Source organism: Scomber scombrus, chromosome 12 (assembly GCF_963691925.1).
Source record: "Scomber scombrus chromosome 12, fScoSco1.1, whole genome shotgun sequence".
In the NCBI taxonomy this organism is placed as follows: Eukaryota; Metazoa; Chordata; class Actinopteri; order Scombriformes; family Scombridae; genus Scomber; species Scomber scombrus.
This window is the reverse complement of record NC_084981.1, coordinates 19,948,782-20,453,589: the sequence shown is the minus strand read 5'-3', so window position 1 is coordinate 20,453,589 and position 504,808 is coordinate 19,948,782. Positions and strand designations below refer to the sequence as shown.

The 504,808-nt window shown below is 39.0% G+C and overlaps 18 protein-coding genes and 1 long non-coding RNA gene across 26 annotated transcripts in view; 11 read left to right on the top strand and 8 right to left on the bottom strand.

The window, feature by feature from the left end:
• Positions 1-1,693, top strand: part of zbtb18 (zinc finger and BTB domain containing 18) — an 8,305-nt gene extending 6,612 nt beyond the window's left edge. Inside the window, exon 2 of the mRNA XM_062430049.1 lies at positions 1-1,693. This exon is cut by the window's left edge and continues 1,096 nt beyond it. Coding sequence (XP_062286033.1) covers positions 1-619 — 619 coding nt within the window. The 3' untranslated portion in view covers positions 620-1,693.
• Positions 1,694-24,994: 23,301 nt separating this feature from the next.
• Positions 24,995-49,008, bottom strand: adss2 (adenylosuccinate synthase 2). 2 transcript variants are annotated; one of them, XR_009927009.1, is made up of 13 exons: positions 48,807-49,008; positions 39,365-39,467; positions 36,415-36,483; positions 36,283-36,333; positions 36,056-36,122; positions 33,025-33,132; positions 31,710-31,791; positions 31,498-31,624; positions 29,678-29,832; positions 28,940-29,064; positions 28,606-28,703; positions 28,093-28,234; positions 24,995-27,434 (listed from the first exon to the last, which is right to left on the bottom strand). XR_009927009.1 is itself a non-coding variant. In XM_062430051.1 (13 exons), the coding sequence occupies exons 1-13, from the start codon at positions 48,996-48,998 to the stop codon at positions 27,382-27,384; spliced, it is 1,380 nt and encodes a 459-aa protein (XP_062286035.1). In that variant the 5' UTR covers positions 48,999-49,008; the 3' UTR covers positions 24,995-27,381. The 2 variants fall into 2 exon arrangements, 1 of the variants encoding a protein (XP_062286035.1); XM_062430051.1 differs by having other exon boundaries at positions 28,093-28,242.
• Positions 49,009-52,419: 3,411 nt separating this feature from the next.
• Positions 52,420-54,946, top strand: LOC133991595 (zinc finger protein 12-like). Its single transcript, XM_062430055.1, has 2 exons — positions 52,420-52,666; positions 53,561-54,946. The coding sequence occupies exons 1-2, from the start codon at positions 52,486-52,488 to the stop codon at positions 54,511-54,513; spliced, it is 1,134 nt and encodes a 377-aa protein (XP_062286039.1). The 5' UTR covers positions 52,420-52,485; the 3' UTR covers positions 54,514-54,946.
• A 3,962-nt stretch (positions 54,947-58,908) lies between these two features.
• Positions 58,909-96,747, top strand: LOC133991594 (equilibrative nucleoside transporter 1-like). Of its 2 annotated transcripts, none has more exons than XM_062430053.1 (13): positions 58,909-58,998; positions 83,392-83,483; positions 83,621-83,702; positions 85,510-85,673; positions 86,470-86,609; positions 88,009-88,143; positions 89,366-89,463; positions 89,765-89,846; positions 90,457-90,542; positions 90,976-91,084; positions 91,980-92,065; positions 93,602-93,801; positions 94,518-96,747. In XM_062430053.1, exons 2-13 carry the CDS (start codon positions 83,455-83,457, stop codon positions 94,627-94,629), a joined length of 1,323 nt encoding a protein of 440 aa, XP_062286037.1. In that variant the 5' UTR covers positions 58,909-58,998; positions 83,392-83,454; the 3' UTR covers positions 94,630-96,747. The 2 variants fall into 2 exon arrangements, with proteins under 2 accessions (XP_062286037.1, XP_062286036.1); XM_062430052.1 differs by lacking the exon at positions 58,909-58,998 and adding an exon at positions 82,853-82,901.
• A 293-nt stretch (positions 96,748-97,040) lies between these two features.
• LOC133991590 (atlastin-2-like) lies at positions 97,041-118,016 on the bottom strand. Of its 2 annotated transcripts, XM_062430048.1 has the most exons (15): positions 117,939-118,016; positions 109,287-109,456; positions 108,087-108,299; positions 105,367-105,501; positions 105,177-105,281; positions 105,027-105,077; positions 104,886-104,942; positions 104,486-104,578; positions 104,148-104,286; positions 103,896-104,023; positions 103,494-103,550; positions 103,296-103,367; positions 102,086-102,517; positions 100,716-100,730; positions 100,304-100,441 (listed from the first exon to the last, which is right to left on the bottom strand). In XM_062430048.1, exons 1-15 carry the CDS (start codon positions 118,009-118,011, stop codon positions 100,304-100,306), a joined length of 1,878 nt encoding a protein of 625 aa, XP_062286032.1. In that variant the 5' UTR covers positions 118,012-118,016. The 2 variants fall into 2 exon arrangements, with proteins under 2 accessions (XP_062286031.1, XP_062286032.1); XM_062430047.1 differs by lacking the exons at positions 100,304-100,441; positions 100,716-100,730 and adding an exon at positions 97,041-99,807.
• LOC133991596 (uncharacterized) lies at positions 97,041-324,151 on the bottom strand. The gene is made up of 2 exons (XR_009927010.1): positions 324,055-324,151; positions 97,041-99,259 (listed from the first exon to the last, which is right to left on the bottom strand). It is a non-coding gene; the product is annotated as an uncharacterized LOC133991596 (long non-coding RNA).
• olig3 (oligodendrocyte transcription factor 3) lies at positions 166,559-167,431 on the bottom strand. Of its 2 annotated transcripts, XM_062430781.1 has the most exons (2): positions 166,885-167,431; positions 166,559-166,851 (listed from the first exon to the last, which is right to left on the bottom strand). In XM_062430781.1, exons 1-2 carry the CDS (start codon positions 167,429-167,431, stop codon positions 166,559-166,561), a joined length of 840 nt encoding a protein of 279 aa, XP_062286765.1. The 2 variants fall into 2 exon arrangements, with proteins under 2 accessions (XP_062286765.1, XP_062286764.1); XM_062430780.1 differs by having other exon boundaries at positions 166,559-167,431.
• Positions 186,608-193,524, bottom strand: si:ch73-52p7.1 (uncharacterized protein LOC100321084 homolog). Its single transcript, XM_062430757.1, has 2 exons — positions 193,514-193,524; positions 186,608-188,186 (listed from the first exon to the last, which is right to left on the bottom strand). The coding sequence occupies exon 2, from the start codon at positions 188,131-188,133 to the stop codon at positions 187,306-187,308; it is 828 nt and encodes a 275-aa protein (XP_062286741.1). The 5' UTR covers positions 188,134-188,186; positions 193,514-193,524; the 3' UTR covers positions 186,608-187,305.
• Positions 198,123-210,373, top strand: ifngr1l (interferon gamma receptor 1-like). Its single transcript, XM_062430836.1, has 7 exons — positions 198,123-198,276; positions 205,052-205,175; positions 205,974-206,140; positions 206,236-206,438; positions 206,581-206,761; positions 207,482-207,603; positions 207,758-210,373. Exons 1-7 carry the CDS (start codon positions 198,219-198,221, stop codon positions 208,118-208,120), a joined length of 1,218 nt encoding a protein of 405 aa, XP_062286820.1. The 5' UTR covers positions 198,123-198,218; the 3' UTR covers positions 208,121-210,373.
• On the top strand, positions 213,216-218,426 carry il22ra2 (interleukin 22 receptor, alpha 2). Its single transcript, XM_062430881.1, has 5 exons — positions 213,216-213,279; positions 215,507-215,627; positions 216,130-216,311; positions 216,663-216,802; positions 218,277-218,426. The coding sequence occupies exons 1-5, from the start codon at positions 213,216-213,218 to the stop codon at positions 218,424-218,426; spliced, it is 657 nt and encodes a 218-aa protein (XP_062286865.1).
• Positions 220,898-248,959, bottom strand: map3k21 (mitogen-activated protein kinase kinase kinase 21). Its single transcript, XM_062430044.1, has 10 exons — positions 247,264-248,959; positions 232,666-232,846; positions 232,385-232,533; positions 230,133-230,308; positions 228,383-228,623; positions 227,434-227,556; positions 225,702-225,852; positions 225,130-225,224; positions 223,948-224,778; positions 220,898-223,851 (listed from the first exon to the last, which is right to left on the bottom strand). The coding sequence occupies exons 1-10, from the start codon at positions 248,060-248,062 to the stop codon at positions 223,481-223,483; spliced, it is 3,117 nt and encodes a 1,038-aa protein (XP_062286028.1). The 5' UTR covers positions 248,063-248,959; the 3' UTR covers positions 220,898-223,480.
• On the top strand, positions 251,525-281,404 carry pcnx2 (pecanex 2). The gene is made up of 40 exons (XM_062430964.1): positions 251,525-251,677; positions 253,469-253,671; positions 254,534-254,651; positions 254,752-254,788; positions 256,531-257,057; positions 257,204-257,398; positions 258,132-258,614; positions 258,716-258,893; positions 259,586-259,736; positions 259,887-260,029; positions 260,492-260,570; positions 260,815-260,950; positions 261,785-261,927; positions 262,188-262,341; positions 262,760-262,792; positions 263,332-263,503; positions 263,673-263,783; positions 264,122-264,213; positions 264,610-264,719; positions 265,678-265,786; positions 266,404-266,496; positions 266,644-266,794; positions 267,742-267,883; positions 267,965-268,142; positions 268,857-268,965; positions 269,060-269,189; positions 270,717-270,775; positions 271,250-271,465; positions 271,549-271,802; positions 272,783-273,016; positions 273,643-273,746; positions 274,331-274,475; positions 274,566-274,796; positions 275,808-275,965; positions 276,111-276,227; positions 278,304-278,482; positions 279,753-279,919; positions 280,027-280,101; positions 280,750-280,926; positions 281,231-281,404. The coding sequence occupies exons 1-40, from the start codon at positions 251,525-251,527 to the stop codon at positions 281,402-281,404; spliced, it is 6,420 nt and encodes a 2,139-aa protein (XP_062286948.1).
• rgs17 (regulator of G protein signaling 17) lies at positions 290,049-303,715 on the bottom strand. Its single transcript, XM_062430383.1, has 6 exons — positions 303,662-303,715; positions 299,370-299,778; positions 295,512-295,642; positions 291,284-291,358; positions 290,935-291,166; positions 290,049-290,582 (listed from the first exon to the last, which is right to left on the bottom strand). Exons 2-6 carry the CDS (start codon positions 299,370-299,372, stop codon positions 290,394-290,396), a joined length of 630 nt encoding a protein of 209 aa, XP_062286367.1. The 5' UTR covers positions 299,373-299,778; positions 303,662-303,715; the 3' UTR covers positions 290,049-290,393.
• Positions 324,152-354,821: 30,670 nt separating the features above from the next.
• oprm1 (opioid receptor, mu 1) lies at positions 354,822-378,685 on the top strand. The gene is made up of 6 exons (XM_062431052.1): positions 354,822-355,099; positions 373,336-373,724; positions 375,872-376,047; positions 376,795-376,973; positions 377,194-377,380; positions 378,653-378,685. Exons 1-6 carry the CDS (start codon positions 354,822-354,824, stop codon positions 378,683-378,685), a joined length of 1,242 nt encoding a protein of 413 aa, XP_062287036.1.
• A 10,596-nt stretch (positions 378,686-389,281) lies between these two features.
• Positions 389,282-390,980, top strand: sf3b5 (splicing factor 3b, subunit 5). The gene is made up of 2 exons (XM_062430613.1): positions 389,282-389,353; positions 390,269-390,980. Exon 2 carries the CDS (start codon positions 390,270-390,272, stop codon positions 390,528-390,530), a length of 261 nt encoding a protein of 86 aa, XP_062286597.1. The 5' UTR covers positions 389,282-389,353; position 390,269; the 3' UTR covers positions 390,531-390,980.
• An 8,089-nt stretch (positions 390,981-399,069) lies between these two features.
• On the bottom strand, positions 399,070-446,179 carry phactr2 (phosphatase and actin regulator 2). Of its 2 annotated transcripts, none has more exons than XM_062430182.1 (12): positions 445,967-446,179; positions 417,507-417,692; positions 415,600-415,674; positions 415,214-415,354; positions 411,293-411,809; positions 410,915-411,093; positions 409,605-409,761; positions 409,164-409,219; positions 406,971-407,032; positions 406,499-406,636; positions 404,632-404,708; positions 399,070-403,496 (listed from the first exon to the last, which is right to left on the bottom strand). In XM_062430182.1, the coding sequence occupies exons 1-12, from the start codon at positions 446,100-446,102 to the stop codon at positions 403,481-403,483; spliced, it is 1,740 nt and encodes a 579-aa protein (XP_062286166.1). In that variant the 5' UTR covers positions 446,103-446,179; the 3' UTR covers positions 399,070-403,480. The 2 variants fall into 2 exon arrangements, with proteins under 2 accessions (XP_062286166.1, XP_062286167.1); XM_062430183.1 differs by lacking the exon at positions 445,967-446,179 and adding an exon at positions 427,088-427,267.
• A 3,331-nt stretch (positions 446,180-449,510) lies between these two features.
• On the top strand, positions 449,511-467,632 carry LOC133991721 (pleckstrin homology domain-containing family A member 1-like). 3 transcript variants are annotated; one of them, XM_062430242.1, is made up of 13 exons: positions 449,511-449,592; positions 454,229-454,470; positions 455,367-455,423; positions 455,552-455,597; positions 458,540-458,637; positions 459,159-459,290; positions 460,093-460,233; positions 460,764-460,832; positions 461,461-461,525; positions 461,666-461,729; positions 461,838-461,927; positions 463,608-463,681; positions 465,538-465,913. In XM_062430242.1, the coding sequence occupies exons 2-13, from the start codon at positions 454,330-454,332 to the stop codon at positions 465,767-465,769; spliced, it is 1,209 nt and encodes a 402-aa protein (XP_062286226.1). In that variant the 5' UTR covers positions 449,511-449,592; positions 454,229-454,329; the 3' UTR covers positions 465,770-465,913. The 3 variants fall into 3 exon arrangements, with proteins under 3 accessions (XP_062286226.1, XP_062286225.1, XP_062286227.1); XM_062430243.1 differs by lacking the exon at positions 449,511-449,592 and adding an exon at positions 464,465-464,539 and having other exon boundaries at positions 454,231-454,470; XM_062430241.1 differs by lacking the exon at positions 463,608-463,681 and having other exon boundaries at positions 465,538-467,632.
• A 4,650-nt stretch (positions 467,633-472,282) lies between these two features.
• LOC133991786 (serine protease HTRA1A-like) lies at positions 472,283-497,546 on the top strand. The gene is made up of 9 exons (XM_062430336.1): positions 472,283-472,745; positions 480,632-480,731; positions 480,967-481,171; positions 493,400-493,594; positions 493,693-493,725; positions 493,849-493,963; positions 494,641-494,698; positions 494,796-494,891; positions 497,342-497,546. The coding sequence occupies exons 1-9, from the start codon at positions 472,283-472,285 to the stop codon at positions 497,508-497,510; spliced, it is 1,434 nt and encodes a 477-aa protein (XP_062286320.1). The 3' UTR covers positions 497,511-497,546.
• Positions 497,547-501,726: 4,180 nt separating this feature from the next.
• Positions 501,727-504,808, top strand: part of wapla (WAPL cohesin release factor a) — a 19,075-nt gene continuing 15,993 nt past the window's right edge. The window contains exons 1-3 of the mRNA XM_062430586.1: positions 501,727-501,945; positions 502,612-503,025; positions 503,151-503,865. Of these exons, the coding sequence (XP_062286570.1) occupies positions 502,638-503,025; positions 503,151-503,865 (1,103 nt within the window). The 5' untranslated portion in view covers positions 501,727-501,945; positions 502,612-502,637. The remainder of the gene's footprint in view (positions 501,946-502,611; positions 503,026-503,150; positions 503,866-504,808) is intronic.

Here is a 504,808-nt window from a genome sequence, read left to right as displayed (position 1 = left end):
CTCAGAGCTGGAGCGAGAGGAGAAGCCCTCGGCCACAGCGGACGATGAGGACATATTGGGGGGTGAAAATGAGCGCGCCCAGGCCGAGGCGGCCAGCATGGATAGCTCCCTGCTGCCTTACGTCTCCAATATGCTGTCAGCTCAACACACCCAGATATTCATGTGCCCGCTGTGTAACAAGGTTTTCCCCTCCCCGCATATCCTCCAGCTTCACCTCAGCTCCCACTTCAGGGAGCAGGAGGGCATCCGCTCTAAGCCCGCCGGAGACGTCAATGTGCCCACCTGCACCATCTGCAGCAAGACCTTCTCCTGCATGTACACGCTGAAGCGCCACGAGCGGACACACTCCGGTGAGAAACCCTACACCTGCACCACCTGCGGCAAGAGCTTCCAGTACTCGCACAACCTCAGCCGCCACGCAGTGGTGCACACGCGTGAGAAGCCTCATGCTTGTAAGTGGTGCGAACGGCGCTTCACGCAGTCTGGGGACCTCTACCGACACATCCGCAAGTTCCATTGCGAACTAGTCAACTCGCTGTCAGTGAAGAGTGAACCGCTGGCACTGCCCAATGTCAGGGATTGGGCGATTGAGGACAGCTCCCAGGAACTGTGGAAGTAGATACAGACTGCTGGGTGGATAAAGGGAAAGATAGCGGAGAGTGAAAGATAGGCAGAGAGGCATGGGGAGGTGATAGGCAGGTGGCAAAGTTTGTTATTTGGGGGTTTAAGTGAGTCATGTTCTTGTATGTCGCAAAATCTCATTCAATTGCACTTTAATAGCACATGAAAATGTTACTACTGAGTTTTTTTTTGTTGTTGTTTGGGGAATTTTGTTTTTATTCTATTTTATTCTGAATACTTATTTTTATTTGGCACAAGTTCTGTTTGGTGGCTTTCATTGCGTCTAAGGACATGTGTCCCAGTGAGAAGGTCTCGCCTTTTTTGTTATTCACTTTGTGTTTCATCTCAGACACATCACTCCAACGCTGGCCAGCCTATTGGTCCCAGTTTCACAGACAGCAAACACCACGGCAGGAGTTCAGGTCGAACACACTGAAGTGAAAAAGCATTACAATACACTAAACGGGTACTGTGATCACCACGAGTCGATACCGCCACACACAGATTGAAGAAATGTGTGTGCGTGCGATACTGCACTACTCTGGCAAAAAGTTCACCTGACGTGCGTGAGTGTGTATGAGTGTGGTTTGTGTGTATTAATTTTATTTTCTACTGGCATGGAGGAGTTGTTGGCAAAGCGCTCCCCGCTTCTCTTGTTTAGCTCTTTGGTGTTGTGTGTTCAGGGGAAAGCTGACTGACTGACAGACGAACTGATGGCACTCATGCAATGCACAGTCTCCTTTTTTCACTTCCAATCAATTTGAAGTATTTTCTAAAAATGAAAAGACCTTTACAAATTATTATGATAATTACTATTATTGTTATTAATAGAATTTTTTTCTTAAATCTAGCTGGCAGTCTTTAAAACATCTCTTGTTGAAAAAGGTATTTAATTTAAGGTTGTTGTATATTGTTCTGCTATAGTTTTAAATCTTAATTTTTTCTTTTTTAAATTAATGATTATTATTATTATTATTATTATTATTTTGTTACTTTTTTTGTAATGGGACCTGCTGTTGTTGCATGACGTCCAAACTTGTATATTTTAAAATAAAAATGTGAATTTGCTGTATTACTGTACACATTGTAATTGATCAAATATTTGAGAACGGGCTTTCCTTTTTCTTTTCTTTGTGAATACTCCAGGGTGCGTTCTGTTGAAAAACTGAATATATTTCTCACGACTATGGAAAAAAAAATGCATGAAATTTTGATTTTGTCTTAAACATTTTAAGTTGTGGTTTTTGCATCGGGGGAGGGAAAAGGGGTCAGAGGAGAAATGTTTGAACATAATAACACTTTTTGACAGTGAAAAGGTTAAGTTGGGATTTTTATACTCATCATAGGTCTGTCGCTGGGCTCCGAGAAGAATGTTACCGAATGTGTTTCCGTTGGATGTTGAAGCGATATGATGAAGCATTTTAAGCCTGTGTCTATATGCACTGATCTCTCTGCTGTATGTGTGTGTGTGTGTGTGCGTGTGTGTGCGTGTGTGTGTGTGTGTGTGTGTGCGTGTGTGTGCGTGTGTGTGTGTGTGTGTGTGTTTATGAGTGTGTGACTTGGCTATTACCAGTCAATTTAACCTACTGAAGATCTACTGTATGTCCACCCAGCACTTCCTCCTCCTGCTCCTCCTCAGGCGTTAAATTTCTCCACTGCTGTATGCTTGTTTTCCATCTCTTGTCTCCGTCCTCTCCAGCTCTAGGCGTGGTCAAGCCATTTCTTAATTATTTCTGCTCATTGGGCACATATTTCAGTTCTGTTGAGTGCAGTTTTGTGGCTCTGACTTGGCTAAAGTGCGAAGGACATACAGGAAGAGAGAGAGAGAAAGAAGGAAGGAAGGAAGGAAGGAAGGAAGGAGAGAGGCTGAAACTGAGCTGTCCTGCTGAAAGTTGAAGGGTCAGATATCTTTGTCACACTGTTGTGTCGCGTTGAGCCGAGATGTGCTGAGCTGAGCTGAGCGGGGCCGTGCTGATTCAGTGCAAATATCCATCCAACTCAGTGCAGTGCATTTCACATTGGATGCAGCGGTGTGAATATGTTTGTGTGTTTATGTGTGTGCGTATGTGTGTTTCCACTTAAAACATAATCCTTACTTTGAGATGGGAGAGAATTGGCATGCCTGAATGCACCTTTTTAAGCTAAAAGACATGAAATCAGATTTTTGCTGAAAAGATGCCTTTATTAAAAAGAAAAAAAACATTTCTGACGCTATGGAAGTATTTGATACTGTAGAGCATTGAAAAAAAAGCTGTTTAAAATCATGTATAAATTCATGGAATTTATTGAATTTATCAGAAAATTATGTCTTATTATATTTTGATCATGTGATTGGAAAAGTCTTTTTTTTGTATGTGAATGTTGTATTTGGGTTGGGGCTACATCAGTTTAATTTTTCAGTTTTTGTAACCCTTTTTTTTTTGGTGACAATTTTTTGAAATACTGGTCAAGCGTTTATACAATCCAAAAACATTTGAAGTAGAGATATTGACACTCCACCCCCCCAAATGGCACTCCTTCAGTATCAAGCCCTCAGATATATGTGAGTATATGCGTGTGGTCATGGCCCCCGTTGATGTGCATGTGGTGGGTGGGGTGGTTGTACGTGTGGGGTTCTGTGTGCCGCCCTGTCATCTGGTGGCACCTACAGGCTCTGCCAATGCAACAGTGTGGGTGACATTGCGGCAGTTTCTGCACCGCGTCGTCTCAATTTTTTTGTTTTTCTCCTCAAAATGTTCTTTCCTCACTGGCAGCATCTCTGCATATGGGCTCTCTCCATCCTGCTGTTGTTTTCATCATCACTGCTGTTTTGTTTTTTTTTGTTCTGTTACTCTGGTTGTACTTGACCGCCTTAAACTGCTGTAGTCCGGGCTGTTTTATTATTTTTTAAATTTTTGTGTGAGTGTGGGGTGGAGTTGTGGGAGTGAAGTCAACATGCTCAAAGACGCTGTGAACTAACCACCCTGACGAAACATCTCCATCTTTTGCTGTGCTTACTTGAAAACAAGGGGGGGAGATTTTTTTTAAATTTTTTTTTTAAAACAAGGTATAAAAATAAATGTCAAGACAGACGGGCGGGAGGGGGGGGGGGACTAGGAGGGTGGGTGGGGTGTGAAATGACTGAGTCTGTTTTGGAAAAGGACAATCACTGTCTGGGAAAAAACAAGCAGATTTTGATTCAGATATATTTGCTCCTCCTCGAGATTAAAAAAAAAAATTCTTTCCTTTATGTTATTTTTTTCAGATTTAGTCATTTTTAGCTTTGACAATCATAGTTGGGTTGATTTATTTTTTTTTGTTTTTGTTTTTCTCAAGGGGAGTAAATTCTAATTGTGTTTAGTTTTGTAATTTTTGGTGTGCTGTTGTTGACATTTTTAAATTGTGTGCAAACTGCAATAAATTATAAGAATCTTGAAATTCAACCTATGTGTGAAGCTTTGTTTGTTTTTTTCTTCATGGATGAAATTGAAGCAATCGCAGCTATTTTTAAAAATGTTTTTAATACTTACACCTAAATCTGTGAACAATTCCTTAACTGCCTTTGAAATTAACTAAATATTGGATTTCTTTACTGTAAAATGAATCTACACATTGTTCCACAGGGACACGGTTTTTATAGCACAAACACTTACAGAGTTACAGATTGGCCAGTGCGGGAGGTTTTGGCGCCTGGTTACTTACTGGCTTGCAGTGTGGGTGGAAGTTGCGTATGTGCATGTGTGAGTACATGTTTGGACACAGCATGAAGGACTGCACACTCGCTGTGTGTTTTCTGTGTGTACTTTCGCAACTCCTGATATATCTATGGCACTGCTGCACTGTGGTGAAGGTGTAGGTTGCATTTGCGTAAAAGATAAATGTGTAGCAGCTTGATCTGAAAACACACACACAGTCGTTTTTCCATCACTTCAGAGGACATTACATTGAAGTACATTCATTTCCTGGAAACCAATCCTAATCCTAATCCTAACCATAACCACCACATGCCTAACCAACCCCAACCTAACGCTACACCAAACATACCTTAACTTTAAACCAAGTCTTCACCCTAAAGTTAATTATTTATGTAAAGGGGACTTGCTTTTTGTCTCCTCATAAGGGAGATGAGTCCCCACAACATAACTGTCAACAGATTTACGTCTCCACAACGAGAGGAATACCTGGACTGCGCACACACACACACACACACACACATACACACACACATATCCTGCTTCCAAAGCTCCTCAAGTACAGTTTTCCAGTAAAGAAATCAGCTTTAGCTAATGTCTTGCTGCTCAGTAAACCTGCTCTTACAGATGCATTAAAAGCCCCTGCACTCAGAGGCCAAGGAGCAGCATTCATTAGGCCACAGATGGTCTCTTCAATAAGCCCCCAACGAAAACTCACGCCATAAGCTCACTCCTAATCTTTATGACATTGTTCTCTGTCTGATGAGTGCCTAATATTAGTTTAAGAAACTAACAAGTGTCAAAATGATTTGTGTTTCTGTCCATTTTAAACAAAGTTTGAAAAAAAAAAAAAAGTTCATGTTCAATCTAATAACCATTAAAGTACATAAACAATGAACAACTGTTTGAAAAATGCTTATTCTATTAAATATATATTACAGTTTTGGGATATATCTCACACAAAAAAAAAAAACTCTATTTCCCTGCTATTTAAAAGTCTTTTTGATGTACCTGCTCTCAGCAGTGCTTTCAATCATGATTTCAGCCAGACAGCAGACATTATGATAACTGCTGCAGAAAATACAGCAACCCTATCCTTTGGTTATGTGCTGCTTGGTGATCATTAATTGCAATCTGCAGTGTTGTAAGTGAACATCTGCTTGTAGACAACTGCTCTCTCTCTCTCTCTCTCTCTCTCTCTCTCTCTCTCTCTCTCTCTCTCTCTTCTCTCTCTCTCTCTCTCTCTCTCTGTCTCTCTGTCTCTCTGTCTCTCTGTCTCTCTGTCTCTCTGCGAGGAGGCCGTGCGAGGTTTGCTGTGAATGTAGGTCATTAATTTGTTTCTGTCCTTTGTTTACTTAAGGAAGGGGGACAAAGGGGCAGCTGCAGAACCATTTGGCTGTGCCCAAGGCGGGCCAGCTCAACATGTTGGGAGGCTGAGACCAGCTTGGGCTCCTGTCTGGGGCCCAGGCCCCTGCGTTCTGCTGCTTCGCGTGAGGGAGCGGCCTCTGCCAAGCTGCCAGGGAGGACTCCAGTGAGGGAGGGTGGAGGAGGCGATAAAGAGGAGAGTGTCATGTGGACTGAAGCGTCCTGATGTTTGACTGTTGTGTCACATTTTCAAACCAGCTTTCAGCTCATCTCTCTAAACTGACATCTGCAGGTTTGGCAGAGAAAAAAACTTGCAACTTCTAAAAACAGTTAAAAGACAGCTGTTTCCACATAAAATACAAGAACTGCTTGATATATTGAGCATATTATTACATGTGTTTCAACTTAGTCCACCACTGACTAAGCCTGTACCTGCTATGCTCAGATCTGAGTGAAGATCTTACAGTTAACTTGATTTTTATTCCATATTGTTGCATATGTATACTGCTGGTTTACCCCTGTTCTTATCCTTTTCCCATTGTATCCCTACCTCTTACTTGCATTTCATAATTTTTAAAGTTAGTCTAAATGTTCATTTTTACTTGCTATTGTCCTATGAAAACAGGGTGGCCATGAAAAGAGAGTAATAAACTATTTTGTATTTAAAAAATGTTATCTAGCTACTTGTTAAATTGCGTGAAAAAATAGTCAGGGATTGCTGTTTTTATGTTGCACCCAGGAATGCATGCAATGAAATGAAATAAACCTGTGCATGTAAAATTAGGCAGGCTTAATGTACAGTAGAAAGCTCTGTAACAAAGGCCATAACAAACAGGATTCTGGCATTTAGCCTTGACAAGCCACCACTCCTTTAAACAACACTTACACGATTCACTCAAAGCTTATGCTGCACTCTCACAGGGAAAATAGGCCTTGAGTATCCTTTTCGTGTCAGAGACTTGTTGATTCTCCGTGAAAAAGGACACACTCCCAGGCCAGGTCTAGTCATGGAAGAATTGACGGCGAGAGGAAAGAGAGGAAAGCAAGGACAAATGTGTGTGTGTTTGTGCGTGCGTGCGTGTGTGTGTATGTGTGCGTGCAAGTGATCGAGGATTGTCTGCATATTTAAAAGAGCCCCTTTGTCAGGCACTCAGCACAGCAGGACAGAAGGCAAGCAACAAGCAGCCCGCCTGCAAGCAGACAATACAGTGGCACTACACTGGCTGGGGAGGGAGGGATGTGAAGGAGGGGTTAAAGGGGGGATTTTTTTTTGGGGAAAACGGGAGGCACAGTGTCCCAGCAAGCCATCCATCCAGCGAGCCAGCCATCCAGCCACCCACTGCACCCTCCTCCCCTTCCCGAAAACAAAAGGCGACGCAACTCGAACTTGAATATCTGTGTGTCTCTCTGTGAGAGAGGGGGCCCCCACATACTACTTGCCCATAACCCGTCCTCTGCAACCCCCTCTGCACACACACACACACACACACACACACACACACACACACACACACACACACACACACACACACACACACACACACACACACACACACACACACACACACACACACACACACACACATATATATCTACTTATGCTCATAAAAAAAACAGATTCAGTCATTCACACACTTGCACAAGCACACACTGTAGTTGCGCACACAAATGAAGATCACAGGTTTATATAACCTGTCATCTAGCACACACACACACACACACACACACACACACACACACACACACACACACACATGCACACACACACACTCATACACAAACACAAAGGCCTCCAGCTGGTCTGTCTTTAGGGCTGGGCTACGATGGGATTAAACAGTACTTGTCCTTTGTGTGATTCTTGTATGGAAGGAGAACAGCCATGAACTCTCATCATATGAGAGAGAAAGCAAAAGAAAAAAGGGAAAGAGAGAGACAGGGATGGAGAGACATACATCTTTCAATCAAAGGGATTCATTTGAAGGGGATGCTTCTGGGATAAACAGCCCAATTAAATGAATTTATACTAAGTTTAAAGCAACAATGCAGCCCTGCAGAAAGAAATCGTTTGTGCCCTCTTTTCAATCTCCCTCCATACTTCTGCCATCCTCTCCCAGCTGTGTGTGTGTCTGCCAGATAAGGGGCATTACCAGGGCGTGTTCGGGGTGTTGTTGGAAACTGCTGGCACTGGGACACATGTGCACGACTCAGCACTTTATCATCGCCATGGTGACCTGACGGGGTCACGCAGGGAGGGGTCCTTTAGTGTCACCAACACGACCTGCTGGGCTGCTGCTGTCTGCTGTGTAGATGTTAACGGTGTTACTCTACTGTACGTGTATGTGTGTGTACAGTATGTGTGTGTGTGTGTACTGTGTAGGCCGGACATCTGCTGCACCTGCCTGCTGAGTTGTACACATGTACAAGCACAAACATGTACACACAACCAAAAACACACACACATGACAAGCGAGCAGCAGTCAGCCAGCTGTGGTGTTGTGGAAGAGTCAAGTTCATGTCTTTCCTCCCGCTGAAACACAGTGGAGAAATCATGAAAGGGTCACACACACACACACACACACACACACACACACACACACACACACACACACACACACACACACACACACACACACACACACACACACACACACACACACACAGAGTATTGTGGGTAATGGCTTTCATCCCATAAGCTGTGTGCTGTATCTTACCATTTGAAGTGTAACAAATCACAAAATTCACGGATGAATTTAACGTGTCACAGTAGTGTCGAGATTCAATACATTTTCAAATCAGCAGAAATAAGGAGCAGTATGTGTCTTACATTCCATCTTCAGTTTATAATATCCTTAAACTTTGTTAAAGTGCAATGTTTAAAACTTTTGAATAAGAAAGTGGAGTTTTTCCTGACCTTTTCGGAGTTTTTCAGCAGTATACATACATGAATAACAAAACCTTTACCTTAAAACATAAAATAACCAGAGGTAGAGACTAAAACAACAGATACAAGATCAGCTCAGCAGCCACAGAGTTTCATTACACATCATTTTTATATACTGTATAACAAATTTTGAAGATAATATATTTCAAACAAAATGCCGGTTGAGTAAACTACATACAGTCGACCAAATATGAACAAATCAAGACATTGAAGAGAAGAGAAAATAAGAAAAGCAAACATACAATATACGTGATTAGCTCATAACACAAACAAAATAACATTGCATCGTAGCATGACACAGGATAAAAACAAAAATGAACTCAACAGTATAACATGTTTTGTTGCAATGATAGTGAGAAACAGTACAGCAATGCAATAAGGTGCAAAATATGATAATACCATATAATATGATATAGTATGACAAGGTACAATATGGCAATGAAAGACAGATAATATAGTGCAATTATATAAAGTATGATACATTATGATATATAAGACATGATACGTTATTATGAAACAATACAAAATTAAGACATGATATAATATGAATATGACTGTAATATATAATAAGGTAATAAGGTACTGTATGGTTGCCAACAACAGATGTGATATGCTATATAATATGATGATGTGATATAATATTTGGTACAATATATTGTGTCATATGGTACTCTATGATACAATATTGTACAATACAATACACCATAACAATACAATACAATATATAATGCACAGCAGGATTGTCGAATACAAAATGAAACATTACAGTACAGTACAAAAACATATGCAATACATTTTTGGCACAATATATAGAATAACAATTCTATTGTACAGTACAATATGATATGATACACTAACAATTTCATATGGTGATATGAAACAGTATAGGTTATGATATAGTGTGCAAATACAGTAAATAGTTAGATATTTTACCCTGTGATATGATACACTACAAAATAATATGACACAATACAGTATGGTATTTGTTGTGGTGTAGTATGTACGCAGTATGATATATAAGTATATGATATAATACAAAGCCATACAATACATGATATGGTTCTAAATGTTGACTTATAACAAAGGAGAGTTAAAAAGACAATTTGACTAATTTGACCTAAACATTTTGCAAACTTCAAATTTAGAAAACAGCAATGCAGTGCTGTATTTGTACTTTCATAACTTCAACAGTATGAAGTCCCTGACACTTAAGGTCATGTTGATCCCACTGACTTGCAATTTTGTAAAGATTTTAAATTTCATTTCCAGGACAACTCTGCAAACTTCTTCCCAAAAATTCAGCTCATCATGAGGCGATGTGCTGATGTGAAAGCAAAAATTAAACTCAGCATATTGAACTATTATCTTAGCCTGCCAACACAGAAATTGATTGCAGGAGCAGGAAGGGAATTTATGCAAACAGTATGTCGAAACATGTCCGCCGCGCCATCTATTTGTCTATTTATCATATGGTCGACGTTTTCTTGACACGAGGAAAGACGTTGAAAACACTCCTGACAGCAGCGAATGTGCACGAGTGGAGTTAACTGGCACACATGCATGTATTTGTGTGGTTATTGTGTGTGTGTGTGTGTGTGTGTGTGTGTGTGTGTGTGTGTGTGTGTGTGTGTGTGTGTGTGTGTGTGTGCGTGTGTGCATGTTTGTGTGTGTTCTCTCACCCTGTGATGCCAACCTCTCCGTTCCCTCCCAGCTCTGGCCAGGCACGACCCATCTGTCACATTCCTCCTTCCATCCCTTCTTCCATCCCTCCCCCATCCGCGGCACTCTGTCCATCCCTCCCTCTGCGTACCCATCCTTCTTTTCCATCCCTCCTGTTTCTCTATCTGCCTCCATCCCTCCCTTCCTCCGTCACCCTCCATCCGCCCTCTCCCTCGCTCTGTTCCTCCGTCTTTTTTCCATTTCTCCCTGTAAACGCCAAACTCTGCCCTCTCGGTTCTCTCTTTTCCTCTCCAGAAGTTCCTTTTCAGTGTGTGCTCATCTTCCTTTCGCTGCTTTTCTTTCACTTCTCTCTTGCAGCTCTTCTGTGTCTTGACAAAACCGCATTTAAATTCTTCAAGGACAGCTGATAAAAACGAAACATGTGGCCACTCCAGCTTGTGTAATAATAATAATAGTCACCATCAAAAGATAAAACAATCAAGACTCAGAGCTTTTTCCATTGCAGTCCAAGCTTCTTCAGGCCAATGTGGGACCCTGCAGGCCCATGTAGAGCCCTAAGGCCCAGTGTTACTGCTCCATGCGGAACCAAACTGATCCAATCTGGGCTAGAGAGACAGGGGTCCTGCCTAGGGAACTGGCACTGTCTCTGTGTATGTATGTGTGTGTGAATAGTGTAGCATCAGGGGTGTAGCCTGGGGTGTACTGGCATGGCTGTGCATTGGATTATTGAAGGCAGCTTGGGACCATCTGTATGGTGGTGGGGAAGAAGTAGACAAGAAGGAGAGGAGAGGAGATAAAAAACAGTTGAAGAGAGCAAGTGAGATGTCAAACAAGACTCTTTCTTTCAAAGTTCAGTGCATTCTTTCTTTCTTCATTTGCATCTGTGCAAAAAAACTGAGGTAATCTACTTCTGTTTCATCACCATAAATATTTTGCCAGTCCTGTTCGCTTTCTGCAAAACAGTGCTATCAAAAAACTTTTTTGGATCACAAGATAGATTTGAGGGGTTGTGTGAGGATTAACATTTGGATAGAAAAGAAGAAAAGCATTTAAATTGCTGGATAAATACTGGATAGTTCGACCTCTTGTGGCTTCTGAAAACTCTAAGAGGGAAAATCCCTCTTTAGTGGATCTGCTCAGAACTCATGAACATATGCATCATATTACAAAGGGTTACAAGTTGGTATTGGTTAATTTAAGGTACCATTACCATAGACTGTATATAAAGATGGACATAGTAAAGTGTGACGTCACCTATCAGTCCGCAGTGGAGCTGGTTTTAAGCCTAGAGTTGCAGTTTATGGTTGGCGTCATCTTTTGTGAGGGGTGTTGCCTTTCACGCTCTAGAAACATGCAACGCGTCCATACTCTCACACAGTGAAAAACAAATTCATTCCTGATAATGTTGCGGTGTGAAAAGAGGACACTGACAGCGCACAAACACACGAGACAGAGCAGCAGAGTGCAACAGCAGCGGGGGGAAAGCGAGAAATATACACAAATGTATTATATTGTAATTTATTCCCATGCATGCTGCTCAGAGTAATCTCAGTCAGCACAGCGTCTCCACACCCAGACAGAGGTTATAATGAAAAAAGTAAAACTTCCACATTGAGTTAAACCCACTCTTTTCATCAATGATTTCCAATAGTTTTGTACCTACATCTGATATATGGATAACTAAGCATCTTCTATAAATGGTTGGGAACCACAGCAGGAACGATTTCAAATGTTGGAGTGGAAATATCTCAGCTTCAGCAGTTCATTCATTTACACTAAAGGGGTCACACGCTCAACTGTGTCACACACAACAATGGGCTAAAGCACACAGCAGCACAATCAGTGATGATTAAATGTGATACACGAGAGTCTGTGGGGAAATTCTCACACAGGGAGGTCAGAGGTCAGGGTCAGCAGCAAAACAATTAGTGAGACTGCAGTGTTTTTCAGTGGCTCGAGGGATGCACTGGTTTGTGTTTTTCTCTCCTTTTAACACTTCTGATTCCTGAACTGAAGTGATACTGTGTATAAATCAGTATTTAGGGGCATAGATATTAACCAATTATGTTGAATCATTGCATCACTGATTGTCAAATGAGGTTATCCATCATATTGGTGACTGCAATACTTCGTTCTCCATACAATCAAGCAATTATACTGAGTCAGAACATGGGCTGGTGAAAGAAACCTGCCATATAAATAAGTGGAAAGCTTGAAATCAATTCACTGATTCAGTGCTGGGTTGTTTGGAGTTGGAGCCATTCCCAGAACACACCAAGTGAGAGGTGGGTACAGCAGGTCGCCTGGTTATCACAGGGCAGACACACAGAAAAACTCATGCCTACAGTTTCTAATTCACCTAACCTGCATGTTTGTTTGATTGTGGGGGGAAATCGGAGCCGAACCTGGAGGCAGACACAGGGGAAGACATGCAAACCCAACAAAGAAAGGTTCAAGTCAACTAGTGGATCTGAATCCAGTTGGAACTTGTTCTCTTCAGATACCGATACCTCAAGTACAAGTAATGATCTGATAGAAGCGCTATCATTTTCTCACGTTTAAAAACTATACCCAACAATATCTAACAAGTTTAAAAAAGTACTCCATCGGTTTAGCATTATCCTACTCACAAGGGACAGTTAAAAATGGGATAAAAATTGTTACAGCAGATTCAAGAGACTTTTATTCCATGCATTGTTTTTACTTTTCAAAACCTGGTGCCTACATTTACCAAAGTGCAACTCAATCACCCACAGTCATGTTTAGAGATTTGGGTGAGTTCTTGTAGTGGTGGCAGCCTGGAGTCACTTACCTCAAGCAAATATGAAAAGCAGGATGCAGAGGTCTGGTATGCTCACTTCTTTGCAACTCTACCCCTCCAGATTTTCTCCATTTTCAAACTTGTAGTCTTCAGCACCAACCGTCACTGCCTCAAGTGACATCACACGTTACATTTGATCAAATTTTGCGCATTTTTGTCTGGAGCCACAAAACACTTTGTAAAACTTTTTCACATATGCTGAAGTACTCCTCAAGACCTGTAAACAGACCTTGATGTGTAAAATTGCTGAAGTTCCCCTTTAGAAAGGTCGGAGCAAGAGCTTTTACTGTACGTCAAAAAATGCAGGCACTATGTCTGTTCCACCACTTCAGAAAGTTTTTATTCATATAAAACTGAGAACTATCCCAAAGCTTCTGTACGTCACGAACAGGAAGTACTTTAGATGAATAGTAGTGTGTGTGTTCGTGCATGTGACATGTATGGTAGTGTGTGTGTGTGTGTGTGTGTGTGTGTGTGTGTGTGTGTGTGTGTGTTTTCCAGAAGGTCTTCTCAAGAAGGTAGACAGGCTGGCAAGCAGCTGTGGTTGTAACTCTCTTTCTCGCACACACACACACATACACAGAGACACACAGAGACACACAAAACACAAGCTGTTGTTGCTTAACGACTGGGCTGCTCCGGAGCACATCTGCACTCTGCATTATCATTAGCTCTCTCCCGCATCCCCAGGATCGCTGACAAAGTGAACAATACTGACAATCACCTCCATCAGCTGCGGCCATATGGGCGCCATCCATAGCTGTAGCCCCCACTGGCTGGCTGGCTGGGTGGGTGGAGGGATAAAGGGGTGAGGGGTAGAATCAGTGGTGGTTGTGGTGGTGAGTTGGGGGGCACAGCAGCAATTGTACCAGCATCTGTTTGGCACTCAGTTGCGCACTCGGCCATTTTTGAAGATGAGTCGGCCGAGCTGGCGACCTAGAAAGTTTCTTTTTGCTGTTATTACAACAATCTGAGTGCGTGTGTGTGTTATTTTTTTTTCTAATTATCTCCCTTTTCCAACCATCTCATTTGTTACTCCTCCTCTGCTGCCTCAGCCCTGATCTACCTCTCTATCTCCTCATTTCCTCCTTCCCTCTGCTCTACACTCACCCTCCCGTTTCCCTCCCCTGGACAGTTAAATGTATTGCCAGGTACGCTCCTGTCGGCTGCGTCTTGTAATTGCCACCACCTTAATCCTCGGTCCTAATGGGCTGGGAGGAGGAGGGGAGAAGGATAAGGGGAAGGAGAGATGTGTGTGTGTGTGTGTGTGTGTGTGGTGTGTGTGTGTGTGTGTGTGTGTGTGTGTGTGTGTGTGTGTGTGTGTGTGTGTGTGTGTGTGTGTATGTGTTTGTGGTGGGGGAGTAGGCCCAGATGGCACAACAAGGTGCGCTCCACCACTCTTCTGCTAGATCCCCAAATCTCTCCTTTCCTGTGGCCCTCTCTCTCTCTGTATCTCTCTCTCTCTCTCTCTCTCCTCTCTCTCTCTCTCTCTCTCTCTCTCTCTCTCTCTCTCTCTCTCTCTCTCTCTCTCTCCTCTCTCTCTCTCTCTCTCTCTCTCTCTCTGTCTTTTCTCTTCCTTGTCTTTTCTCCCTCCTGGACTTTGAACCCAGCTGGCGGAGGTGTTTTTTCTGGGATCAGAAGCAGAATCCTTCACTGCTGTTCTAATTATCTTTCAACTCCAAACCCCAACTGTATATCATTCTTTTATATCCACATTCCTCTCTAACTTCTTTCCCTCTCTTTGCATTTCTCTCTCCCTCTCTCTCTCTCTGATGGATCACAGGCAGAAGCTTTAGTCGCTCCTCAGAGATTTTTGGAAAAACACCACACTTTAGTGTGCATGTGTCACCTTGAGATTAGCGTGTTGATGCAGAGTTTTTGCCTATTGGTGCTTCTGTATAAAACATGAAAATGTTGACTACAGGTGTAGCTATTAATTGAGTCGTCTGTTCTTTAGCCATCAGCTTCACCTCTGCTGTGCAGTTGCTTCAAACCCAGGAGGAATTATTTGGAAGTACTTACGGCAAACTGTGCAGAATGCAGAAAGGGTGAAAATGTGCACATAAGCTGATATATTGTTGCACTCTCTGTACAATATGGTGTGATAGAGACTAAGGAAGATCCACTACATGATGGCAAATAAGCCATTTGCTGATGAAGAGATACAGATGAGAGCTCCTGTAAAAAACTAGCAAATGGACTTTCAGTTAAGATTAATTTAGTCAAATCAGAAGGTATATTTATACTTTTATTTGATTGCTCTGAGAAGTAGTCTGAAATAAATGTAGTTTTTATTACCAGAACTGTTGTGTGAAATATTCTTTAAAGCAGCATTAATTTTTTTTTTTTTTGTCACTTCCTGGGAGAACAACAAGCTGTTAACACCAAATTGACATAATTTCACCTTATACATCTGATATGGTGAACATGTTACTGTCGTTAACATTTGCCTGTTTTTTCATCCAGCAGATTCGGAGCAACAGGAGCTGTCATGTTTATGTCCAATACTAACATTTGTTTTAGCTTTGTTTTGGTTTCTACTAACTTCTCAGTGAAATATCAGGCTCTTCTGCAGCTAAATGTTCACCAGCTAGTCCCTAACATTGTCTGTTTGTCATTCGGTGCTGGGTATGGTTTATATTTATCAGAGAGCTTTGTAACTCAAAGCAGCTGCTCAGTTAACCCAAATTATAAAGTTTCAGGCCATTAAAAAAAAAAATGAGCTGAAAGATGATAAAACAATGAGGATAAATGTGTGTGGTGATAGGGTAATTCTCAACAGCTTTCACATGATACTCTTATTTGACCTATTGATCATATTTAGAAACTGATAAGTGCAGCCTTAACTTTCCATCTATTACTTTACTCTCATTTCTTGAAAAAGCACACTTACTGTACCAACATCTAAAGTGATCAGTGACCTCTGAAACACTATCTACAGCATTTGTATCACCTCTTAATGTCTCATTACTGTTTGGAAACGTGATCAACACACTGTTTAACTGGAGAATTGTTATGAACTTCACTACAAGGGGATACTTTGACAAGTTGTTCACTTTTTTGGTGTCTCTGTAGTGATCTTTCTTTGAGGTGTCATAAAATCCCAATTCTCTGAAGATCCATTTGCTATCAGCTGTTAACTGCTGGTGTTTTTCCCAGTTGCCAGCTGATCTTCATCATTGGGGCCACAGATCAATGCATAAACTGTTTTCTTTTTCCCTGTTTTCTGTTTGTCTGCTGCTTCTATTCTGGCAATGCAAGAAAAAGTTAACCCTCAACCTCTGCCCATACAGTTGTGTGTACACATGACTAGAAGTGGACTTTTACATATTGATACACAGGGAAAATGTTTGTGTGTGTGTGTTTATGTGTCAGGTTGCAAGCCCACCCCGCTCTTCCTCAAAACCCCCCTCCACACCCTACACCTCATCTAAACAGAGCAAGCGCCTCCTGGGCAAATATTTAAAGTCAAAACAGGCAGGGCCCATAAAAAGCTGAGAGGTGGCGGTGGTGTGGCTACATCTGTCGGGAGGGGGAGGGAGGGAGAGATGAGAGGAGAGAAGTGGGGGAGAAGAGGGGTGGCAGCAGCTGCCGAAACGAGTCTGGACACTGCTGACGCCAACACCTGTCCATACTGGAGACACGCGGCTAGCAAATGTCCAGCCACAGCCCCTCAAACACACACACACACACACACACACACACACACACACACACACACACACACACACACACACACACACACACACATACAAGATTACACACATACAAAAAGCAGTGTGAGTCTATCGATCTAATTGTGGAATAAGCTATTTGGCAAACAGACACATAAAGACACTCAGATACAGACCCGGACGCACACAAAAACACTCACCTAACCCAGCCCTTTGTAGCCCACCACACCCCTTTCCTCTGGCTGACCCCCATCTGTTGCCTCCCTGGGGAGTGTGTGCGTGCATCTGTGTGCGTGTATGTGTGTGTGTATGTGTAAGGGTAGGAGGTCAGGGGAGGGGACAGGCAGGCGTTGGCCCCGGCTGCCCATTGATCAACAGCTGCTAGGCTTCTCATGCTGAGCTGGACGGCTGGGAAGGCGACAGCAGCTGGGTCGGGGAGAAGGTAAAAGCTGAGGGCCAGAGGCTGGGACCCGGGGTTGGAGTCGAGGTCGGGGCTGAGAGTCAGAGCGTACAGGCTGGAACTGGGAGCATGGTTGAAGATGGGGCCGCAGTGAAGGCCAGACATGAGTGAGTGTTCAGCTGAGGGAAGGGAAGCGGTAGGGGCAACAGGTGAGGGATGGAGCTGCCAGAGATGGGCAGTAAGGACTTGGACTGCAGCCAGATGCTGAGGAGGGATCGATGCCAGAAAGCAATAGATGAAGTTTAGGCCAGGTTATACTTGAAATGAACCGGTTCATGGAAGTATAATCTGGACAAGTCTAAAGCAAACCAAAAGTGCTCCCGATGGTCACACTGGAAGGTGGAGTGAAAAGCCTGCTGTCATCGAGTAGAGTGAGACGCTATGAGTTGTACAAAATGAGTATATCAGCATGGACAGCCTCTCCTCAAATACATTCATGATGTTGCATTCGAAGCACACATACACATTAAAAGTGATGGAAGTAGTTGTGTAAATAATAATAAACAAAGAGCTTGGGACAGAAGTTTAAATCCTTTCTACTCACTCAAACAGCTTCTCAAACTTTGAAGGTGTGTACTGACGCCTTCAAAGATAAGGAAAGTAGAGAATAATCTGCACTTTTTTTCCTTTGTGATGCAGCAAATTAGTTCCCCTGATAACCTGATAAAAATAAGATAACAATGTATGTTTTTTGAGCACATTTGAAGGTAAGTAATTGAAACTTAATTTATGTAGATTTAGATGAAAAAAAGACCAATGAGCGTATGATGCCATGCTGTAGTGCAGGAAAGTAAACAAAATAAGGAGGATGATACATATCACAAAAGCAGAGTATAATCCAATAGGATCAACTATGAAACTGTTGTATGTATATAGTAAAGCAAGAGTACACAGTTATGCTTTTATGGGACTATTATGAGATTAAATTACATATACATACATAATATGGTCAGACTGAAACTTTAGGCTTTTTAACAGTGACCACATGTAACAAATTATTGCTCACAGCAGTGTTTGAATAAGCTCTTATTTGAGCTTATGACGTTTTAAAACAAGCAATCTTACTTTTACTTGAATGATATTTAAGTCAAATGACAGCTGATTGGATAGTTGTATACCTTGTCTCCACTTTAAGCTTAAATGATTAACTAAACTTTAGGTGATCCTGTGTTTACTTGATCATTTGGTTAATAAAGAGAAGGGAAGGACTATCGAGAGGCCTGAATATATGCATAGCTGCAAATGTAAGGAATATTGATTGTTTAATTATTTATTGCTTTTAATCAAATGGAAATCAGTGAATTTGTTACTTAGAAATCGATTCTCTTAAGCAGGCAGGAGGGAATTCACCCTTGAAGTTTGTGCTGCAACTGTTGGTGATCGTTGTACAGAGGATATATAGGTTGGTGTGTGGGGTTAGAAACCCAACAGGAGCTGATATAAGAGCTGACAGCTGTTAACAGTGTCGGCCGTCATACATCTGCTGCGTTGGGTCTCTTTTACAGAGTGGCACAGTTCAGGGGCTGAGGAGGAGAGGGGGAGGGGAGGAGGGGAGAGGAGAGGAGAGGAGGGGAGGAGCTGGAAAGTGGAGGAGAGAAGAATTGAGGCAGGTGAAGGGGGGGGGGGGGGGGGGGGGGGGGGGGGGGGGGGGGGGGTGGGGGGGGGGGGGGGGGGGGGGTCAAGAGAGATAGTGAGTAAAAACAACTTTATAGGCTTTTACAGCCGCGCATTCCACAGAGAGGTTAGAGTCACGGGTCAGTGCAGCGCTACTGGATCAGGTAGAGGCTCACTGGGCTGATCAGGAGCACTGTAGATGTGGTGCAGACGCCCTTCAATTGCTCTCACGGATAGGAAAATTTGAACAAGCCTAAATCTAAAATACTGGTAGAACTCAGGAAGATATGGCAGATAAAGAACAGCAAATCAGAATTTCGCTATGGGAAATTAAAATGTGCAAGTTTCAGAGTGAAAAAGGGTTGACATTGACCTGACCTTTACCCTTCTTTTCTCTTCACATTGGAGTTTTTGTGGTTTAGTTGCACGAGTCAAGACCTTCAGCAAGGGAGCAAAATGTTCCACACTCCAGTAAAAAGATAATATTCCAGATGCCAAACTTTTATTTTCAAGTTGCTTTAGGGTGGAATGCCTCTTTAAAATATGAGAAGGTAGGAAAATGTGGCCAATGCTCTGCCTGAACAAAAACACACTGTGACCTTAATGCTACTAGCTGTCGACCTTTGCACACAGGTCAGACCACCTTAACAGAGAGACAGAGAGAGGGTGACATGAGCAGGAGGTAAACTACATTTCAACTCAATACTTTATTGTTTGATTGTTGTTTAAGTTTAAAATGTGTCTTTTTTTAAATGTCTTTATAGTTTTAGACAACTCTAAGGTTGTCTTTAAGATGTCACTTTATATGATTTTTGATATATATGATCTTTGTTTTTGGTTTTAATTGTGTAACATTTTGTGTTGTTTTTTTCTTCTTTTCTTTAAATCTTAATTTTATTGCTTTTGCTTCTTTTTGTGCTATCTTGAGAAAAAAGAAATTGTAAACGGGGCGTTCCTGAAAGGTTAAAGTGCCATTAAACAATATTTTATATTTATATCAAATTACTTTAGGTCTGTGAAAAGTGTTGCACGTATTCACGAACCTGCAAAGAATTATCACCCAACTTTGCAGTTCCTGTCAGCACTGTGGAACATTTGACATATTTCAGCTCATTGTTTTGGTGCTAGAGCCCGCACGTTTACTGTTTTGGTTCACTTTCACCTCCCTTATCATGTTTCCAGCTGCAGCAGGCAGCTGTTTCCAGTGAAAAAGTTCACATAAACTGCTAGTACCTGCCCACCTGCCTATCTGCCCAGCACCAAACAGCATCTGAAGTTAGCGACTTACAGATGAAGATAGTGACGTAAAAGCCAGATATTTCCTTCAGGAGTTGGTGGAAACCAGACCAGAGCTGTGGCCCTAAACACATACCTGAATGTGCAGTAAATGTGAAAGTAAACAATGAAAACAATTATTAGCAGCATTTTCCTGCAGCATAGCTCAGAGATTGTGTGAGGATGGCTTTAGAAGCCTTTGTGTCCAGGTCAAAGGTCACGGACATACAAAACAAAAGACATTCAGTTCAAGAAAATGTTTAAAGAAACAGAGTGCTTCCTAAATGGGTGCATGTATCTTCGCGTGTATGTTTGTGTGTGCATGTAGGTGAGTGCATCAGTGTGTGTGTCTGTGTGTGTGTGTGTGTGTGTGTGTGTGTGTGTGTGAGTGTGAGTGTCCTAACACCACAGTTGGCTGAAGGAGAAAACTCATTTGCTTGTCCATTTACTCTGCTTCCCTCTGCAGCACAATACAGCGGCAGCCACTGGACAAAGAGGCCTCACTGTGGGATTCAAATGAAGGAGGGAAAGGGAGGGGGGTCGAGCAGCACATAGAAAGGATGAAGGGGTTGGTGGTGGGATACAGAGGTTGAGTTCGGAGGGTAGCGAGGATTGAATGAGTTGTACAAGAAGGGGGGAGGAGGTGATGGATGATGAGGGGTAAAGAGGAAGGAGGGGCAGCTGGTCACAAAATTAGCGCAGCTCCGACCCACATCGTGAATCGTGGGGCAGTGATGCCCACCGGCCTGCTGTGATGCCGTCCAGCCTCTCGTCAACATAGTCACACAGTACTGAGGAAGACTAGGCCCTGTGCCAAATGCCACTGTGTGTGTGTTTGTGTTTGTGTGTGTGTGTGTGTGTGTGTGTGTGTGTTTGTTCTTCAAGGTGACACAGTTTATTCAACAGGATGACCTCACCCTGGACAGCTGTGGAGTTTCCAGCCGCTGAATGTCCAGTTTATGGAAAATCAGGCAACATGTTTTTGCACTTTTTCTGCTTTAATTGCATCTGGATGAATTCTTAGTGTGTGAGTGTTTGTGGGTGTTTAGAGGTTGTTGGTGCATTCAGATGTAGTCAAATAAGCAGAGGAAGCTTGGTGGAAGCAGGGAAATGAGCTGCAGGTGAGGCTGGTGGTCAAAGCCAACCTGTGGTTACAGAGTATTAATAGCACACACTTACAGAGAGGGGAGAGACTGATGTTGGCACTCTCTCTGCCTAATTTGAGCTGTGTAGAATTAGTTTGATTTTCAGTAAAATAACATATAAAACCATTTTTGCCCTCTCTGTGTCTATGTGACTTCATGATACCTTCCATGAAACAATTCTAAGGCAAGAAAAATCTTCACTCAGGCTGGCAGTTCACTGACAAGTGTTGAGCGTTCAGTTATTTACAGTCTGATGTCTCCCTCTAGTGCTCAAGAAGAAAACTATTCTCTGCATTCATATTTGAGATTATTGCAAAATCCCTCAAAACTATTCAAAAGTGACCCCAAATCATTTAGAAAGATATATAACAGATGAATAAAAACCTCAGAGTGTTCATCCATCTATTTAATCCACCTGTCTTACTGTATACAATACAATATAATTAAAATAATTATATTAATTTTAGTATAAACAATTACAAAAGCACAGATGTTGCCATACATAAACACGGGATAAACAATTAAATACAGTTTAATTTAATTGGTTTCCACTTGTTAGAGGTATGCATACTGTTCATTTGATTTATATTAATATAACAAGTGAAACCAGTTCTTTAAAGCCAGCTGTGTTTTATTGCACACCCCATATTTGTGCTCTCTTACAGTACATACATTTATGTCAAAGCTCATTTTCTATAAAAGTATAATAACTGTAACTAAGGCTACAATTAAAGAAAAATGGGATATTTAATTTATTTAAACACACATATCCAGAACGCAGCAGTTCCACTTTATAATAAAACACTGTTGTCATGGAAATTCCCTTTTGGCTGTTGTTTATTTGCTTTGCCTTTTTAACTCTTTAATGTGTATATACTGTACATATTGAGCGGTCACAGTATCACCTCATAATTAATCTCTATACCAAATTTGTGAAACACAAAAATATATTTTCATTCATAATTACCTTATCATAATTAATAAAAGGGTGATATCATTTGTAATCACACTATATTGTTGTCTTATGCTAAAACCCAAGATCATAACAAAAATTTATTACAACGTATTAACATTTATAACTGCAGACTTGATGGCTTATTAGACAATGAGTATGCCATAGTCATTGATTAAGTCAACATTTCTAATTGCACACTAGCTATTGTTTAGTGTTTCTATTTGCTAGAGGGAATTATCATAATCTGGCAACCCAAAACTTGTACTTACTAATGGCTTCTAATTGATTTATAAACCATAAGTAAACTATTTATTAACCATTAATAAAGCTATTAGTCACTGCATTACTCATGAACCTCTTACAGTATAAGGGTTGCCTGTATTTATAATGCCTGTTATTTGTTATTATGTTATTGGTTATAAGTAGATCATATATTTCTTTTGGGAAGTTATTTTGATCTGTATCTCTTATGGTAAACACAAGCTGAATGTTTGAGTGTATAAAACTTTGAATAGAAAGTAATGCTGTTCAGCATAAAGTTTTGGGTGTTTCATTCCAAACTGTGATCTTTGATGGGACCTTTATGAAGTTTATCTCAGTAGTGTTAAACATGGTAACTGCAGGTTTATTAAAAACTATATGAAAGTAATAGTAATAGTAGTAGTAATTGATTATATATATAGTAATTGATTGTATATGCCTGTCTATCTTCGAGACAGTAGCCTACAACAGTTCAGCCAGTTTCAACAGTGTATGTACGTATAACAAATCAATTAAAACAACAACATAAGCCTCATTTATTTGAGGCCAGATATGAATTCTGTAGCTTCAAACATAACAGTGACCACAGATTTTGGTGTTGGCCCAGATGGAAATAATCTGCCCCCATATTTGACAAACAAAAGAGGCCCTTTCATTAACATGGTCTCATCTTAGTTGTTATTTCTTTCAGTTCTGTCTAAACCTAAATGCTATATACATACATATATATTCCAACGAGGCTGTTTTCAATCTGTTTGTTTGAAGACTGCAGTCAAACTTGTTCCAATGTAAAACTACATGTAAAAAATAAACACTTCACTCATTAGTTATTATATTGAATGAGTTTATCATTTGACTTTTGTGGTGTGAATGCTTGTATCTCTACACAAAACAATAACCTCCTGGTTTAAATAAACATTTGGACATTTCACAGTAGGAAAAGCACAGGTGCATGTAATGAAATGAATGAATAAAATGAAGCTGCCTCTGTATCAAGGTCCTTGTTGTGCATGCTGGTTCATACCGTCATGGCTACTAAGACACTAATAGAATGACATGTAACAACTAATCATGTTATTAGTCACATTTGTTTTTTTCAAAATGTCTTGTCCATGACAATAAAGGATAATGTCAAAAGCACACATTATTTGAAGGTGCTGCATCAGGACCAACTATAACAATATTACTGAGAAACAAATACATTCATAAACTAAGAAAAAATGTTGCCAAATTAAACTTTTCTTTAAAGCATTCATGAATATTTCTTGAAAGTGCATAAACTAACACATATTATATATTTATCTCTTTTCCTGGAATTATGCAAATATCTTTTTTTGGTAATAAGAATCAAAATTTCCAACTTGATTTTGATGGACTTAATTATTGAAATATTCTTTTACCAGATGGGACCTAGGTAACGTGATGTAAAATGAGCAGTGCATTAATCCACCTACAAGTAATGAAACAAATCTTGTTCAGAAAAGTATCTGGAACAAATTTGACAACTGTGGTGTTTGACAGAATAACAAACATTCACCAGAAACAATATTTAAAAGACTGATTTAAACTTTAATAATGCAAAGTAACACGATACTGCACATTGTGTGATTAACCCCTTAAAGGACAGGTTCATTGTCTTTCAAATCGTCATTAGGTTTTTCTTGCCATAATCATTCCTCCTGTTCATATCAATCATGAGAGATCTCTTAAACATTGGTTGATTTTCTGCTAAAGTCCCTCTTTTTGTTACTATACTTCCACCACAGCTCAATGGGGAAACACAAAGAGGGAATGTGAAGCTAAAAAGACTGTAAATGTGGCAGATATCCACTTGATATGACTAATTCAGACCGTTTGTAGCCTCATATAAACTTCAGATAAACTTTTAAAATGCACAAAATATTGTGTGGACAGTGGACACACTGGATTTTGGCCTCCATCACTTACATTAAAAGCACATCTTAATAGCCAGTATGAACAGGAGGAATGATTGCAGTGAAGAAAATATCTTTCAGTGTCCATGTGGACACCTAACTGTTGTTTTAAGACTTGAACATTTGTGAACCTGTCCTTTAAAACCTCACAGACATGACAAATTCAGACTTTGCAGCTGAACATTGTTGAAATCCACAGAACCTTATTTTAAATTCTTGTGGAAATACCAAAGTTTCCAAAGACATCAAATATGTCAGGATTAATATTGGGGAAATGTGAGGATGTGATGATTTATAACCTGAAGGATACATCACTGAAAACAAAAGGAGTAAGAGTTTAGACAAAACCTAAAACATGAATAGGATCTGCTGGCTGTGTTGGGAGGGTTTTTGTGTATATTTGTGCGTTTATAGCCTAAAAACACATTCATTAGTCTTAACCAGACGTAAAAGTAGAGTCTGTCCTGAAGGTTTGGTGGATGTCACAATATTAAAGTATCTAGTTTCATGTCTCTTAACCTCCACTAGAGGACAGACAGGAGCAACATGTTAGTGAGACTTCAACCGTGACAACAGCTTCACTTCTAACAAAGTTTATTTTAAAGGAGTTGTTGAAACTATACATGAGGCTTTGTTGAGTTTGTAGAGTCCCATCTGTTTTACATGACAGCAGTTACTGTACATACAATCCAAAGACAAAACTAACATGAAGATTTTATACATTTCTATCTTTTAGTTGATGTTCAGTATGTCCTGAGATTAGTGGTACAGACTGTACGGCTCATGGTTAGGTCATCAGACATGATTTGATACCATTTTGTAGAACTGACTTTGTTACAAAGTTACACACTGATCATTTGATTCAATGTTTCCCGGAAAAATGTACTTCAGCTTTGAGACACATCTTATTTTAAAATACTGAATGCAACATTTCAGGTAATAAAACCATTCATGCCATCATGTATATAATTAACTGTACTTTGGAATAAAACCCTCCCAAAACTTTTCCTCATGTTCATGGACAACATGTTTTGCTGCTACTGCAAAACAGGTCAAGACTTTCAAACATTTGACACAAATGCAAAATAAGTGAGTCTGGCTGCAAATTATGCCTCTAGTAATGTGAAAATGATATATTTTAAGAATCTGTTGGTGCATTTGAACTACTACTGTATGCTTTTGAATTGGGAATATTAAATTCGTGACAACAATATGTCTTTAAAATACTTCATCCACCAAAAATTATAAGGCTTCACCAAGAGTTGTTTGGTTTTCCAGTTCTTCTGTCTAGTTACACCGTTAACGTCATCATCCACGTCTCAATTACAATAAAAACTGGGACTTTTCAGCTTTATAATAATTATAATAAAACCAAAGGTGAACAACTCTGCCAAAATGTGTCATTAAATGTAACTAAACTCATATGTAATGGATGTAGATAGTGTTTTATTGTTTATGTACAATATTTTTAACTGACAAATTCTGTGATGATAAAAACATCTAGATTAGTAATGACACTTGCAAGCTGTCAAAACGGAAATCTCTCCCGTTTCTACCAATACTCCCATTTGTTGCGGCATTGAGTTTTTTTATGGAAACCATCAGGTCCAGTGTTTGAGGAGACTTATATTAGTGACTAAAAGTCAGGATATGTCATCCTCTGCTGCTTACATTTTTGACAATGTGTCAATATGACTAACCCTAACCCTTAGTCATCCTACTTCACAAAGGAACTGGAGGAATATTACTCATCACATTATAATTTTCCATTTGTGACACCATATCACCAGGTAGCTGATTGTCTTGTTTGAATGACACCATTTTACTTAAATATTTGACAGAAAGTCCACTCCAAGACAAGACAAATCTTATTTGTCTTGTATGTCAGAAGGCTGGAGGAACTATTATATATTTATCGATCCATATTTATAGTTTTCTTTGTTGAGTAATCATCATGACCCAATTTTTTTCCCCATTCTCCTACTCAAACTCAAAAACCAGTATTAATAATGTGAAACAATCACAATGATCTAATTTCCATTTGAAAGAAAAGGGATAGTTACACTGGCTAAAGGAAAACTCACCTGTCAAAATAACCTGAAACGTGTATTATCACAGTGCAGCAAGATGAGCATCAATCTTTCCTCAACAGCACTCAGTGGAAGCGATCCCTTGCTGCAAGTTTTTTTTTTTTTGGTTGAACAAGGCAATATAAGAAGACGTGTCTAATGATCGGAAAACAAAACATAAAAAGACAAACTTTAAAATATTAAAGGATCCCTTTATGGTGTCAGGATGTGCTGTACATCTGGCAGAATAAAACATAAAGCAGATAAAGTCCAAAGCATCTAAAGTGCAGAGGTTAAAACTTTTTAAACTGATTTACAACAGACAGCGCATTTAAAACACAGCATAGATTAACAAAAACACACAAAGTTTGACCAACTAAACATCCATGAACAGTTCCTCTGGGGGTTAACCTGTGGCTGTATCTGTGTGTGTGTGTGTGTGTGTGTGTGTGTGTGTGTGTGTGTGTGTGTGTGTGTGTGTGTGTGTGTGTCCCTTATGTCTTTTATCAGACCTGACGGCAGCTGGTGTTGCTGACTGTAGCATGTGTCCAAAATAAACTGCTATGATATAAACAGGGACAAATAAAAGAGGGACTTGAGTGTGAAATTGTTATCCTAGAGTTTAAAACGGTTTAAAATCCAGATGCAGACGCTGGGAACCATTCATAAAGGGGAGTTCAGTCTGATGGGAGTCTGATCCAGAGAGGTTTGACCTGTACCATGGGACAGTCTGATGGGACAGTGGTGAAGCATTAAAAACAGACATAATGCTCATGTCTCTGTCGGAGAGTTGAGACAGGTAGGTGGGCTGTGTGTGAGAGGGGGGGTTGGGGATGATGGGTCGAGTGGATTCGCTGCTGTGCGTCCTCTTTGCTTGTGTTTTTCCTCCCACCGTCTAGAATAGCTGGATCATGGACTCCCGGGACTTGCCCACTCCGATCCACTTGACTGAGGAAACACAGAAGCAGAGGTAGGTATTAGTTTACCTTCAAGTAGAAGCTGGAGTTAAATCAGACCAAATTACATTTAGTCTAATCTAATTTTGTAATGCAGCAGGTCCCATGTCTGTCTGTCAATCAGCACCTTTACATGCACTCAAGAAACCAGCTGACTCAGGTAATCAGACAACATGTCACTATAGTAACCAGTTAAAAGATTGGTTTATGGTCGATTATAGTTGTTACGAATGGCGACAGTTTAAAGCGGAGTGAAATTCCAGCATCATTTATTTTGGACACTGAGCTCACTTTGTTTAATTATTTTATGTGTCGGTTCAGCGAGATGACAGACAGACAGACAGAGAGGAAGTGAAGCTTCTCCTGACAGCATGAATGTGTATGACGAGAGCTCATCACTGCATGTAATTATCCTTCCTTTCATCGCATCACTTTGCTGTCACTGCGGTGCATTTGCTTGTCTGAAGTCTTTGTCATGCACAACTTAAAAAGTTTAGATTAGATTAGAAACTTGAACAATCAGCGTCAAGAAATCGTGATTCTCCAGGAGAATTTATCTATTGAGAGAGCCAACTAACTCACTGATGTATTCTGGATTTCATGATTGTGTGTGTGTGTGTGTGTGTGTGTGTGTGTGTGTGCAGTCGTACTAGGCACTCCCACATGCTCCTCAATGAAGTGAACATATTTCTGGGCGTTCTCCGGCAGCTCCTCAAAGCTTCTAGCGGCCGAAGTGTCGCTCTTCCAGCCAGGCAGCGTCTCATACTCGACCTCCACACACTGTAACACCTCCTGATTGGCTGGCACAGAGTCGGTGGAAAGAAGGGACAGGAGGGGAGAGTGGAAGGAGGGTTTAAAGCACATGATTAACTTTACAAGAGACACCATTTAAACTGCTATGACAGTAGATCAATAAGTTTCAGCCTAGAAATGGAGCGCTCTATAAATGAGAAAATGCTGACAAAAGGTCAGACGATATCCAATTGAATCATTAAACCCACGTTTTTTACTGCCAACATCATTAAAGAGAAATAAGACAGAGAGAACACTTTTCTACAATATTGTTCTTAGCCATTTCATTATTATTTTAACAGATGCTAGAATAAAATGACATTTATTCTATTCAAACATTTTGACAAACAAGCGCTCAATCACCAGCTCACCTGGAAAGTGAGGTATAGATTGGTTGCCGACTTTGTATGCTACGCCCACTTTGATCTCTGAGAGCACGTCAAGTATGTCGAGTTTGGTAAGAGCTAACCTGGTGGGGAAGAGAGGGGACAGGCAGGTTTTATTAGTGTGCACCAACTGAGCAGATGGGTTACTCTATAGTGACACTAAAACAGCCAAAAACAAGAATTTTTGAGGGGTTTTAAGAAGAAACGGGGCAACCAAGGATTTCTTTCTTCCTTGTCTCCCTTTTGTTCAAATTAGGCCAGAAATTGATAAACAACTGCACTGTATAGACAACAAACAAAAAAACCCTGTTACACTCACGCGGTAAAGCCATTAATCATGTGTGCATATTTGATGAGCACCAGATCCAGCCAACCACATCGCCTCTTCCTGCCTGTGGTCACTCCCACCTCCTTCCCCCGTGTCTGCAGCAGCTCTCCAATCTCCTAAAAAAGACAAGATGAGTTAAGAAAGACTTGTATATATATATATATATATATATATATATATATATATATATATATATATATATATATATATATATATACACACACACATATACACACATACATGTATATATATGTATTTATTTATTTAATTATTATTATTATTTTATTTTATTTTTTTCTTTTCTTTTCCCATCGTTCAACATGACTTATGTGACGGTGAAATCAAGCAGTCACAGAAACTAAAAATGTCCCAACAATAAATGCTGGCGTCTGCATTCAAGCTACAGTTTTAGTCATGAACAGGTGTCACAGACAGATTTATTGACCCAACAAATGAAGGTTACAACAGCTAGTTATTGGTGGCAGTGTAATGAGACTTCCTCTGAAGGGTGCTGTTTCACAACAGAACTACTCATAGTCACATATATCACATTATGTTTTGCCCAGGTAGACAAGGTGAATATTGCATAAAAACAATTTAACCAATGTTCTTGACCACTGTGCAGGCTTAAGCCATCTTTGTAAGCTAAAGTAATTATCCTCATCTTTAAACATGATTTTATGTCATGTCTGCACACTGATGGGTGTTATGCAGGGTGTGTCTTCTTACGTCGCTCTGCTCTGATGGGAAAGCTCCGATGCCCACTCTGGTGGTGTAGGCCTTCACGACCCCGTAAACCTCGCCGACGTTCTGAGGCGGCATGCCGAGACCCGTACACACCCCGCCCACCGTGCAGTTGGATGATGTCACGAACGGGTACGTCCCTGAAATGACACAGTGAGCGAAAAAACTGATTGTATCTTTTCCTTTAATTCATTGAGGCAGGTTGACCAAACATGCAATTAAAAGACACAAAACAAAAAGTGGGCACATTTTGTCAAGAGGGATACATTTGTGAGGGATCTCTACATTAAAGCATATATTTCAGTCTTGCAGCACCCAGAGCAGTGTGGATTTGTAGTGAGAGCTATGAGCCGTTACCGGATAAGGCACCACGTTGACATAGCGAATACGTTTGTTTTAGCACCTGTCCTCATATAGCTGGCTGACTAGTCCAGGCTGGACTTGTCCTCAGGGCTGTGACCTTCTTGCCCCAATCACAGGACACCACTGAAACTACAGCTCATTAGATGTTCTAATAGTTTTGGACGAGTTCACTGCGTGATGGCAAAACCTGCGAGGTCTCTTGATTGCATAAGATGTTCTCAAATATTTTGCCATGAATTTGGCTTGAGGCTAACCATGTTGTGGATAGTTGGAATGTCTGAAAAGAAAGAACCTCGCCCGTCTAATATTTGAAATTCTGAGTGAAGCAGAATGCAACTGGTCTTTTTTCTTTCCTGAGGATGTGCCTGAGGTAATAACAACTCACAGATTGACACGAACAATAAGTATTTTTATTTTAAATGATGTGCTTCAGAATTTGTCCACTTGACTTTTGTGCCAGATCAGATTTTCAGCTGCCGGAAGCTGCCCACATGCAGAGCGTCTCAGTGTTCAAATAGATAGTTGACACAAGTTTGGTCCCTGCAACAGCCAGTGCGTCCATCAGCAGTCGGTTGTTCTCTCAAAGCTAAACACTGATGGCCTACATGCTCCTGAACTCCAATCAGCCTTGACAACAGTTTAACAAACACATGATGTTAATGTTAAATAATGGTGATAAGGTTATAGTTAGCTGCTAATGTGACATTTGCCACCATTTCTTAAACTGCAGCCACCTATCAGAGAGAGACTTTAAAATCAGTCCGCAGGACACTGTATCCTCATGCCAACAGAGTTATTACAAACATTATTGTTTTGATTATCAGTGTTGGACCTCGACTGTAATTTAATCTTCTCAGTGCCGTCACTGCTTTCAATAATGACAGCTCTGCTCTGTTACATTGACATACTAGGACATTTAGAGGATTAGTGTGTTTAGTCTGGGGTGTCATTATCTGAGAGGACAAATAAAACTAAAACAAATATAATGCTTTTAATATTTGAATATTTCTGAATTTAATAATTACTCTGTAATTCTGGTCGACTCACTGACAGACTGCTGATACAGGGTCTCTTTCGTGCTCATGCACAGTCAGGTGTGGCTTTATCTTGTGAGCGTGCACATCAAGCCTGGATGCCAGAGCACGTCAGCAGTAGTAAGTAAACTTACCATCATCCCTAGTTTGAGCTCCAAGCAGGCTTTTGTAAAGAGCATGACAAAGCTTAAGTGTTTCAGGGCAACATCACTGGGTCACTGTAGAAGCACTGATCAGCGATTTACAATTAGAAATGATATTTATACCGAGAGTACAGGTTAGCAGAGAGAAGTTGGATTGTTATCAGACGGATCAGATGGAAAATATGCAAACAAACAAGTTAAGTAAAGCGTGCGTCACTGTGGTGCACATGCATACTTGTATATACACACACAGTGAAGTACTGACCGAAGTCTATGTCCAGCAGTGCTGCGTTGGCTCCTTCTACCAAAATCTTCTTTGGAGGACCATGAAGAGCTTCGTACATGTAGTGCACCCCGTCTCTCACCATGGGCTTGATCTGCTCCACATAATCCTACGAAACGAGAACATACAAAATTATTATGAAGACGAAAATGTATTAAATACCTTGAGAAATAATATTTGTTTAATTGCATTACCTTTAATTTGACCAGCTCTCCTTCTATGTCAATCTCAAGAGTGGGGTACATGGCCTTGTACTGCTGGGCCAGTACTTTATATCTGTAACAAGCAAGGGAACCAAGAACGTTTCAAAGAACTCAAAGTATAGATTCACCTGAGCACGAGTTTTGACTCAAACATCAGCTTCACATGCCAGTAAATGGAAAGAAACAAAACCACAATGACTTGACAGTTCCTCTAATGTGAAAATTATCATTTTTATATTCTATTCTGATGTTATAAAAATGCGCAGAAGAAATCACAAACGTGACTTTCAGTTTCTAGTAGGGGTGTGTCTCGATATTTCGTCGAAGTGAATTTTGTCTCGAGAAGCTATAATTAAGGGCTGCACCAAAAAAAAAAAAAAAGACGATCGGTTTTCTATCGCTCATTCGCACGTCATGTCTTCTTTTTATAATGTCACATGTGGATCATTAACCTTGTTACAGCTTCTACCTGCTGAGAAGATCTCAGTCAGCAGTAGGAGATGAGGAGAGGAACAGTGGTAAGTTGACCTCAGGTCTCTACACTGAAAGCCTGAGGTAGGAGGAGCGGAGGAATCTATGGAAACTATGGAAGCCTAATGATGCAAGAAGTAAAATGAGTCAGAATTTTTTTCTACTCTTTATAATTTACTTTTTGGTATTTGTGATTGTATCTAACTTTTGTATTCACGGTTGTTATTTCCATAAATACCACAATTATCCATCTATAAAATATCTATATGGGGAAACCTTTTACAGTGCTGCATACTGCATATGATAATTATATATTTAGAAAGTAGAAAAAAGTGATTCATTACAAGATGATTAGTTCATTTCAATTCAATTTCCATTTTGTGAATTTCAAATAAAAGAACAGTCATGTATTTATTTTCTTCAAAATATAGTTAAAATCTCGCCTCGTCTCAATCTTGTGAACCCAATATAGTGTCTCGTCTCGTGAGCTGAGTGTATCGTCACAGCCCTAGTTTCTAGTTTAGTTCACGTGGTTCCATTGTACCTAGTTCCTTAAAAACAGTTCCTGCATTCATGGTGAAGTTCCCTGTGTTTAAAACAGGCGATAAAACTGGAGATAAGTTTCTGACGTAAAATTCTATCAAGTTTCTGAGAAAATCCCTGGTTTTCTTTGAAGCTTCAATGAGGGAAAATGACTGTATGGCATGAAACAGATAATGCCATTATACTAGCACAGATTTATGATTAATCTTAAATCTTTATAGGGCTTTATTCATATAAAATATAAACCCAATCAAAACTCTTAGAGAGCTTATCTTGAAAAGGTGGGGCAAACCTTTCAGAGAACTGGGTGAAGTCAGCCAACAGGTCACATATCCTGAGGCCGCTACGTGCTGCTTTAGCTGAGTACACTGGACCAATCCCCTTCTTTGTTGTCCCGAGGCTGAGCAGGCCGAGAAAGGAGAAAAGAGAGAGTAAAAAAAAGAAAAGAAAAGGCATTAGCATGTGATCTCAATCCTGAAAATAACTTTTTACAGTTACAAAAGAGTCTCATATCATCCACTCGATTACCCTGAAACTCCCGTCACATGTCCGACTGAAGTTACTTTCATACCGTCACCAAAATGCATACATGGGTGGATTACAGTAAAGTGATACAGATGTTGATTGAGCCATAAGCAGCAGGTGAGGTTGTATCTGAATAGTCCAATGTTGATACAGACTTGTGAGAAAAAGCAGATGCTGAACAGCGTCATTGGACTATTTTCTGCCTCTCTACAAGCTCAAGCAACCCCAATTTTAACCCTCCAATCAACAAAAGCCATGACACTACATTTCTTTCCACATTAATATATATTTTGAGACTCTGTAGACTTGTTACTGACAGTGTTGTGCCCTTGTTAAACTACCTAAACATTTAGATACAACACTCAACTTATTCCATTTGGCAATTCGGCTTATTAAAAGGAATGACTAACACCAGACAGTTTGCCTACTCAGCATGCAATATACAGAATGGAAATAGCCAAAGATCTCTTGGTTATTGAGTTTCATCATGAGCACCAGTGTGTGTATCACATGCAGTGTGCATTCCCCATGTGTGTAGAGTGCATGACTCAAAAGAATTTGATACTTTATATGGCTATTTGTATTTTAAAATGTGGCATAAAAATCCTCAATAAAGTGTTGAATGATACCTTTTAAATCTTAAATATGGCAATAAACATCACATCACAATTCACAACAAAATTCTGTTATTTCAACAACTTTGATAACAGAGTTCAAATATGTGTTAAGAGCACATCATTTTTCCCAGCAGATGTGACACTGATCCTCTTGAATCAATAAATCTCATCTTTTGGGATAAAAATGAGCGTGGTGTACATTAGGTTCAGACTGTGGCTCACACAGGGCAGCTGTGGTCTGTCGTTAATGCCTTAACCAGAGGAAATTCTACACCTTTCTTGTGTTTGTGTGGATGTTTCAGCAGCTATAATAAGAATGATTGCTGTAAACAATCTGAGTGATGCATCAACTTACAAGAACTGGTTTCAACTGTGTCCGAATGTGACCAAAAATGTTCTTATTTTAAGCTTGTTGCATGTTCTTGCACCTTTGTGGAATTACTTTCATAAGCCAGACCTTTGGTATATCTAGTTTAAGGAACTTGAGTCAGTTATCTGACTCTGCGAGTGCAACCTGCCCTGACTTCCAGCAGCGGAGCTCGTAGGATTCCTGGAGAAGCTGAAAATCCACCGGTCTGTACGAGCAATCTGCTCAAAGCTTACAATGACTGTGCAACACACACACACACACACACACACACACACACACACACACACACACACACACACACACACACACACACACACACACACACACACACACACACACACACACACACACACACACACACACACACACACACACACACACACACACACACACACACAGTATCTGACTGGGTGTTTGAGGCTTTGGTTCTGAGCTGGTAAAGATGACCCAGCTTTCAACAGGAATACACACGGTCTCTCTTGAGGTTAATACACATAACGCTTCACAGGGTCAGCTTAACATTCCTCACATAGATCTGTACGGTTCACTGCCCAGGCTAAAGATGTATTAGAACAAAATTGTTTTAACAAAAGGTGTGTAGTAAAACAGACTTATACAGCCAGAGTATCTTGACTGATTACATGAAAGACTTCTCTATTTGCACAATCTAAAAGTCTGTTTGCTGATTCATTAAGTCTCTTAGTGCTGAAGCACTGACTCTCCATCTCTGTGTCCCTGGTCCACAGCGGCTGCAACGCCTGTCTGCCCTCTGAACTCTCTGAGGATGCCTCCAGGCAGACCAGTGATGAAATTATATGCATGTGTGTCACTGGGGAAAGACATCTCTGGACATATGTTGAAATATAAAGTGTAGATAAATGTAAGTGCACATTTATAAAAGAAATGTAGATATCTGTCCAATTTTAATTAAAGGTTATCTTTAAAAAAAATCTGTATATATTATGAATATGTCAATGTTTATCTACAGGGAGTAGTTTCCTTGGGATTCTGTTGACTTTTTTGTTGGATATGGGGACATATTATTAAAATAAATGTAACTAGGGCGGAAACTAATATTCTTATTATGATTAATCTGCAGGTTATGTTTTTTTGTTAGGTCTTAAAAACATCTGAAAACATTTTCATCAAAGTTTCCTAGAGCACAACATCTTGCTTTGCTCGACTTACTGCAAAATATCCAATATACTGAAGTTACTAAAATGTAAGACAAGTAAAAGCAGCACGTTTTCACATGTGAGAAGCGGAACCGTCACATGTTCATGCTGTTATTTCTGTCTGAAAGATGAATCAATTAGTTTTATTCATGGTGCTGAATTCAGAAAAAAACAGAGGCTCTAGACTAAACCAGCCACCAGAGGGATTTTTGTTGGTTTAAAAAAAAACACCAACAAATTGGGACATAAAGTTCACTGCAAGAGGTGACAAAAGTCAGATAGAACCATCCAGACAGCAAATCACAAGCGTTACTGAACTTCATGTGACTTCTTATGAAGAAATACTGAGACAAGAATGCTGAAAATATGCAAACAATCAAAGTAGAGGAAAGCGAGGAGTTCTGCAGTTTCTTAACCACGGTCTGCTTTAGTCTGTCATGTTTTGTTTCCAAACACACTCTGAATACTTGATCATGAGGCAAAAGGTGAAAACATGTCCCTGAGTATTAAACCAGATTTCTCATAACAAATGACTCACAAGATTCCTCAGATTGATGACTGATCTGTTTAATCCCTCGTTCCTAAATGTGTGTATGTGTGTGTGCTGCAGCCATTGGTAAGTAACTGGTTTCTTACTTCTTGCCTGCTTGTTCTTGTCTCTGCTGTTCCTGAACGCCATCGACCGCTTGGTGGAAGTCAAACACTGCGGAGGAGGGAGAGAGGGGACACACACTCTCACACACCTAAAAGAAAGCAGGGCGTCCACACATTCACACTCACGCTTTTGTTTTTGCATGCGTGCACTCAAACATTCACACATAGGTTTTTTGGGTTTTTTTTAAAGAGAGACTGGCAGGACTTACCGATGTGTGCTCTGTCTGAGATGATCAACCTCTTCTCCCAGTCTTTTAGACCTGAACATACAAATACAAATTGAGTCTCTACACAGACTTGTTCTGTTTCTGCTCGTTATGTAAAGTATGTGTTTAAATCACTTTTTCCTTTGCGTTCGTTCTTTTCTGCCTCTTCGAACAGGCCTGGAAGGTGGATCACCACACCATTACCTGAGGCACAAAAAAACAAAGTTTAGAATATAGAACAACCCTGAATAAAGATTGTAAAGATGCAGTTGTTTCATATGATTTCATGATATTAATGTTCTTAGATTTGGAGGATCTATCAGCTTCACATTATTTACACAAGTGGTTCCCAATATGACCCCTTAAAAGAAATCTACTTGCGACTTCTCCTCATGGTATAAACAATCTCCATAATCCATCAATTGAGAAACAATTCCACCAAAAGTGAAGCTAATTAAATCTGATAATCATTTTCTCGATTAATCATTATGCCTATAAAATGTCAGAAAATTATGAACAAATGTCTTTGTTGTGTTTGTTTGGTTGGATCAACAGCTCAAAATGCAAATATATTGAGTTTACTTTCATGTTTGACACATAAAAGTTTCAAATCTTCTCATTTGAGACGCTTCTACAATCAAATAGTTTGACGTTGTTCCTTAAATTACTAAAACATCTATTTGATTATCTAAACAGCTGTTGATTTGATGATCTCTTGATCATGAACTGCGACTAATCGTAACAGCTTTACTTAAAATCTTGTTATATTGTTTCATTTTAATCATTTTTGCAAGGTGAAACTCTCCAGATAGATTGATAGTATGATTGATTGATTCTGTGTGAGAGTGGGTTCTTTAAAAATGTACAATCATTGTGCTGTTTGGGTACTTTGTGTAAAAGCTTTCACCAAATTGGACATATTGTTAATAAAATGCTGTACGTAGTGTCTGGGATTAAGAAGTGCCTTGAAATCAGCACAGCTCATACAAAGCTTCTAGTAATAAAAAGTGAAATAGAAATAAGCCAAAGATTGATAAATGGCTGCAATTTAATACAATTTTTTCTCAAATCGTATAGTTCGTAAAATATGCAAAAGAAAAAGAGGAAATCCCAGAATGAACGAATGAATGAATGAAAACTTAATAATTTCTTTTTGAATCACCCTTCTTCCTCCCATAAGTTACATCTATGCCTGCTCAATGAAAAATTCTGAATCAATGAAAAGTTTAACTACTGGACTCAATAAACGTATCTCTATTGTTAAATCTACTGCAAAAATATTACTTGTTAAAGTGCAAACAAATGAAGTAAATTAAAATAAACTAAACCCGAGTCAACATCTATCATTGTAACAGCAGCCACAGGTGAGCACTGGCAGCCTAACTGTGATGTAACAGGATGTATTTATCAGACAGAGCTGGCCCAAAATTTGCCTGCTCACAAGAGTATTCAAACATCTGTCCCTAATTATCTTTTTAATTGGGTTGCATTAACTGGCGTGGGTGAGGTAATTACTTTGACCAAATTTCATGTAAAAAATGTAAGGAATGAACAGTGACAGTGTGGAGATAAATGTGAGAGATGTAACATTTGCTGCTCAAAAACAGGAAAGACCTGAACTTTCAGCGCTGGGGGGCATGAATGTACTCACATGGTCTGAGAATAAAAATAAACAGAAATGCCTCTCCACTCTCTTTGCACAATGAAGATATAATGATACCACTGTGAATACAATCACAAGCATTTTTAGTTGTCTGTCTCACAGTTTTATGAGCACACTGTGTACAGTTGAAGTTGCTTCATGTATCGATGCAAATTGTCACTACCAAGTAACACTGAACATTTAGACCTGATGCTACAAGAGTAACCTAGATTTGCTTTTCAAAATGACACACAGATGTTGAAATTGCTGACTAAAGTTCAGTTATGATAGCAGTAAAAGATAATTAAACTTTCCGTTGAATCATAGTCTTGAATTTAAAAGACATATTAAATGAGGGAAAGTTACTGTGAGGCATGACGAACTACAGCTTTGGCTCATTTTCTGTTTAACAATTAATCACATATACGAAATACAGCCTCATCATAGAAAAAGACACTACAGCTCTACATTTATAGTTCGATCTCCATTCACTGTGAATGATAGAAATGAGAAAGACAGAAAGTGGCAGACATGAATGACAAACTAGTTCTTTTAAAAATAATCTTAACACAACGCAGCTCAGTCGCTGTGTTTTACAGTTTTTTGTCTGGTGGAAGGCTCGATGTGCAGAGCATAAATAATCTCTGTCAGAGAGTAGGCACCCTCAAGGAACTCTCAGCTTTCAAAAACAGTGGTGGTACTGTTGGGCACTTGGGGTAAAAGCTTCCACCAAATTGGACGTATTGTTAAGGAAATGCTGTGCATAGTGTTTGGATTAATGGTGGCATTTTGACGAGAGCAGCACACAAAAAGCTTCTGGTGAGAGGAAATGGGGTGAAAAATGGTGAGAATACAAAGTTTGGCTGCAATAGCTTTTGTTTGTCCAATTTCACTTTTCAATCAAAATGAACAAATACACTTCCTGGTTATTTATATAAAAACTTACAATAATGAAGCTAAAATGACATTTAACAACAAATGGTGTAACAAGTGCACCATGTGCTGAAGTGCAGGTCACACTTGACAAGCTGCGCTGCAAACCTCTCAGAGTGCTTGTCGTATATATCAAAGAGAAAAAAGGAGAAACTTAATTAAGTATCGACAGATCTTGCAGCTGTGTGTGTGTAAGCGCAGATGTGCAGAGCCAGAAAGAAGAAGTAATACACCATTAGCTAATGAAGTTACTGCAGATGAGTGGATATGATGTAGCCTGCAGTCTGGCTCTGAGTCAAGCCGATCGCACTCACTGTGGCGGTCTTTAAAATGGAGGCTGTTCTGCTGGCGACGACGAGTGCCAGACTAAAAGGAGGCTCAATCAATTCATCAAGTAAATAGCGAGCTAAGACGACCTTGGAACGAGAGCGTTTGCATAAATGCGTGTGAGCGAATGGTGTGTGTGTGTATGTGTGTGTAGATCGCACAACTGCTCGCGTCTGTACGCACCAATGAAAGCGGTGACCTTGGGGTTGATGATGCCGCTGGGGAGGAGGTGAAAGTCGTACTCCACTGAGTCAACCACCACCGTGTGTCCCGCGTTGTTGCCGCCCTGCAGATAAGAGACAGAGACCAATGAGGGGATGAGCAGACACACAGAAACACAAGCTGAATGGAAACTCAGAAAGTTTGTTTGTCTGAAACTGGCAGGCAGGCTGAATAGTTTGGCAAGTAGCAACAAGCATCATACATAAACCTCTGGCCACTGTCTGTTAGTATGTTTGCTGCTCTGTGCTGTTGCTTAGAGACGTCTGCTCACTATGAACTCAAACTTCAGTTAAGGTTTCTCTCCTGTGTAAACTTACTGACAAAAGGTGTCGGCGACAGATATGTCAAGTGGATTGTTAGTCATCTACCTTCTACAACATAACTGCAAGTTACATGTCCCAGCAAGACCTGCTGCTCCCAACACCAACATAAAAACAAATCTGCAGCCTAAGCCAACGTCATACTGCAACAGAGGACAGTTGCGCGATCGATGATGTGTTGTTTTACAAGCTGCTAACAAGTTTACCTGCTTTTTCTGTTTGGCAGTCATTGTCACTTAGCTCAGAAAACAAGAAGCTAAAAGTGGGAGACAAATAATGTTTTTATTCTACTCTTCAATACAAACAGTTAGGGCTGCAACTATTGATTATTTTCTAGTTCAATCAATTATTCTGATGATAATTTTCTTGATTAATTGCTTAATCATTTTGTCTGTACATAAACTGCCAGTAAATAGTGAAAAATGGCAGTTTTAATTTCCCACAGTCCAAGTTGACGTCTCCAGATGAGATTTTTTCCCCCAACCAAAAGTCAAAATCCAGATTTTCAGTTTACTATATTGTATAACAAACAAAAGCATTACATGATGACGTTTGAGAGGCTGGATCCAGCAAATATTTTTTATTTCTGTTTAAAAAAAAAAAAAAAAAAGTCTGAAAAGATGATTCAATTATCAAGATAGTTGCTAATAAACTAATCTATTAATAAACTCATAGTTGCAGCTCTACAAGCAGTCACTGACATTACCTTTCTGGCTCACCTACTAATACCTACAGTAGTGATGCCTCAAATAATAACCCGACACGAGTACCTTATATTTAGGCTAAAAACAATTATGAAACATTAAATTGACATGTACTGAAATAAAAATGTTTTTCTCAGAAACAATATTTTAATGATTAAACCTCATCCAGACAGCAGGAAAACACACTTTCAACCCCCTTAAACGTAAACCACTCTGATTGGATCATCAATAGGATCAAATCATTCAAACATCTTTCGACTAATTATTTAAAGCCAGACCGTATGTGCTCACTTGATGTTGATCTGGACGCTGCATGCAGGCCTGCACATGATTTACAACAGCTGAGAATGAAGATAAAAAAAAGCAACAGTGGAGCCCGGAAAGGGAACAGTGAGTCCTCTGGTGTCACAACCTGACCTGTTTTGCTCCTCTCTGCTTTACACTTCACAGACCGAAAAGAGCTGCAAAGCTCTGCAGCTCATGAAATTAGAAACTTCTGGAGAAAGATTAAATGATGAGATACAGATGGGAAAACGTAGAGAATGATAATAGGAGTGAACAGAATGAGTACGTCCAGCAGTCGGATCATCTTCCAGCTTGGTTTATATTTACCATGTGCTTCAGTGATGCTGCGATTTAAACACATGATCAGACAGATCTGTGCATGACACGCGGAAGAGGCAGAAACAACCAAAAACACACTTTGGCACCCGCTTGTAATGCATGAAAATGGCTGTTGTGTTCACCGCTGCTGGCTGACATGAACACAATTTCATGTACAAGAGGAAACAAGAGGAGTTCAGCCATGATACACGTTGTTTAACGCTGAATACTGAGGGGAACAGTTTTCATTCAGCTTTTGGATTCAAATCAAATGACATGTCTGGTCCATTACAAATATTAAGGGGGGTTGGAGGGATTGAATAATGAAGCAGCTGTGGATTCGTTCATGCCTGTGCAGCTTGCGTCACTGTTCAGTACCTGAGGTGCCAACTGAACTTACACCGTCCTGTGACCGGGACGTTTTTACCACTGCTGTAGCCTGTGGATATAAATCATGACCAACATGTGCTTCGACCACATAGGGTTATTCATGGTCACAGCAGTGCCCTGAAGGTGGAGTGGAGGAACAGGTGGGAGGGGGAGTAAATGCCTCTCCTTTTTAGATACTTTTACAATCCATGCCACCCCCAGGCAGAAGGTAACTCCGGGCCTCATAGAGTCCCGTGATCGGCCTCTCATTCATACCACAAGAAAATTCAGATACTCGGTCACCTGCTGCTGTTCTGTGGTTTGTGAAGTGCTGCACAGATTATCCAACTGTGTATTAAGGTTATAATAAAAAGGGATTTGGCTTAACACAGGGGTGTCAGGAAAGATGAGCTGCTCAAAATGAAGGGCTGTTGTGATAAAAACAATTTCACCCGACACTACTGGAGGTCAGTGATTTTCCAGATACGACAGTTGGAGGCATTCACAGACACAAAGTGAGAGAAAATAAATAAAACTAAAAAGTTTAGTATGAAATTAGACTTAACGTTTCTCTTATTTTTCTGTACTGTTTTATTTTTATAATTGGGTTTTCTTTTCTTTCTTTTTTTTTTTATTGTATGTTTTAATGTTTCCAACTTTTACTGTTCAATTGTACTTTTTTCCCCTTTTAATTACAAAAAAAGAGATTTTAATCTCAATGTGACTTCCTGGTTAAATAAAGGTTAAATAAATAAAAATTATAATGATAATTGGGTGTTATTTTTTTATTTGTATGTTTTTATGCTTCAAATTCTTACTGTTAAATCCCCTGATATTTGTTGCCCCTGTGTATGAAATGTGCTATATAAATAAAGCTGCCTTGCCTTGCCTTATATCCCTTTCAGTACAAAGACAGGACCTGAGTAAAGCCTGAGTTTACAGTTGTTGTCGTTGATGGATCAAGATGTGTTACCTGATCTGGAGCTGCGATGCTGCTCCTGACCGGAGATCGACATGGATCTGACACTGCTCAGACTTTACTACTATGGCTGAAATTAGAACTGTTTGATCTGCACATAAATGCTCGTAGTAACAGACTTTTGCTTATTAGGGGGAAGTATTATGCACATTTCCAGGTCTATATTTATATTCTGGGGCTTTAAAGGAATATATTTGCATGATTTACAGTTCAATAAAAAAAAACCTCACTATTTGTTGTATACTGGCTCTTTATGCAGATCCTCAGTTTGGCCTCTGACTGAGTCCGTTTTAGCTTGTCTCTTTAAACTTGCAGTGCAGTGCATATAAATGAACGTCTGTTACATTCAAGCCCATGCCAAATGAGTTTACACAATGCTGATTAAGCCTACCACTGCTAGATAAATGTATTTCACAGAATATAAATCTCATGTCAGGCGCGACATTCCTGCACTGGCCGTTAATCATGTGGCTCTTCAAGGCTTTCCATATGTTATCGGACTGAATGGATTAAATTCTGATAGTGAAACTAATCATTTCACAGAGGTGGCGTGACACTGAAAACAACGTGTCCATCGTTTTACAGCCGCAACAAGTCCCACACTCCAGCTTTAAGGCTCTGATGAGGCCACTGTGAACTGATTGGTTTGCTTATGGAAGATGCCTCTTGGCCAATTTCTGGTGGCTCCAGAGGCTACGTAAACAAACAGCAGTAGTACGATTTCACTTTTCATTTTCATTTTTCTTGGTCTTTATTCAAAATAATCACAATCATTTGGAAACTTGGAAACTTCTCAAATACATGGTTGACCCTGAATCAGATACAGATGGTCATCACAAGGAGGAAGTAGATGTAACATAACAAGCGAAGGATTCATTGAAGGCTGAAGCCCTGGTTTTTGACTTGCAGGGAGCATTTTTTTAACGTTCACCTCCAGTTTTTATACTTTGCCGACATTTAATATAGACACCCAACAAAAAAAATGACCCAAACAATCGATTGACAAAATAGTTCCTTGACTAAATTCATCAACTTGTCATTGCAGCTTTAAGTGTAGTAATGTGTTAAAGACATACAAGTCATTACTCTATCAAAACAACTCTGCCAAACATGGTGACCAGATGTAGGTTTAGTATCTTGTATCAAACACACAGGTTGTGTATCAGACTGTCTCTGAGCAGCATGGTGCCATGGTGAGTACAGAAACCACCTCCTGAATAGATTAATTGTTTAAGCCCCGATGTTGGCAACCACCTACCTTTTTCAAGTATTGTTTAACAGGAAACTGAAAGCACTTGGACATTAATCTGCAATGGATGACGCATTGAGATGTTTAGGTATGTGTGTTGGGCAGGGTTAGTTTTTATACATGACAAATTAGGTGTGACCTTTCAATTCGTTCTTATGTATCTTGAGGAATGTTTTGCACACAAGACGCCACGAGATGACAATAGACTCCGTTAGCCAACCAAGCCCTGGATTCAGCAAATATCTCCTTAGCAACCACGTTGAGTGCATTGAATGTGCGTGTGGTACATGTCCTCCAGCTTAAATTACATATTATTATGACACAGCTAACAGCGAATTATTGTAACCTGTATCTAAGAAACAAAAATGCAACACACCAACTGAACCCACAGTGTAGTCTTGACTGGATTTTTCAGACATTTGCTCCAACAGGCAGGAAATCAGTTTTCAGAGCGTTACGGTCGGTTTCAGCTTTGATTCATATTGTGTCTCCGAGCAGAGAAAGGGAATATTTAACCATACGGTCAGTTACATTCATCTGTAACTGTACTTGACCTTTTAGTGCATTTCATTTAAATTTTAACTAAAGTCATAAAACATAATACCTTTACAGACTATAGAGCTGTGGGATAAAGTTCATTCACCTGGCTTCAGTCTTCAGCTGATTTTTTGATTTCTCATGCTGATTTTAAAAAACAAACAAACTCAGGATTAATTCAGGATAATATTGCGCTACAACTAACAATAATTTTCATTATCAAATAATTTACCTGTTGTTTTCTCAATTAATCAACTGGTTTGTCTCTTAAATAGTAAAAAAAAAAAAAGCTAATTTACATTATCTTGCTCGACTTATTGACTAATCATTTCAGCTCTAAAACATCTTGATTGATGCACCTTACCATTATTTCCTATATTTGTTAATCTACCAATTATTTTATCGATTAACGGATTATTCATGTCAGAAGATTGTGAATAATGTATGAATGTGTTAAAATTTCTTACAACCAAGGTGGCATCTTCAAAAACTTTGAAGGCAAAAACAGTCCAAAATCCAACGATATTCACTTTACTATCATGTACTACTCGATTAATTAACTAATCATTACAGCTCTAAAAATAAATTACTTCTTTAATGCAAAATGATAAATGTATGGGAGATACGGCTGCAGCAACTCTGAATGGGAGTACACTGGAGCAGTAGTCTAATGAGTAAATTTACGTCGCATTTCCTTGGTGAAGCATGATATGGATATACTTTACGATTATGACTGCTGACTACCCTCCTGTTGGTCTCCTGATTCGTGTTTTGGGTAAGACGCCCTCTCGACTACACACCCATCTTTCCCCAACTGTGACTTCCATAATCTTCAAGGTCTGAACTGTAAGCAACACCGTGCAGAAGTGCTGTCAAAGCCCATTTTATAAAAAGATCAACACTATCTGCTCCAACACTTCCCTGCTGACCCACACACAAGCCCCCCACCACCTCACCCCTAAAAACACATGCCTGCCATAATGTATGGGTGGACGCTGTGCAGTAACACAGCCGGAGAGAGGAGTTTATTTTTACATATCTGTCGCCTTGGAAGGAGTGCAGGAAGGAATATCTGAGACGCAGGAGAATCCTTGTTATGTCAACTTATCAACAGAGACCACAAATAGTCCTCTGAACGCCACAGTTAGTATGCACACTCAAAAGATTAGCAACTCTGGCTGTGTTATTTAATGAAGAAGAATAATATGGTATAAAATGTACTTTTGTGGTACTGGCCAAATCAATAATTGGTTTGAGGTTGGGGGCAGATGGCAGACGTGGGGTTTATATGAAGTTTGTATTCGTTATTAACAGTTGATAGATGACAAGTAACAAGGTGATAGAGATAGTGGGGGGAATGAAAAGCATCAAAGAACCAATGTGGGAACTGAACTGCAGACTTTGTGGTTATGGGGCATGCATCTTAACCAGTAGGGTGCCGGGACATGCCAACAAAAAAAAAGAAAAGAAAAAGTGCAAAAAAGCACAAAAAAGTGTAGTCAGTTAAAACTGTGGGCGGTGTTATAGTTGGTTTTAATGCAACTATAACATAATGCTGAAAAAGAATAAAACCCTATAATGTAAGATAATGGATTACTTATTTCATCCTAGTCTCAAACCAAAATGAAATAAATGGAAACCAGTAGTTGCCAAATGAGAGGAAAACAAATGTATTGCGAGTGCAGAACTATTTAGTATGAAATGAATGTCCTTATTTGTATTAAAAGGGTTAAAGCATCCAAAAACACTGCAGTAATCTTATCATTCTGACCTCATATCCTGCTTTAGTCGCTCACTGCTATATATGCACAGACTGTGTTGCAGGCAAAGTATCAACAAACACACAGAGCCAGAAGCTGCAACTGACTGAAGTCTATTCAAAAGAAACAGGAAGTGCTTAAACTAAACTGAACTTAAAATGTCTTGATGCCTGAACATAATGTTTTTGGGTCTAGAGAGGTGAACTGAATACACTTGTTTTCTTCATGCTAATAGCTACACACCGTACATCAGAGACCAGAAGACCAAGTCTGACCTGTCTTTCACAAGCTGGCCGGACATCAGCGTGTTGGGAACAAATGTAATTTAAGTATGTGGCTCTGGCCCATCAAAGTAGGACCTTTCTTTTTTAACATTTTAGGTATGAGTTCAGTCCTCCTTCTTGTTCTCACTCGCTGCCCTACCTACTTAATGTTCGAGGAGATCAGGGACTGGCATCTCCCGAGTACACTCCAGAGAAAGCCACAGCCACATCTCAAGCCCAAAACAAAATTTCACACACACACACCCACTGGCATTACATTCTTATTTCAAAAGCCAACTGCTTTGCATTAGGAAACCAGGCCGCATGCAAATTCAACACAGAAGCGACAGGAGTTGAGCCAGTGAGTCCCTCCCCTGCAACGATGTGCACTGCTGCAAAGTGACAGAGTCCAGATAAAGAAGAAGTGGAGGCGCTAAAATTACAGTTTGATAAGATAAAAAGAATCACAACCATTTGATGTGCTGAAACTTTGATAGGGAACAACAGCATGACATTAGCTGTACAGTCAAATTAACATATGTTTATACACACTGCATGGGCCCTGAATCTGAAGTGACTGTTGCTAACTGTAGAGCTGCAACGAATAATCGATTAGTTGCCAAATATGAATTTTAATCGACAACTATTTTGAGTCATTTTTTTAAAGAAAAAAAGTCTTAATTCTTTGGTTCCAGTTTCTCAAATGTGAATATTTCCTGGTTTCTTTAGTCTTCTATGAGAGTAAATGTTGACACACCCTTAAATTCCTGATGTTAGGTAAGAAAGCAACAGCTGTCTGAACATTCAGACATGCTGAGCTGTACGTTGTCAACATGTGATCAGTGTTGTCTTGTTTTGTAGCACGACCCTCCCAGTCTGTGTGAAATGATAAGGAAATTTAAGTAAGTATGTGCCTCCCAAAACAGAATAATGTATGTACCTCGTGTGTAAATACAATGTGGGTACGTCTAAGTGCAACATACAGCATCTGAACAATATTTTTAAAATGTGCATCTGAACGGTCAATAATTGGTTGACTGAAGAAAGCAAGACATTCCTGTTAGACTGTAAACTTTGACGTAGTCCATTGTTAGTCCTTCTCCCATGTTATAGGTAAAGAGTTACCATACTGTATTTATGTACTTTGAATCATGTTATTTGTTGATGCTGTGTCCCTTACGCTTATCCTCATCATTGTCCTATACTGTCAATTATCCTGCTTTATAGAGCTGCAACGATTAGTTCATTCATCAATTAGCTGTCAGACAGAAAACTAAGACGCAACGATTTTTGAGCACAAAATTCACTGGTTCCAGCATTTTGAAGAGTAGCCAGGGGCTGTGGGAACTCTGAACGAACCTTCTTCACAATTTGCTGACATTGTTCAGATGACACAAATAATCGATTACTAGAAAAATAATCACTATATTAATCACTCATGAAAACAATTATTAGTTGCAACCATGCTGTGTTGAATTGTTTTCCTCAGTATTGACAATTACGTTTGTAACTAACGAACTAACAAACTGGGCAAAGCAAACGAATTCAACTATGACAATATTTTCCACATGATGTTGCATCATTTTTGGGTCTGACTCCTGCCAAAAATCATCTAGTCAAGCTTCTGAAATGTGAAGGTTTGTTGCTTTTCTTTGTCGTACGTGACAGTAAACTGAATATATTCGGGTTTTAGACTGCAGGTCAGACAAAAGAAGACATCTGAATACATCTTCTTGAGCTGCATGTGGAAATAATAACAGCATTCTTCACTATTTACTGACAAGTCACGGACAAAACGATTCATCAAGAGAAGAATCATTATTTGCAGCCTAATCACAATTAGTACTGTGGGTATAATGGTCATTTCACCCCGATACAATAGTCCAGTTATTTAACAAAATAGTACAACTATAACGTAACTACTGCAGCCTTCAAGACGAGGACATGACTGCTGCAGCAAGTCTCATATCCAACTATGTATGTATGTATGTATGTATGTATGTATGTATGAAAGGTTAGATGTTAGTTCGAAGACTTAAGGTCAAAGTTCACTTAAATCACCTTTCCCAAAGCTTAAACTACAATGAAATATATCTACTTTGCAAAAACCAACACAAGTCAACAGACTGAAGCATGAGTCCAACAGAGGTGATGGATAACATCCACATAATGCCATCTCTCTGCTCTATAATTAAACTCATGTAAAGAACTGATGTGACAGTGAATCATAAAGCAAACCTGCAGCCCAACATCAGTGCAGCTCTTTAGCTTTAACGCACTGACGGTGCCATTTATAAAAGCCCCGGTGAAGCGGATCATGCACCAGGGGGGGCTTCAGCCGGACAGGGGTACCTTCAGCCGCCTTGTCATGTGCACACGACAGGAGACAGATCATCAGAGTAGTATGCAGGTGTCTGTGCAGCTAAACAGCTAGCAGGAATTCAAGGTGACATTAGCAAAAAATAGTGACTGAAGATGTTGGTTAGCTAGCCGGCTGGAGGTGAGCTTGAAGCCCGACTTATAGCGGCGGGGAGCCGGTGTGCTCAGCCGGGGCTATCTGCTCGGTTTCCGGGGACGCACGCATAACAAATGACGGCAACACGGAGGAGGCTAACCAACCTGACATCTGCACACCATGTCCGCGTCTTGTGCCAGCAGGTCCACAACTTTTCCTTTCCCTTCGTCGCCCCACTGAGCCCCGAGCACCACCGTCACTTTGTTGCCGACCGGCGGTCTTGGGGCTCCTGTCGTCGGGCTGCTGCCGCCGTTCAGGGGCCCCACCGCGGGCTCCTGACTCCCACTTTCCGACATTTCTGCTGGATCCCTGGCTGGACTACACGCTGCGCTGCACCAAAGATAGCCAAGAGATGTCACGCAAAGAAGAAATTGCCTCGCACATGCGCACAAGTGGCTAAAAAAATACAATTAAAGGATGGGTTCACCATTTTTCATGTCTGTCAGGTGCTCATATTTCCTCTCTGTAATCATTCCTCCTGTTCACACTGGCTGTTAAAAGATCCCTTTAAATGTGTTTTCATTGTACAGTAAGTGACAGGGGCCAAAATCATTTTTCATTCTTTTTCTGCAAAAATGCATTAAAAATGTATCTGAAGCTTATATGAGGCTTCAGCAATCTGAGTTAGTCATACCAAGTGGATATCTGACACATTTACAGTATTTTTAGCATCAAATTCACTCTTTGTGTTTCCCTAAAGTATGAGATATTTACATGAATTGACACATTTTGATAGCTGAAGCTTCATATCAGCTTCAGATGGACTTTTAAATGCATTTTTTGTACAGAATATGCAAGTTTGTGTATCATCATACATACACTGTAAATACATTATGAAAGGATCTTGTATTGGTCAGTATGAACCAGTGGAATGATTACTGCAAGAAAAACATTTCAGTGTTTATTTTGGCTCCTGATTATTGTGTTAAATCAATATTTAATATTCCTTTAGTCCTCCATTAAAGTAAATAAATGTAGTGGAATAGAAAGTTTTTAAAAAAAAGAAAAACAGTGTGGTCTAGACCTGCCCTATGTGAAAATTGCCTTGAGATGACTTTTGCTGTGATTTGGCGCTATAGAAACAAAGACTGACTGATTGATTGATTGATTAATTTATTGATTGATTGATTGATTAAAAGTACAATATTTCCCTCTGAAATGACGTGCACTGTAAACATAAAGCAGGAGAATATGGATATACTCAAGTAAAGTATAAGTGCCCCAACATTAAGAACAGTAGACTACTTGAGTAAATGGTAATTTCCGCCACTGATTTAGAATGATTTCATCTTGATTAATAGTTCAAAAAGGATGTAAAACCTCTCTTAGTTTATTGTGGCAGGTATTACATATTCCAAAAAGAATGAACAGTATCTTACATTTAAAACTGAATTATATTACTGTTCTTACAGGGTTCTGAGTGATGTCAGACAAATTATATTTATATCAATTTAATAATAATAATAATAATATATTTTAGATACAGAAACATAGAAAATACATTTATACAGTGCTTTCCAAGCTACTCAAAGATGTTCCCTACAGAGGAAGAAAGAAAAGAGACTAAAAGCAAGAGAACACAGTAAAACTACATTAAGTAGCAGAGGACATTAAATCAAATGTTAAAAGCAGACCAAAAATGGAGAGTTTTGAATAGTTTTTTGAATGTGGTTGTTTTGTCAAACAATAACATCAAGCACCCACCTGTCCCACAAACTATGTATGAATGAAACATTCATGAGTTGTAACCTAACAACACTGCTGCAAAAGACAGCAGACATTTAATCTAAATAGTCATACTGCAGCTCTAAATCGAGCTCTATCGGCACTGTTGTATCCTAAAGTATTTGCTTCCCTCTGGTGGTGAGAGTAAAGTCATGCACTGGCCCTTATTGTTTCACATTATGGATCATTATGACCATGAAGAGGTGTATCAAACCAGTTTAACATGTTTACAGTCCTTCCTTAAATAGGGCTCCATGTTCAGAGGTTACAAATATAAAACAAAAAGCAACATAAAACAATCATTAATACTTCAGTACATTCTTGTTTGTGTCTGTGTACCAGCTGCAGATGGAGATGCACAGTGATCTCACATCACGACTGTCCTTTCATCCCCTCTGAGCTCAGCGTGGGACAGATGGTCAACAGGGTGGATGAGGACGAGAACTGGGAGCGGCGGGCACAGGTCACGACTCAGGCTACTCTCGACATAAGGGCCCCCTTAAAAAATATTGATAGTTTTACACACTGATCTTGTTTCATGAAAATGTCCAGTTCACACTCACTTTACGTGTGTCTTAAACAAAAGTCAAGGTCCCAAAATTTCAGAGCAGATACATCACATTACATCACACAGCATTTGATTTCATGCGAGTGTTTTCACCTTGGTATCAACCCGTGTACTTGATAACATGTGTACCCAAGTATGGCCAGTCAAACAGCCGTATAGATCATGCATACGTATATATATGTATATATGCACTAATATTTGCTCAATGCACCATTAATATATAATATATAGATTTCATTAGTTTATTCTCTGGTGTTATTTCATTACAGTCAGTTTAAACAATTTTCTATTAAAAATATATTTTATATTTTTACCTTAATTGTTATCATGCATCTGAAATGTAAAATCTAACATCTTATTTAAAAATAAAAAGGAAAAGGAAAAGGGAGGGAAAATATTTCAGTCAATACAAAATGATTATGTAGACTTGGGAATGAAGTGGGGCCAGTCCAAATGAGATTAATAAAGTTTAATTAATTATGACAAAATGTAACTTATTTCTTCACTTGAAGCATAACTCTGCCTCAGACTGACAAAATGCTGCAAAGTAAAACAGCTAAAAACTATTTCAATACCAGAGTCCAAGCTGCTCCAATATGTAAATATAAACTGCTTTTATTAGCAGTAGTGGATGAAATACTTAGATCATTTACTTAAGTAAAAATATACAGTATAGTTTAAAAATGCTCTATTACCAATTAAAGTTGTCTCTTCAAAATTCTTCATGAGAAAAGTGTTATTACGAGCAGACAGAAAAAAAGGTTATAATGCCAAATATATCATACAGTGTTGGGAAGGTTACTTTGGAAATGTAATAGGTTACATATTACTAGTTACTCTATTTAAGATGTAATCAGTAATGCAACTTATTACATTTGATTCCTTTTTGATTACCTTTTTAATTTTCTAATGGATGTTTTCAACTGTTAGGGCAAGTGTACCCATTAAACCCACGAAAACCTAGTTCATAAGTTCAGATGTTTTTCACGGATGCGGACATGATCTGATGATGATGATGATGATGAAGGAAGATCATTTCTTATAAAGCAAGATTTATCTCTCATTTTAAAATATATTCATTAGTTCATGTAGATTTTGGAATATAAAATAGATATTTCATGAAAAAAGTCAAAAATCTGGCATTGGCTTAATTGGTGTTGTGACATCATTTAAGCCCACGTCATGATTTATTTACAAACTATAAAAATGTATTGATTTCATAGAATTAAAAACAGCAAAATATGTGCTCAATAACATGTTGAATATTAAAAATATATGTCTATGGGTAATAATGACACTTTTCATCCTCTGCATTCATCTGTTCATACCTGCTGATGTCCACTGGAGGGCAGCACATCTCTGACATGCGCAGACCGCTCTTCGTTTTGTTTGTTCCGTAGCATCTGTCTGGTAGCTAAGCTAACACCACAGGACATAGAAAATCATCAAACCTTCCCTGTCACACTTCATTAAACAACATTTATCTGAAGATGTCCACTCCGCTGCTTCTCAGGGCTTTCGTTAACGAGCGGCTGACAGCTGCTGCCGAGGAGATATTTGATGTTTTTGAGCGGACCATCGCAAAATATGAAGAGGAAGCTTGCAGTTCTCAGCAGGAGATTGAGCGTCTCAGAGGGATGCTGCTGGATTTAGTTTCCAACCAGAAAACAGGTATGTTTAGTTTGTCTTTAAACACATCTGTCTGTGTCAGTAAGAATAATCATCTCACCGTTAACTATGTTCATGTTTGTTTATTTGTTTAAACTTATTTATTTGTATTGCGTTTGAATTTTAATTATATCCTACTATATTTATTTGTGATCCCTTACAATAGTTACATCTCTAAAAAAAAAAAAAAAAGGAAAAGAGGAAGGATCAAACATCTTTACAATAACTATTGTAACGACAATCCCAAAATCCCTAAGTAAGAAAGAGTAAAGAGAAAAAAGAAAAAAACAGGGAATAAACAAGTAGTGCTAATACATTTGATGAAGAAAATTAAGTGAAATAATAAATGTATGTATCTTATTCTGTTTATTTATGCTGCTATTATTGAACTGAACAGGCTGTAGCGACACGTTGTACATAAAAAGACACATATTGCACAGCAACTTTATAAAATTATTGATCTATTTATTTGGTTTTAAACTTGCTTTACCGGGGTTTTAGTAAGAGAGCTCTTAATTGGTTGTTATTTACTTTATTGAGACAGTTTCTCGGCATTGATGCTTTTTCTCTTTTCTGTGTCCTTTTTTATGTCTCTTAGGTCTAATTTGTTGTCTCTACTGTACATTTGTTTTGTTTATTGTATAAATGGAGGACATCATCTCACTGCAAAACAAATTTACCTACGGGTATCAATAAAGTAACCTGAACCTGAAAGGCCTAGGATTTTGCTCTAGTAAAACAGTGTCTTAAAAGTGAATAACTTTTTATTACTTTTAAGTTGGTTGAATTTTGCAGCATGTCTATATAATAGATAAATATGTTCTTCCAGCACATATTTGTGTTTTGGGGATAAAACTAAAGCAGAATAAAAAATAAAATCTTTTCTCTTTTCTGCAGACATCTCTCAGTCGTCGGTTTGTAAAGAGGAAACTCACCCTGAGCAGCAGCACTATCAGCAGGAGTCGAGTCTCAGCGTCGCTCAGAGGGAACCAGAACCCCAACACGTTAAAGAGGAAGATGAGGAACTCTGGGCCAATCAGCAACAAGAAGAGCAGGTTCAGGAGTTTAAAGATGCAGATGTCCTATACCTACCTCATCCCTCTTCATCATGGAGACAAAATGAGCAAAAAGACACGAAACCTCAGACTCAGATCAGTGAAAGTGGGGAGCAGTTTGAGGAGTTGCAGGAAACAGAAGATGCACATTTAATGCTACCTCTGCCCTCGCTGCTTCCCATCCAAAATGAAAGTGTCCAGGATGGAAGAGAAAGGCTAAACCAAACACAGACAGAACAAAGTCAGAGTTGTGTTATCTCTGATTTATCTCATTTAAACTCCGCTGCACCCAGCTATCACTGTTATTTATGTGACAAATCTTTCTCCTCCAATCCTCACTTGATAAATCACGCTTTCCGCATGCATTCAAAGGACGCAGGTGTCCTCTGCGCTGTGTGTGGAAAGACCTTCGGGTCCACCGAAAGTCTTAGCGAGCACCTTAAATCGCACAAGGGCTCAAAATGTTGTCACGTGTGCGGTAAACAGTGCAACAGTACGACCGTTCTGACTGAGCACATGGCCAGCCACGCAGGGGTGAAACTGCACCGCTGCCACGTTTGCGGGAAAGAGTGCAGCCGGAAAGGGGATCTTAAGATACACATGAGGATCCACACGGGTGAGAAACCTTTCCGCTGCTCTCACTGCCTTAAAAGTTTCACCCACAGCGGACATCTGAAGAAGCATATGCGGAGCCACACAGGAGAGAGACCGCACCAGTGTGAAGTCTGCGGCAGAGGGTTTCTACAGAAGGAACACCTGAAATACCACTTACGGACTCACGCTCGCAAATTTTGACTGTTTTTTGAAATACACATATATTAAATTTACACATTTTTTTAAGCCTTTGTTATAGCAACCGTGGAGAGAGTAGACAGGAAATGAAGGGGAGAGAGAGAGATGGGGTGGTGACATACAACAAAGATCTACTGTTATTATCAAACTGCGGAGTGCCATAGACATACTGACTGTTTTATCCACCTGATGTACTGCACCTGTTCATCCTCACTGTTAACATAACCTGTGTTGTGGTTGAAACTCAGCAGCAACTAACAGGAATGTGCTTTTTTCCCCCAGTGGAGTCACAATTCTGAGTAGTAACACTCACTACATAAAGAGTTTCACATAACACAATTTAAATGATGTTAAATCTGTGTGTTTTGTTTAATGGTTTAGCTCCACCTATGATTTAATCACACGCTCATAACTGATCATTAAAACACTTTACGGAGGGTCGCAGTGGTTTATGGGTTTAAGATGCCGACCATTTAATTGCAGCATTCTGATGCATGCATGCAAACATCACTGACTTTAAGCAGGTTGACTATGATGCAGGATTTTGTATAAATATATATATTTTTTTTTTAACTTAAGGATACACAAATTGTGCAAACCTCTAGGTTACCAGAACACCCACTAGAGAAGATTTCTTGTCTTGACATCCCATTATGCTGGACTGAGTCACATCCTCCTCAACGAGCTCAAGAGAGAAACACAGCAGCACCAAGAACGCCTCCAAGTCAGTTAGTGTGGTTTGATTAGGAAGGATTGGTCGCACCCCAAGGAGAAGAGAAGGAAAACACCTTTTTTAATCAAGATGCCCACACAAAAATGTGTTAAGTTGAGCAACATTTTTAAAAATTGTCATGGGCCTTAGAAGATATAGAAGATATTTTGACAGATTACAGTAGTGAAGTACAGGCGTAAATAATGAAAACAACGACAGCTGCTTCAGTCTTAATATTATCTAGTGCCAAATTGAGTTACTGCAGCTGTAAACACCTCATCTTTCCAGGATGTTTTTCAGCTTCAGTATCTCTGAGTCATGCTTAACAACCTGTCATCTGTACATGAATAAATGTTAGTCAGTTGATGGCTTCTTTGCTATCACGAATAAAACAATTTTCCCATTAAAGTAATAGTTAAAAGGTTCATTCAGTGATATCAAAGCAGGTGTTTTGTCATCAAATGCGGATGCAGTTCATCAAACTCTTTATAGTCTGTAAACTGTTGCACTGTGTTACAGACGGGAACAACCCCTAATATGTAATAGCACTAAAACAATATAAGAAATGTTTCCTGACATTTTATGCTTCTCACAGGGACTTTGATTTTACATTAACTGGTTAATTTTAAGAGAAGTCAGAAACTATCAATCGGAAAAAAGCGTGCTAATAGATTTTTAAAGTGTCAAACAAAACAGGAGGGTTCATAACCAGATATGTGATTCTTCTTCTGAAAGTATCACTGAAAAACTCTTTATTTAGTTTAGACACAGAGATAAAAAAAAACATTTATGTTAGACTGACAGATGTGATATCTTCCCTCACACACGTACAAGAGACTGTATCTGACCTGAAATGAACCTTTAAAACAAAGAGAGGACACATCTGCAGCTACATCTGGCAGTAGTAACGGGTTTAAATGGGAGCAAATACTAGTGTTAATGTCCTTTTTTCTAGCCAAGATTGGCTTAATGTGCTCAAATGTTAAATGGTCCTGAGACGTGTGAGATTAGCCAAAAGTCCATTATTGCATTACTCAATAAAATATAAACATATTAGACCATTTGGTGATACAATTTTACCAGTAGGTGGCACTGCAGGAGCTTTTAATTTATCATCTACCCTGCAACACAGCCAAGTCAGAAATTGTTTAAAATGAGATGGCTGAGGTTAAATTATTAAAAAGAAAATTAGATTCTTTTGTCCTTTGATTGCATTTCTTGCATGTAATTCATGGGCAACCAAGTATAGATTGTTGCAAGTCAAATATTTAATTTCATTTTTTCATTAACTTTGCCTTTTACCACAGACTCTGTATTTATGTATTTATTTAACGTCCAAAGCAGCAGGTTCAGATTATAAAGCAGCTGCAAAATCACATTTATGCATTCTACAAGGATTGAGCCATTAATCCATGATTTTTTGGTATGATCAAAGAACTATAAAGACCTGAAAAAGAGAAAAACCCCGACTTGGATCACTGCCAGGTGGCCTCAAAATCTAAGAAATCACAGAACAGGAGCTCATTCAGCAATCTTTGTGTTTGGGAAGCCGCTTCAGGCGATTCAGATTGTAGATTGTAAAGATAAAGAGCTAATCAGGCCTCAGTGACCCTCAACCCTTAAACCAACTACCCTAATCTGGTTATGCAACCACCCTTGAAGACCCCTGGGTCCTTGGGAATAGTTTCTCAAATGTTGGCTCATGTCTAATGGGGATTCAATGACCGGTTGATGACTCAAATCTGATCATTAGTTTACAGGATCCTCAGCTGGCCAGGTCTGTCCAAATCCCTGCTAAATTATTGTGGGCCAAATCACTATGGAGCTACAGTACATGATATTAAAGTATTGTTCTGGATTTTCACCCAGACTGTGCCTATTTGAGCAACTTGCCCCATACTTTTCTGAAAAAAGAGGGCAAGAGGTTAATCTTCTGTGAAGTTAAATTATGTGAAACTTACTCAAGGGAACTGGGGGGGATTTTCTTTATGTGGGTCAGACTGTGTCTCAGATTAACACAGGAAAAGACAGGGTTACGTAGGCAGTTTTTCTGTGTGTGCAGTGTTTATGAAATGTGACATTTTGCACCCACTAACTGCTATAAAGAATTTCGCTGGCACTCAGTAACCATCAGGAATTCCACTAGCTCTCAGTTGCATAACTGGGTCATTGAGTTACTCACCCATGAAGTCTTCGCGCTGGATCCAAAGTATTTGAAGGGATTCTAAATCTACAGTACATGCAGGTGTGGGTGAGAGGAGTTTTGGGCAAAGGGGGAGATCTGACAGTATCATCCTCATGGGTTCAATTCAGTGTGGAGGAGGAAACAAACATCTGGTGAACATCCTCAGGAAACTAAAACATGCACACAAAGACATTTCAGGGTCTTGGGCAATTGAAATAAGTTGATGAAGTTAGGCGTTGGTGTTGTTTTATATTTTTTAAATTACTTTTTCATTAGTTAATGCGGGGGATTTCACAATGAGACAAAGTGTAGGCACGTGAACACTGATTTTTTTGTTTTTGTTTATTGGACAGATTCTCAAAGACTGATGTAGTGTTCTGTTTTTAGTTTGCAGTCCATTACATCACCTTCCAGAAAAACAAGTTTTTGATCCACCTGTAAACTCAGGGACAATTTGTTTGTAGGAAATCTTGAGGAAGGCCAGATGATACATTACCTGATTGTTTACTTTCTGTTGCTAATCCCAGTATACATAAATCACATGCTGGACCTTTCACGCTGTGAGGAGCAAAGCTATTAAAAGCAGTGAGACTGAATGACACTGCCGCTGCAGTTGCTCCTTTGGGAAGATTTCCAGCACAGTTGTTTCCTCATATACACCCACACACCCATCCTTTTACATATCTGATGACTGTATCGAGTGAAAGCTCAGTTAACATTTCACAAAATGATTTTAGCTATAACATGTGGTGTAAGCCTGTAACATATTACATTTCTGTCAGACAGGTCACCCTCAGAAGGCCTCTCTTACAGTCAATCCCCCCAAAATCAAATGTTTAACTTCACATCTCCTTCTTATTCATCTGTCAGTGAGTTGTCACCAGTCACCAGTCCTGAAAAATGAACTTTCCTCTTGCATTCTGCAAAACAAACAACTGGTTAATGCTGCTCTTTAAATGTTGTCTGACAAAACCGAAAGTATTCTTCTTTCATTGTGTACTTTGATGTAGATCCAAATAATAACTTCTAATGTAATATATAATATTAAATCTAATTCTGTTGGTATTATGGATTTATATGATGGCCAGTTCAGTGCCCCCTTTGCTGCACAGAGACCCATAACTCTTTAGGCCACTGCTTATGTTACATCTCATGTACTTAACTGAAATACTAGTAGTTGTATTGTAGGGGTACAGAACTAGAAAGCAGTTGATTTTAAGAATAAATACCTTTTTATTTGGTCATATGTCCCCTCTCGCTCTCTTTCTCTCTCTCTGTGACCCAATATCTGGCCATGGACTCTGACGCACGTTTTTAAAGGGATTACAATCTGGTGGTTTATTTGCAGAAATCCAAAGTAACCAGCTGGCCCGTTATGTGTCGGAATCTGGACCAGTCAGATACCCCCCCTCCCCTGCCTGCCCCTGCAGCCCGTCTCTCTCTCTGCCAACTGCATGAATGCGCAGCGTTGAGTTGAGTTTTGCTGCTGAGTGGGACGAGAGAAAAACAGACCAATGCATACATGAACGCTGTTGTCTGCGCACCGACGCGCTGCTCAAATGTGAGGGCATCGTCGGCCGGTTGTATGAAGGTAAGTGTGTTTCTCATACGTCTGCGGGAGAGAGTAAAGGACGGTGGAGAGACTGCTGACATGGCCTGCCAAAAATACTGAGCTCGGGGTGGAAGGAGGGGGGGAGTGAGGGATGCCCATGTTGTTATTCTCTGCTATGTGCAACTCCAGATGTTTGGTTTGTGGCACCAGCCGATTCTGTTTGCGTGTGAAGGCTTCAGTAGAAACGGTGACAGGGTCAAATGGCCACATAGTCGCTGTGGTTGCGTTGCTTTGACGTGACAGGTGCATCACGTCTCCAACAGCGCATAGTGCTGAAAGTGCGCCAGGTGATGTACGACTATGGCTATTTGCTGATAGCTATACTTGATATGTGATATCAGACCGTCTGATGCGTGCATGCTGACTTGCAGTATATCTCTCTCTGTCCAGCACTCATGTTGTGATAGCTGCAAAGGAAGTTGAAAGCTGACCTCGCTTTGGACTCAAAGTTTCTGGGCAAGAGGTTGAGACTTGTGCACAGTCTGAGTTGAGGATTCTCAGCAGGTGATAGTGTGAGACTGTAGATCATCCACACACACACACACACACACACACACACACACACACACACACACACACACACACACACACACACACACACACACACACACACACACACACATACTACCACAGCAGGGGGCAGCATGAAAGAGCTCTGAGAATAGACCCCACTGAGCTAAAAAACACTACTGTATCATGTAAGCATTTGGTACTATGTTATCATCATGCACGCGCACACACACACACACAACACACCATCTTTCTCCTCAGTGTGCTTGATACAATGTTGGTCGAGTGTGTGATAACCTTTGCAGCTGCTTGCTTATCAGCTGAGAAAGCTGCTATTCTCACAGTGATGAGCTGCTCTGTTCTGCCAGATTTCACTGTAATAGTTTTTGGACAATAATGGAGCTCTAAACATATATCAGGCTTTGGATAAACATACCATATTTGTAAATAGGAAGAGTTCATTGTTGGTTTGGCTCTGCACATGAGAATTGTAGACAATATGAAAAATATAGCCTAGATATATCCCAAACTGTGCTTTTCTGCATCTCTCTTGAACACCTTACCCCCTGCCAGGACCTTGTGCCGTGACACAACTAGACGACTATAATTAGAAAGCTCTATATGAAAACCAGACCGCAGCAATAGACACCACATAAGAATTTAGCAGGGTAATATGAGGCAGTAGAGTGCAACCAGGTGACCGAGACAGGCTGATCTAAAGCATCATTGTGTTTAAACCCCCCCCCCCCTAAGACGCAGCCTGAATACTGATGAATCAGTGAGATTTGCTGAAAGACAAAGCAGGAGCAAGAAGGTCGAAAGGGAGCTGAATGTATTTTGTGGGGCTGCACCAATCTGTCAATTATCTTTCAGTTATCAGATGAATCATTTAGTTGTTTCCAGTTTTCTTGTTTTGATCAGCCGAAACTCTAAAACCCAAAGATGTTCAATTTACAACGGTAGGATATAAGACAGAGAAAAGCTATCAATACTCTTTAAAACCTGGAACAAGCAAATGTTTGGCTTCTTTAGTGAGTTAAATGTCATTGCTTAGGGGATTGTAGTGTTGGTCCAGACTCAAATATCTCAATCCACACTGGATAAAATAGGGCAGAAGAGCAGGTAGGCCAGCTGTCAATCACAGCTGTCAATCAATGCCCACACAACAGACATCAAAGCTACTATAAGTCTACAAATCTTATTAACGGAGAAGAAATTTCTCAAATTTCAATTGAGACCCTAATGACTTGTCGGGAAAAATGACTGATTTAGTATTTAAAGACAGAATATGAGTGGAAGTCAGTGTTAATTGTATGATAGTTATTGTATATACAGTCATTCTGCTTGCTCTCTGACGCACTATCACTTAGCTGTTGTAATCAGTCTAGACTTTATCATTTTAATTAATTTCCCGACATGATCAGGAGAGTAAAATATGAATCATCTGTCTGTGTTTACGCATCTCTTCACATGTGATGTCTTTTCCAGCCAATCACGCTAGTTGTGATGATGAACTCAAGAGCATGGCTGTCATTCTCCCGCGGGAGTCCATGTGGGAAAAAATAAAGGAAGTGAAATATTTATTTACTTATTCAACCCCTTCTTTAGTGATTCCCTGAATTAATATAGTCAGATCAAATGTTTTTGTATTTGATTATTTCTAACTAATAACAATACTTAAAATAAACTAATGACATTATCTTCAGCCGGCAATTAGCATGCTGACACCCTAAACTAAACATTTGGCATAGCATGTTATCAAAACTGATTAAAATTGAATCTGTCAATTAACTAATTATTTCATTGATTTATGTTTCAGCACTATGTGTGTATTTGCGTGTGGTCTGTGCAGGTGTTTTTCAGTATCAGGTTCTTACACATATAGCAAGGAGAGAGCTCCTACAGTAATACTAACTTAAAAATTCCCTGAGGTGAAATACTTGAAGCATATTTGTTCAGAAAATAAGTCTAGCTTCAGATCAGTTTAGATTAAATACAATGGAATGCGGTCTCATTAACTTTCCATAAGTAAATAAGCTTAGTTTTGTTTTTACATCTTGAATAAAGCATCACATACACACATGCACGCACACACACTTCACACAGGTTTGTATTAAACACATAATCAACACTTTATATTTCACAATGAAAGAATGTGGTACTGTTATTTTCTGTACGAAGAATCAGAGGGTAAGACAACCGTTTTTCCATCAGGGTCTGAAATTACATAACTTCCCCATGTTGGTTGAGGGAAACTCCTAGAAATAATCGGAAACATATGCTTGCCATTTTGATCTTTAGAATAACACTTGGAACTTGATCTCATTTCTGCCAGCTGCTTTCTGTTGCACTGCCCACAAACTGGGTCATATACAGTATCTGACTGACAGGGGAACTCCTGATTCAGGTAGAACAACTTGAAACAACTTGACACAGATAACGAACAGGTCTCTGCATGCTTTTTTTTGAAGGTTTAGAACCATGTTAATGTGTATGTGTTTAGTTTCTGTGGGAATATAATGGTTTTGGGTCGCTGCCATCTGGGCTTTGTGCACTCATCATTACATGCAATGAAAGCTGCTGTCACATTCGGCCTAAATAAAAGAATAATTTGACAATTTTAAAGCTCTTCTTCATGTTTTTGCCAGGAGTTACAGTATACAGTATATGAAAAGATTGTTACCACACATAGCTCACTAACTTAAACGTTATATCCTATTTGTTTAACTGCACAAAAGCTTAAAAACAACATATTATGTTTTTTTACAATGAATTATGTTCCTAGAGTCTCTGTTTCTGTTGCCTTGCAACATTGTGGTGATGACAACACACCCAAGTGACTGCTCCTGGCCAAGAAATATACCGGCTCATATATCAACTTTTACAGATTAAACAAAGAAGATAAAACTTGTTAACTATGAGCTTTAGGCTGAACTGACACTGAAATCAGCCCTGTGTTAAAACAATTCAAGGGATGAAAATGAATATAAATCAATGAAATATAATCCAGGAAGTCCAGTTGGAGCTACAGATTAATGCATTTAAAGGCCTATACGAAACCAAAACACCACAGAGCTGTTTGTGTAATACTCACAAACAGGATTTTGCAACAACTGAAAGTCATCACGTCAGCAACTGTTTTTATCTTTCAAATATATACACTGTTCATGCTACAAAGTAATCCACCAAGGATGTGCGCTTGCATGTAGGACTGTATGTGACTGACCATAATCGTTCCTCCTGTTCCTTCATAATGCACTTACAGTGCAAGTGGGGGACAAAGCCTCTTTCTGTGCAAAAATGTATTTAAAATATTATCTGAAGCTGATATGAAGCTTCATATAAACTCAAATCAAGTAGATATCTTTCAACGTTACCATTATTTTAGTGCCAAAGTCCCTCTTTTTGTTACTAAACTTCCACCACAGCTCAACAGGGAAACACTAAGAGGGACTCTGATGCTAAAAAGACTGTAAATGTGGCAGATATCCACTTGATATGACTAATTCTGCCCACTGAAGCCTCATATAAGCTTCAGATCAACTCAGTGTTATATTTTTACACAAAATGACTGTGTGGACACGATGTGCATTTTGTACCCATCACTTACATTGAAAGTGTTTTTAAAGTGGATCTTTTATAGCCAGCATGAACAGGAGAAATGATTACAGTGAGGAAAACCTCTTTCAGTGTTCATATGGAGAGCTGATTGTTTTAATACAGACTTGAAAAGCATGAACCCATCCTTTAAGGTGAACACTGCATGTCTCCTTCCTTGTGTTTGGTTTGCTGATGCTGTTGTCTATTAGTGCTGACTGATCTGCACTTTGGTATAACAGAATCATGATCAGATATAAGAGATTTGGGGAATTGTCATTGTGATTTTTCTGAACTATAATGCACCTATTGACAAAAGTTTATGCTGTTGCCTTGAAATGTTTACAACTTAGAATAACTTCAGCTATTTTTGCCAGCTCCTACAGACTATGTCTTTTTTTTTAAATTTTCCAAAAAAGAAATCAGCAGTCAGGGATGAATTTGATACTGAGATGTATTAAGTAAATGTGTGTTGTGTGATAAGAAACCAAGACCACACACAGAGCCTGAGTTGGGGGCTAATATTTAAATGATTATGGGCACTAGTCTTTCAGGGTGATTTGGATGTCATGGCTTTATTTTCTGTACTTACTGGCACTGAAGTTAAATACATTTTCTGTGATCTAGGCTATCTGCAGATTAATGAAATGAAAAAAGTAAAAAAGTCAGTATGAGTCATAAGATGAAAGAGTAAAAATGCTCAGACATTTGAACAATTTTTTTAAAATCAAACTTTAGAGTCTTGGTTAGAGGTTCATTGTATGTAGACTCATATGGACTTCTCACAGTATGTGTTGTTCAAGTCTGCACAGCCACAATATGGAAGCTGGAGGAGTAATATTGCTGCACTACCGGTCAAATTTGAGCCTGCTGGCTAAGCCGTTTTTAGGAAATTGCCTTTGTGTCTTTAGATCAAATTTTAGATGTTGTTGCATTTTTGAGTAACACACACACACACACACACACACACACACACACACACACACACACACACACACACACACACACACACACACTTTTGGTGTATGGTTTTGTTGATTCTGAAGATACATGTTTAGCGCTTTTTGGGAGAAGTGAGCACATTACAAATCAACCACAAACATTATCCCTGCATGATCTAATCTATAGCGTTTCATTAATTCGCTGCCATTAAGTGTTTGTAGCATATTTCTCCTACGTCTTTGTATTTCCGTGATTTTCTTCTCTGCTTAAGACATTCTTAAGCCTCTTAAAAGTCCTCCTCCCTACTCGTTCTCTTAAGGGCTAAGGTGCCTTGTGAATAACTTTTATGTTTTCCAGGATCTATTCTTACATTCTTAGAAAATGTCACATTTCTAAGAATTTTCTCAGAGTTTCATTACTAGGAGCAAGTAAAAATCATGTAAACTAAACCTCATTTAAACTCAAGAGAATTTGTCTAGCTTATTGTTGTGCTGCTTTGCTCTTCTGTTTATTGTACGCTATAAATACCAGCCACTGTCAGGTTTCTATCTGTAAACTGAGGTTTCACCTTTCATTGTGTCATGCTCTGACCCCCGAGTCATGCAGGGACAGGGAGCACAACTAAAAACAGCACTGAAGAAAATAAACTGTGTCTGAAATGGAGTAATTTGACCTTAAACCATCCTTTGAATCTTTTTTGTATAGAAATTAAAGGGCTTATTAGTAAAATGTCTTATAGTAATAGAAATAGTAATATTATAGCATATTAGCAGCACAGTGTAAGTGAAGTTAGTTAGTTGACCCATTAGTTGGATTTTGTGGAATGGTGAGGCTTGCTGTTGTTTTATGGCTGTGACTTGTCTCATATGCAGTCGGGACATGCATGTGGCAGATTCATCTTACTCAATCATATGGACGTCACATTGCCATGTGGTGAGATATCTGCTGACAGACCCTGAATTTACTTTAGCTTAACCTGGAAAAAACAAGGTGCTTAACAAACTGAATAGGGTTTGATAAAAATACATGAATAATGAATGAGTTTTTGTTGCTCTGAGCTGTTTTCCACTGACTGTATAGAAGACAAAGAGTTTGGTGTCAGGACTGTGTTCAGACTGGGCTTCATTGAGCTCCAAATCTTCTGATTTTTTTGCAACTGTTAGGGTGGGAAAACCTCCACCTTTACTATTTTTTAGTGACCTCATGGAAGTCCTGGCAGAGCTCCATCCACCTTCAAGCACAGCTCTAATCAGCCAAAATAAATGAAAACACCTGCGTTGGTGTGCAGGGCCTTTAATTTTATGATAAGACTCTTAGCATTGGTGGAAACAACACCACACAGTCCTATTCAAATAAAAATACTGCTGTTTTACTTAAGTGAATCAAGTCTCCTGCTGCTACTACTACTATGCCTACTAAAAACTGATTTTATAAAAGTACACTTTTGAAAACTACTCTGAATAATTGTTTTTTTATTCATGTTCATGTTACTACATGAAAGGACCAAAGTGTCATTATATCATGACAGAACCATTTACCTAATTATATTGTAAACCATTCAATCGTTAAGCTTTTTCAATCATAACCACAGAACTTCGTGGTGGCACTATAGAGGAAAAGTCAGGAGATCGCCAAAGCATTGGTGTAGTGGGGATTTTTTGAGTGGGGGGGGCACTGTTTTTATTTCATCAAAAAAAATACTGCACGCACACACACACACACACACACACACACACACACACACACACACACACACACACACACACACACAAGGTTTAAAGTTTGCCAGATACGGAAACTATAGCTAATCAGTTACACAAATTAACATCACCAACAACAGTTATAATGTGTGCTGTATTGCTTCTTTCTCATAACCTCACACACACAAATCATACCAGTTTACATTAATACAGGCCTAGACTCATGCAAGTCACACCAAACGCATTGTCTACAAATACAGAAGTTAATTGAACGTCATATATTGTTTAGTCAAAATCACTTACAACATATTAGTTTATTTCGATTACAAAAGTCTTAATCTTTTGTACTCATGAGTTTGCTTTCATAACAACCTTGCGTTTGTCTTAATGGATGATGGCTTCAACAGATGGCCTATAGTCTCCAGACAGTCAAGCAAACAATTAGAGACAGTCAAAGCGTAAAGGGCTGGTATCAGTAAGACCGGAAAATAGAGCTGGTGCCGTTGCACGCAGTAGCACACAGAGAACAATTGAGTAATGGGTTTCAACTGGGCAAACAGGATGTTTAATGGACATAACCATACCATAGAAAACATGGTAAATGGCAGCACTCCAAATATTCAGAGGAAAAAAAGAAGACCTTGCCCTCAGTTACCTTGCTTTAATCATTTTCCAGATGAGGACAGGCAAACAGGATTGCTGACAGCCTCTGATAAGATAGAAGGATGGGCCGGGATGAGGACTGATAAGGATGATTTTTTTTTTTTTATAAAAAAAAGAGGGGTGACAAAGATGCTAAAAACACTGAAGATAAAAGTGGATGTGTTGATGGTTATGAGCTGACAGTAAAATTTACGCAGCACCAAAAGTATCTTAACAGCTGAGACTGTCAGCAGGGAATTCAGATTTCCTGAATCGATTTAACAGGTGATGTTTTGATATTTTGGAATGTACAGCACACATAAAAAACGTATCTGATTGCATCCAAACACATATTTTTGGTATACATATAACACACATGGACACACTATAGCTGCATGGTAGATATGTTGTGCAGGAATGAGCTGACACACAGGAAAGCGGTGAACGCCTCACATGCGTACATGCTGGTACAGACTGTACCATGATAAACAACAGCATCACAACCAAATATGCTATTAAACTATATCAACTTGTATATATTAGGAATAAATAAAACAGAATTCCTCTACAAAAATCATATATCATAAAGCCAGGACAAAATACTTAAAGTGCACTTAAAGGTACTTTAAAAACACTGACACACTCAGCGAAATTAAATTGAACAATAAGCTTTCCAAAGTGAAAGTTTGTCCAGGATTTAGAGTGTATTGCAATAATTTTGGATACAATTGCAAGGCCACAGGAATGTCAGGAACATGTCATTGCTTAAAGAACAAGCCAACAACTAAATAACCTTCAAAACTGTTTATGCAGCTGGTTTTCCTCAGTTAAAAATATGCAACAAAATCTCAGTAAAAAAGTATACTCAACACAAAATTAAACACATATTTGCTGTTTATATTGCATCTAATTTACTTCTATGTATAATTAAAGTATATCAAACGGCTTGCAACATAATCAGCTTGCAACTTGCAGAGGTGTTGAACTCACAGTAAACACATGAAGCACAATATCACAGTAGGTCACCATCCATCAATATTGCTGTCTAAGCTTTGAGTTAATGTAGCTTCCTTAAGAGTTAGCTGCCAGTTGTCTTTGCAGATGATCTGAAAGCAGAACGTTATTGAGGAATATAAGACTCTCTATGAAGTCTGTTTGTTCTTACAATTCTTAAAGCAAGCTCCGTAATTCAGTTTTAGGTACTACAGGCAAATTATCTATTGTGTTTCTAAAAAAGGTAAAGAGCTTTGCCAGAGTAACAAAATAGTTGAATTTCATTACATTGTGAAGGTATTGATGTTACTGTGTCTACCACCTTTACCTTTGTTTCTTTATGGCACAAATAAACGCAATCATCCAATATCATTCAGCAGATATTGAGACTGTGACCATCATTAGAAGGTGTGACTGTAATTGTGGATAGCCAGACATGCATCTTACAAGCTCATGAAAGTGTGGAGATTATTGTTGAAATGACTGAGATGAAGAAACCATTAGAAACTGTGAGTCAGTTATTTGATTGGCTTTGAGTTGGAAAATGCCAGCCTGTGGAAAGAGCCAGTGTAGGTAACATGATAAGTGCGTCCTCTAGCCTCTCTAAGAAATAACTCAATAATAAGTCATTTATAAACACTGATATATATATATATATATATATATATATATATGTATCAGTGTAAATCAGTGACAACCAGAGCTTAACCTGTCATAGCCGTCTCATATGAATGGGTCCAATGCAGACTGAACATGCACACCCACTTCTGCTGGGTATAAAAGATGTTTCATTAAACCTTCTAAATGTTTCAAAGTAGCCACCAAGGAATTAAATAAAATAACTTAAATCATGTATCTTAGATGGTAACCATTTAACTATTTATGAAGAACATTACAAAACATCAATAATTAGGTTGACGTCGCATACTCATACATTCAATCCCTAGAAAGCAGCAGTGTTCCGTGTGGATTTAACCTTTAACACCAACCCTCTCTGGAGCAGTGACTTCAACCCTGTCATCAGGACAATGCTGTTACGACACATGTTAAATTCAAGCACAACAGTACATGGATGTCAAAATGAAAGGAATGCACACACTCACACAATCCTCCTTCTTACATGCAGAACAGAATCTGACCTGTTATATAATTTTATGAGCTTTCATTGGATGAACATTGAGAACTTACTGTTTGCAGAAAATGATTGATGTGAACTCTCACTTTGCTTCAAGGTCTTTTTCATTTTCCCCCTCCCAGTATGACATATGACTGATAACACTTGCTGAAATAAAACATGAAGTTACTGATAAACGGAAAATGCAAAGGGGGTCATTGAGTTTTATCCACTATTGGTAATCCTTCAAAATAGTGAGAGCAGCATCTGCAATTTATGGAGCGATAAACTTTTCACTCACAAATCATAGGCTGCTAAATCTGAAGAACATTTGGCAAGGATGCTTCATTTTTTTGGATACGTTTATGCCAAAAATCGACACCTTCGCTGTGAGGAATGTAACAATTGAAGGGTTGAACAAGGCAAAATACAGAAAATAAACGCCAGATGTTTTTTTAAAGAGATTTTTTTGAAGGTGAACAAAAAGAAAAAGAAAGCATATACACGCAAGTGAGAATCACAAATATGTTGTTTATCTTATTTTCACAACAGTCAGTAGTTTGTGTAACAGCTCTCATCTGGGATTCATCCAGACATCGTCCTGAAAGCAATCAGCCTTCCAAGAATCCGAAATCCCAAGGTTTCTTGAGGATTCTGGAAGATTTCCAGATTACAAGAAGAATTTGAGCAATAACCCACCACAAGTGCAGAATTTTGGTACTAATCCCAATTCTGAAGTTGCTGGTCTCCTCCCAGAAGAGGAGACTCCCATAATGGACTGCCTCAAACTGAGCTATTGGCCTTAAATGCACAACTGGATTGAGAGGAATTCATTGTCTGTGGCAGATCATCCAACGTGATAGGGATTTCATACCAGTACGTGACCTTTGCAGACCACTCACTATGTTGCACTCTGTTGGGAATTTGAAGGGGCTACTAAGGTAAAGATAAGGAGGAATTTTGCTTTCACAGGCCTCCCCGAGGAGTTTTTTCTTTGTTTGCCTGTCTTCACTGCTTCAGTCCAAAACTTAATCCTTGAAAACATAGCCTTGCCTCAAAATTCTTAATCCCAAATGGGATTTACTTCACCCTCTGTGTGTCTCCTGAGCCATTTAGAGGTTGAAGAGGCCATCCATTGGAATTCCTTTCTCTACCGCTGTCCTCTTAAATCTCAGTATGTGGTCAGAAAGCCACTTCCAGCTCATTCATGTCATGCCCTCCGCCTCTCCCAGAGGCCGCCTCTTATGCCACAGAATTCACAGGATATTCTTGAATTAGTATGGTGTTTGTTTGCTCATAAACTTTGCGTTCTAAAAATGGCACTTGAGGGAAATGTATGGGGTCGGCAGGAAGTTGAAGGAGTTTGTGACATAAGATGGTCCTCTGACAATAGAAACTCCTTCAACTATACATCAAAGGCCAGTGATTCTTCTCTACAGAAGGTAACAAGGAAAAATATGGGTTTATTAATAGGTTGATTTGGCTACTTGTTCAGTGTTTACAGGCTGCAAATGACTCCGCTGGATATAGGATGATATATTATTACACAGGTGCCTCACAGAAATCCGTTGCTGGCAGAGACCTGAACCACACATGCACCTGTTGGCAGTTTACTTTTTGCTTTGCTCTTTATCATCTGCAGCCATCTTTCTGTGTTACATTTCCTTTTCTGCATGGATGTTCAGTGTTTGTCTGATCTTTTCTCTGTCTCACTCCTTCCCTCTTTTTTTTCCCTATTTGCTTTCGCGCTCTCCTTTCTCCTCATTGTGGAAAAACCCAGCTGTGCCCCACTGACTAAGAAGCTGCTGCCCGACTTTCCCCCATGGCTACATAAGTCAGTAAAAAGCCATAGGCTCAGAGGAGCGTAGAGAGTAGAGAGAGGGTAGGGGACATTGTCAGCCAATTGTGTGGAAAATAAAGAAGTTTGAATGTGAGTTATGGAAATGAAGTGCAGCTTTGTGTTTTTTTTATACAAGCAGAGAGAGAGACAGTGGTCCCTCAGTCTTTTTTGAGCCAGCTCCTCCTGGTTTGGGTTCAGGTTAGTGAGGAAGCAGTCAGACTAGTGCTCCTTCACAGATGGTGTCTGTGCAAAACCACAGCAAGCTTTTTTTAGACAGGGGGGAGAGAGACAGGGTGTGGAGGACTGTTTACCTACCACGACTATATGAGCAAACAGCAGAGACCAATGCTTAGTGTGTCCAGACTCACATGAAGCACAAAACCAGCCATAAACATTGCCTCAGTGCGGCGGTTCAGACAGGCTAATGTGTTATGATGGAATTATACATGGGTGTTATTTCTCACAGACACTTAAGAAAAAAGGCTGTACTCCGAAAGAAATGGGAGAGAAACTTGTAGCATGTTTATTTCACATGCTGTTCTTTTTTGGGCAGATTTACAACAGGACATTGTGTTGCATAATAGCATCAATTGATTGCACAGTCTCTTTTTCCATCTCATTTAAATTGCAAGAATTCAAAATTTATCACCACTCTTTGTGTGGGAAAAACTTGCTCTCACGTTTTATGCTGTCTTTGTTATCCTCTACTTATGTTGTTTTGTCTTTGACTAAATGCCATGGACTATTAGACACAGTCAGCATTGACTGCTCAAATTCATGTTGTGTCTTTGTATTTAGAAAAAAAACACTACAGTTAAGGGCGGCTGTGGCTCAGGAGGCAGAGTGGTTGTACACCAGTTTGATTTCCGACTCTTCTAGTCAGCATGTCGATGTGCGGGCAAGACAATTAACCACAAATTGCTCCTGATGGCTGCGCCAACAGTGTATGAATGTATGCGTGAGTATTAGTTTCTTCCTGATGAGCAGATTGGCAGATAGGCACCCTGCCATCAGTGTGTGAATGTGACTTGTAGTGTAAAAGCGCTTTGAGTGGTCAAAAGACTAGAAAAAACACTATATAAGTACAGTCCATTTACCATTAAATTACACTCTAGTTACTCCCATGCATTCACACAAACAACAGTGTTCAACTGAATAACTTGTCATACAACTTTAAAGGACCAGTGTGTAAGATTTAGTGGCATCTAGTAGTGGAATTGCAGATCTCATGACTATTTTATTCCATTTCTGCCAAATATGTTCCACTAGATGCCACTAAATTCTACACACTGCACCTTTAAAGCATACTTCCAGGATTGCAATGAGCTTTTTCGGACCAAAAACATACAGCCCACCACTATTGAAAGACTGTGCAATTTAACACAGAGGGGCATTAAATTCCAGCAGCCTTCATTTACACACACAAAGCAAACAGAAGAGCCAGCAAATGTTTCTTAGACAAGAGACTGCTTGAGTATATAATTTTTAGTGGCTGTTGCATTGTGCTTACTTAATACTTAAGGTCAGAGTGGTGTTAAATATCCATAATTAGCCATGATAGACTTTCACTATTAGATATAACTATTTATCATCACTCTATTACTCTGCTTTTGCCAGTTGGTGATCATTGAAAGGGGAAGTTTTCGTCTCTGATATATAGAAGATCTATAGATCATACACATCATCAAGCTATATGAAAACATCCACCTTTGACAGCAGGTGAAGATGTTTGGTGAGTGGCAGCAGATGAGCAGGTGGATGTGGGAACTATAGGCATGACCCTAACCCTAACCCAAGAGCAATATATACCAAAGACCAAGAACAATAACATAAAGCAAAAAAAAAAGAAAAAAGTAAATGGCACAGTTTAAAAATATAATCATACTTTATATTATAAAATCAAAACAGAAAAGAAAGAACCAGCCTATGACTTCTGCCACTGCTTCTGTGCCTTTTTTGAAGGGCCCGACCGATAGTGGATTTTATGAGCCTATGTTGATAGCCTACTGATACTAGGGAGTAAAACAATCCTGATATCAATACAATGGCCGATAATCTTATATGTTAGATGTACCATTTTTTGTAACGGTCCCCCAAATGTGGTTATCAAACACTTAAAACAGTAAACTTGTTGGAAATTTAATAATTATAAATAACTATAAATAGAAAACGACCAAAACAAACAAACAAACAAACAAACAAACAAACAAACAAACAAACAAACAAACAAACAAACATCTATATGTATATATTAACTTATGTAAATATATAAAGTATATAACTTGAGTTAAGAAAAAGGATCAAATATACAGAAAATGCTGCTTACATAAAGTTAAAAAACTAAAATGTATATATGTACAGTAGCTAAATATATGTAGCTCTACTTTTTTTGTACCACATTATGGGCATTTCTTTTAATGTGTCAGTGAAGAAATGAATCATCACAAATACAAAATGGTGAAGAAACAACCAACCAAAGAACTGGCAGACTGCTAATAACATAACCAGAAAGCCATGGGGAGCAGATGACATTTTTTTAATACTATCCCACATCAAAAAATACTATATCCTCCGCCTCTCTCCAGTGACTGCTTCAGGTACAGTCGGAAATTCTTAATTTAGTGTGTTTGCATTGAAATTGTGACATGACTGGTATATTTTGTTGAACATTGTGTCACTGCAGATTGCGGAATACATAAAGTTATACAAACTCACAAAAAGAAAATGTGTTGAAATGAATGCACGGTGAGCTGAGTATTACTTTGTACAAGGAGCACATGAAGGCAACACACACAGTGTTTGAGGGGATCGCTGGAGCTGTGAGCACACAGACTGGATCAGACACAACACGCCTGCACAGACTCTGATGATAAAGGTAGGATATCTCAGTGTGGTGAACTGAAGCCAGACTTAAGAGACTAAATGTCTCTGTCAGCCTGCTGCAACTAAAAGTGCAAATTTTTATTCGTAATACACCGCAAAACTCACGCCTAAAGGCGAATTTGTCTGTTAAAACAACCTCTATGGTGACTCGTTTATATAGAAGGGATTGTCTCTGCTTTTTTGGGGAGGGGATTTTGGTCATTTTTTACGCTTCTGTGACTCAATTTGATGTATTTAACTCTTCATGAGAGACAAAAATGGAGAAGAGCACCAGTGTTGTTGATCCTGGAGGTCCAGCACGCCTCTTTTGTTTGCATGTAGTTGAATTTTAGCGCCAACTTCCAGTGTGGTCAACACAGCGTGGTCTGTCCGGTGATGGTGATAACTAGCGGGGTAGTAAAGCTTGCACTGCGGGGGGCTGCAGCTACAGTGATGTGGGTCAAATAGGTAGCCACGTGCTTCACAGGTAATATGATGATGACATTGCTGCAGGAGAACCTCAACATGTTTCTTATCCATAGAAAGCATTGAACACTATTGTCTGCTCATTTAAACTAACAGGATTGTGATAAAGAAAGATATTAATTTGCATAATTTGAGTCCTAAATGCTGCAGGTTATTACCTAATTTTTGGGGGATGTGCATCAGCCATTCACATTAAGACTCTTCCATTACAGTAAACGTGGTGATTTTATTTTACTATTTTGTATATTTTAGATATTTTAGACCAAGATCTTCACTGTGAATTGCAGGCCCCCTGTTTTAAAAAGACCATGTGGAGCGCATGACTATAGCTGTCTGCAGGGAAACGCGCGCGTGTGTGTGAGTCTCTTTAAGCTTTAATGAAGTTTTCAGTCAGGCTATCACATGGAGAGATAGTGTATCACAGGATCTGACAGTAGGAAAACATAAAGAAAAGAGTCCTTGAATCCTTCATCAGCATGTCAGGGATGACTCATTTAAACAGCAAGCAGTAATATAACCGGGTGAATCTGTGTCAAATCGGTGTTATATAGGTCACTAATACAAGTCACTGTAATATTATTTTATTGTAACTACTTTTAAATGCTCATGGTACCTAATGGTGAGCCTAGTCACGTAATAATGTGTTGTTTTGTTTGCACAATATGTAAATGTTTATAGGGGATATATGTGTTTTGTTTTTTAAAATGTATTACAGTATTTCTCTGTAACGCTCCCAAATGACGAGGGATGCATCTGACTCTGAGGGAGAAGCATGTTTCCTGGCTCGGCTTCATGTCACACGTGTCTGTGCTATTTGTGACTCTGCTGACCCTGAAGCAAGGAGAGGAGCACACCAGAATGGTGGCTTTGTTTTCCAATGAACAGCTGATGGGACAGCAGCAGCATCGACCCATCCCTGGGTGCACATGAGTGGGAGTTTAGTTTTTCCCTCACCTGTTGCCAGAGTTGACCAGTGCGTTGCTATTGTCTACGCTTGCAGAAGAAAGCGTTAATCATCTGGCTGGTGGCGGGAACTTGTGCGATGATTAGATTAGTTTAAACTGACTCATCAAAGGAAATATGGAAACCATGGTCTCTCTAGTGTTAGTCATTTAAACCCATTAGTGCTGACTGTAGTGAAGTGGTGTGAAGTACAGGTCCTAGTTCATGTGTCAGCCATTTATATGGACAGCTTGAACAAACTAAAAAGACAGGCAGCTGGAGATGGGCTTTGTTCCTCCTCTCTCTGTCTCTCCCTTTCTCTGTCTCTCTCGCTCTCTCCCTCTCTCTCTCTCTGTCTCAGTGGCGGGAAATGATTTAGGGCGTAAAGGGGTGGGTCATGGATTTTGAGACCTTTCATGCTCTATAATCTCCAGAATTTTTCCCCAAGGATTATTTACCTTCATGCTGCTCTCATTAGTGTCTCATTTCCTGCTGTTATATATATTATTATATATTATTATTATTATTATTATCCTCTAGAAGGACCTGTGTCTGAACGTAAGCTGTTTTGTTACAAAACAGAGTTTAATCACATGAATACATGTGAACCTGTCCGAGCCGAATAATGGAGCGGAAAGATCATTGGGTTCAGATTTCATTACATGTGCTGAGTTTAGTAGTAAGTCATTTATGAAAAGAAATATAAGGAGTGGCGAATGGTGTTTGGAATGAAGCTGCACCTCGTTTCCATTCAGTGTTTCCTCAAGAGGATGTTTGAAGTAAAAAAAAAAGTCATTTTTAGTTTATTGTAGAGCCTGACCGATATGTTGGTCTATCACAGATATATCAATCAATCTAACTTTATTTATATAGCACCTTTCATACAGGTTAACGTAGTTCAAAGTGCTTCTGAGTTGATTGGCAAGCGCATAATAAGACAGAATAAATGTAAATAAAGAAAAGGAATGAAAACGATGAAGGAACAAAAACAAATACATTTTTAATTTTCTTAAGTTATATATGTGGCATTTTATGTATATTTGAGCCTTTATTTTTAGGTTCAACTTTAATATAAAGTACATGTTTTTATGTTTTTTCATTTATAGTTATTGATAATGATAAATTCTCAATTTTTATACAATAAAGTTTATTGTTAAACTGTGAAATATCATGTCTCTGTTACATAACTTTGTCACCTGTGATTGATAATCATGTAATATATAATATTATCGGCCGATATATCGATAATATAATTCAGCATTGGCATTGGTCCCAAAATATCCAGTATTGGTCCTTGGGTCAGTTTTGACTGGGAAGAACAACAGGCGTTAAAAAATGAGGTATAGTTTCATTTAAATGAGGCCTAATAATAAGTTGGAATGAAGTTGGCTAAAAAGGTCTAGTTTATCTTAATAGAATTGAATTCCACTTTTCTTCCACTATGAGCCGTAAAGTTTACATTAACATCATCTTCTCTACCTGATGAATGATCCTGCAGAGACAACCAACATGTGCCAAGCAAAGATGAGCACAGCCAGTTTTGTCAGAGGCTTGTTTGGTATTTAATTATTTTATCGGTCTCCATCAGTTTCTTTGTCTATCGGGGCCCGGTGTTACCTTGGCCTGCTGTGCCCTCCTGGTGTGCCTCTGAAATTCCAAATGCCTCTCTGCCCATGTGGAAGTGATGAGTTGACTATGTATTTGGCCACCTGTCAGGGTCATAATATGTATTCCCTGAAATGAGCTCAGGTTATTGAATCTGTTGAGTTTTATTTATTTATTTATTTAGTATCTATTTTCTATCAAAAGGATTGAATTTTGCCTGCAGGTGACCTGAAAAGGCTTGGAGTTGTTTGAAGGGATGGCTGCTCGCTGTGAGAGCGGCTCCTGACCAAAACCAAAGTGTGTGCGTGTGCATGTTTTGGAAAGCAGAGAAATATTTTTTTAGGCCGTGTTTTATTTGCTGCCATGGTGACAGGCTGCAAATACTATTGAAAGTCAGATTGACAATAACAGCCTGCTGGTGTTCAAAAGACGACTGGAGTCACCACCGTACGTGATTATTAGTGATCAGAGGTTGCCAACTTTTTCTTCTTGCAGACTTGTTTTCTCTTTTTTTTAGAAAACAAACTAAGGAGACTTTACTTGCAGGTTTAGATGCATGTTTGCTGCTTTTAATTTAAAATACATATTGGGTTATAATGCAGACTACAGTATGGACTTTGTGTTGAGCTAATTTGGTCATTTTTCAGCACAAGCAGTTCATAATGTGCGTTCAAGGCCATCTGATAATCTGTGAATTCTGCACATTTATCTCATCACTGCAACACTGCTGATGAACACTTTCAGGAAGCTGATAAGTGTGATTAAGAGGTTTTGTTTCCATCAGATAATCCAGCAGAGCGTAAAGTGTGCTCTTTTTCTGTTATCTTGGTACTCTGACAGCTGCATTTAAATTTTTTAACGATTATTAGTAGTTAATGAGCACATTTCTGGACTGATAACCGGTCAGTGTGTCTTTACCAAGAAGTGTGATGAGCTGATTGAAGCTAACATGGAGCAATTTCCTCTCACTTTATAGACATTTGAATGTTGTGATTTATCTGAGTAATTTTCCTTCTCTTATTACGGATGTTTATCTCTAAAGTTAAAGAACAGTTACTTCCAGTACATACTGTAATAATTACACTTCCCAATAATTGTCTCCTTTTCAGAAGCTGGTTCTTCCTATCGTTGTATCACAAAGTGAATGAAATAGAGCGAACATGATTAGTTTGAACATGTAATAAATGCATAATGTTGAGTATTGTGATGTTGTTGCTTGTTGCTATGACAGCAATGGCTTAAATCCTGTGCTGAACTTACAGGTGTCTGCACTGGAGGTGAAGCATAAATTACTCATTATTCTCTCTTTATTATTCAAAAACAGACAAGCCATATTGTAAAATGGTAGTTTTTGACTGCTGTCACCCTCATGTTCCTCCTCCCCCCCCCCCCCCCCCCCCCCCCAGTTTGTCTGATCGTGTACTGAACTGTTTGATCTTTCTTCTTCTGGCAGAACAGAATCGATAATAACGTCCTTGAAAGAAGAGCAGGAAGAAACACGGCGTGAAATTGGAATCGAGATAGTAAAAGTCAATGTGCTGCAACGTAACTGTAAAGTATTCTTGGATGCTGTCGGGCGAGGCTGTTGAGCAAGCTGCGTTTTATGTGTGCGTGTGTGTGTGTGTGTCAGAGTGAAACTGGAAACTTCATGCACGGATGTGAAGAGCACATGAATCATCACTGATGGTTTTGAGTATTGTACAGAAAGCCTTTTTTAAAATAATTGTTTCGACAGTCATTTTTCTGATCATCTGATAGTATTTAGAGGAAAAAGTCAGTTTGATGACTGTCTGACCATCAAAAGTTTAGCAAATTCTCACATTTGACCACCTGGCAGTATGAAATGTTGCATCTTTTGCTTGGACAAATTACTAATTAAATAAATTGGTTAATTACTTATTATTTATTGTTTTTTAGTCTTTTTTGTTGATGCTTCTTCTATTTTCCCTGTAACACTGTACATTTCACCATCATGGGACTAATAAAGAATCTTATCTAATCTGATCCAGGCCACTGACAGCTTGTTCCTACTCCAGCCCTCTAACTGGCAGCAAGGCTGGATGAGATCGATGCAGCAGTACAGCTGGTTGGTTGGAGTGTGACTTAAAGAAATACCTCTTTCTACAATTTAAATAACAAGCATTAAGTTTAACCTCACTGATGATTTATGCACTTTATATGTTGTGTTGGATTATTGTGACAGTATTTAAGTACATCTGGGGTTTGGCTGTGTTTTCTCCGTGCGAATAAATAATCTTAGTGTACTGTGCTGTGTACCGCCTCGGTCAATTTTAGGACTGCAGATTTTGAGAAAACATGTTTTTGTGGCGTTTAAACACTGAAGGGGGGGCACACACACACAGTTCATAAGAGTGCTGCAATAGTACATTATTATCCTGTTTGTACTGCAAAAGGGGCACATAGCAGGAAACTGCAGGATAATTTATAAACAATGTACACTGGATTTAAGTTCAGTATTTACTCATAGAAGTACATTTTATACTGTTTTGCTTACAAAGGACAAACAATACTTTCCATCGACTGATTGTCAGCACTTTAATTTAATATCCCTTGTCCCCAGTTTACTGTTGTTATCCCATTTGTGAAATAACCTCTTATTAGATTGCTTGAATGGGAAGCTGTTGTGTAGTTCTTAAGATCCTGAGCATCAGGGTTGAGAAATTAAATCTGTGATAGCTGAAGTTGTACTGCACATTTTTGAGGTTTTTTGGACATTTTTGTAGATTTGTAGTGTTGACAAATGACATCACGTATATTTGATTCACTGATACCGAGCTCTACGACTCAAGCCTGGCACTGTTGTTGCTATTATTCAGATACATTTTGAATATGTCACCTGATTGTGGGAAAAAAAGGAATAAATCTCTCCTGTTATCCATTTACTCTGGTTAATTGCAAGAATGCCATTTCAGTCTGGGCAAAGCAAATGTCACCACTTTGATAAGTGTGCTCACTTTTTTTTCTATATGCTGTGGGAAATGACCTCGAGGAAGTAGGTTATTCTTCCTCCTGCTTCATCATATGACCAGCATCAAACTGCTCTGTGTGTCCGCCTGGGAATAAAGGCGACCCTGTTAGGGAGGTATGCTGGTGAGACAAGAAAAATCAACTCCTGCCCTTTTCCGTTAAGATTTAGTCTCGTGCTTGAGATATTAAGTCACACTTAAAAAAACATAGGCTTTTTTTTTTTTACCCCTATTTTCTCTCATTTAGTCATTTCAGCTGGACTCAGTGTGTCACTGCTGGGCACTGCTGGTCTGAAGGGAGCAGCAGCACCAGATAGACAAACATGTGCTACCTCTATTACACATGGGGTGTTCTCCATTCTGCTAATTAAGCTTCCTCCAGTCCTCGCTCCGTCTTCCTTGAGCTTTCAACCTGGAAACTCATTAAGGCCCGCCACCATTGAGGAAGTTTGAATCCCTTTATGTCGTTTCCAAATCTATGGGAACCACAGGTGTATCCTATGTTGTTGTTTTTTACCAGATTACAATGCCCCTTTGATCATAATCTGGTTATTGATTGGTCTGCTGACCTGATGGGACAGCAAATGGAGCAACTTTATTATTTATAACACAGTATGATCTAAGTTCTGAATATTCATATTTCTTCGTAAAAGACCATTTCAACATTTTCCATTCCACAAAAAGTGCACTTTCTGTTCTTGTTTTGTTTCACAAAATAACTATGCTATATTCTATTTTAAAGCATTTATAGCTCTTTTAATTCCTCCTCCACGTCATTTCTGTGCTGTCAGGGATTAACAGATTTTTGTGGTCTATTTGTGTTATTTCCGTCAGTCATGTTCTGGCCAGCAGACGCTTGATGAATACAGTTTCTTGTGAGAAGAAACCTCAGGCATGAAATTTAAATTTTGCAAGCTGTTAAAGAGAGAGAGAGAGAGAGAGAGAAAAGGGTGGTGTGACCAGGCCAGGTTTTCAAGTTGCATACTTAAAATTTTAGGCACAATTGTGACCGGCCCCTGTTTGGCAAGATTTGAACTATATTTTTTACCTTGACATCAGAGGAGGAAACAATAAATTACCATCACTCCCGTTAAAATCCCCTTTCATTGGAGTGCTTATTGTTGGAGTTGGATGTCGCTGAGAGGCCAACTAGTTAAAGTGTCAGACTGATGCCAAACTGGAGTTTTGTACCACTCTACAGACTGCAAAGTGTCCGTGCTAGTGTGTGTGTGTGTGTGGTGGGCAGCGTTTCAAAACCGGGTGACTCGTGCCAGCTGGCTCGTTTTGATGATGCGTTGGGTTGAGAGAGGCAAACTTCACAGGAATCTGGGACATGGCTGAGCCAGTGTGTTTTAAATAATAACTGTATATGCTACTGTATATCAATCTTTACAGCACGGTTCCCAATTAACTTTTTAGTGAAATCTCAAATTTTACCAGCTACTCAATAGATTACTGTTGTGTTTTTTTTTTGGCTGGTTAGTAAAGCAAATATTGCAGCCACTTGCATATTTTACCAGCAGGTGGCTGATGCTAATTTTGAGCCCTGCTTTATAGTTAGTATACAAGAAGTCGACATCCTTTTACCACTTTATCCCAACAGGAAATGATACAATACGTGTGGTGTCAAATGTTAATGAAACTGCAGCTTATGTCACTGCCAATTAAACATTCGCAAAGGGACGACAACATGTTTTATTGTCCCAAAAACCACATATATTTTCAGTTTTTCCAGCTGTGAGTTGCTCCTTTTTATTTCCATTGTGGAAATAGAGTGTACAAAAATCAAGGATTTTTAAGTATGCATTGTGACTTTTTGAGTGTACTTAATTCAATCTTCTCATTTCCAAATGTGAATACACTACATACTCAAAGCCTGCTTAGACTCAGTATGCAATTTACGACACAGCTACAGTTCTATATTATCTCAAATATATCTCATCTGCTTTTCTGTTGGAAATTCTTGTTCTGTATCAGCTGACATATGCACCATTATGTATGAGTGATTTGTTAATATTATTATGTTGGCCGAGCTCTCTAGTTTTTTATCCTAGCTTGCTCCCATGGTGGATGTCTGCAAGCAAACATATTAAGACTTAATGTTTTTTGACACATACAGTCTCATGCCTGTTGGGCTTTTGTCCCATCTCACATGCCACTCAGACTCTTCTCAATCAGTTCACTATAGTTAAGATGTGTGTCACACAGCGAGCTATATAGTGTGTGTGTGTGTGTGTGTGTGTAGTTTCCTTCATATAGAGTATATAGAGCAGTCTCTGTCCTTCACTGAGAGCATACTCATGACCAAGCAGATTAACCGTGGGATTCACCATGTCTGTCAGCAACAAGTAAAATAGATGGAAGAGCTTAAACAAAAATGTATTTAACTGTGAATAAATCAAGTCATAGACGTTGGTTTTATGTTTACTGAGCGTAATTAATGAATGGGTTGTGTTTTAACAGTGTCACCACTTAAAAAGGCTGCGTTGTAATCTGTTGCTGGTCGATGCATGGTGTGCATTCTTGAGGTCTAACAGTGTTGTGTTAAATGCATTTCAATATGAATAGCAGACCGTTTAAAACCTCCATGTGTATAACATTAAATGAAGATGAAATGGGAGCAAACAAAACAGGAACGCTCACAAAGCCATTGATCAATAGCACTGGAAGTAGCTGTTAATCAGCAGCTGGTCGATCAGCACATTGAATTCAGAGCTGCTGCATTTAAGTGCTCATGATCCATTTACTTACTGAGACAACCTAAACTTTGCCCTGTGCTGTTTAGTTTGATTTGATGCCAAATTGCCCTGTTGGTTTTTTTTTGCAGCTAGACTTCTCAGAGAAAAGTAGTTGTGTTTGGAGAAGGTGTCACACAGCTATCTGAGCACATCTTCCATTACATCCGGTCAAAAAGATGCAAGGAAACAAGGGAGAGAGAGCATTAAGCATAAAGATGAAATGAAGGGCATAGAAGAAAAAGAAAGCCCAACAGACATGAAAAAAAGATAGTAATGACAGAAGTGCTGAAGAGGAACAGTGAATGAAATGAGGTGAGAAATTGGTAGAAAGTGGGGAACATGGAGGGGAAACAGAGGGCGAAATAAGGGGTACCGTGTAGATAAATTTAAAAATAGGACAGCACTTAAAGTCAGAACACATGGGGGTTTTAAAACTTGTGAAATATTGATAAGGGAAAGGTGTGGTGGAGAAATGACAAAAAAAGCAAGCCCTCAAATTCTCCTTATAGCTGTTTTTCTTTTGTGTTGTGCTTCTTGTTTCATTTTCATAGGAGTCTCGTCAAGGAAAGATCTGACCTTTCACTGTTTACAGTTTGCCTGGAATGATGGACATGTAGGAGTTGATGTCTATATGCTAAAGAGCGTCACATATGCTTGGAATGTAAAATGTAAAAATGTGTAATAAGGGTTGGGTCGTGTGGAGAAAAAGGGAGTTTGAGGCAGAGGGAAGAAGGAAGGAAGGCGGGAGGGTAGAGGTTGTACGCTGAGATGCAAAGACGAGGGGCAGGTCCAATAGGCAGCAAGACAGTTGGGTGTCCACCTACAAACCACCTTCTGTATGGTATAAAATGAAGCATGCACAGCTCCTTTGCTTCTAACCAGAGGAAAGAGGAGTCTGTTGTACCTGCTTGAATTCTGCTCTCAGTAAGTTTCATGAAAGTGTTTTTCTTTAAAGGTTAAAGGGGACAAAGATGGTTATTTTCAGTTTTTTGTGTGTATTTAAAAGAAAATGCTCTATACATATTGTAAGCTTTTTGAAGGATGTCTTGACTTGTCTGAAACTTGACCAACAAAAGGTGCAAAGTTTCCTTGAATTCCATGTTTAACGATTATTCTTGTAATGTCACTCTGTAACCTTCACAGCATCAACATCAAGAAGCAGAGGTGTTTTTTGCATGCAGTCTTTTGAATTTGGTTAGCTGACTTTAAACTTGACACGCTTGTTTAAGCTGATTTACGTTAGTTGTCTTATTTCTGTAAAGATACCATTCTGCAGCCCATTATTAGATTGCAGTGTTGGCTCATACATTCATTGGCTTATTAAAATATCTAAATAAAGAAGTGCAGATGACTGCTGATGATGTGCTAGTAAGCTCTAAGTTTTGGAAATGTGTTTGTTATCTTTGTGTTTCAGACCTGGTGCCACCCTGATTAGACCCTGACTGAACTCTTGGCTTCCACTTCCTAAAAAACAACCATGACAGCCATCAATGCGCCTCAGGACAAGTAAGAAAAACTCTGAATATTTAGTTTCCAGTGTCTGTTTTAGTTTCCGTTGTGTGATTTAGTTGTTTATTGATAGTAAGTTGAATGACTTCATTGATGTGTACTTTCATGTGAACTTTCTTTTGTCTCTTTCCCAGATACAATGCAGTGTGGATCATTTTTTTCATCTTGGGCTTGGGAACCCTCTTACCGTGGAATTTCTTTATGACGGCAACAATGGTGAGTGAAGTGTATTTTTAGGACAGTTGTAAGCTCCTCGATGGGAGAACATTTTCAGGCAAATGCGGTTAATCTCAGAAAAAAGGAAAAAAAAAGGACAGATGGAAGTGATAAGAAGAGCCCTGTTGGTGGCCTGGTGGTTAGTGATTAGCTAATTAAAAGGTTGGCCCCTACTTAGAGGAAGGTCATCTAAGTTAGAGAAAAGAAATACTGTTTGTTTGCATTTCCTCCTAAAAACCACCTGGTTTCACTCAGAATGGCTGACTTGCCTCCAGTCAGATGGATTTCCATGGCAGTGGTATATCCTCTTTAATCCCCTGCCATTATTTTTGAGGTTTAAGGAGTTAACTTCTTAAAATGTGGAATTTTAGTTTCATTATCCTGAGGGAGTTCATTTGGACACAGCCTCAGGGGGGAAGAGCTAATAACTTTCTTCCTTAAGTGGGTTATTTTTTCCCTTTGACAAAGAAAAGCTTGCCAGCCAACTTTAAAGGTTTTGTATGTAAGAATTATGAAGTCATTTACATTTATTAATCATTTTTATAACCAATGAGTGAAGAGGTTGTAACGGAAATTCAAAAATGAAACCTTCCCCAACTTTGTCAGTTATATCATCCCGTGGACTGATTCCTATGTGAAGTACTCGGGTCAGATTTTCCGCAAAAATCCAATGGATGTGACGTTTTTGCGTGCTCCTGAGTGCTTTGGCTCTCTCCTGCTAACATTAACAAACGACCAACAACAAAAACAGTGCTTTCTGAGTAGAAACACCCTGAAGATATCAGCTAGCTGCCTCTGTCGACCACAACACATTTTGCAACAAAACACTACCGCAATGATAAACCGCCCACTCCCAAAGACAAGAGATAGGGAGAGGTACATAAAACATTATTTCATCAATAGCAGAAAAAAACTCCTTAGTGATAGCAGAACATAACTTTCCCCTTTTGTTTTTTTCTGTTGGCAGTCCAAGGGTAGTAATAAGTACATATTTCACAACAAAACCGTAGTGCGTTATTTCCATAATATGATGTTTATTTGTTGAAACTGTTTTAGAGAAATGTTTGGGGGGGGTTTTCTAATATTTATTGTAACTCACTGATAGAAAACAGACAATTAGAAACGCCTCTCAGAATCAGCCTTTTGGCACAGCTCCTTTTGAGCTGTTAATTGGCTGACAGTATATTCAGTTGCAATAATATATACGATGGGGGCCAAAATCCACATTCCCCCTTCTGTGCAAAAATGTTTTCAAGATTTATCTAAAGACAATCTGACACTTGAGTCAAATCAAGTAGGTATCTTTCAACCTTACAGTCTTTTTAGTGCCAAAGTCCCATTTGTTATAACTAGACATCCACCGCAGCTCAGCAGGGAAACACAAAGAGAGAATTTGATGCTAAACAGACTGCAGAGGTGACTGATATCCACTTAATATGGCTAAACCTCATATCAGCTTCAGATAAACCTTTAAACAATTGTGTGGACACACTGTGGATTTTGGCCTCCATCACTTACATTGAAAGACCATTTGAAGGGAATTTTTTAACAGGAGGTATAATTACAGTGAAGTGATGTTCAAATGGACACCTGACTGTTGTTTTAAGACAGACGAAAAACTGTGACTAAAAAAAAACTAACTAGTGTTAACTGTCGTTATAATGTTAGAGTGACTTTGGTCGTGTTTCAAACTGTGTGCCTCTTACAGCTATTAACTTGTGGTGTTACTGTGAAAGACTGATGTGAAAAAAAACAAACCCATATAAGCATCGTGTTAAATGAACATTCCTCCATCCTCCCTCCTTAGTACTTCACCAGTAGGCTGAAGGACCTGCCCACCTCCAATCAGACGGGTAACGGGACCGCGGAGGATCGTAATGTCCTGGAGTCCAAGTTCAACAACGTGATGACACTCTGCGCCATGGTGCCTCTGCTCATTTTCACGTGCCTCAACTCTTTCATACACCAGAGGTATATAGCAAGTAAAAAAGAACCTAAAGAAACCTCATTCTTCACCTAAAGAAAGAGATAACTTGTATGTTTAAGTATGACTTAAACATACTTACTCTATGATTGCAAAATATCACCTTTTTTGAGGCAAATACTGCACCTGTGCCCTCCACTTCTTCTCTTGCTTATTGGTACCTCTTGGTCACCACATGCCACTAAGGGTAACATGATCCTGTTATACCTCCAGTATGTTTGCTTTAATCACAGCCGGATTGAAAGATCTGGGGTGGACCCAGACCAAGGCGAACTCTTTCCCTGCAACAACACACAGAGGAATGCTATTTATGTTTTCTGCCCCCCCCTTCAATCTTCTTCTTTACTTCTGTTTATCTTCTCTTCTGTTCCTTTTTTCTCGCTGTCCCTATTTTCTTTACTTGCTTTACTTTTGCTGAATTTTGTCTATTTTCCTACACCGTTTTCTCTCCAACATGTTTACATATTTTGATGAACAAATTGTGAATTGACCTTTAGTACATACTACTGGGAGGATATCTGCTACCTAAGAATAGCAATGACCCTTACTCTGTTGTAATTGGACAATTATTAGTTCACTTCTCTTCAACAATGACTGAACAGTATTTACTCTTCCATATTCCCTCTCTCTCACATCTCTCATATTTGATTTAATAAACATCACCAAATATTTCGTTACTCTTTCCTTATTTACTTTTTAAAATGGGTATGGTTTATTATCTTGACTAGTGGCTTGTGTTGGTTCTTAGTTTACTCTTTACGTCTTCACTTTGTGTCTCTTCAGGATTTCTCAGAAGCTGCGGATCACCGGCAGCCTGGCGGTCATCCTGGTGGTTTTCTTGTTGACTGCCGTGCTCGTCAAGGTGGACATCGCCCCGCTACCCTTCTTCACCCTCACCATGTTCAAAATTATCTGCATCAATTGTGAGTTTACAATACTTAACTATGAATAGATTAGAGATGAAATTTGAAATCGATTAATCAATTAGTTGATCGACAAAAATGATTTATCGATGATCAAAGCAGTTGTCAATTATTTGCGCAGCATTTTTCAAGCAAAAATGGTTAAAAAATGCTGACATGATCAGATTTCAGCATCTAAAATGAGAGTATTTGCTGCTTCGCTTTGAGTTTTCTACTTTTGATTGTACATAGACATTTGAAGATGTTCTTCTGGTAGCGAAGAAGTTGTGATAGGCATTTTTTCACTTTCATGACATTTCATACACAAAACAATTAACCGATTAATTGAAAAAATAATCACCTGATTAATTGGTTAGTTGCAGTCCTTATTCTTCAGTTGTGACTGCAGGGAAAGTCTCCCTGCCCTCTGATTGGTTGGAAAAAGCTTCAACCCGGATCAAACCAATGAAAGTCACATAGCAAAATGATATTAAAACCATTCTTAAAGCAGACTGCATGATGCCTCAAGTATTAAACTTTTTAGTTGACACAGAAGCTGCAGAAGCAATGCACAGGATAGGTTCAGCCCCCCCCCCCCCCCTCCCCCGCGTTTTTTTTTTTTGCAGCACTTTTTATCAATTTAGCTAAATAGCTTTGAAGGAAGATGACTTCTCTGTTCTCGTTTCCACACCGAACTCATGCAAATGATTATTTCCACATGTCTTCTCCCTCTTTGACCCAAAATCATCTGAATCCGGCGTGTTGTGGAAAAATCCTTGTTCATAGAGACACACACACACACACACACACACACACACACACACACACACACACACACACACACACACACACACACACACACACACACACACATTCCCTCATACCATACTGAGCTTTTGAACACATACTATAATCTCACTGCGTTTGTTTATTTACTATAACTCACTGAGCAGCAGGGATAAGCTCACCCCCTTACTTACCCCTGTTGGGCCAGTCCTGACCCCCAGGTCCTCATGAGGAACAGCCCATCATGTTTGATTTAGAGTGGAGGACATCGTGACCTCGAAGCTTTGATATCGACGTCTGCACATTCCTCATAGTGGTCACGCATTGCGCAATTTCTACAGCTAATTTAATTCCAAAGTTGCTGCATAAACTGCTATAATCCACTTGTGTGGGTGCAGTTTGTATTGACAAGCTAAAGTAATGAAAATAATAGTTGTGTAATGGTTATGTAAAGCACTTTGTTTGTCCATGTTGTTTTCGCAAAGGGTGTCATGTTGCCCTGTTTGAGGCCTGTTTGACCAGGCTGCAGTTTTCCTGCTGCTGTGGGACAACGTTTTTCTGGGTCACGGTGACACTGGTTTAAAAAATCTGATCCCTAAATATCCTCATATTGTTTTTCTCTCTTTCTCCTCAGCATTCGGGGCGATTCTTCAGGGAAGTCTGTTCGGGTTGGCGGGGATCCTGCCTGCCTCCTACACCACTCCAATCATGAGCGGACAGGGACTCGCCGGCACCTTCGCTGCTTTCTCCATGATCTGCGCTCTGGCCAGTACGTCTCACACACAAACCACAAGTACACTCTTCCATTATAACAATGCTGCATGTGCAGGCAGCGGACAAAATAACCAACCAGTGCTGTGGAAAGTTAAACTTTGTAGTGTATTTTTTCAGTAGATTCGCTGTTTGTTGAAAGATTACGACAGGCATTCTCACACAAATATGGTTCAGTTTCAGTGGTAAATTATGTTTTGATTGAGGCCGGCCAAATGAATGAAATTAAGCAAGATGTTTTTTGACTTTGGTTTCCTCGACAGAGTTGTTACGAATACAAAATTAGTTGCCTGGAAGTCGTTTTGGCACACAGGACTGTTTCCTGCCAGAGTTTTGTGCGTAACACAGTTTGTTTGCTTAGTTCTTCCAACTATGGCTGGCTGCACCAACTTTGTCAAACTGATTCTCAGTCCAAGTGAGTCAGCTACATTAATTGATTAGGCTGCGAGGGTGAATTACTGGACGTGTTTGATTTCCTAAACTCAACATTGACTTCAGTTTACAGTGCCACAGTCAAACGTTTGGTCAAACATTCCCATTCACTTAAATGAGAAAGGGTGTCCAAACCTTTGACTGGTATTATATATGTTGCCATGGGAACTGACAACATATTCAGAGATGTTCTTCTTCAGGGTTAGTGTTACTGTGATCATTTTTTTATGCAGACAGGATCTTTTCACAGGAGATGTTGCAGCATGTATTCAAAATGTTTGCTTATTTTTAAGACTTTTATACAGAGATCCTGCATTATTAAAGAAGATCTGTCACTAAACTGCCTTTGTTTGTTTTTTTACACTGAACTGTACAATGTAGACATGAAGCCGTGCTTAACATGGCGTGCCGGCGTCATGTTTAACACAACAACATCAGTTCACTGTCCCGCCATGTCGGCTGTCCCTTTTGCACAGATGTCGCTCTGACTCTGTGACTACCTCTGTAGTCGGATTATTGGCAGAGCAGCTCTGCCCCTCCGCTCTCTGTCTGCACTTTTTATACAGAGCAGCGAGGCGGAATAAAGGCACAGCATTCTCGCCTTGAACATGCTGTGTAAAAGGGGCCTAGTTTTGAGACTGTGGATTAGACTGTTGAAAAGAACAATACTGACTGAAGGACACACAAGCTGATTTTTGCTTGCAAGAATGACTGTAGAGTTTAATTAATGCCTGCAGTAGTAAAACATGATGATATATATTCTCATTCTTTCTTGTCTCTGTGTGTAGGCGGGTCGGCCCTGCAGGACAGTGCTTTTGGTTACTTCATCACAGCCTGTGTTGTTGTTCTCGTGGCCATAATGTCCTACCTCGCTCTGCCTAGGATGGTAAGGCCACCTATTCTCTAAATTAAACACAACAATATGTATTACAGACTTTGCTTTATTCTGGTCTTTTTGTCATTGTTATTTGTTTTACCATTTTCAGAAGTGCTCCACTTTTATTTGTATATACTTTTTGGAGAGCATGTTTTAGACTTGAGGTCATAGATAAGTGATTTTAGTTAGGAAATGAAATTCAATGTTTTTATTTTGTCTTCCAGTGAGATTTCACAGCAACTCCTTCATGTATTTATCTTTTCTCTCCTGGCTCAGCTCAGTGTCTCATTATGGTTATTGTCATCAACAGGAGTTTTTCCAGTACTATATAGACAGTAATGGGTCCAGACCCTCCGCTGATGAGGAGAACAAAATGGACTTGCTCAAAAAAGGTAAAAAAGCAAACAGACCTGCACAGATATTCAGTTTCAGTTTACAAAAAAATAGTACTGAAGTTGGAGCTGTGGACACATGACCATTTTTGGAAAATATTTTGGTCAAGCAAACAAGCACATTTGTTCCTAAAATCATCATCATTTGTAACTTTGATTTAATGAGAGATGCATGAGAGATGTTATGTCATGTTAGCGCTGGTGCTGCTGATCTGATTTCAGAAGCACTGAACTAAAACTTTGCAACAGTAAGAGGATCAGGATCATTTATTCTTTCACGAAAACAAATATCGTGCCCGCTGGAATGTTTTGGGTCACTGTAAAGTCTTGTCTCCTGGACGCCCAAAGGATTTTTGTCTTTACTACACATTGACCACAGAAACCAAACCCACTAAGAGGGATTGTTTCAGTTTAAGTTGCGGTGACGACTTCACTGTGACCGCAGCGAGTCCGTGGTGTTAATTACTAGTGTGTGAGAGCGTAATGGGAACCTTGGGTTACCTAACAATAGAGATCTTGTGTTTACACCCTCGCAGATATGGGATAGATTGTCTTTACTCCACGCGTCACTTGACCGACATAATGATAGAGGTGCTTGCTTGTTTCTCAGAAAGTCCAGCAGAGAAGCGGCCGGTGATGAATCTGATGGAGGAAGAACCCAAACCCAGCGTGTCTGTGGTGAACATCTTCAAACAGGTGAAATGTAACATATAAAAACATATGAATAAATGTTGAGATTATTCATTTTCTAACAAATTTTGTTTGTTTGTCGTAAATTGTGACATAACAGAAGCTGTACGTCCCCAAAAATTCCCAAATCCTAAACCATAAAGCATCACGTGTTTTTTAAGCAACCCAACAACCCTCTCAGTCTCAGATTCAGTGTAAAAATATGGAAACAAGACACCTTTGACCCTAAACTAAACTTACAATATGACACTTAATGTCAAGAGTTTTAACTCTAGATGTGTGCATCCTGTCATCCAATCACGTCAAACTTACCACCTGTAGTCCGAGATAACCTTTTTTCCATTCAAGTGACCTTTTCTTGTGCGTTTTCCACCTTCCTCCTGACAGATTAAACTGGTTACATAATATTGATTATGTTTGTCTGGTGCTCTCTAATCAGATCTGGGTGATGGCTCTGTCAGTGTGCTTCATCTTCACCGTCACCATTGGAACATTCCCGGCCGTGACTGTTGAAGTCAAGTCGACAGTAGCAAATGAAGGCGCCTGGGGTGAGTCACCATCTCCAACATCTCCAAACAAGTAACATTAGTAATCTCTGTTGGCAGGATTACTGATGTTTTACTGAACATCTGCTGTGTTTCTAAAAAAGTCTATTTAAACATTAATTCTAATATTAAAACTTCTTTTTTTTCTTGATGAGAGGATAGTGGCCTGGAAGGAAATGCTTAGCTCCCAACATCAGACAATTGGGAGCTTTGTTGTTATAATTATTTATGATTCATCACAAAAAAATGAAAATCACTGTCTCCAACTGTCTCGCTGTGTGGTAAAACAGTTTGATGATTAACCAATATACTGTTTAAAGTAGGCTTTTAATTCATATTAGTAAAAGTTAAATAAAAGTATTTTGCACTACCAGTATCACCACTTATTTTACCTTCTCATCACATACATTTACTTGGATTTAATTGTTGCTTTCAAAGTAGATCTGTGTAGTTAAAAATGAGCATGAAAGAAACCCGTAAAAATCCTGAAAGGAGTGTTTGTCTTTTAAGCAAATACAATATCTGTAACAATACTAACTAAAGTTTGCAGCTTTCTCTTTCATAGAGGAGTGAAGCTGTTGTCAGTTTGGATTCCCACGACCCAGAATCACAGCAAACAAAGTATAAAAATGTATAAAAAGTTTTCTATGTTGCTCAGTATGGTTTTATACTTTGTATCCTGTGACAGCAGCCATGATACACTGCTGTGAATCTAAGCTGCCAACTAACAGCTGCCGTCCTCCACCAAACAGAAAGCCACAAACATGGTCGGCTCCACCTTTTAAGCCCTCAGAGGGGGGAATCCTAAATACTCGAGTGTAGCTTTTTTTGTTAGGAGAACCCATCTGGAGTCCTGTCGTTGTTAACAACAGCTCTGTTTGTTTTGATCTTGTTTCAGATACTTACTTCATCCCTGTGTCATGTTTCCTCCTCTTCAACGTGATGGACTGGGCTGGCAGGAGTCTAACAGCCGTCTGCATGTGGGTCAGTAACAAGACGCTGGAGCTGAAACATAAATGACACGTCTTAATAACAGGACTGAACATCGTGAGACTAAAAAGCCTGGTCGAGCCTCAGATTTGAGCTGTTCAGTAGTTGATCAGACCCCATGAAACACGCTCCAGGTGTGCAGAGATCTGGATGAGGCTCTGAAGACCAGACTGAAGCTTTTGACAATTCTTGTAAAAGACTTTTAGAGCTTATTATAAATTTAAACTCTGATGGAACTATTGGTTTGATCAGTAATGACAGTGACCTGCGCTTCAACTGTGATCTTCACCCAGCCGTATTAACATCCAGAGCAGCTGTTTATAAACACTTTTTGCCTTTATAGAGTCTATTTTAAATGACCACGTCCAAATATTTATTGTCATCTGCTGTTTTCTGGCTCTGTGAACAACAGACACACTTTGGCTATTATGGTTACATGAAATGTTTACACGTGAATAAATCACTGAGTCATGAGGGGGAATGGTGGAAAAACATGGAGCAGTTGAGTCGCGTTTTGTTGCTAAGAACAGAGGTTTGTTTTGGACGGAGACGTGTGGGGGAGAGAGTGCCGTGTGGAGGAAGTGGTTTCGGGGGCGTTGAGAGTCAGAGGAGTGACAGATGTTTTTTTAGGGCTTGCTCCCTCATCTCTTAAAGTATTTTTACATCTAGATGAATGAGGGGAGCTGACTGAACACTGACAAGCTCTACCGCACATCTGAGCTTCATGTCCTACTGTCGGATTCAATTCAATTTCTGGCCAATTTCCACTCTGCTACAAGCTTCAATGGATTATTTTAGGTTCATTTTTTCCCCAGACGTCTGGGTAACTCATGAGGTTGACTTAAGTGCGTTTTCGGTCAGACTCTTGCGTTCAAGGATCAGATGAGTAACGTCGTCTCCTTCAGATTTTGCATTTTAAATGTCAGGTTCTTTCCTCGCAGAGCATAAATTCACTTTGTCCACAAACAACTAGTTAACAAATGAGTCTAATTTTCTCCGATCCAGAGGAAATAATCAAATTGAATCATTTCATTCTGTACAAACACAGTAAAGTTAAGAGACCCAGTCTGACCTGCGCTGGAATGTCAGAGTCTCAGCATAATTAAGTTTGAAAACCTTCTTCAGCAGAGCGTCCTGGTATTAATGCTGATAACAACAGTCAGGTGCTGCGGGACCATGTGAGTTCATTTATCATCATTAGATAAAACTGATCAGGATGCTGACAGTTTCAACTCAGGTGCTTCATGAACTTGAGTTCAGGTTTGATGGTCTTCTGTGTCTTTAAGCAACTTCTCGTTTGTCCTGATGTCTCCTGCGCTGGATCGCTTTAAGATTTTGTCACTGAACTCATTGAATTTGAAATCAAGTATACAGTTTATAGCTCATAAATCTCAAACATTGTAAAAAAGAAAAAAGGAAATCCAGATGTTTGAGTGTTACTGCTGATTGACGTGCGTGTGGTTGATGTCATCTTGTCTCTCTCTCTCTCTCTCTCTCTCTCTCTCTCTCTCTCTCTCTCTCTCTCTTCAGCCCAATAAGGACAGTATGTGGCTTCCTGTCCTGGTGCTCCTGCGTGTCATCTTCATCCCTCTGTTCATGCTGTGTAACGTGCAGCCTCGTCACTACCTCCCTGTGCTGTTCCACCACGACGCGTGGTACATCATCTTCATGATCTTCTTCTCCTTCACCAACGGATACCTGGCCAGCCTCTGCATGTGTTTTGGACCCAAGTAAGGAATTCATACATACACACTGTGCTCTCATAGAAAAGACATGTAGGACTGACACCTGTTAGTTTTGACGGATAACAATGTGAATCTCTCGGGATTTAAGTTTTTTAAAGGTGTATTTCAGCATTTCAGGTAATATAATTCATTTGTTTTCATTCCAAGAACTGTCATATCTGCACATAAAGTATAACACTGGAGTCAAGTTGGGAATTAGTTTAGCTTAGCAGGGAATCGGCTAGCCTGTCTCTGTTCAAAGGTTAAACCAAAATCTGTCGACCAACACCTCTAATTCTCAAACGACAATTCTCAGACTATGTGCAGAACAATTTCTTGGCTAGGAGCAACATTTCTAACATCCCTGCTGGTTTATGGCAACCTCGTGGTGATGACATGAAGTCTTTACTGCTGGCCAAGAAATCGTTCCATCCATAAAATCAAAAGTTCATGTTTTTACAAATTAGATACATGTCAGTAAGCTGTAGATGTGCAGGCAGATGCAGATTTTATTAGCTTTAAACGGAGCCAGGCTAATGGTTTTGCCATTTCTAGTCTTTATGTGAAACTACACTAAAACACGAGACTGAGGTCCGTCGTCTCCCCTAACTCGCATCAAGAAAGCCTCACGTTGAACTATTCCTTTATTTGAACATAAACATCATATTAAAGGTGAAGTACTCATTCCTAATGAATTTTGTCCCTCTGTTGTCTCCGTACAGGAAGGTGCCGCCGCATGAGGCCGAGACGGCGGGGGCCATCATGGCGTTCTTCCTGTCCCTCGGCTTGGCTCTGGGCGCTGCAGTCTCATTTGCTTTCCGGGCCATGATCTAAAATCTCCAGCGGATCCTCCAGTAGACGTAGATTAGACCACCACGCCCTCCATCTCTCCCAGTCACCACCTTCATGGGAGGACCTCTGAAAAACTGGACTAGCCACCGACTGAAAGTACGAGACGGCACAGCCGATTAGAGATCTCAACCTCGGTCTGTCAGAAGTAGCGATTCCTCATTCGTCACCATGGCAACAATATAAGCTGAAAACATTTTAATGAAAACTTTTCCCTCCAAACTCGGCAGCACAAACGTGTGTGCCTCTTCTGTTTCGGGGGTGGTCATTACACTCTACGTCATCGGTCAAACCGGTTATTTCTCTGAGATAAATATAAGAGCAGAGCTGCTCATCAAGTGAATCAAAACCAAAAGTTGTTAAAAAGAAAATCAGTGGTGGGCTCCTCACTTGTCATGTAGAAAATGGCAGAAAACCTTTGTGGTTCTGTGTACTTTGAAATTTTCCCAGATATCACAAAACCGGCAAATCTAGTCCAGGCAGCGTTAAAGAAGCCTCCCAGAGCCTCATTCATAAAACATTTTTTTACACTTCTAAAAAAACAATCAAAAAATGTTAGATTGTGTAATTTCTTTAGTCTTATAGAGTTCTTTCACTTTCTGTTAGTCACATTCATAGAAATCACAAGAAATTGGTTTGTATATAAAGTCTTGACATTGTTTTTATAAATGAGGCTCTCAGATGCTGTGTTTGACTCGTCCACATTCACTGTTACATTTAAATCATCAACTTATAAACTGTCAACTTTTTTTTTTTTAAGATGAATGAAAAATCCTCGACTTGGATTCACGAGCGTTATGTCACCGTGAACTGTTGCAGCTTTTTTTTTTAAAACTCCGATCAAGCCAAATACACAAAGACATGGGAAACTGATGAACTTTGAAGGGAGGTCATGACTCAGCAAACAGCTACTGTGTAAAAAAAAAAAAAAAAAATCTGCTTTGTTCCTTCACTCTGCTTCCAGCGTTGACTCGGGCCACTTCTGTGGCTTCCTCACAACAAATCTGTGATATCTCGAAGAATGTAAGAAAGGCCGGATTGGGCCTAAAATCCTGAAACCAGGGGTTTAATCTATAAATGTAGGCTTGGAAACCTTCCTGCTCAATACTAACTGTCTTAGAGAGTGATGTTTGTCCGTCTGGTAGTTTTAGATAAAGTTGTACACGCTTGGGTCTACATCCTCAGCCCACATTTGGGGGCTTTTATGTTACTGTGTCGTCCTGATAACAAAAAAAAAGCAGCTGTCAGTAGTGAGATTTTTTTTCTTTTTAAAAAATCTCACTCTCCAGCTGTCTTTGAGCTGGTGCCATTTCTCATCAGACGTATTCTCATGGAAGCTCAGTTTTATATCAGAAGTAGTTTATGGTAGTAGTAGTTTTTCCAAACTTAAATCAGTTTGTTTTTATGAATGAGGGTTTTAAAAGGCCACCTGCCTATCAGTGTTATATTTTTGTTTAGTTGCATATTTGTGGCCTATTGGTTTTTTGTTTTTAAGTCTGCTTTAGTTCACGATATTATTCATGTTACCTGTATACATCCTAACCGCCTGTTTAAAAGCACAACGTTGGTCTGTTCTTCCATACTGTGTGTTGTGGTTGGCATGGACGACTGAAATGTTACTTAACCGTATTGCAGCTTGAAACATTTGTGGTAAAAAAGTGTATTTTTAAGAATCTGGCTCCCCCTGTTGGTCATTTGTTGTAACACACCACTCAACATTTCAGCACCTGATGAGGTCGGGCGTGATCTGGCACTGAAGAAATATTTGATATGAAACATCTGGACACAGAAGCTTCATCAGGTGATACAAAGAGCTGCTGGCTTAATTCTCTGAAAGGTTTATTACAAACTGTCAGCTGATCTTTGTGCTGCTGCATGTGACTGAATAATGAAGGGACGCATGACACCATCTCAGTGTTGGTCACAAGAAAAATGCAGCAATTATATCAAACAGAGAAGCAGCAAATCCTCATTTAGGACCATGAAATGTTTGACATTTTTGTTTGAAAAATGACTCAAAAGATCAACTGCTTATTAAAACACTTGCTTCATTTCCTGTCAACTAAATACCAGACTGACTCAACATTTCAGCTTGGTAATATTACTGTACTGTTGTACTAAACAAAAAGTTAGACCTTATTTGAGACATGAAACAGAAACATTAGTACACAGATAAAAAGCTGAGGACAGACTGTCGCCTGTCGACATTTATTTTCTTTTTAATCTTAAATTTGCCAGATTAGCCTCGACAGAAATTTTACAACAAATCTCACTGGGTCTGTTTGGTTAAAACACATTTAATTGCAGACGTTGCTTTAACCGCATTGTCACATGTGGATGTAATAAATGTAGTAGTTTGACTTTCAAACCAAAAAAAAGACAAAAGGGAGCAAAAGAATTGTACGGATGATTTATTCTTAAGGTAAACATTTTATTCAAAAATAAATTACCAGAGATATCTTTAAAAGGCAGACAAGACATTTGTCTCCGACCCACTCGACACAAAGATTTTCCTATCAGAATCCGAGTATTCACACCGTGTTTCTATGAACATTCTCACAAACAGGAGAAAACTAATGTAAACCTACAGCAGCAACTTATCTTTCTTTAACAAACCACAGACTGTTAAGTTGATCAAAAGAAGAAAAGAAAAAAAAACAGCCATTGTCATCTGATTCACTATAAAATGTATACAAAGTTTATTTAAATATTTAATTCAACATACATGCCCGATTTGTAATGTGAACACAGAAGAAGAAGAGAAACTGTACAGTATGAGACTGGCGCTTGAGGTGAGAAATAATGTGGATGGAATTGATGCAGAAGAGCTCAGACAGAAGTGATGCAGCTGTTAGACTGAACTAAAACGTTAAATCTGCTTCTTACTGCGGAGAAATCATTTCAACAACCTGACAGATAAATGCCAACCCGTCACTTGAATTGACTGACATCTCTTTTGCTGAAAAGATGATCAGCAGTCCAGTGACACTGATTTATCCAACTCAGGAGAAGAAGAAAAAAAGAGGGTTAATAAAGACTGAATCATTTGTCAGTTCAATAAATAGTTTGATATTTAGGAAAATTAAAACTTTCTTGCTCGGAATTAGATGGAAAAATGCCAACTCATCTCAACTAGTAGCCGCTTAGCTTAGTATAAAGACTGGAAACGAGGGGAAACAGCTAGCCTGCCTCTGTCCAAAGTTTCAAAAATCTGCCTAAGCAGCACCTCTAAATCTCAATGATTAATTATATTTAATTTAAGTGTGAAAACAACAATTTGTGGAAGGAAAAGTTACAACACAAAACCCCCATAACAACACAAACTGACGGTTTAACACACAAGATAAAACCTGTTAAAGAGTGAGCTTTAGAGGTGCCGATGAACAGAGCAAGGTTAGCTGTTTCCATGTGCTTCCAGTTTTTTTACTAAGCTAAACAAAGAGTGGTATCTTTTTATTTCATTCTTCACAAGAAAGCAAATAAGTGCATTTTCCCAAAACGTCAAACAATTCCTTTGAATGGAAATTAGAAATTTGAGTTAAAAAAAAAAATCAATATCTCTAAGTTGAAGCAAAAATGTGTTTGTTTACAGTCAGGTCAGAAAACTGTGAATGAGTCTGAGAGCTCCTAGAAGCGAGAATCAAACTTACAGCCTGTAGGTCCTAAAGATGCCTGGAAAAACGCAGGACTAGTGCAGCTTTAATGAAAAAGGCAGTGAAAGAGAGAAAAAATGGTTCAAGATGATGATCCTCTCTGGTTACCTGACTACAGCTGGCATCTACAAGCTCTTAGCTAGCTTAATGCTACAACGCAGTAGCTATTAACACCATGCAGAGGGCCAAACACTGGCATGTCCGCTATGAGACGCTGAAGGCCAGATAAAAACATGTCAGTTCTAAAATAAAAACAGACCCCCAAAAAAAGAAAGAAAGAAAGAATAAAAAATCAACTGAGAGGCTCGAGGCTCCTTGCAGTTCTCTTCAGAATCACAAAATATTAAAGGGAGACAAGACGGACAGACAGACGTACCAGGGTCTCGTCTAGAAGCAACCTGAGCCCAGAGTTTGAGTATACAGATGTTACCTGGTTAACACCTCTTCCAAATTTAGTGTAAAAGACTGAATGAGTGAATAAATGGAGGCAGACAGGTGAACTACTATATATATATATATGTCAGAAGAGAAAAACTGCACTCGTCAGTTCAGATTTTGAAGATGGAGATCGATCAGCCCACTGGGACACAAGTGTGCAGTTTAGGTAGTTTTTAAAAAAATTGCCTTTCCAGCTGGTCCGTGACAGCAGCAATCAATTTACTTTCACTTCAAGTTTCATCAATAAAATCTGTTTCCTGATTTTACTGAAAAAAAAAAAAAAAAAAACTCAGAACATAATCACCTCATTATTAGTTTTCTGAGTCAATTAGTTGCTTGTGCTTAAAGGAAACGATAATAAAGTGAAGAGAAAGTAAACCAAGCGCTCGTTGATGGGATGATTAAATGCACACAAAGTGTTTCAGTTTGAAAAACAGCTGCCCTCGGCGGTGTCAGTTTTCCCTGAATTACAGCTCAAGTCTGAAGCGAGTGCAGTCAGCTGGATGTCAGATATCACAAGTACTCTTGTTGGGGTGTGTGTGTGTGTGTGTGTGTCAGTCTACAGTATGCATTACAACACACGATGCATCTATGGCAGCATGGCACACTGGAGAAGATAACAGTCCTTCAAAGATGCTGTTTTGGCAAGAGGCGACGCCGGCTTCTCTGCTCGGTCCTCTTATGAAGAACGTGCAGTTTCTGCTCTGAGGCACTGGGGGGCGATGAAGAGCAGGGCAGACAGCGAGCCAACAGGTCCACTACAGATCACAGAGGAGGAGGAGGAGGTGGGCAGCATGTGATGTGATGATGAGGGGCGTTCAGGGTGGAAGTAAAAGAAGGTCAGCTTTGGTGTTGAACTAGTTCCACAGTTCTAGGATTGAACACATTGAGCGAGTGGGCAGGAGCGTGATGAACATGACGGGGAGATGAAGGAAGAGGAGGAGGAAGAGCATCAGTGAGTCTTTAACTTGGTGTGATGCGAGCCCTGTTCTGTCAAGCTGGCTTTGAGCGAGTTAACCACCGTCTGTCTGACGTTGTCTTCCATATATTGTTCAGTTAGTGGCTTCAAAACCTGCAGCAGAGGAGAGGAAGAGATTCTGTGTGAGAGCAAATCAACTTAAATCGTCTACAAAGAGTCAAGAAAAAAGGTGACAAAGAAACTGAAAGAAAGACAGTTAGGGGAAGAAACATGTTCGCGGTAAAATAAAAGGAACCAAAACAGGATGTATTCTCAACATGCTAACAAAAGAAACATCCAAATCCTCTCGAACTTACAACTTAACAAAACCTCTTCAACTTAAAACAGAAAACAGCCACACTTCCACATCCAGAGTAAGATGATTAAAAACCGTTTGGGCAGGCTTCATGTCCGTGAGATCCTGAGTTGGGCCCGGCCTGCCGATGTTCAGATACATTCAGTGAAAGTCTGAGTCCACACTGAGAGACTCGGGGCTTAAAATATAAAGACTCCAGCACCATAGGACTGAAAATAAACAATATAAAAGCCAGCAAACTACAGAAGTTTCAATATGAGAAGTAAATTTAACAGTCAGCCGGTGAACCAGCAGCTAGTTATTCTTCTTGTAGTTGTTGTTGAGAGGAGTCAAAGCTCTGAGTCCCAGAGTCGCTCCTGATGGGAGTGAAGGGAGGAGAGAGGCGGGCCACGCCAGGCGGCTCCTGACGGGCTCCAAAAGTTTGGAAAACACCTGAGAGGAGAGCAGGGAGGAACGGGAGAGTTAGACAAGGAAACACGACAGACAGACAGAGAGAGAGAGACACTGGTGCAGAGGAGGAAACACAGATCCAGAAGTTTGAGGAGAGAGATAGAAAAAAAAGGATAAATTGAGAAAGAAAGGAGGAAAGACAACAGAAACACAAGGCAGCAGGGGGCTCAGGTGGAGGAGAAAGTAAAAAAAAAGAGATTTTGCAGGATGTTGAGAGCAGAAGGAAGAAAAGACAAAGAGAACTGACACCTCTCACCTTTCTGACCGTCCTCTGTAAAGCAGGGGAAGAAAGGAGGGGAGGAGGACAAAAGCAGGGAGGAGGAGGAGACACGAGGAATGAATTTACAGTGAATCCCAAACACTCAAACTCCAAATCAGACTAACTTTCTTGTCTGCCAAACTGGTAAATAACCAACTGCTTCCTGCCTTCATGTTTAACACAGTTTGACTTTATAAAACAGCTGATGGAGGAATGAGATGCTGGCTGGGCTGCAGTGTGGAGGAAGAATGCTCGAATGGTGAAAAGATGATGATATAAACTGAAACAAACAACGCTTTTGTCTTCTGAAGAAATGACAGCACAAAACCAGAACAGCAATGAACAGTGATTGAAATTAACCAAAAAGGGGAAAAAAGAGGAAGAATCTCAGCGTTTTTAAAATCTAAGCAGGATATGAGGAGGAATGAAGTTGAATTCTGGTGAAATTTGCAGGGAAGTGGAATAGAAACCAGATGAACAGATGAAATAGATAAAACACACACACTCAAACACATTTGTAGACCCTTTGAGGAAAAACTGCAATTTCAAAGCTTAACTGTCTTAACTTATTAAACATTACTTATTAAACTAATATTCATAACCTTAACTCTACATTAACACACCTTCATCACTAAAACATTTCTTATAGCTGCAACATAAATGTTAGAAAAACAAAGCATTTTAACACATTTTTGCTCAAATCAAAGCAGTATACTCTATAATTATACTTTAAAATTGGCATGTGTAAGAAATGCATGCCTGTATAAATTGAATTGCATCATCTAAATCTAATTAATTTCCAATCTATTTTTTTATTCTTAAGAATGACCATGAGTGTAACAGGCCAACATAACCCATTGGATCCACCCTAAAAACACTGTCAGTAACTATTTAAACACCTATGTGTTATAAATAATAAACCATTTAACCTTACTGGCTCAAAAAGTAAGAACTGTTAACCCAAAATTACTCCAATCCTTAAAAATAACCAATTCACAGTCACATAATCTCAGTTCTCACCTTTTACATTCATTTAAAGGAATAGTTTGACATTTTGGGAAATATTTATTTGCTATTTTTGTCAAGAGTTGAATAAGAAGATTGATATCACTCTCATGTCTGTACATTAAACAAGTAGGAGTGGTTTAGCTTTGCACAAAAACTGGAAACTGGGCAGCTAGTTTGGCTCAGTCAAAATCAACCTCCCAGCACCTCTAAATGTCATTAACATGTTTTATATCTTGTTTCTTGAATTTATACTAAAACCAAAATGTAAAAAGACAAGTTTTATAAAAGTATTTCCCAAACGTTCAAACTATTCCTGTAATAAACACAAACACACTCCTCCTCTCATCGTGACAACCCACCTGTTCCCAGAGAGTCTCGGCCACCAGATCTATCAACGCTCCCACCTCTCGAAATTCTCCAGAATACTTCACATACGCCCAGGCGCAAAGTGACAGCAGCGCCACACCCATGACCATGTTAGCCAGCACCGCTAAGGTGCTCAGGCCGATGAATCCTGTCACCCCAGACACCACGTAGGTCACAAACATGACCGCAAAGAGTGTGGCAGGCGTGCGAGCTGCGTAGAAGATGTTCTTCCCGTCGTTGTGCTTTGAGAAGTTGGTGTAGGTCTCATCCAGCTCGGACTCCAGCTGGGTCTGGTAGCGCTGGCAGAACTCGTCGCCGCCCATTTTCTTCACAGAGCGGAAATAACGCACTGAGTGCTCACGAAACTCATCGTGGCAGCGCTCAAGGTCGGCTGGAGCGATGTATGGCTTGTCCCCTCCACACATCTGAGAAAGAAAGAAAGAAGAAAGAGTGTGTGTGTGTCTTTCTGCTGTTGAAAGAGATCAACAAACAACAGGGAAAGCTAAAAATGGAAATTTTTACACTTTCCAATAGTGATTAACTTCAGTTAGACATTCACTACGCCCTAATTTTCTGTGATCTGTGAGCCTTACCAAGCACAGAATTGTCCTCAAAAAAGACCTTAATAGGTATTAAAAATGTCTTAAATTTAATTGACAAAGGTTTTGAATAGTATGAATAGTAAAAATGACAAGTGAGGCTGGTGTGACAGTGGATTGTGCTGCAGGAAACTCAGTCAGCACCATCAGACCTGTAGCAAACACCGTCACTACTGCTAGATACAGCAGTTGACTAATTTGAGCAAAAACATATTTTTGTAATTGGCTAATCCATCCATACATCCACTTTACAATGAATTACTGTTATATACAGTCTGGAAGCACTGACATAAATGTGATTTTAAATGTAAATAAATTCATGTTATTAATACATAATTTGAAGCCTTCTTGTTTTCCATCATTCATTTACTGCTATGATTGTGAAAGAGGTATCTTAAAAAGTTTTACTTTTGGAGAAAACTACAGAAAGCCTGTTTCAGGATGTTTTGTTAGCTGGAACTATTCTGTGATGTTACCGTCTAGTAACACATAAATGAATCCATTACTGCCCCCTGCTGGCCATTCAGGACACATACTGTTCTGCGGAGTTTGGTATTTTCCCTTCTTAATTGTGAGTGAAAGGTGAGTAAAAACACATCCTTACTGTCTCCATGTTCTTGCTGTACAAATCTTTGGCTCCTGCCACAGCTGTCAGGTTGTTCGCTTCTGCCGTCGCCTGAGAAACAGGAAAAAAATAATGAGATTCAAGACAGCTGCTGATCTTCATAACCAGTACAGTACGAGAGAGGAGAATTGCATCCAAAACTTGCTATGATCCCCAAGTTTCAAGACAGTAACTAACCTGCAGCATGGACTTTGGGTGCGGCAGTTCCTCGCCTTGGTAGATCTTTATGTAAGCCTGTAGAAAAGGAGAATAATATATAATCACACCAGTGTTTCCTGTACAATATTCTAATATAACACAACAAATTAACAAGTGGACAAGACACATTTTTAATGCCATTATGTTTATGAAAACAACAGTACAGTACAACAGGTTTAAAAAGAAGTTCATTGGTTGTCCATTCAATCTTTACTTCAGTGTTTTATGACTTTCATTTTCCTCCTATCTGACAATTTTTGTTAAGTGTATTATCAACTTTTACTCTAAATACTTCCTGTTTACACCAGTTGCTCCAGTATAATTTGAGGCTTTATGCTAACCAACGTGTTACATACCACTGTGAAAGCCACTGGACCGTACCTTGAAGTACTCCAGGAGATCTCTGCAGGTGACTTTGTTGCCTCCGATCTCCTTCTCCACCAGTCGCTCTGGGGCAAGCAGGAGAGGCACCAGACTGGCTAACTCCTTTTTAAAATCTCCATCGATGTCTGAAACAAAAACACACACACACACACACACTGATTATCCTCTGGAGCATGACATTTCTGTCCAACATACTTTAGTGACCACTCTTCATTCTTACAGCACATGTGCATGTTTCTGTTTTTTCACCTTTAAGCCTGCCGTCAAAGTGGGGGTTAGTTGCCACCTTGAGCCCAGGATGTGGCAGCAGAAAGCAGCCGATGTTGGAGAAGCAGGAGTGGATGTGCTTCCTAACGTTCTGCAACTCTTCATGTTGGTTCTGTTTCACCTGTTTAAGAGGAAGGAAACCACATGTTGACATAATAAAAGCGTGCGCCCGTCGTTGTCACTGACTAATGTGTGAATCGTGTACACACACGTCCTGCTAAGCAAACTGGACACACCTGAATGCTTTTGCTTTTCTACACATGAGGTGAGAAGGGGACGAGAACTGTTTTTCATTTAGCGGGCACCAACATGCTTCTCACCTGTAGTCTTTTGTCAAGGAAGGAGTTTCCCCCTTCAAGGCCGTAATTGTGTTCATAAGGATAACTCCAGTCCCGAATCAGGAACATCAGGGACTGAAACACACAACCAGCAGCACAGAGACAACAGCTCAGTCAATCATGATTTAAGGGAACACAAATTAAGGCACTTATCTGAATACGTTCTGTTTTCAGTCTCAAGATACATTCTAGATAAAATCACATTTCTCAACAAGATATTTTTAATATTCCCCTAATAGTATTCAATAAAAAATACATGACTTGCTGTGCAGCCACACATTTAATTGAACAGGTAGCTTTAATGGACACAGTGTGTGTTCAATGGTATTAATTAAGACTTTTATATCCTATAATGGGATATGTCAACAGAAGCAGTGATCACCTGGAAAGGTTTCAGGTAGATTTCTTCCATTGCGAGTCGGCCATACTCTGTGAAAAGCTGCACACAAGAAAAAATGAATTATAATCAGAAAACACAGACAGAGATACTGTTACAAAACATTGGTGCATCTTTTTTAAACACCTGTAGATGCTGCAGATCATCCTCCTGGATGTTCTGGGAGAGATTGTACACCTGAAAACAAAGGAGACAGTAATGTTGACATAATGTTTAAGAGAAAAAGGCAGCAGTGTATATATTTGACCATGACAGTCTGTATGTTTTAAGTCTCACCTGCACAGAGCTGGTCATTGTGCTCAGAGCAAATACAGTAGCACAGTCCTTGATGGTGGACTGGCTGTCAAACGCTCCCTGTGTGTCAACAAGGAGAACAGCAACCTGTCGGGATGAGACGCTGTGAGTGTGTATCAACTTTTTTACATTTTCTTTTCTCATGAAGCTCCTGACGTTACTAACAGTCTACCTTGCTGCCGTCGGGCTTGTTGACCACAAAGATATCACTCCAGACCTGGATTCCTGTGGTCTCCCTCTCGCAGCCTCCTCTCCAGGTGAACCCTGTCAGGGGCTCATCATCACCTCCTATCCACGTGTCAGTCCGCTGCAGAGGGGAGGAAGAGGGGACATGGTAAGAAACGCATTTGGAGAACAATGTTGATTTGGATTAAACAAAGTCAGCGGTGTTAAAGGCACAGGAGGAGGAAATAACACAGTCATCCTGTTCTTTACTGCTGTGTGAGAAAGATGTAATGAATGACTGAAAAGAAGAAACAGTGACTATGTTTCCATGCGCAAAATATTCCAGTTTTTGCCCTTATTCCAAAAACAACTATATTCATATTAAGCTGTGATAAAAATGAATATTCAACTAATATTCACATTTACATGCAGAGACTTTTCAGGGTTTCCCTCTGCTCCAGTGGGGAACAGGAATCACAAGATCTCTATGCTACATTTGGAATAAGGCCTGATTCAGAATATCCAAACAGAATATACTGTTAATGTGACCTGTGTCAAATTGTCATAGTTGGAATAATAGTGAGATATTAGTGTGCATGTAAATGTAGCATTTTGATCTGATAGGCACTTGAACATCAACTGTTTTTATCAGGTAATTGTGGTGAAAATCACCATCAGAGAAAATACTTTTTTGTCTGTGACCAAAATATTTATACAACTACAATATACAACTGTCCAGATTTCACCCTTTTATCAGGGATAGAAGTGTCATTTGTTTGATCCCTTAAAATTTAGTCCAACAGCATCATTAGGTCAAACTTTTGCGGGCCTTATATAACCAACCATCATCTGCTCAGTAGAATGTTGACTGAGAGCAGCCAGATGATTATAATGTCTCGACAGAGGAGAGTGAGTTCTTGTTTACCAGTCTTATCTACAACAGGGCACAAAAACACCACACACAGCACCACTTACACCATCGTCATCATGATTTTACATCATATTAACACTGAATGAAACATGACCCCCACAATAACAACACTGAACGGTGCCCACTGCAGCTTCAACACAAAAATACCACTACACAGCAAAGGATTTAATGATGGTTTACTGATCATTAAAGCCAAGTCACAAAAAGTGTGTAAAGTTTGTATTTTAAAACACAAAAAGGTCAAAGTAAAAGCAACACATCATGACTTTTTATCTGTAATTCCGAATGACAAATGATAAGATTCACAGACCACAAAGGAAATGTAAAAACAAGCCTTGAAAGCAAATAACTGATTTGCAAGTCAAAGCATGCAGGAACACTGATTCCTCGTGACAACATGACGATGTGTCTCTGCAGCATGCCTAATCACGAACCTGTGACACACAATGATGATAATCTGCGATTTGATAACAACAAATACCAACAGTCCCCCCCCTCCAGAAATAAACATGTAACTGAGAAAGCTGCGCAACATGTTAATACTATCTGTAACATTAACTGTTGTGTGTAATTCAATAAAGAACGACAACATAAACAAATACCATTGGTGTTTGAAAAAAAACAGGCATGTGTGTGGATCCAGACAGACTTGCATTGTATGAATACCCATTTTCAAGCTGCCCAACAGCTGTGAGACACGATCATAAAATTCCTCCATCCTTCCTGCTGTGTGTGTGTGTGTGTAAGGTGATCCTGGATGCGTCCAGCTGCTGCTACAAGGACTCAAGGACTAGTTGTGGAAGGAAACTTGTGTCGCAGCAAGTCACGCAGTTGTTGGATAGAAGAAGTAATCATGCAGGTGTATCAGGCTGAAACCCCCTGATAAACCTCCTTAATTATAATTATAATATAACATAAATCCAATTAATTGTTTACAAGTTTAGAACTTTTGTTATGAAACTTTATTATAGTAAAATTCAGCTCCCTAAAATACTGATGACAGCCGATAACAGTAAAACCACCCCATCTTATTTATGCACCTCACTTGTCTTACTTACCTGGTTGGGTAAGTTTCTCAGTAAGAGACCCAACAGGAAACACTTGTCCTTGCTTTTCACATAATGGTATACATGTCAGTACTGGCTATGATCTCATCTGCACTACTTATCTTTGAGCCTACTTGTTTTCACAATCTCTACTGTCTGAACAATATAGTATTACACATCATTAGGCTCCAGAGGAGGGATGTGCTGTTGTATGTTTACTTACTGTAACACATGGGTAAACACACCTTCAGCAGGGGTGCATTAGTGTTTTAAAGTAAGTACAAATACAAGCAACTGAAATGGGATGAAATGAACTGGGACTGATCTGTACTTTTTAAGATGTCTGGATCTGCAATGATCGTCACAGTTACAGTATAAAAGGCAGATTACTATACACATCAAAAAATATCTGTTATATATCTGCGAAAATGATATCAATATTGCTGTATTAGCAGTCATCAGATATTTGTAAATTTTAAATATTGTGAGATGTATAAACACTTGAATCTCAGACAAAACAACCACGAACACGTCACTGTACGAGAAAAAAGAAACATTGCAGAGTGTGAAAACGTAGGAACAAACTCCTCCACTTCCAGTCTGTGCATGTATAAAATCAGAAGAATATATTTTGGTTTTAGTGCTCCCACATTCAGCTCTGACAGGATATTTTGTACTATTTATAATTCACTCAAATCTTTTAAATGAATTCTTAGAAACAGCGTGATAGCAGCATATGCTTCATCTCACCTGATTGTGCATGTAGCGCAACATGAAGTCCAGCAGGAAGGATTTGCCTTTGCGGAAGGCCCCTGCCACAGACACCACCACCACATTCAGGTCCTTCACGTGATCCTGCAGCAGGATCTTCTCCAGCGCTGCGGCGTCCAGCTCAAAGCTGTGCTCATCCTCGTTGGCCAGGACGATCTGGATAGGCTTGGCCTTTTCTTCCTCTACTGTTGGCTGAGGACATGAGTTTGCAATCAGTCAGGTCTTTCCGTGGCACAGAGAGAGAGGCTTGACACTGCTGATGAGGCAGGTCTCATGGAGCACAAAGAGTACTGAATTATAAGGCTGAGATCACCCGAACGAACATCAGGAGGAAAATTAAGCACCTGGAACATATTCAGGACCCTGACGTAATGCAACAACACCATTAGCTTTTACCACCATGAAGAAGCACAGTGTTTTCTACCCGGTTTGGTAAACTCACCACATACATTTGATATTTATCTTAGCAGTGATATTTAAAAAGTAAGCAGCACTTTGGGGTTAAAAGACAACCTACAAGAACACTGTTGTGTGACATAATTAAGTAAAATACAGTTCATAAGTCTTCTTTTTCTATTCTGTCTTCATGATTTATGTTTTCAATCATTACTGTCATCAGAGGTGAAACAATTAGTTGAAGAAATAGATTACACAAAAATAGCGAAGATTTGATGGTTTCAGCGCCTATGATGTGAAGATTGTGGCTTTTTCCTGCCGTACTTCACAGTAATTTGAATATCTTTGAGGTTTAGACTGTTTTTTGTAGACAAAAAGATATTTGAGGGCATCAAACAACTAATCAATTAATCAATAAAGTAAGTGAAAGATTTAGAACTACAATGATTAGTCGATTAATCAAAATAAATCACCAACTATTTTGATACTGGAGTCATAACTTTTGTCACTTTTCCAGCAAACAAAACAAACATTTCTTTAGTTTTAATCAACTTGGATTGATACATTATGAAGGCAATGTTTTTATATGTTCTGTGTTTTTACAGACTAAAGAATAAATAAGTTATCAGGAAAATTATTGGCAGATTGAACAATGATGAAAATTAGCAAAAACTGATGGTAAACAGAGAATATTTAATTGGACTACCTCCATTCTTGCCTATTCCCTTCTATAAAAAGTAAAGCATGAACTAAAAAAAAAAACAAAAAAAAAAAACACTTTACCTCTTCATCTTGAATCATTTCATTTTGTGAGGGGTTGAGCCTGGCACCTGTACCCGAGTTTGAGGCCATGGTCCTGGGAAACAATTCATCATCCAGGTCTTCAGCACTGGCTAATGGAGGCCTCTGGTTACGACTACGAACAATAGGGACTTCCTGTACTCCCCTCAAGCCTTCAGATAAAAGAACAAAGAAAGTTAAGAGAGAGAAAGAGAAACAAAGAGAAAATGACACTGGTTAGATAACATCATATTGAATGTTAGTGTGTAGATAAAGGGAGTGTAAAGTGAGGAGGAGAAGAATGTTGACACAGAGTTTTGTGGTTCAACCTAAAACTACTTTTCTTAGTAAAAAGGTTTCTTTATAATAAGTGGTGTTCACGTGAGAGTCTGACTATCGCTCTGAGAAGTTAAAGAGAAAGTTAAATGCCCCTATATGGGTCAAATCATAGATGGGAATCTTTCCAGCATTCTCTGCTGGGCTAAATACTGCTATCCACTCTGGTCTACCCATCTAGGTCAAGCTCGAAAATAGCCTTGCGCTGAAAATCACAAAGGGCCAGCAAAAAAAAAAAAAAAAAAAAAAAGGACGCGAGAAACAGACGTTACAAGGACAGCACTGTCACATGTTTCTTTGCGAGTCTTTCCCTCAAATCTAAAGCACATGTTCCCCTTTAAAAACAAGACTCTTTCCTTCCGGTCATGCTACCACAGCTGCTGTATAAGCAGTGTGTGCAGAAAGTTTACAAAGTGTAATCCACATAAATGAGTCGCATTTTTAAACACTGAAATATTTAAAGAAGGGTAAAAGTAATCCTCTTATATTTTCAAGTATTGGTAAACTTTTATTTCTTAACATGTTTAGATCTCTGAGGTGTTACTCAAATACTAAGCTGCTTGATAAAAAGCCGCTTTGCCTCTTACATATCAGTTAACTCTCGTTCCAACATTTCCAGCCTTGTTTTCACCTTATTTTCACAGAGATAAAACACCGCCAGTGCAAGATAAAGACGACACTCCCTGACGTTAACAACTACCACGCCAACACTTACAATCCCTTGTCCGGACACGCGAGTCCATTCAAGGTAGAGCAACAATTATTAAGCGTTGCTCATTCAAAATGTTACAAGTGATAATTAGACATTAGACTGTGCTACGTTGGAGCACCTGGAGTGACACATTCAAATCAGGTTTCGGTGAACCAGCAGGAACCAAACCATCAGATTTGGCTGCCAGGTTCATGATAAGCAAATGACCTTAAAGTAATTAAAGCAACATTGAAAGTGTTTCCCTTTTTAATGCATGAACAATATCCTCATTGTTACCTAAAATAAAAACACTGGACTCTCCCAGGAAATCTAACAATCCCTTTTGTTTTTAAGAACTGTTTTGGCTGGTCTAAATACTACAGTAACTATAAGCCTCTGCTGCTGTTGCTATGGAAACGCAGCCTGTCAGAGGTGCGAAACAACAACAGAAATGAATTCAGGCCAGTTTTTTTAATGTTGATAATGTTGAATTCACTGTATCAACGTCATTTGTTGTATTTAATGCAGCTTTGTGAATCTGCTAGTTTACTCTTTAATAGCAAACGCCTGTTTAACTGTGCAAGAGGAACGACAGCAATGACAACGCCTCTCAAACAGGATGCCGATACACCAACCTATAGTTCGTCTGACACAGAAAGAAGATGCCGGTTAATGCTACACAAACAAGTTTAATACTATCTTACCCTCCACGCGTGGCACAGGCACCAAATTTCCAGTGTGTGTTACTGCTGAAAAACTGGTTTTCTACAGGCCAAATCTGTCCATCTGCTGGTTAAGTCAACATAAGGGGCATGAGGGTGAAAAAAACAAAGCGCAAAAAAACAAAACAAATTGGATGATTAACAAGTTATCCCTCTTTCTCTCTCAACCCCAACCGGTCAAGACAGATGGCTGCTCACCTAGAGCCCGGTTCTGCTTGAGGTTTCTTCCCGTTAACCCTTACATACTGTTCATAATCTGACACATGATTAGTCTCTACACCAATTCACATTCATAAATTCCCCATCAGTTATTATTAATTATTTGATTCATCATTTACAATCACTATTTTATGGTCCAGGACAACATCTTATAGAATATGATGAATACAGCAACATGTTTTAATGCTGAATTTTGAATTTGTTTAATAGACACAGGTCAAATTTGTACATTTGCATATATAAAACTGTGTACCAGTGGCACATTTTACATTTTTTTAAAAAAGGATGCATTTTATTTACATTTTTTTAATACTGTGGGTCACATTAGGAAAAGTCCGGCTAATATAAATGTGTATAGGGTGTTTTTACAGCTGTCAAATGAAAAAAAATGGGTAAAATTTACCCCGGAACAGTACATCACGCTTAAAAGGGGGGTAAATAAAATTACAGACTACAGTCTCGACCTGCTCTTTGTGAAAAGAGCTGTGAGATAACTTTAGTGGTGATTTGTCACTATATAAATTTATCAGCAGCAGCAATGTTCAAGATACAAGTATGATGTTTTGTTTCCGTGCAACACATGGTTAAAATCTCACATTAAGTTATGCACCTCGTTAAAAAAGATATGTGGGTTAACTTAAAGAAAGTCTGAGGCCATTTTACTGTGTAGGAGGGCAGTGTTAAAGATATAGGTAATATTCTTGCTTTAAAAAAAAGGAGGACAACTATAAAATGGGACATCCAAAGATCAAACTGGAGGTGCTGCAAATTCCCAAAGTGCAGCAGTGTTGGAGGAGCTGCTGCTGCTGCAAAGTGCACGGGGGGCAGTTACAGTAATCTGCTCAGCACACAAATTAGCTCGCCACAGTCTGTCTGTGGCAGCGCGGAGGCTCCCATCAAGTCCAGAGCAGCACTCAGGACGATGAAGTGGCACAAACTACAGCCACAGAGAGAGAGGGGGGAAAATCCACACAAAGACACTATTCTGCTGGGACTGCAGGAGTCTGTATCACTGCAGAATGTGTGCGAGAGAGAGAGAAAAACACAAAAACCCAAATAAGCATGCAAGGACGCCAACTGCAAAAACAGCCAGTGGAGAGAGAGAGAGAGAGAGAGAAAAAAAAAACGTTAGCTTTGCATTCTCAATTTGCACATGTGCATTCATACTTGATGATAAAGTGGCTAATGCCCTGTCCTCCTCCTCTTTCTCCTCCTCAGTTCGCGGGAAAACGAGGGCACAACTAAAATTAGCAACCTTCCTTCTTATCTTATGGAGGCGCTGAGCAGATGTTAGCTGGCCTACATGTTTTCCTGCCAAAATACACACACATACAAACTTTTAACAAGGTCAACAAAGGTTCAAGTTTGTACAGTACATCATACACAGCACGTAGATTATAAATGCAAATTAAACACTAACACAAGTATATTCAGTGTCACATCCCTTAAAGGCTGACTTTAGTCTATCTTTAACTACGCCTGGCAAGAATTCGCTTCTACACAAGTTAGCCTACATCTAAACACGGCCTCCAAAATCAGCTCTGCCTTCCCTGGACTCCTGCACTACATCCAAGGCAAACTTTGATAAGGTCTCGATCCGCTTAATATAACCAGCTGTCTAAATATTGGAGGTTTCATACCTAAAAAAAAAAAAAAAGACTGAAGCAACTGGAAAATCTTTGGGAGTAAGGTAAAAAAAGAAAAGGGAAAAAAAGTGTTTCGCAAGCATAAATACAGCGCAAAGATTATGTGAAATGGTGTCTGACGCCATGTTGATTATGACACTTAACATTTTAATTGCCAAGGGGGGAAAATATTGCTGGCTAAAACATTTAGTAAGTAGGGTAAGTTCATGCCAAAATCTCCTCTCTTTTTATTGTTGCAACACTTGTGGATCAAAGCCAACGTTTCTCCAGCAGGGTTTCAACACCCTCCTCTAGCAATGTGACGCCCCCCCAAGCCCAATGCATTTTTAAAAAAGGCACAGGAAACTTTGTGTGAATATGTAGCTTAGTTAAATAAATTAATGAATATGTAGGTAAGCCTTGTCATCAGCTCTTTAGAGATAACGTAATTTATACAGCACTTTTCAAAACAACGCTATAAAGTGCTTTCCTTAAAATTATGCTAAATATTATCAGAGAAATCAAGATTATAAAATATTAATAGACAAAACAATGAAATAGTAGATAAAATATAGAATTAATTAATTGCTCCTTTTTTTTAATTTTTACCTTAATTGTACTATCTTTACTTCCTTGTTCGGATGCTGCAGTTGAAGTTCGTTCTGTCACATGAGATTAAAATAAAAAAACGGTCCAAATAGGGATCACGCTTTTACCTGGTTATCTTCTTCTTATTTGACGTGAGATCAACAGTCATTAGTCTAATTAGTGTTGACAGAAAGTGTCCTCCCGACCTCTAAAGTGTTGACTGAAGGGTACAGGATTATTATAGCTAAACATCTACTTGTGGCAGATTTTTCACAATAAAACTTCCAAAAAGTGTATCTGAAGTTAAAGGGGAAAAAAAATGTGTTCAGTGTGAAGTTAATACAATATAAAGTGTTTTTTACTGGACTAAATAACTAATAAATGGCAGCGATAGTCTATGTTTTAAGGTTGTTGCTTGTGGCATCACAAGCAACAACTTGTTGTAACTCCTCTCTCAGTCTCCGCCACAACAGTACTCATGTGGATTTTGTTTGTCTTTGAGGTTGTTGTGTTGATTTGTGGACTGATTATTCAGGTCATCAATACTCTGTCAGTGTCTAGGGCAAATTCCAACTTCTAATTTAGTATCTTGTTGGGTTGAATTGTTGGTGTAGCTTCTCTACTTTCAGTTTTGGTCTCAAACATTTGGAGTTAAATAAAAATTAAGACTTTGTTCTGACAGAGTGGTTAAAAGCAAAATTGTACAAATATCAAAGAGGCTTTGTGTGTTTATTCTATTTCACACCAGTCTGTGCAGAGTCTGTGTTAGCCCTTACATACTGCTTGGGTCAAATTTGACCCATTTTAACATTTAACAGCTGTAAAAACACCCCAAATGTCTTTTACCCTGAAATTTGATGACTTTTCCTAAAGAGGCCCAAAATGCACAAAAATGAAAATATTTTAAAATGTTAGGTTCTACAAATGTTTGTCCATTGAGGCTGTTCCAGGTCAAATTTGACCCGTAATCTATTGACATGGCTTTTTGTTAAATGAATAGTTAATAGTTTTAATAAGATGGTAGATAAGAGATAATATTTCTTTTTATGATGTAGCAATGAAGACTGATGGCTCTAATGGTTATACAATAAACCCCTCAGCTCTGTTATACTTTCATGTCTTAGGTAAATAGAACATGATATTAAAAATACACTCTCTCTGCTCTCTGAAACATTAATCAAGGTTTATCCACCCATTTATTGATCAGTCAGATCGGCTATTGATGTTTTCTAAACAGATCTGTGATTCAAAATTTGGTATAGACACTTTTTATGAGGGGAACATACTGTGAGGGTGTAGAATATAAACAGTGTGTAAAGGTTAATCAAAAGAGAGCGAGGGATCCACTGTAGCCTATTAAGATGCAGCTACACTGACTTCCCCCGCAACACCAGCGCCAGAGGACAACCTGACTTGGCCCCTCTGGACACAAACGAGGGCAAATGTTCAACTTAAGTCTGCGCTCCGAGGACAAAGTGCAGAATAAGAGCGGCTCCGGCTTGTGAAAGTCGTTGCCACAGAGTCAGCTGGTCTGTATGCAAGTAGACATAAAGGTTATCATGATAAGAGGATCCTGACCATATCGCTTTCTTTGTGTGATAAAGCTTTGAGACTATTTACTGTTTGCTTACCAGTCTGGACGGCTTGGAAAAGTTTTACAGTAACAAACTAAGCCATGTGTGTGTATAGTATACCAATTATATTGAGTTTGTTTAGATAAAGAGGGCCACTTCTCTTATCAGTGGTATAAAATGGTATTCAAATGACAATAAATATTGTTTATCGCGATTATTTCTGAGACTATCGTCCAACAAAAGTAGTTATCGTGACAGGTCTAAAAGAGATAAAAGACGACATTTTAGGTTGCCTCTTGAGCTTTGGGAGATTATGATTTAGATTTTTCACCATTTTCTGACATATTGTAGACCAAATAACTAACTGATTAATCAAGAAAATACCCGACAGATTAATCAATAATGAAAATAATAGCAGCAGCCCCATATATCACTTTTACACTGAGGAGCCTGGGAACAGAAATTTGTCTACATTAATAACTCGGGGTGTTAACCTATTGATTTGATTCTGATTTATGGCTGTCTGCTTCTTGATTGAATTAAAGGATAAAGGGGAAGAGGGGGCACTATTTTCATGGCTCCAGTGTACTATGTGCCAAGCTACTGAACGGTGTCCACTAAAGTACAATATGAAACAATCAAGATAAATGGTCTGAACTTAACTGCATTACTTAATGAATTAATTTAATCTGAAAGCATCTTACAGTCTCCTGCCTGTGTGAGAATAACGAAAAGAGAGGGAGGCAGAGTGCTGCGTCGTTATTAACGTCATGTCTCCAGCAGTGGAGAGCAGCCTCTCTGCTGCGCCGTTCGCTCCGGGGAAAGACATCTCAGTCCAAAGACGCTGAGCTGGCGCAGGAGGGTTTCTGAGGTGAAACAGTATTTATCAGTACCGATATTATAGTGTCTAGCTTTTCCATATAGCTAGTGTAATATGGTAGGCAGACTGTTTTGGGAGACCTACATTTAACCATCCTTGAAGACACCACTACCGATATAGCCTGTAGTTCTTCATTAGCCCCCAACTATGCCACACTGTGCCTCTCCCACCCTTATTTGTAACTTATTTGAGATATCCAATATTAAAAGGAAGGGTTCTGAATTTTTAAAGCCGTCTTAAAACAAGTCAGGCGCCCAGATGAACACTGAAATAGGTTTTTCTTGACATAATCACTCCTCTTGTTTATACTGACCAATAGAAGATCCCTTCATAATGCACTTACAATGTATTCAAAAGATTATCTGATGCTAATATGACGCTTCAGTCACCCAAATAAGTCAAATCAAGTAGATATCTTTCAATATTACAGTCTTTTTTAGTGTCAAAGTCCCTCTTTTTGTTACTATCACAACTCAACAGGGAAACACAAAAGGGGAATACTGATGCTACTAAGAATGTAAATGTGGCTGATATCTACTTGACAAGACTAACGTAGACAGCTGAAGCCTCAAATAAGCGTCAGATAAACTCTTCAACACATTTTTGAACTTGGTGTAGCTACTCTACTTTCAGTTTTGGTCTCAATCAAACATTTGGAGTTAAAAAAAGACAGTAAATAAACGCTACTTGTACAAATATCCACAACTTTTAAAACACTGTGGATTTTGTCCTCCACCACTTAACCTTAAAAGCTCATTTGAATAGTATCTTTAAACAAGAGGAATGATTATACAGCCAGGAAAAACCCTCTTTCAGTGTTCATAGTGGTACCTCACAGACTTGACAAATTGTGAACCTTTCCTTTGAAGTTTAGACATCACACTGAGACTACAAAGCTAGGAAAACTGGGACCCCAAACTGGGTTTAAGGAGGTCAAGTCTTGTTGCGATATTGTTGTAGTAGTAGTGTTTATTAAGTCATCAAAACACAACAAACAGAAAAGTACTTACAGTATACAATAAGTATATAGATTCTAAATAACAGCATCAAGTAATTAATGTATGATGTTAATGACTGAAAAGGCAGAAGCATAATGCTTATATATGCCTCTCCTACATAAAACCCCACATTAAATTAAGCTGCCCACCAAAAATTAAAATGAAAATGAGAGAAAAAAAGGAGAAAAATATAAAATATACAAAGGAGAGAAGATATTTCTGACTAATGCATACACCCCTCCTGTATCTATCTAGAGGACATTACATTAGCCTCGCAATTACGTGGATAAGTCTGCTGGGCAAAGTGAACGGACTAATAATAGGACATTTAAAAATATCCCCAGTCATTAGTGGGATGACTGGATTAGCGTTAAGTGTTGTTTGTAAGTGAAAACCTAGTTACAGGAAGCTGCCGTTATTTAAAAAAAAAAAAAAGTTGACACAGAAAGAGAAAAAGGAAAGCGATGAAGCCCCGTGCAGACACACAAGGATGTTATATTATTAGTAGTAGTAGTAGTAGTAAATGCAATGCAGTATTTGGGGCATGTTTACGGGGGGCCAGGTGAAAGTGGCGACCCCCCGGGGTAATAAAGTCGACAGGTGCCGGAGAAATGTGTATCCGGTCGGACTCAGTTTCACATTATTTCGCAGGCAAAGTTACACCGAGAGAAATATATTATACACACACTAATAAAATATAACATGCACCACCAGCCTGTATAAGCTCATTTCCATACGGTTTAGACAGTGTTGGCAGTATTCTGTTTAAAAAAAAGAGGAAACAGACTCTGGCAGCAGCAGCAGGACCACATTTGGCAGGATATCTAACTAAAAAACACTGACTGGTCTGGCTAAAAGAGAGAGAGAGAGAGAGACAGTTTCCCCCTGCTGACAAAAGACGACCGAAACAAAACACCACCACTTCTCTCTCTCTTTTTAAAAATATAACTCACTCTCCATAGCTTTTCCTACACCGTACCTGCACCGTCCTACACGACAGACGATTCAACAATTAGTTTTACCTTCGTCGGGGACTCGGTTTTCGCATTTTGGCTCGAAGTGATTTCTGCTCCTCACCCCGCTCACCTCCGCCATCTTGGACTGCTGAACAAACTAACGTGGCTGACGTCAAAGGAGCTGCTGAAGTTCATGCTGCCCCCAGGCTGCTGCTGCCGCTGCTGCTGCAGGAGGCTGTTTTCATTTTTCAGATAGCTGAAACACATGGACACACAAAAACAACAAAAAGAAACGGAATTTAGTATATTGTTCTTGAAGACAAAAAAAAAAAAAGCTTAAACTACTACTACTTTATTTAATTTTCTTTAATCCAATCCAACCCAGTGGCGGTCAAAATTTTGATTTCTTTCTGATAATGTCAATACAAACTGAAAATGTAATAGCTTCATAAATGTATTTACTCTGCATTTATGGCAGAGTTGTTGCCTTAGATTGCACAGGTGTAACTAATAAAGAGGCCAGTGGTTGTATATTCCAGTGTGAAACAGCCTTATAACCATCTGAGGGCAGCACAGACCCCAGACTCTTTTTTTTTAAAGGCCTTAAAACCTTTATATTCAGGAGGGCTTCTCACCTTCACTCATTATTTTCTTTAAGTTGTGTATTTTTAATGCTGTAGCACTTTTAAAACATGTTTTGCTTTAGATACATACAAGCAAACCACACTAAAAACAACAACAATACAACACACAGACCCACAAAAACAACAACTTGTGGTTACCTTCCCACCCCTCCTATACCAATGGATCTCCATATAATATTTGCACGACACAAGGATCCAAAATTTAGCAATAGCCCATATAGAAATGGTGATTAAAGCAATTTCTTGTTTTTTTTATGGAGGTTTAAAATATGTTAATTTTAATAAGGAGGTATCCTTTAATACTAAAGTTGGAGAGCATGACACAGCTACATCTAGTACATCAGTAAATGCACCATCAATTTTCAAATTGCTAGTTTATTTGACCAACAGTCAAAAACACAAATATATTGAAGGAAAGGATAAATACTTTATATAGTGGATGTTTGGCTTTTTTGATATAAGAATGACTGACAGAGTTAGTCATCTAATTACTTTATCTCTAAGTTTGATACACAAGATATTTAAATATGTTTATTTATTTGTAATGTTGCAGCCATATAAAAACATGGCATGAGTTCAAAGACTCAGCTAACCTCTGTCCTCATCAGGACAGGGTGTGGTCTGATCTGATTGGATTGACATCTGAGTGACATCTCCCTGGCAACATGAGCAAACAATGTGTCTGTCTTAACACTTTGATTATGTTTATTATATCATTTATTTCATACTTTTATGACTAAAGTATTAAGATATTTCCCTGTTGCTACAAGGGCTTACACAATCACATTACATGTCTTCAGATTACTCCGTCCACTAATAACGTCATCATCATCTACAACATCATCGTCCATCTGAAGTATGTGTGATAGGAATCTTGGAGGAAATTGGATCCATTTCCTCAACATGTCTCCAGACAGTCTACAGTTTCTTCTCCTCTCTTGTCTTCTGTTCTTGTGTGTGTGTGTTTTTTTTCTTGTCAGTTGATCATGAGAATAAGGTCTTCCAGCACATAAATCAGTAGCTAGCTTGATAAAACAATGAAAATCATTTTGTTATCCTGTTTGTCCATGCTGTATTCCAATAATTTGTGTTCTCATCTGTACACCCCCCCCCCTTTTTTTTAATTTATTTATTAGTGAGTTTAGGAATATGAGCAGATATTCACATTTGAGAAGCAGATTTTTTTGACATTTAATGTAAAAATGACTTCAGTTATCAAAATTGTTGACAATTCATTTCCTGTCATCATCATCTATTCATTTCAGCTCTATAGTGCTGCCATGTATAGTGGGGATCAAAAGGGGCCCACCGCTGTGCCTCGCCTCACAGCATGCCTCTAGACTCAACTATTGTTTAAACATGCACACATATAATATTTTTTCTCTCGCTCCGTCTTTGTTAGCTTAACCTTTGCAGCGTGGTACAAAACATACACACTGAACCATGCTATGTCTCACTGTGTACTTATTACCTTGATGAAGGTTAATTCTGCTTTTATAGTCAGATTGCCCACAGTAAAGATACGACCTATCTGCTGTGTTAAGGCATATATCTGTGATGCAGTACAGATATGTTGTTCTTCACCTAATAACTTTATGGTGTTTTATCTGCTGTCAGTGATGATGGCTGTTAAACAAAAAGTCATAAAAGCTCTTCACCTCAATGGATAAACTCGCTCCACGTGTTTACCCAGCTGTTCATGTCTATGTACTGACATTGTGGAAAGACTATCTGCTGACAGAGAAGCATAAATAGGAGGGCAGCTTTCCTTCAAGCCTTCTAATCCTTTGACAAATTCCACTTGACTTGAGAGGCCTTTTCAGTTTACTGGTTTGGAGGATGTGCATCTAAAATCAATACTTATACTTGTGACAATTAATTATTTGGTGATTTGGATTTGAAAAGGCAATCGGTTCTTCATGTGTGTTTTTTCTAATCATAAAGGAACAAGCAGAAACAATTAGTATCTCTGAAATTTGAGAAGGGTTTATAATTCATTATCTGCAAATGGAAACCATAAACTTTTGAGTTGTAATCCTATGGCATAGTGTATGGAGTTGCTACTTCGGTGTGACTTTAGTGACCCAATACATGGCTTAAAAGAGCAGTTACTTAAAGAACAGGTTCACATAACAATAGTCTAGTGTCCAAATTGAATATTGACACACACTTGTTCTTGCTGTTAAGAGATCTCTTCATGATGCTACCTCAGGGTAAGTTAAGGTGTTAGAATACACAGCTCTCTTTCTGTGCAAACATGTATTTAAAAGTTTGTTTTCCCAGCTAATATGAGGCTTCAACCATCCAAATTAGTCTAATAAATTCAATATTAACTAGTAACTGTCTTTTTTGGGACAAATTCCCTCTTTTTGTAACAATTATTCCATTGCAGCTCAGAGACACAAAGAGGGACTTTAACTGTGGAACATATCCACTTTGACTAACTCAGATGGCTGATGTCTGATGTCAGATCAACTTTTAAAACATTTTTGTCTAAAACGAGGTGTGTCAATTTAGTCCCTGACACTTAGGCTGTAAGAACATTTGGAGGAGATCTTTTTTATGGTAAGTATGAACAGGAGGAATGATTACAGTGAGCAAAACCTATTTCATGTTCATATGGGCATCTGACTGTTGTTTCAAAACAGGCTTTCAAAAGTGTGAATCCATCTATTATCTACTCACATGCCACTGCAATTGTTCCTCCTGTACATACTGGCTGTATGTGCCAGTGTAAGAGATGGAGGTCAAATCAGCACTCCGTTTAGCCAAACCTAATATAAGGCTTTAGCAGCATAAGTTAGCTTGAATCAGTTAAAGTCAATTTAGCACAAATTGCCCTTTTCGTGCAGATCTGCATTGGAGGGAAACAAGCAGGGAATTGGGCACTAAAAATACTGTAACTGTGGAAGACACAAGCTTGATTTGTCTGCTACAGCCTCATATTAGTTGTGACTAAATTTAATGGACTTTTGCACAGAAAGACGGTTGTGGATTCAATTCTCAATGTCTTACATTAGATTGTGTCAGCCAAGGATTTCCTGATGGTCAGTATGTACAGGGAGAAAAATTATAGTGACCAGTAATCCTTTGAATATACATAATGTACATAATGTGAATATTGTTTATATACTTAAACATCTGAGCTTGAAGTTGTGTGTTTAAGTCAGTAGCCTTGGTTTGGTGTGTTTGCATTAGCTGCAGCAGCGAGGTGTGTTTATCTAATCTACATGTTCATTCAAGTTGCATCGTCTTACAAAAAGCTGTAGTTTGGAGAAACTTATCGAAGGAATTGTTGTAACTTTCCAACTCTGAATTTGACTTAGACACACACACATCAACATGACCTATACACAGTACATATACACAGCTAAGGAGAAGGTGACTGAGGAAGAGACTAGGCAAATAGAAGATGAATTCAAAGCTGGCCCTAAATAACCCTGCCCATGAGCCAATCAGGTTCAGTTTGTTAGCTGTGACTCGCTCTGCCAAATGTTGGATCAACACTCTCTCTCTGTGGGACAACCCCACATGTCCAGGAGATCCTGCTCCATCCATGGATTAGATATGACATTTAGGAGTCACTCTCTTATCTTTTCTGTGCAAGTAACATTCAGATTTCTTGCTTGTAAACTTTGGACAGTAAGCAGAAACATACCAGAGGTTATCATTTGTCTTTCACTTTTTAGTGCAGTGTTTTTAAAGCCTTTTCAAAGTTTTTCTGGAACATGCAGGAAAGCTAAGGATTGGTTTCCAGCAGCAAAAGAGAGCAAAGTATTTATATTCACTCTGTCCTACTAGGATTGATTATTTGCAAGTATCCTTCTCCTTCCTCCCCTTCCTTATACACTATAATAGACAAGGTCAGTAGTTAAACATAGGAATAGGTCAAGCCATACACAGAGAAGGAAGAGGTTCACGTTGTAAAAGTGACAGATGGAAAAAAATTGGTTTTCAGAAAGAGAGAGGGAAAGAGACCATGCAGACGTGTTAATCTGTGTCAGTGCTCATCTATTCTTAGCCGCCGGTCCCATCGGCCTGCAGAAATATGAGAGACACAAACGTCATGACAAGCCCTGATAAATTTAGAAAGAGGGTCAGAGAACAGTGACAGAACCCCCAGACCAGGAACTATTCTTTTTTTTAATTGCTTCTGTTTCATGCCTTACATTTTTCTTTCTCGTCACAACATTTGTCTTGTTTGAACACCTTTGACCTCATGCTGCAGTCAGTTTAGACGAGCCTTACATCTATGTTCACTTTTGTTTGAGCTCAGAAAGAGGATGGAGGCTGAGGAGAAGGCTCCCTCTAGTGCATGTAAAGTGAAAACACAATTTCGGAAAAACAAGACAATAAACAAACAAAAACAGAAGGAAAAAAAGTTGCAATAAGATAAGATAAGATAAGATGAGATCAGAGGTACTTTATTAATCCCCTAGAGGGGAAACTGAATACCACCCTTATACAAAGACAGACAACATACAGAAAGGAAACATACAAGATAAGTGCAAGGCACCATGACAGTATCAATCAGTCAACAACATTCAACATTCAACAATCAACAACAATGTCTTTTTTAATGACCTCACTGCACCAGGTCCACTGACTTCAACCCCCAACACACAACAGCATAAAAATAATAAATAAAGGCTTTGTTCTGCACACCTTTCATTGTATCACTTTTTTTGTACACTTTGCTGTGAAAGTAGTAGATAGGCTAACATAATAAAACTTAACATAACAGAACATAATATAATGTCTGAGTTCCAGAACTGCTGATCATGACATCATAGAACTGGATGACCATACTTACAGAACATTCCACTTTTCACTTCACTCTTGTTCATTTACTACTGAGTACGCAGCAACTGCAGTCCTGTTGAGATATTAACTGAAACTGAGCCCACAATTCAAAAGCGAACTATGGAGAAAGATTACCCACCAAGTAAGTCATTTTAGACATCAGGGAAACTAATTGTTTTTTTGATTGTCATTGTATAGTAGCTGGTGAGAGGTAATTAAGAACATTAACTCAAGTACTGTATGCCATGTAATGTACAATTCCGAGGTACTTGTACTTTAATGCCAGTTTAAATGGGAGAATTTTTTACTCCACTATATTTATTTAACATGATAACTATCAATTATTCTGCTGCAGAATGAGTGTTTTTACTTTTGATATTGTAACTTCTTTTGTTGAAATACTTGAACTAAAGTATATTTTTATATTCAGGACTTTTACTTTTAATATTCTAATGAAACTAGTACTAGGCGATCTGAATACTTCTGCTACCACTGCTCAGCTGCAAACTGTGTTGAACTGGGAACTTATGGGGAAACGGGGTTACTACTAAGCACCGTACAGTAGCAAAATGAAGGAACATTTGTCACATTTCAACTGTTAATTGCTGTTTTGTTGACACATAATTTCTCCTGTCTTTCAGTGTGGATGCAAACAGTCACTTGCCTTAATGCATTAAAAAGTGACCATGACAAATATTCTGCATGCAATCTTACAAAAGTCCTTGGGGAAAGGCAGTACTTTTACTCTCCAGCCTCTAGCATCTCAGAGCTGGACTGCATCTCCTTCTCACCATCTCAACCTGCTTTTTCTGAATCTGGATCCTCCAATGCTACACCAGGACCTGGAAGTCTACATAAGTGGGAGTCAGTCAGCAGGAGTGCCGACTTTCTGCCCACAGAAGTAGACTCTTCTCTACTGGTGAAGGCTCTATGCCGACTGAGGAGTGATATTGATGCTCAGAATGGCATTAGCCAAAGCACTGAGGTCTCAAAAAACAGCTGCATTCTAAAGACTCTGCACCAACTAACTTTTATCTCCTGCTACCTTGATCCATACACATATCAAGGCTATGAAACGGTTGGTTGCAGGTACCTCTATGCTCCCCCATCTAAAATATCAGGATTTGTGGATGAGGGTTTCCCGCCTTACACCCACGTTCATCCTGATGGATGGCAGGCAGAGGCCAGTACTCTGGAAAGTGAAGAACTGGTTGAGATATCCAGCTGTACTGCAGTTGCAGCCGATTCATTGCTTACAGAAGCAGATGAGCTTCCAGTTTTTAACTGGAGCATCATTGAAGAAGAAAATTTCACTGCATCCACCTTATTTACTGAAGAAATACATTGTTTTGAATAAAATCATCAGCATACCATTGATCGTTTACCTGATCTATTTTCTAACAAATCAACTGTCTATGTATCTGCTGATATGGGTGGCGAGCTGCTGCATACACAGATAAATAAAGCTGTATAGAATTGTAACTGAATTGAATTTACACTGTACAGTTCACAACCTTTCTGACTAATGAAACTACATAAAATTAACCTATATACCAATGCCTATATCAAAAGCCAACAAAGAATCACAGTTGAGTTTTGTTTCACAGGGTTCTTCTTTAATGCTTAGGCAAGGCAAGGCAAGGCAGTTTTATTTATATAGCGCATTTCATACACAGTGGCAACTCAATGTGCTTTACATAAAAGATCATTTAACAGAAAAAATTGAAAAAAACATGGAATTTGAGAAATAAAAATACAACCCAATCATAGAAAACACATACATACCCCCCCCCCCCCCCACACACACACACACACACTAATAATAAAAACAAAGTACAGAAACATAGAAAGAGAGAGAAATAAAATACTATAATAGAGCATTAAAAATAAGATTGCAGCATAAAATAATGATTAGCTTTAAAATCATTAAAAGGACATAGAGTGCAAATGAAAGATTCAAATTTATAGTGCTTTGAAAGAGCTCAATCATAAGCACAGGAGAAAAGAAGTGTTTTTAACCTGGATTTAAAAATATTCACAGTTGGGGCTGATTTCAGTGCTGCTGGTAGTTTGTTCAACTTAAAGTTGGACTACTGCACTATTTTTTGCACATATTTGCATCAGTTCAACATATATGCATATTTTGCTCAATTCCTGGATGGGATCAATATTATCTTATTCTATCCCATATCACTCAACTTTGTATCCAAGACATCCTAATATTGTGTTTTACATAACATAATACTACGCCGAATACATAGAAAAATCTGTACTAAGACAATTTTCAGTTTCTGACTCTGGGACAGTGGTGTTCCCCAAACTACTAAATGGATTGGAGGCCCGCTGGGGAAGCCTGCCTCACACATTAAAAACTTCTGGTATAAAATATTGTGGCATTGTGGTGCACCTTTTATACATAAATTCAGAATTCAGAAGTTCAGAGGTGATTTTTATTTTATTTTATTTTATACACATAGTTTTCATGTGTGTTTCATGTGTGTTTCATCTTAAGCCTGTTTCTTGCCTGCTGCTTTAACATGTAGGGTACTTTATTCTATCTTATCTTGTCTTGGGGCTGAAAAAGCACCAAAACTGATTCATACAACTGTATTTTACCATGACCTTAAAATATGCAATATATATTTTTTGGTTTTTTTTTTTTTTTTTTGCATTTTCTGCTGCTAACACATGGTGGCAGTAGAAGCTTTGAGTTTTTGTCAATCAGTTTTAATTGAGAGGCAAAACAGAAATACTAAGAGCAACGGGAGGGTAAAGATAATTATTATTTTTCACTATCTGACCATTTGGCAAATGCTACTTTTTCCTGTTGTGCTTTCAGTTAATCAATCTAATTAATCTTGAGAAAAAGGATTTTTGTGTGTTTTCTTTTGAGTTAAGGAGTTTGACCAGACATTTATACTCATATTTGAGCCTCTCCAGCCACATAAAGCCAATCACTAAATTATCCTCTTATAATCTCAAACAAATAATAAGAATGAGAAGTCTCATGCAGACAACAATTTGAGGAACTCATTCACGCATTCATCTGCAGCAGGGCGGACTTTTGTATCAGTTTCTTTTCTGGTCTCCTGAAAAAGACCATTTGAACATATACTCCTCTTGTTGAATTTTTACACTGGCTGCTATTTAGTAATAGTTACAGATTTCGATGTGCTGATACTAGCTTTTACATTACTTACCATCCCCACGCCAAAATACATTTCTGATCTGCTTAAAGAATATAAACCCAACAGGTCTCTTAAATCTTTACTGGCATATCTCATGTTCTTGTACTTCTTCTTGTACTTTTTATTTACTTTTTGAATTTGGGGCAAATCATAACTTATTATTTAAATGTAAGTGCTCTATAACTGCATGTCTGGTCTGTTATCATAATTAGTTTTTTCATTTTATTGTGTGGATTTTCATTTTTTTTTAGTAACATTTTGTTTAGTTGTAGCTGAGCAAAGCTGTATGCAAAATGGATGGATGGATGTAACTCCAGCCGTAACGTGTGCTCAGATGTTGTTCTAATGCATTTCTAAACCGTATTGTATGTGAAGCATTTTGAATTGCCTCTGGGTTTAAAAGGTGTTATTGTAGTTGAATTATTTAATGGTATGTCTATACAATGTCGTGTCCATGCCAAAAGATGACAAATAGTGTTCATGCCTCAAAAAATACCAGAAATCAATTGCAACGAGTAATATGTTGCACATGTCAGATCATTTTGATAAATTAAATGAAAATATTTATATTTTGTTACATTGGATCCTGTTAAGATATTTTATACATTAAAATAAATGACTAATTCTAACTCACTTTCTAAATCAAAAAATCTGAACTGTTTAATGCTTGTGCATGAGAGAGAGAGAGAGAGAGAGAGAGAGAGAGAGAGAGAGAGAGAGAGAGAGAGAGAGAGAGAGAGAGAGAGAGATACAGAGAGAAGGCGAACCACATAAATAGAGAAAAACAGATAACAATTCAGAAAGAACAGGAATATTTTGGGATCATATTTTCACATGTTAAGCTCTGGTTATTCTTTTGCAGGTATTAAAATTCAGACTCAATCCTTTGATGTGAACACCTCGCTGTGTTTCCTCCACTCAGCAACAGGTTTATTGTCCCCTCTCTCCAACTCCCCATACAGTTTGGTCGGGTTGCTGAATCAACAGCATTGCTGCCAGGTTGTCATGGTGTCTGATTGTTGAGTATCATGTCACGCGCCCCATCACAGCCGGACGTCCCTCCGAGCCTGTGACCGATCCCATGGTCGCCATGACGTCCACCTTGACAACCACAAGAGGCTGGCAAAGACGTTGCTGGTGTTGTGTCACCTCATGTTCGAGGCATATGTGTTTAAGGTTGAAGGCCGGTGTGAAGCCTGCAAACCCTTGAAGCCTTTTAGCAACATTTTAATTGAGGTTCTTTATTTGGAGGATGAATATTTCTTAGTGTACTTATGAATTAAAAACATGCTTCATGTTATTTTAAGTTAAGTCAACTCTATACAGGGCAAATTTTTGTTGTAGTCTAGTACTCAGTGGTAGGGCATCAAAATTAAATAAAAACTGCTTGCATTGTTTGTTTTGACAGTTCAGTCCTTTCAAACTTCCATTGATAGAAGAGTCTGGGAACACCAAACAGATTTTTAAGATACTTGCAATGAATATGTAGCACTTTACACATTTTTTTCAGGCCATGCCACACTAAAAAGACTATTTTTAAGTAAAGACCTCCTAAAAATTGTCTCCAATATATGGACCTTATATTGTGTCACCTTTTCTATTATTGTCCAATTTGGGAATATGATTGGCCTTAAAGTACATATCCACATAGGATGCCTCTGCAGCAGCTCAAAATTCTTACAGTGCCTTAATTTTAAAAATAATTTGCAATAAAATGGAATAATGAATATAATGCCAACATCTTTACTTTAATGATACGTAAATCCTTACGTTCACTTAATTTATAAAACTAATAAAAAATATTAGTTTGTAAACCTATACACAATCTATAAAGGTTGGCTACAATATTAGTATGAGAGATAACTATTTCTAAACCGAGACCTGGGCCTCTCCAGGATCCTGGTGTCTCCAGGGCTCCGGGCCCTCAGGGGCAGGAGTCTGAAAGGGAAAGCCAGAAAGGAGACTCCGAGGCCAGGCTAGCTAGCACGCCAGCAGGGGGTCTCATCACTCTCTCCACACTTCTGCTGTCAGGGCTTTTGTTTCAGCAACATTACTCACTCACACGGCCCTGCCTCCCAGGTAACTATACTGCTGAGCTGTTGCTGCTGGAGGGAGAGAAAGTCCACGGCCTCGACACAGCCATTATAAAATGTGAACTAACCAAATGATACCCAAAGAAAAAGAAAATAAACCAATGGACATCTGCAACAGAAAGACAAAATAAACTTCAGGATCCAGCACTGAACAGATGTCACTGAGTGGAAACAGAAATTGAGACAGACAGACCAAAGACAAAATTCTGTGAATTTCTATTGAGAAACAAGTCTGATCTTGGACTAAACTTAATCCCTGTCCGGGAAATCTCCCCTGCATTTCAGAGTGAAAACCCTTCCCTTTGCTACAAACTAGGCCTGCAAACATGATGTGGGTGAAAAAATACTGTGATGACCTTTGAGCACTGTTATTAAACCAAATAAGGAAGCATGTTTTACTTGTAACATTGGATATGTATTAATATGTTTTCATTTGTTTGCCAAAAAGTAATTCAAGAGTAAGTCTGTGATCAAACACAGTATGCTATCTACGTATACAGCCGGGAGGAATATTTCACATAAAGATGACATAATTGAATTGCACTTATGTGTATGGTGCAATGTTTGATGAAGGTGAGCAGTGTAAACATGTAGTAACTTACCTTCTTTCTGATCAATGTGCCTGCATGTATGAACTGCTTCACCTCTTTGGAGCTTTTTTACTGAAGGTGTCTCATTTTGGTCTGATATATTAACATATTGTTTTACAGACCTTTTTCCCCTGTAGACAAATGTTGCTGACTGACAATAAGATTCATATGATCCATCGAGACAATGTTTGTAACTGTGCATAAGTTACTTATGTGTTTAAGTTATTTATAAACCGTGATTACACTTTCAATTTTCTATTGCTGTCTATCAATCGAGGTTCATTTAAGAGCCACAACAAGGAATATTTATTTAATGACACAGAAAATACAGTCTAGCCATAAAATATCAAAGTAGTCGTAGGCAGCAACAGAATAGATAACAGGTGCTACATTTGGAGAAATATCATTTTGTCTTGCATGATTTTGTGGTTCTTTGAGTAGAAAAGTTTGTGTTCACGTCTCCTCAGATCCATTTCTGGTGAAAAGATGCAGTATAATAACAGGGTGCAGATTTGATTTCAGTTGTCTGACATAACGGCAGAGCTACTCTCGTCTATTTGAATCCTTCACAGACCAAAGAGGGATTTTAATGACGTTGTGTCTTCTGCTTTCCTTCACACCTTTCCATTTACTTCCACTGACAATTCAAATTTACAGCTTACCCCCTGGTGTCACGGCATATAGCAAAAACAACTCAATAAACAAAGAGGTAACATGTTGAACATTCTTGCAGGAATCACGCTGTGTTTTTTAAATGTTTTCTTTTTTTGCGCTGAATGTTTTAGCTTTTACTCAGTAATTATCTATGCTTTAATTCTCATCAACCAAATTTGCAATACCCCAAGTAAATATGATTGTTTACCACATTTTGCTGTTACGAGACTCTTATCAGTCATTTGCAAACCATTTTCTCTTTTCAACAAAAACAGAAACTTTAGTTCTCCTCTCCAAAGAGACCGTAAGCTTCACTATTTTTCACTTTTGGTATTTCATGGACTAAGCGATTAAGCAGGAACATAATTGGCATATGAATCGATACTGTCAATAATCATTAGTTGCAGCCAAAATACCACACAACACAAAATGATTGAAGCTTGGCAGAAATGTAGATCCACACAGTCCAGTCAGTTATAAATCTGTGTCCCCAAAAGCTCATATCCTACAAAGCAGCCAGCAAAAATATGTTTCCAGTACAGGATACTCAGATCATGTGTTTAGTCTGGGCCTTTAACTTTATCTGGAAGGTAACTTTAAATGACCCTAACTGCATATTTGGAAAGTGTGTTAAAACCAGTTATTGCCTCACACAAGATGAGCATGAAAAAGAGGCCTGCTGCACCACAATCTTGTCTTTTATGACTTAAGCGCCTTCCAGTATCACACCTGTCTCTCCTTCCTACTGACCAACCTCACCTCATGCAGCCAGTTGCCACAGATATGTTTGTGAATCCATCACTTGGTTTGTGCATTAAGTCCTTCCTATGTAAATAGGGAAATTATAATGTACAATCAACACTTAAATAAGACATTTTCTGCACATGTCCAGGTCTACATTCATATTCTGGGGCTTTACTGGAATATCTTTGCATGATAACAGTTCAGTTATGTTCTGATGGCTCTTTATGCATCAGAACATAATGAGTAGCCCACTCTGTTCTGATTGGCCAGCTCTTGGAAGCTGCACCTCAGCAGACATCCACCAGTGTGCATTGCTGAAGTGTTACGGCTCACCTGTGCTTTCCAGGTTTATACAACTGATTATTCTGGCAGTTAAACCCCCACAGTCACTACTCCAAATGAAGAAAATCCCTACATGACGGCACCAAATTCCCCAAACGAGCCAAACAGGAGGGAAACTGACAACAAATAAGGAAAATAGCAACACCTAATCTCCATTTGGAAGCAGGAAAGACAACATGTCCTGGTTTGAACTTATATCACAGAAGGTAAACAGAAGTCAAGAAAAGATGCTTCGTATGTCACCGACTCTATGTGCTGGAGTTTCCTGCTGCACAGGCTGAACCTCAGTGGTGACAATATTTTTTCATATCTGTGATTTTCTACAGATATAGACATTGAAACTGTAGTGAAAGGTGTAATGTTGCTGGAATGATGCTGTTATGGGCCTTGAAATAAAAAGCAAGAGCTTCTGTGATGCACACACTTGGCAGAGGTTGGCAGTGTGATCCGGGCATGAGCTGGAATCTGATCCACAATGTGATACCTGAATCAATATCTGCATACCTGGAGAAATATGAATGTCTTAGAATTGATAGTATCCATGCAGCTTACAGTTAGAGAGATATCCAATGTTGCTAATGTAACTTACATTATGTGGTCATGTGTGTTATTGGATTTTTTTAATAGGATGTACATTGTTTTTTTGTGAAATGTAATGGTAAGTATCAGATCAGACATAATATGTTGATCCATATTCCTTATCACCGCTATTACTCTTCAGTCTAGTGTGGATCAGATATTAACAACATTAGCTTTGTCAGTTGGTTGATTTAGCGGTGTTGCAACCGGTTTTAATTTAGTGATGCGTAAATCTAAATCTAGAGAACTCTTATGTTCACCAAACTTATGTTATAACACTTGTAGGCAGTGAATCACATCAGGAGCAGAGGGAGGAGGACAGAGGACAAGATGAAAGACTTGACAGTGACTGATGTCTGTGTTAATCATTCTTTCTAAACTTCGCTCAGTATTTTGATGTCATGAATATGATTTAGTTTATAGACATTTTAGATTTAACTCACAAAGACTGTAACAACACACTACATATATTCCATTAAGAAACTGAAGCACGTGTATGTATCTGCTCATCCTCGTATTAAGGTAAGCCTGTTTCCAATTCTGATTGTATTAGCTGCATTACACGTTGTATGTTGTGGCATGGCCAAGAAGTAGGTGGATTTACTTAATGGTTAGTGTGGCTCACCAATAGACTGTGTCCTGCCAGTGTGGCACACATGAAAAAATACTGAAGACCACTTATGAATGTGTTTGGCTGAGTGAGTAAGTGTTACATACGGGTCCTTTAAGAAAAAAATGTTAAAATTCTCGGTCTCCAGCTTCTCAAATATTTTCAGGTTTCTTTGGTTCTCGGACAGTAAACTGAACATCTTTGGGTTGTGGACTGCTGTGGACAAAAGAAGACATTTGTGGATGTCACTATAGTCTCTGTAAACCAATGTTTGACATCTAATCAGCAAGAACTAATCAGTTAATCTAGAAAATAATCTATTGATTGTTTTATAATGACAATAATTGCAGCTGCAAACATTTCCATCAGTGATTTGCAACGTTTTTGGAAAGCAGGTTGTCCTGGAGATACTGTAGGGGCTTCAGGTCAGAAAACAGTTACAAATGTCATATGCTGTTTAATTTGGAAAACTTTTTTTTCAATCCACAAAATGCTACATTTTTGTACGGATGCAGGTAGGTACCAGTCAGGCTCTCATGATTGTTTCTGTGTGATTTTTAGGTTGCTTTTATGTTCTATGTGTTGGCGCAAATGCATTTGTGTGCACAGATTTCTCTGCGTACATGTGTTCATACCTGCATTAGTGTGAACTGAATAGAAAGAAAGACAGAGAGAAAGAGAGAGAGAGAGAAAACAAGCTGAGTGTAGCTCCACCACCTCTCCCTCTTTCTGGGTGCAGCTTTGTGAGCCATCAAAGGCACTGAGCAAAGAGACATGAGCCTTAATTGTTGTGCTTTATCAGGGGGATAAAGGCGGGATGGGCATCAATTTAGGACGCCTTTATTGTACTACAAAGTGTGACAGACTGACGGAGAGATAATTGGCAGAGAGGGGAAAGGAGGACGGGATGAAAGAGGAAAAGGATGGAGAGACGAGGAGGAGAGGGGACGTGGATGGAAGCGTATTTGATCAGGCAGTTATGGAGCAGAGAGGAGCAGAAGACTCAGAGGACGGCGAAATGAGACCGAACCAGATGAACTCGCTCCTCTGGATGAAGCTACCCAGCTTGTTTTGCAGGAAGAAAATTAGTCCCCCATCCATAACTTCACACTGAGCATGTGCTTTTTAAAAAAACAAACAAAATATGATTAATTTTGTGAAAAAATGATCATAAGTTTAATGCTCAGCTTTCAACACTTTTACTGTGAATTTTACTTTAATGCCTCCCATCATTTAAAACATATCACATATTTCTACTGTAGTCCCAATTAGTCTCATTACCACATTGATTTATTAAGTGGGTGACTTTTTCTTTGCAAGAATAAGTTTAAATATTTAATTTGTTAAATGGTTCATTAACAAGTACAACGGTTGCTATGAATCTCAAATGTTTGCTAAAGACGTATCGCAATTAAATGTCTCTCTTTGACATTTTGAAGGATTTTTTAAATTTGAATGTTTGCAGAGATAAGAGTCAGATATTTGTTGGGGTGTTATATCGTATTTAAGGCTTCGTATAGTGTAAGGATGCGCTAGCAGCTCAGCTCCACAGCTTGATAATGTGACGGGATAATGTTGGCCTCCTTCTATTACGTCTGAACTAATGTGTTTTTGTGATTATACTGTGGCGATATGAGGACTGTAAAACAAAAGCTTAGCACAATTTTCAATCTGTCCTTTACACAAAACACTAATTACATCATTTGGGTTTGATGCATATTAAGAAGTGAGTCAGAACTGCTGAACAAAAAATGGTAAAACATACCTAAAGAAAACGATCTTATTCTTTTCTATACTTAATAGGCATTAGATAAGTTGTTGTGTTCACACTCTCTGTTACACTGTCGTTCCCACAAATCACACACACTCTCGTCATTCCTGAGTTCACACACTGACTGCGCCCCTGTCCCTTTCCTCTCCTCTCCATCCCTGACATGAATATATGAGTGTTTTTATGTGCGCAGTGAAAAGGCATTGCTGAGTTAAGTGGCCTTGTTGTATTCTGCTTGGGCCCTAACGGCTTCCAGTAGGGGGGCTGGGGGTGGTAGTGGTGGTGGTGGGGGTGGATGAAGGAGAGGCCTGCAGCACCATGCCTAATCAGCCTTTCTCGCCAGGGTCAAGACTTTCTGTCTGGGTCCGTGGTGCTCCCTGCCACCGAGGACTCGCCCATTCAAGCGCACAATGTCCCTGTCAGTCCCGACAACACTTCCTGCCTCTGCTGGCTCCAGCCCTCGCAGGGATACACAATATTTCACAGCTCCCAACAATGGCCTGTCTGCCTGCACCCACCATATGGTTACTATGGGCCACAATATTGACACACATCACTAATTATTCAAAGAGCTGAGAGAGCTGAGAGAGTGAGCGAGGGAGCAGAAGAGAAGGGAACTGAGGAAGGCGTCTGTCGCTCGGTTTTCTTTTTCTGCAGCCGAGATGAAGAAAATGTTAATGTCAAGAAATGTGAGCTGTGAAATATTGCAACAAAGTGAAAAGCTACATACAAATATAATGTTAGTGAGAAGATTTATCATTTCAAAACAGTGTTTATTTGATGGCTTTTGAGTAACACTGAGTAACATGAAAAAGTCGTTGCACTTTGAGAAGTTTTGGTTTGAAGCGAGAAAGGATGCGATCCATATTGACTGCACTTTGTGCGAACAGAAGGACATCTGGGCTACAGACTATAGGCATCCAGCATACCTCTGTCCAACATATGCCTGTTCTTATTCCCCCCGGAGCTTCCTTATGGCATGGTAAATACTATAACACCACTAAATGATTTGATCTCTGACCACTGCCAAGTTGCAGATGAAAAGAAAAGCAGGACAGTCTGCAATCTGTGGTTGTTTACAGAATTGTTTATTGTTTCTACATACATTTATATGCAAAACAATACTGTAAATCCCATGAAAGTAGGAAAACACTGCACATTAAGACTCCCAAAACAGCTTAATGTGATATGTTACAGATTAGTGATGTTAACTTGCATTAGCAGCATTATATGGACACGTCAACATCAACTGTTACTTATTTTATTCTGTATGTTTTCTTATTTTGTACACATCAATATATTCTAATTTAACTGATATCTAACTAAAAAATAATTTATTTTGATTCATCTTGTACAAATTAAGTAAAGAGTAAAGATGTCATTAATAGCTACCTGGATTAAGAAAAAGACGTAGGACTTGGAAAGCTAGTTAAAATCTCAGTACGTTTCATTTAACAACAGTTTTTCAAAGATTGTTATGTATTCCTCAGAAGACGCTAAGCTCTGTGACTTGAATGTAATGGCAATACGACAGGTAATGTAAGCAAACAGCCTATAATGCAACTCTCTCATAATGCAATGAAACATACTACAACTCATCAAATAAACTACACATCAAACATCCAGATAAATAACATAGGCTTATTTTCAGAGAAATACAGCATACAAAGAGAAGACTTTGCTTGTATCCTACAGAGGAAGAGGCACACATAATAAATCAATTAATTATGCAAGATCACATGAAAACTCAGGCCTCTGATATGCAAATTCACTGCTGTCCCGTCTCTGTGTCCTGTATGTTACAGCATGCAGTAAAACAAAATACAATCATTTGCTTCATCCTTACTGTGGAAAGTCAGCTAATTACCTGTTGTCTGCTCTACTGTGAAATTGTTCTTTGATTGTTTAATTGGGCTTCAGTTCCCGCGTGTTATTATGGTTTACCTAATGTTGAATACTATCTGTGAAATACACTGCAGTGAAATACTTTTTTTTTTTTCCATCGCCGCCTTGGCAGGAGGGAAACTTGTTTTCAAAATGACTTAACCACATATTTTTGTATTCAAATCTTAGAATTAGTTTCAGATCCAGTGGATTTAGTAGAAACTTTTGTATTGCTACATTTTCGGGGTCATTAAACTACAGTTTCAGACATGCTATAGCCCATTATCAGAAATTTTCACCTAAAAAAAAGGGTTAGGGTTAGGGTTAGGTGGCATTGTACTTAAAGTATAAAAGTAAAAGTAGTGTTTCATTCCTCTGACTGATATATTATTATATATGACATAATTAAATTATTAATACTGAAGCATCAATGTTAGAGCAGCATGTTACTGCTGTAGCTGCTGGAGGTGGAGCTAGTTTACATTACTTTATATACAGTTAGATAGTTTAGTCCAGTGGTTCCCAACCAAGGGGTTGGGCCCCTCCAAACGGTCAGCAGATAGATCTTGGGGGAGAAGATTAATGGGAGGGTTAGAGTTAGTTAAAACCATGTGAGAAGTTTAGAGGGCAAAATCACTATTTGGTGGAGCTGTTAACAACTCATAGACATCTGAAATGTGACAAAGACTACATACTGCTTTTTGTAAGACGTCAAAAGCCAAAAAGGTTGGAGACCACTGGTTTCATCTTTAACAATGTGTAGTATTTTAAAAGCTTGTTATATTATCCATTTCGTAAAATCTTAATCTTAAAGTAACTAAAGTTGTAAAATAAATGTAGTTGAGTAGAAGTATAAAGCAATATAAGACTGAAATACTCAAGTACAAGTACCTCAAAATTGTACTTAAGTACAGTACTTGAGTGAGTTTACTTAGTTACTTTCCACCACTGATTTTGTGTCTTCTTAGCTAGCTTGCTAACGTTAGCCACTGTTAAAGATACATTCAGGAATCACCTGGTTTAGGTTGAATAAGGGGGGGGAATAGTGCAGCGTCAATATGCGGACAGTCATGTAGTCACCAAAGCTAACGCTAACCAAGCAGCTGCTGATCAGTAAATACCTTCAGGGCTGCTTGTTAAAACAGGTTTCGTTTTCAGCAATTGTTAAACACAGACGATATAACGTAGAGGCCCCTTTGACAGAGCTGGGCTGAGTAACAAAAGAAAAGTAACGAGTAAAATAATTACATTTCAGTTAAGTTCAGTCACTCACTCAACTTGATTTGCAGTGAGGGGCACAAGTACAAAAAACAAAACACACAGACACAAACACGCCTACTGCATTTTGCTACAACAGCAACACCCACATAAATTGTAAATGTAATTACATTCTGTAATTTGTGGGTGATTACGTTTTTTTTAATAACCTGCCCAACACTGAACATAATGTTCTCTATATCACAGCACAGTTTAAGTCCCTTTTATTCCGGCCTCTTGCCTCTCTCCTGTCCTCGTCCCTCTGTCTCCTGGCTGGCCCTTCCTGCGTTTCCCTCTACCCTTAGAAGCCCCAGTCTGTCCCGGCTCGGCTGCCCCCTGAGTGGTGGGAATGTTCTCCTGTGCAGCAGGCCATGACAGGCCCATGTTGGGACAGGCCTCAGCGCTCCACTCCACAAAGCAAATGATTGACAGCTCTCACTGAGGGAGGTGGGAATCCTCATCTGTCAGTCAAAATGCTGCTGGAGATGAAGATGTGATGTAAGGGATCGTATGGACATGTGATAGGTTATGAGCCAGTGTTTCACCCTCTCCTCTCCTCTCAGGTCCTCAGCAGCTAGGTAAAGTTAGCTTGTTGGCTGAGGGTGAAGGTTGCCACTGGTCCAGATGTTCCTGAGCTTTCCGATCCCTCTCCCGGCTTGGTGTGATGTGCTTTGCCACATCTGTCTGGGCAGAGGTGTGCCATATTGCTTCCCATCTGCCACATGGCACACCGACACTCACACTCGCACACACAGAAACAGAGGCGCACACATGCAGCGTGCCCAGAAACTGCCCATTTTAACCAGGGCCATAAATAGTGTAATTCATGGGTGTGAAACAGCGTGTTTTTAAGAGCGCTCAGAGGAACAGAGCAGAGCTGGAACCTTTGGCAGCTGATGGACAGATTTTCTGTTCCTGGTAGCCACATGAAACTCTGTGAACTGCACACTGAACACACGGAGACAGAGAGGCGACGAAGACCTGCTGGAGCAAGAAAATAAGAGTGAAACCATCTTTGTCTTTCTCTTTCTTTCTGTCCTTGTGTCCTGCAATCTGCCTCCTCTTGCTCTGTATCTTTGTCTCAGTCTCTTCCGCTGTCCTTTTTTTGAGCCAGGGGGGCAGTATTGAAGTGAATGTCACCCCTGTCCCAATGTTACTTAAGGGAAAATGACTCCTTAGCCTCAGTGCTGTCGGCAGCCATATGCTGATATTTTCATATTCCAGAGAAATGAGGAGAGGGAGTCGTAAAGACTGCTAAAGTCAGAATTACAACCCTGGCTTCCACTGGTGAGGAGAGGGAGAGGCCCCGTCTGTCACACCACGAGCGCTGTTAAAACCCTAATCCCTCAATCCTAGAAAGTGCCATGGGCTTGCGAAGCACTACATTAATGCCGGCTTTTCATCGAAAGTTGTTTTTTTTTCTTTTTTTCACATTGCTCCATTGGCAGTCGATTCTGTCTTATTCATGGCTTGTGTGGCAGCATGTTTAGCTTCACTTTCTTATTAAACATTCACAGCCAGTTGGGAGGAAGAGGCTCGGCTTAGTTGCTCTGCTGTGTGCGTGTGGCTTTAGGAGACAACACTGTCTTCCTCTGCATGGCACAGTATTTCCAGCTTATCTATATTTCATGCTTTTATCTGCTCTCAGCGTTTAATTAGGCAGTTAGCAGCTCGTTAAATTCTATTGAGAGCCAACTTTTACCTCGTTGCAAAGTTGTGCTGATGTTGAGCTTTTCCAAGCGATGGAGGATTTTGATTACCTTGCATCCACAGTGTCATAAGTTATAGTTGAGTTATGTTGTCTGCGTGGTTTAGTGCCTCTTTTTTTTCAGGGAGAATATTCTCTTCTGACATTTTTTTCTTCTTATTGAGACAGATGGAGGAATAAATAGTTGTAGAAGACACTGGAGTCTCCAGTATGACACTAGTTTGAAGGAATTCTAATTTTTGAACCTCCTTGCTGCGGGAATATGGTAACGTTTGGGCAATACTCATAGTATCTGTGGTCGCAACAATTATTAAACATATTGGTGCATCTCACAAATACATTTTTAACCGACAAAAACAATTCTAAAACTATTCACACCCACACAAAGGAAAGATATAGGCGCGGCAGTCGGTGTACTCGTAACTCTCAGATGTATGTGCCATAAGTTTGTAGATAACATTACCTGGATTTCAACTCTTGCCCTTGGAGCAGTTTGTTATTCTGGGTATGGTGTCCTTTCTTTTCTTTGGTGTTATGGGCCACTGTTAGCAGACGGCCTTCCAAACCAAACTGCCAACCTGCTGCTCATAACAAAATGACATGTGTTGACCTCTCATATAGCAGAGAGAGAGCTATAGTACTTGCATTGCCTCCCTCCACGGCTTGGCCTGCAAAAACTTTCCAACGTTAAGCCTGTCAGTAGACCTGCGGGTCCCATGTGAGCCAATCAGGGCTGTTATGTAAGTGTAAGGTGTTTGAAAATGGCGGTGGCCGGCCACTCAGATATGGCTTGTTGCTGATAATCGGTGGCATGGCGTGGTGCGGCGTGCGGCTGACAGATGCCTGCTCCAGCTGGTACAGGGGGGGTTTATCGCCCGGTTGGAACGCGGGTCCTCACACCCCTCCACTGTGCTGGCCACCGTCGCCGTGTTTAATGAGTCACGAATTGCCTGTTTGTCTTCTGCTCCCTGCTGTTTCTGCACTCCCCCTTCCAGAACAATCCCTGAAACACATGCTGCTGCGCTCCGCAGAGCAGCCAGACAGGCAGGCTCAGCCAAACTGTTATAAAGAACAAAGTTGTCATTTTTTATTTCTTCCTTTTTTTGTCTTTTTTTCTTCTTGGGTGTTCATCTAAGAGAGGGATGGGTTGTTCTGTAATAAAGCTGCCTTTTCAGATGCTGTGCCTGACCTCGCCAATATGGCTACACCGAGAAACCAGTGCCCATTTGAAGCCCCTGACAAACACATAAATGGCTCTATAATTGGGCTGCTTTGTTGTGTGAGGCGCTGGCTCGTCTGAAAGTGCCGTTCAACACTTTGTGGTAAATGGAGTTACATTATGACAACACATGGCAGTTGCTAAAGGAGCAGAAACTGGCACGCTGATAAGACAAAAGCAGGTGGTGTTGACACAGAAATGGTTTGTTTTAAGTCACTAGAAAACCGCAATTTGAAAAAAGAAAGTTTTCTGCGACAACTAAGTAGATCACAAATTCATCTTCAGGCCAGCGACAGAGCTGTGCATCTCTAAGGATCTGCCTCGCCACCGAACACACTGTCCAAGTAAACACACAGAGACGCTTGGATGACCATCAAATGGACCAGAGCGTGCACAAACAAGCACGCACGCACACACACACAAACACACTCACTTAAACATTCACAGAAGGAGTTTTTGTAGCCTGTGTTAGGGGATGTTCTGCAAACTGCCCAGGGCTTTGCCTTAATCTCACCTGTTTAATCTGCAAGGTTGGGCGACAACTTCTGTAACAGGAACAGGTGGCTCAAACAACTGCTGCTGGACAAACTTAGAGAAGCCTTTCTGGAGAAGTTGATTAAAGCCAAAATTTTACTTTTTGTGAATATTAATGGGAAATTCATGTTTTTATAATCTTGAGGAGAAATACTTTGTCAGAAAAGAAAGTTTTCACACTTAGTAATTCATCATGAATGTTTATTTTATATAAGAAATATCTTCAGTTTCATTATTGTGGAATGCATTTACCAGCCATACATTATCCAATTGTTTTGTTCAAACTTACCTGTGTCAGTCAATATGTGCAAAACATCTGTATCCAATATATTTCTCCACCAAACACACACACAATGGTTCAGAGTGTCTGATGACCAGAAAAGGCGAGGAATCTTGGCAGTGTCCGGATTCGGCCCAGTGCCGTGAAATCCTCATTCTGCAGGGCTGCTCTTTGTGGCCGGCTCTGGGTTCTCGGAGTGGCATTCTTCTCATTGTACAGGTCACCGAGACAGAGGCGGCCGGCCTGAAAAGATCCTCGGTGGGGGGAAACAATGGCTTAAGGCAGCCCATAAATGTCTCCTGTTCAGCTTCGGCCCATTGACTCTTCGCCTCCCCGCCAAGCAGGGCCCTGTCAGACCAGCCCCTCTCTCTAACAGCTTAATTAGCAGAAAGAACAACAATGTCTGAGCCTGTTTCAACTGAAATAAAAACAAGAAAAGACCCAAAAGCTGCTCTCTCCGCCTCTCATTGTCCCCATTCGGACCATGATAACAGAGCTCTGACTTTTCTGTTGAACTTAGTACAAATAAAACAACATTCCTACACTGTTCCATTAGGAGCATGACGACCGGCCAACACGTCCTCCAAATTAAATGACCAAGTAGGTCGATTGAGCATGCACTCCTGAACGACCCATGGGAGCGTTTTCAGGAAAAACCCATGAGAGCGTTTTTAGAAAGACCCAAAGGAGCGTTTTCTAATCAGGTGTCTCTATCAGCAGCCATCGGCAGGACAACATCATCTGTCTATGCTTTCCAAAACCGTTGCACATCACCGTTGTAATAAGAACATTCCATGGTGTGACAACTCTGTGATTAAGCTCTGGTTTGGTTTAGGCACAACAAACGCTTGGTTAGGATTAGGGAAAGATCATAGTTTGAGTTAAAGGATAATTTGAAATGTGGTGTGGGTTAAAGTTGCTACTTCCTTGGACAGCTTTCGTTCTCATGGTAACAGTAAACACTACAACAATCATAGTTAAGGTTTTTAAAACACTGTCCTGAATCACGGTTGGAAACGTGATACTCGTCATTGGAAACAGGAAAGTCTACAAAGCCCACAAAGACAAAAATGTCTTCTGAACTGCGCCACTTCTCCAGGTCATGATTGCTACAACGGCTAGATGGTGTCTGTCACTCAAACGTAACTGTAGGTTGTTTTTGGCAACTCACATTATGATTTATTGTGTACGTGTAGGCCCCTTGTTTAAGAAAGGGTGTTTCTGATTCATTTCTGCTCTTATTCTAATTTTACAAGAGAGAGAAATACCTTTGACACAGTTTTTTAGCACTGGAGTGTTTTTATGAAGATACATTTTTTAGTCATATCAGGAAATAATGAGAGGGATGTCACCTTCCATATTCCTGGTCTTTATCAAAAGCTGCCTGCAGGTTTTGCTCCAATATGATTTTCATTTTTCAATGGTGATGGCGATGATGATAATGCAGTTTGCATTGTGATGTTAATGTGAGTTCCTGGCGTCATGGAGAGACAATGTGTGGAGACACTGCACTGGTGTCCACCATGGTGGCTTTGAACCTTCTTTTGCCCCTCAATGTCTGACTGACTGATGGATTGTGTCTGTCTGACTGAAAGACTGTGCCTGTCTTTCAGTTTGTCCTCCTACTAACATGTTTCTGTCAATCACGTGTTTTGATCTTTTACAAAATCTGTGCACCTTCTTGTCCCATCTTTTTCAGATAACGTACCCCTTTCCATTGGTAAATGTGACTTTGGCAACTCTTCATACCTCCACATTTTTATCTGCCTGTTTCATTAATCTCCCTGTCTGTTTGTGCCCCATCTTTCCATATCTCCCCGCTGTCATTCTTTGTTTTGTTTCTTTTATCTGCGGTTCACATCAAACACTGGCACCAGATTGATTCTCATGTGAACAAGGCTGCAGTGGGGGGCCAGGGACCTCTTCCCTGGCCTTTGAAGCTCCTTCCCATCCTGTTCTCGGCAACCCCCCCTCCCAACATACACACACACACACACACACACACTCTTCCCACTTCCCACTCCCACCGCTGTCCCTGGTTGGACTGTATACATTTCAAAACACACCAAAGTTTGCCATGTCAGAGGTAAAGTAACCCACTTCCACACATTAATGAGACACACTGTTGCACTCGATGACATGTTCCTTCACCACAATTATGGTTTGTTTAGAAATGGCTTCAAAGATTAATAACAGCAGTTGCATTTTCAGTCTCCGGAGGGTAGTTCTGTGTGGATGCCACTGCACATGTGCAGCAACGTGGTTCCGTTTACAATGCTTCGCTAGCTTGTTGTGCTACATATCACCAACTCTTGACTTTGTACTGAAGTTCTTTAACAAATGCACAATGTAGAACAAATTACCAATTATAATCACAGAAAGTGCAGGGATCAAACACTGTATCTGTGTGGTGAAAGTGAAAGTGCAGTGATTGACTTGATGGACAGCGATTGGCTTCCAATCTAGGTGTGAAGTCATAAATCATGTTTGTATAGGTACAAGCTGTCATGTCATCCTACCAAGTCATAGTAGCCTGTTGCATTCAAATACATCCCGTGCCTACCACTACACAAGTCTTAAACTCAGGTGTAAGGTGAGCACAGAGAAAATGGTTGACAAGGGTCTAACTCCGCACATACAGTACATCATCCTACACAATGAAGCTTAAACATCCAGCAGAAAGAACAGGAAGAAAAACTAATTTTTGAGTGGAGGGGGAACAGTTTGACTGTAATTTGGAGTATCAGATACTATGTTCAGATACTTCTAATGAGCCATGATTCATGATTCACTTATATTCTGTTCTACTCTGATTGTAGGCACAGCAGATACTGATCCAGATCATGGATGCTGCACACCATGACTGGACAGAGGACACCACCAACAGAGTCTGAGTTCCTTGGCACACATCTCCCCCTGGGCATATTGTCCCTTGGAGTGAAGGCCAAGAGAATCAAGGTAGTTTACAATTTACAAACAAAGAAAGGTTAGGTTTAAGGTTAGGGTTACAAATTAATTTGCTTGATTTTCATTCTAGAGAGAAAATAACAGAGACCAGAATAGTGACTAATTTTAGGTCTCATATTAGACCTCATAATCTGTCATACCTGCTCTTCATTCCTGGCTGTAGCTGAACATATCTAACTGTGGTGCGGTGATGACAATATATTTTCTTATGATTAAAAATAATAATAAACTCACCATTACATGTCAAAATATTGAACCTTTTTGTCAAATGAAGTAAAAATGTCCATAAATGTCCAATTTTCTTGTTTTCCCATGACTCGCATGACACTCCCATGCCATAAACAATGGTGGCCAATTGTCTTATGTTCTTTGTATTAGATGTTTATGGTTGGCTATCCTCCTATTTATATTATAGCAGTTAAGGGCTTGCACATATACTGTCCTGCTGCATAAATACTCAAATGTGCATCAATCCGGCGGTGAAAACAGTCCCCAACAAATGTTGTTGGAGAAACATTTGCCAAAAATGTTCGTGAGCCTTTTTTTGAAAACCAATTATGTCTTTGTGACCCGTTTTTAAGACAGAAAATGTTGAGAGACGGACTAACACACTGTTGGTTTTAGTATTTCCATTGGATTTATTGTCACCAATAAACCCTCATTTTCTGAAGAAAACAGAGGCAAGAAGTACAAATTTACTGATGCACAAAAGTTTAATTACTACAAATCTGATTTTACTGTGTGTTGTGCAGCAGGCTGTCATGTGTGTAATGTTTAACCAAGCTTTAAATCAGTGGATTTCAAATACGTGAATGATTCCCACAGAGTTTTGTACAGTTTTTTACACAATGTTCAAAATGCAGCAAAAACTCCATAGTGAAATATTCATCAACATCTGTCATTGACAGGACCTCAGGGGGGAAGTTGTGAAGTTTGTGCTTTCCTGGGGAAAGATTTAACAGATGAAGCTTATTAAACACATGTTCAACAATATATTCACAGGGAAAAATAGTAAAGATGTCTCAAAGTGGCCCAGAAATGGAGAAACAAATATTACCTTTAAAATAATTGGTGTTTTGTATTTAATCAGAGAAAAGGAAACAACTGTGATAAATCATAAATATATCTGTTTTCTGATGAGGGGGTGGAGGAAGGAAAAAACTGTTCACACCACCAATTTGGGCGAACTGACCCTTTGATACTAAGCAGAAATAAATTATTAATTAACTACACAAGTACTACTATAGATCATAATAACAGTGTGTGTGCAGTGCCTTACATCAGGGTGTCTCTTAGGAACTTAATGCGTGTACTATTTCAACCATTTACTTTCTGCTTTATTTTTGTTTACTTACATTTTTGCTGTCACTGAAGAGTTCAAGTTTATCTCCATAGCTGGCAGTACAAAGAAGTACAAAGGATGAATATAACCATTATATACGCATGGTCATTGTGTTGATTTTACACCTCTTGTCTAGCCGGGGCTTTGATCAGCCGTCAATAAATCCACCGGAAACAAGTGATGTTGTGACTCTGTTTTTCATTTGGACGGTCAACCATGAAGTTCAGTCCTGGGACAGCCTTGTGCCTCACTGCGCCAGTATTGTCAATTTCCTGACTGCGTGAAGACATACAGCCCACATAACTTATTTTTTTAACAGCGAGGCCCTTTGAGAGTGTCCGTGGCTGAACCATATTTAACCTTTCTGTGTCAGACCACCCGCTAGTGGCTGGGCCTCTGGCGGCCCATTCACCACCTCAGTGGCACCGACAAGCCAGCCGAATATGATATAGAGCCGGACAGCAGACCAAACGCACAATTTATTCCCCACAAAACCCAAACATCTTTAGAAGATGTGTTGTGCCCTGCCTCACAAAGGCTCTGTAGGCTACAATGCCACAGCAGTGGTATAAATTACCTTCAGTTTGAGGTGGTGGGTTTTATGTAGAGAATGTCTGCACCCTGCTCTTCCCATGATTGAACAAGCAGTTTTTCCCAGGTTACATCACACACAGGGGGTCTAGCTGAGTGACTGGGGGGAAGAAAGAGCTGTATCATTGATTAGCAAAGATCTTTAGATAGTTTTTAGTTTGGGTGAGAAGAACTCAAGGATGACAAAAACCTAAAAGTGATTATGTTGAAATCTTTTGGTGAAGCAAACCTGAATATATGTAATGTTAATTTATTACATTAGGAACAAAAATATATATATGTTTTTTAGTGCTGTGTTTATTAGGTTGGCATTATTGAGATTATTTTCATTGTCAAATAATCTGCATATTGTTGATCAATTAGTTAATTAACTGTTTGGTCATTAAAATGTGAAAAAAATCCTAATTTTGATGTTGCCTTTAAAATTATGTTTTTTCCTAAGATATTCACAGAACATTGTTTGAAAAATGAGTTTGGATTATGCTTATCTATACTAGTACATTACACATTGAATTCACTTGTTATTAAAAAAAAGCTATGTAGCTAAAGGATAGTTTATATTTTTGTTACTTTCAACAAATTTAAACCATTAATGCATTATTCTATCTTTGATTGCTTTCCTGATCCTGTCAAGCCCACATTTTTCTACTGAAGAAGTGAGTCTAAAAAGAGGTCAAAAACATATACAGTATTTTCAGACTTGATAATTTCCAGCTGGCTACTACTATTGTTTAGCAAAAATAAATGATTTGTGTGTTTTTAAGAGTTTTATGAAACAATGGCGCTTTGGGTAAATAGACTACACATGTTCGTACGATCTATCCACTGATGGTTTTGCTTTTTTCATAGTTTTGTTGATAATAAGAAAAGGGTAGGAACAAGACAGGACATACAGTATGTATTAAATGCTTCAACCAATTAAAGAGGCTTAAGAGCTTCCATGATCCAAAGCTCTGGATATAAAATTCATGTAATTTGCCATAATGACGTTAATTAATTTGTGAGTCTCTCTTTATGTATTTTCATTCTGTCGCTCCTAGAGAGTGATTAGGGAGAAGTTCCTTCATGTGTTGCCTTGTCATGACCTTTGCAGATTGACGCTCTGCGGTCCCAGATGACCAGAGGACTGCTGGACAATCCCAGTAGGTTAATAATTACTCTGAGTCCACTGTGAAGGAAGCCTGACCCCAAGCACAGCACAGCAAGGCATGAGCAACCAACAGTACCTCTGATAAATGAACGACAGACACTGGGGCTTCGTTTGTGTGTTTTGAAAGGAGAGTGGGCACCACACCTTCAAAGTGTTTGAAGGAGTACAAAGACCTTGGGAGTGAGTGGGAATGTAGGTTTGAAGCAAATGCATGTTCAGGAATGTGTCTGAGAACAGCCAGATAAAGAAATTCTCAGATACTATTACTGGACTGAAAAATATTGGATCTAGCAGTTGCCCAAAGTACAAATCTGAGTCTGTGGAGATTTGCAAGCAGTTATTATTTTTAACTGGTGAATGTGGCTTGAAAAAAGGGACTTTTTTTAAATCCAGAAAGCTGACCATGATAATGAATCTGGGACAATGGATTAAAGTTTTCTGTGTGTGCATGTGTGTCAGACAGAGGGGATACAGCAAGGAGATGTGTGGAGCTGCGTGGAGATAAAGTACAACAGAGAAAAAAGAGAAAATCCAGCAGAGAGAAAATGACAGAGCGATGCAGAAGCAGAGAGGCAGAGGCCATGGCTTTTCTCAGAGATGAACATTAATAATACGACGAGCCACAATAGAACCACTGAGATCAGAGAGATCACCTCCATTGTCCCGCCATCTCCTACTGACACCGACCGCTCTGGTGAGGGAAGAATAAGAAGAATAGAGGATCTTAACCTGGCTGCTCACCATGCCCCTTTTTAAAAAATATATAATGGCCTATGGTCTTCTGCTATGCCTTTTAAGTGTGAGTTGTGTTAAGATTTGAAGTGCAGAGATGTGGAGGTAAAGGCCATGTTTTAGCTCAAAGTAAGCGCTGAGTTATGGTGGGATTTTAGCGTGAGAGTTTTAAACATATTGTCAAGCCATCCCAGCGATTGCAGGGGTTAGTGAATTCATTAAGGTTCATTCATTTTTAGCTGTGCATTAATTTTTGTTTCTCCACAATGCCATTTGTACTGTATGTTAAAAAAAACCTATTAACTGATAAAAATAAATATGTTTATGAAAGTATCCCACATCAAAATGAGAGAAAATACAACAAAAAATTGAAATCTACTTAAATACAGTATATATAGAGAGTTTAAATTCTGAGTTTGGTTGATTTAAAATCACAAAATATTGGCAAAAGGGTTTTATTTTTTGTGATTGTTTCCCAATCAAATAAAAAATGACCATCAATATGAATATCTTTCTCACAGCAGCAATATTTTTTCTAAATACACATTTTCATCAGAAACCCAAAATATCAGTAGTATTCAGTCTATTTTGTTGTTTTCAATTAAACTGGTAATGGTACTCTGGTAAATATGGTGTGCCTGGTAACAAACAGATGTTTTAACCAGAAACATTTAATTTAATCATATAACTATATGTTGAACTTCATGACAACATAGTTCTGACATTCAAAACAGCTCTCCTGTCTAACCAGAAAATCATCTAAATGTTGCCAGACAAAGACAGTCATACTTCTGTGTTTGAGACATCTGACTGTTTGGCATAACGTCTTCCCCTGTGTAGGCGGATATTGTATTACTGTGGAATTTACTACTCTGGTACTATTAAACTATAATGTGTCTGTAAAATAAACAAAGAATATAACTTTGAGACTACAATGGCTCTGTGAGTTTTGAGAGCAATGCCACTGGTCCGACGGCCATTATTCTGAAACCCCTGAAACTTCCCATTGGACTGAAAGCCCATTACTCCAACAGCCTGTTATCTAAAAAACAACAGTTTACTGCTCCAAAAGAGTTTTTTGCCAATAATATCTTCAATTTGACGTGGAAAATGTGAGACATTTCAGAGCAATGGGCCTTCAGAACAGTGGGCGTTTGTTTTCTGGATAACGGGCCATGGGACTGATGGTCCTTCAGTCCAGTTGCACATTTTTCAAACTATTAGGGTTTTGGAATAATATACCTTCTGCCCTTCGGACCACTAGTCAGTCACCCAGCTTTTTAAGAAAGCAGCACTTTGAGCTAAATGTTAGTGATGCCAACATGCTAATGTTTGTTTAGCAGTTATCATATTCACCATCTTAGTTCATTTTGCATGCTAATAATTACTAATTAGTGTTAAACACAAATGACATTACTTTTGCAGTTATTTTGCAGTTATATGTATTTTTGTAAAATAAACCAAAATATAAGACAATGGGAGCAGAGAGATATCATTTCAATAAGAAGAAAGTAGAATTAGCAGTTTTAACTTGTCATCACAACAAAGACATCCAGTACTATCAGTTGATGTGGACATAAGTCAAAGGAAACAGTTTAGTGCAATCACATATTTATTTTTTGGGATGTCTGAGGAGATCTGTACAGGGCAGCTAACAACTGATGGCTGAGTGAGGCCCCGAGGTGCTGCAGGATATCACCAGTGAAAGGTGGACCATGGAGTGTCAATAGAGCAGAGGTTCAGTGGCTGACCAGGGGAATCCCACTGGTCATTAATCATAGGACTGGACAGCCACAGACAAGCTGCTCTGAGGTGGACAGGTCTGGGCTACTCAACTACAACACGTCCTTGACCTTATCTATACTTTTATCCACTTTATTTCTGTGATTTTTATCATATCACTGTTTTTTTATATTCTTGATTTTAACGTTTCTTTGCACATTGTATTGTATCTTAATAGATGAAACATGTTGTATGGACATATTTTGATTGATTGATTAACTGCTGTAAGAAGACAGGTCTTTCTTCTGTTGATGGGACCCCATAAAACAGAGGGCAGTGTCCCAATTTAGCTTTTGAGTTGTTATTGGCCCCTAAATCAGTGTGAGCCCTAAAGCAATGTTGTTCCAAGATTGGCTCATGACCTCAAAGTGGGTCACCGGAAGATTAAAATGGATTATTTTGGGGGAATTGTAGGCATCTGAAGCTACAATATAATAGAGTCGTCATGTTGTCAAAAGATGCACATGTCACAAAAATTAAGAAAGTTGAATAAGCAAAGACTTTTTATTCAAAGCCTGATGGACCTGAAGGCCTCCTCTAGAAATGTTAAATCTCAGCCTTGCGTCTAAGCACAGCTACTATGGCAAATAAAGAAGATGAATGTGTACAAATCTGAAAGCAAACAGCCGAGATTGTCAGCACTGCGGGAACACGATAGGGGCCGAGTGAATGATGATGTCGCTTAGTGAGCTGACAGATCACTTGGTGAACTGGGGGAAATCTCCTCTCCTCTCCTCTCCTCTCTCTTCCTCTTCCCCTGTTCTCTTCCTCCTCCTCTCCAGGGACGGAGCTTTCGTCCAGAGCCATTTTTCAGCCAATTTATTTCTTGATGCGGTCTAACCTGGGGCATCTCCCGCTGGGGAGGCTTTATGTGGTGATTAATGACGGGTATTTAGCCCAGATACCTGAGGGAGCTGGAGCCCATCTGCACAACACTGACAGGTACAACACTGCACTCCAGGACCAGACAGGACAGGACAGGCCTGCAGCAGACTGGAGAATGGCAGACAGGTGTGATGAGTGTCACTGTGCCACCACCAGCAGCAGAGTCGCAGATACATGTAGTTTATTTCTGTTGCAGAGTGATGCTTTAACCAGACAGAATTAAAACTTTGCAGAATTGCATAAATGCCAAGTATCTGTTTTCACGTCTTGTATGTGTTTCAGATATTTCACAGTCTGCATACTTCCAGAGCATCAAACGAAAGAGCAAGAGGACCCGCCGGCTGAGGCCAGATGATTTAGACATCTATTATACGCTTGAACGCCTTGTCTTCTTCACTCCATCATAGACCATCTCTCAGCAGAACAGGCCCAGATGCCAGAAGGACCCTAATGAGATTAGGCTGCGGACAGGTTGGTGGCCAGTAGCTGTCACAACTACTCTATCTGTGTGTGGAGAGATTTATATATGTGTGTGCGCGCGTTTGTGTGAGCTTGCATCAGTGCGTGTTTGTGATACACAAGTCTAATGTGAGCGAGTGAGCGCAAGCTGCCACATTGATGGTGATTAATGAGCGAGGTAATCCATAGTCTCGTTCTGTCAATGATAGACACATCAGCGGACCCCCGAGCCTGATGAGCAGACTGTGCACCTCCATCAGTCACAGCACACAAATGTAAACACACACACACAAACACACAAATAAGAAGTGCTCACTCCTCGTCAGTGTTGTTTACTTTGCAACAGACTCCTGGTTGTATTCCAGTTTATTATTAAGTCTGAACAATCTAATCAGCCTCAGATAATTGAGGATTCATCTTAAACAGATAGCCAGTTCTACTTTTCTTCCGAATCTTCCCGAGTCTTTTATCCTTTCACACAGCTTTGTAGACTCACACCTAAACACTATAAGGGTTATGATAATACAATGCTAACGATAGGCTGTCCATAAAGCCAGCAGTCTGCATGCACAATGCTTGAAACCCTGTGGCCCCAGACTCCTTTGAAGCCCACTGAGATCAAAAAGCAATGCTCCATGGAGCACAGACTAGGTGAGGAGTATGGGCAGAACAAGAGACGAATAGTTGGAAGCAAGGAGGGAGGGATGGAGGACAATGCCTGCAGGACAGGGCTGCTGACTTCCGAAGATAAAATCATATTTCGAGGGCAGGCGTCCAAAACTCCCCGTCTGCCTCCGTCTCCCCTCCTGCCTTCCCTCCTTTCTTCTCTGAATATGGACAATGACTGTTTGCGTTTACAGGACCATAAATCAGAGGTGCCCATTGCCACAGAGCAGCTGGCACGTTTGCCAATAATTATAATTATTAATCATGCTGATTTCACGGTCTTCAGCGGGACGGCAGGAGACTGCACGGGACAGGGTGCGGCTGGCGCCTCTGGGACCGCAAAGCAGGCTGGGAAAGGTGGCTTGCAGGAGAATGGGGGAGGAGGAGAGAGGGATGAAAGAGTAGCAGAGATGGACAATCAACAGAGAGCAGGAACAAAAAGTAAAGTTCATAACCTCAAAATTAATTTCTTATAAACCATTTACCTTATTTCCTCAGTATTACACAAACAATTTAAGAACATATTTTGTGCCGTCTTTTACTCCATGACTCTCATTTTCATCTTATTTTCCTTATTGTGTAGATAAAGCTTCAGGTGATCATTCCAAACATCACACCTCTGGAGGACTCATGTTTAACTACTCGTTCCAACAGCTGTTGCCAGTTCCCTCCTCCTACTCAGGCCCTCTGCTAACCAGCTGCCTTTCAGAGCCCGGTAAAGCATTGTGAGGAACCGCCAGCTTGTGTCATCTGCATTTCACTTCTACAGTACTGTAAATATGAGGACGACTGTATAATTAGAGAAGTGGAATATGATGTTTTCCTTGTTAAAATGTGTGCGCCTTGGGAAGCTGGCTGTGTGTGTTCCTAAACATGTGCAAGAACATGTTTGTGAGTATGTGTGTGAGCATATGTGCTCTTGTGTGCTTTTGTCGCCTGTATATATTCATCCTTGTCCTTACATGTGTGATACATATCGCACGCTGGACAGATGGGGGTTGCATCGGTGTGAGCAATAGTGATCGCCAGTACAAACTCAACAAATACCATGAGACCTGTGGGGTCCAGCTCCAGTCTGCGGTTAACACATGTCTGTGTTGGCACAAACACACAATGAACAGATGTGTTATTCAAATCTGGGGAGAAATAGCAGCTCGAAGAAGTGCTTCATTTTCTCTTAAATGTCACCTCTAATGGGCATGAGGGAAAAAACGACAGGAGAACTTCTCCAAAATCCTTAAACTGACTAGGTGTTGGTTCAATCATTCTCTCTTTCCCTCTCTATGTGTCTCCCCGGGAGGTGGGAAAATTGACAGCAGGTTTGATGGATGACTGCCAGTCAAGTCTCCCTCTTCATCTCCTCCTCTCTCCACCCTTCCTTCTCCTCCTCTCTCCATCCCTCTCCTCTGGCTCTCCTTATCCTCTCCATGCATAACACAGTGTCCCCTGGGCAGGCCCGGACAGGGGGCTGGTCAGGGAGGCCAGACCCAGAGACAAAGCACTCTCAGCCATTCGAATGCCCTCCCTCTGGGCCCCTGTCCTCTAGGGAGAGTGCTCTCTGCTGGGCTGGGGCTGTTAATACGCTGCTAATGAGGAAACAGACCTCTATTCTCTGCTAACATCAAGACAGATGGATGCACACGACATGTTTGTTTTAAACTTCCTACTGATATGACGGATTAGAAGGAAGAAGGACTCCGATTGGTCCAGGTGGCTATAAGTTTGGAGACCTATAATTAGATGCATATGTATGTCGTCTTCATTTTTTCATTGGAAATCTTTTGAATTGCACACAAACTAGAAAAGCTCAAATTATTTTTAAGTAATTTTCGTCAGTCAAGAAATAAGCACTCAGATGGTTTGAAGTATAAACAATATTATATTTAATATTACACAAACAATGAAGATTTAAATAAGGCTCTAAAACAATCTCACCTCAATTTAGTAGCTGCCTGGGGCTTTTGATCATTTCACATGATTGTAGATATTGAAATTGTTTCAAACTTTGAAACTCATGGATAAAAGAAGTCCTCAAAGGTTTGCTGTTGTCAACAAATCCCTTGAAAATAGCAAAACCAACATTTTATCACTTTGTCTCTGTCAGACACAGTGAAGCCCATTTATTACTAGTGAATAAAGTTAAAGGGATCATTAAAGTATATTTTATCTTTAAAAAAAGCTGAATTTCCCCGAAGAGCTGGGTGCTGCAGTTTATAGCAAACATTACTAAAACATAAGTAAACAGTGTGTTTATTGGGGACTGTTCTGAGCCACAGATTTGGTATGCTAGTGAATATTTACAAAATAAACTACAGTGGCCATGAGGAATAAACTTGGCTACAAATTTAGTTAGTTCATCGAATTTGTTGACAGTAATAAACTTAGAGTACCCCCGTAATCATCCTTTAAAATGCTTGTAAAATTGTTCTGATATTGGTGCCTACAACCCATCATACAACCACTGTATGCATCAACAAAGTTAAAATTTTAATGTCAGCAGTTGTCTGAATCTGAAAAATATTCCATGTCATCAAAAGAAAAGTTAAATAAAAGAGAGGGTAAATACACATAGAGTGATTGTGAATCATTACATATTTTACAAACTCTTCGAAATCACCACATACAGCATGTTTTTGCCACTTTCTCCTCATCTCTGCAGTCTCCTTTCTCTCAGCTTGTTGGAGGAAGCGGCATGCTGTAAACTCTGCAGGCCAGATGTGATCCAAAAAGACAACTGATGGTATTAAAGGCACCAACAGGACTAGGAAGTGTGCCTTTTCAAACTCTGCTTTGTCTACTTCGGTCCATCAGTGCAACAGGAGGACTGACAGGAGGTCCGCACTCAAGTGCCACACTCGCATTGAAACCCCATCCTCTCTCTGTCTCGACAGGAGGCCCATGCAGTGCTGTCTGTGCCAGGCAGGCAGCCTGGCTGTGTCTAGCTGTGGGAGGCATAACAGACAGGTATTGATATGGATTTCTCTCCAGTAGGCCCCAGCAGAGAGCCCGGGGACTGTTAATAGGCCTCTAACGGGATGACCAGCCTGTGGACGGCCCCCGCCGACCCCCCAGCACTCATGGAGAAGGGGAGATGATAACAGATGGAGGGGGGAAAAGGCGCTCTTCCTGTTTGATGGACAGACGGGGAAAGGTGGGGATGAGCAGGGGGGTGGGGCGCGGGTAAGTGACAGCTCTTGGTGGGTAATCAGAAAGCAACAGTGCTCAAGTTTTTCTGAGGGTAACTTTTCCTCTCTGTGGCCCTCCAGCCTTTCCTTTGTGCATTAAATGGTCTGAAGTAGTGTTATGGAAATACTTGAAAAAAACTGCTGCTTCTGGTGCAAACTAGGTAGAAAATAAACAGCTGACAATTGTAGCAGTCACCAGTTTGTTTGTGTTTTCATTTTCTCTCTTTGGCTCCTGTTTACACCTTTGAAATTTACATTTTTATATCTAGATTCTGAGATATACCCACTCCAAATCTGACTATGAACACTTGTTTTCACCCCAAAAACGAACTTTCTCTTTGTCCCTGCTAAAAACAACAACAATGAGCTATTCTGCTCAGCAAGTAAACTGTGTCTTATGTATTTCATTGCCCTGAAAACCTGTGATGAAGTGTTGTGTGCTGCTGCTCGACTGCAACAGGGTTGTGGATAGCTTGGCGTTTCTCCCTGGTGGTAGTTAGTGTCATGGTTAGCAGCTGCTAGATTCCAGTGCAGCATCCAGTGGCTATTAGCACAGCATCTGCTGCTGCTGACATTATCAATATAGCTAATCAGAGCACTGCTGCTTTCATGACATTGTGTACCAGAGAGAAAGACTGCTGAACAAAGCTACTTTCACGTCTTTTTACAGAGCAGGACTGCATGTGTTTACTGATGTTTGATCATAGCTTTAAATTAATGTTTACAGTCTTCAAAACTTAAATACATATGTACAAATTTGGCTTTAAAAACAATATACCTTGCCTACAAGACCAGATATGACAGATTATTAATTTTAATATTCACTGATACTGATTTTTATTTATTTCTACTAAAGCAATTGATGGCTTAGCTCTGTTAACATTATGGAGCTTATACATTTATATGTACTGAAGCAAATAAATATAATTTTATTCTTTGTTTCCAAAAAAACATAAAAAAGCAAGTCAATAAATGACACGAGAAAATAAAGAAATAAATTACTTTCAGGAGTTGCCAGATACAGTTGACCTTAAAACATGTAATAATATATGAATATAAGAACAACAACTATTATTATTGTCATTATTTTCCTCATTATCATATAAAATAAAAAAAACCCTCCTCCATAACATAAAAGGAGAAAAGATCAAAAGTCTCTTTACATGAATCATCTGCATCGTCCAAAAATAAAGCAACTAAAATCAAACCAAAAAAAACAACAAATGAATAACGATAAAACTGCAGACTGGTTTGAGGAGATGTAAACATCCAACGCAAAAATGATCTCAGAAGAAACAACAGAAAACTTTTTTTTCATAAGATGGCATTTAACCAAACTTGTCATTGCTCTCATCATCATATAGTAGATTTGTAAATGTGTTTGTGTCCTGCCTTGTTTGTTTTGATCGTTTTATTTTACAGAACTCTGCTGCGATGTGCAATAAAAATCTAGTTATTCTTTGAAATATGCAGTAGTCAAGCATGAAATTACTCTCTGGTAGCAGAAGGGTTCCTCTCTCTCTCTCTCTCTCTCTCTCGCTCGCTGACACACACACACACACACACACACACACACGCACACACACACACACACACACATGCAGACATTTTAAATGGAAAATCTGAAACCATCGATTAAACTGAGACACATAAGATTCAAATATTACAGATGTTCAACAAGGTTTAGTGACATGTATGAATTTGAAGATCATCGTTTTAACCAACCACACCACAACCTACTGCACTCACACACACACACACACGCACACACACGCACACACACACACACACACACACACACACACACACACACGCACACGCGTGCATTGACACACACATCCCCCGGCATATCACTGTGTCCTGTCTGATTGGGTGAGGTCTCGAGGGAGTCATTAACTACAAAGCGTTAACATCTGCCAGACATTACTGAGCCAGAGCAGTTGTGATTTGTCCATATGATGACTCTGGCCCATACAAACGTGTGTGTGTGTGTGTGTGTGTGTGTATGGCTGCCCACTGCTGCTGTCACTTCTGGTTTCACACCCACGATAATGCCTGTTTATAATTAGAGCTGTGCTTTCCCTGTGTGTTTCCCTGTCCTCGTCGGTGCTGCGTTCACACCACTGAGCCTCGCCAAAGCAGAGCTGGTGCGGACAGGCTGGCCAGGGTGCTGGCTTGCTGTCTTAACAGCAACACGCTAAAGTCATTTTCGCTTAGTGATGTCTGTGCCGAGACGCTCTGGTAAACCTAAATCTGGGCTTTTGCCTTGCTTTGAGTAGCACTGATGCCTTTCCAACTCCACAGTTGCTGTTCTGTGGTTGACCTTGCTGACTGACTGTCCTGCAGCAGGCAAACTTATGCAGATTAACAAAATGTTCAAATATTGTAATTCATTATTAGATACAAAGCAGCAGAGAGAAATAATCATATCTAAACCCAACAATAGGTTTCTAAGTTCACTGTAGGAAACCAGAATTGTGTTTCATAACGGCTCAGAAAAGCAGGATGTGGTTGTTTATTTTTCTTATTGTCAGCAAATCTCACAAGCAGTATTACAAGTATTGTGTGTTTATCCAAAGTCTGATATACCTTATTCCTCTGTGATGTAGACCTCAAACACAAATCACAACGATTCACAATGAAGAACATTAAAGGTATACAATACAAAGGTATCCTTATTAAGGCACAACAATGAGAACCTGTGTCAAACTAGTCCTTTAAGTGAGCTTGTCTTAACTGGTAACACTGAGGACACCAACCTTTTTGGTGTCAAGGACCCCACGTGATACACACAGGGCATGGACCTGTATTTGGTAAGATGTAGTCTCAGTCTATACTGTTGACTGGCAGATTAACAGTGAAGAGTTAGAAACCTACGAACAGATTAGTCACTCCGATACATTCTCTCATTGAAATAACAGTCAAATTAAAATATTCCCCATTATTCTGGGGACCCCCTGGAAGCCCCTCAAAGACCCCTGGGTGTCCCCCAGACCCCAGGTTGAGAACCGCTGCATAAGGAAAAGAAATTCAACCAAGATTTGAGGAGTTATCACTTACTAAATATTTTGGTTATATCTTTTATGAGCATATTTATATTACACAGCATGTCAGACAATTAAAACTATGACACCCTGGACTTTGGTTAATTTTTGTCCCTGGTGGTTTCACAGTCAATAGACCCTCATCAAGATGGAGAGATGCTTTCCATGTCTGACATAAAAAATACTGGATAAATAATTATTTGATATCATTATTAATGTCCTCTGATTTTGTGCCTCCAGCTTGACTTGTTTGTTTTTGGTGGTCTTCATGTTTATTTGCATATATTTTATATATTTATGTTCATATTCAGCACTGCATTTCTCTTGGTGTGTTTTTGATGGCTATCTCCATTGATGAAACAATAGGGAAGTAGAGCGAAGATAAGTTAAGTGACACTTTTTTTAGCTAAACATTAATACTCTACATGTTACACACACACACACACACACACACACACACACACACACATACACACACACTAGCTACACACATGCTGATCTCTGAGGTCGAATTAATGTGTGACTCTCTTTGCCCTCTTCAACAATAACCACCTCATCCAAACGTCAGAACGTGTTGATGCATTATTTACATGTTTGTTTGTTCTCCAACAAGCTGTCTGGGTGTTGTTAACGTTGATATTGATCAAAATCACCAACTGTGACGGAGTCCGCCTGGCAGCACCATCAATGAGGTCCGAACGTGCCAGCTGAATTCAGGCCAGAGGGATGAGGCTAATGTCTGCCTTAACATCACTGCCAGCTCACAGAGTGGGTTAGGTAGCAGGCTAACGCCTGGGTTAACAGCACTGCCAGAGCACACATATAGACCTAAGGAAACGTAATGAAAAGGTCTAAAGTCCTCGGAGAAACCTGGGACATGATTGAGTTTCTTTGTTGAAGAGCTTTTTAGATATAGTTGTATCAGCTCAGCTGGCAGTTGGAAGTGGATTAACATCTGGGCAGAGAGAATGAGGGTGGAGAGGTGTGATGTGCGTTACTTCTGCTGCCAACTGATCCATGACAGAGAAGAAGGTTAGACTGGCTTTTGTAAATGTGGGCTGATGCCAAGCCACGTATCTCGAGTTGGAGGGGTGTAATGTCTGTTTTTACTCTGCTGCCAACAGAGGAGTTGGTGCATTTCCCAAAAGCCTGTTTTAATCTCACTTTTTGACTTCACTAACAGATAAACTAAAAACTAAAAAGAGTGGGACTGGATAACTTCAGTTCAACCATGATCACATACAGCTTGTGATTTACTTAAAATACAATGTTCCTCTGAAATGGGCGCAAGACCATTTAAAAGTCAAAGAAATCAACATTTGTTTCAGTTATATTTCAGTTTGACTGTAATAACAAATATTTTATATCCTTGAATTTAAGTTGTATTTATAGCATGGCTACAGAAAATTTCTGATTGGCTGGCAGATGTCAGATTGGTATAGCCTATTATAAACTCAAGGTAACCATAGCAACAGTACTGTTTCCTCTGTGTTAAAGGTCAACACACTTTGACTTAAACACAGCTTAGTTTAGCATAAATACTACAAACAGGGGGAAACTGGTAGCTTAGCTCTTTCCAAAGGTAAGTCAAGTTTCATATTACACACATGCCGGCGCTGGACAGAGAAAAGTACGCCCATCTGCACACAGACACAGACACAGACAAAGATTGTCAGCAGCTTTTTCTATAATTATAATATATAATTATGTATTGTTCAGAGTAACTACTGATATTTATTCACTTATTGGACCATACAACCCTGTAGTGAAGTGCACGCAGTCAAATGATGTGTTTGGTCGTTTAATTTGGAGTACTTTAACGAGGGATTATTAACATCATTACAGGTGCATCCAGTTTTAGTTTTACTTGTAAATGAAGCAATTTGCATAATGTGGTTAAACATGTTGGCTTGTTTGTGACTTGTTTGCTCATACTTTGCTGTAGCGATGTTTCTGCATTGCCAGATCACAACAATCAACTTGACGACTACAATATTATCATAACAAAAAGACCAAAGGCCAAAACTACAAAAATAAGACCCTAGTTATAATAACCTGGATTTTGGTATAAATTAATGACTTCAAACACACTTTTGAACACAGCTTGCCTTATTGCCTTACCATGATAATACACTCTGTGACGTCCAGATACAGCAAATAATGTCCTCTTCTCCAATGTATCTATTGTTTTGATTATACAGTAAGGACACTTTGTCAGGTGCAATCACTCTCCTGTAAAGTCTCAGGCTGGTTAAAGGTGTTTATTAGGAGAGTAATTTCACAGCAGGCGAAGGCGAAGTCCATTTTAATGACCATCAACCACTAAATACTGTGTCAAACACAGATGGACATCATGTTGCCTCCAAAGCCAACAACAAAAAATTGGTCCACATTCAAAACCCTTTATTTTAAAACTTTTTTGTCCCTTGTTTTCACATAATTTCCACTGAAGGAACGTTATCAAACACGTTTATTTCTTTCTTTCTTTCTTTTTTTTTAACAAAGAGGTGGTCTGATCTCTCTATTTGTGTTGTCTGTTCTTGGCTTCAGTCATGGCTCGCTCTCCTCACGACCATGTTTCACTTTGTCGCCCAACTCTCCCTGCTGAGAGGGGACTGTCACCCAGCACTCTGCCAGGCCCAGAGCTGGCACACATATACACACATGCACACACAAAATCTTCTCCTTGTTTCCTATATTATATATATTTTTAAAAGGTTCTCCTGCCCTGTTTTCCCCGTGTCATCTTCCTGAGAGACTCGTTCCTCCAGGCAGATTTAAAGCATGTGGTGGCCAGAGATTTAGATAGATAGATTTCACCCATTAACATCTGCGCCCCTGGCCTGTTCCACTCTTTCCAGAAGGCCACTGCATACATACCCACTCACACATACAGTATACTGACACACACATACACACACACACACATACGCTGCAGTTCATCCATGGTTGACAATCAAGGACAGTTGGTTTTGAGCAGTGTCAGGACAGTTAGACTCTCACGGGGAGTCTCCAAACTACAGGCGACTGGCACACAGACAAACACTCAGAGAGCACATTTACGGCCAAACACTGAACGCCATCTGTCAGTCACTGTAGGAGGATATTACTGCAGACACACACACACACACACACACACACACACACACACACACACACACACACACACACACACACACACACACACACACACACTTTCTGTGTGGTTGAATCTGTATTTATCACACAAAACTCACACCAAAACTGGTTTGTGCGTGGACAAATCAAAGTGTGTGTTTGTGTGTGTCTTGTGCATATTTTAAGATGTGCGTAACACAGCGTGTCGCGTTTTGTCACCGAGGTTGTCTGTGTGTTGTGTTTTCTTCATTTTATAGGCCCATAATTAAAAATGTTGACAATGAGGACATCATGTTCACATGATCCTTATTTAAATGAGAAAGTATTTACATCTTTTACTTAAAGGTGCAGTGTGTACAATTTTGCAGAACGGACTTGGCAGAAATTAAATATAATATTCATAAGTATGTTTTCATTTGTGTTTAATCACCTGAAAATGTGAATCGTTGTGTTTTCATTACCGTAGAATGGTCCTTTATACCAACATAGGGGGCAGGTCCTCTACCACTGAGGCTGCCATGTTGCACTGCCATGTCTCTACAGTAGCCCAGAATGGACAAACCAAACACTGGCTCCAGAGAGGCACCCTTTGAATTTGAAGTTTCGTGGCCACCATAGATTCTCCTACACGCTACATGAAAGGTGGCGGGGCTATTCAGTTAGTTGCAATCTACAACTTCACTGCTACTACTAAAACACACACACAAGTCTTTCAAGTGACGCATTACCACAATGTAAAAATACTCTGTTGCGAGTAAAAGTTTTCGTACTCAGCGTATCAAAAGAAAAAGTCATGCACCTTTCAGAGTGTTTCACCTGGTTTATTATTTAATTTATAAAATGTCAAAAAAATGTGAAAAATGTCCACAAAATGCAGAGTTTCCCAGAGCCCAAGATGATGTCTTCAACCAACAGTCCAAAACAAATATATTCAATTTACAATTACATACAACTAATTTTTTGAAAAGCACTAAATATTCACATTTGAGAAGCAACATTTTAATGAAAATGTTTAAACCAAGATATTTTTTACTAATGGTTTCAGCCCTAATTATATTACTTTGTAACTGTTATTAAAGCATTAACATGTAAACAGTTTTTTAATGTTGCAGATGGTCAGGAGTGGAGTCCTGAATTTTAACAATTTTATATAAGAATAAATCATGTATTATTAATTTATTACATGTTTTGTGTGTACAATCTTAATCTGTAAAATAACTTCAGGTGTCAGATAGATGTTACAAAGCAAAATGTCTAATTAAATCTGAAATATAGTGCAGTAACATAGTTAGTAGTTACACCTTTATGTCTGAGAGATTTTTTAAGTTTGTAACATTTTTACAGATAATTAAATTTACTTTATATTTATTTCCCATTGTGTTTGAATGTTTCATATTAGCAGATGATCCAATCCAACTGTAGCCTGAAACAATAACCCACATGCATGTCATCCTGCTGCCCCATCCTCTCACTTCCCGCGACCCTGCATGGACAAAAGGGAAGTGTCAACACCACCTCTCTAACTGCACAATTAACATGCAAATGAGCTCTGTCGCTAATGGCGATGGCAAAGCGCTCTTATGATGGAAATATGCTTTCTGTTTTGGCAGTATGTGTTAAACATTAGTCTGTGGAATCAGCTGAGGACAGGAGGGCAGAGGGCCTCAAGGCTTCCCTGAGGGCAAAGAGAGATAGACACAGAGAGGGAATGGCCTCTGCACCTGCTTCACTGACTATGACACACACACAGAGGACGACCAGGCGGTTATAATCAGCCTCGTTCAGGCTGTCAGCCTGGTCAATAAGTTATCCCCTCAACTGCTTTTGTTCTAGAGAAGCTAGACTGATGCGGCCACTGCCCGTTATTCATCTGAAATTCATTTTCAATTGCTGCCCTCCGGCACCAACCCCACAGCAGCAGCTCACTGACCGAGCAAGTAAACAAACCAGCAGACCACTTCACACACATGTACTTCCATACAAAGATGATTAGAGGCAGAACTCTTCAGACCGAGTGAATGCAGTGACCGCCTGCGATTGCCAAATGAGATGTTTGCACAAACTCTGGTGTTTTATAAGCTTTAAATGCCCCTACTGTTTGTACATATCAGACAAAAAAGGCCTTATATCGGCAGCTTTTGTGAAGTTCATATCTATGATGCAGCTGGTAAGCATCTGTCAGTGTATTTTTAATTAAAACAACTTTACAGATTTCAGATTATGTTTTGGAAAAGGCAGATGGGTCACAGGGCCACCGGGTGGAGGGCTGACAGCATTGTTGCCTTGTTAGTATCCGTGTCCAAGAGTGGGAAAAAGAGGCTTGTTTATATGTGTTGGTGTGTGTGTGTGTGTGTGTGTGTGTGTGTGTGTGTGTGTGTGTGTGTGTGTGTGTGTGTGTGTGTGTGTGTGTGTGTGTGTGTTTGTGTGAGAGAGAGAGAGAGAGAGAGGGAGAAAGAGAGGGTGAACAAAGCTCTAAGTGATAAACCTCGAGTGGCTCTCAGTAACAGGTGTGTGCTCTCTAAAGGACCAATCGTTTGTCAAGCCTTGTGAAAAGAGAATTTGATGACCAGTCCATTCAGTCATCACTGACCGGTCTGCAAACTAAACCACACAGGATTTATGGAGACATTTGATCTCTTATCTCTCTGTCAGCCTTATTTATTTTGACTCCATTATTCATTCATTTACACATGTTATCTCCTAATCTATCTCCCATTTATGCTTTGAAGTTTTGACTTTTAAAAAGCAGAGTAAACTGGATTTGCTTTAGATTTCTTGAAGACATTTCGTATCTCATTCAGAAAGCTTCTTCTGTTTGGTTCCCATTGGTAGAATAAAAAGTTGCTCAAATACTGATGAAAAAATAAAAATATTTCTGCATTTTATTGCTGCTGTTTTCCCACCTCTCTGTCTTTCTTTTTTTCATCTTTCTGTTCTCTAATTTAATCTGTTTTTGTATTTGTTATGCTGCATCATTATCATTCTTCTGTCTCCAACTTTCTTTCTTCTGTCTTTGCCGGGCCTCGCTTCATGAAAAAGAGAATTTGAATCTCAGTGGGATTTACATGATTAGGTAAAACTATAAATAAAACTCTGAGAGTCTAATGAGGATAATTAAGCCCCTCCATTATAATAAACACAGTGACAGACAACACATCATTCAATCATTGTTTGGGAGTGTATATTGCTTTTTATTCTAGATGATTACACTGAGAGCAACAGCAGAAAGAAAAAAACTTGTAAATCACCAAGTAGTGCAGGCCGTGAGACACCCCTGTTATCATATGATCACTATATGAGATACATTCTCCTTGAACCCCCCCCCCCCCCCCAAAAAAAAAAAAAGCTGAAAAAACGCCACTGATTTACATTCATCCCTTAAACATGCAACTACCATCATTTGCATTTGTCTTGTGTATGTTATTTGCATGTGCATGATTGCTTTTGTGCATTATTTTGTGGCTCACTTACAAATGAAATTAACAGTGCTTGATGGCAGCAGCAGCCGCGGCAGCAGTTGTCTCTGCTTTGCTCAGCTCCTAATTAGCCAGAATTAAGAAGTATTTCTCGGCCCATTGAAGGGTCCATTTCCTTTGAAACCAGAGCATAATAAACCTTAAGTAATTACCCCAACTCATGACTATTAACTCGCAAACCGCCAGCTTCCCTTGACAACATCCTCCTCAGTGTTGTGTGGTTAAAAGGCCATTGCTGCAACCCAACTATTTACATCCCATCTGGCAGGCTGCGAGGGACAGACAGGCTATACTCATTCCTAAAGACAAAAACAAGAAGTGTAAAATGAACTCTTTCACTCGTTCTCAACTTAACCACAAACTTGTGTTTTCTTCCCTCCAAATAAGTTACAAAAGGGCTTCTTCTCCTTTTCTTTTTCTGTCTTTCTCTCTGTATTTTTTTTTTAATCCACGCACTCATTTGCATGTAGTGAAGCTGAGGAGGGGCTCTGAATGTATAATCTTCTGCATTTAGTAGCCTGTAATCCCGACGCCTTTCTGTGATGTGATTTTCTCCTCTTGGTCCCCCATGAACAATTAACTTGTAATCTGCACAAACATACATTCTGTCGCTGCAGAGATGAGACGGAGGAACACCCATGGGACCCGGCGGACAAACTGCTCCGCGCTCCCCAAGGCGGATCACTTTCTGCAACAACTGGGCTCCATTAGTCCGCAGCCCAGTCCCTCGTTTCATCCTCATTTTCCCTTTTCTTAACATTTATGTTATAGTTTTTGTGAATGTAAAATAAATCCAGTCTCACCGTGTCTGTGCTCATTACAAACTGATGCTACTGTGCAGTCTGTGGCCTGCAGGTGCAAACATACGACAAGAGAAAAATAAAAATGATCAGATTATATCATTTAGATTTATTTGAAAGTGGTAAAAGCGGCTTATAGTTGCTGAAAAATCACTCTTCAGCTTTTGGGTATTAATTTCTTCATTTTAGAGCTTCATCCTAAATATTGTAGTGAACTGATAAAGAAAGAAAAAAAGTGCATCATCCATATGAGATGTTCTTTGAAAATTCATTATTTATAAGAAAAACACAGCCTGTGTTATTTTCATCATCACACTTGTAGTTTTCCACTTCAGATATTTAGCCTGTGATTACAACATTTGACCCAATTACTTATTTGAATCTACTCTCTTCTGTTAAATTGCATTATATTCATTTATTTCCATTTTCTTCCGTTTTTGTTAGACTAAATGACCAATTGCAATGCTGTAAAAGTATTGCGATTGTAATTGCAATATTGTAAAAGTAATGCAGATTTAAAGGTGTACCACACCGTGGTAGTTTTTTAAGCCAAGGCCTCGCTTCAGTTTGGAGAATTACCCACAACAATGTTTTCAAATAATAATTAAATACTGAAAGAATATGCTAGAATTAAATATGTTTTATAAAATGAGAGATTAGATTTAATGAGATGAATCCTGCCTTTATGTGGAAATAAACCAGGTTTGTAGGCCTGTATTTCATTCAGGCTGTGGGTGAAAATGTGCAACCATAAAAAAAAAAGAAATTGAACCTAAACTAAACATCAGTAAGTGTAACAGAGAGTGTACGTGATAAATATGGTTTGTACTTTTTTAGGTTCAAAGTCAGTATTTAAAAAAAGAGAGAACAACAGTAGATATGATCCATAATTCCAGTTTTATTGAAATTTCATCCAGGGACTCTGGGCGATAATAAATATTTCATCAATCATCAACAATGTACAAAAATAAAGACACGGGGTCTCTGGGCATAACAAATTCAGTTCAGCAAAAACAATCATGCTGTGATGTCACCAATAGCCTATACCTTCATGCAAAAACATAAACATAAAGTAAACATCGAAATCAGAGCACAAATGAACATACAATGGGCCACAAAATAAGAATAAATCTAAAACCTTAGATTTGAAAACAAATTAGTGGCAGAATCATTTTAGCCAAATGTCATTATTTTCATACAGAACTCGAGTTTAAAATCCTTGGTACAAGGCACAAAGAGCATTCTTCGTTTTCACAAAATGACGCCTGATACAAAAAAATATGTAAAATTAAACAAAATGTTCATGCAGCCTCCTCCATCTTTCACATTGTGGTGTGACACTTAATCTCCACATCGTGTTGCATGACACAGAACGTTTTAGTTTTACCTTCAACTGGCAAATCATCGTCTTTTTAAGTCCTTGTTACAAGGAGGAAAATAACATTATTTTTTTCTCATACGCCAAACAAGAAAACAGACAAAACAACAGCATGCATCAGTGAGGCCAAATCCACCCTCATGCCATGAATTCTCTATTTACAAGCATCGATACATATATCTGTCTCTGCGTGTCTGTCAGACACACGGGCATCATTTCATCACGTCCTTTCCCTCCCCTGTGAGTCTCGTGAGGCCGGTGGAGGTGATGGGAATCTGTGGAGGAGGAGGCACCTGGCAGATGGTGCAGGGGCACGGCAGTCCGGCCCAGTGCTGGAAGCCAGAGCCCAGCTGCAGGGCCGGGGGCGCAGCCGGAGAGCCCTTCATCAAGGAGTGGGGGGCCCGGATAGACGGGAGTCCCGGCAGCGCGCTGGTCAGGGTGGAGGATGTGGAAGAAGACAGCACGCTCCCGAGGAGAGGGTGCATCTGGTGGGCAGCGGCTGCGGCTGCGGCGGCGGCGGCTGCAGCTGCTGGGCCACCGTGACCGGAGTGTGGTCCGGTACCGGCGGGGTGAGCCACAGTGCCACAGTGGAAAGCGGAGTGCTGCCCTCCGTAAATCTCCCCCACCAGCCGCTTCATCTCATCCACGGAGCTGGTGAGCATCAGGATGTAGTTCCTGGCGAGAAGCAGCGTGGCGATCTTGGACAACTTCCTAACCGAGGGCCCGTGCGCATATGGCATCACCTCGCGCAGGCCGTCCATGGCCAGGTTGAGGTCGTGCATGCGTTTCCTCTCCCGGCCGTTAATCTTGAGGCGGAGCTGGAACATGTCTTCCTCGCTGACCTGCTTCTTCAGTTTATACTTGTTGCTGCTGCTGCTGCTGCTGCTGCTGCTTCCTACAGACTTGCTGTCTCCGGACCGCAGGTGCTCGGGTATCTTCTGGCGCTCACCGCTCTGCGTGGAGGAGGACACTGAGGAGCCTGGGTGGTGGTGGTGATGATGTAGATGAGGGAGGTGTTCTCGGAGAAACAAGCTGTCCATGTCCGGAGAGGAGGCTCTGCTGCTCGGGCTGGAGTCTGAATTCATTTTATGAGATCGCTTCCGAGGTTGTTGGGTAGGAGGTCGCTGCTGGCTTCCTCCCTCTCTCTCTCTCTCTCGTCTCGTCTCTCTCTCTCTCTCTCTCTCTCTCTCTCTCTCTCTTTAACCTCTCTCTCTCTTTAACCTCTCTCTCTCTTTAACCTCTCTCTCTCTCTCTCTCTCTCTCTCTCTCTCTCTCTCTCTCTCTCTCTCTCTCTCTCTCTCTCTTTAACCTCTCTCTCTCTTTAACCTCTCTCTCTCTTTAACCTCTCTCTCTCTCTCTCTCTCTCATCTCTCTCTCTCTCTCTCTCTCTCCCTCCCTCTCTCTCTCTTTCCTCCTGAAGCCTTTAGTCACTCTGGTCACCTGATGTTGTCTGTATCCCTTCTGCTCCACGTTTCTGTCCTTCTTATCACATCAGTGACCACTTTGCCTGTGTCTGCCGGCTTTCTTTGTCTGTCTCTCTCCGTGTGTGTCTCTGTATCTCTGCGGTGAGGAGGACACTGATAGTGGGTATTTATACGTGCGGGCAGACAAAAGCGGCTTTCCTATTCATAACGCCTAGTTAGGAAGATGACGTGCCCGTTTGAAAGGGGGCGGTGTGCTTTGACTGTCCCAGTGACCGCGGTGCGCAACCATTCACTGCCATTGTCAGGACACTGTTGGGGGGCACAGCGCGCCTCTTCTCTCCTCTCCTCTCCTCTTCTCTCCTCTCCTCTTCTTTTCTCTTATCTTCTTTTTTCTTCGTGGATCAGAAAGTTGCTCTTCCTGGGACAAACTGGTCAGTTTAAAAATTGTTTCATTTTTGTAAAAGTTATACATGTATTAGAGGTTGTTTTGAGCGCGTTTCCTACATTTTATTTTTCAACAGACATTTTATATGATCTGTCATGTCTGTTGATCATTTCTTGTGGACTGCGCAATGCACATTTTACGCACGAAACCAAATCGCAAAAATGTTCTTTTTTTCACATGTTTTGATCTCACAGGTAAAGAAATAACCAATTAAACGCACCAAAAAGGGGAGACCATGCTGTTCCTTTAAAAAAAGAAAAAAAAGAAAAAAAAGAAGATTAGCCACATAAACAGTGTGTCCACCTTTGAGAGACAGTGTTGGTTCTTCATAGTAAAATGTAAACCCGAGTCTCTGCTGTTTGGCTGATGGTTTCCTTAGGGAATGAGGAGGAATGGGAAGGGAAATTACTTTCCCACTGAGCGGCTCCTGCAGCCGCAGGGTGCGGGGCCTCCGCTGGGACAGAGGTAACATGCCCGCTCAGACACTCGGCACTCTGCTGGCCATATGGCAGCATGTGGGCGTCAGTGTTCACCAGTGTGCACCTCATGTCTGGACCTTCATAAAACTTGTCATTTGTTCCATGTGTTACTAAATGACAGTTTATTTTATGTCTTTGTATAATAACATGGTGAGTTTATAACTGATGTGTTTTATTTATTTTTTTAAATCCCTGAAACAGAATTAAACACAAAAACGAAATAGAAACAAACTCTATTTCTCTGTTTTGATTAATAATAATCTGAACATTTTTAGAAAGAATACAAAAAAAGAAAATGTTGATATTATATTTTAATGATTTACTTCAATTTTGTTTTTAAAGCAAACTCAGTGTTTATACTTATCTGTTTAAACAACAGAAACAAGTCAAGAACAATTAAAATCAGCCACATAATATAAAATTATGAAAATTAACACATGCACAAAAACATGCACATCTATCACACATCCAAATTTACTGATGAATCAAGCAACCCACCACTAAATTTAAGCACCCATTAAACCTCAAAAGGTGTTGCCGTATTAAAAATAAAGGACAATACATTAAATTGAGTCAGTATTGGCTATATTGAGCTGCTGAGAGCTCTTTCTCCACTCTGAAGAGTCTACTCCAGATCTGTTTTGTGGAGGTGGAGTGGAGGAACCAACAATAACATGTGGAAGTAACTGAAGCACTCTTCTCTCTGACCACCACCTCTACATCCCTCCATCCATCCATCTGTCTGTCTCTCCATCCCAGCCATCCGCCCGTCTGTCTGCTCGCCCTGCCACCCAGCACTTCAAACCCCGATAATAAAGTCCGTCAGATTCAGATTCTACTCAGTGCTCTAGCCTTTCGCCCGAAGAGATCCCCCTCGTAGAACAGTAAAAATGTGTATTCACGGCCTCATTGTTGGCCCAGCAAAAGAGCCCTTCTCATAAAGGTGCTGCCAATGCAAAGAAAAGCGCTGGTCGGCTTTGCTCTCTCTTGGTGGCATTTGAAAGTGTAAAGCTTTGAATACCAATTGCTTGAACTGGACATATGTGAATCCGCTGTAAGCCTACTAATCCTGTCCCCAAGTGTTTCTTTGTGTGTGGGGAGCCTCACACACCCAAGAGAAAGTGTTCCTAATCCGGCCAATGTGGAAAAATGTGTGAATGAGAGGGACAGAGGAGAGCTGAGAGAGGGCTGGATGAGGTGTGCGTGTGTTTGTGTGTGTGTGCGTGTGTGTATGTGTGTGTGTGTGTGTGTGTGTGTGTGTGTGTGTGTGTGTCACGTGTCAATTTGTGCAGAAACACATGCTTATGATGCTTTTTTTTAATGCTTTATTTATGTATTTTGGTGTTTTTGTTTTTTGGTGTGTCCATTTTAAGGCCTATAGCTGCACACCACCAGGACATTGGTCTAAATGGAGGCAGTTATTCAAAGTTCCTCACACTACGTCGCAGCAGGTCGCCCTTAATGTGCTCTTTTCACTGCGTAAGCTCCTCACTTTCCTTTTATTCCTATCTTTTAATGTCTTCCCCTCTCTCCTCCTCTCACAATCTCTCCTTCTTCTCTCCAGCTCTATCTCTGCTTCTTCTCTCACACGCCTTTCTGTTTTTTGTTCTTTCTTTTAGTCTTTCTCTCATACATAAGTGGCTCTCTGCTCTCTCACATCAGTTTTTCTGGGCAGCAAAAGGACAGTTGGTTAGCTGTATGTGTGTAGAGCGTCTATCTTCCTGTGCTGACACTGAGGAGCGTTTATTGGGTGATGTGCTCCTTCTGAGATCTAACAGATAATTATAGATAGAGAAAAGTGAACTTATGCTCTTATGAAACGACTAACATCCTCTGTCTTTCTCTTCTGGGTGGGCCAGAGGCCCCCTCTAATAAGCTCAGGGCAGTAAACAGTGAATGGAGGCGTCCCTGCAGCAGTATGAGAGACAGTAGTCGGCACTCTCACTATCACTGCGGCACAGACTGTCTCAGTTGAACATCTCTGTGCTGAAAGGAGCAGAGTGCTTAATGGGAGACAATACACACTTGGAGGGAGACATGAGGTCAAGGTCACAGCCAAAGGGTCAAGGTTCCTCTCAAAGTGTAATCTGTGCTAGAAAACTGTGATATGTGTTGCTCTCATTTATGTTTTGGCTTGTAAAATCCGTTGAAAATGAGGTTAGGTTCAGTTACTGTTGATGTGTGATTATCTGCAACCATTAACTATTGAAAATGATTTCATGTAATCACAACTTGATTTAGTTTTCCCATAAATGGAATTTGATTATATGAGGAATTTTGGTTAATCTCACTTTTTACAAAACACCTCCACATCTATCTGAAACATAGTGGAAACAGTTAAATAAAAACATTTAAAAAAGCTTCTGTTCAATATTTAAAATGCTTATTTGTCTTTTTTTCATTTAAAGTGTGTGCTGACTAGGGCATCATAGGGCATTATGGCATCATACAATCCAAATGTCCAATCTTGTAAAAAGGCTGTTTGTGCAGTTAGAAGTTAGCATGTTCGCTATGAGACAAAGATATTATAGTACATATCAAATCTGACCAACAAAGTTCCCCTTGAACCAAAACAACGTCCACATGACCCATCACAGTTTTACTGTCTTATTAGTGTTTGTTTTATTTGAATCATTTTTAGATGCCTGAAGTCATAAAACCGATCATTCACGTGAGAAAAAGCAATGATTAAAGGAATATTGACTGAAAAAATAAATATAAGTTGGTGTGGCATTAATCTTTTCTTTGCTGTCCAGTCCTGTTAATCTTCTTCTGATCTTTTTCTTTCAGCATCAGTGGAGCAAAATCATCTTGAAAATGAGTGAAAGTCGGATTGGAAAATGTGCTCTTCATTAAGAGAAATATTAACACTAACAGTACTTTTAGTGTTTTTGCGTGCTGTCATTAGATCAAGGTATCAAACTGCAACCCAGGCTTGTTATTCTGCCTGTGGGAATGTGTCATATATGTAAAACATGTTAAGAATTAATACACAGTAGAAGCATGGTCACCTGATGAAATCATGGTCCTTTACAGTAACAAGTCACACACATTTGTTTCCTTCATGCAGGAGAATAATTAGACATCTGCTGTTGAAAAGATTCACCTGAATCAAACATGTGTCAAGTTGTCTCACCCTGCCGGAAGAATTTAATTCAACTTTAAACAACTCTCAAGTCTTAGAGAGTTGTCTGTTTATAATTCAAACAGCATGCTAATAATGTCACCAGTTTGAAAGACTACGAGACATGTTTCTATTTGTTGTGCAATGAAACAAATGAGTGTTTTAGTGACATTTCAGGGTTAAATCATTACTGAGATACTATAATCATCTCAGTAATGATTTAACTTTTTATAATTTTAATTTATAACTGTTTATTATCAATATAGATATATTTATATAGATGTCAATTCAGTGTCATAGTTTAGCCACAGTCTTTACAGTGAATGAGAGGTGGGGGATCATGACTTTATCAGACATGACAAGTGTTGATAAGCACAATTAAATGTTACAAAAAAATCAGTGACTTTGAATAATGAACTGAGACTATCTGTTGTGTCTTTGCAAGTTTGCAACATTGGACTAATCTCTTAAAACTGAGACATGATGGTCATTATCTGCCAATTTAAAAGAAGTGATATTTGTACCATATACTTTAGGTTTGACAGGAGGTGACATTGTTATTTCATTATCATTATCATTATATATTAGTTTGTTAGCTTTGATGAATAAATGTGTATAATATATGAGATAATATATGAAAGGGTAAACCAATCTTGCTAAGTTAATCCATTTACTCAATTTTCACTTTTAAGAATATTTACCAGTGTGTTTGTTTGTTCATTAACTTACTATTTTGTACTTTGTTGTATTTGCCCATTATTGACCGACAAGAATGGCTGTTTACTTATTTTATTTGTTTTTATCCATAAACTTCTTCCAAGGGTCATTTTGGAAAAAGGAAAGTGTAAAAACTTCCAGCTGAAAAATGTTTAACTCTGATAAAGCATTGATTTTGTATTGCTGCAAATATAAGTTTGTATATTATGGGAGAAATTCAAAGTATCTGGTTTAAAAAAAATCTGCTTATTCAATTCATCAGCTCTATGGGTAAAAACAATGACATTGCTGATACAGCTCTAAAAATAATATTGGAGCTGTTCATTTGTACTTCATGCAGTTAACATTTAAAAAACTTATTTTCATAACTTGACCAACACGTAATCCTGAAAATAAGATGCATGGAAAATAGACATGAAGCAGTCTGTTATGAGGCTCAGATAACATAAAGAAAGTTTTTACAATGGTTCATGGGAACTTATTTCAGTCAGAGTAAGTGGACAATAATGTACTTAATAATTACTCAAAAATGAATACTACTCAATACTGAAGTGTTCTCTCATTTTCCAGATATTTGTGTGAAATAAATGGAGGACCAAAAAAAAAAGCATCAATACATTCATAATGATGTTAAAGGCTGCAGAGCTTCTTTGGGAGAACAGAAGTGTCTAACTTGTTCAATATGTTAAAATGTAAATACAAATAAAATTCAAGGTTCTGTTGTCCTTTTTGGACTATTAAAAATTGCAAATTTTACTTTTTCACTTTTGTTGTTATTACAATAAAATACGGACCATTCTACTAAATACTGAGGCCTGCAGTATAGTAGATCAAATCCATGTGTAACTGCTGGTTTAAAACCCTTTCATTTTACCCGCCAAAGGCGCCATCAAACCTCAGTTTGAAGTTTCACTGAAAGAGATTTCACAGAGGTTGAAGCTTCGATGCGGCAGATGGAAGACAGCAACGAGAGTGTTGAGTCTCAGTTAGTCTAAGAGTGATGCCAAGCAAAACCCTCCAGCCTCCGTCAAAAGTAGCTCTGATTTCTTTTCTAAATGAAAGCTCAACATTTGAAAAATAAAATAAAAAAATGTTCTGCATCTCTCAGAAAACTTTTAAAAGCCTTATTTTCCTCCTTAGTTTTCTTTGGGTAAATTCTGTGTAAAAGAGAATATCAATAAGATTTTTGTCTTTCTCATTCCTGCTTTATGAAAAGTAAACAAACCTTCAAATTATAGCAAGCCTTTAATTAAGGAGGCGATCAAACGATTAAAAGCTCGTTAATTACAGACCTCACAACCATCTCCGCCAACATGAATATTGAGGTCCTAATTAATATTTGTGGAGCTGTTTTGTTCTTGGAAGACATTGGCGTTAATTAGGCAAAAACAAGTAAAATTAACATTTTACTAATGAAAAAAACACACCTTCATGTTCTTATTTCTTTCTGTCTGAACGCACTCTGATACAAATTTGGCATCTCAAAGCTTTCTGAAGCATGTTGATAATGAGTTTTATCAGACAGAAGCAATAAAGTTTTTCTGTCACAGTGCACAACTGCTCAAGGTATTTCTTGATTGTCTTTTTTGAACAGAGAAATGTTTACTGAGGTGTGAAAAGTCACAATTTACTTTTGAGTCTTTCCTTTGCCACCTGTCGACTTGGGAGAACTTAAACCCTGATTCAACTTCAGATTTTACACACGAGTCAACGAAAAATGTCTATTCTTTCCTCTTAAAACACACTTAACTCATGAAGTGGATCTTTGAAGCATAACCTTCATAATCATCATCATCATCTCCAGTATCATCATCACCTCGGTCATCAGTCATCCCCCTCCTCCTCCTCATTAGTCTCATACACACACACACACACACACACACACACACACACACACACACACACACACACACACACACACACACACACACACACACACACACACACACACACCACTTAACTAGCCTCCAGCCCGGCCCACCAGCTTTTGCAACAAGGTTCTCCTTTTAACTGTCCCTTTCAGTGTGGGACAATCGGACACCTCCCATCGCCTCCTTTCAGGCTGCAGCCCCAGCCTCGCCTCCTCTCCTCCCCATTCTGCTCCCTGTGTCACTTTGTGTCCGCTTCGCCCCCTCGCAATGGGTGCACATGACCAGAAAATGAAGCAGGGGTCTCTGCAAGCACAGAATGAAAGCGAGTAGGTTTGTGTATTTGAGAGAAGGGGAGAGACAGGAGCGGAGGGAAGGAGAGAGATTAACATGTAAGGTTTACGCTGGTGTGAGGGGGTGAGGTCTGGTGTGTGTGTGTGTGTGTGTTTGTGTCCATCTCAATCTTACTTACACATGATCATTTGATTCATTACCAATTAGTCATGACATCAAAAACTTGCCATCACACACCCTTTTTTTCATGCCCACACATAAAACACACACACACACACACACACACACACACACACACACACACACACACACACACACACACACACACACACACACACACACACACACAGGGCTGTGAGCCTGCATATCCACTCAAACACATGTATGTGCGACTGAAGCACGAGCACACATGAAAATGCACACACTCATCTCCATTTAGAGGAGTACTTCGGGCTGCAGGGTGTAATGCCTGGTTAGTGTTAGAGAGATTATCACATCATTAACTGCTAATGAAAAACCAATTCAGACAGCACTCCTCCTGTGCTCTGCGCTCGCTCTGTCTCGCTCAGTTGGAGAGTTTCTGGGTAACAAGGGCAATAAAACATAAGCCTTCCATGTTTCTTGGTTGTTTTAGTTTTTGCTCTGGAGAAGAGAAGAGAAGAGAAGAGAAGAGAAGAGAAGAGAAGAGAAGAGAAGAGAAGAGAAGAGAAGAGAAGAGAAGAGAAGAGAAGAGAAGAGAAGAGAAGAGAAGAGAAGAGAAGAGAAGAGAAGAGAAAAGAAAAGAAAAGAAAAGAAAAGAAAAGAAAAGAAGAGAGAAGAGAAGAGAAGAGAAGAGAAGAGAAGAGAAGAGAAGAGAAGAGAAGAGAAGAAAAGAGAAGAGAAGTCCCAAAAATAAAAAAAAATAGAATAAAAAACTGTGGGTGCTCTGTTGAGGGAAAAGCTTGAATCTGCTGTGAGATGATTTTCCTCATCTTAATATTCATATACTGTAAATTGCATGTTGCAATCTTGATCTTTGCACAAAATATCTATTGCATGTCTCCGTTGCTCCTCCTTATTTGAACATCATAAACCTGTAACAGTTGAATAAAAAACTACTTTGTGAAAATTGTCACGCTCATTTTTTGTTGGGACTGTGTCAATGATTCAGCTTTTGGGAGGTTGTAGTTTGTGATTGTGTTAACCATGATGCATAAGTGGGGATGACATTATATGATTTGTATTTGGTATATCTGTGTAATAAAAGCTTATGTCTATTAAACAAATAATTATTTTTAATGTTTTTTTCTTGCAAACAACTAGAATCAGTATTAGAGTAGTTGACCTGGTGTTTGAGCAGTTTCAAAGGTCAACATTCAATTACCAGCAGACCCTGAGGAGCAGAAACAGCAGCAATGACACATGAACTCAAATTATTCATCGTCATCGTTTGACAAAGCCGAAACCAGACCTTCTTTTCTGGGCTTGAAAGGACGGATCGTTGATTTAATGAATTGTCTGCATATTTTAATTCTTCGAGAGAAAGTTTATGGCATGAGAGTGAAAGAGACAGAGAGAGTGAGGAAACAACTTCATCAAAAACATCATCCGTCCTGTGACTCTTTGCCTTGTGACATCGGTTTGCTCCTGTGTACAGCAGCTTTATATTTATGTGTCTGCTCTGCGCACTTTTTTGTACGTGTTTGAAGGCACATGTGGCATGTGTATGTGTGTTTTGACTGCATGCAGAAATAATAAAAACCACACCAGCACAGGCCACATTTTTCAAGTTTGTTTGACGCATTTAAAATGCTAATAACCAGTTTATTATGTGCTACATCAAATGCAAATGCTCTGTTTTACTGCCCTGAAGTTGGGCCGACGTTAGCATTTGCATATCTTATGTCTGTCTCCTTTGCATGCATGGAGGAATGGGATAACGGGCAGACTCCCAATAAATAACATTAACAGGCGCATTAGATAAACAAGCTCCAATAATGCTGCTATTAGGGAATGCAGAGCCATAGCCCGTAGGTGTTTGACACAGCAGCATATGGTGCGCAAATTCCCCCAAATCAACCTAACGCCAGCGTTATCTGGAAATGTCAGGGAGAGCAGACGGATTGAAAAAACATTGCTTTAACAGCAGACGCTTTACGAGGTTGAGAAAATGCTGCAGAGGAATTTGCCTCTTTAAGACCAACTGGCGGCTGGTGCTTCGTGTGTATTTGTGTAAATGTAAGTGTGAGTGTGAGTGTGTGTGTCTGTGTGTGTGTGTGTGTGTGCGTGTGTGTGTGCGTGTGTGTGTGTGTGTGTGTGTGTGTGTGATTGAGAGAGACAGCAGTTAAGACCATAGTTCATACTTTAATTGTAAATGTGCAAGTTTGTCTGGTTTAATGTTTGGTTCTCTTTAAAGTCTTAATCACCCTCAGACTCCATTCAGAAACCCACTAAGATGTGAAGTAAACATTTAATAAAGAAAGACATATATTCCCGTTAAGGCATCTCTGACTGTCATGGCAGCAATATATTATGAATATAAGATGGGACATGCTGACACTTTAAGGTGTTCAGTTTTGTCACTTATTTGTTTTACTGCAACTGTAAGATGTGACATGCTGACAGGTGTTTTCTCATGTGACTTACACACTCATGGAGACCTTGGCTTTATATCACTATTATAACATGCTCAGGTATTAGAAACATTATACTACACTAGACACTTGAGCATTCAATTTAAAGATCCCCTTCAGACATGTTTTAAAACTGATAAAAATACTCTTCTTTGAATAATCATATGTCTCTGATGTGTTTTTTCCACAGAAAACTTTGACACAAGATGTTTCTTCCTTCATTGTAAAGTCCATTCTCAGTGTTTGTGCACTGGAGACTTCAAGTTTCCAAATCACACTCATGTCATTTGCATCGTGGACCATAACTGGCTTCCAAATTAGTTGTGATGTCACAAATCCTGCCCCTTTAAACCTTAGTGCCCATTCAAGCCCTTGCCAAACGAGTTCACACAATACTGATTAAGCCTATCCCCGCCAGATAAATCCCTCTGTATTTAACAGTATACAAAGTTTTTAAATCTCATGTCGGGTTCAACATTCCCACATAAGCCATTTGGCCTTTAATCGCACAGTTCTTCTAGACTTTCCAGATGTTACTGTACTGAATGGATCCAATACTGATAATGAAACAAAACCTTTTGCAAAGGGTGTGTGATGTTTGAAACAATTTATCCACCGTTTTACAGCCACAACAGTAGGTTATGGCCATAGGTGTATTGGTCATCGGGCATACACGGGCAAATTCTAGTGGACAATCAGAAAATACCTGTCATTCAGGGTGTGCAAGAGAGTGTGTTGCATGCTTGTGTCAGGTGATCACAGCCGAGTACCTTCCTTTACTCTCAAAAGTCCACGCTGTAACGAGTTCAGTGAATCACCTGAGTATTGAAATAGAAGAAAATACAGAAAATAGTAATTAATAAATAATAATAATAAATACTAGAATTAGCTTAGCATGAGGTGATGAGTTTTAATTAACAGTAAAAGCATTTTTTCACTCTGTCCACATCAACCTCCATAAATGTCACATTGGTTTAGTGTCTGACCATTAAGGTTTTTCTTTGGCCTTCCACCTTGAATAAAAGCATACAATTGGATCAATCTGCCATATAAGAGTAACATTCCAAATCCATGACCAAGCTTTTGCACACACACACACACACACTGTTTTAAACCATTTCGAAAGTTTGCAACAGCTTGACTGACACATCAGGCTTATTTCCTGTCTTCTAAAGCACTGTCTAATTGCATGAATATGTAATTATAAATGTGTTCAGATAGTCTCTCTTTAACCCAACATTCTCCCTTCAGACTACCTCTTCTCTCCTCTTTGTCAAAAGGCCACTTGTGATGATGCTGACATGCCAGCGTTCACTTGTTCTTTCATTTGTACTCACTGTAAAATCGGTCACTCCAGATGAGTGTCACCTACATACCACAAACAAATGCTGAAGTGTAGATGCTAATGCTCTCTTTTTGTGATTCTCTTCTTCGTCCTTCCAGCCTGCCCATAATCTCTCCTCCCTCTCTCCTCCTCTCGCTCTGCTTCTCTCCCTGCTCCTAATCCGCTCCACAGCCGTGAAAACTCTCCATGAGAGAGAGATGACCCGTTCTAATGGGTCTAGGCCACCACCCACACACACAGCCCCGGAGGGTCCAGCCAAAGACACAGATGCACACACACACGCACACACACACACACACACACACACACACACACACACACACACACACACACACACACACACACACAAATGCACGCACACACACACACACACACACATGCACACAGAGTTGTGTTTCCATCACTTCAGAGGACATTACATTGACTTACATTCATTTCCTAGAGACTCACCCTAACCTTCATATAACTACTACTCGCCTAACTCTGACCCTAACCTTATCCTAACCCTAAACTAACCTCAACAAAACTCTAAATGTATCTTAATTTTAAACCAAGTCCCTAACATGTATAATTTACATTAAGGGGACTTTTTTGTCCCCTTAATGTAGGGGACTCCTCTAAATGGAGATGAGTGTGTGCATTTTCATGTGTGCTCGTGCTTCAGTCGCACATACATGTGTTTGAGTGGATATGCAGGCTCACAGCCCTGTGTGTGTGTGTGTGTGTGTGTGTGTGTGTGTAAGTCCATGTAAGGGAGGCGAGTCCCTGCAACATAACTGTTTAAACAGGTTTATGTCCCCACAACATGAGGAATACCTGGACCACACACACACACACACACACACACACACACACACACACACACACACACACACACACACACACACACACACACACACACACACACACACACACACACACACACAGACCTCGCTAAGCTTGCTTAGTCTAGATCACCCGAATAAGACGTGCCAAGCTGTGAAGACACTACACGATTTAAACCCCCATTATAACTCTTAACAACTGATTTTCAAGATTATCGGGAATCTGCTGGTCTGTGATGAATTAGGTGGGTCACCACAGTCAGTCAAAACACTTCTGATAATTAATTCATGTTAAAAAAAAACTCTGGTTGCAGTTTCAAAATGTGAGAATATGCTGCTTTTCTGTTATATTTTGTTCTAAATGCACAATTTTTGGGGTTTAGGAGAGTTCAAGAGAGCAAGCAATCTGAAGAATACAGCCGGGGCTTTGGGAGCATGTGATGGACATTTTTTTAAATTATTTTTTGACATTTTACAAATGGAAAATTATGGGCAGGCTCAGGGAAATAGCATATTTAAGTCAAAGTTATGAAGAGTGAGGCACACCACATTATACATATATCTGCTATGTAAAGACAAAATAAAAAAACAGTGATTTAATACCTTTTGTGTTTTAGACAAAAAAGGTACAGCCCTTGTATAATCTTGTGCATTTTGTCTGAGACTATAAGGAACAGTTATGATTACATTATTTGAAACATTTGTGTATAAAAACAACTCACCCAAATTTCTGGAAATGAATACAGTTAACTGTCCCACATGTATGAGTCACACTGAGCAAACAAGGTCGAGCCAGGTCCACTGAGCAAATGTACTTGTTATTTCCAAAAGGAGAGGAAGACGACTCAGCAGCTGTTTTTTTGAGCTGAGTGTCTGCAGGTGTTCAGCTCTCAGTGGGACCATACAGTCATTTCATTTTCCTGCTGACTCTTGGACTCTTGACTGTTTAAAGGACCATACGGCTGGTTTTATTGAATTTAGATTGCATGTTTTACATCCCTGCTGACCATTTACCTCTAAACTATGAAAGTCTTGACTTGAAATTTACTAGAGGAGCATGATCCATCATAGTTACCTTTATTTTTTGGTCATGGGGTAATGCATCTACAAAACGTTTTTCAGATCTCACTGTTGGTGTGGACAGGACCTTCAACATATGACATTCGAGAGTCAGCTGCTGAACAAAAAGCTTTTTGACTCATTAAATACAAAGTCTCTTTTTCACAATGCTGGTATTTGTCTTGCAGGTTTCATTTATGAGCTTGTGATTATGCATTTTCCAAAAAACTTTGAAGTCAGTTGCTTTAATGTTATCATTCAGCAATCTAATTAAGAATGAGTGTAACAGGACCAAAATAAGCCAGAAGTAGCATAGTGTAGTGGGCACAACGTCCAAATTGCAGGTCACATGATACACCTGTGCCCAGAAACTCTTTTTCACATACACATACACAAAATACAAAACCCAAAAAAGACTAAACAAAATTGAAACACTTTCTGAGGATCTACTGAATACCAAAAGTGGGAAATAAACAAAAAAGAAAGTCATCAAGTGAGGTAGACTGTGTTTTCCTGATTTATTAAAATATTTTAAATGTTTATCTGTGACATAAAAAGTAGCATAATGGAGTAAACTGACTCAGTAATATCAATATCTAGCTGAGGTTAACTAAATATCATATATTGGTTAATATCAGTTGTACCCAACCAAACAGGACTGCACAACATAACCACTGTGTTTATTAAATTGAAGTTAGTGTGTTTAAAATGTTATAATCTTAACTTTAAATGTGCTGTTTGTCTAATTAAAGATTTATATGGGCAACGTGGACCAAACATGGATGATAAAAGTCCTCCAAAAACACACAATTTTTATTTGTTGGACAAATATGCTGGGGACCATCTACCTTGAGATTCCCCTCACACACATCCTGCAACCAACGAATGCTCCATCTCCACCAAGGCTCTTACACACACACACACACACAAACACACACACACACACTTACACACATGCATATATAATACCCCTGCTAGTGAGCGACAGCCCGGCTAACCACATAACCGTGCTGCAGTAGCAGTTCTTCTAGACCAGCTCCTCTGGTTCTGCTTCGACAGATGGCCTGACAGGTCCCTGGACAGGCCTGCAAGGTGGAGGGAGGAGGGGGAGTGTGGGGGAGTTGAAGGGAGACGGGGGAGGTTGTGGGGGGTTGGCACCCTCTTAGGAGGACTGAGGGGGTTGTGGGGTGAGGGAGGGATGGAGGGATGGAGGGAGGAGACATATGTCCACAGCCCTGGCCCCTGCCGACGAACTGTCTCTACTGGCTGCCTGATGGTTGGCTCACTGTCACACACACACACACACACACACACACACACACACACACACACACACACACACACACACACACACACACACACACACACACACACACACACACACACACACACACACACACACACATTAAAACTTGTTTCTGTCACTTAGGAGGACATTACATTGACATTCATTTATTCCCCATTGACTTCATTCCTAACCCCATACCTAATCGCAACGAAAGCCAAAACTTAACCCTAACATTTAATGGTTCACCATGTCAGGACCTGCATTTGTCCCTTAATGTAAGGTGAGTCCTCATTAAGTGATTTATTTGATATTGGACCCCACATTGTGAGTAAAACACACACACACACACAGATACACAAACTTACTCCAGTAAAGCCTGGCAGATCGCTGTTGCACACTCCTCTCCCTCTCCATCTGCACCTAAAAGACCCACGCGCCCCGACAATGAGGTGACCATGTCACTGCCTGAGCCGAAGCAGAAGGATGGAGTGAGCGAGAGAAGCGAGAAGGGGGAGAGGGGTAGGGGGGTGGGGGGAGGATTAGGGAGGGACACATTAACAAGCTATAATCTCAACTGCCTTATCCATAATGCATTGTGTGGGCCAATTTACATGGTGCTGGTCCCTCTGGGAGAAAGGAGATCATCCATCACATTACTTTATTAGCTCCCTCGCACTCTCTCACAGATGCACACATTCACGCACACATTCACGTGCACACACACACAAACGTACACACACACACACACACACACACACACACACACACACACACACACACACACACACACACACACACACACACACACACACACACACACACAGAGTCATTATTTGTCTCTCCCTCTCCCTCTGTTTTGTGGGCCTGTTTTGTCATGGTTGTTGTTTCAAACTGCTGCTGCATCTATAAAACAACTCCAAGCCGAGTTGTGCTGTGCAGACTGTGGCGGGCATTTTTTTAAAAAATTTAAATACAGCAGTAGTTTATTTTAAAAAATGTGACAGCCTCTGGGTTTAGTATGAGTCATGGAACAGTTTGGTGTCCGTGGATTTAGTTAAATGTCATACATCTGAAGCCGAGATTTATTTTCTGAAGCTAAAGTTTCTTTTTTGTTTAAATAACGAAATGCCTCCCACAACTGTATCATTTATCTCCGGCTCTTTTCTTAAATTACTGTTGCATGAAATTAATACTTTTTAAAGGTATAATTGAATAGATTTGTATCAATGTTTTTCTTTAGTAGGCTAGTCTGACTGACTTAAATCAGGACTACTACTGTGATGTATGTATTTAAATATGAGACTTTGATATCAAGACCAAACACTGTTTGCAAAATAAATGCATTTAAAATTTTGTTTACTGTTTTTGATTTAATTTATACCCTTAAATACACCCTAAAACATAATTAAAAATGGAGACAGTATACCGGCAACAAATTTGATATCATACTATCACATGATAATCTGTGATCAAATTCTTATTTAATTTCTTTGAAACTAATTTTATTCAGAAGGATTTTTAATGCCGAGAGCCCAGTTAAATTGAACTGCACTTTAAAAGGACTTCAGTTAACACACATAACACCAGTCAGCTGTATTTTAAATAATTGTTCAAAATCTGTCATTTCGTTTATTGATCCTATTGAAAGAAAAACTGATTGTCTTTCTTTATACATATATCCCATCTTTCAAATCTTTAGCTTATTTATTTTTTAACCATAATTACTTCATCACAGTCAACATTATGGTTTGTGTTGTGGCTTAATGCATTTCTATTATAAAGGAAATTATTTTGGAGTTGTTCAATTGTTTTTTAAATTTGTTTTATTCAACCACTTAAAAGAAACTAAATGCTAGAATAAAGTTTGAGGGAAAATGATTATTTCCCTTTTATTTTAAGTCAGTCTAGATGATAGGCCTCTATAACCTACTACACTTTAAGTTTCCCTATAAAACCAGTTTGCCCAGTTTGTGCGTGTGATGTGCTGTGTGTCAGTGTTTCATGTGCCAGTGAAATTAATTGTTGGCACACACACACACACACACACACACACACACACACACACACACACACACACACACACACACACACACACACATACTGACTGCAGATCCATCAGATTCCGCCGTCATCCCGTGAATAAAAAGAGCTGTAATTGCAATCATATATGGGGCTTCAGCACTGCGCGCCATACCGTACCATTAGTATCACAAATAAGTAATAATTTGCTAATGACAACATTATGTTGAGTCAGTTTAGGGGCAATTAAAGTGAGTGATATTTACATATGCCTAATGAATCACCGAGCATGGCAGTTCGGGCGGCTCTAATGAATATTCATCCAGGCATTTCTCCCCTGCGCGCTGCAGTTTATAAACTGAATTATGGCTGATTTGCCCTTTTAAAAAATGAACATGGGCGCATCTCCCACAAGGAGGCAGCGAACAATAACGTCTGATTATAAAAATGTTTTACTGCTAAACTGCCGGTGAGGAGACGGCGGCAGCGTGGTTACAGACTCACTTGGAGGGGTGCAGAGGAGGGAGAGCCCACCTAAAATCAATCCAATTTTAGTCTCGGCCTGTCCACCTTTTTTAGGCTGACATTAATATTTACAGTGCGCATTCAGAGTGGCCTATACATCATGAGTATCAAACTCAACATGTAATTGATTTGTTTTTTACTTTGTCTTCAGATTATCCCGAGTAGAGGTTATAGTTCAACCTTTACACACATCATGGTTGATTTCCATAAAGAGTGCGAACGACCCGCCGGTTGTCTGACAGCAGCAACAGCTTCCTCACCACCACCACCACCACCGGCGATTCCTCCAGTAATTGCCCCCGGTGTGTGCAGTGTGTGCCGGGTGGGTGCTGACCTCTCAGGTGCGGGATCAACAGGCGGCATCAGTTTGCATTCACGGGGCGGTTAACAAGATGGGCTGCAAGTTTATCATGCAAATAAGCAGCTTTCTAGCAGGTGTCAGCACACACACGCGCGCACGCGCACTCATGCACACGTCTTTAAACAGGACTGCAGTCTTTATCAAATTGACAAATGCAGCCATAGACACACGAGGTTTTAGTACAAATGCAGCTGTAGCTCATAGCCTAATGACCAATAATGTCAAACAAATATCAATTTAACAACCAAAAAGCAATTCAATAAAATTAACCCTTCCTGACTCTTTCAGACTGAACTTTTAAAATCGGACTTAGGTATGTTTCCCCCACCACAGACTATTGCAAAGCCTTTATACCTCATATTGTACATATTATATATATAAGCGATGGTTGGGCTACAGTATAAAACATACTGTATTTTACTGTATCATCATGCACACTGATACCTATATATATATATATATATATATATATATATATATATATATATATATTTATACATGCCACAATCCTTTTAAATTCTGATTTCATGTGTCTGACTCTGACTGTTGGTTATTTATTTTGGACAAATAAAGTACAGAAACAATATATTTAAAAAATGATCACAATCTTAAATTCACAAGCCATGAGTGATATATTTGATTCATTAGATATAGATCTATTTCTATCAAATAGCCTACAAGCAATAACACTGCTAGTTAAAAAAATCAACAAATAAATATTAAGTAATAGGCTTACTTTATTATTTTTATAGCCTATCTGTCCCAAAAAAAACCTCCAGAAACATTCCTCACACGTTTTTAAAGTGCTGAAATGTATCATGACATATGTGTTAAATTTAAGGTTTACTGGATTCTTGAAGAGTTGTAGCTAACTTAAAAACAACTGACCAAACAAACAAACAAACAAACACACACACACACACACACACACACACACACACACACACACACACACACACACACACACACACACACACACACACACACACACACACACAGAGTGTGTTTTCTCCTCATGTTGTTAGTCCTCTCAGTTACTCAGTGCTTCAATTCACTTCCCCCTTCTTTGACTCACACGTATCTGCTGCCATCTTGTGGTTAAATTTTGGAGGCAAACATACATTTCACATTTACTTGGAATACCACTTGTTCTATTAACTTCGCCAACACCAATAACTGTATCACTTATTGATCCCAGAATAGAGAGTTTGTACTTGCCTTCACACAGAGGTCAGAAACCCCTTTTCTTCAGAGGCAGAAATGTGAGAGAGTCAAAGTTAAAACTGAACAACCCTCAAACTTCTGTTATGTGAAAATAATTCCCAAAATGTTTTGCGACAAAATTTAACTCTAATGTTTGAACTTAAACATGACTGATATTTAATTCATTTAAGGAATGTTGGAGGGTTTCTGGTGTCTGATGGGATATTGCATCTTCAAGTGTTTCATTATGAAAAGCTGAAAATCATTTAAAAAAACTAGAATTTCTGGAAGTGATCAATCCTAAATCCAGTGTGGATTCAGTAACTGGACCAGAGCTTTTGTTGGAAACATTTCCCGGAGGTAGCTCAATTTCTTTTATCCTTGTGGGGAAACAGGAGAATAGGAATAAAAGCTCATCTGGTTTACAGAGGATTGAAGTAATTTCCATTTTTTAAACACAATTTGCCATTTCATTTTGAGGGTTACAAGCTTGATTCAGAGCAAAGAACATCCTGAAAGAAAAAACACTTCAGCTCGGGACTAGTGGGCAGTGAACAGAGAGTCTCTCTCTAGTTCAGCAAACTATCTTTAAAATGACACGCAGGTTTGCATTTGAAATAAGCTAGATACAATACTATGTATATATATTTATATAATAGAAATTGTTTTTGTTTGGTTTTATAGTTATAGTATAGTTATAGTTAATCCTCATATAGGATTTATTTGTAAGAAGATACAGCAGCTCATTGACTTTCTTCATAGCCTTTGATCTTTTGGAGCCGGTAGCCAGATTATTTTTCTCTTTTTCAAATGAGTTATTCAGAGTGTCATGCTGTATAGTAGTGCAGCCTTGTTCAGCAGCCTATCTGTGAAACACAAAACTAAAATGTATAATCAAATCAGAATTTGACTATTTCCCAACCCGAGGCACACTCCTTTCAGTAGTTCACAACAAGATCATACTCAGACTTGTTACCAAGCCATATTGTACCGTGTCGTATCGTATCGTATCGCATCGTATCGTATCGTATCGTATCGTATCGTATCGTATCTTATCGTATCGTCTCGTGTCGTGTCGTATCGTACTGTACCTTTCCAATAGTGAACTTAAGACTTTAATTCCAAATTCTCAAAAGGTCCTCAAACTTTTGCTTTGTACTGTATTAAAAAGATTTGTTTTTCCTCCCAAATGTGAGCTCGTAGAAATACACACAGGAATGTAACTTCACTGGTAACATAATCTAAAAACTAATGACTGTTTTACATAACATATTAAAAGGATGAAAGGATTATTCTTTAACCAAAAGTTAGGTATCTTGGAGCATCTTTCTCCTTCTGGTCCCTTCTGTACAGCACAAAAAGTCACTTTGTGTCAATACACAAAGCTGACATATATGACGGATGTCTCTGGTAACTTGGGCAGGTGGAGGTCAGGAAAGGGCAGGACTCCGTCGCTGTCTATATGTGTTTGGACTGTGTAGACTTTGAGAGATGCTTCCCACTCCAGTACAGAGTTGTGGATTATTCCTAGTCTTGCCTGTTCGTGATACGCTGCTCCGAGCTCCCTGCCCAGGAAGATGTCTTGGATCTGGGGTGAGGACCAATCTAAGGATGGGGCTTCTGAATTTCTGTATGTGTCTTCAATCAGGTCCAGGTTTGTTTCTCTGTCTCTGTTGTATCTATTTGTGTCTAAGTGAGGACCATAATCTCTCTGTGGGTCAGTATTTGAGTCTGTGTTTTTGGCCCAATTTGCATCTGGAGCCAGCCTCTGTGGCAGGTTCACCACTGTCAGCCTCTCCAGGTGTTGCACAGCAAAATGTCCTTCCTGGGGAACTGATCCGTGCGATGTTGTCTCTCTGGACCCCCCAGGACCACAGTGGACCAGGGTGAGATGCCTCACCTCAGAGTTGTTGAGCAGACGTGCAGTGTTTGAAGGCGATGTGTACCAAACTGTTAAACGCCTCATCCGGAAAACAGGAGACGAGTGTGACTGGGGGCGGTGCAACATGGCAAGCTGGATGTCTTTGCATCTGCAGTCTGTTAGTGATGCAATGCTGCAGGGTTGTGGATTCTGGCTGCAGGAGTAGTAGAAAAAGCTGTTGTGGGTCACGTAGGCCAGGCGGAGGTCAGAACGCTGCAGAGCCACTGACACACACAGCAGGACACACAGCAGAGGTGCAGGGGGGCTGAAGGCAGGCATCACTGCTAGAGGAGAGACTCGGGTCACATGTTGTGTGTGGGTGGGAGCTGAGTCTAAAAAAAAAGACAACAGAGACACATTAGACGTCAGGATAGATAAGTAAGTACGTACGTAAACCCCAAAAAAAGATTTCACCACACTGCATTCATAGTATATTGATTTTGTCGTGTGTGCAAAAGCAAGTAATGGAGGAAGAATTTTGATTCTTTACCCCAGTAAACAATACCAAATGTAAAACATACTTTTCTTTTGAGTAAAACTACAGAGGTTTTAGCTGCAAAATATGCCTAAAGTATGCAGAATAGCCCCTCTCAGAGTGTTATCATACTTTATTATGAAATAATATAATATTGATGCATTCATGTTTAAGTAGAATTTAAATGTTGGAGCTGATGAACTATAAGTACAAAAGATAGAGAACAAAATAGATAGAGAAATCTGGAAGTTTACTGGACACACACACACACACACACACACAAACACACACACACACACACACACACACACACACACACACACACACACACACACACACACACACACACACACACACACACACACACACACACATTAATCATATTATTGTTTTTGTCATGTGAGCCAAAAATACAAATGCAGAAGTCCACCCCATGTGTGGCTGGGCTGAAATGCGGAAATGGTCATGAAGTTCTCTAAATTACTTTTGCTGATATTTGCAGCCCTGCTTCAATCCACTTTGAGAGCCCAGAGAACTGAGACTGCTGATTGCTGTTTTTATTGGCAGTTTCTTAGATATGTGTCATTTGTCCATGGCAACACCATAAAAGGCCGTTTTTCATATCTGACCAAACTTCCAGCTCTATGAGGAACACTGCGGTACACACAGTCAGAATTTGGCATCATTAGTTCAGGCTGCCTGTTGTGATGTGAAGCTCTCTGATGCCTGGCTGAATTTTAACAATCGTCAGGCTCTCTGTGTACATTTTTATTTTTTTTTCCAGGGATGGTAATGTCCACCACTTTGGTCAAGACATATATCTCAACAACTACTGAATGGATTAAAATGAATTTCTGTACATGCATTCAAGTTTTTAAAATACATCACAGTGGTTTCCAACCTTTTTGGCTTTTGACATCTTTCAAAAAGCAGTGTGTAGTCTCATTTCAGATGTCCATGAGTTGTTAACAGCTCCACCAAACAGTAATTTTCCCCTCTTAACTACTCACAAAGTTTCAATAAATGTTCAAATGATCCAATATTTCACCAGAATCAAAGATTTGAGAAAAAGTCCAATACTGAGAACAGAATTGTGTATTAGAACTTTGTTTTTCCTTCTTTTCAAACCCATTAATGATCTCACAACTCATTTATCTGGTGGCCCTTTGGATGGGCCCTGTAATGAAGTATTTTTACATTGCTGGTAAAGGATCTGAATGCTTCTTCCACCTCTGGTTATGGAGCAAAATCATCATTCATTTGGAGTCGTGTTTCTGGCTGCCTGTTGAAGTTAAGTCCAATATTCATTCTCATTTTAGTTCTGTTTTGGATCCCTTGAAGGAAATATCTGGCTCATAAGCTACTGAATGTTCCACTATGTTCACCAGCTATGTCGCTGAGTTTGTTTGCTGTTTGGTGCTGAGCAGGTAGTATACAGTACAGTGTACAGCAGGGTTTCTAGAGCTTCTTCTTTGAAAACACCTGCCTGCTGCAGCTGAAAATCACACTATGAGAGCATTTCAAGTGAACCAAAACTGTAAAGCTGCTGAGTTAATGAGCTGAAGCCAGGCGATAACTACGGTAACTTGGGGCCAAAGTAGAAGTACCTTAAAGTGCAATGCCACCAACAGCTGCTAGGAGGAGCAACAGAGTCAGATGATAATTGTCAGTAGGTTCATCTCTACAAGTGACAACTCTTAAATTACGCAATATCATTATTATAATGAACAATACTGATTATTTTAATAATGTGACTTTAAACTCGTCTTTCCTCCTGTCAGTGAAATGTGGGGTCTTGTGTTAATGTTTGGCCTTTCATCACTCTTGCTTACAATTAGCTATTACGCATATATATAGAGGATCACATTCAGTACATTCCTCTACTGATTTTATGTAGTAATTTACCATCCCTCATCATTCCTTGTCTATTGCAACTTTAGTTAATGAAGTTACAACAATTTATAATAAACCCCGGACATAAACTCCAGGGAGAGGGTGTGAACAAGTTCCATTTTGCTGTGGGGGCTGATGTTGTTCACCAGCACATAATTAGCTTGACAATGGAAAATGACGTTTCATTGACGCCAGTTCTTCTGCACATTTCTTTGGCAAATTTTCAACTACATGGTAAACTTAACATGACTCAATGATAGTTCAGTGCAACTTACTTGCAGGACATTCTTCATTTGAGTAAAATGCTGTGAGGTTATTCCCTGGTGAATTTCTCTTCCATTAAGTATGTTATTACCAAAACACTGTGGACATAGTTACAGCTGGTTTGGATCACTACTCTGTCTCACAAACACGCACGTTAGTTTCTCAGTCTGAGATGGGTGTGTTCCTCCTGCACTACAGTTAGGGATACATTGTTTGGCAACAGGAACCCTCATTGAATTTCACATAAAAACACACACACTTACTTAGAAAATTATGACTGTGGAGGTCATCATGATTCCAGGGAAAACATTGTTTTGAAATTTTGGCTCTTTTTCAAAGGTCTGGGTAGATTTCCTGGTTTGGCAATAATACCAGGCCAGGCCCTTGACTTTTTGCCTCAGGAAAGCTGGGCTGAAGTGACCACTACATTCTTTGTCTGGCCTTGAGTGAAATTAACGGAATCAAGTTCGTGATTAGGATTACTCCTTTGGGAATGATCATCTTCAGTACATCTACCATCTTGTTTTACACTTTTTATTTTTCCCTTAAAGATGAAAAAACATATTCCACATTGTCTGGCACTATTGTTATATTCTGTATCGGCACGTTCCAGCTCTTCGAGGACATTTAATGACGTTTAAACTGAGTGAAATATTCAAACCTCGATGTTTTTTATGGCTGAACCAATCCATCATTTTCAATCATCTTGTTATACAAATTACGATCCGGCATATGTGGTATCTTTGGAAACTTTAGGGGCCCAACTAGAACTTAAAATACAGTTTTGTGGGTTTGGCTGCACTGTATGAGTCTGTTCTCGTTGACCCACTAGCGGGTCAGTGAGAGGCCTTTTAGGGTTGTGTACTTTTCTGTGTTTTGCTTGCTTGCTAAAAGTACCTCAAAGAATGAAAAAAGTACTTTAAAAAGAAATGATTAACTTATGGGATGGTAAATTGCTGCATTTATATACAATATTTATATACAATTTGCCTGTCACCCACCCATTTGTATTGCCATAGCTATGGCAGCAAACTACCATGGAGGGTGCCAGTCTGCCCATACAGGGTTCAGTGTTTTTCCCAAGGATACTTACATGCGGACAAGAACCAGCAACCATGTGACCTATGATACCTCCAGAGCCGCAACAGCACCCCTGTTAACTATTTTTAGTCATTAAAATAAGTTGTGTTGTATGGGGATGGTCAGCTATGCTTAAAGGACAGGTTGACAATTTTTAAAGTCTGTCTTAAAACAATGGTCAGGTGTCCATATAAACACTGAAAGAAGTTTTCCCCGCTGTAATCATTCCTCCTGTTCATATTGGCTGTTAAAAGATCCCCTTCAAATTATTGTGATTGGGGCCAAGATCCACACTATGACATTTTATGTAAAAAATACATTTAAAAGTTTATCTGAAGCTCATATGAGGCTAACAGCAGAGTTAGTCATATCTGCCACATTTACAGTCTTTTTAGCATCAAAATCCCTCTTTGTGTTTCTCTGCTGAGCTGTGGTTGAAGTATAGTAACAAAAGGAGGGACTGTGGCACTAAAATGACTGTAACTTTGAAAGATATCTGCTTGATTTGATTCATTACTAAAATAGATTTTGCCCCCCATCACTTACATTGTGAAGGCATCCTCTAATGGTCAGTATGAACAGGAGGAATAAGTATAGCAAGAAAAACACATTTTAATGTTCATTTGGGCACTTGACTGTTGTTTTAAGATAAAATTGAAAAAGTGTGAACCCATCCTTTATAGTATAGGTATAGGTAGTTTATTTCCCTTGATAATACTAAAACTAACAACTACCTGAACATACTAACAGGTTTAGTCTGTTTAGCTGAAGCCTGATATAACTTATATGATTTACCTTTGAGTTAATCCTGGTGCCTGCAGTTGAAAATAGTCCCCTACAAATACATTATAAACTCCTGTTTGAGTAACATTTGATAAAAACCACACCCAGTTATATCCCCTTAACTATTAATTCAAAAACATCTCTGTTTTTGCTAAAGATGTCTCCCGGGACACTTAATAACTCCCAACCTTATAGAATATGTTTTTCTTGACACTGCAGAAGATGTTATAAGGCGTCAGAAATGAAACAAATGAAGCCAAGAAAAACTGAAAGGAATCCAAGATGGTTTTACAAGGTGTTTATAATAACAGGTTTGTTGACTCTTGTCCTAACTGCTTCTTATCTTTGCAGGTGGTTTCTGTTGAGATAAACTGTATAGCTTCACCACCAGCTGTGAAAATGATGGTGTGCGCAGTTATACCAACAGATGGAGAAAGCAAAAGAGGACGTCAACCACCATTTAAACACACGCGCAAAATGACAGCATACAAGTATCATTCTTTCTCCAGATCAATCCCAGCTACACAGAGAAGATGACGGACAAAAGAGCCGAGTTTTAGGATTCAGAGTGCCAGAGTTTGCTTTTTCCACAAGCCCCAAAATTGTTCACTCCACCCCTGCTTGTGTCAAAAGCAGCAATATGAGTCTGTGGGATCTTCAAGACAGGAAAATTATTTATGTGTACTTGGCTCACCTTCAGACTGTCCAGTCACTGAGATAAATGTGAATGAGTCTCTGACCAAATCTGGCTTATCTATGACTCACTGTCCCGAAAGTGAAGTGACTCACACCTTAAATATTATTCTAAAGAATCAGTTATTCTGGGTCAGAGTTGACAGAAGCCCTTGGGGTTTACAGTCAGATGACAAATGACATCAACATTAAACTAAAAGGGCTGAATGCTGCATTTCAGCATTTACACGTTAAAGTTTTCTGTCTTAGCAAGATTGCGAGAATGTTTCTATTACATAACACAGACATAGGAATGTACAAGCTATATGCAATTTGAGATTGTACACCAGGGTCGGTTCTCCATTCCTTTTACAGATGACAGACGTTAACTGTAGGACACAAGCATACACTTATAGCTGTTAAAAGTACACAAGTAGTTATCAGTGCTAATTACATGCAGGGAGTTTTCCCATACGCTGGTGTGTAACTCACCTCAGGTCGCTGTTGAAGAACGGACATGTGAGTGTGTCCGTTTGAGGCTGGGATGGGGAGGAAAAATCCCACATCCAGCTGACGTCAGGATGGGGGAAGTATTATTCAGAGGAAGCTATAATTCATATCAAGAGCAGACTGAGTTCAACCTTAAATACTGTAAACTGTAAACATAAAAACATATACTTACCAAGCACTTTTTTAGGAAACATTTTCAGTTTTTGTTGACTTTTTCAGAAAGGTGAGAATTCTACTTTATGTTTATAACTGAGGTCGTAGTGGGCGGCGGGAGGTGTATCGGATTGCATTAGATTGCACAGGAGTTCACAGGAGTTCACTGGTGACTCATTTGGTGCTCTTGAGGACAAAAAGAAAAAAGTGTCCTCTGGGTGTCCCAACAGAGAAGAAATCTGCATTTGCTGTCTTAGTTATGGGTGAATCCGGATAGCCCTTCCAGTGAAAGAAAAGTTGGGAAAGTGCCATTTAGGCACTCCTCCAGCAAAGAACACAAGATACTTTTCCCTATAAGATGCCCTTAAAATGGAGTAAACTGGCCATTATGGTAGACTTGAATGTTATTCTTTCTGTAGGTTGACAATTAGATAAATCACCCTTAAAAGTATTTGTAGCTGTTGTAGCTGACATTATTCCATTCAGTTGACTTTGATACAGTCATACTCACTAATTTGCTCAGTCACAACCTTTCAGACTGCTCGAGACAGTACAGTCAAAGCTGTAACCTTGATACTAATACTATGAGTGTATGGATTAAATATTACTATGGACGCATCAATAATGTATGTAGACTGTATTTTCTAGATGGATAGTAGCTAGCTAGATGCATTCTTCATTTCAAATGTGTTCACAACCATTTATCTTGGATTAATATGCACTTGTAAAGAGAAGATTAGCATTACTGGTATGAGGAAGGAGGGCAGTGGTTAGCACTGTTTTAAATATGACCACAATATGTATTCATTGTTCTTTTAGAGGACTCTATTCTGGTTAAGGTGGAAAATCCTCTTAAAAAGCATTTTACATGATGTAGGCTACTCACAGTTTAACTTGCTACTGAAACCTGGTACCTCTACACCTTTCAGGAGCACATCAATATGAGGTGTCAAATCCTGAGCAGCTGTCACTTTCAAACTGTGTTCAAACTGTCATTCAAGTGCTTGTGTGTGAGCCTGAAGTGCAGTTTTGTTTTTACTGATGCTCATCACAGAAAAAAAGCTTCCTCACAAAGACAAGTAGTACCAAACATGCACAAAAGCTTTGCAGCCCAGACTGTCAATTTCAGATACCCTGGTAAGAGATACTGATAAAAATGTGTCCAATATCTCAAGTTGGATGTCCACAGGCGGATAAGAAGCCTTGACTGTAGCTTATTTTATTGAAAAAATGAGATTACTTTGTTGCAAAGTTATCAAGTAGGCCCCCTTGGTGAGCCATATGTTAGACAACCCCCTGTACTAGAGGATAAGTAGTAAAAGAAAATGATAAATACATTGTTATTCTCTGCTGAAAGGGGGCCCACTGAATGTATCGGGTGTCCTTTATATTATGTCACCCCTTCAGCTCAGACAGCCTAAGTCCGCCACTAGGGGTTCCTAATGAAGTGCTCAGTTAGATGAACAGACAGACTCTCTCTTAATAGGACATCATTTGTCTAGCTGTAGCCTGCACTTATTGTTCTATTATTTATCCTATTATTTTCTGGGGAGAGGGTTTCTGACATAAATCACATACAAGTAGAGGAGAACAGGGTTGGTTATCATACTCATTAGATCCTGGTCCCTAGAGGGTGCTGTTAAAAACGTGTTGGTACTGAAAGTTTCAAAATTTGGGTGAGATGTTATTTCCAAGGTCATTTCAGGAGTAAACCACTTGACATTGAGATGAGAGGATGTTTAGTTTTTTTTCATGTGGAAATGTAAATACCCAGCTCTTCAGTGTTTCTCTTCTAGGCTTTTACACATAATTAGATTATAATAAAACAATCATTACCATTAAAAAGTATGAAGAGAGAGCGATAGTTAGGTAGGTTTTTTTCTTACACTACAACATGTGGTTGTTAGCTTTGCTGGTAGCAAAAAATCCCAGTTGGTGATGCTTGTTACATTTTCAACCTGGACAATTGGACACAGTGCACTTTTAATGTCCAATCCTCTGCAATATTAGTATTTCATGTATACAGACAACACTAATACTTTCAATTGTGTGCAATATTCATAGAATATACATATATATTTATTTCACTTTAATCTGTGCAATAAGATTATCTGGTATATTACAACTCAATACCAATATTACTCTTGTAAATGATGTAAATAATGTAAATAATGTCACAACTATTTTACTACACATTTCTTACTATTATTGTTCTTATAGTTTTTTTTGTACTGTAGTATTTATTGTTCTCTATTCTTTTTCTTATTGTTGCTCTTATATTCTATTACTGTCCACTTGCTGCTGTGACAATGCAAATTTCCCCAATGTGGGACTAATAAAGGAATATCTTATCGTATTGTCTTCAGGGTTGGTTGTCACATGTTGGTACTGTATATACATACAGTTGCAAGAAAAAGTATGTGAACCCTTTGGGTTACTTACATAAATTGGGCATAAAATGTGTTCTGATGTTCATCTAAGTCTCAACAATAGACAAACACATTCTGCTTAAACTAATACTGCACACAAAATTATATGTTTTCATTTTTTTATTGAACACAACATGTAAACATTCACAGTGCAGGGTGGAAAAAGAATGTGAACCCCTAGGCAATTCCACAGCACTACTGGCAAAATATTCTGTGGACAGATGAAGCCAGAATTGAGTTGTTTGGAAGGAACACACAACGCTACGTGTGGAGAAAAAAAGGCACAGCACACCAACATCAAAACCTCATCCCAACTGTGAAATATGGTGGAGGGGGCATCATGGTTTGGGGCTGCTTTGCTGCCTCAGGGCCTGGACGGATTGCTGTCATCGACGGAAAAATACATCCCAAGAATATTGCTGAACTGAAACAGTTTTGTAAAGACGAATGGTCCAAAATTCCTCCTGACCGTTGTGCAGGTCTTATCTGCAACTACAGGAAACGTTTGGTTGAGGTTATTGCTGCCAAAGGAGGGTCAACCAGTTATTAAATCCAAAGGTTCACATACTTTGTCCACCCTGCACTATGAATGTTAACATGTTGTGTTCAATAAAAAAATGAACATATCATTTTTTGTGCAGTATTAGTTTAAGCAGACTGTGTTTTTCTATTGTTGTGACTTAGATGAAGATCAGAACACATTTTATGCCCAATTTATGGAGAAATCCAAGTAATCCCAAAGGGTTCACATACTTTTTCTTGCAACTATATATGGTGTGATATATCTAGTCCTTTCTTTCTTTTTAGAGAGCAAAATTAGCAGGAATTTTGTCAGGAAGACAAAAAAAGGCCAGACTCCATCAGATGTTAAGCTCAGAGCAATCAGAGGTTAAATTGCACAATATTGTTATACACAGATACACAGAAAAATGCAGTTACCGGAATAATTTTTCCTGTTTATGTTCTCTTGGCGCAAGAGATGTGTAAGGTTGGATTTCTGTGAAACTAAACATTTTGAATTTATTTCTAAGATTGCCTACATTTTTTATTTTTCCCCATTAAAATAACACAGGGACAACCATCCTCACGATGGGGCTGTACAAGACATATTTGACGGTCCATATCTTCTGAACAGAATCAGCTTAAGGAGAGTAAGACCACTTTATTCCTACCTGACACTTTAGTCTCCCATTACAAATAAAACGGGAATCTATTTAGTATACGATTTATGAGGAATTCAAAGGAAAGTAAAGAGTGTGACTATCAACCCTGTTCTCCCCTACACACATAACACAGTATATTGTAGTGTATTGTATCTTTAATCATATTCTGAGGTGTATGTGAAAGTGTTATTTAGTAACCTGTGTGCATTCTTCCTATGATTCAATATTCACGTCACGTTATTGTGTTCATTATTAACTATCACAAAGAGTTGGTCACAGCCCTGCCAGGAAAAGGAAGTTTGGGAAAGACGGGTAGTTTCCCCTCCGGCATGACTGAAACGTGCTGCCTTCAAGTGCTGTCGGACATATGAGTATTAGGGGGAAAATGGCTTTAAAATGTATAGACGCTTGACTTGTTTTTTGTCAAAGCACCTGTCATCATGTATGTATGTAACATGACACTTATATTTAGCACCTGTGTAAAAATAATAGTTAGGCTAATAATCGATAATGTTTTTATTCTTTCACGCTAAAAATTCATATATATATTCATACATATATGAGTAACTTCTTCATTTTAAGTATGAACTCATTTAAGAGTACAAATTGACCAAATAATGTCATTTTAGGGCCTTTCTTGTCATGTAAAATTGGTAGTTGCTAGGTAAATTACAAATCTAACACGTCTTATGTGCATTTGTCTCTTTGAATATGTGGCGCACATTTACAGCTTTATGTATCTCAAATGAAAAGTACAACTGCGAGTATTAAGAAGTGTGAATTTCCGATGGGAATACATTTGCGGAAGTGTTTATCGGCATTGGACGTGCGGCTCCAGCGACTTCCCAGTCAGGCAAAAAAAAAAAAAAAAAAGCCAAAGAAACACAGTGTGTTCCTTCGCCACGCAGTCTGCGACACCGAGGGCTTACCGAGAGAGGAGATATGGGTTTTGTTTCTAGCATTTGTGTCTTGGTTTGGATACGGCTCATAGCGGCGCAGGGTAAGTAATATTAGTCATAATTAAAAGGGCTATTTTCAATCAATCTGCGCTACAAATCGTTACAGTAGCCCGTCTCCACGCCCATTTAAGTCGCCGTGTGAATAATAATAAAAAAAAGGTAATACAATATACGAAACGCCAGTTCAGCGTGAATGTCAGGTGTCTGGTTGTTATTATATATTTGTTTGTTTTGTACGAAGCAGTGAAGTGAGGAGGGGGGTCTGCTTGGCCTGCTGGAAAACAAGTCCAATGCTATCGGCTAGTTACACTAGCTCTGGTGTCTGTTATGGAGTAGGTTTTTAATGTTTTTCCTCCGGTCATTTATCAAGTTGTCAGAGAAGTATTAGTAGGCCTACGGATTTTTCTGTGAACATATTCCCGTGTTTAAATACCGTTTTGTGTGTTTGCGAGATAATAATACAAAGCAGCACTAGCACAGCGCATACTGGGGGTTCGTTTTCTGCCATAACAAAGTTTAACAATACAACAGAGTCTGATCTACTGACTGTATATGATATTCACTATTATAGGAAAGGAGATGTTTGGAGGCTATTAATCATATCTTAAATGCTTCAGACCCCTCTTCATACATCTGCTTCAGGTGAAATATCTCTTCATTACTTTGTAAATAAATGACCCCAGAGTAAAACACGCCACGTAATCATAAATTAGTTGCCAATCGTCGTGTGATTGTGTTTATAAATCAGTTTTGCACATTTAAAAACAAGTGAGATAGACACGTAAACCGAACCACTGGTGAAGGTCTCAAGATGAGAACATAATCTGCCTGTTCCTTATTTGTTTTCTGTATTTCCTCTTTGTAGTTTTCATTATTACCCAAGGTCCCTTAAGTGTTGTAATCTTTCTTCTTTAGAAAATGCGCAAGCTGACCCGTTATGCATTTACATTGGTAAGCATTAATCTCTGCATAATGAAGAAGTACCTACAGTGTAAGTAAGAAAGAAACCATGTTCTCTGATCTGATTAGGCCTGTAATCATAGCCATAACTCTAATGCATGGATGGAAAGAGGGGATACACATTTGTGGTCATTTCAGCATCCTGCCGAAAAGGTTTGAGTCAATCCTCTGCAGGCTGCAGTTATTACAACACACTTTGTCCAACTACCACAAGTCATGTTTCTATTGTTTTTATCATTATTGTCTGCTTGAGGTTTCTTTCCTTGCAGCTGTCCCAAAGTGCTTGCTTGTGGGGAATTGCTGGTTTTCTGTAAATTAAAGAATAAGTTTAGACCTGCTCTGTCTGAAAGTGATTTTCATTATTCATACACGCAGCCTCATGCAGGAACATGTCCACCTTACGCCCCCTTGCACATGCCAATGCAACACTGGAGTAGATGGGACAGTGCAACAATTATGGTGTTAACTACCATAAAAATCAAAACAGGAAGAAGATGGGGCACAGCCAGAAGAACTTATTTCTGAATATGTCAAGTTTCCAGCTGGTCTTGAGAAAAGGAGCTTTATTGCAAACTCAGTAATATATGAACTGCATACTGCCTTTCTAGTCTTCCAACCAATCAAAGCGCTTTACACTGCACATCAACATTCACACATGTATCCATACACTGGCTGCCATGCAAGGACCTGCTTATCAGGACATCTAATCTAATACTCATTTACACACACTAACATGTGGCACAGCCTTTGATAGCAACATGCAGACTAGAGGAGCCGGGGTTTGAATTACTGATCTTCTGATTAGTGGATGAACCGCTCTAGCTCCTGAGCCACATACACCCAGAATCAAAGCAAAATAACCTTGCAACACTTGTTAGTTATCAAATCACCTGTGAAAGCATTTGCAAGGCAAGTCGCAGATTCAAATACATCTTGTGAAAGGTTCGCTCTCTTTACTTCAAACTGTCTTTTTGTCAGACAGATGTGACCTTTTACCTGTTTGCGCCCGCAGCCTTACCACTTACATTCACAACAAAGCAATACCAGCATTTTCTCTGAAATGTTACTCAAACATGTTAATACAGATCTCCCAGACTATTGATCCCTGCTCCCATTCACATGAACATGGAAATGTTACTGAACATTTCAGAGATAGACTGCCTGTGTGAAAGGGCTGTCATCATTACACAGTACAGGTTATCTTACAAAGACGTTACAGCTGGATGACGGGAATTCAGTTTTATAATCAACTTCAGAGCAGTCAGAGCTGAAATTCCTGCTTAGGACTCAGTACTCTTCAAGTGACACTGATACCAACAGAGTACGTCATTTCATGCCTTTTTTTTCCTACTTCATTCGATACACATCATGTGAATGGAAGCAAACCGCACATCACATTAAACCAAAGAATATTTGTGGAGGTTAGCTGCAAACTAGTTAGCATTAGCCACCTAAAATTGGAAGATAGAGACAGACTGAACTGAGTCTGAAGTAGATTCTAGAAATTGGTCAGTCGACTCCCAGCGCTTCAACTCTCTTCACTATCTCATCAACGTATGCAAACCGAGAGCACAGATATGTTTTCATTTTCAGTGTGTCTTTCTGTTAAATTCCCTATGAGATAGAAAGAGACAGAGAGCCAACTGGAGTGACGACAGCACCTTAACCTGCAGCAGGTGCACAAGCAGATTAACTAATAATGGAGCAGCTATGATCTAAGTTAATTTTAACTAATATTGAAGTTTTTGTGCATATTAGGACATTTCACAAATTGTGCAAAAACAAAAAAATGTAATGAATTGTATCATTTCAATAAATCTCCCAGAACCAGTTCAGTAAAATTTAAAAAAAAAAAGGGATGTGAAAATTGATTTATTCAAATGTAGATCTGTTGACACATGCAGTTTTAAATTCAACAACAAACAGCTAATGAACTGCCTCTATAAAGAGTTCTCTAAATGTCTTACTGCATGTAGTATGACAAACCTCCTAAAATATGTTTGATTTGACATTAACGAACAAGCCAGACAAGGATTTAATGAGCCACAACTGGGCTAAAGTAGACCAGTAAAGGCATGTTACCAGTTTAGTGTATAATTTGGATCTTTATATATCTGGGCACAAGATGTCTCAGTTAGATTTGATTCTAAGTAGTGTGACTACACGGCGAGGGACTGGAAGCTGCACGCAGTCGGCTGTCCTGTAATATATACAGTCCTGTATATATTACAGATTACAGAGGGGTCTTCCGGGCAAATCTGAGGCACTCTGGTAAAAGATAACATGCTGTATGGGTTTGAACTTGCCACTGTGGCTTTCACACAATCTGAATGTGTCAACACAGAACGCAGTGACATGTATTGACAATAAGCTGTAAAAAAAAAAAAAGAAGATGAAGTGACACGTTGTTTATATTATTTAGGATTCCCCAGATCATCTGTACACAGCCGCAGTGAGTCACCATAAACAATACACAGCTTGTGTTAGTCAAACTGGGACTTTCCGAGCGTGTTAACACAGCTCGTCTTTGAGTTGACCTCTTTTAAAAGCCTGTGAAGTGTCTTGTGTCACACACCTGTAGTCCTCCGCTGTACAAATATCAAACTAAGCAGTTATCAGTTTACCAGCAGCTTTTTTTTGGCTCATTCACATCACATCAACCCGCCTCCAGTCAGCAAGCTTTCTGTTCCTCAGAACTTTTGATAAACACGGGCCGTGACAGGATACTCATGTAGGCTTTGTAGCTTTCTGTGTGGTGAACAATTTGATAAATGTTTGTTTTGACTTTGACTTTTCTGATGTCATTAGCTTGCCAACAATAAGTATTTAGACAGCTGTTTGAAATAAAATACTACATTAAAATGCCAAGGATCAGCTTTTAATTTGAGTAGGTTTACTTCAATATAGAAGGAACTGTCTGTAGGCTTCAGACCATGGACATCCCTATACATATGTTTTCGTCTGTGGTGATGCTTTCCCAGGCAACAAAAAAGAAAATACTGAAGTATGGACTTTATATTTTGTGCTTTGTGCCACTTTCGTCTTGTGTTCACTCAGTGAATGTGGTTAACGTGAATTCTCATCTTACATGGAAGCATCTGATCACTCCCAAATGTAATCAGCAGCATTACATCATCTTCAAACATACAACCAAGCACTATGTCCTGCGATAGATGGCTTGGCTGCCCCAGGGAGCTCTAATCTCAACATTATCTATTCAGAAGACAGAAGCAGCTGAAATGCACTGAACAAGAAGAACTGTGGGAACTTCTTCGAGGTGCAGGAACAACCAATCTGCTGAGTACATTAGATAAAACGCTGTGTGCAGAAGTATCGAGGAGAACTGCTGCTGTTTTTAAAGCTGCCAAGCTACCAAATATTGATTTAAGCTTTTCAATTTCTATTACGATAATTGATAAAGGAAAACGATTAATAGTATTATTTTTGAAAGCACTTTCAAGTGCAAAACCTTTGCACCGCACTGTAAGTTCCTCTGGTCTTGTACTGCACGTTTCTGTTTCATCTAATCTTGTAAATGTTCTGCACATTACCAGCAACCTCCTTTTAAGTCTGATTACATCTGCTTTCTCTTCCTGTTTTTTAAAGACGACTTTGCTTCGTAGGCACAAATCTTTCTGCTTTTTCTGCTGCTGTAGCTTTTAGTTCCCTGCCTACATAAAGTGACACTTAAAATCTGCTTCACTCACATATAAACTGATAAACACACTGAGTGTTTAGTTAGTAAACAATACCCTCTTGACCTCAGCTGCAGGCATGACCTTTTTCCCAGAGGTGACAAATTTAAGATAAAGCTAGAAAAGGAGATTTGAAACACTCGCTGTGAAAAACTGTCAACTTAGATATCTAGTCAGGAATGTAACGAATAATGCTTGAATGCCCACTTCTTAAAATCAGATTCACAGTGAGCTTAAAACTCAAAACTTCCACTTTCAGCAGAGGCACGTGAAAACAGACTGTGCATGTACATCGTTTCAGACAGTGAGGCTCAAACATCCAACTGAAGAAAAAAAGAGAAAATAAATATTTATTGAGTGGAAGGAGACTTTAACATAATGTTAAACACTTTACTCTGATTTTACAGTAGTGCAAACATCTGTGCTGTAAAACAATTAGTCAAGTTTTTCCCCCATTATTTTAAAATTGTTTCAAGAAAGGGATTTAATAGGTAACATCTGTTAAAATAAATGAATCATTTCTTTGATAGAGATTGTTTTGTACTTTTAGCTTTTGTGGAAAGTGTAAAGTTTTGAAATGAAATGTGTGGTAAAGCGTGGGTGTGACTGGTGCTGCTTGTGGTGAGAGCCCTCAGCAACCAACTTCAACTGTTGCGGTTATCACCTCTCTTACAGTCTATATGCTGCTGTTTGTGATTTTGCTTTCACTTTTTCACACCTACATTTGTTTTTTTTTATCTTCGCTGCATGTGTGGGTGCTCGTTTGTTCACAGAGGAAATGAAACTGAATTGTACTTTTTTTTTCTCTATCTGCTGTACGATAACAGAGGTGACTCACAAATTACTGTAAAGGTGTGTTCAGTAGGGCAGCAACTAACTGTTACTTTCATTATTGATTAATCTGTTGATTATTTTATTGATAATTTGATAGGTGGGTGGGTCCATTAAATGTCAGAAAATGGCAAAAATGTGTGTTTTCAAATGTCTTGCTTCATTCCAACAAACAGTCCTTAACCCAGAGATATTCATTTTTACTCTCATATAGGACTAAAGGAACCAGAAAATATTTCATCTGAATTTAATCAATTAATCGACTAATCTTTGTAGCTCTTGTGTTCAGTGACTCATCCAAACAGCTTCATCCAAACTTTTATCACCTGCTGTATTACTAAGTGCCACGCCTGACAAAAGTCCCTCGCCACACCCAAAAATCAAAAATCAAAACACTACTTAAGTTTTTGTGTCTGCCTTTCTTTTCCTAAAACTTAAAGATCAACTGTCATCACAGATAAAAAGCACATCCAATCTGAACTGAAGCAGCCTTTTAAACTTTCTACTTGGGCTCCAAATATGAACAGATGCATCTGTCTACAGGCTTTTATTCCAGCCTAATGAAAAGCCCTACATTTTTATCATACCAAATAATCTTTGGTTTAATGAGTGTGGACATAATTTGATATTTGTTGTATTAAAACACAAAAACAAAACTCAAAGTAAGCACAGGAATATCTCATTTGTCGGTGTGTGTTTACAGTGTGAACACAATTACTGTATATTGCTGTGGGTGGCTGCTTCCTGTAACAGACGTATAATATCAGGCTTGTGCAGATACTCACCGATAAAGAACTAGTGTCCTAAGGTGCTGATCAAATGTGGCATTAAAATGATTTAGTTTACTTTATTAAACTGTGAGCTCTGAAGTGAGGATCAATTGCAGTGTGTCCACAAGAGGCCGTTAGGAGAAAAAAAAGTTGTTCTCTTTAAGTCAATGTCAGAAAAGATCAAATAAAGTAGATCACATCATTACAAAGGAGTGCATCTACCTGCACTTTGGAGCCAAAACATTTCCTGGCATTATGCTCTTGAACTGTATGTGACTTTTTTTGCATGAGAGAAAACATGTAGACCTTCTTTCGTTCTGTACCGGTTTTCATGCAGTGCCCTCTAGTGGGAAGTTTATGCCACTGAAAAAATAGTCAAAACTCTGCTTCTTCCCCGACTGGCAGTCAGACTGTGGCTTTAACATCTTTGATTTGAGTGAAGTATTAACGACACAAAGATTTTATCATTTTTCACAGTTTTTTCTCTGCTGGTTGAAGACTTTCACTTGCAAAATTATAATGCTTTAAAATATCTGATATCTGTGTCTCTGGCTCCACAGTGCCGCCGCCAACCAACGTGACCCTCCACTGCCGGAATCTGTCGAACATCCTGGAGTGGACTTACGAGAAACCTCCTCCGGGACTGAAATTCAGTGTGAACTACAGCTCATTAGATGATCCCCCGTGAGTGTTTTTCTTTTCATTCATTACCAGCCAGTCATTACCAGTTTGCCTGCTTTAAATTGTTTGAACTGTATAAACCAACATTAACAACACATAACTAATACATTTGCTTCTTGGAACAGGTCTTGGTTCTGAATATACAATACACAGTTATCGCCCTCAGAAAATACACACTGACCTTTTTTATTGATAATTAATGGCCAACATCACACTCTTAAGAAAGTATGTCAGTTTCAGAAGGTGGACAAATCAGTGAAGCAATTTGTTTCTAAAAAAAACAGAATGATAAACAGACACACATAATTGATGAGGGTTTAAATTTTTCATAAATATGGACACTTAAATTTAAGATGTCCTTATAAGAGCTTACTTGAATTTTGCAGTGTCTAATTAACACGTTTTTAATTGATTAAGCTCAAGTACAACCTTTTTGTTTAGTTTTTAAATTGTTAGTAATGAGACATTTAACAATGTATTTATTATTGTCTTATAACAGTTTTATTTAAAGAGTGTTCAGTAAGCAGACTTAAAACTTTGTAAATCTCTTTAAAGCTACTGAAGACATGGTTACTGTATATTAAATATGCTGTACTATCAAAGCTCATCCTCACATACATTTCTCTTCATTTTTCTTAAACTTCATGAGCCCCAATTTGTAACGCAGACATTCTCATATGATTTGAGAAAGAAATTTGTAAATGTTTGTCTCCCAAGCTGAGTGAAGTTCTAACATGAACAGGATTATTTGCCCATTATCTTCTCTTGACAAAGAATCTCTTTTATTATCTGTTTCTCCAGTTCTGTGCTGTGGGTTGAACCGCCGACTCTGCAAGCCGATGTGTCATTTCTGTCCAATCCAAACACCGACTACTATCTTGTTGTAACTGCTGTGCTTGGGCAGAATGAAACCAGTAGCGACGGTATTGATTTTAGCTATTTCAAGGACTCTCAAGCAACACAGAAATGTGAGTAATAATGATGTCAGTTGTATTTGGAGTCAATTATAAGGAAATGTACTGTGCCGTCCAAACAATAAATCCACATTCATATTGGTTTCCAGGTTCTTTGGACTTCCCACCAGTTAATGTCACCACTGCATCAGAAGATGTAATCCTGATCAGCTTCGATCATCCCTGGCTGCTTTACCACAAAAACGTGGCTGAGTGGTCGAGTCCAACGTCTAAGAAGGTGAAAAGGCATGAAGCAGGAGTCCCTAATAAAAAGTTGCCCAAATTTGAATGCAAGGTGGTCATCATCAACCAGGTCAGACAGTTTCACATCTACACATTGTAAGGTTTTTTTGTGACATTGATAAACCAGTGAATGCAGTCAAAATGAGCTGTAGACTTGTGTCAGTTTCCTTATTTATTTATTTATTTATTTATTACATTATAACCCCTGACAGTCACATGACACAACCCATGACTGCAGCTGTAAGGAGAGTGTGTGTGAGACGAAGTTTCGAGTGGAGGCTAAGCAGGAGACGTACTGTGTAAAGATGACAGGAGAGCTGAAGAAGATGCAGGTTGTAGCCATGGAAGAGTACTGCACCTTGCCAAATACAACACCTATCCATCTCCCATCGGGTAAAATTTGACGTTGTTTTTTTCGTTTTTCCAGTCAAGATTGTCATTAAATAGTTAACAGTGATGCTGCTCACTCAATGGCGGCATGTTATCAGTCAGAAAAGTCACGCTCTTTGAATCTAAAGAACTGATTCCAAAACATGATTATATAACCTGAGAGATTTTTATTTAAGGTGAACTCAGATATGAAGTACTGCTACTTATAGGGGCTGAGTATGTTTTAAAAAATGATTACACTAGTGCTCATACCAGATACTGATACCAATAGAGTACTTCATTCGATGCCCATCATGTGAATGGATGCATTCAGTTGTGTAAAATGCCACTCCGCCTAATCCAAATGATCTTTACACGTTTACATTTTTAAGGGTTCAAATGATTTATGTTTTTTCTGTCGTATAATTTTTTTAAACTTAAAACTTAAGTTTAAGTTTCAGGAAAAGAACAGATGGGCTTTATCATACAGACCACATATGGTAAATAATGAGCTAATTGTTAAAAAACATCATATCATAATTAAATCGTTCAGGATTTCAGATTCAGCTCAGTATGTTGCAAAAAATGTTGGTGAAAAAAAAAACCTAAAAAGCTTCTGCAGTTTTAAGTCAGAAAAGTTGAGACAAATGGATCAATTGGTCACACTTGTGGATGTGTGACGGAGAACTGTGTGTTTGTATGGCTCTGTAAATGCATTTACTTTTACATTTTTATATCCCTTAGTTCCAGATAACACCCTCATGTATGTCGGGATAGGCCTGGCATCTTTCGTTGCATTTGCTTTCATCCTCTACATGGTGTACATACAGAAGACCAAATCCTCAACTTCTCTTCCATCTTCTATGGTTTGTTAACTCTACAACAAGTTTGCTGATGAGCCTAATTTGAATAGCGAGTATTTCATTTGAATGTTAGAAGAGTTTATATCCACTCAAAGAACAGTTTCCTCAATTTCGGCACTAACCTACAACTAACAGTTTCTCTCTTTGTGTCTTAAAGTCTGAATTTAGGCAGGCGAGCCCATGGACTATGGGAGTAAACAAAGACCCAATCCTTGTGCCACAAGTGGAGCCTTCCTCACCCACACCTCTACTGCCAGAAAAAGAAGTGGATGAATTAACGCCTGTTGACATTCCCAAGAACGAATACGATGTCCGAATGCGCATCGGTGTGTCGACCGAGACAGATGAAGGAGTGGGTGATGAGGTAGGGCAGCAGAAGGATGACTATATGCAAGGGACCAACTTGGATGAAGATGGCTCAGAGACTGAAACCTACTTTGAAGACCGTTCAAGTTATGAGAGGCGTCAAATTGTTGTTGAGTTGGCACCAGGTGAACAGGCAGAGGGCTACCGTGGCTAAAAAAAAAAGGCAGGCTGCTTTTGAGTGCTATAGCACATTGATTATTTGCACACCGGCCCATGGCAGGGGATACAATGAGGCTCCCACAGTCTCTGCCATCATCAACTACTAACTAGTCCTGGTTACATGTTTCAACTAGTTTAGTTTCACTTGATGTTACCTTTCATTGTATTCAGGTGGCAGATGATTTTACTTCAGCGTTATTGCCAAGTTGATTTCCCCCATAGGGTAATTGTTGTCTAGAAAATGAACAAATCATTGCATGAATGCCAGACATGTTGTTTTGACTGTTGCACTTCTCTTACTTCTTCAAAGTATAGGCCAAGGTTGTTTACATTTCAGTTTATTATTTTGGATAAATTGACATTGAAAAAAAAAAAAGGTAATAGTTGCCCTTACTTTTTTTTTGTAACATTTTTAAAATACAAAGACTAGACTGTCCCCACCTCTACATGGCAAAATAAACACAACAGCTAGAAGAAGAAAGAAAATATTGCACTTAGAAAATGCCCCTTTCTTTATAAGTACTCAACGGTCGTAACGACTAGAAAAGTCCTACAGTCCATTTATCATTTACTTTTTTATTGTGCCTTCATGAAGAGAAAATGCTTTACTGTATACTAACCTTGTATTTACAAGATCTTTGCCATTAACCCAATCAATTAAATGCATTAATGGTGATTAAAATATGCAAATTGCTGCCTCTCCAGAAGGAGAGTTGTAGACAAGACATTAACAATGGAGTGATAGAGGAGTAAAAGGGAGGTTAGTTAAAATACCCAGCGAATTCACTGGATAATACCTGAGTGGTGGAGAATAGATGAGGCTCTTGAAAAGCAAGTGAATCCTTCAAAAGGACTCAAAGACAAGGCAGTTTCATTTATGAAGCAAGTTTTATACAGAGGTTGAGTCAAGATGCTGCACAGAGAGGTTAAAGCAACATAACTCAGTTTATTCAGGCCGTTCTTTTGGTTTTGGTCAAAACTTGCAGCTGAATTTTGAATAAGTTGCAGGTGTCTGATCAATTTTGCTTTTATATGGCTACAAAAACTTAAAAAGAGGGACTGACATGTCCTTCATCTCTTGTAATGCATTGTATAAATAATAACCAGTTGTAATATTTACACAGTTTATCTTTAATATTCATCTACCATCGTATCTGTTAGCATCTGCATATGCACACAAGCATAACAATACAGTTACAGAGTGTAGAGGTCAATATATAGTTCACTGCTTTATACTATTTCATGAATATTGCATTCGTCCTCTTGCTTATTTTACACGACTGTGTAATTCAGACCCTTGAATTTCTGATTGGGGTTGTCGCACCTTAAAGTACAAGTGTGTAAGATTTTAGTGGTATATAGTGGTGAGGTTGCAGATTGCAACAAACTGATTGAACCCCCACCCCCCAATCTCCAAGTTTGTATAAGTATTTATCTTGGCTGTATAACTCAGGGAAAGGGCTTTTATAGAGCCAATGTTTGGTTTGTCCGTTCTGGCAGTGCAACATGGTGGGCTCCATGGAAGAAGACCCGCCCCCTATGTAGATATATAAAGGGCTCATTCTAAGCCGATTATGCATTAATCAGTTAACTAATTAATTTATGCCAAGTCTGTTCTGCTAGATACCACAACATTCTTCACACTGCACCTTTAAAGTTTCAGTAAAACTTGTATCCTGCGATGTACTGTTCTAGAGAGCTGCTTCCCTCCACCCACACTTCCCTGATCTGCATTGTTACATAAGTGGTCGGAGGATGGAGACGAAATGATAAAACTAGACTTCGAGCACGTTCTCTGGAAATGTGAAAAAAGTTTTGGTTTACAAGCCACGAGCGAGTAGTCCAAGAGTTGCTGTATACAACAATGTTTATACAGGTATCATTGATGTAGATATTTGTTTGTGTTATTAAACTCATAAATACACTTGACGCTGATTTAAAATGCTTAAAAAACAGGCAAATGTTGCTTTTACTTGAGTTATTTCAAAGAAAATTTCAAATACCCAATTACCAGTTGATTGTTCCTGTGCTCAGATTTCAATGTGTGAAAATTTTACTTAATGTTAGTTACTGTTTGTAAAAGCAGGTAATCACTTTTTTTTGGTATAGTTTTGTTACTGCTAAAGCTGTTCATTGTCCTGTGTCAACATCTATCTGTGCATCTGTCCCTTATTACTGTTTTGATTTTTGTTTATGTAACAGTTTCAATAAAATTCAGTTCATATCCTGTTTCAATCAATGATGTGAAAACAAGAAGGGATGTCATGGGATTGAAGGTAAACTGAACACCCTATGATGATGTTATGTTGTTGTTTACCACATTACTGGATGTGAAATGAAACCAATTAAGGAAGGGAAGTTGGTATTTCAGTGTAGTTAAGGTAGTAAATTATGGAGGATTTATTGCCGTTGGGACTGTATACAATTTAAATGAGAATCAGATTGTGGCACGTAGTGTTACTGTGTAAAGGAAGAAGCATACATGTCATGATGTTTCATGACATTTGAGCAATCACTGTTGTTCCTTCCTCTGAAACTAGTCATTTAAGTAACAACGGGGACCTCCTTTGTGTGTCCATGTGTGTGTTTGCATTATGTCTGTTATTTATGTTTCCTTCCTCTTTGAGGTGTGTGTGGGCGAGTGCGGAGACCTTTTCTGTTTCCAGGAACCGTTGATAACAGACTTCACTATTGGGTGTGTGGTGTGTCCTCGCATGTTCTTGCTACCTGGTTTGCAGGTAGTTGAGTTCTGGTAATCTGAAGCTGCTGTAATGTATCCTCTCAAAATTATCAACATCCACTCTCATGTTCAAAATGTATTGACCTGATTATAAGCTGATTGAACTGTTAAAATTTAGGTCAGTTTCTCCAAATTTGCATTCACACCACCATCATTAACCATTAATTCATTCATTTTATCTAGTGATTTCAAAAACTTCCAACTACTTTTAGCTTATCATTTACCTGCTTCATTTATCTAACACTTTCAACTGTCCACCACTGTTTATCACTATTTCTATCTTATCATTTATTTGCTACTTCTTTGCTGTTTATTTTAACAGTTTGACATGTTTCAACTGTTGTTCTTCTCAACATTTACCCATTACTATCAGCTAATCATTGAATTAATGTTAGCGACTAGCCACTTTTCCATCACTAGCTTTTTCCCCATTTATCTATTGCTTTAAGTCAACCAATCAAACCATTTTTTAAAGGTTCTAAACGCTTTAATGTCATTTTCAAGACAATGAAATTACAACTTTTATTGTGCAGCACATGTAACAAATGGCAATAAACATTTATTTTAGACATGGTCTCGTGTATAAAGTCCTGAGCCTGTGCTCCAGTTATTGATCTACTTTCTGCCGTTTTGACCATTTATGCAGTTTAAGCTAGCTAGCTATTTCAACTATTTATTCATTACTTTTGGCTCTACTCTGCACTCTTCTCTGCTTGTGGGATATTTCTTTTACACACTACCCTCAGGTGTTCACTCAACATGTGCATAAAGTTATTTTTATTTTATTTGTTGAGCTTGTTCTTCAGTAAGTATAAATAGCCCTGGTTGGGAATCAATAAGTATGTTTACATGCACACCAGTTTTTGGTTATAATCGTGTTTTTGGAGTACCCTGGTTATGTTTTTCACATGTAAACACTTTATCCTGGTTTCAGAAACCTGGACGAGGCCTTATCCCAGTTTTGAGGAACATGGATACCTGGAGTACTTCAATAAAAACCAGCAGACTGTTGCATGCAAACACCTGATCCAGTTTTCTGAACATTCCTGGTACGGAACATTTTGGCTTAGATGGTGAGAAATCAAGATAACACTGCAAACAGATGATAAGACTTAAAAACTGGGATACTAGTGTGTATGGAAACGCACACTGACAGCAGAGTGTGGTACAGTTCTTTGGGAGGCCATTAAGTCACTCAGGTCTGTAGGACAAGGATGCAAACGTTTGCTAATGCATACTGAGTTAATGTGATGGACAAGAGTAGAAACAAATGTATAAAGAGGACATAACATTGACAATGTAATCTCAGTACTGTAAACATGAATAAACCCATTAAATTGTAACAACATGATTAATTACACACGATGGAAACATGAAGTGTGAGAAAAGAAGCCGATAAGATATCACTCCTCCTCTCTCTTTCTCTTCCACCCACACACAGTAACAAACCTATGCGCTGCTGAGAAGGACCTTTCATTATGTAACACAGTTATGTTTCCAGTAAAATGTTTTCTCAGCAGATATTTATCACTGGTTCCAGTCAGAAACACCTGTAACAGCGTAGGAATCTGAAGCAGCACACTGCTAGGGAAAAAAAGGTGCAATACATTATTCAAACTATCAAAACTAGGTCTGTTTACTCAAAATGAATCTTCACAGAACACACACATAAACTGATTTTTATCACTGAGGAAATTTTCTTTGACGCAACACAGAAACTTGAAAAGCATGCGTGACAAGTGAAAATAGAGATTGTGTTCTAGATAATGTTATTTTAAAATAATTGAACGTGGTTTATTTTGTTGAAAACTAAGTTGGTTTATAAGAGATTAGGTTTAATAACCCTGTGTTGAACAATGAATCCCATTACTTGTCTCTCAATTTGTGTTATTTGTGTCATGCCTGCAGTGTGAAGATTCAAGCACAAGTTGAGCAGAAACAAACACTTATTTAGCTCTGAGACTTTTTATCCCTCCCCACCAGATAAAACAGAGATTTACTGTCCAGTCAGTGAATTATCAGGTTTACATAGAGTGCATACATGTGTTATCACTATTACATGATAGCGATGATTTTACATGTCGTATACAGAAGGTAGAAACATTGGTAAAAGTATCTGTCAGTGTTCAGAAACATGACGTGTGAATTGCACAAAAATGTAAAGGAAAAAATCTAACATGTTAAGTAACGTAAGACTGCCGTGTCATCATGTGTCAGACATACCGTAAAAGAGGAAGTTATCTATGTTAAAGGTGGCGTTGCTGCTGCCAGCATCATTCCAGTGTGGCTTGTTTTGTGTGTGTGTGTGTGTGTGTTGGCCTTTCTGTCGTCTACCAACAGCATCATCACAATGACCCGTCTGCTGCTCGGAGCTGTGCTGCTGGGGAACCTGCGTGCCTGTGTCACATCTCAAGGTAATCTCTGATCTGTTTCTGTAGATGTCTTATCACCTGTGGATTAGTGTTGTTATTGATTGACTCATTTGATTTGAAAGTTAGGCTTATTTTGTTGTGCCTAGTGTCTCCCTTAATCCCCAAACTCCCTCTCAGTCCACTGTTTATGTTTGGAAAAAGACTGTATTGAGTTTTTTGACATCAAATCTGAACTGAGAGGAAATTCTGATATTTATAGATACTGTAAGAAAAGCAACAAGTGTAACTTTCAATTTATTGGCCCTTATAAATACGTGCCTTAATTAAACACCTTGTTATTTACTGAGACATTATGTCATGATGTGTTACAACGAGGATAAACTATAACAGAAAGCAATGGGACAACATGAAAAGCAACAGAATAAGACTAGTAAGCAGTAAATTCAGTTATTTATCCATCTGTAAATCACAGATGGTGTTAGATATTGTAAGAGGTTTTGCAATAAACAGTAACTTCTTTGTTTCTAATTGATTCAGTAACACTAAGACCCACGATTTAGCATTTAATAAATGGTTTATACCACACTATAATGTATTTATAAGTTTAGAAGGACACGTAGAAGTGTTTATAAGTATACAGTATTTGCCAGCAATCATAACTTCACAGATGAAGTCATTTTATACTATTACAACTGTGTGTTTGTGTTTTATTATCCTCATTATCTGTTCTTACACCAGCCCCACTGCGTTATAGTGTGTTATAAACTATAAACTCTTCTGCTTCCTGGTTGTAAATTATAAATAGGGTGATTTAAAGTAAAATGTTACCAATTATTCTAAGGCATAATTAAATTTGTGCCAAAAATCAATAATTATAATTCTCCAGTAAAACATTAAAAAAAAGGACAACTTGTACTCAGGGACATACATGAAGTGATGACTGTGTTTAGGAAACAAGATTAGAGTAAAGTGAGTGAGTAACATCTGTTTCAGGAATAATGACACACTGATGCAACTTAAGTCTTTTTAAGAAATGTCTGATTCTAACTGCACCGGTTATTGAGAAAAAACCTTTGTGAGGAAAAGGCTATTTATTCTTTCCATATCATCATTCACTGGCAACATCTGCTGAAATCTCAGAGGTAAAATAAAACACACCCAAACAAACTGAAACTGTCACTCTAGTTTAAATGTTTTAACTTAGCTTTAAAGACAAGTTCATGCATTACAATATAATAATTTAATAAGAATTAATATCATTTCAACAGATTCTTCCAGAGTCACTCATAGACTGAGGAAATGTTTTCTTTCTAAATTAACCCTGAATTTGTAAATATGGATACAGAGGCCTGCATCATCACTGTACATAGACCAGTGCAATAAAATCCATATTCATAATTTTTATTACATGTAGATGGTGCTGTTGTGTTGTGATGATGCTGTTGATTGGGTGGCATGTACACTTATGTAAGACTACTTACTGTTAAAGGACGGGTTCACAATTTTTCAAGTTTTAAAACATCAGTCAGGTGTCCATTCCTCCTGTTACTGTGTATTAAAAGATCCCCTTCAAATGTGCTTTCAATGTAAGTGATGGAGGGATACATTTGCACATTTTTTTGTGCTAGAATGCATTTAAAAGTGTATCTGAAGCTTATATGAGGCTTCAGCAGTCTGAGTTAGTCAAATAAAGTAGATATTTGCCACATTTACAGTCTTTTTAGTATCAAAATCCTTCTTTGTGTTTCCCTGCTGAGCTGTGGTGGAAGTATAGTAACAAAAAGAGGGACTTTGACACTAAAAACACTGTAACTATAAAAGATAACTACTTAATTTGACTCATTTGGATAATTGAAGCTTCATATTAGCCTCCGATAAACTTTTAAACACATTTTTGCACAGAATAAGGAGGATGGTGGATTTTTACATTGTAAGTACATTATAGAAGGATCTGCTAATGGTCAATATGAACAGGAAGAAGAAAAACATGTTTCAGTGTTCATTGGGCTCCTGACTGTTGTTTTAAGACAGACTTGAAAAATGATAAACCTGTCTTTTAAGCAGGCTTAAAATTATTCTTAAATGGTTAAATGTGTTTTAGATGTCATTTTGCTGTTTATTTGTACTGTCTCATTTGTAAAAAAAAACAAAAAAATTTTTTTGGCCGAGATATAAACAAGATTACAGTGCTACAAATCAACTAATGGGACATATTTTATACATCAAAGGTTATGGTCACAAATCAACAAGTAATCAATTACCTCTTCAGTTCCAGCGATGCTTGCTCCTCCCACCCAGGTGAGGTTTGACTCTGTGGACTATAAAAACACTCTGCGCTGGACTCCGCCCACCAACACCACCTCACTGCAGTACTATGTCCAGTGGAAGATGTGAGACATAAACACACACACACACACACACTCTCTCACACTTACACACATGAAGATCTGCATTCAACAAGCATTTAGAGACACTTTTTCTCACCAAAACAACGACAATGAAACAAAAGAAGAACGCTTTTGATTATTAAAAGTTTATCTTGTTACTGCTGAAAAAAAAAAGTCTTAATCAGTTATTAAAGGTATTATTGAGTCCTTAAATCTTTTTGAGTAACAAATGAAGCAAATCAGCCAGTCAAGTGATATTTTCTTTTACTTTTGGCAATTATTTCTTCAAAGGAATAATCTCTCCTGTGTTAAAACATGTCTTATTCAAAGAGACGGTTGAACTTCTCCTTTCAGAGGGATCTCTCTTTGCTTCCTGCCGGGTCTTCCTTTGTCCCTGTTAAACATAGAGGATGTTACATTGCTGTACAGACTGTAGATCCCCTCGAAGCACATTTGTGATTTGTGACTTGATTTAAGACTAAACTATGCTGTGACTCCTCCTCAGTTACGGCGAGCCTCAGTGGCTGGACGTAGACGGCTGCCAGGGGATCCACAAGCACCAGTGTGATCTCAGCAGGGTGACCTCTGACCTCAGAGAGTGGTACTACGCCAGAGTGCACGCCTCCTCCCTGCCCTCCAGCAAATCAGCCTGGGCCCTCTCGCCCAGATTCAGCCCCCGCTGGGAGAGTTAGTATTTCCACACTTCCTCCTTGTCTGCATCCTCTTCCGCACAACCTGAACACACACTATTAAAACTATTTCTTTATTTAGAAGAAAAACACTCAAATATTTGACTCAAGGAGACGTAACAGTAAAAACAAAAGACTAGATTTCTGGTTTAAAGATCGACTTAAAAAGGTTGTGATTATATTCTTACAGAATACAACACTGTTTGTCTAACTCTCTGCTGTACACACCATAAAGTTCAACTTCCTTAACAACAAGAAAAAAACTGTATCTGAACTTTGATTCCTCTGTCACATCATTTTGTGCTCCACTATTGTGCAAATATACTAAACTCATCGATCATCTCTGCAGCCAAAATCAGCCCGCCCATGCTGAAGCTGAACGTCACACAGCAAGGCATTGTGGTCCGTGTGAAGCCCCGGCCGCTCATCCGGAAAATGCACAGCAATCTGCACTACAAGATCTACCTCAAGCACACCGGTGGAGAGGAGGTACAAGAATCACTCTGCATCTATCACATTATTATTTTGTTTGGTTAACGACCTAATAATAATTCCCAAGAGGCTTCCTGGAAAGATCCACAGTATGTAAAACTGTGTGGTAATGTAATTTACACTTTATTGTAAAGTGTGCAATTTTAATTCTAACATATGTACATTTTACATTGTTATGTACTGAAAATGTACACACAGCAGGCTGGTTAACACTTTTTACATACTTTGATATTACATGTTTCATATTTCCATCTTTGAATTTTAATCATTCCCATTATCAGATTTTTATTATTTTTACTGTAACTCTAATCATCATTCTTTATTACACCAGAGCCTCAACATTGTGCCCTCTGCACATGTTTGTGCACATATCTTATGAGCATGTAACAGATAAAAGCGCCGAAAATCTTTGAATCTATGAATCTAATAGAGACGAGCTTCAATTTGTGCACTTACAAATAATTCATTCCAAATAATTGCTGTTGCAACCTGGAGAGTGTTTTATTCAGCACACAGCAGGTGAGCTGAACATGCAAAAATGTAACATTTGTCAAAATTAAATTCAACATGTGTAAAGAATTGCATTTCTGATTATAAATGAATAATGAGTTCATATTTATTCGGGTTTCAACTGAGCTGCTTTTTCAACAACATCCCAATTTTCCCTGCAGTTAGTGCCAAATTACATAGTTATCTCCAGAAATACTGTAAAAAATGTTTAAGGGATGCCACCAATGATTAGTTTGATCATTAATTTATCGGTCAATAGTTTTTTTTTCTTAAATCATTAATCGATAATCATTTATCGATTCTCAAAATGGTTGACAATTTCCTGTTGATCGACTATCGACTGTTTCAGCACTTGAAGAATTGCTGTAACAGTAACAGATTTTTCCTGTGAAATCAAAGTGAGCACTTCAGTGGAGACAAATTACCTTTTAACTACAATTATGAACCAGAAGAGGAAGAAGAAAAGGAGGCAAAAGAGGAAGAACAAGAAGAAGAACCAAAACAACAACAAGAACAAAAACAAGAACAGCAAAAAAGAAGAACAAGGGAAACACAAAGAAAGAAACTGATTTTTTAATTCTCGGATAATCTTTTTTTTCCTTTAAAGCTCAATTTTTCTGTCAGATTGCACAATATGTTATATAAGGGTTGTTTCCTGTGTACAGCTGTACAGATCAGTGCTGAGCAGCCTCACTGTTATCTCCTCAAGGAATTTACACAAGTTCAACAGATTTCAATTTTACTACTATTATTATTAATATTTTACTACTAAGCCAACAAATAAATAAATAAATTAGAGATTCACTTTTCCACCACAGTTAATCGCAGGCTTTATAAAAAGGATTTGAGACAGAGCTTTGACCTTCATTGTAGGATGTTGGGATAACAGCTCCTTTCAGTGCCCAGGAGGATTTGCACTCATGATGTCAGTATTCCTTAAAATCCTGCCTTTCCTCTTCAGGTGGTGTATGACATCGAGTCCAGCCCCAACAAGCTAATTCTGAACAAGCTGAAGCACAAGGAGAAGTACTGCCTGCAAGCCCAAATCGTGATTCCACTGCAGGCCAAGAGCAGCGCTCGCAACTCTAAGAAATGTGTCACCACACTCTGATCACACAGGTGTGAACATACACAGTCAAATCTACATAATTTCTACACCTGCTAGCGTTGAGAGGCTCATATATGTTTCCCATAGCTATAAAACACACATCTGCACAGAAACTCATCTCTCTCATTATTTCCATATATTGTTTAGAGTTTGTTGAGGAACAAGTTAAAAGCGCTACAGTGCAGACTAAATGCAGAAGTAGTAAACAATTCCTGAGAACATGTGTAACAAGTGTCTGTTTTGTGTTGAGCAGCCAGTGAACTGGAACAGAAGATTACAAAATGAGAAGTCAAGTATCAGCTGTCATATAACAATAACGCCCGAGGCAGTGAGACAGAAAGAGGGAGGGAAAATGAAACTCCTGGAGGAGAAATCTAAACATGAGAGTTTCTCCACAATGGCTATAATTACCTCTGTTTGCCCCACCCTGCTCACTATTTTTAGATCTGTGATAGATGTGTAGAACGGTGATGTCATTCTGGACAGTTCATTCATCTTCTCTCTCTCTCTCTCTCTCTCTCTCTATCTCCTTTAGACAAACTCTACTTACATGATTCAGTGGATGACTGGATGAGAAGATTTGCGTCCATCAGTTTAGCTTTAATTATCCATCGCTACCTCGACGGCTGCAACCACAAACGTCCGTGCCAACAACACGTGATGCACTTTATAGTTCAAAACATTAAGGGTCTGAAATGTTTGACTTGTGTAGGTGAACAAAAACATTTGACTTGAGTGAAACTATTTTTATTTTTATGGAGCTTTGTTTGTTTTGTTGTTTTCTTTAAGCAGAGCTCATCTGTAAACTTGACTTTAGACACACTATGCACACAGTGAAGTAGAGCCATTAATATGAATGTAATCTGCGTTCCTGGCCTCACTTTTAAATAAATTGTGTTATTTGTTACACTGAGAACTGACAGTGGAGGCTAAATGGCATCAACAGGTCCCCAAAATGATGTGACATCAATAAACAACACATACTGAAACAGTAACTAACTAACAGCTAATATTTAGTTCAGCTTTTTCTCCAGCGCGTTATTCTGTTTTATTTTTTGTTATCGTAACATTTTGTTTCTTGTGAAGGAAAGTTAATGGATTTAATTCAATTTGTAATAATGATGTACTGACAGTTGAAACAGTGATATTATTACAAAAGATCTCTCTAATAAATGTTATATTAAGTTACTACTCATTATTCAGTCTTAAAGATCCTAACTAGTGTGAGACCTGAGTGATGTTTTGTATGTCGCTGCACCTTTTCTGCCATATGCACATGATACAGTGTAGTTTACATAACTCAACACGCATTTTTATTTTTGCCTACAGTACGAACACACTCAGGCTGATCTGTATCTAATGCACCCGAGAGGATCAATGAATGTCATCTTAACAGAGAACTTTTTTAAAAACTGTGCCAAAATATCTCAGGAGCTTTCTGTGCAGTAATGTTATACTGTAAAGCAGTGAGTTTGACACTATTTCATATGCAAAGATAAAGTATGGTGGCAAATGTTTTTGTTCTGTGTGTCACTTAAGAAATAAAAGCCACACTGTTTACACTGGTAAATTCTGTCTCATTAATTGGTTAAAACATGAAATTTAATGGTATCTGTGTTATTTTGTGTTTTTCTTGTAAATTAACCCATGAAAGGAAACACTGAAGGCGTGGTCACAATGTTTCTATTCTCAAAGTTTTCCACACTTGTCACATTTGAGATGCAGGTAATAAATACAAGTTAAAGTTCTCAGGTAACATACCTGATTTCAGGCATAGAACAGTTTTAAATTCATCTAATTGTACATATTTCCTCCTGGACAATTTTTCAGGCTCACAAATCGGTTCTTGCTTTAATCGCTGTGAATAAATATTGATGTGTCCAAGGAGTGTGAGTTACACCAGTTTGTAGTCTGGGTAGTGTGACACACGAGAATAACAGCTCCATTTCTTACTGAAGATGTAAACCGGCTACAAATATAGTTTAATAAAAGAAGCAAACGCTACACAAACAGCAGTAAACTGTGTATTTGTTGGGGCCTATTTTCAGCTGCGGAGTAATACAAATACAAGCAGGACAGTGTGAGTGAGACATACTCAAAATGAAACCTGGAATGATAACCTGGAAACAAAAACAAGAAGGCAAAGTTAGTCTTGATTTATACTTTATTCAAAATATTGATAAACTTGATACTCTTGATCAATCAGGCGTGAAATAACCAATACTGTACTGATAACGAAAAGCACTCACTGACACCGATGTACTCAAAGCAAAATGTCACATTCAGCACGGCGGAAGTGTTCAGTGTTTTAAAGGAAGTGTTGCATTTTAAAACAGGAAGTCTTGTCATTTCGAGCAGAAGGTGACAGGTCTTTCAGCAAACTCGCTGCACTGCACCTCTGAGGTCGTTTCTCAAGTTTTCATACTCTTCTTTGTAAAAACAAAACAAAAAAACCCACAAAAAAAACAAAAACAAAACAAAAAAAACCTAAAAAAAAACAAAAAAACCCAACAAATCTCCACACTAGCAGCTGGTCATGTTTAGTTTAGTGGTTTTGGTCCTGAAGACAGAGAGGCCTTAGTGCTAGATCGTGTTGAATTTGGTCCCATAGCCAGAAGACTGGATGCACACCGTAGGTAACTTGTACCACAAATATTACTGCTGCAGTTTGTCAAAAGCAGAGGAATGTTTGTTTATTTGGGGTTTTAAACCTTATTAGACTGCACCTTTTTCTGAACCATTAGTCGATAAACTGTGTAGCAAATTCCTCTGAAAGACAAACTTTTGACTGAAATCCAAAACTTAAGAGGAGAATATACAGCACCAGTGCATTATGGTATTTACAGATACCCTTAAATTCATGAAGGATTGGTAAATCCAGCGAAATCTTGGCTTGTAAACTGCAAATTTAACATCTGGGTTATTATTAAGGCCATTACAGTGTTGGAAATAGTTTAAAAGTAGTCAGTGAAAAAAAAATAAAAAAAATGGGATACTTCACATTTTAAATCATCATAAGATGCCACATGCACATCAGGAATCACAATTATATTTACACCATTTGGGAATTCATTTCTTAGATGTGCCCTTGTTATGTCCTTCAGAAACGGGACACGTTTTCAACTGAACTTCTTAAAAACAGACTGAAGTAAGACAGTGAAAAAATGATGGGCGATGTGGGAGAAACGGGAGTAGAGGTTAAAATATTTTGTTTCAAGTTTTAGAGAGCGAGCCCAGGAGTGACCAGAGAACGAGGTACAGCATGGTAACACGTGTACACGCCTAATGCTGCATAGTCGGACATCCATACTGACAAGTTCACGAGGTCTGGAGAAAAACCTGGATGACAAATCTGATTAATGAGCCCTTTGTTAATCCTGAGGGAGCCGTTGAGCTGGGTTTAAATGAACAGTAGAAGGAAGCAGGATTCCTAATATCACGTGAGACAGTGAGTTATCCCGTTATAGACAGATAGTTCATCCAATCCCCTGCCAAGTACTTTTTGACAGTGCCTGCTCATTTCCAAACAGTTTCCAAATGCGGCTGCTCAGTTGTTTTTTTTGTAACAAACCAGTTGGTGGGTCAGGTTATGTTTCTGCCATCTTCTGTCTACAAATGTCTCCAGACCTCGATGTTAAATTGAAACGTAGTGTACAAATACAAATAAAACAATACCCATAAAAAAAGCAAGTGGGCCAACTTGAGTATTAAAAATACGTCTGCATAAATTATAAAAGATAATACTAAAAAAAGCACATAAATGAAATAAAATGAGGAAATGACTGCTGTTTTTAGTACTTTCTGGATATATTATCACTGCTGCACTCACATGGTGTCTTAAAATAAATATTCTCCTGTGTGGCCACTCCCGGGCTGCGTAGTAATCCTTCATGACTAAAATTTGAAATTATGCTGTGTCATTACAATTCCAGCCGGTCATCAGGGGATTAGATTATAAATTCATTAATTTGAGGCAGGTTTTCCTGACATGAACATTCATGGCTGAAGTTTTTTTCCGCTCTGCTGCAGTGTGCTGAGAGAAAATATTAACTGAAAACTTTTCTATAGATACTTTTAGAAAAATCCACATTAAAAAATGTATCCAACTTTTAAGTGAAAGATTCCATGTCTGCTTTGTAGGACCTTCCAGAGTTTTTCTACCTGCGGCTCTAACATTTTCAGGGCATTCTGGGAGGAAACATGTTTGCATCCCTGCTACGATTCAGTATGTAACCTGTCCCTAGAACACAGAGTGTACTGCAGCATTGCTGACTTTTACAACAGTCATAAAACAGCATATATGCAATACAAAACAACTGCCAGCATTAGGCTGAAAATGGAAAAGAAATATTTACAAACAAGGCATTCTGATTTTTTTTTTGTTCAACATTTTAAGGGTACATGCATGCATGATTCTCAAGTCCAAAAATCTAAAACGCGTGATCGCACGACTTTGAAACTGACATGGAATGTATGTCCTGCTGGTTGCTAAGGTAAGGTCAAGTCTCTTAATATTAAATTACCTATAAAAATATATATATAAATAAAAAGGTGAGGGTATTGTGTTGCGAAAGCTGCAGCAGCGGTCAACGTTTAGCTGCACCGACAAAAAACGAGAGAGGAAGAGAGTGACAGTGGGGTGGGGGGGGGGGGGATGAGCGATCGAAGGCGGTAGCGGAGCACCAAAGTATCAGTGGAATGTTCTGTTCAGGTTTCGGAACCACGGGGGAGACAACCTCTCATTCTAGAATGAGACAAGGCAGTGTGGAGGACCTCTCAAACTGAGATGAGCGTGCGCATTCTAGAACCCCTGTGACACAGATGCCATCTAGAAGTCTCAGTCTTGGTTACGTTCTAGAACACTGACATCACTATGTTCTAGAACTAAGACAAGCAGTGGTGTATGTTATAGAACCTTTTAAAAAAACTGAAAAAGGCAGCCTGGTTCTAGACCCTCCAGGAGTTCTAGGCCAAAAAATTCTGTCTGTATGTTCTGGAACACTCTAGAATGTATTATGGATGAGCTAAGACCACAGCAGGATCACTTCTCAACGCTCCTAAGAGAGGAACTCTTTCTCCAGCTCGAAGACGGACCCCCGTCCTGGGGAACTCTGAATGCGGCAGAGCGGCACGGTGCAGTCTCGTTTCTGGCCCTCTGTGTCCATGTCCAGCAGGGAGCAGCCTACCCCCACCTCTGAGGACAGCACCATGTTGAGGTTCTGTGCTGCCTTCTCTCCAGAGTAGTGGCCCAAGGAGTAGCTCTTATTGCGCCCTCGTAGCAGCGCCCAGGCGTGGGGTTTGGCCCGGAACGACACTGGCCGTGGTCTGGAGAAGGTGTCCCCACTGGAGGGCTTCTCTGACGCTCCGTCCTTCTCTTTCTCCTGCTTCTTCTGTGTGGCTGGAAGAGGCAGAGTGGGTGGGCCGTTGGCTGGAAACAGAGGAGATGGATTTGAGTGATGAGTGTTAATATATTCTAAACCGTATACAAATGCTGCCTCCCGCTGCCCACTTTTGTGTTACTCACTATTGTGGTTGGTGGTATATTTCTTTCTGCGTAGACGTGTTCCTGGAATATGGTTGCTCTGCTCTGGCAGCTGGCTTTGGGTTTGTACTGCGGTCTGTGTTTTAGCTGCAGTCCTGCTACTCTGGCCTTCTGTGGAGGCTGCTGGGCCGGGCCTTGATGGCTCTGTGTGATGATTGACAACCACGAGCTCAACTTTCCCCGGGCTGGACTGTGACACCTCGGCCTCAGACTGTATGAGACACTTGGTGGAGTTACATTCCATAATGGATGACATGGAGATGAGATTGACGGGTTGGGGGGAGGAGTGGTTTGTCGATGGCTCGTCTTTGCGTGAGCGACCGCTTGGCGGTGAGGTGCTGCGGCGGAATCTGGTTGCACGCTGAAACAGGCCCTCTTTCTTCTTCTTCTCTTTCTCTTCTCGCTGGGGCTCGCATTCTTCAGCGGGGGCTGAGATTTTGAGCGCCTCCCTGATGTCATAGCCGAGCACGACTGAAGCCAGCAACGAGCCGCAACCGTACAGCACGGAGTCGGTCTTGCGGCGAGCGGATGCCCGCTTAAGGCTGTTGGTGGGAGTGAGCTGTGGGGTGGTGGAGGTGGACGAGGTGGATGTGGTGGTGTAGGGGTCCTCTGTGCTCTCTGCTGAGCCACCCTGACCTGCTGCCCCGACCCCAGAATCTCCCGGCCCACAAAGCCCTGCCGGGCTCTGAGGCTGCTGCTCGTCCCTCCACAGAGGTAGATCGATGTACACCTGGTTGGGGAACTTGAGCTGCTTTGGTTTGGAGCTGCTGTCCGGGCATTCCTGGGAGAATGCCTCATCTTTACCGGCCCCCGCTGGAAACACAGAGCCAGAAATGATACATTATAAACAAATAACTCAATATTTACTACACAAACTAGCTTTCCTCTACACCATACAAACATTGCCGGTTATGTAAGAGCACCTGTCACCTGACGACAATGTGTCATTGTATTTGTTTAACAAGACTGAAAGGCAAATTAAGAAAATTTCACTCAAAGCGGATTTTAAAACCTGTTCAGCAAGGCAACACTTATTAACTACTTTCGACTACACGCCAACAAAAAGTGATGAACAGAATCCCAGTGTGCAATAATACCTGAGTATTGTATAAATATGTACTTTTAAATTAAAAAGCACAGAATAACAATGGATTCTCTGCTCACCTTGTTCAGCAAACAGGGCAGCGAGGGGGACTGACTTCTGGGACTTCACCAGACTGGTAGACCAGGGGTTACTGCCGTCCGAGAGAGGACGCACTCTGTACAAATGAAACCAGACCAGAAAACATCACATATACTGTCTGAGTGTATGTATGTATGTATGTTGAGAAGTCTCTATTTAAACAGGCACCAATCTGAATGGGCTGAAATGTTTGGATACACTCTCTCATTGAAGGAAGTAGGAAAGTGTGTTTAAACTTCTGACTGGTACAGTTAGTTAAGAGGAATGCAGGTGCAAATTAAGATAGAAATTAACTAAATGCAGTGAATAATAGTTGAAAATATTTTCACTTAGAAAGTAGAAAGTGTTTAATATTTACTGTGGTGTATTTCAACCCAGTGCATATTACTGTATAGAATACAAAGATGAGTCCAACTAAAAAAACAAACAAACATCACTGACAGAAGAGTTTGTGGTTCTGTAGTTTAGGAGCAGGATCCAAATGTTGGCCTGTTTTTTTCTGTGTGTGTGTGTGTGTGTGTGTGTGTGTGTGTGTGTGTGTGTTCCCTCTCACCTCTCAGCAGCAGTTGGCCTTTCTTTGCTCTGCACTGAACTGGGGCCCCAGGTTCTTCCTTTCTTCTTGATTCCCTTTTTCACATCATCGAACTCCTCTGGCCTGAAGGGGGTGCTGCGGCCCCATGTACGGTTGCTCTCATCTTTAGTAACTGTAAACACAGCGGCCACAATAGTTACCACAGACATAAACAAACAACCACAGCAAGCTGCCGTCATAGGGGAAAACATGTAGGCGTATTAGGATCATTAAAGGTATCACTACAGCCATAAAATCCCAGTAATAATCTTACTCTGGTGGTAGGCTATTATTTTTCATGTTGTAGTTAAAGAGCAGCTGAAAAAATCTCAATAGCCACATCTCTGCTAAAAGTTGAGGGATTTTAAGGCCTTCTACACTTTGAATTACTTCAATCATTGAGTTGAGACTCCAGATGGTAGAGAGAAAAAAATGTCTCCTTTTCATTCTAGGTTAAGTTGACACCGTGTGAAACAACTGAAACCAGCAGCAAACACCAAAGTCTTGTTTAAATCCACACATCAGGACAACTTTGCCAATCTGCACACACAATCCCAGCTGACGGGAAGCTGTTAGGCAATAAACCCTTTCAATCGTCAAAGTTAGCCAAATGTCACATGCAGCACTCAGTGCTGTTAGTCCACGGCAAGAATCAGGCCCACACCAGCGCTGCATGTGAGTAACCAGCAGCTTTAGCTTGCCTTTCCTCGTGAGCCCAGAGTAGGTTGTGAGCTCGCTGGTTAGATCAACGTCCTGTTGGTAAATATACAAACTGTCCCTCTGCATATTGGACGTCACTGAGGAGGGAAACATACAAGTTACATCTACCAAACATGATGAATAGGTAACATGAACCGTTGTTTAGTTTGTGAACATTTTAGAAAACAAATTCAAAATTGTTATGGCTGTTTAAAACCTTGCAGCAATTACAATATTTCTGAAATAATAATTAGTGTGTAAATGAGCATTTTTCAGGATGGATTCAATCTATATTTCACATGCATAATGAGACCCTGAGCATATAACTTCATGCATCTGTAACAAAACATTAAGCTCTGGTTCATAAACCATTATTCAAAAATGCATGGATTTATTGAAGTAATCTTCTGACACAGGAGCTCAACCGTTCACCAGCAAATCTGATGACATTAAGAAGGCTAACATTAGCCTAAAACTGTTTTTGTTTTTTTTATCTGGATCTGCTGATTACGTCTTTGCACTTCTTCTGATTTTAAGGCTGCTCTGAATTTTCTTGGGCTATTTTGCAGAACTGTGATCCATATCAATGATCCTCCGGCAGGCTTATCACTACAAATACAGCTAATCTGAGCAAACATCTGTGTCCTCTGTCTGAATGTCACAATCTATCATAAACGCTCGAGAATAATTTGTTCCAGTTATTGCAGAGGCGTTGGTCCGTGACTAAGTCAAACTGCTCAAACAACTGGATGACTGCTTGTGGCTCTGCAGCTTTTGTTCACATGGCCTTTGTCACTGTGAATGACACTGTTCCTATTTTCCCAAATTCCCAGTGAGCTGGTGTGATTTTTTCAAGAGTACTGGCCTGCGTCAGCTCCTTTGTAGATTTGACTCAATCAAGGCCAAACATACACCTGACTCAGTACCGAGTCACAAGAACTGTAAGGCAGAGGTGGAGGAGACAGTCACACCTCTCATGAAGCGAAATTTGAATAAGAAAACATAAAAGTCTTACGCTGAAATGCTCGTAGTCGGGGGATGAGTGTGGGACTGCTGGGAGGAGAGGAGCTGGTGCTATGAAGGCTCCGCCTCTTGTCCATGGAGGGCGACGCCTGCACAGTGATCTTATGCTGAAAGTCTGTAAAATGTAACATGGACACACACAATACCATTATTACAATCTCAGAGCATTTAGAGTTAATGATTATAGATCAACATGCGTCAATGCGAATGTTGTATGACATATGACAGACAACGGCACAGAAGGACTATACACTTAACTATATGATCATTTTAGAATTAGTTTTTAACCATGACATATCCTGGTGTTCAGATAATCTAATATTAGAGGGGCTGTTTCATTTTTATGTGTTTAAGTTTGAAATTTTTGTTTCAAAAGCCTGGAAAAAGATATAATTCGGGATTAAATCCTGCTGTGTAATAATGTGAAAATACACTATTTTGTCACTGATTTATGCATTCATTGTAAATAAAGGTCTGAACAAATTAATTTTCTTTCTGACTTTGGCAGTATTCTTTTAAAAATGTATACACAGCGTTCTAAATCTGGCTTATAGGAACTTGTGGTGTCTTGTAAAACCATGTGTGATTTTGAAGAGATGTTCTTATAAAAAACTAAATCACTGTTTCACTATTTTTTGATGAAAGTTAACAGAATCATCTAAATGAGTGTAACCTGTGTGGTGTAGTTAAGTACAGTTCTGCACTGGACTCAAACTTATGACTTCTGCACATCTCTTAAGTTGTCGGGTAGTGAGGTTTACTCACTGCACGGTGTTGTACCTGCTGGCTACTGCTACTCAAGCATCTCAGTAATGTTTAGAACCACATCAGGACCACCATAATTTCCATCTTGAGGTTGGACACAGAAACAATCTCACTCTTTTGACCACCAATTTAAATATAAAGCCAAGTAACTACGTCTGATTAGTCTGTTTAGTCACCTGAGGGCAAGCTGATGCGGTTTCCATCCTTGAGTTTGAGGCGGGAACGTTTAAATTTGCCTTTCCTCTTCTTCACGTTCGGTTTATCTTTGTTGAGCTGGAAAATGAGGATGTTGAGCTCTCTCTCCAGCACGTTGATCTCCCGCTCTGCCAGCTGCTGCTCCCGCCGCTTCAACAGCTCCTCCTGAGACTTCTGCTGGAGGGCGGCCCGCGTCAGCTCCTCTTCCCTGGAACGTAGCTCCTGGAGGAAGCAGAAATTAACACACGTACGTGGTCAGATAGGCAGAGGCAGTGACAGACAGATGTTTCTGTTGGGAGCGCTGACACACTGACAGATATTTGCTGGAGGATGATGTGAATGAGTTTGTCATGTCTGGAACTATTTTGTTTGATTATCTTGTTTGATTTTCTGCTCTAGTAAAGCTTGTTTCAGGTTACAGCTGACAGTCAGGCAGCAGCATCATGACAGCAACAGACAATTATAGGATAGTATTGGTATTGTTTAGATGAAAAGAGCCTGTAGGATCTAGAAAGTCTCTCTTTCAAACAATCATTCATGCAGTCCCTCTCTCAGGAATGGTGTATAAATGACATTCAAGGCAGTTTTTGTTTAAGATTTTATGCTATTAGTCATAGTTGCAGTTTTTCTCCTAATGTCTGCACATAGTCACGTAACACATCAGGGTTCAGACACTATTCTCCTGCAGAAAGGTAGACAGGTAAGAAAACATTGTATAATTCCCTTATTAACCAAAGAAAAGCTCTTGCAGACAGACATCTATAAAGAAAGCAGGAGTGTTTGTAGCGCATTAGATTCTTCTCCTCCTTCTCCAACAAGTTGGCTTTAACTGATTACTGCCTGCTGTTTCAGGCAGCGTTACACAGCTAAACAGTCTTGTCTCCTCCCATGGCTTACTCTTTCTCCCATCCCTTCTTTTTTCTCTTTAATTGCTCTCAGCTGAGTAATAATAATCCTTACTGGATGACTTCCATAAAGCAGCTTTACAGTCAAGCGCCTTCAGCCACCCACCTAGACACAGATTACTGTGAGATGTTTACAGGAAATCTGCTGATGTAGTGGCTAATTCGACAAGTAATCTTAAGAAACTACGATGGGAAAATTTTAGCTACGGCTCTGGACTTTTTCTTACGAAAGCTTTGCATATCAAACAGACTTTATGGGGGTTTGTCACATGGCGAGGTGGTACAGAGTGTTTAAGTGATAAATTTAGATGATGGTAAGTCATAGATCACAAAGATGAATCTTAAAAAGATGATTTAGCAATATTAATAGCCTAGAACCAGATATAATACAAAAATATATAATACAAAGTGAATAGAGTGTACAAATATAAAGGTACAAATTAAATATCTAAACACTTGTAGAGTTTTCAGTATCAGTGTCATTCAGTTCACCATTTGTTGACCCAGATCTGTGTGCTGATCCTGCTGTTTCTCCAAACATTAATTAACCCCCCACTTTAAGCCAGTGACAGGAGACTTATACAGGAAGCAGATTAAGGTCTTAACAAGGGGAAGTACAGTAAAGCACCTCAGCAGTAATGACTCGTTTTGTTAAACACGCGATTAGCCCGTCCAATGAAAGTAACCAATTAAACTTTTTAGTCTGTAAAAGCTGTTTCAATGGAAATGTCATGCTTAAACCAAATTATATCATTAAAAAGTGTTGTACACATACTGTACTTATTGTTAAAAGTAGTTCAAATCACATGTCAGCCCTAAGCTCTACCTTTTCTTTGGTCCTGAGCTCATCAAACATCTCCTGGATCTCCACACGCCAGTCGTCCTGCATGCTGTGGAAGGAGTCCTGGGGCATTGTGGCCATCACCGCCTCCTCGATGGCCGACAGCTGCTCCAGGATGCAGGAGAAGGAGGGACGAACGTGGGGGTCCTGGTCCCAGCACTCTGGATGAACATATTACAGCATATAGGCAGATTAATAAATGCAGTCACAATGGAAGATTACAAAACTTTCACCTAGATTTAGAAGGTTTGGTGTTTATCCACTGAAAAAAAGTGCCTGTCCAAAACAAACATTTAAAAACACACATTATTACCTGAATGCTATTACTGTGAAGTCACTGTGTGTATATGGCAGGGTTCCCACACATTTTTACCATTGAATTTCCTTACCATTTCCATATCTATTCCATAATATTTTAGCCCATTTCCATGACTTAATTTAAGTAGTTTAACAAAGGTAGGCCCACATAGAGACTATAGGGCACAGTATCGGGTTTTTACCGCCTCCCCATCCCAAATCTGGACGGTCAGGTCCAACTGTTTCAGTTGGAGAGCTTTGTTGAGGCTTTTAGTTGAACATCATAGCCAGAGCTAACTTTTCAGAAATCCTTGGAGAGAGATTTGAGGGTGGCTTTCAAGAAAGTTTGGCTTTCATGGTCATGACCGTACATCAAAGACAATTTTATTTAATTTGTACTTTAAGGAAAGAAACATAATCATGTACAGCATGGAAGCATTTAAAATGTTGGTAGGACAGTCAAATATGAGGGGTGTCTGGGGGTCCTTTAACAGAGTAGATGTAATTTCATGTATTCTGGTGCCTTTTAACAGGTGTTTTGACACTTTGATCTCACTAAATGATGGATGAGAGGAAGCGTTCAGCCCCAGATCACAAATTAGAAGATATTAAAAAGCTAAATATAGAAATTGATGATTAATATATTCATATTAAATGAATCTACTGATTCTGATTTTTGACATGGTAAAAGTTCATGCAGCCTGTCTTATAGCCGTTATCTTTGATGTCAGATCGGGCCATCCCTAATTCAAAACTTTTCTAAACCATTTACCTAATTTCAAACCATTTCCAGGACAACAGTTTTTCTAATTTCATAACTTTTCCAGGAATTTCATGACCGTGGGAACCCTGATATGATAATGACGATGGTATGCAAATTATGGTATCCAAACACAAGCTTATCAACAAATACTTGAACTAACATGTCAATGAGGCTAAATTGTGATTGAATGAAGCCAACAACAGAGTGACAAAATAGAGAGTGAATAAGCTCTAAGTCCCTCTGGATGAAAAAGCTACATTAAACTCACTATTACCATAAACAAACACCATAGAGACAGCGCAATTAAATTCCACCCACCCTGAAGGGGAAAATGAATCACTCGCCACTAACTTTGTACTACATGAAAGTGCCTCCTTGTCACTTCTGTCTTCTAACAAACAGCAAAATGCATAAAAGCTGCTGTGTGGTGCGATCCAGCTGAAATGAGGCTTCTAATGTTAGGACTTCATAAACAGATCCATTGATATATACTGAGTTTGTGAGGCGGTTTCCATCTCATTGTCAACCATTTCTTTGTAGCTGTTAAGCCCACAAACAGTACTCTCATCATGTGAAGAGTTAAGAATCGGGATGTATCATCATTTAATAATACAATGTGAGGCAAACAGGGTATGTTCGTCTCAATTATGTCAGGAAGGATAACAGTCACATTGACCCCAAAAAAATGAAGCCCTAAATCATATGCAAATACGTGCCCATTGCTCTATTGGGACATAAGAGCAGAGAGGACTTTTGGATAATCTGAATTTGGCAGCATTTCAAAGGAGATCAATGAAATCTTAATTCATGATAAATTAATTGATGATGATTACAAGAAGTTAAAGACATTTTGCTCAACACTCTCTGCCAATTTATACTTGAGTTAAAATCTTTTATATCAAAGTTCCAGTGACATTGCCGATGGGTCTATTTGACTTTCCTTTTGTACAGACAAGAGACAAAACCACTTTTAACATTTATACAGTTTAATAACTGCATTAAAGGTTCATTCCATGGTACACCATAAGTGTGCATTACAGTATGTAACTGTAAGTAAAAGCAAATTAAATGTTTGTTTGAGCTCTTGAAAAGATCTGAGGCCATCTTCATTATAAATATCAGACCATGTATGGACTCTACTTGCAATTATAAAAATGCTCCAGAAATGTTCATTTACCTTCCATGAGCTTGGCGAAGGGTTCGGGACAGGTGGAAGGGATCGGTAGAGTTAATTTATTGACTGCCACACCGTAAGCAACAGCCAGGCCGTCTATCCCACGGTACGGCACCTCGCCTGTTAACAGCTCCCACAGCAAGACACCATAGCTGCAGGAACACACACAGAAACAAAAAGAAAAGACATTTTAAAAGAATGAAGAATGAAGAATAATGTTAGAAAGATGAGAAAGGGTTTTTATTTTATTCTTATGTCTGTATGTTTTGTGTTATTCATCATACCTCCAAACGTCACTGCCTTTGGAGAAGAGAGATGACTTGATGACCTCGGGCGCCATCCAGGAGTATGTGCCTGCAGCTGACATTTTTGTGGTTCTGTGCCACTCTCGGGCCAAGCCGAAATCTGTGATCTTCAAGGTCTTCCTCCCGATGTCATCGTTCTCGATTGTTTCAAGTAATAAAACTGAAAAGAGAGAAGGGGGGGGGGGGGGGGTTAATTACAGTGGGGTCACGGAGGAGACCGGAAAAGAAAGAAAAATTAAGATATGTGATGCAAGTGTGATGAGTTAGAGGGAGACGGAAGAAGCATTAAGTGATGAGTGATTGAGAAAAAAGTGGAAAGACAGGACTGGGATGACAGTTTCAGACATGAGGAGTAAAGGAGAAAAGAGGAGTGAAAGACGAAGGGAGACACAAAGAGCAGGGGAACAGAAAAAGACAACCGTGCAGGTGGGGACATAGTTGATATTCAACAGGGCCAACAGAGGTATGCAGGTCATTTATTACTGTAGAAACAGAAGGTTGACAGCGCCACAAAGCAACTGTCCTCAGGTCCTAAAACTGTTTAACACATTAAAGACAGTGGGAAGCCTCCAAACCTGCCTGTAACACTACACCTGGCCTCCTGCTACAGCAAAGCCACAACCTGATGACGTGTGAAGTGATGAATCTTTACACCAATGATGTGTCAAAAAAAAGGGGGAAAAAAACAGTCCGCACTTGATAACTACAAAATAATATGTTAAAGTAGTTTACACAAGTTCATCAAACTTCTTTTAAGTGCTGTAACTAGAACCAGTTTTGCTTTCTGGGTCAAGATCAGGTGCTGAACTTCTACAAATAAATCCAAAACAACAGAGCTGTACAAGTATTAACTTCAAACCGTATAAAGCTCTCTCCTGTCACTGCCAAAAATGTGTGTACTGAACTCATTTGAACTTGTTGAGTCTTGAAAAACTGTGGAGGTTTTAACAGTGTAGTGGCATTTGAACTATTGTGTCTAAATCCTGTTTATTTCTACAATTGTAGATCAGTTTAAATTGAGTTAGGCAGTTAATAATCCAATTCTATTTACAGTCTGAATACAACAAAATTAACAATTCAAATTAGAACTACTTCTTAATTTCAAAGCTCGAGAAGAAAATAAGGACAACGAAAAAGAAAATTTGAGTTAAAACAGTCTTAATACAAAGAAAATGCACTACTAAAAGGTCATAAAATTCACATTACAGGTGCAAAAAGTATGAGTAGAAATAATGAAAAGCTAATGTAATGAAGGGAAACGTGTGACCACATGCAGTGCAGTGGAGCAAACATGTCAGAGATCTGGATCAATAAACTCTATGATTAATACACACTGGTATCAATAGAAAAATGTTGAGAGTATTTAATCCTTTAAAGCCTGAACCACCTTCGACCAGGTATCATTTTCGTAATGTTTAATGCTTCCTATCAACTTGGGACAAAATACAACAACTGCCAAATATGTATCTCTTTGATAACAAGATAAAACCCTTTGGGTGATTCGACAGGGGCACTTGAGTGTAAGAGTTCACAATTTAAGGCAAACAAGGATCAGAAAAAAGCACCTGAGGGTATTGTTGACACTTGCACTGTCTGTTAATATTCCCATGGGAAAAAAAACAACTTAATGATAAAAGATACACAGTGGAAAACAAATCAAAACATCTGAGTTTCTTCACCTACTGTATCACAATGTAAACCTGATAAAGTTGTATGTTAATCAGTTTAAAAGCTATTTTTTAAACAACTTTAAAACAGATGCGTGTGCTGTACTGCACTCACTGACCTTGGACTTACTCCTCCACAGTCGCACCGGACTAAAAACGTGCTAAAACACACAAACACATACACAGAAAATTCTCAATCATAGCCGCGCACAGATATGCGGTTATTTTATAGGCGTATTTTTCTTTCATAACCATCTGAGGCAGAATTTGCATGGTTTAACCACGGTAAGAAAGCTAATGATTAACTATATTTGAGCTCACAGTGGGACCAGTACTAGATAACAAAATGTGTCAAGATTGGAGCAAATCTGCTGCCACATGCAGGAGGGGTGGAAAGGAGGATAGGCGTTGACTTGAAAACTGATAGCAGGGCTAGGAATGGGCTTACAGACCTTGAGTCAGACGCATAAAACATCCGTGTATGAACAAAACTGAAACAAACACAAAAACTTTATTTTTTGCCTGGTGTTTGCACTTTTTAAAGTCAATGATATCATTGATTTAGTATTCACCCACTCCCATAAGTTGTACACATTCAGTTACTTTTCTAGTTCAGACACAAAGTACAGATCTCATACCAGTGATCTTTTTAAAATATTAAGTATAATTAAGTAATATTAAGCTACACACCGTAACTTTTAAATTAAGATTGTTCAAACTCACATTATTTTAGGCTGATAAAAAATGTATCTCTGTTGGTCTAGAAGGTTTTAAAAATCATGCCATAACTGTGACCAACAGGCAACTTGAGCTAAATGGACCAGTTGATCAATTGAATGATCTAATGGCATAAAAAACAAAAACAATCGTGAAATTGTTTTGATAATTTATTAATTGTTAAAGCAATTTTTTGAGCAACAATAATTGGAATGAGTGTAAATCAGTCAGATTGCACATTTGCTGGTTTAAGTTTCAAAACTGTGATGATTTACTGTTTGTTTTTTTGCTTTATGTGAAAACAAAATTAATATTTTATGGGTCTTTAGATGGTTAGACAAAACTAGCAATTTGATAACATCTACTTAGGAACTTGATGGGCATTTTATACAAAAATGAACTGATTAATCAAGAAAAAATGGAAGATTAATCAATAATGAAAATAATCTTTACTTGCAGCCACATGAAGCAACACAAGCAGAACTACTGTACACAATTAACACCGTCATATTGTATATTGATGAGTCTCTCGCTGTCATCATCCATGAAGTCAAGAAACATTAATGACCCTAAAATGGGGGCTTCATTTTGAAATCCCTGTATACTTAATACAATTCATGCTTGTCAAAAAACATAGCAACGCACCAATCTACAGCATATTGTTTAACATACATATACAACATCACACATAAAATCTGTCCTTTGTGCACTGTTTCAATACTTTCTTCATACTTTATACTCTCTTATAGTTTTTACATTTGTTAAGTCTCCATTTATACATTTAGCTCTTTCACTTAAACCTCCAAAGGACATTCAGCATTTTTGTTTTGTTTTACTGCAAGTACAAATACAATAGCAGGAAAGTAACCATCTCACTTTTATTATAAACTTCTTCTTTTCTTTTTTAATTTCATCTGTTTTGGGGTATTTTTTTTTAACACTCATGAATTAAGATTTTCACCCACTGGTATTTCCAATGTGTCTGAGATGATTTCAAGCACTACTTTTAACCACAGTTAAAAGTAGTGCTTGAAATCTGACGGGTCTCCACTAATAACAGGGATATTGGTGCCATTACTAGCCCCGGGCACTGAGGGGATCCTCTACCCCGGCTGCAACAATAGGAATTCCATTACAAACAGGTTTCTCCAGACTAGTGATATACTCCTACTTCCTGTTGTCATGTCCGCTCTCAGTGATTCCTTAGATTCCTCCCAGCAGGCTCTGTGCACCTATAATGACTTACGATGGCTTAGTTACACAACCAAGGAGAAAAGTGGTTTTGGGATAAACCCGTCCGTGTTGATTGGCATATAGAATATCATGCCAAATAGTTTCTTTGTAGCGCCATGATACTTCAGTGTCAGCCCTCTAGAAATTTCTGATAAAAGACCTCGCTCTTGTTTACATGACTCCCCGCTGACGTTATGCTACAAAATCTTTAAACCCCAGACTGACATTTTGTTTTGTTACTGGGTTATGTTAGCAGCAAAGCTAATAACTTAAATATACTACATAGCCATTGATGTTTAACTGGTGAGTCTATGTCATGTGATTGAATATGAGTTACATATCATGACACTTTTTCGGTTTTGGCTCTGTACTCAAACTTAATATTGAGCACATAAAACAGGGGTATTCAAATAAAAATCTCTGAGGTCCAATTTCTGAAAATGTCCTCAAGTGAAGGTCCAGAGCTTCAAAATATCTGTTGTTTTTCAGTACCTTGAAGTAGCATTGTAGTTACATCAGCATCTGTGTCTAGTGGGTATATTGTAGACTGTCAAATAAGACATAATTCAGAAGAGATTGTATATAGTTTTTTTTTTTAAATCACCATTACAAGGCTACTGCTGTGTCAATTTTGAATTTGCCCCTTGGGGGAACAATAAAGTTTACCTTAAATTTAATATCACACTGACAATTCTTTAATGACAAATCTTAGACATCATGAGATGCTTGCCAACTTCTCTATGGATGTTTTGGGGGATTTGACGCCTTCAGGCTGGTCTTCAGTTAAACATCTGCTCAATCAGACAGAGGTCAGGTGACAGACTTAGCCAGACAAAAATACTATTTGACCATTAAAACCCTTGTTTGCCCGGTCAGTGTGTTTAGAAGCACTATTGCTGAATTGTGGGGGTAAAATAGTTTTAATTCCTAACTAAAATGCAACATTTTGTGAGCTGCACTTTACATTCGGTTGTTAACAATTTCAAATATAATAGAAAATCTTGTTTACTCCCAACTGGAAACTACACAGGACATTATTATTGATTATTATGAAACCTGTATGGTGAAGTGAGACCTCTAATGTAAATATCCGAAAGCTTCTGAAGTAAAAGTACGAAAAAAGTAGGTAGTATCAGTGAGACTGCAGTCATAAAATAAATATGTTGTTTATGTTCATCCTGCTTTTTGATTCCTACAGTATCTGACATATAACGTTTTTAACCTTTAATTCAAACTATTGACAAAACAGACCTTACATAAGACCTTATATGAACACCATGCTCCTCACTATATCATACAATTTGACTCGTCTTATTTGACTAATTATGAGATATTACTTAATAACAAGTGAAGTTTGTAAAGGAAAGATTAGTCTAGAAAAAAACAGCAGAGGACTCATCCTGGTCTTTATTTTACTGACAGTAGTTCAGCTCCAGACAACCAGCTCTCCTTTGAAGTCCACCTCCCATGACCTCTTCACCCTCTTCTCATTTCTAAAGGTTTTTTATTTGGGAAAGGTTAATCTATTTTTGGCAGGTTTTTGACAAGAAGCTCCATATCAAGTTATTTTCCCTTATCTTGTAATGTTAGCCTCACCCATAGGAACAATTTCTGTGTGTAAAAGTCAATATTTAGCTTAATTAAATGAAGATATTCACTGCATCTATGTCTAGACTTGCTATAATTCATGCTTAAATAGTGCATCTCTCATTGGTTTAAGTATTTATAGACACTGTTACATGCCAGTGAAAACAGCCCAAAGTAAATAATAAACTCACATCCTTGAACTTGGCTGCATACTTGGGGTAATTTCTATGGACGAGCAGCCTTTCTGTTCTATTCCTCTGGTTTATCATTAATATGGAGGCACAAACACGACTATCTGACGTTGATACTAATGGTAATAAAGCGGGATGATGCTCTCAAAGACTGGGCCGATTCTCGATCAATAACACTACGATGTGAACTACTGTTTACACTGATAAGCACATCTGTGTGTAGCCAGTTTTATAAGCAACAGGTGATGTATAAAACCTGCTGTGATAGTAAATATTTAAACAGAATAAAATCACTGCTCTATAAACGTATCATGTGTAAAAAATGAAAAAAAAAGAGAAAAAAAAGGTGATAACTCAGACTAAACGCTGCTTTCTGTGCTTCTGCTGCTTTCCCTCAGTCTATATTTTCTTACTCTTTGAAAAGAAAAATGTTTTGAAGCGGACAACAGTGAACCGCAACTGGAGATGGATATGCCTCCAAGGCAGACCCCACCCTCAGTCCAACCCCCATTTAATTCCCCTTTCCAACAGCAGTTCTCCAGGCAGACCCATCTTTCATGGTGGAACAGTGGAAAGATCAGAAGCAGAGCTGCTGCCTTCAAAGCAGGTCCCACGCTTCTTCCCTTTGCTTTATCCCCCTCAAGCTAAAAAGAAAAAAATATTTTTTTTAAAGGCAAACAACTGTTTCTTCTCTCATCTATAAACTAAAAATACCTCAAGTTTTATTTCCAATCACTTTACAGTAGCTGAAAGTCCACAAATAAGCATTAAAGGAAAATAATAAGCCTGTTTAGTCTTAAACTGTGATTTCATTAGGAAGAGTTAGTATTCCCATGTGCACAGTATTTTCACTGTATAATAGGACTTCACACCTATCTCATTTGGTCAGGACTTTCAGACTTTTCAGTTTGATCCAAACCAGAATCACAGGTGTGAACCCTCCCTTAAGCCTGATTTATACTTCTGCGTTATGTCGACGGAGTAGCTACGCCAGTGCCCTGACGCCGTCGTTGGCCATTTATAGTCCCTGCGTCGAGGGAACGCGTTGCTCTGCAATTCACCGCCATGCTGCTAGGGGGTGTGTGTGGTTTCAGAGGAATCATATCCGTATCCTTGTTTATCTTCCGGTCACAGTAGCATGGTTTTTTTGTTTTTTGTTGGTCACAGTAGCATGTAGCATTGTGCTATGTGCGTTATGTGCGCTAATAACAGAAAACACATACCTTTTGTTCATTATTAATAATAATGGCGGTGTTGCAGGAAGAAAGACCGGAAAAAGCAACTGCCGGAGGAACTGACGTTTTGAGCGGACCAATCACAACCCTTGCGGTCTGCGTTGCCGTGACGTGTAGTTAGGATTTTTTGGAGGTGCACGTCAGGCTACAGCGTAGGGGTCAGCTTCGACGCAGAGAGCTCTGCGTAGCTACGCTTCGACGTAACGCAGAAATATAAATCAGGCTTTAGACCACAGTCCAGACCAAACAAACCAATAGAGGTGATCTCAGTTTGGATCAAACTGAACCATGGTCTGGTTTATTTCTAGTTTGAAAACATTTTTTGAATGGTTTAGACTTTTGGACCAATTACAGGAAGTTCTAGCAGGCCATCATCAGAACCAGAAAAAGGAAAAACGAGCCACTGTAGCAAAGAAGGAGAGGAAGAGACCAAGTTTTTAACTGAAATGTAATCCGACGACATTATAAAAGGTTAACTGGAAAAATGCCGACATTTTCCAAGTACTTTGAAAGGATGTGAGAGTAATGCCACTAGAGATAAAGTAATGCCATAATAATTGTATCATAGAGGCAACAAAATTAATCTATTCATTCATTTTTTTTCTGGTTATAAAAGGTTGAATTGAATCGACATTTAAGTTACAACATCATGCATCAGACGCACGTCCGTCTATAAACCAGCCAGTAGGATACAGGTATGTTGTGTAAAGTTATTTATTGCACCTGCATAATTGTAAAGTGAAACCAAAACTAACCAGATCAGATGAATACATAATAAAATAATATAATAAAAACATCAGGTGTGAAAAGGTCATTTAAGACAGTTTACCTGCATACCTTCGGTGTTTTAGACAAGTTACCTTGATCAAAAAAGAGCGATAGTCAGTGATAAAACTGTAGTTAATCTGCAACCACCAAAAACTGTTGTTGTCTTTGTCTCTGTAGCAACAAAATTTTGTGAAATAATGTTTCATAGGCTGCTTAAATATCAACAATCTGACTTAAAACAATACAAGAAACATGTTTAAATTATTGACTTTCTAAATAAAAGCATTTTCAGCATAATTCAGAGGCTTCTTTTTTTTGTAGCATAACGAAGCTCTGATGCAACACGGTTGCTATAAAAATTCGGCCTGTAGCCTCCTAACTTGACACGGCAGTATTTTCCTAACTGTGCCAACAGACTAAGCATGAGAGCAAGTGGGCTTCCTGTAGTAAGCAGAAACAAGGCAGCTAAACATTCCCCGGCTTGTCTGTCTCTCCCGGCTGAAACGAGAGTGGCCCCAGGCATTCTGGTTGATGGGAAAAGGATCAGGGCTAATGGTCGGCTAAATCCATCTATCATGGTCACATCTCTCCGGGCCACTTGCTCTTTGTCTGTCCTCTCCGAGTTTGTGTCTGTTCAAGCCTGAATTTACCCATAAGTATGATGATTAAAACACAACAAATGTTTAAAAAGGTGTACAGCTCAGTATTAGCGTCTATCAATGTGCTCGGGAAAGCTGTGGAGGCGATTGGTGGATTTGGAAGGCAGCTCTTCTCAGCTGTGGGCCCTTTTCCTTTTCACCCTGCCCCGCAACAATAGGTGCAGTCAGGGAGAGGTCATAAAAAACACAGTGAAAGCATCTCCACTCCTCCTCTCTCCCCTCTGCCCATTCTCTAGTCAGAGAAAAGACAGGCAGTAACTGTCTGTGTGTCACCAGGGGTAATTGTGGGAAGCTGGAGAAAAGTTGCCCTGCAACACCTAGTCAAGCTTTGGTGACTTTCTCCCCCCTTTAGAGTCCATGTAGTCCCGAAGTCGAGCAAGACAACCGAAAATGAGGATTTTTCTAAAAAGATTGTTTTTAGATACATTAAATCAAATAGTTTTCTCTCCTGTGATGAGTTCTTAATTTGTTAGTAACAAAAAATGAGGTATCTTTTTCAATGTTCCCACAGAAGTAACTCAAAGGGAAGGGGAAGAAGGGAAACTAAAATATATAAGATCAGCACATTAGTTTGGTATTTTACACCCTCAGTAGGAAGAGCCAGACAATGAAATGGAAAAATGTGTGCAAACTAGTAGCACTGGAGTGAAGTTGATGCTCAATATGGGTCAGTTCTCTAAATTTAGGTTATTAGAGTTGGTATCAGGACAGGAAACTAATTTAGTGAGACAAGTTGCTTAAAATCAAAGTGTGTCCGGTGACACAGACTCAAACCACATTAACTACAACACCTGCAATTTAAAGCTGGCAGCATATCACTCTGTTTGTTATCTCTCTGCACCTTCAACTGCTGAATAAAGGCAAAAAAAGAGAGAAAAGATCATGATTTATTACTACAAACATCCAATTCATATTTAATTTTGCTCACAGCATGCTGCACAAAACACACGGATTGCATTTGTCATCTGCACATGAAATAGCACACTGCCCTAGTTTCTACGACTCCTCTGTCAAAACAGGGGTTTCGCGGAGTGATGGATAGATGTTATCTTCCTAAACTCTGTTTTCAACAAATATTATTATCTGTCTTCATTTGCCTTTCTGAAGTCTCCCTGCCCCTCCCCCAAACAAAAAAGGTATGTTTTAAAACAGTTGAATGTTTGAGTTTCACTGTGCAGAGTTTGAGAAAGCTGTTTTTACATTCATCATTTTTTAAAGTGGAAAAGTTTCTATGCGCTCACTGAAAACCCCAAAATCAAATACAATATAATATAATAAATTAAAGTAGGAGACATGTTGTGTCCAGAAGTTCAACTTAAATTAAAAGTATTTGCTTATTTATCAATACTGGAAATTATAATGAGGTATGTAATTTTAAGGCTTTTAAACAAGGTAATTTAACTTTTTATGTGGGAAAACCTTTTGAGACATATTTTATTCAAAGTAGAGTATCTTATAAACAACTTAAAACATGTATTTTGGGGGATTTTTAAATTTTGCCAGGCATTTGTAGAGCTACAGAGTGATGGACATGTGGGGAAAGAGGCGGGGGGAGTGGGAGGGGATCACACGGGCAGTGTGATGAAGTTTAACAATAGCTTCAGATTGATGGGAGAACGCTGTTGCACACGCTCTCCAAAAACAGGGGTTCCATCAGTTTCAACTGCGTTTTGAAGGGCACATTCCTCGCATACTATCGCTCATGCCGAAGACGTGAAACTCCAAAGTTAATGTGGGTTAGGTGTGCGTGCTTGGCTCGGGGCCAAGTTTCAGTGTGATTTCTTGCCCTTATCTGCTTTGCTCTATGAACAATATCAGTCCTAGCTCGAGTGAGAAAGTTGAAATCAAGAGTTTTTAAGATGTGGATGAAAATCAGGTCAATGAGAAAGACAGTGATGAATAGGAGGAGTGTCGAGTAAAGGAGGATGTGACATTTAAAAAGAAAAAATCCCCTGAATTTACATCAACAAACTTCTACAAAAACCAAAACCAAAACTAAAAATACTTCAAACAACTATTGTCTGCATAACAAAGCCTAACATAACTTGTACACCCATGGCATAAAGCTACACATTCATTCATTAAAAAAAAAAAGTTTTGTTTTTAGGTGGCATATTCACAGAATTACTTTAGAACAAACTACACATCCCATTTTTATTGTAATAATTGTTATTTAATGTAATAAACAGTACTTATTTAGTAGTTTCACAGACAGACGCCCTATCTGGCTGCAGCTACACAAACAATACTTTTAAAGTTGAATACATTCTTTGTTGGTTTTTGTCTTTTCAGAAACGTTGTAGCTTAATACTAAATAAAGAAAAGAAGAAAAAAAGTAACTCCAGCATTATCCTTCAAAGTTTAAAAAATGTGTTGTGCCAAAAAATAATAAGAGAGAGAGAGAGACAGAGAGAGAGAGAGAGAGAGAGAGAGAGAGAGAGAGAGAGAGAGAGAGAGAGAGAGAGAGAGAGAGAGAGAGAATAAAAGGAACAAGAGAGGGATGGTAAGGGAAGGAGAAAAATAACGAAGTAAGAAGGGGAAACCCCCTCAGTTTGTGGCAATAAAAGAGTACCGCTGCTCTCTGGGAGATTAAATATGAACGGGACAAAACAAAACGAGGGCTTTGAGACCCTCCGAGTCCTCGCCATTCTTCTGGCCGCAGTAGCCTAGCAACCGCTGCTTGACCAGTCCATTGTGCAAACGTATGTTAAGCTTTTATCCCTCATTAGCAACATTCCTCGCTGCAGGCCGGGATTTTACAGATTAGGTTGAAAAACACAAAAGAGATTGGACAAATCTTTGCTGACTTCCAACATATTACTTTACAGGCTAATCATTGATCAAATAGCTGTATGTTTGTCTATGTGGAGCATGTATATACGGCCAGTTGATAAATGACAGGCTGACTAATTGAGTGAAGGTTGAGACAAGTGTAGGTGTGTTTTGTTTTTTTTCCGGCTCGGTGTATATGAGTCAGTGACGAGGGTTGGCAACATGAGCACTTCAAAAATATCTTTAAAATTAGTTTTAAAAGCAGCATCAGGTTTGTTAATATGTACATTTTGTATTTTGGTTGGTTTTATGTCATTTGAAACATTTGTGACATTTTTCTACCAAAAGTAAGACTGAGTGCTCCTGGAATATGTCAAATGGTGTAACCACAAAAGAATGATAAACATTAAATAGTTTATCCATCTACTGTGTATTTAAGTGGGAAATAATTACTTCATTTTAAAACATCAAATGAAAAGAAAAAGTATTTCTACATTTAAATTTTAAAGCATTTTGTCAATATTGAGCAGGACATATCCTAAAAACACCATTTTATTCTAAATAAATTTTGACAAATTATGTAAAATTTGTTTTAAAAAAAACACAGTGTTGTGTCGCAAAAGTGATTCATGTTTATTCCACATTTTAGTTCACATTTATTTCCCTGTATATAATCAGATCTTTATGAAAAAATACTGGTTACACCAATTGACACTGGGTTGCATCACGTCATTCACCCATATACTGTCAACTTTTATTTTACCCCTCATGAAGATAATTCTTAGTCCTTTTTTAAAAATCTTTTAGACCGACACAACGCCAACATAAACAGACATCAGGCTCACAAACAGCAGATGCAACAACTTCTCTAAGCTGCATTATTCTAGTTTTTTTTCACCTCACTGGGAAAACAACACAACACACTGCAGGGTGCCGTTTGTGTGTTTGTGTGTAGGGAGAAGAGTCTTTTGTGAACTCACTGGCCCGGTTTAAAGCAAACACATACAGCGTCTTTCACTCTCTGCTTAGATAAGACTGTTTATATACTGACTGCAGATGTTCAGACTTCTGACCCGGAGATGATCAACCACCTGTAAATGCTGTCAAATGGTAGAAATCAACGTCTTTCTGAGTGTTATTTCACTTTTATTTTAACTTTTCCTCCTCACAGTTTACAGTTCACGTGTAAACACAAAGGCTTCCCATAACTACATGTGTGAATATGTTTTCATTTCTTCCTCTTATGACGTCTCTGAGTGACGGTGAAGTGGCAGCACAAACACATTGATTTGTATTAGAAGCACTAGGCCTGTTTAGGATTGGAGTGGAGGGGGTAGGAGGGGTGTGGGGTATGTGGGGTAGGGGGGTGAGTTTGTGTATGTTCACCAAACATCCGATTAGCTGAAACAGTCTAAACAGCAGTTAAATCCTTTCTCTCCATCTGCCCTATAATTAACACAAATCTCCACCTTTAAATAAGACCACTTATAGTAGGGGTTGGTCTTCTCTACACTGGCAGCAGCAGCGAGGGGGGCGGGAGGGGGGCATCGTGTGCATAAAGAAAAAGCTTTATTTAAATAATCAAATGCAAAACCATTTTCTACTTCAATGGATATACTTTATTATAAATTACTGTAATTAAGTCTGGATTAGGGCTGGGCAATGAATCGATAGTGATATTTTATAGATATCTCCTTAGATTTTGAATATTGTAATATTGTGATATGGTATAAGTGTCTTTTCCTGCTTTTAAAGGCTGCATTACAGTAAAAATGTCATTTTCTGAGCTGAACAAATCGGCCTTTATCAACTTAGTCATTATATCCACATTACTGATGATTATTTATCAAAAATCTCATTCATAAATATTTTGTGAAAGCACCGATAGTCGATAGAGGTATTTTGTCAAAAGCATCATAATTTTTACAGTTTTTCTCACAGAATTTTGAGAGACTATGGTTGTTGGACCTCAGTCCAACAAATTTTTTTAATCAAATGCATCATTCCAGTGCACTCTGAGAGCAAAATTAAGAGGCTATAGCTATAAAAAACATTTAAAAAATGTGCTCTAAACAATTTTGTGCTTTAGTACAGACATGTTTGGCTCACTATGAAACTGTGGTGGCCCAAATTAGACGATGGTGGGCCGCCAATTTCTATATAATTAATGGGAAACACTGATGTTTGATTCTGCCCATAATGCCCAGCTCTAGTCTGGATGCAGTTTTTCCAGATTTACCACAATGTACTTTTAGTGGACTCTAAAATTAGGCTTTCACTATACCATCTGAAGCTATAACAATGCATACATGTCATATCTGCTGCATATAAATGTGACCATAACTGAGCACAAGTGTGTGTTTGAGCTGCATGCACAGATTTATCTACACAGGACGCTCTATATCTGAAATCGGTATATTTCAGAAATCCCCTAATCAGGATTATTTTAACCTGCTTGATCATGGAGGAACTGGTCTGAGTACATTTCACATGTTTTTCATCTCTACATTCAACACATTTCACTTTCATAGCTAAACGGAGATAAACCAGACTTCAGTCTTACTTCCCACATGGCTTGGTGTTGTTGATAAGAGTTGTCTCTGATAAACAAAAAAAAAAAGAAATACCGTGTTTGGATTCGTGTTACGCACATACCAGCATGTCTGAGTTCAAGTGGATAACCTGTGTCAGTAGATATATGACTCAGGACTCTTTTTTTTTTGCCTGGGGGAACTAAAGGTTTGCTGACCGGTTGTGACTTACCACCACATTTAGGACAATACTGCAGTTGTTGCCCTACTGTATTAAATCAAGTTCAAGCTAAGTGACCCAGATAACTTACCAAGAAACTCAATAAACTCAGAGTTTATCTCAAAAAAACATCAATGACTGCAGGAATTATGAATGCAGACATGCCATATCAAATAATATGACCCAGAAGTGCCCTGCATCCCAAATCAACCCCTAAGTGAATGTTTTTCTCCAAAATTACACCTATTGTTTTCTTTTACCCTGTGACCTCTGGTATCAGCTCTGGTTGGTCAAGCACATGGTCTGACAGTGAAGAGGACTGAGTGTGTCCGGTTATGTGTGTTGGGTAAATCACTGACTTTATTTGCACAGCATTTCAGCCCGGGGGTGGAGAGGGCTGGGAAGGTGTGTGTGTGTGTCTGTGTGTCTCTGTGTGTGTGTGTGTGTGTGTGTGTGTGTGTGTGTGTGTGTTTAAGGATGAGGGAGGGAGAGAGGGAGGTGAGGAGGAGGGGGCTGAGGGCAGAGGGGGCAGCCCAGCTGAGCAAACTCTGACTTGATTTCACATCCTCTCGAGGGCATCCCCCACCACTTCATACATCCAAAGACATTTTACACCTCCTTGAATCCATCCTGAGTAAAACGGGGCAGTGCTGTACCCTGATCCTGATGTTGGGAGGTTTTTTTTTAGGCTGTAATGATAAAGTTGTATTTTCCTAGAAGCATGAGGTCAATATTTCCTAATGCCCCTTATCAAGAAGACACTATTAAACCATCACTGTGTGACATTTGAGGAGGTTATCTGGGGTGCATGTGACTTAAAATGACGTTTGTATCCTGAATTGGGAGAAAAATATAACCACAAATAAAAAGGGGGATGTGAAAAGCATGTGCAACAGGTGGATGGCACTCTAATAAAGTTAGTTGATCTTTCTCTCTAGTTTTATCATTTTTTTCTTAAGCACATACACACCAACACACACTTAAATCTTTTGCTTACTGTTGCTAGACTTCAGGTCCCGGTGGATGATGGGTACCACGGCCTCCTCGTGTAGGTAGTGCATCCCGCGTGCAATCTGCACGGCCCAGTTGACCAGGATGTGCGGAGGGATGCGCCTTCCGGTCAACGCCCGGTTCAGGGTCCCGCCTCGGGCATACTCCATGACCAGGCACAGGTTGGGCTCCTCCAAACACACTCCTTCTAGTTTAATAATGTTGGGGTGCTCCAGCATGGAGAAAAGTTTGGCTTCTTGTTTAACACTGCCGGCGGCGGCTGTTATGTCCTCATCTGGGTCTTGCCTAGCCGCCTTCACAGCCACCTCTTGATCTTTCCATGTGCCCCGGTAAACTTTACCAAACCCACCCACGCCTATGATCTCCTCTAGGACCAGCTCGCTGAAGGGGATCTGGACGGGCGAGCTCGGGACTCGCTCTCGTACCCCCACAGACCCGCTGGTAGCAGGTATACGATAAATAGCCGGTTGATAGGTGACATAGTTGGAGGGGAAAATCCCAACCCGGTGGTTGATTTTACCCGTCCACCATCCCTCGTCCCCGGAGATCGCAGCGTCCTTGGAGAGGACCTCCACCACGTCTCCGCGGCGCAGGCTGAGCTCGTCCTCGCCGCTGGCCTCGTAGTCATAGGCGGCCGTCCACAGGGACCGAGTCGGGCACAGCGGGGCAGAGTGAGCCCAAGCCCGCACCGTGGGGGTATCTGTCCAGGCATGCTCCCCGGTCCCACCACCACCACCGCCCGGCCGCCCTTCACCGTTTGGGAAAGCGGCCTGCGAGACATCCATTTCTCGGTGGCCGTAGCGGCACCATAGGCTGCAGAGCGTAAAGAGCAAAATAAAAAACTTTATAACTGCAAAGAAGTTTTCAAAATCCTCATGCTGTCACAGCCACAAGACTAGCTGGAGGGGGGGGGGGGGGGGGGGTTCCCTTCCTTTTTGCAGCCCACACCAGGGTCAAACCGTGTCCAAAGTCCTGTGGAGGGAGGGGGGGTGAGCGTCCACAACCCTGTTATCCACGTCGCCACTCCGGTGAAAGTGTGAGGGTCAATATCTAGCTAAGAAAGTTAGCCGAGTTAATGTCACCACTTTTTTTGGGGATGATGGCTGACTATCAATAAACATCGATGGCAAAATGATCATAATAGTGTAAACCTCAAATAAAAGCAGCTATGGTAGAAAATGTACTCCCAAAAAAACCCCATAGCCCTCTACTTCTGCTCCATGCTAACACGGACAGGCTAAAGTTAGCTCTGGTTACCGAGTGAGTTTTTTTGCAGGTGCCGCAAGAGGTGCACCTGCAGCGTCCGCTCCAACTGAGGAAAGAGAGGCTCTGACTGTCACGTTTCTCCTTCAAAGCCACCTGCTAATCTAGTAACCGTTTCCCGACAATCATAATTGGTTTGCTTGTTTGTGAACTTTTTTTAAAAACTGAAATTGTAATTGTTAGCTTAGCATAAGTCAGCACGGAGGTTGGAAAAGTTTCTCCTCTCAGCTTAAGAAAAAAAAAGGTTATTCCCAAAGTTTCTCTCTCTCCCGGTGGAGGGGTGTGTGTGAGGAACAGCCGTTGGTTAAACCCTTAAAATCGCTTTAAACATCCTTGACTTCAACGCGACAATACGGGGGGGAAAATAGCTGAAGAGAATCCGTCCACTTTAATCAAAACAACCCCCCCTCCCACCATCAGGGTTATCGCCAGACGGAGTCGGACTGTGTGGCTGCTGCACGGAGGAGCGGAGGGAGGGAGGCTGGAGTTGCCGGCGGTGGGGGCCTCTGATTGGTAGATGCTGGCACATGTGACCGTCGTAGCAGTAGGGGGGCGGGGGGAGGAGCTACCGGAGGAATGTGCGAGGAGAGTGCGCGCCTTCAGGGACATTATGGAGCATATTATGACACGCACGCACACGCATACTTTCTTATTCCATCCCTACACCTGCCATGTGAGCGACAAATGTAGTACTTTTTGTAGAAAGTATCCTAATTTAATACTTCTGTAATAAAATAAATAGGCTTACTACATCAACTACTACTAGCCAACTACTATTACTACTACTACCATTACTGTTACTACTACTACTATTTACCATTACTACTACTAGCCTACTACTACCATTACTACTACTACTATCTACCATTACTACTACTACTAGCCTACTACTACCATTACTATTACTACTACTACTATTTACCATTACTACTACTAGCCTACTACTACCATTACTATTACTACTATTTACCATTACTACTACTAGCCTACTACTACTACTACCACCATTACTATTACTACTACTACTATCTACTATTACTACTTCTAGTCTACTTCTACCATTACTACTACTGCTACTATCTACAACTACTACTACTACTACCACTATATCTACTACTACCTACTACTACTAATACTACTACATTACTATTACTACTACTATCTATTACTACAACTACTACTTCCATATTACTACTACTACATCAACTACTAATACCATTACTATTACTACTACTATCTACTATTACTACTACTACTACTACTACTATCTACTAGGCTACTACTACTATCTACTATCTACTATCTACTATTACTACTACTACTACTAATACCATTACTATTACTACTACTATCTACTATCTACTATTACTACTACTACTACTACTATCTACTAGGCTACTACTACTATCTACTATCTACTATCTACTATTACTACTACTACTACTACTACTATCTACTAGGCTACTACTACTACTACTATCTACTAGGCTACTACTACTATCTACTATCTACTATCTACTATTACTACTACTACTACTACTACTATCTACTAGGCTACTACTACTACTACTATCTACTATTACTACTACTACTACTACTATCTACTAGGCTACTACTACTACTACTACTACTACTAGCCTACTACCTTTCTATTTCTACCTACTATTACTGCTACCTACTATTACTACTACTGCTACTAGATATAGTCAGCTTTATTGGTTTACTACCAATAATACCAATTGTAATTCTAACACTATATAATGACATTACTACTACTACTACTACTACTACTACTACTACTAGGCTATTACTACTACTAATAATAGGCAATACATGAAAATGTCATAAAAATGTAAACCTGTAACAGATCTTCTTACTCCTAAACGCTATATTACTTTTATAGAATTTAGGATTGTTTAATTTTGTGTATGTTTTGTAACTGTAATGCATTACAGCATTAAGGCAAATTCCTTGTATATGCAAACCTGTTTGGCAATAAACCTGATTCTGACTGAACCCTACTTACAAATAAATATAATATAGTCTACTGTATATCCAAGTATGCACTTGCAAATACTGTACATACATTGCCTAATATACATGTAGCCTTCCAGGTAGATTATCTAATCGAGTAGTTAATAAACCGTTTGCTCTATGAAATGTAAGAAAATGCTGAAAAATGTTGATCCGGTCACTTGTGCAACCTCAAATGTCTTGTTTTGTCCCGGCCAAAAGCCCATAACTTAAAGATATCCAGTTTACTGCCATAGATGAATAAAGAAGCTAGATAATATTCACATTTAAGAGGCAGAAAACTAGATCAATTTTGTACTTTTTTCTTAAAAATGAAAAAAAACGATTAATCAATTATCAAAAATAGTTGTCAATTTCTGTCCATCGACTACTAGATTAATGGATTTATAATTGCAGCTCTATTACCTAAGCTATACACATACATAAACTATACTATACATATCTGGTCATATGACATACATACTATAAACTAGCCTATGCCATGATTGATTGTGCCTGCAAACCGCTTGGCTGCGTTTGATAAACTGAAGGTGGGAAACATAATGGAAATGATGGAGAGGGAGGGAGGTAGAGAGGGGGGAGTGGGAAGGAGAAGGGAGGGGAAGCGGTCAGAGCTGCGCATCTGTACAGGCAGCTAGAGATTGAGGAGAGGGAGAAGGAGGAAGGAGAACAGGACAAGATGAGGACCGCGGCGGCAGTAGCAGCAGCAGCAGCAGCAATGGACGAATCGACATTGGGATGGAAGAAGGCTGACGAGAGGACCACACCGAGGACGAACGACGAGGCATGAAAGAGAAGGCGCAGAAGACGTGCTATATCGCCCCAACATGGAGGCGTAGCGACAGTAGCATGCGTTAAAGGAGATCATTTCATTGTAGCCTAGCAGCAGCAGCATCAGCAGCATCATCCGTCCGTCCAACCTGAGCGGAGAGGAGGAGAGAGAAGGGGAGATGGTCTCACAGGTTGTGCAGACCCTGCGTCAGGGGGTTTGGGCATCTCTGACCGGGGGCTGGTACCACGACCCGGACCAGAACAAATTCAACAACTCCTGCCACCTCTATCTGTGGATATTTCTCCTGATGTTGCCCCTGTCTCTCCATCTGGTGAGTTTTCATTTGGACTCAGAATATGACGTTCAATTAAGGCCGCGAAGGGGGTGTGAAGTGCTCACGATACCTAGGTAACGTTTTTTTTTTTTTTTTTTTTTTTCATGCGCCCTTTTATCCTCTCACGGATAAACGTGGCTCTGCAATGATCTAACAGCATGCATTGTCTGGTTGCCACTGAGGGAAATACTAGGCTAGAGGAAAAGGCACTGTCGCAGTATTTTCCCCTGCATGCAGTGACTGAACGCATGGCTGCTCCTTGATATGACAGTTGGAGAGCCAGGAAGCATGAAACTGTGGATCCATAACATGTCCTTATGTTATGTGATGGCCTTTGAGATGCAACACAGGCTGCGTTACTCTCAGTAATAATATCTAAACAGTACCCAACCCATCTGAGATTTATATGGAGATACAGCTTGTACAGTTTCAAGATGATTCAGGCATTTTTGATCATCATACAGTCAAATTAAAACCCCTTCTTTTGAGGCACCTACTCAGTGACCTTTGTGCTCTCACTCTGTAAAACAACCCTAACCCTTTATACAGCAGGATGGTAGCATGAACAAAGAGAAAAGAGTTGCCACATAGGTCAAAAGCCTTGACCTCAGCTATGATGAAGCATGGATGATAAGACACAGTGTACTCACGAGTCTCATCCACTTCCTGAAATGAATAGATGGTATGATGTGAGCAGCAGCCATGCACTGAAAGCGTAACCGTCTATTGGATGTGAGCATATCATGCGAAGTGTGAATAGAAATAACTTCAGTACTGTGTCTCAACATTGGGTACATCATCTAGATTTATCCTGATTAGATATACTTTTTTTGCAGATTAAGATTATGTGAGATGATTGCATCCAACATCTCTTCCCCTCAGTCTGTTTCAGATATAATAAATCAGGACTAGTATGTAGGCAAACCAGTAAACATCCTCTTTTTATAATCAGAAACCATCACTCATCTGTATGTGCTGCTGTACAATTTTAAGGTTAAGCAATGTGAAAAGTGATCCACCGATCCACTGTGTTCACATAACCTCAAATTAGCCACACATAAATGAGAGTTAGTAAGGCAAGCTGAGCTGTTTAAGTATTTTTCCTGCTGAAGCTTTATAAAAAATGTTGTTCCAGACAGTTTTTCACAGTCTGTATGAAAACACCCACTGCTTCCCCTGCAAAAAAACAACAACACAAGCTCTTGCTGGGAGAGATGCAGACATGTTTCAAATTTCAAGTTTATTAGCATTTTAACTGAAGGTCACACACAACACACAGAGATAAACAAACGACAATAGAAAGTTGAGGGACAAGCAACCATAAGCACAGTTGCAGGCAGATGACAGATTTGGGCTTAAAAGTTGTACTTGCAGACATTAATAGCATCCAACACAGCAAGAATTCGCTGTAGACCGGTATGACTCATGTACCAGCATGATGCAGATACTTTGCCTTTAATCTTCCTGTTCCTTGCTATGGGCCATTTCCCCCTTTGTGATCAATAATCTCCATTAATTTATCAGTTAATCAAATTAAATCTTTTGGTTCAACAAGCCTGTAATACACTGTGAGAACAATGTGGCTGTGTGACTGAATTAGTATTACCTTTTGCAGCATTTTACATACATACAATAACATGAGAAGAAATACTTGGTACTTTTTCATCAGGAACAGGCTGCTATAGTGTATGAAGCATACAATTAAACACTGCTCTTATAGCATCAAATTGAGATGAGATGTTGATTCAAATATGATGAAGATCTTCTCCTCTTCTCTACTCTCCACAGGCCCTGCCCCCTACCACCATGGCTTTGAGCATCTACTGCACCTCCATCACCGCGTTCTTCATCCTCATCAAGCTGGCCAACTACCGGCTGCACCTGATGTTCGACGAGGGCGAGGCGGTGGTCCGCAGCAGCCTCTCTGACCTCAGCAAGGCTCCGGAGAAGAAAAGTAACGCCTCGGACTCCTGCTTGCCCACTGGCATCAGGTAAACCTCTACAGTCACATGTCACATCTCCTAAAGTCACAGTCAGTGGGATCAATCTGGAGTAGTTGAGGAATGTGGGCTCACATTTTAATGGATGTGTATAGGGAGATATTATACATATTCAACAAACCAGTGATTCTGCTCATCTGCCAGGTTAGGAAATCTAGGCCAGAGGGCTAAATCTCTAAAGATTACAATTTAATTATTAACATGAAATAGTACATCTAGGCCTGAGATCTCCTTTTAGAATGTCACTATTAGCAAGTATGACTGAGTGGTTTACCGTGTGTTACATCCAATTTTTCTATCACTTTTAGTTTCTTTTTGTCTTTCTGTATGTGTCTGTTTCTTCCCTCTGTCCTCCTCTCTTTCTTTGAGATGGGATTGGTTTCATGATCAAGTGTCTCAGAGTGGGATACAAATTCTTTCCACTTCATTTCAAAGACTCAGTACAGCTTTGGTGAATGAGCGAGCTAATGAGGGGAGGTCAGTGATCTTCAGGCGGCCACTTCGCTCTGACACACTTGATCTGCAAAGGGACTAATAAAAGAAAATCCACTGCTTCCTGTTCGCTGTATGTGTGCATCTCTTTTTTGATTTTGTTACAGTCTTTGAAGTGTGTGTGTGGATAGATGAAACAGCCAGCTTTGACAAAAAAAAGTGTATTTTTACCACTTCCTCATCTAATTAATCAGGATATTTTAGCATTCAAAACACGAGAGGCTGGGAATGGAGGTCGGATGATTTCCTCTGAAAGTGACATATTGATATATGAATTTTGACAGATTCCCCACCCATATGTCTCTGTTTCTCTCACTTCATCACTTACTTTCCCCCCCATTTCTCGTCCTTGTCTAAATAGGAAGAGCAGCACAGTTCCTGACAGTGTTGCCATGACGATGTTGGCTCGAAAGCGTCCCAGTCCGGTGATCCAGGTGACAGTGAAACAGACTGAAACCGACTCAGGACTGATTGGGGTGGTGAGTGACACCTGCCAACATGAACACACAATTCAGACATATTATAGGTCATATTATGGCCTAATTTTAATTACATGTTTTTGAATTGTCTTCCCTACAGGAGTGTTCAAAATCAGATGAGGTGAAGACTGTGGAAGGTAATGCTGTTCTCTCTTTAATTTTGAATAAGATACAGAAGGGTGACATATTAAAGGGAAAAAAAGAATAAATGAGTGGATAAACTTAAGAAATGCTTCCATATGGGGCAGGAAGGGTCACTGAATGGTTTGATTGTGAAAATGATGTGAGTCATATGCTAAAGCCCAACTGAACACCTGCTGATGCTCATCCATTTTTTTTATTTATTTATTTATTTTTTTTTACATGTCATCCATCTGTTGGTGCATGTTCCGCTTTAAAACAATTAACTGACACAATTTTGTTTTGGGGAAAGCAGAGAAATCAGGCCATCATGGGAGTTCATGGGAAATTCTTTCAAAAAACCTGTGCTTTAGAAGTCAGCATGGCATATTACAAATGAGGGTGCATGATAAGATCAGAAATAGAGGAGTGAAAGTTGAAAATCAGTCTAGGATTGATCCATTTGATATATTTGCCCAGGGGAAGTTGTTGTTCAAATATTGCTTCAAATGTACAGATAACAATAATTTAGTTGTAGCTCAGTTTAGTAGCCAAAGGACGTGTTATAAAAGTAGCTAATGGCATTCAATCACATTGAGATTATACATAGGAATAGTAATAACAATTTAAACAGAGAGAAAAAGTGAGGAAAAGGCAAAAAAAAGGATCCTTGATAATCCCACTCTGTCTGCCTCATCCACCTAATTTCCTAGTTTTTCATCATTATTTGTATGATACTGTGATGTTTTATAAAGGTCTAAATATAGATCGCCTTCCAATTTCAAGCAGCAAGGGTATTTATTTAGGGGTTGCCAAATTTGTAAAAACCAGATCAAGAGATCTTGTTTTTAAAGAACTTAAATTCTTCTCTAAAAGTAGCATATTCAGTATGTCCTTCAGATACATTTTTGGGGTTCATCTTGATTAAAATGAACGGAGGATAATTGCCTGGTGCTGGATTGGCTGAATGATTGACTGAGATCTTATGACTTCAGAGATTAAAAAAAAAAAAAAAAAAGCAAGAAAAAAAAGCACCAGACCAAATGAATTTGGTTTGGTCATCATGGTATTTTCATGTGGAAACACATGAAAATACCATGGCTCATGTTGGGACAAACATTTTGATGAATTTGAAAGACAGCATAAAGACTCAGCAGTGCAATATTTAACCCAGAACATTATCAGCGCATCACTAGTTGTTGTACCTATTAAGGCTTCATATGTGTGCTTTGGGGAAACGTGTTCTCTGTTCCTCTTCCCTAATGTACTGGATGACTCCTTAGACAATGTAGAGTGGAAACTTCCTTTTCTGCTAACACATCATTGTTGTGAATATGCTCAGACAAGCACAGAACTAGCAGCGGGTCAGTTAGCCAGCCAATAAGACCAGCTGACTGTTTCCCGTAAATGTATGACCTAATGCAAACAAGATTAGTCAGAGCAAAGTCAGCTGATCGAAAAAAAGGGGCGATAAACACTGTGGTGCATTGCATCCGATGGTTGCACAATTTTATCAAAATGCTTGTATCTTCTGGAGTTCATTTTATTGCAGTTGGAAGCTATTTATCTGTCAGTGGTAAACTCAGATAAGGCCTGATTTAGGATTTAGTTTGAGTGGCAAATTTTTGGCAACCAAATATGAGACAACATTTCCATGGCAGGGAGTTGGAATTTAGCTAAAAGAGATAAAGCTAGGATTTGAGTGAGTTTATTATTGTTACACTTCAAATTTACAATGTAACTTCATTTTTGATTCCAGGGCAGGGTGAGTGTGCTGCAGAGGAGAGGCCCGTGGAGGGACGCCTACACCCAAGCCCAGAGCCTTCTCCAGATGACCTCTCCAGCCCCAATCCCGACCAGGCCGCCCCCCTGCTGCAGGCCCAGCAGAGGCCCCCATCTCGTGCTGAAAGAGAAGAGATGCGGCCTGGATCTGCTAGTGGGACGGGGAAAATGGACGTGGAAATAATTGACATTGGAGCTATGAAAGAGGGAACAGATGTTCAGATCTCTTTGACAGGGACGGACAGAGAGCAATCAGAACAGGAAAGAACATTAGAGAAAGACTCGGAGCAGGACAGGGTAGAAAAAGTTGAAAAAAGTAATGATAAAGAGAATGCAAACAGGGATACAGCTGATGAAGGTCTCCCTCCCTCCAAGGGAAGTGAAGATGAGAGCGAAGAAGAGAGTGAGGGGCAAAAAGAACCCTCAGATGCCAACAACAACTCATTGGAGACCCCCCAGGACCACCAAGATGAACTCATCGACATCCCAGAACCTGCTGCACAGGTAGGCCATATACTGTATGAATTTGTATCAGTAGTTATGTTTGCAAGGTTTGAATGCAACGTAATGTGACTTTTACATATGGTTACATGTTGCAACACGTCATTGCAAATAGTTCTTCCTTCTGTCTGTCACTTGTTGTCTGTCAGGCTGAGCTACTGGAGGAGACATATTGTTCTGATGAGATTGAAGTGGTTCTTGTAGACAACTCTGGCCCCACGCCTGTGTCTGCTCACCTGGTCGACAGCGACACAGTGAAGATCATCATCACCATGAGCTGCGACCCTCAGACTGCAGCTCAGCTGGAGGAGAGCGTCAAGCAGAGCCTTCTGGAGAACGCACAGGTAAGACTGACCCGCTGTGAATATCTGTCACTCTGCATCAGTTTAGACCTCAGTTTTAGTCCATAAACCACATTCAACATCTAGTTTTATCCCTTAAGTAGCTTTATTAAATCAAATATATATATATTAATATACATTTTTGCATATACATGTTTGCTATCTTTGGAAACTTGTGATTCCCAAACAATTTAAAATACTTTTTTTGGGGGGTTTGAACAATGTAATTGCTTAAAATGTGGTCTGTAGTTTTATTATGGGTTAAATTATCCTGTGCATTTGCTGTTTTATTAATGCAATGTGTAAAGACTACTGTACACAGGATTGTATTATTCTTACCCCTGATTTTACCCCAATTATCTATGCAGCATCAAGCAAAATGGCTGCAGAAGCTCTTTGTAAAATTATGTGAAAGCAATTGTTAATTATAAGTATCACTATTGGAATGAAACTGAATGAGCTGAATGAAAATGAGCTGGGAAATCAGTCCTCTTTTTTTGCCATGGAAAACACAAATGCCAAATACTCAAGTGTGTGTGTAGAAACCCAGAGACAGTATTTCACTGTGGCCACACTGTAGTGTTCAAATCTAAAGGGAGAATTTATCCATGCAGGAGAAGTTAGCACCAGTTTGTGTCTTTAGGACTGCTGCTGGTGGGAAGATTGTTTCGTAAACAAGTCTTTGTTATGTGTAAAGACTACAGTCTGTGTAACATGTCTGTGTGTGTCTCATCAGGCCCAGAAGGATGCAGGAGAATGTCACATCAAGATCCCCGTCATCACCTTTGACTCCCCGGAGGAGGAGAAGCAGGAAGTGGAAGATGGTGAAGGAGCAGCAGGCTCAGAGGATGACCCCAACCTGAAACAGCAACAGACAGCAAGCCAAAGTGAAGAGTTTCACTTATGTAGAGAAACAATCAGTTCTGAGTCAACCATACTGGAGTGTCCGGATCCGGATCAGGAACATCTCGGACTGCAGCTGACAAATGACAGCACACCAAGCCCACAGCTGACCAATGACAACAGCTCGTCTGGCATCGACGTCAACTCCCAACCTGATGACACAGACCCTCTGGATTCCAATGTGGATCCACAAGGTTTCTTGCGTCTGCCGCCAGCTTTGGGCCGCTACGGGCCTGGGGGAAGGACTCACATCCGTGGGCTAAGCATGGACAGTGGGAAAGATGCTGTGCTGCTTTCAGATCGCTCTCATAACACAGTATGTTGGCACTTTAGCACTGCGTCTATTTCTGTGTCTGTGATCTGGTACTCTCCATGAATCTGTCTGTGCATACATACAAACATTTGTCTCTCTGTTAGACCACCATGACCAGTTCCAAGTCAGATCTGGAGGCGAAGGAGGGCCAGATTCCCAATGAATCCAACTTCTTGGAGTTTGTTTCCTTATTGGGATCCCTCAGCACCAGAGGGGGAGGGGCCAGCACACAGCAAGAAGAGGGTCCAGAGACCAAAGAGGAAGCAGGGACTTCAGAGGAGAGTGAAGGCCAGCAAAAGGGTTTGTTTCTCCACTGTTTAGACATAAGTGCATTTATGAGTGTATGTCAGCACTGGCTTATGAGCTGCAATTGCATTCCTACTGTTGCCATATTATGTTTCCTGTATGATGGCAGATTACTGGTGTATTGTAGGTACACCTAATCTTGACATGTTATTATATTAATTTCAATGTCATGTTTAACCTCTCTAGGCTCTGAGGATGCTAATGTTGGACAGTCAGTCACTCAGCACAGGCTGTAGGGGCAGCTAATGGGCTTGTAGTCTTTTAATTTAGTTGATAAAATAGGTAATATGAAATAAAAATGCCTTTTTAAGCCTTTTAAATCAAATACCATGCATATTGTGCACCTATGTAACAATATACCAAAAAATACAAAAAATGTCTCTGTATTCATTCATATAATTTTTTCATTCATGTTTTCTTCATTTAAAACAATATATGACGTGTACTTACATTGGCTTGAACCCACCCATTTCAACCAGTAACATCATGGCATCCACCCATCATTCAATCCTGCAAAGTTTCATTATGTCAGGTCCACTTTTCAATGTTAAAATCTAATTCCTCCCAACGTTATGTTACCATCAGGTTGGGCTTTATATTTCATTTCATTAAAAAAAATCTGTTTCTGTTAATTTGATCTTTCCAAAATCAATTTTCCCTGTTAACAGAGACTCAAACAGCAACTTCCAGACCAGATGAGGCGACAACATCGCCCAACTCGGACAACAAACTAGAGAGACCCAAACCACCCACCAGTCTGGCTACTGACACTCTACAGGCCATACTACCCACACACATCCCGATAGTCTCCCCTGACAGGTACAGATGCCTATACACTCATATGCTTCAAATCATTTATCCACACAGCTGAATCCACTCAGATACAGACCCACACTTACAGTAGCCCTTATACACACTTACAGACTCAAGTATCCAGGATCTCCAGTTGATTGTGTTTTCTGCATCCAGCCCTCAGACAGACAGAGAAAAGGATCCGGATTATGATTCTCTACCCTCTCAAACCTCTCAATCAGAGAGCTCCATGCTGCAGGTCATCTGCAGACCAGAAGCTACCAACAAAGAAGAGGCCTATACCTTTCATACTGTACACAGTAAGCAGCTACCCTTGAACCATATTAACAGTTAGTATTTACAGAATCTTGCAAGTAGTTCCTGGAAATGTCCCGGAGACATGCTGAGATAAGTCACACATAGTCAACAATGAGGTGATGTTAATGCATTCAGTCAGTATGATCCTCCTCATTGGTTTGGGAATCTATTTGTGCTGTGACGGTCAGATCATGTTTTGATCTTTTGCACAAACATACAGTATGTGTGGGAAGCTCTGCCAGGAGCTGATGGCTTTGCTTTTGAAACAGATCAAAAATCTGGTGGATTAAATAACATCTTTCTGGACTGCCTCCAAAATGTGAAGCTGGTCAGTTGTGTCAGTCCCTGTTTTCTGTCTGTATTGCTGTGATGGTTCATTTACAAATCAATTCAAATCCCACATAAAATATGTTACTGCTGATCAAATGGATGTTTTTTTATGTGTGTTGTGTTTGTCTCACCAGGAGACAGGCCTCGAAAGCTGTATGCAGAGAGAGCCCTCAACCTGCCACTAGGAGCTGAGCTCATCACTGGCAACATGTGGTACCACTGTCAGCTCTTTATTTCACTCTCTTTTTGCTCATCATTTTTATGAATTTCTATTCCTACCATTTTTCATCTCATGTTCTTCCTTTACCCACGCTTTCTACCTGCTTGATCTCCTCCAGTGCTTTCAACTTCAGCATACCACCTTACCTTTTCCCACTCCTTCCATGTTTTGAAGCTTGCATGTAATTAGGCCTATTCCATGTGTTAACATCAGCCTGTTTTGTGTCTGTGTCTTCAGTGACCTGCTTTCAACTTCTTCCAACTCGGAGTGTCAGGACGGCCTGGTGGGCGGTCACGCTGACTGTCCTTTTCAGCGACGCATCATCCCTGCGCACAGACTACGGCCACGGAGGACGCACCCTGAGATCTTCCAGGTGTCCATCTACTTTTACTGTTTCTCTTTTCTATTTCATTGCAGTTGCATCCATGAAAAATCCAATTTTAGGCATAAATTATGAAGTCAGAGGTTTTTAGATAAAAATAATGTGGTTCCTAAACTGATATTGATTTGGATACTATTTAAAAGGCTTGATAAAGGACATAAAAATGACTAGTTGAACCCACCTATAGACTGTTTAAATTTGAAAATGGGATTTATAAATAACTTTTAACAGTCACCAATTAGCAAATAATCAATAAACACCAAAATACACAGTTTTAAGTATAAAAATAAATCACAAATCACTTCAGAAGTACAGTTTAAGCAGAATATTTAAGCACATTTATCAATGTCCCCAGTGAATGATAATAGAGTTATGATTAACTTTGATGCAAATATGAGTTGCTGTTGCTGTTTGAAACGGTAGCCAAATGATCAGTTTAAATCATTTTAATTGAATGCTGTATGCAGTGACAGTCGGTGCCTGGATCAGTCGTTGAAACTCAAACAACACAGACTCTCTGCTGAATCATTTATGCACTGTGTCGTGTTTGTAAGCGTGTGCTGCACATTGTGTAAAATATGTTGCTCTGTGTTCCTTCAATGATTCTGACTGTGTTTCGAATTATACTTCATAGGAAATTGTGTAGATATACTCCTTGTTTCCTGTATGTATTGCAGTTGAATTCATGTTTGTGTAAATGATTTGTGTGTGTGTGCGTGTGTGTTTGTGTGTGTGTGTGTGTGTGTGTGTGTGTGTGTGTGTGTGTGTGTGTGTGTGTGTGTGTGTGTGTGTGTGTGTGTGTGTGTGTGTGTGTGTGTGTGGCAGGAAGAGGACTCTTTGGATGAATCATCAGAGACTTCCACCCAGGAGAAACCGACCAGGAAGATTTATTACAAACTCAAACTGTTTCCTGGGAAGTGGATCAACATTTTATATGACCGACTCACCCTGCTTGCCCTATTGGACAGGTACAGTATATATATATATATATATATATATATATATATATATATATATATATATATATATATATATATATATGTAATGAATCACATGCTTGTCTCAGTTGGCCAGGTAATATCAAACTCCCACATCTGGAAACTCAGACATCATTTTCTGATTTAATGAATCAACTGGGCTCTAATTGAATCCTTTGATACTTGTCTATATATAACTGAGTGCACTTGCATATACTGTATATGTTTTTGTCTGTGCTGTGTTTGTATAGAAACCAAGAGGTTCTGGAGAATCTAGTCGCTGTCTTCATGGCTTTTCTGGTTTCTTTCCTTGGTTTTGTGCTTCTCAACGACGGCTGCTTCAAAGACTTCTGGGTCTTCCAGTTCTGCCTGGTCATTGCCAGCTGTCAGTACTCTTTATTGAAGGTAAAAATATACTAAATCTAATGCATGAAGACATGATACTAACCACTCCCCCTGTGAACTATAACCCAAGTCTGCAAACTGTGGCTTTGAGCTATTATTTTCTGAAATTGAAGTTTTATATTAACTAAGGGAAATCATTTTTGTTCAAAATGTCTTCTTTGATGGACTTAGTAAAGGATTGATCTACTACTACTGCTACCACAAACCTACATGAATAGTATTTGAGGAATTAAAAATAAATGATGTGAATCTTAATGTGTGCCATGGTGACCTGGTATAGATTAAAAATAAAACATGACCCCAGACTCAGTTCCTATTTGCTCCCACTCACTTCCACTTCTGTTTATAAAAAAATAGTTTTCACGTTTATGTGCAAATATGGTAATTCAGTGTTGGCATGTGTGGTTTCGTTTTCCAGAGTGTTCAACCAGATGCAGCTTCACCAACACATGTGAGTTTAATATTGCTTTGTTACTGAACCACTGGTGAATTATTGCAAAGACAAAACAAAACTTTGAAGCAAATAAGTCCAACCAGGTTGCATGGAAATGATAGATTATCAGATGATCAGATATCTTAAACTTACTATACAAAGTGGATTTGTGTCAACTTATAACTGCTGCTCCTCTTCATTTGATTGCATGTTTTCTCTTTTTACATGTGTCATAATTTTCAAAACAGTTCCTTTTTCCATATTAATGATTTAAAAATGTTTGACTGTTGCACCAGCAATGTGGCTACATAAGCCTTGACCTCTTCGGAGCTCTTCTTACTATGCCATGTTGCTATGAAAACACATCCAAATGCAAGACGCATGGAACTTTAAATAACCCAACTTTATAGCAGTGATTTACTAAATAGTCATTTTCATCTCATATTGATATAATCATGCTGTAGCTGGTAATTAAATAGCCGTGTTAGCAGGATTTAGCTCTACTGCTCTATCTAACATCCTAACCTGTGTGTGTTCATGCGTGTGTGCGTCTCCAGGGTCACAACCAGCTGGTAGCCTACAGCCGAGCGGCCTACTTCTGTATCTTCTGTGCTCTAATCTGGTTTCTGGAACAACTGCTTAGGAGTAAGGACCTGCCCGTCTCCACCATGTACGGGGTCACCATCGTCTGCCATGACTTACTAGGCTTCTTGCGAGACCTGCTAGTGGGTAGGGAGAAATGTACCAGGAGAGACACATGCTCAAAAATACACATAAGCACAGATACACATGTTGTCTGACTTTCTAAAAAATATATAAGTGAGCTCAATGTTATGCCTGTTTATTTCTTACTTTCTTGTTAAAGGATTCTTTATATATATATTTATGCATAAAACAGGTTTTACGCATTGCTTCCCCATCATCTTCCTGGTGGGCCTTTTCCCCCAAATCAACACCTTCACTATCTATGTGCTGGAGCAGATTGACATGCACTTTTTTGGTGGGACAGGTCAGTAAATCTTTTTTCAAATTTTTGTGAATCATGAATTCAGATCTGTGATAAATATACATTTAAATTGTCTGCATCTACTATAAAATGTTATTTATGGATGCATCTGTGGATTTTGGGCTCTAATTTGATTGATGTGTGTAAAATCTGTATAATATATGTTTAAAAAGATAATTAAAGAATCACTGCATTTATGTATGAAAAAGGGGGCATATGTTTAGGTATTGAACAACCATACACTTAGATACAATACAACTAAGATAAAAGCTGATCTTTGTTCATTATTGTTTAATACTGCTACATGTATTGTCATCTTTACTCTAATTTGTGTGTCTCAGCTGCTACCAGTCTCATCTCTGCAATCTACAGCATCCTACGCAGTCTTATCGCTCTGTCTCTGCTGTACGGTTTCTGCTTCGGAGCTCTCAAGGTACTCTCATATCCTGTTGTAACAAAACAAAACAGAGCTCGCGGGGTTGAACGAGTACATAGGGGATGTGAATATAGTCCTCTACTATCCTCTGAGTTTTGCTCTGAATCTGTGTTCTCGGTCATCCTCCTGGCTGTAGGATTAGAAGAAAACATGGAGTACAGTTATAAATAGCCTGTAGCCAGAGAGCTTTGCTAATGGAACGAAGCAGAGCTGCAGTGAAACACTAAGTGTTGCTAGTCATCCCTTAAAAAACTCACTACAAGGAGGATGCTGGGGGAAGAACTGTTGAAGCTTTTCAACTGTGAAGAACTAAAAGCAGCAGCTGTAAAAAAAAAAAAGTGCATGATGGTATGATTCATACTGGTGTGTATGTGTGTGTGTGTGTGGTTACAGGAACCGTGGGATGAACAGCACACCCCGGCCTTATTCTCTGGTTTCTGTGGCCTTTTGGTGGTCTTCTCCTATCACCTCAGCCGACAGAGCAGTGACCCCTCTGTACTGCTGTAAGTATCATCATTGTATATATATATATATATATTTATTTTTTTCCCCCCTGGTTGCCATCCACTTAATACTCCTCTTAATATTACTATATTAAAAATTTCGAATGAAAAATTAGAGAGGTGCATGGAATAAAATGGAGCTGAATTGGTCAACAGAGTCTTGGTTGATCTATTATTGGACTATTTTAAAATAGTCACAACATTTCAGTTACACATGGTCAGGGAAATATCATGGTTTAGGTTAAAATGATTACATAAATGATACAGTTACTAACAACTTTTGTCATTTTGGAAACATAAACACCATGACAAAAAATGCCCCAACTTGCAGTTGGAAACAGGATGTGTCTCCTGCAGCATTTTTTTGCCACCTATACATCCACCCAACCTGCCACCTCCAAACATGGAAATTTGTACCTTATATAAACATCATAGATAGTGTCTGTCACTCAAACATAGTACAGGCATGAAATATACTTCAAATTCAAAGACAGTAGATTGAAAGTCATTCTGAGTGCCATGAACAAATTGGAAAATTGGAAAAATCAACATGATGAAACAAAAGCTGGTGCTTAATGTATGCCCTACCTCAGATAAGAGGTAATCATGACTAATTTTCAGTTAAGACATCCAGTTATCAACACAAAGTAATGATGATACTATAATCTTATCTAATAAACATTATTTTCCACTTTTACTCATTCTGCTCAAGTAGTTTTAGCTCAAGCTGTTTAAAGCTGAGCAAATATGTTAGAAATGTAAAATAAGAAGTCAAGCTATAAAAAGTATGAGAATTAGTTGGATAAATCAAGTCATCCAAGTAAATACTTCACATGTAAAATGTATTTATTAAATGTTTTTTTCAGCTGTTTTAGGGGTTCAAACAAAAATCATTTTGTTATTCAACAACTCACATTCCTAATGTCTTAATTTATACATGTGACATCTTTATTTACAGATCTCTGATCAAGTCGAAGGTAATGCCTGCTTTGGTGGAGACTGAGGAAGAGGAGGAGGAAGACACAGAGATTAAAGACCCATTGCCGGAGAAACTGCAGAACTCTATGGTAACCAAGAATTGATATGTAGAAATAAACTGATAAACCCAAGTTAATACTGCTTTGTTTGATCAATAATGTAATTAGTGGAAGGGTAATGGTTCAGGTTATTTTCAGCTTTTTGGATAATTTATTTCTGCATAAACAAACACACAAACACAGGGATAATTTACAGTCCTCTGAGCATTAATTGAACAGTTTTTATGCTTTTGAATCACAGCAGCCCGGAGCCATATTAGCTCATGTCAGCTCAGCCTAATTATCACTTAAAAATCAATACTCATTAAAATTGCACCAACAGTAAGTCCTGGATTTCTTATGTGCTGTGTGTCTTAAAGTCAGCGTTGCAAGCCAGATTATAAAACAGCGTTTGCTGTCGATCATTGTCTGTGATTACGGGGAATTATGCATAAGAGGAAACAAGCCTCTAGCCGCCTTTTACAGTATTAATGGGGATTGTGAAGCTCTTAACTGTTCTCAAGCTGCAGCTGCTTTGATGTCCAAAAACTGAAGGCTCAGTATAATTACAAAGAAATAATCACACACCTAAATGAACAAAGGAATTCATTTTCATTCAGTGTGGATTATTAATGGTTGCAGCTCTCTTTCCCTCTTGTGCTCTGCAGAAAGAGATTCTGCTCTCGGATGTGGTTGTGTGCTCTGTTGCCTACATCTTAACCTTTGCCATCACTGCCAGTACTGTGTTCCTGTCTCTCAAGGTGAGATCATGATTGCTTCCCAGTCACTTTGCCTTATTTTTATTTTTTAAAAGCAATCGTTAATGCCTGCTGATTAACTATATATCTCATATATTTAAAATACTCTCTTTTTCATGTTTCTTTCATTATATATCGACTTGTTTCCAGCCCTTTGTGACCATCGTGCTGTATGCACTGGCAGTGACAGTGGGGTTTGTCACCCACTACCTGATCCCCCAGCTAAGGAAACATCACCCATGGCTGTGGATCTCCCATCCGGTCCTCAAGACCAAGGAATACCACCAGTTTGAGCCCAGAGGTCAGCATGCCTGCTGTAGAAAACCTAGAATTGTTGTTAATGATGCATGCAGACCCCTGGATCAACAGCATCATGTGTGTGCTTTGCCAAATTGTTCAAAGTATTATTTTTGGGTAAAAAAAAAAAAGAAGTGTAATCTGCATCTGGGTTCAGATCCATAACAATGCTAATAGGCAGGTGGAAGCCATGATTTTAACTACTTGTGAATATTAGTTCTTGATCCACAACTGCTGAGATGTGGCTATTTAAATTAATGGTGCTGTTGTGCCACCCAGTGATGAAATGCCATCAAAATTTGCAGGCTAAGTGTAGATACGTGTCATCTAAATTTGGTTTCAATTGTGCAATACATTCAAGAGTCAATCTGAATTTATCCTCGACCCTGAATTTTTGCAGCAAAATTTACAACAATCCATCCATTAGTTGTCAAAATATTTCATAGAGAAACAAAAATGATCTGAAAGGAAAAGAGAGGAATAAGTCTTGTGGGAAACCTTAATGTCTGTATTAGATTCCATGTTTATCCTTCGAATGGTTTTGGAGATATTTTAGTCTGGATCAAAGTGGTGGACAGACATTGCCATGCACAAAGCCACTCTGCTGACAAGGCTAGAGATAAATAAATTACTTCTTTTGGGCTCATGTTAATATTTTATGCACACATTTGGTTAATGTTCTATGAAAGTCTGTATGAGTGTTGAAAAAACCGCTATGCCAAAATTTAAAATTTTGGATACTGGATTAAGGTCCGCCCACCAAATCTCACTGAAATCTCTTAAAAGTTTTTGAAATAAATTGTTAATTAACAGACAAACATACAAACACACAAGGGCAAAAACATCACCTCCTGAGCCAAAGTAAACACAAAGCAGGCTTTTAAAACACCCGAACTACATCTTTCCTTGCTGTAAAAAACTCTTATCCTGTTCTCCTTGCTTGTCTTAAAGAGGATGCTGTACTGATGTGGTTCGAGAGACTGTACGTGGGGCTTCTGTGCTTTGAGAAGTATGTGGTGTACCCCGCCATCATACTGAGCGCACTCACTAACGACGGTTTCGCCCTCAGTCACCGCAAGAAGCTGGGAATCCAGTGAGTGGACACAGAAAGCTAGCCTGTCCATCTGTGCGTGTCATCTGTTGTCTTAACTCACTTTGTTTGTCCCTCTTCCAGCTGCGATGTTCTCCTGACGACAGTCGCCGGGCTGAAACTTCTGCGTTCATCCTTCTGCGACCCCAGCTTCCAGTTCCTCACCCTGCTCTTCACGCTCATCTTTTTCCACTTCGACTGTCCGCACGCCTCTGAGAGTTTCCTGCTGGATTTCTTCATCATGTCCATCGTCTTCCACAAGGTGAGAAAACAGATTTTACTGAAAGGGGCATATTTTACACAAGCAACAGGTCAGTTCATTCAACAACCTGTGAAAACAGTTCTGTAAAATATCTGGAGGAGATTTGTCAGGTGTGAGAAAATCACCTGAGAGATATCATCAGGGTGATCTCAGTTTGTGTTAGGAGACAATGAATTTACAACAGAAAACCTGAAGGTGTGGAGTTTGAAAGATGTAAGCATTTACCAGACGCGGCTCTAACACAAAAAGATACTTTTGAGTTTCATTGTGGGAATGGTAGGATCCATCTTTTTTAGCCTTACCTGTTCGATGGACTTAAAGTCAGAAGTCAGGACATCTGTCCGCATCGGCAAACCACTGAGGAGGGGCACTTTAAAGAAGAGTCAGTAATAAAAACAAACAGGATCAACAAAAACATATTTTCTCTTTGTGCAATGTCGACACTTTTTCTAAAGGTGTGAAATTTTAAAATGAATTGGCTTTTGTTTTGTTTTCAAGTGTGACATACAAACATATTGTACTGCATTCATTTCCATTTGCAGTGACTGCAAAGGAATGTAATAGACATCACTTTATTTAGTTCTGTGAGGTTATTCCAGTTTAAAAAACAGATTCTTAACATCACATTTTTCAGTAATTCCTTTAAAACATCTATTGTTCTGTTGCCCTCTGATTATTTGGGACTGACTGTGTGCTGTTTCTGTTTCTCTCCAGATGCGTGAGCTGTTGTTAAAGCTCCATTTCATCCTGGTCTACATCGCTCCCTGGCAGATCGCCTGGGGCAGTGCTTTCCATGCCTTTGCTCAGCCGTTTGCAGTGCCACGTATCCTTTCTCTCAAGACCTGCATTTGTATGTGCGTGAGAGAGTGCATCAGTACCTGCTTTGCTTTTTTCTTGACTGGCGTGTGTGTATCCAGACTCAGCCATGCTCCTGCTCCAGACTCTACTCACCACCATCTTCTACACCCCGTTGGCTCCCTTCCTGGGCAGTGCCATCTTCATTTCCTCCTATCCACGGCCCATCAAGTTTTGGGAACGAAACTACAAGTAAGAGCCTGATGCAGTGAGTTTTCCAGACAGCCTGGAGTCGTCACTGAAGATCATTTTCTTGAGTTATCAGACCAGATGTGAGGAAATCTTGAAAAGCAGTTAAAGAAGTTAAAGATTTTTTCATATTGTCAACAAATCACATGAGAAGACAATTAATTTAGCCTACTAACAATTACTACATGTGTAGTCAAAGCCTGAAATACAGTAGCTTACTCCTCTGTGCAATAGAGCTCCATTATTGTCCAAAAACCATTAAGAACTCATCAATGAGTCACGGTTGCACCATCATTGTAGTTCACTTTGACTCAATCCCACATATCTTGCTGATTTAAATACCAACAAGTGCACAAAATGTGTATTAATCCGCCGCTGAAAATAGTTCCCAAATGCACAGTTTGCTCATGTTTGAGTAAGGTTTGCTGAACACCACAGTGCCAGGCTGTTTATAGAAATAATTCAACCCTTGACACTGTATATTTGTGAACCATTTTTAAAGATTTATGTCTCGAGTATAAACTGATGGGCTTGGGACAGAGATCACTAAGATGGCATAGAAGTCCGAAAATAAGAGTAACAGATTGTTGGTTTTGGGCTTTTCATGAGATTTTGTTGACAAAAACCAAAATATAGAATATCCCTTACTTCCAGTATTTTGCTGTTGCCTCCCAGTGCTTATGAAACAGATATATTTCAAGAATGAACTTTAAAGTTAATATTTGTCATCCAAATTAATAATGTTATATACATGGGATGTGCTGTTCACTGTGTCCAATTAATGAGGAAGACAATTCCTCATTAATATGTGGACTTCTTTCTTATAACTAATGGATTGAGTGTGCATTTTGACACAACTATCAGTTTACTTATTTACTTAGGGCAGAATCAGTCTCATCCTTTTGAGTCAAGCTTGGCAGATTAGCAGACAGACACCATCCTGTTCTCTCTCTGTTTCACTCACACTTACACAATCCAACCCCTGTGTTGCCTCTTACTTATTGATGCGAGTGTGACTGTCTGTACTGCAGCTTGCTGAAAGCACTCCAAAAATACTCCTGTAGCTTTGTTGTGATGTAGCCTGTGATTATATTTAGACTGTGCTGTCAGTATGAAAAAATGAAACTCATGAAATTAAATGTATTGACAGCATCATCTCTCCTGGGGTCACATCATGATGCTTTAGATAATAGATGAGACAAGCTATGGATAACAGCATGTTGTTTCTCAGACTGAATCAAATAAGGCACAGTTTAGATATTCAGGAGGAGTTTTTCTGAGAAATTCTTGGAAACAATTTCACTGCGATAAATTTTCTGTCTCAGCGATTCTAAAACAGGTTTTTATTTGACTTAAATCTGATGTGTCAGCTTGTTGTTTCATCAGATACAAGGTTTTATTAACTCAACTTTACACAACAGCACTTTGTACAACACAACACAGTATGAAAGATGCCTTTTGATTACTGTGTCTCGTCAATCTTGTGGGGGCTGAATTTTCTTTAATATTTTTTCCTCTCATCCTCTGTAGCACAAAGCGTATCGACAACTCCAACAGCAGACTGGTGTCTCAAGTGGATAAGGAGACGGGTGACTACTATTACATTAATTTCAGGATTTTTTGATTACCTGTACTCTCTAAATCAAGATACTGGCATGGAGAAAACCTCTAGCCTCAGGACCTCTGCAATATAAATTTTCAAATAACTTTAAAAAGTCAAAAACATGCTGAGTAAGGCAGCGTTCAATGCTATGAAAGATTTATTTTGTATTAAGCATTACACAAGTAAACCGTGGCTGGTCTATGGAGCAGGCAATTGAATTAAATGACTATCTGAGAAATGTCATCTACAAAAAATGCTTGTGATGCTGAAACATAATTAAGGATAATTAATCATGATTGATGCTTAGTTATCAGAGCCCTTTTTTTGTATAGTCAACAATCAGAAAATGCACAAGTTAACTTCTTGCAGTTAAGAATCAGTGAGGAAAAGAAGCAGCTAAACTTAATTTAGTCATCTTTTTCATCTAACTTTACTCTTTTTGCCTGTCCTTCTTTCTCAGGGTGTGATGATAATAACTTAAACTCCATCTTCTATGAGTACCTGACACGCTCGCTGCAGCATTCACTTTGTGGGGACCTTATGTTGGGCCGATGGGGCAACTACAGTGCCGGAGACTGTTTCATCCTGGCTTCAGACTACCTCAATGCCCTGGTCCACCTCATCGAGATCGGCAACGGGTTGGTCACCTTCCAGCTGAGAGGTCTTGAGTTCAGAGGTACAGTTCGACCATCCCTCCCCGCCTTTTCCATCCCGGCTTTTTTTTCTCTCTGAATGAATGTCCATCTCTCTCCATCACAGGGACGTACTGCCAGCAGCGAGAGGTGGAGGCCATCACGGAGGGTGTGGAGGAAGACGACGCATGCTGCTGCTGTGAGCCGGGCCATTTGCCCCACATGTTGTCGTGCAACGCGGCCTTCAACCTGCGCTGGCTGGCCTGGGAGGTGATGGCCACCAAGTACCTGTTGGAGGGTTACAGCATCAGCGAGAACAACGCCGCTACCATGCTGCAAGTCTACGACCTCCGAAAGCTGCTCATCACCTACTACCTGAAGGTACGCTTCAACTCCAAAGCAAAACACACAGGAGATGAGTGTGTTTGTGTTCTGATGATTTACACAACTCCTTCCACATTCTTCAGATGATTTAGATGCATGTCAGGATATTACCATTATTACTAAGACTGATATTCATTGTCTATCAATGAAAAGATTTTATACTACTAAAGGCATTTTATACTACTGCTACTTAAGGCAAGATTGTAGTGTTAAAATATAACCGTTTTATGGTGTTTTAAGAGCCAAGTAATCTAAGATGTATATCATATAATTGCAACATTCCTATAATAATTCCTCCTCCCTGTCAGTATCCTCATGTTTTCTTTCTTTCTTTATGTTTCTGTTTAAGTTATCCTGTAATAAACAACTTTCAACCATAGCTAGTCTATTTTTTATAGATGCCAATCTGTTTTCACACCAATACAGCAGAAAATGATCAGTTCGTTAGAGGAAAGCTGGACTTGCAATATTAGATATTTTCTCCTTCTGTTTCTTTTGGTAAAAGGCATCTCAGTGTAGTTGTTGCATATTTTTTTTATTTCTGTGTATTTAAGTTTATGTTTTCCTCTCTTGCTGTAATTTAGAGTCACAGGTATTGAAAGAAGCTCAGTGCAGCATTAATAATGCATCACGTTTTGACATATTCAGTCTCTTTCTCTCCAGTGGCAGACTGAAAACTGAATATTCCACTATTCTCAACAGGCCTTTAAAGGTTTCCCTGCCAAAAGGTTAAACAGTTTAATCGGCAGATAGACCAATACCTAATGAATTAATCATTATAACAAATGGCAGCCTGCCAATAGTGATTCCAGATGTGTTCAGCAGCTTCCACACTCTGCACAAATGCACATTTCTTTCTCTTTCACATTCCCCATGTTGAATATCTTGCTTTTGTCTAATCGTATCACCTTCACTCTCCACCATCCTCCTTCATTCTTACCTTTCTGCCCTCCATCTCTCCATCTTCCCTCTCTCAGAGTATTATCTACTATCTGGTCCAATCTCCCAAACTGTCCACGTGGCTGAAGGATGCGACTGTCCAGGAGGCGCTGCAGTCCTACACCAAGTGGCACCACATTGAACGTGATCCTCAGGTTTTTAGTGTGAAGATTGATGAGGACTACGTGCACTGCCTGCAGGGGGTGACACGTGCCAGCTTCTGCAACGTCTACCTGGAATGGATCCAGTACTGCGCCGGCAAGATGGAGACAGTATGTCACAAACCCGATAATGGATCATAGCAGAATTATTGTCTACTGCTGTGTATTATGCCCGCAACTAAGAATAATTATGTTTTTTCTAATTGATTAATCTGCCAGTTATTTCCTCACTTAATTTATCAATCGTTTAGTCTTTAAACTGTCAGAAAATTGTGAAAAAGGCCCATCAAAATTTCTCTGACCTGAAGCTCACACATTCAAATTTCTCTTTTTTGTCTGATCAAAACTTCAGAATCTAAAATATCTAGTTTACTGTCATAGAAGACTAATAAAAAAATAACAAATCATATTCAATCAATTCACATTTAAGAAGCATGAGCTAGTGGAAGAAAAGTGCACTTCAATAATGATTTCATTTTTAAAAATGGCAATTAATTCTTCCTCTACCATATTATCTTCATTGTTTTTATTTATTCAGTAATGTAAAGATGAGTTAATGGAAAGCAAAAGTTGTATTATAGGAAGAAAAAAAACTCAAATTACAGTTGGAAGTCACACAACTTATGTAATCCTGTAATATGATTACCAGAAATGCACTATATCAGAATCTGTCCTCAATTTTCATCTTTACCTTTATGTCAGTCCTATTATAAGTTTGTGTTTGTGTTTGTGTCCAGCCTGTGGAAAGCGATGAAGACTCTCCTCTGGTGACTCTTTGTTATGCTCTCTCGGTCCTGGGGAGGAGATCCCTCGGCACGGCATCACACAACATGTCCAACAGGTAAACCTGAGCAACACAAATGTCACACCAAAGATACTTCACGTAGATGTATACAGATAGAATAGATTTGTGACCTGTAATCACTTATTAAGTTGTTTGAATGTTATACAGATTATAATATAATTGATTAAAACGTCTGAAGTAAAAGACAAAAAGCAGAAAAAGTAACTCTGAAAATAATAATCACAGTTAATGAATCTAAAAATACAGTATTACCTAGAATAAAATGTGTTTTTATGCACTCAGGTTTGCATCAGAAAGGACATTAAATTAATAAATGACATATAATTGTACAGATTTCCTGCAAAGTTGTTAAAAATATGTTATGTAAAAACAGGATTAAGGTCAGTTAATAGACAGCAGCAGCAGATATTTATCTGCAGTTAGATACATACACCACAAGGAGGCATTAGCTTCTAACTCTTCAACCATCCACAGATTTCTGTGACTGCTCTTGAATTACTTTTTTTTGTGTGGTTTATAATCTAAACTCTACTTCACACTTCCATAATCCTACTCTCTTTCTCTCTATCTGTTTTATCCTTCCTCTCTTTCCCCACAAACCCCCTCCATTCACCTCAAAGTCTAGAGTCATTCCTGTACGGTTTCAACACCCTGTTTAAAGGCGACTTCCGCATCGCCACGAAAGATGAGTGGGTTTTTGCTGATCTGGACCTCCTGCAGAAGGTTGTTGCTCCTGCAGTCAGAATGAGCCTCAAACTGCACCAGGTACAGTTAAGTGCTTTAGACCTTTTTTTCTATAAATTTGATTAAAACCTGAAGTGCTCCATCATGCCTCTCTCCCCTGTGCTCCTTCAGGATCACTTCACATGTCTGGAGGAGACCGAGGAGGCATCTATCTTGTACGAAGCCATCACAAACTACCGCAGCAGCTTGGTCATTTGCCACGAGAGTGACCCAGCTTGGCGTAAGGCGGTGCTATCCAGCCGCGACACGCTGCTCACGCTTAGACACATGATCGATGACGGCACGGACGAGTATAAGATCATCATGCTGTACAAACGCCACCTCAGCTTCAAGGTCATCAAGGTAAAAGGGCGGAGGGTGTTGGAAATAGAAATAAGCTTTGTATGTGTGAAGGGTATTTCAATTTACAGGCTGCTTAGATATCACACAGGCAGAAAATGTAGGTTTGGAAAGGGAATGAGTAATGTGAGATGTGTCCCTGACTGCCTGTAAGGTCTGACTAGTCAACTTTGTGTGCATATGGCATGAAAACCTCCTGCCTATTCCCATCTGGACAAGGTTTTGCAGTGTGTCCTTGTGTTGGACAATCTGGGCTGATGTAATAAAACATAGTACTGCAGGTCTAAACAGTTTCTGCAGTATCTAACAGTATATGCTCTTCTGCAGGAATTGAATGAATGGAGGCAGAGAAGTGCACGCTTGCAAAAATTACACTAAAAGGGGTTGTTGATCAATATATTTGACTCAGCGGTTATGACTCCTAAGTGCTCAAACTTCCGGCTAACTCTCAGCAAAAAGTTTTCAAAGTTCAACAACAGAAGATGATAATAAAAGAAAATTTTCTGCATTCTGCCAACCAGCACCTCGAATTAACACATTGCATCGTGTGTGTTTAATTTGTACAAAAACTGAAATGTGAAAACACCTGCATGCTTTTTTATGGGGGATTTATGAGCTGAACTATTTCGTGTCCGGCTGCGGTGACTTCCTGGAGTGTCCGCTGGTTGCCTGGTAACGTCACAGTGATGATAAGACTTCAGGAGGTCACCGTGCTTGGCCCAAGTGGAAAACTAAATGCTGTGATCACGTTAATTTGTTCAGACCATAGTAAGAAGCTTCTAGTTATAATTACAAGTCAGTGAAAGCCATGGATACCTCCCACTCACCTAAAAGAATGACAGAAATGTCAACAAACTGCTTGCAAACTGAAAAGCCACAATCATGAATAGTTACGTCTAAATAAAATCCAATACGATTACTATACAAGAGGGACCCAGAAATTCAGGGAATAGTTCAAAAAACGGATCTGTCTTGTGTCATCCCATCTTTTCACCTCTTTGTCTCTCTCTGCAGATCAATAAGGAGTGTGTGCGAGGTCTGTGGGCGGGCCAGCAGCAAGAGTTGGTGTTCTTACGAAACCGAAACCCGGAGCGTGGCAGCATCCAGAACTCAAAGCAAGCCCTGAGGAACATGGTCAACTCGTCCTGCGACCAGCCGCTGGGTTACCCCATGTATGTGTCAGTCACAGAGTTGTATGACTATGAATTTGTTTGAAAGTTTGCATTCATGGAAATCAGCTCACCATAATAACACAGACAAAAATACAGTAATACAGTGTCTACAGTTCTGCTGAAGTTGTTTCCATGTTGTTTTTAGGTATGTGTCGCCACTGACGACATCGTACGCAGGAACACACCGTACGCTCCGCAGCATTGGAGGAGGGGCTTTAAGCTTGGATTCCATTCGTTCCTGGCTCTGCTCTAAATGGCTACGGTCAGCACTTTATAATAAATACATTTCTGCATTTTAAAATATTTCCTACCTCAGTTATGAGTGCCGTCTGTAATACTTCTAAAAGGCAAAGCTCATCTTTGGAGGCTCCACCTCAACCAAAACTCGCCCTGTGACTGTGCTCAATTAGCATTCTTCACAAGCTAAAGATAGAAAAAGAGACTCCCACATCATTTTTTATTTAGTTCAGTCTGGTGGGTCCAGAGATGATGCCTTAACTCAAAGGTCATGAGTTCAGTTCCTCGAGCAACCAGTCTCTGAGGGTCTTTAAATAAGAAACTCTGGATACTCTGAAGACACTCAGCTAAATCGAGCACACACTTAAAAACCTTCATGCTTCCCACAATCTTCAGCCTCAGAGGACATGCGTAACCAGTTTCAGAGCGTTATTGCTCAGTATCAGGTTAAAAACAAAAAACAAAATTAACATTTCATGATAAAATATTTGAATGGTGAAGTAACTAAATAACTATTGCAAAAACACTTGCAAAACAGGACATATTAGGTTGAATTTTGGCAGTATTTTCCTCAACCAACCACCAGACCCATGGTGGTTAGTTTTGACTTTTAATGTCATCATTTATGAAGAAGTTTTATAGATGCATCTGCAGTTTAGGCACAAATGTGTTTTCCCTCAAAACCTGAAAAAAATATTTGATCATGGGATTAATTGTATAACCAAATTTTTCAAGCAAGAATTCTGTGCTTCAGGCTTCTGAAATGTAAAAAAAATGCTTAATTTCTTTGTGTTATATAATTTTAAATTATATTTTACATAATATCTTTGAATCTTTGTGTTCAAACAAAACAACTTAAATTTTCTGACATGAATAATTAATTAATCAAAAATATAATCTGCAGAGATTAATCATAATGAAAATAATAATCTTTTGCAGCCCTAGACCCAAATTTTGTTGAAGCATTTGTAGTTGCAATACAGAATTGAAGCCTCTTATTGTGAGGTGTTTTCGACAGTTTTTTATTGAAATTTAAGCATAATAAACTAGGGTTATAAATTTGATGGAAAGAAAGAAAGTAAATGAATGTAATCACAAATGTGCATTAATCTTAAAAGGATTGACAAACAGACACAAATCTCGAAATGAGAGTATCTAATTTTGCAGCGCTCAAAATTGGAGCTGTCCTTATTAAGAGGCAAAAAGTAGTGACGACACATGACATGATGTTAACATCAGAAGTTCACCTACAGTATTAATGTGGCTGTATTTGGCACAAATCACTCTGGATGAGGTGTAATGCTCCGACTGCCTGCTGAGAGAGTGCTTCTCTGTGGATTCACTCGGTGCAAGAAGTCGATGCTGGTGAGAGACTTCCCTGCCAATTTAATGTAGTTTTAAATACATGTGTGGGGACAGTGGGAGTGCACGCTTGACAGAAATTGAGAGCCGGGTTTGCAGACTGGGAGGGCAGCCAAGAGCTTTGACTTTCTGCTGTTGCAGCAGTGTCGCTATTTCCTTCCCCTTCTTCTCTCTCTTCCTCCAGCTCTACATCTTTCCCTCACCTCTCGTCTCTCCCTTTATCCTCCCTTTTATTTCTCAATCTCTCCTTTACATATTATGCATAGCTTATCGTATAGGCTCTGCATTAACCTCTGCAGGTCAGCTAATGGTGTGTGTGTGTGTGTGTGTGTCTTTGTGACCATGTGGCTCTCTCTTAAGCTTCTTAAGAGCGGTGGTTTTCCTTTCAGATCAGATTAGATTGTTAATCCTGTTTCATCGGCCTTGAGTTAAAGGCGTTGTCTTAATTTCACTAAGTAGCCAAAGAGACGGACCGTGCCTTGTCAGCCAGAACACATTTAACTAATTTAAGAGGAAGACGCTAGTATGTGTCACATATGCTAGCACAGTTATGTAACATATCTCTCTCCTCTCTGAGTGTAAATTTATGTGTGTGTGTGTGTGTGTGTGGTTAACCAGCTGGAAAAGTCGAGGCTTGCTAAATTTTTTATGGCCCTATGCCAGTTTGTGTCTTTTGCACTGATGTGGACATGAATAAATAAATCAAAGCTGTGTGTGTGTGTGTGTGTGTGTTCGGCAGGGTACGTAAGGACAACCTGACCAGCTGTAACAGTGGCGTGAACATGGAGGATGTGGACTGCGGTGCTGGCGGTTCGTCGTCTCTGAGCCACAACCGACCGTCCTCCGTCACCTCCAACAGCCTGAGCCTCTACCAGCACAGAGCCAGGACGACACACAGCCACAGACACCACAACGCAGGTACATACACACACACGTCCCACTATCCTTGTGGAAACTACTCTTGACTACACTTATTTCCAAGTCTGTAACCTTAATGTGAACTTCATTCAAACTGTTTTCCTAAATCAATCTTTCATCTCAGAATAGACCTGTGCAGAGGAGTTTTTGGTCACCAGGTTTGGATATGAACAAGAGCAAACACAACAAACAAACTAGATTCATGAACAGTGCCACACATTTAAACAGGATCTTTTTATATTATAAAACTATTTGTGGCTGTGGCTCTGGAGGTAGAGTGGTCGTCCACCAATTGGAAGATTGGCGGTTCGATGCCCGGCTCCTCCTGTCCACATGTCGATATGTCCTTGGGCAAGATACTTAACCCCAAATTGTTCCCGTTGCTGCACCAACAGTGTATGAATTTGTATGAATGGTTAGTTTCCTTCTGATGAGCAGGTTGGCACCCTGCGTGGTAGCCCCTGCCATCGGTGTATGAATGTGTGTGAATGGGTGAATGAGACGTGATGTAAAAACGCTTTGAGTGGTCGTAACGACTAGAAAAGCGCTATATAAGTACAGTCCATTTACCATTTGTCTGGTATGACCAGTAGTTTATGTTAGTGTTTCTCAAACTTTTTCACATCATGGACCCCTAAATTGTCACCACAGACCCCCATTTGATAAGATTTTTGGTGTTTTATTACAGAAAGTGTGCAAAAACCATGACCAGAACAGTCACACATTCAGTCACTTGTGTTACTTATGGATGGAATTATAGTGAAAATAAGTTATTTCCCTGGAGGTCTCTGGACCCCACTTTGAGAACCACTGGCTTATGTTGTCCAGTGTTGGTCTAAGATAGATCTAGATCTAAGTTCATTGCATCTTATCCTTATAACAAGTCCGGTGTTATTCTGTGTTTTTTCTCATTGTCAACAAATCCCATGAAAAGTGACTCATTCTTAAATATTTACGTCTCTAAAAGGAACCAAAGGGTTCAAGGCTGAGAGCCACAGCTAGGACAGAGAAGTCACAACGATGGACGACAGTTAGACGGACTGATGCATTCTTGGTTTTCAATCTTTTTATGGAATTTGTTGACTTCTCTTTATATTTCCATTCCTAATTTCATCACCTTTTCATATTTCAGTCATAAAACTGAAATATTTGACACACTTATTTTACTTTTTTTAAATTATTTGCTTGTACAAAATACAACAAACAATTTTGTCCCTAAGACTATTTTGTATTTCATATTATGACAATGTGTGATCATGTGTTTTTCCAGCCAGGAGAGAGTATCGCAGCAGGTCAGTGCAGCCTCAGAGTCAGCGTCCCCCCGTCACCAGCCAATCGGGGCCCATTCTGGACTCAGGCTCCAACCACGGGCTCGTCCAGCGTCTGTCCAACAGTCAACTGTCCTTTAACACCTCCATAGCCTCTATTTTCTCCCAGGTAAACACACACATACACATGAACTGTTAAGTATGCTCAGTTGTAATTGCTTTAATGTTCTTATATTAAGACAATAAAGCAATAAGAGGATCTCTCTGTCTCTTCAGGTCCCCCGTCTCTCAGGGGCCGGTGGGATTAGCTCGCAGCTCCAGGCAGCACAGCATCAGCAGCGTTCCAGCCAGGTAGCAGCTTGTTACACACCTATAAGATAGAAAACATTTCAATACAATAATGATGACAGATGTTTACTTGACCATACATTTATTATTAATGTTTAACAAACAGATAAAAACAGTGTAGTGGTGATCAAACTGTCCGCAAACCTGCCACAAGATCTCTAAATAAAAAGTGAGCCTCAGGTTTAAGAGAGTAGTCCAATCCTGAATCTTACAAGTCAGAAAATTGTCAAAACTTGTGAGAGGAACATATAGTGCTTAAGATGAAGTGAAACCACTGTAATTGCCAGAGTTGCCAACACAATGTCACAGCTGCAGTATGTTAAAATAGTGTCATGTTAAATGATAAAGAAACTGAATTACACTGCATGTTGTTTGTGCAGATGTTAAGCGAGTTAATGTCATCATCAGCAGTTTAAACTCAGGTTCAGGGTTTCAGCTTTCTCATTATTATAAAAAAACATCCAAGAAACCATTTCACAGCTGATGGCCAAAGCATGTGATTACAGTGTATTGACTACAAGTTATTATTAGACACAGGCTGCTGTCTCTGATAATTGTTTGTGCATGAGCATGTTTGTCTTTCTGTATCATGCAAGAATTTGTGTTATATGCAAGAACGTCATTTTTTTGTTCTGTGGTGCATTTCGCCAGGTGTCCTCATCCTCGTCCACGCTCAGCCTGCTGTTTGGGAAGCGTAGTTTTTCCAGTGGCTTAGTCATCTCTGGGCTGTCCGCCGCCGAGGGGGGAAACACCACTGACACGCAGTCCTCATCCAGCGTCAACATCGCCATCGGACCCTCACACAGGTCGAGCAGCAGAGCCACACAGGTAGGAAACAGATCAACAGGTGGATAAAGAAAGTCCCTGCTCATTTTCCTCTCATTACAACATGACCTTTTACTGAGGACTAAGATATACTCCAGAACAACTGGAGATTATACGTCTTCAATATAAGGTGCATTATAGGTCCATGTGAAATGAGTTTTCATATTGTTTTGCTTGTTGGAAAACAGCCACAAACAATAAAAGTTGTGATTAACTGTATCTCAATATGAATTAACTGGTGTTCAGTACATGCTATAAAAGAATATTTTTTCTGATGCCTTTTCTCTGCTTCCTCTCTCTTTCTTAGTGGACATCAGAGCCATATGAAAGTATAGATGCATCCTATTCCAACGCCGCCGTCACGGTAAAAGACGGCTCGCAGTCAGGTGACCGAGGCTGCAGCCAGGGATTAGACAAGACCCAGGAAGACTCTGCATCTGCCTCAACAGCTCCGGAGGCAACGGATCAAAAGACTGCTTGAGAGAGAGGACACACATGCACACACACACACACACACACACAGATACTCATGCCCATATACAGAGAGGACTGTATGAAAAGTTACACACACACATGAATACAGAGGATTGTATGAGAGCGCATCCATGCACATGAACTTGCCTCCTCTCTTGTCCTCAGCATGTGGTCTCACCCTGTTGTCTGAATGTAAACAAGTCTGAAAACACGATCTTGGATCCGGTTGATGAAATAAAGATGTTTTTAAATGAGGCTGCCTCTTTCTACCTCTAGTCATGACATGTCACCTGCGATTAAAAGGTTTGCTTGACGATGTCGTATCGTTTTAAATCTGAGACCATTTTGGATTCGTTATGGCACTGCAAAACCTGGATTGTTTTACTGTTATACAAAAACACCACACATCGTCATTATCTTGTTTGGTAGGTTTTCCATTTCATCCTGTATCATTTCGAAGGATAAACAAGTCAACCTTACAAAGATGTGTCTGTCATAGTGTAACAAACAGCACTGTTTCCTGTTTGTTTCCTCTTTCCAGAAAGTGAGGACAGTTTGTGATCCCTAACCCTTAAGTCCTCAGCCAACCTCTTCGGCCTATCCCCAAGGCAAAGGGAAAACCTTTGAGGTCTTCCTGACTATGAATAGTTTTGCACTGTGGTTGACTGAAACTGACATAAAAAAACACACATATAATGGAGGAATAGGATGAAATAGCCAAATCAACTCATACAGACCCAAAGAGTTAAAGCTTTAGCAAACTGCATGAAGTTTCTAACTAAAAATGTACACAATATTTTATGAGCTGATTAAAATACTTTTAGAATTAGTATGTTTAAGTTTTACTACTTAGATGTACAAGAAATATAGACACAAATAAAATTCCTTTCCCAGCCTGTGTGAAGGTCAAAGGCTTCATCTACATCCTGGTCTCAACTTAAAAAAAACTTTATGAGGAAGTTGAGGGGTCTGTTGGAGGACACATTACCAATCTTGGCGAAGGCTATGAACCCATGTTAGCTTTGGACGGTTCATCACTCGCCTGACTGACTGACCAACTTCACCACCCCTAGCTCACGAAAGTGCTAAAGGAAATGTGGGAACTTGAGTTACATGTCAAAACATTCAAATTCAAATGCACATCTGCTGTACAACCTTCAACAGAAGCACAAACACGATCTGCTGGTTTTCTTTCACACCTCCGGTCAAAGAAAGACACAGTCACATCTGGCAAAAATCTATTAAGTATTTATTGTAAGTTGTTACATTTAGATTTATTTCTCTAGCAGCACTATTTAAATTACAGATATTCAAGGGCAGTTACCATAGATTGGAGTTTTCTCTTAATGCAAGATGTCATCGTGTAAACAAAGACAGAGACTGAACCGTAGATCAAAATGTACCACAACTGTACACGCTGTTAAAACGTGACCGTAACTCATAGGAAGTTAAAGGCTGATGAACAACAATTTTGTGTCTTTTGAGATAAAAAATAACAAACAATGACTAAAATAAACCCCCTGTTAAAATAAATTAAAACAGTACAAAACAAATTAAAAATAGTGAACACCTTTTTTGTGTGTGTGTGTGTGTGTATGCGTGTGTGACACAATTACAATTTCAGTTGGATCTGATATGGCAACTTGTAATCCACATCAGTCACGCTTCACAATGTTCAGTGCCTGTTTTACAAAGTCTTCAGGTTTGTTGGTTAAATGTCAATGAAGTAGATTATATGTAGATGACTCAGAGAGATGACACAAACCCACAACAGTAACGTGAAAATACAAATAACAAAAAAGGAACATTTCGAGTCCAACAGAACATGTGAGTTCATTTTCCAACAATTCCTCTGACCCCTTTACATTGAAACAAAAACTAGATTATAATTTTGGCACATTTTATCCACCAAAGAGTATTGTCGTACTTTCTGGAACAGTTGCATTGACCACTGTGTCAGGCAAATTCAATCTTGTTATTGTATTGTAACCTTGTATTTCTTTACCCTCTTTTTTTGTTGATTTTTAAAGAAATTGTTTGACATTTTGGAAAATATGATTATTTCTTTTAGAGTTAGACAAGAAGATTGATACTCCTCTCAAATGTGAGTGGTATCAATCTTCTTTTCGGTGTGTCGGCAAGAAAACAAACAAGTGTATTTCCCAAAATGTCAAACTAAACCTTTAACAATTCTCCACAATCATCACATTGAATCCACATTCTTACACAGCTGAGTCCCCCTCCACCCACCCCCCAAAAAATCTGCATTCATTCTACAGTCCTTGGATAAAAATTACTGTCCCATCTGTATCGTATGATCATGCAGAGAATTGCCAACACCAATGTGATTAAATGTTCTGGAGTACGGATTAACATCCTTGTAAGACAAGGCCAGATGAGAAGTCCCTGTCGAGGTTGCGTTAATAAGATAGAAAAGTCTATTGAATGCTACAGTTGAGGGTTTCCTGCATCTCAGGGCGCTTTAGACAGCGAGTGCCGATCAAGGACTGACGACCAGTTAGTCTCCTTTGATAAAATTCAAAGTCATCACAAAAAGCAATCAGATCCTTGGGCAGCACGACCCTGGAGGTTAGGGACACAGTGCTCTGAGACGTTCGAGGAAGTTGCACAATCTAGCAAAGCTCGCTCTGTTTCAACTGTGGTCAACGGTCGCTTTCCCATCTCTGCATTTTAGAAACTAGAGGTCACATCTGCTTTGTGCGGCAAGATGAAGCTCTGCAAGAAAAAAAAGTCTCTATAACATCATACCGCCTTGTTGACCATCAGTGACCACAAGGATAAAATTGATCCCGAATGAAAAATAGTGAAACGTTGAGCTCAACTGACCAAACTCAGCAGCACTAGCACTGTCCTGGTAAATTTGCACTGCAAGTCATGCATGTGGAAATAACCAACTATAGTCTTTATTTGTTAATACAAAGAGGGTCATTAAGTCATTCTGGCAATTCATGAGACACTCAAAAAAAAAAAGAAGTACCCATAACCGTCAATATTAGTGAAACATACTAGAAGAAAAAGATGAACCTCTCCAAAGAGTTTCTGATATTTTTAATTGTCTGCATACTGCAGTACTTGAATACATACTCATACAGTATCGTTTATAGCAAATAACTGAATTATTTCATTTATTTAGCAAAAAGCATGCTGAATAGAAAAAGATGTCACTTTTTTCATCGCCTAAGTGACAGTAAAATCTTTTTTTTAATTTTCACCTGCGGATCATCTTTCAACGAGTGTGATCTATCTACAAAGGCGTGACAAAGACCAAGAGGCTTAGGCATCTAAATCAATAAAGAGAAAAGTGATTGCCTAAAACTGTCCAACAAGTTGAAAACCAACTCCAACTGGTACCTGCACAAACATAAGCTCTTTCTTAAAGTAGCACAAAAACCTCAGGAGGAGGTACGAAAGAGACGATACGAGTGTGTCAGTAATCGTGTAGGAGAAACAAACATCAGTGTGATTTTTGCTGTAAAAACGGGGGCCGTCTCTGCTCTAACAGCTCAACAATGTTGCATGTGTGATTTTTACCGAGAGAGGAAGTGAGAGCCCGAGAGAAGGAAAGTGAGACAGACAGTGACAGAGAAAAAGAGATCTTGAGGTCTGTTGTGAAGCATAAAGAGGCAGCGAATCCGACTGAGGGAACACGCTAAGCAGGTTGAATTTCAAACCAAGATCAGTCGATAAATCTGTCTTTCTTTAGCCACGATGAACTGTGAGGAATTGTGAGGGAAAAAAAAATGTCTGTACAAATAAAGAGAGATTATTAGATATAAATCAAACCTCACCACAAAGCTATAAGTGGCTCATTAGAGCTGAGTGAATGGTCTTGTAAGTTACACGTTATTTACTTTATTCTTTTTTTTTTACTGTACATCCTGCAGCTGTGGAGTATTAAAAAACAAACAAACAAACAAACATAACAAAAAAACACACTTCTTCCAATGTGTTCCACATCAACGCTACTGCATTAACACAGTGATAGTCTGAGTGAGATGTGGCTATAAACAGAACAAGAAAATGTTGAAGGATAGAAAAATAAGTTGCTGCTGTTTGCTGATGACACGATGCTACACTCATTTAATTTACAAATCCAAAACAGCTGTGCATCGTCCACTGGCAAACAGCAAATAGGTGATCGTAAATTGTTTCACGGGAAGTGGAGTTTTAAATGTTTTTTTGTTTTTTTTCCTTTAGAAATGTGACCTATGGATGGACAGTGCAGAAAAAAACCATTCAGAGCTCAGCTTGTTTCCAGGTTTTGCTCCAACTCAGCCCTTCTAACCACAATAAAAAGGAAAAAAAGACCAAATGTTACAGTGAAAAATGACAAGGACAAGTCCTCAGTGGACTGAAAACCTTATTAAGCTCACAGGCTGGGGGATGGATAACAATATTTTATCACAGAAAGTCATGATGTGGTTGCTCCTTAAAGAAATAAAGTTTTTTTTTTTTGTCCCTCAGTTACGAAATACTGCACAGGGTCAGCTACCGGTGTTGTAGCCTGAGTAATGAGAGTTTTTGTCAGTCAACTTCTCGGTCGGTTTGTCAGTCGCTTAATTGTCATTTGAATTCCAGTCGTCTATTTCATCTCACCAAGACTCCAGCACACAGCCACATAATGTCAGACAACAACACATTTATTTGTTTTCAGCAAGGTTTCTTTTTTATCATCACGAAGGCATATACTATGTTCTCTGTATACTTGTTATATATATACTTTTTTATATAATATTTATATAGAAACAAAAATAAGCGTACATTTTTGCTGAATAAGATTGAAGAATATCAGCAACGGGCAATGTAAACCATGGTCCATCTAAAACAGGTGAAAGGTGCGGTAGCTCGCCCTTTCCCAACTCACCCACAGTAACAGATTTGCATAGGCAAAAATGGGATTAGCCCTTAGACAGTGGATTCCTGAATTCTTTATAGAGATGCAAAATCTAGTTCAGCTCAACACAATTAAAAACAAATATACATACAAAAAAAAAGAAAAAAGGTTGACTAGGCCAAGCTCTCTTTAAACCCTCTGGTCATATACATAGTCATTTTTCTGTGCACATTTTTGTTTACAGTGTTAGGCTTCAAGTAGATCTAAAAACAACTTGTACATTGACAACTAGATGTGAAATAAATTAACCAACATGAGAGGTAGTGAAAAGCCTACAGAGACGTTTGTTGTTTTCTTTTTTATATATATATATAAAGGAAAAAAAATAAAACGTGTCAGTAAGGCCAAAGCTTCGCAAACCTCCTCCATCCCTTAGGGACACTTCTGCTCTCAACCTTTTTTTTTTGTCGTCAATAAAACCACAGCCACGTTTCGGGAAAAAAAAAACCTGCTCGCTTGGAAACCCATGGAAATTTAAAGACAAAAAATCTAAACTCAGCGATGACACTACATCACTTCACATCATCATCATCATCATCATCATTGCTTGTAAAGTCCACATTTGAAATGCAGTTATTAAAAATAAACAACCGTGTTCTTTTTCTCCCACTGTGTAAAAGTCACAATAAATTAAGAGGAAAGGACATAAGCAGAAAACCAGGGTCTCTGCTGCGTCTGTCCTCGCTGTAAAACACTCCCAGTTTTTTAAACTCATGACTGTCTGTCAGCAGAGACTCGTGCCAGCCTTCAACCTGCTGGCTTCTCTGCTCACACTAGGGACAGTTAGCTCCCCACTAATATGAGTATTTAATAAGGTACACACATCTCACAATTTATAAATGTAAACTTGGTTTAATTGCACCATGATTTTCATTATCTGGTTCTTGGTGAAACATTCTTGTGTTAATTACTGTTTAGACTCAGCGACAAGGAAACATAGCTGTATTGTGCAGAAGAGGGATTTGTCTGCAAGAGAGCTTCATGAGTGACAGGCATTTTTCTACTGAGTCAAAACACTTGTTCAACATCTAAAATGCTCTGAAATGTTTCCTGAAAACAAAACCTGCTTAAGTGTGAAAATTGAATCTTCAGTATCAGAATTTGTTAATTACAGTTTTCCTCTGCCTCTGATCAACTGGGCGCATGCATGCACAGCTCTTTATTAAAGCAGCTAAGCAATATCAATCAAGCCCTTATGGAGATTAATGTAGTCTGCATGTGAGTACTGTATTGCCAAAGGTTAAATATAGTATATATTTAGTAAGTAACACTGCACAACTCTTGGGTGATTATTGGTTTAGAGAGATCTTCTATTTGATTTTAATTATTTATAACCATTAAATCAGGATAGTACGTTTTTGCAGTGAAGTCATAGCGTCGTTTTGAACAGGCAGCTTCATCCAGTTCGCATTTTTACGAATGCAAGTGAAACTGAGTCTAGAGGAAAACTCAAAAACCCATAATTCCTTGGATTTGCATTCTTTTTTTTAAAAGATAAATCAAATCGATTGTTTCCTTAGTTAGTTCCTGTAGTAAAACTTGCAAATGCTAACAATTGAATAATGCAAGAGAATAATGCAAGGTGGCGAGTTTAGTAATTTATAAAATCACCTGACAATCCAAAACCAATCTAACATGGTGGGAGACCACCTTAAATAGACTCCAAACTATTTTCACTAACTACATCCAATTGCACTTCTGAGTCTGCTGGGCATGATGCACCGTAAATTTAAACTCAACCAAACTTGGCAAAGTGAACTTCAGGTAGTTAGAGGAGGTGGCAACGCGGATGCCTACATTTATCAGTGAGGAGTGGCACTGTTTCATTGACACTTTAAGACTGGACTAAACACCAAACCAAGAGGTCAGTCATCCATCATGTCACATGATGAATATACCTGGAGGCCCAGTTAATTTTTTTAAAAAAGAAAAAAGAAAAAAAGCATATACTGCACTCATGCACTTTCTACTGCACATCCACAGGCCAGGAACACAGTTCATGTTCAAATGTTCACATCATCATAAAACAAAATGTCCTTTTTATATACTAAAAATGTTAATGGGACATTTGGCAAGACCCCCGTAAATGTTTTTTTCTCTAAAATATTCTGTTAAGTGTGTAAATGTACCATACACACACATTATCATCGCATGCTGTCAAAGTCAGATTAGAAAAACAAACCAGAGTGTGTGAGGGCAGGCAGTAGGATGGTGGATTAGCATGGATAGCACAAGCATGCTAACTTGCTATCCTAAAGCATGCTGAAACCTAGTTAACCTCGTTAAAAAGGCCAGCATGTAGCATGACTACGTAAACATCTCCGCTAGCCCGGTGCGGTAGCATGTTAGCATTATTATACCAACCCTCTTCACTAGCTCTGGTAAAAAAAATGAGTGCCTTTGAACGGGCAGTAGCTAACTGAAGGACTACCACCCCCTCTACCAGCTTCATCTGCTGGTGAAACAGACACACACAGAGACTCTTCGGCCTGGTGACAAGTCATATCTAATATCTCTTCACAGCATCTTTGACATCATGTTTGGCACCCGGTTTACGTATCCGCAGCGTGATATTGAACGTCCAACTCAAGCGACTGTCACGTTACTACGGCGTCTAAAGCTAAAGCCTTAAAGAAAAAGCCCAGGGCTCAATAACCCTCACAAGTACATCAGTGTCTGCTCCATCTTCTTATGTTCTCCCGGCAGATTTCAGCTAATGCTCATTCAGTTTAAAACACTAAAAGGTAAACCATCTTTTCTGCTCAAGAATTTCAAAATGTAGATGACTATTTGGAGTCAGTGTGGGTTTCTTTTTATTTTATTTTTTCCAGCAGTGTTTTTGTCCCCCACATTGGGCACCTGTGCTTGTCAGGCTGTGATGGTCTGAGTGGGAGGGACGAGGAGGAGGAGAAGGAGGCGGAGGAAGGGGAGGGAAAAGATGGGAGGTAGGGATCGTTGGACAAACTGTGGTTGCTTTCCAGAAAAACTCCAGCAGCGCTTGTGCTGCCTTTCCTTACATGTAAAGGCATTGTGATTTTCTCAGTGGAGAGATTTTTTGTTTAAAGTTCATGAGTAATAATAATATATGTAGCTGCCCAACCACAATTCTAGCCCTTACTTCTCCCGGTTAAAGAATCCTAAAGAAGGAAAGTGCTTGGACGGACGGATGGATGGACAGGTAGATGGATGGAAGGGCAGATGCTGCTGCTGCTGCCTTTTGTTGCAGAAGCATCAAATCTCCTCAATAAAACAACTGCGTTAAGCTTAAAATTGGCAGAAGTGTACTTTTTCCCTTCACTGAACATAGACAGAAAGACAGGTCCCCTGCCTTAATACATCTCAATTTTCAAAAACGGTTGCAGTCCGCGGCTTACATTGTCAAGCTACTGTAGAGAGAGAGAGTTACATGCAGAGCCAGTGCTTCTACTGGTTAAATGGGGCAAAGACGCCCCAACTCCCACCATCAACTAGGTGTCATGTTTGGACAGTAAAGATATGAAGTTATACAGAAATAAAATCAAACATCACGTCTGAGGAATGGGGCAGAATAAGAAAAACAAAAAACATATGAAAGAGAGAATATTAAAGTGAGGGTAGAAAGCATGAGGTCTACATATTACAGTACAGGAACAGTTGGCTTGTCCGTTCTCTCTCTCTCTCTCTCTCTCTCTCTCTCTCTCTCTTCTGTTCCCACTGCCTGAGGAGTCCTTGTCCACAGTTAACCAACAGCTGGCCATCAGTTTGGCCGTTTCAACTGATAGCTGACACGTGGGTCGGCCAGTCAACCGAAACGAACAGCACAAATTGCTAGCAAAAACAATCACTGGCCAGCATTAATGGCCTTAAATTGACCAATAACCAACCAGCAAAGGCCGATCTGGCTCCAGTGGAGAACTGGATATAAATTGCTTAAAAAATATAAATAAAAAACACAACCAGCTATCTCGGATGTCATTCAGTCTTTTCGATCAAGAAAGAGGGAGAGATTTTCCAAACCCGACTTCTGGCACCATAGTAGTATTTGAAGTTTTAAGTAGTAGTCTTGTTGGCGTAGGATGGCGATGAGGAAGGGTGGAGGGGTCTAGGTGTCGAGGCAGGTGCGCCTCCTGTTGGCCAGGAGGTCTCTGTAAACCGTGGAGTTGAGGAAACGGGGGAAGGAGTCGCGGTGCATCAGGGTGTAGATCTGGAGCTGGGCCTCCTCGTACATCAGGTTGCTGGGCTCTGCCAGGCTCTGGTTGATACCTTCTCTGACCCGCGAGTCCAGACTCACCTGGAGTAAAGAAAAAGAGCTCAATTTATTAACCATGGGGGTGGTTTTTAAGTGGTTAGTGGACTACTAGTGGCTTTATTAAGACATTACACAGATTTCACATTAACATTTTCAAGCTAGCAACAATCAGGAAAATTAGGTTCTTAAAAACTGATTGCTGAAGACTTTATTTCACTACTTCATGTCATTACTTCAGTGTAACTTGTGTTAAAGTGGCTTTATGCATTTCTGCCTTTTTGGATCAACCTAGAGGAGATTTTGTTTTGATTTTACAGATTTTACAGAAGACATTTTTTTGTTCCAATTCTGTGGCGTCTCACTTCTGCTGAATTAACATAAAAGTAGCTGGTACCTCTTTGGGTGATAATATGGACACGTAGTCTTCGTATATGATCCTAGCCTTCTCATCCACCACTGTGGGATTGGTCTCCTTTTTCAGCTCTTCACAGGCTAACCAGAAAAGAAGGTTGTCCTCGCTGTACTCTGAGCGCAGGAACTCACGGAAGACCTCCCGGCCCTCCAACGAGCGCAGCATCATCTCAAAACTCCGAGACCATGACAGCACCTCATCTAGGCTGGGGTGTCTACAAAGTCAGACACACAAAACATGAAGATATGTGTGTGTGAGTGTTATTGACAGAGGCACATGTGGTCTTAACACTGGAGGGCTAGAAGACTGGAGGAATGACGGCTGGACTTACTGTTCTTCTGCAGCTTCAATGCTGTCCATCTTGGTGCAGGTCTGTCGTTCACTCCTCTCCAACCTGTCTTCATTCCTGGATTGGAGACAAGACATAACGATGCTCATCAAAAGAAGAGACTGGACAGGTTAAAGGGACTGGTCTTTTTTCTCGATAATTCTGATAAATATATGTACATCACTTCTAAAATATACACTTTTTTTAAGCGTCCCGATATCTTTAACCGTCCCTGAGCAAATCAGTATTTTCCATCCTGGTAAGGTCTACACTATATCAAATCAACTTTATTTCTCTTTAGGGATGTCCCCAGCCAATTAACCAGATCCAGTGAGGGTCACTTTTAATTAGCAAGTAACTAAGTAAAACTTTATTTATACAGCACCTTTTTACCACAGGTTACTAAGTGCTTTAAATCGACATCAGCACACAAAGAAAAAGGGAACAAGAAAAACTTTTATTTCTAAACAGATTGAAAAAAACATACAGGCATCACGCAATATGGACACAGAAAGCATGCAGCAACCAGTCCCCACTCAATAGGTTGATCAGGTATTCTAAAACGGGATCAATTTCCAGTCCTTGGTGCTTGGTGTACGCCGGCTGTCGAAAACATCCGGATGCATCTGTTTAAACCCTGGAATCACTTCCTAATGCACAGCATTGTGAGCAGGTGAACCATGAGCAAATACATGGCAGCCAGCAGTTTCAATTAATTATATCCACACTGACAGCATGCACGAGTGAGTGTCAATGTCAATAAATACTTTATATTCCAATGATATTTTGCCAGTGCACCTCACCTTTAAAGCTTGAAGACTGCTCTTCACCATTTTGTACATAAGACAGAAAAAGTGAGGATTTTCAAACACTGTCTAAAGCTTCCTGCCTAACTCTGTTTTCCACAGATATCATCACAAATGCTAGGACAATAAACAAAATGCCACTGGAAGCTGGTGCAAGCCATGTTTCCATATTCTTATTCAGCAGTCAAATATACCTGTATCTTATGTAAATTAGACTAGTTTTAGTAGCCTATATCCAGCTAAATATACTCAATATAAACAAGGGTAATACATGATATCAGTATGGGTTCAGAACTCAGTATCAGCAGATATACTCAGTAAAAGAAATTACCTTAAAATCTATTTAAATGGGGCGTATCATGCACATCTCCAGGTCTATATTTTTGAAATGGGGTTCTACTGGAATATCATTGTATGATGTACAGTTCTAAAAACCTCCTTATTTATCTTACACTGGTCCTGAATGCAGTGCCGCAGTTTAGCCTCTGTCTGAAACACACCGTTTTAGCTCGTGTCTCTTTAAGGCCCTCCTTTGAAGAGCTGTTTTGATTGGTTAACTTCTGAAAGCTGCCTCCCAGCAGACAAATGCAACCCGTGGTACAACCTTAGTAACGAAGACTATGGAAAGAACGGCTGTTTCTGGACACGCACAAATAATCTGAAAGTCAGTTCGATGGGAAAGTTGAGGAAACTTTGGAAAAATGAACATTCAGAGATTTAAACTTTCAAGCAGCATTTTTACATACATTCAACTCAGGTTTTGGAACTTTGACCATGTTTAATATAGATATCCAACATCATAATCTATAAACGTAACACAAAATCACAAAATGCATAATATGTTATCTTTAAGACTCCAGGTTACTAGCAATGGAACAACCTAAAATGACAGCATCAAACTATTAATCACCCTGAATATGCAGCCTATCATAGGCGGGGTCTAAGCCTCAAAAAGGCCTCAATCCACAGCGATGTATGTGCTAAACTAAACTAATTGATTAGTTGAATGTTTGGATGACAGAAAATTAATCTACTTTGATCGTTAATTGTTTAAAGCTATCTACCAAACAAAATTAACAGATATTATCAAACTTCTCAATTATGAGGACTTGTTACTTTTCCTTGTCTAATGTGCCAGTAAACTGCATATATTTTGATTATGGGCTTTAAATTTAAAGATATTAGCTTGGACTTCACAAAATATTGGAATTGTGATGATCATTTTTCTACTATTTCTGACATTTTGCAGACCAAACTATGAATTTATTAATCCAGGAAATAATTGGCAGACTAATTGACAAAATGAGCTTCAACTGATGAAAATAATCAACAGCAAACATTGCCTCATATTCAAAGTCGATTAACAATAAAGCTTCAGCTAAAGCCTTCATGTAAACATTCTGAACACACACGGTAGCCTCTCTGTCTACCGTAGCTCAGTCACACTTGCTGAGTCCACAATGCCACACACACTGAGCTGTCTATTTTTGTCCCACCATGGAGGATCTTTCCTTCCTCTTGCCGTCTCTTGTCAAAGTCCCCATTGTGCAGCAGTAATGGGGTAAGCTAGCCACAGCCCCCGGGCGCCCTCACAATACCGCTAAATATACAGCCTGTTCTTCACAGCTGTTTTGCATGTGATGCGTCGATAGAAATAGAAGGCACCCCAACCAGATAAGGGTATTGTATGATAGCGGGTGAGGAGGAGTTAGAGGGTATGAGTGGGGAAGTTAGATAGAAGAGAAAAAACAGAGAAAAGAGAGGATGAATTTTAAAAAAAAACATAAGTGGACAGTATGCTTTGACCCATTGAGACTTTCGTACACAGACACCCTAAAGTCTCTATAACTTCACCACAGTGGCAGACGTGATCTCCTGTGATTCATACACTCGCACAGAGCTCAAACCACTTGACTCGGCAGGATAGTAAAAAAATGTGGCACAGTGAACATTCGGTGGTTTACATGTAACTCATACAAAGGTTTCAGTTGTGCAACGCAGACTCGCGCTGAAAAGGTTGAAAAGACTGTCCCTCTGAGCCTTAACACTAAAATAAATAAACACAGAGGGTGCTGACGACAATTTTCGAGGCTCATTCTGGAGATCCGACACCGGTATTTGGTCGAAAAACACACACTGCCGAGTCACAGAGCACTCACTACCGACCCAGTCCACAAGCTGCAACCACTTCAGATGAAGTGGTGTGATAGAAGCAGCACATTCACCATTCACTGCCTGAAAACAATGTTTCATTCACTCCTCTCTCCTGGCAAGAGTGCAGCCAAAGCAGGGCAGCTGTAGAAGCGGCACAGCAGTCACTGGTTTTGGTGCCTTCCTCAGGGGCAATGCAACGCAATAGGTCTTGTGCAAGTTTCTGACCTATGCTGCAGTCTTAAATTACTGAACTATACAGTAGTCTTACTGCATTTTGTTGTGTAAACATGCACATCTAAAAGTTATTATTTTTTTGCAAAAACTTTGAAATGAGAATCATACATTTTTACCAGATGTTCATCATCTTCCTGCCGATGCTCTGCCAGACCTTTGCTTTCTTTAACTTTATTTATTGCTTGTTTTGGAGGCTTTGGAAGTGAAACACACACACTCAGTTGAGTTTTGGTCATGTGACTCACTTGACCAATCAAGAAAATTGGTGATCTGAAAGTAGTTTCAGATCACTGTCCAGTAGCATTGTCCTAAAAATTGTGAGACTATGTTTAAAAAGGGCTATGAGTCCTACAATATTCACTCAGTATGGTTGTGAACAACAACATTTCAGGAAAAAACACTTATTCAGAGAAAAAGATTGATATCACAGCTTTTAGCTTTTAGCTTAGCATAAAGACTAGAAGCAGGGGTAAACAGCTAGCCTGGCTTAGCCCAAAGTAAAAAAAAACTCAACCTATGAGATCTTCTATATTAGACCGATAAACATGTTGCATCTAGTGCATCTAGTTTGTTTTACAAGGAGCGCGAAGGGCAGTGAGTTCTTGATATCTCTGAATAGTCACCGTGAGGTTTCCAGGCAACCAGCGGAGAATCCAAGAAGTCACTGGTCCACCCAAGAAATAGCCCAGCAGCGCTCCTTGAAGTAAAGACACAGCTTGTTTGTTTGCCCAACTGAGATTTCCTGTTGCAAGAAACTGGACAAGAGTTTCTTTTCCAGGAATGAGTGGTGTGTCGATTAACAGAAAAATAACTGCAGACTATTATGATAATTGATTAATCATTTAAGACCTTTTTTAGGCTGTAAGCGCTTGCTGTGGGAAGCCTTTCATAAAGTGTCAATAGTGTGCTGCAAAATGAACGATAACTGACATAAAACTGTTGCTCACAACAACTTCAACTTAAAGCTCTACATTCTCACTTATGAACAGAAAAAACTGGACAGTATCTGACTCTGCAGGAACAAAGTGTTTTCTTACCAGAGACACTTGCAGCAGCCGCACCAGCAGAGGCAGCAGGTGTTGGGTCGGGGCTGTCCAGGGGCCTGTGGTGGGGCCTCGATGTGTGCCGCCTGCCTTTTTCTCATCTCCACTCCGCTCACACTCCGGGGCTTCACAATAATACACACAAAAAATAAACACAACTGACATTAAATAATGTTTAAATTAGTTATAATGTGACAGAAAGTGCACTTTCATATGTGGTATCTATATTTTACTTTTGGCTCACCAGGAATATATTAACAGAGGATGTGTGTGAAAGAAAGAAAGAGAAGAAGAGAGGGGGGAGGGAGAGAGAGAGAGAGAGAGAGAGAGAGAGAGAGAGAGAGAGAGAGAGAGAGAGAGAGAGAGAGGAGAGAGAGAGAGAGAGAGAGAGAGAGAGAGAGAGAGAGAGAGAGAGAGAGAGAGAGAGAGAGAGAGAGAGCACTCAAGCAGGACAGAGAGGATTCCCTTCCTTGTACTGTACGAGGCTTTCTGGCATTAAGCCAAGTCTTTCACTTGGCTTTGACAGACACTCCACATACATCTCAGTGGGCACACTCACAGAGAAACGAGGGCTGCAACTATTTATTATTCTCATCATTTCACCATCAATTATATTCTTGATTAATTGATTAGTTGCTTAGTGCATAAAATGTCAGAAAATTATGAAAAATCTTGATCACTGTTCCCCAAAGCCCAAAATGCAACCTCAAATGTTTTGTTTTGTCCTGAACAACAGTCCATAACTCAAAAGATATTCAGTTCACTGTCACAGAGGACTAAAGGAACCAGATATATTCACATTTATGAACGTGGAACCAGAGAACTGTGTCATGATCCAAAAAGGAAATCAGTTGGCGATTAATTTTCTGTTGATCGACTAATCGACTAACCATCGCAGCTCTCGCACTAGCAAATTCATCTGGCTGAGCTGGCTAATTCTGGTTTAGCCTGTTGAAGAAAAATCACTCAAGTCCTTCTTCAAAGTTTGCTGTGGTGTTGGATGCTTATTGATATCCCGGGATATCGGTGAGCACACTGGCACAGAGTGGGTCTGAGACAGTGGACTGACCCAGAGCAAATGAAATGGAGGCATTTTATACAGTAAGACCAAGGCAGTGATCAGCAAAGAAACAAAAGAGAGTAAAACTAGTCATTTCGCTGGTTGTGACGCTCGGAAAAATGTATCCGTTGATTTACAGACTTCAAGTCAAGACAGCTGAGCCTAATGGGCAAGTAATGTATTTTGTTATAAAATATTAGACTAAAATAGTATTGGACAAACTGAAAATGTTCCTGATGGTGGTGCTGGAGGAAAAGTTGAGGCATTAATCCTGGTAGTCTTCTGCCAGTTTAAGAGGTGTTACGCTTTTAGATGGTCCCTGCATACTGGATACACAGCCAGTTGTACATAGATTATTTGTCCAGCTTGAAGTACCACTTGTTTTTGTGAAAATTAGGTCGTTGTTCGTGTTTAATGAGTTAATCCAGGATGTTTGAATCTGACAACATATTTCCCACTTTACCAAATTGTGTATTATAGCCTACAAATTTTAGTTTTTCAGTCAACGACACTTTCGTCGAGACACACTAACTCACGCGGAAGAAAAAATGTGACTTCAGGGAAGTAGGAGGATTTTCCAATTCTGTTGTTTCTCCATCATTTCTGACTCCTGCAGCGGCCATGGTGTCTCGAAAAGTAATCCAGCAAGCTACCAGTAAGCAATGTTTTGTCATCTTTGAAATGTTTTCTTCTTTCAGCTGTGCATCGGACATGCACAAATGGAGAGAAAATTTGAATAAAGGGAGAACTCAAACACTAATTTAAAGCAATTTTCGATTCAGAATCAAAATTGTGACACTTGAATCTGTCACAGGTAATCCAGAGTTTTTATTCCAGGAAACACTACGAACATACTACGACTCCATGTCCAATATGAAAAACTGACTCCACTTCATATTACCCTATAAATGTCGGGATATAAGTTTAATTTCATCCAATTAACTGTAATCTTGTACTTAAGGAATCAAAAGTAAAACTAATGAAACAGAACTCTTACCTGTAAAGTCATTGTTCAAATTAAACTCCTCATTAAAAACTTGAAAATGTAAATAAAAATATCAAAATGAGTACCAACAGAGGAGCCCTCTGTCCTCTTTCTTGTTCCCTCTGCTCTGCATGTGCACACGAAATTTACTACAGTGATGATGCATGGCAGGTAAGGCTGAAATGATCTGTCCGATATGCAAATGTTGTCGTCTGACCACTGGAGTGGCCATCAGTTATTTGACGACAAGGCAGCAAAAACAGACTGCTGGATGCAAACGACAGCGAGTTACATCTTTGTTCTAAACAAAGCCAGGATTGACAGGACATGCAAATACGCAGTGGAAATACAAATACACAGAGATGAGCGGAAAATACGGTAATGACGACTGTCTGTTTTTGGAAAATTATTCAGATGATCATAGGACGTCATATGAGCCAAAAACACACTAATGTATTCATCTAATTACCTCTTTACTGCTGCCTCTACCTTCCTTTACCATAGTAAGCTAGCTATGGGACGAGCCGTGAGTACTTTTAAGATTCTGTTAAAGAGTAACTACACAGGGGCTAAAAGTCAGATGGTATTATTTATTATATATCATGGCAGTGCATTGTATCGTTGTGCCACCGTTTGGCTTTTACTCATGGAAGCCAAGTAGGGTTGGGTACCACACTCAGTACTTTTAAGGGTACTGACCAAATCACGTCAGTACCACAGAGTACCTATTCATATTAGATCAACTGGTGCCACATTTCTGTACCTTGAGAGCAGTTTGTGAACACTTCTTTATGGAGCTCTTCCTGGGCTCCATACTTCTCATATACCAAAATACTAAAGTTTAAGGCCCAATATTGATTTTCAATAAGCGATGGTACAATGTTATATATTCATGGGTGAGAAAGAGCATATGTCTAAACTGTCAGTCTTAAAGTCATCTTGAGTCCCTGTTTGTATTGATGAGACAATTAGTTCCATTTCCAGCGAGCAGTAAAATAATATAAAAACAGGTAGCCTAAATGAAAGTGAAGTGTGAAGACTTTGTTCAAGGGGTAAGTTAATGTTACAATTTGACAGCTAAAAGAAAAATGGAAAGAAAAAGGATTTTTTATATATTGTACATTTGTGGAATTGGTTAGAAAATGCCCCTGTTTCTCTCTTTCTCTCTCCATTTTTTTCTTGTCAATATCAGAGAAGCAGATAGGAAATTAAAAATAAAGAGGATTATGTGATCCTTGGCCCTATAGTGTCTCCTGGCATTATATACAGTACTGTGAGTTTCCAATGTCTTCCAAAAAACAACCTATAAGCATGTTTATGGTGAAAAATCCCCTAAAACTCATTTCCTTCAATAGTTTGGACAGTGTAAATGATCTGTAAGTTTGCTTATTTTGTGTTTAAGTGTCAAATATTTTTGAAGGTGACTATTGGCTCTAGAGCTGTAAAAATGTATCATCATTTATCAGTTATCTGATATCAATTAGTTTGAGAATAGTTTTACTCAATTTTTCAAGAAATATGCCAAATGTTCATTGGTTAAAGCTTATTATGATAGTTAGATAATACAATGGTAAACTGAATATCTTTTTGTTTTGCAATGTTGGTTGAATAAAACCCAACTGTGCTGTTGAAATTATAACAGGCTGATATTTCATGAAAGAAATTAAGTACATAATCAGCTGATAATGACATAATTACAGTCCCTCTCTCTGATTCATAAGAGGTAATTCTGGAGATATATTAGGATACTGACAATAACATCCAATTAGAAAACAGCACAATAATACTGGACAGAAGTCCAACTTACCATGAATTAGTGAGTTCCTAAAAACAGGTCAGACAGAGCAGTCATGGCGTGAGGTAATAGGTTGCTGGACGATAGCAGGCTGGTTGACGGTTGAGTGACTGACTTGTGGGCTGTCTGAGTGTCTGTTTGGCTAACGGACTGGCTGTTTGGCTTGCTGGAGATGCAGGGCAAGGCGAGGAGGTTCTTTTCATCACAGGGAAGAGAGGTTACTGGTTTTACCATCCCTGACCGACTGGTACAGAAAGGGACACGAAAAGCTGAGGTGAAATGTAACGACTTCCTCTCTTTGTTTCCTAATTTCAACTCGCTCCTTTTGCTTCTCTCGCAGTCGCCTCCTAAGCTTCCTTGGATCTCAGCGAATGGGTCATTTATGGACTTGAGAGTACAGGGAGCAGTGAAAGTACAGCATCTGAAAAACAAAGCAAACCACAACAGCCTTTAGAGTCAACATCACAACAGAGTCATTTGATTCACCAGGTTAAAAATAAAGGTGCAGTAATTTACCTTTGGTGACACTGTGTGTGTGTGTGTGTGTGTGTGTGTGTGTGTGTGTGTGTGTGTGTGTGTGTGTGTGTGTGTGTGTGTGTGTGTGTGTGTGTGTGTGTGTGTGTGTGTGTGTTGCTTACATAATGAGAAAAATACACAGTGGCAAATGTTAGAGTGCATTACATACTGTATCACTAAGGTTAATGTACAATCAAACAACAATATTTCACCCAATACTCATTTTTAAATAAAAAACAAACATTTTTGTGTGTTTTAAATAGGAACGCTCGATATTGACTTTTCTGCCGATATCCGATATTCCAATATTGTCCAACTCTTAATTTCCGATACCGATATCACCCAATACCGATATATGCAGGCTTTTTACACCAAAACTGTTAGATAACAACATATCTCCTATTGTGGAATTAACACATTATGCCTAATTTTATTGTGATGCTCCACTAGATGCATACATAAATGCAACATGGCTTTCCAAATGTAAATACTGTCTGTGCAAAATAAGAGAACTTCAACTTAAGTTATGGAAAAAAGTGCAAATATGGCAATGCCATATTTACTATGTTGCTTTGCAGTCATTGCAAATTGCAAATTTACTATCCGTAGGACACATATGGAAATAGTTCCAAACCACAGACATAAGCCCCGTTTCTGGAGGCGGGACCTTTACAGGAACGTCCTCTCACTTGGTCCTCTCAGCTGTTGTGTCTCCAGCAGAGTAGGACCCAGATAGGACCCATCGGACTCTGACGGTGACATCACAGAGGCGGCTCGCCGAAAACATCACAGAAAAAATGAAAACGAGGAGGTAAACCTCGTTTCTGGTTTTTTGTGTTCGTGTACATGGCAGTGGACGCTATGAACTTTTTAGCCACGGTTAGCCACTTTAGCCATGGTTAGCGACCCACGAGTCTAGCGTGTTGTTGTTGTTGTTATACGTCATCAAGAGCGTGGGTAAACGTCCCATGCTGCGTTCATGCAGGCTCGGAAATGCTGAAGCCTACAGAACAAACATCGGTTATAAAAACCTGATACCGATACTTCCCGATATTACATTTTTAAGTAAATATCGGCCGACATCCCTAGTTTTAAATAATTGTGACCAAGATATTTACTAAGATATTCATTTTGCAGTTGATAAACAAACTTGTCAGTGCTCCCTGGTGGACAAGTTATATAATGGCTGCGCTGTTTTTGGGAAGTTTGGTCACTAAATCAAACAGCGGATCAACAAAAAAAAATTGGATAACTAATTAATCGCTGTAAAGTCATTTCTCCATCATGTCCTGCTGCTCAAAATGTGAGGATTTGTTGCTTTTCTGTTTTATTGGATAAAGTAAATTGGACACCATTGAGTTTTGGACTGTTGGTCAAAATTTTCACTACTGACATTTTTCACTATTTCCTGAACTGCAGCCCTGAACTGAGTCTACATTAGCTTAAACATATCTTTGGGATTTCTGTCCTGCAGCTTTCTGTTTCTTAACAGCCATTATAAATGCCGATATCGATTAACTTTTGATAAACTATCATTGATTAATATATAATACACGTATTGGCTCTGGTACAATCAGAATTACTGTTTGCTGCTGGGCTGTGGTCAAAACATGATACACCAAATGAGGAAATAAGCCAAATGCAGTAAATGATTGATGATGCTGTCATCATCACATTTAAACACTAATCATTTGGCCCATCATCATCATCGGTGCCACAGTCTAACACTCAATCACAATCAAGATGCCATTTGCTGTGTTTTGTCCCTGAGGGAAACTGACTCACAGCCTTAAGGCTAAAGAGCCTCATAGGTTTGCTCTCATGCTGCATGTTTTTTCACTCAGGAAGGACAGTTTGAACAACTTACTGTACTCATAATGATGATCACCTCAACACTGGAGACTACATGTTATGAGGGGTCGCTGTTACAACTTTGTGACGAAAACTAGACACTAACAAACACTGAAAAACAGAAACATTCAATAAAGATTATTCAAGTATTGAGTGGAATTTTGAAACAATGTACTATACAACCTTTAATAAACATTCTTAATTATAAGTGGTTTGCAGCACATTTCTGTTACATATCTCATATTTAAGTCTGATAAGCTATTTCCGTTTTGGTAATGTCAGTTTAGAGAAACAAGGGTAAAGCAAACCTAAGAGTTAACATGTTGCAACTATCTCTCCCATACAGCGTAACATACTGTCTCAATACTCTCCCAGTGAACAACCCATTCCCTTAACCAGAGACGAGCCTGAGCATCAATATCTGTTCATGCCAGTTCAAACTGGTTTGGAAACAAACGTTTCCCTTGTATATTAAAAGGTCTATGAAGAAAGATAAGGCCTTTGTGTTGCACTTGCAAGATTTGGCCACAGAGAGTTTTTTAAAAAAGCAGAAGAATTGCGAAAGTGTTAGCAATGTTGTGGGATGAGTAAAGAAAGGAGGCAACAATTATTACTGTAACTAGAAAAGACTGTAGACTATTAAATCATGCAAATGATGAAGATTAAAAAACTACTATCAAAGAAATATGCGCGAGCCGTGTTTACACCTCACTCAATGTCTTTAGAGATCAGTTTAACTAAAGCTGCAACTAACAATTATTTTCATTATCGATTAATCTGTTGGTTATTTACTCGATCGATTGACTAGCTGTGTTTATCGATAAAATATCAGAAAATTGTGAAAAATGTCCATCACTGTTTCCCAAAGGCCAAGATGCAACCAAAGATGTCTCATTTTGTCCCAACCAGCAGTCCACAACCTAAATATACTCAGTTTACTGTCGCAGAAAATGAAATAAATCAGACAATATTCACATTTAAGAAGCTGGAACAAGAACATTTTGACAGTGAAAGACAAAAAGGATGAATCGGTTATCAAAATAGTTGGTGATTAATCGACTATTGGTTGCAGCTCTGGTTGAATCTGCATTTCTAGATCCTGCTGCTATAGCTTTTTTTAAGTCTTCAAATAAAATCTCTATACCCTGTAAGCAGGTGATATAAATCTCAAACATGCTGCTCTGACAGCTGCTGTCTCTCTGAATGGATGGTAAAAGCTGAATGAGATGAATCAGGAAGTCTCCCAGGATGTAGTAGAAACATAACCTGGGCTCCTCTGACTCAACACACCCATGGGTGCTCTCTCAGCTGTGCACTGCATGATCGCTACACAATGCGTGACAGTGGAGGTGGAGGTGGAGGAGGAGGGGTGGGGGGGGGGGGGAAGGGGAGGGGAGGGGGGGTAATAAGGAAAAGCAAAAAATGTGAAGTTTAAAGTGAGAAAGTTGACAGGACAGTTTGTGAGTGGATCTGTTGCATCTGCCTGAAGGCCTGTGCATGTCTCCAAAGATAAGCAGCAGGCAGGCTCATTGGACCCTGCTCTCTTGCTCTCTCTCTCTCCCTGTGTGCACTAGCTGTGCTGGCTAGCTGCTGGTTTAGGGTGTTTTGCATGGTTTCTCCTGCAGCTGTCTGATCCATCTGAGCCCAGCCCGCTGCAGGTCCGACCAGCCCGGGCAGAGGAGCTCTCCTCCCAGCTGACACCACGGAGTGACAACGCAATTACAAGAGAGAGAGAGAGAGGGAGAGAGAGAAAGCTGCACAGTGCTGCTGACTGTCGCACCGACATTTTTTTTCTCCAGAAAATCAAACACCACCCACTTTCTTCTTGCTAGCTTTTAGCCCGAGACCCGCTATCTCTCGCTGCGAGAGGAGGCTACGTGCTAACATCAGCTAGCCAGCCCGTGTGCAGCATTAGCGCAGAATAATCCTCATCTTACCCCCTTTGTGTCGGGTTGTCAGTGTCCTAGGGTGACAGGTGTGAAAATGCGATGTCCAGATGTTTATTTAACGACATCGTAAACGGGAATCCTGCGGTGTAATGTCCATCGCCGCTGATTTTCTGCCATCCGCCCCACTTCAGCACCGAACACCGCCGAGCCCCTGGATGCACTGCGCAGGCGCGCTGCCACCACTGCTCTGTGGCTGCTGTCGGTGAGAAGATGCACTGCTGAGGCTCCACATGCAGTTTATAATGCACACAGGATCACATTACATCCCAGCCAGCACGCTCCACAACACAACCAATTAATTTTTTTTTTTTTTTTTAAAAGCATTGCAGCAATAATTTCATTCAATATCAAACATTTACAGGGAACAGTTCCATGTTGTATAAGCAAAGATCTTAAAATAAAGTGTCTGAAGGGAAACAAAGAATCAGTCAGTTGGTCATAAAGTTCAGAAGGCAACTATTCATACAAGAGGAAATGCATCCTGAGGGTATAAACCCATGAAAAATAAAAACGCTGCTATCTGTCTCACACCACAGCCTCCTGTAGTGTTAGTGTAGAGCAATTTCTGTAAGAAATAGTCACACAAATGTATTTTTTGTTACAGCGTCTTGTAAGTGTGGGTGTAACCTATGTCAGAGTGAGATTTCAGAATGGCCTCATATCTTCATATCAAATCAAAGTCAAATCCTGCAATATGTTGTTCTTGTTTCCTAATTCAAAGCCTATTGCTGTAGGCTATGTTGTTTTACTGTGCCCATTCAGTGAGCTAATGACTGTATTATACTGTATGATGTAAATATATATATATGTGCTTTTTCTGAATTAAATAAACATTTCTGAGCAAATCTCACTTTAAATTTAATCAGCTCCTCCCTTTTTCATTAACTCTGCTGTACTAATAAATATCCACAGTGGTTGTTTTCTGTCTTTTTTCAACTGTTTTAACAAGAAAGAGCCTTCAGAGAGCTGAGGTCAGATCAACTCAGGTTAAGACTGTTTAATGCAGACAAAAATGTTAAAGGGTGGAATGACAAGCCACCGAAGACAGATTATCTGTTTTAAATTTGCATCCATTTTGTCAGAGGTCAAGCAGGCAGACTTGTAAATGGTTGTTGGATGTTTCACACCTGCAGGAAAAGACTAACGAGAAACTGAGACAATTAAAGGAATATTTGAATCAGCACTTGACATCTGCCCAACCACTTCTGAAATGTAAAAGATAAATGATTCCTCTTATAATTTAAAACAGATAAATGCAATTTCTCTTCTTCCATCCATTCATTCGGTCATTTGTTCATCTGTGCTATAGACACAAGATGAAGTGAAGCATCTTTTCCTGACTTCTCTGTACAGTCATGCTTCATCTGTTCTATTGAAATCACATCTTTAAAAAATAAATCTTTTATTTTTTGTTACAGTCAACGTGCATCTGCAGCCTGAGCATAAAGCAGTAATCTTCTCCACTGAACATCAGCAATGATGACTGTTTAAATTATATTTTCCCTTTGTTAACACAAGGGGGCACCAAAACTCTGCTCTCTCTTTTTCTCTTTCCATCTCCCTCACTCACACACACATGCTAACATGCACGCACACACACATCCACACAGCAGTGAGAAATCTGAATGTGTGTAAATCTACTTGTTAATATGATGTGAAAGAAAATTACAATCACATTATGACTGCTGCAGTGACAATTAGATGTGTTTAGTTAACAAATAACACATTTTGTTCCCCAAAAAATACAGAACAGAGTGCTTAAAAAACAGCCATCGTCTGGTTTTGTGGTTTTTGAGCCAAGATACCAAATCATCCACCAACTGTTCTGAACTGTGCAGGCAAGCATATAGCCTGCACAGGTTTGGATGTGTTGAAGCTTTTGAATCTGTTTATGTTGTAGTTCTCCATCTTTATGCATTTGAAACACTCAATATTTAGATGTGAAGACCGGGGTCTGTCTTGAGGGATCATGATGATGAAAAGGTCATGAGGGAGAAGCCAAGAAGGAACGTGTGCATGTTCTTCAACACTGTTCTCTCATTAATAGGGATCTAAAGTGCCCTGGATAAACTCTTGTTTTCTTCATGCACTGAGCAGGATTGCACTGATTTGCATGTGAAAAGGTCAAGAATGACAAAAGCGCTACCCTGCTTCATCGGGGCTCTTAAAACATGCAGCAGTGAGTTTCCTGGCAGAGACAAGAGAGGGAAGCATCAGAGTGTGTGTGTGTGTGTGTTGAATTGGTGAACCAAAAAATGACAAAAACTGTGCATCTGAATTCATATATTCTGCACATGCAATGGACTGTGGATTAAGCAAAAACTGAGCGTGCAGGCATGTCATGTAAAGGAGTCAGTGTGTGTGTGTATGTGTATGTGTATGTGTATGTGTGTGTGTGTGTGTGTGTCTGTGTCTATGTGTGTGTGTTTAAGAGACAAACAGAAGTGATAAAAGATGTGTATCCCTTCAATTACAAACTAACCTGCAGACTTCAATACCATCTCTGCTCTAAGACGTGTCTGCCGAGTTATCTTTCACCCCGTGGTCATTGTGTTTGTGTGACTTATCGAGACGAGCCCACACAGCCCTCTGGGGCTTTTTTGGATTTAATTCATACATGTACATAGTGTGCAAGGGTCAGTGAGATACAGAGAGGGGGCGGGGTGAAAGATGGATGGATGTACGGAGAGGGACTCACATCGAAGAAGGAGCCTGCAAGTCGTACTTAGGGTACCTGTCTGATTGTCTCACAGGGGAATCACAAGGACTGAATGCACACATATACAAGGGCAGATCAATCAGACCTTGTGCAGATCACACAAGGTCTGGGGGGGGGGGGAGAGAGAAATGAGAGGTGTAATTCTGCACTTTTGTCTTTTGTAAAACACTTAAACACAAATTTAAAGATCCCCTCCAGATATGTTGTAAGAATACTCAATTTGGAATAATAATATGTGATTATACCGTATGTTATTTTCACACACACAAACAATCAACTATCTCATTTAAATCCTTAAAAGTACATCTCCTCTTTTCCCTAATTTAAACATACAGAATCTATTAAAACTATTTTATTTTAAAAGTTTGAATGCTGTACACAAGATGTTTCCTTCTTTACTATGAAGTCCATTCTCAGTGTATGTGTACTGGAGGCTTCAAGTATCGACATCACTCTTAGGTAAGTTAAATAATGGCTACAATTGGCTCCAAAATTGTTGTGATGTGTACTTACAAATCATGCTTGTAAGTACACGCCTTAAGCTCAGATTTGAGTTCCCCCTTCAGCAGATGAATTTGAAAACTCTGCACATAAATCATTCCGCACAGTGATCTCAAACATCCAACCGAAAGAACAAGAAGAAAAACACATTTGTGAAAAAACACTCAGTTACACAGACCTATAACTTATAACAGCTGCACACACATTTTAAAACCACATTATGTAAGTCCAGTATGAGCAGTTTAAACCTTACCTCCCTTAAACAGCTCAACATTGAGAAGTTTTAGAAGAATATTCTGAATTTAGCTTTTTAAATTACACTGGGAAAAAAGCTCATGAAAAAGAAATTAGATAGCCTAGCTGTTAAAGATGCAAGTGCTGCCTCTTTCCGAATCTGTCACATTCGAGAGCTCCTGTTCAGTAATGCATTCAGTAGTCACTATAGCCCAGCTCCACAGTAATGAATTTGAAGCCTGTGCAGACGAGTTGGAGGAGTTTATACTTTTTTCATGAATAGGGCAGATCATTTAAGGCTTAATATTCCTCCATCAGTCCATGGCATAACTGTCAAAACTGCAGCTTTCCATATTTGTAGACATTTTTAGGCACTTTACACTATTTACATTTGCAGAGACTGATCTGCACATGAAATCTACCACTTGATGTTGATAGTGGAATGTGTTCCACTTATATCTTTAATACAACACAACACCATTGTTCATCTTTTGAGAAGGATATTTTCTATGTATTTTGCATGCCTGACTGCTACATTTTTAACTGACATCTTAAATCACATGTTAGAATTACACACCATGTCAGAGTGTTAACTTTACAGGAAAACTGACAAAAGGGAAGTGGGTAAATCATTTAATGTCCACCTTAAAGATGGTTTCCAACCAATTTCTGCTTTCTTAGAGATGGACACAAAGAAAGCAGCGCAGGAGAAAGCAACAATGGTCCAAGGCTGGATTTAACTCAAAATTGTTGCATTACCTGGTAGGGCTCTTATCTCAGTGAGACAAAGTGACAGCTCTGAAATTGCCCTTTCACAGGATTTCACTACTGCCCCCAACCGTCTCTGCATGCTGCTGTCCTAAGGCATGACTGTCAAACCTGATTTGTCCAGAATCATGGCAGGCTACAGGTACAACATTACCGGTACTTTATACTTTCATATGATGTCACGTGGATGTGGTATAATATCAGTGTAGATATTAATGAGATGGTAAAAACATCCTTTGCGACTCTGCTGCTGCTAAGCATCTGAACCCACGATCTGACTTCAGTACTACATCTTTGCATTTATATTGAGAGCTTGTATATACTGCATTATTTAACTCAGAATGAGTAGAAATGCTCCATTGTTCAACATCAATTTATCCTCTTCTATTAGCAAGAATGGCAGTCTTAATTATGCAGAGGGCTCTAATTATAGATAAGGTTATTATTACAATATGTGAGAGGGGATGGCCTGTATTGCTGCTATGAAGAAGCCCTCCAACAAAGAGAATGTATGAGTGGACAGACACATTTATGTCTCTGCATTATTCTCTGATTTTATTTTTCTGTGCTTCTTTGTCCAGAGGCTGCAATGAGGGATGCACATAGTATACTACTGAAATGTATTAACAGCATGTTTCTGAAAAAGAGGCAGTCAGGGAGAGATAAAAAAGGACAGTCTTGACCATCAGATAACATATCATCTCCACACTCACCCTCCAGTCCTTCTCCACTGATTATTATTTTACAAAAAGCAGAATGTGTAAAACATGAAGCAGCAGGAGTAGAAAGAAGAAGAAAACCTTGCATCTCTTTGGTTGATAAGGAAGTCACCTCAGTGGAAACAAAGTATGGGTTTGTCTCTTGCTTCAGAGATAAACACAAGCCATTATTATATTGTTCTGATGCTAAAACTGAAGCATAATACTCTGGCGCCCACACTACACAGAAGAACAGATGGCTAATTGATATAATTAGCAAAGCATTCCCAGGACATGCAGTAATAACTGGGAAGTATTTGAAAGGCTGATAATCAAAAGTGGAGAGATCACATTTTATTGTTTTGATTTGATGCCACATACTATTCAAGTCCCTATAGAACAAAGTAGATTTATAATAAGATATAATAAATATGGAGGAGTGGGGAACCAGCAGGTACAAGGTCACAGTCTAGCCCAGAGAGAACTGTTTATACTCTGAGAGGTGGTGAGGCATAATACAGCACAGGGAACTGAAAATATAACACCATTAGAATTTTAAATGAATCTCTGTGAGCGTGGCCCTCAGCCATTGTGAAGTTACAGTTCAAGTTCTGATTGCTTAGAAATAAATCTTTGTCTGAATGTGCACACTGTTTCTCATTTAATTGGACACATCTCTCTAAAGATTTGTGCACTTGGTCAACACAGTCATTAAAACAGACTCTATTGTGCCCCTCCAGCCAGCAATGAAATGAAATGCTGCTTTCAGCTAATTTTATAACAGCCAGATACGCAATCTGATGATGAAATAAAAAACATTAAGAGAGTTAATTATTTCATAACCGTATTTAATGGAATTAAGTTCAAGTTCAACATTTCACTGTTACATGTGTAATTTTTTGGAGGTTATTTGTAAAGTTTCATGTTTGTGTGACACTGTATGTAAAAAAGCAGCACACAATTTGAAGACAATATATTATGTATGTTTATTTTGGGACGTGTCAAAAGAGTTACAAAAAAACATCTTAGTTACTAAAAAACTATCAGGTAATATAAAGTTACTTGCAGTAGTTCATTTCACTAACAACTATTTCCTGTGTAGCTAAAGTCTGATAAAGCTTATTCATCTACATTGCTGACAAAGACACCATTTACTCGTGTAAAGTTTTCTGAAAACGACAGTGCTCAGCTGTTTAAGGAAATTCCTGAGCTACTAAAAAATAGAAAATAAATTAAAAATACATTACATTTGTGACCTGTTTTTAAAGATTTGCTTCTCCAGTAGAAATTAATAAGCTCTGAACTGAGTGCCACAGACAGGTGAAGTTGGAAAGTACTGAGAGACAGACTAAGGAACCGATGGTTTCAGTCTTTCATAAGATTTGCTGACAGTATGATGAAAATGTGGAAATAACACCAGCCTTATACTTTGAACCACTTAAACCTTTGTCAAGAAAGTTACATGTATTTTTTATTATATTGCGTAAGAACAGAAAAGTGCTTGCAGTATGATAGCTGTCTTAAAGGATAAGACTTTCTACATTTTTCTTATTGTTCTCATGTGCAGAGCCAAACCAGCAATGAACTGATCCTTCTTACAAGTACTATTGTGTGTATCCAAAGACTGATATATCCTATTCTTTCATTCAGTGTTGTCCAAAAACTATTAAAACCACGTAAATGAGCCACAATATTGCACTGGGTGACATGTACTGAATTTCTTGGAGAAATTTGGCAAAAAGAGGTTGTGATATGTAGCACAGCAAGCTATCAAAACTCGGAGCTGTGTTCCTATGCATAGCAATAGTAACCATTGTCTTCAGGGGGGAACATGGACAGAGGGAAAGGGGGAACAAATGAATCTAACTTGTGTAGGCTTTGACATTTCAAAACCATTAACCTAAAGACACACCTAATATCATTTTGCAGGTTTCATTTTATTGACATTTGAGTAAACTCTGTAATGATGCATGTATTCTCCAAAATAGATGCTCCCCAGCAAATTGTAATGTCATTCTTAGATGATAAATTTAGTTTATTTTTTATTGGAAAAGTTGACATTTTGAAGATTGGACTCTTGCAGCTTTTAATATACAGTTTCACAGCAGAACAGCAGGATTCCTGTAGTCCTGAAGTTAAGTTTTTCAATAAAAAGGGAGGAGTCAGTGTTTGGAGCTGTCAACTCTCATCATTTATCAGTGAAATGTCAAAATGTTGTTGGCTGCAGTACACTGTTTGGATAATACATAAGTAAACACCCCCACACACACCCACACACACACACACACACACACACACACACACACACACACACACACACACACACACACACACACACACAACACACACGCATATTTACATTCTACCTCTGTTTGGACCTCTCTCTCTGTCTCTATATTTGAGGCTTTCTGTCAAACATACTTAAAACTACATTAAATAATTTATCATCATTGCTTCAAAGCTGAGTGGTGTGAAATTCATCATTAATTGAGTCTGCCAAGAGACACTCAGAAAATATTCACCATCAGTTTTCCAAGTCAATGAGTCTTTCCATCTGTTAGTGGCTGATTGCCAAATTTGAGCGATAATCGTTTGAGATAAACTTTTCAGTTTTCTTGATTAAACTTTCCAGATGCAAAACGGCAGATATGGTCATTTTGAGGTAAATTTGCCATTGTTAAGGAAATGAGTTTTTCCATCCCCATCTGGGTACGTTTAAACTAAATAAACACACAGACACAACACATTTGCCTTCATGAAACATTTTTTAATAACCCAGATATTACTCTGTTAATATCTGTAAAGATAAATGAACATAGAAAGATTAATATAAATATAGTTATGTGCATCATCTGGTTAATTTACTTGGTTTGTAGCTTTGAAAACTATGAGATCTTCACTCTGATTTAAAGTAATAGTTTGACAGTTTGGAAATTTTGGAAATACGCTTATTATACTTTTTGTTGATTAGAGGATCAATACCACTGTTACAGCTAGGAGGAATATTTATTTCATTTCATACTATTCTGGAAATACGCAGATACGTTTTGAGACGTTAAGTTGGTTTAGTTTGTAAGTGCCCAATCATTATATTTGGGGTCATATGTAGTTATTAATTTGCATTAATTCTTAATTAAGTAGATTCTCAACAATTCTTCTTACATTATCTTCTTATTTATCTTCATTCTTACACTTTGAAACTCCTCAACTTATTATTACACTTTCTGCCTGTTAAAAGTTTATGTAGAGTTTCTATTATCTAAATCAAGGGTCTAAAGATTGAGGGTGTCACAAGGTCAAATTGGAACATAAACTTAGATGCCTTAAGTTTTACATTTTCTCTGGGAAGGTCTCTTTAACCATTGCCCTACCTCTGCAATCCCTTGATTCCAACAGTATACTACAATCTGCAAACTCTTTGGTTTATATAGTGATTTTTAAATTTTTTAAATTTTGTTTTGTGACATTGCAAAATACTGAGCAGGCCATTCATTTAATGCTCTCGCTGCAGCTCTCCAGCCTGAATACATCAAACCATATATCATATTCAGGGATAAATTCTCCTGGAGGAAACCAGATACACCAAAGGAGAACATTGACAGTGCAGGAAATAAAAATCCTCTTTTGAGTATTTGTGTCATATTTGAGTTATTATAATTGTTCAGCTAACTCAATTTCTGCATGTTCACCAACCAATGTGTGCACACTACATTTCCCATGTGCAAAGTTAGTATTGATTGGGATTTTGAAGATGAAATTTCCACTTTTGCTGTAAATTGCTGTAATGTTCACACACTTACACATTATAACCAAGTCCATGTACATTCATCATCATTAACACATGTGCTTTCTTCATGTTAAATTCATTATTTGGGTAAATACTGTATAATTGCACCTTCCATACTGTAGGTAATCTTATGTAACAGAGATGCATAAGAAGCTTTCTGCTTGGTTGTCTTTAATTTTGATGTTTGCTGCCCTTCCTTTTTTTGTTTTCCATCTCCTCCTCATCTACCTTTCCTTTACCTAGAAGACACCTCTCTGCTTTGAAACGTCTCTATTTATTTTCAAAGCAGGGAAGGTCACATTGGAGCCTTTGCTTTTTGTAATACAATTGAACAACAAGTGCAACATCTGTGAAAGGTCAGTGCTTTTACAGATTGGTATTTTTGAATTCAGCATTTTGAATGACAGTTCTCTTTTGTGCCAAAAATGCAAAATTGCATGCAATGTCTTTGCAAAAGAGATTCTGAATCTGGGTGGAAAGCCAAACATGTTTCTTGTTTTCCAGAAAAATCTTTAAAGGATATTCAGTGAATGAAAATGGAAAAGACCCAATGTTATTGTGTTGAATAATTAAAACGGAAATGGAGAAAAACTGTGCTATACTATACAATAAGATGTGCATTTGTTTACATATGTGCCTTTGTGCATCTATCATGTTTCAAACTGCTGCTAATCTGTTGTTTCTGTAACATTTCGTGCAGGTCTGTTATGTAAAATGTCAACTACACAGATGTGCTTCATATCCTGTTCCAAGAACCCATTGTAATAATGACGATGTTTTATCACTCCCTCTGCTCACCTGCTACTTCAGCGGTCTACTGGGTTTTTAGCAGCCATTCCTTGTGATGAATAGTGAGAAAAAATCAGTTGAGGTCAATCGATAAGTGACATCATTATCATCACTGTCAAATGTCAAGTGTTTGAAGTGTGTGCATCAGAGTGCGATAGATTGACCATGAAAAAGAGGAGTGTGTTTTTACACTGACAGCTAATTATACTACAGAGGTAAAAGATGTGTGTATAAAGTGTGTCAAAAGTTACATTTTACAGTGGTGCAACATTTCTATTATAGAAATATGTAACTGAAGATGTCTAATTAACCCTTGTGTTTTGCTGACACTGGCTGTATGTGTAAAAATAATCATCATTAACGCAAAATGAAAATGATTACTCTCATTCTGTAAAAGTTAATGTAGAAACTGAACTTGCACACTTGATAAAATACAGAAATGACCATAAAGTATATCACACCAAATCAGTAAATATTTAATGTTGTATATGTTAAACAGACTTTGCATGAACAAGATCAAGATCAACATCAAGATCAAGATCAAGATCAAGATCAAGATCAAGATCAAGATCAAGATCAAGATCAAGATAAACTTTATTGTCCCACCAAGTGGGAAATCTGTCTTGGGCTAACCCACCTGTGCTGCGGCCATTGAAAATAAATAAATAAAAACAACCATAAAAAACCATTAAACACATGGAGCAATACAAAAGATACATAATAAATACAATGCAAAAGATATTAAAAACAGAATAAACACTTACTCAATACCAAATAGTAGCTCTAATATATAAACAAAAAACAAAAAAACACACCATCATACCTACAATCACAAAATTAATAAAGAGATAAATAGTTATGTTGTTTGAATGAGGGATCTCCGGAATCCCAAGTAGAACATTTAGGGTTCAATCATTATTGTATTTTGGTTGCTTTGTTCCCAGTGGACATTTCAAATGAAAGTATTAAACCCGACTCCCCCACTCCAGGGTGTTTCTTTTGATTAGCTTTCCTCACTAAAATTAATAAAATCCATCCAGTATGCAGCTTTTGAACTGGAACTGACCCACTCAGCATGGTTGAAGTCCAATTAGAAGAGCTGCTGTTCTAACTATTGGGATCAAATTTGTGAAAATGTCTTTATTTATTAATTTTGTATTCACTCAGTTAAACTTCTGTCTTCTGAAACACATTAATCATGACAAGCAATATACCTAATTAGAGCCACAGTTGGCAATTTGGCAACTGAATCAAAAGTCCAGAATATTCTGAAAATGAATCCTGTGTATGTGACTCTAACTGCGATAATTTCCCTTTGACTTGTTTTTATGTTGCCCTTGATAATAATTTGAGTCTCATTCAACTTCTGCCCACCCACCAACCCCCACCCATGACTCATACCTGAGTTCGTATCCATGGCTACACTCACCAACACATAAATAAACTAATAATTGTCTCATCTCCCTTCTCTACCTTCTCTCTTCCTGCGCATTACCTTTTCACTTCATCTCACATGCTGCTCTCCAATTTCTTCTTTTCATATCCTCTCCTCTCGTTCTTAACCGAAACCCCCTGACTCTAATAACTTGTGTTGGAAATTGATTTTTGGCAGGTTAACATAAACAAAAGGTAAAATAAAAAAAGGTCCAGAGATGCAAAGTTGGATTTTGCACCCTGCCAATGAAATTATGTAGCTAATTCATCAACCTGTGTGTGATTTGGCTGCATGACTTCATGCTTCATTTGAATTGTTTGAAGTTGAATTAGCGGAGCTTGTTTAACGATTTTCATGCCCAGAGTTGTTTTTGTTGTGGTTGTATAATACCTTCAGTCCAGACTTTCTGTCAGCATTGTTTCTTGTTTTCCTAGATTATGGTTTCCTCTTTAATCATCATGCGCACCCCTGGTATAAAGAAAACATGCACAATTAACACAAAGCCTCAGCAGTGCCCTCATTTAAAACTGACAATGTGTTTGAGCTTCTTTTCAGCGAATTGGCGTCTGCTGTTGTTCCCTTGCCTCTTTTGCCTTCCTCTAAACCAAACGCTCCTTTGTTGTCTTCTATCGTCTCTAATGTCTTACAAAATACGCTGCCCTTTTTTTTCAACACTATCCTCCTCCAGCTCCTCCATCTCTTTCAACATCCCCCGGAGTAGCTTTCACAGGGACCTCTCTTTGAAACTAACAATCATTTTTCAACATCTGGATGTACTGGCTCCCATTTCTCCTCCATTTCACTCTGGGATGGTCCTTTAAAGAAAAACCATAGAGTCTGTCATTTCATTAAATGCCCCCAAAACAACAGATACTAGTCGTCTCTGGTAACCATAACCACATGTCATTGTAACCATGACAACAGGTCTCAAACCTTGACCTTAGCCAAAAGAAAATGCTTCTGTGTCATTTAAAGAGGTGTTCACCCTCTTATTCATGATACTCCTCAAACCCACAATTTCATTGTGTCATAACAAGTAATTTTTCTTTTAGAAAAAAAAAATCCTTTACCGACCAAATGTATGTTTTCTCTTAACATGGTAGTTCCTCCTTTCTCACTTACACCAATTATACAATGTTCCTCATCTTTCTGCCTCGCTCCAAGTTATGACTTGTCCCTATGTTACTCACATAACACAAGTAACACACAGAAAAATATGTTACAAAAGTGTCAAAGTGTGAAAATAAGGCATTGAGCTTAAATTCTTAGAGGTGAAAAAGTCTCTCTTCCAGATTTTTTTTCCCATCTTTAACACTATTTCTATCACTTTTATTTTTATACAACCTAAAGTGCAACACCAACCTAAAGTACAAAAGGAGAAAATGTCTTAAGCTGAGTACTCCTATCAAAAGAAGCAGAGCTCTTGATGAGAAATCAAGGATGCAGCGAGTCTTTTAACATGTATGGAGGTGATCTTTAAGCTGGTGGCTGTAAAATTACAATAATGAGCTGAAAGATATTAAAACACTCTGTGAAGCTGAGGGGAACTGCAGAGTTGGGTAATGATTTTTTTGTGACTGCTACCAGCGACCACATACACATGGTCATTCTTAACCACGGTTCATATAAAAATGTTATTCAGTGCTGCTTTAACCTGAGGGGTGTCTGATCAGAAAACACTTAAAAGGGTCAATTTGAAAAGCAGTGACAAACATTTAGTTTGAATTAATGAGCTAATGAGATCTAACTGCACACAGGAGAACATAACATAAACACCCTCACATCACATCTGACATAAATGTGTTTTCCCAGCTGTGTAGTTATCAGGTGTGGTGTACCTTGTACAACAGGTATGAAAAACAAACAAAACTGCTGCATCTGCCACATTACAGTTTCCTGGAGTTATGGACGACATGAATGAATCATCTCACCTCAGTCTAAGTGAAATTCTAAATGATGGATTTTCATCAGTCATAGTGTAGTTTGAGAACATTTCAAATCTCAGAAATCCATCCATGGGCAGAAATTCCTACATTTTCCCTCATCGTTTACTCTACTTAGTCTATTACAGTCGCAATGTGCAACTTGTGATTAGGACAAATTGTTTGTACATGTGTAAATCATACATGATTTAAGGCCTAATGATCAGAGAAGGTGTACATGGAACATGATCTAGGTCTTTTGTATAAGCTTGTATTTCTTCTCTTACAGACTTTGTAGTTATTATTATATAAAACAATAACCCTTTTACATTGCTGTCACACTATAACATCCCCAACTCAATTGACTTCTACACATCGATTTTTCTCCACCTTTTCAAAACATCTTAGAGGAAATTGAAAAATCCATAATCAATCAATCGATAATCAACTTCAGTGATATGAAATGGAAATTTCTTCACAAGCCTTTTCATTTTAAGAAAACAATCTGTTATTTTAGTGGGAATTCAGCTTGGCAGATCTCGAATAGTTTGACGTGCTTACCCTCCCTTTGCTATCGCCTCTACTCAACTGTTACCTCAGTGCAAGTCTCCGTGAAAAGCATCTCCTCTCCGTAATTAAAAAGCCTAATTAAAACCAGAGGGATGATCTTCCTCTGAGTCCTGTCTGCCCACTCAGAGGATGGAGAAGGAGGGAAGAAGCAGCCGTGAGAAACCTCTAACGTCGAGGCTGTCGGCAGCGTGACAGACTAACGTTCCGCCGGGAGTCTGAGCCGAGTCGAGTTGGAGTCGATAGCTGTCATCATGGCTGCTTCTGTATTCACTGTAACAGCCTCTTTAAATGCTAACAAACTAATTAGGTACTTCATGTGGGAAACATCTCCTGCAAAAAGGAAGTTTGAAATAAAGATGAAGAAGTAAATCATGCCCAGAAGCCAGCTGTGGCCCCTCAGTACAGCAACCCACAGAGGCCCAATCAGTCGAGAACTGTACACCTCAAACTGAGTTGCTCACACCTTACAGTGTGGCTCTGTTCACACCTGGAATTAACATTCATCTAGGATAATCCCAAATGGACAGCTCTAAGTACAGGTGTGAACGCACCCAAGATGCATTGAGATCCGATCACTCAGACCACATTCAGAGTTGCATATGGCCACATTCTTTTAGTGTTTAATGAGTATGTCCTGGGCCACACTGAAGGACCACCTACTCAACCAATGCCCTCTGCTTAAATTGAAGACCCAAGTCACCTGCAAATTAAAGTGAAGTTAGTGTCAATGGGTTAAACTAACCTAGTCAGGCTCACTTAAGGTGCATGTCTGGTCTTTCCAAATGGAAACGATGCACTTTTTTATTTGCATATAGAGTGGGGAAATGAGATCTGATCACAAGTGGTCACTCGGGACGCACCTGGAGAATATGTATTTAGAGCTGTCCACTTGTGATTGGATCACTCAAGATGCAAGATATTAACTAGGTGTGAACAGGGCCCCTAGACATCCGTGCAGGGATGATAAAATAGATAATAAGATGTTGGGTGTTGGTTATGCAGAGGTAGCTTGTGGACGTTTGTGTGGACTGTAGCAGCCTGAGGAGAAACAAACAAAAACATGGAGTCCAAACTATAGACTTTATATGAAGATGGATGTTCTGAAGCAGCAGTTTGAAACCCAGATTTGCTGCTTATGGTCGGCGCCATTTTTTCTGCTTGGAGCCAGGACTTTTTCAAACTAAGGAGTCCGAACTCCTTATTTTGGAAAGTCCTGGCTGACAACAGCGGCAACACTACCCCAACTTTAACTATCTATAGAGTAGCTTATGATTAAAACCAGGATATAAATGTGCATGAAAACATTTTAATAACTGAAGATGACTTTGTATGGATTTTTCGTTCTTTATTAATGACATCATAAATGACTGTAATTGGAAAATTTATGACCCATTACAAAGTTAGATCCATTATCCTTCACGCAAACATTTGTAACAAAACACTAAAACACTGGCTAGTCTTAAAGTGATACCAAAATATACTGTCAGCTGAATTCTCAATACTCCTCACTGACAGTTTCACTTAAGCAGAGCTTCTTGCGCACTCTGAGCGAATTTAAAGAATAACTTCATATAAAATATTGATGCAGGATCAGTCTGAACTGTGCTGCTTCATGCATTTCTCTCAACTCAATAGATCATTTTCTCCCATGGTGCACACACACACACACACACACACACACACACACACACACACACACACACACACACACACACACACACACACACACACACACACACAAAAAAACACACTGTAGTTTATTCTTTTATATTTTTCACTTGATATTTTGTGACTGTTTCAAAGCGTATTGTTTCTATTGAGATTTACATTCTGCAATCTCTACAGTTGTGTCTTGTCAGAGTCACAATATAGTTTTATTGTTTCTTTTGATAAAATACTGTTCATAAAGACCTTTGTTGCATCTCTATAAATCTAAACTAAACCTTCAAACAATTTTTTCTCCTCTGCCAACCATACAACAACAAATCAGACAGATGCAGTCTCAGAAATCCTAAACTCTGACTTACAAGTCCCACATGAGTGAGCAACATAAATCATTTTGCATCTGTTGGCTTTATTGTCATTTTCAGTGGTTTACAGTAGATGATCAATCATGTTTAGACAGTTTGGTTCCTTGTTCATTTAAAGTGAGTCCTCTCCATTCATTAAGTGTCAAACTGTTGACGGAAAGAACCAGTATGCATCATGAAGAAAAAAAGGCATGAACGCAACAGCATAAGAATAACCTTCTTACTATATAATTAGGCGACAGAAAAACAACATTTGAGCAGCAGCAAACCAGGGGGAGTTACTGTGGCGAACAATTGCTGACAGATTAATGTGTTTATCTTCTGTCAATATAAAATTGTGTGAAATTAATCAGGCGCTGCTCAAGTTTAAATTTTGTGTTTTGCATTGATTCACTGTTCTGACAAGATGTCCATTACAAGCTAAGAGTACACGTTCAAACGGACAATACACAAGCAAATGATGAAGACATTTTTACCACTTTGACAAGATGTAGCCTACAGATCGCACAAAGCATGCTGCAAATGAATAAAACACCAATTTGACAGCACATACAGCACAATAAGGCACACACAGCCAATATAGAAATGTGAATCATACAGAACAAATGACAACACAAAATATGTCTCCAGGGGACAAAGGTGGTGCACATGCTTTATTTATTTGCTCGTGTTTTCACCGCTGTAAATAAGACAATTCCCTAAGACTAGGTCATCTGTATAGTAGAAATATGCAATTATTTTCAACAATTGGTGTTCTGTGACTGAGAAAACCAAGAAAAAGGCAGCATGAAAAAAAGAAGAATTATAGTCCAAGGAAGATCTTTTTTGTAACTGGATGAAGAAGGAAAGCTTAAATGCACAATACGTCATTTCTGCTGCTAGGGGTGTCCCAAACAAAACAATAAAAAAAGATGGAGTTTGATGACATTGTGAAGTAGCACGGGATTATGACAGTTGATGTCCTCTTTGTCAAACAGCAGGCTTCTGTATAGATCTGTACAGTTGCCGCTGTTTCAGGAAAGCTCGCCATATTCTCAGGGACTCATCTCACCCAGGACACTCGCTGTTTGAGCTGCTGCCCTCAGGCAAATGCTACAGGACATTGAGAGTACGCACAAATAGATTACACAACAGCTTTTACGCTAAAGCCATATATGCACTAAACTGCATTAAATAATGGAAATTATTTATTTATTTTTGTTTCTGCACTTTGAAGACGGCATCTCAATTTCGTTGTGCTTTGTACAATGACAATAAAGACTTTCTATTCTATTCTATTATTCTATTCTCCTGGTTAGGATTCTTTCAGTGTTCATTTTACTGGGAGGTAAAAACAGTGAATAACGCGTTCTCAGCATGTTTCTCTGACAACTTAAAGTTCAGCATTTTTTTTTACTGGGAGCTAAATCATCTACAGGGGTCTCCTCCTCTCCAAAACAAACAAATTGTGGTTACCCCACCAGAATGTGTGTTATACGCCTTGGTAGACAACATTGTAGCGGACAACCACAACACTGACAAATGTGCACAAGATAATCATCATCTTGTGTGCTTATACTATTTGGTTGAGGGGCATGACACCATTGACAGTCGACCTGGGTTTGAAAATTGATTGAAACATTGGGGTAATCTTAGTAAACAATACAACAAAATATATAACTAGGTGTACTTGTTTTAAGACATTTTAAGAATAGTTTCATATTTTAGCTAGATGATTAGAACCACTGCAGGGTGAAGTACAGATTCCCAGGGTTCAGAAGTGACTTTAGGCATAATAACATTTCTGATGCATGTATTTGACATTTATAGTTGCTTGTAGAGTAATTAAATATGTATTAAAATATGCTTAATTTAAGACTAAAAAAGAGGAGAGCACCCACCTTGAATTCATGTCCAGTACTCAACAGCATGATAAGACTAAAATCTTGCAGATTCTCATAACAGCTCTCTGCTTCCATAGTTCCCTTCACACCTGAGGAGGATATATTAGCACAGTGGCAATTCATCTATTTGTAGAAAAGAGGGGGGATAAATGAAATGATAAACGAATATCATACAGTGACATCTTGTGCTCAAAAAAAAAAAAGTCTTTGTATTCTCCTGAGTGCCGGCAGAGAGCCTCTGTAAATGTAACATGCAGATTTAGAAGACAATTTTAAATAACTAATCGGACAAAAAGTTGAATTTAGATGGAATTACCAGGGCTAAAAGCACAATACTGAATTTATAAATGAGTAGGGATGGTTTTTGTCTATCTTTAAAAAAAATCAGGACAGTGGAGTTGGTTGGGTGTGACAGATAAAGTCATGTTAGCATCTGTTGTAATGTTTATACACAAGGCCAGGTTGTTATTTTTTTACATTTTATTATACAAAATTAAACTAAATGTGTGATGTTGACCACCCACAACAACTAAAAATGATATTACAACCTAGAACAGCACGAACATGCAGATACCTTTCTATTCAGTTTTCTGTTCCTGTACATTAGGTTTTTCATTTCCATTTTGAACTTGGCTGGTTCAAAATGGAAATGAAAACACAAACCTTACAACACCTACATGACACATTAAAGTGCTATTAAACAAAACTGAACATACTACTCTGGTGGGTGTACATAAACTAAACATTTCATTGGCACTATTGTATCAAATTGGCCGTTAATACTATCAATTAACACACATTAGACTGTAAATTACATTTGCTAATCACTAAGCCCTACATGTACATTCTTGTGTCACCATAACAGTCCCATTATACTTTTCTTCCTTACAGTTGTCAGCACGTCACTCATATATCATCGTGGCATCAGCTCAGTTGAGGTCACTGACTGGAGTCCTGATCGTGAGGGCCTGACATACTTTTGATATTGAAACATGCTTTTTTCTGACAAAAGTATGCTGACCAGAGATCCGCTTTCACAGCCTCAGTCCCACCATTGCTATAGTAGTTGGAAATGAAAAACTGGCCACTGCACTTGACCAACAACCTGTCAGATCTGGGGTGGCCACAGGGCTGGCCAGTGATATTTCAGGCCACCCTCTAAGATTTGCCTTTGGCTCTCGGATGCATTATCTCATCTACATATTATTTAAACAAAGTAGAGTGGTAAAATCCAATAAATGCACAATCATGCTGTGAAAAGATTTTTTGCTCACACAAATCTCCTTTATTTAGGGGAGCTTTAATTTATTCCTTGGTTTCACTGATGCAGAGAATGACACTTCCTGAGACAAAGACCATTTTAATTTTTTAATATCGTTCAGTAGTCATATCATGGATTTACACAGATGGGAATAGCCAACCTTCAGTTCAGTATAATATGGGTTCTGCATTTCCAGTGTTGTTAAGATAACTCTTAATGCATATGAAATGAGACCAGAAAAGGGGTTTGAATGTCCTTGATTAATTAAGTGCAAAAAACACACACGGGTACTGTACATCTTCCAGTAAAGACTGGGGAAATCACCAAACCGTGTCAGTAGTACTGTCAGGTAGCTTTATCCCTCATTAGTTCCTGTTCAGTGCTCTCAGCCAATGTAGAGATTTATTGTTGAGTGCACATCAGCCATTATCAAGAATGTCAGAATGTCAGAATGGTGTAAAAGACCTGTATGATATAAGTTATTTAAAAGATAGGTTCACTATTTTTCAAGTCTGTCTTAAAGCAACAGCCAATATGAACACTGAATATGTGTACATTTCTCCTGCTCATACTCATTTTAAGATCTTCTGTTTTCAGCAAAAATGTATTTCAAATTGTATCTGGTGGTAATATGAGGCTTCAGCTATCTGAGCTATTCAAATAAATGTGATATTCCAAAGTTAGTATTTTTAATAAAGAAATCTGTCTGATCTAAGGAAAAGAGGGCATTAGGCTTTAAAAAGACAGTGAAGATACTAACTTGATTTGTCTAATTTGTTTGACTGAAGCTTCTTATTAGCTTCAAATACACATTTTTACACAGAGGGAGGATTATGGATTTGTTCCCCCATCACCTACATTGTAAGTGCATTAGGAAGGGATCTTCTTATTGCCAGTATGAACAGGAAGATTGATTGCAGCATGAAAACATGTATCGATGATTGTTTGGACATTGGCAAATGTGCTAACATGTAAAAAAGATAATTTATTTTATTTTATTTCTAAAAGCAAATTAAAATCTTTTATGAGACCTGCTTATTACTGTACTAATATTATATTACTCTACTTTTCCTATCTATTATTTATCTCTTATTTTTAACATCAGAGAGAGATTTTTTTTTTCCACAAACTTCTTTTTCATCTACATCTCTTTATATTTGTGCACTAAAGTTTCTGATGTAATCAGTCTTTACCCAACTCCAATTATTTGTATGCCCCCCTTAAAATAAGACTTGTAATGCTGCAGTGTAACTGAATAATCACCATCATCAACAAGGTTTGATTGTAGCTGATTTGAAAATGTCACTTACCATTGATTATACTCTACCTTTAAAGTATTTTAAAGTGGAAAATCTGACCTGAGTATCTCACACCTTTCTCGATGAAGGCACATTATTGCCAGCATGTTATTGCTGCCATTTGTTTTTGCGATGATGGTGCTTTATTGCTGGAGGTTTAATGTGTGTTCAGAAGTGATTCATCAGGAAGAGTGATGAAAATGTCCTGCACACCTTCAACTGAGCAGGCAAAAACATTTTGAATACACACTTCCAACAGGCAAAGACAGAAGCACTGATTATTTTGCGTATGTGTGTGTGTGTATGTGTGTGTGTGTGTGTGTGTGTGTGTGTGTATGTGTGCGTGTGTGCGTATGTGCGTGTGTGTTTGTGTATACAGTCATCAATAAAAATGAGTCAGCATCCTTTTGGTTTTCATTACCCTCATCTCCCTGTTTGGCCGTGTACGTGATTAGGAAAGACTCCTTGAAGCTGTTTTCCTGGAACACAGTTGGTGTGTGTGTGTGTGTGTGTGTGTGTGTGTGTGTGTGTGTGTGTGTGTGTGTGTGTGTGTGTGTGTGTGTGTGTGTGTGTGTGTGTGTGTGTGTGTGTGTGTGTGTGTGTGTGTGTGTGTGTGTGCTTGTATGGGGTGTGAAGGGTTGCTGTTTGTCCTTATAGGATTAATATTGTTGTACATGCCAAGAAAACTCTTTCAATACTCACTGAAACGTGTCTCTCTCTCTCTCTCTCTCTCTCTCTCTCTCTCTCTCTCTCTCTCTCTCTCTCTCTCTCTCTCTCTCTCTCATCTGTCTTTAATTATAACACCCTCTCTCCTTTTTTGTTGTTGTTCCTCTCCTCACTCGTTCCTCAGACACCATGTAATGCTTGTTCTAAATGATTGTGCCCCTGACAACTGTAGCTGCTGGCTTCGGCCTCTTATCTGAAGCAAATACCACAGTAGTGAAAAGGCTCTGCCACTCCCCACAAACGCAGCATCATGAATGGCCGACACAGGCAGGAGCTTGCAACAGCAGCAGCAACAGCAGGACTGAATCATGAAAAGATCACAGAGAAGGGGCTACATTATAAATGCTACATGTATATACAGTACCAGTCAAAACTTTGGACACACTTTCTCATTCAACTGAATGGGAAAGTGTGTCCAAACCTTTGACTGGTACTGTATCTGTATTATTTTTTTTTTTCTTGTTGGTATTTTTTTCCTAATTGGGTGGAGCTGCTCCCTATTGCACACCTGCCTTCCATGTACTTCATCAGCCACAGTTTACGAATACTGATCTTCTCAAGCTTCATTGCCAGATTGTTTCCGCTGCTTCTTGTGGTAACTGTTAGCTCAAACCTCTAGTGAAACTCCTTGAGAAACTTCTAGTGACTGATTTCTCCAGAGTTGTGTTTGTTGCATCGTTTGCTGACCAGTGCCTTTTTTTTGGTTTTTTTCCAGCTCTGCTGCCATTGCTGCTCCAACACCCAGCCTCTCCACCTCAGCCTCAAACTACACCCTCAGCCAGCCTTCATCCACCACACTGAACCATTTTTGTAATAAATCCTTTTTTCCACCATTCCACTGTATCTGTCTGCTTTTGGGTCCTATAAAAAAACACATTGCTACATTGTCTTTTTCAACCACATCTGAAATGAAGTAAAATGAATGACTGATTGACAATGCTTTAATCTGCATTCATAGAATTATTATTATTTTTGGCCACTTGAGGCAGCTCTAAACTCAATATTGACATAATATCACCTTATGAAGTTGATATGGTTGTTGATGTTGATCTGAGCAACATTATCTTTCAATTGGATTTGTGTCTAACTGAGAAATGTAAGTCCAATATTGACTCTCCTTTTAGCTCTGTTTGGTTTTCTCGCCATTCATGAGAAGAATATCTAGCTTTGTGTTCACCAGTCACTAACTTTGTCTGTTTATATATACTATGTTATATTTGTCACATTGGAGGTAGCAAGAGGTGGAACTATATGGAGAATGCAGGAGGCAGCAGATACTGAAGAATAACTCATTCATTCCAATATATACTGTATATATATATATATATATATATATATATATATATATATATATATATATATATATATATATATATATATATATATATATATATATATATATATATATATATATATATATATATATATATATATATATATATATATATATATATATATATATGTAGCTGGCAAAGCAGAACAAGACTGAACAAGACTGAACAAAACAGGAAAAAGGAGTCAACAAGGAGGCAAAGAAGGGGAAAATCAGAACAGGGGAAAAACAGAACCAAAACCTCAATGGATAATAGTTCTCAGTAAACTGACCCACACAAAACCATAGCAGAGCACACACCAAATTCACAACACTTCAACCTCCCCCTTCTGCAACAAATGAAAACAAAAACAAAGTAGAAAAAATCAGAAATCCCAAAAAACAAAAAGTCCAAAAACACAGAGTCCATGACAAGATCAATATGTTTGATTCACTGCAATGTCTTTGACAAACACTCATAATGTTATGGGGGCATATACACGATCTTAGTGTCAGCAATGCAAATATTTCATCATCATCATCAATCATCATTAATGGATTCAAAACATTGGAAGAGGAATAAAGTGAGCCTTCCATATGACTGGTGGCTGGAAAAAAGCCACGATCATAAAACTGTGCACAGATGTAGTCATAAAATTCATCAATATATGCAAATAAGGAGTCAATGTGCCCTTGTGTCTGTAAATATAAGACCATTTATTCTGTATTTTACTAAGTTTCTCCTTAAAATGAATGAGGGTAATTTGCTTGTTGACTATAAGGTCACTAATGTAAAACAATTTTCTTAAAATGTGCTCAAAATAAAAGTAATTATTTTGTGAAGGTAATGTTGAGCAAATTCAGTCGTCTTTATGGCCAAAGGTAGCAAGCAAGAAATCAAAGAAAGTGCTATACTTAAGCACAATCTGACTTGAGTATGTTCAATTTATGACATTTTATATTCCAGTAAACGTCAAGATGGAACTAATATAGTTTAAATGAGAATGGGCACATTTGAAATTGCAATCCTTCTACACTTTTACACCAGAAGAGAAGCAGGTAGTTTTTTATTCAGAAGGAATGACTCAACACACAAATGAAACGGCGTATAATGAAGTCCAACGTTTTGCTTGATTCAGTCTCTTTTCATGCTGTGCTGTTAAAAAGGCTATGGTCATACAGTATGTTCAGAAAGCAAATATATTAGTATAAAATGACTTCTTTGTCTATGTGCAGTGTGTTATAAAGGAATACGATGGATTCAAATCTTTATACCTTTTTATTTTTAATTTGGATAGCAATTAATGTTCATTTATGTAAAGATATAGCAGCTATCTTTTTTTCTGTACTTGATTTTTTTAGTTTCATGGGGGGAACTCAAACAAAGAGTTCAATAACAGCAGTAGCCTAAAGCTACAGCTACAACCATATAAATGATAACAACAATAACGGGGCATGTGAAAGGAACCATTCGTCATATTAAGTACTGCAAACAAGCTCCTCTGAAAGTAGAATGTGTCTTTGTAATGTGGTATTACTCCTTTGTGGTATGGTTTGGATATTTGATCATTAATTTTTTGCCAAACATTGCCAAAGATAACACATCATTATGTTAAACATGGCTATTTTTATTGAACAAAAACATAGTGATCTTGTAAAGAAAAGCAGTTGGATCCATAATAATGACTCTCCAGAGGTCCATTTACCAAAGTTCTTATGCATCAAGAGTCCAGTACATAATATTTCAGTACTAAAACTCCAGAAGTCTGCACATGAACAGCATTTCTGTATTGTAACCCTTAATTTTAAAATTATTCCGTTGAAGATTTGATATGACGACTTCAACTAGTTCAGTTTTGTAATTGCTACCTCCATGTTTTTGGTAAAGTTTTGTTCAAAATGTGCATATTTGGTATTATAATGGTGTCTTCACTATGGCCACTGTTTCATTGCTAATCAATGCCAGGGGTGGAAAAAACCCAAAGCCTGGCCTTGGCTCAGAGCTCGAGCTACAGATCCTTTGAGAGCATCAATGAAGCATACGGCGTTGACATATCCACAGAGTTGGAGGGAAGCCACGGCAGGATGGTGTTGTTGTCAGGGAGCTCAGACTGTTGCTCCAGAGTGCCATAACTGTTGCTGGTGGCATTTTAAGGCTGAGATGTGCTTAGCCTAGGATGGAACGACTGTAGAGACAACCAAGTAATTGCAATTCATGACATAGCCACAACATTTTCTGTAATGATTCTTTTTACATGGACACACATTTTTCCATTTATTTATTTTTTTGTGACACTCGGCACGGCTTTCAAACTAATGCCTTTCAGTTGGATGTATTTTTTGTGCCTGCACCATGTTTAAATCACTGTTAAAACATGATGATGTCTCATGGTGTGACAACGCTGTGGTTAAGCTCTGGTTAGATGCACAAAATCACTTTGTTAGGATTACGAAAAGATGGTTTGGGTTAAAATGATCACTTGAAAAGCGGTCTCCTGCAGCAAAGTCCACTAAGTTCAAGTTGCAAGTTAGGATCTATCCATCCATCGAACCTGCCACTTCCAAGTATGGAAATTTGTCACCTTATACTTATATATAGTCACCTAAAGTGCGCCATCTCTTTGAAATTTGTGAGAATGAGTTTGTCTTTCATCTGATTTACGTCTTTCAGGCAGCATATGATTCACAGACCCATGTCAGCCATATAAGCTACAGCCAAAGTACACTGTTAAAGAGATGGTCTAAATGTACAGTTTTCACAGTCAACCTTTCTTTTTCTGTATTGAATAGTTTTAAAGAATCCATTTTACTCTGACAACAGCCTTGTGCCTGACAGATGTGTCACTCAAAAGCAGTCTGGGTCAGTGACATTTTATTCCCGCTCTGCATTAAGTTCAATCCTTCTGGATGCAACTAAGTATGTATGTTCTATCTCCATGCAGAAAGAAAAACTGAAAGAAAGGGAAAGAGAAAGCGACAGAGTAATAACGTAGATAAAGAACTGTGAGAAGTTGAAATTGACTTCTCTCCATGGTGGAAATATAACCACAGACTCTGCTATAGCACAAAGAAAAGGTGATCATCTAACACCTACACATATCACATGTACAATTAACAGAACATTGGGAATTCCCACACAGTTCATGAGTAGCTCACAATTTATTCACCATTAAAGGCCCTCAACACTTTTGACAAAATGTCCAAGTATAGCAAAAACGATGGGGGTGAAGGCTGAGATCAAACCATTTAAAACTCAACCAAACTACTGGCAGCCACTGAAACTCCCATTTGTCCTGATTTCCTGCTCACACAAACTTTTATTTCCATATGGAAGATGAGTCTGTCTCTTTGCAGCAAGAAAAACAAATAAAAGAAAAAGAAAGAGTTTTCTACCTGGTGGAAATATAACCAGGTTTTCTTCCTATCAGGCTTTCTATCTCTCCTCAGTGTCAGCTCATATCAGCCACAGGACAGACTGAAATGTTGACAGATCTGTCAAAATTAGATGGTGAGGTGTCGGCAGCTCTTCCTTTCAGCGTTGGAGAAAAACACTGTCTGGGAATGTGTGTGTGTGTGTGTGTGTGTGTGTGTGTGTGTGTGTGTGTGTGTGTGTGTGTGTGTGTGTGTGTGTAGTTTGTTGAAACATGTCAATACAACTGTTCACCGAGCCAAGCACCCCATGACATGCATGTACACTCATCATACAGCTGGTCAAAAAATCTGCCCCATATTGACAAAAGATGAAAAATAATAGCTTAGGAGATTGCAGAGTGTTGTTTCCGTGGATACTCAAACAGAATTCAAAGGGATGTTGTTGGAGCAGATGACCCACGTCGGTGTGTCTCATTTTTGGGAAGGTTTCACAGAGAAGGAAAAAGGAATATTGAGCCACAGCCAGGAACAATAGTGCTTAGATTGCTGAATTACATAAACTCTTCAAACAGAGTACATCTTTGGTGATAGATGAGGGGAGAGGACTATATCTCTGGGACTCCAGACAAACTAAATGGAGCCAAGCCAGCCAATTAAATTCATCTTATTGTCTCTGATGACTCTACTAAAATGACTGGAAATATATTTGTGCTCTTCTAAATATGAGTGGAGAGTGAAGATTTTGCACAGTTTACAGTCTGCAGATAAACGTGTCATGCATGTGATCAGATTTGATGTCATAATTACATTTAGTGCTGTTTTGGTCCAGGGAGCACAGATGCACAGTGTGTTCCTGCAGCCTAATTTACCACATGTAAAATTAATTTACACATGTAAAGCACATGTGAAGCAACTGTTTCACAACAGTCTAATCCTCTGCCACTGGTGGAATAAGTATTCAGATACCTCATTTAAAGCTGCTTTAATGAGTAGTTTTATATTAACAGTGGCTCAGATGACCAGATGTAATGTGAAGGGGTTGGCATATTATGACGAACCCACAGAGTTTTCTCAAAACTGCAGCTCCCGTCAGCTGCTTTGTGGCACCTTTTAGCTTTTTGTTTTTGTTTTATGGCATGAAACTTGTTTTGTTTTTTTCTTCAGTTTAAACCTTCTGTGCCTGGAAAAAAAAATCAATGAATGAATAAATCAGATATTTCCCTCAAGAGTTGGAGGAGTTTCAAATGATCCAAATAAATGCAAGTGTTGCTTTGTATTTGCTGGATGTGTACATACAGGTAATTATTTGCTGCAAACTCACCATATTTATGAGGCGACAGTATGTCAGTGTTGTGTTTACAGATTGTTATGCTGCCCAAAAGTAAAAATCAATTTCTCTACTAGTAATCACAAAAAACACTTAAAATAAAAAAATACTTCTAATTCAGAATAGCCACTTTATTATGCTTTATTATTATATACAGCATATTATTGGTTTATCTTTACTGATGCTTTTAATGTTTAATGTAGCTGGTTGAGGTGGAGCAAAAACAGTGCAGTGTGGTGGAGTAGAGGTAAATATAGTAAAGGTACTTTTTGCTTCAGCCTTCCCCCCAGTGAACTACAGCATAAACACAGGGGAAATATGCAGGATGTGAATTTCCTTTTAGGTAATTTCTGCTATTATTGATTGGTGTTCCTGCACTCCGGAGCAGCACTGATCCATCTATGCATGTCCAGGAAGTTTCTTACATTGCTCAAAATTAAATATCTCTATGTTGGTTTGAAAATACACATTGTGTCAGAGCTGGATTATTATTTTTTTGCGAGTGGTTGCTTTGAGGGTGCACAAAGAAAACTATATAAATCCTCTGAGAGAGGGAAAACACTGTCCACTCTGCCTTTCTCTTTGTTTCTCTGAATTTAATGCGGAAATATCTGTTTACTTCAGAACTACATTTGTATTTTGCTGCACAGGAAGCATTTATTAAATGTCACACTGAACTAAGAAGTTAATGTTTGAAACTCACCCACTTTGTTACTACAACCTCTTCCTGCATCTGCTCTTATTCTATTCAGCTTTTGAAGACCGGCACAGACGCACCTTGACTTACATACACTTCAATAAACACTTATTTCATATTTTAAAACCCTGCTTCACACACTAAAAGTGTGACATATGTCTTGTAATTTCACACTGAGAAATCAATTTGCACTCCATAGGTTGAGATTACAATCATCAGCTGCACCTGTGTTCATCACAGAGTTAACCTCCTTTGTTCCTTTCTATTTACATATAATGACCATCAGAGGGGGCTGGAATCAGCATTCAAGTCTATCACAGGATTGGTACCGGCCACACTGAAGAAAACAGCAGAGTACAATCTAAATCCAATCTCTGTTTCTGTCTTTGAATGCACATACTTTATCTCACGCCATGGATATAGATCATTTTAAACTTTCATTCATTTCAAATTCAGAAATAAGACATAAAACAATAACATTACTGACTTGTACATTTACAGACATACAGTGCAATCTGAAAACAAGATGACACATATCAACATTGACACAGACATATGCTCTCTCACACATGCCACTTTTCTAACGAGAATTCTGATCAGTGGTCATCTATAATCAGTGGTCAGTTGTTCGGTGTAGGTGTTGAATGCTATGAAAAATGTAAATCGTAAAATTAACAAAGGCTAAAAAACACAGCCAAACCAAATTAAACAAAACCAAGGGGGAGGAGAGAGAGAGAGAGAGAGAGAGAGAGAGAGAGAGAGAGAGAGAGAGAGAGAGAGAGAGAGAGAGAGAGAGAGAGAGAGAGAGAGAGAGAGAGAGAGAGAGAGAGAGAGAGAGAGAGAGAGAGAGAGAGCGAGAGACTTCTTGGGAGCCACAAGGGTTTTAAAAGGTACGTCCCAATTCCCTTAAAGAACCAGTGCATAGGATTTACTGGCATCTAGCAGTGAGGTTCCAGATTGCAATCCCTCCCCTCCCAAGCTTGTAGGAGAATCTATGGGGAGCGAAACTGGTGAAAAACATGAAAGGCCCTCTTTAGAGCCAGACTTTGATTTGTCCATTCTAGGCTACATTAGAAACAAGCCGATGCAACAGGACCCACTCTCTATGTAGATAGAAAGAGCTCATTCCAAGATAATGAAAACACTGTCACTGCCTCATTTCCCCTCTCCTTGCTTGGTTTCCTTGGGACTTTCATAAATTGCATCAAGGTTTCGCTTACTTGCATCCTTTCATAGTCCCTAGCAATGACGATGTATGAGACTCTAGGAAACCAGGAAAGAGGAAACAAGCAAATGTTTTTAGAGAAATGAGACATCCTACAGAGCAAATATTAATAATGGTGCACAATTATCACTACAAGAGCAGTATCTGTTTAACAAACACCTGCACATGAATAACAACCTACATTCTTTAACTGCTCAGAGGCACAGGAGCCATTAGTACTGGCAGAATGAGTTTATATTATTTATTCATTATTTGCGTCCATATTTATGGATATTCTGATTGTGATTTAATGATTTAATAATTCAGAATATGACCAGGGTGACTTGGGAACAATGGAAATTACTTATTTGGCCACATGTTTCAGGGTAAATTGAAATTATATAACTCATGTCAAACCCAATGCTCATTTTCACATTCTCACATGTGACTGAATGGTAATGATGATAAGTGATCTAAAATATTAATCTGTTTAAAATGTGTTTCTTGCTGACAGACAGACTCTCCCTGACTTTAATTTTATCCATAATAAAAGTTAAGAAAAATTGTTCTAATAAATGAAGAAAGTTCAAATTTTTAACTACATTGTGAATCAGAAAACATAGGGAGTGATACGCATGAGTTTAATCTTTAATCTGTCTCCAGTCGGTAATATCATGATGTATCATATCAGTCTGATCACCACAGTGTCCAATAAATAACTGATTTCCATTGTGAGGGGGGGGGGTCAGCGGGTAAAAGGCTGCTCTCCTGTATCTTTGTTCATGGCTCCTCAGAGATCCCTCCTTGCTCCTCGATCCTCAGAGCAGAAATAAGGTTTTTAGAACAGCCTTCAAGATGGTGAACCGGAATGATTTTCAGGCAAAGCGAGGAGCGAGGAATGATCAAATAAGGGAATTGAGATGCACCTATAGACTCCTAACAAGATGAGGTTGATTCTTCTAATTAGGTGGGAGATGCCAAGCAGGAAGGACCTGAAAAAGGGACGCAGAGGTAGGCAAAAACAAGCTGTACTGTCTCACGGCCAGGCCCAGAATTATGCTGACACACATTCAGACTTCAGTAGAGTAGTACTTAGAGTAGAGTTCAGACTACACAATGTTTTTTCTTGTCATTTCAAGTTTACGATCCCTAGTGTAGCTCCACCTAACTTTAACATTAACTGAATTCTAATCAGTCAAAATAACATAACACCTGTTGGGGGAACAGAAACTCATGTTTAAACCTGACATCTGATCCTCTGGGAAGTGGCTTTTTGTTCTCAAATTGTTGCCGTGATTGATTTTTGTCCCCACATTGTGAGTAATACAAGTACAAATTTGCAAACAAAAACACATACACACAAGCACTGGGCTTCATACATATGTAAAACTGCAGACATTTTGTGTGCTTGATGTATAATTGAAGCTTCTCTCTCTCATCTATTCACACTTCGCTCACATTTCAAACTTGCATATGAGGAAAGCTGTCAGGATTCTGTTTAATCTCTGCCTTCACTGTCTGGCATTTGTCTTTCTAATCCAAATGATTCATATGTATGGAGCACACACAATGTTGTACATCTGTCGGTATACTGTAGCGACTGAAGCTAGCCTGCTCCAGTGAGAGGAATGAAATTCACAAGAGTAATTTAGGTCTGACTTATCCCGGTGTAATTGGTGACAATACAAGGTTGTTAAGTGAAGGAAAAAGCAGACGCCTCTCATTACAACCTCTCCGGAGAGCTGCAAATTAAGTTTGAAGTACACTAACCAACCAGACTGCACCTCTCCATGCTGGTGAAAATATGTGTACATACTGAAAGGTCAACAGAAATTAATTAACCTGTTCCTTCATGTAAAAGCGAAAACACGGTATAACAACAAGCCAATACAATTGAATCTTTTCAGACAACGTAAACCCCTCATGGTCAAATACATTACAACAATATAGATGTTACATCAGAATGCATTTAACAGTAGACGTGCCCAATTATATCATCTCCTGCTTGTAATGAAAATGCTGTAACTGTACAGTAATTTTAACCTACCCATACAGTGACTGATCACTGGCTGTTTCTGATTTTCTCCTTTTAGATTCACCTCAGTGCTCTTTCCAGTGACAATCCACTGGCCACCGCTGGGATTTCAATCAGTGTGAAGAGAGGTGAGAGATGGGGATTTCCTTGAGTGATGAATAGTGCTATATGCTGAATGGTTTTCAGATTGGACCAACAGCTCAGCACTCTGTGAGGTATTGATAGCCACTTTCACACCACAAAACAAAGTTTAAAGCTTAAGCAGCACAACTTTTTTCAGATGTGATTATTTTGGGTTGGCTTCAGTCTGATCTGAATGCTTTGTTTGCAAAACTAACTTCTAACTAACTACTTCCTCCATAATGACATCAGATGTTTGCACATGCCCACAAATGACCTTCCCTTGGTAGCCTTTGTTACTGATGTTGTTGCTTGTTGTTTGCTTTATCCACTCTTATATTTCTGTTCAGATTCAGGCTCAAATATGTACTGTATCTTTGTATTTGTGAAGTTTCCATTTCTGGTAAAGAACAAGAAAAAGAAGAGAAATCCAATCACTGCTGTTGGTTTACCGCCTCTGGAGCAAAGTCTCAAAACAGAGTGGGCTCATCAGGAGGGGGGCCCTGCCTTAAAGAGATGGGAGCTAAAACAGCCTGTTTCAAACAGATGTTGAACTGCAGGGCAGAATTAAGGGCCAGAATAAGATAAATAAGAAGTTCTAAAAATTATAAATCACGCAAATATATATAAATTGACCTGTAAATGTGCATGATAGGTTCCCTTTAAGGTCCCCTCTTTCCTCTAACTTTAAACTATTTATTGTTAACTTCTACTCTACCTTTTTTTAATAAGGCAGGTGTAATAATTAACAACATGTTCCACCATATAGCCTACCAGCCTATGGCTGTATGTGTGTATATGGGTGTGGGATTGATTTTTTAAAGTACATTTTGACCTAATGAAGATCGGACTTGGATCGAAACATTGTTCATTTTAATTAAACTTTAAGTTTTGTTTGAGTGCATCGCTTGTTTTCCATCACAGGATCATTTAACATACACTACCGTTCAAAAGTTTGGGGTCACATTGAAATGTCCTTATTTTTGAAGGAAAAGCACTGTACTTTTCAATGAAGATAACTTTAAACTAGTCTTAACTTTAAAGAAATACACTCTATACATTGCTAATGTGGTAAATGACTATTCTAGCTGCAAATGTCTGGTTTTTGGTGCAATATCTACATAGGTGTATAGAGGCCCGTTTCCAGCAACTATCACTCCAGTGTTCTAATGGTACAATGTGTTAGCTCATTGGCTCAGAAGGCTAATTGATGATTAGAAAACCCTTGTGCAATCATGTTCACACATTTGAAAACAGTTTAGTTTGTTACAGAAGCTACAAAACTGACCTTCCTTTGAGCAGATTGAGTTTCTGGAGCATCACATTTGTGGGGTCAATTAAACGCTCAAAATGGCCAGAAAAAGAGAACTTTCATCTGAAACTCGACAGTCTATTCTTGTTCTTAGAAATGAAGGCTATTCCATGCGAGAAATTGCTAAGAAATTGAAGATTTCCTACAACGGTGTGTACTACTCCCTTCAGAGGACAGCACAAACAGGCTCTAACCAGAGTAGAAAAAGAAGTGGGAGGCCGCGTTGCACAACTGAGCAAGAAGATAAGTACATTAGAGTCTCTAGTTTGAGAAACAGACGCCTCACAGGTCCCCAACTGGCATCTTCATTAAATAGTACCCGCAAAACACCAGTGTCAACATCTACAGTGAAGAGGCGGCTGCAGGATTCTGGGCTTCAGGGCAGAGTGGCAAAGAAAAAGCCATATCTGAGACTGGCCAATAAAAGAAAAAGATTAAGATGGGCAAAAGAACACAGACATTGGACAGAGGAAGACTGGAAAAAAGTGTTGTGGACGGATGAATCCAAGTTTGAGGTGTTTGGATCACAAAGAAGAACGTTTGTGAGACGCAGAACAAATGAAAAGATGCTGGAAGAATGCCTGACGCCATCTGTTAAGCATGGTGGAGGTAATGTGATGGTCTGGGGTTGCTTTGGTGCTGGTAAGGTGGGAGATTTGTACAGGGTAAAAGGGATTCTGAATAAGGAAGGCTATCACTCCATTTTGCAACGCCATGCCATACCCAGTGGACAGCGCTTGATTGGAGCCAATTTCATCCTACAACAGGACAATGACCCTAAACACACCTCCAAATTGTGCAAGAACTATTTAGAGCAGAAGCAGGCAGCTGGTATTCCATCGGTAATGGAGTGGCCAGCGCAGTCACCAGATCTGAACCCCATTGAGCTGTTGTGGGAGCAGCTTGACCGTATGGTACGCAAGAAGTGCCCATCCAACCAATCCAACTTGTGGGAGCTGCTTCTGGAAGCGTGGGGTGCAATTTCTCCAGATTACCTCAACAAATTAACAGCTAGAATGCCAAAGGTCTGCAATGCTGTAATTGCTGCAAATGGAGGATTCTTTGACGAAAGCAAAGTTTGATGTAAAAAAAATCTTATTTCAAATACAAATCATTATTTCTAACCTTGTCAATGTCTTGACACTATTTTCTATTCATTTCACAACGTATGGTGGTGAATAAGTGTGACTTTTCATGGAAAACACAAAATTGTTTGGGTGACCCCAAACTTTTGAACGGTAGTGTAATTCTCTCATTTTGTGGGTGACATGCAGGAGAATTACAAGGTCAGACAGTTAACCACATTATCTGAGATGATTTTGTATGCCACAGGATAATACATTTCTTCTTATCACCTCCACTCAGCCATTCACTGGTAAAGGTTGTGTGTTTCAGATCAACAAAGGTGCTTTTCAAATTTCTGTAAGCAAAGAGATTGCGATTTGCTTTGGAGGAGACATTTATGAAGAGAAAGGGTAGCTGATTATCATTCTTTAACCTTGGTAAAATAAAGGAGGCATGGCATGCTTCAGGGGTAAATTGAATTTGTAGTTGCAGAGAAAGAATGTTTACTAGAGGACATTAAGAGACCATGAAAGATGGAACAGAGGTAGTAAATGCACAACAGAAAAGAAAAGAAAACATCATGAAAAGGTCTTTTTTTTTTTTTTTTTTTTTAATGTCCCCATATTAGAAATTAAACTGACTATTTAAAGAAGGAAAACAGTTCACAGATAATTGAACTCAATGTTTAGATGCAGGGTTTTTTTTTCAGATGGGAGATTAGTTTATTTTGGATTTTGAAAAACTAAAGTGGCAATTATAGTACAAATAGAATATTGATGTACTGTACTCTGTATTTATTCAGAATATATTCGCCCAGGACATATATATATATATATATATATATATGTAGTATAATGTGCTTTTATAACAGCCTCAACTATTCTGTGAAGGATTTCAAAGAGATTGTATTACCTAACTGGGATAGGTTGAGCACCAATGAGGGATTAAGGTCTGGCTCACTTTCAGTCTTTTAATTCATCCAAAGGTGTTAGAGGGGGTTTCATCAGAGTAATGCGTAAGTCAGTCAAGTTCTTTCACACCTAACAGTTTTTTATAGAGCTGGCTTTTTGCGTGGAGCATTGTCATGTTGAAACTGTTGCCATGAACTTACATTAGAAGGAACTTATTATACATCTATGCTGTAAGGAATAGATCAGCATTTTCAGAAATATCTTTATTCTTTTTTTTTGCCAACCACTCATTTCTTTCTCTTAAAAGTGAAGCTACTGCAGGAGATGGTTAGCTGAGTTTAGCAATAAATGCTAGAAACAGGTGGAAACAGCTAGCCTAGCTCTAACCAAAGATAACTAAATCTGCCCACCAACACCTCTAAAGATTACTATGTAACATGTTATATCTCCTTACAAGAGGTTATGTGCTGCACTGTTTCATAGCCTGGCCAGTGATTTCCTGGAGTCTCTGCTAGTTGCATGGCATCCTCATGGTGACACAAAGAGTCTTCTTGCTGTAGCTTCATATTTAGCTGACAGACATGACAGTGGTATCGATCTTTTCATCTAACTCTCAGTAAGAGAGCAATTAAATCTACTGCACTTCCCAAAATATCAAAGTATTCCCTTAGACCTACTGTCATTGACATGTGCAGATATTACAGAAAGAACTTTGGTATAAGTAATTAAAAAGTTTGTTACTGATGTGATTCAGGACATTCTTGTCTAGTAATAGGTTGGTTTTATCTGCAGTATTTATATCAAACCCCAACAAACAGCTGTAAAAGCATGACATCGTATGGTCAGCTACACTTTGGGTAAAAAACTAAAAAACAAAATGTCATATGTGCTGGTTTTGAAAGCCTTCTGGTTAGACTTCATTATGAAGATCTATTTAAAAATCACCACCAGACACCTGATTGTTGTTGTGGATAATAATCTGATTACTCAGTGTGTGGAAACAGCTGCCAGGCTGCTTTTTCCTGCCACTCAGTTGCATTATCTTATTGGTCCAGATGGATATGCCAGTTGGCCAATGGCAAATTGCCACAAAATGAAACCAATTTACAGGCCTTCATCTACTCATGCTTCGATCAAAAATCATGAACCTCAACCTCAACCAAAAATCTATTAATTGGCTCAAATTTGTACAGAACTCAGCTGCCAGGCATTTAACAAGATCCAAGAGAAGTTACCATATTGCGCCTGCTTTTGTCTCCTTGCACGGACTCCCAGTATGTTTTTGAAATTATTTTACTGTTGACTTTTTACATACAAACCAGTACGTAGCCTGAGATCCTTGAGCAGAGGTCTTCTATCTGTTCCCTAATCTTTTCTTAAGACATACTTTTATCAGAGAGCTTTTATTGTTTTTCAATTTTTTTTAATTGACTGCCTTTTTGCATAGTGACACTATAATTGGTTTTATTTGTTTTATTTTGTTTTTATGATCTGTTTCTATTTTATGATCTATTTATTTTTTTATCCGCTTGTTTTGAAGTTGTTGCCTTGTGTGAAGGACTTAGTATTGCAGGTTTAGAAAAGTGCTCCATAAATAAAGATTGTTATTATTATTACTATTTCTTGACTGTGTTTTTCTTTTCTTTAGTGCCTCCTTAAGCTGTATAATTTAAATGACTGTTTTTGCAGTTTGAAAGTATTTAATACAATTTTTTTTCAGTTCTGCAAGACAATTGTTTGCTGAAACAGAAAGTTACTTTGGCAAAGCTGCTGGATAACAGAACATAAATAAACTGACTAGACCAGACCTTGGCTAAAAGGCGCATTGAGGTTTACAAATTTCCAAAACCATTTAAAAAAGCATTTTTCAAATGTAAGCCTGTTTGGTCCAGACAGACCACTCTGCTATCCCTCTGGGGTCTGTGAGATGTGTGGTCATTGTCCTCCAATGTCTGATGACAACCTAAGCATTAGACTGAGCTATATAATGAACGCTAATGAAATGACAAATTCATTATAAGCTGATATTAATTAATTAACAGTGACCTTCCTGTTACCAGTGAGCGTCACGTCTGGGAGGAAGACACAAACTCTTTTAAAGGTTATTAATTAAAACTCATTAAGTGGCATTAAACTGTAGAAACTGATGAGCTACAGGATGCATGGAGAGTCCAGAGTGTATGAGGGTGTGTGAGTTAGGGAAAGGTAAAGAGTCAGAGAGGATATGTACAGTAAGAACTGTCAAGTCATATGTGAGACAAAATACGGAACAATGCCACATGTAGTATCTCTGATGTTACACAGATATTTTCCATTTTGAAGATTAAAAAAAAGAGATTACAGATGATAATAACAGTACGTCTGTCTTGAGAAGAATAAAATACAGACACTGGATGGGGGTTTAAATGTGTGTGTGTGTCTGTATATTGTGTATTATTTGAAGCTCTTTCATCAAAATCATCGCTATGAGAGGATGACAGGCTGACATTGCAGAAGTAACATGAAAATCTGTAACAAGTAATGACAGAAACTGAAAGAATGAGTGGAGAATGGAAAGGGATGAAGGTCAGATTGGAGACGATGAATGCTTGAGAGGACGTGAGATTCGACAGTTTGTGGCCTCCAGGAAGACATGAGAATACATGGGTCAAATGATAGGAAGAAGGTGAAGAAAAGTGACAGATGGGTCGGTGCAAGACAATCATTGAATGAGTTGGACCATGACTATGGAAAATATCCATATTAGTGATTGCTTTTCTGGTTGCAAGTGTCTAGTATTGGCCATGAAGTCCAGAGTCAAGACAGATACGTTTGTCTTCAAGTTTGTGTAATAAATTCACAGAAATGGTGAATGCTCTTTAAAATAAGCATTTATTTTTAGTTTATGTTATTATGTTGTTAGTTGATTTTGTCCTTGCATCTGAATGCAATGATCTGCTGCCTTTCTTTTGGTTTTCATTGAAAAAAGCACATCTTTCCCTCCTGCTCATGCAACATGGCTGCTTTCACTTTGATTAAAAGTATACTGAAGTCAGACTGTTCTTGCTGATTGTACTCAGTCAAGCCCTTTTACCATCAGAAATGGAGTGCCACAGGGATCTATCATTGGTCCATTGCTATTTACATTATAACATAGTTCTCCCTTCTAAATACTTCAATGTCCTTTTGTGTGTGCAGATAATACCATTTTAGATGCCCCAATCTTCACTCCGGCCCAGGCCCTGACTCATCTGCAGTCTGCCTTTGATGCTTTCCCATTATAACTCCTAAATCACAGACCGCTTTTATATGTAGAAAAGACCAAGTATATGTTTTTCTCCACATCCAGCAGTGACTCTGACTACCTTGCCATTAAAACTTCTAATAGCACCCATTTTACATATTGTTGACTCATACAAATACTTATGCATTTGGCTCGACACAGGACCATCATTCAAAATAGAACATTTGACACAGAAATTAATTTTCTGGAATAAAATTAAAGGATGTCTGTCTTCTTCCAACCATTAAACTATTGTGCAGTCAAGTACTGTGCAGTCATGCTGCCCCATTAACACTTCAGCAGTTAAATCCTGTGTATCACCTTGCATTACGCTTTATCACAAATGACACATTTTGTGCTCATCATTGTTCTCTGTATCACAAGAAGAAATAACTATCTTATGTTATTCGTCTATAAAGCTCTACTATTGAAGTTTCCAAACTACCTCACAGCTCTCATTTTAATCTAATAACTACAGTACATGAGGTTTAAAAATGGATGATGATGTTCTGTTTTAATGTTAATATTTAATTTTCAGACTTTTCTCCATATTTTGGCCCCGTTTGATTAAACACACTGTAGTTCTAAGACCCAATTTTAGATATTAGTTTTTTTAGTAAACTTTATCTTGAAGTGGGGACTGCCCTCAGCCATTTTTTTGCGAGAGAAGTTTTATAATGGTTTCAAAACGAGAGAAGCAGAATCCAATCTAAAAGATAATTTGAATGTGAAACACAATGTCCTACATCTGCTGAGGCAGACTGGGTCTTCTTACCAGTGGACCATGAGTGAAGTGCACTCACATTTGCCTTTTTGTGTGCCTTTTGTCTGTAAATGGAGATCTTACTCAACGTCCCTTTTACCCCTTTTGCCTTCACTGTAATGTCTTTGCATTAAAAAATGATTAGAGGCAGAGAGCTGAAGTGACAGAGAGACTATTGAAAAGTACAAGAGTACTCGATGTAGTGATGACATGAATACGGAGAAGCATGGATGTGGTACAGGAGATAATAAAAGATGAAAGTGATGATGCAAAGCAGAGAGATGTACGGAGGGAGGTATAAATGTGTAACAGTGATGAGTCCCTCTTGATTCTCTCTCTATGGCAGCTACTGCCCTCTAGGTCTATCTGTCTCTCACATTCATATCTCTGTTTATATCGCTGGCTCTCAGGTGTGACCTTTCTCAATCATTTGGGACATCCACATGCAAACTGATGTGATTAACAATCTCTGATGTGACACTGTTTGTTCTTATTGAACCCCCAACCCCCTCCAAACAGGGATACAAACAAAAACTGTGGTATAAAAACCCCCCAATCCTTATTAAGAACAATGGCTAAATACATCTTAAATGACATAAAACCAAAAAGGCATTTAGTTTTTTTTAATCTTCTATAAAACATGTGTATATACTACTAATTACTACATATTTGATTTGAAAAAATTTGGAGGAAAAGCAGCTGTTCCCAATACATAAAATTCAACAATAAAACACACACATTAAAAAACTAAACTCAACATGAAATTCAAACAAAGCAGCACAAGAAACAGACAGTTTGCAATGAAACAATGAAGTATCATAACAGCAAAATCACTCATGACTACATGACTACATCTTTTTAGTGCCAAACTCATCCTAACTCAGAAGTCACGTATTTTCTTCAGATAGACATTTTTGCACAAAACAAGGACTTCAGATGTGTCCTTCATCACTTACATTGCAAGCATATTTGGAGAGGATATTTTAATGAGTCAGTATGAACAGTAGGAATGATTACAGAGAGCAAAACCTGCTTCAGTGTTAATTAGGCTGTCTTGTTTTCAGACAGACCCTAAATATTGTGAACCTTTGCTTTTACATATCTTATTTCGTACTTCTCTTTATACATAGGACAACATTTGCATCCAAAAACAAGATTTTTCCTGTTGTGTTGTGCAGCAATGGGATGATTTTGTCTTTTTCCTTTTTTGTGGGCACAAGGGAGCATGTGCAGTTAGAAAAGAACTGAACCAAAGATTGATTGTTGGGTTGTTCATTGTTGCAGACAGAAAGATTAATTGGAAAGATGTGACAGATGTGGGACACAAGCCAAAAGCAGGGCTGACGATGCTCATTCACTGCTTAACTTGAAGTCTGATCTCGTATTTTTGAAGGCTTCACTTATATCTAAAACGATTACAAGTGAGCAATGCCCCGTGGCCACTGTCAAAATTGTCACCAGTAATATGAAAGGCTACCTCTGTCTTATGTAGAGCTTTAAAACCAGATAAACCTTTCTTAAATATGACATGTTCCTGTAATAATGACACAGGGTCACGAAGTACCTGCAATTTCACTGCAAAGGGGAATGATAAGATGAATCATACTGATCCCATCATCATGTTGTTTACCTTCAGGCTAACTTGCTGGTAAATATGCTTTGGACAGCCTTTTTTTGCAACAAAGTACACACTTCTGGGATAAAATTGTGTGTCCACTCTTATGCATCCACCAGGTGCCTCATACAAAAAACATCACAGGAATAGCTGTGTCACTTTGCTCAAATCTCTGTTTTTATCTATTACATTTGTTCACCTTTTTCAGTAACAGGTCTGCCGTCTCCTACTGGCTTGAAGTGTAAATAAACAAACCTGGACAGTCTGTCAGTGAGTTCACACAAAATATTAATATATTTCTAATTTGGTCACATTTGGCTGTTTTGTTGTTGTGTGTTGTTTGTAGTACATATTCTGAAATTGTGTTTGTTGTTGCTGTTTTGATGTTTTGCTGTTTCCTGTTGCCTTGCATGGCTTTTTTTCTGTCTTGAACATTCTTGTTTTGGCATGCTTGCTGTCTTTGTGGCGTCCTGTTGTCTTCATTCTGTACATTTATAGGTTTCAAAACATCTTAACAGCTTACCAAAGGACAGCAGTTGAAAATAAGCCAGCTGGCTAACACTGGCACATTTACAGAAATGTTGGTTAAAGTGTTTTGTCCTTTATATAAACAAATGGAACATTTCATTTTGGTGTCTGCTCATCCATATAGTCATATTATTGTAAATGTCAAAGGCAACAATGTTTCCACCACTCATGTTAGCCATAAAAGGGAATGATTTCATATTTTTTGCAGTGGAATAAAAGAAATATTTTCAACAGCAGCTGTGAGATTTGACTACACAAACACATTCTGCTCTCCCTCTTTGATTCCCCCCCCCCCACTGCTGCTAATAATAAACAAAAACACTAGAGGTTGTAGCCATTTCCACGGGATGAAATTCAATATACATATATCAAGGAAATAGGCTTCATCAAGAGGCCCATTACTTCAAATAGGGAGAGGAGCAGCACAATGACACATACAGTATGTGCAGTTTAATGAAAAGGCAAACCATAGCTCACTACAAGTGACTTCAAGGTGACCACTTATCCGTATAATATTTTACAGAGTGTAATTTAGAGGAAGCTCTAAATTACAGTCTGATGTCTAAACACAGACTTTGCATTTCACCACCTCTGTGTTACAATCTTGTGTCTCCATTTGTTCTGACCTTGAGCTATACTAAAAAGAAAGATGCAAAAATATTGACTAAACAAAGACAGCATCAATCATTTCAGCATATACCCCTGAATGACATACTGTAGATTTATGCTTAAGTGACAAATTACGTTGCAATACAGCCACAAAGTCCACACAGGCAGGAGGTTGGTGTGATTGGATGGGTAAACAAAATGTTGGACTTTAATCTTGAGCACAAACGTTTGTTTCCATTTCCTGTGTCAGTCTTTGTTTTAACCATGATCACAATCATTTTTGTGCCTGAACATGACTCAACCTTAATCATAATGGTGTCAGAAAACTGTTTTATTTTAGCAATAGAAATGTGTAATGGTAATGTAAGATACTGACAAATGATGTCCTGCCAACAGGCCTGTCAAATCTGAAAACTCTGTGTCCAATTGTGTTTGCAGATGGCAGAAATATATTTGCATCCATGTGCGCTCACGATGTGCGTGCGTAGGGTTGCCAAGGTGGCGTGCCACGGCTGTGTGAATATAGTGTTTATATTCTCATTCAATTGGAAAGGCAAAAAAGGTGTATATTCCATTTAGTCTACAGCTTTACTAAAATGGCATCATTGTATAAGCTTATGTGAATAAACCTCAAAATAAACAATCAAAGAAAATATAATTTGGACCTTTACAGCAAAACAAAAACCAAAACAAACAACCTGATTTCAAATGCAAAGAGGAAAACAAGAGCATAACTCACCCTGTCTATATTTTTCTGTGATCATTGTTGCTGCTCTTGACTGATTCAAGCAATCATTTGTCCTTTTTGCAGAGCCAGAGAGAAGTCCTTACAAGACAAGTCACAGATATTTGAAGTTCATTTTTGATCAGTTTTGTGCTGCATCTGTTTCTTGACTCAGATCATTTAATGGTCATCAGAGAGAAAATCCTCTCTACAAAGACATTTGAGCCTGGTGCACTAATGACAAGTGAGACACTCCTTTACATGTTGATCAAGTTGACTTTCTCTTTTTTATGGAAAACTGCCGCCCACTTCTTACTGGTGGATTTTGTGGTGTAGAAATAACTATATTTCCTCCTGGCTAGAATAAAACTCTGATCACCTTCAGTTCCTCCATTACATTTTCTGGAGCTTTTTTTCCTCCAGCTTTTTTATGAGTTGGTCAAAAACGCATGCTACATCATGACAAAAGCACTAATAAATCTCAGCAGCTACAGTTTTTTCTTCATCCTCAGCCTCCTCCGTGCCACAGGACAGGTCTCCCCAGGGGACCTGAAATATAAAGCAGTAGCTGGTAAGCTTTGCAGGAGATGATTGATTTTCGATGACACCACTCAAAGTCAACAAATGCAAAAAATGTACACAGTTCCTCCTTTCAGGGAACAGATACTCAGAAGTGATTGTAGATCTTTAAACAATTGTCTCAATATCTACTGGCAGCTGGTTGCAGGGCTGCTTGTACTGTAGGTGTTATGACTATGTGATCTGGGCAAGTAGCTTTCAGAACACAAAAACTGGTAAACAGAGAGGTGTTTTCCAAAGCTGACATTGGCACAATCTGCTGCATAGGCTGTGATGTGTCTATTATCCAGTCCATATTCATACAGACAGTTCATCAGAGCTTGGAATTTCATCTTTTCATAAGTGTAAGTAATTTGCACTCCACTCCATCAGACACAGAGAAATATCTCATGCACACTGGAAACGTTTTTTTATTTCCCTTGTTTGAAGCATAGCTAGAAAGTGAAAAATACATGAGCTCACATTCAGTGGAGACAGATCATCAAAAATATCCCACACACTCCTAGTCCTAAAACATTCATTGTAATCATCTCAGCTTTCATTTTTCCAAAATGCATCTTCTTCTCACCATTTGAGTCATGAAACAGAACGTCAGTGATCTAAACAAGACAGTCTGTGCTGTAGTAGCTGAGCCTGTGTCCAACTGTATGGAATTTTGTCATTTTCCGCAGTAGATGTCACAAAGAATGCAATGATACTGTTTTCACATGTAGATAGCATAGGCCTCTTGTGCATTTTTGTGAAAGTATACTGAGTGAGCCTTCATGGCCAATTGAGAATTCCTGATGGCATGAAGTGCAGCGGGCTGTCTTTGGGTCACTGCTGATGGGCTTTATTCACATCTTTTTTTGCTTCCCATTATCTGTTGTATCTGGACAGTGTTTTCGTTTTTGCAAGGTTTTTTTTTTGCAGGAACTGACGTATTTATACTGATGGGCATGAAGGGGGTTACCTTAAATTACACTTCACACAATCACTCAGCTTTTCTAAATCACACTAAACAACAAAGGCAGCGTTCAGACTGATTTTAGCTCTGTGTTAAATGGGGGCAGTATGGTTGGTATTAGTTGCCAAAAATAGAGAGCTCCAGAAAAATAATGCAGGGACATCTAGTAAAAAAGTTGAAGCAGAATGGTGGATTATTTTGTCATGCGGATGCTGTGCTTCTGGCACTCATGATCGCTGCAACGAAAGATCAAATATTTGCCACTATGATAAATTTGTAGAGGTGTAAAATCTTGTGACTGCTGTGCTCTGTTTTGTTGTGTGATAAGTCTTTACATGCATTAATGTGTAGTTTCAACCAGATTTTCTGGGTCATATTTCATTGTCTCACCATAAACTACATGCTTATTGCTTCTTATTGCTTTTTCACGCAGAGCTGATTTAATCTGAATGTGGTTTTAATGTGAGGCTTTCTATAATTTTGAGATACAATGGCCTATTTAAAAATGATGAATGGATTTGACTATTTCCTGGTGTAATTCAAACATTTCTAGCATGTTAGTAAACCTCTGATTTATGTTGACAACACAATTACAGAATAGACTTTTAAACCACAGATTTGAGAGATGAACTGTGTGTGAAGTGTGTTGTTAAAATTGAATGAAACTGACCTGAACTGAATTAAACTGAGGTAAGTTGAAATGAACTGAATTCAACTGCAAATTATTTGGAACTGCTTTAAAGTGAATTGAACCAAACTGAACTCAAATGAACTAAAGTGAACTCAAATGAGTGAAGCTGAATTTGGAGTGAATCATCGACACAATGGAGAAATACCATCTTGCATGGTTTTACTTGAAGAACTGCGCTGATGGAAAGAGGAGGAAGATCAACATGTAACCCCTAGATTTGCCCCTCCGGCAATCCGCTTTGTTTGACAATATTTACACTACAGAAAGACAAAGTCTATATACAGGCTGATGTAGGCGGCTTCCTCTGGGGAACGAATAAGTACCTGCATGTCACTTGTTTATACTTGTTGGAAACATTGCAGAGGCGGTGTTCTTATATATGATGTTAAAATAATCCATGAACACAAGGAACGCAGGAAGATTATGAAAACCTTTAGTCTTATGTTTAGTAATGTACAAACTGTCTGTGGTTGTGTAAAAAAAGGAGGTTTGATGGGTGAAAACAAATGAAAATTATTTTGATTCTTGTAATAAAAGTTTTTAATCGTTTTTTTTGAAGTACTTTTAAAAACCTGTAATTTGTGCTGCTAACAGAGAGATTCAAATAAGGAGGACATGATGTACACAAAGCCAGTATTATCCAGGAAAAGGCTTTCACCCGATCGGCAGCCTTATTGCATATCAGAGCCAGTATTACAAGACAATAAGAAATGTTTGAAAAGATAAAAATCTACAATTTGATTTTTTGTTTTTACTGTTTATTATTTTTTATTGTTGTATTTTGTATTGTAGTTTTTTTTTTGATGAAAGTTACAAATCAGCTTTTTGTAAAATTGTACAGCTTGTATTTGAGAAGTTCTCACATTTTTATTTCCAGAAGCCATTAAATACTACATTCACCGATTTATTATTTACTGTTAGCAGTCAGAACATCATAGCATCCTTCATCCTACCATTCACTATCTTTTATCAAAGCCTTGCTCGTAACGCTGTCCCATATTTTATCACTGAAGTCGAAAAGTCGTGTCTCCTTCTCTTTAAAGAGAGTAAGATCTTCAATCATAGTAAATAAATCTGTTACTGAAGCAAAAAGAGACAGATACTTGTACATGTGAATTACCATAATGTCTTCATCTACGCCCCTTAAGTTACTGTAATAAAAAGTGGCTGGCAATGAATCAAGAATCAAACCGTCGTCCAGCTCAAGGTATTAACTAAATAATGTAAATATTTCCGTACCACTGAGGAAAAGTCCTTTAGTCAGTCTGTGCTCTCCATGAAAGCAACTCTGTCCCAGCACAGATTAGAGAGCTGTTGAATTAGCTCATTTAAAGAAACAGTTAATTTGTGGTCATCTCTGTCAGCAATACAAATAATGTGTCATATTTCACATCTTCTACCTTTTATTGTCACTTTTCTTTTTTTTGTGCCAGAGTGATTGATATATTTTATGTGCTCTTTATGTTTCAGTTAGTCTTATTCAGTCCATCTCATTGCTTTGCATGTCTTGGTTTATGTGTTTCTGCGTTGCATGTTTTAATTAGTACCTGACAGTGTGATGTCCTGGATATTTTCTACTAGCATTAACACTCTCTATTCTTTGTGAAAATTAATGAATGAAAAAAACATATTTCTTAATTTTTCGATATCTTCTGGCTTGACTACAGCCACTAAAATTCTTGTTTTAAGATGTAAAACCCTGAATAGTTCACATATATAACAGTGTGCACACTCATTTCACAATTTTTTGGTTTTAGAAATGTCTGTAAATGCTCATAATGCTGAGACAATAGCTGCTGTTTAGTTTAATACTGTACTTTATGTAAGACGATGTGTCTGACTGTTTATGAATTACAAAGCAGCAGAGTGATGGGTAGGACTGTGTGGGTGGATGAACTGTGTTTTTTTCCCCTTTTCTCACTTTATATTTTTGTTTTATGTTGTATTTATGCTTGTAGCATTCTGTATGAAAGATGTGAAAATGTATTCACAAAATATTAAATATGTAATGTTAACATCATGTCTCCCTCGCTGGACTGCTGACTGAAGGAGAATTTTTGCCCCAAGTTTTGCATACAGGTTGACTGATTGGAGTAGTTGCTTGTGGCTGCACTCACAACATCTGCAGACTACCACTCTGCATGATTTTAGGGTAAAAAAAGTCCTATTTCTAATTTTCATTTTCTATATTTTGATTTAGAGTTGATATTTTCCATAAAGAAATAAAAGAGAAGAAATAATACAGTAACATAACATTTAATTATTTTGTTAGACTACCATTATTATGGTGCAGTGTGTTATTTACAATACAAATGTAAATGTATATAAATGCAAAAAATATTTTCAGTCCAGATTCATTGTTTGCTTGCTTGACGTTTTCTTCTTCACTGTCTTTGTTGGTGCAGCTCTTCTTTGTGCTGTTTCTTTGTTTCACCACCAACTGTCACTCAGCAGGATAAAAACACATTTTAAAAAACTGTGGCAGGAATCTGTATCACGTTGTGCGTTCATGTTTATTCTCTTACACGTGCCTCACACACATTTAAAGGAGAGCCACTTATTAAGGCATTGCTCCATAGCTCTACAAGTGGTCAAAAACTCCACATGGCACCTTTAACTTGAGACCATTGTCTGTGTTTAGCAGATGCAATCATGATATTCAGCTCTGATCCTCTTGACTTGCTGGGTTTTTTTTTGACTGATGATTTTGACAGTTTGGGCACAGATGATGTGAACTCTTCAGAGCTGTTAGTCCTGAAGTTCAGATATCAAGAGCTCTGCTGATTGCCATATTTCTGATATAGCCGATAAGTGCTGCTAATTTGCATTGAGAGTTAAATTCATTCTTCATCTGTTGTTTTTGATTTTTTTTTTCTTTGTCATCTGTGTCTAAAATGCTTTTCTCTGCTCGTTGTCAGTCTCGCTTCTGGCATAAAAAGAAAATCCTCCACTGTTTAAACATCCTTTGTAATGCTTTGTAGTTGCTCAGAACAAACACGCTTGAATATGAGCCTTTGTTCTGAATACAAAATACCAGTCACTCGAGATAACACCACAATAATCATGCAGTTTGCAGATTTGCATGCCTCGTGCCGCAAGACGGTTATATAAACTTCCCCAGTTTAAACATATTGTATCAAATACAATATGATATATAAGTGAAACTAGTTAGAACGAATAAATATTTGTTTTATATAAATAGTTATGAGTCTAAGTATTATAAGAGCGTCTCTGACAAAATATTGAAAGGCCATTAGGGGAATACTTCTGGCAGACCAGTGATGCATGTGTCTGTTTCTGTGTTTGGTAACTAGCACCAATCATAGGAGAGCTGTGCCTCGCTGAATATTTTCCAATACTGTTGCCAGTTTTAATTATTTGGAGCTGAATGTTAAGAGAGAAAAAGCCGTTTATCAGCACTACGTGGTATTAGCAAAAGACAATTTTATTTCTCCAGTGTAATAAAAAACTGGGAAAAGCCTGTAAATGTGAAACCATGAAGTGTTATGTATTTTCCATGAATTGAATTAATAAAAATATTAATGTGCATGAAATGTACATATCACCTATAATGCTACATATTAGCTGCTTTTGTCCAACTGCATCTTTACTGACTCCTCAAGAAAAAGAAATGCTTCCAAAGACAGACGAAATGTGCAGCAGTGCAGCTCAATGACCTTAAGTTGTTGGACAAGAATGGAGATCTACACACAGAGGAATAAGATATATCAGGCTTTGGATACACACACAATACTTGCAAGTAGGATCAGTTTATTGTTGGTTGGGTTCTGCACATGAAATTTGTTGAAAAAATATAAACAATTGTTAGTCATATCCTTTAAACCTCTACAGGGCACCCCAGTTCCCCACTGTACATTCTTTAAGTGAAGTTAAACACCTTCAGATGTTTCTGAGTTCAAGCTGTAACATGTTGAATGTCTTTCTTTTTAAATTTAGATCAATCAAAACCTGGGAGCTGAAGCACTTATTGCTGGTTGGTTTGTAAGGCAACAAATTGAAACACATTTTCTTCTAAACCTCGTCTTATTTGAAAGCTGAACTTCTTTAGCTGGCGGACAAACTGCTGTGAATTCTCTGTTTGTAGTCACTTAAGAAAACGTATCCCATATGCTGATACTGCTGGTCTAATGACCACCGTGTGATATATAAACGCACACAGCACACACGCACTCGGCTCACCTGTGGAGCCCGTGAAAGTGTTGTCTTTGTGAAATGTAATGTTCATCTTCACCATGGCAACAGGATGGAGCCCCCGCCTCCCACCACTTCACTGGAGATACACAAATGTGATGGCAGCACTTCACAGGAATAACGATGATATTAGTAAGAGTGTGAATTTTACTCTTCAAAAGCAACATGAGCATCTCTCTTCAAAGCACTTCATCAAGTGTGTCTGGAATAATTGTGAGACAGCAGATAATTGTAAACTAACTGTTATCCAAAACACTTTACACTTTACAAGTTATGTAATTTATAGCTCTAATTTCTAATTATAATTTCCCCTTCACATTTTTTCAAGTGCATCATCAAACACTAGACACATATGTACAATAAAATAATTAAATATTTAAATTATTTTTGACTTTTCATACATCATAGCTGTTTAGTTATTTTCTGCAAGTTGGTAAAATTCCTCTAAAAATCTCTACAATTAACAAATTCTTATAAAAATCAACACAACTAACTCAAATCCATATGAAGTACCTGTCAGAGAACTGTTTCCATTTTTCCTTTAATAAGTGCCAGCAATATACAAAAGAACAATTAAAGGAAAAATTGGTCTGAATGCTTGATCTCTACAGTGAAGGGATCTGGTTATGTTGCTGTGGGCATCTTAATAGCAGGTTTGGGTCCATTTTAGAGCAAAGGGTCATTGCAAATCAGTACCAAGGTTTTCTGAGTAATCATCTTTATATGATTAAATAGTTTTATTCTGATGAGAGTGGTCTCTTCCAGGGCAAGTTCGATGAGTATGAAAACTATGTGAACCATATACTACGTGTCAGATAGGGCTCTCCACCACCATCAAATGAGGGAATATCTTTTGGAGGAAAGTAGAGTTCAGAGACTGTAAATTCAATGCCAAGGAGCACTGAAGCTGTTCTGGTAGCACGTGGTGGCCCAACATCTTACTAAGACACTTAATGTTAGTTTTTCCTTTAATTTGTCACCTATCTGCTGTAGGAAACTTCCCCTGAAATGATCAATAACGTATTCCCTTACATCTCCAAATATGAAGGTCTAAATACAGTTTTAAGTTCTGGTGGAGAAATACTTGGTCTAAAATCACTGGAATCTGTCTTAAAAATTACATATTTTTAGCTGTGAGATGTGAGCTAAAAGCCTCAATTCTTAAAAAATTACCAGACTAAATCTCATGTGTCCTTGATGCCCCCCCTGTACTTAAATTACCCCTACGTAATGTGCCACAATATAAAACTTAATTAGTATTAGTGAGTATACAAAAGTTGGCTATCTTCCAAAAAACAGCCTTTTTAGTACAAAATTGCCTCTTGTCTTAACCTATCCTTGAAATTGAATGACGATCTGTGCCCTGTTGATGTTAATAGAGAATGTAGTGCTTCTTCATGCCGTACTGCTCAGTCCTAGACCAATGAATCATCCACCTATTGGCACAAAACACAGCAGAGTTGGAAGTTGACCTTACACAAAAGGTTGCTCAGACCTTAGCCCAAGGGAAATGTTTTGGCCACAGAAATCAGTCTATTTGGTAAAAGATCAAGTTCAGGATAGGACTGAAAGGCGTGTGAAAACCAAATAGAGGGGCAGCAAAGAAATGTCACATCCCAATTAAATGAAACCCCAGTGCTGGATGTCTGAAAACGTCTCCGAGTGACGACAAAGCTCTCTCCATTCTTGTTGCTCCTCAGATTTTATTCTGCTGATACAATTAGCTGTCAAGTTCGTTTCACTGTGTGGATTTTGTTGATTAAAGAGACTAAAAACACATTTACAACAATGACTTTGAGCGCTAGTAATTCTCGGCTTGAACAGTTTTACTCCAAATGGGCCTCCGGCACGCTTAGTAAATGATCTTTGCCCATTTCGTGCCTCTCTGAAACTGTAATGAGACAAGCAGGGACATTATCTTGATTAAAATCAATCCCTATTGGATTACACTGTGCCACATTCCCTTGCCTGGCTTCACTCATTACAACGCTGGTTACAGCACAGAAAACAGAAATCAGAAGTGAGGAGACTCATCAAAGCTCTACACGTACACATGCACACTTGTTGAAGACTCGACAGATAATCCCTGGACTCCTCCCTGCCATCCATTACTGTCCTCAGATCATGCTACTTCCTGCTATCATGATGTTTTACTTCCCAACAGAAAATGTTTTTATTGTATAATCACTGTACTTGATTATTTAATTGAATGGAAAAAGTAGTACATTGTCACTAAAGAGAGAACTGATGATGATGAGATTGATGTGATGTTCAAATGTGTATTTTATGTCCATTTCACTTTCTTTGGGTAAAGGCTTGTAGTATCTATGATTGTGTGCATGTGTTTGCAAACCTGAGATAAAAACAGAATAAAGAATTAATGCCAGAGGCCAAGGAAAGAAAGATGTATATAGGAAAGACAGGAGACAAGAAAGAAAGAAGAAAGAGAACAAGGAGGGAAACAAGTGTGGAAAGAAGGGCCAAGAGAAAAAGAAGGAAATAATTAAGAAAGATGAGTGAAAGGGTGGTAGATGTCTGAAAAAAGATAGGACAGAAAGAAGAAAGTAAGATAGGATAAAGTAGTATAAGAGGGAGGAAAGGAAAGGAACAAGGAAGGATAAAAGGATGGATGGAAAGCTAGAAGCCTGGAAGAGAAAAAGGGAGGACGGAAGAAAGGAACAATCAAAGGTGAAGGAAGTGAACCTGAATGTGATCAAGTAGGCTGTGGGGAAAAAGGGAGGAAGAAAGGAAAGAAGGAAGGAAGATAGAATAAAGATAAGGAATGAGAAAAACAAAGGGATGGATAAGGAAGCAAGTAAAAGGATAGAAGGAGAAGAACAATGACATGATTAAAAAAAGATAGAAGGAAACAAGGAAGGAGAGAACAGAGAGGAGTGAAGGTGAGCGAAAGTGGAGGATGGAAGTGTGGGAAAGAAGGAAAGAAGAGGGGAGGAAGGGAGGAAACAAGGGAGCGAAGTAATTCATTTTCACGCCGTCGCGTCTGTCCCGTGTAGGACAACTGTGCCGCGCGAGGGTCGTCAGTAAACTCAGTCTCGAGCAGGTTGGCGTTAACCCTCACTACATCACACGCACTCACATTCTTCAACACGGTGATTTCACGGTGCATCTCTGAACAACTGACAAGCACCCAGAGGGGCATCGCAGGCACCGAGTCCACCGCCAGGCACCTGCGGGAGACGATCCACGCGCGCAGCACCCACAGAAACATACCGAGCGAGGACCATGGAGAGCGCAGGCAATGGCACAGAGGTGGATTACCGGAGACCGATCCCCGTGCTTTACAGCAACAACAACAATAACAACAGCTTGTGTCTGAACTTCGCCGACGGCAACAACACCACAAGCTTCGCGGAAGCTCGATGCGGGGGGGAACGCGTGATGCCCGGGATGGAGGACGACACGAACCCGGTTATCATAGCGATCGTGATCACCGCTCTCTACTCCATAGTGTGTGTGGTGGGGCTGGTTGGGAACGTGCTGGTCATGTATATCATTGTCAGGTAAGACTGCCAAAGTACTCACACAAAGGCCTTTTTGTTTTAAACATATTTTTCTAACATGTAAGTGAGAAGGGTCGCATAACCTGTTGCTGTGCATTGAACATAAAAGGCGTGCTTGTCTGTGTGTGTGTGTGTGTGTGTGTGTGTGTGTGTGTGTGTGTGTGTGTGTGTGTGTGTGTGTGTGTGTGTGTGCGTGTGTTTATGAGGCCGAGTGAGACCATGTGAATGCGGTGTTGACAGTGCTGCCAGCTGCAGTTCGTGCGTAAAATGCCTCCAACCTCGCGCAAAAAGCAAAAAAAAAAAAAAAAAAGCGAGCCGAGCGAGGGGATGGAGAGGAAAGGCTGCTGCACTAAAACACGCTTTCTTGTTCACACATCGGCAAGCCATCATCCATCACAACAAAACAAATAGTTCATGCTCTATGGATGGGTATATAGCATGTAAAGCCACACAGCATACTCTCTTATCCACATAACCTTAACTAAACTGGAAAATTCTGAAATTCCACTGATATGACATGATGCTGTGTATGACCCTCATGTGAGTGCTAAAACAACAACCATAATGCACGGTGAATCCTGTCAGATGCTGCTTTCCTCCTCCAGTATGAACAGCAGATTAGATATTCAAAGAGTAAATTAGATATGTTATGACACTGATCTGAAAGGGAGGTTGTTCTTCAAGACTCAACTCCAGCATTCCTGATTTTATACATGATGGAGCAAAAGATTGTATGGTTTTAGGGAGTATTTTTGTGATCTCTAGAACTCATGGTAGCAATGTAAGAGTTCAATTAAATGTTCCAACATGTCCTTCCTACTCAAATCTAGGCCACTTTCAGTCTGAATCTGTTCACTCAGCTAGGACATCTCATTAATTAATATTTCAAACTGTCTTTCAAACTAATGTCACACTTGCAGGATCTTGTCACAGGAAGAACTTTTATACTCTTTAATCGCCTGTCACAAGAGGTAAGAGATGATGATCCATGGTGCACTAGTGAGAAATGTCAAGGCCAATTGCCCACAGAATAGGTGAGACCTCGGATCTTCATTCAGTCATTTTGCACACTAAAACTAGAGACCAGTTGAGTGAGGTCTTTTGTAGGGAGAAATAATAGTGTTGGGGCTATTCAGAGTTTAAGAATCTCTCATAAGATGGATATTTTCCATGTTCATACATATGGCCAAACTGATTCACAAAGAAACCCACTCAGATTGTAAATGTACCTAGACACACATTAATTGCATTGAAAATCACCTATTGTACTAATGATATCAGCCCACCGAGATGGACTCAAGAAACAAGAAAAAAAACAACATTTAAATTGGTTCAATCCTCCCTGGCCGATGCTACGTCATTCCAGATGAGGCTCTTTCAGGTAATAAAAAGCACTGGACTGGAGGAGAAAAATGAGGCCAAAACAGGTGAGAGATGAACCTGGAAAAAAGCTGGATAAGTGTGGAGGTCTGCAGGAAGGAGGTTGATCAAGTTGCGAGCTATTTAAAAGATAAGGAGGATGGAGATAAAGGTGAGGGTAATCCCTTTCATTATCCTCACCTTGTGATTATCCACTTTATTGGTCTGATGGAGTCAGTGAGGAGTAAACGAGTGGAGGATCTGCTGTGCTGAACTTGTCAGACAGGTGCCTTAATGGCTTTGAAAGTGAAATGCCTTCACTTTATTAGTGAATTTAGACTTCTCTGTTTGGATTAACATCTCCATTACTACCATATCACATTATTTCTGGGTTGGGCCTATTATTCTCCTCACTTCTCCACTGTTTCCAGGACAGATGCAGTATCGAGTGAATGCTCATATGCCAGACTGCACACATCACCCCCTTCAGTCTGAGTGCTCCCCCAAAATAGTTCTGTTTTGCTAAAGAATGCACACATATTTGCAAGATGTTTTTCGCATCTACGTCGGATGTTTTCTACCCTCCATTACTTACGCCAGGTCTGTCCCCCTGGCACTTCCATAGCAACAAGATAAGGTGAAAAACGAAGGGAGAGCAAATGGGAAGTGAAATCACCTTTTGAAATACAAAGTTATGCACCAGCATTGTTTTAATGAGGCGATCTATGTTCGCAGCTGTCTGGCAAAAGTACAAGGATGATTATGATGTACGAGTTGGTATACTGTATTATGTATTCTAAAGCAGTTTGTCAACAAAGCCGTTGATAGATGGTGAAGGGCATTACTTGAGCTCTCTCATCCTTGGCTGCTTTGTGGGAAAGGATTTAGGACGACCCATCCCTTCCCCTTGCCTTTTCTCAATGGTAATGAAATGGGCATCATTCTGGTACTGACAGACAACTAGGAGTGTGTGTATGTGTGCAGGTGTGCCTGAGAAAAGTTTTCTGAAACTTTTTCAGCTTGACTAATGCAGCTTTAAAAGAATTGGAGGTAAGGTAAAGGATGTGTATGTGGTTCTTCTGAAAAACACAGTCCATCAGGGTCATTAACATTCATTACGCTCTTTGTCTTTCTCCCTATCTCTGCCCGTCTCTTGGTCTTTTCTCTCTCTGTTGGCAGATTTAGAGTGAACAGTCATTTAGGTAATGACACACAGTGGATATTCACTTGTAAATGGAAATGTAGTCTTGAACTCTCCGTCCCCACTTTACAGTCACAGCCTTGAATGCCATTTTGCTAGATTAAATAGAGACAGCAGTGGATGAGAGATGTTTTCCCCCTTTCTGGCTGAGTAATGATAACCTCAAAGCCATAAAACATTCTCTCGCCCTCTTTATCTCCCCATCCTTCTCTTTCTCTGTCTGCTCGTTGCACACGCACATCCGCAAACTTCAAATAAACACGGCCAGATATCTGCACGCTCAATTGGAAAAATCAATTGCGGTTGAACAGAAACCGCTGGGATCCACATGGAATACGCCACCAGTGTGAATTGCTTCATGCTACCATGGAAACACTGGGAGGTGCTTTGAGCGTGTTGAGAGCAAAATGACTCTTCTCTCTTTTCCTTTCCACTTACAACAGTGCCGTAGCCACCACCACCACCTCCACCACCTCCCCCAAAGCCCTACAAACCATCCCCAATCCAACAAGATGAGCAGCTGTGTCTGGTCAGCCACGTTCAGCCAAGCATCTCTAACACTTTGGATGCTTTCTCATTCCCTGACACCAAACGTCTGAACATGCATGTCGGAGTACAACAAATGTGACCTTACACAATTCTGTTGCTCTTCACATTTACCCTTACCGTGATATCAAAATAACTTCTACACATCTGTGTCCCTGCTGTGTACGCAAGGGTTTGAACCTCAGGAGGATGAAAGATGATCTTACGATGAGAGTCACTCACTAATGCTGCTCTCTAAAGGGTTTCTCTTTGCTCCCACTGCCTGACATGACAAATAGTGGGAGTATCCGTTCTCAGGCTGAGTTTCAAGTAACTAACCTGCAGTCTTTTGATGTGCTGTCAATACCTGGCAACCATCCAGGTTATTCCTCAATGAATAGGAGATGACTTGTGTGGGTAAAGAGAAATGGCATCCCACTCATTATCACAAATTCGTCACTGTCCATGCATAGTATTTTTACTTGGCACACAAATCAACCCTCACTATCATTGACTTTGTTTTAAATCATCTCTTTGATGGCACAGACTTGTGAATAGATAATAGTTGCTCAGAAAATCTAGATACCTTTCATGTATATTCACGAACATCATGCATAATAGATGTGAGCCAAGCACATCTGACATGCCTGTTCACACTAGTGGCTGACGAAGTACAGGAGCATCCAGCATATAGACTTTTCTCAGGTATACACAGATGAGCTGTGGATTTAATCCAACAACAGACTATTTTTTGCTCCTCCATCAGGTTTGAACTTCTGAGGTTTGAACTTTCTCCAATCCAGAACAGCATCTGTCCTTCAGAGCTGAATTCTACTGCGTGTATTTGTGTATAGTGCTTAGCACATCCTTTTCTTACCTCTTCACAATCTGTAAATATGTCAGATCCTGTACTCTGACCTGTTTTGTAGGAGCTGTTTTCACAGAGCTGAACACGCACCTATTGTGCACTATGGCCTTCAGTGCTGTTAACCAGTGACGAGTGGACAGCTTGATAATTGCTGCTGGCCTCTGGCTTTTATGCTGCAATTACTTTATTTGCTGTAGAGTACTGACAAACTCACCTGGCACAGAATGAGTCAAGAAAAATGTATTCAGGTCCTTACCTCTGCCCCCAGCAACAATAAAGCAATCAGTAGCTAATGAAGATTAATTGTTTGACTCTTGCGTTTACCAAAAAGCTGCCTGAATTGTAACAATCATTATCAGTATTATAGAATTTGACAGCACAGTGTGAGACTCAAGGAGTAGGTATTCTGCATGCTGGTTTTACTAAACGTGTGCATCTACACATAACAGGATCATACAGTGTCTAATTTGTTTTTGGGAAGCCAATTATGAGTAGAGAGTGTAGAGAGGTAATTAGACTGTCCTTCCTGTTTGTAAGTGTGTGTGTGTGTGTGTGTGTGTGTGTGTGTGTGTGTGTGTGTGTGTGTGTGTGTGTGTGTGTGTGTGTGTGTGTGTGTGTGTGTGTGTGAGGGGGGGGGGATTTATGAGCTTTTTAACACAATTGGACGCTGCTGTAGAATTAGACCGCTGTCAATCTGGATTCAACAGGAGACGTTTTGTTGAACTTGCCAAAAGAAAGAAATGAAGACAAGGACAGAAGCACAAAAACAGAGGAAGATCATTCACTCATGGCCAGTTACGCAAGGCTTTAAGAATTTCAGTATTTGTCAAATGTTGGTAGTGGAGAATGAAATCGAAGATGAAATAAGTGACTGTCACTCTTATGCACACAGAGAATTGCAGTAGAGAGAAGAATGAAAATATGATTAACAAAAGAGGAAGGAACAAAAGAGAGATTTTTGTCTCTTTCTCTATGTGATGATTGATGGGTGCTAGTGGCTCTTTTGTGTGTCTGCCGATTATAAAGTGACTCACTTACTCTGATTCTGCTTTTTATACTCTATGACATGTCCTTCTTCAATATAGACTGACATTTCAAAGTACGGCCAGTAGCTGAGATTTGCTTTCTAAATAAATATGATAATTCTGTTCCACCCCTCATTCTCCATGATCATCACAGAGGATCTGGGTTTGGCCTAAATTGGTTCCCCATGTCTTTTTGTCATATTTCCGGAGATGGAAAACCATCATTGGAGTGAATCAGGTTGAGGGCACAACACAATGCAGTGTTTGTTCAATACATGTATTGTGTGTGGGTTTTGTCACTGTGATTTCAATAATCCAATTTAGAGGCTGTTTGAAGTGTTTTGCAAACTACGTTCGACCAACTAGGCCAAGTTTGGATTGTTCTGCTTGTCATTGCCAGATAAAGAATTGTGGTTTTTAGGTTAGGTTTTTATTTTTTGTGGCTTTGTCAACTCATCCCTACAAATCATTACCAACACATTAGAGGGGAAAGTGTTATGCACATTTACAGGTCTATATTTACATTCTGAGGCTGATGATTTACAGTTTTTTTTTTAAAAACTCCTCATTTATCTTATACTAGCCCTTTATGCAGCCCCTCAGTTCAGCCTCTGCAGTGTCTTCAAGTCTCGCTCCTGATGAGCCCACTTTGTTCTGTTTGGTCAGCCGCCCCTCAGCAGACATGCAGCAGCTCCAGAGTCCCAAGTCAACAAACAATAGTAGTAGGATTTCATCTCTTTTACTCATTCTTTGCTCAAAACAGAAACTTCTCAACTACATCTGTACACGTTCTGGTAATTATGTGAGTGGTAAACGTGAACAAACCATGTTACAACCTTAGCAACAACCATAGCAACAAAAGCAACCAACAGAAAGCCATTTGTGGAGATGCACAAACAATCTAATGTCATCAGGAGGAAGTAGAGGTTACATTGTAAACATAGTGTTCAGAGCAGGTTTGACTTACAGGGAACATGCTTAACACAGACATAACACATCATAACAGTATACAAATAATAGAAAACCACAAAAAGCATGATAACTTTTCGGCACAGTTGTAACAATTTCAGCTATCTTAACTTTTTATTTAGGATGTTTCAGCCAGTTGAATATAAATTACAAATATATCATATAACAGCTGACCTTTTTTCTAAAGCATTTCTGATTTTTCATTCATTTCCTGCTTTACAATTAGATCTTGCTTTAAATTAATGTTATTAATAAAATGAAAAGCAACTTTCAGGTACATGAAACTTGCTTGAGGTAAGTAATGATTAATATCAATTACCAGGCAGTTTGCATGACCTATTTCATTAGCCTGTGTGCATGGAGAGGGTTGTGTTACACCTTTTACAGTAACTGTGGATCAATTGGACATCTGCTGAGTCGCCCCCCCAACCAGAGTTGTATTTGTGTATGAATATTGATCTCCTTGCATCAATTTCAGTCAGGCCAATCAGGACTGTTCCAATATTTCACCTCTTACTGTTGATGGATGTTCTTGCTAAACAATGTGGAACAAAGAAACAAGTATGAATATCAAAGCCCCACTCCCCCTCCCTTACATCCCACATCTTCCTCTACACGCGCAACCCAACCCACCTGTTAACAGTGTAGCAACAAAAACATGATCCCTCTCTGGCTTTCTACTGCCTTTACTAGAAGGTGTTTGATTTAGTTGAGTGAGAAACACCACTTACTGGCTTTATTGATTTTGCTGGCAACGCCTTTAAAATATTGATAAAAGTGTTGGAACTGGACTCGACAGCACTGACACGAAAGCAAACAAACTCTTGGAGGAATGTTTTAGCTGATACTAGGGTTGCAAAGTAATTGTTATTTTCATTATATGTTAATCTGATGATACTTTTCTCAGTTGATTAATTGTTTTGTCTAAAAAATATAAGAAGATTTGGAAAGAAATTCTTTGTTTTCTACAGTCCAAGGTTAAGTCCTCAAATGCCTATAATATTCAGTTTGCTATCATAGGAATACAGAAAGAAACCAGAAAATATTCATATTTTTGAAGCTGGAACAAGTTGGCTTTTTTCTTTAAAAAATGACTCAAAACAATTACTTGGTAATTAATTTTTTGTTGATAATTGTTGCAGCTCTACAGAAATGCTTTTGAATTAGAAAAACAAACAAAACAAAACCTTGATTTGCTGAATTCAATACAGTGATAAGAAGTATTTAATGATAGCCTATTGCATGCTGGAGGACTGCAACCACTGTAACTTTTGTGCACTAAAATAATGCACTCCTCCTGTGTCAATCTATTTGTGTGAAATCATAGGGAGCCTCTGCAGTTTATGAGGCTTCTGTAAGTAAGAACTTAACTAGCCAAGCCAACAGTAATGCAATGTTGGTGCAAGCTCTTGTTTGTGGGTTTGTGAATGTTTATTTGTGCATTTTTGTTTGAATGCATGCATTTTTCTGTCATTCTCTCTAACTCTCCATAACATAGAAAGCATGTGTGTATGTGAGCTTGTATGATTGCACCACCATGATCCTGTCAAATCCCCACAGCAGCACATCTATCACAAGACTGTCCATCTGTCTCTGCCTGACAGCAGGAAACACACTGAGTCCAGCTGTTTGTCTCTCTGACTTATAGCTGCTCATCTTTTTCTATTTATCTGTGTGTGTCTGTGGTCATGTTGTGTGTGTGTGTGTGTGTGTGTGTGTGTGTGTGTGTGTGTGTGTGTGTGTGTGTGTGTGTGTGTGTGTGTGTGTGTGTGTGTGTGTGTGTGTGTTTCTCAGTATGTATGTGAGTTATGACAGATGTTCGGAGGCAGCTCAAGAGATAGCAGCATCAGTTGATTTCAGGCTGGTATATTGATCCACACACGCTCATAGCCATACACATACATGCATAAAGGTCCTAGCAAGCACACACTCATTTGTTTTTTTAATCAATTTAATTCATCATATTTTTTTTATCTGGTGTATGTTTTGGTTTCTCTGTTTGTCTGTTTGTTCTTTGTAGTAAGGTAAAGGTAGATACAGCAATGCAGACAGGAAAGTTTAAACTGGGGATATGACGAACCAGAAAAGAAAAAAGACAGGATGTAATAGAGAAGAACTCTGGCCTGGCTCATAAAACAGATTAATGCCACCAGTGCAACACATTACTGCTTTCTAGATCGTAAAATATACATTGTCAGCCATTTTGGTACTTTTGGCTGAGAGGATGATAATTAATCACCTATTTTTTTTCTAATTCACCCAAACCTATGGCACCTATCACTGGTATGTCTATGAATGTCTATTAAAGGGGGGTTTGGTTACACTCTCATTGCTTTGTGCTTGTCTTTGTGATTGTGCTGCTAAAAAAGAGCCTGATATGATACAGACATCAATCATTAAATGCTATCTTACTTTCTATCTGGCACACGAAAACGCAGCAAAATCATTTCAAACCAAGGGTTGTGAATACTTGATAGTGTTATCACCCGTTGAGTTTCTATGACAACTCGCACATTTTTGTAATGATGAAAAGTTGAAGGTGTTAAATGAAGTGGCCAACTCAGATATGAAAACCCATGAATCTCTCTCTGCATGTTTGAAATTAATCCTGTTTCTCTGAAAGTGGATTTTAGACCTCGATGAGAATCCATTACCTCTCACTCAACACGGTGCCTCAGGTATCGTAAATCATCTTCATAATACTTTATCATGTGATTTTAGTCCTTGTTTTCTTTATTTCTTTTTTTAAATTTAGGGAGCCACTATTGTTAAGTCAAGTGTATTAACATGTCCTTTAATAAGAAATCTACATAATCCTGTCAACCATCTGAAATAACATATCTTTGCAAACCTGTTTTGAAATATATTGAGCATAATGATGGAGAACTGATTCACTGTTGAAAATGGTTAATCCATCTTCAATATTACAAGTTCTGTCTTCCACTATTTGCCTTTTTTAAATAAATCTTTTCTTGAGAAGTTAAAATCTCCACAGGCTTTTTATCACCATCAAGATATATATATCTCAACATACATCTCATGGCCTCTGACATTGTGTGTAGGTCCATTTACTCATAAAGGCTACATGGGGATATATCTTTACTGCAGCATCTTCCCAGTAGTGACTTTCATGACTTCCATTTACTGAAATTATTCCCAAGAGAATTAAAAACAATAATTTGAGCATACTCTAATTTGGCTGATACCACAAAAGAAATGTGGTTTCCCGACAGGATTAACATAAAAGCAGAAAGTATCCACTGTCATAAAGACAGAAAAGAGAAGTCATTTATTCATTGTCCCTAATGAGTAATGTCTCCTCATATTCATTGTCTTTCACCTCACTGTTTATGTCGACCCAAGGCAAGGACATGAGAGAAATATGTGTTATTAGTGAGCTTTTTTATGCGTTGCAGTCCCTGCTGTTTTATTCTTGGCTTTTTCACAGCTATATTACTCTCAGGAGCTCACTTACAGCCGGTGCACCAATGCAATTAATAAACATAAAGTCTGATATTCCAAGGTGATTTTTAACATCTCATGTTTTATGGGTTTGAAGACAAATCATTCCATGGTAAAACTCAATATATGTTTTACAGTCAAGACTTGTAACGCATATTTAAACATTTACTTACATCAAGTTATAATTTAAGCATAAATTACTTCACCTTCAGTGTTGCAGATTATAAATAATTTGTACCTTTTTATAATTACATTACATTAAACTTTGAGAAAATAAAAATTTAAAATTGAGAGGTAAATTTAAAGGAATACTCCGCTGAAAACGACTGTTGTGAGTAGCAAACCCTCATTCTGTGTGGGCTTGAAAGGTAGTTAAAAAGGTTATTGTTTTCACAGCGTTTATACAACGATGTCAAATCAATGCAAGAAAACAGAAGTACCTGTCTATAGAGACTTTCAAACCACACCCGCAAAACACTAGTTTTGCTAAAATGTCCGCTAGCACAGTAAGCCATTCAAACCCGTTGCTTACAGCAAACAAAAAATCGCAGTGAAATAGCAGTGATCTTAGCATCTGTAACATAATGTACAGCTTAATGTTTAAGTATCGTAAAGGTAAAAAATTATGGCAGAGCTTTTGAATTGGATTGCATTAGATTGCACTGGTGTTCCTAATAAAATGCTCAGTGAGCGTATGTGCCACAAGACAATCTAAACTTGTCAATCACTGAGGGGAAATTTGGCACACTGTTCATACCAGAGTGACTGTCCTTTTAATATCACTGATGACTGTGGCTATTGTGGGCAATATTTCAACTCATTCAGCTGGATTGATTCATGGCAATATTATATTTTTATATGATCACCAATGTGATGAAGTACCTTAATTTATTAGCTGAATTTGCTAAAAAAAAAAAAAAACAACAGTTATTCTAGTCTGGTGATTTTTTCTCCATTCACTTGATTTCCCAGACAATGTAAAATATGTATGATACTGACTGTGTATCAATATCTAAATATAAGATTCCATGTATTTTGTCCATATTGCACAATCCTAAAATAAAAACTACATACATGCAGTGAAAGCACCAACAAATCTCAACATTCTCTCACTGCTTGACATGAAAACATATACCCCGCAGTCAGACATGCACACAGTCACACCCTGTGCTCCCCAATCCATCAGGCTCCTTGCAGTGCACATGGCCAGCGTCATTGGTGAGAGCCAGAGGCTTACAGATGTCTGTTCACATGAGCAGCCTCTGTTTCTGCAACCAGGACTTAATGGTTTATATGTGCCCAGCAGCACCCCATGAATCATATACAAGGCTTCGCGTAAACCGGCCAGCTTCACAGGCTAATGATGAATTATGTTTAGGTTGCTGTATAACAAGAACCGTGCAAATTAATCAACTTCTGTTCCAAACCGTTGACCAAGAGTGTGTAGGTTTCATTTTGACATTTTGTTGAAGTATGGTCTGTTGAGTTTGTTGAATCACAACAGGTTTGGTCCAATTATAGATGCACAACGCTCACACTGGTGCTGATGGTAGTTTTAAATGCCCAGACAAGTTATTCGTCTTAATATCTGTTAGCATTCCAAAATTATCAGTTTGACGCATCAAACGCCACAAGAGGAAAGAAAAACTAACCAGACCAACTAACAATGAACTATAATAAATCCTATTCGAATTTGTGTTTTTTCTATCTCACGTCACACAAATGAACAGACACATCTGTTTTTTGTTTTTCCTCACTCACTTTGCTTATTACTGTGTTATTAACACAGTAATAAACTGAATTAGGTTTGTGTTTGTCTATCTAAGACATTCTATGTCCACTGCATTAAACAAGAGTGGAGGTAATATTCAATGGTTAATTTTGCAGCTGATGGCAATAAAGGAACAACTAAACACCAAATTGCTCAACTAAACCTTAAAAACAACAGAAAGCATACGTGCCATGGGTATTATCTAAATTGGAGATGATGTAATATTTGGCCACAAAGAAATGAAAAGTTTTTTCTTGTCACTGCCTCATTAAATCTGAGAATTATGCACGCAGAAACATAAAACCCAATGCAAGTGTTCGCTCTCTGCGTCATTATTTTCTTGTAAGTTTATAATCATGTTCTCCATGCGATTCCCTTCTGGCTGATCACAGTTGTTGCCATGGTGAAGCAAGATCCTCACATGTGAAAACAGACAGTTATTAACTAATTAACATTCAGGCACATTTAGATGGCTCTATGCTGTGTACCGTTACAGGAACATGCTGTGTGACTGGACAAGATGCAATTTCTTTCCTGCCTGGTGGTCCCTTGTGTTTTCATGTCACTTGCTCTGTCTGTGTTTCTTTAATGTAACCAGAAGGAAAACAGGCTCAGACATTATTGCCGGTCAGAAATAATTGGACCAATGTTCATCTGTTGTTGTTATTATTGTTAGCAAGAATTAGCCTGGACCCTCCCAATTACAGAGACACCATCTGTGACAATTATTGGCACCAGCAGAAAGTTAGCAGCAGAGAGTTTTAGTGTCTAAATGTCTACGTAAACATGGAAAATCTGACTTTACTTAAAACTGTAAGGAAATATCCAGTTGGTTGCAGTTGTGTGAAATGAGAAATAAAATGACAAGAATGACCTTTCCTAAGTACAAAGCATCCATGGTATCTTCAAAACAGGAAACGAAAAGAAGAAGAAAAAGACCAATTAAATAGCTGTTTTTGTATTTCTACATTACAGATTCATCAGCAGCTGAGGCTCATTACAGAGCTGGACTAGAGGTTATATTAATTTTCTTTTCAATAATTTGTCATGCAGCAGTACATGTAAGATTTGTTGGTCCTTGGTCAGAGGGAGCGTAAAACTAAAGTGTTTTTACCATAATTACATGTTTGCACAAATGGCCACATTAAGCTCTGTTGAATTTGTTTATATATTGAAACAACCAATCCTCAATTGTCATAAGGACGTTTTTTTTATGTAAATGTATTCAAATGAGCACATTAACACTGTTTCACTGATACAGTTGTGTAAATGGATGTGTGCCAAATAATTTGGCTGTGTGAATAATGCATCCTTGGGGACAGCCTGTGAGATTAGGCTACAGGTTGTCTTCCTTTTAACATGGAGCACGTGTTATACTTTCAAGAATCAGTTTCTCGTGAGAATCATCTCAGTGATAATTTACCGTCATTACCAAATCATTTTTTTCTCAATACAGGATAAATAAAGACAGATGATAAAGAGGAGCTAAGAGTGTCTCGCCACACCAGGAGGGAACCATAGCTAATGGGTTGATGGAAAGACATGAATTATACATGATTTCACTGAAAGGGCTGTTTTGATGATTTTAAGGTCCATTACTGCAGATCTTTCTGCCGCCTCTGTGCTTCATTGGTCGAGGAAAAGAGCAAGTCAAGTTGGCATAGAGGCAGATGGTATTTTCTTCAGCTTAATGTTTACTCTGTGCAGATGTTTACTTCTGTATAACCTCTCTGTGGCTTCACTATCACTATTTTTATTTTCTGTAAACACTTTTATCTGTTGTTTGTTTACTGAGATCTAAGATAACGTTCTTATCTTTTGTTTATGCAGAATTAACAGAGATTCAATTTTCTCGTCAAGCGGTTTCTTCCAAAAATGATATACCAAGCTGCGGGAGATCTGTATCCTCTTTATGAACGATATTTATCAAATGATCACCACTGGCATGAAAATTAATTTTACACTTGATAAAATAATAATGTGGGAGATATCCTTGGTAAATATAAATTTTGCAACATTATGTTATCAAGTAATACAACATCCCAAAAATCATTAAAGCTATGTACAACTTCTGAAAGTGTTTTAAATTTAATGAAATACCTGCTGGTGGGTATCTCTTTTCAAGGAAACATCATTTTGTGCACAAGGAACCTTGTCTGCTAAAAATTCTATCAATTATAATACAGCACTAAGGGAAAGTTTTTCATCTGCAAAGTTGCAAAATCTTCATACATGTTGACAAAACATTCACTTGTAATATATCTTTAATCTGTTTTCCTACAATATTCACTTGTTGAAACTTAAAGATGAATCAAATGTCTTATGGTAATATTTAGATAGAGATGGTGGACTTGGTTAAATATTGAAAAATGTAACAATGTCTTCAAGCACGAAGCAAGATGTGTTTACTTTATCAACATTTAACTGAAATCCCAACTTTTCTTGAAGCAAATTGCTTTTGTTTTTTAACCTAACCGTAGGCTGAAGTCTGGATGCAAAACAAATTAATATGTAAATGTTAGGAGAGGGTTGGCACAGGAGTTTCATTTCCAACTGCGACAACAAACAAAATTTCCAAACAAACAACAAACTTGGCAACAACAAAACCCAAACTTTACATTCATGTTTAGTTATTGTTGTGTTGAGTAATTAAGCAAATCCTCATAGAATACTTTGGATTGAAATATGGACAGTTTATTTAACTTCTCTGCCTGGCTCACACCAATTACAATATTTGAAAAACATGATGCTGGGAGTGGAGGCTCAGCAACACAGTATAGCTGTATTCAGAAGCACCTACTACACACTACCAAAAACTGCAGTATACAGTGTGCTGCTGGTGTGCAGTATGAAACTGTTAAATCTGTTTAATTTGGTGTTTCGGAATTGCAAGTAACCAAAAACAGTGGTCAAGATGACTGGCTGTCTCATCTAGCCAGCAGCTCCTCACAGAGAAAATTACAACAGCTTTGAGAATGCTGGCTCAAAACTTCTGCAGTGTTGTTGACCACTATTTCAGAAATAACTGTTTTTTGTGACTGTTCCAGTGCTTTGCATTTTGGGACACAGTAGGTGAGGTAGACTGGTTGGAAGCATACTATAGATTTATTCTGAATCAATACAACATCTGGGTATTTTTGACTGCACATTACATGCCACATTTTTGCCAAAACAGTATGTACTACTAATATAGTAGTTGCTTCTGAATGCAGCCTATGTGAAGACATGGTGGGGCAGGGGAGGGGAGGTTTCAGGAGACAGAAACTGACATGTTGATCATCACTATCACCATCAGCTGCTGTTAGCTAGCATTGCAACATTTTGCGACAACTCTTAGGAACATACAAGGCGGAAGACTTACCTCCATGGCGGTCCCAATCCTCTGGCTGGGCTCACACTGCCTCGACCTGAAGCTGCAGTCAGCAGCCTTGTAGACGGCTGGTCAATGAAGGTCTAAGAGAGGAGAGGGGATGTCAGGGAATAGCAGAAACAATAATTAATTCCCACTATTTAGAAATATATCAGGTTTCTTAATTGATAAAGACGGCAAAGCATTTAGTTGATTTAATAAACAATATACAATAAATGGGTGATCAGTGTGATGAAACCTCAAGGGCAAAGAATAAATTAAAGCTGAAAACTCATTAATAAAATTACTAATTTATCTAATTTAGACGAGATGAGGCTTTTCACCTCCATGTGGTGTGGTGTATGTACGTAAGCCTCAGACATAGGACACACATAGGAGAAACACAAGCTATCATCTGCAGCCATGTTAACGACATTCTCAAAGTCAATAAGGGGATGTTGGAAATTACCCTCAGCTCCAGCTCACCACTCAGCGTAGGGTGACAGCTTTTACTGCCTCTTGAGCTGTCTTGTCGGTCCCCGTGCAAATAAAGCCTGAAATAACAAACACACTAAGCAGTCAGTGTTAAAGTTAATCAGAATTTAATGAACTAACTGTCATCACCAGTTGTTAAGAGGATTTGGGATTATTGAGGAGGGTGCGAGAACAATGCAGAAGTAAATTACCTTGGTGGTATAATGGCAGTTGAGGTTTAATAAAGTGAAGGCCAGTGGGTATAATGTATCATTGTCACTCAGATTAATTCAATAACCTTACAACAGGGCTATGTCGATGTCGTCTTCTCATGAAATAGTGCAGCAACAGTAAAATCACTGCTGTGCTTTGTATATATTAAATAAAGACAGGATATAGTGATTTACAGATAAATGGGAAAAAAGCTTACAATCAGAACATCTTAAGTGCAAAATTAATAAATGAAAGTAGAATACAAGAGCCTTTAACCGAGAGAATCTTCTAATTTCCGGATTTCTACATTATGGCTCAATATTTTAGCTCTTAACTGCGTAATGCCATTATGTAGAGCTTTATAATTGCTCGCAGGTATATTGACATCACTGGGAGACCCAGCTACTGAGATCCTTCTCTCATTTTACATGTGCCATACTCCACTCAGGCTTGACAAATGTGGTCTGGTTGAAAATACAGCAATGTAAAAATACTTATAACTAAAAGTCTTGCATGAAAATCCTAAATAAGTAAAAGTACATAAGCAAAGTATTGAAGTAAAAGTACATGTTTATTCCCCATGACATTTTATCATCATCAATGGATTATTAATACTGAAGCATCAAAGTGTAAGCAGCATGTTACTGTTGTAGCTGCTGGATTCAAATCTTCGTCTAAAAGGTAACTTCAGTTGTAATAGAGAAGAAAATCCAATATTTATCTCTGGAATGTAGTGAATTGGAAGTATAAAGAAGTATAAAATGGAAATAATCTTAGCACAAGTACCTCAAAACAGCACTGAAGCACAGTACATCAGTAAATATACTTTCACCCCTTGTTTTCACTAATAAATACATTAATTGTATTTTTACGACATTTTTTTCCCATGAACATTGGATTCCACCTGTAAATGTGTCGTAATCATCAGGCTAGCTAGATTATGATTGTTATTTCTTACATATTCGAGTTGAGTCTTGGATGTGTGGGTTATAACATGCAAGATATATTACTGCAATGAGGACAGCCACCGTTAAACACGCCATATTTCTTTGCTGACAAGAGCTCTAAACAGTCGAGCCCTTTCAATCGTCTGGGTTCCATCCTCCTCGGTGCTAATGCTCTTTCTTCTGTTTTCTATAAACACTCCAATATGCTTCATACTCTTTCAAATGCCTCTCTTCTTTGCCCAATTTTCCACCACGCTGAGTGAAAGGACTTTTTAAAAAAGAAATACTCTTTGTAATATGAAAGGGATCTTCCTAGAAATCCTTTGATCACTGTTCATTTAAACCTCAAAAAGCTACATAACAGAGTGAGATGCATTCACCTTTAGTCAGAATCCTTTTAGTCATACTGATGAAATGTATTTTACTGTAAGCAAACACATGTTCATTCATTTCACATTTGGTTTCTGTGCCAAACCCAGAGTTGTAAAAAAAACTATTAATATTTGAATTGTGTAAAGTAAATCCTTTTCAGGATATCCATATCATACAGTTCATGGAGAAATTTGCACAATATTGTCTGTAAACAGTCAGAGGACAGTCATTTCTTTGAGATACTTTAGAAAACCTCAAGGAGTCTGGGACCCCTGTGGGCAATGTCTTCTAAACTGAGCAATTAGACGTTTGCTATCACAAAACGGGTTGAAAGCTTGACACAAGGGGGCTGAATTATTCACAAAACCTCCCAGGAGACTCTGGGACGTTGCAATCTGTTATGATTGCAACGTGCTGAAGTAACAGGGTGAGAACATGTTGAATGACAGCAGAGTTCAGTGACTGAGGCAGAAATAAATTCTGCATATTTGAATAATTTCTTGACGTTCCACGTGTCCTTTATGTTAAAGATACATCTTGTGTTTATAAAAAAAAAAAAAATTTTGGAACCAGAAGTGCTGAGAAGTGATTATATTTAGATGAGAGAGTGGAGCTGACCCTAAAGCTAGCTGCTAGCATGGTTATCATGGTTCATACAATCTATGGTTAATTGTGATAATGCTAATGCTAACGTACTTATCAAGATGAACTTACCAGAAAAACGGACCATCTGACTGCTGTGAGGGTTTTTTAATACAATGAAAATGCTGAACAAGACTTTGAATGTCACTGAAATGTTACAATTAACTTTCATGGACTGAAAATACCTTGAAAAAGAGAGGCTATAGCTACATCTATACATCTATATACTCTTTGTTTACGTTACCCATCCAACGTTGTCACCATGGTAGCGACTTCTCAATCACAACGGCCTAAAGCATACCCTGCTGTATCATCTATTTTAATCTAAATGGGAACAAACACTGACAAAATGAACATCATGCTGTATTGAAGGCGACCTGACAATAACGATTGAGACCATAAACTCATTAGGAAATAGTTCACTGAGGTAATAAATCAATTGAGAGGGTAATTTTCTCGTACACTTCTGTACAATCGGACTTCTATTTGGAGCCAGTTAGTCGCCATTAGAAAGAATACAGGTTTACGACACTTCCACATTGGCTTTACTTTTCAGACCCAGAACTACATGCTTGGTTTAAATCTGAGACGTGTTTTCATCATTTTATCGTTCTCGTAATCAATTTAAACTTTACTTATTTTCTAAAACTTTCTTTTTTGCAATATTCTGTGCCTAAACAAAAATGGTAAACATACACAGCATTTAAATCAACATGTATTTCCATGCTATTCCTTTCCGTGTACAATTGAGAGTTAGGAGAGGTAATTTCTCAGCCAATAAAGTCAAAAAAGTACATGGGTTACTTTGGATAGCTACGTGATCAAAATCTCATTACATGCAAGGTGGCAAGGAAGATGGTCTCTAAATACCATGTCATTACATCTTGCAGGAAATGGTCTGTAACTTCATAAAACTAGATTATTGGAATCAGAGCAGAAGCACATGCTTCTGAATTGGGTCCTTAAATGAAGAAATCATTTTAAGATGAAGTATTTCAAACTCTCAACTTTTCTCACTCAGTCTTTTCCCTGATCCCCTCCCTCCCTCTTTCTGTGCAGATACACCAAAATGAAGACCGCCACCAACATCTACATCTTCAACCTCGCCCTGGCCGACACCTTGGTTACCAGTACGCTGCCATTCCAGAGCGTTAACTACCTGATGGGGACCTGGCCATTTGGGGACGTGCTGTGCAAGATGGTTATGTCCATTGACTACTACAACATGTTCACCTCTATCTTCACACTCACCACCATGAGCATCGACCGATATGTCGCTGTGTGCCACCCAGTCAAAGCACTTGACTTCAGGACACCACGCAACGCCAAGATTGTCAACGTTTGCAACTGGATTCTCTCCTCTGCCATCGGGCTGCCTGTCATGTTCATGGCGTCCACCGCTGTCACCCGTAAGAATGCACACACATGCACCATTGCTGAGTACAACTGTCCAAACACACTAAAACAGTTTTTATTGTGCTTACAGGAATTGTGCATAACTGGACGTATATCTTTTATCGATAAACAAAATGGATAAGCTCTTCTGGAAACATCCTTGGAGACAATAATAATTTTACAGCCAACAATGTAGGCTATATTTCATTCCCAGATTTAAAAGAACTGAGTAAAAAAGTGATGATCTCATGAAGTAGTATTATCAGTATTATTGCATAGTAGTAGCGAGAGGTCAGTAAGGTCTTGGTAAAAAGTGCAAGCACAAAACATGAGGAAAACACATTCAGCTGTTTCTCTTTATTTCAGCTTTAAAGAGCAAGTTTGTACTCCAGCAGGCTGTATAATAGGAGACCCAGAGAGTTGTATAGGTTTTCCAGTGTAATTGGACAAAAGAATTATATGATACTCTTAAATAAAATGCTACAAGGCTAGTAATATCACTGGCTGGTCAAAGAGCTGCAAAGAAAGGCTTCTCTTACACAGTGCCTCTGTGTAATTGCATTGGTAATGGACAGAAAACTGCCACTAAAAATTGCTCAAGTGTGATTGAAACTTTGTTTGGAGAAGAGAGACTAATCAGAGATTTGCTGACACCATGATGTTGGAACTCGGAGGGAGGCATGGTGCTAAGATATTGTTGCTGTAGCTCCACAAAATGTTGTTTTCCCAGAAGACTTTAGCTTATCTCTGTAGAGCTGGCTAAAACATTTGATGTGAAACAGTGGTGAATTAATTAGTTATTGACTTTATGTTTAGATTAATTACTACATGTCAGATGCTCTCATCAACAGCAAAAGGAAATTGTGATACATATATATATATATATATATATATATATATATATATACACACCAACATCTTATAATCACTCGAGGGAGCCCATTTACGCAAACAGTACTGGCCTCATGAAAATTTGAACAGACTGCTCACACACGGTATATACGCCAAATCAAAAGATCTCGGTCGATGTAATTTAAATACACACCCGCAGAGTATTTTGTGGGCGCATTTTATTCCTTTGAGAGACTTGGACATTACAAAGATGAGAGGAAATGAGGGGAGAGGGATGAGGATATTGAGTTTATTTGTTTGCATTCAGTCAATACACAGTCAATACGCACACAACAATAAAAAAAATCTATGTGAAGGTGAGTAAGTAAAAAGCCTAGATTGGGTTATTGATTACCTCTACCTTAATTATGTATATGCATGCATATAAAAAAACCCCAACAAAGTCATATTACTAGAAAAAAAAAACAAAGCCTTAAAAAAAAAAAGTAGGGACTTTTTTTAACCCCATGAGAATAGTAGTTTTTGAAAATTGACCTCTGGTTGTCAGCGTGACACGTATCAAACAGACACAAACAGACAGAAAACTGTGGTTTGTGGTTGGTACCAAATGGCAGATTAGCAACTAGCTGGTGAAGAAAACATCTAGCAGTGGTATTTCCCTCATGAGTTGGTGGAGATCTAAAAGGAGAGTGAAAATTATTATTTTTTATTAAATCTTCTGCTTTTCTCTGTTTTGGTCGATTGGTAGGACACATTTGATAGCTTGAACATGTCACCTTGGGATTTTGGAAATTTTGATGAGCATTTTTTTCTATTTTCCGACATTCTGCAGACTCAAAGATTGGTCAAATAATCAGAGGTATAATTGATAGATTACTCCATAATTAAGTTAATCTTTCGACACATCCCTAAATGCTATTGTTACACTTGTACATAATTGCATTAGTTTCATTTTCCTCAGACAAACTAAATAAACACATTTCAAAGACAGGAAGCACATTATGTTCCTCGCAGTTAATATAAGTTAGTGATAACAGAGTGGATAAAAATAACTACTTGTGAAATTGTTCATGTGCATGTAAATGAATGTTTTTGGAGATGTGACCATATGTAGAGTGTGTGCATATGTGTCTCTTCACCCATATAAGGGGTGACCTGAGGGTGACATAGTGTGTCTGCTGCTTGTGTTTTTCTTTTGTACCCATATGCTGATCTTTTGTCATTGGCATGTTGATGCTTGAATGCTGTTGCTAGATTGGATTTTATGTGGACTGGGTAGGCTGTGGAACTGAATTGCCTTTCTTTGATAAATAAAGTTCTGAATCTGAATCTGAATCACCCTACACAGCCTCCAGCATTGTTGACTGCAAGTTGATTTTCCCTCACCCTTCCTGGTACTGGGACACCCTGCTGAAGATCTGCGTGTTCATCTTTGCGTTCATCATGCCCGTCCTCATCATCACCGTCTGCTACGGCCTCATGATCCTGCGACTCAAGAGTGTGCGCATGCTGTCGGGCTCCCAGGTTAAGAAAAATCTGTTTTTCTTTTATAAACATGAGCCACAATCAGCACATACAGCGAGATATCTTCTATGTTTCATGCCGAATGTTTTTAACCAAATGCAAATGAGAATTCAAGTTTGAGTAAGCATCTTGTGAAATTCTAAAAGCTTACGTCTAACAATGTCCCACATTCCCCACATTATTTACTGAATAACAAACTGATTGTGTGTTTTAGAATAATGAAACACAATTGAAAGCTGCCCAGAGCATGCATGTAAATACGCTGGTCTCAAGAGAAAGCAATTAGGGAAAATCAACTGAAGCCTACGGTTGTTTGAGTTTTAATTAATTGCAGTAGAAGGTGAAATGACCAACAGCAACCATTTCATTTAAAAAAACAAACAATAGCCATCTAGTGCCGCAAAATGTGTGTGAATTCTGATTAGGATGTATTTAGAAGTGGAAATAATAAGGATTTGTTCCCACTTATAGCTTTTCCACTGATCTCCTGATCATTATCCAACCACCTCTGCATTTTTTAAAAATCATTTGTCTTTTCTTCTATCATGCTTTTTCTCTTCTCTCTACCTCTTTACTCTCCCCATCCTTTTTCTAATCCTCCCTTATGTCCTTCCTTACCTACTCTCTCCTCTGTCCTACCTTGCTTTCTCCTGCTTTTCTTCTTTGTGTCGCCTCTTTCCTCCCACACTCATCTTGTACTCTTACTCAACCTGCCTCTTACTACACCTGCCTCCTTCACACTCACAGGAGAAAGACAGGAACCTACGTCGGATCACCCGCATGGTCCTGGTGGTGGTCGCCGTCTTTATTGTGTGCTGGACGCCCATCCACATCTTTGTCATCATCACAGCTCTGATCAACATCCCCAGCTCCACGTTGCAGACCATCACCTGGCACTTCTGCATCGCCCTAGGTTACACCAACAGGTACACATCCTGCAGCAGCCTTAGAATAATACTGAATATTCACTTTAGTACTGAAACTATTAGTTCTAAAAAATCATTTATAATAATTAAGTTAAGTCATTCACGGTATTTCTTAAGTGATTTTGCTTAATTTTCTTGGTTGATGAGTTTAGTGGTACGCATATTCAGGCTGATCTAGTTTTAAAATGTGACATTTTTTGACCGTTTTTGCCCCTTGCAGTAGTCTGAACCCAGTTCTTTATGGCTACCTGGATGAGAACTTCAAGCGTTGTTTCCGTGAGTTCTGCACACCAAGTCCTTCGGTGCTGGAGATGCAGAATTCATCCCGCACTGGAGCCACTAGCCGCAAGGCCCCACAACGCGACCACGACAACAGTGCACACACAGGAGATAGGTCCAATCAACAGGTAGTCTGTGTCTGTGTGTATATATACAAGGGTTGTATACTGGGAATTGAGATTCTCACCACAATATGCTAATGTTTCATGGGAAAAAATACCTGCTGGCACTGGGAATTTTTTCGTGTACTGAAGCAAAGAAAACTTCTCCATTAACGCTGTTATGCAAATGTCATGCAAATGGAATTTCTTCTTTGAAATGTTTCTCCTCAAATGGCCAAAAGATATAGATTAGTCAGGCCTCTCTTCTCCTGTTGTTCATTGATTCAAATAGTAATAATAATACACTAATAATAAAAATAATAATGATGATGATGTTGTTCAGTGTGATTATAACCTCAGGTTAGCACTATAAAGATGGTCATACATTCCCCTATACTCAGACATATTAAAACTGATAAATAACATCATAAACTCTGTTTATGACAAGAAATCCTAGCAATCCCAAGAAAGAGTGCTATATGTCCAGGAAGTAATCATTTTAAAATCAAATGAAAACCTTCAACCCTAATATATGTTGTACATGTATTAATAATAATGTACTCACTGTATGTATGATGTATGGAGACCTTCATGAAACATTACAACTGAGTATACTGCATAAATAAACATACTTCCTGTTGCTATAACTCCTCTCTCTGCAGGTATGACTAGCCTTGGAGGGGTCGTCGGTGGACTCTCGCTGTTGTGGCAGTGTTGCCAACGACGATCTCAACTCAGAGGTGACGCAGGTCACCACAGGGCTGTGACACACACACACACACACACACACACACACACACACACACACACACACACACACACACCTACACACAGACACACACACACACACACACACACACACAAACAACCCAGGACATGACTGAGACTCACAGCACAGACCATTTTGACAAGCTTAATTGCATCAGGTCAGGTCATTTTCACCTGCCGACAAGCCAGACTACTACCTGCGTGACTGTGCTTTCACTCTAATTGAAATCCATACAGAAAGGTGTCAGACTAGACTTAATACAAACAAAAAGTGTCATTGCAACACAATGACCCTGTAATTGAAGATTACTACTACTACTAATTCTACATTGTCATTATTATTATTATTATTATTATTATTATTATTATTATCTATATTGCTATTCATATTATTATTATATTTATATAAATATCAATATATCGACTATACAGACTAAATGTACAGTAAACAAAGACAGTACAGACGGAGATCCATAAAACACATTTATACAAGCCAGTAATATGATATACTGTTCTGTCTGCTCTGTGCAGAGCTGCCTCATTGATCTACGCCTCCTGTCCTAACCCTCACCCTATCACTAATTCTTCAGGTTGTAAAAAAAAATCAATTCATTATCTTATGTTTGCTGAGTTCGTATGTCTTTATATTTGCTTTTCCTCACAATATTTTCTTTTTGAATTCATTATGTGTGTAGGGATACTGGGATTTGTAGGACATGTGGTTTTATAGGGGTGACTGGACTGTATAGAACCTAATCTGATGCATTTACTAAATGCTCAAAAGGGCTTCGGCTCTAATGTCATCATCACACAAATACATCACTGGAAAGGAAGTGCTATTCAAAGCCATTTGCAGTTGTGCTCACCTACTGTGCTACTCATCCTACTTCAATATGGATTCACCCTATCATACCTTACATGTCATTAACCCTTTTCACCATTCATTGCACAGCACAGCACCATGCTAGCTTTGACCACTTCAATAAGTTTGGTTGTGTGCATGTACAGCTGTGCTCTCTCCTCTCAACCCAGTAAACCTGTTGTTGTCATTAACTGCCCTCTCTGCCTTTACTCTTTCCTTTCCTTTTACATCTAATTCATCTCCGTAAAGCCATTTTCTACCTATATGTTGGACTTGTCATTAAGTACACATACAGTAGAGCACTAAATGTTCTCTCTGCTGAATCTGACAAACATTTGAATGTACAGAAGGGAAACCAGCTGTGTTTATCACACTGTGTCCTTGTGCTGAACTGTGGATCCTCCAAACCAGCAAAGAAAACGCATCAGCCTGTTTGCACAGCGCACAGAGCGAAGTGTTTTGGAATATAGTACAAATATATGGTACCACCGGTGCATGATTAACTACAGCTTAACAGCCAGTACAAGAGCCGAGCAGAATTGTACATCTGTTGTAATCTTTAGAATTGCTTGTGCTTTACATGTTTTGCTGTATGCTTTACTTGCCAGTTGCCTTTACAGTAGCTCTAATCAATATTCTGTGTATCAGTATTTTTTTAAACAAGCTGTAAAGATGAATATGATTGTATTGTTCCCCTCTATAAAATACTGTAAGTATCCTGTTGCTCTTTTTTTTTATAAACACAGAATCATGAAATTGCCAGTAAATGATTACCGATGGTGGACCAGCAAGTCATTGTGCTTCTAACTATAACTTTTGTCATATTGAATCTGCTTTGTTAACTGAAGATGTGTACTGTATATAAATCAGACAAAATGTGTTTAAAACTCTAAATTGTTACATTGAAAATGTATTCAGAGTTTAACTTTATAGACCATGTCATATGTTTGTTTGAGTACTGATCATTAACAATATCATACTGTACATACAGTCAGTCCAGTCATGGCATCAGTGCTTTCAGTTTTTTAAAAGACTATACAGAGAGGCCTTGGAAAAGCTGTTTATCCACCATCCACTACAAGAGAAAAAACTGTGTTGCTTACTATATAATAAGTGAAATATTTCCGATCTCTAAACAGCCAAATATTTTGGCCGGTATGGGGCATCAAGTGTCACATGCTGCATTTCGTTTCATAAGACAAAAAAATGAACAAAAATGTTGAGGAGCCACATTGTTGCTATGTAATCTATTTCAGGTCAAGAATGTAAAAAAAGAAAGAAATCATTTGAAATCACCTGATTACAAAAGGTGCTAGAAATATGAACAATTAAACATGAAAATGACTTTTGTCTTTCTTGTGCAACTATGTCAGCTAAATAGCCAAATGTGCTTATGTTAGAAATAAAGGTGCAATATGTAGAATTTAGTGGCATCTAGCAGAACCGACTCAGCAGAAATGGATTATAATATTTGTAAGTATGTTTTAATTAGTTCATAATCCCCTGAAATTAATAATTGTTGTGTTTTTGTTACCTTAGAATGAGGCTTAAATATCTACATAGGTCCTCTTCCACGGAGGCTAATCAGCTCTACACTGCAATACAAAAACAATACTGCATCTTCTTCTATCAGCTGGTGAGGGCGCCAAGTTTTTGCATGGAGTAGCTTTAACCTCCATCTTTTTTATATAGATATCATATATGTAGCTATGAAGTGCATAGGCCGTTTTTTAGAAGATTAGCAGGAAACTAAAATGTCAGCCAGAGACAACGTTTTTGACCAACTCATGGAGCTAACAGTAGCATCGTTTAGCTTGCTACAGTTTATAAAAATCTGCCAGCTTGTCTGCATCTGTCTGAAATCAAGCTCTCATTGATTCTCAAAGGAAGACAATACACAATATGTGGCTAAAAAAGTGAGATTTGTCATCTCAAATGCATTAACTTAATACGTGGCATTAAGACACCTTTTTCAGCAAGTGACATTTGATGCTCCGTAAAGAATATACTCTTGAAGGTAGCATTAATGCACATTAGTTGAAGTCTGTCTATGATCTGTATACAAGGCAAGATTTAACTTGATTTTATCATTTTTCTATTTACATGGCCCATGACTCTTATATGACTTGTATTTCTTGCCTTAAAACGGCATTTCTTGTAATCTACTGTACAGAGGATAATTTCTACTTTATGGACGACACTCTGTAACACAAAACATATAATTTTAATGTTAATCGGTGCATTGTCTATGGAATAAAATCCAACTCTGAATATCACTGAATGCATTTCTTCAAAGTATCATCTGCATTGTGTCTTTTCTTCCAGTAAATGTACCAGAAAAAATACATATAATAGTCAAAACGTTGTACACACTTTATCATTCAAGTAAATGGGAAAGTATAGAATGGTACTGTACATATTCCTTTCCCAGCCTGAAACACGACACAGCTTGTCTACTCTATGATGAGTACACATAACAAACAAATAAAAATGAATTATGAGGAAATGTAGGCTTTCATTGCAAAATGCATTATGTTGACTGTAGGAAGACAATAAATCAGCTCCAGAAACCATCAGTATAAAGATGGGTCTTTTTGCCCATCAATCACTTGTTACCTCCCAGAATTGTAATTTACCCCCAATCAATTTCTGTAAACATTCCATCAACATATGGTGATCTCCATTTGTCATGAAATGCTGCGTCAGAATAGTGTGTGCGTGTGTGTGTGTGTGTGTTTGGGGGGGGGGGGGGGGGGTGTCACATAAATTGACACATTGCAGTGGAAGTATAATAAAAGTGCAGGTTTAACAAATAGTACTAGCAATGGAAGCTAACTGGTAGTGAGCAATACCAATGCGCCAGCAGGGACAACTGATACCCCTAAACCTGCAAGAAAGGTGTAATGGCTACTTACACACATCTGTGCTTTCAGCCATGGTATTTCCCAGGTGAGAAATCCCCATTGCAACCTTCAGTGATGGCCAATTACTCTGAAAACTCAAGCGGACTACTAAGATTGACAGTTCAACAGCCAAGAGAGTGAGAAAAAAATGCATACGCCAAAAGGGCATATGTGTTCTAATCTTTAATACCCTAAATTTCAGCTTATTATTATTATTATTATTATTTATTGTTTAACCCTTACATATTGTTCTTATTCTGACCCTTCAGAGTATCCCCTCATAATTAGTCTCTTTACCACACCTCTGAACCAAAAATCTATTTTTCATACATTTCACTCAATTTTCATTAATGGGTTTTAACCTTTAGGCTCTCAGGGAGCAGAGTGAATCTATTCTTGTTTATGAGGAAAACACATTTACAATCACACTATGTTATGGTTCAATGTTAACATAACAATCGTAATGATTGCTATAAATGTTATTGATACAACAACATTTTTAAATGTGTTTTTTTAATGTTTTAATAAATACCAAATACAGGTCAAATTTAACCTATAACACCCTCTACATTCAGCATGTACAAAAATGTGTATCAGCTGCACAAAGATTAAAGAAAAGTTGAAATATTTTCTTTTTTTTTTCAAAGTCATGCAATTTCAATTTCTCTATGTTTAGGTGTTTTTACTGCTCACAAATGTAAAAAAATTGTCAAAATTGACTAAACAGTATGTTATTTATTAAAGTAATCTGTATGTTATTCTTCCATGTTCTGAGTGTTTCAAATAATTCATTTGACTTAATTAAGCTTGCTTGCTTAAAGGCAGGTGTTTTTCAGTCCAAGTCCTCTTCTCTGCTCTGATCCAGCCCCCTCACTCAGCAAGTGGCCATTCACTTGACATATGGTGCCAGGTTCTGCATCACTAAGTGCAGGGGGGAAGTGAAGGAGGGCATTAAAACCTGTTTCCACTGCATCTTATTTTTCACACTAGGTTGAGTGTGACTTGATTGAAGTGCAGCCAGCGTTTTATTTTTGTTTGCTGTTACTTATTTTCTTCATTCCCTACATGCTATGATCAGCCAAGAGCCTGTTTACTCGAGGCTTTAGTTCTGACCCGAGCTGTGTATGAAGCAGATAACCACAACATACTGAGCACTGTGTGACTTTCTCAAAGTCAAGCCAAAAAACATGAATCCAAGATATATAAAACATGCACCTTTAATCAATGATCTCAGATCATAAATACTGTATATTAAACATACAGAATAACTAATGTATTTACATTCATCATAAAACACATTTATAAAATGTTGTTGTCAGATTACATCTAAAATTAAAATATATTTAAAAGGTCACATGTAAACATCATCAATCCAGACAATCTGTGAGGTCACTGTAGATTTCATGTGTTTAGTGCAATTTCGAGAGTGTGCATGAAACGCTTTGTCTTGTGTCTGTGCCAGAAAACGTCATCATCATGGCTCTCAGAGGTGCGTGGGTGTCTCCGCAGCATGTGTGTCTGCGCACATGCCTTTCCCTCTGTCTTGTCATGTTTGGTCTTGTCAAAGAAGCAGGCATAATTTTATTGGAGTTGGCTGCATGATTAGTCCTGTCATAGCGATTATTATCAAGCGTTGAATGCCCCCTCTTCCTGCAGAGATGGCGCTCTCATGGGCATGTGAAGTTGTGAAGCTGCACTTGTCTGTATGAAAAGCTAATCAACCAAATGTTTACATAGGTTCAAGGCCAAGTCTTTGACTTCAGGAGAAAATTTAAGGTCTCTATAAGAAGATTGAAGAAGATTTTAATGAGAAAAATTATACAGAAATATAATAATGGCTCATTTCGTTCCCCTGTATAAAACCGTAATATGCTGTTTTGCATACAGGGAACAGCTGTGCTCATTCTGGTAATGTTTTCTCTTTTTTCTAAATTGGACATATTTGAGGTGCATGTAAACACATTACAGTTATTGCATGTCTAGTATATTTATGATCTGATATCATTATCAAGGAGACATCCTGGACTCATGTTTTTAAAAAGGTTTCAGTCATATAATCTGTAGAAAACCCTCCAACAGCCATGACATTGGGCGCTGTATGTGGACTAACAGGAAATATGATTCCTATTCATTTGAGAAAGGTATGTATTGTTCTGAATGTTGTGATTATTTTCTTCATACATTGCCGTTCCACTTTAAAGGGGGGCAAAGGCCAGAGGATCGCTTTATCCTTTCCACTGCTACAAGTGGCTTTGCTCAGGTCATAACCAAAGTCTCAAGTAAACAGGGCCTTGACTGGTCATGAGCCGAAATTGGTATTTTTTAGACAGCAAATAAACATAAATCTTTTATGAAATCCCGAACAGCAGACTGAGAATGAACAGAGCCGTGCCAAATCCAATTTAAGTCCTCCAAGCTTTGATACCCCAGAAACTCAGCACTATCACAGAGCGGCAGTTTCCTCAGGCTATTTCACACCTATGAATGGCTAAACGGATTTCATCATTTGACCAAGAGGAACATTACATTTATTCTGATGTGGTTCACAGCACATCAGGAGGCGGATGCTGTAGATCCTGAGAGAGAAGCTCTGGTGTGGTGGGGGAAATGAAAATCACAGTCTGCCCTGAGAAAACTGACAGGGAGCAAGCCAGAAAAACAGCAGGTATGAGTAAACAACTGACCACTGAGTCCTGCAAAGCTGCCATCCACCTCATCAGTCTGTCCACCAATTAACCAGAGACCCAGGAAAAGCTAGCAGTTTGTCAGCTGACCAATGAGCCACCTCAGTTTGTCCATGGACCAACCAGCCATTGCTATAACAACCCTACGGGGTGTAGTTTGTTTGACTTTTCTCTATCTACCTCCGATGCCTGGTGGTTGGGAATGGCTCAATGTCTTTGGTTTAAATCACTGGAAAGATCGCTGACTCAATTTTTTACTAGGCTATCAATCAGCAGGAATGTGGGGCACAGGAGCCATCCAGTCAGGTAATATTCACATCCATCCACCTGATTTCATTACCCCTTCCTCCTGCTAGTGCTTTGCTTTGCAGTTCCCAGTTCTGCTCCCTAAAAGATTGGCTATCAAAGTTTGATTACCGTGCCCATGCCATGTGACTATTATTTTACCATGGGTGCAGCTCTGCAAAAGTGAGATAAAACTGCAGCTATCTGAGTGCAAAAAAAAAATAGAGGAAGAGAATGTATACTGAATCTAAACTACTATAAATACACACACATTCAATGTCTGTGTGTCCCGTAAACACACTACACTTTTCCTTTTTTCCTAGAGCTTGTTCAGCAGCCCTTGGAGCAATATATCACATTTGGGGGCTCTTCATAATGTGCATTGTACTGAGTACCTATAATATAATCTATGAAGATACATTGCACTTTCCCTACAGGTCGTATAAATGTTCCACCTTCCACTTTCTCTGATGTTTAAAGAATACGAATACTAATAGAATCCTTATTTTCAGTCATATATATATATATGTGTGTGTGTGTTCTTCTGAAAAGTGTGCTTATTTCTGTATGTACTGGTCATCTCTACATTATTTCAAACTGATCTGCTGAACAAAGACCTCCACATTTCTCCATTTTTTGTTGTGTCGACCTTTTTTTTAATGCAATTTTTGCACCACTAACGAAACTCAGCTGATTTGGTGAGGAACATGTTTCATTTCCTGTAAATTCTTCACAATAATTTCAGATTATTTCGTCATTTAAAGGTTTAAATATGAAGCTGTAAAGCAGGAAATGTTGGTTGGTAACTGAACACAACTCTGCCTCCGAAAGCTGGCCAATCAGAGCAGAGCAGGGCTCATCAGGAAGAGGACCTTAAAGAGACAGGAGCTAAAACTACCTGCTAGAGACACAGGCCAAACTGGCTGCATTTAAAAAAGTATAACATAAATAAGATTTTTTGAACTGTAATTCATGCAAAGCTACTCTAGGTCCCATTTAAATGATCTGTAGACGTGAAACTGCAATAAATCAGACATTGGTCTTGTTCATAACTTTGCTGAAAAAGAGTCTTGAGACAAGATTTTTGAATGTTTTAGCAGATCCCTCTTCTCTACACCAATCTTTGTTCAAACAATGTGAATAGCAAATCTTGTCTGCAAAATGCATCAATTGCCTTTTCTTTTTTTTTTTAGTTGAGCTCATCTCTCATTTTATTTTATTTTTTTGCATTTAACTTTTTTTAGTGTCTTTGTATGTAGATATGTTGTACTGTCTGGATAATAAAGTTCCTTCCTCACTAAATTCCTTCCCCTCACTAATATACCCCCAGATCTATGGAGGCCCAATTCTAAATTGGTGGATTATCCTTTAAAATGTATTATTGTGATCCATTTAAACCCAAGTAAATATTCATTACTGGAAACTAATCTCCATGTTGAATTGTATGTTTGCCTGGATAGACATTTCAATTTTCTTGCATGTTTAGCTGATCTGCTGTACATTGAATAAAGCAGAATTGATTGTAATGAATCACTTTGATGTGTACCAATTCATCACTGTCTCCATTTACTCAATAATTACTACTAAATTACATTGTTGTTTCCCGGGACCTATGAATTTAGAGTTACATATCAGCTTCTCTCTAGGAAATTATAGGAAACTCTGTGCCCCATGATTATTTCTGTGATGTTTTATTCATGATATAAAACCTGCTGTCTTTTAAAATTTACAATTTTACAAAATGTGTTCCCTCTTACATGGGACCACAACACTCCATGGTTTATTCAACAGTATCTCCACAGTACCCACTAATTAAAATGTAGTACTTATTATGCCAACTCTTGAGTTTTTTGAGGACAGCTACAGACTGAAGTATAATGGAAATTCCAATTCCAATTCCAAAAGAAAAGGCCAATTAATAATGGTCACGATCAAATACACACACACACACACACACACACACACACACACACACACACACACACACACACACACACACACACACACACACACACACACACACACACACACACACACACACACACACACACACACAAACAGAAAATGAATAAGGAGTAGCATAATGTAACAGGCTGTATTAGCAGCACGCCTCAATCTTTTCCTCTTCTATGTAACGTCTCCTTCAAGTGTGTGTCGGAACACTAATTACACATGTATACGTTATTTTATTCTTATTCTAATGCAAACCTCACATCTTTTCAACAATACACTGTTCTCATTCTGTATTCAGCTTCTCTTAGGCCAAGGGACTGGAGATACTGTCCAGTTTTCTTCCTCAAACCCAGCTGAACTCTTCCTTTTCCTATTTAACCTGTAAAGAGTGAATACATTGTTATAATACAAGACCATAAAGGAATAGACACTAATCAAGTCTAACACAATCCTCTGGGCGTGCTGGCTTTTTTCTTAAATGAAATAAGGAAAATATCCCGTCTCCTCGCAGCTTCTGCCTGGATGTGCTTTAAGAAATGTAATCTCTATCCCTGTAGATCCCCTTGGTGCAGCGTGATAAATGAACCTTCGTCTCTTATTACTGTTATCCTTCATAATAAATGTAAGATACTGTCATCGGGTATTTCTCACAGAGCAGGTAAGCTACACAGACAATCAATACTGATGAACAGCAGTCCTCAAAGGACCTAATTGAGTAGTTGTCTTGTTTAATCACACACAAGTATTTCAACATTTGGTGGATGCTTTTCCCATCCATAAAAACAAGACTTGTAGATTTTTCAGGAGTTCCATTGACTTGGCAAACTTTGCTGATTCTTTCTGGATTTCTAAGCAGCACCACCATCAACATCACCACACAATTCCTTTTCCCTCATGTCCTTTAACTTGTAAGGGTCAGGTAATTTTCTCCTTTTGTGTCTTGTGGGAACAGAGGCCAAGGTCAATTTTCCATGGACAATTTTACAGATAAAGGTCGAAATCTTTCACAGAGGCTCAGGTGGAACAGAAGCAATAACCTTTCTAGTTGAAGCCTGAAAAAGTTTACAATATTTTATGCATGACTAGTTTATGTAGCCATATGTGCGGTGCTGAGGCATTCTGACTCAGTGAATATGATCTGCCGAGGACAGCAGTCCCACTGCTATTGCTATTGCTACATTTGAATTCTGCTGCCTTTTGCTCTCTCGTCACATCTCCACTGCTGTTACCAAGGAGAAACAACAGAAATGAGTTGACTCAGCTAACAGCAACATGCTAATGATGAAAAGACACTTGTGCAGGAGGTAATTATTTATCCGAAGTGCAAAGTGTTACAATTGACAGACTGGAGTTTGAATTAAGCTTTGGTTATAAAAACATATTAAACAAATGCTGCTATTGCAAATCACAGTGAATTAAACCTTTCTTGTCATTATTGAGCCTGTGTAGAGAGGGATTAATGCATCAAAAGCTATTAAAATACATTTTCATCAATTGATGTATGAACCTCATTTCCCTCAGATGAAATAGCCAAGACATGTCATCAAAAACCATAAATGGCAGTTGTTAACAGTGCCACCAAATAGTGATTTTCCCCTCTAAACTTTTCAGATGGTTTCATTTCAATAAATGTTCAAATGATCCAATATTTCACAAAAAAAGATAAGAGAAAAATTGCAAAAAATTAAAACAGATTTGTGTATCAGAAGAACTTTGTTTTTTCTTCTTTAATCTCAAAGCAATCATCTCACGACCCCTCAGATTTATCTGGTGACTCTTTGGAGGGGCCCGACCACTGGGAACCACTGGACTAAACAAGCTAATTGCAGTCTAGCTAACAGTCAGAAAGATGAAATGAGTACTTTACTTTAATACTTTAAGTCGTTTTGCTGCTAATACGTATGTATGTTCATGTCAAGTATAAAAGCACAGCAATTCACGTTTGCTCCCATAAATGAAATAATAGTAATAATAAAAATTGAAATTAAATATGAAATTTACAATTTAAAATCTATTTAAATAATTGAATAATAATAGTTTTGAAATATATAGCCTGAAATGAAATATTGACAGTACAAAGGAAATATGGAGAAAGAAATGAATTGTATGAAACATATGAAGGTGACAAGTGCTGAAATCAGATGTGCATAAATGATTAAATTATGTAACAGTGGAGGATGAATACAGTGTACAGTGTGAAGTCCAGTTTGATGAAATATGTGAATGTGCAGGTTCAAATAGAATGTGTCCAGGGTAGGGTGGTCTAATAATGTATTAAACACTAATTATATCTTAAAATCTGAATTAATATACTTACATTGTCAACCTTGCACACCCTGGTTTGGTAACACAGTACTTAATTATGATAATACCGATGAATCGATTTTGAATCTGATGAGAGCGACAGCAAAAAAAAAGAGGGGGGGGGAGTGCAGCCTTTGTTTCCAGACGGATCATTTTACACGGCGGACAAACCGGAAGTCTTAGCCTCGTTTGCTTTACGAAAAAGTCCGACTATTATTTACACCTCTTCACATCAAATCAAGTAAGTGTGTTTTATATTTAATTTTAAAAACCTTTTGGGTAACAGAGAAACTGATTATTGACTATAAGAGCGTCTTTATTGGGGTATCATCAGCTAGCTAACAGCACCTTATTGTTTGCCAGAAATCCATTGAAACCAGCGTTAGCATGCTAACTGTGTCCGAAAGGCTAATTACTGTTTACAGTCACATTTATAAAGTTACTGACGAGGATACAAAGAGTAAGAGAGACATTTTCTCCTTCTGCTAAATAGCTGGTAAAGTCACGGCAGAAATTTTACTCAAATTAAAGGACTTTCTTTCTTATTTTCAAGTATTAAAACAACAACCAGGTCTCCAATTGAACACTGAAAGAGTTTTTCATCCTTCCTGTTCATACTGATGAATGATCCCCTTCAAATGATTGCACACACGGTCATTTTGTTAAAAAAAAAAGAAAAAAGAATCATATCAAGTGGATATCTGCCACATGTTGCCTCTTTGTGTGTTTTCTTGTACAATAATAAAAAGAGGGACTTTGGTACTAAAGCCACTGTAACATTTCGACGACTGGATATCGGCCCCTCAGGTAAATGTTTAAATACATTTTTGCACAGAAAGAAGCTTGTGCATTTTGGCCCATATTGTTGCCAGTATTAACAGGTGAATTATTTATTAGCTCTTTTGCACTGCCAAGGACTGCACTTAATTTTGTTGTAGTTTTTACAATGACAATAAAGGTATTCTGAATTTTGAGTGATTTTGACAAAGTAAACAAACCTGTTTCAGTGTCCATTTGGGCACCTTACTGTTGTTTTAAGACACACTTGAAGAATTGTGAACACATCCTTTTTAAATGTCTATAATCTCACTGTGCTGCCCAACTGAACAACACAATTAATTTATATCACATGACTTTTTGTTCTTTCTTGGGCTAGGATGACAGACAGATACAACATCCACAGTCAGCTGGAGCATCTCCAGTCTAAGTACATCGGCACCGGACACGCCGACACCAGCAAATGGGAATGGCTGGTCAACCAGCACAGAGACTCTTACTGCTCCTACATGGGACACTTTGACCTGCTCAACTACTTCTCTGTGGCTGAAAACGAGAGCAAAGCGCGCGTTCGCTTCAACCTGATGGAGAAGATGCTACAGCCGTGTGGACCACCAGCAGACAAGCCTGACGATGCCTAGGTTACAATGGAGTGAGCTGTGGAGGTTTTTTAACAGGATCTTTTATTATGTTTTTGATGGACATTCAACTTGATTCTACCAAACATTTTCAATGTTATACTCAATGTTATAATTTCACATTTCTTGCCATAAAATTAGCACTGCTGTGTTCTTAATACTGGTCCACTTGCACAACAGAAGATACCTGGACTCATATATTTACATTTTTTGCATCTGGACTGCTGAAAAACATTGATTCTCACCCCTTACAGCTCTGCAGCTTTCAGGGAAGTTACCTACTAAAAAGAATCAGTGTGGAAAGTAGGAAGGTCTCCATGACCTTTTTACAGAAAATCATAACAAATATTTGTTATTGCTACATTACAGAGAATGGGAACTGTTTAGAGGCACTCATCTGTCATGTATTGGTAGTTCTTGATTGAAATGTTTGTTTTGATTAAACTTTGTATTTCTCCATGTTGACTGTGTTTAGATGTTTTGAATATTTGGTGATTCATGGGTCAGATTAGTCGAAGCATGTCTAAAATATGAAATAGTTTCTCATCAGAAAGTCACAAATTAAAGTTACAAATTATTATATTTCTTCGTTTGACAGATTATTTTGTCCAAAGTGACAGAAAAAAGAGCTGCAGTATATCAAGGAGAAGCATTCATTCATTCCTTTTTTCCCCCCTTTTCCATTTTTTCCCCACTAACCCTCTAAAAGGTCACAAGGGAGCCAATCTCAGCTGACATAGACGGGTCATCAGTCAATCACAGGGCTAACGTATAGTATAGAGACAGACAACCATTCACACTTATGGGCAATTTAGAGTCACCAATTATGTTTTTGGTCTATGGGAGGTAGCTGAAGAGAAAGTGCAAACTCCACAAAAAAGGGCCCTAGCTGAAAGAGCATAATAGTTGAGGAAGAGGAAGGTCTTCAAGCATTTGTTGAAGACATCGATTCTACTGACTAAATTGAGTTTGATGGCTCATTCCACAACTGAGGGACAATAAAGGAGACATTTGGATTAAGATTTCTTGCTTCACAGTGACTATAAGACTATTTTTTGTTCATTTTTGAGTGTGAAGATTAATAAACTTGAATGAGGGAGTTCAGGTACACAAAGTGTACAACGTGTTAGGCCGCTATACTACACAGCTTTACTGTTCATTAGCTTAGATTCTATAACACTGTTCTTCCAAAAGACAATTTACAGATTTTATGTTGTCTTCAAAGTGGAGATGGGTGTAGGTGTTGTCACAGCCCGGCTATTGACTGGCAATAAAGGGGAGTCACACGGGTACTCAAAATTAAATTTAAACAAAACAAAGCAGTCAAAATTAACAGAAAATGGTGGATAGGTAGGATCAATCTGAAAAAGCAGTCGTGGGGAGTGAATGAGTGAGCGTGTGTTTTATGGTGAAACAAAGTAAAACAACTGAGGGAACAATGCAGGGATGTGTTGGGGAGAAGAGAGGGAGCGATTAGCACAGTTAAATAGACGGAGGCCTTAACTACCCAGGTGCATGTAGTTTCCTGACGTCCTCTCTAGTCCTGCCCACTGGCTCCTGGCTCAGGAAGTTTAAGCAAAAAGGGAGAGAGGGACCTCACAGTGTTCAGTTGGGTTCAGATCTGGTGAGTGTGAAGGCTATGTAGCCATACGTGTCATATTCATTTGTTCTGGGTTTTCTTTCTTTAAAATGTCATCTGCCTTCAGATTCCATGTGATTCTTATATATAGTATCATGTTCATGGTTGATTGAGCTGAAATAGCTGGGTCTTGTACTTGTAACTGACATATCTGAAAAGCAAGCTTGCGGAGTGAATATTATGTCTCAAGCACTGGCACCAGTTTAAAAGCTGCCATGAAACACAGCTCAGTGTAGAAATGAAGAAAATGATCCCAGTGCTGAATTTGAATCAGTGCCTTTGATCAAGGGTGTCAGATAAACATGCTAGTAGCCATGAGAAAATGTTTTTATAATGCAAATATACTTGAGACTGTTAAAGTCGGATAGATGTTTGAAGCTGCAGTTTGAACTGAAGCAGGCAGCAGGGACAGTGAGACGTGTGACTAACAAAAGAGCTGCAGGAGCTATGGTTTGATTTGCTGACTACAGGTGATTTTCTAAGCACACTGCAGACCAAACACACACACAAATAGACACTTGGTGGTAGAGGATGCAATGCATGACTCATTGTTGGATTGAGAGATAAGTCAGTGGGTGCCAAGGAAGTTCTTGTGTTGTGCATCACATCTGAGAGTGTGCATTAGAGCGTTTCTTAGTGGGGTAATTCCTTGCCATCTGTCCTCACTGTGAGAGTCGTGGAGACAGCGCTGCCAAGTCAGGCATGAAAGCAGCATGAGGTCTGCTGTCACACACACACACATAAAACACTCACACAAACTGCTTGACTTGTTCTCTCAGAGAGAAACAAGCACATAAATAGACACCTGCTTCTCAGTTTCCATCTAGATCACAGAGGTGGTGTCACCTTTTTCAATGCCAATAAGGCTTACAGGAGAGTGCTCTAATTATAGATTCCAAGTACAACTGTAGGTGAAGCACTCTGTGAGAAACCTGCTCTGTGCTGTTTATTTCTTTCACAATATTCTCTCTGAAGAAAACAAAACAATATGTATTTACAGTTATTATGTTATGTCCTCTGAGATCACATACAGATGAGAGAAATGATTGATAAGGCTTATCAGGATGCAAATGTTCATCTTGAAGGTTGTTCATTTGCTTCAGTGAGAACCATTGTTTGCTTATTCTTTAAAGCATATTTTAAGGCACTAGTGATCAAGTGTTTTCATTCTACAAAGGGAAAAAGCAGCATGGCAGCTTTTTATGCTGTTGTCGATTCCTTCTGGAGTCCTTCACAGTGACTATAAATACTGTGTCTTCCCTGTTCACACATACACACACACACAAACACACAATAAACACTTTTGCAATACAGGGACATATAACTGTTTTGTACGCTCACAATACGTGTCTTATATTTGCAATAAAAACTCTTTTGATTAAGTCCTGGAAATAAACTGTCTCATATAAAATGAGGTGAATAAAGATACTGAGTGCCAGTGGGCCACAAGGGAAGGGATGGGCTCAAATACTATTTGTCTGGAATAAAATGTGTTTTTTCTCCCCTAAGTGTAGAATTGGGCTCAAAATATTTAATTGAACAAGCAGAAATCAAATTTGGCCCACTTAACCCACAAAGAACAAAACTTTCCTGAAGATGCAAATATATATGTATATGTATATATACATAAAATCCACCAATTCCTAAAGATATTTTGACCAGATGGTTCAAGTTAGAGTGCATTAGTGTAATCCCACACTAACAGAATTTCAATTAGGTTTGATAATAGGTCTCCTGCTGCAGCCTGTAAGCGCTCACTTATTATTATTGTTTACACTCCGGAATAGAGGATCACAGAGCTGAAATACTGAATATTGCCATATCTTTCCAGTATTTTTCTTCTGATTTGCATATATGTTTACTTCATGCTGGCCTCAGTTACAAAGAGGAGAGAAGTCTGAGTCATGGAAATAGTTTTTCAAGAGACCAACCTGTACTTGTTTTAAAAAAGCCCAAAATAATATGTCTGTAAATCTAAGTAATTGATATTTCTCTTGGATATGCAAAATGTTTTCTTTCTCATTTCACTTTGTCTGATCTCTAGAGCTATTCAAGCTAAAACTTAAAATAAAATGAAGTTCAGCCTCATTTGAAGCAGTTCAACTGTGTTAACTCTTATATATTACTGGTGAGGCTCCTTCTTCCTGGTGAAGGCTGAGGTGAAGTACAGGACTGTCTGAACATCTTACAGCCAAACACCCAATAAAATGATCTAATCTTGGATGGCAGATCAGTATCACCTCACCTTGGGCTTGATAGTTGAGGAAATGAATTCTGCTCCCTCACATGACCTGATATGAATCGCTGTTTAACCGGACACTGCATTGGCATTGGCATTGGTGTATTTTTGCATTTTTAAATGGTGCCTGACAGAGTGAATGGCACCTGTTAATAACCACTTGGCCTTTCTGTGTTCATGCTGATGTGAGCGTCTCATTTGGCTGCCCATCCGCATCAGCTGTGTCCTGTGATTACACAGGAGCTCAGCCAAACAGTGAAAAAGTCCAGGAAACTCATTCACCTTTATCAAATATGAATGCCCCCACAATCCAATTATCTCTGCTCTTCGTTGCCACCCACCTGTTTCCGTCTATCTCCATCCTGCATTAACCCTTCCGTTCCATTGTTCTCCTCCATGAAACTCTTCACTCTCATCTTCTCTACTGCTTACACCCCCCCACAAACCTCTTCTCACACATTTAAGTCCTTCTTTCTCTCTCCATCTCCACAGCTCTGATGGGTTTACCAGTGGAGTGGAAACATCCAAGATAAAACACACCAGTAATCACTCTGCAGTGGGGAAAAAACACATTTGTTTGAAGAACACAAGAGTGTGCACATAGTGTCATTTTCTGTCACTAAATGCAAACAGAAATGGCACTTAGAAGATGGCAGTAAATTGATATTTAGGGTTAAAAATACTTAAAGGATTTGTTCATAATTTTTCTAACAAGTCTATGTTAACAGTCAGGTGCCCAAATGAACATTTAAATAGGTTTCCTTGCCATAATTATTCCTCCTATACACACGGGCCATTAGAAGATCCCTTCATAATGCATGACAGGGGCCAAAATCCACAAGACTCAGCCATCCAAATAGTCACACAATGATTTTGTGGACACACTGTGGTTTTTTTTTGATAGCTCATTTGAAGGGGATCTTCTAACAGCCAGTATGAACAAGAAGAAGGACTACAGTGAGTAAAACCTCTTTCAGTGCACATATGGGCACCTGACTATCTGATTATTATTGTAAGATAGACTTGAAATATTGTGAACCTGTCCTTTAAATGAGTGTCTGGTCTGAATAGTTTTTGAAGCGGTTTCGTACAATAAATGTCACTTTAAAATTTACATTTAGGTTAATAAATATGGTTTAATTGGATTTGAAACAAATAAAAAGTTATTATCCAGGCTCCTCACTAAAAAATTACCTTTTCATAAAATGTTCAAGCACAGAAAATTAAACGCTGACTTCGTTTTAATTTTTTTTTCTTTCCTGCATTGTTAAACTTTCATAGCCTTTCACTCAATTTTGCAAAGAGTGCAAGTAATTTGAGAAATGGAATGACTGTAAAAGGAACAGTATGACAGGACGGAATAAACCGTCTGATAATCACATTTTTTGTAACCTCGGGTGGCATCAGACGGATGATTAATATCCTATTCACCGTTTTCCAATTGAGTAGTAGACCTGCATTACAGCCAAGTCCTCCGGGCAAAGTACCAGGGACAAAACTGCGTTTCGATCCCGCCGCCCGAAACTCCATTAATATGGTCTGTTTTCAGGCTAAAAAGTGGAAACTTTTTGGAGAAGATTGACTGTTTAACACTTTGAAAAAAGGGCTCAATTTAGAGTCATGGTCTTAAGTTTAGAGTCAGGTGTCAAAAATATAGCCATTGTTAATGTTAGGATAAAGTTTGAGATAAAGGTGAGAAGGGGTGACTGTGGGTCCTCGTAGATAAAAGATGTGTGAGAGAGAGCAGGAGGTTTATGATCACTGTGGGCCAGAGGGGCATCTCTCGGATGTAAGCACCAGCTGCTTGTTATCTTGCTGTCCTCCTTTGCTCTATAAAACAGATTATCACCCCTGTCAGAGTGATTTATACCCAACCAGGGAGCTGCACAGTCGAAAAGTGGGCGTACATTACAAGAAAATCAAAAACCTCAATTTACGCCTCTCTTGTCGCCGAGGTCAAGCTGTGGCACATACTGTATGTGTCATTAAAGCAATTTAACCTAGCATGTATTAGAGAGGGCCTTTTAAAAAGTTGAGTATGAGCTGACTGATGATTCACTTCTTCAACAGTCTCTCATTTCCTACCATTCCTACCTCTGTCTCTACAGCCTTTTCCAGACTCTCCTCACTCATTGTATCCTTCGATTTCTAGTTCTCATTTCCTTGTTTTCATCTTCAGAAAGCAACTCCATTACGCCCACATCCTTTTTAAAAGCAGGCCGGCATTGTACACTGGATGAGGCTGACTAGATAGGGCTGAAATTCAATACTTTAATGGTCATTCACATAAAAACATCCCATATAAACCAAAATACACACTCGCTCAAAGGTTCAGAGATGTTTGCAATACACACATTAAGATGGCATGCACTCTGAGACCATGAAATCTTACGTGCATCAAACATAAGGTCACATCCTGTACATGATAGAACAAACAAACCGTATTCACAGAAGACATATTCATCTGGGAAGTTTAGAAATCTTTAAATGTATTTTTAATGGCACAACACAGTAATGCAGTTCATCTCTCAGTCTCTGTTTGATTGTGTTTGCATATTTAGACTGAAAATGTATTTTAATGTTTGTATGGGAAACAACTATTAGAGGTACTGGAATCGTCTTGTTTTACATTTATCCACTTAAACTGATGTGTATCACGGTGGATTTGATTTAAGTGATCTCAGTGCATTTGGTTTTATTTGTGTTCTACCTGAATAGTCCGCTTATGTTTGTCTTGCTCTATCAAATGAGTCAGCTTTAATGCACTTATTTTTACTCCAGTACATAACGTCATTGGATGTTTCACTTTTTAGACAAAAAGAGAAACCGGACATTAGCCTACAGCCATGCTAGCGGCTCCATGAGGCTGTGATAAGAATTTTAAGTGTCAGCATGCAAAAATACTGATATTTAGCAGATTTAACAGGTTCATCATCTTAGTTTAGCCAGTTTAGTATGCTAATATTTGCAAATAATCACTCAAAACAAAGAGCCATAAACCAAAGTATTGGTAAGTATTGGTAAGAAAAAAAGGTAAGTTAGTGGTAAATGAAAAAGTTAAAGGATTTGGCTGGCAATTTTCAGTGCTTCGCCTATTTTTGAGCTAATTAAGCTACACCACACAACCTCTTGACTTTATACTTAAGTTATTTATGGCGATGGACTGCATTTATATGGTAACGTGCCAACCAGCTTATCAGGATCTAATCTAATGCACTGCTGGTGTGTGTGTGCGTGCGTGTGAAAATTGCTCCCACTGGGAGCAATTTGAGGTTTAGTATCTTGCCCAAGGACACTTCGACATGTGGACTGGAGGAACTAGGGATCGAATTCCAGCTGCTTTCTTAATTCTCAGATAAGTGGACGACCTGTTCTGCCTCCTGAGTCACAGCCCTAAACCCACAGCCCTAAACCCTAAATTTCCCCTAGTGGATCAATAAAGTTTCTATCTATCTAGCCGCCCATTTATGTGGCACAACAAGCTAGCGGAGCACTGTAAACAGAACTGTGCTCCCACACATGTGCAGTGTTGTCTGCCATACATGAAACTACTCTCCAGAGACTGAAAACATGATCACTGTTGCTTGTCTTTGGAGCTGTCTATAAACAAACCACAATGCCCATTATCTTTAAAATGAAGGAATGATTCACAGAGTTCAACAGTGTGGCTCATAATAGCCACACTGGCTATGGCTGTGGATTTTTCACATTGAAAATCAGCAGCCAAATCCTTTAAGGTCACAAATTTCAACTGGAGGAAAAGTCTGTGGATTACAAAAACTCATTATTCACACCCCTGAGCACCATGAATATATATTAAATTTCATCAAACAATTGTTGAATATTTCAGTCTGGACCGAAGTGGTGGACCATGTAGACCCACTGACAGGCATCTATATAGAGCCAATAAGCTGCTAGCTTGGCTAACAATAACAAATGTGTTAATCATTCTTCTATAATTTCCTTTTGTAACCCAAACAGAAACTCAGTGAGAGCTAAAAGGTTCAACGCAGTAATTATGCTGTCATCCTGGACAATTTTTCAGCTGAGAAGAAAGGTAATAAGAAAAGCTGAGTTAAAGGCTGAAATCTTTTGACTTAATATCCTATAAGCATTTAATTGGCACAAACTGCTGCACCTTTGAGTTTCCACATAGTGTGTACATTTTTCTACTGGTTGTCCTGAGGTAACCTCACTGGCCATTAAAAAACTGGAGCAGTTTTTAATTAGTTTGGGAAGTCTGCAAGGAATGATGTATTTAAAAACAAAACCCTACTGAGGCCACCAATCTTCTTCTGTACTTTACATTTCGTGTGTTTGAAGAGTGAATCAGGAGATTGGGGCCTTCAAGGACTCTGAAATATGCTTCCTGAAAGCATCTCTGAGGAGTGCAGGCAGCAATAATATAATGATTTTGCTTTTATACTATTTGTGCAAATGTATTATCTGAAGCTGAGAAGTTCTCTCAAAATTAGCCCTATTTTAGCCCAATTTGCAAAATTTCAAATACATCTCAATAAAGAGGTATTTTCGGTATTTTTAAACTCCCGACATGATTGTGTTTGCATCCATACTATTAATACACATTTTACTTTATACATTATTGTTGTTACTGTTAAAGTAATATTGTAAAGAAAAAACAATATGACAAAATAGATGTTTTTTTCATGATTCTTTATATACAAAAACAATATACACAGTTTGGACATAACAGTAGCTGTTTTGGGAAGTAAATGACATTGTTGTATGACTTAAAAGATGATTCTTTTATATTAAGTGAAATGTTCAGTCCTGGGGCAAATAATCTGTTCAGCTGCTTTGAGCGTCGTGTTGTTACAGTTTGACGGTTAAACATGTGACTGACTTGTGAATCTCAAGCAAAACACAAGAATACTTTCCTGTGAATTTCACATGATCAAGAAAAAGACTATATGTTAAAATGCTTTCTATGAACAGCAGCAGCAGTCTGATTATGGCTCCTCAGAAATTAAGTATTTCATTTGGAGAAAGTAATAAAAGAAGCCTCAAGCACCATTAAAACAGCAAATGTAAACATTTTCAGGAACTGGTGGAGCTCTTCAACATTACATTTTAAACGCAGCAGCCAGAACAGCAAGTGTGGGTGTGAATATTTTTAAACCAAGTCAACCAGAATTTGAGCAAAATAATAACATTTAAAAAACTACTGGAAATTGAATGGCAGGAATTGTATGTTTGATACTTTAACAACAACACAGAGAAACGTGGCATATGCAATAACTTTTAAAGCTTATTTGGATCATGATCTTTAATGAGTTTATTTTATTTTTCCATACAGATGAGATGAAACAGACTGCAGCCATAAAAGTTTTTACAGGACTCGCTCATCGTGATTAATACTGACTGTTTATTAAACACCAACCATCAAGGCTCTTTCACACTTTCAACTGCTTAGTCTAGCTGCTATACTTAATTGTGGACTAAAATGTTGAACGATACATGAGAGTTACATAAAAAACATGTCAGTGTTGATCAGGTGACAGTCTAGACGAGGACTCCTTGTAAGTAGTTTTATTACTAAAAAGTCACCATAACGACAAGCTCTTGTTGGCATTGATAAACCTGGTAACACTTTATTTTAATCCCCACATTTATTAGTTATAAGCAGTATATAAACACTCCATAAATGGTTTAAAACACACTTTAACTTGTTTATGTATCATTATATGCTATAATATATTAATAATTAATATAACAGTATTCTTACAATAGTTATAGAGGCTTCATATAAGGGGTTGGTTGCTTACAGATGCAAAAAGTGTGTTTAACTATTCATTGACATTGATTATATAGTGCTTACACTGAATGGGTTGGTGGCGGTGGGGTGGGGGTTAAAATAAAGTATATAAACACTCTCTCTGTCTCTATCTAGATAAACACTTTGTCTCTATTAAGTTGTTGCCTTGTTTAAAGACAGGGAAATAATCCTACCCTACAGCAGCACATTCATGTTTGTTCAGATATAAAGGGATCAAACCTGCGTCATATTGTGTATCTTGAATAGAAGCGGTCTGCTCTTTAATGCAGTATTTACTGTTGGTGTGAACCATTTTCACCTCTGCAGGAGCTAAACACCAGCTGAACTGATCAAACTCATGTTTACTTGTTTACAGATGAAACAAGATTATATCCTCAAACTAATTCAGTTAAATTTGAACATGTTTAAACACTTATAACAATTATCTCAACCTTTTTAATTTCCATTTTGTAGTTTGTGAAAGGTGACTCTGGTCATATGAAGAAATAAATTAAAACTGAAGTCCAGGAAGGATTGGAAATAGCTTTTAAACTCTGTCACCATCCACAAAATCCATTAGAGACCGATTGCATTACACCAGCTGACCTAAATAATGTCTAGTTTATGGTTTTCTCATGAAATAATAAGTATATTTGGTGAAGACATGGCAGTTATTCAACATACTGTGTTTGATATGTTGCCTGGAAACAGCACTTATATATAAATATATGCATGCTGAACCCGCTCATCAGTGTCTGGTGGATGATAACAGTTAAAAAAAATAAGACAACTAAAATCAACTAACCCTAACCCTTAAAACATTTACATCAAATTCTATTGTATTAAGTTGGTAGTAAAACTGATTTCACTGTATGCACATGCTTGATATACATTTTTTACAAAATAATCATTATATAACAACATAGACACTGAAATGAATGAATACCGTTGGTTCTTTTCTGTCGCTGTACATAGTTTCATGTTCCAACCTCTGCACATTCAGAAGCAGAGAGTATAAAGTCCTTTTTTAGTTTCTATTTGTAAAAATGGAAGTCGGAGGCCTACTGTGACAACACAAGCCTTAGGACGTCAGCAAGCTGGATCTGTCAATCACTTTTAAGCCAACGTCGCATATGCTGGGAGGGAAATATGTTTGAGAGCTAGAATAGGTTTATATTCTCTGCCTGTATATCTGTCCTACATTTTCACTTCACACTTTTCTTTTTCTAACAGCTCAGCCAAATATTCTGGCATTCACACAAAAAAAACCAAATCATTATTAATTGATTACCTTTACATTTTGCATTAACACGCATCTTAAGTTTTTGGATTTTGTCCAGGCAGACCACTTAACAGCCGAAAAAATCTATGAATGCCCCAAAGATGGAAAGAGATCCAATTGACTAAACAACCTCAGCCATAAATCTACACCACACTAAATTTCAGTGTATCTGCACATTTAAACAAAGGCAAATACTCTTAAACTGTTTTACAACTGTGTAATTACAATAAAAACCTTATTAAAGACACACAATGCATACAAAGTACAATTTTAATCCCAAAGAGAAGTAAAATATGAAATTGATTAATTGACTGTGGCATGCTAACAGACAAATCAAGAAGTATTAAATCATCCCTCAATAGGCATGTTTGCTAAATGTAAAGAGTGATAACATTCATGAAGATCTGTCTCTGTGTGAATGCCAAAATGTTTGGCAGACCTGTTATCCAACTTCAAGCCTGACTGCACCTCTAAGGCTTACAAATGAACATGTTAAATCTCCTTTGTTGAATCTGTACAAAAACCAAAATGCATAGTGCCGGGCAAGCTGTTTCAACCTGCTAACAAGCAAGCTAATCTCCTCTCCTGGCTCTAGCTTCCTATTTAGCATACTGATGAGAGTGGTATCGATCTGCTCGTGGAACCGTCAGCAAGAAAGCGAGTAAGTGTATTTCCCAAAATGTCAAACTGTGCATTTAGGGTCTCTGGTTCATTGCACAGTTTGGGAGCAAAAGACAAAACTGTGTTTATAGAAACAGATCTCTAAGTGCTTGTTTCCAGTTGCATGTTAGGGCAAATTGTAAAGAGGCCCACTTGTCAGCAAGTCTGTCCTTAAATAACTGGCAGACAGATTAGATGGCCAAAGTATGTTTAAGGAACTCAAAAGTACTCCTCCATTTCTTCGAGAGGTTAATTGCTTTAGTGGTGGAAATCTCAGTGCCTGTTCTCTATTCATTAAACCTTTATATGAAGTCCACAACCAAATAAATGAAACCAAGCAACCTTCAAATGAACCGATGTACAATCAAATGTTTGCTAATTCTTTGGCACCAAGTCACTCTGAGTAAGAGCGCCAGCCAAATATAGAGAAACTGAATTTTAAGCTTGAATCTCTAAAATAGCAAGTCCAACACTTTGTGAGCAGGGATTTTACACTGAGTCTCTCAACACAAGAAAAATGCATGTACATGAGCGTCATGTATCATCAGGAGGTATGCTGAGGGATCAGAATTCGTGTGATTTTTATTGCACTTCACTGTTAAAGCCCCAGGTGTCCACTGCTCACTCAGCTTCAGCAGTCATAAATATAACACTAAAAGGTTATTCTTCATCTGCAAACACATCTTCATCTTTACAGCGTATAATTCTTATGATGCAACGCCCTCTAGTGGCAATGTACTTTAAACATGTCTAAAAATGAACTGCAGTATTTCAGATTCAACTCCGAGAGGCACATCGGAGCAAAACAAACTGCCTCCCCTCCCCTCTGATCCATGACATCAGCACACAATCACCCAATCACCCCATTTCCTGTCCTAGGAGGATGCCCATATATGTCTATTTGGCAGTTCATGACAAGGCATGCCTTGTGATTCACTTAAAAGCAATAGTACACTTGGGCCTCATTCATATTTACAATGGTGATTTTTGCCCATTTTTCCTCACCGAATCTCTCATTGCCTGAGGCCTAAGGTGAATCAAAGAACAAAAAAACTAACAAAAACAACATTTACCAGTATGTTCTGGCCATCTACAATAAATAAATTGTTCTAATCAGAGCGCTATACACATCACTGTATTGAATATAGATATGTGCAAATGTTTCACTGGTGGCCACAGATGGCCAAAGCCTTAAGACACACCTGTTTCTCTTACTATAGACATAAATACACATCATCAGGAGTAAGAACATCCCAAAGCGGAGTGGACTGATCTGTGTATTGTGGATCTCAAGGTCTTCTGGGAGATAGAGACCGGAGAGCTTGTGTTGCTGACATCCAGATGGCAGTGAGAGCGCTTAAGGCCGATGAAATCTGAAAACACAAACACACAGAACTCTAATCAGTAAGTGGCTCTGTGGAAGAATAAGGCCTTAAAATAACCTTACAGTAACATTTTGTAAAATGCTTGAATAGAATTTGAAAAAATAAAAAATATATCATTTTCTCAACACAAATTTCTTCATATTACTGTCACTGTAGTAAGTATGCAAAGCCAACCCCCTTTTTAACAGGTGCAGGATTCAACATGAGGCAAAAGCAGAATCTGCACAATGTTTATAATCCAATAAAACATTCAATTATCTGCAACATTTTAATGCTATATGGATGTTCATTAGGAACAAAAACACTACAAACAGCTGTTCTTCCCAAATAAATGTATGGTTACCCTTAGTTAAAAAAACCCAAACAGTATTACTGTAAGAGTGCTTTTGGATTGTTTATATATTTATGATTAAAGACTGATCAAAGTGTTGCACCAATAGAAAAAGATGTCAGTTTCTTGTAATATTATGGAATACATATGCAGTATATCAGGATTTATGTGCTGCAAATACAGTTTAATTTGTTTAAAGGGCTTAGGGAAGCCAAAATGTTCTCCTGAGGGATGAAAAAAGATCTAAAGGCAGCATAAAGAAATGTGTCAAACCCAGTGATATTCACCCTTAACATTTTAGAAACTCTAAAAGAGGAAATGTAAAAATTCTGTCTTTTAAATTCCCCAGAGAGTGCAAATACTATATAGTGCACTAGTACACTGTATATTGCTATATAGTGAAAGCTTATTCTGTACTGTAATGGAAAAATAATGTGATCAAAAGGTGGATTAGTTCTTCTTAGTTTGAGTTTGACTGGTGGAGTTGTTCTCCCTGCACCTTGCACAGAGATAGTATATAAAACCATGTCACACGGATCTAATAACATACGCGAGAGTGAACCTGCACTTTATTGGCTATCAATGCCTGAGGCTAATGAACCGGAGCTAAGCCCAGGTGTATATTATGACTTTAAAGTGGTTAGTGGAAAAGGGTTTAAGGGACCAGAATAATATAAATATTGATTAATGTGAGCTAATCAACAGCAGTATTTATGGTGATACATTACTAATGAAGTGTAAGTTATAGTGAGGGTCTAGCTAAATGGTTGAGGCAATCGACCGTTTGAGTACCTGGTGAACTGTTTGCTCTCTTCATGAACCGCCATCTCTTTGCTCTTAAACTCATTCAGTTCCTTTCGTATAGCAGCCTGAGGTGGAAAAAAGGACACACAAAAAATGGTAAAAATACACACAGCAATACAAGGCCACCTGTCCTCCTACACGTCAAAAACAATAAATCACAGCTTTCTACTGTTTCTATTTTACTCATGTCCCATATGTCTGATGCACATTCTCACTGTTATAGCTGAAGGTGATTTTTATAGCCATTTATGCACACTTTCCACAAACATCAGCTAATATCCCATAACAGTGTTCCAAAATTGAAGATGAGAATGACCGAAATGTAAAAAAGTATAAATGTACAAAGCAACAAACAAGTGTCTTGTAAACATAAAGACAATTATGTAAAGGAACAATTATGTTGATTTTCTTTTATCTGTTACTATCACTAATTATACTTAGGATTATTATATTCAGGAAGTGAATAACAAATGTTCTAATTTTAATGAACTATACATGACAGATTAGACGTCTGCTGCCTCCATCTAACACGACATCCTGTACCTTTCCTCATTTTCAGCATTTGTCTTGCAGTGATTATGAAAGTGACGCCAATTAAAGTCGGTGAGGGTTCAGTGTTTATGACAGAACTTTTTCACAGCAGATATGCAGGCATGTCAAAGCACGGAAAGCAGAAGTGCAATTCAAATTAAAACATTAAACTTATTTTTCTGCATATTTCAGGGAAAAAGGAAGTTTAGAATATAAGTCATATCAAACCCAATGCTCAGGAACTCTCCTCACTTCTATTTACTTTTATCCACAATAAAAGTTAATGGGGAAAATAAATGAAGCAAGCTGTTCGTGGTTCTTTTGTAAATCAGACCGACAATTAACCGATTTTTAACTAGATTCTGAATCAGAAAACAAATCAAATGTAAATTTTGAGAGTCATAAACTTAAGTTTAATCTGTCTCCATTTAGTGATGTTGTGATGTATTAGATCAATCCAATCATCTGCAGTTCAATGAATATCTGATACCCAACAAGGGGGAGCATGTTGACCAGTAAAAGACTTCATTGAAGGCTGCTCTCATGTATCCTCGCTTCTTGATCCTCAGAGCAGAAATAGGTGCTTTGAGGAAGCTTTCAAAATGGCGGACTAGAACAACTTCTGGTTCAAGTGAGGAGTGAGGCAATATCGAATACTCACAGAAGACATTTGTACATTAGACCTGCTGCATGTGTATCATCACACTTCCTGTGAGCAGGTTGAATGTCTTGTTAAAGTACAAAACATCAAGCATAACACAAATGTCTATGGACTGATTTGTCCACTGTTTTTTCTGTGCTTTTGGTCTGTTTACCATGATTTGAGCCAAATCAAATTAAAGCTAAATACTTTGTGACAACAGTTTGTGGAAGGCCCTGTAAATGGTTTTCCCAATTTGGTGTGGAAGAGCATGACTCAACACCACCCAGCACTTTTACAGTATGATGCAGGCCAGTCCTTATTGCATAACATCAGTGGTCGATCTTACTAATGATCTTATCACAGAATGTCCTGAATTCAAGTACATTTCTGCAGCCAGGTTCCAAAATATTGCAGAAATCTTTCTGCGGAAGAGTGGAGGCTCTTACTGCAGCATATTCATGCCAAAGGTTTTGGGTATGACCATATAGTGTACATGTAGTGTACTTTGTGTCTTTTCACCACCTGTAGTTCACTTGCATTTTGAGGTTGATATAATGAGTCATGAAACAAACCCAAAGAATGAGTAGGAACAGGTTAACACGAATATGAACATGAAAACAGTCAATCTATCAAACTAAATAAAAATCAACATTTCATCAGGTGGTTTATAGGCTGTAGCACCTTGTCAGCAGGAGTGAGCCGTGTCCAGGGTTTGTCTGCCCGCCGGTCGTAATCCTTGGCGTCTGTTACCTCCACATACTCGTTAAAACGTAGGATCCTGCGAGCAATGAGCTCTGCCACTGTAGGCCGAACACTCAGCTACACACAAAGAGAGATTTTTAAAAAATGTCTCACATGTCAGTCAGAAAGTCTCATGTATATGTGGGTAAATGGTATTTTTATTATCCTGAGAGCTACAGACACAAACAGATCTGAATAAACAGGAAATGATGACTTCCCAGCTGAGAGAATAGTTTTCTGTTTCAGTTACATCTGTGTCCACTAGGTGGGCTAATTTCACTGCACAAAGCATTTTCTCTGCTTCCCACCATGACTCATAAGTTGGAGCAAAAATATTAGCAGCTAAATTTAGACTCACTCTGTGCTTTCTGTTCTTGCTCATGTACGTGTGTTCGGTTGGTGTTTATAGTACCTTTCTGGAGAGTCTCCTTTTAATCTCCTGCTTGGCTTCTTGCTCCTCCACTTCATTCTTTTCTGCATGAAGAGAAGCAACAGATTCATTTCACACCTACTGTGTCTGCATCAAGTTTATGCTTCTATTTATGACTGCGAGATGTGATTCGCCTTATTGAAGCATGTCCGTGTCTATGTAGCTGTGTAATCGCCTTGATTTAAACAGATAAATAGGGGAAATGATGTCCTTTCATATTCTCTATGGGTTGAATGAATCATCAAGTTGATCCTATAATGCATTCTACAGTTGCAGATTCTCCATAGTTGTACAGTATAAAGTACGAGTGTGTAAACAACTTGAGGATGATTTGGCTTGAGAAGTTGAGACTACTTGACCTCTGGTGGTCCCATCAGAGAAACATAAGCTGTGTGTGATTCATAGCACAGACATCAGCCATCTATAGTAGCTCTTCTTTTCTATAATCATCAAAACTGCTAAGAGCTACATTTTCTTTTTGTGTTTTATACTCGATGATGCCAGCTGTTGGTCCTGGTGCTTTATTTTATCTGCATTACCACCATATATAACATAAAAAGTTACACATTTGCCCTTAAGAGTTGTAGCTCCAATTTGTATTTGACACATTAGTGTAGACGAGTATCATTACACCAGTCAGCTGTGAAGGGGAAAGTTCTTTCTAGCAGTTTAACAGCTGTAGTTCATTTAATGAGCTTCATCATATTGTCAAAGAACTGGAAGTGAAACAATGTCCAGATAACAAACGTCTTTTGTTGTCATGTTATACTGTTACAATATGAATTTGTAATAGTTACAGGGGTTACATATGATCTGGATAGTAACTGGTTTTATTTTGATTCCACTGTTTTTCCACTTTTCATAATGCAACATAATGCAGGAGAAAATATATTTGAATGAGTAACGTTCTTTAAGCCTCTGAAATGCAAAGCTGATTAGATGATTTAAGTCCTACTTGGACTGTATTTAACATTTAACAGTGCTAGTTTGTAATGATTGTATTTTGTATTGTGCTCAAAGCAACAAAACTACCTGACCTATGTAAACTTGACTTTTATCACTTTGGTGATACCAAAGCAGTGAGAAAAAAAAACTAATAATTTTGAGGAAATCTCTGCTAAACCTTTTAAAATAATACAGTATGACTGACCACATCAGCTCAGTGCAGGAGACACAGAGCTTCCAGTAGACACTAGCTCATAAATTAGACAGACATATCTGTCTCATCTATCTGATAAATGAGACATACAAGGTCATAACTGACAATCTGAAAGGGGCAGCAACAGAATAAATCTGGACAGCTGGAACACCACAATACAGTACCTATTATAATCAGGAACATACATTTTCTTGCTCACATGTGTAGAAGAAACATAATAGTGTTCTTGTAATTATGACCTACTGTGTTAATATATAATGTTATATGGATGCTTTCTTGTGTGCATGCGAAGAATACAAATGGACAGCTTCTCACACTATAAAATCTGTATTAGCAAGTGTGTTTTATGAGTCACTCTTACTGAAGCCATAATTAACCATGTTCATAGTCCCCCACAGTGTTCCTGTTGCTGCAACATGAAGTGTCTATAAAATGTCTGTAAATAATTAATAATGCTCTTGATAGTTTCCCACAGCCTAAGTTTATGTCCTCAAATGTCTTGTTATGTCAGACAGTTCAAAACCCAAATATTCAGTTTACCATCACAAAAGACAGAGAAAACCATACAATCTTAAAATCTGAGAATCTGGAACCAGAAAATAGTTGGCATTTCTACTTAAAAGTGACGAAATTTGATCATCAGAATAGTTGAAGATTCATTTTCTGTCAAATTACTTGATTTATCAACTTATCGTTGGAGCTCTAGTGGCATCGCAACAAACAACAAAAGCAATTTTTTAAGCAAATAATCTCTGGGAAGATTTCACTTACTAATTTCAAACTTCAGAGATAAGACAGCGGCTGAATATCATAACAGTGCTTCATATATCTACTCACATTTACCAAGTTTTACACTGGCATGTATACACACCTCCACCATGTACAAACACACTGTGATTAACATGCCTACTAAACTAAAGTGGTGGGACTTGCACATCCATTTCATTGTGCCTATGTTGATTTACATTATCAGATATAAAATTACACAAATGAGGTTATATATTTCAGTAACTTACGTTTGAGGATGTTCCTCTGCTCCAGCTCCTCTGTGGTGGGTCTTTGGCTCAAGCGCCTGAAAAGAGAAAACTGTGTTCACATACTTTCCTGCAAGAAGTAGCAGGAAATTATTTACAAATTACACTAACTTCTAAAGAAAGACAACAAGATTTATTACAGTAACATTTACAAGAAGTATCTTTGTAATTTTACACTGTTTTTTCCCACTTGTTAACACAAAGGCTGTTTGCCACCAGCCTTTCTGCTTCACCTGGTAGAAATACTACAGGCCAAACTAAACTTCAGCACAGATTGTACTACTATGCATCATTTATACCACAATACCGTCCAAAACTATAATAAAATAATATTAAACAATCTGTTATCACCGCTCAGCACAGCCAAATCTATGATGAAAATTCACACCTAGCTTCATTTTCATAGTGTGTGTGTGTGTGTACCTGACTAGTTTGGAGCCTATCTGCTGGCGTAGCTCATGTCTCTCTGTCACGGAGCTCCGCGGCAGAATGTTTTTCTCTTCCAGCTCCCTCTTGCTGGGTCGGTTCCCCAGCTTGATGTTCAAGGTGTCTCGTCGGCGGATCTTGATGGCCAGAGAGCCTGGAACAGAGAAGCAGGATTGTTGAAGCAATTGAAACAATTTACAGAGTTCAGCAGCAGATAATGTTGAAGTATCCCTGAAGCAAATGGCAACATGGCATTTAACTGATGGTGTAGAAGGACTTCAACTCTGAAGTACTTTAATTACAAGCATTGCTGCAAATGTGATTCATATTGCGTTAAATGTGCATTAGCTGAATTTGTCAGGTAAAAAAAATAAAAAATACATCCATCAGCCCTTCTCAATGCAACAGGCGCTAACAATAAAGTCGCCTGTGGACTTTGTTTTCTTTTTTTAATTAGGTTGAAGTTAATTGTTACAACAGCTGATAACAGTACAGCCCAGTCAGTGGTGTTGGTGATTTGAAAGTGAAAAAGACGTCCATCAAATCTGTGTCGAACTGAATTGAATTTATCTAGATGTTTAGATGACAGAAAAACTGTTGTTGTTTGTTTACAGCACAGATTAGTAAAACGGGCTGACACAATAAGCCGTAGCCTTAGCCTACACCTTTTTCACACTGCAGAAATATGTACGTAGTGTTACTATTTCTTTTTCGTGCGTAATTGTCTCTGTTATTGATTGCACACTGAAATAAATTTAAACTTTTCAAGTCTATAAATTAAGAACCAGTGTAGCTTAAGTCAATTATAACAGCACCCTTATAGTCACTTAAGTGCCCTGAGATAACTTTTGTTTGGCACCATATAAATGAAACTGACTTGACTTGACTATGGTCACTTGTTTTGCCTGTTTCTGTTACTGATGACTTAAATCACAGGTCTGTCTGATTCAAAGCACAAACTGCAGGTGCTCATGATTATCACTTGTTGTAAAGTATAGGATGAACCTAATAAACTGGTAACTCAGTGTATACTGGAGATCATGCTTAACCGTGACAAATGTAAATAAAAATCTAGAGCTGCTTGTTTTTACTATCTTTGTCAAGCTATTCATGATCAGCTATGGATCCATTCATGATCAGCTGTGGATCCATTCACTACATGAATGAAGATTCTTTGTTAAATGTTTCACACAAACAAAGTGCACATTATACAGTCACAGTGTTTCATTTGTACAACTTCTTTCAGAAACACACACTGGCTTTTTTCTCTGTATTTCCAATATTGTGTTAGAAAACGAATGCCGTACTGCTAGTGTACTCGTCTTCCTCCTCCTCTTCTTCCTCCTCATCGCGGTACAGGATTGGTCCATCAGAGTCCGAGTCGCTAGTTTGGCTGTATCTCGGCCTGTCGGGGATCACCGTCACCTTGGCGTCCTCTACGTTCACACTATGGCCATGCAGATTTTCAGCGTGGTCCTCAGCTGACCTGTGGGACACATCAACAACAGTGTGAGGTTTGTACACCTGTAACCACCAAATGTTCACATATGCACATAGTTAATTGAAGTTACAGATTTGTCATCATCTCAGCACTTATCATGTGACTCCAGTGAGACTACTGTGTGTATAACACTGACATACAGAGAAGGTGAACATAGGGGATGTTTCACCAACTACATTTTTACCTTGGGCTATTCTCTCCAGCAGACTCCACTTCTCCTTTTTTCTTTTCTTCTTCTTCTGCTCCCCCCCCTCCCGTCCTCCCCTGTTTCTCCCCCTCTGAGCTGCTGACTGTTTCTCCCACTGTGAAGGAAGTGTCCTCTATAGCAGTGTTGATATGAGGAGACTGGACACTGGGCTCCAGAGCCATGCCACTCTGAGCCTCGCCACCTGCAGATTTAGACTGTGGGTCAGACTGAGAAGTAGCCTGAGTTCCCTCCGCCTCAGAGGCTTTAGATGAGCCAGGCTGGATGTCCGAGGAAAGAGGCGAGGATTTTAACTCCCCAGGCTGGCTAGGAGTCTCTGTGGAGGCCTTTTGAGGTACAGAGGAAGAGATGCGAGTTTCTGCTTTCCGGTTGGTCTTTGTATTTGTCCCATTAGTCTGTGATGTGCCACCTGCATCCTTAGACGCACGAGAACGAGGGGTAGTGGAAGAGGTTGTTTTTGTTGTGCATCCTGTCTTCTTTGAATGAGAAGACTTGGCTGAGGAGAAGAAGGAGCAAGAGACAGAGACAGAAAATGAATTTGTCTGTAGATGTGAATGTGGCTGTACGTGTGTTATAACAATGTGACAAACTACAGGCCTCTACTGGATGTACCCTGGCTCTTGCCCAGTGCATGCTGGGATAGAAAGATTTTTTTTCTATATACTCTTCTGAGGTCCAAAGTTCTTTTTTTCACTTTGCTGACACAGTGACACAATCTCATCTCAAGGTTCATTTAGTAGCTGTTCAATCATATGACATGATCTTCCTCAGCTGAAGGTGGCCCAGCTCTCACTGATTTGTTGGTGTTTAAAATTATTTTAATGGAGAACTTTAAAGGAGAAGTTTGTAAATAGTAGATGATTAGCTTAGCTTAGCATAAGGACCTCCAGTCTTACACTAAAAACTCAAAAAAATATTCCTTTAAGGAATTTTCATCCAGATTGGCTTATAAAATGGTTTTTATACTAGTTTATTAACTTGTTTGTCAGACCAAACCCAAAGGTATTCAGTTTACAGTTTATTTTCATCATGTAGTCACAATAACAACAGGCTTTTACACTTCTTACCTTGATGAAGCAGTATGCCTTAACTTATTTAGGAATTCATTCCTTCTTTTTGTTGATATATATTTAATTAAAAATCGTAATAAAACATAGAAAAGTGGCAAAGCTGAAATCGAAGATTGTTTGGCATTTATTTCCCTGCTAGGGTTAGGGTTAGGGTTAGGACTTAATGAATAATCCATTATCAAAGCTGTTATAGATTAATACCCTAAATGACAGTATAGCTGCATTCAACATTTGACATATTTTAGCTGGTATGACACATAAGTAACGCAGCTCTAATGGAACATGCTGGCAGCCATAATATTTTCATGTTACTATTTCTTATCACATCTCAAAACTGAAATAAATATAGAATACCTAAGGTAATAGTGAATGAAGTAGCCATTTAAGCGTCTGTGAAGTGTCTTTGTGTGTTGGTAAAAGCAGCCCGAGGAAGTTAAAATGTTATTCAAACACTAATAAACAACTTTTGTTCCAATTCACCAAAAAACCCACATAAAATACACAGAGGCCTTCATAAAAGACTGCATGAACATCACATGCAATATTCTGGGCCTCTGTGCTGCTTCTATTCAACATGCTGTAGGTTAAGTACACACACACACACACACACACACACACACAAACACACACACACACACAAACACACACACACACACACACACACACACACACACACACACACACAAATATATTAGATGATGGGTGACAATCATGCTGTGGCATCATGCCATCAGTCAAAACCACATGAGCTTGTCAGAGCTCATTTCATGGGTTCCATGCTGCACTGACCTCACTCACATCCACATATTCTCTCTCTATCTCTCTCTCTTTACTGACAGGAGTCACTCATAAATCTTCACTTCTGCTTTCTCAGAAAACAGACCCGATATTATAAATGAAACACTTCTACACTTGCGCTCACATGACTGGAAATCCCTTCCAAAGAGGAAAGGACACTATCAAAGAGGGAGAGATAGGGAAATACTATGTTGACAGAAACTTGAGTTCATGCTTCTTCAGTGTACATGAAGCTGTGGTTTACAGGTGTAGAGTGAGAATGGACCATTCTTTCCCCTCTAACAGTGACACAAGCACATTTTACATGCGGGCAGGCAGGCAAGAACATCAACAGGCACATTGGCTTCAGTCCCCAAACGTTGAACTTACCATTTCCGCGACTAGCGCTGTTAGTGCTGCGCGGGTTAGCTTTAGCTTGTGTGGATGAGCCTGCCTTGCCTGTGGTTTTAGCAGTCTTTTTAGTCCCTGCAGCACTGTCTTTGTGCCTGGTTGTGGCTGCAGTGCCCCCAGCCAGTTTGGAAGAAGCAGGAAGAGTGGCACTTTGCTGTTTTTTAGTTTGAGGATCTCGAGGTCGCACTTGTTTTGCCTGGGCGGGGGGTTTAGTATTACACTTCTCTGAGAAGATCAGAGGAAGCAGGAAGGAAAAAGGAGATATTAAGATGTTACAACACAGATTGAATGCGAGATAAAAGATGCACATCTGTGCAAACAGATGCAGAAATGGACATGCAGAGAGGTAAATAGGGACAGAAGAGATTGTGAAAGATAAGGAGTGAGTCAGACGAAGATGAAGATGACGAGAGGATATTAATGTCATGAGCAGTTTTACTTAGGACTGTATCAAAATGAATAACGTATCAGGCTTGGCAGGTGAAAGATAAAATGCACCCATTAACCTTTCCAGTGTGACGGCATGTTACTGTATTTGCAGTGTTTGTTGCCTGTGCATTCCTGACTATTTACAAATGAACAAACAGGTATCTGCAAATGGCTCAGAGTTCAATGCTAACAGGGTTGAGATGAAAACAGCACACTTAAGCAGCATCAGACAGGAGAACAGCGGCTCGTCTCCTGGGTGAGAGCAGAGCATTAGGAGATGGCTACTTCTCTGTTCAGACTGCGAATTTCTGCTGCGGGCTGATATAATGGGAATATCTATTTGAACACATTAGACTCGGTCAGAGATCCCACAGAGGATTCAATGTCAACCAGAAAAATTGCTGCAGAAATGCATTCCATGACCAAGAGGAAAAGACTTCAAAGCAACCAGCGTCTAAAAAAAGCTGCAACATTTAGTTCTAGCGCATAAAAATGGAATTGCTAAAAGGCTGTAAAAGTCCCACATTCCTAAGTAACAGGACGTGTTTTTCGACAGTGTGTGGAGTAAAACCACATTGATCAACAATTACAATACTAGAATTTCACAACTTTGTAGCTGCTCTGCTGTCTCGACAATATTTGTAGTCCAGTACCTGCTCATTCGCAGATACAGTTTACAATTACACCAAGAGCAAAAATACAGCATGTTTTTCTTCTGTGAATGAGAAAATCTTTTCTAAAATGAGAATCTGTGTACAAACCAGAATCAGGACACCCTAAAAACACATTACTTTGGGTCCTGAAAAAGGAAATCTATATGCAGGAAAGAAAGTGGTGTGCTCAAGATGTAAAATATTATAACAATAATAGAAACTGTAGAAAGAGCATCTTTGTGATTCATCTTGTCAATTAATTTATTTTGGCCTCTGAGATTTTTTTATTTCTTTGTGTATGGATGAAAATGTCTTTATTCCACAACAAACGTCTTAGTCCCAATATCTCTGTGGTGGCTTTCACATTGTACCAAAACAAACCCCTGAATAAACTTCATTGTCACTGACATTTATAATATGCCCAACGCAAACTATTATCCTCGGGCTAAAGCCTCAACTAGAGCTGAGATCTGAAGATTAAGGACTCTAATCAGCTTTGGATTAAAGGTCACAGTATCACAAAAACTCATGTTGGACACAATAACTGATCCAGACGTTACCTGTTTCATCCTCAGTGCTGGCTGGTCCCGTAGCCTGTTCCTCCAGATGTGGTTCTGTTGACTCGATGTCAACTTTCACCTCCTCTGATGTCACAGTGGATGTGGCATGGCCATTCAGATTTTCACTGTTGACTGGTTCATCTAAAAAGAGTAACAACATTTACTGTAACTGAAATCCTCTGCTGTTCAGTACAATTCAGAGTAGAGTCCAAATTTCATTCACACTGGAATCACAGTCCAACGAGTAACTTTCACCTACATTTTCATTGAGTAATAGTATTATATTATAGTAGTAGAAACTTGAAGTGTAAAGGATATTGAAAAACACTAGAAAATGGATACGTAACAGTAAAAAATAATGAAAATGAATGAAAAATCAGACAAACCTTGTTCAGGCATGAGTACACCTTTCCTGATCAGATCCTCCCTCGTTTGTCTGGTTGAGATTTTCCTCTCAAGAACTGAAAGATCAAGATCAAAGTCAAGGTCTGACTCAATAGAAATCTCACTAGTCAATGTGTGATAAAAACAACTCTTAAAAACACATATAACATGAGATTTTATGCAGTAAATTTAAATAGAAATCTACTAAAGTGTTGCACAAGAGCTATGTTCCTCTTCTTATTGCCATCCCCATCCTGCACTACACCCAGCAACACCACATATCGAGTCAGATGAGGAAGTAACAGAGGAGCTACTTTTGTCCTCCTGCTTTTGTTCCTCAACTTGAGAATTAGAAAATGAAGAATCAGTCTGCCTTGTGCCTAAAATCAGATTACATATAATGAAGTTTAAATTGATTTGGCATACCACCTCTAAACTTTCCAATAAGGCTGTGATATTAAGGCAGCGTTAAATAGCGATGGCTGCAGCTAGAATTGAGCTGACTACATCAGAAGATAATCAGGGGAAGAAATACGTCATGCAAACTTTTACAACATTACAAAAGAGGGTGTTACAGTTGATGCTCAAGAGTGAGGAGAACAGGTTCAGAAGTTCAGCTACTTAATGTCTACAAGCCAAGGGCGGGATGACTACAGCTGATTCTGTGTATGACTTTGTTAAAAAGCAACAAGTATAGGAGTAAAACTGGTGCAGTGATCAGTATTCAACAAAACAACTAACACCAAACAAGAAAGTCTCTAAATGTATGTTCTCTCTTATGCTACTTTTTTCCATTGTACCTTGACATTAATCTGATACCTAATAGTGGCACATTAGAGATGGGTATCGAGAACTGGCACTAAATTGCTACCGATTCCTGACTATTGAGTACCAAAATATTGATAAGCTCCTGGACAAACGGCTCTGCTCTGTGTATTTATATGATGTTAATTCATTCTAACACAGTTGGTATAGATGGCAGTAATGCACCTTAATGGTGGTTAACATACAAAAAGAAGAGTCGTCAACCAGAGTGAATCTGAGATGGAGGCAGGAGCCATACAGCTGTCCAGAGGAGGGCTGACCATACTTAGGCTCATCAACCTCCAACATAACATTACATTCTGCCATCTGCTTAGGAGTTGTTAATTTACAGCTCACAGCACAACTTAATATGATAAAGTCTCTGGCTTTAGTTTGATATATAGTGTCAGTGAAAAATGGGTGCCACTGGATATGATCATGATATCACCCGCTAAGTAGTCAGCACGCATTAGCTTTCAGGGCTAACTTGGCTTGTCTACTATATTATGTGAACGTCACTTTTTGGTTGACAGTGACTCATTGGTTGAAGAGAAGGTAGAATTCCAGTCGACCAAGATTTTCTTTGGGTGACTACAGTCCTAATCTAGTAGTTATTAACTGAGGACACAGCAGTGGTTTTAAGCACTTCTAAGTCATGTCTTTATTTTTTGCCTCCAAATTATGGAGAACAGTATCAATAAGAGTATCAATAAAGCTCTAATGATACCCATCCCTATGGTACATGCAAGTATGAAACCTACAGACAGATATATCTAGCAGCCATGTAGAAAAAGAGTCTTTTTGGATTTACCTCTGTCCCTTTTTTTGTTTCCAGAACTTGAGGAATGAATCAGTAAGAGTTGGAAACAAATTGTACACTCTTTTCCTTTTAAAGCTCTACTGGGACTCTACACTGCTCCTGTTCACACTAAATATTCAGCAGAAATCCAAAAACACAAGCTACGATGCTGTACAGACGCTTGAGTGAGGACAGCAAACACACACACACACACACACACACACACACACACACACACACACACACACACACACACACACACACACACACACACACACACACACACACACACACAGGACGTCCAACCTTTGGAAAGGTCCTGGAACTTGTCGCTGGTCTTCTTCTTTCTCCATTTCCAGGGTTTGAAGATTTTTCCTAGTGACGACAGCTTGCCTCGTTGCTGCCTTGGTCCAGCGGCATTCTGGGTATTGGTGGCACTGTCCACCACCACGTCACAGCCGGGCAGTGATGGTGATTTCTCCAACCCGTCAACTACACACAGAAACACAAAAATATATTATCAGATCACATCATGATACAAACTGAAAACATGAATTTGCATTACAGTCAGCTTTGTGCACCAGATGAAGGTTCATGTCTTGTTACACATGTAGATAATAAACATATTTGATGAATCATATCTAATTTCAAGACAGACTCCATCTGTAGATAAATTCAGATTCCAGACTTAAAGCTCACCTGTTCGCCAGACCCTCTGACTGAACACTAACTTAATTTTCATTTTTGTCATGCTTTTACATTTGTTCACATAGTTTTAATATTCAGTTTGACATATTTTTAATCTATGCTTTGCTTTACTTTGATAGCTTTTTTTAAATTAACCCCACACTGGTGTTTTTATTTTATAATGTGATTTTTTTCTTGCTACAATGTTCTTTGATGTGATTTTCTGTTTTGATTTATTCTATTTTATAGATTATTTTAACAAAACAATATTGTTTACATGTGTAATGATGTCACTGAAATGCAAATTAGTGGATTACATCATCTAGAGACTTTCTAGGAGGTTTTAGCTACCTTCTAATGAAAGAAGTTGGCAACACTGGTCCCACTCAATAACTCAGCTTTCAACAGCAAAGCAGGAATACATTTCAAACTCTGTTTCTGTACAGTATATGTATAGTGTGTGTGTGTGTGTGTGTGTGTGTGTGTGTGTGTGTGTGTGTGTGTGTGTGTGTGTGTGTGTGTGTGTGTGTGTGTGTGTGTGTGTGTGTGTGTGTGTGTGTGTGTGTGTGTGTGTGTTGGCTAGATCCATGTCCTTCCACAACTCCTCCTCTTCCTGTTGAAAGATTAGAAGTGCTGTGAACCTTCTGGGCTACTGCACACAGTGTGTCCGTAGTGTGTGTGTGTTTATGTGTATGTGTGTTTATGTGTGTGTGCTCGTATTATGCCGAACCTCAAAGAGGAAAGAGAGGTGCTTTGTGATTCCTCAGATTCAAGCAGAGGAAGGTTTTTGTTTTCTCAGCTAGAGATAACACTGCTGAATCACTCAGGCCTTCTCGCTGTGTGAATTTATTTCTGCATGTAAATTTTGGTATTTTTCTGTCAAAATCTCATAATTTATGCCTTCAGATTACTTAATCAATTCCCTCAGAAAAAAATGACAGGATGGCTTGTGTGGTTGGTTAAGGAGGAGCGTTAACAGCAAGTTAGCGTCTGTGTTTCAGTGTAGAGGTGTCCTCAAATGACCATTTCCCTTCCGTAATGACATTCGTTCCATTTGAGCTTGTTCCCTCCACGCTTTCTCACACAGTTTAGATGCTACTTTAGATCATGTTAGATAATGGACAACCTATATCAAATATTGTACTGTACCCTAAAATCTCAAAATCTTACAGTATTTTTTTCATAAACTAAAAGCTATTTCGTCGTGTCAGCATTCAGCAAATTTACAAATGTAGGCTTCAAAAAGAGGATGCCCCCATTTTACAGTGTTTTATTTTTTGGTTGTTATGGTTTCATTAATGTTTTCATGCATAGGGGACACATAAAAGACATGGGATGTGTCCAAAATTACTTCCTTTTTTACATTTTTAGTGCACTATATTTACTCCATCCTTTTATCTGATTGGCTGATTAGTGAGTGTGGAAACTACGCAGTATGTAGTGCCCTCAAAAATCCCCACAATGCAACAAAATAAAACGATTGTTTTACTAACTAACAAAATGACAATTCATATGTCCAACGTCTCAATTTACTGCTCACTATGGAGTAAACCACTGAGTGTCTATTACATTATAAACATAACTTTATATGGGCAGCAGTGTGAAGTGTGAACAAGGAGTTATTTCCAACACAGCCATGCTTTACAATGTAGGGCTGAAAACAACAATTATTATTATTGATTTAGCTGTTCATTATTTTCTCAACAAATCAATAAGTTTCTTGGTCCATAATTGTCATACAATGGTGAAACATGCCAATCACAGATTCAACCATAAATGTTTTGTTTTGTCCAAACCAATAGTCCACAATCCAAAGACATTCAGTTTACTGTCATAGAGGACTAAAGAAACCAGAAAATATTCACATTTAAGAAACTGGAACCAGAAATTAATTGAGTCATCTTTTTCTTTAAAAATTACTAAAAACAATTAATCTATTATCAAAATAGTTGCCAATTACAGTACTCCACTTACTGGCTTCTCTATTTTTGTATATAGACACACACACACACAGACACACACACACACACACACACACACACACACACACACACACACACACACACACACACACACACACACACACACACATACACACACACACACACACACACACACTTTTATAATCCAGGAAACTATCTGGGAAAGGAAAAAAAGAGTGATGAGATGAGATGATGAGAGGGACTTCACTCATGGCTGCCTTCATAGACCCTTCTCAACCAACGGCTGTCACATAAATGAGCACACATGCAGAGTGTGGATGCTGATAATGGGTCAAATCAAAACTGCGTATTGACCAGCTGGTGATCTCAGCTCATGTGCCTCCAAATAACTACTGATATTAACACAGGAAAAGAAAAGGCAACAGTGCAGTTTTGTTCTATTTAAGAAGCTTAGGCAGCAACATAGTTGGCCAAAACATTCTCCCACATTTCAGAGACCAAAGCTGAAAACATAATCACCAAAGTTGTTAAGATGATCCAGACATTCAGCACATTTGACAGTAAATGAATCATTAGCTGTTAAGGGTGTAATGTTACGTGTGTTCATCCCAAAGTGCTTTGTGACCCAAACAATTACAGTCCAAATAGTTTAATAATTTATCCAATGTACGGAACAATAATTCTGAGTTGCGCACAGAACGTTTCGGCAGCACTTAGCTGTAGCATGCTCATGGGCGTATGATAGCCGGCTTAGCCAAAGTACCCTGGTTTACACTGCAGTGTCGCTGCCTTCAGAAAGACAAACAAGAGACAACAACAACATATCCTCACCGAAACAACAAAATAGGTGTGTTTCCAGCCGCCCTCTATAGGACAGATGGGGACTAGACCACGTGGTCTAGGAGGTCACAGGTTGATTGTACCTGCACTTCAGAACAACCCATAGGAGCGTTTTCAGAATGACCCATATGATTTGTAATATGCTGCTTTCAAAACAGTGACAAATCACTGTTATAAATTATTGTTTTATGGTGTAACAACTACTATTTTCTACTTTTTGCCATCGGACTTATTATTAAGCCACCGCCCCAACTCCTCCTGATAAGGAAGTCACCTCAACACACTAAAATGTTTTAACATTTTAGCCAGTGAGCTACTATTACATGTTTACATTACAAAAAAGAACAACATTTTACTTTCTACTTCTCTTTTTTTTCTTGCTATACATCAAACAAATCAAACCATGACCACAAACGACAAAAATGAGGTACATCCGTAACCATGAATGCTGTGTATTGTTACATCCCTATTAGCTACTCTATAGGAAGTGTTTACTCCAGGAAATGAAGAATAAAAACAAATCCATATCCTAACCTTCAGCTCAACTGAAAACAATCAATGCCCTGTTATTTTGTTGGCTCTCACCAATACTGAGAGACAGCTGATGCCAATAAATGATGTTGGTGGCCATCTGGTGCTCAATACGTATCACTGATGGACTTCAGCTGAAACTGACTGGCTCTTTTTTCTTTTACTGGTGATGCCAGATCAATGTGTTGTTTCAGTGAAAGCATTCTGCATATAATTTTAAGACTTAAGTTGGATAAAGTATGATTACTCTATCAGGAAACAGATGTCTCATCAGCCTAATTTATGAAGCAGGGCTCCAATAGTAAGATGAAATAGATTCAGAGGATGTAATTACTGATGCGTTTTCCTTTTGTTAAAGGCTTTTTAACAGAAATCCAAACTGCAAAAATATGTGTTAATGAACCACCAAACCTAACTGATCCGCAAACCACTGAATTAAAACACTACTAAACACTGTAAGGCTCTGCGAGCTGTGGCCAGGGTGCAAGAAATATGTGCTTATTACCACGTTTGGACTACCAACAGAAAAAATAAATGGGTTAAGCTATGTTCCACTATTGCTCTGGAGCTTTTTCCTGCTCATTTGTTGAGGAAATGATTTTGTTTTGGTTGAGTATGTGCTCAGGAAAGGGTGAAAGGTCATTGCAGGGGCGTTTTGTGGTGAAATGTGTTGTGGTCGACAAAGGCAGCTAGTTGTGTCGTTAGCTGGAGAGCTAATATCTGCAGGGTACTCAGATAGCACCATTTTTTTGAGGTAGATGCTGGCCGTTTGTTGACATTAGAGAGAGGCAAGGCATTCAGGAAAATCCAACCTGGGAGTTTCACATAGAAATCAGTCCACAGGCACAGCGACTGATTACACTTAACAAAGAAATTCTGAAAAGGTCCCATTTTTAGGGTCTCATTATGCTACAACCTGTTCACTCATTGGCAATAAAAAAAAAGTAATGTGAATGTAAATTGCTTCTCAATTCTTACATATAAAAACCTTTGTGGTATATATCTTCAAATCACAGAGTAACATAAACACTATGACCCTGACTGCTGAAGGATATGACCAAAAAAAACAGCATTAACATACACAACATGACAACTAAGAGCACAAAACCCAAGAATGAAGACATGGAAAAGTACAGTGCAGAGCCCAGAACATGCTCTCCCCTGATACCAATTTACTTCTGTCTCTCTCTCTCTCTCTCACACACATATACATACACAGTCACACACACGCGCACACATACACACACTCATTTCCTTTTCCTGTGTTGATATCAAATCACAACAATAGGTGCATTTCAGCAGCTGCTTTGTTCTGCTAATGATGGGAAAATCAGTAACAACGATTATCACCACCATTAGCCCAACTATTGAACTTCTAGTGGAAACTAAAGGGGCACAATAGACGAGCTTACTACTTGTACTTGCAGAGTAGAGAAGGCAAAAAGAAAGAGAAACAAGAGAAAGGGAAGAGAAACAGCTGTGGGGAGATGGGGAAAAATTATAGTCAACTTTAAGGAATAGAGACAAGATGAGGCCAACAAAAGGTGACAAAATACGTGACCAGGATGGCTTGTGAACAACAGCTTTATCAAAAACACTACTCTGGAAATACATTGTACGTTTCAGCACTTCCTGATAAAATCCTTACTATCGATATTACAAAGCATTTCGATGAAACTGGACGGATGACATGTTTGAGCTCCAAAACTAAAACAAATAAAGAAGAAGGGGAAGATTTGTGATGCTTGCTTGCCATGCAGCAATACAGGAAACAGATATTTTAGTAAGCTTGCATTCTTATGACACACACATGCAGAACATATTCAGCTGCAAAAATCGCACACAGTAAGTAAGAAAGGAAGTAAGAGCATGAGCTTGTCCACTAAAGTAAGTTATACTGGAGCTTAAAAATACAATAAAGCTTAACCTCAAAGCCAAACAAAAACAAGCCTGTAGAATATGTACAGTATTACAAATGAAAATAGATATACTGTGAGTCCTCAATGGTTGGCCTGCAAGAACAGATTAAATGAGGGAAATTAAGGCCTTCACTTTATCAATCTGCATGGTAATAAAAAGGTAAAGTAATATTTTATTAACTCTAATTTAAATTCCAGTGTCATATAAACAAACCTGAATCAGTTCTGGGCAAACCTGGGTGAAGGTAAATCATAGGTTTCTTTTTAAACACATTATACAATAATTGCTGAAGACTAGTGAAAGAATTGTGAACTATGTAGTACTGAAGTGTGGAGTTAGAGCATTAAAATAAAATATATACCATATATAAAATATATATATGGTTAAAATATTTAACCATTTCTATGTTCAGGATTGTTTGGGGTGGCTCAATAACGTAGAGAGGTTACTAGCATGAGCCCTACCCACACACACAACAATACAAACACTAAAGCGCACATACTCGCACACACACACATACATTTTTACACCAAGTAGACTGGGAAAACAAACTGGGATTCATTTCAGAAAACCTGCAGTTACTGGTGAATGGGGCCATTTTAGGTCAACATTAGCACTCAAGGGGTCATTTAAAACCCAGCTGAAGGGTCCGTTGATGAGTGGAGCTGCCAGCAGCTTCAGCACCAGCTGTTTGGCTGGAAGGACGGGTTGAGTCATTGATTTTGAAACCTAATTTTATATTCTTGGTGATTTGTTTTAATCATTGAATTTTGGCTGGGTGGTTAATAATACATTTTTTCTGTGGTGTGACAAACTCAGAACACACAGACTTTAAAATCCATTCACTACCACAAGAACTGCAGAGGTTTGCACTTTTACAACAATTGTGCACTTCAGGCAGGACAGAACCGTCCAACCAAAGTAGGTTTTCTTCAGCCATTCTTTTGGCAATAATATTAACTATGACTTTTTAATTACAACAATGTGGCTCCAGTCCACCTCAGCTGAACTCGGGGATTTTATAAACATATTACGACTGCTGACTCGACTCCACGATGCCACGCTGGATTTCACACTGAAGCGTTTTTATTTTTGAAACAGATGACTCGCGATGTCATGGTAGAAGGGTGAGTCAGGATTTAGATATACAGCAGCTGTTGAAATGGGTAGGATCATCAGAAACACAACTTTAAACACGACAGACATCTGAATAAAGGAATTTCACACAGGCTTTATTCTGTGTGCCTAAAACAAACAAAACTTCCATAACAGTCGCTCAACCTGGCATTGTGTTGTTTCAAATATATTGTTTGGTACAATGTTAGAGGATTAAAGCGGCTATGTATTGTGACAAAGCCAGCTTGCGTGTCTTTTTCAGACATTAGAGCAGGAACATGTGTTGAGGAGGAGGGGAAAGGGAGAGGCTTCCTTCCTTCACTATAAGTCACCGGGGAGGGAAGAACAACCAGACGTCACGAACAGAGGAAGAGGGATGGAGGGGGAGAAAGACGCAAAGACAGACAAAATAGGGAGAAGAGTGGGGAAGGAGAGAGAGAAAAAAGAGAGATGGAAAAAGAGGATGTGGGAAAGACGAGGGCAGGGACATAGAAGGGGAAGAAGAGGAAAACAAGGCAACAAGAGGTGTTGGACGAGAGCAGGAGGGAGGGGCAACACTGGGCATTAGCTGCATTTTTAACACTTGGGTCATTTCTTCCAAATCTTTCTCCAATACAAGTAGGCCAGAACACGCACAGTACAGCTTAACTCATGATACTCACAGGACCTAGAAGCTTGGATTATGTCAAGAGTACCAGAACAAACAGGAAACTGCAGCTTTACAGTGTTTTAGCACAGAACCAAAACTTATTACGCTTCACAGGAAATTAGTTTAATGTTGTAAGGCCCCTGTTACATTCACTTCCCTCCCATTCTCTTAATAGTGTAGATTCAGCATTAAAAGCACATCACAGCATCATTCGGTAACCCATAATGCAACCATGCAGAGCATATGGATCATTATTTTAGCCCCAGGTTCCTATGCATGTTGGCTTAAGTGTGCTACAAAACAGTTTTACTTTAAATGCTGACAGCGTCATAAAAGGGGTCCAGTTTTGTTTTCATCCGGAGTCAGTCATCTCTTCCTGAACCTCGCTGCCTTCAAGCATTCCCATAAAAATGTGAAACAAAGCGTGAAGCGTTTACTTTATTGCTCACGGATAGACCAAGGACTACAGACGGCAAGAGAAAACTATCCGTAAGTGTGGCTGTACAGGATGCTCATACGTATTTAACATGGTTTTACTACAAATACTGACGCACTGAGAGCTTTATGCATTCATGCCCAGTCAAAAAACAGGTGCATGGAGTGCTGCTAAGGTGTAGAAAGGCATTCCTCTGATGCTCTTCAGTTTGGGGATCCCACCAGTGTACAATTATTGAAAAGAACTGAGAAATTCAAAAGGGTAATACATTTTAAAAAGCCTTTAATACTTCATGGCTACTTAGTCACAATTAAAAAGGGATCAATTGCAGGTATGTTTTGATGGGAGACATCTCAATAATACTTGGTATCGATTTAATTCGGTCGATATCTTAAAGGTACCGATACCCAGCCTTTGTCGGCATGTTTCAGATCTTTTCAATAACTGTATGTATTCGTAGTCGTATGTATTATCTTGTAAAGCTTTATGTTTGTCTGTGTAGCTTCACTGTTATTCTCCATGCATCCTTCCATCAGTATGTATGTAGCTAACTGGGGCTGCAACTAACACCTATCTATAAAATGTCAGAAAATAGTGAAAACTTCTTAAAGTTCATGGAGACTTTTATAGTGTCTAGATTTTTTTCCAATCGACTGTGTGCACCCTTAAAACTCTGTATGTTGTTATGATGAGTGTCAGTCATGTTGTTAATAGTCAGACTGGTGACAAATCACAGCAAAAATCTGAATAAAGAAGTGTAGAAACAAAGAAAGAAAAGCCTAATCTGATTCCAGCTTCTCTAATGTGAATATTTCCAGGTTTCTTTAGTCGCCTATGATAATAACTTGAATATCTTAAGGTTGTAGACTGTTAGTAACAGTAACATATATTTAACAATAACATTTGAGGACATCAGCTTGGGCACTGTGGAATAGATACTGACATTTTCCACCATTTTCAGACATTTTTTAGGCCAAACAACTTATCGACTTATCGAGAACATAACAGATAATGAACATAAACATAAATCGCTGCCCTAATATCACTGTAAACTGAATATCTTTGGGTTTTGATCAGGCAAATAAAGCTTTTTTTGGCATCACCCTGAGTCTCAAGCAATTGTCAGGGGCTGACATTTTTCTGACATTTACAGACCAAGCACTCAATCAGTTAATTGGGGAAATAACTGCAGTTAATGGAAGCCATAGTAAGGAGTTCAGCACAGTCTTTTACTTGGGCACAATCAACATTTAAAAAAGAAGTGATGACATTTCCTGTGTAGCTATGAGTAAGACACAAGTTTCTGACTGTGAATTTGGATGTAACCTTAGAGATGGGCTTCAGAAGGAAAAAAAAAAAAAGTTTATAATGTATGTGTGTGTGTGCGCGCGAGCGCGCGCGTGCATGTGTGTGTGTGTGTGTGTGTGATGCAACACCGGCTAAATTAATTTAACACACATTTAGTTAGCTCACTTCCTATTTTAGTTTGAAGCCGTTTAAACGTTTAGTTTGTGATCAGCTGTGAGTGAAATTTCGATTAATTAAGCGACAAAAAGAAAGAAAGAAAAGAGAGAAAAAGAGAACGAAAATGAGCACACTTCCTGAATGAAGATAGCGGAATGTGAGCGAGAGGGAACACACGCACACACACACACACACACACACACACACACACACACACACACACACACACACACACACATATACATATACACAAACACACACACACACACATACATACACACGTATATACACACACACTCACCGCTTGCAGGCTGAGATACGGCAGAGACTGCAGTCTGACCCATATTCAGCTCTTACGGAGGTCCGGGCCGGACCGGGCCCCCTCCAAACCCGCGATCACGGACTTGTATCACTGCATAAATCCCGCCCGCGGCCGCCGTTTGAGCTCATTTCAATAAAGAAAGAGGTTTTCAGACCGTGATGGCTGAGTCGCTGGAAACTTGGTTCGCTGACTGACTGGGACGCTACTACGTCGTAACTTCCCCTCCCACCCACCTCTCACCCCCTCCTCCTGTGAGCAGCTGAAGAATGCCTCTCATTCCGCTGCACAGATTAGAGGCGCTGCTGGGGTCAAAGGGTGAAGGGTCCGACACCCTCACACTCAAGTTTACACTGGCAAAACACAAGAAAAGTAATGTAAGCAGGCCTGACAGAGCGGGAAAGTTTAAAACGAGGGAAAATTTGCTCACTGGGGTGCAAAACAGTGAAAATGTACTCACTGGAGAACATAACAGAGTGAAAATGTACTCACTGAAGGGGAAAACAGTGAAAATGTACTCACTGAAGAACATAACAGAGTGAAAATGTACTCACTGAAGGGGAAAACAGTGAAAATGTACTCACTGAAGAACATAACAGAGTGAAAATGTACTCACTGAAGGGGAAAACAGTGAAAATGTACTCACTGAAGAACATAACAGAGTGAAAATGTACTCACTGAAGGGGAAAACAGTGAAAATGTACTCACTGGGGGCAAAACAGAGTGAAAATGTACTCACTGGGGGCAAAAAGAGAAAATTTAGTCACTGGAGAGAGGGCAAAGCGGAGTGAACATGTAGTCACTGGAGGCAAAAAGGAGTGAACATTTAGTCACTGGAGGGCAAAACAGAGTGACATATCACTGGGGGGAAACAATGACATGTCTGGGGGAAAAACAGAGTGACATATCACTGGGGCAGAACTGTAATTTGTCAGAATTTCCTCATGGGGGCAAAACAGTAAAAATGTATTTACTGGGGGCAAAACAGTGACAATCTACTAATTGTGAGCAGAAGAGAGTGCCACTTTGCTCACTGGGGGGCAAAATAGAGTGAAAATGTACTCAATGGGGCTATTTAGAGTGAACATTTGCTCACTGAGGGGCAAAATAGAGTGAACATGTACTCAATGGGGCTATTTAGAGTGAACATTTGCTCACTGAGGGGCACAATAGAGTGGCAATTTACTCACTGGGGGGCAAAATAGAGTGAAAATGTACTCACTGGGGCAAAATAGATTGAAAATGTACTCACTAGGGTAAAATAGAGTGACAATTAGCTCACAGGGGCAGAGCAGTGACAATATACTGACCTATAGCAGGGGAGCGCTAAATGTTTTGTTTTGTTTTGTTTTGTTTACCCACAAGTGTACTTGTATACAACTTTTGGACATTATGCACTTCTTCACCCTTCTTGCTTGTACTTGTTTGCCCTCTCTTTTTTCTTTTCCCCCTGCTGACTGGCATGGGTTATCGTCTGGTTTCATTTTGAACGCCTTACAGGTCATTTTTTCACCTGAGAGCCACCAAAACTTCACATGCAACCTCACTGAATATCCCCACTTATTTATAATTTATTGTGAATTCATTTTTGAAGGTCTTGGACTGGAGGTAGGGCCTATTATTGCACCTTTTTTTTTGGGGGGGGGGGGCACCAATCTAAGCAAAGCTGTGTAATTGTATTAATTCTCATCCTCTGTGTGCAACAATACTGCTGAAGTGCAATATAAATGGTTTATTCTGACATGGCAGAATAATCGTGATTCATATTTTGGCTATTATCATGCAGCCCTACTAGCCCCACCCACCATCACCCCCTTGGGAAAATATCACCTAGAGCACCAGCATAGTCAGGGCTAATCATGTCCTAATCATTGGAGATAAGGGGAACTAATGGCTTTCAAGGCAAAGTGAGCAACTGCCCAATGGCCTGAAAACCCCAGAGACTCCTAAAGCCCTGGTTTGCTCCATATCATTTGGGTCTATATCAATTGATTGAAGTCCACCTGCAGTCAAAAATATGTTTAGCTTCATGTTCCTTTAGTTGGCTGTTTAGCTCCACTGTGAAAGAATAGAAGACTGTTTTCACATTCATCTGATGACGAGGAAAGTTTCTCTGTGCTCACCGAAAATCTACGTATGCTGAAAATCCATCCAATCCATAATCCAATATTGCACTTACAAGTGTGATGTGGAAACTTGAAGCCTTCAGCACTCATACAATGACTTTACAGAGAAGTAGGAAACATTTTGTGTCCAGCAGTAAAACATTGGAAATAAAAAAATATTGGCATACTCATAGAGTCTGGATTTTTTTTTAATAAGGGAGAAAGATGATATGTTATTTTATGGATTTTAACAGCATCTCCACAGGGAAACACAAAGAGGGAATTTAGTACTAAAATGAGATTTGAACTTTTGAAGACTTTTATATGAGTCTCATATAAGCTCCAAATAAACTATTACATTTAACACACAGGAAGGGATCTTTTTAATGATCATTATGAACAGGAGGAATGATTACAACAAGAAAAACATCCCTCAGTGTCCATATTGTGACCTGACTATTGTTTTAGACAGATCTGAAATTATAAACCTATCCTTTAACGTAAAGTGTTGAAACAATTCAACTTGATTAAAGATGTAGCTATTCATTATTTTCATTATTTCATGCAGATATTTTTATGGGTCAGTGGATTAATCGAAAATGTCACTAAAAGGTAAAAAATGTCACAAAAAAATCACAATTCCCTAAAGCCCATAATAATCCAAAGTTATTCAGTTTATTATCATATAAAAGAAATAAAAGCAGCTGATCCCCAACACTGAAGATGTAATAAGGGAATTTTTAACATTTAAATTTGGAATAGAGTTAAACGATTTACAGTTATGATGCTTACTTTTAATTTTTTTCCTTTGCTCCACTTATTGATCCATTGATTAATTCTTTCAGCTCTGTAGTCAATACATTTTATATGCCCTTGTTTTAATGTTTTATTAAATGTGTGCTTATCTTTACCTTCTTTTTATGTTATTCTTTCATTTTATATCTTGTTTTATGCTTTTTCATGTCTTGTTTGGTGTGAACATTTGGTGTGAACATTTGAAGATGTCAGACCAGGCTTGGGAGTTTAAAGACCCCAGTGTTGCACAATATTTTTGGTTTACAGTGCGTAATGAATAAATGAGTGCAGAGTGTGGACAGTGTCTGTGGTTCCAAAAAGAGGAGAGGTCACCCGGGTGGAGCAAGCTCTACCCCGGGGGTGATTTATTTTCAAAAGAGACAAGATGACAGTAAACCGTGATACAGATTTGAGCGGGTCAAAACGGAGCAAAGGCGAAAATCTGTCAAGGTTTGTCAGCATGACCATTAAATCCTTTGATAGTAAATATCTGTTTAATATTAGCCTCATGAGCTCACTCTGCTTCTCACTGACAACTGTGCCCAACCAAGCCAAACACTGCCGCCTCAGACTCTCAATATGGGTGTCAACTAAAGTGTAATGTGATTGTGTGTGTGTGTGTGTGTGTGTGTGTGTGTGTGTGTGTGTGTGTGTGTGTGTGTGTGTGTGTGTGTGTGTGTGTGTGTGTGTGTGTGTGTGTGTGTGTGTGTGTGTGTGTGTGTTCTGCCAGTCTGTCGGCTGTCTGACCACTCAATTCTGCCAAACTGGGTTCTGCAGAGTCTCATCTGACACTTTGTTGACAGTGATGACAGATAAAGCTCTCTATCTCTCTCTCTTTCTCTCTCTCTATCTCTCTCTCTCTCTCGCACACACACAAACACACACACGTAGCAGACACTACCAATTGAATGTTGCCAGATGATGATTTTCCATTAAGACTAATACTGCCATCTAGTGTTTCCTACTCAACTCAAAGTACTTCTCTCCAGATAAAAGCACGGGTTCACAGTTTTTCAAGTCTGTCTTAAAACAACAGTCAGGTGACCAAATGAACACTCAAAGAGGTTTCCTGTTCATATGGACCACTAGAAGATCCCTTCATAATGCACTTTCAATATAAGTTAATGGGGGCCAAAATCCACTAGTCTCCATCCAAAATTTCAAAAGTTTCTCAAAAGCTGATATGAAGCTTCAGTCGTCCAAATGAATTAAATCAAGAAGATATCTTTCAACATTACAGTCTTTTTAGTACCAAAGTCCCTCTTTTTGTTACTATGCTTCAACCAAAGCTCAACAGGGAAACGGAAAGAGTGAATTTGATGATAAAAATACTGTAAATGTGGCAGATATCCACTTAAAATGCCCCCTGTCACGTACATTGAAAGTGTATTTGAACAGCCAGTATGAATAACAGGGATTACAGCGAGGAAAACCTCTTTCACTGGTCGTTTGGGCACCTGACTTTTTTTTAAGACAGACTTGAAAAACTGTGAATCCTTTAACAAGGAGACTAAACATATTTTGTCTTTTAAACAGTTCTTGTTCTCTCTTGTTCTAAAACCCCTGTCTTCTTCATGCCACTACTTTTCACTGCTCATTTTAAAGAATTAATGTATATAATCACATAAGAGAGCACACTGTCGCTAAAGATTGTTGCTGGGATAGGAAAAATAAAGCCAGCAGTGCCCTCTAAACAAACTTACTTAGTTAGCAAAGGACAAAATGGGGCCATCAAAACAGAGCAGTGTCTGGCTTCAACAGCAGCATGTGCAGGCTGAAATTGTTAAAATGTTTGAGTGGGATCACCTGACTCTGGCATATTTAAATCTTCTTATTCCAGTGTGGTTAGACGTAACATTAAACATAGACATCTTGAGTATTCTGCATTTGGTTGAACCATAGTTAGTTAGTTAGTTAGTTATGCACATACAGGTGCCCAGCACACATGGACTTGAAAGACATTAGATACAGTTGCATTGGTGAAATGTTTGTCAAACATAGACAAGAACCAAACGTACATTACACTGCAAACAAAGCTTTGTCTTCTGTACCATGTTCTACAAATAAAACACCTGAAAAACACCTGTCTTATAATCATTCACTTTAAAACATCAGAAATTATGGAGATTTTGCTAACCAGTGCTTATATAATAAGCAATAAAAGATAATGTGGACTTTGTGTTCAGTGTCACCTAGATCACATGGTAAACACAATCGTTTCACAGAGAGCAGTAAACCTGCCTGTTTAGCTAATGGTAACAGCCCATCTGTCTTCGTACATCAGGTACAGTTTGTGCTGGGCATCATGAATACATTGTAATGTGTTTTGGAAAATGAAAAGAGAACTGATTATACAAATTAGCTCCATCTGACAGCCGTTTGATGGGCTTTGCAAAGACTCGAAATCCTGTTTTGTTTGTCAGCCTTACACACATTCACAACTGAGAACTGCCAGGATTACTGTAGACTTTGGGTACTGCCGTTGGTGAATTGAAGTAGATAATTGAGACAGGATGGAAGTCAGTGGAGAGGTGGGAGGATAGAGGCTGGACAGGAGGATGGAAGTACTTAGAGAATTTAACAGAGGAAAGTGACTGTGTTAGCATTGATGTGGAAGTAATGATGTTAACTTGATGCATCAACAGCGCATGTTGAATTTGTTGGAGGGCACACGTGCTAAAGAGACAATAAGGACAGTTGAGAGTACGGATATGATGACAGAAGAAGACATGGATTAAAGAGGTCTGCAGGTGTACTGGCCCAGTACTTCTCTTTCATGTGCATGTTGTGTTGTCGTGTCTATAATGAACACAGACCCTGACGGAGTAATTACAAGAGGATCTTGATTGCCTTTTTCATTAGACACTTCTTCACATCTCTGAAACTCCATGCTGCCAGTGTATTGCAGGTTGCGCAACATTCTGGCAGCATCTGAGATCTTCTCAGATTGATTAGATTCAAAATCTTGATCCTCTCTAAAACAGACCTGTGGAAATCTTACCCGAACCTGATGTGCATAACGCTTTTTCTTTTTTTTTAAAACAGAGAGTCAATTCAAAAGGGACCCAGAGAAAGTTAGACCTGACCCAAACAGACCCAAACAGACAGTTTGGAGTTTGAGATGCAGATCAACAGAGGCCTGGTCTAACAAGGTGATAATGGAGATGTTTTAACCACTGATGTTTGAATTTAAAGATAACTGGATTAGATGTACTAAAGGTTTTATGTGGTCACTGATGTAGTTTCATGAAAGTGTGCCTCTTTATATTTTTATCATATGTTTTTATGTATTTTATGTTCAGTCTGCACAAATTTCCCCTTGGGAATAATAAAGTTCAAGTTAAGGTTGACAAGAGTTTTTTTTGTTTTTTTTCGTGTACACAACAGTTCACACAGAGCCTTAAAATAAACACATTTCCGCCTGTTATGGCTATGATGCACCATGTGATCAATTTCATTTGGGTGTAACACACATTGACACCCTAGAATCGCAGCAATGACTGAAGATAATTTGAACCAGAGCAATATTTTAGTGAGTTACTCCAGAGTTGAAAAGGACATTATACAACAGTTTTCTTCCCATTGTGTGCAAACTGATGGATGTGTAAAATCTGTGGCAATATCTCCTTTTAATTTTGTTCATGTTATTCAGCATATCACTATTGTCTGTATTCAAGTCCTGTGAATGTTTACTTTCAGTACAGTCCAGGTTTTCTCCCATTTGTTTCTTCAGTTTTTAAAAAAAAGAACTTCATGAATCCAATATTCAATTGTTACTTTCCATGCGCCCAGTATATTTTATTTACTGAATTCCCTTTAAGATGTTCAGCTGACAACCAAAAAAACAAGTGTATGTGTAAAAGAGGCAGACACACTGGTAAAGAAAACAAAAACCAAAGATAAAGATAACACTGGTGGTACTTTTTGATCATGCACTTATCTCTTCTTTGGGACGTTAAGGTCACAATCTCACTATTGACCCATTTGGCTACCACTACCTGAAAGCTTTTTCTGGATTTAGCTTAGATCAATCCAATGCTTTTAAATCTGTACAAGAATACACCATCCAAAGCAGAGATCTTTAGGAATATACTCAAAGTCAAGAGGACACCTCTTCCAGTATTTCAAGGTTACACTTTTCATAAACAGGGTATTGTTCTTCCTGACACTAAATAACAGAGATCAACTCAGGGGAGCTGACCTTTTCATTGACCAGAACAGTGAAAGGAAAGACAGAAGAGGTGGAGGAGGAGGAGGTCCCGAAGAAAGGAAGGGAGTCATCAAATATTAAGTAGTAGCCTCAGCGGAACAAGAGGGTAATAATTGTTTAAGTGCTACTTTTCAGAGCCTTTCTCCCCTCCCCTTGATTTATTTATTAAACTCAGTTTTTGTCAGGGTACAGTCCTCTTAATTTTGTCATTGCCAAAGTGCAAGAAAGGATATAAAATTATTTTCTGCATTCATGATAGCTCAGTGGTTGATCATCCAGAGAATAAAGTTTCAGCATAAATCATAACTTAAAATGATGTACAGTTGCTCACCCCTTTTAGATGCATAAATCCAATGGTTTAGATGTGTGAGGTTATACCCATAGTTTTTGCATGCCTAACCTTTTTGAGAGTGAATGGCCAGACTTCTCTTCACCAGGACCATGATTCAGACCACAAACTGTCATAACAGTCAAGTGTGAGTCAGCGAAGACCAGGCCCTGTTCTACGAGCAACCAGTCTCAGCTGAGAAGAGCTGAACTTAAATGGTCTCGGTACACAACCAGTGCAATCTCATCAGAACAGCAGTCTTTAAAACAAATATGAGTTAAGAAGTTTGCATATCATATTAAATAAATGTTTGACTGCATTTGATTGTTGAGATTGCTAATCAATTCTACTAAATTCTACTAAAGAAATCAATGTATGTGAGGGGGCTTCCCTGGAATTAGCAATTTGTTGTTATTAAAGCCTCTTAAAACTTATTTTCTGTGATTGTATTGTACATGAACACCATTTTCTGTTTTTGTCACAATAGTTTTGGTTATTTCACATGAGCAATTTGTTTTTCCTCTGTGCTTTTCTCAAGTGGTTTGAAGTGTGTGTGGGGTGCGGTGTGTGTGTGTGTGTGTGTGTGTGTGTGTGTGTGTGTGTGTGTGTGTGTGGCGTGGGGGGGTGTTTAATAGTGAAATGACAGTTGGTGGTTGTTTGGTCATTGCTAGTCAGGACACAACGACACAGCCCTGATGAAGCAGATAAACTGAGTTTCTGGGTGTTGACCTCTGAAAAGAAAGACTTGATTTAAGATGTGTATATAAAGTGCTCTACTTTGAAAAAATAATTTCTATTATATGACTTTTCCAAAAAAAAAAAAAAAACGTAAAATGACATCTGCTCTTTCTCCCTCATTAAAAATGATGAGGTAGATTCTATGTAAATATTGTTAATTAAAAAAATTAAATAAAATAAAAAGTTGAACTGCTCTGGTCACAAGATGTCTCCTACTTTACTGTAAAGCACATTTTCAGTGTATGGGGACTGGAGGTTTCAAGTTTCAGTAGCAAACGTGTAGGATGTAATACTCCCGATTGGCTCCAAACTTGTCGTGATGTCACAAATTGTGATTGCATGTGTACGCTTTAAACTCCATTTTTGGTAAGCACAGAGAAACGTTGCCCCGTCAGAAGGAACAAGAAGAAAAACACATTTTTTTAGTGGAGGGGGGCTTTAAGATTTGATTTTTCGGGGGATTTAAAGTGAATTTTCATCCCCAAAGTAGTTCTGCTCTCATTAGGTCTGACTTTCTTCATGCTTCTTCAGTGTAGCCACCAGGTATGAATCACTGACATTTACCATTCACCTGAAATTGCTCTGAGAATAAATTTAAATGCATGCGGCATTGGCTGCTGATCTGTTACTTAATATTGTTCCTGCACATGCTTCCACAGTGAAAGTAAAGCTGTTTGCAATCCAGAATCCAGCTATTATCTAATAAATCCTCCTTCCATATATGACTTTGTTCTTTGGTTCCACAGTTCAAACCCTTAAATTTCCCTATTAATGGGGCGGTGACTTTATAATATTAACAGTAGAGCCGGTCTGCAGTGGCACAGTGCTGGTTACTATCATTTCTCTTCCTCTTCCCATCTGCCCGCCAGCTTTGTCTGTAACCTGATCTCCTGTTTGTTGTATTCTGTTTGGCACAACCCATAAGCCGCCATCATTGCTAAAATGTTGCCTGTATGAATCAATAGTTGACATCCTGCCAGACAGGCTTAAAAGAAAGCGAGCCGGAGAGAGGGAGAGAGTGAGTGAGACCAACAGAGAAAGACAGACAGAGAGAGAGAGAGAGAGAGAGGCAGGGACAGAAAAAGCTGGAGAAAAGATTGATACTATAGTGTGGAGTCTTTATAAGCACAGAATAAAGGCCACAGTTGCAGGATAGTGCAGTAGCAACAGAAGATTACAGACACTATGTTTCAGAAAGAAAACACAAGCAATGAGTGTGTGTGAGAAGTGATGGGAGACTGTGAGTGGACAGGGGATTGGTAGAGTAAACAAACGGCAGCCAGCACTTATTTCTACCCTTAATACTCATACTATATAAGGTCATATCTGAACTGATTTACTGGAGAGACGCTGTCAATTGCAAGAACAGCTGTCCTAAGCACACAAGTCTTGTTTGCCTGATTGTGTCATGTAGCTGTTAGACAGGACATTATTACTCTTATGGAGACTCAACATGGTTTGTTTAAAAGTGGATGGCTTCTGGTTGATGATGACCACTTTGGCCACCGTCCAGTTATAGCTCTTACTGACACACTGCGGTCTGTTTTCTTGTGAGGGTGTCTCAAGAGGTCAGCGACAGCACCACATGCTGGCTTTAAATTATTCGATAAATCATTGCATTAACATTTCTCTTTTTTTAAAAGAGTTTGATGGATAGATTTGCCTGTCAAACGAGTAAATCCATCTGTCAAACTGGCAATATCTTGTTTTTAAAAGGGCAAGTGAACGAAATATCTTATAAAGAATACTTTAATCTTCAACCTGACACAGCATTTGTAGCATAAGTGAGGTTAGGATTAACCTCAAATGACCATATACAAATTGTCACCTTTCTTGTCACCTTTAACACATTTAACACCTGAGGTTTTTTTGTTTAGCTTTTGTACTGTATGTATTTGCCTGTATTTCTTTACTCTTTAGTTTTTATGTTGTATAAGAGGGTCACCCGACAAGCCCTTATGGGTTATACTGGCTCCTCCTGCACATTTCTCTTTTGTTAGTTATTGTTCTCTTTTTCTTATCTCAGTGTTCTGCATGAATTATGTATATATCTTATATTACACATTTTTTTCCTTATGTGCAATAAAAACAAATGTCAATCAAAATTAAAATGTGCACATTCAGTCTTGTGATACATTGTCTCCTAAACACACAGAGACACAAAACATGACATGTACGTCCAACAACAAGCACAGGATATACACTTCATGCTCACTGCAGACACGCACACATCACATATGCATATGTGTGCGCACTCACAGATGCTACTTTGCCTTGCAAAACACAGTTTCACCAACAGCGATAATGTGCTTTGTACCCAACACACGCACACACACAAACACACACACATACAGACAGACAAAGAAGTAGTAGAAGTGAAAGTGGATTTATTGTTGTTGTAAAGCCTACCCGAGACAACAACTGGCAAAAAATATCCATCTGAGTAAAAACAATGTCTCTACTACCCAAAACTTCTGGCTTTTTAAAATTAACACATAGAAACAGGAGCACTTTTCCTGTTAAACACAATGATATCATCCAACAATGTTGGCAAACAGTAATTAAACTATATTAGATAACAGGGCCCGATATAGCCTTCCTGCCTCCTCTGGCTGAGTATGACAGCAACCAATACACCGACATATCATTGTCATTTAGTCTAATACACCCAAGATGGCTACCAGCCAAATCCACCTGGACCATATGTTCCTCTATAGACAGCTGACAATAATTGCCATTACAATAATTGCCATTAGACGTGGCTTTGTCTAAATCATAAAAGAAAATGGTTTAATGCAACCGTAGGCACACTTACAACACTGATATCTGCTCATAAAGTTGAACACATTATCATCAATCATCAATATAATCGCCAAAGATCTTTAAATAAAAGTGTTATCAGCAAAGCATATCAGGAGCCTGGTTAATATATTTTAATATTACTGAGTGTTCTTGCAGCATCAGCACACAGCACTGTTGTTTTGTTCCTGCATTACAGTGTGCAGTCTCATTGTCATTGACAAATGCTGCATACTTATTTTAGATCAAGAAATGAGGCTCCAGCGCTGCGTTTCCCAGACAGACGCAATGAAGTGACAGCCACTCAGCCAAATGATCTGACAACAATGGTTCAGACACTCACACAAATTAACTCAGTCAAATGCATCAATACTGAAATGTATGTACATTTAAATGCATTATGACCCCTATTTCATTTGATTGAATTGATTTAACTGAGTGATCTGTACAAAATCAACTAAACTAAACTAAACTAAACACAGACACTGTGAGTTCAGCTAAGACTGAGGCAATACAAGGTGAAGAACTGCAGCTTCACAGGCTAACAGGTGCATTCTAAAGCTACATATAAGGATTATAGATCAAGACAAGAGGAGCAAGTGGTGTAAGGAATCTCTTCCTGAGTCTGCCATGCAGTTCAGTTACATAAACAGACACAGAAAGTGAATGAGATTCTGAACAACATTGAAAGAGAAACAGAAGAAGAAGGAAACACAGTGGATTGTAACAGAGAGAGGACTCACCGTCATTTTCCATGACTTGACCCAGGGAATATTATCAGCAGTGTGAGTTGATCGTTGCCTCTTCCCGACACACCACCTCTCTGCCCCCCCCCCTACTGACTCCCCCCTCCTTCCTCTCTCACTGTCTCCCTTCTTCTCCCTCCTCTCTCTCTCACTATCTATTTCCCTCATTCATCGCTTTGCCCTCCCTCCCTCTGCCTCTCTCCACTGTCTGCTACTCACTCGCCCCTCCCTACCTCCCTCTCTTCCTCCCTACCTCCCTCTCTCCCTCCCCTCGCTCCAATAAAGAGCATTAAAAGTTAATGTTTGTTTCCATCTCAGTTCCTCATTCTCTCTACCAATCTTTGTCTCGTCCTGCGTTTATCTCCATCTCCCTGCCTGTCAAGTTTGTCCTCCTTCCACTGGCTACCGAGTCTGGCTCCAGTCTCACTCTTTTTTTTTTTTTTTTACACTCTCCCTCCTGTGTTGAGGTCCCATTGTGACGTAAGACATAAGGAGAGGAAAGGATGCAGATAAGGAGTTGGTGTTAAGGATGACGGAGGAGGAAAATGGAAGGGAGATGCATCATATGAGCAGAACACGTGTTGTATGTTTAGTGTGTTTGCTTCCCCTTGTTGCACTTTTCTAAATTTTTATTGCAGTCAGTTATCTGCAGTAAACCTTGCTGCAACATTTTCCATACATATTTAAATATGATAGCTGTCTGTCTGCACAGGTGATCAGTACCACATGATACTGTTTTTGTATTGTTGATTTAGCAGAGACAATGCACAATACATATATTATACCGAATATAACTAAGAGCTCATTTTCATCTGTAGTTCCTGAGCGGAGGGCACTAGTGATATGCAAGTCAAGATAAAAGATCAGTTACAATGAATCATAAACACTTTTTAAAAATCCAAAAAATAATCAAATCATTCAATTTAATCTTAATTAATTCAACAAAAAATGCAGCTAATTATAATTTTTTTCATGATTGATTTGTCTGTCAATTATATTTTGGATTCATCGTTAAATCTGAATAATGTCATAAAAGTGTCCAAGATACTAAGGTCATATCTGTGAATTGCTTGCTTTGTCCAAGTAACCAAAAAATATTGAATTTAAAATGATACAAAAATCCATAAAAGCGCCAAATCATCACTGGTATCAACTAATCATTTCAGCCCTAATTTTAATTCATTCTTTTTCATGCCAGAATAGAAATATATGAGTTTTATAAATAGTCTCAAGTCCGACATGAAGACTCACAGTAAAAAATATTTTACAAAAATACACCATTTCTATTTTTTTACTAAACTGCTGAATGGAGAGCAGACCTGAAGACAGTGGCGCCATAGCGACTGCGCATAATAAAAACAATGCAGATATTAAACCCACAGCTCATAAACAACAGAAATGCTCAAAACAAATAAATCGATACACATAAACTCTGAGATAGATAGGAAAGAGAGAGAAGTAAATACAAACAGAATAAAAAGTAGGACTAAAAGAGATTAACAGATGGCTATTTTCTTTTTTTCTGTCACACAAACACACACTTGAGGTCCCACAAGTGTTGTGAAGAGCCACTCAACACAGTAAATGTCATCTGTGCCAGTGAAGGTTTGATGCTGGGTGTCGGAGCTTGCCATGTAGCACCAGGTGAATCATAATTGGTATTACGTGTCCCCTTCAAAAAACTGTACACACGTGAACACACAAACACACACAAACAAATGCAGGCTGCTTTATCTGTGTATGTGTGTCTTTGTATATCAAGCAGACAGGGTTGATTCCTAATTTCCTGTTGATTGTAAAGTTACCAACCACATAACCCACATAAACAAAGCAGGACATTATAAAACACACAGATGGATTGAAACTAAGAAGAGCATTTGCATATGCGTGTGTTTGTGTATGTATGTATGTATAACCAATGTAAACTGGACTGAGAACAGACATAATGACCAAACAACCATTAGGTTATTGACTATACAGGAGCAGCTACTATTATGCCATACCGTATAGTGCTCCTTTCCTCTCCGGTCAATCTATTTTACTGCACTGTATATATTCTAGTTTTCCAGTTTTATTCTTCTTCCTTTCTTTCTTTTCAAGACTCTTCTCATCTTTTATCCTCTCCCTAGCTGCCTTAATGTGTAAAAATCTTAAAACTTAAATTTAATCTGATATTTTTTATCACTAATGTCTCTTTGATCTATCAGCATTTTAAATTCAACTTTTAAAGTGTTTATCAAATTTCCATCACGAGCCCATTGTATGTACACAGCATTATTAGAGGCTGTACAGTGTAATGTTAACAGCTTGTTAATTTGCTGTTGAGGCGTTTCCACACATATTAATAGAGTTAAAGGCTTATTTAGTAACTGAGACACTGAGTTACTGATAGACAGATGGAAGGGGAGAGATATGGAGAAAAGAGAGACTTTGACTTTCCAATGAGACAGCACACAACGTGCAAGAAGAAAAACAACTGGCTCATCAACTCCAACAACACCCACCCACACAAACACACAAAATAGCACATAAAAGAAATGAGACAACTAAGTAGATGAAAAACATGAAAGCACCAAAACCTCTAGAGGTCAGTTGGTATTTAATAATGCAGTCTAACCCTCTTTTCTCACCGTAAGTGTGAGAACAACGGGCTGGGACAATAATATTCAGCACTGAGAGTGTGACTGTAAAAGAAAGAAAGATTTTTTTTAAAGTCAGCTTTCAAAAGGATTAAAATATATGTGTTCAGACGGATTAAAAGGCGTCTAGACATAATGTTTGTGTATTAATGACAAGGCAACACATAACACAGCTGTGTGTCATTAAGCAATCAGCTCCAATACTGGATTACAATCACCTGTTGTTTGCCTGCTGATGTGGTGTAGTGTATTTAAAGCACAGCATAATCTTTAATGAATGCCAAATGTTAATAGTTGTGTAAAACATGTGAGATAAGTATTGGAGATGTGGTTATCAACATAAGGTTATTTTTAGCCATGCTGGCAATGTAGCTTTAGGTAAGTCCACCATTTTAGTCCAGACTGAAATAACTCAACAATGATTGGATGGATTGCCGTGAAATTTAGTCCAGATAATCATGGATCCCAGATGATGAATCCTACAGACTTTGATGATCCTCTCAGTTTTTCTTCTAGCGCCACCATGAGGTTGACATTTGTTGTTTTGAGTGAAATGTCTCAACAGTATTTGGATGAATTGTCATGACATGGTGCTAACTTACATGTCCCCCTTAGGAGAAATTGTGGGCTAATAACTTTGGTGATCCCTTACAGTCCCCCTCCACTCAAAAATATACTTTTCTTCTTGTTGGAGATTGTGGATTCTTTTTAATGAGAGAGAAGGAGCAGAAGCCATTTTAATTATTTTAAATTGGTAACTATATTTTTAATGGAAAAAACATATCAGACATTCATTATTGTTCCCAGCAGAGTATTTCTATATGTATTCAAATATGTCTGGAGGGGATCTTTTACTTTTCATGTTGCATCATCATACTTTGGTTTATGATAAAATTCCTTCAAAATCAATGATATCAGCCTGAGCTGTACTTTGCTTTCAGTGCTCATTAGCAAATGTTAGCATACTAAAATGCTAAACTAAGATGGTCAATATGGTAAACATTATACCTGCTAAATATCAGCATGCCACAGTAATGTCGCTGTGAACATTTTAGCATGCTAACATTAGCATTAAGCTCAGCTGTGCCTAAATTCAGTCTGACAGCACTGCTAGCAAAGATGCTTATTGGATTCTTTGACTCTATTTTTCACATAATGTATATTCTTTTTTTTAAGATTTAAAGATTTATAGATGACAAACTATAGCGTATTCTTTGCACACATTTATTTGTCCCCAGCCTTTATAAACTGGACAGTCTGCAAGTATGCATACTTCACTGATGACAACTTTAATTCAAGATATCGCTACAGCTGAAGGTGGTGATAATATGTGAACAGTTCAGACCACAACAGACTTAAAGAAAGGGCCCCTTTAATTACAGAAGAAAACCTTAACCATAACCTTTGGTTATGTCAGCGACTGATACAGCCGCTACAACAGTAGCCAAGGATAGACTGTGCGTGGGCAGTGAAAGGAGAAGTGCGGCCTTTTGCATTACAGTACATTTTAACAAGTAGTTATTGCAGACTAAAAGGGGCTGTAATCAATGTTATTTCGAGGACAGTACCCACAAGGAGCAGAGCATACCAGCAAGCTGACACTCCTCTCTTGTCCTGTTCTTTTCTTCAGCCTTTCCATCTGTCCTCTCCTCCTCCTTAATCATCTTGTCCTTGTAACCCTCCTCTCCTCTTTTGCTGTTTTCATAATTTTCCCATGTTCCTTTAGCGCTGTCTCCTTTATTTTCTACTTTTTCACTTTCCTCTTTTTGTCACTGTTTCCTAATATATCTATTTTTGCTTTTTGAACATCTGTAGTTTTCCCCTCCTTTTTAAAATGTTCTGCTAATTTATCTTTTCTCCTGTCCCTTATATTTGTCCTCTCCTCTCTCTCTGTATCTTTTCTCTGCCCCTGTAATTACAAAAGTGATATCTCCATCTGGAGGACAGCATGCTATTTACAATGGACATCTCAGCCTACACATGATCACAAATAGATTGCTTTATCCACAAATGCATGCGTGTGAGTTCACAGGTGGACACACCGAAAACATGCATACTCATATTGAAAGTAATAGAAAATAGCAATTAAAATGTGTACTTTACCCCCTTATTAACATAATACATGTTTGGTGGCAATTCAACATAATTTTTTAGAATATAACCCATCTTGTTTTTGATGATTAAGAAGTTTAATAAATTTCAGTTGACAAAAACGATCTCACCACAAGGTTCACGTAGTACCTGCTCTGGAGCTTTAAATCATGTCACATAACTCCTCCTCAGCAGACGGTGAACTTGTTTTTGTCAACTGGTGACTTACATCTTTCAAGTTTTTTAATGACAAATTGTTCGATTTTAAATTCGTTTGAGAGGAAACTTCCTCCTTTACACAATTTTGTGTCAAAATTGTTGACATTTCGGTGATATTTATTGTAACCTACTACACAGTTTGGCAGGAACAGGCTTTTAAACAAGCACTGCTTTTAAAATCAAGAGAAGCACTTGTATTTTCAGATATAATTAATAGGGATGACTGCTGACACAATGTGCCCTTATTAGTTGCACCGGCTTTTCAAAAGATCAGTGTCACCTGTGAATTGTGTCATTCATAACCTTAAAAAAGGTTTAGGGACCATAAAGAAAGACTAAATGAAGTGAGGATGAATTTTTCTGAGTGTTCACTGTTACCTACTGACCTATTTAATAATTGTTTGAGCTTCCTGTTGCACATTGTAATGTCAGTAAGCTTCAGTTTCTTTTTAGTCTCATGTTTTCTTTAGAGAAAAAAAAATGAAACTACCTGGACCTGATCAAGACATCCCTCCCTTCAGCCAATACTTTTTGTAATATCTACAACAGGGGTATTTTTCTTTATAGGCAAGAAAATTGTCTCATCAGCAGATACACTCCTTTAAATTTCAGAGAGAGTGCTGTAATTCATTTATTTTTGAGAGACATGCCATTTGTGTAATTAAGATAATGTAAAATTGTATCTAAATTTCAGACACTGTACAGACATTTGGCATGAACACAGTTTACATTTGGCTATTTTTAAATGTACTCTGTGTGGAAAATGTAACGTAACGTACAAACTATAGTAAAACCTATATAATTAATTGTAGTGAATTTAATTGGACCATGAAATCTAACATTTGGGTCTCAATCCAAACTACAAACTGTATTTTGGATTACAGAACTAAAGCCAACTTAACCGTTTAAACCATGAGGCTTTTAAAAAATCTGAGACATAAACAACTCTAGACATCTAATTTCCCAACTGCTCCAGTCCATGATCATTTCCTGTAATTACAACTATACTATATACACAGAACACTTCCTGTGGTAATTTAAGACAAGCAAGATAACTGCCCTTTATCATATGTATTAGCATTTGTACCGCTGTAATATTTTAAGAAATGAATCAGCCCGTAAAGGAAAGCAGCATATAAATATATATCATGCCTGCATACGTCAGAGTGGGTAGGTGGTGTGAATCAAGCCGAGTGTGCCACTGCAGGCTGTGCTCAAGGCTGAAATGCTGAAGATGGCTGAAAGGAAGTGGCGTAACCACTGAAACCATATATAAGCCTGTAAGAATTCAACAGCCAAAAGTTTCAGGTAGCAAAATTGACACTGACATTTAAAGTAAGACACTTAGGGCGCATTATTGGTTAACACCGTGGCTGAAGTCTTACAATGCTTGTGAAGAGTTTTCATACTCTCCTCTTTGACTCCATGTTGTATTGTTTTACACTTTTTTGGGGGACAAAGTGAATGGATTCAGGCTTTTTTTTTTAGCACTAATCAATAGAAATATTTTTTTACATCATGTAACTGGTGTATTAACCTAAAATCACTTGTCACACCTTAACTACACACATGTGACTTCCATTCAACTTATTATGTGAACTGTAAAAGCAACTGGGTGAACCAGTAGTGATAGGTGTGTTGTGGTATAGAATACATTCTTTAAAAACAAAGCATTATTGTGTTGTATTTGTTTGTCTCTCTCTTTTTTATTTCAAATATTAGTGTCAAAATAAACTAAATGGCATCCACTTTCATAAAACATGAACATGTCAAAGGGTGAACAATACTTTTAAGACCACTGTATATACCGAATAAAGAGGAAAGAAAGGAAGAAAAGATTTTAACTTTCACTTTTTTAGGTTTGTGGAGAGACAACCTGACAGACGAGACGAAATTTTGTGAAAGTTTGTATTTGTACAGTGACGTGTAGGAGAGCAGGAAGCCACTGCTGCTTTATTAGTCAATTGGAGATACCATCTGACATTTACAACACCAAAAGTAAAGAGAGACTTTACATTTAGTATTAGAGATTGATAAAAGAAGAAGTGTTCTACTTTGTGTTCTAAGCTCAAGCATAACAAATGACTGAAATAACATGAATGAACTAGAAGCATATACTCAAAAACATGTTCCCATTGCGAGTGCTATATTGGCCTATATGAATGCAGATTTTGTGTATGTTTTGTAGTACCTGAGCGGGCTCCCCGGAGCCTGAACAGCACTCTGGAGCGAAAGCCGGAGGTATCACTATGAGAGCGGAGCCTGGGAAGAGGCCACAGCAGAGGAAAATGCTTCATCCCCAGGTGGGTATCCTTGTCCTCTTCCATGGTCACCTCCTCTTCCTGCAGGAGAAAGGTGGCAGACAGATTCCCAGTGCAGTGATGAGAAGAAGAGAAACTGAGAAACTTCACATGAGCAGCAGCGACAGCCTGCCTGCACCTCCTACCCTTCTGCCCTACTTGCTCAAAGTTTTCTTTTGCAGCAGCCAGACCATGTGTGTGTGTGTGTATGTGTATGTGTGTGTCCCTCTGTTTGTTAACGCCCATTGCCTCTGAAATTATGGCTCTTTCAAATGTGATCTGACTACTATGAAAAGGATTTGTGAAAGGTTTTGGTTGCTACATGCATAAAGACATATCTGCTTAACTTGTTCTTTTATTCAGAAGTTTAGAGGTATGAGTATAGGCTAAATGTCACATGAGGTGACCTAATACATGGCAGGATACTTGCTTTTTAATAGCTTGTAGATAGTAGTAATGTGCAAGAGAGATGAATGTACACTACATTACCCTTTGTTGTGGGTTATGTTTTGTTTGTTTCGTGGACCTCTGATGCAGATGTTTTAATTAGCTAATATGAAGATATGATGTGTCACTTTCAGGAAGGAAGGATGTACTATGTTGCTTCCTAAAATGAACAAGAATAAGAACAAAAGGTACTTTAAAATACTATAAAATAAAATCAATAGCTACTGTATCATTTCAACTTTTCATACGTTTTCACAAATTATGCAATTCAACAAAACAAGGTGTGTTTGCTTGGACGGAGAGTTCCTGGTTTACCAAACGTTATGCAACGACTAATGTCAGTGTTATGGGAAATAAGACAGGCCTCAGTGGCTGCTTTTAAACGCTAGATGTCGCTACTATGATGTTGTATTTCCTCTTTCCACACCTAGACACACCTAGAGGTTATAAAACAGAAAAGAGCTCCCACTATGATCTCCTTTTCTGAGAACAAGAAGGTGACAATGTTTAGCAGATAACTTGGAGCAAGTTACAATGAAGAGGAAATTACTTTTGTCTTTTAATATTTTCAGTTGAGCTTACAAACCTGATACAAACTAAATGATAAACTCATTTGTCATGTAGCTTCACACCACATTAATGCACCATACATTTATGGCACTTGCTGTATATCACACTGGCAGCAAGATACTACTCGATACTGCTCCTAGTAATGTGACAGTTCCCCTGATGTTGTAAGCTTTAATTCATGATGGTTACAAATGGATCTGAATAGTAACAAGTTTCCACAGTGGAAAAACATGTCATATACTGTATATATATAAATATCTCAAAATACTTCCATGTGCTCAATTTGCTCCACACTCATATTTGTGTTAAAATGTGTGTAATGTGTATTGTTTAGTTTGTGCACCTCATATATCATACAAAACTTTTTTTGAACATGCTAACTTTGGATAAAAACAATAGCATCAACATGTCAACCCAGTCCTGCAGCACAATCCACTAGAGCTACAATGATAGGTCACTTAATCGATTGGAAGATAAACAGAAAATGAATCATCATCTATTTTGGTAAATATAACTGGTTAACCATTTTGAGCTTCTCAAACGTTATGGTTTTTCTGGTCTTATATGATGAGAAACTGAATATCTTTGGGTTGCGGACTGACATAAATTAAAGCCAACAACCTGTGTTGTCTGCAAAGGAAAAAACTTTTAACAACCTTTTCAGCATACAGAGTTTATTTCCACACCAAAGGATGTTGGGTGGAGTATTTTCTTTGGTAGAATATTAATGAAACAGTAACTCCTAAATTTGAATAAGTAAAGTTAATCATCTGAGAAGAAATACCTGTATTAGTATGAAGAACATAGTGTTTTTACAATTCACTGGCAGTGGTGTAAAAAGTATTAATTTTTCATTTTTACTTCAGTAAAAATACCAATACAGCAAAGTTAATACTCCATTACAAGTAAAAGTCCTACATGAGTATGACATCATTATATGATAAATACTGAAGAATCAGTGTGTTAGCAGCATGTTAGCATGTTACTGTTGTAGCTGCTGGAGGTGGAGCTAGTTTGAACTACTTTATATACAGTTAGTTAGCTCTTCTCAATGATTTCCAACCTAGGGGTCGGGCCCCTCCAAAGGGTCACCAGATAAATCTGAGGGGTTGTGAGATGATTAATGGGAGAGGAAAGAAGACAAAACAAAGTCCTGGAACAAAAATCAGTTTTCAGTTTTTTGACTTTTTCTCTCATCTTTGATTTTTGGTGAAATATTGCATCATTTGAACATTTATTGAAATTTAGAGGGGGAAACTATTTCTATTACTATCACTATTTTGTGGTGCTGTTAACAACTCATAGACATCTGAAATGTGACCCCAACTACACACTGCTCCTTGTTAGATGTCAAAAGCCAAAAAGGTTTGAAACCACTGGTTTCATCTTCAACAATGTGTTATATTGTAAAAGCTTGTTGTATTATCCATAGTGTCAAATCTTCATCTGAAAAGTAAATTAAGCTGTAAAATAAATGTAGTTGAGTAGAAAGTACAATATTTCCTTCTAAAATGTAGTGGAGTGGAAGTAAAAAGTAGAGCTGGATGCAGTGCTTCAGTAAATATAGTTATTTAGTTTCCACCACTGTTTATTGGATCCCCTACTATACCTAAGCTACCAAACTGGCATGATCTAGTGGCCTGTTGAAAAGCTGCACTTTCATATTAGGTTGTTATCCCTCTTTTGAAACCAATTTACGCCAAGTTGATGAAAAAAAAAGATCCTGTAACTCGATATAATGAGCAACGTTCTCAAAATAATGACTTAGTATATCCTTATAATGAGATATTATCTCAAAATAATGATTTATTCTCTCAAAATGACGTAGTATCTCAAAATAATGACTTATTTTGTAAAAATAATGACTTAGTATATCATTATAATAAGATATTATCTCAAAAATAATGATTTATTCTCTCAAAATGACTTAGTATCTTAAAATAATGACTTAGTAACACAGAAATTATGACTTAGTATCTCCAAATGATAAGTCATACGATAAGTCATTATTTTGAGATAGGTTCTCATTATTTTGAGATACTAAGTCATTATTTTGAGATACTAAGTCATTATTTTGAAATACTAAGTCATTATTTTCAGATGGTTTCTCATTATTTTGAGTTACTGAGTCAATATTTTAAGATACTAAGTCATTATTTTGAGATAGTTTCTCATTATTTTTGAGATACTACGTCATTATTTTGAGATAGTTTGTCATTATTTTGAGTTACTAAGTCATTATTTTTTAGTTTCTCATCATAATGACTTACATAAGTGTATTTTTCATCACATTGGCGGAAATGGGCTTCCATACACCCTCAGGCATGCATGCTGTTTGGTTTTTCCCCCACAGCGCAGAGTGATCATCTTCGTCAGAGACAATCTGAGCTCCACACTCAGCAGCAGCAGACAGAGGAGATGGGCTGAGGCGGAGAGGACGACCCAGCAACATTGTGACCCACGGCCGCGGAAAGAAGCAGCTACTGAAGACGAGACTCGGGTAAAAAAAAACAACAACAAAAACACGCTAACCTGGTCTGGAATTAAATGATTTAACACGAGTAGACGCAGCTTTGAATGAAAGTTGCCTGTTAAATATTTTCCGACGCTGTGTAAGAGAGGGGTCGTTAGTTAGTTAGCTTGGTTAGGTAGGGTAACGCGTACGACTAAACTTCTTTTACCGAAACGACGTGAAACATTAAAGCATTATTATTATTTTAACCTACGGTGTGATAATGGCTGTGTGTGTGACGATGACAGGTTAATATGTTAACTGTGTGTTGAATCGGTGTACATGATCGAGGCGTGAAGTAGGTGCTAATGCTAGCCTGAGACATACCTACTAGTTAACTTGAGGCCAGCGAGCCAGAGTCGCTGCTAACTCAGATGTTTTCAGCCTGTTTGTCATAGTTATAAATACATACTGATATACCTGGGCTGGCTAGTTTGAGGATTTAAGTGTGATATCGATGTTATTTTATGTGGAAGCTCGTTGGCTATGTCGTTTGTTTTGATAACTAAAGCCACAGTCGGTGTCACCACTTAACATTACCTAGTGGGCATCTTCATTTTGTCCTGCTAAAGCAAAAATCAAAACAAAACAAAACAAAAAAACCCCACATACTTATTTAATGCTGTGTGGTAGACAGGACCCTGACTGAGGAGGAGTGGTGAAGGCCAAAGCCTGTCAAACCTTCTGGCCTGATGTGCTGCATTCAGAGCCAAAAATGACTCTTCTCAGCTGAACTGGAATGACCTGTCCCACCTTTTGACCTGGAGAAACCCAATTAAGCCTTTGTTTTGAGTTACCCCGGTCCAGTGGCATTTTTGCCTCAATGGATGAATTATTTCATTGTTTTTTTCATAAAGGATGGGTTCACAGTTTTTCAAAATTTGTCACAAAACAACAGCCAGATGTCTAAATGAGTTTTTAATTCATTTATTTGTTCTCACCATAATCATTACTTCTGTTTATACTAGCCATTAGGTGATGGGGGGCCAAAATCCACAAGCAATAAGAAGCTTCAGCCATTCAAATTGGTCAAATCAAGTAGATATATTTTAACAAGTCAGGCTTTTTAGAGTCAAACTGCCTCTTTTAGTTACTATATTTCCACTGCAGGTCAACAGGGAAATACAAAAAATGGAATTTGATATTAAAGACTGTAAATGTGGCAGATATCCACGTGGTCGACTAACTCAAACTGCTCATAAAGCCTTACGTAAACTTCAGATAAACTTTTGGATCCACAAAATGACAGTATAAACTTTTCAGTATAAAAGTGCTGTAGTGGACAGAAGAATTAGTGAAGGTCTGCTTTGAAACATTTCTCCCCCACAGTTACCGTTACCAGCTGTCGTATTGCTTTTGACAAGATGGCGGTACTTTGAGATCATGAAATGACAATATTGACTGTACTGCGTTGTCCAGCTGGCCCATACCGTTATTTTATGGCCTGTCCTGTGTGACTGACTAGGTGGCTGCCATGTGATGGTGGATAAAACCCTCCAGGAAACGGGAACAGTGAGTTTTCTGGTTGAGTGTCAACTATTATTGTCTTTGTGTGACCTGTAACCCATTGGTCCTTAAGGTTTTTAGTTTCACTTCATTTCTCCCCCACTTCTAAGCACAGACGGTGTGTATGTGTGTTTCAACACGTAGACTAGTATCCTGTTTATGATCTCTTTTTTTTCTTTCTTTTCTTTTTTTTTTAGGTGTAACCCTGTTATGTGTTTGCATATAAACTTCACATCCTTTCTAGAAATGTGGATACACTCTTCTCCTGGTTTTGTGAGACATCCAAACAGGCTACCTGTAGTCCTCCAGTAGGAAATGGGAAACGTGTGTCATGGAAACACCTTATGGTTTCTGATCACTGTCTGCTGTGCTCATCCTCAACTTAAATTACATAGTAATAATCAGTAAAAATTAGAAAATGATGATAAGTAATGTGATTTTGATGAGTTAAAGTCTAACTCTGGTGGAGAGGATAGATAGTATTGTTGCTATCTTCATTTTTTGCTGATAATAAGAAAGAGAAACTGAATCCAGCACAGTACTGAATGTTACAGTATGTTTTAGTTATAACCACAATAAGACTGGGTGTCTGAGGCCAACTTAAAAAAAACTATTCATTTGCAATATATTGTCTGATAGTAATTCTTTTTTCATGTACTGAGCGAAGCATTTTGCAGCAGAAAATAAACTCAACAGTTCTCTCTTATAGATAACTAGGTAATGAAAGCACTTTTGCTAAATGTGGGTAAAGTTATCTTTGGTATTTCTGTACTCCTAGTTTCCTTGTTACTTACACGCTGACTTATGCACGGAGAGATTTGTCTAGTCTCTGCAGCCAAAAAAATCAAACTGGGTTCATCCTTAATTGCCAACATAATTCAGCCAACAAACTGATGAGTGAGACTGTGAAGATTTGGAGGAGTGAGGGAAAGACAGAGCTGCACCGACTGATAATCAGAAAACCTGCATAATGCTGTGATCATGGAGGGAAACGAACAGACTGGTTTTTCATGTTTAATGTGAACTTTAAAGCCAGAATATGATTAAAAAGCAGCAGACTGATGTGCATGTAGACACACTCAGTGTTGTGTCCACCTAATCTGAGGAACCTCGTCATCTTTTCTCATTAGTTGCCTTTTTGACTTTAACTTTCTACGTTTGGATAGCATTAGAGCTGGACTGATAAATCGGCTCGACTAGTATCTGTAATTGGAAGATTTACTGATAAACTGCCAGCTGCAGATATCAATATCACTAAATACGATGGTACAGAAATGCCAAAGACATGTCTTAGTACATTTTCCATACACATATAAATGGATTTATTCGGCGTGTGTGACGCACGCTGTGACCCACATGCTGATTTTGAGCATTTTGTATTTCATAGCCTAAATATTTAGACTTTCAACGCATTTGCATGCATTTGTGTAAAAATCAAATCATTTAGATGTGGAAGAGTTTTATGCAATTTAATACTTCTATTTACATGATGGGTATAGGATGAATTACTCCATTATTATCTGTATTACTTTAAGGTTACTTGGATTGGTATTGGTATCATCGTTTTTTAAATGATACCCAGCCCTGGTCCCAATCATATCATATCTTTGTTGCATGTCTTTAAAAATATGTTAACTTTATGGATTTTTATTAAAGATGTTTCTTTATAATATGTTCTACGTGGGGAAAAAAAGAATAATGCCTATTTAAATATCGTCACCTTAAGAAATTAAATATAAAGCGATAGAGCAGCTATTTTTCCACAGTACCATTTAAAACTAGACCATCACTTTACCTCCTCCGAATCAAATCTTAGCTACTGTACACGTTAGCACGCTCACTTTGTTTGGGTTTGCCCTGCCCTATCTCTTACATCTCATCTCGTCTGCATCGCTGAAACGCACAAGCGTGAATGCATGCAGATGAACTTGTGCATAGTACCTCATTTACAGGATCACTAAACCCAACAAGCGACGTCTCTCACAGTCACATGACAATAAGTGTTTGTTTTCGTGTGAGACAGTCGTCTTTGACAGCGTCGCTCTCTCTCTCCGTTCTCCCGCCTCTTTGTGTGTGTGTGTCGAATGGGATGACTCAAGTAAGAAGCAGGGGGCTAACTGTGAGATGCTCTCAGCGCAGAGTCCATGCACACAACAACCGGGCCTTTTGTCCCCTGCTTTGCACCCCATCCACCCACACACTGCTCATAATGTTGTGGAGAAAGAGCGTCTTTATCTTTGCTTTCCAAAGACCCGTCTCACTCACATATTTTAGGCTCAGCCCAAAAAGACGGCAGCTTAAACAGGCAATAGGACAATATGCCTACAGTAACGCTGAGCCCACCCACAAAGGGTTTGACATTGAGATGCGTGCAGTCACACACGTAGCACGAAACAGATGAACTCTAATCTCTACTTTTTTATTTTCTTTTTCTAATGAGCTCCCAAGTTTTCGGGGATGTGTCAGACGTCTGCAGGTTGAATATTGCACACTCACTCCCGCTCAGCTCCTGAGGGTGTTTGTGTTGTCTGTGTCGAACATGGCTGAGCTCAGTGGCGTCTTTTTTCTTTTTTTTTGACCATGCTTAAGTGGGTGCTCAGCTGTGGAGGGAGGGGATAGAGGGGGCAGGCCAGAGGCTTGCCAAATCGGATGAGAGAGCAGTTGGGGAGTAGATAGCACAACAGAAAGTGAGAGAGGAGACGACTGCATGAGAAGGAGAAAGACGGAAAGAAAGAGAGAGAGAGAGAGAGAGCAGGCCACGGTGGGTGTAGCAGATAGAAGAAGAGAGAGTGACAGAGTGCAGTGAGTGTTACGGGGGGGGGGGGGGGGGGGGGGGGGGGGGGGGGGGGGAGAGCGACACACAGAGAAAAAGAGTGAGAGAGAGAGTGGGTGAGGCTGATATAAAAGGATAAAGGCGGGGTTGTGGTTTGTGTCACATGATCCCCTGGCAGGCAGTAGCATAGTGAGCTCCAGGTGGCAGAGAGACCAGAAATACAGTAGATACAGAAAGAAAGAGAGAGAAAGAGGCAGCAGGACACGGTAGCAACGCTCACCACAAAGACAACTGAAATTCCTCATTTGCTCTCTCCCTTTCCACTGTTTTCTCTCCGTCCTTCAGGAATTTCTCGCCCCGTCCCGTCCCGCTTGCCCCTGCTCTTCTTCCTGCTCATCTCTCTCCACCCCTGGCCCCAGCAGGCCAGGGAATGTCCCGGTGGCGCGATGCCTTACGTGGACCGTCAGAACCGCATCTGTGGCTTCTTGGACATCGAGGAGAACGAGAGCAGCGGCAAGTTCCTGCGCCGTTACTTCATACTGGACACACAGCAGGGAAGCTTGGTGTGGTTCATGGACAATCCGCAGGTAATTACACAGGGCTGTGTGCTAGCTTAGCTCTTAGCTTTGTGTTTGTGGGGGGAAAAAAAGAATCTCTCGGTAAACGCACAGGCTAATGTGTAATTTGTTGATGGAAATGTGAAAATTTACAGGCATGCAAGCTAACTTTGATTAGTTATAAGTGTTATAAGCTAACTACAGGCCGATGCTAGCTAAGATGTCCTCATTTATTATGAACACAAAGCTAAGTGCAGGCCAAATTTTACCTGCATCAGACTGTTTGACAAGGATGGTAGAACTTGTATTATGTAATTCTAGCCGACAGCAATTAGAAAGCCCATATTACAGGCACAGAGGTAAGTCAGGGTTAACCATGTGTCTGGGTTAAAATGAGGAAAGAACAGTTTGGGGTTTGATTTTTGTGTGATGGGTCCATGTAGTGAGCCCTGACTTTTGCTGTGACTTACAGTGGTCATCGTTTTCTGCTCTGTGACCCTTGCTGTCACAATTACAGTGTAACTCCTCTCGGTTTCTGCTGGTTTTTGGCGATTCTGTATTTGTAAGTGCGCTGTTACATGAAATATTCATAAATCATGTAGTGCAGGAGACATTTTTAATAATTCAGGCCGTCCCTTTCTTTTTATAGAATGAAAAAGCTTAAATTTTAATGATGTTAAATCTGGATCCCAGAGTTTCAGAAACACAGCAAGACACTGAAATTAACTATAATGGAGTGTAGCCAAAGTACACTGTACTTACTCTATAATATTGACTTGCTTTGCAGGACTTTACTTTACTCTCCCACCACACTGCATTCTATTTTAATGCGCAGCTGAAGCCTTTGCATTAATAAAATAGTAATTATTTATCTTTTAAATCCTCCTGTATTTGATTATTTTAACTTTCTCATCATTCTCCCACAGAACCTGCCTGTTGGTACAGAGTGTGTCGGCTCCCTCAAACTCACCTACATCTCTAAGGTAAGCACAAATATTGCCAGTGAAGCTTATCTGACACCAACTTGATAAGATTATGTATAAATAGAATTTACAGTATTTAGCTGCGGTTAACTGGGAAGCTAACAACTGTGAGCTTTGTCTTCCTCTAGGTCAGCGATGCCACTAAGCAGAGGCCTAAGGCTGAATTCTGCTTCGGTAAGAACAATCTTGATATCTGTTATTCATTTCTCAGCATAAAAACACAAATGCTATAGTTTACTGGCAGAGAAGGAGCTAAAAAAATATAGATCTATGTAGAGAGGATATGCTGATATCTCCTTTCTTTTTACAGTCTGGCATGGTGTAGCTTATGGATCTTAGATAATATGAACGTCAGTGTTAATCATATTTAAACACAAACCACATTCTTTAAATAAACTTGGATCTTGTAAAAGAGAAGAACTTAAAACTTTGCTGCAGCACTTTGCAAACACCAGCAGTGATCGTGTGGTTAATCACATGTTGACCAAGCTGAGTACACTTAATATAACCTGAGGGAGGAACGGTTGCTGTCCTTGTCTGCCCTCTAAATTTGGTCAAGCACCGTTCTCCGCATACTTTCTCCTCCCGTTGACGAGGCAGCCTCGTTCAACATTGTCTGTTTAGCCAACACACAAAGATGCAGGAGGCTACAGCAGTTGATGGTCTGGGTTTGCACTTAACAGCTTTAACTATTTTGGGAATGTTTTGTCATTCATGTATTATTATCTTAATCAGTTGATGGTTGGGTTGGATGTTATTTTTAAGAAACCTCAGGAAGTGCAGCAGAGGAAGGATCTCTCGCTCTTCCAAAACGGACAGACATGCAGTGGATGTTGTGTGTACAGAATAAAAAAAACATGGCAAAATGACAATATGGAGAATTATGGATAGATAAAATACATTTAGAGGCTCAGCAATTAAACATTTTCCCCTTAAAATCACTTAAATCTAAATGGTAAGGGTACCCTGTGGAGTAATTTGCATTAAGGCCTTACAAGTATAATGTAATTTCCTATCTTTAATAATGTTTTCCAAACTTTTTTGTTTGTTTTCTTCAGCTTGTGTTCTTCCTCTTCCTCTCTTATACTGGTGCATTACCAGCTTTTAAGGTACATAAACTATAGGTTCACATACTCTCTACAGTCAGCTGAAATATGTGTCACGTCATTCCTCAAACTCGTGCTGGTAGAACATGAAAAACAAAGAACACAGAAACCTGTTAATTGCAACATTTCTCCTACAGAGACACTAATGGTCACACACTCACAGAGGATACCTCAAAGCAGGAAGGAGTGTTAAAGACCTTAAGGACTTCAGAAAATATTTAATAATTTATTATTTTAAATTCTCATTTCTAATTCACCCTAGAATAATAGAGTAATACAGACTATTCTGTGAAAGACACACGTCTTGAAACGTGTACGTAAAACAGACCAGTGATTGAAATCTGTCCTGTATCATTTCAGTATATCCTATTAGTGAATATTTTGCAACAAAGACATGGGTGTATCTTGATGTTTGTCCTTGTCCTCATTACCTGTCCGGTTAAGACAGGAAAGAAACAGTGTTGCATAAACATAGACCATCATCCACAAGCAGAGCATAGGCAAATTATTTAGGAGTTAATCTCCATTCCCGCATTTGTTTACTAGCCCGTCTCCTCCTGCTCTATCGCTTCAATAGCAGGAAATACTAGTGTGTCACAAGAAGCTGAATACCGGGACTATGTGTGTCAGACTGTGTGTGTGCACACCAGTTGCTTTGTTGAGGTTTCGACAGGATGCCGGCATCCTAATCGGAACCTGATTCAGAGATGTATGAAGTTATTTTTAAACTGCAGTTTGTGCGCCACATGTTTTGCTGATATCTATGAATCCTGCTGCTCCCCTTCTAATGCGACTAGAAACTTAAAAACAAAGATTTTAGATAAATTGGAGAAAGGCAGTTTCATTTATAGGTGTTTTTTATAGTAAGATAGTAGAGATATAAATGCAAATGCTGTGATTGATTGATGAATATAGGTCTGAGTTTTATGTGTTGTGGTGAGACACATCAATAGGGGCACATTTGTGTGCCATGTGATCTTCGTTGCTCGGCTGTATTTCTCAGAACCACACATTGTTTTATTATGTGTAACTATGAGTCAGAGCTGATATCCCCACTCCCTGATTCGTCTTCCCAGTGAGACCTCCACACTGTAACCAGTAACAAGCACACATCTCACACATTTGAAGAATAATCTTGTTAGATTAATTCATACTGGTCATCTGAGCCAGAAAGCAGACACACAGATTTATTTACAGGAAAGTGGGAAAAAAGACAGAGAGAGGTCTTACATGTGTCCAATTGCTGGAGCAGATTTGGACACACACATAGTGCAAGGAAGAATGATCTTCATTGTGCCACAGTTTGAGCTCTCAGTGCCTTTTACGGTTCGCCCCCGCCAGATTTACCAGTCCAGACTTAATGTAATTTATTCCCATGGTGTAAAGAAGAAATAGATGAGACACAAGGATGGGTTGAGCTGCAGAATTGAAGGATTTGTGGTGTAGAGGGAGAGAAAATGTGAGACTTAGTTCTCTCAGTGCTTAAATCCTGATCCATAGCTAATCAGCATTTGACCCAAAAATGTCTTTGTGATTGAAAACGGTGTATGCTCATGTTCACCTGGGTGTGAAAATATGCAAGAATATTTAGAAGTAGCCATGGGTTTTTTTTGTTTCCCTTCTGTCTTGGTTAAAAGTGGGTAGGTGGTTTCAGTCTGAGGCAGCTGAATCTAGCTGGGTCATCATCCACATGGAGAGAAAAAGTTTCTGGTGGTGTGTGGGAGAGTCCCTTGGCTCCGTTGTTTTTCCCTCCAAGAGAAATCTGTGGCAGTGGATCTGTTCTCTTGAAACTGTTATGTTTGATCTACCAGAAAGGCTTAAAGCCAAGTTCGTCAACACCCATTACATAGTACATCTGTGTACTTGTAGTGCTTCATGTGATTCATATTCAACACAGAATCCAGATGATGTGGTTTATAGAGTGCAGCCTGGCTTAATATCAGTCTTTCTCCTCCTTCTCTACTTTAACTCATACTGTTTTTCCCACTGTTGTTTTTTATGATCTATTAGTCATCAATGCTGGGATGAGGAAGTTCTTCCTGCAGGCCAATGATCAGCAGGACCTCGTGGACTGGGTCAACGCTCTCAATAAAGCTACCAAGATCACTGTAAGACAAACACACACACCCACACTAGACACACAATCTATCCCTGATTCATGTGTACCGATCTGTTCTTTTTGGCACATGTTTTATCACTTGGAGAAAGTTTTATTTCTTCCTATTCTGTAGAAATGAATGAGTGGACTGAGACAAGAAACTAGATAGGAGTGAGTCAGAGCATGACTAACAGGATGCCGTATTGTTGCATTGAGTGCGGGGATAAAGGACTGCTCCATTGTTCTCCGTGAAGCCGTAACTATCCAGAAAGGAAATGGATATAAAATGTGTGATAGGCTCGTCAACTCCTGACTGCGTAGAAGTTTCTTACTAGAAGTTGCTCTATTTCAACTTACTCCATCCTACAGCTGAATTACACTAAACATCATTTCTGTTTGTGTGTTGAATTTAAATTCAACAATTAATTTCTCAAGTCTGAGAGCAAGCTGTGTGTGTGTGTGTGTGTGTGTGTGTGTGTATATATATATATATATATATATATATATATGTGTGTGGGGTTTTTTTTTAAGGTGCCAAAGGTGTCTGATGGCCAGCAGAACGCAGAGAACCACAAGGCTTTGCCAGATGTCGTAGGACCCAAGAAACAAGTCTCCTATAAGACTGAGATCATAGGAGGGGTCCCCATTGTTACCCAGACACAGGTAAACATTGTCCAAACATGTACTACACAACATGTACGCATAAATGTACATATTCACACTGCTACTTCTACAGTAAGAGGTTTTAAAAAAAAAAGTGTTTCATCCAAAGAGAAAGAAAGGGAAGCACAATTGACAAACTGCTGTTAACTATGAGTAACTGAAAGGATGGAGGCAAAATATTGCATATTGATATTCAGAAATATCTCTATCTTTAATGAAAGTAAACGAATTGAATGATTGGTTGATAGACAGAAAATGATTAGCAGAATATTTAAACATTTAACAAGTCATCTATAAAGCAAAAATTCAAAACAAGTTCTCAGATGTGATGATCTGCTGCTTTTTTTCTGTTTTTATATCATTGTACGCTGAATATTTTCGGGTTTTACACAAAAAAAGCAGTTGAAAGGAAAGAAAAGAAAAGAAAATCACCTTATGATGGGCATTCTACACTATTTTCTGACATTTTGTAAATCGATAAATAATTCATAAAATAAATAAATGTTTAATATACAACAACGTTCCCCCACCCAGGTTCATTATCATTTATTCATAATGAAAATAATCCTTACTTCCAACCTTAAACTATTAATGTAAGCTGTATATGTTTCTGTCAAGTGTTACTAATTTATCAGTTTTTTTATTGATAGTAGTGAATATGTATTATGCAAAATAACCTTTAGCTTTTTCTCATAATTCTGTTGTCATTGTCTTGCGGTTGATGTGTTTTGTGGTCATAAATAGCTCAAATGTTGTTGGATCTTGAAGTATTCTATTTCTTATGGTGTCCTTCACCCTCCAGCGTGAAGGAGGTGACGGTGCTGACAGAGCAGAGCGTGAAGCCATGCATCGCTCCCACAGCCAGCTGCCGTACTTCTTGGGCAGACCGTCTCAGGAACACACTGTCATCAAGTCGGGCTACTGCGTCAAGCAAGGAGCTGTGGTGAGTTCCTGCCGCTCTCTTGGTTGAGTTGGATTCACGTTGCCTTCAGGTACCGTTCAGAGACGTTCTTCAGTACAACAGCAATCTGGCCTCTTACAACATCTTTCAAATTAGGGATGTTGTGGCCGCCGGCATCTTTGGCTGCATCAACACACTTTGTTTTGACTGATCCATTGCCTCACCATGTACATGCAACAAAAAATTACGATGCAATAAAAAATTATGATGAATGGCATAATGAAAATTAAAATGACAGACAAAATAAGTAGCAACTTAATGTGGGAGGAAATGTGAAGTCCTTTGAGTCTAGGAATGTTAGACGTTGATTGTTTGATAATAGTAAAGAATTTGGTTGCCTAAGGAAATGCAACTCGTGTATCAAGGATAATAGACTACCCTTTCTATATATAGACACTATAATACGTGTTGGAAATTTAGCTTTTATTATTGTAGGATACTGACAACCACATCTTGTATTGCCATAAAATTATTCAAAAGGTCTGAACATGGCTTTCCCTTTTTCCCCCCAGATGAGGAACTGGAAAAGGCGCTACTTCCTTCTGGAAGAAAACTCAATGAGTTACTTCAAGTCAGATTTGGTAATTAACTTTAATTTAAGTTATATGATGCCTTTAAGGAATGTTTTCATTGATGTTACATGTGGATTGTATTCATCTCCACAGACTGAGGCAGACTAACAGCAAACACACTGTCCTGAGTCCTGACATGTTTTATCCGTTGTCTGTGGAATTCATTGCCTTCTCTTCACATGTCCTGTCATGCCTTGTTCCCCCCTGGCCTTCCCACACACACGCACGCACGCACACACACACACACACACACACACACACACACACACACACACACACACACACACACACACACACACAACCTCAAGATAACACTGCACGTCCCATACCCTGTCCTTGTCAGGGTCTGCCCTTATTTGACAGCTTTATCTGTCTATTTGGCTATCAACAGGCTCCAAGGACACAGACTCTCTGTCTACTGTATCAAATAGCCAGGTCAAGAAAGTTACAAACACCAGGGATCTTCTTTCCCATATGAAACAGAAAACAAAGTCAGCAAGGCAGCCGCGTTATCAGCCAACATATTAGAAGAAGCATGCATGTGTGATATACATGCATGCAATAGAAACAGGTAACCTGTGTGTTTCAGTTGTTAAATTGTCTTTAAGTATTATGAAAAGTAATTTTTTATCTTCAGGAGAAAGAACCGCTGAGAATGATCCCACTGAAAGAAGTTCACAAAGTCCAGGAGTGCAAACAGAGGTATTTAACAAGTCCCAGCATCTTCCCATTGTGCAAAAAATGTCTTAAATCCAAGAGGACTGCATTGACTTTTCTCCTGATTTAGATGAAGATATCGATAAGATGACTATGACCTCACTTATTTTCCACTTTTTTTGTAGTGACATTATGATGAGAGATAATCTGTTTGAAGTCGTCACCACATCAAGGACATTTTACATACAGGTATGATGTTTTTTTATGGTAAGAGGAATGTACCTTAGATTCTCATCCACACGCTCCACACTCTTCTCCTCCTCTTTGTTTCTCATTGTCCCTCTCTGCCTCCACCAGGCGGACAGTCCAGAGGAGATGCACAGCTGGATCAAGGCTGTTTCAGGGGCCATTGTGGCCCAGCGGGGGCCGGGAAGGTCTGCTGCTACAGTATGTATCAAACACTACACTGTAACACAGTGCCACTGCAGAATTGATTCAAGTCATGATAACTTCAGTCTGACTGAAATCACAAATCTAATGACCTCAAACGTACCTAAGGAAAAGGGAAATGAGTTCAGACTTGACTCAGTCAGGCATGTGCATAACATGAGACCTGGTGACATGTGGTGGTCGGATGACTCAAGTGAAAACTTTTGAAGACTTATTTGTATTATGTTGTTAGTTCACTTTCTTTCATAAGAGCTCATACAGTAACAGAAACCACAGTTGTGTGGCTACAGTGTGTTTCAGTGAATTCCTCCTATGAGTTACTTATTACTGAATTTTAACACTATTAAGCTGCTGTTAAATAGTCTGATTAGCAGATTAAAGAAGCTACATTCTGCTTGGTGTAGCCTACACCAAAAGTTGCCAAACCCTGAACATTTTCACGGGCCACAAGAAAGCAGTATGATTTTGCCAAAAAAAAAAGGAAAAAAAGCTAGGTCGTGAGCTAGGTCGTCATTAGTGAGGTAGCCAGTCCATCATCACCACCTATCAGCACTTCATGAACTCTGTGAGGCCACGACATCTGAGAGGTCTGTCTGTATTTTTATAATTCAGTAAGTAACCACAATGAAATACACAGCAAATGGTTTCAGTTTTTGATGATAAATAGAAAAAAATCATATTTATATAAATTACTGTTAACAGACATGTGAACCAACAAACAGATCTTGTGTCGTAATGTTATCCTGCAGTAGGCGCACTGATGGGGTGTGTAATTGTACTAAAAAGGTTAGGAACCCCACAGCTCCTCATGCATCATAGCATAGCATATAAAATCACTGTATTATTTTACATATGTTTTATTTTAACTATTGGAGGTTGTAGTTTGTACTCGGACAGATATCCAAGTGGACCTAAGCCAAGCATGAATTGATCTTACATGTATCTGATTTGCATTTCTTTACAGGAACTTGAGATTTGTTTTCTTTGACTTTCGTGACCACGTGACTTTTAACTTATCAGTGGAGGGAGTGAGGATCATGAGGCCCTCACTCTGCTGTACTTATAATACGAGAAAGAGGGGAGGGGGCCTCTGCATGCTCTGTCTTCATCTTTATTTTCTAGAATTTCTTCTGTGTTTCTACACTTGCATCTCAAATGGTTTGTGGTGCTTTTGTAAATAAAGGCCTGAACATTGTGGCACAGCTCACTGCCACTAAGTTTTATACAGTGAGATGTGATTCTTAATCAGTTCTTTCAGCAATGCGCATATATATATGTGTATATATGTATATTAATATACATATATATAATATATGCTGTGATGAAATATGAAAGAACCCATTATACATACATATACATATGTAGGTACGGCGAGAAGTAAACTAGTTCCTTTATTCTCACTGCAGAGATCTGTGTCCTCTGCTGCAGTCTTTTCAGGTTAGACTGGAATCGTTCTCAGCACCTGTGCGCTATCTGTTTCTCTACAGTTTCTTCTTTCTTGCCTCCTGATTATTTCTCTCTCTCTTGCTTGTTTTTTTTTCTCTTGTACTTTTTCCTCTCCTGTCTTTCAGTCGTCTCCTTTTCTTTCTGTCGTTGTCACATTCTCTCCTTCTCCTCCTCTCCCTGTGGGCAGATGGCCCATCTGCTCTAATCCTGCTTTGCACTGTGTTGTTGCAGATGCGGCAGGCCAGACGGCTGTCGAACCCCTGTATACAGAGGTATACGTCCCGAATCGGGGAGTGCAGCAGCACGTATGTCAGCTCGTCTAAATCCCCCCTTTTAAACTATAAGTTCCACCTTTTTTAATACTGTTTTTCCACTCACTGGCTGGGCCTTTGTGGTTGTAGACAATATGAGATCAGATCTGACGGCACATCTGATGCTCCTTTTTCTAAAAACAAACCACTCCCTAAGTATGGCTGTGATAACCCAACAAGCGCTCCTCCCTTCACGTCCTCGCTGCCTCTCTCATCCACTTCTCTTTAGCTTTCCTTTTCGTTTTCCACTTCTGCTCAGCTCAAAGTTTAGATCCACTGCACTCGGATAGTTTCCAGCTAAACAGGTAAAAAGTCTTGTTTGAGGAATTTTAAGACTCAAGGTGTGTTTGATTTATCTTCTCTTGCATGTGATGACTGTTGCCACAAGCATGGCAACTGAAATCAAGCACACCCCAAGTCAAATGCTAGATTGCAGTAATATTTGTGTCCAGGAGTAGAATGACTGTAAACAGCTGGTATATGACCATGTAACCATTGGAAAGACTTGGAGTCACTGCCTCCCTCCCTCCTCCCTCCCTATTAGATTCACTTGCATAGCTTTTACCTGTCCTCGCCATTATTGTTGATGCTTCCATATATAAAAGTATTGACATATTGAGTACATGCACAAACACACACACACTCACTGCATGCACTGCCTGACCAGCTCAGCTATGAATACCTTGAAGCCTGTTTCTATTTGTCTTTATTACTGGGTACATGTGTCTTTCACACCTTGTGTGTTTCTCTTCCCTTCATGCCCTGTTATCTCTGCAGCCTGCTGCAGCTGTGTACCTGTCTTAGATGTGTGACATCCTGCTTGTCTCTCCTCCTCCCTCCTGTCCGCTGCCTGTATGTTTTTTTTTCTCTCTTTCTCATACATATGATAATAAGACACTTGTTTCCATGTTGACTTCCTTTATCTCTGTGTGCTAATTGTTTAAAACATTTTTAACATCTTTGAAATTCAGAGACACCAATGCTGAATTCACATGTCCACAGTCTCAAAGTATGTTTTTTACATTTACATGCTCCTTGTCAATATATATATAAAATATCAACAATTTGTCATGAGCTTGATTTTGGACTTTGGAAAACATCTCTTTATACATATGTGACTTTTCTTGGGATTTTTGAGAAACTGATTCTTAACTCATGTGATGCTCAAGTGATACGCTGTGGATTTACTCATCAGAGGTGTCACAAGCTGCAAATTCACAGGGCGTCACTTTATCATTGTGTGGAAGAGAGAATCAACGTGTCAAACCACAGGACCCTAAAGTTGACAGATATTTGTATGGGAGTCTCATTATGCTTTATAGGTGCAATGTTTGTCTAACTGCTCAGTGGCTTTTTTTGGTTTCACTACCTCTGCTGCCTTTTTCTTTCTTCCCATGCATCTGTTTTGTGTTTCAGAGATTGAAATCTGACAGTGAAAAACTGTTGAATAATGAACAACAATCAACCACTGCTTCCTAAAGCACTCCGCTCTTCCACTGCAACCTGTCGAGACTACCAAAACTAAAATCTGCTGACACTACTACCACTACTCCCACTACCTCTTCTGCTACTACTTCTACTACTGCTACTACTACTACTACTACTACTGCTACTACCACCATCTCCACTCTCTAGCAATGCTACATTCTTCAGCACCTACAACCTTCAGTACCAACTCTGCTTAAGCTGCATCAGGCCCCACATGCCGGTGCTAATTCCAAGTCTGTAACTCACTTTCACTCCTCCCAATTAAACCACAAAAACTCGGATTTCATTTTTCTTACTAATGTCTCAACTCTCCTTTCTCATCTTTTGCTTTTTTCTGTGTCCTCCTGCTGTTTCTGCTGCAGGAACACGGCGGGCGTTCCACATTCTACCGCAGCCCCACGGGTCCCCCCGTCCCTCGCTCGCCCATATCTGCCATGCCACCATGCTACCCAGAGTGGGGGGCTGCTGTCACGTGCGGCACACGCTCGCAGCTTGGCATGGGACAGCGAGCACTTCATGAGCCTGCTGCCCCGGCCCAGTCACAGCCACACGCCAGCACGCCTGTCCCTGCAGGAGACGCGCCTGGCAAAGTGACCTGCGACCCACCTGTGACCATCATCATTGACTCAGAGGAGTCGCCGTGGCGACGGCGGAGCAGCTTTGAGCCTCACATGCCTGAACCGCCCCTGGATCTGGATGACGCTGACCTGCCAGTGAGCGAGGTCTGAGCCGTTGGACTGGATGTTAAAACTTGATGGATACTGGCAGAGATTGCAACGATAAAGAGGAAACGATGTGCAACAGATGTTAAAAAAGAGCAGGCATTGCCAAAGCTGTTGGCGTATGACGGTGCACAACATCACAAACTCAACTTTCGAGCTCCTCCGTCAGTGTGCAGGAGAAAACAGTTGGGTCACCACTGAACTGCACTTGTGTGCCAAAGATGACCCAGTCTTCACCCCACCCCCTCTGCCTGTCTGCTCTCGCATTTACAGCGCTGTATTTATTTACTAAGAGTTGATGTTGACAAACAAAAATACAAATTTTAGCTTGTTTCTGTTGATTGGAAATCAATGAGAGCTTAATTTCAAACTGTACAGGCACAATGATGTGTTGAGTTCGAGAGGAAGATTTTGTAAACCACTTTGTGCCAAGTATATAAGGGAGCTACTAAGGGTGCAAGATATTTCCTGATGTTTGAAAAGTGCTCAAATTGAGGACCGGCTTTTCATCACATCTCTAATCTACTAATTTAAACAGTGTGGTCTGTTCATACACTCATTATTGTAACACTGGATTTGCTGTCTGTTGTTGGGCAGAGGTAGTGATTTGGGTCAAGCCTGGACTGAGATCAAATCCTCACTCCAGTGCAAATTAATATTCAAAGATCATGGACTGATTTTAGGACTAGATAAAACATACAGATATTTGTATAGACCCAGTGTATGTATAATAATGTGAGACAAATGTATTTCAGCCACATTCAATTAGATTTTTTAACCGTTGCCAAGACTTTTATTTAAGTGTCTTTTGAAGAAGAGTCATACGAGTCCTCGTTGAGTTTGTTAGTTGACTCTTATTGACCACAAACTGACGTAGCGCACACACATAACTTCTGCAGTGATTCGTTTTAACTGTTAACCACCTCTGGTATTAAAGTGAGGAGAACTGTGCAGAAGCGCAAAAGAAAAACATTTTGAAAGCCATCACAGTCCACGCATCACTTCACAATCTGAATCAGCCTCTTTGCCAACTACATTTCAGCGTACCAGACTTTGTGGACTCCTGTGACACTGGACAACGTGGGAAACTACATAAACAAGAACCGACAGACATACCCCTTGTATGCTTTTTGTAATTCATATTCATAAAAACTTCAACGTCGGGGCTGGGTGGGTTATTATAGATCAGCTCCGTGCTGTGACAGGCAGGGTAATAACAGGTTCACATGAGGTAGCTAAACCTGCAGTCCTTTTGTTTGAAGATGATTATACTGTATGAACACCATGCAAACGTTTGGAATCATGTTTTAACAGAAACAAAATTCAAGCTCAGACACTTCGGTTGCATGTTGACATTTTAATGATTCCTCACATTTTTATCTACAGTACAAACGCTCTGTGTGTTGTGTGTGTGTGTGTGCAGAATAGAGCTGTGTGCAGCAGATTTATTTTTTATATGCTTCTAGGTGTTTCCTAATAATATTCCTTCTACTTGTGTTGCCAAAGTTTAACAGAGTAGCAGGCAGCAGCCTCATGGTTGTATTTAAAATGTCTTGTAGTCCTGCTAAACAGTATACACTAATCTTGTTTTGATTTTTTTGGTTTTGTTTTTTCAAATGCCTGATTCATTTCAGCCCAACAAAGCCAAGCTATTTTATCCCATTTCGGTCTGGTGTAATTGGTTTGAATTGTCTCTATTTATTATGTGGATGAAATAAACACGCTCAAAATGTGATCAGGATTCCTGGAATATCATTTGGTTCTGTGCTTAATCATTTCCTGTGGGGACAATCAGTATGTGGAGGTAAAACAGGAGCTTTATAAAGGCTTGAAAGAAAGAAATTCACTATTGTTGGCATTCAGCTTCATATGGTTTTTCAGTGTAGCTGCTCGTCCTCTCTCAGCAAGTCTTCTTCTGCCCTCTTGTGGAGAGAGAAAAATCTTCATTCATTAAGAAGCTACAGTGCTCTACAAGTCATGAGCTAAGTATTTATCAGTGATAGGATGATTAAGTCTTCAGAAATGACATAAATTAAAGTGGTACAAAACAACATATATATATGAAGGAACTCAGAGCCTAATTGATTTCTCTTTATTGTCATTTTCCCATCCAACATGTGGTCTGTAAATTGCTGAACTTTTAAAATAATTATTTACTATATTTAAGGCCAGGGTGCAATTGATGATTGAGAACATTATTATGCTATTAACAAGATAGTTTTTGCTTGTAATTAGGAATTTGTACAATATTAATTTTGTAAAATTATATCAGCATGATCAGGTTATAACAATATGATTCATAGTTGAACTAGAGCCCAGCCCTAATTAAGAGTTGACCTCGCTCTCTATGTTTCTAAAATTACTTAAGTCCAGTGGAAGCAGCCGTGCCAAAATAAAATCACTTGCACATTTCAACAAGACTAGATTAAAACCTGATACATGACTGGACTGTCTGTGAAACCCTAGAGGGCTTTTAAAAACATAGTGAAATGAAAAATATGTTCCCCCTTCCTGTGTCCTTGTGTTAATTATTGTCTTTCCTCTTCCTCTAAAATGGTTTGAAATGGTAAATGTTAGATTGGCTCAGCCTGAGGGTAAAACTTGCAAGTGCGGTTAGGGTTAGTTTAAGGTTAAGTTTAGGATTAGTGTACAAATCTCAGAGTTTCACAAATTTCCCTTCAGGCCCTTCCAATCTAGCACCAGCTGTTTCAAATATTAATCCAATTAAATGTGACTTTGGGCAATTAGCTAACCGCACCTATCATATAAAACCACACTGGACCACGTGTGGGTCGTAGTAGAGCAACATGGAGATGGAAAGAGATATGTGTTTGGATGTCAGTGGGCAAAAACGTTCCAAAACATTGTGGTTGAGGTCTAATCTATTCATCTCTTCCTCCTCCTCCTGTTCTAACAACAGATCTGGGGATGTGTGTGGAGCCAACAATCCTCTGTTGATCTGTTTCTCACTGCAGCTGCATTGTGCCCAACTTACAAAGCCCCACACACTTTTGGCAGTCCAATCAAATGCAAGGATTTGATTTAAAGAACCAGTGAGTAGGATTTAGGGGCATCTAGCTGTGAGGTTACAGATTGCAACCAACTACACGACAGCTTAACTCAGCAAACTGCATTGTTGCCAAGGCGGTGTTGAAGTGTTCAAGAGCTTGTTGATGTGGTGATGTCGTCATGGGCTTGTGTGCCATATTAATACACAATTGACTGCAATAGCTAGTAAACATTATTTAGTATTATTAAATATGATATTACCACTCATGCAGTAGCTGTCACCCTCTGCCAAAATACATTTTTCTTGTTAGTGTCACAGTAAATGAAAAGGGTTAAACAGCACAGGGAACTGGCTAACAGCAATAATCAGTTTTTCACAAGTTTTTTTAGACAGAACCAAAGGGAGTGGAAATAGTGAAAGAAAACATATGATTGGTTTACACTTCACTGATAGCCTGAACACACAGTTAGGGTTTGGGGTCATGTAGTAAAGTGGACGTATCATGTCATTGCACTGACTAATGGTAAAACTTCACTCAGCAACTCAGTCAGTCAGTTATGGATATTTGTGGTTATAAAGCTGGCCCTGATTTTGCAATCCAGCCAAAAATAGTCTACATAACAGTCCTCTGAAGAAGTACTCACGTCAGATTTAAGTAGCAGTACCTGTGTGGAAAAAAATGCCCCATTTTTCCACACATTTTATATTGTTGTGCTACTTTTTGCTACGATTTTTATTGGACCACCTGGAAACGAGATGATCTCAAGGGAGGAAATATGTCCCAATTTGAATGTTTACTGTTATTTTATTAAATCATAATGTGTACATAATTTTGCTGGTGTAATTGGTTGAAGTGGATCTATTTTAAACTATTTGTGGGGCAGTTTAATTTTTTAACAACGCACCACATTTTTAGAAGCTGATTATATGTTTGTGTGTGTAAAATCTTAATCTGCAAAGTACACTAAGGATCTAATTTAAACTATTTTACGGGGCAGTTTAGTCTTTAACAATGCACCACATTTTATTATATGTTGGCATGTGTAAAATCTTAATCTGCAAAGTACGCTAACCCTGTCCAATTAATGTAGCAGAATAGAAAGTACATTATAATATTTCCTTACGAATTATAGTAAAGTAGAGTTTGCATTTCCTCTTAAACACTGAAGATTTAGTCATATGTGAACAGTTTTCCTTCATTAGCACATAACAAGGTGCAAATGCAGCCTCTGTTGTAGGTGGATTAACAGAGTGAGGTCATGCAGCAACACTCAATATGTAAAGCCTTTCTAATCAGTCAGATAACGAGCTATGACATATTCTGGGCTTCAGTGCTTTTAAATGCAGTGTATTGTATGTACTGCACTACAGAGTTAATAAGGATGGTGTCAAGTGGTTCACAGAAAGAGGCAGAAAACAATATCTAGCTGGCTGGTGTGTTGGTGTGAACTATAACTCTTGTATCTACAGTATACTGTGCTTCGGTGTTTATGTACAGTAGTAGATCTCTGCTTCTCACTGTTCTCAGCTGGAGGGTAAAGACTTTGGTGTGGCTTCAAGCGTGGAAATTAAAATCCCAGTTGGACTTCCTGGGGCCTCACTCACAGCTAAGACATCATTGCAGACTGGAGTGGAGAGATCACACAGACCTCAGTGGCATCCATCTTTTTACACTCTCTGGCCTCGGTTTGAGAAAGGGTGTTCCTTGTACATGAGGTTGTTTTCATCTGTGTATTTTCCCACCGTTTTGCACCTACTTCCTTCCTTCTCCTCCGTGAGTGTTGCCACATAACATGTCCGATGCTATTGTAAGGTCAACAGAGTGTGTGTCATTTTCCTCGAAACAAATACCATGAACTCTGGTTTACACTCTGTTTCCTTTGCACAATGCAGTCCAGTTCTTGAGGACAAAATACCCTCAAAGCCCCTATTTTAATTTACCTGGCTTGTGTTACCCTGAGCTCCGGCACACCACAGGGAGCCTCGTCCTTCAATTCCCCCCATCCCAAAACTGCAGCTCTAAGAAGTGCTCCCCTGCATCCAGCCACCACATTTAAACCAAGAGCCATTAAAACAACTATGTGCCCATAATCAATCAACATTGTGTTGAGGCATTTTATGACTCTGATTCATTGCCATGGTGTTTACTGGACTCTTTTACAGCATGCCACAGCCATCTAAAGCTTAACAGAAATGTATGGTCCACCAGCATGGTCAAATGTGGTCCTTTAATGTTTCAATTTCAGCAAATGATCAGTTTTTAAGATTATTTTACAGTATTTCTTAAGACAATTAGCTCCTGTTTGACTGATTTGCAGTTAAACCTGTGAGGCCAGGCTTTTGTTATCTGAATATCCCCATTAGACGCTGTTTATTACCCTACTTGTCAGATACTTAAAACCCATAGAAGCAGCGTAAGATCATAATAAATGCAAGAATGATGCTTTCGTGCAATTTTCCAATTACAGCGAATTTGGCTTTTTTTATAAAAGGCGACTTGAAAACGCTACATTAACTCCAGAAATCCCATAATCCACCCAACTTTTCTTTCCACCACTAATTAGCCACATCAGGCATGTGTTGATACCAGGAGTAATTCATAAAGGGAGTGGTAACAAAAACACACATGCAGGAAATAAGCTTGCAGGATGTGTGCAGCATATAAAACATCTAGGCTGCATGGCTCCCTCTGTATTTTTTTGTTTGTTTGTTTTTTGCTATTTTAATTGTTTCTAGATGTTTAAAGCAGGATCAAGGCCAATTTGAGCAAATGTGAAACTGAAATGTCCTTGAACCTTCACTTTATATGTGAGGCCCACTTAGATGATCTTGACCTTCCCGACCTTCCCAACGCCCCCTGAAGGAAAGCAACAGAAAGGAAGATTTCCCATTAGAGATCAATAAAACATCCCATTACTAGTTTTAAACTTTTTCTGCGATGCTGTTATACTTTTAAAAAATATTGAAAGTACTGTGTCATTGCACACGTTGAATTCTGAATCTTTTCCCATTTACGCTGATTTTCTTCTCTTCTTTCTATTTCACGCTTCTGGAAACACATCAATAATGTAACCCGTCCGTTCAGTACGTCACCGTAAATGCACCAATCACCAAGCTTGTTGTGATTATCCAGAAAGTGAGTTGCCTCTACGATTCAGTGCCAGCCAAGGACGTAAAGTCGCGTAATTGGTTGTGCAGCAGAGTCTAAGTTAAATGCCTCTCCAGCTGAAGTGACTCCCCCCTTCAACACAGCAGCACTACTGAGCTCTGTCATCCCATAACACTGCAAGCACACAGCGAACTTTTTTGAACTCTCTTGAACTTTCTATTTAACGTTTTTAATACTTTTTTTTTTTTTTTTTTTAACTCTAAATCATGTTTTGGTCACTGTTGCTGTGCGTAATCGTCGCCTTTGCGTCCGTGCCGGCTGATGCGCAAATCTCCAGCCGTTATGTTATCGGATGCCCTGCTCGGTGTGACAAGTCAATGTGTCCTCGGCTACCGGCGGACTGCCCAGCGGGACAATCTCTCGACGCCTGCCACTGCTGCCCGGTGTGCGGGTCCGGTGAGGGCGAAACCTGCGGTGGCAGCGGGAAACTCGGGGACCCGTTGTGCGGAGAGGGTCTGGAGTGCTCGGTGTCTGGCGGGGTGGGGTACAGCGTCACGGTCAGGAGGAGAAGCAAGAGTGGGGTTTGCGTGTGCAAAACAACCGAGCCGGTTTGTGGAAGCGATGGGGTGTCCTACCGGAATATCTGCGAGCTGAAGAGGGTCAGCCGCCGGGCACAGAAGCTGCAGCAGCCACCTGTTCTTTTCATTCAGAGGGGAGCCTGCGGGAAAGGTAACGCTCAGATAGGTCGGCTCATGTGTAAGAAAGTTGGATGATCAGTGTTCATGACAGTGGGTTGAACAATCTCTGTTTAGAAAAGTTTTTGCTGAATTAAACTAACTAAGAAATCAACATTCAACACCCAGAAAACAAGTTTATCCACATTCACAAGTTTATCAAAAAAAATCTGTAGGCCAGTCACAGCATGTTCAGATTGGCTACATTAAATGTAGTATGCTGTGTGTGTGTGTGTGTGTGTGTGTGTGTGTGTGTGTGTGTGTGTGTGTGTGTGTGTGTGTGTGTGTTGTGTGTGTGTGTGTGTGTGTGTGTGTGTGTGTGTGTGTGTGTGTGTGTGTATGTGCGTGCGTGCGATTTCACCTCAATTCTTCTCAACTTGCTCTTGATCGTGAACCTTTTTAATCATAACTGGACATCTATTAGGGTCTGAACTTGACACAGATCTAACACAGCTGCACTGGGTGGCACACAATCCCTATGTGTCTAGGATAACAAGAGCCACCATTCAAGTGTTTTTTCTCCTCTTGTTACTGCATTACATTTAGACCCGATCACAGAACCGTTTTCACTTTTACCAGCTTGATGAAGTCATCAGTTCTCGGCTGATGTAAAGCTTGATGTGGGCCTTTGGATTATCTCTGGCATGCATAACCAGCAGTCACATGGCCATAATCTGCTTGATGGTTTATAAAATACAAGCCACGCCAGAGCATTACCAGAACAGTAAGGAATTGAATTGTATGATATAGGCTGTTATTAACAATACTGAAGTGATACCTTTGTAATAATAGGTATATGTGAGTGTTTCAGTGCAGACCTGTACTTTATCAGGGTGTCATGTGAAAAGTATTTCACCCTAATCAGTGCAACGTAATAATAAATAGACATCATTCTTCACTTCTGCTGCTGCGTGAAACAGAACAGTCCAACTGAGACGGAGTAATCTGTACAATGTAAACAGTGAGGCATTTATCATCATCAGCACTGTGTGTGTGTTTGATATGTCTCAGAACATCACATGACAGGCTCAGAGTTGAAAAATGTTCATAGTCAAACAGGTGGTAAAGGCATTGTATCATTTTCTACTTTTGTGTGCGCATGTGTTTTACATATGTCCATCTGAAGTGGGCACCACATGTGCAGTTGAAGACTTCTGGATGGAGAACTTCAACACCTGTTGCCTCAAATACCTATAACTTACTTTAAAACTTGGAAACTTACTGCACTTACCTCCCCTCTCACCACCCCTCCACTCCTTCTTTGCTCTTCTTTCTGTCTGTGTGTGTCTGTTGTCACTCATAAATCACACTTAACAGTCACATGAAGGAATGCCTGGCGCTGATTCAAAGCCACAATTCTCCCTCTGTTGAAGACAGTTTAAAACAGGCAGGAGACACAGAGGAAAACACAAAATTAGCAACCCATATTTTTGGGAAAGGTTTACATGCACATCTAAAAATGTGTGGGCGCAGCGGTGGGGCAGACTCTATCACCACATTTGTTTGTCAGTCATGTAAGCAACTTTAAATGGTGAAGTCGTTCCTCGGCAGCTAACCATGTCTGAAAGTGCCACAAACAGAGCAAGACTGCGGTGATTGCTACTGATTTTCCAAAGCTCCAAGTGAAAATTTCCATAGCTGCAATAAAACCAGTCTCATTTCACTTCAGATGTGCCTCTGTCCAGTCTGTTGGTGAATAATGCTGTCCTTTTTTTAAAGTAACTTTAGAAAAAGAAGATTTGATCGAGGCAGCAGACAGAGTTGGAGGACTTTACCCTAAAGAGAAACACAAAACCCCCTCGAAGCATCTTTCATTAACTACCCTGCAACCTGGCCCCACGTTAAGAAAACACATGCATGCTCACTTTGCATGATGTCATTTCGTGTCTGGACTGTAAAGATGTTGATTATGCAAGTTGTTCATTTTGGCAAGCAAAATTAGGTCAAATGTTGCCTCGTCCCGGGGGTCATATTTGCTTAAAACGACCCAATCTTTTTAATATAAATAAACATAACATTTTTGGCAGTTTTAAACCCTTATTGATATTGATAGCAGAGAACCAGACCGGAACAATAAGGAAGCAGAACTGAATTTAACCAGGACACTTACATAGTATATGTCTACAAGACTACCAAGACACCCAAAATTACCAATTTTTGACACAGAATTTCACTTAAGGGCTGCTGAAAAAGCTGATGTGAGGAATCTATTTAGAGGTACATGTGGATCAATAAGGGTTTGAGCATGTAGATGATGCTAGCAGTATTAGTTTCCTAATAATATGTTTTTACTGTAGTCCAGTTACAGTTAGTAGCTGCTGAGTGACTGCGCTGCTCTTATTTCTTCACTGCTGCAGAGTGCACTCTGTGACTCCAGCCAGTGACATGCGCTGAATATGCACATTCTTCCCCGACTTGTCCCAGCCACTCATAATATTAAACAATTATGTTTGTGCATGTGTGTTTTCTTTTTTTTTGTGCATGTTGTTCTATCAATCAGTCTCTGCTCCTGTTTCTGCATGTCTGTCTTTTTTCCTTCATGCTCATCCACTTTGTCAACAATTAAAGATGCTTTTAATTATCTTGATCATTATTGGCTTGTTTCTTTATATGTATGACCATCCCTCCGAAGACACTCCCTGACTCTTAGGCAGTTTTTTGCATTTAATCTCATTCTTCCTAAAACAAGGGAATACTTCCATGCCCCTTTCCCCAGATCACACTGACAAGGCAAACAAACCTGATGTCACTTCTGAAGCCCATGATACCACTGTTTCTGCTGGATTACAATAACTCTTACTTAACTTTGGATTGACTGTTTCATTGGTACTAAAACCTTTCAGCTGAAGAATCATATAAACAAATTGAATACATCATTTGAATAATTTCCTCAAAACTACACAAAATAATCATACTACTTTGTTCTCAACTAGCCATATAATAAAGGAAGAATGTCTGTCTTCACTCTAAATAAGGTATCTAGCTGTTTGGAGTGATGTTATATTTTTGAGGATTTGGAGGTTTTTTGTGAGGGTGTCTCTGATTGACTGTATTCTGCATCCACAGATGAAATTCCTATAGGAAAAAATAAAGTTCTGTTACTTGAATTGAATTAATATAAATCAAAATTAGAAATGGAAAAATTAGATTACTTAGGTTTACTCACAGAGTTACCACCTCACACTGTTGCCAACTTGTCATTGTAATATTATAAACTGCAGCAATGCTGGACTATATCTTCTTAACTACGGAAAAGCAAAGCTTCATCAAAACTAAATGAATCATGACTTCAGTGCCCTAACATTCACATCTGGTGAGTCATTGTAGCATCTGTATTGAGCCAAAATCAATGACTTACTGGAAATGATTTTATAATAGCATACTCATAACTACAGTATGTCTGCTGTGACTCTCAGCCTCAGAAGCTCTACAAGAGGTGACACCACAACTTGCATATTATTCGCCTTTTTCAAAATCTAATTTCACACTTCCTTGACAATAAATCGTACCGCTATAGAAAAGTATCTTGAATTATTTTCTTATGTTTAAAATGTTTTGCATGACACTGGCTTTGATGGGCCTAATTTTGCCCAACAGTAGCAAATCTATGAATGTCAGAGCATGAAGAAGACGCACTGACCGTACTGTATTCACATCTAGTTTCTCTAGAGGGTAAGAAAAGGCTGCTTCCGCCTGCAGGCGCCAATAAAACAGCGGGTACTATGTATGGGAAAATTGAAGCATAATAGAAGTTGAGATCTTGAGCTGGAACCCTTGTGGTGAAGGTGTGTGTGTGTGTGTGTGTGTGTGTGAAGAGTGAAAGAGAGTGCCTTTATATGAATCTTCTCTTTTAAGATGTTGTCTTTGAATGGTTTCCCCTCATTGAATGCCTGATTTGATCCAGAAATAATCTTTTAGACATCTGTGTTTTATTAACTGATGCGTTACTTTATTAGGATATTTTATTGGGAGTCATTTTCCCATCATTCTCTCAATGTGTCTTCCATTTGAGTGAAATTTTAACTTCATCAGTTCAAATCAGCCTAAAGCTAATTCACCTCTTTAAGTCAGCATGTCAGTAAAACTCTGTGTATAGGCCTGTTTTGCGATCATGAGTCTGCCAAAGACCTCTGCAGACACTTTTTATTTGACTCACTTAAGTCAGAGCCTTTAAGTTACTGCAGGGTTTCTTTCTTATGCATTTTCTGCATAAGACTATAGTCTTGAATCATTTTAACCATTTCACCTTCATAACATCTGCACCACATGTCTCCTTTTAAATGCCATTTCCCGTAACTACTCCATATTTTAAGTGCCCCCCTTTTTTCTGGGGCCACATTTCAAACCAGAAATAGCTCGCCTGTTTCTTAAAATGGCAAGCTTTGAACCATACCATGTGTACAACAATCTTTAAACACTTAAAGTTAAATGTTTAAAGAAGCATTATTTATAAAAAATATTGTCAGTGATAGATTGAAGTACTGGATGGGACAGTGGCTCTTAGCCTATCTCTAGGGCAGGTGTTTTTTGAGTCTCTGTAGAAAACTAAGGGACTAGAGGAGGTTAGGTTTTCTGCTTTATTGCTCCACTGTGGTGTTCCTCAGGGCTCAACACTTGGTCCTCTTTTGTTTGCCGTTCACATGTTCCCATTTGGACAAATTATTAACATTTTTGGTGGCATTTCCTAGCATTGTAACATTTATTCCTTTTAAACTGACTCATTAGCAGTCTTTCAAGTCTGCTTTTGTGCTATTTAGAACTTGATGGCCAATAACATTCCTTGGTTAAAAAGAAATAAGCTCTCATTATGGGCGCTAATATCATTGTGTCACAGTTTCAGTTAAGCCTTAGTTTACTTGCAGCCTACAATCATCAAGCACCCAGAAGTTACTTTTTATCAGCACAACTTGTGAAGTTGTTATCATGTTCTCATTTTTCCCAACAATTTCTAAATTAGTGTCCTCACTTTTTTAGTTGTTAGTTGTTGTGAGTTCATCATTCATGCCTTTTCTAATTTGTTTGTATGCTTTAACAATGTGAGTGTATCTTGGCTGTCTTTTTGTCAAAACTCAAGGATGAACAAACTTTTGCCATCGGACTCAGGGACACTTTATTGATCAGCAATGTTTTAAAACCATCTTATACAGACAGGGCTTTTGTAGATATTTTGTGTCGTGGCTTATTAGTTATTTTTTGTTTTGTCCTGCTTTTATGGATTTGTGAAGCACTTAACGACCCATAAAACATATTTTTCCTTACTTTTACATTTCAAGATCACAGCTTGTTGTCTGGCTACAGATTCTCATTCATTGACCACAGGATAATTTCCACATTAGTTAATGAATCAAGTACATGCTACCACATTTGTACAGGCTAATTATAGATAAAGGTTTGTAACTTAATGCCTGCTATCTAGTCACCTAACCAAAATGTCTAATGAGCTGTTGCAGTTGAGCTGCTCAACAGTTGATTAACACTACCCTGTATTAGGGGCTGGGAGCAATTTTGAGTGTATTGACCCACAACTAGAAGCAATTCTACTGTTTGCTTTTACTTGAAACACTTCTGAACTAATCACCACCTACAAGTTTTTCCCTTTTATATTCATGTTGAGACACAGTTTGCACTTACAGTAGCCAATTCTTTCTTTATATGATGGTGTATGATGGTTGAATCAACTACACATCTTTAGAGTCAGCCTCTTGCAACAATTTAGTAGACTGAGAGATGTTACAAAAGCAATATGTGGATTAGACACTAATCACAATGCTTTATGGCTGTACTTTCTCTCCACACATCAATGACATTGAGGACTTAAAAGTAAGGCATTTAGGCATTTAAAGTGAAAGCTGCTTTTAATTTTGGCTCATAAATCCACCTAATTTTATCATAGTAAAGCCTTTCTAAGCTCACTTCAACTGTGAAATAATCTGTCACAGTATATGAATCAGACAACAATAGTCTGGCCAGGCTGTCTAAGCTGAGCTGTGCACATCTGATTTATGATGTCCCATCTCCCAAATCCATCACCACTTGGCTGAGTTTACTATCATTGTTTTTGCAGTTTTGCAATTTTGAAGTGGTCACAGTGTATCTCTGGCAGTACATTTCTCTAGGTCTCATGATAACATGGTAAAGAGCGAGAGCCTGAGAGACTGTATTGAAGCTCCAGAGCAAACTTAAGTTCTGGACAAGTCCTGCTCTCTCTAACCATAATCTTATTGGAACTGACCACCAACCAGCCCCCACCATCCCCTAGTGTGAAGCTAGCATGGGGAAAATGACTGCAGCCTTTCCATTACCTCTTTCTCTTACTGTTGTGAAATGTGTAACTTTTATCGGATTTAATATATGAAGTTTAAAAAGGAAAATACGTGTGGAAAAAAGTGGTTCCATTTCTTTCTAGAGTCTTGCCTTTCTAGCGTCACGACACGGGGGATGGATAGTGTCAATCGGTCGGTCTAGCTGCAATGACATTTTGTACAAACATTCATGATCCCAAGATGATGAATCCTGATGACTTTGGTGATCCATCGTCTTTTCCTTGAGCGCCACCATGACACTCACATTTGTGGTTGTGAAATGTCTCAGCAACTCTTCAATGGATTGCCATGACAATACATTTGTGTTCCCAACAGGATTCATTGTTTTAACCTTGGCAATCCCTTCACTTTACCACTAGCATCATCATCAAGTAAAAATTCAAATTTGTTCAGTCTGGTTTATGACGAAATACCTGCTATAATGTAAAGACATTCCTTTCAACCTCAGTTGTACAAGCAAATGTTAGACAAACGAACTGGTGAACATAGTAAGCATAATCTACATTGTCATTTTGAGCTCATTAACATGCTGTTAGCATTTAGTTAAAAGCACTGTATCCAAGAACAGCTTGACAGAGCTGCTAGCATTGCTCTAGATGGATGGATATACATACAATACATACAGTAGGCTACATTGAATACATCTGACAGATGAGAGTGATTCTGTGATCATATAACACAAGAATTTTCCCTCTGCGGGTTGACAAATCATTTCTTACTATATAATTTACTGACATTCATCACAACAAGGTGGTACTCATTCCATGGTTGCGTTAGCTTAACTGCACCTCAAGTGGAAAAGTTTCTTTCTCTCCCTTAACTCTTCACTGCAATAAATAATATCCCAGGTCTTTTGGGCGCCTTTGACGTTGGCAAATTCTGTCCTGTTGAAGAATGTAATGACTGAAAATTGTCCTTGTGAGACAAAATTGTTCAAGTTACGTGGCAAAATAGGCGTTTACAAATGGAAAAAGCACACTGGGAAAGGTCTGGGGATTCTTGATTCATAGCCTCTGTTAACGTGTCTAATGGGTTGGATTTAATTACCAGGTAAATCAGTCAACATTTCCTGACTTGCCCAATACTGGATAGATGTGGGATGGATGAATCAGTGAATTTGGCAGCTCACATGCTTACAGTGTGAGACAGTGTATGAGAGTGGTGTTATATTTATGAAGAGTAGTTGAGTTTTGACAAAAAAAGAACTGTTGATGGTTTAAGAATTTCAAGTCTGTGTTTACAGTCAACCATGAGGTAAGATAAGGGTGAAGGTTAAGGTTAAGTATTCATTTGTAATGTTTATGGCCAGGGTTGAGTGTTCAGAAATGAGTGTGTGTGTGCATATGTGTGTCAGACCGGACGTAGACAGTCTCAACCACAGATGAACTGTCATCGTCTCTTTTTCCCACTGTGTTATGATAAAGGGCAGTTTTATTTGGTGGTTTTCTATTCTAACACAGTTTCTTACATCATACAGTATTTCAGTGTGTTTCCTGTTTCTTTTTACTTGTCTGACATTTACCGTGTGCATGTGTGTGTGTCTGTGTTGTATTTCCAGCTCAGGACAACCCAGACAGCCCAAGACACAAATACAACTTCATTGCCGACGTGGTGGAGAGAATTGCTCCGTCTGTGGTTCACATTGAACTTTACCGCAAGTAAGAACCATTTGAATACTTTGAATACTTACCTTCCTACTTGGTTTTACCTGTGCAGACACTCATGGGCTTTACATTTTATTTGCTTTCCACATTTGAGTCTTACACTACTGTTGCATCATGCATGAGCTCTGATATCTTTCAGTTTGTTTTTCTAAAAGGAGACGCGGTGAAAGAACAAGGTGAATAACATTACACTAATCCCCTCTAACACATCTCCCCTACCTCCCTGCAGGATGACTTATTCCAAGCGAGAGGTGGCAGTGGCCAGTGGTTCTGGCTTCGTTGTGGCAGAAGATGGCCAGATTGTGACCAACGCCCATGTAGTGGCCAATAAGCACCGTGTGAAGGTGGAGCTGAAGAGTGGAGCCTCCTACGATGCCAAAATCAAAGATGTGGACGAAAAATCTGATATCGCTCTCATCAAAATTGATGCACCGGTCAGTAGAACTAATAATGCAAGTCAATATGAATGTGCTTTTGATCCTGGTTAGTTTACTTTTTTAATGAAAAAACAGCGATCATTTCTGATATATTTGTTTGAAAGAAACACAACTTTTAAATTGCCCATCCTCACACAAGAACATTAGATGTGGACAAAATTAGACCCGCAACAATGACAAAAAATGTATTACCAACTATTTTGTTAATTGATCAATCTTTTTTTTTTTTTTTTTGGGGGGGGGGGGGGGGGGGGGGGGGGGCTTTTTGCCTTTATATTGATAGTGGGTGGCAGAGAGGCAGGTAGGAAACAGGGAGAAAGAGAGAGGGGTATGACCTGCCTGCAGTATAAGTCCCCTGTCAGAATTGAACCAGGGACGCTGCCATTATGTGGCAACCACTCGACTACCAAGGTGCTCCTTGATTTACCATTTTTAAGAAAATATACTCAAATTCTCAGGTTCTAGCTGCTTAAATGTGGATATGTTCTGGTTTATTTAGTCCTCTATGATAGTAAACTGAATATCTATGGATTGTGGACTATAGTTAAAGAAAAAACATTCAATTTTAGGTTATATCTTAGGCCTAGGGAAACTGTGATTGACATTTTTCATCATTTTTCATGATTTAACATTTTAAAGACCAAATGACTAATGTATTATTTGAAAAAATAACCAACAGATTAATCTATAATGAAAATAATCGTTCGTTGTTACCCTAGAGCAAATGTTGGTCTCATAAATTAGCTTTTACAGAGATTTGGAAAATGTGCTCTTTAACAAACCCAGTTTTATGCTTTCTTTCAGCCAGTGCAACTTTCCAATTAAACTGTTGGGAAATTTGAAGACTGGAGTATTGAAGCCTGGCATTAAAGCGTTCTAAATCTAGGAGATTATTCAGAGTGCAAGTGAAGTAAAGTGAGAATGCAGGTGCAGCCAAACAAGCCTGTAAAAGACAGCTGGCTGGCAGGCAGTTCAGATCTTTTTGGTTCTTAGACACAACGTGCATCAGAAACTGTCAAATTATGCAACTCCTCAACTCAAAAGCAGCTTGTACAGATAATCATTTATTACTGACAGATGATAACCTATGGCGTTGTTCAGGTTAAAATCCTGATATCAGTGTTCTTCTTTTATGGGAAAAAGATCAAATTATTCTCATCTTTTTACATTTTGCTTTTCTGGACATATGTTTGCTACATTTTCTCTGCTTTTCTCCCCATGTCCCTTTCCGTCTGTGTTTATTTCTCTGTCTACTGGACTAGAGGGATCTACGTTACACGTTAATCGCAGCCAACAGTCATGTGAAGGAATGTGTGGCAGAAAGCCAGTGTCAATTGACTGGGAGTTATCGCAGAGCAGAGTGCATTATGGGGCTCACACTCATGGCTGGGTGACACAGCTGAATAGATGTACATGACAGCAACACAAGGTGTATTACAAAGACCTCCAATTCTGAAAGGAGGATGAAACATTCATGTTTTGTTCGGCCTACAATGTGAGCGAAGAGTGTGGTAAAGAGCAGTGACAAACGCTTTGTTTTTTTTCATCCTATAATAGAAGCTGTTCCGTCTGTTGATGACAGGCCGTTCTTGATTTGAGAGGCTTTCTTGTGTTTGTTGCATCACATCCTTTCAGCTGCTGCATATTTAAGAATGAGGGATTTGTTGTAAAAGCATAAATAATATATGTGTCTGTGTGTGTGTCATCTCTGCAGAGGTCCTTGTTTATGTATACAGAGATGTTTCCCCCATTTCCCCCTTAAATGTATTTGCTGCATTCCACTGCATGACACCACGACTTAACTTGTTGGTGAACAACAAGTGATTGTAATAAAACAGGCTAATTGTAATCAAGTGACAGCCAGATGTAGTCTCAGTGCGATGCAAAACACATTCAGCATCATGAGTATAGTTGTCTTGATAAAGTGTATAAGTCATTGTGTGTAGTTGGAGGAGGTCATACAGGCCACGAGTCAGTGATGCAGCACTGTAAGACCTGTGGTCACTTTGGAAAAGGCCACATGATTTAGATGGAACTGGCATTTGTGCTAATTGGGGGAAGCTGGCATGTGTGTGTGTGTGTTTGATAGAGATATTTGGAATTAATGAGAGTTAATACAGCGGGAAATTAAAGGATGAGTGGGTTATAATGAGAGGGCAGAAGGGGGAGTAAAGTTGTCATTTTGGATTACATCGAAAAGGGAAAATATAGTCATCTAAACCTACAGCTACAGTGTATTTAATTTGGGCACCTAAAGACGAAAAACTGTGAGTTTCAGCTTTGAAATACTCTTCCTTTATTGAAGGTCAAATCAATTAAGTTACCACAACCTTTTGAATTTTTGTTCAAAGTCCAAGTTACATTGCAATTGCTTGCAGGTACAAATCAAGTTTAAAGTCTTTACAAGCAATTTGCAAGTCAGTTGTCTTCAAGTTTCTTAATAATGATTGTTGAAATGAGAGTATTTTCCTCTCAAAGCTGTGGTAATAGTTGACAAAACAGTCTTCACTTATGGTTTGACTGTCTTATTTTTTTCAAGATTTTGTTTTTGAGTGCTTTTGCCTTCATTTGACAGTTATTTGCAAAGAGGCTGACAGTAAACACGGTAGAGAAAAATGGGTATGACATGCAAAAAGGTCCTTTGAAAGAAACAAACCAGGGACATTGTGGATATGTGGCATGCACTGTAACCACTCAGCAACTAGGGCGCAATACTGGTTTGAGTGTCTTCTTGAGTCAGTTTTGTCAACTGTCGTTTCCAAGAATAAACTGTCAAGCTCAACTTTTACGGCAACATGGACAAGAAGTTCTGAAAGTGAATAATGGAAAGTTTGAAGAACTATTTGTGTTAATGTGTTAAAAGTGTTTTTACATAGCAAACACCAGCTCCTTTTAATTTACAGGCCTATGAAATATGCATGGTAATGTCTATGCCGGGTAATGCATTTAAAAGCTGGGTGTGTGTGTGTGTGTGTGTGTGTGTGTGTATGTGCAAGGTCTGCTTGTTACTGTCTTATTTGTTTTTTTGTTCTGGGATTTTACCAGGTCAGTAGCTCAGGCTGGCTTTTGCTCTCAAGCCTAAAGTCAAGGCTCAAGTAGGCCAAGTTTCACAGCTGTAAAGTCTGAGTCAAGTGAACCCTCAAGTCCCCATTTTTGTTACTCAAGTCTGACTTAAGTCCAAATCTCAAGGTTCAACTCCATATTTCTAATTGCTACAAAACCTGATGGAACAACGATTGCAACAGAGCAAGAAATTAGAAATATTACCCAAATTTCTTATTGCAAACCGGCTGAGTGACAAACTGAAGTTTAGGGTTGTTACTGCAACTAAATGAAGTCCATATGGATTTAAAGGTGTAAAGAAAGGGGCCCTTTATTGGGCTATTTCATTGCGTAAACACATGAATTGGGCTATCTTATGATAAAATAACCATTTGTGGTTTATAAATTATTATACTGCATAGACCTTTTTCACAACAGACATTTTGACTGTAATTCATAACATTAATGATGGCTCGGTTCCATTTATGCATCTTAGTAAGCCATGACAGTGAGCCAGAATGCACAACATGAAGGCCCTGACATGTTGAAATTTCTGCCATAAGAAAAGGTTTCTTCCTCATATATGTCTGCTACCACAGTCTCCCTTTGCTCCTTATTGTTTTCCTCATAGTTTTCTCTTTAGCAAACAAAAAGTCAGCACTCCAGAAGCCGCAACAGATTATTAATAAACAATTGCACCAGTTTATGAGTGAGAAAGTTGAAAGTTAACTTTTCCCTGAGTGTAATGACTCCTTTCTTTCTTATTTCTCTTTCCTTTTGTATGTGAAATTGGAGTTTATTGGTAGCAGGGCCGTTCCAGGGGCTGGGGCTGTGGTCTACCCCTCCGCTCTGGGGAATACATTAGTCTGTCTATAGCAGCTGGAATTTCAGAAGAGACGGGTAGAGGGAAAAAGTGCTGTACTCACTTGTTCCTGTAGAGAGTATGGGGGGAAAAGAGAAAGACAGGGACAGAGAAAGAGGGAGCAATGTGGTCAAGGCCTGGAAAATGGATCCATATGTCTGGAGGACTATGTGAGCTAATAGGCTAATGAGTGCACTGTGTGATGTGGCAACGGTATGATAAAGATAGAACTCATCCTGTTCCGTTTTAAAAGGCCTCTCATTAACCTCATTCTCTTACTCATAACTTGGACACAGTCTCATTTACTTGGAAGTGCTCACACTGAGTTGGATGCAGCCACTTTTACCTGGAAGGACTCACTTTGATTTTAAAGCTTGCTGACTTGGAAAACATTGATTTAATCGTATTGACTTATGTTGACCCCCGCAGACTTGGAGGCAACTGAAATGTCCTGGAATGACTTCAAAAACTCAGATGTACTGTGCAGTGAATTTTCCATATCATTCAAGACTTTTGCATGGCCTGTGCAGTCAGCTGAATGCAGTGAACTCATTGATCCTTTACTTTGTTCACACTGCAAATGAAAGATAATTTCACTTGTAGAATTGACTGTTTGCTATCCAATCATAGCTTAGAAACCATAAGGCTCAGCAGTCCTATCAAGCTTTGGATTTTTCCACATGCTGCGGAGTGTATGGGATTAAAGTAAAAGTGATTCTCAGCATATAAAAAGTTTGGAGAGTGGTGTCATTTTTTTCAGCCTTTCCAACACCAAAAACACAAGAGCAGAGTGTAAGGAATTCTGTAACAGTCAGCTGTAAAATAAGATGCTACCATAGATGCATAATAAGAACTGGATATGATGCTATCGCTTAGCATCGCTGCCAAGTGGACACTTGCAGTGTTCCTGCAAAAAGAATCCTCTGTGGCCCATCTGTGGCAATCTTTGAGTCTGGTATCCAGTTATAGTTTTACGTTGGCCAAACACATCGGTTAGCCTTTATCCACAAAGCCTTTTCTCTCTCAAAAGTGTAAACAGTGTTTGGAAATATCAAGGATGTCTTTCTTAACCATGATATCGAACCACAATGAAAGAACAATGCTGATCCTTTATTTCCATGTCTTTAAAATGGATCATCATCTCGTGAAGGTGCTGAATTTATGTTGACAGACATGAAGTTTTAGCTATAGATATATCATACATGTAGGCATGGATTTGTATATTTAAGAGGTTTTTACAGGGTTTTTAAACAAGTCAGCTAGAAATAGCTTTCCACCAACTCATGGAGTTGGGCTAGCTAGTAATTTAGCTTGTTAGTCACAGGCGATACAATCTACCCGTGACAGGTGGCAAAACTGACAGACGCTGACTAATATAGAAAGGCAGGTTTTCTATACTGCTATCTGAAATAAAAGATGCATTGTTTCAAAAAACACATTTTGAGTGGTTAAGCTTCCACTGTTGTAAATGTAAACTGTATATGTCCAGTGCAGACCAAGCAACAGCAACTAAGGGAATTGGGGGCTAAGCTAAAGTTCAGTTGATATTTTTATCCTATTTTCATCAGATAGTTTAAAGATAGTTTAAAGGTAGAAGTTGCTTCAAAAAAGACTTTAATCCCACTGAAATTGTTGGATGTAACCCCAGTAAATGAACCATCTGCTAAAATCAGCTTTACAACTGTTGCAGTGTGGCAGCAAGTCTGGCCTCATGTTTCCCATATGGTCCCCTTGTAACAATGGCACTGTTTGTCTCTGTAGTGCCCATCACCTAGTATTAAGTCTCAAACCATTCTCTCTGGGAAATTTGCCTGGTGCTTTTTTGGACTAGGTTATTATTGGAATATGTGTGTGTCTGTCTGTGTTTATGTGCAGAGGGGAAAGAGAGGGAATGTGTTTCTATGTAGCAATGTGCTCCTCCATTTATCTATTTGCTTATCAGCAACACTGGGTAAGTGTTTCCCCAGGAAGTATACCATTTCTACATGTAATCAGTTGTTCCCAGATGAGGAGTACTGACAGATAAATGCAAACTGGCAATCAGTGATTCAAATCAGTATGTATTATGTGTCTGCATGAACGTGTGCATGTGCGTGAGCATGGGTTTAAGATGGCTCACTGGCTCCGACTTGGTGATGTGGAGGACATGCTCCACTGTTGGTGGAAAGACACCGCATGTTGTCCTTCAGAGTCAGACGGGAGGGAAATGAATCACATCCTCCTTTCCTCCTTACCCATCCTTTCTCCTTCATCCCTTGTACATGTAACCAAAATGGTTCCCATGCTTGAGGGAGCAGTTTGGTGGGAAAAGAGCCAATGAAAATACACACAGTCACACAAACGTTTGCCCTGCTGGGTCTTGATGCACTTTGTCTTGGCCTACTTTTTGGCTGCGTAGTTGTTTCCCAGTCCAGCTCGGCAGCAGCCGTGCCCAAAACTGTGGCAGCTTACTAGTCAATGACGTCACTTAGATGCATACCAATATATTATACTGCAAATGCAACTGAATGCAGTGAACTTTGTACACACTGCGGATGAAAACTCATTTTACTGGTTGTATTGACCATTTTTTAAACCCTTCCCCCAAACAGCAATTATCCAATCAAAACTTAGCCACCATAAGGCTCAGCAGTCCCATCAACCTTTTGCTTTTTTCCACATGTTGCAGAGTGCATGGGGCTCAAGTAAAAGTGATTTTTGGCATAAGTGAGTTTGGAGTGTGGTGTCATTTTTAAAAATACTTTCCAACACCAAAAACACAAGAACAGAAGTGTAAGGAATTGATTAAACTCTGTGTTTGTCAGCTGTAACAAAAGTCACTGCGGTGAATACATGATAATAACAAAATTAGGACATAATAAGAAAACAGACACATTTGCCCTGCTGGGTCTTGATGCACTTTGTCTTGGCCTACTTTCTGACTTTGTAGTTGTTTCCCGGTCCAACCCGACAGGCAGCAGCCATGCCTGTAATCTGTGGCAGTTTACCAGTGACTAACGTCACTTAGACTCATAACAGTATATCATACTTCAAATACAGCTGATTGCAATGAACGGGTTATAACCAGATTGTGGATGAAGTTCATTGAAGACATTCACTGTTGGTCAGAGGAGACTGTATTAAATATCTGGCAATTCAATTCTATGTCATTAGCTAGCTGGTTTAAAGGGAGTTGGGGTCCTAAAGGATTCCATCTAAAGGGCTAGTTCACCAAATGACAAAAATTCCCACACATTTTCAAAATTTTCAAGCCCTAGCTATACGTAGCTATACATAGCTATTTTTATTTTTTTATGATCCTCACTGGAGTTGAATGGAGTTTTTTGGTGCTCACAGCATTGACATTCAAAAAATCAGCAGCAACATGTCTTTCCAGAAACTAGTTCTGCATAATTCACAGATCTCCCTGTGGACACTTTTCTGTGGAACCACTTTCTTTGTCCTCATGAAAACTGTTCTCAGTAAGCGCTGCTTTGTTTCTAGACAGACGTTCATTTTAAATTCATCTAAAAGACAAATACATGAGGTGATTCTTTTTGCTCAATGGGGTGCTGCCATTTTTCCCGACTTTGTTCTGGAGAATACAGATGCAAATAAACCCAAACTTTTCTGCAAACAATATACCGCCAGAAGTAAGTGTTTAATAATGATAATGACTTTTTGTAATTTTGCTGAACTGGCAGCTTTATTGTCTAGAGACTCATTTATTGCAACTAAACATAGGAGTAGCATTTAGTAAATTGAAAATACAGCCAAGGCTCTGGTTCTTAAACTGGGACAAAGAGACCCTTTGAGTTTCTTGAGAAGATTCCAGTGTGCTCCCCTAGCCATCTAAAGTATAGTCTAGACTACAATATAATTGTCCTAGACAAATAAAATCTATAGGCATTACTATTACCATCATAGGTTTCAGGCTTTCCATTGTCATGTGTGCATACACAGTTAAACATTTATCCATTTTCTAAACTTCTCATCCTGTTCACGGTCACAGATCTGGAGCATTTCCCAGCACACACCGGGCAAGAGATGGGGGTGAATGCTGAAAAGGTCACCAGTCCTCACGGAGCACAGTTAAACAGTTCAGTAAAAGTATGACCTAATACTTAAATGTAAAAGAGAAGTGAAGTCCATATACTGTATGTAATCTCCCTGAAGCAAATGAGAACATAAGACCTCATCTCCTCTCATCATTGAGACTTGTGCAGTTCAAAGTTTTGTGGTGTGTCGCCAGAATTAAAATGCCCTCAAGTCGTCCAAACTCTCATGCAAAACTACATTGAGTGGAACATACACATGAAGCTCACAGACATATGTTTGCTCTTATAGTGACAAAAAACCTTCCTAACAACATATGGAAACTATATTGGTTTCCCTACTGGTGTCAGTGGGGATATGGTTTACCCAGCATGATTTGGCCATGTTGATGTTACCTACAGTGTGAGGAATTGCTCAGCCAAGCACCTTCTTCATGCTCTGATTAGCACCTACCTCTGTGATATTTACACTGTGTGCTGCATTTAGACACTCAGCTGCTGTACAGTTACAACGTTCACTTAGATGTGTTTTATTTTCAGTTTACCAAACATGCACTAACAGGAATGCATATACACTTAAATGAGCCACTTACACACCAAACAAGCATTCAGATTTTCCAGACCGAAACACACTCACTGCCCCCTTTCTCCCACCCCTGAGCCTGATCTTCTGATCCTCTGACTTGATGTTATGTATGAGCATGCTGAATCCTGCCCCAGTTTTATCTGCATTAGCAATAGCTCAAGGGCACAAGTTCAGACATCGGCAGTAAAATCCTATACCTTAGTGTACCTATGAATTTTGCAAGGTAGACTTTATAAAGGTGTGTTTCCTACTTTGAAGTCAGCTGCAAGAAAGGAACAGCTGAGATTAAGTGACTGCAGTTGAGCTCATATACAGTTCAGGTCACAGACTAACCCAACCAAAGCGGCTTCTCTGTCTGTATTTGTATATTTTGAAGTGGTCTGGCTGTATATCTTACCAGTGCCAGGTGTGTGGATTTTAATTTATAGACTTGAGCTTGTGAGGGTTCATGCCTAGGCAACCTCCTCCCTCTCTCTGTGTGTTCGTATGTCTGTCTATAGGAACTATTAAGCCATAGTCCATCCCAGCTTCACTGCAGTTTGCACCTGGCCCTTTAGTCATAAAACGGCAGTTAGTGTAATGGCTTTTAAATGAGCCTCCAAACAACCGAGGCTATAACATTAAACAATGACAGATCTCTATAGCAGCTCTGCGGCTATTTAAAAGGCGATCCGTCTGCTTGTCTGCCTGCTTATCCGTCCATCTGTCTCGTTGTCCCTTCTCCATGGTGTCCCTGATGAACTAACTGTGACAAAATCTGTCTGCATGCAGGGATAAAAAAAAATGGGGGAAAATGTCTGTAATGCTTTTCAGCACACACCCCTTGCAAACTGGTCATTTGGTCACAACAAACAAAGCTGTGTAATCCTCCCACGTTTAATTTGATGCCCCACTTTTGTTCTCTTGTATAAACACTAGAGATCTTGGAAAACATGATTTCCTTTGTGACATGTGGGACAGAATCTATCCTCTCATACTGAAGTTCAACAACAATGATAAGAGGCTGCAATGAAGTGGTCTCCTGCCTAACTAAACAAAATGCTTTCATTTTCAGAACCACATCAGATCAGACTTTTTCTGTGACTGCAGCAGCCATGGTTTATTCTTCTGAGATATTCTCAAATTGGTGCTCTTTTGGGGTTCTTAAACCAAAAATATTTGTTGGTTTTTCTGCCAAGAAGGGTTGCATGCATCGACGTAATGTCAAATAAAACAACGTTTGACTAAATCGTCTCACATTCTCAAACTCCCTTCCTGTGGTTTTTGGTTTTTGTTGTTCCCCTCTTTTCACCTTGCCTACTTCCTTTAAGTGTGGCTATAGAGTCTTTGGGTGAAGTACCAATGCATCATAACCTTCATCTGAAATAGCAGCGTGAGTCACTTGGGTGGTCAGGAGAGGCGGACTCACATTGCGAGATGATTTTCCACAAGTCCTTCCAGATTGCTGACGGGTAATGATTAGTAAGTGATATGTAAGCCAGGAGTCTTTCAAAATGTTTAGCAGTCTGCGTGTTCAGTGTTTGTTCCGCCTTCACACCTAGTTGCTATTTAGTTTTCAGCAAATTGATGCATTTTGCACTCTTTGTTCGTGATTTTTCTGAATGCTCTGAGATTTTGTGCGGGTCTGTGAGAGCATGAGACTAGTCGCTGAGTTGCATTAGGATCACCTCAAAAACAAACAGTGGTCAAGATAAAAACAAAGCTGTTCCTTAAAGTTGACATTGTGGCGATAAAAGGTGTTCACCTGATGGCAACGGTCTCCATGACACCACCAGTATCAATAGCTCATCTTATAATAATCATGAGCGGGCTTGGCCGAGTCCCGAATGTCTTGGCAGTGTCTCACATCCACCTGACGTCCGCTCTCTCAGCTGTGTGTGTGTCTCTCGCTTCCTCCCTCCATCTGGTTATACTCTTATCTCATGTTGAGTGTGAAGGGAGAAGGGGAGCAGGGGTGATTATACAGACTGCTACTCCTGTGTCAGGTGTACACATGTTTGCACATGTAAATGCGTGATTTCTGGTTCATGTGCACACTGTGCGGCCTTTTTGTGTGTACCACATTTGCTTATAACACCCAACAATGTCCAAATAAGCCTGCTGGAATCAGACATTTGTGTACATGTGAGTGTGCACGCATGCAAGGTAAGGTGCAAAGTAGGGTTGAAAGGTTCTCGGCCTCAGTTACTGGCTATCACTATCTTTGTCATCTTCTAATAATAACTTCACCTCATGGGTCGAGATTGTTTACAGCCAAGTCTTACACACATGTGACTGACTCAAAGGTGCGCTTCAAAATTTTTATCACACACCATTTTTCTAATTTCAATTAATCAGGATTGTGGAGCACATGACTGCTATCAGTTAGTCTGCAGACATCCATAAACACAGGGCCACATGTTAGTGTGTGTGACTGACAATAATAACTAATTTGCAGTGTTTGACTGAATTGCTCACATATATCCCTTTGTCTGTGAGCCAACTTGTGCCGCTGTCTCAGTTACCTTGAAGCCTCCTCTGGCTCCTATTTATATCCCTCAGTAAACAAAATGGATACACAGGAGGAGCTCTCGGGACAGATCTTCATTTTCTGAGATAGGGCTTGCCTGCTGTCAGGGCACTGGGTACAGTCAGTGCACAGAGACAACGTGATGTGGCGACGTGTGGGCTTTGACTGCGGGCTGCCCTGTAAGAGATGATTTCACTCAGAAAAGGAAACTGTCACTGCGGATGGATAAATATATCCTTTCTGTGTGTATATGCAGAGGCCTGGTTTCCACTGCTCAATGTAACACAGCTAGCCAGAGCTTAAGGTAGTCATTATTTACCTCTATCAGTCAATTTTCCAGCATCTGTGGTCTGTTGGCACACACATGCCATTAGGCTTGATTTGTCTGCAAGGCTACACTTTCAGTCCAACAAATAAGCTTTTGATCTGTATTATTAGCATTTTGAGTCTGAGTTGTTTGGCTTAAATGTCACTTATCCTTGCTGTGGAAAAGGAGTAATTGTTTTGTGTGGGAGCATTGCCATGTATTGAGTGGGCTGTGTTTAGGAGACTTGTGGTTTTGTGGTAATTATTTTCCTACTGTCCACTCATAAAACACATAATGACAAGTCCTTAAAGTTCAGAATAATTGAGCTCAAGAGATTCTTGCTTTGTGATTCTCTTTCAGAGCTCTGCTTGTTTGAAAAGTCTGAAATGCATCCATTTGTCATGATAGTACATCAATGGTCAAAACATTATTGTAAAAGAGATACAATATGCATGTATTGTAAAAATACATTAATGCAGTTTTGATTTAGAAAATTTAGTTTTATACTGCAAAACATTTTGATACATGCTTTGCAGTACAGTATCAAATAATGAAACACTCTCAAATAAAGTATATTAATGATTTGTCCTCATGTGTTTTCTGAACTCAGTCTTAGGGGAACTCTGCTAATTTTACACATCAAAGTTGTATAAAATGTATTTCTGGCTCTAGAGGGAGCTGCACAAAGTCTAATAGTTGGCTCAATGTCCATCGTGAGTCCAACAATGTTATAGGCATGCACTGTCAGACCTTTTTCCATAAAATACTGCATGTCACATTCCAAAAATGGCAGGAAAGAAAATATACTTGTGCATTTGACATTTTTCTCATAAACTTTGGATCCCAGTAACATGAGTATGTTCTCCCTCTGTTTCTCACTTGCAGACCAAGCTTCCTGTGCTGTTGCTTGGCCACTCATCAGACCTGAGACCCGGGGAGTTTGTGGTCGCTATTGGCAGCCCGTTTTCCCTCCAGAACACAGTTACCACAGGAATCGTCAGCACCACTCAGCGAGGGGGCAAGGAACTGGGCCTTCGTAACTCTGACATGGACTACATCCAGACTGATGCTATCATCAATGTGAGTGAAAACAAATGCATTGTCATTACACACACTGACAGATGTTACACTGTAAGTGTATGCATACAAAATAGTGATGTATCTTTCTTGGTTTGCAGTACGGCAACTCTGGAGGCCCTTTGTTAAATCTGGTGAGACAATTTTTATTTCGGTGGCAGATACAAACCATTTTTACATCTATGACATGATAAAAATCCATATAATTGGTTAAAGTTGTTTGTTTTCAGTCACTAAGCTCAGGTTTACTGTTATAGGATGGCGAGGTGATTGGAATCAACACATTGAAAGTGACGGCTGGCATTTCCTTTGCCATACCCTCAGACAAGATTCGAGAGTTCCTGGCAGAGTCCTATGACAGGCAGTCCAGAGGTATGAGCTCACACTGACACAGCTGATTATTTCAGCTGTGTATTGCTTTTATTCAATCACCAAGGCAAAGTGCAGGAGGCACATTTTGAAAACTGGCTGCAAGATTTGGATGAGGAGGCCTTGTGCTCACATAGTTAAGTGGCATATAATTCAGCACACCATCCCTGTGGTTGTTATTTTTCACCTCTGTGTGTTCTCTTGAGATTTATTTAGTGCATTTCTTACTCTTACAAGTCTTTGCCCAGCATTACCTAACAGGATTATGACATTGCAAATAAACTACAGAGAAGAAAATACCAGTATATGTCAGGATTCGTTTATTTATTTATATATATTTTCGCTACTTTTTGCCCTTGCCTGGTATAGTCTTCTGGAACAGCACACTCATGAATTTTATCTGTGGCTGCCAACATGGTTTCTTAATATGATATGTCTATATGATGAAATAACTCGAAAACAAGACTCAAAATTCACGATGAAACACACGAAAGATGGAGTGTGTAGACGTGCATGCTGTCCTGCACGACACGTGCAAGATTAATGAGACAATCTATGATCCACTGTCTAATCTGAAGCAATAATTCTTTCTCTCACTTCCTCATAAAACTATGAACCTGGACTGTTGCATGCGAGAAGATGATTCATTTTATTTACATTCTGTTGTTTTCTATCTCTAGGCAGAGCAGCAGCTAAAAAGAAGTACATTGGTGTTAGGATGATGACTCTCACTCCAGCGTGAGTTGCACACTTGAAATAAATGTGTTATATGATTTTTCTTGTGTTTTGCTGTATAAAAATGGTGAATAATTATATCCCTCTTTTCCACCTCTAGATTGGCCAAAGAGCTGAAGACTCGACACCGTGACTTCCCTGACATCACATCTGGAGCTTACGTTATGGAAGTCATTGCAAAGACACCAGCTGCAGTGTAAGTAAAAAATATTTTTCCCACATGGCTCCAAAAGTACAAACGAACTTGGTTATAATATCATGGTTTTCAGTTAAGACTCTTTCTCAGCAACGGGATATTGTCTTTGGCACTTAATGTTACACACGTGCACTGAAGTCACACGAGACTCTCATCACTCTGCATGCAGCTCCTGCTCCCTTCATGCAATGCAAATAGACATTATATTTCATTTCCTTCCTTCATTTTATTTCTGTCCTCTAACTGTCATGTGCGCACACACTCACGGCCTCCTACACAACTGTCTCAGTAGAACGTAAATTCATGGCTCACTCCAGCATGCCTGGAGTGCCTGTACCTATAAAGTATCCCCCCCTCCTCCCACAATGGCAGCCCACTCCAATCAGCCACCACCGCAGCTCCAACAGAATGGAGCTTGGGAGACGCTGAGGTCGGCTATTTCCTTCAAACCTCATGCAGGGAGGTTACAAGCTGCGCTGTGGTTTTCCTGGGCCTGCTCACCCAGCCCACTCCAGAGTGGTCTCTGCTACAAGGCCATGTCAGAGTTTACTCATTGCTTAAATCACCCTGCTTTTTGCATAATAACACTTCTGTGGCTCCTTTTAAATCTGGTGGAGTATTATTTTCTAGGCTGCACTTTCATGTTTTTGATCTCTTTTTCGTGTTCGTTTACGACCTTTCCAAAGCGTGACCCGGCTTTGGAAAACCTGCCATTTGCTTTATTGTAGGTGTCAGAGCAGCTGAGCGTAATGAAGGAAAGGCGAGCTTCAGTGGTGTAAATGGATGCTGTTGCAAGTGTTGGTGTGGTGGTCTGTGCGTACATGTGGCTGTGATTACACAGTTGTTCTGAGAGTTGGCTTTTGATATCACTGCTGGTTACCGCCTTGGTCTGTGTGTGATTTCAAGTTTACTAGTTTTTTTGTTTTCATCATGGATGTGTGTTTGCCTGACGTGTTTTTATGTTTGCGGCGCTCAAACCTTGACGTGCTGTCATTCCATCATGATTGATCCATCATTAACATTCTTACAATAGATGTCAAAGCCATCCAGGTTGCCCTCAGAGACCTGGAAACGAACCTGACCAAAATAGAACACTCAGTATACATGAAATACCTGATAACTGTATGATACGATTTTTTTTTCATTTTATTGTGTGACTGATGTGTCGTTTATGAGACTTTTACAGCTGCTGAGCAAGCCTCAAATCATTAAATCAACTGTTAATTAAATCCTTTTTTATTCTCTATTTAAAGAGGAAATCCTAGTAGCATTTTAATCATTTTATCTTTAAAGGATATGTCTGGTGATCATTTTGTTGGTGTCAACTAATCCCATAAAAAGTAGCTAAGGCTTGCTTGAAAAGTCGGTACATGACATCACATGCTAATTTGCATATCTGTGAGGTCATGACATCGCCACAAGAATAAAAAAAAAAAAAAGAAAGGAGAAAAAAAACTGGAATAAGCTCACTGTTGTGAACTGTTTAAATAAAATCAAACTTAAATAGCCAAGTTAAGTTCAAACATAACACATCAGTGATTGGTCGTACACACATTCAGGGCTCATTCACATCTTTCTGATGATTGATTGAGTTAATGTGCTGTTACTCTGTCACACTCATTGGACACAGTAATTCCAGATAGCCAAAGCCATTTATTCACCAAGAAATACTGGCTACTCCTTCCAAGGAATTAATGTCTGCCCAAATAGTCGCTAGATTTGTTGCTAGGCACTATTTTGGGGAAAATAAAGTTACTAAAGAGGTTTTAAAAATTGCCAAAACAAAGTTCCTAAGTTGGTAACATGGTGTGTGATACCATTCACTCCTAGTGAGGACAGAAATCTTGAAAAATCCTTAATATATAGTTATATTTTAAAAATAAGCCCATTAATTACCTAAAAAAGCTAGGCACACAGTGGTTTTTAGCAAATGTCATTCAAACAGGAGTAAATTATGCAATTGTTGTGGACTGCTTTCAGCAGCGGATTAATACACATTTGGTGTTTTAGTGAGTATTTACAACAGCCAGATGGTCTATTGGTATTATGGCATTAAACTACAGTGAGCATGTGTATGGTAATTACAGATAATGACATCCAGTGCTGCACATTGGTGTGATTTTAATAGCACAGATAAACTCACTGTCACTATATCAGGCTTTAGCTACACAGACAACACTTTTTAGTGAGATGGGGGATGGCATACAATGGTTGGACTTGAACTGGTAAATTTGCGATCCCATGGTCAGGGTCTTAAACCTCTTGGCAAACAGGATGCCCCTAGCACTGGTACTTTTCTATCTAATCCAGTTTTATCTTCCAGGCCCATGCAGCTCCTTAATGGTTGAAAAATATAATTTCAGCCCAGAACACAAAAAAACAAACATATTATTTATGCTGTTATTCATACAAGTATTTTCGTCATCTCTTCTGCTTTCTCTCTCTTCCAGTGCTGGACTCAAAGAGCATGACGTCATCATCTCGATCAACGGCCAAAGGATCTCATCCGCGACCGATGTCAGTACCGTCATCAAAAGGGAGGGCAATCTGAGAGTAGTTGTGCGCCGCGGAAATGAGGACGCTATCCTCACTGTTGTTCCCATGGAGATCGACCCTTGACCTTTCCAGATTCACAACACAGCTGGAGCTAGGTATTACTTATCACCAATGGACCTAATATTGGAGGAGGGCTTCTAGTGACATGCCCTCCTCCTGTGGCTGAAGGCCAGTGTCACCACACATCCAGGAAAATTCTGGCTCTGCCTTGAAAGGAATGACTGTACAGACGCTCTAAAAGCAGCGCTGTACTTTGTTTTCCATGTGTGTTTTCACTTTAAGTCTTTAATGCTTTGATCAATGCTACTACTGTTTGGTCACAAACGTTGGCATATTGTTTTTATCTGCTTTCTCTCGTTTTGTGTCTTTTTTAATATTGACTTTTTCCTCAGTCAGGCCTTCTTCTAGACTCTCGCTGGACAAACCTGATTTGTATAATTATTTTTTAAAACTCCTTTTGAAAAGTACTGTAGAATTTTTTGTTTATTATGTGATGTATACTGAAACGAAAATAAAGGGTTTAACTTCTTTTTGTTTTGACATTTGCTGTTTTAGCTTTCCCATTTTCTTTCCATCTTTCTTTCACTCAGTTTCACACACACACACACACACACACACACACACACACACACGCACAGACGCACATTTTGAGATGGACTGCACCCAGGCTGACATTACAATATTTTCTTTGTATGTGTGCAGTATTTGTTTAACCATTGCGCATGCACACAGACAAACACACACTCACACATGCACACACACACACACACACACACACACACACACTCACAGAGGGGACATAAAACCAATCGGGATCTGGTTTAAATTAGATTTTATTGCCTTCATATGGGCTTGATAGTGGTCGGGTGTGATCGTTGGGCCAAGGGCTCTGCACGCTGACCTCAGAGACAGGACAGCGAGCCAAGGAGAGATCCCATCCCTGATGCAGAGGTCTCAGATGTTGGGCTTGCATGAATACACTTAGAGTTTTTTGTTTACTACACGCATTTTGGACAAAGAACTAGAAGGAGAACTAGAAAGAACTACCACACACTACAAAGAAGATATACAACAAACTCTCTTACCAAAAACGTAGTTATTAAATGTGACCTCTGCAATGTAAAAACTAACTGTTTTTCTTTATTGTAATCTTACATGAACCAAATTAAAGATCTGTTATGCTCCACTGTCAACAAGGAGATTAAATCGAAGTATGTGAAAGAACAGAAGACATATTTTGTCATTCAGTACTGCGGCTACTGGGGTTTCACGTTTGAATTGCAGACCATCTCTCAAATAAGCAGTAGATGTTTATCCATCTCCCCCTTTTTTCCATCCCGAGACTCCACATGGAAGCTGCATTACAGGAAAATGCTTTCCCATGATGCAAAGTAGCCCGCAGTCATGTATCATATTCACACGATATTTTTAAGATCTACTGGACATTAAAAAATATTTGTACTTGCTCTGGTGAAATATTACCACATACTAAGCACTCTGTTGATGGATATATACATCTCTGGTCAAAGACTAATTGTGCAATTTTTTGGGGGGAAAAAAACAAACAAAAACCGACAACAACAGCAAGAAAAAAATAGTGAGAAAGCAGCTTGATAGCAAGTGTTGCTGCCATCTCATGGTTCAGTATCAGTGTTGCAACCAATCTTTCATGTTAATTTTCCTGTCAGTAAAACGACCGTGTATCATTTTACCTTGACCATTTGTTAATTTTGACTATGTTGCCAAATGTCTTGGCAGATGTTACACCTGACAAATGTATTCCAAAACTGCAAAACATACAGAGAGATTACATCTTAGACTCTGCTGAAAAGTTTGCTTTTTAATGAAGTCATGACTCAGACTGCCAAGACCTAAAAAACCATCAGTCATCCAGGGCATGGCTGTATTACCTCACCACCTCTGAGCCTTGATGTGGAGTGACAGTCTCTCTGATGCCAGAAATCTGTATGTACAGCCTGCATTTTTCACACTCTTATCTTTGCCCAAATGTTGCATAATGATGGCCTTTGGTCATCTGTTTTATTGTGATCTAAGACAGGACTACTTCTCCAAAACTGAGAAACATGTTCATGGATTTAACACTTTATTCTCTGCATTAAAGAAATATAGACAGCAGCTGCAAGTGACTTGTTTCAACAGGGATCCTGAGACATAATTAACTGAGACAGTAGCTCCTTGGTGTGATACAGCGAAAAAATCTAACACAGAGATACTTGACAAAAATATTTCAAATGCCACCCATGGGAAATTAGCAGCCCTCTGTTTCTGACTGGACACCAGCCATTAATGCAAAAGCGTCCTGGCATCCCATCTTTATGAGGACTTCTGAGCTTTGAAGATGTGATGTCTGTCTGAGTAATGGCCATTTCAGTGTTGATACAGTTGGAAGCAATTTACCCTGCAGACCTGAGCTCTTTATAACACACTATTTATTCATTTGACACCATCTGCACTCCAGACTGAGAGCCAGTGTTGGTGATCTATGTGGTTTCTGTTTTCAGCATGCTGCAGGTGTTTGCTGCTCAGTTTAGTGAGCATGCAATAACCTAACTTAGCTGTATAAAATTCAGTTTTCATTGATAATATACTTTATTGAAGCCACAGGTAGTGTTATAAAAGTAATACATTTTCATTTCATTGAATTTTTGATAGGGCGATCAATGTACTAACACTACAGGGAACAGAATCTCTTACTGAAGTGACTTGAACATGAACTATCCAGTTCTGGGAAGCTGTGCTTTAAGTGCTGTGGCGGCTTGAGCTAAAGGCTTATGTCAGCATGCTAACATGTAGATGTTAAGCAGGTATAATGTTCACCACATTCCCCATCTTAGTTATGTGTATTAGCACACTAACTGTGGCTAATTAGAATTAAAAAAGGACAGCTGAGGCTGATGGGGATGTCATCAGTTCTGCAGGTGTTGGCTGGCTCATTAAGCTTTTAGTGCAGACATTAATATTTGTACCAGATTTCATGGCAATAGACCCGTAGTTGTTAAGACATTTCACTCCAAGTCTTAGACGTCAATCTGGTGGTGTGTCACTAAAAGAAAAGTCAGTAGATCACCACAGATTTCACTGGTAAAACAAAACTTTGACCTTTAGGTGGCAGTACAGGCAAAATCACTAATGTCAGTAGGAGTCATCCTCTGTAGATCATGAGTATAAGCAATTTTATCCATCCCATAGTTTTTGAAATGGCAATGCTAGCTGGTCTGCTGTAAACAAACAATGCCAAGTAGAATTTAACCATGCACATGCCAGTCGGAGATATCTGACACCAACCGTACACAAGGGACACAAATGAATGTTTGTTTGTGGAGCTTACAACATAAACAACAACAAAAAACTAACTTCAATGTCCAGAAAAAAAGTTTCATGTTCCCTGTGAACAGTTGAACTTTTTGGTGAACAAATAGACACACAATTCTCTGCTTCCTGATAATTTATAATAATCTGGTGTTGATGTGCCTAAAGATTAAGTATTTCGTTATTTGTGCAACCTATACTACAGTATAACCTCTAAATGCAGCCATATGCTTCGCAGCCCACAGTAGGCTACCTCCCATTCCCATTTAAAAAGACTGATGCTGTCCTTACTGTGTAAATCCTAGGAACATTGCACACATGTATATAATTTCAGGAACTTTTGCATATTGCACATTTAAATACTGCAATTGTGTCAATTTGAATTTCTCCCAAGGGGGATCAATAAAGATAAAGGCTACATCTTATCTTACCTTAACTATTACAATTTCCTCATAATAACAGGCTATTCTCATAAAATGACGTCTTTTTATGATAAAATTACTCCTTCATTCTCGTCATATTGCAATTTTTTTCTTGTAATTTTATGACTTCATTCTCGAAATCTCAGATTTTTCCCATTCATTGTGGCCCTAATACTTTGTCTTTTTTCGTTTTAAAAGGGGGCTAGACTTAATGAATTTTACATTTATGTGTGTAACGTTTAACAAAAAAACAAAAACAAAAAAATGAATTGGCAAAATATCCCCATTTTCCTTTTGATAATCAATAACAGCATTTCTCTTCTGCCCGTCTCCAGTTTTTAAATCATATGGTCCTCCACTGCCCCCTGTCATTTATTATGGTTTCAGTTTTTAACCAATCAGAGCCACGCTTACTGACTCAGCCTCATAGATCCTGGCTGCGGATTGGTCACTTCCCTTCGTGCAGCGCACTACGCGGGGCTCTTGCCAGGGAACGAGGAGGGAGGGGATATTTTAATGGCCGTCAATCGCACTACAACATGCAAAAAGTCCGGATTATCCACTATATTTAGATTTTACTAGCTACGTGTGCGTTTAGGCTGCTTTTCTTTGGTAACTGGCATTAACCTTGAGACATATTCCGGCAAGAAACGTGTTTCTGCAGCGATTTACGGACTTTACCCGCTTGATTTGTGCGCCAGTAGGAGATCAGGCCTTAGCCGGCTGGCTAAAAAACAAGTTGAAAGGTAACACTGAGTGCTGCGGTTCTCCTGCATTCACGACGATATTCATACTTTAATCTATGCTTCCGAATATGCATATGTTTAATTGCTTGATCATATTTTAAAAAAGCAAGATTCTCGACGTTTGATGAGGTCAAACGTGAAATGTAAACAGGGGACTAACCTATAACGTTAGCGTAGTTTAGCCGCGGCGGAGCTAATGGCTAACTTTATAGTAACTTTACAAGTAAGAGGCCTAGCGAGGGTTAACAGACTGTAAGTTAACTGTGCTGACAGAGTGTGACCATAGGCAAACCCTGGTCTCATTAAAGTTAATGTACATCGCTCCAGCCGCCCTTCGTGTCGCTCACAGATGACCGATCATGTTGTTTGAAGCTGCTCTTATTCAGCTAGCGAGTGAGCTAGCTATGCTAACTTTGTGTGCTATCAGTCCATAGTTGACACTTCACTTGGCGATAGTTCATGAATTGATTTATCCGACCTTAAGTTTGATTGCTTGAGAGCATATTTTATCTATGTTGTGTGTGTTAGTAAACGTTTCGATACTGCTGTAACTTATGAGTATGGTTATATTTAGCGTATTTTGCACAGACTTAGATTTTTACAGTAAACCTAAGTCTGTCTCTTTCAAGCATGACTGTGTTCAATCTTCTCTGCCTCTTTTCACAGGGAATATGTAACATAAAGACACCAACATGACATCCAGATTTGGGAAAACCTACAACCGCAAGGGAGGGGAGGCTAATTCGAAATTCGAAGAGGTCTTTTCCAATAAAAAGCCCACCTTGACCACCAAATGGGGGGAGACCACCTACAAGGCTCAGTTGGGAGCCAAAAGGCCTCTATTAAAACAAGAAGTTGCAGAGCTTCCCAAGAGGCCCAGGCTTGAGGACAGCGACAGTGAGGAGGACCCATTTGGGTTTGACAGTGACGATGAATCCAAAACTGTGACCTCTCACAGTGTGTCCCAGTTGAAAGTCAATGAAGGGGACGTTACAAAGACAGCTGTATTGCAGGGCAGTGGGACAGCCACCGTTAAGACTTCTGCACAGGCTACTGCAAGCTCAACAGCCAAAATCCCAAGTAAGTAATCAACACATACATCAGAATAATGTATCTGTGCCTTTAAGTGTGCCCCTGCCATTTCATTACATCTGTTTATTTAGCTCTTTTGTGTGACCATATGTAATTTTCTTCTCGGTTCACAGGCAAACAAATACCTGGACAGAATGATGTTAAAAATAGCAAGCCGAGGTTCAAAAGTACATCAGATAGCAACCAGAAACCTGGATACCTGGCCTCTTTGTCAAACACAACCCCCTCTGATGTTCATAAATCCTCGGGGACCGAGAGGTCCATATTCTCCTCTACTAATATAGAGACCTCCTTTAAACACTCCACTGATGTACCAGGTGGTAGCAGAGACTTCCTAACCTCCTCCTCTTATGACGAGTTCCCATCAGAAGAGATGAGAAGCACTGAGCTGGAGCCTCCCACAGAACCTCCACCAGCAAAAGTGGAAAACATTTCCCCATCCCCTTTTACCCTGAGGACCTCAAACACCAAGAAATACCAGCGGCCCAACCGGCTTAACAAAACGTCCTCTGAGCCTCATGAAAATGACAGCAGCAAGCCCCCTGCAACAGCGAGTGCCCAAGATAAACCCAACAGTGTCCTTTCTGCTAGTGCAAGTAATACTGCTGCCAACACTAAAACAGCAGCCAAGCCCGCAGGCAGGGGAGGTGGGAGGGTACGGGACTACACAGTTCTGCACCCTTCCTGTCTGTCGGTATGCAATGTCACCATCCAGGACTCAATAGAGCGGAGCATTGATGAACTGGTCACCCCGGCTGCACCTGCTGACCTTGGAGACACAGGCCAAATGAAGAAGAAGTCGGACGCTCCTCCACCTAAATCTACCAGGTAAGTTCTTTTTAATTCCACGTCTTAACAGCATGTGTTGTCCTTAAAATTCCTGTGGAAACATTTCTAGTCATTTTGGTTTCATAATTGTTGGAAAAATATCTTAAACATTTATCACAGTTTGTCAAAATCAGTATCAGTTGTATAAGCTTTCATAATTTAATTTGATGTGAGTCACTCAGGATTTTGCGTGTGTGAACTATTCAGTTTTTTAGTACTGAGCATTGACAATGAAATTACTGTTTTTGCATTGTACTTCACTGTGCAATTATCCATGCACACTTCTTAAGTGTAGCATTAAACAAAGCTTCTTTAACTACTCTTGATCCACCATAAGATCTGAATTGTATGAAATATGATTTACTCCGATGCTGAGGACTAAAATGCACATTCGTTTATAGATGTAGGTCTTAATATGGATGTCTAAATGGCAACAGATTGCCACTAAGTTTATGGTATCAAGTATGGCATTACTGCTTTTACAAAACAGAGTCAAACTAAAGTGCTGTTATATTAAAGGCATGTGCGTACTTTAAGGTTTTACCTGCTACTCAAATTTAAGTTGTTGCTTGATAATAGAAATCCAATAAAAGTTTATGATCTGTACACTGTTTTGCTCTTTCTTTGTCAGGTGGATATGTTGTAAACAGGACCAGGAATTGACTTACTTACAGCCTGAGGCTTTAATTTGACAGATGAATATTAAGTCCTATAAATGAAACATTTTACCTAAACAAAACTTAGAATAACAGAAGCTATCACATATGCATCTGTACATATAGATGTGTTTATTAATGAATTGACTTGAATGACAAAGTAGAAAAGAGTATATTTCAGACACTCTCTGGGTCTTCTGTTTGGAGACACTGCTTTCAGTATCTCTAATACATGGAGTGTCCCTTCTCAGTGGGTCCATAATGTGAAAAGCAATTGCTGAAACAGC

Excerpts from the sequence above, each read along its gene's own strand:
- ifngr1l (XM_062430836.1), top strand. The coding sequence starts at position 198,219 with ATGGGTTTTGTTTCTAGCATTTGTGTCTTGGTTTGGATACGGCTCATA. Across the intron at positions 206,762-207,481 it reads ACCTATCCATCTCCCATCGG|TTCCAGATAACACCCTCATG; the intron begins GTAAAATTTGAC and ends TATATCCCTTAG. Across the intron at positions 207,604-207,757 it reads CTTCTCTTCCATCTTCTATG|TCTGAATTTAGGCAGGCGAG; the intron begins GTTTGTTAACTC and ends TGTGTCTTAAAG.
- phactr2 (XM_062430182.1), bottom strand. The coding sequence starts at position 446,102 with ATGGAAGAGGACAAGGATACCCACCTGGGGATGAAGCATTTTCCTCTG. Across the intron at positions 417,693-445,966 it reads GCTCCGGGGAGCCCGCTCAG|TTGACGGGTTGGAGAAATCA; the intron begins GTACTACAAAAC and ends TTCTGTGTGTAG. Across the intron at positions 404,709-406,498 it reads GGCTCACTCCTGCTGACAAG|GCTGCTATACGAAAGGAACT; the intron begins GTGCTACAGCCT and ends TTTCCACCTCAG.
- adss2 (XM_062430051.1), bottom strand. The coding sequence starts at position 48,998 with ATGTCGGAAAGTGGGAGTCAGGAGCCCGCGGTGGGGCCCCTGAACGGC. Across the intron at positions 31,625-31,709 it reads GAGAGCTGGTCAAATTAAAG|GATTATGTGGAGCAGATCAA; the intron begins GTAATGCAATTA and ends CTCGTTTCGTAG. Across the intron at positions 28,704-28,939 it reads ATGATTAATGGCTTTACCGC|GTTAGCTCTTACCAAACTCG; the intron begins GTGAGTGTAACA and ends CTTCCCCACCAG.
- LOC133991590 (XM_062430048.1), bottom strand. The coding sequence starts at position 118,011 with ATGGCGGAGGTGAGCGGGGTGAGGAGCAGAAATCACTTCGAGCCAAAA. Across the intron at positions 104,943-105,026 it reads ATGATCTGCAGCATCTACAG|CTTTTCACAGAGTATGGCCG; the intron begins GTGTTTAAAAAA and ends TCTTGTGTGCAG. Across the intron at positions 103,551-103,895 it reads ATCTCCTGGAGTACTTCAAG|GCTTACATAAAGATCTACCA; the intron begins GTACGGTCCAGT and ends CCTTTTCTACAG.
- map3k21 (XM_062430044.1), bottom strand. The coding sequence starts at position 248,062 with ATGGATGTCTCGCAGGCCGCTTTCCCAAACGGTGAAGGGCGGCCGGGC. Across the intron at positions 224,779-225,129 it reads TGCCCTGTTTGCTGAACAAG|CGGGGGCCGGTAAAGATGAG; the intron begins GTGAGCAGAGAA and ends CTGTGTTTCCAG. Across the intron at positions 223,852-223,947 it reads ATATACCACCAACCACAATA|CCAACGGCCCACCCACTCTG; the intron begins GTGAGTAACACA and ends CTCTGTTTCCAG.
- rgs17 (XM_062430383.1), bottom strand. Across the intron at positions 291,359-295,511 it reads GGCTGCTGCAAGTGTCTCTG|GAATGAAGACAGGTTGGAGA; the intron begins GTAAGAAAACAC and ends TCTCCAATCCAG. Across the intron at positions 291,167-291,283 it reads ATTGAAGCTGCAGAAGAACA|ACACCCCAGCCTAGATGAGG; the intron begins GTAAGTCCAGCC and ends CTGACTTTGTAG.
- LOC133991786 (XM_062430336.1), top strand. The coding sequence starts at position 472,283 with ATGTTTTGGTCACTGTTGCTGTGCGTAATCGTCGCCTTTGCGTCCGTG. Across the intron at positions 493,964-494,640 it reads CTATGACAGGCAGTCCAGAG|GCAGAGCAGCAGCTAAAAAG; the intron begins GTATGAGCTCAC and ends TTCTATCTCTAG. Across the intron at positions 494,892-497,341 it reads GCAAAGACACCAGCTGCAGT|TGCTGGACTCAAAGAGCATG; the intron begins GTAAGTAAAAAA and ends TCTCTCTTCCAG.
- olig3 (XM_062430780.1), bottom strand. The coding sequence starts at position 167,431 with ATGAATTCAGACTCCAGCCCGAGCAGCAGAGCCTCCTCTCCGGACATG.
- pcnx2 (XM_062430964.1), top strand. The coding sequence starts at position 251,525 with ATGGTCTCACAGGTTGTGCAGACCCTGCGTCAGGGGGTTTGGGCATCT. Across the intron at positions 263,784-264,121 it reads GCACTTTTTTGGTGGGACAG|CTGCTACCAGTCTCATCTCT; the intron begins GTCAGTAAATCT and ends TGTGTGTCTCAG. Across the intron at positions 276,228-278,303 it reads CTCTGCTCTAAATGGCTACG|GGTACGTAAGGACAACCTGA; the intron begins GTCAGCACTTTA and ends TGTGTTCGGCAG.
- sf3b5 (XM_062430613.1), top strand. The coding sequence starts at position 390,270 with ATGACAGACAGATACAACATCCACAGTCAGCTGGAGCATCTCCAGTCT.
- si:ch73-52p7.1 (XM_062430757.1), bottom strand. The coding sequence starts at position 188,133 with ATGCCTGCCTTCAGCCCCCCTGCACCTCTGCTGTGTGTCCTGCTGTGT.
- LOC133991594 (XM_062430053.1), top strand. The coding sequence starts at position 83,455 with ATGACAGCCATCAATGCGCCTCAGGACAA. Across the intron at positions 88,144-89,365 it reads CATGATCTGCGCTCTGGCCA|GCGGGTCGGCCCTGCAGGAC; the intron begins GTACGTCTCACA and ends CTCTGTGTGTAG. Across the intron at positions 90,543-90,975 it reads TGGTGAACATCTTCAAACAG|ATCTGGGTGATGGCTCTGTC; the intron begins GTGAAATGTAAC and ends CTCTCTAATCAG.
- LOC133991721 (XM_062430243.1), top strand. The coding sequence starts at position 454,330 with ATGCCTTACGTGGACCGTCAGAACCGCATCTGTGGCTTCTTGGACATC. Across the intron at positions 459,291-460,092 it reads CCATTGTTACCCAGACACAG|CGTGAAGGAGGTGACGGTGC; the intron begins GTAAACATTGTC and ends TTCACCCTCCAG. Across the intron at positions 461,730-461,837 it reads CAAGGACATTTTACATACAG|GCGGACAGTCCAGAGGAGAT; the intron begins GTATGATGTTTT and ends TGCCTCCACCAG.
- il22ra2 (XM_062430881.1), top strand. The coding sequence starts at position 213,216 with ATGACCCGTCTGCTGCTCGGAGCTGTGCTGCTGGGGAACCTGCGTGCC. Across the intron at positions 213,280-215,506 it reads TGCCTGTGTCACATCTCAAG|TTCCAGCGATGCTTGCTCCT; the intron begins GTAATCTCTGAT and ends TTACCTCTTCAG. Across the intron at positions 216,312-216,662 it reads ATTCAGCCCCCGCTGGGAGA|CCAAAATCAGCCCGCCCATG; the intron begins GTTAGTATTTCC and ends TCATCTCTGCAG.
- LOC133991595 (XM_062430055.1), top strand. The coding sequence starts at position 52,486 with ATGTCCACTCCGCTGCTTCTCAGGGCTTTCGTTAACGAGCGGCTGACA. Across the intron at positions 52,667-53,560 it reads AGTTTCCAACCAGAAAACAG|ACATCTCTCAGTCGTCGGTT; the intron begins GTATGTTTAGTT and ends TCTTTTCTGCAG.
- oprm1 (XM_062431052.1), top strand. The coding sequence starts at position 354,822 with ATGGAGAGCGCAGGCAATGGCACAGAGGTGGATTACCGGAGACCGATC. Across the intron at positions 373,725-375,871 it reads CACCATTGCTGAGTACAACT|CCTCCAGCATTGTTGACTGC; the intron begins GTCCAAACACAC and ends CACCCTACACAG. Across the intron at positions 376,974-377,193 it reads GCCCTAGGTTACACCAACAG|TAGTCTGAACCCAGTTCTTT; the intron begins GTACACATCCTG and ends TGCCCCTTGCAG.